We start from the raw sequence: 576716 nt of genomic DNA, 5'->3' as shown, positions 1-576716 counted from the left end.
AAATTCTTAATCTTCTTAATAGAAGATAGTAAATAGCTACCTCATTCAGCGGCTATGAGGATTAAATAAGAAAATGTGCAATGCCTGGTTCAGTGGGGGCTACTTTCATGACCAATTCATCATCATTATAGTCTTTCTTAAATGTGCAATATCTAAAGTAAGCTTTTAGAAGGTCGTGGATCACAGTCAAATTATGGTTGAAGCCTCGGACATCATACTGATCAAAAAAGGGGCTCCATTTGCTTTATGTCAATAGTTTTCAACCCTCTCAGGCTTCACAATGACCTGGGCAGTTAAATCTTGCCCTGTCCCCCCCAAATCCTGAGAGCCAGTCATCTGGCTTGGGGGAAGACACAGCCTTTGAGATCTGCACAAACTACCAGATTATTCCAATGAGCAGCAAGTTTGGGAGCCACTGTTTAAGGTGAGCCAGAAGCAGGAAGAGCAGAGGTTGACCTCTGATGGAAGTCTATTTGCATCTTCAAAAGTGTACCTTATACCTTTATTCAGAAGTGACCATGGCAGTACTTTAAGAGATATTGGGACGTGGGAGCAAGAACAGAACAAAATCTTTACATATACTCTTATACATACACACAACTGGGAGCTCCACCTCATACAATGGGAAGATTAACCTGCTCCAAAATCCCATTCTAACATAAAATTTTAGTCCCCAAAGTTTCCCAGTGGTCATCTCAGCCATCAAAGTGTGGCCAGTAGGAGTGCTTGGGTGGCTCAGTGGGTTAAGCATCTGCCTTCAGCTCAGGTCATAATCTCAGAGTCCTGGAATCTAGTTCTGCATCAGGCTCTCTGCTCAGCTCTCTCCCTCTACACTTCCCCTCTGCTCATGTTCTCGCTCTCAAATAAATAAATAAAATCTTAAAAAAAAAAAGACACAGGTTTTAGAGCAACATCAGAAGCCTGGGATGGTTATCACATTTATATAAAATAACCATAGTGTGTCCAGAGCTAATAGAAAGTGATGAATGCTTGTAAAAAGTCAAACATCATTCTCTACTTTAGTTCATGGACTAACAGAAGTTATCACTCTCAACAGACAGTGGAATAAAATTCTCATTCTTTTTTTTTTAAAAAAATATTTTATTTATTTATTCATGAGAGACACAGAGAGATAGAGATGCAGAGACACAGGCAGAGGGAGAAGCAAGTACCACACAGGGAGCCCGATGCGGGACTTGATCCTGGGATCCCAGGATCACGCCTCGAGCCAAAGGCAGACACTCAACTGCCGAGCCACCCAGGTGTCCCTAAAATTCTCATTCTAACATAAAATTTTAGTCTCCTAAACTCACTATTCAAGTTGTGAATAACACACAAACTAGGATTGTGTATGTGAAGACCAGCACTAGGAAAGGAATATAAGCAAAAATATAACTCTTAAGAAGACAAATATCAAATACTTCATAAAATATGTATTTTAATTGTGGCAAATAAGGAAGGCTTATTTTCACCTGCACAGTAATTCTTATCCCTTGATAACAATAAGTAGAATTTTACCTATTCTTCTCAAGGGTTGTCATATAGAATTATAGGTTGTCATAAAGTAGATTATGACAATAAGTGAATTTCAACCAGGCATTTGACTTTTTCTGTGCAGCTGCCTCTAGAGAATTGAAACACAGGGAAGCACCATTGCCCACCTGTTTCCTGTGATAGGATCATTATCAATCCAGCATCACCTCTGCATCCCCCCTCCCCCCTCCCACATACCCCGCCTTGCATTCCCTTTGTGTCATAGATTGGTAGGCTGAGTAATGCCCCCTGTAAAAAAAAAAAATAACAATGATAAAATAAAAATATCAGTGACCTAATCCCTGGAATCTGTAAATATGTTAGCTTCTATTGCAAAGACCTTGCAGATGTGATTAAATTACAATTTCTCAGATGGAAAGATTATCCTGGATTGTTTGGATGGGCCCTTAATGTTATCACAAATATCCTTATGAGGGAAAAGCAGAGATTTCATGCAGACAGAAGATAAGGCAATATGATCCTGGAGGCAGAGATTGGAGGGATACAGCCAGAAGCCAAGGAATGCCAGCAGCTAGCAGAAGCTGAAAGAATTGTGCCCCAGAGACTCCAGAGGGAGCACAACCCTGTTGACACTTGGATTTGGGCCCAGTGATACAGATTTTGGACTCTGGCCTCCAGAATGGCATTAAAACACATTTCTGTTGTTTTCTGCCATTGGATTTGAGGTGATTTTTTGTTACAGCAGCCAGGGGTAACTAATACAGACAGTAATTGTAACCTCCTATCACACTATAAAGATAGCTTCTTCATTATATTTATGGTTCATATTGTTGGTTTTCCATTACTAAAATGAAAGCTCCAGGATTTTTGTCTGTTTTTTCCCTCATGTATCTCAAGTGCCTAGAATAGTACCTGTACGTAATGTGCACTAAAGTATTTACTGAGTAAATAGTGAATGAGTTGTTTCCACTTGCCCATATCCTCCCGTCTTCCCAACCACTCCCCAACCTGTTTTCTCTTAGATTACTGACTTTGTGAATATTATCCTCTTCTCTTCATGTTCCTCAATTTTCTCTCTTCCTTTCCCCCTGCATCCAGCCAAGTGACCACAGCCTATCTGCTCTACCTCTTAACTGTCTCTCAATTCTTTTCTCCTCTAGTCAAAATCCCCAGCCATGTCCCTGGTTCAGTCATTTATCATTTCTCCCTGGATTGCAATAGACTCTTGAGCCTTCATGGTTAATTATACTCTCTTTTCCTGCTACTAGGTACCTCATTCTGACCTGCTTACCTCCCCAGCCTTTGCCCTTCCATAGCATGCAGCTATATTCTCGCTAAACTAGGCACCAGAGAATCCTTGAAACGTTGCCTTTATTCCCCTGTGAGCTTTGGGTGCACAAACTGATTCCCCCTTGTCCACCTGCAGGCTCTAGAGTCAGGTATCCCCTGGTACCAAAGCTGTGACCACAGTTTACTCAGCTATCAAATGAGTGCAATGATATTACCTATATCAGAAGTTTGCTATAAGGCTTAAATGAATCAATGTGTGCTGTGTTTAACTGATAACAAGAATGTTTCAAATTTTCCACCCTTCCTGTGTCCATATCCCTTTGCATTGTGCCTTGCAATTTCTCCCATCAAAAGGTGGAGTCTATATTCCCTTGAATCTTTTTCTCTTGGTTCCCCTGAATTTTGTGTCCTACTACTCAGTTGAAAAGAGCAGTAATGCTATGCTATTTTCCTGCATCTCAAGGGACCGTGGCATCTTTCTATGAACAAGCCTAGGACTAGCATACTGGAGGATACAGTCCATGTGAGGGAGACTGAGGCAGCCTAGTCTCTAGCCATCTGGCCTCCAATCTGCAAGAGAGCCCAGCCTGGATCATTGGAGCTGCCCACTTGAATCGCAGATGACCACAGATATATGAATGAGTCCAGCACATTCCAGGAAAACCATCTGGATGATTGATAGACTAGTGAGCATAAACATGTACTTATTATTTTAAGTCACTAAGTTTCAGAGTGTTATGCAGTAGTAGCTGACTGATACATAGACAAAGAGCAGCTAGCTATCATTATTAATTCATATTAACATAGAATGTTACTATTCCAGAAAACATTTTTTGTATCTCTCTAAAAAGACTATCACTTTGACAGTCCATAGCACTTGGTGTATAACATGTCTTCTCTTACTGTTTTACTTATCACATTGGCATTTATACTATTTGTGTATTATTTGTTTGTGAGGCAGTGTGTTGTAATACTCAGTGTCCCAGGCTTTGGAGCCAGGCCGTGTGGGAGTATATCCTGACTCCACCATTTATTAGCATATGACCTTGGCAGACTCTTCCTCTATCTGTGTTTCAGTTTTCTCATCAGCAAGATGGGGATAATGATAATATCGCTCCTTCTAGAATTGGTGAGAAATAAATCCAATTAATGCTATAAACTTCCAGGTGTGTGCACTTTGTTCAGGGAATGGTGAAAGAAGAGGAGAATGAGGATGGGGAATATTTTTCTTCCATATGGACAATTGACCTCTCAGGAGAAAGTTTTCTCTTCATTACTGTGTCACCATATGACACAATATCTAGTACTCTGTATGTTCTGAAACACAGCAGACATCTTTCTAGAATGAATGGCTATGGACAATGAAGACAGATCCAGCTTGACAAGAAGGACATGAGATGTTATATGTTTTACACCTGTGAAACCTGCTGAAGAATGGCTGATACTGCTAAAAATTCTATAGATCTTGTTATAGGTGAAGTAGTAGTTTTCTATTGCTGCTTAACGAGTTGCCATAGATTTAATGGCTTAAGCCAACTCAAATTCATCTTATAGTTCAAGAGGTCTGACTCTAATCCTGGGTCTCCTGGGCTAAATTAAGGCATGGACAGGGCTGCATTCCTTCAAGGAGGTTCTGGGAGAGAATCTCCTTCTTAGCTTTTTCCAGTCTCTAGAGGCTGCCCATGTTCTTTAGCTCACAGCCCCTTCCTCTGTCTTCAAAACCAACATGTTGCCTCTCTCTGGCCATTCTTCAGTTCCAGTTATCAGGAAAAGTTATGTACTCTTAATGACTTACACGATTGGTATGCACACACCTGGATAATCCAGGATTATTTCCCCATCTCTTGGTCCAACATAACCATATCTATAAAGTCCTTTTTGCTATGTTTAATGTAACATGTTCACACATATTCATAGGTTCTAAAGATTAGGATGTGGGGTGGGGGTGACTGGGTGACGGGCACTGAGGGGGGCACTTGACAGGATGAGCACTGGGTGTTATTCTATATGTTGGCAAATTGAACACCAATAAAAAATAAATTTATAAAAAAAATAAAGATTAGGATGTGGAAATCCTCGAGGGGTCATTATTCTCTCTAACACAAGGGATAATAACAGTGGCCAAATCTGTAAGGATGACCATGGAATCACCAGGGAAACAGTGAATCACCAATGAAGACCATTTCATTCACCACCCTGGGGTACTATGTGCAAGTATACAACATGAATGGAGCTCTTTGGAGGAATGTGAAGTTAACAGGACTACCAGAAATAGGATGAGAACTCAGAGAGGGCTTGCCAGTCATCCATGTCATGATCTTAAGCTTCAACTGTGAACTTGTAGTTTTTCTGTGTGTATCTCTAATTAGAATTTTTAAAAACTCCATTCAAGAAATCCTAAGTCCTACCTTGCCAACAGGAAGGCTCAGTTTAATTAGGTACGGTCCAGAGCACTGGTTCTCACACTGTGTTCCAAAAACTACTTCAGAGTTTTCATGTTTCATTTAATTTTCATGCTAAAAAATATTTCAAACATAAAACTGTATAATAAACCTGAGCACCCATATTAATCTACTGAATTTTGATGCACTTATTATTACTTTATTCTTTGACATTCACTGGTTTGGAGTTGACCTCAACTGAAGTGTCTCCAACCATCTTAGTTTAGTGGAAAAGGGTCCTGATGTCACCAAGCAGATGATTTTAAATAAATAAGTAATAAATAAATAAATAAATAAATAAGAGGGGGAAAATGATCTTTCATGGCTGTTTCTGAGCATGAGTTAAGAGGTTTTTTTTCCATATTGTGTCACTAAACATCAACCAGCAGGGCAAAGAAATAATAAACTCAAAAGAAATAAACTAAACTCGTGAGGCGTTTATTGCATACCTAGCACTGTTGTAAACATTTTACACACACACAAATATCAATTTGTGTAAACTTTGCGATAATCTTATGAGGAAGGAACCATTTTACAGATGAGGAAATCGAGATATGGGGAGATTAAGTGGTTTTCCTGAGGTCAAACGGCTGATAAATGGCAGATACCATGAGGCTCCATTCTGTGCTTTAAACCACAACATGGCCAATATTTAGTTATAATTCTGATTTATCAGGACAGCCTGTGTTCTTACAAATTGACCTGTGGTAAGTGAATATAATTGTTTAAGATTGGAGGAGAGTGAGAAAGTATTCTTGTTCTCCTTGCCTAATTAGGTGAGCGATAAGAACAGGCATCAGACCAATGGAGGTAAAAGCACAGCATCGGTCATTACCTACGAACAAAAGCTAGATTGAAGGAGGACGTTGAAGTTTGTTGCTGTAATAAACAACTTAGTACCGCAGAATGGGATTTGCCCACCCACCAGACCAGGCGTGGGGCAGGCAGTGTGGGGCAGGCTTTCCCTGCTGGAGTGCGTTGATGACAAGGCAGAGAGCAGGTGTATCCCAGAGAGTGGAGGGAGAACAAGGCCCAGTCATGCCTGCTTGGCTTCATTTCCAACTTCCAGCCTCACCCCCTAAATCCGTGAGAGGCTGGAAGAGATACTTAGCGCGGAGGCTTAGGGACCTGAGTCCACATCAAGATAAGTGAGAGGAGAAGATGAGTCCTCCAAGCAATTACAAACTAGAAAACTTATTAAATATGGTTTTAATTAAAAAAAAGAAAAACAACCCACTTAGGTATAGTATGTATCAGAGTTCTAGAGACATTTTTGTTTGAAAGAAAAATAAGTTTCCATTGCTAAATGATTTTGTAAGCCATATGCAAATTCGTTATGTCCTACTTCAAAAGGCTCAATCTTACCTTTTTCAAAGGATCATTTAGAAATATTTTTTTCAAGCTTTTATTTAAGTTCCAGTTAGGGATCAATCAGAAATTTTAAGAAAGTTTTGTTCTTTCCAGAAAACATAACTGCGCTAATTCAAGGCACCATCCCTGAAGTCTGACTTTCCACTCGATACTGACTTTCCAGCCCATGATACTGTCTCCGTTCTCAGGGCCAAGGAGTAATTGATACATATTTATGTTCTCCATAAATATTGGAATTACAAATGACTGATGAAGAGGGCTTGCCCAGTGCCAGAAAATTACATAAGTCTAAGACAAGATCTTCCCATTCCTTGAGATCAAGCTACTCAGTCAGTGGTTATGAAACACGGCTGCTTCTGAGAATCACTCAGGCTGCTTTTTAATTAGTAAGGAAGTCTGGGGCCTGGCCCAGACTCACCTAATCATCAGACTCTCTGGAGGTAGAGTCCGCGAATCTGTCCTTTTAAATGCTCCTAGAAACCAAACGAAGTAAAGTAAATTGGGGTAAAAGATATTAAGACAAAATGAAATGCTTTTTGAAAAACGTTTCTAGATTTAAAAAAGAAAATCACTGAGATTAAAATAGCCTAAAGTAGTTTATCAAAACCACTGTGCTCTGGAGGCAACAAACACTACAAAGGCAAACAGCCTTTAATCCCCAGGGGCTGTGCCAAAGAAAATCCCCTTTGGAGATCCAGATGCATGAATTTCTGCCGAGGTCCATCGGAGCTTGGGGTTCCTTGGCTGGGGGTAAGACCCTTTGTCACAGGCAAGTCAGAAAAGGGCTTCTGCAGCTGATTCTCCTGCCAGGCCACTCACTGTCAAAATCCTGGGCCAGGAAACTGTCTGTGTTCCTCTCTAGCCATCTGGTCACCTGCAGGCATCCATTATCTGCTTTTGGATGCCCAGCCTTGGGCTGGAAACAGTGTGGATGTGTAGAATTTCGGTTATTCCTTGTCATATCCTGAATAGAAGGTTCCAGGGTGCAGGGCATGAGCTAAGCATCAGGGACTCCAAGGCACAGTCCTAGTCTTTCTACAACTCAGGATATCGTGAATGCTTTTTATCTATCTGAAGATGAAAAAGATAGGTATTTGAAAGGAAAATACTTACAAAGCCACCTTTAAACAAATCTATGACAACGTACGGTGAATTACTTGATATCAAGAGAGAAGGGGACGTATCATTCACCAAGGCTTCTATAACTAGCACGTATGAGTTACCTATTAGCAGAGAATTAGAATATAATGCAATTATTTGATGACTGTAATTTAGTCTTTTGATGAATCAGGAGGTATGCCTGCTTCTAAGCCATCAGTAAGACAGTCATTAGTGTTACAGCAACGGAGCGCTCACAAGCTTATTATTCAGCAAATCAATCTAATTAATCTATTAATCTAATTAATAGACTGACAAAATATGCTTTATCAGCATGTGATGATCTATAGTTTGCATAGTCTCACCATGTGCTGTTGGGTATATGGTATAAAATATTTTAGACCAATGTATTTAATAATAAATTGAATCATACCTCCAATAAGGTATGATGGGGTAAGGAGTGAACTTCAAATGAACTCAGCAAATACTGAGAGGAGAAAGAGAAAGAAGGATATTTAGAGAATCACAGGGGAACAGTCCCTTGATACTGATTTTATTTTCTCTCTCAAACGCCAGTCTTCCAATGTGAATGACTCACTTGTACTCTGAGCAAACCAGGAATTTGGGTTGGATGATTGGTAGATTGTACACACCAGGTGAGTGCTCTGACAACATGCAGAAAGAAAGTGTCCTCAGATTTTTAGTAAGTTATTCATAGTGCACATAAATCTAGAGTTTTGGCACATCTTCCTCAATCCATCTCAAAGTAAGACAGCCAAAATCTTGTGTGTCAATAGAGTGGAAATACACCCTGAGTCAGCTAATTATCACATGTTGCTGTAGCAAGTAGCACACCCAGACTAAATTTAAGGTAGGAGCTACCCACATGCTTTTGCCCAAACTGGGAACTAGAATCTATTTTTCTCAAAAAGAAAATATCTTCACTGTTTTTTTAGATTGCAAAAATAATAGTATGACTTACAAAATCCCAAATGATACATAGACTGGCTATATGGGAAGAAAAATCTCCAGAAACATCACAAGAGACAAGAGCCATTAAAAATTTGATAAATATCTGTCTAGACACATCTCTGTGTATATATAATTTTATATAAAGGGAATCAGATAGTTAATTAACTTGGTTTGTTACTTAATAATCTGCGGTCATCTTTCTATGTTAATATGCACACACTTAGACCATGGCTTTCATAATTTCCCAGAATTTCATTTTATGGCTGTATTAAAATGTTATTAATTGTTCCCCAACTAATGAATTTTAAAGTTGATGAGATGTAGGATTTAAGAAACAAAACAAAACAAAACAAAAAAAAGAAACAAAACAGATGAACATAGGGGAAGGGAAGGAAAAATAAAATAAGATAAAAACAGAGAAGGAGGCAAACCATAAGAGACTCTTAACTATAGGAAATGAACTGAGGGTGTTGGAGGGGACATGGTCGGGGGATGGAGTAACTGAGTGATGGGCATTAAGGAGGGCACTTGATATAATAAGCACTGAGTGTTATATGCAATTAATGAATCACTAAATGCTATCTCTGAAACTAATAATATAGTATATGTTAACTAAATTGAATTTAAATACAAAATTTTAAAAAATAAATAAAAGTTGATAAGCACTGCGTGTTATACGTAAGTGACGAATCACTAAATTCTACTCCAGAAACTAATATTACACTATATGTTAACTACTAGATTTTAAATAAAAATGGAAACAAAGTTGTCTTCAATGTTATTAACAATGTTTTAATAACCATCCATATGTGTACACATTTTTGTGAATATATCTGCTTTTATTCTTAGGATCAATTCTTAAGAGTGGATTTGCCAGGTCAAAGTGTATATACATTTTTAAGGTTTTGGTTTCTGTTGTCCTATTGCCCACCTGCAGAAAAGTCATCTCAATTTACTCCTCCACTCACAGTGTTTGAAAAACCTGATAACATTATTTCTAATAATCAGACATAGTCCACTCAACTTGAGTGTTACCATAACAAGTGGAGAATTGTTGGGTGCCGACCTTCATGAAACCAGTTAAATGTTCTGTTACAGATGACTGGATTTGAACTCTGGAATGAGATCTATGTGCCCTCCATCACCTATAAGGAGCACAGAGGACTGGGGATGGGTACCCAATTTATTCTCACAAAGAAAGTGACCCTCTCCTTACCTAGTATGGCCATGGAAAGAGGAGGAAACTCCTTCCTCTGGTCCTACCTGGGTCGTGCCTGCTTCACCCTGACATTCCTATTTCTTGATCCAGGCTCCTACTCTAGTCCCATGCAATTCCCCATCTTTGCATGTCAGCTGCAGGAAGCCCTTTTTTGGCCAGGATCCCCCCACTAATCTGACCTTACTGCCTTTGTGGCCAGAACAATATGAGAATTTCTAAAACTACATAGCATGAAAATGATTTCTTCTTGTTTGAAGTTCCATACAAACAGAGATGTGCTGCGTGCATAGAACCATGGTTCACTTTCTGTAGTCCTTTATCATGTGTGTAAGATTGGGACTCTTTATCGGACACCTCTTACAACCAGATTTTACACCAGCTGTTTACTGCAGCAGACATCTGCATGTAGCTATGACCTGATAGGATCTTGCATTGGCTATCGTGATATCTCTCTTGTTTTCTGGGTTTAGCTCAATTACATGCCTTTGGTAGCAAATGTTTCCCTCTTAACCAACCCGTGATATAAGAGATGTCAAACATCTTCTTAAAGAAAAAAAAATGATATTGACTTGCCATAAAATTCTATTCTAGAATTAAGAGCCCAAATTGGGGAATTGAATGGGAAAACTTAGAGAGGGAGACAAACCATGAGAGACTCTTCACTCTGGGAAACAAAGGGTTGCGGAGGTGGGTGGGGGATGGGATAACTGGGTGACAGGCACTAAGGAGGGCACTTGATGGGATGAGCACTGGGTGTTACACTGTATGTTGGCAAATTGAATTTAAATAAAAAAATTAATTTAAAAAAAAGAAAGAAAAAAAAACCCAATGGTGACATTGGAGGAACAGTAATAATTCTATTTTGAGAAAACAGGGGTGGAATGATGTGTCCAAAAATTATTTCAGTGACTCAAACTAAACAAATTTCTGCCCTAGAATATATAATGGAGAGTTACATTATCTATACATATATAACTAATTTTCAATGAGCTGCCTTGGTTAAGTAAATCTGAATATTTTATGCTTTTTAAGAAAATAAAATTTTATTATAAGTTTTCTGTTTATATTCTTTATAAGACACTTTCCAAGAAACAGATTTTTTTTTTCTTTTTTACAAAGATATACAGTCTTGAATTAAAAGGCCCCAAAAAGGGTGGCACAGTTGGTTGAGCAACTGACTTTTGGTTTCAGCTCAGGTCCTGATCTCAGGGTCCTGGGATCCAGTTCTGCCTCGGGCTTCCTACTGGGTAGGAGTCTGCTTCTTTGTCTCCCTCTTCCTGCCCACCCCCCCACCTGTGCATGAGTTCACTCACTCTCTCTCAAATAAATAAAATCTTTAAAAACATAAGATAAATAAATGTCAGTCTTTTAATACTCACCAACTCTATTCATATTATTAGATACATAGAAATCTGTTAATCAAAAGCCTTTCTAGAACTGTCCAGAACAGGAAAATCCATAGGATCAGAAAGTAGATTAGTGGTTGACAGAGACTGAAGGCAGGGAGGAACTGGGAGTGACTGCTAATATGAAATGGGTTTCTTTCTGGGGTGATAAAAATGTTCTAGAATGGGCAGTGGCGATGGCTAAGTACCTGTGTGAATACGTTAAAATCACTCAATTGTATACTTTAAAAGGGTGAATTTCTTGTATGTGAATTATATCTCAATAAAAAAAAAAAAAAAAACACCCAGAACTTAAAAAAAAAAAAAAAAAAAAACCTTTCAAAAATAAAAAGCAAAAATGAAACCCTTCCTAGAAGTAGTTGATAGTTTTCCCTGGGAAATATTTTTGAGCACTTATGCTCACTCTTTTTCTTTTGCTCTTTTTGCTGAAAAAAAGAAAAGAAGAAAAGAAAAGAAAGAAAAGAAAAGAAAAGAAAAGAAAAAAGAAAAGAAAAGAAGAAAAGAAAAGAAAGAAAGAAAGAAAAGAAGAAAAGAAAAGAAAGAAAAAAAAGAAAGAAAAGAAAAAAGAAAGAAAAGAAAAGAAAGAAAAGAAAAGAAAGAAAAGAAAAGCAGGAAGCTCCCACCTGACTTCTACCACAGTCATGGTCAATTCTGGCCATTTGCTGTGTTATAGGAGAACAAAGCGTCCTTTGCCCCCACCCCTGGAGTTTAGCCCCCATAATCTCCCCCAGTTGGATGCCTCTGCCTCTATCAACGGGACACTGTGATTTTATGTCTATGAGGAAGCTTGCCTACATTCTTCCCTAGATCAGGTCTGTTGACTTGGTGCTGTCATACATGGCAGGGCTGCAAAGAGGACAGTAGTCACAATCCTTGGGACCTAATCCCCATCACCACCATGAGCTGCCCTGCGCCAGAGCAAGTTAATAGTCAGCAGAGGAGATGTGAAGGCTTGGCTTTTTATTCACAAGAAAAAAAAAAAAAAAACATTTCCTATTGGCAGCTGAGGAGACAGTCCCTCTAGGGACCAATTATTCTATTTTGTGCTGTACATACTACAGCGGGCTGCTGCCAGCCCCCCTGGGAGCCGCTCTGCTGGGCTTCTCTAACGGAGGCCAGGCTGGTGCTCCAGACACAAGTTGCTCTTCATGTCAAAACTGCTGCTAATGACACAATTAAGTAACAGGGGACCACAGAGAAGCTCTTAATTAGGTAAACACGGCTCTCTGAGAAATGATTGCCCAGTTTTAGGCTAGCCATTACTGTCAGATTGCTAGAAGATGTACATTCTTGGATACACGAAGAAGCGTTTTAAGGACCCAATTGCGCCCTGATTATTTCCTCTTATTTAATAGAAGATTCTTGCCATGTTATGAGAAATAGTGAGGCTTCCTCCATTTTAAGAATTTATATCCCACGGACTTGCAACACAAAAGGAATCGCGTGGAGAGGAAAGAATTGCTGAACATTTTCCCAGGTGTCAAACAATTTGTGCCCAATCATCTTTTGGGATCTCCAAGCAACCGGTGTGCTCTTAACATTGGCCAAACTAGATTCACACACATTTAGACTGATTTCCTGTTCAGAACTTCCCCACCCCCACTATGAATCATACACTTCCATAATTTTTTCCTGATCATCCTTATTTAGATTGTTTTTAATATCAGATTATATTTAAGGACTGTTGAAGATATGCGACATTTTTTCCATCATCCACCAACTCTATTTTCATGGGATCCTCTCAGCCCAGAAGCTGGAAGAGCTACATCCCACTGGCAGGTCCGAAGACGAAGACCACATACGATTTTGCAAAGCAGTACTCACATACACTCTCTTTCTCTCACATTGTTCAGATTTTGCTGTTGCTTTATGTACATTTTGTAAATTTATATATTAAAAAAAACAACTGAGCCAATGCTTCTAGTGGACTCCACTGGTTGTCAATGATATTTTGTTTCTTTGACCAACAAACCTAGAAGTTCAGTTAACTTATCTTTTCACATTACAAAATGGCAAACCAAGGCAGTGTTTTCTTCACATTATTTATTGACCCAATTATTTAGCACTCCCGAGTATTTATTGTCATGTAATAATGTTTATAGGAACAATATGCACGTATGTCAATTTTTATCATTTTTTTCCCGTCTTGGTTCATTCTTCTATTGGGTTAGCTTAACCTATCCTAAAATTGATGGTCAGACATATCAAACATGTGGAAGAGTCAGCATAATTAGGATAGCTTGTGGGTTGGAAGATTTGTGGTGAAGGACCATATTAAGTGGTGTAGAGTCCGAGTGGCCATTTCACCATGGTTCTCGTTGTATCTTTCTTAACTGCATGCAATTGCTTATCCTAACTAGTTCTTCGTGCTTTTATCAACCCAGTCTTGTGTCTATAAAATTCAGGTCATTGGTGGATGAGAGAAAGAGCACTCTCCCTTCTCTTTGCGTCCCACTGCCCCGTGACCCTCACTCCACTTTTCGTCTAGGGCTTCTGCCATCTTCCTCATCATCACTGTGCTCAATGGCAACCTTAGTGGCTGAAGCTCAAGGTTCTTTGCTACAACCCAGCTGACTCAACTGATAGCACTCTTCATTCACAGTCGCCCAGAAGTTCAGCCGCCACTCCTGCTGTATCCATTCTTTGTCCCCAGTGGATCCTCCAACCTCTCCCCCTCCCTGCTTCACTTCATTTTTCCCACCTGACCCTCTCAAGCTCTGTTCAGCTGACCTTCTGTCGTCAGATGCTTCAGTGTTGCTCTTGAGTTCAGCTGGGAGTCTCAGGGCCCCTTTGACTGGCTCATGGGCCTGCTGAGCCAAGTACAATTCCCGATCACTCCCACAATTAGCTCTTCAGTTCTTGATTTTACACTTCAGAGTCACTTAAGAGACTTGCAGACACTTGCACACCTGACCCTGGTGTGATGTGATCCTGGTTCAGTTCCATAACCTCTCATTCCTCTAGGCCGTAGGCTTAGGTACACTCGCCACAAGGAAGCTGAATAATGCCTTTCCTTGTTTAAAACCTGATCTTAATGTTACCTCCTGCCTTTTCCTTATTTAGCAAGCATGTTTTGACCATCTCCTACGTGCTGTGAATGAGTGTGTAGGTGCTGAAGATGCTAGGGTAAAGAAAGCAGGCACTACACGCCCCTTCAAAGAGTTTATGTTGTGGTGGTGGTGGGAGGGTTGTGGGGAGGACAGGTAAGCACTTAGGCCACTGTGAGACACTATGTGAGAGGGCTCAGAGACAGGGAAACAGTGTGAGCCTCTGGGCCAGAAAAGGATCAGGTGGGTCGTTTTGGCTTCTTTATTCGTTGAAATCAACACCATCCGGCATGAGCTACTTTAGCATATCCTCCAAACATCAAAGAATTTCACCCTCTCTGGTTCCATCTTTAATTCCATTCTGACTTCAGAGGAAATGCTGTCCATTCTTATTACTAGTCACCTCCTCCATCTGCTGTCTTAATGCTCTCTTCTCCTACTTATTCAGGGGTCCCACCATGTAAACCATCACTCTTCATGGAATATAAAATCGCTCTCTTCCTACAGGCTGGCTTCTTTCCCTTTAAAATGGCACAGGTCACCTCAGTAATGAGCAAATTCTGCTGCTCACCTTTGCAACAGTCTGCTTTCTCTACCAAGTATCTAGAGAGAATCGGTCTCCAGTACTTCCTCCCCAAGTACTTACCCCTTTTGTCTAGATGTTTAAATAGATAGTAAGTATTTTATAGGGACAAAAAGGAATAAAGGCTGGTATAATAAAATATACTTGATTAATCAATTAATAAAATTAATTAATTGATCAATCAATCAAAATGGTGTAATGATGACTCTTGTGTTTACTGTTCAATAAAATATTAGTATAAAATATTTCTCAGTCAATTATGTCCTCTGGTATTATTGACCTCCTAGTCTCATGGAAAATACCAGTCTCTGGAGTTGGTGTTTCTCATCCCCGAGCATTTCTTTATAACTTTACTACATGCTTATTATGAAACACACCAGAGGGTCACCCGAGTAGTTCAGTCAGTTAAGTATCTGACTCTTGATTTTAACTCAGGTTGTGCATGATCTCAGGGTTGTGAGATTGAGCCCAGCATCCAGCAGTGTGCTCAGCAGGGAGCCTGCTTGAGATTTGCTTTCTTCCTCTGCCCCTCTCCCCTCTCATGATCTCTCTCTCTCTCTTTCTTTTTCTCTCTAATAAATAAATCTTTTAAAAATAAAATAAAATGGGATGCCAGGGTGGCTCAACGGTTAAGCATTTGCCTTCATCCCAGGTCCTGTTCCCAGAGTCCCAGGACTGAGTTCCACATCGGGGTCCCTGCATGGAGCCTGCTTGTCTCTCTCTGCCTATGTCTCTGCCTCTCTCTCTCTGTTTCTCATGAATAAATGAATAAGATCTTAAAAAAATAAAAATAAATTAAAATTAAATAAAATACAGCAGAGTATGAATTTGCATATAAACTGCAAATAAGTGGTACTGTACCAATATGTCCTACTTAAAATTGTTGCTTTCATTCAGTACTTTACATCTTGAGATATGTACATGTCAATACAAACATTTCACTCCTGTATCCCATCCATTTTGTGTGCATGTCCTCACACACACAAATATATGGACACGCGTGCATCCCATTTAGAATCTATTCTCCTGGTGTTAGAAATTTACATTTAAAAAATATGTACCATTTTTGGGGGTTGAATATTCTTATCTGTGTGTTTCTATGCACATGTGCCAGAGTTACTCCAGAGTAGATACTTGGGAGTGGAATTTCTGGGCTGTTTGAATGAATGGACAGAACTAATGGTGTCCTTGCCGCCTTGATCACATATCTCCCTGGACGCAAGGAACCCCATTTTGTGGCTATAATAAAAATGAGGCAAAAGGAGATAATGTGGCATGATGGCATAATGATGGTGGGACACAAAACACTAAGTTAGATTCCAAACCTACATGCAATAGTCATTGAGCCTATAGGTAGGTTGAAGACATGGAAACCCAAGAATTAGACTTCAAATTTTGGGCGTCCAGTTAAGTTATTTTCCATTAGAAAGCATGACTCATGCATTAGATTTTAATGCCTTTTCTCATCTCTTTGTCTCTTTTTATTTTAAAATCCAGAGCAGTCTTTTCTTGTTGAGCTAACCAGGACTAGCTTGGCCAAATAATTCCAGAAGGCATGTGTGACTCTCCTGATTGGAGTCCAAGTTAGTCTAAATTAACCTGCTGTGGCAGTTTGCAAATTCCTTTCCCTACCCTGAGCAGTTTTTTCCTCTGCTCAAGTATGGTAACTAACAACTGTGCGATCGGTCTGAAACCAAAACCATAATTGCAGTGCTTAAATTTAGGCCTTTGCCTTATGTTGCCAATTTAGAGAAGATGTGGTTAAATCAACAGTCACTTCGGCTGCTGACATTTCTGATGTTTTGAATTAAAAATAAAAGTCATTTTTTCTTCTATAACAAAATTAATTTGCCATTGACATGGGAGTTAGACGACACATTCATCAAGATATTTCTCACCCATATAATAAATTGAACATCTCAACCCGAAAGCCTCATGGGATAGTAATTTGCCAATATTTAATACTTACTCTATTTCAGTGCTTCCAGTAAATTAAAAAAAAAAAAACTTTTCTTTTTTTTTTAATTTTCTGCTTGTGACATTATTTGTGTAACTGGCATTAAAATATTACAGTTTCTACCTGTACTGATGACATGCTTATCGAGGAGGAAAAATCAAAACACACTGAGATGATTGGGCAATGGGAAGATTCCCCATGGAATATGAACCCACTGATTTACATTCTCCTTCCTGACAACATACGTTAATGGACACAGGAAGACATCAGTGGGAAGGTAGCTCATCCGTAAGTGAAGATATCGTGCCTTTTCTATCTGAAGCACACTGGACAGCAATGTTGTAATTCCCACCAGGGGACATAGAAATGTTGGAAACAATACTTTTTCCTCAAAGTCATTTTTGATGAGATTTTCAGAAGATCCCAGTCTGTGTTTGGAGATACTCATCTCTTGCACAACCTCAGCCTAGTACAGCTACAATGTATTCTGGATTTGGGATTATAAAGGGACAATATACATATTAGATAGTTGGAGATGGAAAATAATGCAAATTGATTTGCGAAAAACAAGGGGGCTATTTTTAGAAGAAATCTTTGCTCTGCATTAAGGAATATAGCCGAAAAAATATTTTAATAAAGATCTGTAGAGTCACTTTACATGTAAGTGGACTCTTGATTCTGGTTTGGTTATTAGGGCTAGAGTCATAATCCTTCTATCAGTGGGAGCACTTGTGAAACCAAACCAAAGTTTGGTGCATCAACATCAGGTTCTGGTCCCAAGCTCCATTTCTTCTAATTGGCACCTGAAAGTCAGCTACGGATTTCAAGTCCTCACCATTCCGTCTTTATTCTTTCCATGGTGGTAGATGGTACAATTAGCTATCGCTCTTGAATAATTAGGAGAAGGTATAACAAAACCTATTGAAGATCTTCTCTCTCTCCCACATTATCAATAAAAAATAGTTAAATTGAACCTGTAAGTGCTAGCATAAATCCTCATATTACTTTGGCTTTCTGTTTGCTCATTTTTTAAAATAGTTGGGTGCCATAGAAGACAAATATTTATAAATACTCTCCACAGCAAATTTTCCTTAGAAGCTTTAGACGATAGGAGTGTATTTTTAAAAGGCCTGGAATTAAATGACTGAAAATAAAAGAGATGAATTGAACAAAAACAAATGTGGGTAAATAAGGTTTCAGTTTGAGTAGAATACAGAAGCAATAAAAGATTAAATTAAAAGAATATAAACTAATTCGGAAAGGTTTTGCTTTTAGATTAAATTATTGAAAGAGACCTAGTTTCCTTTAATGAAAATCATCATCATTTTTTAAGAGCTGACAGATTACAGAAAGATTAACAAACTTTAAAAGAAAAGTATAAGTGTACATAAATGAGTATCTCTCTAACCATCACTGAGCCACTTTGGGCACCAAGATTTTATAAACCCATATTGTAAATAATTGTCTCAGCAAGAAAAGAAGTTGAGTAGGATGGGGCGCCTGGGTGGCTCAGTGGATTAATCATGGCTCAGGTCATGATCTCAGGGGTCCTGGGATCCAGCCCTGTGCCCTGCTCCCTGCTCAGTAGGGAGTCTGCTTCTCTCTCTCCTTCTGCACCTTGCTCCCCTTGTGCTTGCTCTCTCTCTCTCCAATAAATAAATAATTTTTTTTTTAAAGAAGTTGAGTAGGAGAATAATCAATGACTGGGTGTTAATGATTCAGTAGATGCCAATCCCTATGTCATTGCTGGCCACGATTATTGGCTAAGTTTTAGGAAGGTTGGCCCTTTGAAGTGGTCTTTTTTTTCCCCTCCAGACTTAAAACTATTGCTTTGACCTGGCTGAGTCACTTGAGAAAATGCCCTGAAAACCTTAGATACAGGAGCCCTGACACCGATGTCTTGACCACTTCCTAGCTCAGAAAATTACATTCTGATTATCAGCGTTCTCTTCTTGTGGCTCTATTTTTAAAAGATTAATGACTCTGGTTGGAATCTAATTTCCTCTTAGAATTAATGCTGCAAAATGAATGGGCCAGCTGGTCACATTTCGAAGAGCAAACAAATGGCTCTCCTTGCTATGGTCAGGGTCACAGTTAGGGTTCCTCAGGTCAGGGGTGTACACGGATGATTGGACTCGGGGGCTGAGAAGTCACCAGCAATCAAGAGGGCACCCCACGAGAGGAGCTGGATAACATGTTCATCATCTTTCTCCTGACTTATTCAATACTCTGGTCTTTCCAGGAATTGTTGGTTGCTATGGGAAGGAAGCACAGCCAGGTCCACAGACTCCTTCACTTTCTGAGGACGTGTATGTGCACACGTGCATCCATAATCCACTGTAAGTCCAATCAGGGCAGGAGATGTATTTCCCAAATCTGGCACAATGCCTAGCCCTCGTATGTGTTCAATACACGTCTATGGAAGAAAGAAAGGGAGCAGGGAGGGAAGGAGAGAAGGAGGGAAGGACAGAAGGGTGACAGAGGGAAAGAAGGAAGGAAGGAAAGAAGGAAGAAAGGAATTGAAAATAAATGTAGCTGGGTGATGGGCATTAAGGAGGGCACTTGAAGTAATGAGCACGGAGTATTGTATGCAATTGATGAATCCCTGAATTCGACCACTGAAAATAATAATATAGTATATGTTAATTAAATTTAATTTAAGTTTAAGAAATTTTTAAAGTAAATACAACAGCATAAATTGGAAAGCCTTCCCTTCCTTCTTTCACCTCGCTTTCCACCAGTGTGATCCTGAACACTGTCTTGAGTCTCACGTGCATCCTTGCAGTTGAATAACCCATCACCACGTTCTGCACATATTTGTTTGGGAGAGCAGTGAGGCTGCTCTTTGCACATGCTCGTGCTTGCTGGTGCACAGCTGAACATACACTCACTCCCATCCTCAGAGGGATGCTGAAGGCTATTGGGAACATTTTCTCCAAACAGGACTAACATGGATTTTCTCCATTTGGAAGGATTGTCCCCATCTGAAAACTCCATGACATTCAATCATGACCCTCGGCCTTTCTTCATTTTTTAGTCTTATTTTTTTTTAAGATTTTATTTATTTATTGATGAGAGAGAGAGAGAGAGAGAGAGAGAGAGAGAGAGGCAGAGACACAGGCAGAGGGAGAAGCAGGCTCCACGCAAGGAGCCCAATGTGGGACTCGATCCAGGGATCCCAGGATCACGCCTTGGGCCAAAGGCAGGCGCTAAACTGTTGAGCTATCCAGGCATCCCCATCGTTTTTAGTTTTAAACCAAATAACATTTATAAGTAAATTAACTTCAATTTTAACGCTCGTATTTAAATTCTACAAAATAGCTCATGGAGGAACTAAAATTTGCACTTACCGAGCAAAACGACTGCATCTTGTTGTTCGCACTCTATTTCATTATTGTAAGTTTTAAACATGAACAGAAAAATCTAAGTGGGCATCTAAAACATAAGAATTGGAGCGACTCAAGCTCTTTTTCTACTACTCTATTTTTTTTTTTTATTTATGATAGTCTCACAGAGAGAGACAGAGGCAGAGACACAGGCAGAGGGAGAAGCAGGCTCCGTGCACTGGGAGCCTGACGTGGGATTCGATCCCGGGTCTCCAGGATTGTGCCCTGGGCCAAAGGCAGGAGCCAAACCGCTGCGCCACCCAGGGATCCCTTTTTCTACTACTCTGTAAGCAGAGTGTTCTCATCATGATTTTGAACCTACTCTTAAAAGGCAAGAACACTATAAGGGCTGGAAAGAAACAGAGCCCAACCTGTGACAAACTTGTTCTCAAAACAAATGTATGTAGCAGAGTCCTCAAACATTATATACCTAGGAGTTGTAGAATTCACTTCCCTTATAGAATACAATGTTTACAAAAGAAAAAGTGATAAAAATTTGCTGATTAAAGTTGATATATATATATATATATATATATTAAAATCAAAACTCATTATTAACAGAGGCAATTGTTTATAACTGAGACCAGCGGTTGGCAAACTTTTCCTGTAGAGGCCAGATAGTAAATATTTTATCCATTGCATAAAGAAAGACCATCTGGTCTCTGTCGCAACTACTTAACTCTGCCGTTGTAGCACGGAAGGAATGCAGCCTTGGGTAATACATATATTAATGAACATGGTTGTGCTCTAATAAAACTTTATTTACAAAAACAGACGGTTGGCCGGATTTAGTCTATTCATCACCAAGCCCTGATTTATTTATTTAATTTTTATTTATTTTTTTATTAATAATAAATTTATTTTTTATTGGTGTTCAATTTGCCAACATACAGAACAACACCCAGTGCTCATCCCGTCAAGTGCCCCCTCAGTGCCCGTCACCCATTCACCCCCACCCCCCGCCCTCCTCCCCTTCCACCACCCCTAGTTCGTTTCCCAGAGTTAGGGGTCTTAATGTTCTGTCTCCCTTTCTGATATTTCCTACCCATTTCTTCTCCCTTCCCTTCTATTCCCTTTCACTATTATTTATATTCCCCAAACGAATGACACCATATAATGTTTGTCCTTCTCCAGTTGGACTTATTTCACTCAGCATAATTTAAATCAACAAAAAGACTTTCTTGTATTTTATCACTGACTTTATTTAGAATGACTGACTTTTAATCAGTTGTATTATCATTTTTCAAATTCCCTAAGAAAATGCATCCCCTTATTGCCGAAGCTGGCTCGTACCCCACTGCCTTGTCCACTTCTAACTATGGTTTGGGCCCCTGAAGGCAGATTACATGTCCAGTTCTTCTTGGCAGCCCTGGGATCTACCCCAGGACCTTGTTCTTTGAGTGGGCTTAATAGTTATTTTTGAAATATACTGATCCAGATATTCCTTAGATTTAAATCAAGCCTCACCTACCAACTAATCTCATATAGTTAATTCACGGTACTCCTCACAGACTTTTAAAAAAATTAATAACTTATGTATATTTATAGTTTATTTATATTTATAAATGTATTTATTTATATTTATAATTTTCTTCCCACACTAAGCAAGCTTCTCTTGCTATTCCTGAAAATCAGGTCTCTTTCTCTCACAAATAATATTTATATATACTTATGAGGAGCTTTGCTTCAGCAGATGGATTTTACATTTCCACCCTCTTCCTTCTGTGGCATCCACTTCACCTCTTACCAGACCCACAGCCTCCTGATCCGTTGCCTTTTGGTTTCATTTACAAACCTCACAGCATCAGCTTTTCTGTTGCTGCCACATTGTTTCCTGCCCAGTCAGAATCCTTTGTTCTTTCTTATTTGTCTGCCCTTATTTATCGTCCTCTGAGGCCAGAACTGGCCCACCTTCCTGTCCTGTCCTTTGGACAAATGCCTTAGAGCCTGTGGCCGTGGCCGATTAAGAGGACAGATGCTGCTGTGTCACTGTCTCCTCTCCCGCCGCGGCCTCTGCACAAGCAGGTGCTGCTTCTCCTAAAACAGACACCTGTTGGCTTTTGCCATCAGCTTGTTTTGAAAAATGCCACAGGTGGCATCTCCCCGAACCTTCTATCTCTCATTTTCTGAAGATGCCTTTCTTTTCCTTGCAGATTTTCTTCTCTTCCACCAGTTTCTTTCGCAGTGTGTATGTGGATGGTCCTTTGCACTTGTTTTCCTGGGACTTAGAAGAGTGTCTGCTAGAAGCAGGCCCTCGAGGGCCAGCACAGGGGGACTGGATGCCAACCTCTCCTTGAAAGGATGGCCTTATGAAAACATCCTTTTTAAGCCTCAGTTTACCCAATCTTTAAAATGAGAAGAATGATACGGTATGGATATGAAAATTCAATGAGATAACGTACATAGCGTACCTAATCTGGTACCCCCGGCCCCAGCAGGAGCTCAGCGTGTGGTACTGTAATGTTATTTTTAGGGCTGCCATGTCTGGTTGTGCAGTTCGTGCACTGCACAGAGATGCCTAATCAGCTCCGAAGGGAGTGATTCTCCTTGTTTGAATCTGTCTTCCTACATGTCTGTCTTCTGTTTTGTGAGTCTGCCGGGAGGGGTGTCCTTAGCCTGCCACAGATTGGAGGTCTTTCTGCTCTGACATCATTCACAAGCTGCTCCTTTCCATTCTCCTTAGGATGGCTTCTGAGGGCTTTCTCCTCTGCAGCAGGACAGAAATCTTATTCTAACACCTGGCACGGGGGCTGACACTCATCCTTGGTTGGGCAGAGAGGAGCTCTCTGTGAAGCTGTGCACTGTGCCAGCCCTGAGGTGTGGAGACATTGAGGCCTCTCCACAGTTTAGGGTTTCATGGAGGAATGAGCTGTGAAAAGAACCCACATCCCTGACATGGGGAGTGCTGTGGGGGAGGGACGTTACCCACAGGGTTCTCAGAGCAGCTGACGGGCCGCCCCTGCCTAACCTACCCATGGCTAAACCTCCCTGGTTTAGGGGAGGCCATATCCCTGTTGAATCTTAAAAGACCAACAGCAATCACCCAGGTGTAGACAGGAGACAAAAGCTTTCAAGTGGAAAAAATTGTGGATAAAAATTAACCTTCATGTTGGACGGCTGTGCACCTTGCCAAGGGACGGCCCCAGAAGCGCTGTCACCAGGACTTTTGAATCCGGGCGTGCTCAGTCTCTCAAGCTCCCTTGGTTTTCTGGGAAGTAGCAGGATGGTGTTGTCAGAGCCCCCTGAGGAGGTGAGGAAAGGGCCTGCCGAGGCTTGTCCCACTTGGCTGAGGCCCTTGGGGTGAATTAGTTCCCGGGCAGTTCTCAGGCCTTGCTTGACCCCAGGCCTGGCCTTTGCTCCAGCTCCGCAAGCCTGTAACCGGACCTCCGTGGCCACTTGCAGAGGAGCCAAAACCCTGTTCCCAGAGGAAGAGATGCCAGCACCCATCGGACAGCCTCCTGCCACCAGCACCTTTGACCCAGTTCACCCAAGAAAACAGCGCTCTGACATCGAGCTGCTCCCGGGCTTTCTCCAGGAGCTGGGTGGGAGCCGTTGTGTTTTAGCTGGAGAGCTGTTTTGTCCACAGAGAGCAAGCCCAGAGAAGGCCAGGGCGCATTTCCCACTCCCACAGCTCTCCCACAGCTCTCCCACAGCTGATCGCAGGCCCCTGCAGGGGATCAGATCCAGGGAAGCAGCTGGAGACAAAAACACAGCAAGGGGGATACTGTGTCGCTCTGCAGAAGCTCCAGCCCTCTCTAGCTGGGACAAATCAGATCTGCTGGTGCCCCATTCAGGTCCTTTAATGCCTCCCTCTCTGCCTCCCTGCCCCTGTAGACCTGCAGACAGACCCCCTCCCCCCTCCCCCAAGAGTGGGAGTCCCAGAGAGGGGTAGGCTCATGGATCTCCTGGGCTGGAGCCCCACAGTCAGGCCCGCTGGGTTCTGCACTCACCAGCGATGTAACCTTGGGCAAGTAATTTCGTCTCCCTGCTTCTCACTTCTCTCATTTGTAAGATGATATGATGCCATTACTTACCCCATAGAGACCTTGTGAGTAGCCCGCGAGATTATGCACGGAAGACGTTCCGCATCCTGCCAGGTATAGAACAAGCTCCCCAGACATCCTGGCTATTCCTGCTTTGAGTCTCTATTGACATGTGCGCTTCTGAAAGTAGTACTTAGGCAATGCAAAAACCTTCAAGATACTGGACTCCGTACAGAAGAGAAGGAAAGAGAAAGAAAGGACCCAGAGGAAACAGGAAAGGAGAAAAAAAGAAAGCAATCTTCCCATTCCCTCTCCCAAAAGATGAAAACCATTGAAACTTGGGGTATCCCTTTCCAGTCTGCCATTCATGCACATACAATATTTCAAATGTATATTATGCGGAATGTATATTCAATATTTTCTTTTTCTTATTTACAAGAAATAGAAACCCAGTAGACAAACTACCCTGGAATTTGCTCTTTCTGCTTTATGTGGGTTGGAGATCACTTCACAGGAGCATCTGAAGACCTCTCTCTCTTTCTCTATTGACCGAGCAGGAACCCACTGCCTAACTAGACCACCAGTTATCCAACCCATAGCCCACGGACTGACATTTGTTGTTACTAGGTGTTTAATTTTATGAACAACGCCAAGCAAAGCATCACTGAGTGGATCTCCATGTGCTCCTCTGGCAGTAACTCTTTACGATGAAGTCCTAGGGGAGGAATTGGTGGATCAAGAAATAAGCATATGTAAGTTTTTAGAGAAATTGCTGAATTCTGCTCTCCAAAATATTGAGTTGTTTTCACAAGGAACAGCAGTGTGTAAGAGGACATGTTCACTACACTTGCATGATATAGGGTGTCAACATTTTATATTTCTTTAGAACCATCACATGGATGCACCACCTTTAAAGAGTCCTTACTGGCTCTAACCAAATAATTTTCAGTGTGCCGACGTCCACAGCCGTAGCCCATCCTGGTGTGCATACCTTGTTTGCTCTCCCAGAGGACAAAGAGCTACTCCAATCAGTCAAACTCTCATTTCTGTGGAGGGGAATAAACAAAGTGATTCCTTGGGCTTATAAATTAGGTGTGTGTGTGTGTGTGTGTAAGGTCACATCCCACCCCTAGTGCCAAACATGCTCTTATAAATTAAGCATCCAGCTCCCACAAAGGCCCAACCTGCGTCCCATTGGTGAGAAGGAGCGACAGGATCTAGGGTTCCTGGGTCTCAATTTTGCATGCACTTATTGGGTAGACTCTTTCCCTACCTAAATCTGGACAATGTACCTACCTCTCCAGAACTCGATTTGCCTAACTGGTAGAGTGAGTCCACGGAAAACAGGGACTTGAACTGACTCCCCAAGAGACTATGACAAAACCAATTCCTTTGTACAACAGATCCTCATAGTCCAAAAATATTCAGAAGACATGTTTTCTTTACATGACAATCCAGAATTTATCATATTTTCCAGTTTCAGGAATGTTGACCCATCCAACGAATGACCAGTTTTATTGAGAAAGGGAGGGAGCACTTGGGGGAATGATGTCAGTTGGATAAATACCTGTACCCTTGTAGCAGTACCATGGTCGAGTGGGTGGGACAGCAGGTGGGACAGAGGTGTGCCAGGACCAAATTGCTAGTGTGAAAAGAAGCTCTGAATTCGAGTCCCGATTCCTCCACATAATAGCTGTGTGACCTAGAACTAATAACTTAGCCTCTCTCAACTTCAGCTTCCCCATATACAAGGTGGGCATGACTCCTTGCATAATTCATACAGTGGTGGCGAGGAGAAACGCAATAATGAGTGTAAAAAACATGCTGTCCAGTGGGAAACACCGACACATGAAAGGTATGGTTAATATTTGGTTTTAAAATCTAGCCTTCATTTTATGGTGTCTGATTTTCTTGGCATTCACAACATTTAGAAACCAACAATAAAGCCATGCTGTCAGGAGTACAATTAAGGGCAAGTTGGAAAACTGCCCAGTCCCTGTGCATTTGATCTCAGTGAAGCATAGCACCATCGAAGGGCTTTTGATGTAGGAGCCAGATTTCTGGGGAAGTCCCTCCGTGTGGTCCTGTCCTTCCCACCCATGCCACCTCCTTCCACCTCCCCACTCCTCAGCAGTTTGCCCTGCTCGATCCCCTCCAACCCTATGAGTCTATGATCCCATAGTCAAGGTTTGTCCCAGAGACTCTTGGGCCCAGGCCACCCCACCTTTCATTCCCTCCTTTCTCACCCACCTAACTTACTTGTGCTAATAAATGCTCAGAAAAACCTGGAAGGAGGTTTGAAGAGGATACAAGGATCTCTGGTTTCAGCAGGTGTGGAGAAGGAGGAGGGCTATTTATGAGAATGTCCAATCTCTCTGGGCCATGAGGGGGGTCTCCCTTGCCCTACTTACCATCTTTCCAGAAGCTGGTAGAGAAAGATCTCCTGGACATACCGCTCATCAACTACCTTGCTGCTGGACTTCCTGTGCAGGTTGTGTGGTCTTTTATGCTCTGATCAAATCTCAAGCAGCTCAGGAAACAAACCGGGTAGAGATGTAGTGTCACAGGTAATTCAGTAGCTGAGTCCAATTCTACCTACAGGGCCAACCCAAGCTCCAAAAGCCATGTACCCATCTCCACATCCTGTGTCAAGGCAGGTAGATAACTCCCCCGGTGATGGGGACTTGAGAAGGGGACACCTGACAAGCTCTGTGAGTGAGAAGGCTGTCTCGTTTTGCTGAGGCCAGGTCACAGGCTTGGTATCCCCGAAAGTGGTGGCAGCACCACTTCCTGTAGGGCTCTGAGGGCAGGAGTCTCAGATCCCACTCCCCACTTCCTACGTTCACACCATACCAGCTGCAGCGGGTGGTTCTGGTTAGTTCTGAAGCAAAAGAACTTGGGTCCGAGTTCTTACCAGGAACGGTGAACGTAGCCAGGGGAGCACAGGGCTGGGCGGTGAGGCAGTTCTGGTGAACAGAAGGACCTTTTCAGAAATGCTCTCTGATGCTACCCAGCACTCTCTACCTTCCTTCCTAGAAGTTGGTGACAGCCATGCAGGGGGATCCCCAAACTGCCCAGCACAGCACCAGTGCCCTGCCATGCATTAATGTTGCTTCCCATTGGCGGCTATCTCTGCTCTCTGTGGCTATTTCAACTTCAGTGTCTTATTTTTTTATGAACTCATACTCTTATGACCTGGTAACATGTGCAGAATAATCTAAAATATTTCATGTGATACTGACTTTAGAATTCTCAGACGATGGCATGAAAACATTGTGAAACGTTTGCTTGTAAGTGATGTATGTGTGGTAAATGTGGTTTGTGTATATGGCTTGTGTATGTGTGTGTGGTATATGGGGTGTGTGTGTGGTGTACGGTCTTGCGTCTGTGTGCATGTCTATGTATGTAGTGTGTATGGTGTGTGTATACGTGGTGTGGCATGTATAGTGTGTGTGTGTGTGTGTGATGTGTACATGTGGTATGGTGAGTGTGTGGTATGATGGGTATGGTGTGGGGAGGGCATGTGGTGTGTGGTAAGTATGTGTGATATATATGTGTGGTGTGCTATGTATGGCTTATGTAGCATGGTGCATGTGTGTATGTGTGCATGTGGTGTGTGTGGTATGTGTGTAAGGTGTAGGTGCTGTGTATGGCGTGTGTGTGTATGTGTGTATATGGTCTGTGGTGCGGTGTGTATGGCATATGTAGCAAGGTATGTATGTGTCTATGTGGTGTGTGGTGTGGTATGTGTGGTATGGAGAAGGCATGTGGTGTGTGGTATGTGTGGTATGGTGTGTGATACGTGCGTGCACGTGCATAGGTGCACACAGGTTCATGGGCATGCACACTCACATGACCAGTGTCTTCTACACTGAGCAACAGCGCACAGAGCAAAGAAAATACACACAACAACAGATGCATTTATAGATTAATTAATTAATCAGAAAACCATTTACAAAAGGTTCAAATACTCAAAATACATCTTGGCCTGGTGCATACATAGGAGGAAACCTATAAGGACAGCCTGTATTGCTCGGTCCGTGATCCACCTTTTTACTTCATGGACATGTTTTCAACCTCCGTTTAGTGTTTTCCCTCAGCTCAGCCCAACCTGCTGCTAGTCCCTGCCTTGAACTTCACATTTTATTTATTATAGATTTATTTCTGAAGCCATGCTTATTACTTTTTCAAATCAGAGTCATCAGTTTTATGCTCTTTTTCTCTTTTCATGTTTTCAAGACACTCCTTCCTTTTTAAAACACATAAAATATATTTATTTTATATTTGTTTTCAATAGTTTCCAAATCTGATAGTCTCTGTCTTCATTCTGCGGTGTATTGCGTCTGCAGACTCTCACTCATGGTACCCTGTTTACTTATGTGTCCTATCATTTTGTTTTTTAACTCATGAATTTTGGAAGTCTCTTTGAAGTCTGGGTTGAAGGCATTTTACCCTTTAGAGGCTTTCATCTACTCCTGCCAAGTGCCTGAGGCCACCACCGGTCTGGCACCGGGATGTCCCATTCTTAGCCTCATGTTTTGCAGACCATGTGCGTATGCGGAGATGGACCTCAAACCTTCATGAAAGATGGTCAGATATTCTCAAAGAACACGTCTCCCTGCCTTCCCAGAATCAAGGCTGTTACCAGATAAGTTCCCTGGCCATTTACACTCCTGGAAGAATGAATTTGGTTCATCTTTTCACTGAAGGCACAGGTCTCCAAAAACCCTGGTTTTACATGGAGTCACCTAACCCAAGTTTACCATTAAGTTAAACCCACAGCCGAGTTACCCAAATAGCCAAGCAATCTAGGGCTCCGGACAGCGTTGGCACTCCCTTCTCTGGATTTGTACTCTTACTTAGCTTTTGGCCTCTGGTCATTTCCCCAAGCCATGCACTTAAAAAACATATCAATGTTAAAAGAACAAAAACAGAAACAAAAAACAGTTAAGAGGCATCAGTTAGGCATTAAATCTTGATTTCAGTTCAGGCCATGATCTCAGGGTTGTGGATTTGAGCCCCCCATAGGCTCTGATTTGAGCATGGAGCCTGCTTAAGATTCTCTCTCCCTCTCCTTCTGCCCCTCCCCCTTTCCCTCCCCCCAGCACATGTTCTCTCTCTCTTACTAAAAAAAAGAAAAAAAAGAAAAAAAAATGCACACCTAATATTTTATCCAGTATTGTTACATGTTTGAAGAGGGAGAGGGGGTTTTAGGGTGCTACAGGTGCCTCATTTCCTGAGCAGAGAAGTTTAACTGCTCTGTCACAGACCTTCACAGCTGGGAGCCAGATCTTCAGCATAAGAAAGCTCATTTTATCTAAACCTAGGGGAATGAAGTCTAGCAAAAGGGAAAAGATTTTAGGGGAAGAAGCTGACATTTACAGAATGTCTACCATGGGCAGTTAGAGAATGTAATCCTCACCCAACCCTTTGGGGTAGGTCCTTTTGTCCTGACATTTACAGAATGTCTACCATGGGCAGTTAGAGAATGTAATCCTCACCCAACCCTTTGGGGTAGGTCCTTTTGTCCTTAGAAATGGAGCCTCTGGGGGCACCTGGGTGGCTCAGTGAGTTAAGCATCTGCCTTCAGCTCAGGTCATGATGCCAGGGTCCTGAGATCGAGCCCTGAGTCAGGCTCCCTGCTCAGCAGGGAGTCTGCTTCTCCCTCTCTCCCTACTTGTGCTTTCTGTCATTAACTCTGTCTCTCTCTTTCAAATAAATAAAATCTTAAAAAAAAAAAAAAGAAACAGAGCTTCTGATAGTTTAGAACCCATTCACAGTTACACAGGGGTGGAGTTAGGAGTCAGCCTGATTTCGCAACTTTGTAGATTCAATTCTTCGTGGCCTTTCCTCATCTATGGAAGTTTTTCTCTGACACTTAGAGATATCTAGCATCTCCTTAAATAGCAAAGGACTAAGACTTAGCTTTTATCAGCTGATGCCAGACAACCTCAAACAAATTCTAGAATTCTCGCCAATTCTTTGAAAACTTAATTACCGACATCTTTATAACCTAGGAAAGAGAATATACAAAAATAGGCATATATGTGTGTGTGCATGTATGTATGTACATATATATACATACGTGAGTGTATATGTGTGTGTGTGTGTGTGTGTGTGTTTTTCTTTGAAAATAGTGAATAAGAGACTTCGGGACAGAGACAGACCTTGCACACCTTCATAGCCTTCACAAGTCCCAACGCATGCCCTCAAATGACAGACATTCAATAAATAACTCTTAAGTGAACAATTGCTATTACTCGTTGCAGAATCAGAATGTATACACAAGCATCAATGCTATGGGCAATTCGAAATGTGTCCAGGCGAAGCCTTGCAGCCCTACAAAGGCATATGTCTCCAAGATTAGGGTTTGGACATTCCAATCCACCCATGCCTTTCTCGACCACATTTCTTCTCCCTGAGTCAGTAAGCATCAGCTCCTCGTACTGTGTCATTGGCTTTGGCCCCTTGCACCCTTCTCTAGGGTGCAAGAGAGTTTGAATCACAGATTTCAGTGACTCTCAAATCAGTCCACTCAGTTCTCGTTCTCAGCTGCCATCCCTGGTCTAGGTGCGTGCACCTGCCCCTGAGGGCACTGATCACTTGGACCCCTCCCATGCTGTGCTAACCCAGGTGAATCACTGCCATCTTGCAGATCTGCTATGCTTCCTGCTGCATTATCATATTTCCTGTGAAGGGACACTTTGGGTTCTTTCCTAGCCCCCATTAATGTCTCACTTATGAAGGGCAACATCTCGCTTCTCTTGTTGGTGGAGTCGCCCAGTCTCATTCCGAGGATTACCTTCCATTAGTGGCTTTGAGAGAGCCAGTCTCTTTCCCTGGCTACTTCATCTTTGGAAAGAGGTCACTCTTGAAAAAAGTGGATCTGCAGAGGCTCCAGCCTTGCTTCTCCGCCCTGAAGGGACAAGAAAAGCAAATAACTCTTTCAATCTCACTTAAATATGAAGTGTACGACTTAGAACTGGAAAATGTTTATTCATGAATGTACAGCTCCTGGCAGGTTTGCATCAAAAGGCTCTATGTAGGGGGAAAGGAGGTGGAGGTAAGTTGATTGCCTTGAGAGAAACAACTTATAACATTAGCCTCTTTCCTCTATCAGCAAGTAGGAGGGGAAAGAAAGCTCAGCTCGTGTAACAGTGAGTCCTTGCCTGGATGCTTGAGAGCTCTCATTCAAATGCACACCCATGTTCCAGGGAGACAGATCTCTAAGTGTTTTGAACATCAAGAAACAGATTTTCATAGAGCCTGCCCTAGCTTATTGAAGGATTTTGTAAAATAAAAAAAAAGCACTTTTATTTGGCCTCCTTCTCTAGAAGTTTGATTTTAACCAGTGCCAAGAACCAACAAATATAGTTTTTCAGAACACTAAGCATTCTTCAAAAGGTAGTTTCAGAAAACTGATTTTTTTAAAAAGATATATTTATTTATTTGAGAAGGGGAGAGTAGAGGGAGAGATATTCTTAAGCAGACTCTGTGCTGAGTATGGAGTCCAGTGTGGGGTTTGGTCTTACAACCCTGAGATCAGACTGGAGCTGAAGCCAACACACCGATGCTCAACTGTGCCACCCAGGCACCCTTAAAGTGATTCTTAATTACAAGAAAAGTTAAGCTTGCATCAGCTGAACAACAGGCAATTTAAGTAAACTCACATTAGAAAAGGAAACTTTATTTTTCAAATTGGTAGCAGAGACCATTGAAAAATATCAGACTACATTAAAAATAGTGACTGCATACTATGTATCTTCAGTGAATGAGCCCTAAATAAATTTGGCTGTATTGTGATGAATAGAAATCTGCTTTTTATTTTGGGAGGAAGAAGACTTCAACTTTTTGAAATTGCTAAGCATGATTTTAGAAGGCTAGCTAAAAAATGCGATACATCAGGATAAAACAAGGCCTCATTTATTTTCGTAGGATTTTTTTCTTGACAAAAAGGCACCCTATTTGCTCCCCATTCAGTAACCTTACCCTTTTCACTGTCATCCTGCTTGAAATTCTATTCTTGAAGTTCTTATAGGTGAGCACAAGTTCCATTCCCAAACATCCCTTCCCATCTGTCCCAGTCCTGGCTGGCTGACTTCTTTATTTGTTTGTTTGTTTTTGTTTGTTTGACAGAGAGACAGAGAGAGACATCACAAGCAGGGGGACAGGCAAGGGGAGAGGGAGAAGCAGACTCCTCACTGTGCAGGGAGTCCAATGGGACTCGATCCCAGGACCTTGAGATCATGACTTGAGCCAAAGGCAGACGCTTAAGTGACTGAGACCCCAGGCACCCCTCCCAGCCCCTGGCTGACTTCTCTTTGGCCTCCGAAGGCATGTGCTGCTCTTGTCACTCATGAGGCTCTAATTCCTTCAACAAATCATTGTCTGACCCCCATGTTGTTCCCAGCTCTGTTCTGGGTCCTGGGGACACCATGGTGAGCATGACCCTGTCCTTGCTAGCCAAGAGGAAGAGGTCAGTAAAATTCAGGGTGAGTATCACCAGAGGGGCAAGTGCAGAGGGTACTGGCAGCCTGAGGGCTGAGCATTCCAGACACGGTGAAGAATGCACCCAGAGGTGCAACTGTAGGACCGCTCTGCTTAGCTGCTCTGGGCCCCTTTTCTTCATCTTAAAGAACAAGTGCGCCAAGAGTCTTATAGAGATTAAAGGGGGTAACCCGCCTCAGTGGCCAACGCTTCTGCACACTCAGCACATCCCATCTGTGGGGGGCTCCCTTCTAAAGAGCTTCTGCCTCCAGGAAACAGAAGGAAAGGCAACTCTCAGCTCAAACCAGCAAGTTTCTCAAACCAAAAGTTTTAGAATAATAACAACACAGTGTTGTTCATATTAAGGAACTTCTGTTCCAAATTATATTAAAAAGTCAGCATAACACCAAAGGAAAAAAAAAAAAACCACCCTAAATAGGTCTGCTCGTGAAATGAAGGTTGTCATTTCTATTTCCACCAATTCAAGAGCTAACATCTGCTGCATCTTCCCAGAGGTGCACATATTGCTTAAATTCTATCCATTCAGCTCATTTCTTAAAAATGTTTGAGGCTGAACTGGAACATAAATAGATTCCTCTGTATACATCCCACCATTCCAGTGGGGGAAGTTATTTTTATAGAGAAATTTTTGGTTAAGTGCTAATGTGGCACCTGGCAGTGAACTCAACAGATATTTCTGTTAAACTGGGTATAAAATAGTGATTATTTGAGGACACTTATTTGCTACTTGGAAGCCATCAGCTTATGATTTGGGAACACTTAGTAGTTTTTACTTGATCCAAGTTTGTTGAGGGTGCCTTTCAAATTCAGTGCTGACAAACATCTAAGGGGCCAAAGCTAATCCTCTCTAGCCCCTGTAGTGCTGAGCAGTGGAGTTGCATTTGGTGGATGAAGGGCTGGTAGACAAATATTCCTAATTGTCTGGGGCCTGATGGAATTGGAGTTTTGCCTCCTGGCACTGGTGCCATGGCTCACCCTCTTCTCCATACCTCTCCGTCCCTGGGGTCCTCCTGTGCTCTCTCTATCTCTCTGGCCCAATGAATAGAGGGGCCAGGAAACTCAAGGTGTGGATATAAAAGAAATATAACTTAAAAATTGGCTTGGAGCAATTTTGAAAGATTTTATATATTCAATTGCGTGTGGGAACATTCTGATTATAATTATTTTTTAACAAAAACTGATACTACACTTAATTTATCATTCATTTTTTTCACCAGCCCATTAGCCGTTTACAGAGTTCCAATCTACCTTCTAAGGACACTGGATGATAGATATATTTTTAAAATCGTGGCCATCTCCAGAGCTAATCTAAGTATAAGCTTATTCCCATGCAAAGCAAAAAAAAAAAAAAAAAAAAAAAAAGGACAAAAATGGGGGAAAAAAAATCCATTGAAACCTAAAGCAATTTAAATTTGACTCACATTTGGATGTTTCCCTTCTCATAAAGTCAGGAAACCTTTTGCTAGCTAATTCCCTTCTGGAGTGGCTGGAGGAACAGATCCATTGAATGAAGAGAACCAAACAAATACAGAAACATAAGCAATGCTTCAAAATGAGTGAAGCATTGAAATTCTAGCTCATTCTCTGTATGGAGAGTATCCCAAGGGAGTATCAGCCAGTGCTCCCTGACAAAATAATCAATTTCAAAACTCTTGTACTACTCTACACTCAACTCAAAGGGCCTCCCTGGACTTTGCACACACTGCTTCTTCTTCTTCTTCTTTTTTTTTTTTTTCACACTGCTTCTTTGCCTGAAAAATTCTTCCATCCCTTGTCTGTCTGGATGTCTTATTCAAACAAGAGTTCATTCTTCAAAACCTAGAACTGTCACTCACTCTTTTGTAGAAACTTTCTTAGTCCCCTAAGAAGAATTGATCACTTCCTCTTTGCACTGCTGTGGAATCTCATGACGGCCTGTCTTGTGGCATGTGTCCTCATGTGTTTTTTTAAATTAATTCTTTTCATATACATACATATATATATATATAGCAGACTGAGGCCCCTTTATTTTTACAACATTGCACACAGTAACCAGGGTGGGGTAGGTGCCTTGCAGATGTTTCTTAAACTGAATTGTACTGACCTTGAACTTACATTACTATATAGTTCATTTTCCTTCCATCAACTCTTCCTTACATTGATCCCAGTTCTACCTCCCTATCACTCCTTATCACTCCCATTCGTTGACCCTATTTCACTCCTTTGAAGCAACACGAAATAAATCTACTTCTTATTGCAAAATGGAAGGCACCATTCATGGCACCCATAATGAAACACCCTTCAATCTTTCCCCTCATGACACTTCTGAGACTGTATGATGCTACACTACTGACTCAATAAAGTTCAATTTACTCTAAGTCAAAGATTATCTGGCATTTATGTTACTATAATTTCTCATATGAAGATGTTAACAATTTGAATGGTTGTTGTTGTTGTTGTTGAAAATCTTAAAGGATTCTCCAGATATGGACAAAGACCATCTCGCACCTGGCAAATAGGGATGTCCCTCTGACCTTGAGAAATATCCAATTGTAGGTCATCATGTAAACAAGGTCGATAAATACCACAAGGATGGACAAACAAGATGATTATTAAGGTTGAGGCTGAGGATTCTCCAGTTCTTCCACATTCCACAAATATGGAAATACGTCTCATACCAATTGGCAAATTGTTTCTCTGAGCCCCTAGAGTCTTTGACAAAAAAGCCTCTAGGAGCCAGCTCAAGCTCTGTGGACAGCATCCATTCTGAATGGGTAATGCTGCAGCCTTAACAGTTGTTAAGTTTTACCAGTTGTTAAATATTTTGATCACTCATGCCCCCCTCCCCCTCACTGAGCTGAAAGGGGATTTCACTAATGGCCTCCAAGTACACAAATGATTATTTCAGTGAATCATAGCCAGTTAGTCTGAATCCACCAGGAAGAAAGCAAAAGGAAATGAGTAGAACTCTAGCAAAAACTTAGTGTGGACTCCAGGGTGTGGGGGAGTGACACTGTATGTTCCCATTCTCCCATTTGGTCAGACTTTGTAAAGCAGATGGAGCCCCAAGGGTCTTGAGGATAAAAGCCCAGGCCTGCCAGAGAATGGCTCTGCATGGTTTTCTCAGGGTCTAGGATCCTCTAGGCTAAACGCCAGAAGAAAAGGAGCATGTGTGGGAGGAACTATTATCTAATATTAGTCTCTTGATGCTTATAAGAACTGAAACAAATGATCGTTTACTGGTATCTTACACCAAACCCGCCTGGAGAAGAGAAACTATCAGATGTTTCAACTCAACAGCTGCACATCAAAAATAGTAGTCTTTTAGACACCAGGAGCTTTGTGACATGAATGCTAGAAACAGGTCCAGTATGTTGGAGGCTCTGATGTGTTTTCTTTCTGGAATGAAATGAGACAGTACTGCTGCCACAGGTCCAATTCAATGCGGGTTGGGATCACACTACCTTTGTACACGTGCATGCACATAAGCACTCACTCAAACATAGGCGAACAATGATTAAGGAGAGCGTATGCTAAAAGGCTGGTTAAGGATGTATCCTTAGATCCTTATCTAACCTTCCAAGGATCTATCCAAAAGTATCTATGGATATCTCTTTCTTCTGAACAAACCCATTAGGAAAGTCACAAAGAAAGAAGAGCAGCCTCCATGGACGTGGGCATTTTGCACATGTTATAAGCATTTCTCCTGTGTGTTATAGCCTGGATTAGTCAGAATGGGGTCATGGTTACTGCACAAAGGCTGCTATTGGTATCATCAGACTGATAGCACGCCAGCACTCACCAGGATGGGCATACTAGCTGTTCCATAGCCAGCATCTGTTCGGATTGGTCGGGATCCAAACTGTACAGATTGATAAATATTTTGGATATTGTTCCCAGTCATCATTGGCTTGTGATTGAGAAATAGCACCACAAACATAAGAAGAAAGGCTGTTGTGTTCTATGCTTTGGAAAACACAGCTGCTTTGTGGAGTGACTGGCTGCTCGGTTGACATTATATTCTTTTGTTCCCAGTGGCATTTGTGAAATGTTCTGCTATGTGTTTTGAATCTAGAAATCCACGGATTTGGGGCTGATATCTATAATTTGCTTGGTTATGTTTTTTTAAAAAATTAAAAATAAATAAATAAATAAATAAATAAACAATAAACCTCTTACATCAATACTTACAATAACTTAATCAAATTAACACCAATACCCCCCAAGTTAATGCCAATAAAAGCATTATGCTTTTAAGATTCCATTATGAAAATTCTTCAATAAAAATAGCTTGGAATCCTTTTAAATCCTTTTTTTTTCCCAACTGAAACAATTGCTTTTGTATGTGTTTCTTAATAGATGAGGTTTCCTTTAAGACAAGCAGTTTGTACCAGAGCATAAAAGTAATAATTGCTTTAAGTAAATAAAACAATCAGAAGGTAAGAGGTCCAGGTTTGTATAGGGGTTGCATTCTTGAAAATACTCAGAGACCCAGGCTCCTTCCAGCTGTGTACTTTACCAGCACTAAAGTAGAGCCTTGCTCCTCAGAGTCCAGAATGTCAGTCAGAGCTCCGGCCATCACATCTTATTTCCAGGCATCAGAGTGGAGAAAGAGGAAAAAAAGAACACAACAAAGAATGCTTCCCAACTGTCATTCAAGTAGGATTCCAGAATCTGCCACACAAAACGCAGTTAATGGGTGGCAGTGTCTGGTGGCCTTGACTACATACTTTTAGCTTGGATTTTCCAGAGAAAGAAGTGAAGATGAGCAACACTTTACCTACATCTAACTGTAAAGGATATTGGTGAATGTAGGGTTCTTAGTTTGTTTGATTTTTTTAATCAAGGGCCCCACTAAAAATCAATACTCCTGTTGCTCTGGGAGAAGACAGGAGTGCACATTAGGGGACAGTTAGTCTTTTTTTTTTTTTTTCCCCAGCAAAAACCATTCCTTTAGAGAAGAACAGATTGTATCCTATTCATTTCTTCACTGAATAATCACATCCTATTATTATCTCATTTAGAGATCTATTCACTTCTGAATTGAGCCACCCTGAATGAGCAGATTAAGAATTTTGAGTCCCTACGTGCACCTGAGTGATTCACTCAATTGAGCACCTGGCTCTTGGTTTTGGCTCATGTCATGATCTCATGGGTCATGGGACTGACCCCCACATTGGGCTCTGTGCTCAGCAGGGAGTCTCCCTCAAGACTGTCTCCTTCTATCCCTCTCTCTAAAATAAGTAAATAAATCTTTACAAACAAACACACAGACAAATAATAATAATAATTTTGAGTCCCCTAAGCAGCTTCGTAACTTTATTTATTCCTTCAATAAATATCGATAGCACTCCTATTTGGGGATAGGAACTCTGCTAGAGCTTAGGGATAGCAAGATGAGCAAAACATAGCTGCTGATTTCATAGACCTTCTGGTCATATGGAAAAGATCTGTGCAGAATGAGGAACTATTATGGAGTGTCTGCTCTAGGAAGCATAGGGCAGGGAGACCAAACTTAGAGCTGAAGTGAGGAAGGCATTTAAACTGATATGTGGGTGAGGAGGGGATGCTGATAAAGTGTTCCAAGGAAAGGAAACACATATTCCAAGTCCTGGGAGTTAGAGAGAATGCAGGATTTTTTGAGGAACTGAATGATTTTCAACATTTCTAGAATATTGGATTCAGAAGGGAGAGTATTGAAAGATAAGGCTGTTGAGACACTGGACCCCAAATATGGAGGGTGTCCCAGCCATGTGAGACTTCGTACATTTCCTATAAGCAATGAGAAGCTATTGAAAAGAAAGCCCATCGCGATTGCTATATAATAGCCATCACCAGCATCTCCTGAGTTTTGAATATGTGCTTGACATTGTGATAAGTGTATTCCATGCATCATCTTATTGCAAGTTCACAACAAACTCTAATGGGCAGATAACATGCCATTGTCCCTGTTCCATAAATGAGAAAAATGAAGCGTTTAAGAAACTCTCTCAAGGTCATTCAGTTGACAAGAGGTTGAGTCAAGATCAACCAAAACCGTCTGATGCCGTACTCATTCCATAGTCTGGACTCCACTGAGACTGGATTTGATGGGGTCAGGGCTAAAGGTAAACAATGAGAAGTGACTAGGTGTACCAACACATTTTCAGAACCATAACCTTCATTGCTACTGTGAATCAGTTAGGAAGTCCTGGCTCTGAACCTGCTCTTTAGTGCTGGTGCTGTGACAGTTTAACCTCTCCTCTAGACCCCTCTAGACTTCTTCACCTTAAAGTGGAGATTGCTTCCTAGATTCTAACAGTCAAACAGCCCTCCTATCATGCTCTGCCCACCTGAGCTGTCTGACTGGGGGTCACAGGCACCTCTGACTGATGCTAGGACCACGTGAACGCTCTCAGCACCGACTCCGCCTCTGTTACACTGAGCATGTATGATCCTCAGTAATTTACAAAAGAAGGGGAACGGGGTATGCAAAGAGGCAGAAGACCCAACGTTGGTACTTTTGCAAAATCTCTCTTGCTCTTGTTTTAGAACTTTTTTAGAGTCCATTTTCTTCCTATGGCACAATTAATGTTACTAACTGCCATGGGTCAAACATGAGTGGCCTCTGAGTCGGGTGGATCCTCGGACCTATGTGCACTAGTTTTCTTTGCTGCACTGAAACTGCACAGCCTTGGGTCTTGGTGAACAGTTTGAGTCAAACCTCCAGGGGCTCCCACCCCTCTCTGTGCACGCAGGCAGCCTCATCTCTGTTGGCTACTGTGCAGATAGCTTAGCCAGCACCAGGCAGCATTGAGTCCAGATGCCAGATACTGTTGTTACTATTTTTGACAGCAGCGGTAACTTACCACCAAACCTTGGAACTGGAGGGCCAGGAAGGCCCATGTTCTCATCCACATCTGGTGCTGCTGCTAAAACCAGTCTGTTTTGTCTGCATTGACAGCATACTGAAAATATCCAAGCCTCCGCAAAACAGAAAATCTGACAAGTAAAAATACCTCAGTAATGTACAGGGAGTTGAGGTAATGGGTTTATTCATTGTAAAAGCAGCTGGTCTTCCTTGTTAATGTTTGTTTGGTTTAAAACAAGGGAAGATCCCAGTTGCAGAGGGAATGGATGGGATGCACTCTGATTTCTTCTCTTCTGGCTCTTGCACTTCTAATGGAGGCAAATTGCCCATGACTCTGCCAAAAGCCCTAATCTCCTTTGTCTGGATAGTTTATTAGGTGAAATTTAAAATTCGAGGCTATAACCTTTTCTTTATCACATGCTTCTCTTTGTGGGTGAATCATCATTCCACCTTCACAACATAAATTCTATGATGGAAAGGAAAAAAGAAGTTGAATTTATTCTGATGAAATAGTGTATCATGCTCAATGCTGTCTTCTTTCCAGACGGAATCAGAATATATTTTAAATTTGTTTGACATTCACCAAACCATAAAATATTCTCAGTGAGAGTGTTGTGTTGACACTTACCTACACTGTAGCATGAAATGAGAATTAGTCATGTGGTGGAGGGGAGAAAAGAGAGTATTAATTTGGTCTGTACCACAAAACTAGTGGGAAATGAGACGTTCGGTGACTTTTGTCTTTTATTTTGCAAGTGTTTGTGCATGCCACAAAACACAAATCTGTTACTGTGAAAATGTAGGTTGCGATTTGAGCTCTAAAGAAGGAATCAGATTTACTGGGCCTTCCAGTTGAGGTTGGTTGGAACATCATTGTTGGTGTTTGTGATTGACAATGGGTATTCTGAGAAAGAAGGTAAAGGTAGAGAGAGTGAGCACAGGAAGAGAAAACCCCAAGGGCCCCCAAAAGCAGCAGAGGTGGGTCCCGTGGGACTAAACTTCACGATCTGGGACAGCCTGTCCAAATACAGCACAATTTCATTTTTGATCTACATTTTCCATATTTCCCAGAACTGTGGGCTGTTTACAGAGTCAGGAGAATTTTTGCTTTGACATGAAGTAATCCTGTCCTTTGGGAGCCCCCAAAAGTTAGCCAAGGTTTAAGAGAGTTCCAGAAACCACATTTTCAGTCCACTGTGGGTTTGTTTGCTTTACTGTTGTGGGTGCTTATGTTGGAGGAACTAAACAACACTGCTAGCACTTTTAAAGCTCTACAATATGGGAATCTTTTTTTTTTCTCCCTTTCTAAAACCAGTTGTGTTGTGAAAATTATGAAACTACTTCAAAACGTTCTTCACTGTCATCAAAATCAGCTTGACTCAAAATATTATGACACTTAAAATTAATTGTACATCAGCAATTTATTTCAAGATTATCTGGGGCTGAAGAAAACAAATAAAAAACAAAAAAAATTTAAACGATTCTGCAAAGCAGATTACTTTCATTAAATATATCCATTTGTATTCAATTCATTTGAGCCTACGGAGGTCAACAATTTCTAACGAGCACCCTTACAGTGAAGACTGCATGGATGGAGGACATTTATTACTAAGTTCTGTGCCAGGAGCTTGACACCCTGTACAAGGGACCAGAGTCTTCCAGAAGGTTCTAGCTCTCCAGGTGGAAACACTGCGTGTTCTGACACTTCATGTTGGTCGTGAATGTAGGTTGGCCCCATCAGGGTCTGATGGACTTCTCATCTTTTTTCTGGGATGGAAGCTAGTGATGGATCTTCTCACATGTTAATAATACCAGGTCAGTTAACCAAATGAAAGCATTTGGAAGAGGGAACCTCAGGTTACCTCACAGATACCCTTACAGTTCCTGGAGACACTTGCTGACTACACATGCCAGTCAGGAAACCTCAGTTTCTTTCAGGAACACTTTGAATGGTGAAGCAGGTGGGAGGCTGCATATGTCCCTTTGGGGATCCGCTCTGGGCTTCCAGGTGGTCTACGTGGTGAACGGAGGACAGGGGTGAGAAGGGCCTGGGCTGTGACAGCCCACAGCAGAGTGTCCTTGCAGACCTCGCTGGGGGCCTGCAAGGCCAGGTGCTAGCTGCAGTGCTCTGTGCTGGGCATAAGGCAACCAGCAGGCATGTCCCCCAACCCCAGAGGCTCAGTCGGGCAGGAAGACAGACACACAGACAATGAATCACAAAATAGAGCCCAGGGTGGGGACCCAGGGTCCTGTCCTCTCAGGCTTTTAAATCCCAGTTGAGCACTGGGTGTTATACTATATGTTGGCAAATTGAATTTATTTTTTTATTATTTTTTAAGATTCTATTTATTTATTCATGAGAGACATAGGCAGAGGGAGAAGCAGACTCCCTGCAGGAAGCCTGATACGGGACTTGATCCTGGGACCCCAGGATCACAACCTGAGCCGAAGGCAGACGGTCAACTACAGAGCCACCCAGGTGACCCGGCAAATTGAATTTAAATTAAAAAAGAAAAAAGTCCCAGTTTACACATTTGACTCTATATTGCAGATGTTCTTTTCCTCCGGGTGCTTTGTTCACTTTTCTTGTTTTCAGTCACAGAGCCACACCATGGCACGAATTATTTCACTCACAGAAGGAAGAGAAAGTATTTTTACAATTTGAAGTGCACCATGGTGTGAGTACCAACACCCATGACACAGGGACATCGGGGTCCCTCGGGAACACTTTGGTGTCCTGTAAGGTTTCCGAGGGCCAGGATGTGCTTACTTTTCTTTGCCTTTGCATCCCTGGGGTGGGAAGGACAAAATGAGGGAGGAAGGAAGAGAGAGAGAGAGAGAGAGAGAGAGAGGACAGAGAGAGACCTGACATGCACTGCGAACAATGAATAGAGTCACTCTTGTCTCTCCGGTGGCTGGTCCATCTGGACATTTACCCACCGCCTCCTGATTACCCATGCTCCCCTTTCCTTCCTGCACCAGGGTGCCTTAGCACAGGCAGATACTGTGGGAACATCATTCAGGTTTCCCCAACACCCTGGAATTAGATGTTAGATGTGGGAGATTTCCGCACCCTTCCCTCTTCTGACAAGTGCCAGGGTGGCTGGTCCTCAGCTGGCAGCAGAGGCCCCCCCTCCATCCTCGGGGCCCCACCTCTTCTCTGTCCCCAAGGCAAATGGAAAGCCAGGTGTGTGTACGAATTCCAGCAAGGCAAGGAAAACAGAAAGCGAGCAACTGAGATGTTGAGATTAAAAATAGGATAAACAGGAACTGAAAAGTCTGGGTTTCTATTTCTTTTCTGGTTGACTTTGTTTTCACGTTCCCCCCAGTGAACTGCTGTACTTAAGAGTTTCTCCCCATTAAGCAGTCATTTGTAGTCTGGGATGAGAAAGTGAGGCTTCTCGGACCCCTCGGTGTAGACTTCCCCACCCCTCAACCCCAGAACGTGTTAATTGCCAGCACATATGAGAACAATCGTCTAGAGGGGAGGGAAAAAAAAGAAAAATCCACTGCAGGCTTTGCCCAGAAATGCTAACACAGTTCCCTCCGTGGTCCTCAATGGCCTCAAATTGAAAATATCATAAATGTAAGAATATCTACGCCACATAAAGAGCCAGGCCAGGCACACGCTTCGAGTTTGCCTTACTGGGGTTCAGCCCTGAGGCTTGCTGGCACCACTGCCTGGGATCAGGTTTAAATATCCAGGCACCCACATCCTCCATACGACTCGCCTGGAATCTTCCTTAAGACCAACCCAAGGGAAAAGGTTTGTAGGCCTCGTGTGTGTAGAGATCCATTAGTTGGACAGCCTGAGCTTCATTTATCATGGCTTCGCTTCCTAAAACTTTAACTACAGGCATGTAAAGCTCTTTATAAATCAAAAGGCTCCAGAGCCTCCGCTAGCCTGGACCGGTAGAGACAGTGGGAGCCGCCTGTGTTGTCTGAGTGAGCCGCCCACTCGGCCAGCTGCGGGCTATCTAAAGCAAATATCCCCACGGTGGCCACTTGCCCAGAAACAGCAGCAGCGCCTGCCTCCCCAGGCAGGAAGGAAAGACAGCCCAGCCTAGAACAGGGGAGCTTGCTCTTGGCCCCACTGCCCTGAATCACAGTAGAGTCTGGAAAATGATACCAAATATGGACCATCTAACTGCTACCCATGTTCATTATATTCTTAGGGGCAGTGACTCTTCTCGACTTCCTGTGATCAAAAATGCTTGTTAATCATTCTTATTAAAAACCAGAATCTCACAATATACAACTTTGTTGCACAGGGACCAAGTTAAGAGCAGGGGATTGATTGCGTCTCCAGAACACAACTGATGCCAAAACAAAATGTATACTAAGATGCTGGGCCTTTTTTTTTTTTTCCTTCTTCTTCTTCTTCTTTTCTTTATTTCTTCCTATATTTTCCCCTACAGGAGGCAGTGAAACATCGGAAAGAAAAATGAGTAAACTAGAACCTGAACCTCAGGATTACTGGCAGGGAGTTTGGATGGTGTCTGCGTAGAAGTGTCGGGTCACAACAAGATTCATTAAGTTGTCCTGTTACTTTTACTTTTCCCCTGCTGCTTTGCCTGGAGTTTGCTCTACGGTATGTGTCAATGGCTGGGAAAAGCCCCTCCAGAGTAACTATTTTCTTGCTTTTATTAAATATTTTTATATGCTTCCTCTAGAGTCTTCAGTCCTTGCAAGAAAATATTCTGAATGTGTTTGTAATAAAATAGCAGCGAAGTAAAGGCCTCGCATCTCATAGTGTTGCCAGATGAAATCTAGGTTACTCGGTTAAGTTTAATTCTCAGATCCACAACGAATTTTTTTTTTTTTTTTTTTTTTTAAGGTTCAGGTGAACGACAAACAATGAAGTGTTGCTTGGGTCCAACGTCCACTGAAACGATACTCGTGTTTATCGGAAATTCAAGTTTGTGTGCCATGTATTTTTATTTGTTAAGTTTGCCATTCTAGAACAAGCTGGCTGGCAACGTCAGACTAAAAAGCACACTTGGACTTCCCGGTCACGTTTTCTCTTTAAGGTTTTCGCGTGTTTCGTTCAAGACCAAAAGCAGCCACTTGCTGATAGTAACTTGTTCTCTGGATCTAAGAATTCTGCTATGATTTAGTTAATTCCTTCTTGGTTCCAGGGTAGCAACTGTTTGCTGTAACAAGTCTTTCTTTTCTATGCTGCGGCTTATACCAGGTACCCAAAAGCAGTTGAGTCAACTAATCTAATATTGCCAATTTGTTATCAGGTCATATGAGACCATCACTGGTAAGCCACAGCGAGAATCTGGAAAATATTCCAACCACAGTTTCTAACAAGCTTAAGCCCTTTCTACATGATTGGGGAAAAAAAAAAAAGATTGAATTTTAGCATGAGTGGAACAGGTTCTCTAGTACTGAATAATTAGAAAGTCTTGGGTATGGAGAAGGGTGGCCACATTTCTATGCGTGAGGCTGAGTGCCAAGGCCAGGGGTGCCTGTTATTTGCAGAAGAGTTTCAATAGAAGATTTCCCCCCAATCAATTCCAAATACCCTGTTTTCTGGAGTGTAAGGGACTGAAGAGAATGTATGACTATGATTTAGGACCTTTCTTTCAAAACTCAAGTGCCAAAGTCAGCGGATTTGACTCTGCATTTGCTCTGCATTTGAAAACATTCCCAGGTCCAGCACACAAGATCTAAAATTAAACTTAATTATCATCACTTCATGATGCTCTATTAGAGGAAAGTCTGTGAGTCAACACAAGGCGTCCCACTAAACCTCTGATCATCACCTGCAAAGTGGCCCAGCCAAGAACTGCTCGTGACATCATCACCCACATGTGGTCTAGGACATGGTATACATGATCGGATATTCTCGCTTTAGACATACATTTTCTTAAACAGCAAAAGCAGTAGAATGATTTTCTTGACGTACTATTGGATGCACCTTTTTGCATTTAAAAGATGTCCTTACCACACTAGCAGAGATCCTGCTGCTTGTTCACTCAAAACACCTCCTGGGAAACTCTGAGAAATGCTTTATTTAGAAGCAAATCAGCCTGTGAGTCATGCAACTTTTTGCTTGTGTTTTTCTTCTTCAGTTCTCCTGCTACCATAAACATTTATACGAAGACAGGATATTTTACTGCGTTTCAAAAGTCCATCTGCCACAGCTGCTTGTTCCCCACCTGAAGTCATCAACTTTCATGAAAAGAAAATATCTGGTTTTCTTTCAACTGCTGATAAAGCCAAAAGGAAAAAAAAAAAAAAAGAAGAAGAACTTTGAGCAGAATTCCCTCTTTTCTTCACTGAGCATTTCTCACGCTTCCCCACAAAGCATTGGAACTTTTGGACGTTGGAATTAGTCTTGTGGTCAGAGGTATAGTTTCATAAAATGAACAGTATTCGAAGGCAAAGAACTCACCAAACACTTTGTCCCTTTTATGAGGCAGTGAAACGATTATTATTCCTTTTCTTTTGGTGGGGAGGAGGACCGGAAGGGGAGTGGGAGTGGTAGGCGGTGTAGAAGGCACACGTTGACTTCCTGATCACATTTTCTTCCTAAGTTTCTCACATGTTTCATTCAGGCTCAAAAGCAGCCACTTATCTGACAGTGATGCATTCCCCAGATCTCAGAATTCTGATATGATTGAGTTTATTCCTTCTTAGTTCTGGGGTATAGGTTTATGGATTTTTAGACATTTGATTTTTAAAAGGCAAATTTCATTTACAATCCAGAATATTTCTTCCTGGTGCCAATATCAATCCTCTTTCAGTTACAATTTCCCAATACTTCTTGGCTTTATAAAAACAACAAGAAAAGAATTCTTTGTTTTTGTTTTCCCGCCAACATACAGCTACCCACTTTCTTTTTGGATACTTATCCTTTCCTGTTCTGATTGTCCCTTGTCCCCAGTGCACTAATGCCGCTGTCAAATGTCCCCAAGATGTTGCTTAGTCAGTGACAGAACTAGGTTTAAGAGGTTGCTTTATCTACCGTGTCAATACAAAGTAGATGTTAAGGAAGCAGAAAAAGGACAATGCACGTCATTGCACATCATCCACTGGACCTACAACCTGAATCAAGAGCCCCAAGGGAAGCAATGTGATGCAACGATGGAGAACAGGGGCTTCAGAGGCAGCCCACCTAGATTCAAATCTCAATTCCATCATTTGCTAGCTCCATGAGCTTTGAAAATAACCTAACTGCTGGGAATCTCATTTTTCCCATCTGTAAAATGGGGATAAGAGTGGTATCTACTGCATTGGATTGTTTGTGAGTACTAAAGAAGTTGGTATTGATATTTAGCCTACTTGTCTAGGAAAGTAGGGGAGACACTCAGGGGGATGGTCATGGAAATTCTGCATATGATGAATGATACAAAAATAAATTGCTATTAATATGCATTTGTTCGATAACTATTTATTGAGCACTTATGCTGTGCCAACTACTGTGCTTGGTGCAAGGAGACAGAGATCCAAAGATGCAAGGTGTGTCCTAAGGTAGCTTAATTTTGGGAGGAAGCTGTGGGTTCGGTTGTTATGAAAAGTAACAGAATACAATGCATGCACATAATAGGACTCAATCAGGTTATACCTTATGTATGTGCTTGTTTATGTCTGTCTCTGTGTATTTAGAGGGGGAAAGAGAAAAATCATGATACAAGATAATGCTCACTTTAGTAGGTTTGTTCCAGGTGAGGTTGAAGGACAGAGGAAGAGTCCTAAGCCTGCCTCGAGGGTCCCAGGAAGGGATGGGGTGGCCACAGTCGAGACCACAAGGACAACCCAGTGAGCCCTGAAGGAGAGCAGATGTCCTGGGCAAAGTCAATAGTATATGAAAAGGCACAGAGGCTGGAAGGATGGTGGATTTGGGCATGACCAAGGATGGGCACAGAAAAGTGTAGCAAATGGCCCTGCACCAGAGAGCAAGTGGCTCACACCTTTGCCAGGATATCACCATCTCATGAGGCTTTCCTTTATCACCCTATTTCAACAGTCCCCTCCACCAGCATCCCCAGGACCCTGCCCTACTTTGTTTTTCTCCGAATCAACTTCTACAACTTTTCACCAAGTCACTTTTTAAAAAAAAATTTTTTAATTAGCCAACATATAGTACATCATTAGTTTCAGATTAGTTTTCAATAATTCATCAGTCACGTATACCAGCAAGTGCTCATTCCATCACGTGTCTTCTTTAATGCCCATTCCAGTTACCTCCTCGCCCACCCACCTTCCCTTCAGTTTATTTCCTATGATGAAGAGTCTCTTATGGTTTGTCTGCTTCTCTGATTTCCCATTCAGCTTCTAAATATAAATATACATGTGCATATGTGTGTGTGGCATATGAGAACATGAACTTTGATGGCTACCCCCAGCACCTAGATCAACACCCCTGGTACAAAGTACGTGCTCAATAAATACAGGTTGACTCAAAAGAATATCTAACCTCCTCTGACAGGCAAAAAAGGTGATCAAGGACATTGTAGCAACTCAGTGGTTGACGAGTGATTAAAAATAGAAAGGAAAAAATGGGCTGGTTGGATTCTATTAATTATTAAACCTATAGCTTTTTTGAATTCCGTGTGGTCTGAGAAAGGTGATAAGACTCGAGAAAATGTCTTATTTAATAGGAATGGGAAGAATCCAGCAAAAATATATCTGTGAAGACCAAATGACTTATTGACAGTATTTCACTTTACATTACCATTATTTGCTTTCAGAGTATTCTTTCTGCCCAGTTACGAGCACTGTATGTCATCTCTATTGATTGACATCCACAAGACAGGCTGAAGAACCAGTGAAATACAGAAATAAAATGCAAGATTCTTCTCAAATGCCTTCAGGGGCATATGTAGCATTCAGGACTCGCCAAACCTGCATGATGACCCACCTAACTTACATTTACAGAACATACATGTATCATATGAAGTTCCTGGCCAGGTTGTTGAGCTACTCCCACTTCCAAAGAGGGATAGAATCCCAGGAGGTCATGCATTTGGTGTGGCTGGGTGAAGTCCTTCAACAGCCTTCCAAACACTGGGACCCAGTGGTTCTAGGCAGAGGCAAGCCCAGCAGGGACCCTCTGTTGGCTGGCCTGGCAGACACCAATGGGATGGTCCAGGGTGTAGCATTGCCTACCACTGGCTAGGCCATTTTAGAGACCAACCTTTATTTACCTCATCCAGTAAATTAGGATAATCCTGCACTGTGTTGGGGGTATTAAATGGAAGAAGGCCATTGAGTGTCCAGCACAATGCTTCAATAGGAAGGTGCATGATCAAGGGCTGTTAGCTGTGCAGTCCTGTTAGTGCTCAGCCCTATCTCTACCTTGGTGGTAACCATGACCAAGTGCTAAAGGAAGATATGTAGATACAAGTTCTGAAATGAAGAAAATAGCAAAAATAAATCATTGCAATACTGAGCAAAAAGAAAATTTGAGTTTTGTGAAACAATTTGAAAATTTTTTCCAAATTGACATCTTTAGCTGAAATGGATAAATACGGTTAAGCTAATTCAGCATCTTTATGAATTAATATGGACTATTATTGTTAATATCTCAAAAAGGGTATTTTGTGAGGAGAGTGTCTTTTTTTCCCTTCTCTATCTCTAACATTATGCTTCTGTCTTTTACTGTGTTCTTCCTGTTTTTGACTGAAATGGAAAAAAATTGTTCCCTAAAAATATACATCTCTGATTTTACGTTGGGAATCAATGAAAAACCTGGTTATATTTTTTCAAAATTCACTTTGTGGCAAAATTTGAGAAGCTCTAAATTTAGTGGGAAGTTTCATAAAATAAAATATATCAATATCTAGTGTTACTTCAATTTTTAGCTCAAGTCAGCTCTGCCAAGATTCAATATTTTGAAACAACTCATACATATGCATTCCCATTTATCATCTTTAAAGTCTTATGTTTAGCTTGCTAATTTACCACTTCTAAGGCCTATCTTTCCTCCCATCATTTTCTCAAGGTTGTTTTCTTTTATATCACTTATCTTTTCCTTCATATTGTAATTTGCCTTTTATAATAATTTAGTTCAAAATCAGGTATCAAATACTGGCTATGTACTGTATATTGTCATATCAAGTAAATCTAGAATCTGCTGTGCCCAGAACAACATTTGATTACTCTCTTTTCCTCCTTTCTCCAATTCCCAAAAGAATTTAGAAGAATCATGCTTGCCAGAAGTTTTTGATTGGAGATCAAGCTTTTGGAAAATACTCTTCTCCTCTTATTTCATTCCATTTGAATCTATGACTGTTGAAGTTTGCCACGTTCTTTTACTGACTCAACAAATGTCCCTTGGGGTAATTCCATCCTCTAACCATTAGTTCACTTTCTTTGCTTATTCATTTCCAGTTGCTTCACGGACTGAGCCAGGGTATCAGTGATTAATGACGCAGGGCTATTTCAGGAATCCCTAGCATTTTCCATATGCTGACTCACCTAATAGTTTTCTGTGTTCACCTGTTGGGAGCATGGCTGTGGTATAGCACATGTGGCTTTGAGTGACCAGAAAGCTCCTGAAACTTATAAGGAATTGTAAAGCTGTGATCTGAACAAAGTCCATTTGCCTGTTTTTTCCTTTGGCATTTTTCTTTTCTTGAGAACAAGGGATTTGTTGTAGTCATCTTTGAATCACCAGTGACTACCATAACACCACTATAAAACATTCATGCTCAGTAAATATTTACTGAATGATGGAATAATGTAAGGTATGTTAAAGAACTTGAGAAATGTTAAAGATTGTTCATTTGTTTTGTGAATTGTTGTCATTGGAAAAAATGGAAAAACCATTTTAGGAAGAAAAAGGTCCGTATCTGGAGAGGTATTTAAGTGACTAAATGCCTGGAGTTACCTATAAGGAACGTGTATGACCAGAAAGTGACAAAAATAGTTAAAAGAGTTAAAGCAGTTGAATGAAAACCTGCCTGAGTTTTTATCACCACACAGCCTTTTGAGTAATCATTTTCTTAAGCCCATTTTTCCAGTACTCATCCCTTCTATCTTCCTGCTCTTAGCATTCAATCCAACTCTCTGGTTCATTCTAACCTCTTTCTTCAAATATGTGACATAAACTCATGAAATAAGTGTACATGTTATATCAGGGGTCCCCAAAACCATCTCCAGATGTGATGATTCACCAGAAAGATTCACTGGACTCAGCATGTAGTCATACTCAAGGCTACAATTTATTATAGTGAAAGCATATCAAGAAAAATCAGCAAAGGGAAGAGGCACATGAAGTGAAGTTCAGAAGAAATGAAGCATGAACTTCTAAGAGTCCTCTTCCAGTGGAGTCCCACAGGACATGCATAACTCCTCCAGCATCAAATTGTGACAAAACATGTAAACTGTTGTCTTCCAAGGAAGCTCATTAAAGATTCGGCACCCAAGGTTTTTATTCGGAGTTGGTCACGTAGGCCCTCTCTCCCCAGAACACACCAATATTTCAGACTCCCAAAAGGAAAGGAGATATTCAGCATAAATTCCATCATGTGTACAAAGAGTTTAGGTACAATAAGCTACCCTTATCAGTTGCAGAATGGTGACAATGCTACTGAAATTCAAGTTTCCAGATGTCAGCCAAGGACCAGCCTTGCAAGAGGGCCTTTATAAGGACAACAGTCTCAGGTCTGTTTGTATTTCTTCTTTTCTGGACACATTTGTGTACCAACCTCATCTTCTTTCCCTATTTTGGAACATTCCACCCTCCCAACACCAGTTCTCTGCATGGCTGATTTTATTAATCAAACCTTAACCAAAATTATATCTCCTGAGAGAATATTTCCCTGGCTGCTTTCATAGAAGTAGTTTCCCTCCAAGCTACCCTTTGCCATATTTTTTTAATCATATCTGAATTAAGGCTTGCAAATTCCATGTTTCCAGGGATCTTTTATGGTTTTTTTTTTTTTCACTACTCTATGTCCAGGACCTAGAAAGTGGCTTGCCTGGATCTTAAGCAGGAGCTGAACAAATGTTTATACAATTATGTGACTGATAGCACTCTATGAAATTTTCTTGTTCGTTAATGTATTGACTTTTATATTATCAGAATACTCTGCACCCTCTGGAATGTAAGTTCCCTTAGATCAGACTTCTCCTGTCTCTAGCAGCTAAGCACCAGGCATATGGCAAGTTCTCTGTAAATACTTCCTGAGTTAAAATGAGTGCGTGCGCACACACACACATACTAACACACATATACACATCAGACTATGCTTTTTCCAAAATATAATTACTATTCTATACATTCTGGTCTGCTTAACTCTGAAAGAGATGGGACTATGTTTTTTTCCTGAATGATTTCCTGAAGGACATATGGATGGAATACAGAATCTTCATTTAGTCCAGGTACCATGGTACTCACTGGAAGTTCATTACTGGATTTAAGTTGTTCACAGTGAATAGGGCTAGGCAAACTCACAAACAAATCATTGCAAGTGTAATAATACATAAAGTATATAGGTTTGTGTGTGAGAGTATGTATACATATATATCACACAAAAATATATACTATAAGGCAAATGAAATAATAAATGTGAGCTTAAGGTTTTGTTCACACAGAAAGGAGAGGAATTGACTTGGCCTAGAGTGTTATAAGAGGCATCCAGGAAGAGGTAATTTCTGAGCTTAAAGACCCTTCAAGGAGAATCTAGGTAAAGAGGGGTTGTTGAGAAGCACGGCATACTCAGAAACTTCTTATTGATGGAGCACAGGAGTCAGGAAAAGTGAGAGAATTTTCCAGGGAAGAAGGCAAAAGTCTTGCTAAGGAACTTTGGCTTGATTTCGTAGGTGGTGGCATCCACTAAAGGGTTCAGTCGAGGAACATGTCATGTTTGGGTTTGATTCAGGGCTAGGCAAATCTGGTAACTCCAGAGAATGGCTTTCAAAGGAATAATGTTAGTAGCAAGAAGAGTGGTTTAGAGGCTCTTGCACTAATTCAGATAGAGTAGTAATGCATGGCGGCAGAGGAAAAAATAGTTGAGAAATGACCAGAAATTAAATAAAAAGAACTTAGAGTCTTACTTATTGAGGGTGAAGAAGGTGGCAGGCAAAATGATGTCTGCAAGCTTTATTTCTTTAGGTTATATGAGTCAATTGATGAGAATGCATAAGAATAAAGAAGCTTAAAGGAAAGATCATGAGTTCAGTATCAGTCAAATAAAGTTGGAAGGACCTATGGATTACATGGTGTACAATAAATAGCTGGATATGTAAATCTGAAGTCCACTGTAATGGACACCAGTGCTAAAGGTGTGCACAGAGGAATCAACAACCTACCCCAGGCACTGGAACACATGCCAGCAGACGAGATCACGCAGAGACAACTTCTGGGCAACAGTATTTCATTAGTGAGCAGAAGAAAATGTGGCTAAGAAAGAGATAGAAAGGGTGAAAAGAGAACCAGAAGCATGACAACTCATAGAACTAAAAAGTTTTAAAAGAGTGAAATTGCAGGACTTCTTCATAACTTCTTCATAACTTCCATGCTCCTCAGTTGAGCACATAAAACCTTCCATTGGCTTTGGGTGTATCTTTCCAGTACCTTCTTCTACTGCTCCTTGAACAGCAATGTTGAGAGCTTCAGAAGTCCTGGAAATTAAAGACTGAAAATTTTATTAGAATTTTCAATAAATTTTCAGTAAAAAGATAATTAGTTACTCACTGAGAGAACTATCACAGTAGAGCATGATGATAGATGCCGGATTGCAAAGGACCAAGAAGGAAGGAGAAAGGAGGAAAGTACATCTAGGAAATATATGTGGCTGTTGTGAAGAGGTGTGGACAGGATGGGACAACATAGAATAATGTGGTGGCTAAAACAATCCAGGAGAAATGTTTAAATTGGAAAAATCTTGAACCTATTAATAGTTGAAGTTGTATTAGGAATAACTCGGAAAAAAAAAAAAGGAATAACTCGGTTCTCCTCCTGTATGTCTTCTTCATTCTCATACTATTACCACACTCACAATACTTCAGACACCAGAAGTGTGGGGTTTTTCCCACCCTGAGCAATTCTTTGCTTCCAGTTTGGAGCTGTACAATTTAATTCAACTCTGGCGCTATCTACCTGGGCATAGCATAAGATCCCAGAGAATAAGGGCTCAATCCCATGAGACTGTCCCCCACTTCAGATGCTAGTCACAAGTAATAGGTTCCCAAGTTACCCACAACTTTTGTCTGACTTGGCTACAAATCAGAGACTCCCATGAACTCCTCCACCTTGGATTTGATTATTTGCTAGAACAACTCACAGAGCTCAGGGAAACACTTATTTACATTTATCAATTTATTAAAGGATATGGTAAAGAATATAGATAAATAGGTAAATTCATAAAGAGAGATCTGGGAAGATCCCAAGTACAGCAGCTTCTGTCCCTGTGGAGTTGGGATACATCACCCTCTTAGTACATGGATGTGCTCACCAACTGGAAGCTTTCCAAACTCCAGATTTTGGGGATTTTTATATGGAGGCTTCATCACGTAGGCATGATCAAGCACTAACTATTTTCAGCCTTTCTCTGGAGAGGGAGATGGAGCTAAAAATTCCAAGCTTCTAATCTTAGCTTGTTCTTTCTGGTGACCAACCCCCACCCAGGAACCCATCAAGATTGCCTCGCTAGAGCAAAAGACACTGCTATCACCCAGGAAATTCCAAGAGATTTAGGAACTCTGTATCAGGAACTGGGGTCAAAGACCCAATATTAGAGCAAAAGATGCTCCTAGTGCTTTTATCACCCAGGAAATGACAAGAATTTTTGGAGTTCTGTGGCAGGAACTGGGGTCAGACATATTATCTTTTATTATCTTATTATCTCACAGAAGTATATAATTCAACTAGGAAGAGGTTGAAAATATGAGAGAGAACAAGGATGATGAATGAAAAGAACCTGAAAGCAGAAAAAGATGCCATCAAAGAAAATAGTTTGTGGATTCCAATAAGAGAGAGATACCTTGTGGTCTAAAATGGAAAGCATAGCATATGGGGTTGGCACACATAGATTTCCAACAAAACTATGGAATAAACTGTCTATTTGCCTTCATTTTTACATTAAAGTGGCAAGTTTGTCTACCATTGTTGAGAAGTTTGTACAAGGTAGAGTTCTTAAAAAGAGTGATGGAGGTTCTTAACAGACATTGAAGGGTATTTGAAAATTAGTCACCCAACAGTAAGTGAAAGAATTTGATAGGTGAGGGGCACCTGCGTGGTACAGTCTGTTAAGCATCTGACCCTTGGTTTTGGCTCAGATCATGATCTCAGTTGGGGCTCTGCACTCAGAATGGAGTCTGCTGAGGACTGTCTCTTCCTCGCCTTCTGCCCCTCCTCACCCCAAGCTATCTTTCTCTCTCTCTCTCTCTCAAATAAATAAATAAATAAATAAATAAATAAATAAATATTTTCTTAAATAAAAGAGTCTGATAGGCGATGTTAAGAATCTAGTTGAAACATGAAATTAATTTTCTCCAACAGTCCTCAACCACCTTGGTACAGGAGGCAAGAAGGGGGTTTGAAGCATTGATAGGATATTACAGTTTTGTGGAGTGAGTGTTTTGGAAGGATAGAGGGTAAGGGAGCCCAAGGGTCCTAGTGATATTTGTTATAGGGTCAGAGGAAAGAAAAACAAAACAAAACAAAAAAAGAAAAACACCAGAAAAAGGCTAATTCTGAGAGAACAGGAGGTATCAAAACATGTGGTAAGTTTAAAGACCACATAAAGATAGAATAGGTGTAGTTACAAAATCAAATGAATTGAAATTTTTGATCAAAGAGTAGAATATTTGCATTTCAGGACATAAGGATGAAGAAATCCCTGGATTTAACCTGGCGACAGCACCTGAAGGAGAAGAGAGATGAAGGTAGTTGGAGATGAGGAGGATAAGAAGCAGAGGGGAAGGAAGTCAGGAGGGTCATCTATCTAAACTGCAAGGTCACTGAAGATAATGGTGGGTCAGTGGAATTTGGGTAAAGAGGCAAACATTTTTTTTTTTAATGGATATATAGAATTGGCTTAGAAGATAGCAGGCAACTAAGATAAAAAGTGGAAAAGGATAAGGTGAGAAGAAATTAACCTCAGTGGAGCAATGATATTTAAAGGGCCATTGGGGTAATGATTTGGAAGCCTCAATGGGAAATAAGGAGAGTACTTAATCCCACCCCTGACACATTTTCTCTAGGGGCTGGAGGGAAGGAGTATAATGTTCAAAGAGAAAATAAACCAAACTGAAGTCATACTCAACCCTTAAAGTCTTTATCATTGTCTTCATTATAATATGAGTTAACCATCTAGGGATATCTTGCCTTCTCTTTAGTAGATTTAGTAATGACATCAGAAACTTTCAACAATGATGGGTGCCTATTTGTATTAAGCCAAATCAACATAGACAAGCCCACGTTCATGAAATCCATTCATTTCTAAAGAATGAAATATAAGAGTCCTTTTCCTAACTGACAATTAATTTCAAATAAATATTCAGGACTGGATTTTAGCGGAAATATGTATATCATAGGGTTTTTGCCAAGGTTGTGTCCAGTGGTCATGGTTTTAAGACAATCAGTTTGGTGTGTAGGTAACTTTATTCTGGAAAAAAATGCAGATACTATAAATAGCATAAAGTGTGTTGTCAACAATGGGACACTAATACATATTAAAATCTGGTTGTCACATAAGATTAATGAGTGATTACTTAAGATTGAACACATGTTAAAACAATTTGGCCACAGAGTAGCCCATTAAAATAGTGATGATATGAAACCAGATATAATCCAGAAGCAGTTAAAACATGGTAATATTTAATCTGTCCATCATTTTAAAAATTACTATTCGATATTCATAATTCAAAATTCTCATGTTTTATGCAGAAATCAGCAATTCGGCAGATCCTATGTGAGAGAGCTTAGCAGTTTCATATGCTGTCCAGGTGTCTTTCTCAAAATTATTCTCCGAAACACTTTTTAAATATATTATTCTAGAAAAGCAATGATTGGTGTAAGAAATGTAGTAACTGACAGGTATTTTCCTCCTGCTAGCAATATTATTTCTATTGAACATATGGAGCTATTTAGGAGCTATTTCAGTTCCTCCAGAAGCATAGTGTCATAGAGTTGTAAGAGACAATCAAAATAATCATAGTAGCTAGAATTCTTTGCTTTTATTATGTCCCTGGCATGTTAAATAGCCTTATTTGCATTATTTTATTTAGTCATCACCGCCTCCCCAGCCAAAAAAAGGACCCAGAAGACAAATACTATTATTCTTTACATTTTCAAAATGAGGAAACTAAAAAGCGCAGCCCATTTCACAAAGCTATTGCAGGTCAGGCTGGGATTTGAACCAAAGTCCGCCTCTCATGCTGTGCCTGTCCATTTACATGATCTCAGAAGTCTAACTTCCATGGACAGACCCTCAGCAAGGAATGCTGACAGATCTGCTGACCCTTCCTGTCTTTCAAATACATTAACTCAAGCTGTAGACCAACCTTCCTTAAAAGGCAGAGAGCATGAGGAAATTTCTAATTCACTAATGGATTACTTTTGGCATTTCCTTAATGATTTGCCCATGTTTCTAAACATGAGACAATGCAAAAAGTAGAGGGAAACTTATAGTTCTGGAGCCCAGCCTCCCACTCCGGGCAGAAATCCCTTTCCTCTTCTTGGCCCTTCTTAAACTTTGAAAGCTTGGCTTTGGATTAAATATTACCTTCTATTAAACTAGAGTATGCTGGTTCCTTTCTTCTCTATTCCACCTAGTGTTCTCATTACAATACTGACTCCTGACTTTGCCCCTCTTTGAATCTTTCATACCTCGTAGCCAGATCCTAATACTCTTAGTTGCTAAGAGCCAGTGTGTTCAGTGAGCATTAAGACCATTGTTGCTATGGATCTGCAGGCACAATGAGAATGTGAAAGGAATCAAATATTTCATTCAATCCTTTCTGTTTCAGTTAAGATAGCTTCAGGTACAAGCTAAATTCACATTATGAGACGTTCAGGGGTAGGCATGACCAGTCTCAGTTTGGTGGCACACTGATGTCATCGAAGACCCGAGACTCTTTCTGTGTGCCATCTTCGGGTCACAAAATGGATGCAGCTGTTCCAAAGATCACTTGCAGACACACCAACATCTGGGCAGAAAGAGAGTGTCATGCCCTCCTTGGCATTGTTTTCTAACCAGGGAGTACAACTTTTTAAATAAGTCTCCCATATGAGTTTTCCCCCAGTCCTAGTCTATAGTCAATGCCCATGACCTAGCTATAAGGGGGGTTGATGAATCCAATACCTGGTATTTCTGGATACTCTATTGGAAAAGAGCAAGGAGGAGGGTGGAGGGAAGAAAGAGCTGAGTGTAGACAACCAACTTACCCTCCTATTCTACTAGCTATGTCATGCTTACGTAGCCTGGCTAACTGCAACAAGAACTTCATATGTACTTATATTTCATGAGCCACAATTTCTTAGGCAAATAGAGCAACCATTGGGCTCTAGTTTAAATGCATTAGACAGAGATGAACATATATATTTATCTGTCACTAAATGAAAAGTCTCAAAGAATTTTAACCTAAGAGATCGATTAAACTAAAAAGTATCCATAGTCAGAGCAAAGCCAAATACTTCTCATATTTGGCTAAACCAACTGGCATTGAGACTACCAATAAGGTTTATTTTCATTACTGTCTCTCTGGTGGTACTGTGTTCAGACTCCAGGAGTTACGACCTACTTACCTTCCCAGAGGCCAGCAGTCCCGTGGTTGTCTGGGAAAAGTTTACGCTAATGTAGTTGAATATGTCAGGAATGTTATTAGGCTCCCCCAAATCAGATGAAATAAAAGAGCCCCTGGTGATGCTGAAAACCCCGCACAGAACATCTTCATGTGAACTAGAACTTCATTTGACCTTGACCAGGTTGAGATAAGCAGCAGCAGCCAGGAGACAATGACTCATTTCTGAATAAGCAAGGATAATTTTCACACCTGTCTTTGAAAAACGTTGCTCCAGGAGTCTAGAGTTCCAGCAAGAAATCTATCTAATTCTGAAAGTCCTTCAAAGGACAGGGTCATACTTGCAGGCTGAGGGGTGTTAGTTCCTTTTAAAAAAAAGGCAGGGGGAGTTACAGCATTGTGCCAGAACTCCACAGCTGGCAAAAACGTTCATCTGAACCCCAAAACCTCCTCCTGGTAGTCGATGAGGCTATCATGAAATGATCTTTAAAAATGAAATGTGACCTGAAATAAAAATTGAAACACTGACTCTCTCTCTCCCTCTCTCTCACCTATCTAACCATCCATCCATCTATATCTTCTATCTATCTGTAGATACTTATATACATACGTCACAAGGGCTACTTAGGAAGGATATTATGTTTATAAAATATTTAATATCCAGAAGTTTAGGGCATGCGTAAATGTACAGACAAGGTTTTTAAATTACATGTGTAATGCCAATTTGTCTTTTAGAGAGTGCAAATGATTCCTTTTAAAGTTGTTTTGGTGTTTGGAGATAAACGACTTAGCTATCTTTGGTTAGCTGTTAGGCATCTGTCAAACTCAAGGATGAAACAGAATTTTGTTATGTGTTTATGAGCAACTTTCCTGAAGCCACCTGTTCTCTTTCTTTCTTTCTTTCTTTCTTTCTTTCTTTCTTTCTTTCTTTCTTTCTTTCTTCCTTCCTTCCTTCCTTCCTTCCTTCCTTCCTTCCTTCCTTCCTTCCTTTCTTTCTTCTTTCTTTCTTTCTTTCTTCTCCTTCCTTCCTCCCTTCCTTTTCCTTCCTTCCTTCTTTCCTTCCTTCCTTCCTTTCTTTTTCTTTTCTTTTCTTTTCTTTTCTTTTCTTTTCTTTTCTTTCTTTTCTTTTATTTTTCTTTTCTCTATTAGTAAACATTTAAATGTATTCTAACCTATGGAGCTTTCAACTGTGAAATTCACCTATCCCCAGCCTCATTTGAGTAAGACCAGGTGCTTCATACTTTTCCCCTCCTACCCGCAGCAAGAATCCCTCAGGAAAAAAAGGGAGGAAGTGGGACATTTGACATTGGTGCAGTTAAAAAGTGTCAATTGACAATCTGAAAATGACCAGAGGCATTCTATCAAAACCTAGTGAAAAGGATCTAATAAGCCCCAACTTTTAAAATGTAATACAAGATTCATCTCCTTTTCTTGCTTAAAACAAAAAGCGCTCCTCCTTTCTCATATTTAAACAACAGCTATCAAAGATTTAACGATTGCACCATTGGACACAGTTCAAACAATACAGGCAGGAAAGAATGTACAGCTGTCAAGGAACCGGCCCAGTCAGAAGTGCCCCAGACAAATCGCCGTACATCATCGGCTGGTTTTAATTAACAGCAGACTCCAAGCTGCTTTTTCTTCCCCCTCTTTCTTTGGTAACTTTAAACAAAGTGATTTGTAGGGTTCTGTCTTATATAGTATCTACTCCAGTGGAAACGGAGGACGTCCATGGAAATCACTTGAACCAAAGTTCAAAGCAGATTACAGCATCTGAAGGATACCTTACGATTTTTATCTTGGCCCTCGAAGAAGATTGAACGAAGTTCATTCATTTTCCCTCCTGAAGGGCTGAGTCTCTTGTGAAGGGAGTTTATGCAGTTATTATTATACTAGATTTCTATGAATGCTGATCTGATTTCAAGGACATTTTTATCCTGTAGTTAATGAAAACATATCTTATACTGCAAGCAGCCACAGTCAAGAGAGATGTTTAGAGCTTTGTTTAATGGAGGACTTTCATAGTAAATAAAGATGTTCTTCAGCAAAGAAAGGCTCCCCTCCATGTGCAAATACTACTTGCTATCGTCATTAAGTAGTAACAATACGACAGATGGAAGATGTCCTAGAGGCCATACAGTCTGATCCTTTTATTGTACAGATGAGATGGCATGGTACTCTATATAAATATCTACAGAATAAGTGAATGATATTGATCCCCAGAGACAGAACTTTCCCTGAGGTCACAGGGTCTGGTGCAGGCAATGCCTCAGGCTGCATGCCTCTGACCCCCACCCCGACCCCCCCCCCATGAAGGACGAGGGCTTAAGAATGATTAGGAACCATTTAACATATTGACATAAAAGATGATGTTAAAACTAACAACAATCCTTTCTTATGATAACATTGTGAGCACAGAGGCTCAGTGCCATAGAGACTAATCAGATGATTAGGAAAAAATTGAATTAGAACCCAGCACCTCCCAATTGCCTTGAATAACTCAAACAATGTAATATAGTCCACTCCATCCCTGAATTGAACACTGTTCCTTACACAGCAGGTATTGCCCCCATAGGCCTAACCATTTTTCTGAGTCAACTCAAATGGATTATCTAGTTTTCTGTGCTGTGGTTTCCCCCATCTGAGAAGGGAGGAAGTGGAGGCTTTGCAGAGGATTAAATAAGTTATAAGTAAGAGTTAGAATTGTGCTAGGCACACTGTAAGTTCTATAGAAATGCTGGCTATTGGGGCACCTGAGTGGCTCAGTCAGTTAAGCATCTGACTCTTGGTTTCTGCTTAGGTCACGACTTCAGGGTCCTGGAATTGAGCCCCACATCAGGCTCCATGCTCAGCGAGAATCTTCTTCAGCCTCATCCCCTGCCATTTGTGCTCTCTCTCTCTCTCTCTCTCTCTCTCTCTTAAGTAAATAAAATCTTTTTTTTAATACCCTGGTATTATATGTTATATTGAACTTCATCCTTCCTGATTTGATTTCCAACAGTATGACACCGAAGATCCAAGGCATTCTCCTTGGCCGTGTTATTGCTCTGTAAATTATGTGGCTCCAATACTTTCTGTTGTGATTTCTGATGTCTTTTGGGAAAAAAGAAGGTTGTGAATTTGTTTTCCAATTTCAATAAAAGTCACTGGTATTTTTAAATAAAACTGTCAGGAACAAGGATATCCATATCTATGAAATATCACCTGGTGCCATTTTCAGGAGCAGAATGAGGGCTGAGTAAGGCATAACCCCATTCCAGGGCAGCATGTGGAACCTCCTATAAGCCTGACCCCTACACAGATGTTACTCAAGAAAACGAGTTCACGGAGTATAGATAGTATACACTCAAAAACCACCTTCCAGTTTCAGTAGATTCCTAATTCTCGAAAACAGATGTAAATGAATTATTCTTATTAATCTTGTAATTTGACAGAGATTACACAGATATCATACCCAGTATATCAAGCTCTGATGAATTACCAGGAGTTTGGAAACCACAGCCCATGGGCCAAAACAAACAAATCATGCCTTGTTTTGAGCTAATAATGTTTCTGCATTTTAAAGGATTGTAAATACAACAAACTATAACAAATATGCAATAGGGTCTGTTTGTATTCAAGAGTCAACATTTACTATTTGACCCTGTCTAGATAAAGTATTGGTTGTGGAATTAAGATGTAACAATATACATGTAACATAAAGGTCTCACAGAACATGATTTAATTTTTTTCATGATTCAGAAATCACTTCTGACTCTTGTAATATCCTAGGCTCAAGAGTATGAACATTAGTTATGAGTGAACTACATAATGATTAAACATGTAAATTCCAATATCAGATTTCCTTGGATCATATCTAGGCTCGACCACTTAAGTATGTGATCTTTTTCAAGTTACTTAATCTTTCTAAGCCTTGGTTTCCTCATCTGCAAAAAATGATCATTAGAGCAACCACCTCATCCGGCTGATGTGAGGATCAAAGGCGATAATGCATGCAAAGCACTTTCACATGGCAGACGTTCATTAAACGTTAGTTGTTGCTGTTAAAACTCCCAGCTGAAAGAGTCTGGTTCTCTGAGCTTCCTAGTTATTTACATGTCACATGCCATGTGACTAGAGGCCGACAACACTGTCATCCTGCCAGAATGGTCTACCAAGTTTCCTGACTCTACTTGCTGGCACATCCATTATCATACATTGGAATTAGATGTGCCATGTGTGGCTGTCACATGTAACTGGAGTACGAGGAGAACACTCCCTGCCAAAGTTCCATACTCACACTTACACCCTCCTGTCATATCTACTCTAGCACTGGGAGTGATGCATGCCCTTGATGGCTTCAAAACCACTGTCTCGTTCCTAAAAAAAACTAGCTTGATAATGGTGATTATTTCACAAGGCATAAATACATTAAAACATCAACTTCTACTCTTTAAACATAATTTTGTCAATTTACCTCAATAAAGCTGAAAAAAATAATACATGCCATGAAAAGGATACTTACACTTACAAAGAGGTTTTGAAATGATGCTTAAAAAAAGAAATGAAATGTTGCTTAAATAATAAATGTAATGTGGAACTAAACCAAGAAAATAAAATGATGGTCCCAAGAAAGAGAAAGAGAATGTGTGTGAAAATAATTAGTTTATAGTCACAAAGGTAGGATGAGTCCAAATTTGCATTCGCTGCAATTCTTGGCTAAGGCCATCCGTGAAAGCCTGCTTCTTTAATTCAGATGCTGGAAAGGAAGAAGTACCTGACATACAACATGAGTGAAAAATGAACTTTCATTTTTAGAAGCCTCTCAGATTTGGGAGGTCATGTATTATTACAACATAACCTCGCAAAATCAGATTCATGCAATGACCTAACAGGAAAAATGTATTTCTGTAAGGTTTTCTGTAAGTCTAGATTCTTCAAATGAAGATCATCATTTGCCCCATTTCTAAATACAAAAAAAAAAAAAAAAAAAAGAGGGGGAGAATAAAAGAAAAAAAGTAAGCAATGAAAAGAAAGAAAATCCTTCAGATTTGTGATTGGAAAGGCACAAGATCAAAATGTAAGAAAACATTTACATAGGAAAACATAAAATCACAAGTTCTAAATTCTACTGGAAAGTGTTTCTTTATCCACATTTGAATACCCTTACATGCTCACTTCTCTGTTTCTTTAGCATCCAAAAAGCCTGAATTTTCCTTTAGGCTTACATGACAAGTATTTCCTTTTAACACTTCAATAAAAAATATATAGAAATTTTCCATAGATCTAAAAGGCTGACAAGCAAGACAAAATTTCCACCGAATATTGGAAGTCGGCCTCCCAGATGGAACACAGAGTGGAGCTAGGAAAGCAGTTTTCTTTTACAAGGTTTGGAAGCCCCATAAAATTTCTCCAACTCTCAAAACAGTCTTTGACCAAGGGTAAAAACAGCCCTGCTCTATAGAAAAAAAAAAAATGCTGCCCGTGACTTAGAGGAATATTGAAATAAACAATTTGAGCCTCGTGCACCCTCAAATACAACATCAAAGGGCTTTTATATTTGGGGGAAGATAAAGCAACATTCCCTTCTACTTGGTTTATCAAAGATAGCATAAGTATGTTCTAGAATATTTCATACAACTTTAGTTAAGATGTAAAACCTTAGTGGGAAATTGTTTTTAAAGATTTTCTCATTAACCAAAAAACCTGTCATTTTAATAATTGATTTGAATCACTCAGATTATCACCTTTGATAGCTGAGAGCCTAGGATTGAATAATGAACGTAGGCTTTCTCAAGAGTTTGCTCTTCTGTTTCTTTCTTAGCAGGATTCCCCAGGAGCAGTGTTTTTCTTCATAAAGTCCTAAGAAGATGATAGAGGGGGATTTGGTTATACACTGCATGCTGTTTAGTACATGCCACAACTGCAATGAAATGCTTATTTTCCACTTCTTAAGGAAGTCACTTCAGCTTGCAACATTGCCTCATTACGGCCATTAAAAGACTTCATCTTTGTGTGTGGAATGAATTAGTAGAATGGGTCCAAATTTGTTCTGTTACTAGAAGCAACTCTCCATACTTAACGTAGAAAGCATCGTTCTTGGAGACTCTATGCAATTTCCACTGGAATTCCAGCCTACTTGATGATCTCCTTAGACTTCATCAAATGCATGTATTGGCTCTTTTGTTGTTTTTCTGGAAATGTTCTTCTTGGCCCCAGCAGATACATGCGATCGTAACCCTCATGTCTCTTATTTTATCCTGCAGTCAAAATTATAAGTATGAGAAGCAACTCATGACGGAGATGATAATACTTCTTTAATAATCAGGGCTGGTATCGTACAAATAATGGCTTCATTAGAAAGAGCATTTCTTCATGGAGGCTCCGAGGTCCCTGAGATTCCATCTGTCTCAAGGTGATTACTACTAACTCCCATTTTTGTTCCTTTCCATGCTTCCCAGGACCGAAGTATAGCTTCTTTGAATATCTCTCCCCAGCAAGGTTATTCCCAAAAAACTTCTAAACACAATGGCCAGTTCTCTCATCATCCCACTTCAAGGGCATCCTCCATGGCCTTCTGAAAGCTCAATAATGGTGACTTCCCATCCCAACAGGAATTGTGACATTCTTTTTCCTTTTCAGTTGTAAGTCCACCCAACAGGCTAGGCCAGCAGGTGAAGACTTTCTTATTTATTATCCTTTGTTTCCTTTCGGTCTCATAAAACCTCCTGCCAGAAGCTTCCATCTTTTTAAATATATGTAATCCTCACAATGATTTTAAGTGTTATTACTTTTATTGCTTTGAACAGATAAGGAAACTAAGACTCAGAGAGTTTGAGCATTTGTCTAAATGTTGCAACCAGCAGGCAGAGAAGAAGTTCCAAATCATTACCATGCATTGCTTCTCTTTCATACCCTTTCTGGATTAATTCTTTTACACATGTCAATGTAAAACATGGATCTTCTGTTTCACGGAATCACATCTCTTCCCTCCCTTCAAAGGATCTCTGATAAATCTGAATCTCATTCCTGCCTCCATGCTTTTTCCTAACTGATGTTTATTAAACATCTACTTTGCCCAAGCTACTCTCAACAGTATCATCCTTTATTACCAAAGCCAGATATTGACAACAGACTCATCCTGTTGACAGCCATTCCAAGAATAGTCGGGATACCAAACTGGCAGAGTCAAACTGCAGATTTTATACAGACAGTAGAGCTGAAGGGTTCAAATTTGTAACCAGGTTCTTACGGAGCTGAAAGCATGAATCTGTCTTTTTCTCCTCACTTATCCTGTGGGCTTCCCAGCAACTGCCCATAGCCTGGGAATAGGTGATGCCACCAGACCATCTGTGACCCCTGTGAAGCTAGTGGTCTGGAGATGGGGCGGGGGAGTTTGGGTCTCCCTTGGAACTAGTCTTTATGACAAGATTTAGTTGGGGGGAATTTTACTTTGGATTACCTGTATTGTATTCTGTGGAGCATACTGGAATTCCAAATTATTTTGATAATTTGACAACCTAATGTCACCTGGGTTGAAATATCCTCAACTTTATGAGGAACCTTGGGATTTCTCCTTTCAGTTTCTTTTAATTTTTTCCCCAACATTTTTAAAAGAGATTTTTAAAAATTTATTCATTCATGAGAGACACAGAGAGAGAGGCAGAGAGACACAAGCAGAGGGAGAAGCAGGCTCCATCCAGGGAGCCCGACATGGGACTCAATCCCAGGTCTTCAGGATCAGGCCCTGGGCAGAAGGCGGCGCTAAACTGCTGAGCCACCCGGGCTGCCCCAACATTTTTTAAATGAAATTTGCAATCATATAAAAAATTGGAAGGGTTGTAGAGAAAATGTCCACATCCACTACCTAGATTCTACAGCCAGTGGTTTGCCATGTTTGCTCTGTTACATATCTAACTATTCATCTCTCTATCAATCCATATTATTTCTGATGCATTTTGAAGCAAGTTTCAGACATCAGTGCTCTTTATCTATAAACATTACCACATGCATACCATTAACTAGAGTTCAGTGTTGATTAATATATTTTTTAAGGAAAAAAAATGCCCACAGTGAGATGCATAAATCTTATTGTAGCTTTCTAAAAGTTTGAGTAATGTATACAGGTATATAATGTAACCCTTATCAAGATATAGAAAAAGACCAGTGCCCACATAATTCTCTCACTCGCCTTTCTGACTTAATCCCAGTCAGTCTCAGGGGAAACCACTTGTTTCTTTTACTTTTCATTATATATGAAATAATATTTTTCCAAAAGGAAAGTAATTCAGAGTTTACATCCATACCACTGATGGAATTTGGAGACAAGTCACCTATTACTATCTCTAGTATAGAATTCTCATAAATAGGAATCTCACACTTGCCTCATATCGCAACTAAATCCATTTGTCTTTTCTCTAGCCAAGGGTTTTCTTCTACCATTGACCAATGGTTCATCCATCTTTCTGTGATTCCCGAAGCTGCTTGAACAATTTCAAGGAAGTGAAGACTGGCACTCTGTATTTTCCTTGTTTGGCTTTTACAGCTTCCGTTTTGCAATTGAAGCTTCCTGTTTGACTTTGGACATGATCTTTTTATTGGGCACTGATTGTGCGCCATGCACAGAGATCACTTGTAGCAGGCTGACACTGAAGATTTTTCTGGACTCATTCATGAGGTTCCTTGGCACAACTGGGCATTGCTCATTTGACACAGGGTACTGTAGAGTGATAGGGGCACCTGCTAGGCTATACTGCACAATGTTCAATTCAGATCGTCATTAGTCATGTGGCACATGTTTCTGACTAAGCTGATTTTGTGCATGTGTCACAGGATGCCATGCAGCAGAGTGACCTTTTACAGCATGAGCTGGTACATTCCATTGTAATCAGTGAGTTTTTGTTGGATTTTCTGCTCTAGGAATCTGCCAAAGAAAATTTGTAGGAGAAAGAAAAGTAAATCCATGCTATAGTGCTCCCAGTTCAGTGAAGGAGAGAGCTGGTAAGAAGCCACAAGCATGGGTACAAGTTGTACAGTTGCCACTGAGATGTCCTTGGGCAAAACTTTAAGAAAGGAGAGGGGCACTAATAACATCTCTGTGGCTTGTGTCAAAAGAAGGTGCAAATATTCCTTCAGCAGATATAGAAGAATTCTTTTAAAAATAAAAAGGCAAAAAAATAAAATAATAAAATAAAATAAAATAAATAAAATAAAAAAATAAAATTAAAATAAAATAAAATAAAATAGGCATAACACAAAGCAAAGTGCTCTCAGAATTCTCAGGCTCCTTTGGAGGTATGATTTCCATGTGGTGGTCCACAGACTAAACAGGTTAATCCTGTAGTTCTTTCCCAGGTAAAGACAGGCTCTAGATTCTCACTGGAGATACCAGAGCATAGGCCAAGGGTAGCATAATAGTAATAAAAGTAATTGCTAATATTTCTTGGTACTTACTATAACCGTTAGATTCCTAGCGGGAAGCAGCTGGCCCACCACCAAAATGTGGAAATTGGGGAGAATTTAATGAAACTATTTACAGATGTGTACACTGGGGAAACTAACAGGGAATGGTGAAGTGCCCAGGGACTAGCGATTTCTAGGTCTCCAAGAGCAAGAGGAACAGTGATGTCCTCCAGCTGGTTGAGAGCTGGAGCTACAGAAGAGGGACCATCCAATAGGAGCCGTGTCTGGAATTGGCATTGCCCCATAGAGGGTGACTCTGGGAGACACACCTTTCCATGCTTGTCCTGATAGGAACCCCACTGAGAACAGAGATTCTAGTGTCAGCCTCTTGGGGGTCCTGACAACTGGAGAAGCCTCAGGGCAGAAAGGCAGCTGAAGCTAGGGTGAGTGGGGTGAGGACCCTCTCTGCCTACATCTGCCCACACAGGCTCAGAATGAATTCCCATATGCCCAAGGCTACAGCATCCCATCATTTTGGTTGAGGGGGAGGCAAGTCCTCCCATGTGGGCTCAAGCTGCTGACTCTGGCCTAAGGCACTAGGGGCTTTCACACCTCTTTCTTCTAGTGCCCAGATACCTTCCACATGTTGTATACACGGGGGTGCTAAATCATTTCCTTCTTTTTTACTCTGCTGATTGGTTGCATATGCCCATTCTGTGGGGGTCTATCCTATCTGAGGCATCCGACACACCCGGAGACAATCTGAGCAAGCTTGGAAAGCTTGAGACCTGGAAGTCAGACATGGGCAGAAGCACATGCATTCAGGGAAACAGGAATGCCTCCCTGCTCCCTGGGCAGGAAACACCCTCAGTTGGTACCCCATTTTCATGGAGGGATGAGTAGTAAAATGAGTAGGAGTCTGAAAGATGTGCCTTTCAATCTTGATAGTACTTGATTCAGGGCAAGTTGCTTGTGGCCCCCCTCAAGCCTCACCTTCCTCCTCTGTAAAATGGAACCAGCTTTACCACAAAGGATGTTTGTGAAAGCCAAATGAGATGAAGAATATAACATGCTTTGTGTATTGTACTTCAATACTACTCAGTGATCAATTGTTCCATAACTAACGATATGCTTATCATTTTGCTCTACACACATGCCTAGTGATATGAGCACACCCAGCAAAACACTTTACTGAGCATCTAGGGAAGAAGAGAAGCAGGGAAAGAGGGGGACTCATAAGTCAGTTGTCCACCTTGCCCGAGGCCCATCTGTACAATCCCTATCTGATATACTACCTGTCAGAGTACTTCACATGCTGGAGTGGAGAGAAGGCAACGTCTGATCTTAAGGGCATGTCAAGTTCCTCCACCACCCAGGCAGCCCCATTCTGTGTTAACTTCAGGAATATCTTTACTGTGGCCTCCAGGATCTCTAAACACTTTATGGAGCAGATTTATCACTCCATTGCTTGCAAGCCTCTTTTAACTCCAAGCCCAAGTTTTATTTTCTCCCCTGGACTTGCCAGCTGAGCTATGTGATGGGGAAGGAAGCACCTACTGAAGTGAGCCACAAATGATGTAAAAAGGAGTATCTGCTGGTTTACTTATTGATACAGTTGGCCCCAAAGTCAGGGTTACGAGAACACAGAGCACCGTATTCATGTCATAGTTAATTATACTATTGGCATCATTGTTGCCTATAATTTGTTATTAGACATTTCTAATTCATAAGAAAGCTTACACACTGAAAAAAGTAGACACTCTTATTTGTTTTTGATGGGTCTGGAAACTGATGCTTATGCAGTTTTACAGACATTGAATCAAGAAAAGGAGACCTTGAACAGAGCATTCACCTACCTACTCACTATACGATTTTAACAAGTTCATTATTTCATCAGAACTTCTATCTGTTGACCTGGTAATGACAATATATATTTCTTAAGGTCATTGCAAAGAAAAAATTAGGTCACATACACAAACCATAGTGCTTGGTACACAGCGGATGATCTTACATAAAACAGTGAGAAATGACCTTCCGCAATAGGCATTCAGTAAAGCTTCCTGCCCTTCATAATCACAGGACCTGGACAAGAATAGACAAATTTGGGATCCCTGGGTGGTGCAGCGGTTTGGCGCCTGCCTTTGGCCCAGGGCGCGATCCTGGAGACCCGGGATCGAATCCCACGTCGGGCTCCCGGTGCATGGAGCCTGCTTCTCCCTCTGCCTGTGTCTCTGCCTCTCTCTCTCTCTCTCTCTCTCTCTCTCTCTCTGTGACTATCATAAATAAATTTAAAAAAATAAAAAAAAAGAATAGACAAATTTTTTTTTCTGAAAGCCAGATAGTAGGAATTTTCGATTTTAGCCATACAGACTCAATTGCAACTATTCAACTCTGCTGTTATATCTCATAAGCAGCTATAGTTATTGTTAAATGAATGATCGTGATTGTGTTTCAATAAAACTTTATTTTAAAAAAAGCAGAACTGATTTGGTCTATAGCCCAGAATCCAATGACCCCTGCCTTGGATAAAAAGTTGTGTATGATATTATAAATGAGAACATCTAGAAGATAAAACCTCTATTCACCCTTTAGCATTCTAGTTTTAACCCCCTCTCTTCTGTAGAAACCGTTCCTCCCCAGCAATGCTGGGCAGACTTAAGGATCCTATGACCTCTGTCTTTTGGACACATTACACAGCAGCCCACCTTTCCACTGTGAGGAAAATGCAAGCATGATTTCCCAGTGGTCCGTGAGGTCCTGGAAATTAGTGGCTATCTCTTCATCTTTCTCAAATAGTTAAAAAGTGAACAACAGTGCTTATTATCTTCCCAGAATTTAAAAAAAAAAAAAAAACACTGAAACGGTTTAAAGCCGATGTTGGGAAACTTTAATCAGTTCTCAACTGTGGGTGATTTTTCCCTTGGGGGACATTTGACCATGATTGGAGACATTTTGGGATGTTATGACTAGAGGAGGGTGCTATTGGCAACCACTGCGTAGAGATCAATGTTGCTGCTAAATATTCTCCAATGAACAAGAAGATGGACAAGAAAGAATGACCTGGCGCACATGTTAGCAGTGCTGATGTGGAGACACCTCAAACTAGTAAAAGTGAAGCATTTTGTAAGCTACTGGTGTAAATCATGCACACAGCACTTTACAGTTTATACAATGCTACCTACCCTGTTCCCCCAAACCTTAGAATCAAATGAGATTATGTATGTAAAGGAAGTCTGCATAAATCCTTAAGTTTCTGCAAAAGCAAAGTCTTTTCTGTCAGTGCGAAGTCAGGTAGGTTAATTCTAGAACATTCTTCAGCTTATCCCGCCCAAATCTCTCCCTTCAGTTTAAGTCCTTTTTCCCATCACTCTCTCCTCAGCAGGAATAGGAGTGCCTCTGGCCACCTTTCAAATGCGGGGGACTGGGAAGCCACACCTCAGTCTGCTTTTCTGTAGGCCAAATTATCAAATTCCTTTTAGCTTTTTCTCTGGGTCCTATTTTTGAAGCCTTTAATTATTTTAGCTTTTACAAAGATCCCACTGTGGATTTTCTCCTAGTTTGCCACATACCTCCCACAGTAGTCAGTCTTAACCTAAAAGGGCTTCCAATTAATCTTCCCCTTGGACAGAATTACCCCACAGTTTTTGCAAGCCACACTGGCTTTCATCTTACACTCACATATGCATATAACTTTAGTGATAGTTTGTCTTCCTGCTTGAAAGAGTTTGGCACACTTTTCTCTTTAATGTGAGCGACTGAAGTGGGAAGTTGCAGCAGCTATTGTTTAGGGGAGCTGATCTAAAACATCTAGGTAGACAAGGGGCACATTTCCTTGTTAGGTGTTGCCCACTTGGGGACGCCAAGTGGGACATGGGGGTGGTTTCTTTCATTTGCTCATGTTATGGGTTGAATTATGTTCCCTTAAAAAAGATATGTGGAAGGCCTGGCTCCCACTCCCTCAAAACGTAACCTTACTTGGAGATAAATAGTCTTTACAGAGGTAATCAAGTTAAAATGAGGCTGTTAGGGTGGGCCTGATACAAAGGGACCAGTGTCCTTATAAAAAGGGGAAAATTGGACACAGACAAACCTGGAGGAAAGATGATATGGAGATGCAGAGGGAGAAAACAAGCCAAGGAACAAATTGAGAGACCTAGAACAGGTCCTTCTCTAGAGCATTCTGAGGGAGTGTGGCTATACTGTTCCCTAGATTTTGTACTTTCAGCCTCCAGAACTCTGAAAAAAATATATTACTTCCATTCGGTACCTTGTTACAATAGCCCTAAGAAACTAGCTGCCATAGGTTCTGCCACTGATGCCCTAGCTGGAGCTCACGAGCATCTTGGAGCACTTCTGCCAAGGACTGCTCACCACGACTCCTCTTTGTATCAGATGTTATCAGTGCTCTACTCATTTCTCCTCAGCCTGTCCCTGGGAGGCTTGCAGCCACGATGAGGGCATTCCGCTTCTCCTGGCGAATAACATTCTCTGACGATAGACACATGTACCCACATACGGAACAGGCTAGAAGGACTAACAAGGTTCCGGAGTGAGTCTCAATGAAGGACAGGCAGCAGTTGTGAATAAATAGCTATGGTAGGGCTGACTGTCCTTCACCCCTGGTAGGATCACTTGGAGTCAGATTCAACACGTTTCAGAAGCTCCCCAGCAGACAGACCCCACTTTCTAAGTAACAGAACCTACATATTCAGGCACCTCTTTATAGTTTTCCATCTTTTACTTTATTTCCCCACTTGCCCCGGTCCAAATAAAATACCTGGCCTAAATCATTGTCTGGGAACTGAATTAGAAGAACTGCACCTAAGTCACCCCACAACAAGCATATGGATGAAGAGCTGGGACATGAGAGCCAAAACCATCTTTTTGGCTAAAATCCAAAGGAAAGGGAGCAGAATTCAGTACTTGTTGTCCCAGAAAAGACCATCACATATCAACCGGGGGCAAAGTCAGAAGTCAAAGCCAAAACCTGAACAGACACTTGATAAGACTCAGAGACCCCACGCGGAGTCACATCTGAGAATAAATGGTTCAAGATTGTTGCCATCCAGCCACGTGGCCATTCTTAATGTTCACTTATGTACCATCCGTATCCCAGACAGTGGGATATGAGTTAGAGGTACAGGAAGAAATAAAATCCATCCCCTGAACTCAAGGAGCTCACCTTCTTATGGGAAGAGACCAAGGTGCAAAAAAAAGTGTGATTAAAGAGCCATGTGACAAATGCTGATTGGAACCCTGGGAACCCCAGGGTGGAAGCTAGAGGGTCACATTCTGAAGGGCCTTGTACACTATGCTAAAAATTTGTAAGTAATAACCAGGGCTGGGTTCATGAACCTGTGACCTGGGCAAACAAGACCCTGTGCTTAGAAGACCCCACATTTGGGTTACTGTTCTTCCATCACTATCCTCAGAGTATTAATAATTTTTTAAAAAAAAGGGCATTGATTTTGCACTGGGCCCCCAAAATTTATGTCTCCAGGCCTGACAATAAGGAACCAGGAAACGAGTATCTTGAAGAGTGTTTTTAAGCCAGGCCTAAGGTATACTGAGTTAGAGATTACTATGGAAAGCAGAGTGCTAATGGGGCAGGGTAGGAAACCAATGGTGGTTGCTACATTTGGGGGATTTTGAGGAGCTCACTGGCCAATCAGAACCTCTGCTTCAAATTATATTGGATATAGAGGCACTCAGGCTTTTAATGCTTGCTCATTCATTCATTCATTCATGCAATATTCATGACTTGTTCCAAACGCTTCAACATAGTAAAACATACTACACAACAATATTTATTATAAAGTGGGGTCCACATGTGAGTCATGTCCATCTGGCCTGACAGTCGAGGAAATTTAGTCAATGTACTCCATATCTACCATAAATTAGAAAGCATTTTTTACCCTGGAGTATAATTCTTTCAAAGTCTTTCAACAGAAGATAAATCTGAAGCTCAAGGAGGCTTCAGTTTTCCCAGGATAAATCCAGATTTGCTGAGGGTCACTTCCACAGTAGTCTATCACTGCCCCCCTAAGTCACCAGCTACTGTAAGGGCTCCCGTAAAGTTGTCTCCAGATGTGAGAGCTTCTTAAGGTGGTCCTTGTTTCTTATAGATTTATAAGACAATATTTTATAAGCAGTTTTTTCCCTCTCTTTCTCGATTATCCTTCAGATTTGTAAAGTATTTCTGAATCTCTGTGGGAAAGCATTTCCCATGGCACGTGTGTAGGTGCAAGTATGAGCTCATCCATATTGGCTATGATGCCCGGTCTCAAAACAGGGACCACTGCTGAGGGCTGTCCAAGCTGTGACCTTGTGCCCCCGGTTCTCCTCCAACACTCACACAGGCATGGGCGCTAGGCCACGATTGTAGTGGAGCCTGACCCACACCCAGCTCCCAGGAGCCTGATTGGCCTAAGGATATCCCCTCCTGCCATGATTGGTTTAAGAATGGGTATGTGACCGAATCCTGGCCAATGAGACACGAGGGGGAAATTAAGGGCATGGAATCCCTTCAAAGAAAAACTCTTTCCTTTCTTAAGAAAAAGTCACTAGAAATTTCAGACTTCCCCTGATGTCTGTGCATAGACTTTACCTACACTGCTTCAACCACCCCAGTAACCCTGGGGGAATCACTGAAATGTGTGTGTATTTTCATAGATTTTCATAATTGTCCCATGTTTGTTTGCTTGAACTGAGGTGGAATTCACAAACACAAAACTTACCACTTTAGAAGTGAACATTTCAGTGGCATTTAGCCCATGCACCGTGTGTGCACCTACCACTTCTAACTTCAAAATGTTTTCATCACAACCCATCCCCTGCTCTCGAGCAAAATAAGCATTTCCCTCCATTTCTTCTCCTCGCAACCTCTGGCAACCACTAACCTGCTTTCTGTTTCCATGGAGTGAGCTATTCTGGATATTTATATAAATGGGATCATACGATATATGACCTTTTGTGTTTGGCTTCTTTCACTTAACATAATGTTTTTGCGGTACATCCATGTTGTTGCATGCATCAGTACTTTATCCTCCCCCCTTTTTTTGGCTAGATAATATTCCATTGTCTGCACCACAATCTGTTTATCCATCCAACAGTTGCTGAGTATTTGAGCTCTTTCCACCTTTTGGCTATTGTGAATGATGCAGCAATGAACATGCATTTACATGTATTTGTTTGAGTACCTGTTTTTAATTCTTTTGATATATACGTAGGAGTGGAACTGCTAAATCACATGGTAATTTTAACTTTTTGAGGAACTGCCAAATTAGTTTTCACCCTGGCTATACCGTTTTACATTCCCACAAGTATAGCACATACACTATCATATTTTGCTCATGACACTGACCTGATAAGGTTAGGTTATTTTATAAAGGAGAATCCTGAGATTCAGATCTAAAATCATTTGCCCATCTAGTTTGTCAAGTGTCAGAATTTGATTCCGCGTCTTTGACTGAAAGTCCCATTCCTTCTTATTGCATAAACATCTCAGCTGTTTAGCTTCCTCCTTTGGAGGGAAAAACCCACAGATCTAGGATAATTATGCTTGTCCAGATATTAATTAAGAACTATGGAAAAATCCCAGCTCAGAGGCCCAGGTGCTTAATACTATATTAACACAATTATGAATGTTTACTTTGCAAACCCAGCATCTAGAATAATATCCAGTCCACCATTGGATAATATTTGTTGAGTGAATGAGTCTTATGCATTCAGCTATGGGATGTCTGTCATCTAGGGAGGTAGCTAGAGATCTAGATCCTGCCTTTTCTTTCACACCCTTCTTTGCTAGTGAAGTACTGCTCGTCGAATAAAGAACTGGATCTACCTAATGTGATATACATCCAACAATGATAGAATGTCTCTCTAATCCACTAAATTGAAAATACGCCATTTTCAGGTATGTCAGTATTTTTTAAATTGGGCAGCACTGCCTTTCTCAATCTGACTTTGTATTATTTAATCTATAAACAGATATATCACTGACGTATTTTAACCAGCATGTTCACTGTTTATTTATAAATCAGTTTTCATCCCTCAGTACTTTGATGTTTTCTTGCCAAGAAGTAACTAGTACCAACTCCGAATAACAAATACATTTTATAGTTAATAAAAATCTTTTCAGATCAATAACGTTAATAAGTGATACTGTCACTTGGGTATGTTGATAAAGTTAAAAAAAAATAAAAAAAAAAAAAAACAAAGGCAAGCCAACTGAAAAGCTGGAACTGAAAATAGATTATAGCATTTTGCCCCAAGGCTTTGGCAATGATTGAAACAAAGTGTTTTGAAACAGAGCAAATTGGCATTTCTCTGACTTCTAATGTTCGGTCTGTCCAAGCTCAACACCTGGTTCAACTACACAAAACAGCCATTCAGAATTATAGTCTGGGCTTTTGTTATGCAAAGGTAAATGAGGGCAGCATGAACTCTTCCAGGAAAAGCTGTTTTTACTTTTTCCCTAGGGAGAGCTCTCATCAAAAAAAGAAAAAGAAAGAAGAAACAAAGAAAGAAAGAGAGAAAGAAAGAAGAAAAGAAGAAAGAAGAAAGGAAAGAAAGAAAGAAAGAAGAAAGAAAGAAAGAAAGAAAGAAAGAAAGAAAGAAAGAAAGAAAGAAAGAAAGAGAGAGAGAGAGAAGAAAAGAAACGAAAAAGTTTGGTGTTGACAGGAAATTAAGAATCTTGAAAATGAGTGGGTTCTGAACCTATTTAATAGAAGAAAAGTTCATACAATGTTCTAAAATGTGTCTACTATAAATGGATTATTTATTTTAAGATTGTATTTATTTATTCGTGAGAGACACACAGAGAGAGGCAAAGACATAGGCAGAGGGAGAAGCAGGTTCCCTGCAGGCAAACCTGATACAGGACTCGATCCCAGGACCCTGGGATCACGACCTGAGCCAAAGGTAGACACTCAACCACTGAACCACCCAGGTGCCCCCTCTACTATAAATGAATTAAAGTGAACCCTAACTCTTTCTCTGCTTGGGAACATTAAGCTACGGTAAAACATTTTGAACCGTTTCCCACTGGTCCTCCTTTGCCTAGCTCTCAATCTGCAGAGACTTTGGTTTCAGTTGCATTTATGTTCTAATCAAAATAATTTGACCAAAACAGTGATTGGCCCATTGTAAGAGGACCCACATCTCTATGTGATGATAAGCCTATGAACATCTGCACATACTCATAGGCATGGATGTGGTTTATGTAATACCTTGTGAACGATGTCAAAAACCACACTTGGATTGAGTGTTTGAGGTTGCCGGCCATGTGGCACAGCCTAATATTATAAAAGCTTAAAGTCCAGAATGAAAGTTGAGTGAAGAAAAAGCCATTTCACCAAAGCAGGTGCATCTAAAATGCCTGCCATTTGCCTCCATGACTTGTAATTCTATGGATCCAGTGTCCCCCATCCTTAGTGAGTCCCTCATTATGTTGAGTGAGTGTTAGATATACATGGAGCCAGACAACTTCAAAATCTAATTGAAGAGTTTTTACTAGATGAGTACTGAGAGAGTGAGGGGAATCACACATCACTGTTCCTCAGGAACCTTCTCTACCTCTCAGGGCAGGTTTCATTCCCTCCTAAGTTCATTTGGCAATTGACTGTTGAGGTTCAACTGTGTGTTGGGCCTTTGAAGATGGGATCTATAGCAGTGAACAGGACCAAGCCTGTGCTATCATGGAGGTCACCTCATAGCAAGGAAGACAGATGAAAAGAGGCCATTAAGCATTATAATTGCATATGATCAGAAATGCTATGAAGAAAGGGGAGGGAGTGGTGGGAGAGAGGAGCTAGTTGGTAGGATCAGAGAAAACCTTAGGAAGGAGCACGCTGTACAAACATTTAGGAGAAACACCAGAAGGAGCAGTGAATGCATATGTCCTTAGGAAACAGTGATGTGTCTGGGAAATCTAGACTAACCCAGGAGGAATACCAGAGACAGTGGGTAGGGTAGGCAGGGCCAGAGCTTGAGTACCCTATAGGGCAGGATCTTTGACCTGTAGCACTAGTGACATTTAGGGCTAGATAGTTCTTTGTCATTGCAGAGGGAGAGATGGTCAGAGTCCTATGCGGAGTAGGACATATAATAGCATTCCAGGCCTTTATCCACCAGATGCCATTAGCACTTGCATAAGTTGTGACAACCTCAAAAGTTTCCAGACATCACCAAATTTCCCTTGCTGGCAGAGGGAGGGGAGTAAAATTACTCCCATAGATCATGGCAAAAATATGTGGTGGCAATGACCCTGGGTTTTATTCTAAGTGTGATGGAGATCTGCTGGAAGGTTTTAGCAGAGGAGTGCCACGGTAGAATTTATATTTCAGAGAGAATACTCTGGCTGGTGGGCAACAAGGGTGACAGCAGGCACAGAAGCTTGGGCTTCTACAGAAGATCTAGCTTAGGCGGAGAGCCTCATCTTCATGTGTGTCCCTGTGTAACTGACCATGGCAATAAAATGACTCTTCTCTGCTCTCCAGCACCAACTCTAACATTGCTGAGGCCAAATGTAACTTCTGATGGGAAAGGCATCCAGAAACAAACTTTTCAGTGGCTGAAGTTTCAGTGGTCTTTCAGCTAAGGCTGTGCATTGACCAAGTAGACCCCCCCACACACACTGTACCTTGGGCACATGTTCCCCCTCTGGCCCTGACTATCCCATAGCCTCGAGGGGCACCACTGTCAGTACCCCTAGAAAACAGTAGCTAGAAAACCTTCATACTGGAAGGTCATTTTCTTCACATTGCCAATCCATTGTGGGGAAAATGCAGATATCATCTTACCCTGGTCTGCAAGCCTCTGAAAGTCAGTGATGGGTCTTCTTATCCATGTACTCCTCTCAAGGGGTGCATCGTTCCTTTTAGATATCTCCTTAGAGAAACAAACTCACTCCCTACCTCTGATGTACTGGGTCTTTGGAACTCCATTCCATGTCACTGTTTCCCATCACAGCTCCTGTCACTGATTGAACTGTGCTCCCCCCCCCCAACCATTCCTATGTCTAAGCTCTAATCCCCAGTGTGACTGTGCTAAATGGTAAGGCCTTCAAGGAGGTAATTAAGGTAAAGTGAGGTCATAAGAATGGGGGCCTATTTCAATAGGGCTGATGTTTTTATAAGAGCATAAGGCGACCCCAAGAGTGTGCATGCACAGAGAAAGGTCCTGTGCTTCTTAATGCAGTGAGAAGGTGGTCATCCATAACCCATGAAGAGGCCTCGGGAACAAAAAGATCTAATGGCACCTTGATCTCAGACTTCCAGCCTCCAGAACAGTGAGGAAAGAAATTTCTGTTTTTGAAGCTCCCCTCTAACCCCAAGTCTTTGGTATTCTGCTATGAGCCCAGCAGACTAGTGCAGTCCCCTAAGTGTCATCCTCATATGGACAATTTCATTTCACCTTCAGGATATCATCTCGGACCTCAGGTTCTGTAGCTACTTTTGAAATTCTCATTGAAATTCTCACCACCCACCCCCTGCCCCAAGTTTTCCTCCCATGGTGCTTCTGGATTCTCCAAAGGATAGTCTGACTTGTCTCCTTAAGTTTCCCTCACTGACTCATCTTTCCTGGCTCCACCCTTACACGTTAGTGTTCCCTGGGGTTGTGTCCTCAAAGCTCCTCACATCTCAAGTCTAGACACTCTCCTAGAAAAACGCGTTTATTCCCATAGCTTTAACTATCACTTCCATGTGGATGACTCATGCATTCATTTTCCCAGACTCAGTATCTCTCATCTCTTTACTTTCTGCCTCTAAATTGACCTTCCCCAATTAAGGATGTCACCACCAAACCTCTCACCTAAGCAAGAAAGTTGAAAGGCACCTTTGATTCTTTCTTTTCTCTTTTTCTCCAAATTCAGATAGGTCACAGGAGCTTTTTGATTCCCTGTCTCCCTTCAATGTGTCATCTCCTGAATCATCTTTGTAATGCTTGTGTCTGATCATGCTATTCCCCTGCTTAAAAGTTATTAATGGCTTTCCATTACCTATTGAGAAATACCAAGTCCAGGCTCCATGGAATGCCACCTTTTTGGCATCACCTTCTCCCATTTTCCCACTCAGATAGTTCTTGTTTCAGTTCCACAGATACCAGTTCTGGTCCCCAAAACATACGTTCCTTTGCCTGTTTTGCTTCCTCTGATTCTAATGGCTTCATTATCGACCCCATTCCTTTGGAACCAATCCTTCTCCTGTGTCCCTTTTCTACTTTGACAGCCATACTTATACTCATTCTTAAAGACCACGTTTAAAGGTACCTTCCCCCACAAAGCCATGTTCTCATTTGCCAGAGTCCCCTGCTCCATGTTCTGTGTCCTCAGAGCCTTTTGTGTGTCTATCTCTTCTGATTGATCAAGCTCTTTTAGTATTGTAATCATGTTGTATCCATCCTTGAAACCCTAAATAATCTGGTACATTCCTGACATTCAATACGGTCTCTGAAAAACATTAATTGAATGAAGGAACAATGAATAAATAATTTCTGTGATTATCTCTGATGGAAAGCTCTTCCTTAGTCTGCCATTCCTAAAACTTTGAGATTATTATAAGGCTTGTAATTGGAATACAACAACAAAGGGTATAATTCTTTCACTAGAACTAAATTCAGAAGAATATTTGGGAGAATAAAAATAAAAAGGCATACATTTTTCATAGATATCTTATGCCTCAGGTCCAAAATAATTTGTGAAATAGCTGAGTGAGAGGAACAATAAAAATAAAATAGTATTATCAGTGTCATGAAGGTTATTAGAGGTTGCCTAGCCAGGTAGAAAATACAGAAGATATTGCCCCATACCAAAATAAATAGCTTAGGCTGTGACAGTGATCAGAGATACAAAACATGCAGTATTGTACCAGTATTGTTTTACCCTGTTAAATGCAATTATATTGAAATATAGTTATCAAAATAGTTTTTTAAATAGTGGTAACTAGTAACAATTATACTTCTTTATTAGTTCATTAAATAGTAGGACTTGTTCAAAATAAATGGCAATAATTTTAGGATAATAATAAATATACATAACGTTTTGATACATGTGCAACAACTATAATGTGGTTTGGAAATACCTGTGATTTCTATTGATAAGAAAGCTGTAAGTACTTATAATACTACTTACATGGGTTATCTATATTTATGATTGAAGAAAATACTATATTTGAATTAGTGGTTAGTAAAAATAAAGATGTATTTTGTCTTTACCCAGTTTACAAAACTCCTAACTGTGGAAGAACTCCTGCGATGCAGAAAAACTAGTTTACCTCTACTTCCTCCTGAATGAACTACCGTCTGAAAAACTTGTCGTTAGAAGAACACCAAGAAGTATCCAGTAGGCTCTTTGATTTTTCAGGGTAACCAATGAAGGATTTCTGGAAGGACTGCAGAGATTAATGCCACCTTGAAGGACTTGAAAGGCACAGGGATGATGATTCCCATGACATCTCCATTCAACTCTACTATTTGTCCTGTGCGGAAGGCAGGTCGATCTTGGAGAATGACATTAAATCATGATAAGCTTAACCAGATCATGACTGCAATTGCAGTTGCTGTACCAGATGTGATTTCACAGCTTAAGAAAATTAATACATTATCATGGTACCTGGTATGCAGCCCTTGATCTAGCAAATGCTTTTTTCTCAAAATATAGTAGTAGAGATCACCAGCACTTTGCTTTCAGTTGACAAGACCAGCAATACATGTTCCTGGTCCTACTTCGGGAGTCTATCAACTCTCTCCACTATGTCATAATTCAGTTTGTGGGCATCTTGATTGTTTTTCACTTCCATGAAAGATGATACTGGTCCATTACAGTGGACAGATGATATTGTGCTGATCAGAAGTAGTGAGCAAGAAGTAGCAGCTCCTTTAGACTTACTGGTAATACGTTTGCATGTCAATGGGTGGGATAGAAATTCAATAAAAATTCCAGAGTCTTCTACCTCATTGAAATGATTACATGCCTACTATGCAAGAACTGTTGAGATACGCCTTCTAGGGTTAAGGATAAGTTGCTGCATCTGGCCCCTCCTACAAAAAAAGAGGTATAATGCTTAGTGGGCCTCTTAGGATTTTAGAGGCAACATATTCCTTATCTGGATGTGCTCTCCAGCCTATTTACCAAGTGACTCAAAACACTGCTAGTTTTGAGTGAGGCCCAGAATAACAGAAAGCTCTACAAGAGGTCCAAGCTGCTTTGCCACTTGGGCCATATAGTCCAGTAGATTCCAGTGGTGCTTTAAGTATCAGTAGCAGAGAAAAATGCTTGTTTGGAGGCTGGGGGTGAATTTCAGTGCAGTGCTTTAGGATTTTGAGCAAATCCCTGCTGATTAATGTAGATTATATTCTTCTTTTGAAAAACAATGTGGCCTACTACTGGGTCTTACTGGAGATTAAATGCTTAACCAAGGGCCACCAAGTTATCATGTGACCTGAACTCCCATCAAGAATCAGATATTTCCTGACCCATCAAGCCATAAAGTTGGGCATGCACAGCAACATTCTGTCATCAAATGGAAGTGATACGTATGTAATTGCACTTGCCTGAGTAGCCCTGAGGGTACAAGTTACACAAAGAAGTGGCATAAATGCCATGGTCCTCTCTCCTGCTACACTACCTTCTCTCTCCCAGCCTGTACCCATGTCTCATGAAGAATTCCCTATAATCAGTTGACAGAGAAAGAGAAGACCTATGCCTAGTTTTCAGATGTGTCTGCATGATACACAAGTACCACCTGAAAGTGGACAGCTACAGTACTTGGCCCCTCTAGGACATCTTTGAAGGACAACAGTGAAGGGAAATCCTTCCAGTGGACAGAACTTCAAGCAGTGCACCTGGTTGTGGACTTTGCTTGGAACAAGAAATGGCCAGATGTGTGATAATATATTGCCTTATGGACAGTGGCCAATTATTTGGTAGGATGGTCAAGAACTTAGAAAGAACATACTAGAAAAATTGGTGACAAGGAAATCTGGGGAAAAGGTATGTGGATAGACCCCTCTGGTGGGCAAGAAAAAGTGTGATGATATTTGGGCCCTGTATGAATGCTCATCAAAAGGGTATCTCAGCAGAGGGGTATTTTAATAATCAGGTGGAGAAGATGTTCTTTTCTGTGAATACCAGTCAGCCACCCCATCTCATCATTACCCAATATCCTCATGAATAAAGTGACCATGGTGCCAGGGATGGAGGTTATGCATGGCCTCAGTAACATGGACTTCCACTCCCCAAAGCCGAAATGGCTATAGTCCTTGCTGAGTGACCAGTCTGCCAGCAACAAAGACCAACACAGAGCCCTTAATATGGGATCATTACCAGGGATCATCAGCCAGTCACCTGAGGGCAGGTTGATTACATTAGATCACTTCCATCATGGAGGGGATAACATTTTGTTCTTACTTGAGCAGACACTCTAGATATGGATTTGCCTTTCCTTATGCAGTGCTTTCACCAAAACTACCATCTATGAACTTACAGATGCCTGAATCATCATAGTATTCCACACAGCATGTTTTCTGATTAAGGGTCTCAATTCACAGTCAGTGAAGTACATCAATGGGCTCATGCTCATGGAATTGACTGGGATTCTAACTATGTTCCCAACCATCCTGAAGCTGCTGGCCTGATAGAACAGTGGAGTGGCTTTTTGAAGACTCACAGTGTTAACTGGGTGGAAATACCCCTAGAGCTGGGACAAGGTTTTCCAAAAGGCTGTCTACACTCTGAATCAGCTTTCACTATACAGTGCTGTTTCTTCCTTAGTCAGGCTTCACAGGTCCAGGAATCAAGGGTTGGAAACGGGAGTGGCACCACTCACTATTACCCCTAATGACCCTGTAGCAAAACTTTTGCTTCCTGTTCCCATGACCTTATGCTCTGCTGGCCTAGCAGTCTACTTCCAAAGGGCAGAGTACTTCCACCAGGAGAAAAAACAAGGATTCCATTGAGCTGGAAGTTAAGACTGCTGCTCTGTCACTTTGGGCTCCTCAAAATCCAAATGAACAGGCAAAGAAGGGAGTTACTGTCCTGGCTGGTGTGCTAGATCATCACCAGCAAGGAGAAATCAAATTTCACCTGGGTGACTGCAGATCTCAGGACTTGTTGACCTCCATTGTTGCCTGTCAATTCCTTATGGTAAATCTCTTTATATAGAATAAGCCTTATATGTGAATCTTATTAGTTCTCTTTTTTCTCAAGAAACCTAATATCAAAATAGCTATCAAAATAGGGTTTTTATTTAAAAAAATTGTATGTAGAAACAGTTATACTTCTTCAAGTCATTAAATAACAGGAACTACTGCCAGGCAGAGTGATGAGCATACACAATATTTTGATACATTTGTAACAAATATAACATGATTTGATGTCATCATCAAATATCTGTGATTTCTACTAGTGAGAAAGTTGTATGTCCTTTTAATATTATTGCCATTCATTCTCTATGTTCATGATTAAAGAAAATACAACGTCTGAATTAGAGGTTGGTAAAAATTAGTATATATTTTGTTCTAACCAAGTTAGGTTAAGAATCGTAATCATGGATCCTCAGCATTCATAGACTCTAGAAAAAGACTCAAGGGTAAACTACCCTTTGAGAAACTAACTTTAAAGGAACATAGTAAATAGACAGCAGGCTCTTTGATTCTCAGGATAACCAAACATCTAAGCAATATCATATCAATAGCAGTAGAAAAGGAAATTGAAATTCACCTTGGTTTAAAAAAAAAAAGTTGATCATGAAGTCTCCTTGGCCACTATTGATTGGTCTTTTATTTTTTTATTTTTTTGTTTTTTTGGTTGGTCTTTCAGACAAAAACTGGATCTCTTCCCAAACTACTTTAGCCCCTTGGCCCCTAGCATAGTACTTCCATATGACAGACATGAAATACATATTTGCTAAGAAATGATCATGGATGGATGGATGCATGCATGCATCTATAAAAATATCACTTAAGGTTGCAAAGAGAGCAGTGGACTCATTCAGGTTGTTCCCTTCTGTGTTTTTCTCCAATGTCCTCTTTCCTCTCTTCTCTTGACATTCATAAGGTGTTCCCAGACAGGTCTTCCCTTAGAGCAGCTGGCTTTCGCCATTGCTGGACATATCTACCAGAAGCATTGGGGCCCTCCATGCTAAAGCAATGGGTGCAAGACAAGTGAGTCCAAACCACTTGGTATTCATTGTTGAGTTTTCCCTGGAAGAAAACAAGCCTATGTTCTATCAGGAACTTCGCCATCTTTGACTAACTGATCCTTTTCTAAATGCACTCAGGGAGAGCACAAATACCCTCTCCTCAGATAAGAGAAGATTTCACCATTTCAAACCACCATATTTGGTGTTAATGAATTTATGTATTAATTCTAATGCAGGCCCCAAGGAGAACTGGACAATAAAAGAGGAACAAATACATGTCTAATCCTATAGCCCAAATAAACATATTATTAATATCTTAGTGTATTCGCTTCAAAGCTATATCAGATTTTGCACAGTTCTCTTTTTCTTTGGGGATTTTTTGTCAAGGAGAATGGGAAAGGGGGATTGTATATATCTATGGTTATTCTAGCATATGCTATTTGGTTTCCTTCTCCGTCACTTAATATAATGGCTTTTTAATTATATACATATAAATGTTGTATGTATACATAATGCTTTTATTTATCAGTACCCTTTCAATGGCCAAATATTACCTCATCCACTGAACATCATCATTAATAACACATTTACAATGCTTCATTTTTTTCTCTGTCACAGACAAGGCTCTATGAACTCATCTCTGCTCATCCATTTCTTCCTGTACTTAATCTTTGGGACAATGTCCTAGATCTTTGGGACAATGTCCTAGAAGTGCCAGGGAATACTACACCCAAGAATGACACTTCCTGGGGCTCTTACTATTAATGGCCACCAGGCTGCTCTTGATGTGTTTTTTTTTTTTTTTTTTTTTTTTAGTTTAACTTTTAATATATTGGTAGCTTCAATTTTTAATTCTGGAGAGATTCTTAATGTCTCACACTATATTTTCTTTAACACCAGACAATAAGTCTGGAATTCTCTCAATGATGCCACATGAGGGGCAGAATCATATAGCCCAACATGGTGATCAAAAACGCAGGCTTGGTAAGAGACTCTTTACTATAGGGGACAAACTGAGGGTTACTGGAGGGGGGTGGTGATGGAGTAACTGGGTGATGGGTATTAAGGAAGGCACTCATTGTGATGAACTCTGGGGGTTATATACACGTGATGAATCACTAAATTCTACTCCTGAAACCAATATTGCACTGTTTGTTACCTAACTGGAATTTAAATTAAAAAAAAAAAAGAAGAGACGAGGGGATGAGTATGCACAGAAGAAAGATGGTGTAAACACACTCAAGCAAAAGGTATCTGCAAACCAAGATTTCACCAGAGCCCAACCATACTGATCTGGAATTTCCAGCTTCCAGTCTATGGCCATACTACCTGAAAGGTGCCCAATCTCATCTGAAATTTCCAGCTTCCAGAACTGTAAGAAAATAAATTTCTGTTGCTTAAGCCAAAATGCAAAACCAAAACCAAAACACAGGCTTGAATTTTTTTTTTTCCAGGCTTGGATTTAATTGCACAGTTTCAACCCCAACTCTGCCCCTACCTGCTGGGTGATCCTGGGCCAGTTATTCAACCACTCTATGCCTGAATTCCTTAATTTTTAAAGTGGGAATAAATAATGGTTCTTTAGACAGATGAATGCCAGGAGGAGTAAATGAGTCACTACTTGTTAGGTGGTTTAACATATGACTTCCATAAGTTAATATTTTTATTGTTAGTCACCAAAATCACAGTTTATAGTAAGTGGGTGTTAGGAATACTAATATATTTGATGCTGAATTTACCATCCTATTATTTGCTTTCTACTTGTCCTGTTTCTAGATTCCTTTTCTCTCCAGCCCAGCATTACTTTAGGTTTATGGAACATATGTCCTATTTTCACACCTCTGTGAGTGTGAGAGGTCTTGCACAGCTTCCTTAGAGATGCTGCTGGCCCTGATGCACCCAAACCTAATCCTTTCCACCCTAGTCACACTTACAGAGACTCCTTTTCCTCACTCCCAGTTTATTTCCTTTTGCATACATCTTTGCATATTCTATTCAAATATTATTGTGGATCCATGCAGTCAAAATTCACTTTAATATACAGACATAACCGTCTTTCCCTGCTCTTCAATCTTTCTTGCATCTTCAAAGCTCCACCTGGGACCACCTCCCTCCCTCCTGAAGAGTGCCTCCACAATTCCCCTCTGTTCAAGTTTTACCAGCCACAAATGTGCTGTTTCTGTTTGTCTGCAAATGCCTTTATTTTGTCTTCATTACTGAAGGATATTTTTTACCCAATGTAGAACTCTAGGTTGAATATTGACTTTCTTTCAGCATTTAGAAAACTTTCATTTATTAGCTTCTGGCTTTTATTTTATTTCATTATTTTTATTTTTTTATTTATTTTACAATTTTTATTATCTTATTTTACTGTATTTACTGTTGAGATAACAATTGTCTGTCTAATGTCCCTCCTTTGAAATTCATGTGTATTTCTTCCTCTGGTCACTTCTCATATTTTCCAATTGTCTTTGGTTTTCAGTGGTTTTCTTGGATGGAGTTTTTCTCTGGATTTCTCCTGCTTCTTGAATCTCTACCAGTTTGGAACATTGTGAACAATGTCTCTTTATAGACTATATCTGTACCATTCCCTTCCTTTTATTTTTCTGGCAGCAACCTCATTATATGTATACTAGAACTCATTACTTTATTTCCTCTTTTACTCATTCTTCTTTTTCCATCCTTTTTTGCCCTGTGTAATTCCCTCTGGATATTTTCTCTGAATCTGTCTTTCAAGTTGCTGGTTCTCTCTTATTCTTTAATATGCTTTAGTTCTTTCATTATTTCTAATTCCAGCTATTGGGATTTTTCTAAGATTTCTCTTTGATTATCCTGACAGTTCCCAAATACTCATCAAAATTTTGCATCTCTTTCTTGTCTCTTTGACCACTTAAGCACTGTGATTTTAAGTTCTGTTGTTTGGTAACTTTTGGATCTGGAGCCCTTTGGGATCTGTTTCGACTGCTTCTCCTGATCACCTCCTATGCTTTGATATTTTTGATTGACTACCTGATATATGTGGCAAATTATAAATTTTATTTAAGATCTTATCTTCCTGGAGAGATGATTTACTTCTGTTTGCACCAGCATTCTGGGACCAATTTCAAGGATTGATGTGACCCTTAGGAAGGCTTCAGTTTCTGAAGGGCTGTTCTTCTTTCCATCCATCCCAACTCCCAGGATGTAGGACTCATTTGTCTTAACCCAAAGCACGAGAGATATACCAGGACTCTTGGCAGGTCCTAAATTCCTGTTTTCCTCCCACTCACCTTATGAAATTGGCAAAAGCTCTGAATATCTTTCCAAGGTCTTAATATCCTCTTCCAGGTTAAAATTTTTACATTATGGTGAAAATGACCCAAATGTAGGAAACTTTTCTGTGTCTCCTGGATCTTGGCCTCCCACTTTTTCACTATATTGACAACTCTCTAGAGCCTTCAATCAGACTGTGTGTGTGTGTGTGTGTGTGTGTGTGTGTGTGATCCACTTTCTACTTGTCTTCAGCAGAGTTGAGCCAAATCATCTGGACCACCTAGTCCATTGTTTCAGGAAGTAGATGTCTGGAGTCTGTTTTTTCAAAGGTATGCTTTTTTTTAATTACTATTATGAAACAAGATCCAGGATAAAATATGTTTAATTTCAGTATTTCCAAACTTATTTTACTACAGATTGCTTTGTTTTTGTGAAGCAGTTCATGAACAAATGTTCCATGGCATCTCAATTTACAAAAGGCTTAGATTTCAAAAGGCTGTCCCTAAGAACTTTGCTTCGAAGTTCAAAGTGGTGTTAAACAAGGCACCATTGTATTCACGTTTATGCAAAGTTAAGTTACAAGAGAAGAACTCTGTTTGATGGTTTTGTTATGACTCATCCCACCCAAAGTAACAATTGACATTCTTTCACCACTGTCTTTTTTTAAAATTATTTGTACTTTTATTTTCATTGTAATTGTACACATAGGGAACACTGGATTGGTGAAGAAGGCACCTGGAGACAGATATGCAATGACATTTTTAAACATGTTTTATTTTGAAATAAGAATAGATTTACAGGAAGCTATAAAAGTAATACAGAGTCCAAGTGTATCCTTCATCAGGCTTTCCCTAGTGATGACATCTTACATAACCAAAGTACAATGTCAAGACTCAGATGTTGATATTGGTATAATACTGTTAAATTACCTGAAAATCTGTTCTCCAACTTTAAAATTGTGTTCTTTTAAGAATGTTCTATACATGGAATCAAACAGCATGTAACTTTTTGAGATTTACTTATTTCACTAAGCATAATGCCTTTGAAGGGCACCATTAGCTATAACCTTTTTACTCAACCTAATATCTTTTCAACCTTATTCTTGGAAGATGACATTTTCTTATTTCTTTTTTTTTTTTTTAACAAAATGAGAAACTAAGAGAGAAAACAAGAATTTGTCTAAAATCATGAATAGAATTAATGACACATTTCTTGACACTGTAGTTCAGGGTTCTTACAATAGACTTTGTTTCCTCTAAGACCCCTCCTTCTTTCTTCCTGTCTGGTTTGGAACAACAGGTCACCTGGAGGTCATGGTTGATAATCATAATCCACAGAGTATCTAATCAGAATTTTGTGATATGAAAATCAAACACTCAACTTTGCCTGCAGCAACTACTGCATTATTCTACTTAGTAAGAATTATAGAGTGGGAATCTTGGAAATCATTCACATAGTTAGTTTTGAAAGAATGCCTAAATCTGAATAGAACTTCTAAACCCTTAGCTCAAGAGTTGATTACTTCAAAAACAAGAAATGAATGCATTGACTGTGTCAGCAAGTGACATTTCCTAGTTTTCTTCTTTATCATCTCTCATCTTTGGGGGTTTGCCTAAAGTTCACCAAGTTTTGAATGAACCTAATAAGGATTCAACAGCTTTCTACAGTGGCAGAGAATGTTTCTGGAGAGGGCAAGACTACTTAATGAAGTCCAAAAGCAGAAATTAACAATCTGGGGTTTGTACAATCCCATAAGTACTCCTGAAACATCTTTGGGAAAAAGTACTGGGTACAAAGAGGCCTAACATAATCTGGAACTATGTTTTCTCAAGTGACCTCCAATGTAGATCAAGGAAGCTTTCCACCGTAGCCTTTGCCTGCTGTAGATTTTGTATGCATGAGGCTCAGGAGAATATCTGAGGAGAAAAAGGCCCTTATAGTCTCCATCTGAGTACTGATTACTTTGTACAAGTGTAGAAACACCTGGAAGAGGTAGAATTTAAGGATAAGGAAGGAAAAAGCCTCATTGCACAGGATCTTACGTTTCACAGGATCCAACCAAACATCCCACTGGAGTAATATTGTTTGGGAGGGAATAAAACTCTCTTCTTGACACAGAAAATATAGCAAAGCAATTATAACCTAAGGAACCACAGGAGGATTTTAAAAATATTAATATCTCTAGCACAATTCCCTCCCAAACCACCTTCATACCCATCTTCAAAGTTGTGTTGGATTCTTAGGCTGAGACTGTGGCTCAATGAGTGATCTCCCCTATAGATTCTTGAATACTAAAGATATTCTTGTACTTAGACAATCAACTTATACAATTTATTCACCTCTGTAATAACAGATGAACTCTTCTCTATTTAGGGCTTTTAAAATTCACTTAGACCTTTTTCTCTGATGTTTTTTCATTATAACTAGATTTTTAAATTTTTGGCTCACAGGAGATCTACCTTAAAGGCATTTCTCTCAGTTTTAAACAGAGTAAGCCTCATAGTGCCATAGAACAGATTTGGAAGTTGGAAGGTGCTTATCTAAACAGAGGCAGACTTTGAAGACCTCACCATTCTCTCATGTATGGTCCCATCAGTGATGGGTTTCTCCATCAAAGGGGAGAGACTGTGTTTAATTTCCTAAGCAAAGCAAGTCAGCTGCTAGGAATGGAAGGGCTTCTACCCCTACCAATTTGCTGTTTGGAGAACTGAGACAATTTAAGATGTGGAAAAATTTAAGTTGCAGAAAATAGACTGAAAATGCTGGATATTGAAGATAATGTGCCTTTGGCAAAGGCAACATCCTTTTTCTAGGAAAAGAGCTTAAACAAGCCTTATTTAAAAAAAAAAAACACTGAGTATATTGGACGTTAAATACCTCTTAAACAAATAACATTTGGGTGAGTTAACTGTAAAGGTACCAATTATGTATTAGGTTTTTTTTTTCTAAATAAAAAACTCATGGGTATAAAACAAATAAGGGGGAAAATTTGCAGCCTTTTCCTCACACTTATAAGGTAGAGGCCACCCACCCAGTTTGGGGGGGTCCTACACACTTCACATTGAAAGTAGATCAAAGGACCGGAAAGCCCAAAGCTGACAATCTAAGGATATTTTTATTACCCAAGGGAAGGGAGAGAAATCACTTTGCAGTTTCCATCACACATGGAAAAGTGATTAATTATATTGGGAGGGGAAAGCTTATAATATTCAAAGAAGCCATATTGAGTGCGTCTATGGCTCCTCATTTTATACATGATATAAAGGCCAAAGAGCTTCATGGCAGTACGTGGGAAGGGAGTTGCATGGAAATGAATGTTTTCAAGAATCCACTATTGAAGTTTACAATTTGTAGACATTTACCAAATTCTCAATGGTGGCAAAGTCTCTAAAGATGAATTAACATTGTTGTTGTTTACATCGAATGAACATCCATGCATTTCAAGAAGGCTACAAGATAAAATATGAAGTGTTACCTTAAAAGACCATCAACAATGAGTCTATTTTGCAAAAACCCCACCCCATCTAACAATGCTATCATTTTATCGACTTTTCCCTTGGACTATGCCTTCCAAAGATGGGGCTGTCCTGACTTGTAGAAACAATAAACAATCTTGAGAGATTAAAATAAATGACTGCAGGCTTTTTTTAATTTTGTGCAAACCTTTTGTGAGAATAAAAGAATCACTATCCTTAAATAACTGTAGAATTACATCATTGATCAACTATGTCCCTAGTGGATAAGAACTCAAGGTGAGACATGGTGTATGCGAGGAATTACTTCTCTGGTAAAAACCCCTCAGCAATTAAAAATTCCCGACAAAGGGCTTTCTCTCTGCACCCCCTGCACTATCCAACCGCCACTCCTCCCCAACCCCACTGGTGAAAAAGACCAGAAGTTTGGTTGTGGGAATGTGACATAGTTCTGGGTATATTTTTGCTCTCTCTAAGGTTAATCATAAAAATATTATGAGCTGTGGGTTGGAAGTGGTTTTGGAGAAAGTGTTTTTAGGCATCGCAAATGTTGAATAGTTTGAGAAAAACTGACTGTATTGAACTGAAAATTCATTCAAGTGGCATTTTTTTCTCCTGCTATTCTAGAGTGAGTTTAGGTTCTTCTTGGAGATACTTCTGGGGTTGGTTCTGTGTTGAGTTTCCTGTAAACCACTGCAGATACCCTCTTATAGGAAAGAAGGCGAGCTGCTAAGGGGTATATTCTGCTCAGTGGACAGTGATCTCCATGGGGACTCGAGTTGATGCTTGGGAGGTTAGACAGCTTTTCTCTGGATAGTGAACCATGTGCAACAACCAAAGAACAGGGTTCTTTAACATTCACTTTGAACAGAAAAGTATTTCAAATTGTGCTTCTGTACTAACGTGTTACATAGATCACTTCGGAGGATGAGATGACTATTTACAAGTCAAAATGCTTTCACCCTGCTGTTAAGTAGCCTGGGAATGATAATGACAGTGGTGATTATTACAGTGATGATGATGACCACGATGTTAATAATGGCTAACAGTGAGCAGTTACTGTGGACCAGGTCTTCCACCAAGCATTTTAGGTTAAACGTGTCAGTTATTATCTGAGATAAATACAATTATTCTCAAAGAAAAACAGGTTACAAAACCTTATCATGTGCTCATGGCCACACAACCAGAAAAAGATACAGCTGAGAAGGGATTCTATATGTTACTGAGCCTTTACTCATCCTGTCATGGTTTTTCATATCAGCAATGCTTTGCAATTGTTACTTGAACTTCTTTGTACAAAACCTTTCTGTCTGAAAAACAAGTGACATTCAGATTCTGCTGGTTCCCCCAAACTAAACAGATGATTCCCATTTACTTAATCAGTTGTTGCTATGGGCTGAATGCATCCCTCCAAAATCATATATTGAGGCGCTAACCTCCAACATGATTGTAATTTGGGGATGGGACCTTAAGGAGGTAATTAAGGTTGTGAGGTCATAAAGGTGGGGTCTTGATCCAGTAGGAGCAGTGTCCTTATAGCAGACTGAGGGACACCAGAGCACTCTCTCTTTTTCTCTCTCATTCTTTCTCTCTCTCTCCCTCTCTCTTTCTCTCTTTTCTTTCCTCCCTCCCTCCTGTTCTCCTCCTCCTCCCCCCTCTTCCTCCTCCTCCAATTTCTTCTTCTTCTTCTTTTCTTCTTCTTCTTCTTCTTCTTCTTCTTCTTCTTCTTCTTCTTCTTTCTTCTTTTCTTCTCTCTCTCTTCTTTCTCTCTCTCTCTCTCTCTCTCTCTCTCTTTTTCTCTCTCTCTCTCTCTGCCATGTGAGAACATATCAAGAAGATAGCCATCTACAAGCTAGGAAGAGAGCCTCACCAGGAACCAAATCAACTGGCTCCTTGATCTTCGACTTCCAGCCTCCAGAACTGTGAGAAATAAATTTCTATTGTTTACTGCCCCCTGCCCAGGTCTGTAGTATTTTGTTACAGCAGTCTGAATAGACTAATATAATTGTCTATAAAAAAAAGAAGGAAGAAATAAAAGGAAATAATTAAAAAGAAAGAGCAAGAAAAAGAAATCAAGTGACTCATAAACAGATAAATTGTTAGAAAAGTGACCCTGGAATCCATTATCCAGTGTTAGCCACTTAGTGGCAGACCTAAGATGGCGATTGAGGTCAGGGTTTAATCAATTTTGATATTTAAAAGAATTGATTGAGAAAAGAATTGGTTGGTTCATTTTCATAAATTTTTGTGACATAGCTAGATTTTGACAAACTACGTTAGTAATACAGTAAAATTAGTTCAAAGCTTTTACTATATACACAAACATTCTATTTGGTTCTCTTTTTCCCAAATCATTATAACCCCATAGCTGTGTTTAAGGGAGTGACATTTGGATTAGTATGTTATTTTCCGGAGTATCCAGAGAAAATACACAACAATGCTTTTAATTGTCCATATTCGGAAATGCAATTTGTATTTTCATCTTTCTGGGTTAAAAATGTATTTTAGACAGGAAGAGTCTGGAGCTGTGCATTAACCAGGGACAGTTGCATTTCCAGCAAGCCAGCCTGGGATCTGATGTGCCTGCAGTCTAGGCACCCTGACAGTAGGGAGGAGATTGTAAATATGCCGAGGAAAACTTTGCAAACCTTTTTTGATTAATTAAAATAAATTTGGGGAAATACACTTCAATAAGGAGAAATGTACTACAAGAGTACTATTAATTTATCATCGTTCCCACCAAATAATTTGTAAAACTGCAGTAGGAATGTTCATGTGAAAACCTGTCAGGAATCCTGGCATGTGAATCAAACCACTCACGATCATGAAGGAAGTCATCAGACTGCCTCATCAAAAGCAACGAAGAATGTTTTGGAATCCAGGTGTAATTTCCAGACACAGAAGGAAGTAAAGGGGTTCCCAAAGGCAGAACTGTCAGTGATTTTGAAACTACTTTTGTTTCTTCCCAATATAGAGAACAGAGCACAAAGAATAAAGAGTTAGGAAAAAATTTCAAAAGTTACGGCGTTAACAATTGTATCCAGTATTCAGGTGATGAGTTTAGGCACATGGCCTGGGGGTCTGCTGGGAAGATGGTAGCGGGTCTTTGCAGGGCACAGCCTCTAATTTCTCTTGCTTTTTCCAGACTTTTCCAATGTCTGCAGCTGTTACAAGACAGGTGAGAAATTGGTGGGGGCACTTCTTCTAGAGGAAGTCAGGACCTTAGATATGTGAGAGGTACCAGAATTAGCTTTCCATCTCATGCATGTCAGAATGGGCAATTTGGACATTTCAAGGAACAGTCTGCTTGATCTCTACCCACCTTCCAGGCCACGGCTCATGCCAGGAGACGTGTGCCAACTTTTCTCTCCCTATCACCATCTCTAATCAAACTAAGCGAATTTGTGCTTGACACAAATCTAAACCTTTCTTGAGATATTTCCTCCTGTTTTCCCAAACTCCGGACTGAAAAACTTAGGACGGACTGCTTCACTTGTCAGTTGGACCCTTCTGTTAATAAACTAATATCATTAATACAGGATTCTTCCAAAAGCATCACTATTGAGCCTTATCAATCAAATGAATATTGCAGGGCTCTGGGTAATTCAGTCGATAAAGCATTGGACTCTTCATTTTGGCTCAGGTCCTGATCTCAGGGTTGTGAGACTGAGCCCTGCATCAGGCTCTACACCCAGCTCAGAGCATATTTGGGCTTCTCTCTCTACCTCTCCTTCTGCTCCTTCCTACCCCCACCCCACTCTAAAAAAATAAAAAATAAAATAGAAACTTCCAAGGTGAATGTTTTTAAGCAACCCATACTCACTTGGAAAATTGTTTGTAAGCTGCATCCTTCTTATTTTGGGAACAAAGTAATTAAATCTTTTCAGAGCCAAATCGAAAGTACACTGAATCCATATAGGGAGGTTATTGCTATTTCCATAAAAGAAGGAGTAATTTGGGTTTATTCCTTTATCATTTCTGGTCTAAGATATTGTGGTCATAGAGGGGGAAATTATCCATTCTTCTCTGTTCTTAAATCTCTGGTTCCAACTTCTGTTTTGTAGTAAATGTCTGTGATTGACATTCTGTGGAAACACTTCTTTACTATCATTTTGCCATTCTTTTGGTACTGAAAATAGACCCTAACTGACGCTGGGGTTATTTTTAATATAAACCACTTTTTGGGGGATGCCTGGGTTGCTCAGTGGTTGAGAATTTGCCTTCAGCTCAGGTCGTGATCCCTGGGTCCTAGGATCGAGTCCCACATTGGGTTTCCTCCAGGGAGCCTGCTTCTTCCTCTGCCTGTCTCTGCCTCTCTCTGTGTGTCTCTCATGAATAAATAAATAAAAATATTTTTTTTAAAAAAGCACTGTTTTTTGTTTTTATATTATGAAGATGGTGGATATGAACTCTAAAGAAATATTGAAGAAGAAGTTTTAAAATGCCTATAATTTCACCCTCCAAATAGAAACATTGTTAATATGGGAGTGAGTACAAATTTTCCAACCACTGCTATTTCAAATAATTTGTTTTAAGAAAGGAATATTCTCCACAAGCATGAAGAAGACCATGTTCAAAGTCACACAGCTAGTGTCATCCTTGTTTGGTCATATTGTCCTTGGGTTAAAATGGAAAGTCTCACCTTCTGGAAAACCTCTCAGTCCCTGTGAATCCTGGACTTTGGCAATACCAAGACTGGGACCGCACGTTTTGTGGTCCATATGTAGTGCATATGTGGTGCATACATACTCACTCATACATGTTAAAAAGTGAGCTCCTGCGATATATAGTTTGGTAACTTTATTCACTTTATATACATGGAAGGTATTTCTATACCAATATATGTAATTCTGCAATATGATTTTTAATATTTCCACATTATTCCATTGTGGGGATGAACCAAAATATATCTTGTCAGTTGTATATTCCTGGCTGATTTGTATTTTTTCCGATGTTTGCTATAATAAACAACCCTGTGATAAAACAAGGATACTTACATATTCATCCTAATATCCTTACCTCTTAGGAAAATTTGTTTCAAGTAGAATTTCCAAGTTAAAGAGTACCCACATGTTAAGGCTTTTGGTACATATTGCCAAATTGCTCCGCAGAAAGATGATGCCAGTTTAATCTATCACCAGCAGCCATAGGCTACCCAATAGCAGAGATGATCAATCATGTAATCATTCATAACTTGATGAGCAGATATTAATAATTCACTGGTAACCTAATTTCTGTCTTTATTAAGGAAGTAAAATACATTTTTATATTTTTATTGGTCACTTGAATTTCTTTTTGTCAATTTTCTATTCATTTCGGTCACTCTTCCCTGGATTATTCATCTTTTTATTGGTTTCTAGAGATTTTTCACAGAAACTTTTGTCATTTATGTTACAAGTGTTTCCCCAAATTTATGCTTGTCTTTGAACCACTTTAGAGTTGATGGTGGTAGTGATGGGAATCATACAGAAAATTTTGACTTCTATGTAGTCGAATGTTTTACTAAATTCCAAATTTAAATTTTTTTAATGTTTTATTTATTCATGAAAGACACACACACACAGAGAGAGAGAGAGAGAGAGGCAGAGATATAGGCAGAGAGAGGAGAAGCAGGGTCCATTCAAGGAGCCAGATGTGGGACTTGATCCTGGGACTCCAGGATTATGCCCTGAGCCAAAGGCAGAGGCTCAACCACTGAGCCACCCAGACATCCTCCAAATTTTAAATTTTTGAATGATGGGTTTTTTTTTTCTTTTCTTAAGCTAATGTAATCAAAACCTTTTCCTTCACATTTAAAAGAAAACTTATATCAAGATATTATGGGCATCAATCTAATGTGGTGGACAGAGTGAGAAGCAGAGTCAGAGGCTGGGGGTCTAGCCCTACATTGCCACCAGCCATTGGACAGCTTTGGACACAATTTTTTACATCTTTGGAAGATTAGCTTCATCAAACCCATTCATACTAGTTCATTGGTACAATGACAGAGCTTGCTCTAGATCTTGGCTGTAATCACCAGGGAAGATATTTAAAACTATGGACATTCAGACACTTCCCAACACATGTAAATAAAATCTATAGGGTTGGATCTAGCCATTCTCATTCTTCTAAGGTCCCTGGTAACTTGAGACCACTGACCTAGATGGATGCTGTGCTTTCCAAACTTGCCTGATGATTTCTGTAATTCCTTGCCAGGCCTCTGCCGAGAGTTTGAATATACTAAGTCTGGGCTGGGTCCTCAGAATCTGTGTCATTAGCCAGCATTTCAGTCATTCTTATTCTTGGACATCTGGGGACACACTGAGATAGGATTATTCCTGATCATCTTTTTGGGTGGCCTTCTTGCAGAAATCTTATTCTGAGGCTGAAGTTATCCGTGAAGGCTTGAATTACATCTTGCGAGTTAGCATTCTGACATCTGACCAGTCTCCCTGATACCATTACAGATTATTTAAACTGCATGGGACACTGGGGACTGTCCATCCCAAACTCCTAAAAGAAAGTAAAGGAAAGCACCCAAAGTCACATAGCTAGCTACTGAGTTCAGAGCCAGAGAGAAAGGATTCAGACACCTGGCCTCTAATCCAAGACCATCCTCGCGTCCTCCTAGCTCAGTGGCTTCACCTGAGAAATGGAGCAAGATTCTTTCCTTCAACCTTCCTTTGAGAAGAGTTCCAAAAATGAGTCTGGTAATGTTTGCAAGGCTCATGAGCAACTTAAATGAAAGACACTGTAGTAAGTACAAAGAATTATTTTTCATATTATACTTCCAAGCTCTGCAAACATCGAAAGGCCCTTTTAATATAAATATGCAGAAACAGTGGTTGAAAGGAAGTAGCCCCTGTATCCCACTACATCCCACTTACCATTCATTTTGTCAGTGTTGCATCAATAGTGCATAGCCTGGCTGGGAGCAGGAGAAAAGAACGCAGATGACAAAGCACTGTTCCCACTCTGCTGTACTACCCTGCACTTTGCTGTTCACAGCACCAATCCCAGCTTACACTAAAATACGTATCTGCTAAGTGCCTGACTACGCCCCCAGGCATGACACGTGCTTTGTGTTCCCAGAGCCTAGTATAGGGCCCTCTCCAGGTGTTTTTTGAATAAATGAATACATGAGTCCATGAATGAATGATCCTGGTCAACTGCAAGGTTAATTGCTGAGTATGGCCAAGAGGGTCACTTTTACAAGCAAAAGGGACAGTTTGTACTTGAGATTTGCACCTTTCATTCAAGGAACTTCATGTGTTCCTGGGCACATTATCCCCTCCCCTCTCTACCTCTATAAAATGTGTGTATGATGCCGGCTTCAGTATTGAAATAATTGGGGTGTATGGGATTTACAGGGAATATGAGGAGTAAGGGTTGGGGTCTGGAGTACTCAGCATTTTTAGTTATTTTGACTGAGTTATAAATGTAGATGAGGGATCCCTCCCTTTTTAGTTGAGGGCTTGCTAGGGGAGAATATGCATTGTCTCATCATCATCACTAAATCTCTGGGAAGTAGGTATTGCCAGTCCCATTTGGAAGATCAATAAACCAAGGCTCAGAGTGGTTAAGCAACTACCACAAGGACACACAGCTAAGACTTTAATCAAGTCACCAGGTTCCCAAATTCCTCTTCTTTCTGCAATGTTGTACTGCCTCCCTGACACATGAACTCAAGTTTATTTTTTCTAGACTGTTTCTCGTGGTCATTCATAAGTAGGCCTTATTTTTAAAGTTTAATCATGACCAAAGAATTCCACAATCTACAGAGAGATCAGAAAGACAGAGAATGAGGGGCAATAAGGTTAAAAATGAATCTTCCTCATGAGGAGCAGTTAGTTACTTTCATGGAAAAATGTGCAGTTAAACTCAGAGTGAAAATACCAACGATGGCTCACTGTAGAGTGGAAATGATCAGTCAACCAACCCAGTGTTTTGTCTACATGACATAAATAACTGTTTGGGGTATTTTTTTTTTCCACTCCATTGGCCAATTTAAGTGTACTGTGAACAGAATACTTGATTCATTCAAACCGTTTCCAAAACTCTAATTTAGTGCAATGTATGGCTTAGAATTTACCGTTAATATTCTTGAACCCCCATCTGTAAGAGTACCCACAGGAGCACACACACCACCTTCATTACTGTGCCTTCTGAGTGCATTCTGCACTCGCAGAGCTGACTTAATAAGTAAAACATGGGTGTGTTTACTCTCTCATAGCAACGTCACATCACAAGGGTGTGTTGTCTCCCCCTTGAGAACATTTGTTTATAAAGAGGTAAGAGTTTTTAATATATATGCAAAGAATGATAATGAAATGTGTCTGGCCAGAACATAATCAAGCGAGATTCCATCTAGTTTCAACAATGCAGAGCGCCAGAGCTGAGGCCATTTTTACCGTAACTCACATTTTCAGCCCTGTGAAGTTGCCGCCCACACAGGAAATGACTTGGAACAGGTGGTCCACGGAGCTTGCTGGTCTTGTCTGGCTCCACGGGTAATGCTTGTGGGCTACTGAGTCACTGAATAATTATGAGCCTGAACAAAAGGCTCTCAGATAAGCCCTAAGTCAAGACAGAGAGAAAGGCAAGGTGTAGCAAGCGACTGTCTCAGCGTGCTAACTGCTCAAAAGGAGTTGATGAATGAGCATCCCTTGGGAAACAATGCCCCTTTGGTTGACACCCCTCTTTGCTCCCCAAGCACCTGGGAACAGCGATGAGAAAGAATAGGTGAAGGAAGAGCAGTTGCACACCTCGGATGTTGATGAATGGAAATGCAGTAGAAAACATGCTACTTGGGATCACTGCTCACACAGACAATGAGCTATCGTGTCTCATGTGTATGAGCTATCCTGCACATCTATGTATGTGTGTTCTGAGCACATACATATTTTTATCTCTTTGGGTCCCTCCTTAGACTGGGAGCGGTGATGTAATTCTTCTCACTGAACAGATGAAGGAACTGAGGTTTAGGAGCTCATATACGCCGCTTTAGCTTTCAAAAAGGTGGAAACGGGTTGAACTGTGCCCCTCTGAAAAGATATTTTCGTGTTCTAACCACCAGTACCTTAGAATATAACTTCTTTAGAAATATTTTTGCAGATGTAATTAACCAAGGTGAAGTCATACTGGAGTAGGATGGGTCCCTAATCCAAGGTGGCTGGTATCCTTATAAAAAGAACTTCAAGTGAACAAAGAGGGAAGGCCATGAAGACTGGGTAAAGGCATCTACAGGTCAAGGAACATCCAAGATTCCCAGCAACCCACCCGAAGCTAGGAAGCAGCAAGGAGGGATTCCCCTACAGTTTTCAGAGTGGGGATGGCCCCGCTGACTCTTTGATTTCAAGCTTCTGATCCCTAGAGCAAAAAGACCATGAATTACTATTGTTTTGAGCCAGCGAGTTTGTGAGGTTTTCTTATAGGAGCCCCAGCACACTGATATGGGTGGGAATGAACATTTATTGAGACCCTATCATGTGTTCTTTGGTTGACCTTTCGCCATTCCCAGAGAACCTGTACATTGTATCAAGCTCAGGAAATGGAGGCTTTCTATTTCGTCAAAGAGTAGAAAATTTTCCTTTCACCTGCATATGTAAGTCTTAATAGGATCATTTAAAAAATTTTAGCAGCTGATCATAGGAAGCAATTGCTAGTTTGAATGTAAGTATTCAGATGAAAGTAATATAAGTGGATCATGTGCAGCTGAGAGGTCAGAAGAGCAAGTGGCTCTGCCAGGAAGTGGAGAAATGAGACAGAAAAGATCATTAGCACAAATCCTGGAATATTCCTCAAGTCAGTGCATCAGGCCTCACTTCAGGAAAAATACCCTGGGTGAGACCCCCCTCTACCTCCTGCAAACTTTATAGTCAGTGTCTGTAAGACCTCCTTCACTTCTAACTCCAATGACAAGATAAGGGGTTCTGAAAGCACCCTCAGTATCCATAATTCCCTGGAACAGAACTCACTGAAAACTATTACATTCATAGTTGTGGTTTATTATAGGGAAAGAATACAGAGTAAATTTAGCCATGGGAAGAGGAGCATAAGGCATGGTTCCAGGAGAGGTGTACCAGACACAGAGCTTCCAGTTGTCCTATATCCATGCAATCAGTACAGCATTATCCCCCCAGCACTAGTTGCGGCAGTATGCAGAGATCATGTCAACCAAGAAATCTCATCAGAGCCCTGGGGTCCAGAGTCTTTCCTGGGGTTTAATCACATGGACATCGCTGAGTGGTTGATTGCAGTTTCCATCACCTCAAGAGGCAGAACTGATCATGGAACTCAAAGCCCCCATCCTGAAGCATGTTGGTGTGGCTCACAGTCCCCACCCTAAATCACACCGTTATTATCTGGCTGGTGCAAAGCCCCAAGACGAACAAAGACACTCTCATTAGGCAGGATATCCCAAGGGCTTAGTGATTACCTCCCAGAAACCAAGGGCAAAGACCAGACCCCTCTCTGGGCAAGCTCAAATTCTTTACTAGATCCTAAATTAGACACAGACTTCCATTTTTTTTCCCATAAAAACTCACCCCAGGGAAACATCTCTGCATCCCTAACTCTGGGAGGAAGCTTTCCTCCAAGTAGACCCTCAGGATGGGAAGAGATAGGGTCACTCCACCTTCCTGCAGGCTCCATAGTGTTTTTGGAACAAATCCTACCCCTAGCCTTCTCGCTGGTGGGTGTCTTTGTGCAGCTGGGCGCTTACAATGACTACTCTGCTGTGTTTGCTGCAGCTACTGAGTTTCAGAACAAGATGGACCTGGGCCTAGGAGGAGTAAGGAAACCCAGGTCAAAGGGAGTAGACAAAATATAGTGGGACTGGGGCATTGGAGAGGCAGAGGAGCCAGCACCCAGAAGCGGGGTGGGGTGGGGTGGGGTGGGGTGCAGTGAGCAGAACCAAGGTCAGGGTCTGCCGTTCTCTTCAGCAATACTCTAGCTGGAGGACAAACATCCCCTGATGGTTCAGGTGGGGATATTCAGCTCTTTTTATGTGACCTTCCTCAGAAGCTCCCTGCATAAGCCAGTTAATCAGAAGGAGTAGCAGAGGCTGCTCCTTCAGAAAAAAAAAAAAAAGAAAAAAGAAAAAAAAAAAGGACATTCTTCCTTCTGCTTCTAGCATCACCCTCCTTCCTTTCTGGAAGTCCAAGGTCTTTATAAAGCAGTCGCCTCTCTTCTTCCCATAAGGGCATTCATGCATCTGTCTAATTTCTTAGATTTTATGACCAAAATGTAGACATTAGACATTATTTCTATGTTTTCATTTAGCACGCAAACATTCATTGAGCTCTCAAAGTATTTTTACAATGTAGACAAGCATTACAGAGTGAAGGGGGGAAGTTTCCTGAGTGACACCCGTATCCCAGCTGCTGCCTTAATATGGATCTTTTGTCCCACGCACATTTTTTATGCAAAATGTGCCACAGGCAAAAGGAACAATTATAAAAGAGAAAAGAAATGGGGCGAGGGGTGGGGTGGGAAATGAGGATAATCATTTGCAGCCAATCTGAACTTTCTCCCCACGACTTTGCAGAATTCAAAAAGATTCATTGCATGGTAAATGACTGAAAAGAAAATGTTTCTTTGAATAGAACTCCAGGAACCCCATACCTGCCACTGGAAGCGGAGTTAAAATTACTGAAACCACGTCCACGGATGCGTGAGACCTACAGGATAGAAGAAATGTGTTTCAAATCTTGAGTTTTGACCCATCATTTGAAATTCATTTTCTCTGACTTTTCCATAAGCCATGCCAAAGAAAATAAAGGAGCCAGCCTTTGCCCCTTCACGAAGCTCCCCCCTCGCCCGCCAGGCCCACGAGCTCTCTCAGATCGCCATGTGGCAACTCAGAGTCCTGAGGATTCAGACGAATATTGAGCAAGTTGTCCTGACGTCTGTTTTTCATTGACAAGAGCAGAAATTAGCATCACCTTCGGCCAGATTCTGCGCTGTGTTCCATAATGCATTAGGGGCCCCTTTCTTATTTTATTTCATATTTTGGCTTGATAGCACAGTTTCTCTTCACTTCAAAGGTTGTTCTCTGCCTGAATAACTCCTGCAAACTCGGGGGATAAAAAATGGGGGGGGAGCTTTATCCTAAGTGGAAATTTACTACCCCCTCAAAACCTATATGGGATGCAAAAGGCAAAAAAAATCCTTGATAATCGAGTAAAAGAAAATAAAACCTTAATAAGAATGTGGATGAGAAATGTTTCCTTTAACTTAGAACAATCTAGACTCAGCCACATCCTCAGATGGTGACTAGTTATGTCATAAGCCTCCTGACCCAATCCACTGCAAGCCCTGATACTCAGAGCTAGCTGTGAATCTTTGCTGCTAATCCATTAGGAGCCTTAGCATGACTCTGGCTTTTCATGGTGTGTTTGTGCTTTTCCAGTTTTACACGGATCCTTTATAGTATATTAATATCATGCGTAATGTCAACATTTGGAAAAGGTTTGTGACTGACGGGGCTGAAAAGACATATTTCTCCAACAGCCTGTTTCTATAACTGAAGTCATTCTTCTTTAAGACACAGACCACCATATGCTTCCACTTTTTTTTTCTCTCTCGGTTTTTATCAGGGGACCTCAGCACATTGGATTTCAGGATAAATTTCAAATATATTAAGGCAGTTCCAAAAACTCACGCCAGCACACTCTCGGCTCCTTGTGGTCCCCTCTCCTGAGGATTTATTGTGCCTTAGAAGACTCTCATCTGTAGTCGGGGTCAAGCCTATAATGTAATAGCTGATGTTTATTGAGTATTTACTATATGCCAGGCACTGTGCTAAGTGTTTTATGTGTGTTGGGATATCTAGGGTTTCCGAGAACTCTATAAAGGACAGATGAGAGAAAATGGCAGCATGAGACAGTCAAGAACAGCTTGCCTCAGGGCTAGTGTGACATTGCAGGCACCCAAGACCCAAATCCATGCTCTTCATTTTTACCACATTGACCCTGTATAACCAAGATTGGCACCTGCTCACAGCAACACACTCACAGAAGCACAACCACACCTCCCTACACAAACATCCCTTCTGGAATGCCTCCCTCTACCAGAATTCACTTCTCTTGCTAAGGGAGCAGGGTCTTTTTTCCATTCCCTAGGTCACTGTGAGCCTCAAGGGGGGCAGGGGGTCCTTTCCTGGGCCAGGGGCCATTACTGTAAGAAAGCATCAGACCCACAACTAATTCCTTCCCAGAGCCACCCATCCATACGATTGAGAAATAATCCAGTACAATAAATATTTAGCAAGTATCTATTACTTATAATACTTGTTTTATGATGATGAAGGCAAATATGTTCACAGATCCCTACCCTTAAGCCACTCTGCATACTCTACCTCCCAAAATACAATACATATGCATAGAATTTAGAAGTTTGGCCTTCTGGACTCTGGAGCCTTTGTGAAGTATTCCAGAGTTGTGATGTAGAAGAGGATTAGAAAAAAAACAAAGCTTGGCTGGGAAAGGCTCTGAGTCATTCACAAGAGAAAAGAGCAAGTCTGGAAATGGACAGGAGAGACTGAGAAGGGAGAAGGTGGATAGAGGCTGGAGAGCTAAGTGGCTATTGACAGGGTTTCACTCTGTCTTCCTGTGGACGATGAAGCCTTCACCTTTTCAGGAGACGGGAGACTTCCTTCTCCAGACCATCTCACATGGAAACTGCACCCCTTCTAGACATGTAACTTTGAAGGTGGAAGTTGTCGGTGGGGAGGGAGGCAGCCTAAGTATATGAGGCACATATGGATGACCTCTGACCTCAGAGAGCTTATAATACACTATTTCAAGCAAATGCCGGGCAACTACAATTCAGAATAAACAAATTGTCCATGCAAGATTAAAACAGTAATGGAAAGAAATTAATTCACTGGTAGAAGAAAATGAAAACATGGAGATGGGCTTCAGTGTGTTCCCTGGAGAGACAGGGGTGGGGTGTGAATGGAGTTTGGTTGGGTGCTGCCCAGGTGTGAGTGGGGAAGGCCTGACTCCCCATCCTGTGGCAGTCCTACCTGGGAGGACCCTGTGTCCTGGGAAACCCACTAGTTTAGGACAAACTGGAAGAGGTGGTCAACTGACTCCTATTGGTACCTAGGAGCTACAGGTCCTATCTCTGCAAACCCCCTCCTATCTGTCCTCCTTTCCTCACTGCCACCACCACCACCACCCAGGAAGGCTTCCAAAGCTCCCCTTCCTAAATGATAGAGTGGAAGATATAACACAAATAATAGGAGTTCCAGAAGGAGCAAACCTTACCTGTTGAGGGAAAATTTAAAAGCAATGAAAAAAAAATAAGAGAATCTAGACATCTCTCTGCCGCTAAGATAATGGGTCAGCCTTATCTGTCTGGTACATATGGCTTGTCTGGGTTTGCAGGTGGTTGTACAGAATTATGATTTTCTCCTTGATGCTTAGAAAGGTAAGCTTGCTTCCCTGTGAGTAAGAGGCAGAGCTTCCCCCAGGCCATCTCTCTTTCTTGGGATGGCAACTCGTCTGGGTGAATCCCTCCCCTGGGTTGCAATGTAAAGATGTAGTAGGTGGACCATGAGCCTGGGGGAGAAATACCAGGCAATCTGCAGTCCTGCTGGATCCCATGCAAAGGGACTGGGCCTGCCACTTGCCCAGTCTTGGCATTCACATTTCCTTCATTTGTGATGTTCCCTGCCTCAGAGCCTTTAGTAAGACCATCTTGAATATTACAAACTTATCTCATCTATTTCCAGGTATTTCATGGGTGCCAGCAGCCCCTTGGATCCATGCAGACATGGTAGAAACAATCAAGAACATTCCCATAACCAACCACAAGCCAAACAGATGAGGAATCATAGGAGCTAACTTTTTCTAAAAGATTTTTTTTTTTTTTTTTTTTTGTCTAGAGTCAAACTGGGTGGTTCCTGGCTACCTTTTTACTAGGGTAACTGTTATCTCTGTATACCTTACTCACTTCTGTCCAGTTTGGGGATAATATGTCTTTGAATATGTATTTCCTCTGTGGCAAGTATGTGGGAAATTGCTTACCTTAAGCCACTGCATTTGGAAAAAGATCTGTGAAGATTACTGTCTAAAGCAGATGTGGGTGACCTATGCATGGCTCATCTACCTCCTCTAGGAGAAAGGCCAATATCTCTTTGTACCCTGATCTACTGCTGCCCCCAACTCTTCTTGGCATCAGGCTTCTAAAGTTGGCCAGAGCCACAAACAACTGTACCCCCTTGGATGAGAAGAGCTTGAAAAAGGATAATACAAATGTTCACCCAGGAAATTAGACTCCGGGAACTGTCTGGTTGGCATGGGCTCTTCCCACATTGAAGCCTGTCCCCCATGTCATTGCCAGTCAGGCACTCAGTCTCATGCTTAGTTTCCAGTGCAAGGGAATAAAAAATACAAAAATCAGATAATCATTTGGATTTTATCAAGCAGACTGCTCAGTGCTTGATATCATGAGGATGAAAACATTGGTACCCATAAAGCATAAATCGCTTCTGAGGTTTTTCACATGGAAGCATCTTCAAAGAAGAGGGTGAGATAGTTGTACAGTTCACATCTTGTATGTATGCAGCCACAAAATGTTCCAGAACAATCTGACTCAACTCCTGGTAGAACCACAAGCCACTGCCCTATGCAACAGGACCTAAAAAGCATCAGCTTCTTCCACGTCTCTCTTTTCATCCTTGTTAAGGATGTCTTGACCCACAGTTTTAAGAGGAGTTTGGGAATCCTCAGCCAATACACATATAGACGCGGCTTCACTTCAGTGTACTGGTCTGTTGTCTCTGGAAGTCTGAAGGTCTGAATTCCTCACTCTTGCCGGTGTGCATAGGCCAAGGAGACATTTTTTTTTGCCTGGACCAATATGGATCAGAGAGAGGGACTGAGCAGCTTCCAGCATTTGGAATTGTCTTGATCGCTCTGTCCTAAATTCAGGGCACCCATTTTGTCCTCTAGGGAATCTTGGAGAATGCCAAGTCATGTGTAAATAGCACTCCTGACTTGTACTGTCAGGATTCCCATAGAGATGTCATGGCTGAACATAAACCACACCAGGAGGATTTGGGTTGAACATTAAGCCAGGGGTCAAATTACCCCTTGAAGACCCCATCAACCCTAGGACTAAAAGTTTGATAAGTCTAAAAAAATCAAACAAGCAAACAAAAACCAAAACATAAGATAACCATCAATATAAATAAATCTTCCTGAAATTTTAGAAATCAGCCTTCCGCATCTGCAGCTGGTCGGTTTTCACAGTCCTCCGAAGATTTATGCCCACGGTTTTATTGTAATCATTAATCTCGATGATCTAAGATTATGTTATTGCATTCAAGCCTCATGTGTTGAAAAGATCAAGGTGCTTAATGAAGTGCAAAATTCATCCCACTTAAGAAAAGCAACATCTTGCTCCCGAGAGAAAACCACATAGAAAACAAGATTTTTTTTTTTTTGCATGAAAGTTATTTGTTTCTGTTTAAAATCCTGGATAGCAGGACAAATTTGTGTCATTTTCACACATAAATAGCAGCAAGCGGCAAGGAAGCAATTGAATTCCTTGGCACGGACTGCATCTTTTTTCAGCTGGATACCTCCTCAGTTCCATGAGATGCATCAGCAGAAGGCTCCTTCAACAACTGAGGGGCAGAGATAAGGAAAGACCTCCCAGGGTTGGTTTAGGAAGTAAAACATCCAGTGAGGGCTTAGAAATTTGCACCTGCCCCAGTTCTGTCTCCACTGCCTTTCATCGTATAGCTTATTGCTTAGCTGCGGCTAAAATTCTAGTTGTTGTTCTAAAAAATATCATTTATTTCTTTTGTATTGTGGAAAAATATACATCGCATAAAATTTACCATTTTGACTGCATTTAAGCATACAGTTAAATGGCAGTAAGTGCATTCACACCTTCCTCTCTTCATAGTAAAGATCTGGGTGAGTGTTAAGAAAGGAAATTAAGGACAAAAATACACATAGTGTGGACGCCACAGAGGATCTGGCCACAGCCATCCCACAGGGTCACTCTTTAGGCACCCCCTGGGGAGGAATTGTGACAAGAATCATTGATTCTTAGCTGTCTTTGGCCATTGGAAGAGTTCAAAGAAGAAGCAAAACCAAAAGAACAGCCGCGTGAAGAAACTATAGACACCACACTTATGAGTAATTCTAAATGGAGAAGTTGATGAATTTTGGGATGAGTTCAGAACCTTTCCACAGTAGAAATCTTGACATGTTTATTCACTTTTTTCCTACTCATATAAACTAAAGCACCACAGACCCAACTATGTTAATTTCTGGCTCACAGAGGTCGCTCTTGGATGACAAGCACTGATGTGGTGACAGGCAGCTAATGGGAAGACCGTCAACAGCGCAGAACGTGTTTAAGAAAGAGTCTCAGATCCATCTCCTGTGGAAGTCTAGGACCTTGTGACCTTATGACCTTGTGGATAATCTAACTTTTCCCCTAAACTTAATCTTATTTTTTCTACTTCTTATCTTATGGTAGGGAAGCTTTTTTTTTTTTTTAAAGAAAGAGCAAGACATAAAAATAAACAAATAATTATTTCCAAAAAAAAAAAAAAGAAACAGACGTTTAGATACAGAGAAGATTAGCATGGCGCCTTAGCAAGGATGACACGCAAATTCGTGAAGCGCTCCATAGTTTTCTGTAAAAAAAAAAAAAGAAAGAAAGAAAGAAAAAAGAAACAGTCATTCATTTACACAGAAGCCAGTCAGAATATTGGACCAACTCTTCCTCAGGACCTGAAATTCTCTATTTCCTGTGAATTAGCCCCTGAGAGTCCTGGAGCACACAGTACTTTTAAAACTCTCTGCCAGCATCAGAGAGCATCATCTTCTTCGTTCTTACTCCTTTTCAGCTATGCCAGTGTCTTTTTGTCTTTCTTGTCTGCTAGCCCGCTGAAGGCACTCCCTCAAGAAATAAGTGACTAATCCCTAAAACTTTGGGGACTTGTAAAAACCACCATGGCATGTTTCTTGCAACTAATTGTATCAACCGTTGACAGCAAAGCTGAGAGGAGGGAAGATGGTCACAAAAGTGTATTGTCCAGATTCTGCTTGCATCTCCAGCTATAAACATGGACCAGGAGAAGAGGAACCTGAGAATTCATTTTTGTCCTCTCCCCAAGAGCAACTGGGAAGTGAAATATCCCCCCTTTGGGGTTGGCAGTCTTGAAGGTCAGCATGGATTGAGACAGGCATTTGGAAATGTTACATGAGGTTTGAGTTAAAGCGAAGTAGGAAATGAAGACTTGCTGGAACGAAGTGAAGGATGACAGTGGGCTCCAGTTTGTAGTGTAATAGATGCTGAAAAATGTCATGTCACTCTTTAGGCACGAATGCTTCTGAGCAGATGTCTCTGCAGGAAGGGACCCACCCAGCGTGGGGGAAGGAGCCCAGAAGTAAGAACCAGCAGTTACATGATCAAGGCTTGCCTCTGACACTAATTGGTTGTGGAGGCTCGAACAAGGACATAAATTCAGTGGCTCTCAACTCCCCTGTAAAACGAGGCCATGTGGGCTTCGAAGGTTGACTTCAGCTCCTACAGAGAATTGCAATGTAAATCACAAAGAGAAAACCAGCCTGTGACTTTAATGGTCCCTATTAGTTGCAGCCTAAAAACCTTTCAATTCCAAACTTCCTTCCCAAGGCCACAGGGATGAGAGATGTACCTGGGGTCATCTGTTCCTTCACTGCCAGAGCTATCATTTGTCAACACAGCCCTTCATGTTTCGGAGTGGTCCTGAAAGCTAGTTGAATCTCAGCGGGAAATAAGAAGAAAAAAAGAAGAAGAAAGAAAGAAAGAAAGAAAGAAAGAAAGAAAGAAAGAAAGAAAGAAAGAAAGAAAGAAAGAAAGAAAGAAAGAAAGAAAGAAAGAAAGAAAGAGAGAGAGAAAGAAGAAAGAGAGAGAGAGAGAGAGAAAGAAAGAAAGAAAGAAAGAAAGAAAGAAAGAAAGAAAAGAAAGAAAAGAAAGAAATAAGAAGTTACCTGCAGCTCCCTTAAATTACCTCTTTATGCCATGCCTGTCCCCTAATGTCATATCCACTTTCTAGGTGACCAATTGAACCAAGCCAGGATCAGCTGGAAAGTCACCACACACCGCTGGCTGTCTAGCATAGTGTATACCTGGTCAACCAAATTTGCCTCATCTCTTTGTAAGGAGAAGTAGAAGAATCCCAGTAGAAAAGCTTGCGAGGAAAAACAAAGCAAAACAACGAGTTTTTCTTATTCTGGCGTGCATTAGTCAGGCAGTTGGTGAAGTGTGTAAATACCTCTCTGCATACTAAAGACCGTTTAATAGAAACCTTCCTGTATGCACATTCATTCTTTAGCAGACCTTTAAAAAATAAATCTCAGCTGTTTTATTTTCCCTTTATTTTTTTCCATATGCTCGATAGAGGCTTCAGTGGTATTCCCATATTTTGGGTATAGAGATGTACTCTGTGAACATTTTGATAAGACGCCCCGTACTGTATACCCTTATACTGTGTTGACACAGTTTATGCTGTTGTAAATGCCTATTCTGGCCCGCAATTTTTAGACTGTTTTGGGACTGAAATGTTTTATGACAAGTGTCCAAAGGTGGTATGGGAAGGCAGACTGGACATGGGAAACCCGACATACATAATTTCAGGGTGTTTTTATATCCCTCGGAGGGGGACAACTATGTCCCAAAAGGCAGTTTGCCCACAAAACACTCAGCCACAGCCCTCTTTTTGCAGTGCCCTCTGAGAAGAACACGTATAATTGACCCCTACACTCAGTCCCTGGAATCTGGAAGTGGTAAGAAAAGAACAGCAGAGGAGAGGCTCTTACTTCTCTCTCTTGCTCTTTTCCAGTTTCACTTGCATGAGAGGCTTAATTTTGGAAGATGGAAACAAAAGAGTCTCTATTTGGGGAAGCCGAGAAAGATAATTATCACAGAGAACCCTCAGCTTTATAAATAGCGGCTCATTTAATCCTTACTATCTCTATAGGGTAACTGCCCATTTTATAGATGAGGAAACAGAAGTGCAGAGACGTTAAATAGATTGCCTGAAGTCACACGGCCAGCAAGGGGCAGAGATGGGATGATAGCCCAGACAGGCTAGCTGGAGAGTGCATGCTCTTTCCCATCACCGTTCCTCTCCAAGATAGCCTGTATGAGGGGCAGAAAGGAAAGGACAAAGCCCCTAAAATGTGCCTTTTGGGGAATTCTCATACGTTACTCTCCAGGCTTTTAGAGATTACTGCCCTTGCCTCATTACCTTAGCCCTTACCTCCCCTAAATGAGTCCCCTGAGGATGACCCACCCTGAGTCATTCTTGCCTGATGCTGGAGATATAGCCTTAGGTTCTCTCTCCTTGGAGTCTACTGGGTGTTGATAAAACAAAACAAAACAAAACAAACAAAAAAAAAAAACAAAGCAATCCACCCCAGACCCATCTTCTGATTACCACCTTGTCATCACCATGGCCTTCTGCCAATCAATGCTCTTCCTTGCAAATCAGGCAAGCCTGTTGCCCTCAGTGCTGGGTGCTTCCAGGCTGCTGAGCCGCCCCAAGTCACAGCTCTTCCCCAATCTGCCCTCCCCCACTCCTTGCTATCCTAATCTGTAAGACTAAGTACACTTCATTTGTGTGTGCACGTGTGTGTGTGCATGTGTACACATGTATACATATGCACCGCTGATGTGGGGGGCTGGATCATTCTGTCTTGTGCATTGTAGGATGTAAGCATCCCTGGTCTCTACCCAGTAGATGCCAGTAGTGCCCTTCTTCCATTGTGACACCCTAAAATGTGTCAGACATTGTGGAATAGTCCACAGTGGAAAAAACCCCAAGCTGAATTTAGACTTTAATCCCTGTCATACTGTTCCCGAGCCCTTCCCCAGCCCATTGCCTTACCTACCACCCTGGACCTCACTGTCCATGAGCACATGTCCCTGGTGGCCACATCCTCACATACCAGTCCTGAACTCCATTTGTTTGTCCACATCAGTGACCTACCCTCAGATTGGAAAAGGCTGAGCAGTTCTAGAGTTGACAAGACTATCGGACATGGTCTGTCATGGCAATTGGCATCTCTGAAGTCTTACTCCAGGGCTGACTCACCTCTCCCAGCCCCTGTGTGCAGATGTGATCCCTGGTCTCAATTTTGCCTTGAAGAGATTTCACCATCCTTCAAACCTGAGTATTGAACTAGGATATAATCTTATCTTAAATTTAGGAACAACCAACCAACTATGTATCATGGCCTTCTTTTTTTTTTTTTCTTGGCGGCAAAATTGCCAGGATGGAGCACTCAGGGGAGAAACAGGTAAATAACTCTTCCCTTTGGCTTTGAGAACATGAATGGAATATCTATATGGGTGGCCAGTCTGATGGTGGCAACAGCTTATTTTTGTGTGTCAACTCCACAAAACCAGCCGGTGGCAAAAGAGTGAGAAAATACTTCATAAGGGTCAGGGAAAAATTTAAATAGCAAAGTTTGTAATTTAAATAATTTCTCTCTGATAGAGACCCTCTGCTACTCAGTTTAATTCAGAGCAAACATGTATGTTCCGATAACTAAGTCAAGGTCTTCTATATCATCAAGATCTCTTGTGGCCCCCCATTTTGGGGTGACCCCAGGAAAATAAGTCATCCCATAGGGTCTGCCAGACTCATCAAGATGGGAGGGGAAAGGGTCTCAGGAGGTTTTGGCTCAATAGTCTATACTCACTGAGAGACATTTGTGTGTTGGACAATATGATGGTTAGCTTCATGTCAACTTGATTGAGCCATAGGGTGCCCAGATGTTTGGCCATTATTCTGGGTGTATCTCTGAGAGCATATCTACATAGGATGAGTATTTGAAACGGTAGACTGAGGAAAGCAGATAGCCTCCCCTAATATGGGTGGTCCTCAACCAATTTGCCATAGATCAAATGTTTGCATCACTACCACTCCCTCAAATTCGTATGTTGAAATTCTAGCCCCAGTGTGATGGTATTAGGAGATAGAGATTTTGAGAGGTGATTAGGTCATGAGAGTGGGACCCCATGAATGCAATCAGTCCCCTTATGAAAGAGACCCCAGAGACTCCTTCACCCCTTCCACCATGTGAAGACATTGAGAGAAGACAACTGTCTGGGAACCAGAAAGTGGGTCTCAGCAGATCTACTGGTGCCTTGATTTTGGATTTCTGAGCCTCCAGAACTATGAGAAATAAATGTTTGTTGTTTAAGCAGCTCGTCCATGGAATTCTGCTGTAGAAGCTTGAACCAGTTAAGACACAATCAGTTGAAGACCTGAGAAGAACAAAAAGGCTGAGTAAGAGAAAACTCCTACTGCCTTACTTCCGAGTTAGGTCTCTTAACTAAAAATGAAATAAGTAATAATGACCATGATACAATTAGAGATCTCAGCCTATTCCATCTTTATTACAAATGCTTATTATTACTGAATTAATGAAGATGTATTGTAGAAATGTTAGAAATTACAAATAAGCAAAGCAAAGGAAGAAAAGAAAAACATCTTATCTTCCATGATCCATGACCCAGAGATAACCACAGTTAGAATCGGTAGACTGAGGTGTGCATCATTCAGGTCCTGCCACCTCATTTGCGTGCATGTACATGTTGTGGGTTGTATGCAAACACACATACGTGTGCATGTATATCCATATGGGGTCATGCTGTGTACACTATCTTTATAACGTTTTCTATTTTTAGTTGGTATACATCATGGATACCTTTGCATGGTATTAGACATACCATGAACATCCCAGATTTCTCCATGCTTGCACGGTAAGCAGTGCCAGGTCCGGGGCCCTCAGTGGTGGCTTCCAGGCTCCTGTGTTGCCCCCAAGCCCCAGCTCTCCTCCCTGTTCCACACTCCATTCCGATGGGCAGACACCTGAACTGCTGAGAACATTCTTGCACTCACATTCCTCCACCTTTGACTGAACTATTTCACGGGATGAACTCCCTGAAGTAGAATTATAGACTCAAAGACTGTAGAGTCTGTGAAGACATACTGCCAAATTGTGCTCCAGAAGGTTCTACCAACCTGCAACCCTTCCGACAGCCTGTGTGCCCCGCTCTCCCCCTGAGGGCAGTAAACGCTTGTCTTCATGCAGTAAAGGATGATCCCTGGAGCTGCACACTTAATAGTTTGGAACCAATTAGGGGTATTTTATTCAGTTTTTTCTTTTCTTTTCTTTTTTTTTTTTTTGTCCTGAGAGATCTGTGTCTTCCCTCATCTTTTGCGGCTTTGGCAGCAATGATCATCTTTTCAGCCAAATTGAGCTAAAGAAGCCAGCAAATGAGATATACTGATAAGAAAAGTGTGCCTATTGTATTTTCTCCGTGCACGTATGGTGTCCAAGACTCAGCCCTAACTTTTTTTGTTCACACAGTGCTGATATACATTCCCAGGACAACTACCTTAATTTTTGCTCTCTCTGTCTCTTTTTAAAAGCAGGTATATAAGCTCTGACAAACCCTCACAAGGCAACAGCAAGAAGTAGAAGATAGACCAAGAAGCTGGGAAGTGGGCCACATAATTGTGACCTGGATCTGCCCTACATCACTGGGGGACTGGTCAAGCCATGTGTGAGCCTGTCTCTCTTCACCTTTCAGTGGCAGTAGAGTATCTAACCCCTGTGAAAATAAGAAAATGATTCCTACTTCACACTGATAATGTTAGGATTCAACAAGATCTTATATATGTAGGGGCACTTGGGTGGCTCAGTTTGGTTAAACATCTGCCTTTGGCTTATGTCATGACCCTGGGGTCCCTCTCCCTCTGCCCTTTCCCTCCTACTTGAGTTCACTCTCTCTCTCTCAAATAAATAAATCATTTTTTTAAAAATCATGTATATGTAAACATTTACAAAAACATTTTCCATTAGTATTAAATTTGTAATGATATGATTAAACAATCGAATGGTAGAGCTCTGTATTAGTCTGCTAGGGATGCTATAACAAAGTACCACAGATTGGTGCCTAAAACATGAGAAATGTAATGTTTCAGTCTGGGGACTGAGAAGTCTGGAACCAAGGTGGCAGCAGGGTCAGTTCCCTCTGTAGCCTCTCTCCTTGGCTCATAGATGACCATTTTTTTCCCCAATGTCTTCACATGATCTTACCTTCATGCGTATCTCTGTGTCCAAATTTCCTTTTTATGAGGACATGAGTCATCCTGGATTAGGACCCACCCTAATGATCTCATTTTATCTTGATCAACTCTATAAAGACCTATCTCCAAAGAAGGTCACACTCTGAGCTGCTAGGGATTTAAGACTTTGACAGAGGAATTTTGAGAGAACACACTTCAGTCCACAACAATCTCTGTAGCTGAAAGGAAACTGAGAGCGCCTATTCCATAATAATCCTCAACCACCTGGAAGACGGGGGCAGAGAGGTGGTGTGCTCTCCCAGGAGCCCAGAGGAAAGCAGTAGCAAATGCAAGACTTGATCTTCCTAGGTAAGAACAAGACTTTTTCACTCGGCTTCTCACAGTGCAGTTCACTTTTATTTCCCCAGCCATTAGAGTATATGCAGACACAGATTCTCAATCTTCCCACTGAATCTAGACAAGAAGACTAAGCTTACATCTTCTCCATACACAAATTTTCAGCCCTCAGACAAGGCAAAGGAAGGTTTCATGGCAGCTCAGCTGGAAGGAGAAAATAATTTCTGGCTCACATCAGAAAACGTCAGTGTCGTGTTATTGTGTTTGAACTCAAGTTATATCAAAGTACCACATGTAAATGTTAATACAACAATCCCCAATTAATACACTTGGGTCAAGACTGGGAAGGAAGGAAGTTAAATTTCATAGATCATGTTCTACATGGCAGATATGGTGCTCAGTGTTTTCATGTAACGTATCTCAATCCAATCTCCATGCATTTTAGATAAATTCACATTTTGAATTATCTTCCTCCATGCTTGTGTCCACCTACAGGGAAATTGAAGTCTGCCTCTGCATATCAGGGGGTGGAAGGGTCAATACTTTTCCCCCAGACTGGGCACCAGCTAGTGGGCAACCCTTAAATCTTTGGATTTCTTTGTCCCTTAGCCATTTTATCAGAAAAGTAGGGATAATTGGCTCTGTGTCCCTTTATCTTCCATTAGATAAGGAGACTACTAACTAAGGGCATTGAGTCAATAAGAGAAGTCCAGACATAAACAGGGCCAGTTAAGTGGTTAGGGTTACTATACATTATTTCCTACAGGCTCAAACCCAATGAAAACATTGTAGAAAGTTTAGTGTGGATAAAAATGTAGAATACGACTCAGAAGTCAAAAAATGTGAAGAAAATGGAGATAAATTATTTCTCTATGCTACTAGAAAAGCTACAGTATATTTTAAACAAGGAGACTTGGAAGTTCTTTCTTAAACTTCACGTAAGCTGTCATGATGGGGATTTAAGAACAAAATAGATTAGGTACTAATTTACCAAACTTGACTTTCTGGAAATGAACAAGCTGGATTCCAAGGGTACAGAATCTCCAACCGGGTTACCAGAATCAAAGGGATGACCTCAGCTTCCAACACTGTCCTTTACACTTTCCAGCTGGAGGCCTACCAAGGCAGTGACTAACAGAAAAATCCAGTGTGTGCATCTCCACCCCAGAGACTCAGGTAGATGGAGATGGGACCATAGGAATGGTTAAAACACAATGTCCAAATATAGGCAAGAATAGAATGGAACAGTTCCCACTCTCTTTTCTCAAGCACTCTTGATGTTCATCCTCCAAACAAGAGCAACTGTGTCATCCGGAAGCCTTCCAGTCTCCATGGCATGCGCTGGGTATTTTCCCAGAGTGCTGCTTTTGCCAGAGATTTGCTGAGGCTGGGACTATGCTTTCCACTTTGAGTTTGATGAGTAGATGAGCCAGTGTGTGGGCCTAGCGATGGGGGGTTACAAAGGAAAAATAAATAAACCTAGACCTCCATCTGTGCCTGTGTCTCTCTGTAACTTGGTTTTTGCTCACCTTCTCCAAATACTCTCTATTCATTCAAGGTCAAGTTCAGAGTCTCTCATTTCCCAGATTCTAGGTTGCTCTCATCCTTGTTCATGGATCCACTTTAGTTCATAATTGTAGTTTCCAAGATATATTGGGTCTAACTCTGCAAATATTGCTCATATATTATATCTTGCTTTTTAGTTCAGTTCTTTATGTCATCCTTATGTGGCAGCTTCCCAATTTTTCCCCTTAATGTGGCAGACTCAGGGGCCCATTTAGCAAGCATGCCCACTCATCTTCTCCCTTGCTATCTTATTTTCTTTTTAAAAAAGATGTTATTTATTTATTCATGAGAGATGCACAGAGAGAGGCAGAGACATAGGCAGAGGGAGAAGTAGGATCCCTGCAGGGAGCCTGATGTGGGACTCAATACAGGACTCTGGAATCATGACCTGAGCCAAAGGCAGATGCTTAACCACTGAGCCACCCAGATGCTCCTCCTTTGCTATTTTAATTCTAATTTTTGTTAGATATGATCAGAGAACTCCTGATATCCATAGAGGATGTGTGTGCTCCAGGCCAGGGGATGAGTTTGTAGCTCAGAACCAGCCATGACATGTGCTGGGAGCCATGAGATGCCTGCTGGGAATTTCTGAGGGAATTTTTTGGTTCCTGATTGTAAAGGATTGAATTGTGACCCCCAAAAAGATATGTTCAAGCCCCGGTTCCCAGGACCTATGAATGTGACCTTATTTAGAGGTATCAAGTTGAGATAAAGGTCAAACTAGATCAGAGTATGTCCTCCAGTCCAAAGACTGGTATCTTTATAAGAGAAAGGAGAGGGGGATTTGCACCTACATACAGAAGCAACACACAGGGAGGGATGCCATGTAATGTCAGAGGCAGAAATAGGAGAGATGTAGTTACAAGCCAAGGAATGCCAGAGATTGCCATAAACCTCAGAAGCTAGGAAGAGGTAAGGAAGGATCCTTATGCAGAGCCTCCTGAGGGAGTATAGTCTTAACAAACTTTGTTTTCAGACTTCTAGCCTTCAGAACTGTGAGACAACACACTTCTATGATTTTTAAGCACCAGTTTATGGTATTTTGTTAAGGCAGTCTGACAAATGCATACATTGACTAAAGGTAAGAGCATCCCATATTTCTTCAGCTCTATATCTTACCTTACTATTCCTATATTCAGCTGCTCTATTAGGGAAGGAACCACATCTTTCTTCTTTACTCTCTGCTATGCCCAGACCCAGGAGACTCAAAACTATCTCCTGATCGAATGAATTAGTTTCACGTTAGACAGGATACTGAGGCTTAGCAATACCACAGATTTGCCCAATAGCATACGTCAAGAACATAAGAGGATAGATTCAGCCCTTGCCTGTCTGATTCTAAAGCCTGTGAATGAGGGGTGCTGGGGTGGTTCAGTCTGTTGAGCATCCAACTGTTGGTTTCAGCTCAGGTCAAAGTCTCAGGGTCGTGAGATTTAACCCCTCGTTGGGCTCTGCACTAAGTGTGGAGTCTGCTTCAGATGCTCTCTGTTTCTCCCTCTGTGCCTCCTCCATGCAGGCTCACTCTCTCTCTCTCTAAAATAAATAAATAAATAAATAAATAAATAAATAAATAAATAAATAAGCCTGTGAATGAATGAATGAATGAATGAATGAACAGAAGTAAGAAAACTTCGTCCAGAGACTGAAAACAAAAGTTAGGACACTTTTCCACAAAGAGTTTTTATCTTTCTCCATTCTCAAAGTTCATTTTTAGTCCCTCAAAAGAACTGTATGCATGTCTGCAGGATACCTATGGGAATCCTTGTCAGATTACCCTCCAGCATAAGTCAGTGGGTGACAATAAGTGGTGGCATTTAGCACCTTCCATTCACTTTAACACTTAAATTCACTTTTAAGTTAAAAAAAAATCTTAGTTTTGTTTTAATTTTTAACATTGACTACATAGGCATGTTGACCTAGAAGGTCACAGAGAAATTACAGTGGTACCTGTCTTTACAGGGCTTAAGCTACATATGGAATATTCAATGTGGATCAGATTAAGAAACTAACAGATTAGTGTTAGAATATGGCATAGAACTTTTAGGCCCTTTCTGGCTAGTGGAGGGGCCGTTCGTATATTGACACTTCAAATAGGGTAGGCAGAGAATGGAGAAGCAGCAAACCACACATCCTATATCTTAATTTCTCCCTGGTATTGTCCCATTAGATCTGATGCACCTCTGAATTGTTCACCATAGGTTTTTCCAAAAGCCTTGGCTGATGGCACTTAAGGCCTGACCTACTGGGCAGGGCTGGCCTGACTCCAGGCAGTGGCTATCTTGGCACAGGCTCCTTCCTGCTGTGCTGACAACAGCTGGAAACTGCTCTGGGAGCCACAACCCACACCAACAACTGCTGGTCGATCTTGGGAAGAGTTTCTTCCCTGGCAGATAATTCAGGTTAAAAGAACAAACATGTTGACAACCAAATCCAAGGAAAGTTGTTAATAAGTGTGAACAATGCTGATGATAACAGTGCTTTTCTCAGAAGACCACTTAGAAGAGCATTGTTGTTCACATTTATTTAAGGCTTCTGGGGTCTTATCTTGCACATACCATGTGCTCCCACTTATCTTCCAGCAGTTACTCTGCTGAAGTCTGCAGTGAGGTCCAGTTCGGCACAGCTGACCACCACATGAAGATCAGGTGGTACCAAAGAAAGCATTTCTCCCCTATGTTTATTCTCAGCAGACATGTGTATGTGACTTCATAGTAAGAAAAACACCTTTCTAAAGCTATCACAGTCATGCTTCTACTTTGTGTCTAAAATAGCATTAGGCCCCTATTTCCAAGAGAAGATGAAGATAGGAGGTGAGTTACCAAATAGCCCTTGAACAGTAGGATCATGTATAATCTGAATAATACTTCCTCCCCATGGCCAAGATCAGTTTCCCCAGAGTCATTTATGCTTTTGAGCAAATGGTGTCTATAGTCAATAAGTGTGGCTATCCATTGAGTTGACCCCACACAGTAAGGCAGGATTGGATTTGCAGTATTAAATCAAAGGATTGGTTATTTCTAAGTGAAATAATAGAATTCTGTGTACACACACATACACATACACACACAGGCTTCCAGGTTTGTGCTCACACACATAGGTCATACTTACACACACATGGACAATATAGGAAGATACATCTGCAGAAAGCCTAGTGCCATAGTTAAGAGCATTGACTATGAAGCTGCACTGTCTGGATTGGTATCCCAACTCTTAAAAGATGTGTGACCTTGAACTAAATATTCAACCCCTCTATCCTGGGTTCCTCTCCTGTAGAAAGAGAATAATAATAGTATGTACCTCAAAGTGTTCTTGAGGAGATAAAAGGAACTGGTATGCACAAGGGACTCAGGAGACTAGCTGGCACTCAGGAAGTGCCGTGTAAGTCTTATTAACTAGGAGAATCCCTCTCTAAGGGAGGAGAATGTGGTCTCTGTGTCTCTGGCTGGACAGTCATGCATCCAGCTGACTCACAAATTCTACCGCCAAGAGGTTGTAGATGGTGGTGAGTGACCATTGGTCTCTTCCATGCCTATTCACAGGGTTGATTTTTATTTTTATTTGTGTGAATATTTGATTAGCATCTGTGTCCCTCACTAGAAAGCAGACTCTCTGGGGCCAGGAAAGTTTAAGAATGTATCACAGTTTTCTCCCCAGCATATAACATCTTGCTTGGCATATAGTAGGTGGTTAATATTTGTTGAATGAATGGTAATATTCTTACTACTACTACTATTGTTACTAGCATACATACCACTGCTATTGACATTACTGTCAGGACTGAATTTGGTTTTCTCTGTCCTAGAATATTATACTGAAATATGTATCCTTGGCTAGAAATTATAGTTTACAAAGATTAACCAAAAACTTTCAAATAATAATAATAGTAAACTCTGTTTTCCAAAAAAAAAGACTAGAAAATAAAAAGTTAAAATTAAAAAAAAACTCAAGAAGAAAAATAATCAAGGCTTTATTCTGCAAAGAAGTGTAAAATCAAATAAATACTGGGAAAATTTTGTGTGGAAAACAGAGAAAATAATACTGCTAGGTGATGCCATGTAATTCACAGTCAGGAATAACTTCCCAGAAGCCTAAAATTAGAGGTATGTCCAGGTACCAAATGGGGAGGCATAAAATATAGTTAACAAACAAAACAATAAAATGTTAGATTTTAACATGGGAATGTGAGTGCCACTACTTGCCATCACGAAGATTTAAAGAAGCAGGTACATGACTGGTCTAGGACAGCAAGTTCTCAGAAATATATTGTTCAAGAGAACCAGATTCAAGTTAGGTCAGTGAGAGCCAGGCACACCTGAAGTAAAGTATGTGGCAGTGATGAGGGATTGTGCGGGACAGAGTTTGGTTGAAGATTAAAGAAAAAGCAGAGAGGGAATATGCTGGGACCACCCATCCAGATGGAGGAAGCGATGATGTTTTCCAGGCATGGATCAAACAGCAGGCACAGATGCAGCAAGAGGAGCTGGGAGATGGCAGGGGGTGGAGGTTTTGCGGGGAGAAGCCATAGGGACATCTGCTAGGAATTGACTTAGCCAAAAGAGGAAGTGATGCAGAACTGCTTCTCTGGATCTGTTCTAACCAACAAGGAAGTGTCAGGGCTCTGGGAAAGAAAAAAAAAAAAAGAGTAGGTTACTCTAGAGTCTGTGATAAACAACAATGGGTGAGCTGGGTATTGTCAGATGGATAGTCTGGTTCCGAGAAGACAGGATTCCAAAAATTTAGAGCAAAGACCAGTGGGACTCTAAGACATGAGAATAAAATAGCAAGTTGACTCAAAAGGAATAGAGAGTCCTTGTTAAGAGTATACTTCTGACTGGGAAGAAAATGAGGAAGTATCTAAAGAGGTGGCCAACAGGAAATTATCTGGTGAAGTCAGATGTAAAAACACTTGTACACACAAAAAAAAATTGAATGAAGATGAATCTAGATGTGAGTAAGAAATAGTGTCAGGAAGACATGCTTTGAAGGGTTTTGAAAAACATGCTAAAGCTTAAAGTGGGAGTCCAGAAAAAGAATAAGGACAGGAGAGACCTTCTGTAAGGGCAGCTGGCATATACTACACACAGACAACAGAAAGGTTAACAACTCAACCCAGTTAAATTAAACAAGCATTTATGGACTGTCTTCCCCATAAACCACTATTAGGCATGGGGCCATGACCCTGCTCACTAGAAACTCACAGGCCAGATGAAGTATACAAACAATTTAATTATCCAGCAAGATAGTAGGTTTCCACAGTGTTATATATTTTTAAGAGAAAGTTTAATGTGTTAGGGTCTTCAGTTAGGAAACACTTCACCATGGAAAATAATGCAGAGGTAGGTTTTGAAGGGTACTGATAGAGGCTGTTGATTGAGAGACACAAATGATTTAGGGGAAAACAGAAGAAGAGCAAACAGCTGAAGAATGTGAAAAGAAATGCTCAGGGAAGGAGAATGTGCAGACAATGATCATAGCAATCTGGGGAGGACAGAATTTCCAACAACAAAGTCCTCGCAGAGGTCGAATGATATGAAATGGTTGTGTATGCGTAGAGGAAGATCCTAGTGATCTTCAAATAATTTTAGTGGAACTGGAGGCAGAAACAAAATCCCTAGAAAGTATACAAGACAAGATGGATAACACCATTGTTTCCAAATTTTGCCTGTGATCGGAGCAAAAGAGAAGGTGGACACTTAAAGAAGATACAGGGTCAAGGATGAATTTTGTGCTTTTTTTTTCTTATTTGTAATTTCTATGTGTTTAAGCATAGGAGGGATAGTTAAACACAGCTAGATGGCTAGAGGAAAGGGAGAGTAGAACAAAAGTCACTGGAAATTAAAGATAATAAGGAGGTAATTGATAAGGAAAGACCCTGGAGGAAGCAGATAGCGGATAGGAGTTGAAAGCCATGTGAGGACATTAACTGTGAGAAGTGGATATTGGCTTCTCCATGAAAATTTCAGGACTCTGAAAATAGATCCACCTATCATCAGTGCTTGAGGCAGAATATGAATGTTTATTTCATGTGATCTCCATTTCTTGGGGAATTAAGAAGAGATGGACTCCCCTATGAGGGAGAAGAGACTACCTCCCAAGGGGATTTGAGAACTATAGAGAAATTCTCTCCAGGGGACTGGAAGAAGGAATAGTCATGGGTTTGCAGAGGGACAGTTGGGTAGAGTTGAGATCCCAGTTCAGGATGGAGACCATAACTGCACGCGACACCAGTCTACATGGCATCTGAGTTTCACCAGTGGGCCAGGTGCAGACAAGATGGATGGTTGTATTGGCCCAAGTATGCAGTCTGCCAGGCAAGTAGGTGAAAGCTTGATTGAGAATGGAAGATGGGTCATGAGATGGAAGTTACTTAATGCCAGAAGTTAGAATAGCACAGGGTTGCAAGCAAATAGATCTTCCCAGAGATAAAAGTATATGCATAGTCATAGTAGGCTTACAGAAGTAAGAGAGCAAGAATACAGTATTGTGGCAGAGAGGGATACCCGGATGTAAGTTCCCATCGGAAGAAGAACTCCAGGTTGTATCAATGTCTAGGGTGTAGCTATGGGAGTCTGTGTCAGGGGGTGGGCTAAATGGTGTTTGGTATATTAAGAAAAGAGCATTGAATGGAAAAATTTTTTAACATCATGGCTATATTTACCTGCTCTCACAAAGAGGAACAACTTAATCATGCTTCCGTGCTAAGGGACAAAACCTAGGAGAGAGAGAGACGTGAGGATGCAACAGAGTGTAGAGATGGTGGAGGAAAGTTCTTGAGATGTCAGAGAACATGCAATGCAGACCAGCTGGTGGGATCTGCCACAGAGAACAGAAATGAGGAGTAGGAAATAAGATGGAGCTGGACATGATAAGTCCTTTGGGCACTTGAGGCAAGAACTTGAGGGGCTGGAGGTATTCTAAGGCCAGGCCATGTGCTGCCTGTGCTGTGAGGCATAAGTGTGGAGGGGAGAGGTGGAAGCCTGGTCTGGAACAGCCACGTGCATCTCCTGTGACTGGCTAAAGGATCCTGGTGACTGTCCCCAACTGTGCTCAGTTGACATTTCACTGGCTCTGGATGCTAAGAAGACACAGGGGATTACCAGTAAAAACAAACACATCCTATAGACCAAGGAGCTTGGGGTAGAGAAGGAAGGAAGTAAAGCCAAGCTGATACTTATGGGTTTGAAACAAAATGGAGGAGCCAAAGAATGGAATGATATGAGCGTCAGACTTAACTAAGCATCTGAGTCAACTCCAAGATGAAATGGCCATGATAGGAGGTGACCTCGTTACACTCAAACTGAGACATCACAAGCATGTTCGCAATCTTGTTTAGCAAAGCTCAAGGGCTGGGCTACCTCTTGGGCCCCTGGCCACTTGGAGAGTCTGTGTAAACCTCTGCCCAGCTCACACTCAAGCACACACCAGTCAATAAACTCGTTTCCTGTAAAATCTTACATGAACAGTTAACCCCTCAGGGATCTGTGTTTAATTATTTATTATGCTCTGCATTCCATACATGTGTACGATGCTCTTTTAGAACAGGTTGCATTTTGAGCTAGTCTACATCATCACTGGGCTTACATTGTAAGGTCTATAGGGGAAGAAGGGCCTAAATAAATATTTTCCTTAGATGAGTCCTATGGGGATGAACGACTTGAATTCCTGGAATTAAGCTTTTTGACAGCCCTGGAAAAGAAGGCTGTACAAATTAGGTTTCATTTGTGACACTGGAGTATTTAATTTATAATAATACCACAAGAAAAATAGAAAAACTGTAATGAGCAGGCTTTTTCTTAATTTAACCCAAATGTATTGGCTACATGTTTTTCTTAATATCATGCTCTTAAATCCAATTTTTACACTCCTATATATAGGAGAAATTTATTTGTAACCAGAACAATGTGTCCGATGGAAAAAAAATACCCTGGTGGTACTCTGATTTCTCCCTGAACCTTTGTATATTATACTTTAACCTTCAACGAAGCCAAAAATGCAAATTATCTGGAAAAGAGCAACTTAAAAAGGACCTCAGTGAGCCCTGTGTCTAGCTGTGAGTAACAAGATGGAGAGTCATAAAGATGAAGTACATATAACCCCCCTCTCTCTTCCTTTCTCCATGGCCACGTGGTCACTGTTGGTGCCAGCATAAACCACAGGTCTCAAAGACCAAAAGTCACCCTGAAGCCTCCAGAGTTAAAACACACCAGAAGGTTTACTTTGCCTCAGTCACATCCATGTTAGAAGTTACCTTAAATGAGATAGATGATAGGTGGATAGGTGATTGGTAGATGGGTAGATAGATGACAGGCAGATAGATAGACAAGTAGATAAACAGATGGACACAGGCTATACCCAGACAAATGGGGGTGGTCTTAACAATTCCCCAAGGACCAGTCCTTACCCCAAAAATGCAAAATTGTGTAAGAGTTACAGAAATGTTTCCATTTGCTGCCTACCTCCAGGAATAGCCAATACCTGATCCATTTCTTCCTGTGCCTAAAAGCCCTCTGGCAATGACCGGTCACACCTGAGGCATTAAGTCTTTATAACTCTGGAGTTGGTAGTCTTAGGCCAGACCTAGGGTCAGGTTTGTAGGTGGCAGAAAAGGAAAATATTTCAGAGTTCTACTTATTATTTGACAATTTTCCTGCCTCCTCCACATCTAGGTATGTTACTATCCCAAGGTGTAGAACAACAGATTTTCTTAGGTATAGGGCTGAGTTTTAGGCCAGTGAGAAAATAGCTTTATGACCCATGATTGAAGCAATGAAGAAGGTGCTGTCATAGTTTACTCCACAGAAGAAAACCTGTTATGTTAGAAGGGGCTCTATACAGACATACATAAATGAACAATAAATCAATACAGACTATTCAATTTCCTACTTCTTAAGAAAACTAACTCAGAAATACTATTCAAATAAAATTAAATCACATCTGCTCCAGGAAAAAAAAATCTTCTGGAAGAGTCTCAGTAACAGGACAGATACCTACCCTCCTATATCCTTGTTAAGGTCTCAGGAATGGGACTCATGCTACTTACTGAATTGGACAAAATATTTCAAGAGATCATTTAAAGTGTTTTTATTTTAATGTACCTGGTGGATATAAATGTGGTTAAAATATATGATTTAAAATATCAAAGTTATAGAATAAAATGCCACATGTTTCTGTCCTTGATTGGAGACAGTTAGATAACCTCTTTAAGTGATGGATGCTATTATTCTTAGATCATGGCAAATGGAGCACAGATAAATATATATAGGCTATTTCTATTAACATAATAATTTGTAAAGTCATAAACTCAATAAAGTAGATATTAACACTAGGAAAAATATATCCCTGGAAATCTGAGACTGAATCCTTTCTTGCTTCTTTGGGTTTGAAATCACTTACAAATATGCTTCCTAAGAATATCAAACTCTCATCGCAGTGACCTGAGTTGATGAAATGATGCTACAGGTCAAAAGTCAAAATGTTTCATTGTATTATACAAATATTATAAAAATAGCCACCATAGAGTACCCAATTAAGAGAATAAATGGCTTATTTTACTCACCTCTCAGTTGTCCCAGTGGATTATACACGGTAGAATCTACAAATGATCTTGAAATTGCTCTACATGAACTCTAGGGTAGAGAGGCATAGTGAGCAGCCTAAGCTTGTCAACTTCTTCAGAAAATGAGAATAAGTGTCCTCTTGGCCCTTAGCTTGTCTACTGGCATCTCTTTAAGTATAAAATAGTACAATAGAGGTATGAGTCAGGCTCTGTAACCAGCCTGCCTGGGTTTGCATCCCAGCCCCTCCTCTTGATAACTGTGTGAACATGGGCATGTCACTCAACCTCCTATACCTGAGTTTCCCCATCAGTTGGAGGGGGATAGTAAGAGTGCCTTCTCCAAAGGGCTTCAGCAAAGATTAACTGAAGAAATGATAACTGTAGCTGTACATTAAGTACTTCAGAAGTGCTCGCAGTCATTATAAACCTTTATAAAGTTTTCTGGGAGTTCTATAATTGGAATCAATGCTATTTTATTGAATTCCTTAAAAATCGGGGGGGGGGCACCTACAATATGCCTGCACTCTGCTAAGTCCAAGGACTCAAAGATGAAGACCTTCCTATACTCTGGGGGCTGCCCGCCTTGCTGAAGATGCAAGTGTAATTCACTGAAATTCAGGGTGACAGCATTTCTCTCTTTCTTTCTCCGTTCTAAATCTTGGTGTGAATAAAATGCTATATTGCAGAGATGAAAATGACTCAGTCTGCCTGGGAAGTCACATCAGGGCGACATTTAATAGAAGGGGTTGCATTTGGTCTTGAACTTCACAAGGAAATATGAATTAGAAAATATAGAGGGTGGGCAGCCCGGGTGGCTCAGCGGTTTAATGCCGCCTTCAGCCCAGGGCATGATCCTAGAGTCCCAGGATTGAGTCTCACAACGGGCTCCCTGCATGGAGCCTGCTACTCCCTCTGCCTGTGTTTCTGCCTCTGTGTGTGTGTGTGTGTCTCTCATGAATAAATAAATAAAATCTTTAAAAAAAAAGAAAAGAAAATATAGAGGGTAAAAATAGATTCAGGAGCAGCATTTGTAAGTGGAGAAACCTTTGGGGTGACAAGGTTAGACAATTTGAAAGTACAATGTGTTTCCAGAAAACAGTGAGACGTCAGATGTGACAAATACTTAAAATGAAGGGGAGGGTGAATAAACCTGAAAGGCCCCCACTGACAGCTGTGGATGCTCTTGAATGCTATGCTAAGGAATCTGGCCTTTATGTTATGTGGGTGTGGGCAAAGGGTGAATCAACCAAATCTTCTCACCTACTACATAAAAGCTTAACCTTTGATTAGCATTCTTCTCTGGTAAGATTAAAATGCCAACTGTGTTCCTAGGCAACATTCATTATAATAAAAATGACCCTGATGGGTAGCTCACATCTGGATGAGGAGAAACTATCAAAGAACTCAATTAGGATACCCACCCTGTTTTGAGGGTCCCCTGAGTGATAGCTCTAATAATAAGACCTTATGGGGACCCTGGAAGCTAAACCTCTGGAGTTGTTATAAGATATATTGGTGCACTTTGTGGTAATTATGAGACTTTGAAGCCAGAGCAGAAGCCTGATAGGGATTCATCTTCTTGCTGTGCACACAACTGCCACAAGAGTCCTCACTGAGAGAAATGATGAGCACTGCTTGGCCAGCAAACCATGACTTGTGTCCCATAGCCTCTGAGTGGATGGGTGTTAGGTGTATCCTATAAGCTGTGAATCTGGAGGGTTAGCTCAACCCAAAAAACTATTGCAAAGGGGGACAGGGAACCAACAAAGCAGTTAAGTGAAACTGTTACTTAAGTAAGAAAGATGAGTCTGATAACAGTATTCAGAATTATTGTTATCATACCTAATGGGAAGAGTTTTCTAGAACATCAAATTCTAAATTAAAGCATTTTAGATGACTACATAAAGCTCTATAAAAATTTTTCTCAAAATAAAATTTGGAAGGCCATGACCATCACGCATACATATTTCAGGGTAGAGAAGTTCAGCTGACTAATGGAAACAATAGAAGAAACTGGAAATGGCTGGGGAATTATTTTCCTGGTCCAAAAGATGAGTTGAAATGGACTACTGTGACCTGGTTCACCTCACATTTTTACAGAAATTAGATAATAATTACCACAGAACTGAGCTTGGGTTCTCTGCATATTTTTCTTTTTTCTTTTTCATCAAAACATCTCTCTGTGAAAAGTATATCAGACTGAAAGGGATTGCATTCATTGACTCAATAAGTGTGTACTGATAGTCCTCCGTGCCAGAGATCAGCTCTGCAAAAAGAAAAGGCATGTGATGTGATCCCACCCCTAACAAAACTGATCCTCTGCCTGGTGAGGGAGACAGACTCACAAATAGCTAATTACAGTCAACCCGTTAAGTGTGCATAAGGAATGTGCTCACATTCTTAGAGGGACCCAGAAGAAGGAACCATTAATTCTGCTTGATGAGTCTACAGAAAGTTTCTCAGAAGGAAAAAAAAAAAATGAAGAGCTGAATTTTTAGAAGTAAATCAATATTTTCCAGGCATAAAAGAGACAGAAAGTGTGTATGCATGTGTGTGTGTGTGTTGTGTGTGTACAGTGTAGGAGTAAGTGGTGAAAATGAGGGATGATGGTAGATAAAGCAAGAATAACAAAGAAGTTTCACATTCCATTCACACTGCACACCAAACTGCTCTAAGCACTGCAGCTCTGGGTGATGTTCCTGCTAGCATCCGGATCCCCCCATGCTCTGGTGATGGAGGACCTTTCTAACCTCCTTGTCTTGGAAAAGCCATTGACTGACTAAAGCCTAGTCTAAAAATGACCTTTCTCGACTTGGAGATATCTTGACATTTCTCACATTGTCATCACCTACTATTCCCTCTGGTGAGCAATGGTCTTCTGCTGTGTCCAGAGATAAAAAACATGAGTAGCATATGGCCACTGTTCAAAGTCTAGAATAAAAGAGGAAGCATGTAGTCAAATAACATTGGGAAGTGCATTACACTAAAGGTAGGGTTATTTGTGGCAGTAGAAGGTGCAAAACAGTATGACATTGGTCTATCAATAGCCAAATTATTATGAGCCCTTGTTACCTACCAAAAGAATAGACAACATGAAAAAGGCAATACAAGAGTGGTTTTAATATGATGTTTAGAGCAGCAGTGTTATTTCAGTGAGAATACAAGAAAAACAGAGCCTACAGTCAGGTTATGGAGAATTAATTGCAAAACAGTTGGAAGTGGTGAACATCCAAGTTGATGACCAGGCTACCCAGCAATGAGCAAAAAGAAGCCACTCCTACCCCATGGGTTGGAGGGAAAAGGGAAGTAGTGGGATTTTCAGAGCCAGAGTCTGGAACCACAGCAGGAGATGCAGGCCCTGCTAGAATTGCCACAGAAATGGAAAGATGGAGAAATACCCTGCCTTCTCCAGCCACAACCCAATCAAAACTAAAGCTTTGGTGCTTAAAAAGTTTCCATGATAAAAACAGAAAGACATGACAGAGCAAATTGAAATATTCCCATATTCAAAACACTGATAAAAATTTTGTAGGCAAAATACATAAGAAATCCTTGCATTCATAATAAGAAGACAAACAACTAAATCTAAAAATGGACAGGAGTTGGGGTGCATGGGTGGCTCAGGGGGTTGAGCATCTGACCCTTGGTTTTGGCTCAGGTCATTATCTCACGACCATGAGATCAAGCCTTGCATTGGGCTCTACACTCAGCTTGGAGTCTCCTTCAGATTCAACCTCTCCCTTTCCCTCTGCCCCTCCCCCTGCTCACTCTCTCTCTTTCTCACATAAATAAATAAACAAAATCTTTAAAGAAAATAAAATAGATAGGAGGTTTAAACATACATGTTACCAAAGAGGATGTATAAACAGCTAACAAGTATATAAAAAAGATGCTGAACTTCATTAGAAAAATGCAAAATAAAACTACGGTGGAAAACCATGTTAAATCCAGTAGATAGTTATAATAAAAATGACAGACAAATACAAGTGTTGGCGAGGATGTGGAGAAACTCAAATCTTCATATTTATTGGGGGGAATATCAAATGGAATATCTAATTGGCAAACAGTACGCCATTTTCTTTAAAAAGGCAAACATAAACTTCTCGTATGAGCCAGCAATCCCACTTCTAGTTATGTATCCAAGAGAAATCAAAACATATGTCAACACAGACTTGTTTATGAATGTTTATAACAGTATTATTTGTAATAGCCCCAAACTGGAAACTGCAAATGTCTATCATCTGGCGGATGGATGAACAAATGGTGATACCTCCATAAAATGGAATACTACTCCAGCTATGAAAGCAAACAACTGCTAATAGACACAACAACGTGGATGGATCTCCAGCCATCAAGCTCGTTGAAAGAAGCTAGAATCAAGAGGCTACTTACTATATTATTTCATTCACAACATGTCAAGGAGAAGGCAAAACGATGGGAACAGAGATCAGATTAGTGGTTCCCAAGGCCTAAGGCCATCAAAAGAAGACTGACTACAAAGGAGCAAGAGGGGCAAAGGGAGACTTTTGAATCCAATAGAAACATTCTGTATCTAGTCTGTGGGGGTGATTTCACAGTTGTTCAGCAAAACTCACCAAGAGGTACACCTAAAAATGGTGTTGTGTAGAATAATTAAAATATACCATAGTGAACTTGGCTTTAAAAAATAAGAAACAGCAGGGACGCCTGGGTGGCTCAGCAGTTTAGCGTCTGCCTTGGGCCCAGGGCGTGATCCTGGAGTCCCGGGATCGAGTCCCACGTCAGGCTCCCAGCATGGAGTGGAGCCTGCTTCTCCCTCTGCCTGTGTCTCTGCCTCTCTCTCTCTCTCTCTCTCTCTCTGTGTGTGTGTGTGTGTGTGTCTCATGAATAAATAAAATAAAATCTTTAAAAATATATAAATTAATAAATAAAAAATAAGAAACATTACATTGGTGGGGAAGCAAGAACAGTGCTGAGCCTAGAAGAACAGTGAAGAAAGAGAAAGGATTTGATGAGGGGAAGCCTGCTTAAGAAAAAGGAACATAATAGAGACATGCTTCCTGGAAGCTGAAGAGTTTAGATTATAAATAGGGGAGGCAGAATGATAAAAAACATGACAACAACAGAACTCAAAGTCATCTCTTCCTAAAGGCAAATACCCAGATAAAGAGGAAGGTTCTGGTAAGTCTGTCATGAATAAGAGAGAAAAGCATGTGCACCCTCACTCACTGCATTCATTTATTCCTCAATGTGTGCATTCTTTCATGCATGATGCATGCATGCATTCCATGTTCATTGTGTACTGACCAGGGGCAGTGGTCAGGGCAAGTGAGAAAACTAAAAGCTCAGCCCCCTCTCTAGGTTCTAGAGTTCCTGGATACAAAGCCCAAGGTCAGACTGGTTCTTCACGGTTCCATGTTTGTCCAATAGTTGCGCCCTCCCAGTTTTGTTTCAAAATGTTCAATAGAGGTGTTCTTATCTCCAGGAAGTGTATCCCATCATGAATTTAGGATGACTCTTGATTGGCCTGAACCAGCCATGGAAACCCCAATTCCCTTCATCAATGATCATTTATAGTTAGGAATATACCTTAATTTCCCACCATGAGACACAAAGGAAGTACACTGGAGGATGTTCACATTCTGAATTTAAAAAAAAGAAAGAAAGAAAACACCCCAGCTTCTCAAGGAGGATGCCTTTGTATCAGACCCTTCCTTCCTGCTTGGGTAGCTGGAATGAGAATGTGTCATCTGGAGATACGTCACCCATCTTATGATCGTGAGGTGACAAGTCTGAAGACAAAAAGGTGACTTGCCAAAATCCTAGAGAAGGAATAAAAAGAATCTCTGTCCTTAAGGACACAAACCATCTGCTACACCAGGGATGAAACCATCTACCTTCAAACATGGTGCAAGATAATAATAAAATGACTGGATTGCTTGAGCCACCATTAATTTCTTCCTGTTCCTTGCCATCATAACTGATATAGAAAGTGACTCTGGCAAAGAGAATTCCAACGTGAGTTCTCAGAGTGGGAATCTAACAATGACCAACCTGGTTGTGCATGTAACCCTCACCCCCTTTGCTCATCAAAGAGGTAGAGAGGGTACAGGAACTTGCAAGAATATGGAGAAGTAAAGATCCTGCTGGGTTCCAGGAAAGGATTCCAGTCCCTGAGATGGGAACTGGTGGGGAAATGAGAAGTCTCAGAGACAGCATAAAAGGTCAGCTCCGGTTTCTGGAGCAAATGCATGACAATGAAAACAAGAGATTGGAGATAGGAAGGGCTCATTGTGTTAGGAGGGAAGGTAAGAGACGTCCAACTTGTCAAAGTAGTTTTTGCACTCATGGAAAATTAATACAGAGTTCCTAAAATATAAACCCAGAGTATCCTAATCAGTTCATCTGTGGTCACTAAGTCAGTGGATGCAGGAGAAATATGTGATTTCCAGTAGTGTCAATTCCTATCTCATCTAAGGATAGACAGAGATGGAGGGATGAGGAATTAGGAGTTCACATCTGTGCAAGGACAGTGAGTCAAGGCCCTTTGAGAATAGCCACACGGCTAGACAGTTGAAAGTCTAAAAGGTCTTTCCTGGCTCTCTTGGATTTCCATGCAGAGTTGAATTTTTCTTCACATGATCCCTCTCTTGCTCCTACTCCCCAGGAAACACGAAATTTCCACAATGCATCTCTGCCAGTAATTTCCCAGAAAAGCAGAACTAGAAGGGAGGTAGGGAAATGTTAGAAGATTACAAGTTTTGGTTTCATGAAACAGTAAAACCTCTTAAGAAACAGATGCATTGTTTGGGACTGCCTTCTCGGTATCTTGTTCTACATAGTTCTCATATTCTGTTTTTTGTTAATCAATAAAAACTCTGGTCCAGTGACTGTCTCTTTTCTATGTGTTGGCTTATGGTTTGGTCATGGAAGTTGGGGCCCAATTTTGCCTCAATCCAGCTCTTCAGCCACCTTAGTTCAACCTTGTTCAGTGATACAACTTCCCTTTTTGTCCATGGTCCGTCTCTGCCAGGCCTGACCTGAAACTGGTGACACTAAGCCTTCTTAACCCAAATCAAGGCAGAGAGGAAGAAAAGATGAATTTAGTGGAAAAACACCAGTATCTGTCAATATTACAACACTTGCATCCGGGCCTTCCTCTGTACTTTGCTAGATGTGTGTGTGATCCTGGACAAGTAGGTTAACTTCTCCTGCATCGTGGTTTTCTCATCTCTAAAAGGAAGTAGAGTCATTATTTCCAGCCTACTTTACAGATATGGTGGGGATGATTCAACATTGAGTTGCCTCAATTTTTAAAAATAAAGTCGGTCAGAATTAAAGTTGAGACTGTGTGTTTTGAGCACTAATATGTTATAGAATTGTAAAGAATTATTGATCATTACATAATTTTATAAATCTTTGCATAATTATTGATCATTACCAACAAAGCACAGAGATGCACCATGAGAAAACTTTTTAATAAATTGATTCCATTGTTCAAATGAAAATTTTCCTTTAAAGCCCTCAAATTTATCTTTTTTTTTTTAAGATTTTTTAAAAAGTATTTATTCATGAGAGACACACACAGAGAGGCAGAGACATAGGCAGAGAGAAGCAGGATCCCAGCAGGAAGCCTGATCCAGGACTCAATCTTTGGACCCCAGGACCATGCCTTGAGCAACCACTGAGCCACCCAGGCGTCCCCAAGTTTACCTTCTTTAGTTTCTGTTTTTACACCCAGCAAAGAGCCAAGTCAAAATAAAAATGTAAAAGGATCACAAGGGTTTTTTTTTTCTTATTTTACAGCTTACTTCATTACTTCTGACATGTTACTGGTTGCATCACAGAAGGCATTTAAATAAGCGTCCAGTACTTCTCTGCTTTGCAAAAGGTCTTGATGACAATAACATTAAAACTGAATCCACATTCAGTATCCACCATTGTGGATTCTTTGACAAAAATGATGCTTTTCCATAACTGGACATATTTGTCCTATAGAGTTTTTAGTGTTTTTAACTGAACATTTTACTAAAGTATAACATACATTCAAATTATAATGGTAAAGCTTGGGGATCTCTGGGTGGCTCAGCGGTTTAACCCCTGCCTTTGGCCCAGGGCATGATCTTGGAGACCCAGGATCAAGTCCCACATCAGGCTCCCAGCATGGAGCCTGCTTCTCCCTCTGCCTGTGTCTCTGCCTCTCTCATGAATGAATGAATAAATAAAATCTTAAAATATATATATATATATATTTAAAACGGTAAAGCTTGATACATTCTCACAAAATGAACAAACTCATGTAACTGCCATTCAAATCAGGAAATAGAATATTTTTCAGCATCCCGAAAGTCCCCTTGTATCTTTCCTAGCCAACTCCTTCTACACTCGAAATGTAGCAACTACTTAACTACCCTCAGTGTGAGTTCAATTTGTCTTTTTTTGAACTTGAAATAAATGGAATCATGAGGGATCCCTGGGTGGCCCAGGGCGTGATCCTGGAGTCCCGGGATCGAGTCCCACATCGGGCTCCTTGCATGGAGCCTGCTTCTCCCTCTGCCTGTGTCTCTGCCTCTCTCTCTCTCTCTGTGTCTCTCATAAATGGATAAATAAAATCTTTAAAAAATAATAATAAGTAAATAAGTAAGTAAATAAATAAATAAATGGAATCGTGGAATTTGTGCTTTTTTGTGGTATCTGCATCTTTCTTTCAATATTTGGTTTGTGAGACTCATTTGTGTGTGTGTGCATGTGTGTGTATGTGTGTAGCAGTAATTAATGTATTTATTCTCATTGTTATATAGCATCCTATTGTATGAATACGCAATTCATTCACTCTACTGTGGATTGGCATTTGAGTGTATGCTGCGTTGACTATTCTTCTACACGATGTTACTGCCCAATCCAGTTATGTACTGAAGAAGTGCAATTTCTAGTCGAAGTATGCATGTACCTTCAACTCCCAAACATTTTTCTAAAGTGCTAATATTCATTTACACTTCCACTAGCTGTGCGGGAAAGTTAGAGTTCTGATAACCCCTCATTCTCAGTAACACTTGCTATTGTCAGTTTTATTTGTTTGCTTAGTTTTAGTGGGTGAGCACTGCTGTTTCACTGTTATTTTAATTTGCATTAGTCCGACTCCACTGACATTCAGCATCTTGTCATGTCAGCCAAGTTGAGAACTTCTTTTTTTTTTTTTAACATCTATCTATTTATCTGACAGAGAACACATGCAGGAGTGGTGGGGTGGGGCAGGGAGAGTCTTAAACAGACTGTGCTGAGCACAAAGCCCAACATGGGGCTTGATCTCATGACCCTGAGATTGTGACTTGAACCAAAACCAAGAATCAGATGCTCACCATACTACACCACCCAGCCACCAGAGAGCTTCTTTTCTGAAGCATTTGTCCAATTCTTCCTGTTTTTCTATTTGGTTTTCTGGATTTTTAAAAAATTGGTTTCTCAAAGGACCCATGTCAAATGTATGTATTAAAGATACTTTCTCCCACTGTGTGACATGCACTTTCACCCACTTTGTAATGTCATGGAAGGAACAGAAACTCTTAATTTTAATACCATCCAATTTGTCAGTGGTTTTCATAATGGTTAATATTTTTTATGTCCTAATTAAAAAACATTTTTCTAAAGCTCTAAGGTGATTAGCTTGTGTTATCTTCCAGAAGCTTTTTACTTCAACCTCTCACATTTAGTACTACAACTCATCTACAGTTAATTTTTATATATGGAATGAGGTAGGGGATGAAATTTATTTTTTTCTTTTCCAATATGGATATCCTTACGGATATTTGAAAGACCATTCTTCTTCCCATGGATGTTTTTGTTTACAGTTTATCTTTTTTCTTCTCATTTTTTTCTCTCTCTTTTTCTCTATTTTTCTCTGCCATTCATCTATTGTTCCAGAAGAAGTTGTACTATCATAGACTATAAACCTTGGCAATGATAACCATGTTATTTCAAAAATTGTAGCTTTATCATAAATGTTGAAATCTGGCCTATGAGTCTTCCAAATTTGTTTTTCTTAAAAATAAGCTTAACTCTTTTTGGTCTTTTGGATTTTTACATACATCTTGTTAACAGTTTGTAAATTTCCACACAAAAGTAATACAAACTGTGATTTTTATTTGGTAGTATTGACTTGAAAGTTCAATTTAAAGAAATTGTCATTTTTAAATAATATTGTCTTCTAATCCCTCAAATTACTGATTGTTTTGTGTTTATTTTCATTTCTTTATCTCCTTTTCAATTTCTCGCAAAAAAATTGTAGTTTATAATCTTTTCTCCCTGCTTTCATTTGGTTATTTTCTACTGACAAATATTCCAGATAACTAATCTGCCCTTCAGCTGTAATCTGCTAGTAATCACATCTACTGTATAATTAATTTCAGATATTATGTATTTTTTTAATTTCCTGATTTTCTATTTAATTCCATTTCCATTGAAGTTATACATTCCAGTTCTGTGGTAAAATTCTTTGTCTTGTCATCTGTTTTAACACATTAATCACAATTTTCTCTTTAAATATGCATCTGGAAGTTCCAATATTGTGTGGGGATTCTGTTTGTTTTTTCTCTCTCTCAGTCCTGTTTTTGGTATTCCTGGTAATATTTAGTGAATCCAAAATATTGTTTATAAAGAAAAAGAAAATTTCTGGATGATCTTATCTAACTTCAAAAGAACTCTCTTAGGTCCTTTGGAGACGGGTAACATGGAAGCAGATCCCTTAATCCAATAAGAGATTGAGCTGGTTTAAAATTGGATTTTAGTCTTTGCAAGGCTTTCTTTAATTTCTGGCCTGCCCTTACTCCTTAAATATAGTACTTCAGGGGGTCCCAACTGGGTTGCTAAGTAGGCCTCTCTCCTGTGGAAGACCCTGTATTACAATTTCCTTTTACTCCAGTATCATGAGATACCCAATAGTTCCGTATGGAGTTTGTTTTCTCTTAACGACTAATTTCTATCTAAATAATTATCTCTCTTGGGGATCCCTGGGTGGCTCAGCGGTTTAGCGCCTGCCTTTGGCCCAGGGCGCGATCCTGGAGTCCCGGGATCGAGTCCTACGTCGGGCTCCCAGCATGGAGCCTGCTTCTCCCTCCTCCTGTGTCTCTGCCTCTCTCTCTCTCTATGTCTATCATAAATAAATAAATTTTTTAAAAAAGGAGCTGTTTTTAAATAAATAAATAAATAAATAAATAAATAAATAAATAAATAAATAATTATCTCTCGACCTGAACAGTTTAAGATACAACAAAATCCAATAGGAAAAAAGCAGCTCATGGTATATGTCTTACATGTCTCAGGTTCCTGGGACTGAGCCCTGAGTCAGGCTACATGCTCAGCAGAGAGCCTACTTCTCCCTCTCCCACTCCTCTTGCTTGTGTGCATATTCTGTGTGTGTGTGTGTGTGTGTGTGTGTCAAATAAATAAGTAAAGTCCTTAAAAAAAAAAAAGGACTTTTTAAAAAAATGTGTCTCACTTCTCTGAGCTTACATTTTCTCCAAAATTCTTGCCCCTCACATTCTGATTGCCTTAGTAGGACTGAGCATCAATTTTTATCTTCCCAGGCCTATGAGACAAGCAAAAGCTCTGCTCAGATTCTTTCTCTTTGCCCTTGAGTTATGCTTGCCTTGTTTCTCAGTATATTTGCCCAGGGTATAACTAGATGAGCACCTTAGGGAGAAATCAGCATAGAATATCAGGTTCCCCTCAATAAGTGACTTTTCTTTTAAAGATATTAGAGACTCAAATCTAGTCCATTTTGGTAATTCTTTGTATGCATATGTCTATCTGTGTGCATGCAAGTGCATGTGTATGGCCATACTCTATGCAGCTTTTCTTTTTCTTGACAACAGGATTGGTCTATCTCACACTAGTCCTTCAGAGGTATTAGCTGAAGCCCTATCCTAAAGATTGAAAACCAAAGAATACAAAACTTACAATAACTTTCTCATTAATTTTTCCCCCTTTAGGATAGTCTGGAGGAAGGGATTTGAAGAAAAGTCTTGAAATTACCAAATTTCTCAATAGAATTCCATGACACTGATAAAGCACTGACACATGTCAGGCATAAAATGTGTTCTGTTTTTAAGGTCCTTCAACATACAGAGCTATGAATTACCATAAATGTGGTAGTCATTAATGCTGGTTTCCAAATATTCTAATTCCTCCCCCTTCTGGCTACTTCCCCCTTCTACAGGATTGCCTCTCCTGGCTCCCCAGTGGTAGAGAATGACTAGCTCTGGCCTATGCATTGTGACTAAGAGTAACATATGCCACTTTATGACTGAAGCATTTCTTTGCCCTCTGAGACCCTCTGAAGATCTCTTTGCTTTCTGCCACTGTAACCATACAAATCTTCCAGTTAGTGCTGTCTCCCAGAGTGAAAATAAGTACAACATAGAACAGAGCCCTCAACCAATCCTCAGAGGCTGAATATCATGGAAGAAATTAATGTTGGTTTAAGTCACTGAGATTGTGAGATTGTTTGTTACAGCAACATAACCCAGCCTGTGCTGATCAATACATTAAGGAAGATGAGAAATACTTACAGTCCCACTTCCTGATGAAACTAAACAAGACTCATATCCTTGCCCAGAAAACTCCTGAGGCATATGAAGAATGTCCTATTTATTCCTACTGGCCTTTAACCAAGAATGGTTTAACTAAACTATTCAGCATAGATGATATCTGAAGGATTTTTGAAACCGCTACATGAATGACCAAATTAATCCCTTTGTGTGAATTGCATTAGAAAACAGGAAAGGGGGATCCCTGGGTGGCGCAGCGGTTTAGCGCCTGCCTTTGGCCCAGGGCTCCATCCTGGAGACTCGGGATCGAATCCCACGTCGGGCTCCCGGTGCATGGAGCCTGCTTCTCCCTCTGCCTATGTCTCTGCCTCTCTCTCTCTCTCTGCGTGACTATCGTAAATTAAATAAATAAATAAATAAATAAATAAATAAATAAATAAATAAATAAATAAAACAGGAAAGAAGGATAATATAATCTCATGGATTTGAAATAAGATAAATATGGTTTCAAGTCCTGGTTCTATCACTATCTGCGTGATCCTGAGAAAGTATCTGAGTTTCTTTCAATCTCTGCTTCTCAAAAAATAAAACCAACCTCTAGGGATTGTTATGACAATTAAATGAGATAATGTATATAATTAGCATAGTTGCTGGCACATACTAATACTAAAAAATGGCAACTATTATTATTATCCCTCAAAAACTAGTGAGAAGAAAGCAAAATGTAAGAAGCAATGTAAGTGGGGGATGTCAATACTTCAGAAGTCATTCATGCATTCCTTCCAGCTTCACATCAAAGTCTAAGAAAATGAATGTAGAGAACAAAGCAAATCTAACTTCCAGAAAAATAGATCATCAAAAGCTAAAATAATTGAGCCCGTTAATCCATTCCAGGAACTATGAAATTAAAATATTAAAATATAAAATAAATGCACCTCACTTAATATTAAATGTATATTAAGTATATAAATGTATATTAAGTATAAAATGTATATTAGATATATATGAGATATATTTGAAATTTGAGATTTGTAATGCATGGGTAGATGATAGATGATAGATGATAGATAGATGAAAGATAGATTGATAGATAGATAGATAGATAGATAGATAGATAGATAACAGTTAGTAGCTAGATATTGAATATAAAGACCACACGCAAAGATACTGGCAAAGTTCTTTTGAATAGGGTCACCTTGTAGAAAATGATTGCTACTGGGACATAGGGCCATTAAAAGGAAAAGATTCACAGCCCAGAAGAATGTATATCATTTATACTTGCCAACAATGGCATGAAATTTTTAAACACTCATCTTAAAGACACCATGGTATAAGCAACTTCTGGCCACTGATGTTAACAAGACTTTTTCAGAAAAACAACTTGTTTATTCTCAAAGAAAGGGGGTGATGAAATGCTAATGCAATCTTAATGTCTGAAGTTTTGAATGAGCTGGATGTCCAAAATGGCTACTCACAAGGCTGGCAGCTGATGCTGGCAGTCATCTGGGGCTACTCACTTGGTCCACACCTGGTCTCAGCATGGCAAGTAGGTTCTAGAGGCCAAGGCAGTGGATACTAGTCCTCTTAAAAGCTAAGTCCAGAGCTGGCATAGTGTCATTCCTACCAAACTGCGTTGGGCAAAGTAGCTCAATGCCACCTCCAAATCAAGTGAAGAAATGGGCCCTTCTAGTTGAGAAGGTACCAAAGAGTTTGCATCTATCTTTATTTCATAAGAGTCTGGTACATAGAAAGCACTATTCAAATATCTTTTTATCAAGTGGATGATTAAGTAGTTGGCTGCCTTAAGCTGTTCCTTAAGCCTGTTTTCCTTCACCTTCTGAATATATCAATTTCCCACGTGCTCCAGACTTTAATTTTTTTTACTTCTACCCTTCCCTTGTATATTCATTCCTTTTTTCCCTTCTTACTAATTTCTCTCTAAATTTTTCTCTTCATCCCCTTCCCCCAACTCACACACACTTTCCCATGATGAGAGACCATGGTAGTAATGAGAGAGACATGAAGACTCAGGCGCAAGCAGTTGGTATAGATGTTTCTGGAAGTCATGTGTTTGCAAGTTGGCAATGCCTCCTTTGAAGCTTGGAAGAGAAAAGAAAGAAAACAGCAGACGCACATTTTTCTTCATTGTACAAATTTGTGGTTTCAAGTCTACACTTTGCAAAATATGATTTTCCTTTTTCAAATTAAAAAAAAAAGACTGAAGAGATCTGTAAATCACAGAGGCATCGTTGAGTAACATCTTGATGATTTAAGTGTAAATGGATAAGAAACATATGGATTTCATTCCACACAAAGCACACATATTGGAAATGAGTGGGGGAAGCATCTGGTGAAACGTGTTTTTGGTTTGGTAGAATTTGGACCGCTTGGGAGGTGTAGTTCGGGACATTAGCAACCCAAATGCCAAGTGCGAGCTGAGTTCATTTCATCCTGCTGCCAAGGCAAAGCTGGGGTTTCATTCACGTTCAAATGCACCTCACTTAAATTTTTTTTTTCTTCACATTATAGACTTGGCAAATTTGAAGATTCCTTCCACTCTGGGTTCATATGAGCTCTATGTCCTGGCATGAGGAAAGTAATCTAATACAAAATGACATAAAGTTTGGAAAAACCGACAATTTGATCTCATGTTCACTTTAATATGGAAAGGTTGAATAACATTCAATTACAATTCACTCCAATTTTCATCTTCTCAATGAAAGGCAAGGAGCTGCGGAAGCGAGGTAAAGCTGGGAAGATTCCAGCATCCAGGAAGGAATGGGGAGGATGGGGAAGGGGCTCTTCCAGGGATGTGAGCAGCCCTGCAAAGATTGAAGGATACAGAACATTTCACATTGACGTGATTATCTACCTGGTTTCCTTTCTGGTAGTAAGTTAATTCATAAGACAAGTTTAAAAAAACCACAAAGAACCATTTTACTCTGAACTAGATGTGAAACATTTGAGAAAGGAAGATCACTAATTCTAATCACAAGAATAAAGAATGGAGAGGGGGAAAGGCTGATAAAAAGATAGTCAGAGATGCTAAACTGTAGTGAGGCTGTCAAATCCCATCCCCACAGGAGATCACAAATTTAAAAGTGTTTCTGCCTGGGTGACACAGTGGGTTTAATGTCTCTTGGTTTCAGCTTAGGTCATGATCTCAGGGTCCTGAGAGAGAGCCCTGTGTTGAGCCCTTCGTAAGGGCTCCATGCTCAGGGCAGAGCCTGCTTCAGATTCCCTCTCCCTCTTCCTCTGCCCTTCCCTCTTATGCTTCTCTCTCTCTCTCTCTCTCTCTCTCTCTCCCCCTCCCTCCCTCTCTCCCTCAAATAAATAAATACATATTTTTTTTTAAAAAAAAGTGTTTCCACATGATGACCTGCCCAAGCCCCAACAGCCATCAGCATATGGAACAAATACCATCTTGGCTGACTTGTACTTTTGTAAATACTTTGTGCATTCACCTGCTGTCACTACCTTAAATTCTGGCCATTCTCACATCTCACAGGGATCCTGCAAAAACTATGGGCCCAGGCCTGGACTCCCACCTCCAACCCACCTAGACAAAACAGCCAGAGCTCTTTCCTCAAAAGATAAGTCTGGCCATAATACTCCCCAGCTCAACAGCTGGGTAGCTCAATGAGCAGCCCCAGCTACTCGTCAGTGGCTCCCTGGTACTCTTAACATAAGGTGTGTCTTCAATAACATCTCAGTGCAAGCGTGGTCACTCCATCCTCAAGCTTACCCCTCTGGCCTCATCTCTCCATGGTCATGAGCCTCACATTCTATATTCCAGCCATAATGACTTTGCTTCAGTTTCTCCAATTCCCCATGGTTTTCTTTTAATCTAAGCTTCCTCTCTGACTGGGATGTTTGTCCTTCCCCTATCTTCCTCACTTCTGTTGGTTCACATCTATTTTCCTCCAACTCTGGAGGAAATATTCTGACCTCTGGGACATCAAGTGAGGCTCCTTGGGTGTTCTCTTAACTGCCTGTCCACATTTCTGGATGCTGTACCCGCCATCTTGTTCTGGTCTAGAGTGATGGGTGAATTATTAAACTCCGTGACAGTAGGTGCCACAGCTGTCCCATCCACTCTCATATCTCCAGCAAGTGTCATGATACCATGCCCTTGCCACGTTCTCAGGAATATCTGAAGAACAAGTCTAAATTCCAAGTCTATTAAGTCTACACTCCAGCATTTAAATGGGCTGGTTCATTTTATGTGTTGACTTGGCTAGGCTACAGTGCACAGTTGTTTGGCCCAATACCAGGCTAGATGTTGCTGTGAAGGCATTTTTGGGATGTGATTAGCATTTAAAACAGTAGACTTTGAGGGATCCCTGGGTGGCTCAGCGGTTTAGCGCCTGCCTTTGGCCCAGGGCGCGATCCTGGAGTCCCGGGATCGAGTCCCGCATTGGGCTCCTGGCATGGAGCCTGCTTCTCCCTCCTCCTGTGTCTCCGCCTCTCTCTCTCTCTTTCTCTCTCTCTGTATATCATAAATAAATAGATAAATATTAAAAACAGAACAAAAAAACAGCAGACTTTGAGTAAAACAGATTATTCTCCATAATGTGGGTGAGCCTCATCCAATCAGTTAAAGGCTTTAGGAGAGCAAAGATTGAAGTTTTCTAAAGAGAATGGGTTTTCTCAAGACTGTAGCATAGACACCCTGCCTGTGTTTCCAGCCTGCTGGCTTGTGGAATTAGGACTCAAGACTGTGGCTTCAGTTTTCATCTGACTCTCCAGCCTGCTGGCCTGCCTGCCCTACAGATTTCAGACATGCTGGGCCCACATTCACATGAGCAAATTCTTTGAAATTAATCTCTCTTTCTCTTTCTCTCCACACTAATGGTTCTATTTTTCTGTAGAACCCTGTCTAACACAGTAAAAAAAAAAAATACACTTTTAATTTTTCTTTAGACTCCCTGCTCATTCAGTAGGACAGGAAGCTTACCTTCTCCAGCAGCGCCCTCTTGCCAAGAGTCAAAGTTCAAGAGTGTGCCATCTATGCCAGGCCAGGACACAGGATGGAAAAGTGGGATCTGGGTCTTTGGTAAGCTTCCATTTCCAGGTCTCAGTCTGCAGAGGTGGCCGTTGCCCCACCTAGCCTTACCCTGTGCTTGCCACACAGGCCATTCCCTCCAGGTATGGCTTCCCTTTCATCCATCTCAATGCCTCTGTGGGGCCCCCAGGCATCATTTTGCTGAATCTAGAACTTGGGAATTCAGAGACTTCCAGAGACCTGTCTCCTTATGGAAACCCAACAGCTCTTTGTCTTTGAGCTCTTCTGTCCTTCCCAGCACTTTCTCCAGGAAAGAAGGCCCTACCCAAAGTCAAAACGAAGGGGGACTCTGTGGCTCTTTCTCAGGGACACATGGACACCTAAGCTTCCCTCAGTACAGAGGATTGTATGGTGGCTGCCAAACAGATATGTCTGTGAGCTAAACCCCAGAATCTGTGAATGTGGAACAAAGATCTTTGCAAGGGATCTCCAGATGAGATCACCCTGGATTATCCAGGTGGACCCTAAATCCAGTGACATTGTCTTTATAGGAGACAGAAGAGGAACAGACAAAGGGGTAGAGACTAGAGAGAAGCAGCCCCAAGCCAAGGGATACCGGGACCCCCCAGAAGCTGGCAGAGGCAAGAAAAGATTCTCCCCTACAAACTTCAGAGGGGATGTGGCCCTGCGGACATCTTGATTTTGGACTTCTGGGCTCCAGAATTATGAGAAGAATAAGTTAGTTATTCGAAGCCACCTACTTCATGGCAACTTGTTAGTGACACACTAGCTAATTGCCTTCCCTTTTGGGGGATCCTTTTGTGGTCAAGACACAGAATAGTAGGCTATTCTTACTCATCCTGAAATTCTTCTGTTCTAATAATGTATATTCCAGGAATCTTTTCCATTCCCCCTCTGGGACTCAGCTCCTGGAACTCAGAACATCAGTGAGAAACTAGCTGACTAAGCCAGAGAGGGTGAGTGAAAAGGGTAAGCAGTATTACGCCAGGGAAATTATTTTCAAGCAATCTCTCCTGAGAACTTTAAAGAACTTCAGTTTTTTTTTTTCTGAAATTGTCCTAAATCCTCACTTAGAGAGCAATCACACAGTCCAATAGATACATGGCTTAGGAATTCATCCCAATTGCTGCTGTCTTAAAGATGGAAATCAACTCATCCCCCACTCTTGCATTTGCTCTTTATAAGATTCAATCATATCTGCTAAGTTTAAATTTGACTCTCTGTGACCAGAGGAATTCCTGTGAGCCAGGAAATAATTTCTGAAGTGATATTTCTTTGACGCAGAGGTTGCTTCTGATCATTATTTGTCATCCCTACTTGTCTGTGTCATCAGATCTTTCTCTTGGTTCTATGGATTTTCCTATATGCTGTTTCCTAAAGAAACAACACACCTCAAAAACCTCTAAGGCTCTAAATGATGTGCTAACCCAAGGACCTTTCTTCAGAATACAACATTAAATTATGTACAGCTGTCACAATGATACACAACGATATAAGCTTTCCTGTATATGCCTTCCTAGAGACCTGGGTCCAACTCCAGCTTTGTTTTAATAGGTGTGGCCTGTAGCTAATGATTAAAATTCTTGGACTCTCAGTTTCTTTATCTATGAAAGTGGACAGAGTAACAGCTGGTTTAAAGGCAGTTCTAAAGAATAAAAGCATTATAGTAGGAAAAGCAATTATCACTGATTGAGCCATCTTTTCTCTGCTTACCATTTCTCACTTATTCCTGAATGAGTTCTTTACCAATCACAGTGGAATACTATATAGCCATGAAGAAAAACTCCTAGGAGTGTTTGATGATGTAGACAAAAGCCTGTATCATATTACTGAGTGCAAAAGATTATGAAATAGTATGTATGATAAGATCCCAGTGTAACTTAGAAAAAAATGCAAGAACCTATACAAATTCTTGCATATAGATTCATAGAAAACTAGACTTAGCTTTGCATACCAAAACTTTCATGGTGGTTATCTAATTGGTGGTGTTTTGGGAGTAATATTACAGTAATAATATTTTCTGTTCCTCCACATTTTTCAAATTGTTTGTACAGTATACTTATAATCAGAAAAAATATGTGGTGTGGCCTTAGATGACTTTTCCTGTTTGCTTATTGGCAGATTGGAGATAATAACTTTTTGAGATCAAAGGAGAAAATCCATACAAAAGTGCTTGGTAAAAAAAAGTAAAAATAAAAAAAATTAAAAATAAAAGTGCTTTGTAAGCTATAAAAAACTTACCTTCAGAAAGCAGTGTTTCCTTTGCTAACATATTATGACTGAGTTCCAGGGAATTGATGTTGAGCTGAAAGGGAAGTTGTAGCACAAAGTAGAAGTTGAGTTGCTCCATGCACATTCTTTGCTGTGTACTTGAGTTGTGCATTCTGTGTGTGGTTACTGATATCCAGGCTGACTTCATGGGCATGAGATTCATATTGTCCCAAAGGTTCTTGTTCTCAGAAGGGCCCCACACTTGTTTTAATGCTCTCTTGTCATCATCTTGAATTTTTATTTATTTATTTTTATTTTTGGAGAGAGGGAGAGAGAGAGATTGAGGCAGAGAGAGAGAGAGAGAGAGAGAGAGAGAGAGAATCACAGGGCTTTATCTCACAACACTGAGATCATGACCTAAGCCAAAATCAAGAGTTGGACACTTAGCTGACTGAGACCCCCGGGCACCCTCCATCTTGAAATTTTTAATAAGTTTTGAACAAGAAACTTGCATTTTCATTTTGTACTAGGCCTCACAAATTATATAGCCTGTCATGAATGTAAATGATTGTGTGCTTGTATGAGTGTGTGAGGCTTTGCATAAATTTAAAGAAACTAGATGTCCTACAGTAAGAATGATAGATAGTGGATGAGAGGAAGTATGTATCTTTGGCTGAGCCTGGAAAAAGCTACAGGCAGAAATAGAAGAATCGGAACTCACTCGGAACTAACCAAGTGGGAATGACAGCTGGTTGCCTTTGTGAAATATATAATCTGCTGGCAAGCAAAACCAGTTAATTGAACTCTGATTAAGGGGCTTTCTCTTCTCAGTTCATATTAGACATTTGAGAATTTGTTCACACTTTAGATAAGATTCGGAGTAAAATGGAAGAGACACCTATAAAAATAGAAAATGCTCATTCTAAAATAAATCATTTGGCTCTGTCTACGAAGGAAAAATATTAGCTAAAAGGACGCCAAAGTTATGCTGTCTATGGGATCCATTTCTGCCACAGAAATCCTTAACATGATCTATTTATCCGGAGATAAAGGCATCTCAGGGATTTGTATAAAACTTGGCTGGCTGCCCCTGGCTTTGCTCACCCCTACTCTGAAGGCTGAGGTTACAGGGCTGGACAATGAAGGATGGATAATAGTGATTGGCTGTGGCCACTCCATTCCAGCCAACGTGACTGGCTATTTTGAAATTGTATTTAGCATACAGCCTTGGACATTTGGGGTGATGTCATCTTATCTCATTGGGAGGAAGTTGGTTGCTACCAGTTTCTGAATTAATCAGTTCCTCTCTTAGTGAAGTAACAGATTTCACAGCAACTAATTGAAGAGCTCAACGTTTGAAACCAGGGTCACCACCTCAAACATCACTCAAGCCATCCTTTTTTGATCCAGAGAGTGCCCTTCTCACACCTTCTTTTATAAGTACTACCAACATATTTTTAATCATACTGGTTAATTTTTAATTATGGAAAGATAATATGAAACATGGAAAACCTCCCACACCTACAGTTGTCTTTTTCAAAATGCCCTAGCATCTCAGAAGTAATTGTAAATATCTTAAATAATGCACTCTGTTATTTGAGATTTTCAACTTACTTACCTTTAGAAATTGGGTACTTCCAAAGTTCACAGGTAAAAATGGAAATTTGAGAAATAACAGGAAAGAAAGTCTATTGGTTACCTATTTCAGACTGAGAAAGTATCAATGTTATGATTTTTAGTCAAAATTCTTACTTACGAGTGCTCATTTCATTCCTTGGCACAGTGCAAAGGTACAAATCTTTGCTTCCTTGTAGAGGAGTATATCAACCAATTATTCTCTCTAATATGAAGAGTTCGGACACCCTGGTGTCAGAGTTTTGAGAGCCCTAGGATACATCACTAATTTTCTATAGCTCACAACTGCAGAAAGAATGCAGTGTGTTTATAGACAGAAGGATGGTTTCTATACTAGAACTACAATTATAATTTTCTCAAAACCGCATATAGGTATGTTCTGAAAGGCCTTTCTCCAAGCCGTTCTGCACCTTATTAACTCAGAGCCAGGAAGTGAAGCTCATTCCTTTCTGAGCCTGCTTTGCAAACATCAGTTAGGACTCTGCTTGCTTTAATAAGGAAACAACTATAAAGAAATCCTCTTAATTCACTAAAAAAAAAATTCTTACTTCTATTCAAGAAGTGAAAGTGCTTTCCCTGCTCGTTTTCCAATTAATTCCTCGCAAAGTGATGACCGGAGGTCAGGGAAATCGTTATTTTAACCCCCATGCCTGGTGAGCAGGTCTGTATCACAAACCATAAAGCAAAGAGATAACCAGAAGTGAGCACAACCACCCTCTGGGGTAAGGCTGGATAAATTCACACCAGAACAGTGGTCTTTCCAAATTCACGTTGGATTTGTCAAACGAAGATCAGAGTTCTGTGGCCATCCAGAGAGCCCAGTCCAGGGAAGGGACCAGGCGTGTGCTCTCTGGATTTTCCCCACAGACAGGTCAAGCCTGCTTCCCTACCTAATCTCCGTTCCTTGTCTTTGTACAGTCATTAGGAGCTTAGAATAGAAATGGTTTTGTCTGTATGCAGTGGAAAACACCAGTTCAAACAGGATGTTGGAGATCACAATGACTGACCCAGAACACGGGCCAGGGCAGACATGAAAGCAGGAGGAGCGTTTCATTCACAAAGGTTCTCTGGGACCAGCTCTTTCTCAGCCTAAACAGAGTCACGCACAGGCTGGCCCCGACGCTCCCACACTGCTTCCAGAAAGCTTTGAAAGCGCTGCAGAGCTGCAGCCTCCGTGGACGGCAGCCATGAGCAGGACTGGGAGTAATTACCAGCTGAAGAGCATGTTCCTTGAGAAGCAAGCCCTTTTGCCAGCTACTACCCTTGAGAAGCATGAGGGACGGAACACAGGCTGTCCCACGCCCACTTGTTTTCTTTCCCTTCAGTGGGACAGTTTCAACTGATTTTGATTACCCTGGCGCCAAATAAATGAAAACATTTCATAGACATATAATCATCCATCACTGTGAAGAAAGGAAAAATGTTTCATGTTCAGTATGTTTATAAATACACTTAATGAAAAAAGGACAGTGCTGTCTTTCCTCTACTACTTCGCTGCTGCTGTTGGCCAGATAGGCTTGCTCTCCAGTCACCCCCAGGGTCCCTCTTCCTTGCCCCCTTACATCTCAGCCTGGCAGCATCATGGCCGTCAAAGTAAGTCAAGATGGAAGACCCGTCCCTCTAAGGCTGCTTTCGAATCTCTAGCCCTTGTTCCAAGACTGGGGAAGGACAAGAAGCCAGGAAAAGGGAAGTGACTTGTGCCTAACTCTGGGAAACGAATAAGGGGTGATGGAAAGGGAGGTGGGTGGGGGGGTGGGGGTGACTGGGTGACAGGCACTGAGGGGGGCACTTGATGGGATGAGCACTGGGTGTTATGCTATATGTTGGCAAATTGAACTCCAATAAAACAATATAAATAAATAAAAATAAATTTAAAAAAGGAAGGCAAAAAAGCCAGTTGATTTTTCCATCTAGCTTAAGGCAGCCCAAATGAATGAAGCAGCACCATTTCAAAGGAGCTAACAATTGTATGTGCAGAATTAGTGCAACCTTTGCCTTGGGTTTGCTTTTAAATAAAAGGCAGCTTGAGTTTCATACAGCATGTGAGTTCTCTCAATGCCAAGAAGAAGGGGAAAAACGTCTCTGCTGGTTTCACATCCCATCAGTGTGCGTATGACGGATAACACCATCCAAGGTAATTTGAGGTTTAGGATTTATACATGCAGTGATAAGTCCTTTGGAGAATGAATATCTAAAACAAGTTCTCTCTAAACTTTCCCTCTTCATAGCTAGGTTTTTTCATTCGGGATCCCATGTGTTCTCGGGCACCATAAATGCCCACAGATTGTCCAGGGGCTTCAGTGACTGACTACGAGTTCTCAGTGTGGAAAAATAACGTGGGCTCTTTCCCACACGTATTAAATCAGTTTGGGTCCTCTTTTCCCTAAATGTCATTTCTTGCAATGTGCTAAATATTTGCATTAGCATTTGACTCCTAAACAGAGCCAGACCACTGAGATATAGAAGAAACTCCTTCCAAGTCACTTATGCAAAGCATATTTCCATTTTAATCACAAGGAGCACCACAAGATGGGGGAAATCCATCCATTCAAATACTCCAAAGTAGTCTGTTACCAATATCACGGAAGACCATGTCTCACTTCAATAAGCACGATGAAATCATCCCAGGAAGCAGAAGAGGGAAGGCCTCAATCACAGTGACATCACAAGATCTGGAAGAGGGGAAGTTGTGACTTTATTTTAAGAGGTTGTTAATCCCTCAAGCAGAAACAAATGCAGGAGGAAGGTGTTCTGTGTTTCACCCTCCTTTGGTGTGGGAGCCACCCAGAGCAGGAACAAACATCTGCTCTTCCAGAAAGTAAGGGGTACAGCTGCATGTTTAAAATTTTTCTGCCTTTCTAGTGAGCACCTATGATGTTTTGATACTCTGTTCTCAAAATGCATCAGATCCAGTCTTGGAGCAAAGTGAGAAAAATGTTGTTAATGGGGATTTCTCTGAGGGTGCTTTCTCTCAGGGTGCTATTCAGAATCTGTCAATAACTGGAAGTTATTGCAGAAGTTTCTCACACTTCAAATGAAATGACAGCAGTGTTGGTTCACATATGCAATGAGATTTATAATTTACAAACTAATTCGGTGTGTTTATCTCATTGGATTCTCCCAAGAAACTTAGGAAGACCCAAAATGGTGATTAAGGATGTGACATGACATAACATGGCAAGTTTGTGGTCATGTAGCTGTAGAAAGGGTAAGGACCATGAGCCACTTGCTCCACCATTTCCCTTCTTCCCACTTCATGACATCACCTCAGATTAGCCTTTCTTTTATTCTAATTGTGTCAGATTGGTCCCAATTATTCACTGTGCCCCCCTTGTGCACTCATGCGTCATAACATGACTTTGCAATCCTTTCCATTAAAAGATCTAGCCCATTTTCCTCACCCTTTGAATCAGGGCTGGCTTCGTGACTTCCTCCAGTCAATAGAATACAGTAGAAATGATAATGCACCAATTTCAAGGTTAGACGTCCAACGCTGTAGACATTTCAGCTTCCTTTCTTCTCTGCCACCTCCACTCCCATAAGAAGCTGCCTGAGTGGGCACCCTGGAGGATGAGAGACCCGATGGAAGGGAACCTGGCTGCCCTAGCTGCACTTATCCTCAACTAGCCAGCCCCAACACATGGGAGCCCAGCCAAGATCCACAGAGCTGCCTAGCACACCTGCAGCTGACAGAAGACGTCTGAGTGAGCCCAACTGAGATCTGAAGAAGTGCCCATCTGACTTGTAGACCCGGGACCAACAATAAATGTTCATTGTTAAAAGCACACAAGGTTTTTGGATGTTTTCAATTCGGGGCGGTTATTCTAATAAATAACTGATGTACCAGTCAACAAAAAAAATGATGGGCCCCTATCACATTCTTAAGGTACCATAGCTATGAATGAGATATACCCTTGTGCTCAGAATTCTACAGTCTGTCAGGGAAGATAAGGCTTCTGATAGCTATCATCTAAGGTGGTCCATAATATTTATTGCATGAGTTGTTAAAAAGTGCCTGGAATACTTGGAGGAAGGAAAAATGCAATGGTCATTTTGAATCACTTTGCAGACGATCTAGTTATCTGCTAAATCATCCCCTTCTCTCATTGAATGAGATCTAAAGTGACCCAAATGCATCCTGTCTTTCATAAAGACATGGATGAGTACAGGCCTGGTCATGGTCAATTTATGTTATCCCTCAGAGATGCTATTTAAATCTCCAAAGGGAACATATGACCCCTTTGTAGTATAATTGAACACCTTATAAATAATGTATATTGTAGAGATAAGAAAGGCAATAAAATTTGGGTACCACCTCCTACAGACCTTCTGAGCTTTAGTGAAAATATTTCTCTTAACCTTTAGCAAATGATTCCAGTGCTGGGCTACAAAGCATGTGAAATTTGAATTGCTATTGCAACAAATCTCCTCTTTCCTATTTTAGCTGATTCTTGGATTAAGAATAAATACAAAGAGTAAAGGTAAAGATGTGGAATATTCTGGATACTACTGTTTAGTCATGACTTGCACAGAACTTGCAGCCAGCCTGCTTAGGCTTGATACCCTGGGTCTCCCATTTTCTATCTAGATAGCTTGAAAATTGCTTAGTCTCGTTACACCTCATTTTTCTCATCTGTAAAATGTAAAAAAAAAAATACAGGTTTGTGAAAGTTAAATAAGGATAAGACACTTAGTGGGAAGGAGTAAACTATGATATTTACTAGTATAATTAGTAAATTTTTAATGAATTCTATTATTGATGAAGTTAACATCCAGTGTTTTCCTACCATGTTTTATTTTTTTATTTTTTTATTTTTTTTAATTTTTATTTATTTATGATAGTCACAGAGAGAGAGAGAGGCAGAGACATAGGCAGAGGGAGAAGCAGGCTCCATGCACCGGGAGCCTGACGTGGGATTCGATTCCGGGTCTCCAGGATCGCGCCCTGGGCCAAAGGCAGGCACCAAACCACTGCGCCACCCAGGGATCCCGATGTTTTAGTTTTCTATTTTAAAAAAGTACTTTTAAGTTATCAAAGATCATTAATTTGAATATTGAAATCAATAGAATTATTATTTTCTCTTTCTGTGTGTATAAAGAAACCATTTTTCCAAGTGCAAATATGGTCACCAAAGCAGGAAGAAATATTTTTTTCTTATTATTATTTTGTCTTTTTAGGCTAGTTACTTAGTTTGGTCAAGATGCAAACTCCATCTGTCCATGTCTACCTGAAATATCAGGTTAATTTGTTTTAGAGTGTAGATCTATTATAAGATTTTAGAATGCATTAAAAATGGAGTCATTTGGCAATTAATAAGATAAGTGATGTACCCAGGATCCTGGAAAAAGTGACCATGTGCTCAAGTTTAAGAGGTTTTACTCCGCTACTCCTAGATCTCAGTGCATACAAAATTCCAAGTGTGAATGTATAACAAGGGGACAAAAAAGTAGAATACTGAGTCCACTGCTTAGAAATTTCTGGTCAAATACTATGTGAATCAGAAATATGTTTGCAGCATTTATCAGCTAGATAGTTCTTGGGAGGAAAATACCCAAAAACCCATCATCTTCCTCTCCAACAAGATAATAGGAGTTAAAATCTGGAGAGATTTTGATTACTCTAGATATCTGCCCCAAGGAGAAAAGCTGTGGAGGTGTAAGTAGCCATTTAAAGTAACTAATATTATTAAGGAAACAGAAGGGACATTTGATGAGAGGTGGATTTAATTAAAGGGACACAGCCTGGAAAGCTAAGGAGCAAGGGATACGTATGAGTTTTAACCCTTATAAAGATTATAAATTAGAAAAAAAAAGATTATGAATTAGAGCAACCCCTAAGTCAATACTAATTCATCAAATGCTATAACTACAGGCCAGCACTTGTAGTTGAAACCTGGTGATAGAAGTGGAGCACAATGTTACTTTGTACAGCATACTATGTGCCTTAAAACAAAATTTTCCACTCTTCTGATAAGTACCCCCAGGACAGGGACCCTGTCTTATACATGTGGGAACTTTGGCCTCCTTCCCCCAGCACCCCAGCCCAGAAAGTAACATAGATTGGGTATTTGTGAAATCTAAGTAATAAGTGAATAAGTAAAGAGTGAATAAGTAAAAGAATGGTGAATTTATATAAATGCATGTGGGGTGGGTCCATAATAATTTAGTAAGGGAACAAGAGTTGTTTTGGATGTAACCCTTACTTTTTAGTACATGAAAAATAAACACTTCCTAAAAAAATCAACCAACTAACAAAGAAGTAATATTTGACATCAGAAAAAGAGCAAACAATAAATTAGGTTGTTTTGGTTGGAGTCAATGTATCAGTCAGTATGGCCTCAATTATGGCTCCAACTACCCAAATCTCATTCACTTACAACCACAGAGATCAGAATCTTCCTCACATGTTTGCCAGCTACTCTTTGGCCTTGGCTCTGCTCCTTACCATTGAACAAGTAGCCTGAGCCAAGACATTGCCAGTCTCTCAGGAGAAGGAAAAGTGAAGGCATGGGATATGTGATGGGAGGCAGAAGGGAACCTAGAGAATGTTCTGGACAATAATTTAGTCCAATCACCCAATAAGATACCTCTTTTTTTAAAAATTATTTATTTTTGTATTCATGAGAGACACACAGAGAGAGGCGGAGACAGAGGCAGAGGGAGAAGCAGGCTCCCTGCAGGGAGCCCGATGTGGTACTCCATCCCCTGATCCAAAGGTAGATGCTCAACCTCTGAGCCACCCAGGCATCCCCCAATAAGATAATTCTGATTTCTAGTTTGGTTATGATAAACATGGTTTCCACATGTCTATAACCATCACTGCTGCTCTGATCATTTTTATAGAATTGTTTAAAGGAAGAAATGCTTTTGATATTTTGGGACCAAAGTAGAATATGGCAAATAAGAACAATTTCTTAAGTCATTGGCTCTTTGTGGGATGGAGCACGAACATAAAATCACATCTGCTCAGACTTCCCCTAAGAGATTTGAAAGGTAATCTTTTTTCCCATTCTTCATCATTTATGGAAAAGCTCCCAGAGACAACACAGATAGCATGTTAATTAGGAACTTTGTATTAAATAGCAACACAAAGTTCCCATCAATAAGAGCTAATGTATACTCATTGTGTGCCAAAACTTTTTCCAAGTGCTTCATAGGTGCTTAACCAGTTTACTCTCTTCACAACAATTCTATGAGGTTGTGTATTTGGCATTTCACAACAACCCTATGAAGGAAGTAATGGTATTATCCCCATTTTTCAGGTGAGATCACCAAGTCACAGATACATTAGGTTGTTTGCCCAAGGACACAGAGTAAGTAAGTGGCTGAGCTGGCATTCAAACCCAGGCATTCAAACATAGCATGGGTTTATGTTCATGTTCAGAGTTCAAAGTTCATGTTCATAACCTCTATTCTAGGTGGCTTTGCCCCTAAAAGTAAGTGGGATAGGTGTTTTGTCTATCTTGCTCACTAAAATGCCACCTGATACACAGGACCTTCTCACTAAACACATAGAATGAGTGAAAAACTCAACCTCTAAGATAGAAAATGGTGATAGTATTTCAAATGTCTCTCCCTACTCCTTGGGCTTCTCTTTCTAATATCCCTTTGGAATTTTTCTGCCAAAACCTTTCCTGGGGGAGGCGGAGGAGATACACTCTATCTTTTGACAATTTTGCCATTGAATACTTCATAGGTGATTATAAGAAAGTCAAAATTTTTCCCAAAGTTTGTATTATTTTATATTGCCCCAGCAATGTATCGGTAATGGTTGCTCTACATCCTCAAAAACGGTATTGTCAGTCTTTTTGATAATCACCCACCCTTTACCCTAAAAATTTCGCTCCTATATATTTATCCAAGAGAAATGAAAATAAATTCCACAAAACACTTTTGCAGATGTATTCATAGCAGCGTTATTTATAATAGCCAAAAACTGGAAATGACCCAAATGCCCATCAATAGGATGATTAAACAGATTGTGGTGTGTTCATAGAGAATACCACTCAGTAAATATAAAATGGAAAAAACAGACCTACTCAACTAAAGAAGCTAGTCACAAAAAAAGTGCATATGGTCTGATCCATTTACATAAAGTTCTAGAAGAGTCAAAATTATGGTGAAGGAAAAATGAGAACAGTGGTTTCTTCTTGGGAATGGGGTAGGGTGGAGATTTTCTAAGGACTTCTGTGAAGTGGTGGAAACATACTCTATCTTGAGAGGGGTGTTGGTTACATAGGTGCAGCTATTTGTCAAAAACTGTAGAGTTTAGGGGTGGCTGGCTGACTCTGTCAGTAAAGTGTATGATTCTTGATCTTGGGGTCATGAGCTTGAGTCCCACATTGAGTGTAGAGATAAATAAATAAATAAATAAATAAATAAATAAATAAATAAACAAACAAACAGACTTTTAAAAAAGTTTCATAGTGACAAACCTAGATAAGTCTGCCTCTTTCCCTTTATTAAATAGTGTTCCCAGCACCATGCGTGACCTGTGCCAGTTGTTTGTGCAAAATAAATTAGGAGAAAAACTTTCAAAGTTCTCCATCCTTGGCAGTAAGGAAATCAGCTGTCGCAAAACAGAAGTGAGAGGGAATCCTAGACTCAGACCCAGAGCCTGGCCACTGACAGGAGTCCCAACCCTCCTCCCCACACCCGCCCCCCTCCCCCAGGCACCCTGGGGAAAGTCAGGGGCAGCAGTAGCCCATCCTTGGGTGTTTTGTTGTTGGAGCGTTTGCCGCCTGCCCATGGTGGTTGGTAATTGCTGGGTTCATTGTGTGTCTTTGGTTTCTCAGGTGTATTTCCTTAACCAACATGAAAAGAAAATGATAAGGGGCAAGCGCACGGAGGTGTTTATGTTTTCAGCTCTAGCCAATTGCTTGAGACCCAAAACAAAAGCCAGTGCAGATGGGAGGATGCAAGATTATACAATGGAAACCCCAAGCTCTCCTTGCAGAACACGCTCAGCTCCCAGCTGTCGTCCACTTCCAGTCACATCGCTGACACCCATCAATTAGCACGCTCCAAGTTCTCCTTTGGAAAAGTAGCTCGGGAGAACAATACCACCAACAATACCACACCATGAGTCCTCCTGGACCAGAAAGCAGGTGAATCCAGCTTGGAAGAAAAGCAAGGTAAATGATCCTTTCGGCCATTGCCTCTTACTTTTGGACAAACTGCTGGCATGATGAGCCTGGTATTAAAGACTCTTCCAGGGTCTTGAAAGGACTGCAAGAAAAAGGAAAAAAAGGAAAACAGCAACAATGAAAACCTCCACTCCAGCGTACGGTGATTGAAGTCCACTGTTGTTCTGTTATCTTCTCTCATATACTTAAATTCACCCTGAAGCTTCCTGTTTCTTGGGTGATACGTGAAATTGCATATCTCACAACTTGACTGTCAATGAGGACTGCCAGATAAAATACAGGACACCCAGTTAAGTTTGAATTTCTGTTAAACAGTGAATAATTCCTTACTGTAAGTACCCTTCATGCATTCATTGGGACATACTGGGAACTTAATTCATTTTCTTTCTCTAAAACTCAACTCAAACTCTAATGGTGCTTTTTTTGTTTTGTTTTGCTAAATCTGGCATCCCTACTCTCATGGCATCATGCAGTCATATTTTTGGTAGAGATAAACTTGAGCTTGACAGGAAGTGATAGACTCAAAATATAGTACTCCATTCAGGTGATGGCTTGAAGTGCAATGAAATCGCCTAACCATTCGAAATGTTTCAAATTCACCTTAAAAGAGAGAAATGAGCTGAAGCCTAATTTACTCATTGGGTGAGTGATACGAATAAGGATGAAAATCTTGGAGTTGAAAGATGTAAGGTTTATTAGGTGAAGGGTTCTGAACCTAAAAGAATTCATGACCTATTTCTCAACACCTTAATAACCAGGTCCTAGGTAGTCCAGGGACAACACTATCCCCAAAACAGCACAAGGAGGTGTAATTACCAACACGGAGTCATTCCTCCACCTCTTATTTTGGATTTCCATCGGCATCTCTGTAAAGGGTGCCCTGGGAGGCATGCCATCCTAAAGGGATTAAACACTTTAATCAGCATGACTCCATGGTTTCATCTGACTACACAGGGGAGCAGGAAGCCTAGAAGGGTATCAGTGAATATTTGAGTAAATCCAAGGAAAAGACAGGTATTGGGTAGGAATCAACACAAAAGGTAGCATATTTCCAGTTTAGGCATCAAAGAAGTTAATCCCTGCATATAAGAGGCTGAGGGAAAAAGATTAATCATTTGACTTATTAAATCAGTTATCTCTTCTGGGTCTGCCCTTTGTGTGGCCCACTAACTAAGGAACAAGAAACACAGAAAGGTGATATGTTTGGACTTGCTTGCACACTGGTGCCAAGTGAAGGCAGAGCACAAGTGAAATCAATATCCTGGATTCAACTGTGTGTGTGTGTGTGTGTGTGTGTGTGTGTGTGTGTGAGTAACCGAGTGTGTGGGTCTATATAGTTTTTGAAGTGAAATGTAATACAAGCCAGTTTGTATGTTGGAAAAAAAAAATCTTGTTAAGTTTCATTTTGCTTAACTTATTAAGATACAACTGTAGATTCTTCTAGAGCAAAATTTAGGTTAGCATGTAAGATGTGACCAGAGTCAGAAACTTTCTGAAAGAGACTCCTTTTTCCTGAGCAATCTTCTGATTATTTCCAAGTATTGTACAAATAATAAAGATATGGTTAATGTCTATCAGGTAATCACTACTATACCAACTGTATCACCTACTGAATTAAATTAGCTTTTTTGAGTCTCAAGCCAAAAGGTAGACTACCTTGACCCGCTTACGTAAAGGTAAGCTCCAGATGTTGGCTGTTATCTATTTTAAACTGAACAACAGAGTATTGCTAAGGGGAATAAGCATCAACAAATAAATAAACCCCACTAGCGACTCACCCTGGAGATGTGGGGACCAATACACAAAAGAATCCCATCATGGATGCAATCAATAATTTTGGTCACAGAGAATTCATGGATCTAATTATAGAAGTCACTCGATTTGTTTTATTATAGTAAAATACACCTATTTTATTTATCATTTTAACCATTTGTAAGTGTATAATTTTAATTTTATTCATTGCATTCGTAATGCACCATCCATCTCCAGAACTTTTATCATCCCAAACTGAAACTCGGTATTGTTACACACTGACTTCCTCTTCATGTCTCCCTCTAATCCCTGGTAACCCCTATTTTACCTTCTTTTCTATGAATTCACCCATTCTAGGCACCTCATATAAGTAGAATCACACAATACTTATTCTTCTGTGTCTGGCATAATGTGTTCAAGATTCATCCATGCTGTAATACATATTGAAATTTCTCTCCTTCTTATGGCAGGAAAGTATTCCATTTTAAGGGTAGACCATATTTTGTTCATCCACTCATCCATTGATGGACACTTTGGGTTGTTTCCATCTTTTGGAAATCTATTTAGTACAAGTGATCCTTTCCCCATCCGTCACTTAGATAAGAAAAATTATATTCATTCTATATCATAAATAGAGTCTCAGATCATCTAAATTGCCAACTTGATTGGACGCTCATGACTGCAGTTGGAGCCTGTTGGGCTGCCTACCTGGTGGGTTCATGGGACTCCTTTCTGCCTACAGCACTACCCCATCCAGCCCTAATCCTCACTAACTCAGTCTGCACGCTGCTATGCTGGAGAAGATGAAGGAAGACCGTGGGAGGGATTAGGAGAGGGTCACTTTTCAGCCATTATTTTTATTTTTAGATTTTATTTATTTATTCATGAGAGGCAGAGAGAGAGAGAGAGAGAGGCAGAGACACAGGCAGAGGGAGAAGCAGGCTCCATGCAGGGAGCCTGATGTGGAACTCGATTCCAGGACTCCAAGATCACACCCTGAGCCAAAGGCAGGCACTAAACCGCTGAACCACCCAGGGATCCCTGTCAGCCATTATTTTAAGTGGCCTGGCTCTCTCTGGACTCATGGATATTTAACATGGATTGTTTCTCTCCCGTGCATTTTCATTGGCTCTCTTACCTGGCTCCTTCTGATGCAACTCCCCATTTAAGGCAGTGCCCTTCTCTAAGACCTTAGCCCCTGATCCCATCTCAGTGCCTGCTCCCAATGGTCTACACCACAACCTCTTCAGGCTGAGATCTCCATGCTTGGACATTCCATCCTTGTAGGCATAATCCCTTTTAAAACAGTGCCAAGCCAACATCTTACTCGGGGATTCCATATTTGAAGCACCTTGGAGGGGGTGCTGGAGATTCCCAATGCAGCACCTGTCCTGCCTTACAAGAGGCCACTCACTGTCACAGAGGTGAGTCAGGCCCCAGACTGAGGGACACATGTTCTCTACCCCTTTCTTCATATTTGACACAAGTGTCAGACTTGCTCCTACACCTTGGCCACTTGTGCAGGGAGAGAAGAGTAGAGAATTCACACTTTAAAAGGCTCTCCTAAGACCCTCTTCTTCATTGCCCACTCTTGAGCCTTCATGTCCTCACTGAGAATCGGTTGTCCAAGTGGCTCTTGAACACCTTTTTGGAAGTTTCCCCAAGGTCCTGTCTCACCCCTCATTCTAATATGGAATATCCATTATATATTGGTAGCACAAGGGGCCATTTCAGCAACTCACTAAGTCTCAACATGTGTGGCTGCTGTGGAGGGTGACCAACCCTCTCTTTGAAGGTCATTTCCTTTTGCCCCATCAGCCCATCCTCTAAACATACCGTCAAGATCCAGCTGTTTTGTGGAATGCAATAACAAAGAATACTCAAAGCTTTCTTTTTGGGGTATAAGTTCTCTCCATTCTACCGCAGTAGGTGCTCTATTAATGTTTTTTGAATTGAATTGAAACAGAAAAAGACACATAACCAACTTAGATTCGGACAAACATATACATGCACTAATTAATTTCATGTTAGGTTCCTTTTAAGCAGAGGAGGAGCTACTTGTCTGCATACCAGCGCAATTGGATGTTCACTCTTCTGTTTAGTCTGAGGAGGCGTCATGAGGGAAGAGATCTCAAGTGGCTCTTTCTTGTCAAATCTGTTGACCTTCCCAGAGTATTTTTCTCATGTCTATTTTCAGCATCTAACTCTGTGTGTCTCTTTGAAATATCTTCCCTTGATTTGTACCATGCTCACTTTTGTGATTTGTGATTTGTCCTTGCCCCCTTATCCCTCTTCCCCTGGCTCTTGTCTCCTTCCACCCTTTTACAGGTATTCTTATCTTGAGTTTCTGACTTCCTTTCACTTTGAAAATATCTGACTCCCTTATTACCTTAGTCTGTAGCTCAACACTGATGCTTTCTGCATCTTTACCTCTTCTTCAACAAAAACTATCGCCATGGTAATACAGTGCGATGAGGCACTGCAAAACTCTGTAGCTTAAAACAACCACCATTTCTTACTACTCACACCTCATGGGAAGGCAAGGCAGTTCTGCTGGTGATGGCTGCATTTGGCTGGTTGGTACTCCTGGGTTAATCTGGAGCTCACCTAAGTGTCTGATGGTGAGCTGGCTACTGGATGGTCTAGGATGGCCTTGACTGTGACAACTGGCTCTCACCCATGTGTCTTACCTTCCAGCACACCAGCCCAGGCACATTTCAATGAGCAAGTACCTTTCCAGGCCTCTGCTTCTAGCAGGTTGGCAACTGCCTCATTGGTCAAAGCAAGTCCTGAGACTGAGCTCAGGGTCAGAGTTGTGGGGGACCACAGTTGTAGGGTATGGTTGCAAGGGGAGTAAGAAGCTGAGACTGCTGATGTTGTCACTCTACCACAGTCCCATTGCCCTCCATTCTCACTGCCCATATCCTTGTCAGGGTGCTTGTTACCTCATAACTGAAGTAGAACAGCCATGCTGGACTCTTCCCTAGAGCCCAACCATACAGAGCTTATTTCTGATCTGCCTTTGGCCTCAGAGCTCTGCCCATCTTCACTGCTCTCCCTGTCCTTTTTATCTACCAAAAATACACATACCTGCTGCCAATAAAACAAAATGTGTATCTGCCAAGGCCTAGCCCAGGACTCCACTATATTATGTGCTACAGGTTTTTCAGCCACATACTTTCTTCCTGACTGAGAAACCACACTTTGCCCAACCCATGGTCTCTGTTCAGTTTTATGAGCCGTACACAGGGTCAGGACCAGGGTGAGGCAAGTAAGATACGTAAGGAACAAAATTTAAGTAAGCATTCACTGTTAGGGTCGCCCAAATTTAGGGTCAGCACTGACAGTCAGTGGTTCCCTGAATTGTGTATCCTGGGAACCTCACTCACCTCTCCCCAGGCCCAACCCTGGCCATACCGGTCATTTCGATATCAACTTTTCATTTTTCATGTGAAATGTTCATAAGATTGTGAACCTTCTTTTAAGCAGGACCAGGTCTGCCTAGCTTGAGATTAGGAAATAAATACTCAGTGAGGTAGGTAGTTTCAGAGAAAGTGAGGTATTCCTGATATATAGTAAAGCCTAGGGGGAAAACACTGGAAGAGACGAGAAATGTAGGGATAAAGGAGGGATTGAATAATTTTGCCAAAGATTAAAACATGTGAATTCATGCTGTGATAACAGGAGAATTCAAGGAAAGCATCATTGCTGTGATGTAGAGCATCCTTGAGAGGCATGTTGCACACCAGTTGTAGAGAAAATTCATGATCTCTACTGGGTCGGGTAGAAACCCAGATGTAGATTCATATACCTAGGGAGATGGAAGAAAAGGGCTCTTAGGCCTGAATTTTGGAGTGAAGTTAAAGCTAAATGCACGCATACATACATAAATGGCTCTGACCATCACCAAGGAAAAGGGTAGGTAGAGAAAGGAGGCTCCTGATCATGGAAATGTTGTAATTTTAAAGGAGGATGAATTGACAGGTGACACCAGTTAAAAGGGAAGTGATGGATTTCTGTTTAAAGACAAGGGCACTAAAAGAAGAGGTCACCTACAAAATTTGGTGAAGTATATGTTTCCTGAACATCTTTTCATTGACAGGGATACTCATGAAGACCTAAGGGACAATTTCAGGCTTGTCAACATTCATGAGATTGATTTCCTGAACCTTTCTAATGTCTGTTGAAAAACCACTCCGAGTTTGAAGAAATTCCCAAGTCCCGGTTCACACAGTATGGCCCACACGGGCAGAAGCATATCCTTGAGACACCATTTTCCATATAAATCTGAGAATTGTCAATGAGTGATGGTAAAATCTTGAAAAGCAGAGGAAGGGGATCCCTGCGTGACTCAGCAGTTTGGCACCTGCCTTTGGCCCAGGGCGTGATCCTGGAGTCCTGGGATCAAGTCCCACATCAGGATCCCTGCATGGAGCCTGCTTCTCCCTCTGCCTATGTCTCTGCACCCCTCTCCCCCACCCCGTGCTTCTCATGAATAAATAAATAAAATCTTTTAAAATAAAAGCAGAGGAAAACAAACTAAGACCAATATTTCCATCATAATCAAAGGCCACCAAACTCTCATGTGTCCTGTAAACCAAGACCATTGTCCTCTGATGACGGAAACTCAGATGAACTCTCCTTCATCTTACTCCCCTCCCTGGGAATCCTTTAGTTCCACTAATGCTTGCCATTCCTCCAAAAATTTTTTTATCCTGGAAGGAATATCATCTCAAATAGAAGTCCTGTGTGGGAAACAGTATCTTCAATTAAATATATGTGTATATTCATATCTCACTAATACATTCCAAATACCAGTGAGGATGTTACATGACTGGCCGCAGAGGCTGAGGGACTCTACTCTTATAGTTGTAGTGTAGTCACAATGGTGTGGCACATGGTGATATCTCGGTTTCTTCTCTCTGCTTTGAATAACCTGAAAACTCGAGAAGAAGATGAAATCAGAACCAGAACATGGGCAAGTTCTTTCTTCCCACTCTCCACCCAGAAATCCAGCCAGCTGTTGAACTGGCAAAGGAGGGGAAAGGAGTTTAAAGAAGAGGAAATTAAAATACACACCCACAGTTCTAAGTGCAATATTTTGTTTTCTCAGGACAGTGGATGTTTTCTTTTAATTTTGACATTTTGAGGTTCTGTTAAGAATCTGCAGCTTGCGTCGATAGGGCTGAATAATATTCTTCCAAAGGAACATTTAATTAGAAAATTAAGTGATGTACACTGAAGATTTCTCCAGCAGCACAGGCTATCTTCAACTTGTTCTTACCCAGACCTCTCACGTAGGGTCCTGATGTCATGTGTTGGTGACAACACCCGACAAGTCCAAGTATTAAAATTCACATATTGCACGTTTCCACATTGAAGTATCAACCACAGGTGTCTTTTTTAATTCCACTCAAAACCACTTTGCATAGTCCAAAAATTACTGATCCTCACAGCCCCCCCAGTGAAAAAGGTAGTATTATGCTTTAGTTGGTAAGGAGTCATGTGGAAGTTCGTTAATTTGCCTACGACCAGGAACATGAGTAGCAATTATAAGAAAAGTCCAAAGTCCCCAAAGCCAGATGCTTTGATCATGCTGGGGACACTCATTATTTGCCACCTAAACTGAATTATTGAGTCTTACACTATCTATCCAATGTAAATTCCGGCTTCTCCAACTCAGAGTAATTTTAGTTGCTTCGTTTCCTTTAGCTTTCCCTGCCTGAATCTCATGCTAAAATTAGCCTCAAGGTTGGAGGAACTGGCTGGAAAGTTCAGTACCAACCCGGAATGTTTTCCATCATTTGACCAAACCTCGAATGCTGAACATTTCTAACATTCAAAGAGGGTTTGTTTAAGTTTTCCAGTTTTACCCTCCTGGTTTCAAATGGCACCAGAAGTCGAAGAGCCAAAACTCTGTAAGGAGAAACTGTTCCAAACAAGATTCCTGGCCCAGGGCAGGCCTGAAAGGATCCAGATGCATTTGAAAGAGGTAGCCAAACTCCTGGATGCCTGTGTAAGTGGGTCCTCTGGACTCTGGCTTGGACGATCCAAGTGGGGACAATGTAAGGCTGGGTCCCTCCTTTTGGAACAAAGCACAGGATATGACATGTGCAAGGCCACGGCTGGAGAGCAGAGGCAGCTATCCCACAGGGAGGACAACCCATGGTGGGACAACAGAGGCCACCTGCAATGCTGCCACATGGAACACGTGGTACGCTTCTGGAAAGACTCACAGGATTGATGTGTTTCCAAAATGCAAACTAGGTGAAAACTCAGAGTCTGAGGCCCCTGGAGGGGGAAAGAAACCCTTTCTGTTTATATCCATGTGGCCACCAGCTTGGTAGATGGAGCACACAGGAGCCTCCCTACATTGCGTGTCAAACCTCAAACTGTAAACTTGACCCAAACCCAGCACTTGAGATGAGAGGTCTGAGTGACAATCTGAGAAAGCTCTATCTTAGAGGATATGAGCCACACCTCGTTTGGGTTTCTGCTGTCTAGAAACAGCCAGGGTTTACAAAATTATGCCAAAGCAACAAGGTAGAAAAGTTAGACTTTTTAGAAAGTTCTAAGGAAAACAGAGATCTCAAAGACTGGAAAATTATCATAGCATGTTCTTTATCAAACCCTTCCCTATGCAAGCCTTCCTCAGAGCCACCATCTCCAGCTTTGATGTATAAAGGGATCATTTGGGGAGCTGGTAAAACTGTAGACTCTAGTTCAGTAGGTCTGGGATGGAGCCGAAGATCCCGAACCCTCACAAGTTCCTGGGTGATGTCAATGTTGCTGACCCAGAGGTCACCCTTCAAGTAGTGAAGCAGTTTACACTCTTATATTGGAAACAGTGATCATTAAACAGCTTTTCATGTCATCAGACAGCTTTGAGTGGATGGGTTGACTGGTTTCATTGATGGGTTTCAATGCCTGCTTTTTTTTTTTTAAAGTTCTGGTTTTTTTTTTTTTAATTTTATTTATTTATTCGTGAGAGACACACGGAGAGAAGCAGAGATATAGGCAGAGGGAGAAGCAGGCTCCCTGTAGGGAGCCTGATGCAGGACTTAATCCCAGGGCCCCAAGATCATGACCAGAGCCAAAGGCAGATGTTCAACCACTGAGCTACCCAGGTGCCTCTAAAGTCCTATATCTCCACAGAGCAATACATCTTCATCTAGGGAAGGTTAAGAAATAAATCCTGAAATTCTTGTCTGGCCATAAAATAGAGTCTTGTGGGGACTTAAATTTGAACTCTATTTTTACCAGAGTGAGAGACTTGTGCATAAAAAAGCCATGCTCCGCTGTGGACACCATCATGAGAGGCCAGGAAAGAAGATCTGTAACACTTGGGCCTGCAGAACTCTCCAGTTATTTCAAACTACTGGATTTGCCAAGGGCCGACTGTATTCATTCCATGAAGCTCTGACGTCCATGTCTCAGTTTCAGATTCGTCACTGAGGTCATCGTCAGCATGGCATGGGAGTTTCTGGATAACACCTCTGTTGGAACAAAGATTGAGAAAAGAATGAAAATGTGTTCTACAGAGAGATAATTCAGCAGCATTGTGTCCTTGGAATTTTACACTACCTCGGTTCTCGAGGTCCTTCTTTGCTTCTCTTTCCTGGCCAGAGAATCTGCTTTATAATAAACACACTCAGAGACAGGGTGCTGTGTCACGTAATACAAAAGTCTAACAGAGAATGCTTTAATTGGGTTGGACTGCACACAGAAGTTTATACATTAATTACAGGGTGATGCAACCATGCATCTTTCCACCTTTGGTGGTATTTTTATAGAACCATTAAAAATGACACCTGAGCATATTCCCCACCCCCACCCCAATAGTGGTATATGGGAGCTGTATCTGATTTGAGTGAAGTTGAAAACTGCCATCCAATGACTTGGCAAAGCCACAGTCAGTTGTAGCCGCTTGGGTCCAACTCCCAGGCCAGCAGCCCAGGGTCTGAGTCACTTGCAGGAAGTAGGTCACAGGGTGTGGGTCAATGCACAAACTTAAAGAATCCTCAACAGTTCTAGCTAAGATAGGATTGAGTATTCCTCTAGGTGGTTCATTGACGACATATGTGTCTTTTCATCTTGGGCTCCGAGGGAAGTGGTAAGGCCAAGTCCACCAGCGGCCGGTTGAGGCTTTGCTTATTGCCACAACTTGGAGGATGCCCAGAAAACCTCCAACTATTGCCTCACCGAGCTGTAAGGTTCTACTGTGGCTGTGATGGCAGATGACCCAGAGGAAGGCAGAGCAGGCCAGAGGAAGGCAGAGCAGGCCTTCGACTCTGCCCTCTGGTGCCCCCTCGAAACTCCGGCCCCGACGATTTCAGACCATTACAGCAGGAGGCAAGACTTCTGCAAACCCCAGTCTTAGAATCATCTTTAAACTTGACCTGTCCTACGAAGACTCTGCTGGGAAAGATATATATTCAGCTCTAGCGAGGCCCAGAGAGAGAAGCCAAGAATGTGGGCAGTTAGCTGACACATCCAGAGCCTCCTCTCAAGCATCTGGACACCTAAGGCTGAAAGCATCTGGGGAGTTTCTAAAATGAAATATCAGAATTTATCTGTGTCGCCACTTGAATTGCTAAGTCATTAATAAGTCTGAGCCAGCTCTCAAGTGGCAGCTGCATGTTACGGCATTCAGCTCTCAAGACCCTACTAGAGAATATTACACACAGAAGGAAAAGAGTCTGACGTGGGATCGAACCCAGAGTTGAGTTTGTCAGGGAGCACAGGGACGTAGACGTCGTTATCTTCACCAGGAATTTGCACTGAAAAGCAACAGGAACCGTGCGTCATGTTCGGATATTAATAAGCATCATAGAGGAAATACATACATTATTTTTCTTTTAAACATTAATAAGGTATCAACACTTGGTAAGCTAACTTCACACAGGGCTGGGAGAAAGCCGTCTCTCGAGTTTCAATTCCTGCCTTAGTCAAAACAGGAGTAAGTAAAAATCATGTCCTTTCCTTTTAAAAGACCTGCGCCATTTGCCCTTGAGCACGTTGTCACCGTGGGTATGGGTGAAACTGAGTGGCTACGGGAAAAACCGAGGGGATCTTGTGATGGTTCGGACTCTCTGATGTGTCTTTGCTGGCTCTGCCTGTGTTGCTAGGAACCCAGGGTGAGCACTTTAAACTCATTGCCTCAATTGCTCTTGACCCTATGGGTTGAAGCCTTGTGTGTACATGGTGCCTTGGAGGATGTGTGGGGAGCACAGCAAAGTGAATATAGAAACAACTTAGGGAAGGAGAGTCTCTCTTTATCTTGGAACTGCAAAAAGCATGATATTTCATTTGTTAGCCCTTAAAAGCAACGAGCAGGAAAGAGCAATAAGTCTGTGCCACATCATCCTGTGTTTAGCACTTCCACACCACCTTGTCTTCCTCCTAAGGTGGAGGATGAGCTGTGTGATCTTCCTGGGCCAGGCCCATGAGAAGGGGCTTGCTCCGGAGAAGCATCCCCCTGGGTCTGGTCTCTGCGGTGAAGTCTTCTTTAACGCGCTCAAAGTGTAGTAAGGGTAGCGCTCGCCTGAGCTTTACCTGCAGGTCTGAATTAGCTTATCGATGCCTGTCGAAGTAGAGAAAGGCCACACGTGGGACTTTCACAGGTGAGAAGGTGAGAACAAAAAATAAACAGTCGCAGGTTAGCCCCTGCTTTGGCTCAAAATACATATCCTCTCTTTTCTTTGTTTTCCTTTAGACTCCTAATTTCAGTGTGTGCGTAAGCGAGAACTCTGATTTGGCCTCTTTACTGAAAAGATGTTCATTTAGGAGGAATAAAACCACATAATTTTGCTTTTATGACAACAGCCTTTTCATCACAAAATTGCAACGCTTCCCCTTTCTCTCGACTTCACAATATCAGCAAGTTGCTAGACCCCCGTAGGGGTCAGACGCTCCGCAAAACATTTCCTTTTATTTTGTTTTTCCTTTTATAGTTTCACTTATGCTGTTATAGTCTTTACCAAGGGCTGGATTCTCCTGAGCGGATGCCCGGCTCTGCTTAAGTGATGGGATCCACATCCTGTCTGAGCAGCAGCCTGATGCCAGGGTTGAATTACTATTGAATAAGCAGCAATGAAATTGTTATCAAAATAATCGGTCGTTCCAAAAACCACAAATAACAACAACAGGACCCAAGTTGTACTAAATCAGCAAAGACCATCGATATAATAAGAGACTGAGTCACTTTTCTCTACAACCCCTCTCTTGCAAACTCTACTCGGCTATTTTCTTGCACAGCCTGGAGGAGGGCAGGTGGGGGGAAGGAAGGGCATGGCTCAGAAAGTAAAAAAAAAAAAAATTGACATCACTTAAGTCACATGATTGGCAAGAACCAATTAAGATGGGCTGTGGAAAGGGGAACAGTTAAATTTGTAATTTGGGTTGTGTGAAAACTTCTTTGGGCCTCATAAACAACCACAGAACCACAAGTTGGGTAGGCTGGCAGTGTCAGAAGTCTGCGCCCGGCATAGTGGTCAGCAAGCAGGACGAACCACACTGACTGCAAACCACAGGGTTTCGCAGAGTGGTGAGCATCACCAACCCACAGCCAAGGCGCCGCTTTTTTTTTTTTTTTTTAAATCTTGAACGATTTGAATATTTGTTTTCGCAAAGGTACCTTTTTTCATAGGGCTCGGGGAGCCCCAGAGGGATGGGGGGAGAAAAAAAAAGGTGCAAGGAGCCACGGTTGGGCATGAGGTTGCAACAGTGACCTTTCTTGGTTTTCACTCCAAAGGTAAAAGAAATCATTGAATCCCCCGCCTTCAGAAGAGGGTGCATTTTCAGGAGGAAGCGATGGCTTCAGACAGCATATTTGAGTCATTTCCTTCATACCCACAGTGCTTCATGAGAGGTGAGTACGCTCTGGTCTCTTGATACCTACTTGGGCTCAGCTTTGCAGATAACGAAATGGCAGCCTGTTGGGACCCGGTGCTCGGAGCTGGGGCCGATTTCCCCGTCTGTTTTGTGGAAAGAATTCAAACGCGGGCGTATGATTACAAGGCTATTGGATTACTTATTCATCAGATGGCAGCTCTTCAGCAATGTTTTAATAAATACTTAGCTAAGCTGTTGAAGTGTTCGGTCGGTGTGTGAGAACTTTGTCAAGTGCAAGTAAGTTGGGCTGCTCCTGATTAAAGTCCTAGAGATTAGAGAGAGCTTGCAAAGGAGCTCTCCGGGTTTTGCTTCCTGCCCCTTTGCCTGCAAGGACTGTGGCTGAGTGTCCCCCACCTGGCCTGCCACCGGCCCCGCATCGCAGCCTGCCCCGGGCTCCAGGGGGCACATGTGCAGCTGGCCAGGGAGGGGGGGCCGGGGCCAGCGCAGGGCGGAGGCGGAGGGAGGCTGGCAGACACACGCTAGACCAGGCTGGGGACCTCAGGGGCCCAGTGGCAGCTCCGTTGTCCCCTAAAGGCAGAGAGTGCAGGAGACAGGCGCATCTGCCTGCGTTACAACCGCCCGGATGGGGCCACGCTCCTGTTCCCTGTGGCCTCCCGTTGCACAGAGGCAGCCAGCATCTTCTTTCAAGGGAAGAGGAAAAAAAAAATGCAAGCTGTCGTGTACAGAGGTCTCTCTCGCAGAGAGCAATGAAGACGTTTCCTAAGTCAAGCGTTGTCGCAGCTCGGGTCATTAGATTGTGCGCTTCCTAATAGGAACAGCCAGTGCGGAAAACCCGTCTGCAGTTTTGCAAGCGGCCTCTCGAAATGTGCAAAGCTGCAGGGAGGCTACAGCCAGGAGCGTGTGGGTCCGTGTGTGCGTGTGCCTTCTGCGGATCGCTGGTGGGAAAAGAGGGCCGAGCTTAAGCAAACAAAAATAATGACATAAAAATGTCATGAAGCCATCGCAGTGTGTCGGGGCACGCACTCTGACCAACGCCTGCGAAATGTGGCTTGATGGTTTGGCACAGCCGGCGTGGAGTGGGACGGGACGGGGGAATAATTAATTTTCTGGCTAGAAACTCACGCGCGCACCCAAATAGTATCTGTGACTCATTATTTATTCATACAGCCAAATGAGCAGGGGAATGCAGAGGCCTGCCAGCCACTTTGTCACAACAAATGCTGTTGTGAATGCCACAGAGCCTCTGTGTTTCCGGGTCCCTGAAATGTAAAAACTTGACAAAGCTTGTGTGTGTGTGTGTGTGTGTGCGTGTGTGTGTGTGTGTGTGTGTGTGTGTGTCTGTGTTGAGGGTCCTGGGGGAGGATTTCAGGAGAAGGGGAAGAAAGCAAGTCATTAACCGATTCAAAGCTTCAAATTAGAGGGTTTGCAAGTGCTTCTTTACTGGCAGCTGAGGACATTTTAGTGAAGTTGAATCATGCGACGTGCGTGAGTCACACGTCCTTGCAGCCGTGCAGGGCTCCCGTGGCAGAGACGGCGGCCGCTGGTGAGAAGCTGTGAACTGCTCCCTGGCTGCATTTCCTCTGGGCCACGAACAAGAAAAGGAAGCAATATTCGTAGAATAACAGACAGAAAGATCTTCCTGCCTTTGCTCTGCTTTCAATACCCTCCCGGCAATTATTGTTTCCTATTTTATCAACTCAGGAAGGCAGATGCAGGAAATTTGAAAACATTCCACCGGGCCATAGATCGGACTGTGTGCGTGGAGCGGGGCTGCCTGTGAAGTTAGTTGTCCTTACTGGCCAGACAGCAGAGACGGTGAAGGGACCCAGGGCCCTGCTCGAGCGCCAGGAAATAGAAAGCGCCCAGGCTCTGACGTGGCCCCTGTGCTGATGGAAGTCACCCAGCTGGCCCAGGTCAGGCAAAGGGGCAGTTTGCTTTCAAGGGAGCGGTGCAGAGAGAGCCCCGAGGGCCCAATCGGGTCTCAGAAGGCCTGATGGAAAAAGGCCTTTTTCATTGTGCACCCCTTCAGCTCAGGAAAAGGAACTTGGGGGCTTTTATGATCTCTTACTTAATAATATCATATCGAGATTTAACGTCAGAGAACCAAAGCGAAATCTTGGCAATTTCCCAGTTACTTTTATCAAGGTGATCCACCAGTGTGAGGGTTTACACTGCCCGGGATAGGCATGCACACTCAGGGGCGCCAGAGAGGAGACAACATGTCACTGCTTTTTTTTTTTTTTTTTAATTTTTATTTTTTAATAATAAATTTATTTTTTATTGGTGTTCAATTTGCCAACATACAGAATAACACCCAGTGCTCATCCCGTCAAGTGCCCCCCTAAGTGGCACTGCTTTGGGTGCCATTTGGGCCCCGCCTGAGAGCGTGCTGCTAGGAGAATCGCGGCTGGTCACCTCCAACAGATTGTTCTGAGTTTTTAAACTGCATTCCCATAGACTGGCCATCAGTGGTGCTCAGGCTCACAGTCACTCCTGGCTACGTATAATTTATAGTGAGTGCCCCCCCCCACACACACACACACCCACTGCAGCTAGGAGCTGGAGGGGGAAAACAACATCTTGTTTTCTTCCTGGGATGGTGTTTTATCAGTCCGTGCAATCCTCACAGAAGGAAACACATAACTCATTTTGGGCGAGGTACCCATGTGAACCACGGGGGGTGGAGGGAGAGGCGTGAGACCAAGCACCCCATTGTTCCCTTGTGTGTGAGAGGCAAGCCAGGGTCTGAAAGAGGGCATGCAAAGCGAATGTGGTCAACCACAGAGAGCACCGCTCCTTTCCCACCACACCGCACCAGGCTCTCGCTTCGTTTGCTTGGGTGAGGAGGGAAGACGCGATGAAAATCGCCTGGGATGAACACCTGTGGTTCGCGACGGGACGTTCTTGCAGAACCCCGGCTCGTGTCCTCTCACGGGGTGCAAGGTGTCGGCCCGAAGAGCGGCGGTATGTGTGGAAAGGGAAAGCGGTGGCACACGTATACTCTTGCAAAATCCCTCAGGTAGCCTTGCTCTTAGAAGTGGCTTAGTGGTCTATGCAAAGCCTGAATGCTAATATGCCTCTGAGTTCCTAGAACCACAGGTAGAAATCTCAGCAAGGCTGACTCACCACTGTCTTCTTGGAGGTGTCTTTCAAAGGGAATGGCAGCCCTGAATGTATGAAGCGCGCTCCTCTGTTAGCATCCCCTCTGGCTCGACTGAAGAGTCGGGATCACAGAAAGCCATAGATTAAACCGGGTACCCGTAGTTAAAATGCGTGAGGCCTGTGTGGTTTTTCTGGGGCTGCCATAACAACGTACCCCAGACCGAGTGGCTTAAGCCTCCGAAGCGCCTTGTCTCAGGATGCTGGGGGCCAGAAGTCTCATGCAGAATCACCGTGTAGCTCTATTATTGAAGGTTTCAAGGTGTCAGGAGGATTGGTTTCTTCCAAGGCCTCTCTCCTTGGCTCCTCTCTGTGTCCTCATGTGGTCTTCCCCCATGGGTGTCTGTGTCCCAATCTCCCCTTCTTATAAGGGCACAAGACCTCTGGCATCCGATCTCATTTACTAGCCATCACCTCTGTAAAAACCCAATCTCCAGGGATCCCTGGGTGGCGCAGTGGTTTGGCGCCTGCCTTTGGCCCAGGGCGCGATCCTGGAGACCCGGGATCAAATCCCACGTCGGGCTACCGGTGCATGGAGCCTGCTTCTCCCTCTGCCTGTGACTATGCCTCTCTGTCTCTCTCTGTGTGACTATCATGAATAATTAAATAAAATCTTAAAAAAAAAAAAAAAACCCAATCTCCAAACACAGTCGCGTTCTGAAGTGCTAGGAGTCAGGACTTCAACACAGGAATTTTGGAGGGGACGTGGGGCAGCCCACGATGTGCCTCTTAGCAGGTCTGACTCCCTCGGGCCCACAAGGACACGGTGCCCTTCCGAGCTGCTCTCCCAGATGTTGAAGAATCAGACCCGAGCCCCCTCTGTACAAAACGGAGCCTCACGTCTTCAAACTGCCCACGCATTTTGAAACTAAGAAAAAAAAAGGTGCTAAAAATCCATCCAAAGTCATAATCACACCCTTCGCCATTTCGTTTCTTTGCACGCTAACAAACCTTTGGAAATGATGAAGCGATTTTGAAATGTTTAAGCTTTAAAAGAGCAGAAAGCAGTGTCCCAAAGAAGCCATGCCTGGGTTCTGCTCTCTGCAGCGGGATTGTCCCCGTATTTCAGAACCCTAGGGAGACGCGCACCTGTAGGGGGCAGAGGGGTGGGGGTGCGGGGCTGAGGAGGCCCTGCACCTGCTTACACACCGAGTGCAGGCACAGTCAACAACCAGTAGCAGGAGCATCTGCAGAAACAGCCACTGATCCAGGAGCTAAACTAGGCAAGAAGCCTTTGGGAGCTTTTGGAAAGAAATTAGTAGCTGGGAGATTCCTTTGTTCCCTTGAAATAGGTCTGAAGTGTGTGCTGAGAGAAGACCTGGGCCTGCAGTGAGAAAGCAAGGTTGGGTCTGATGCAGAGGCCACCACACACAGGGACTTTATTAGAGCAACCAGGGCTCGGCTGGGCACGAGGTAGAGGACAGAGGCCCGGAGTTTATGGGAACAGGCGATGTTGGAAGAAGGGGGGTGGGGGGAGGCGGGTGGACGCAGAGCACACAGCCCAGTGATGATGGACTTCTCTTCTCCTGACTCCAACCAAGTAGCTTCCCTCCACAGCCTCGGTTTCTTTCTTTCTTTCTTTCTTTTTTAATATTATTTATTTTTTTAAAGATTTATTTATTTATTTATGATAGACAGAGAGAGAGAGAGAGAGAGAGAGAGAGAGAGAGAGAGGCAGAGACACAGGAGGAGGGAGAAGCAGGCTCCATGCCGGGAGCCCGATGTGGGACCCGATCCCCGGACTCCAGAATCGCGCCCTGGGCCAAAGGCAGGCGCTAAACCGCTGAGCCACCCAGGGATCCCCGAGCCTCGGTTTCCTAGTCCACAAAACGTAGTAGTAGTAGTTCCTCTTGGGAAAGTAGTTGTGTGGCCTGAATTAAGTAACCTGTGCAAAGAGCTCAGCACAATCCCACAAACGGGCAGTAAATGTTAGCCTTGGCTATCCATGTGGGGTGATCTCAGATGACACTGTGGGAATACAGAGGTCACAGGGTCCCAGAGGATGCCAGGGGAGGCTCCCTGGAGAAAGTGACACAGGGACTGGGGAAAGGAAAGGGTGGCCTTCGTGGAAGGGGGTACAGCTGTACAGCATGGGCAAAGGTCAAGCGGCAGGAACCCCAGTGGGCTGGGGGGCTGCTAAGTAAGTCAGCCTGATGGCTTTTCTTATGGGCAGGTCACCCTCGCTTTACCGCAAGGACCCACACAGAGGACAGAAGACGAGCCTGGGCCCTGGATAGAGCTCGGCTGAACAAGGGTAGCTTCTGAGTGTGGAGGTTATTGGGAACGTGTTGTGACCTCAATCTTGGCAGCTGTGTCTCCTCCTTGAGAGCCCCGGTGTCACTTTCTTTTCCTCAAAGTCCTTCTTAGAGTAAAAGCCATGTGCCCTTGGAGCACACGCGAGTCCTCCAGGCCACCAAGAGGCTGCCTGCTTCCGTGCTTCTCACGACATTTCTGATCCTGTACTTTTACCAAAGCCCAGAAGGGCAGCCCCCACCCCCCACCTCCCCCCACTACCCTCCACCACCCCCACCCCACCCCAACCCCGCTCCTCTGGTTGGGGGAGGCAGCAGAAGCCAGCACAGGAAGCTCGAGCTCATTTTCAGTTTCTCAGGTAGCTGCCTAGTGACCTAGATGAGTCATTAAATGTCTGTCTCTCCTTCGGGTTCTACAAAAGGGGCTAGTGATGTTCTGGACGCGCTTGCCTCCGAGTTAACAGAGTTCCTGTTTGAAATCTTTGAACGTGCCAGAGAGCGACTGCGGCACATCACAAATGTTCACAGCTTCACAACACGAAGTGACTTTTTTTTTTTTTTACTTTTAATTATTTTTCTACTTCCTGATAGGAAATGGTCATCTGATCATTTCACCCACACGAAGCATTTTTCCCACATTGGCTCAAAAAATGTTCCAACTCCTACTCTTTAGAGAATTCTCCAGAAGCTGCCCTGCTACCTGAACAGATATCACGATCTGCAAAACACTTTCCCTGCAGCTATGGTTCCTTGAGGTCCCCCCATCCCTTAGCCTTGGTGCCACCAATTCCCTGCGTTACCCTTTTTTGCTGAGTAAAATAAGCCTTAAGAAATGTGTCTTTCTTGGCCTGTCTCTTACCCTTCAAAAAAGAAGAAAAAAAATGTCATAACTATGATGGCCCAGAGCTGTCAAAAGGAAGCATTTCCTTTAAGAGCTTTACAGATCCTGAACATAACCAGGGAGAGCTTTAGGAGAACTAGGGGTGGTGGTTCCTGTACAGGAAACAGAACTCAAAAGCCTCAGGACACCTGCGTGGCTCAGTGGTTAAGCATCTGCCTTCGGCTCAGGTCATGATCCTGGGGTCCTGCGATCGAGTCCTGCATCAGGTTCCCCGCAGGGAGCCTGCTTCTCCCTCTGCCTATGTCTCTGCCTCTCTCTCTCTCTCTCTCTCTCTCTCTCCGTGTCTGTCATGAATAAATAAATAAAATCTTAAAAAAGAAAAAAAAAAGAATTCAGAACCCTCACTCAAAACCCTTTGGCATGCTGGAAAGGTCTGCTTGGTCACTCCTCTGGATTGCAGACTCCCCCCTTTGTCAGAGAGACACACTCTCATGCTCTCTCAGCTTTGTGAGTCGCTCGCTGTCCCTTCTTCCCCTCTCGTCTCCTGATAACACCGAACGAGGCCGAGAAGGGAGAGAGGAGTTGAGATAGAGGAATGAACCCTGAATCCAAAAGATGATGGCAGTGATGCATTTTACCACAGTGACATAAAAACTTGTAAAGCTCTTGCTAGGGTTTATCAGTGAGAATTATGTTTGGCTGCGCATTTAGGAAAATTTGACTCTCGCAGCTTGGGTGGCTGGGTATTGGCTTGTCTGCTGTGGCAGGCAGTTCAGGAGCACGGCCCCACGGCTAGTTCGGTGGGGCCTGGATGCTCCTGTGTTTTGGCCTGAACCTCAGATCTGTCCAGGCAGGAAGGAGATGCAAGGCCTCAACCCCTTCTCTTTGTGAGGCTCTTTTTCTTCAGGAAAGGAAGCCCTTCTCTGCAAACTTCCCCTTATATATCTTGTAGGCCAGACCCATGTCACAAGGCCTGTAGCTGGCAGGTGCCTGGGACAGAGGAGTTGTCTCTTTCCCGCTCTAAGAGCAGAGGAGAGCTGAGGGGAAGGTAGCTGGACCTCCGTGCAGCATCTGCTATGACAGCCAAAGCTGCTTCTAGACCGACTGCCTCCCGATGACATCTCATCTCATTTGTCCCAACCCTTTCCGTGTCAGCAGTGCCTTGAAAATACACACAGAGAAGCCCCGAATTCTCTAAGTTGTGGATGGAAGGTCAGGGTGGGGCAAGGCGATATTTATTCCTGGTTTACTGACAGCAAAACAAGCAAGAGATGGGATGGGGCAGGGCCGGGAGCTGCTGAATGGAGTCGAGGCCACACCTGTGTTCTTTGTCAAAGACAGAATCACATTTGCCTCCCCTGCGAGAGAAGAAAGGCACACAACCTCTTGTCCACAGCCGTGTGCTCGTATAAGAGCCACCACACCTGGCCTTGGAGCTGGCGTATCTGCCAGTAACTGGAAATAGCTCACTTTTCCCTGGCCCTCACTCTTCTGCATCCTCAAACCCCATGGCCCAACACCCCACAACTTATTTATTTATTTTTTTTTTTAAAGAGAAAATCCTTTTCTATGGAATTTCTTGAGGCAGCGTTTATTCCTTTTAAGTTGCCCTCCTTAAACTCTACTTCAAGATATTTTTATCTTTGATGGAACTATGAGAGCCAGATAATAACCCTCTATCTAGGAGATAGAGCACTTATTCCCACCTTGTATTTCTGCAAAGTGATAGATTATTTCTACTTCGTAATGACCGGCCCTGTCTGCTTCCTCAGTTCCGATGCAGAGCTATCTCCCTGCAAGTCAATGCTTCATTAAGACCATATATATATTTTTTTTTCAGTTTCTCCGTGACATGTGAAATAACATAAATCTTTCATTTTGTTGTGCTGTAAGATCGGTGTGCACTTAGAGAATCATTGATTTTGTGAATGTCAATGTCCTCGCGGTCCATGGTCTATATGTGTCTATTTTCACATGGACTCCTTTCTCAATAGCGTGCTCTCCCAGGCATTTTAGGAGCCCAAATGTAAAAGGTCACCCAAAATAGAAATCTTAGTTGGCTAGTTGGGTTTACCCAACGGATCTCCTGATTTCAAAACTGATGCTTCTTTGTATAAACTCACAGTCCATGCTAAATTGATTCTAAATCAAGGACTCGACTTGCCAAATCTTGAAACCCTTTCAATTGAAAAAAAGAACTACATGATGGCTCTGACATTTTGCAAAGCTTCTACTTTACCTTCCTTGCTAGCTATCCTGGTATTTGAGATGTCCTCTGCAAAGACTACGACCCCTAAAAAGAATCTTTTCTCATCTCTGATGGAGAACGAAATCATAAGACAAGCGATCAATCCAGTATAGCCTGGAAGCAGGACTTGCAAGACTTGCTTCCAAAGCAAGGCTCTGTCTCTCCCTTTCCTCGAGAGCTATATTAGTTCTGAACAATGCTTGGGTTCTTCTGGAGATGTATAGGATTTCAGACATTATTTTTTCCATTATTAGATCTTAAAGAAATATCTAGAAAATATTACAGTCAGTTTGCCAGATAAGGGCATGTTTAAAAGAGCAAATGAATCACTTAGAATCCCATACATACTGCATGGTACTCTGTGGTCACGGGCCACCCTGGAGCGAGCTTCCTAAGGGAGGCTAAACAGGTTGTCAGAGCTGCTCTCTCATTGCTCAAGGTAGAAGCAATTTCCTTTTGCAATGCAAAAAATTTTAGCATGCATATCCTTCAATGGTCATTTTTTATTTTAGCCTCAAAATGTGCAAAAGCGGGATGCCCGGGTGGCTCAGTGGTTGAGCGTTTGCCTTTGGCTTAGGGCGTGATCCCTGGGGTCCTGGGATCGAGTCCTGCATAGGTCTCTCTTTGGGAACCTGCTTCTCCCTCTACCTATGTTCCTACCTCTCTCTGTGTGTCTCATAAATAAAGAAAAATTTTAAAAAATCTTTTCTAAAGAGAAGGTTGATAAACTGAAATATATTGGCCTGGGGGGCCATTATTTTTTCTGGGATCAGTTTTAACACCAACCGCAATTTGCTGCCCTTTATCACATAGCTTCTGCTGACCTTTGAACTATGTGCACCAAGCCCCTCATTCCACACCGTGTGCCGGCAGCCTCTGTGCAGCCCCATCCACCTCCCCAGCAGTCATAGCTGGACTTGACACTCACCCACTTTGCAAGAGCATAATGTGTAAAAATCAGGAACTGTGTATATGTATAAAATCCATGCGAATGGGTTACAAGCAAACTGCTACGAGGAGGTCAAGGACCGCTGCACCCTGGCAAAGAAACTGGGTACAGTGCCGTCATCTCTGGAGGGCAAGCCTTTGTGAGCCCCCTCCAGCCCTCTGCTTGGAGAATCTGGCAGCCCCAGACCTGCCCATGGGGGTTGCAGGCTGCCCCCTTCCTGCCAGACCAGAGGGCTGGGGGGATCCCAGCAGGGCGAGGGCAATCCCTTCACCCTAGTTTCCAAACAGCCCCCTCTCCCCCTGGACCTTCCTCCTCCCTCTATCCCTGATGGTTTTGGCTTTCCCAAATCACTTTTGATCTTCTGATTCCTCTTGGATTGAAGCAGACCAAGTTCCCCCCAGGCACCCCAGTTTGGGGGGCGGCTGTATTTTTTTAACGACACCAGTTCCCCACCTGTTCCTCCCTTTTCCCATGCTGCCAACTTCTAACCGCAATAGTGACTCTGTGCTTGTCTGTTTAGTTCTGTGTATAAATGGAATGTTGTGGGGGAAAAAAAAGTCTGGAGGATCTGTGAGGAAGGAAAAATAGTTCTATGCTTCAGGAGTCTTCTCTCCTGTCCCAGCTTTTACATAATACGGTGGGAATGGGATGGGCGGTGGCCGGGGGGGGGGGGGGGGAGGAATGAAATTACATAAGCTCCTGACAGGTGTGAACAGAAACTCAAGCTCCAACGTTACTATTATTGAACCTACTGTTTGTTTATAAAGATCAGAATCGGGACGCCTAGGTGGCTCAGGGGTTGAGAGTCTGCCTTCAGCCCAGGGCGTGATTCTGGAGTCTCCGGATCGAGTCCCAAATCGGGCTCCTTGTGGGGAGCCTGCTTCTCCCTCTGCCTGTGTCTCTGCCTCTCTCTCTCTGTGTCTCTCATGAATAAATAAATGAAATCTTAAAAAAAAAAATAAAATAAAGACCAGAATGGCTATTACTCCCCAAGTTCTAGAGCAGAGGAACAATTATTAAACAAATATTAGGACTGTGCAGGGGGGGTGGGATCATGTGAGGATGTACAAATGCCAACAATGGAAATTGTGTCCAGCTGTCAATCACCCTACCTCATTGCTTCATATTTTTTTTAAAAAAAGAAGTTATGCCTCCCATACATTTCCTACTTCCCACTGAGTTGTGTTCCAAAGAGCTCATTGTATCAGAAAGATGGGTGAATCTGTTTAAATAACAAATGAATGATGAAACATGATCCTGTATAAGGCTTTCTAAGTTACTCCTGCATATAGTTCTCTATTGCCCTAGTAGTGCCAGTTGGCATTTGAAACTATGTAACCATAGACGTCTCTAAATGCAATTGTATGTATCATAGATGATACATAGTATCCTCTCTCTCTGCCTTAGGGCCCCACAGGCATTCACCTTTCCAAGGTGTCACAGCTGGTCAGGACCTGAGTTAGAACCAGCAGCTGGATCTGCTTGGCTCCTGCCCCCCCCCCCCGAGTTTTGGAGACACTGGACGTAAGAGGCAGATTCCACTTGAGGTTCTCTGATTAGCAGACACCTCTCTTAATCCTCCTTAATTACTCTTCTCATCGGTCACACACCACAGCCCTTTACAGGCTAAATCCCTTTCCTTGTGGGGAAACATGAAGTGGAGCAGTTTATAGGAGCCCGCGGCTTAGGGGCACATTAGGAATGAATCTCTCTGCAGAAGCGTCTCCTCTGCCCTGGTGTGATTTGGATGTTCTCACTCACTCTGTGGTTTGAATGTTCTTTTTTTTTTTTTTTTTTTTTTTTTTTTACCCAACACACCCAGCCATGCCTTAGGTAAGCTACCCACCACATACCCAGGGCCCCCTTAAGCAATTTTAGGGTTAACCAGGTTGGTTTTAATGAGAGTCTCTGGTGAAATCTGAATAACCAGAGGAACTACAAGTGTGCATGTTCACGCAGAGGGGTGAGAGATGGCTTTGGCCAACGCTGCCAGCCCCCAGCTCTCGAAGGACCCCCCCGGGAAGTGCGAGAATGCTGTCTTCCTGCAAGATTTGAATCCAGGCTACACCTCCCATCAAGGATATATATCCTCACGGCACTCCTGATTCAAAGCACCCATCCTCTCAAGCAGCTTCTCTCGAGGGAAATAAAGGCTTTTTCCTCTCTCGCTCTTTCTGTCTCTCTTGTGTGCACATCCACGTGCACACACACACATGAACACTCCCAGAGACTCACGTTAGAAATCCGTGTGCCTTAGAGAACCCACTGGGATTTCTCCCTCTGATGTACTGAATTGGATAAAGCTTTTCGTAGGTGGAACAGGAACTTCTGAAAGTCGAGTCATTTCCAAAGTCTTTTGATCATGTGACATACAAATAAAACTTAATTAACACGCCTCAGAATCTATGCATAGTTATTTACTTATAAATGACACGCCTGTAGGACTATACTGATGTAATTACGGTGCATGCCTTATTAAACACATCCTAAAAATAAGATGCACCTAAAAGTGCAAGTTGTGATGCTTCTTCTTCCCCCTCCAAGAATACCTCAATTTGACACAGAAAGTGTCCAGATACTTGCTACCGTGGACTCAGCTTATGCAAGCACACCTGTATTCTTTCATCTGGAGGCTTTGATTGATGTTTAAGCATAAACTTCACTCCAGAAGGAATCATGAGTGCTTGACCAACCACCAGGCCCTTTCCGGTGAGCTGTCTCTGATAGGGAGACCAGAAAGACAGGCCTGGCCAGAGGGTGTGGGTCATGGGGCAGGGAGCCCAGGGGATTGGGATTAGGGGGTTGGTTTCTATCCTGTCACCAGCACTTACTACCCATGTGAATCAAAGCCAACTACCCAGATCTGCAAATTCCAAGTTTCTCATCGGTAAAGTGGGTGAGTGGGTGCAGTGATCCCTACCTTGGATGGCTGTCAAGAGGATTTGAGATGAAATGTATGAAGCAGTGGACACGTAGAAGAAGGTGTACAGATCAGAGGCTAGGGCAGGAAAGTAACCTCTGCTAAGCCCAGAACATGGCCCTGTAGCTGTGCCAGGAGCCAGGTACGTGCTAGGATGCACAATTGGGTCAACTTCTCTCACCAAGTGGCAACACATTAATGATCTTAGTGCTTCTTGGCAGAGGGCTGAGCTTACCAGCATTAAGCTGATCAGAGTAAAGCTGTTATTTATTGAGCATAAACTATGCACCACCACGGCATGGTGCCAAGCATTTTCTTGTGTTAGCTCATTAAATCCTTCTCACAAACCTATGAGGAGGAATTCTCATTACTAATCTGGTTTTATTGAGGGAAGTGTGGCATGCAGAAGTTGGTTAACCTGCTTGAGGTGAGGCTGCTAGTCTGTGAGGGAGCCAGGTACAAATGGAGGTGTTCACGGCAGAGCCCACGGTCCCCCTGTAGGGAGGTCACCATTGTCCTGGTCTGACAGGTGGTATAGTTAGACTGGTCTGGGTCCCTGGACAGCAGGTGACACTGTGTGTGTTGGGGATGGGGGGGGGGGTGGCTGAACCTCAGGTGGCTTTAAGCATGGTCCAGAATGGCTTACATGACATTGGACACACTCAGTGGCTGGAGGTCCCTCCCATCGACGTCAGAGCTGCCCTTACCCACTCCTTTTATCCTCATGGCCCCACCCCCTCAGAGCCGCCCCCAAGGGAGATATTCATGTGACTCCATGGCAGTCCCCAAGAGACAGTGGTGGTGCTCAAACCAGAGTGTGAGCCAGAATGACCTGTTCTCAAGATGGTAGTGAGATGCTGGTTTGGGTGGGGAGAAACCATCACGAAGTCTTTCTTCCCAACCAGTTGTCTTAATCTATCAGTTTGGGAGTCCATCAGGGGTAACGTTCTAGTGAGACAGGGGGGCACTTTCCAAAAACTCTTAAGAGGCACTCACTCTTGAGATCAGGTAAGGCTGGTCCTGCATGTTGGCATGACCTTGAGAGACAGCACCCCCTTATATTTGTGTCCCAGGTGCCTCTCTTTCTCCACCCTGGTCCCTGTCCAGGGGCCCATATATAGAACCCAGAGAAGGATATGGACAGTCATCAGGGGCCTCACACTTGAGTTCATCCTTTAGGAAGCCCCCCAGAGCCTGTCCTGTCATGACCCCGACCTTGGCCAGGGTTTTCAGTGAAGGTCCCAGCAAAGACTCCTATCCAATTATTAGACATAAAAATTCTACCCGGAAGCAATCGACTCACCTCAGACAGCAAGCAATGGTTTCAATCCCTCCTGTAAATAGGACCCTCCACATCACCAGGGCCCAGTTGCACAGCAAGAGACCCACTCCCTGGTGAGCCTTTGAGAGCAGTCTCTCCATCCTTCGGCAGGAACATTTGTCATTTCAAAAGTCCGTGCCACCAGTCCTCTGACATCATTACAAATCCTGTTTTCAAGTAGGTGGGTTTGAGGTTTTCTTTTTCTCTTTAACCTTATTTGTATAAAAGGCATGTCTCATCTGATTATCCCACAACCAGTACCACAGAGTCACAGAAAGTTCCTTCCCTTTCTCCTTGGGCTCCACGTGGCAATGGCCGCAATAATTAATTACATTTCCCCCCAAAGCCAGCTCACAGCCGGCGAGAGGCCCCTGCTCACTTAGAATCGCGGGGAGCCCGCCAGGCTCTAATTGCTGCTGTGCAAACATCTTAATGGGAACAAATTAAAAGGCGCTCAAGCTAATTATTCTCCACAATAAAAAATAATAGTAAACTAATAAAGCTCCTTTGGAAAGGTGATTCTATATTACCTCAAAAGAGTTGCTTTGCTTGTGCGGAGTGTGCAATTGACAGGGAAATAAAAACTCCATGGAGTACACTGGAGATGATATTTTGGGAATTCTTGTGACTCAGAAAACGCCCCTGTGTGCTTATTTAGGGCCATCTGCACACACTCCCGGGCCTGCCCCCACTCCCCGGCCCCCCTTCCTTTCCTCCCTCCTCCCTCCTCTGTCTTTCCTCCATGATCTCCACTTGACCTTCAGCCAGGCTCTGGATCTTGCTGGGGAATCCTGGCCCCAGGCCCACAGTGACCCCCAGCTCTGAGGCACAAGCTGCCCCCATCAACAAGTCAGGTTAGGCTCAAGCCCATCATTCACACAGAAGCAGCCAGCATTGTTTCAAACAGCATCATCTATCCATTCCATGCTTCAGTAAAGATCATGCGGCCTGAAGAAGTAGAAGTAGAAGGGTCCTTGGCGTCCATCTCCAAAGATGAGCCTGGGCAGCTCCAGCTGTTGGGCTTGATGGGGTCTGGACCAAGAGGATGAGAGGCAGGAGCCCCCACCACCCCCACCAGGCTCAGTCAGGTCACACACCCTCTGCACTATTGCTGGGAAGGGTTCCAGTTTGTGTGTCAGGTGACAATTAAGTTTCATCACTGCTTAGTAATGAGGAGGACAAGCAACATTCACCAGGTGCTTACAAGGCATCAGGCATGTTGCCACCATCATCCCTTTTGACAGAAAGCCTTATAAGTACAGCTCTTAATCCCCATTTGATAACAATTAAAAAAAAGATGCATGAAGCAAAGCTAGGTTAAGAAAACAGCCCAGGCCACAGGGCTGGTGGGAGACAGAGCCCAGCTGGAGTGTCTCCGGTTTGCCCCCTCCTACCCCATGAGGAGGCTGGCAATGGATGCAGCCTATGGGATCCGAGTGCCTCTACCAAATACGAGCTCTGCCCTTTCCGCTGAGTCGTCTTATGCAGACTGCTTACCCTCTCTGGCCCCCCTCTCCTCATCTAAACAGTGTGATGATGCTCATGCTCACCTGACAGGTTACTGTGAGGACTAAGTTAGGAATACCAGAATGCTGCCTGACAGGTGCTAAACTCTAGTTGAATTTACCTGTGGTAATGGCTTTCCCTGCCCATGTGACTTGCCTTTTTTTTTTTTAAGATACAATTCTGCTTGATTTTCTTATTTTCCTCTCTATACACCATGGCAAGCCAAATATACAATGTGAACCCAAATTCTGGCATTCATGTGAACACAAATGAGCCTCTAATGCATCCTTGGGGATCGGATTTTACTCCCCACAGCAAGTGGCTGAAGTATGGGATGTAGTATGGAGCATGGGAGAGGAGCCTTTGGCTGACTTGGGGTCTGGGCTCCGGGCTGTGTGCACCTTGCACTGTGATCCTCTGCTCCCCGTCCCACATGTATAATGAGAGGGCAGGTGTTTGAGACCCTTTGGTTCTGATGTTCTAAGTGAAAGGCATCATGCAGCTGAGAATTTGCCTTCCATTAACTCTGTGCACTGTTTCTCAACCTCATCACTGTTGACTCTGGAGATCAGACCATTCTTTGTTAAGGAAAAATGTCTTGTGTATTGTAGGATGTACAGCAGCATCCCTGGCTTGTACCCACTCGAAGCCAGTAGCACAACCAAAAATGTCTCCAGACATTGCCAAATGTCTTCTGAGAGATTAAATCACCCCTGTTTGAGAACTACTGCTCCAGAGAAACCTTAGGAACCGATGCACTGTTGTTGTTTCCCATTTACTTATGAGTCGTCCAAGAAAACAAAAAGATGTGCTTATCCTGATCCTTTCCATCATGTTTGTATCCAGCATACCTGGTTTGACCCCTGATGCACCCATCTTCCAAGATTGAGTTAAGCCATCCAGAAAAACTGACAGCCCATGGGCAGGGGCCTTGAAATTAGGATAGTCAGCCATCATGTCCCCATAATTAAGAGCAGAAAATAAAATGCACCCTTGATTCCAGTCTGCTGAGAACAAACAAGAAAGAATTGGTAAACTGGGATTGCTTTCTAGAAGAAGCCAGGCCTGTTAACCTGACCTTCAATAGTTTTTCGAGGGCAAGGGAGAGAAAAAGAGGTCCTCCTGGAACAAGACCTCCAGGTTGCTCTGGATGGCATATACAATGATTAAAATTCAGAAGAAAGAAGTCATCCCATAGGAAGTGAAGAGAGAGCACTGAAGAGAGAGCATTGTTGGAACATCAAGTTCTATTGAGCAAGCACTATTATACAGCATTTTCTAAAGACCAGGCCCTGGCTTAAGTGCCTACTGATAGGAACTCACATCACTGTTGTCACCTATACGGTGAGGACAATTAGTCTCCTTCTTTTACATAGAGAGGACTAGGGCACAGAGTTACCATGAAACTCATCCAAGTTCTCACAGCTGGGAAGTGGCATGATTGGACTCCCCCCTCATTTGGTTTGGGGTCCTGAGTGCTTAACCACTAAACTATGCATACTTAAGAAATAGTCTTCTAGAGAGGGTGTGACCTGGACCACTCATGTCCTTTGGAATAAATTAAAATTGAGTAATCTTGGCCTCTAATTACAAATGTCAAGAGAAATAGAATGGTGAATTGATGACAAAAGATCTCCTCACTGTTTCAAAACTATTTGAAGTGCTTGGGTTGCACTTCTGAATCATGATTTTGAACAACTCATTTATTTCCTCTTTCATATTGGGTTTATCAGTATGTCTTTGATGAAGACTCTTGATATCTAGAAGAAAGGTAATCAAAAAGACCAGGTAAGGATAATTTCAAGGACCTGGAGATCATTGAAGATTTAGTCAAAAGTTTCAGGAATGCAAAAGCATCTTCAATTTCAATTTCACTTTTCTATTATGACTTTCAAATTCTCTTTGGGACAATACTTCTTCTGTACAAATACCATTTCTTCCATAATTCCTGGTAGCAGGGTTATTAAAGCCAGCCACTGGGCTTATTGTTTAGTGCAGAGAAGTCATTATGCATTTGTAAGTCCTGGGATGTGTCTGTGGAGAATGCTGAAGAACAGAGAGCAAGAAGTTCCCACATTCCCATCACAGACATAAATGGACACAGTCTATGTTTGCTTCCTGAAGCCATGGGGCTACCAGAATGATGTGGTGAGGGCCAAGACTTTTAGGGTGTCCGTCGGGATCTCATGCAACAGGGCACATCCCAAGTTCTAACTATTATGTATTCAGTTCATATACATAAGGAAGTACTTACCAAAATGTGATTCAAGGTTTTCTGTTTGTAAATATATTCTCCCAGAGACTCAAACTCTTTGAGAAATAATCTCATGTCTCTCTTTTCTCTTTTTTCACAGCACCTGGCAAAGGTGTGGGCATTAAACAAATGTTGGATAGATGGATGCATGCATGCATGCATGGATACCTAGATGTTCAGATGAATGGATGGATGCATGGGTGGATGGATGTTTGGATAGATGGATGTATAGATGTTTGGATGAATGGATGGATGTTTGGATAGATGGATGCATGGATGTTTGAGTGCATGGATGGATGGATATTTGGATGCATGCATGCATGCATATTGAAGGATGGATGAGTGTTTGGGGGGATGGATGCATAGGTGTTTGGATGGTTGCATGGATGTTTGGATGGATGAATGGTTGGATGAATGGATGGATGCATGGATAGATGGATGCATGGATGGATGGATTGATGGGTAGATGAATGCATGGATGGATGGATGTTTGGATAAGTGGGTGGATGCATGGATGATGGATGCATGGACAGGCAGGTAGATAGATAAATGGATAAATCCATCAGCTTCATGCTTACTGCTGAGTTGTAGAAGCCACAATGGTATGAACAGAAGAGGCCTCAGTAGTCTCTCCAGCCACACAACCACAGCAGGGAGCTCTATTCAGAGTTGGTTCACCTCTAAACTCCTATGATTAACTAAGGATAGGAAAGAGTATGTGGGGATATTAGGGTAAAGAGAAGCAGGCGGCATGGGGCTGGTTCCACTTCTGTCCAAAGGGTGTTGGGTTGGAAAGTCTGGTGGATGTCCATTGTGGGAAGCTGAGCAGGTATGCAAGGAGAAGCATGTAAGAAAGTGCTTTATTTTTTAAAAAAATATTTATTTATTTTAGAGAGAGAGTCAGGGGGGAGGGGCAGAAGGAGAGGAAGAGAGAATCTTAAGCAGACTCCATGCTGAGCATGGAGCCCACCTTGGGCAGGGCTTGATCCCATGCCCCTGAAAATCACAACCTGAGCCAAAACCCAGAGTCGGAAGCTTAACAGACCACACCACTCAGATGCCCCAACTAGTTTGTGCTTTAAATTGAATACCTAAGTGGAGAAATAAATGTTTATGACCAAGAGAGGTTTTTTCTTTAAAAGATTTTATTTATTTATTCATGAGAGACACACACAGAGAGAGAAAGAAAGAGAGAGAGAGAGAGAGAGAAACAGACACAGGCAGAGGGAGAAGCAGGCTCCATGCAGGGAACCTGACGTGGGACTCCATCCTGGGTCTCCAGGATCAGGCCCTAGGCTGAAGGCGGCGCTAAACCACTGAGCCACCTGGGCTGCCCCAAGAGAGTTTCTAATCACAGGATGCATAATGAGATCCACTCCATTTCCCATTGGGTTACCTCTAAGACATCAAAAAGCAACAGGAAGAATGCCCTCTATTCTTCTGTTGCCAACTCAAAAAGACCTTTTCTATGGGAAAGCTAAACCATATTTATCCTGTCCAAAAAAGAGAACTAGTGGAAAACCAGAAGAGGTTCAGTAAATAAAATGCAGCAGATTTGTCATTAGGGTCTCTGTTTTGCCTTTCTCAGCAAAGTCTCAAGAAGCCGAGAGGGCACACAGACTGTCCCATGGGTGTCTAGCCCAGGGCACCTGGTGTGCTTTCTGCATACCTCTCAATTTAGGAGAAAATGTTCTTCATTGAAGCGTTGGCCAGGTGATGTTGCATATATGTTCCATTTCATTGCATATATGTCCCTGTTCCATTCAGAGACCATCAGCATCTGCTGAACAACTGTCATATCCTGTGCTCCTGACCATACTGACCATTCCCCCAAAGCCCGTCTGCACCTAAATGCCCCTCAGCCAGATCTGGGCCCAGGTCACATGGATGCACTCAGCTTTGCCCAAGGAACATCTGCAGTTAGAAGGGATCCTATCAAGATTGAGCTTCATTTTTTGTTCCATTCTGGAACATTCCTTAATGGATCATCTGTCCAGATAAATGCCTTCTTATAAATGTAATTTCATTCTTTTCCTTAAGGTGTGTTCCCATGCTTCCTTCCCCATGGATCTGCTTGTTCAGTCTTCTTTTTCATTTATTTAATCCATACATTGGGAACTTCCCATACTAGCCTTTCTTGTTATTTTTCTCATTTTCTTCACCATGCTTTTCACTTTCAGATATCTTAAATCAGTGGTTCTTAACTAGAGGGAGAAGGTGAGAGACAAGGGGTAATGTTGTCCCTGGGGCACATTCAGCAATGTCTAGAGACATTTTTAGTTGCCACAATGGGGGTGGTGGTGGTAGGGAACAGGAGAAGTGCACCTGCATCTAGCTGGTTGAGGCAAAAGGCGCTACCACATACCTTACAATGCACAGGACAGTCACCCACAGCAGAGAATGATCAGGCCCTAGTAAATAATGACAAGCTTGAGAAATACAACTTTGTTTTATAACCAGGGTTATGGTTGCAGAGATATGTTTCTGCCCTTTATTCCCTCTCAGTGTTCTACTTTCTGGAAAGTGGGACCCCTCCCCTGAAATAGGGGAGGCAATTGTGCATGTCTTCAGAGGGCAAGAACCTGTCAAAAGGTAAATGGAAAGCCTGCAAGGTCTTAGAAATTATGGTCACAGAGGTCATTTGGGGATCCCAGGGACATTCACAGTCCAGTATCTACTGTAAGCGCCTTAATAGAAAAGAGGATCCTAATCTCTTTGCTATGTGGAGCAGGAAGCTATCACCTTAAACAGATGGTCTGAAGACTATCGTAAGGACTTTGAGTATCAGAGGAAAAAGAAGAAGACAGATAAAAGACAAGAAAACCCAGCATAAAGAGACAAGGCCAGAGACAGCAAGTAGAGACACCAGATCACAGGCTGGAGAGAGAAGATAAGGAGAAGGCAGGAGTCCTAGGAACAGAGTTAGGGGGGGACCACCACATTGGTCAGGAGAGTGACCAGATGGTCAAAGGGATGTGCCTAAATGCAAGAAGGAAGGGATTCCTAGTGAGGCCAAAAGATTCCCTTAAGAGAGAAATTAAGGATTGGAGGGCAATGGTGGACATGTGATTGAGAGGCAGTGAAGGTGCATGAAGCAAGGAATAGCCTGGAACACCAGAAAACATTCCTCCAGGAAGTATACTTGAACTAAGCAGAAGGGCATTATGGGTCACTAGTACCTACTGTGTGCCAGGCTGTCAGGTGGTCTCCATACATTATCCCATCTGCCACCCAATGCCCTATAAGCTGATATTATTATGCTGAGTTTGAAAGCAAAAACAGGGAAGTTCAGAGATAACAAAAATAAGAATATTAGAATCTAGAAAGGCTAGGAAAGGACAGCCCGGGTGGCTCAGCAGTTTAGCGCCGCCTTCAGCCTAGGGCCTGATCCTGGAGACCCGGGATCGAGTCCCACGTTGGGCTCCCTGCATAGAGCCTGTTTCTCCCTCTGCCTGTGTCTCTGCCTCTCTCTCTCTCTCTCTCTCTCTCTCTCTCTCTTTCTGTCTCTCATAAATAAATAAATAAAATCTAGAAAAAAAAAACATATAGAAAGGCTAGGAAAGAAAACCAAGGTTGCACGAGTGGTAATGCTAGCTATGTCAGGAGTAAAGCTGAGGTGTATTTATTGCTTTCTGCTAAATTATTAATGTACTACAATACTTTTATTCTGTTTGGTTAAATGTAACACATGACATTTCCTCTAACTCAAGCTTGCTGTTGAGTTGACCAACAGCTGCAAAAAAAGGAAGGAGAGAGGTCAACTGGAGCAGGGGAGACAGTGAGGAGAGGCCACGCAAGAGTGTGAAAAACAAAATCCATCCTTTGCTTTTTTTTTTTTTTAATTTTTTTATTTATGATAGTCACAGAGAGAGAGAGAGAGAGGCAGAGACATAGGCAGAGGGAGAAGCAGGCTCCATGCACCAGGAGCCCGACGTGGGATTCGATCCCGGGTCTCCAGGATCGCGCCCTGGGCCAAAGGCAGGCGCTAAATCGCTGAGCCACCCAGGGATCCCAAAATCCATCCTTTGGTTCATAGACTTGATAATCTGGGTTTCAAGTAGAATGGAAACTCTATTTAACAAAAAGAAATTCTTTCCCCACTTTATACTGCAAGCAGATGGGCTGGGGTCCACACTCCCTTTTCTTCACTCCCTCTGTGTCTTTCATGACTATATAACCAGGTTCTCAACCCTATCATCACCACTCCCATTTCCCTTCGCAGCCTCTTCTGATCCCAGAGCCACAGTGTGCCTGGTTAATCACACTCTGTACAACACGTTAGCAGTGACCTATTGGCAGATGTACTGAATGGTTGATATGCATTTAGAAGATGGCCTGAAATACAAAGATTATGTGGCATGGAATAGCCCTCTAGGAGCTTACTGTCCAATAAAGGAGGCAAAGCCCGAGCAGGAGAAATAGTCTGTGAACAGCGTGGTACTTGAATAGCACAGCACAGATGTAAGAAGCATCACAAACAGGGAGGATGACTGGTTGTCAAGTAAGAAACAGTGATCTGAGGAGGGCCCAGAGGAGCAGAGGTCATTTTATCCAGGGTTGGGGAAGATGAGAGAAATGACATGAATGAGGTGGCCGGTCGAGCTTGTTCAAGAGATGCTCATGGGCAATGAAGAGCCCACTCCGGGTCACTAGTGAGCAGCAAAACTGAAGCCAGATCTTTGAATGCTGCAGCAGCAGGTTGGACTTGAACTTGCAGCCTGAGGGGTCCTAAAACTTGGCAGTACAGACGAATCCCCTGCAGGGCCTGTTAAAATGCAGATTCCTGGGACCGCCTGACAGACCACGAGAGGCCCAAGAATCTGCATTTTAACAACCCCGTAACTTTGGCAGGACTTTGAGAAACACTTGGTAACAGGAAGCCTTTGACTGCTTTTGATGAAGTCAAAATAGAATCTTCATGCAATTACAAGGTTTGGCAAAATTTAGCAGAGTGTATTTCTACATCCCACAGCCAGCACCACCTCTGGAGGGACTTATTCATTCTAGATGGCGAGTCTTCTTGTGATTTTTCTCACATGCAATGGGTTTTTCTAGTCTGGCCTCTCAGATCAAAGATCATACTTTCTGCTTATTACATGTGAACTCAAAAACATATATTTTAAAATGTGTGCAATAGGATTCTAAAGTTAATGTGAGATTAAATTGGGTCTAGAATACTTAAATATGGTCTCCAAATTCCATACGACCGCCTCAAACTATACAGCTTCTGGAAATGCTGTGAACACGTGGGAATTCCAACTGTGAGACACACATGTTTGCATGAATAGGAAGACCCTGACTGCCTGGGGGTTTTTGTGTGTGAGTTTTTATTTATCTGTCGCATCCTACCCTTCCCCACCGGCTGTGGGCTCAGAATCAAACCTAGACTCTCCTGAATTCCTGAAGGCGTTTCCAATTGAGATGTTAAAATCCCCTTGACTCTTTCAAATTTTCCTTCCTTTTAGAGCAGCAATTAATTTCCTTTTCCACCAGCAAGGTGGTTGATGTTAAACCAGGAATGCATTCAGCTTGCAGGGCATCCATTAGGCTTCACTGTAAGGTGGTACCCCCTGCTAGGGGCTCCTACCCTATGCAGAGGAATTTATGGAGAATGACTGGACAGGAATCTTCCAAAGCCTTGCTATGATTCCAAATGTGGGTTTTGGACCAGCAGCATCACCATGACCTGGGAACTTGGTAGGAGTGCAGAATTTCAGGCCCCAGCTCAGACCTGCAGCATCCGTCTGCATTTTCACAAAAGCCTGCCCCCACCTCCGCCATCAGGGGCGGGGGTGGTATCTGTGTGCACAGTAAAGTTTGAGGAGCATTGAACTAAATCTCCAACCTGGCCCCCACGATTCGGCCTCACTGTCTCCGGATTCTTATAAAGACGTAGCCCTGTAATCAGTTACAGGGTGGAGGGTGGGGGACCAGGTTTCGCTCCCTCCTGCCTCGTCGCCCCATCTTGACTTTCCCAGCAGCTGCACCTGCAAGGTTGTCGCTTCTCTGGGAAGCCTCCTGAAACAGACACCCCCCCACCACCCCCCACCACCACCCCACCGCCGCTGCCGCCGAGCTTCTAGGGTGGGGCTGCACTACCTCTTTTCTCTCTATGAGCCTGGGATGCTGACAGCCTCAGATGGAGGCATCCTGTTTGTCGAAAAATAAACCGGCAGTTAAAGCAGGGTTGCGAGAGCGAGAAAACCACAGGCCTGCGCGCCGCTGATAACGCGGGCAGGCAGCTTTTGCAGAAGTTCCGTCTCTGCAGCACGCAGCGCACCAGGACCCGCGCCACCGCCTCCCTTCCTGTGTCGCCCGCTCGCGTCCCCGCCGTTTCTGGCTGTTGCTTTCTACGCTGCTCTTTCAGTTACTTCACCCATTGCTTTTTCTCAAAGATCTCCTCGCTGCTGCTCGGTGCGGAGGGATGGGCCGACGACGCCCCGGGGCGGAGACCCGCAGATCCCGGGGCGGGTGCTGGGCTGAAATTTATGAGCTGTCAAGAAAATAGCAGAGTGTAGGAGGAGATGAAGTTGCTTTCTCTTTTGTATAGTGACCTGGCTTTAAAAAAAGAAAAAAAAAAAGAAGAAAGAAAGAAAAGAAAAGAAAAGAAAAGAAAAGAAAAGAAAAGAAAAGAAAAGAAAAGAAAAGAAAAAAAAGAAAAGAAAGGAAAAGAAAAGAAAAGAAAAGAAAAGAAAAGAAAAGAAAAGAAAAGAAAAGAAAAAAGAAAAGAGATAGAAGAGCAAAAAGCAATCCAGATGAGACCAGCAATACCAAACGTGTAAAAGGAACCCCAAAGTCCAATATCCAGATTGTTTTCTTTCTTGGAGTAAATTGACCTGGCCTGATTCCATGCGGTGAATAACTAATTACCAATCTTCCCCTTTTGGGGGATATTAAAAGCTCTTTCCCCATTTGCCTGTTATCAGATAAGCAAAGCAGATGAGAAGTCAGTGGGTAACCACAGGTACAACCACAATATTCGCTGGAAACCAAACGACTTGACCCTCCAAGGCAAAGGGTGTAATTGAGAATTAACCTGAAAATAGTTTCACACAAGCTATAAAACTCTGTGTTCTCAAATCAGTAACACAAACTTCTCTGTGTATAAAAGAACACCCCCTACACACACACACATACACACACACACACACACACATCTTTCCAATCACGGAAAGTGGCTCCTATTGGGGTTGATTCAGAGCATAGCAGGACCAGGCCGTGGTGCATCAGATGGGTCCTGATCATTGCTGGGGCCTCTCTAGCTAGCCATACTAAGGTTCTCTTCCTGATGTGTCAAACTTGTTTCTGTTCTTCTTCTTTATCCAAAAACACAGGGGAAAAAAAAACAGACCATATGCATCTCTTAATTTCCCTGTGTTCATAATGAATAACTACCTGGGGGAATAAAAATTGAACTTATTTTTTAAGGATATCCAGAGAGTCTATCGTTTTCCCATTTCCTCCCTTAGAAGGGAGGAAATTTCTTCAAATTTGTCAGTTCTCCTGTCAAGTAGTTCTTCAGGGCAAATCACTCCTCACGCTCTGCTTGTGAGCCTATCTTCCCATTTCTGCAACCATTTATTCTTTATCTCATGCATGCCTTGTGCCATGTTCTCCTAATTAAAGCTGCTTTGCTGGAGCCAAGTAAATAAAAGGCCCCATACATTTGGGTTAATGCAGGTATAGACTCTAAACATAAATAACTCAATTTTATGATGAAATAAAGGAGTAAAAACTCAAGTCAAAGGATGATTCATTCTTAGGGGAGGAGAGAATGAGCCAAGACTAGCATGAGCCAGGTATGAGTGGTGAAGCTGACGGTCGATTGGGACCTTAGGCTTCCTTGTAAGACTGATGTAGAGCATGAGAAGAGCTGTGGAAGGATAAGCTGCTCAGCCCCTGGAGGGCCAGGCCCTGGAGAGCTTTGAATACATTCAAGAAAGAACTTTCTGTAGTGGACAGTTGCTGAAATTGATGCATGATTATTTTCATAACCTTGCAGAACTCATTGAACTGTCCTCTATGAACTTCTTTCTCATTTAAATACGATCATAAACAAATGAATAAAAAGACTGTGAATAGAAAATAACAAATCTGATTTGCACTGTATATTCCAGAATTTGCACACCTCTAATTGCAATGTCCTTCAAAGTAGTTCTCCTGGCAAATCTGCCAGCATTTCAACAGCTCCATAATTACTTTAAGCATTTTTGGAGTTGTTCTTTTGGAATGACTTTAGGGGTCAGTTTATGGACTAAACAAGTAAAACAGCCCCCTGACTTGGAGATAGCACTTTGTTTTTGACCAAGATTAGCCTTACCAGACTTCATTATCCTTATTTATCACTGGTCTTGGTCTTAAATGGCTCTAGTTGTTTCTAAAAATCAAATCTATTGCTAATGTTCCAGACATTGTGATTATTTCAGAGACTATGTTCCATCCCATAGTGTTCTTTTGGAAAAGGAATTGCAACTGGATGCTGAGAATTTCAACACTACTAGAAAATAATGCAAAGTTGCAAATACACCCAGGCTTAAAGATGCAACATTATCAACCTACAACATCTTACACAGGGTTTAAAAAGTCAACTTCAAGTTATAGCAACACCTGGTTGAAAAGAAAAAAACAAAAACAAAAACAAAAACAAAAACAAAAACAAAAACAAAAACCCAACCAGCCTGATGTCATGATGTAGCATCTTTACCTTTAGGTCAGGTGCACTGTGCTGGAACCTAACTAGATAACTGATTCTCGCCTTTGAAAAGTTAAAAGAAAAAAGATGCAGAAAGTGATTTAAAATTCTGCAAAGTCAAAAAAAAATCTGCAAAGTCTTTTGGGAAATGCTAAGAAATCTACTTTTACCTCAGACATGCTCTAATTGTTAATAGCAGGCAGATAAATACATTGTGTTATATCAGGATATTGGTTTGACCACTGTAATAGATTTCCAAATTACTGGGGCTTAAACAAGATAGAAGTGTGCTCCTTTCTCTTATAGAGTATGAGTAGGTTGGTGTGGCATTGTCGTAAATACAAAGAACCAAGCATCTTCCACCCTGATGGTCTACCCTCTGCAATGCCTGGTTCTTACCTCATGGCTCAAAATGGCTGCTCCAGACCCCAATACCATGTCCACCTTCCAGCCAGCCAGAAAGGACAATTCAAAATGGGAAGATCTACTCTTTCCCTTTAATGGCAGGCTCTGAAATTTTCTCATAGCACTCATGCTGGAAGGCTATTGACCAGAACCTAAAGAGAAGGAATGCCTACATGTAAAGGAAGCTGGGAAATGTAGTCTTTTGCTGTGCAGCCATGTACCAAACTAAAAAATATATATTGATATTTTTATATCTCTTTATATTTAATTTCTATTTAACATATTTAATTTATATGTAATACATTATATTTAATATATTTAATTTATATTTAATATATTAATTTATATTTAAACTAAAGTGTATATAATATATAATATATGCATGTAATATAAATATATTTGATATAATGTATTTAATACAGTCTATAATAAAGCATTTTATCTAGTATATAATTATATTAATATATCACATATATCAATTAATATTTTATATTAATATATCTCATAGAGGGATCCCTGGGTGGCTCAGTGATTTAGCACCTGCCTTTGGCCCAGGGCGCAATCCTGGAATCCCGTGTCAGGCTCCCAGCATGGAGCCTGCTTCTCCCTCTGCCTACATCTCTGCTTCTCTCTTTCTCTCTGTGTCTATCATGAATAAATAAATAAAATCTTTAAAAAATATAGGGGATCCCTGGATGGCTCAGTGGTTAAGCATCTGCCTTTGGCCCAGGGTGTAGTCCTGGAGTCCCAGGATCGAGTCCCACATCAGACTCCCTGAATGGAGCTTGCTTCTCTCTCTGCCTCTCTGTGTGTCTTTCATGAATAAATAAAATCTTTAAAAAATGTATCTCATATATTAATATATAAATATGTTAAAATATTAGTTCATGTATTAATTTTATTAATATTGATTATAATGTGATAGAAATATATTAATATATGAATTATAAATATATTAACATATTATATTGAAATTATAGTAATGCTCATTATTAATATAATATATAGTAATATAATGTATCACCTAATGTAGAAATATGTGATTGATTTATTAATCATATATAATATATATTTAATAAAATATTAATTTTATATATGTTATCTCTGTACAAAAGAAGCAGTGGACACCCGGGACCCTCTGGCTCCCACAGACACTCATCTGGTTCCCTCCCCATCCATCCATACTTAGGCATATGCATTCTTCAGCAGTCCCCTCTGGACCAAGCAGTGCTGACCTGGCTTCTGAGCACCATCTTTTCCTCATACTCAGGCTCCCGTCCCATCTGTATCCAGATGCATTTGCACATGGGGAATGGCCAGGAGGGAAGAAGGGCTACTCTCTGGGACACAGAGTGAAGGGAGGCCCTGCTCTGGCCCCAGACCCCTCAGGTCAACTGGAAACGTGGGAGCCCTGTGGTCTCTCTGTGGGAAGGGGAGCTGGTCACTTGCAGCCCAGTCTGCTTGCTGAGCAGCCACTGCTCACCAGCCTGATCTGCCCTGAGAGGGAGAGAGATTTACAGAAGAAAGGGGACCTTTTTGGGGTGAAGGCCTGCCTCCTCTTCCTGCAGCAAGGACACATGAGTTTCAAGCATTTCTTGTTTGTGTCATCTCAAAAGAGCTGATGGTTAACTTTCAGGACTTTTGTAAGCTGGTCATTCCACACAATCATCATTCAAAATGAGATGATATAAACTTTGAGCTCAACAGATGATTTTACAACGAAAGTAATAAATACCGGAAACCCATCACTGCCTAATTATTCTACTGTGGTTGACAATGATCCATGTGCTTGGGGTTATTTACGCCTATTGTCTCTAATGATGGAAACAGCGTATCACAGACAGCTGCTATGGTTGGAACTGTATGGGTCACCAGCGATCGCTGGAATCTGCAAATGTGATCTCGAGGCCTTTTGTGCAGGAGAGCTGGCTTCTAGACTTCCTCAAGCCCCCCCCCCCCTCCCCTGGGTTAAGGCTAGGACTAAGAGGCAACTGCTGTCCTCTGACATCAATTACATTTCAGGCCATGCTAGGTGGGCCCAGTTGGAAAACCAGCAGGTTCCATCCAAAGCAACACCAAGAAGGAGCCCCTCCTGCACCCCAACTCTATCCCTTGTCACCCCCTCTTGACTGTACAGACCCTTCAACTCTGTTTATCCTGTTCAAAGACAAGCCACATCTCTTTCCATAATGCCCCAAGTAAACCACAGAGCCACCAAGCACTCCCTCAAGGAAAGTTACTATCATCTACATTCCCTGTCAGCTACCCTTTAACCTGTGCCCAGTTTGGAGTAGACAACGATCCCCCTGGAAGCTGCTTATGATCCGTAGGTGGACAGTGTTACAGAATAATCACAAGTCTCTCTCTATGATATGTGCGTTGGGGGGCATTGTTGCCTGCCCCTGGAGCTCTTGCCAGCCTCCCACTTATGGGAAACTGAGAAAATGGCACTGAGCTGCTTCTTACCTCTGCCCTGTAGGAGGAGGAGGACCCGCAATGGGAGAGACTGGGAGGAACGTGTTTTCTTCTCCTCCTCTCTCCTTGGATGATGCTCCAAGCAGGGCCTGCCTTCCGGAGCTCCTGCTCCCAGCTAAGCCCCATCTCAGGGCTCAGCAGGGGTGAGGCAGTACAGGCCTCTGTGTTTGGCTACAGGGTGTCTAGGGTCCTTTCCATGGTCCACACACAGGTAGAAAGTGGAGGAAACTCCACTTGTAATTTTCTGGCCTCAGAGTGTTCTCCAACCTGTCTTTACAAGCACAATGCCTTCTGCTTCCATTTGATTCTAGGGCATATTTCTTAGTTGCTTTGGAGGAGGAGTGGAGAGGAGAGTACTATTCGGGTCGGTGTATTTCTATGTTGCTTATGCACACAAACACACCTAATACCCACAGTGCCCTGTTTTGAGTTGCTATATTTAGAGTTTCTGTGATTGTTGCTTATTCCACAAGTACCAAACAAAAATCTGCCCAATAGAGAAAAAAAAGGCATCCAGCCCTGGAAAGTTAAGACCACCTCATGTATTTAGTTACTTAGTTCACAAACACTTATATGGCACTTGCTACATGCCCGGCATTATTCTGAGTACTTTGCAAAGCATAACTCATGTAATCCCCAAAACAATCCTTCCATGCTAGATACTATTACTAGCCTCATTTTACAGATGAGGAAACTGAGGCACAGCTGGTGCCCCAAATCTCAAGTTCCAACTCAGACCATCTGGCTCCAGGTTCAAGTCCACTTTGCCTAAGCATAGCCCCAGCCCAAAGGACCAGGTGCCCAGTGGGCTCAGCCATGCATGAGGTTTTCTCTTGAGCAAAGACTATGGCTGCAGGCATCCCAAACTCCCCTGCAGGGGCTTCCTGGGTGCCACAACCACAAGCCTGGAGGGAAAGTGGATGGCCTCACCCTCCCTGGTAGACTGGTGGACTCATTCCCCACACCCATCCAGATCTCGGGAAGCTTTATGATGAGTCAGAGACCAAACAGATCCCCATTTTGTGGAGTGGAGTAGCAGGAGGAGGAATGAGTGGCCTCCATCAGCCTTTTCAAAGGCGGCCAACAGAGGCTTGAGTCAGAACCTTCTGTGAGCTTCGTGGAAACAAAGTGCTCTTTTAAAAGTGGTAGATAAATTGTATGTCTAAAAAGGAGTCACTATTTTAAGGGCATGATTTAAGGCATCCACAGGCTCAATTAATTGGGTTACTTATTTTTTTTTAAATCATGATTTCCACCCACACATCAGTCTAGTCCGCGGTCCCAGCTGCATTCTGAGACAGAGATGGATCGTGAGGTGAGAGGAAGAAGTTGGGTGATGGTAGGTGACATTTGCAGCTTCCTCTTCTCCATCCTCAAGAGGCAGTGAGACTAAGAAAGCCACCAAGGCCAAGGGCCTGCCTATTCTCTGCAAGCCTTTTGGTTTTTAACTTTCCCCCTTCCAGTTCTGGCCTCTGCAGAGAGCCCCACAGTCCATGCTTGCTTTGCCCTCTCGATAGAGCACTTCAGGAACATCCCTCAGAAATTAGGGCTCATTCAATCTTCAGGTGCCACTTTCCCAATGAGGGCAAACCAAACCCAAACACCAACCCACTGTGTTTTCTCCCCGGTGCCCTATCAACCCAAGATCCATCCCTGTGCTGTTAAACGCCAGACCTGGGATGACACATGCCCAAGAGATCCTTCTGTGTTTCCAAGCTCCTGGAGGGTAGGTCTGGGAGGAAATGACAAAAACTCTTTATAGAGAAAGACAAATTTATGCCAGTTCTTTTTAAAAACCATGGGCCACTCTTAAGGTTTTAGAGAATAATACTTTTTTCAGTTATTTGCTGTATGTATAGTATTGAATCTTTTGAGGGGAGGGCCTTGACTTGCTTTAAAGTTTTCCATGTTTGAAAACTCTGCAAGTAGGAAATCCTTGTGTCCTGGACAAGTCCTGGTATGCCTGAGACTGTGCAAACAGCCTGTCATCTGCTCACAGTTCCCTACTTTGTCATGAAAATGACATCTTCCTGGATAGCAGTCTTCTGCTAGAATTCTGGATGCACGTAGGAGGAAGCTGGTGCTGTTGGCCAGCAAATGAGCAAATGAGCTTCCCAGTGAGTCGTGTATGCAAAAAGCAGCATTGACTGTCCCTTTGTTCTGGTGATGCCCTTGGCTTCCACAGGTTTGGGTTTATGATTAACCAGGCAAGAGACTTGGCGGGCAGTGGTCAAGCCTCCTGCCTTGAATGATTGCTGAGAATAGGATCTTACTCATTTTTCTAGGGTGTGGGGGTGTGTCATATGATTGCATATGACTTGCAAAGGCCCAGGGACTCAAGAAACTATATTGTATTTACTAACTGCAATCCCAGGACATTTTTCCCAACTGTGAATAACCTCAATATTTTCCCCAAATCTTTAAGGCTTTTGAAAACACACACTGAGTCAATCTGACTTCCTTAATGTCAGTGTTCTACATCGGTTTGCTGCTAGCTTGCTCTGTACATGACAATCTTTTTTTTTTTAAATATGTCTTTTGAAGATTTATTTAAGAGAGATAAAGCAGGGGGGAAGGGCGAAGGGAGAGGGAAAGAGAATCTCAAGCAAGCTCTGCACTGAGCTCAATTTGGGGCTCTATCTCACAACCCTGAGACCATGACCTGAGCTGAAATCAAGAGTCAGATGCTTCACCGACCACACCATCCATGCACCCCTGTGCATTGACAATCTTATACTGGGCCTCTTGTAGACACAAAAGAGGACTATGTAGCTTTTGCCCCCATTAGTTACAGGACCACTAGGAACCAAAGACATGCACATGGAATAGCTGAGTAGCATCCTAAAACTACATGGTAATACTGTGGCAATTCAGAAGACTGGCAGGTCACAGTGTAGCTGGAGGCATTACAGAGGCCTCGGGTAAAGTCAAGATTTAAGCAGTAAGAAGAGAGCAAAGGAAAGTAATCCCGGAAAGGGGAACAGCGTCTGTGAAGCAGGAGGTGCTCATGCGTGGTTGAGTTGATCACTTTGACCAAAGAGGAATATGGTGTTGGAAGGTAATGATGGACTGGTTGAGCCAGTCTAGGTTAGTCCAGGCCAGTCTAAGCCAGGTAGTAGGATTTCATCCCCAAGGCAGTGGAGACCCATGGAGATTTTGAGCTAGAGGTGTCTTGGTGAAATTATTCCTTGCTTCCCTTCAAATGCTAAAGCAAATCAAGCTGCAAAAATTGGCTAAGGGTCCTTGGAAAGCTGGCCCTGGGCTGAATCCTAGGGCCCCCAAATATTGAGATAAGCCTTTGTCCCTTAGTTACCCTTGGTCTCATGCAGATTCACTTTAGACAGTTGAGCAGGTTGGGCACTGTGTGAAAACACTGATTGAGGCTGAAATCCAATCTGGGCTCCACTTGCCAAATCAAGAGTCACAGCGTGGGGTAAGACCACCCAGAGGATGAGGTGCCTTCTCCAAAGAAAGGGATCATCCATTTACCACGCTATACACCCATGGACTTACATATGTCTAGAGTGCCTTTATCTGGCCCCCACATTGAGTAATAATGAGGACAGTATCAGATCACCCTAAAAATCAAATTACTCAACAGTCCTGCCAGGGAGAACTTCTTTCATGACATGTGTTAGTTTGCTAGGGCTGTCACAGCAAAGTGCTACAGGCTGGGAGACTCAAACAATGGAAACGTGTTCTCTCCCAGTTCTAGAAGCCAGGAGTCCAAAGTATAGTGTCAGCAGGGCTGGTTCCTTCCCAGGGCTGTGAGGGAAGCATCTGTTCCAGATTTCTGTCCTTGGCTAACAGATGTCTGTCTTTTCCCTGCATCTGCACACCACCTTCCCTAGGAAATTATGTCATACCAGATTAGGACTCACCCTAATGACTTCATTTTAACTTGATTACCTCTGCAAAGACCCTATGGAGACCATATTCTGGGAACTGGGGATTGACACACCAACGTATGAATTTAGGAAGGGACACAATGAGCTATGCTATCCATATGATTCATTTGACTGAACATAGCTGTTTCATATCTGAGCCTTGTGGGTCACCCCCAAACCCTGGTCTGGTCCTACAGCTTCCTTTAGAAGGGAAGCAGCGGGATCCCTGGGTGGCGCAGTGGTTTGGCGCCTGCCTTTGGCCCAGGGCGCGATCCTGGAGACCCAGGATCGAATCCCACGTCGGGCTCCCGGTGCATGGAGCCTGCTTCTCCCTCTGCCTGTGTCTCTGCCTCTCTCTCTCTCTCTCTCTGTATGACTATCATAAATAAATAATAAAAAAAAAATTTAGAAGGGAAGCAGCATCCTAGGTGAGCAAAGATAGAGGGTCTGGGCCTCTCACCTATTTAAGCTCCTAAGGACTGGGTCTGTATCTTAATCTTTACGTGAGTGTAAACTGGTTGCCAGCATGTAAATTCCGAGTCTTGGTGTGTCCATGCTGCCCCCAAAGTTACCAGCCCTCCCAGATCCAGTGGACAGTTCCACTGTGTGTGTGTGTGTGTGTGTGTGTGTGTGCGCGCGCGCATGTGTGTGTCTTCCATTCTTTAGCCAAAAACTTTAATTCTCTGGAAGGATTGATGGTCATTGGTACCCAGTGTGAAGAGCTCAAAGATCCTTTCCTGAGAGCTGGTTGTGATCAAAGTAAATTGGAGAACACGGAATTCTGAGAAAGATTAAGAACACAGACGCCACAGTGCTTGTGTGGTCCCCCCAATATAGACCCAGAGTGAGTCACAGTCAGACAGCATTCGGGTACCCACTCATTCCCTGCCTCTTTCAAAGATGAGCACCTTCTGGGCCACAGGGGTGAAGTAACTTGCCCCAAACCACACTGGATGGCATGAATATTAGACATGGCCATCTTCATTCCCAATCCTGTCCTCTTGCACCTTTGTAGGCTGGCTTGTGCTTTCTTAGATTTTCTGGCCAGATCTTCTGCTTTGGACCCTGATGGAAGTACGCCAGATCCCTCAGCAAGGGGTGACCTTCTGCAAATGGATGACTTCTAGGTCTTACTCCTCCTCATGCAGGCCCCTTTGCTCACTCAGGGTTCAGGACTCCCCCACCGGCTAAGGGCTCCCCCACTGGCTCAATGATCTGTCCTTCATTCCTGTCCACTGCCTCAGTACACCCAAGCTCTTGCATATTGAAGGCTCAGATTTCACTGGGAAATGAAAATCTTCACCCCGACCAAAGGTATTTCTCATCCTAAGCAACTGAGGAAAGTCTGGGTCCAGGGAAAGGGTGGCTGGTACCCTGCCTCTTCAGGCCTCCTACATCACAGCAAATCTAGCTTAGTTAGGGGGAGACCACCTCTGTTACTGCTTCCCACTGCTCTCCTCTTTCCATTTATATCTCGGTCCCCTCCCATCACCTGTCCTCCTGACCATCACTCAGCACTCCCTGAGCTTCACTGTGTCCCTCTCCATCCCAAGGCCACAGGAATACACACATACAGGGAGAATGTGCACAGGCTTCAAGGCCCAGAGATTCGGATATGACTGCTAACTTAGATCCCTTCTGTGGGATGCCATGAAGGAGAATGTGTGGGTGCCTGGGGCAAACACTGGGAGGCCCCCCAGGGCTCCTGTCTTGGCCCCTTTATGCCTGGACCCTCTTGGCCCCAGAAAATGGGTTCTGGGGTGACCACACTGGAAAGATTAGGACTGCTTTATCGAGATGGTCCATGTCCCCTTCGTAGAAAAACTTGCCCATGTAACCTTAGTGAGGTCGATCTCCAAGCCCTGGGTGAGAAGAGTGCTTGCATCACAGCCCATTAACCTCAGGAGAACCCCATAGGGCAGGTGCTATTTCCATTTTAGAGATGGCAAAACCGAGGTTCAGAGAGGTGAATAGATCAGCCAAGGTTGAGACCTGTTTAATAACACAGCACAGAGTTAGGCCTTGGGCTTTCTGGCTCCAGTGCATGGGCTGTTTCATGCCACACTGCACAGCCCGATAGCAATTACAGAAATCATCACGTGCATATTAGGTTAATTTTGGTGTAGGTTTTATTTGATTATGATAGTATACTCGGTGCGTGGTGGTTTAGGTTCAGGTGGCCCCAGTCACCAGATCACAGCTCTGGAAACCTGCAAAGAGCTCCTCAGTGGGATGGAGACACAGCTGGGTTTTGGGGCTCACTGGCTTCTTTTTGGTGACTTTGCCTGGCACAGGCCTTGGATGTGGTTAACTATATTCCCATCACTCTCCATCTGCAGCGAGATATGGCCCAGTCTTCCATGGCCTCTCTACCTACTTCTACCACCTGAAGTGGTCAATCTGGAGCAAATGTTGCAGGATGGACACAGCTCCTTATAAACAGCTTCTCTCCTGAAGAGCACCGATGAGTCAGTTGTTTGGAGCTTAAATAAAGTTTTCTGTTAAAATAAGGTTATATGTGGGAATTAGGTTTATGAGACAGCCCCCATCCTATGCCAGCTGCAGAAGTAATTGAAGATCTGCGTCCTAAGGTAAAGGAGCCGTGCGCTAGAGGAGGAAGGAGTGGCAACCACTCCCTTTCTTGAACACAGGCAAATCGTAAAATGCATATAGTTTGGTTTTCTTCGCTTCTTTCTTCTGTGCTTCTCTTGCTGGCTGTGCTCCCTTCCCTAGGGCGTTCTGAGTTTCTGATCCCCACCCTAGCCACCCCAAGGAAGCCACATCCCAAAATGTCCTATTGCCTTCACCACATCCAGTCAAGAGGTTGCTTGTAGCTTAAATCAATGGGCACATTGGAACGAGCAGCCTGTACACACGGGTATTTCTTCTTCAAAGTGGTCCCTTTGAAAATGTGCACATTCCTTCCAGGGAGGAAATCTTGATGGCAAAAGGAAGCACACCTTACTGTCATTCTGGGTTTCATCTCGGTTCTGCAGCTAATTAGCTTTGGGGATCCAGCTAAGTCCCCTTACCTCCCTGGGATCATACCTCATCTCTTCACTCATTCGCTTCACTAAAGCGAATTTTTCCCAAGAATGGTCCCAGAACATTGGTTCTAGAGATGTTTATGGCAGACATATTTCTGCTGCTCATAAAGATCCCCTCTTCTGGAAGTGTCACAGGGCCCATTAGCACCCTAAAGGCTCTGAGAAGTTCTGCAGCAATGAAAACATCCTACTTGTGTTTAACTCCGTTCCTCAAACCATTTAACAACAGACCCTCCATTGTTCTTTCTCAGTAATCCCTGTGACTACCTCACGACCCATCCACACTGGGATTTGCTGAACAGATACTACGGAAGGGCATCTGTTTTGTGATCTTCTCATTTGGAAATAAACCTCTAGTGAACATCCTCAGAGAGGTGGGGAAGAAAAGCTTCTTTCAAAAGGTGATTGACTCTGGAAAGGCATCACAATTCATTTGAATCTGAAAATGGATAATAAAATGAGTTAAAATGAGAAACGTGGTTCACACTGTTGACATCATGTGTGACACCCAAGCAAGCTACCTCTTGAGGTTTGAATGGCAGTGATGAGGCTGGCGGCACCATGGAGGCTCCCCCAGGACTCCCACGAAGGGTTAGCCTCCCAGCGCCCATCTGTCCAAGTGCACACCAGCCCCATCAGTCAACCGGTTGCAGGATTCACCACAGAAGGTAGCAGGAGAGATAGGGAGGCCATGACTCTGGCCTAATGTGGGCAACAGCTCAGAATGAAATAGGGAACTGGACCAAAGGTCACTCAGGAGGGACAAGTCAGGCTAAACATCCTTGACTAAGGTTTGGTTTCTGAGGCCTGTGTTCTTACCACACGTGGAAGGCAGAGTAGAGACAGATGTCGGAAGATTCAGACACTTGTCTGTTGTGTTTCCCGTGGCACAGACCAGGACTTGGGATGCTGTGTCTGTCTATTACCTGCAGACCTTGGCCATCCTGCATTCCACTTACCCATCCTTTCCACCCCCATTGTTCCTGGTCACCTGCCTCTAGAAGGCTGCTCTTTGCCCCACTTTGGTTCTAGTCTAGGAGCTTGTCCCCTCTGCCCTGACCACCCTGTGGGTCACTTAGCCATGCTCTTGCCCCTCTAGCATCTCCCTCCATTCTATGAGTATCTACACTTCTGGCCAGGGACCTCACTACCACCGTCCTTCACCACTTTCAACTTAGAAGCCTGAAGTACGCTAGGAGAGTTGCCTAACTGGCCAGTCATGGGTTGCAGGTTCTTTTTACTTGGCCTGGAGGCAGCCTGTCCATTCTGCACCATAGCTCTTCCAGATGCTCCTTGTCCATCTTGGAACCTGCCCCCATTGCTGGGGAGCCAGATCTGTCCTCCTCACCTGCAGACCTGCTTCCTCCACACCCAGCTCACAGAGCCTCCTGCCTACCCCAAGCCTTCCGTCCCGCCTGCCTATGAGAACTGTCCACCTGTCTGTCAGGCATTCCCCCTCCCAGCTCATAAATATGCTCAAGGGCCTCTCATGCAAATAAATAAATAAATAAATAAATAAATAAATAAATACAAACAAACAAACAAAAAAAAACAGGGGCACCTGGGTGGCTCAGCAGTTGAACATCTGCCTTTGGCTCAGGTCATGATCCCAGGGTCCTGGCATCAAGTCCAGCATTGGGCTTCCCACAGGGAGCCTGCTTCTCCCTCTGCCTGTGTCTCTGCCTCTCTCTGTGTGTCTCTCTGCGTGTCTCTTGTAAAGTAAATGAAATCTTTAAGAACCAAAAAACAAACAAACAAACAAAAAAAACCATGCCAAACTATCCTTCCTGGACTTCCCTCTAACAAAAGCAAGGATAATAACACACACTTACATGGTGTTTGTCCCCAACACTTTGCATATATTAACTCATTTAGTGCCCACAACAACCTCACAATTGTGTAGAATCATGTGATTCCCCACCTGAAAGGTGAGAAACTGAAAAGCAAAGGGGCTCAGGATCCTGGGGTCTCCTCTCTGAGAGAAGGCAGCGCTGGTGACCATCTCAGTCAGGTTGGCTTCAGAGTCCTGCTCTTACGTTAACTCCATGAGCTGTTTTCTCTCCTTCTTCTCCAAACATGTCAAGAGTTGGGTACAGCCTCTTCTTTCCTCAGCTGCCACAGGATGACTGTGTCTCCCAGACCCTGGGGGAAGCACTCAGCAAACCCAGGGTAGGTAGACCTCACTCTGAGCAGAAGGCTTCCCTGTATAGTCGAGGGCAGAGAGAGACACACACAAGCCATGGCAATGCAGCATCTCAAGGGCTGTGAGGGGCCCCGCAGCATACAGAAGAACTCGAGTTAGCTAACATACAGTGTATCATTAGTTTCAAAAGTAGAAATTAATGATTGATTCATAAGTTGCATATAGCACCCAGTGCTCATTCCATCACGTGCCCTCCTTAATGCCCATCACCCAATTATAATTATCACTTCCCCAAATGCTCAGCATCACTCAGCATCAAGGTATTGATTTTTAAATGTTTACTTTTTTCTTTCTTATTTCAAAAGCTTATTGGAGACACTTTTTTTTTTAAATCAGGAAAGTATAAAGAAGTTTGCATCATTCATAATCTCTATCTCAGTCTCCTGTTAACATTTTGGTGTCTTTTTTTCATACTTCTAAAACATATTTGTAGTTGACATCATGTTTGGAGTATTGTCTTATAAACTGCCTTTGGTTTCTTAAAAAAATAGTATGGGTATTTCCATGCCATTAAAAATTCTTCTAAAATGCTATTTTAGTTGTTGCATAGATTTTCATAACACCGTCATTTATTTAGTAGTCTCAAATCTTTGGCAATTTAGATTGTTGCTGTTGTTTGCCTCTAATGATGAATGCTGCAGTGAACATCCCTAAACATAATCTTTGGGTGCATTTCTGATTGTTTCCTTAGAATACTTTTGTAGGAATGGAAATGTTGGTTCAGAGGCTTCAAATATTTTTAAGAGTTTTGATACTGACACATTGTACTCCAGAACAGCCATCCCAATCTACATTTCAACCCATCATGCATGAAGCTGGCTCTTTTTTCCCAATCTTTACCATCACTCGATACAAGCTTCACTTTGCTTATTCTTTTTGTGATTATAACCTATCTCCAATTTGAGGGCTGAAGGTCTTTAATAAATTCACGTCTGATAGCCTTCACCTCTCATTTTAGCTTTTCAGAGCTGTTCCTTTATTGTGGTCCCCGTTCTTTACTGTTTGTGGATTTATGAAAAAAGTATAGAATGAACAAAACAGTTGACTTCCAATTAGAAACTATATTCATACACATATTTAAAGGTGCCAATGTATTAGTCTTACCTAGATAAGACTTTATAACAAGCGAGTGCCAACTCTCAAATGTGCTGCCTTAGCCTGGCTCTCCGCTCTGCAACAAAAGTGTGAAAATTCATTTCTACCTGTAGAGCTCCAAAGCAATCTCATTTTCTTACAACCCTCAGTGGCGTGAAGAAAGGTAGATGTTTCTAATGCAGATAAATGATGTAGACGTGTATATTAGCACACACTGGGATAATATGTTTGCAGACAAGCTATAGTATGGACATATCTATTGTGCAGTTGTGATAAAAACTATCATTCACGTCAGGGGTCAGCAATTGATAGCCCATGGACCAATTCTGGCCTACTACCGACTTTGTAAATGAAATTTAAATGTAACAGACGCCCATTTATTTATATGTACTGTCAATAACCTCTTTCTGTCTATAATAGAGTTGGGTAGTTTTGATGGAGTCTATCCACAAAACCTAAAATATTTATAGTCTGCTCTGTACAGAAAAGGCTCACTGACCCCTGATTTATATTTTACAGTAGAGTTTGTCAAGGGTTTTCACAAGAACTACCCCCTTTACCTTTACTGTCCTGTGAGGGAGAGCAAGCATTATTACTCATCTCCCTGTATAGGTGTGCAAGTGGATCTGCCCAAGGTCATGCTTAGTTTGCATGAGGCGGGGGCCAAAGCTTGGATTTAGGTCTATAGATTTGAAATCTAGGGTTTTATAATTTTTAGATACCAAAAGGTACTTTATTTTCACCTTCTTTAATCTCTCGTTAATAGCAAGCGCCTGTCATTTCCTTCCCAAATTGTCTTTATGGGTTCTTTCCCTTTGATAACAAGTGATGGTGGTAATGACATACACAAGTAGATTCTAGCCTATATCTTGTATGCATGTAACACGTGGATTACCAGCTCCTAATAATTTGAGTACTCGGTGTATTAAGAGAGAGTTGACGCCCCTGAAAGTAGCTGCCATGTAAGTTCACTTTCTTCAAAGCATCTTCAGAAATACCTGAGAGTTATCATGTGAAAATTGATTAATCTATTATGTCCCAAAATCACAGGTGTTGAAATCTGTTCTGAATCTCCCTAGACCTTATAATATCCTTTAAAGCTGAATTTAAAAAAATTAATTTCCCCTTGTAAGTTCAGTAATGTTCCACTTGATTTTCTCTCAAAATTGCAAAAAGGAAAAATAAGGTAGATATTTGAGCTTTTGGAATGCTTGTATTATGATAAATAGGAGTGTACTGGAAATTTCATCATTAACACTAAAATATAACTCTTGGGGCAAAGCGCGGAGACCTATGGACACACATGCCGACCAGTTTTTTTAACCTCACTATTAAATTTGAACCTCCTGTTAGATATGGGGATTAAGCTAACGATCATATTTACTTTAGCAAACTATTTTAAAAAACCCTAATTCAAAGTTTGTTTCTGACCAGCTACCTCCTTAATCCCATAGCACCTGCCAGAAGACATCCAATAACCCGCTCTTTAGGTCAGATGAAAACATACAAAAGAGAAAGCTTGACTGGAATGACTCATGTTACAAGCCAGCTGCTTTCCAGAATCCGTTAAGCTTTAGGGTCCAGATCTCCTTTTGTGGCTTTCTACAGACTTTATTTGAACAGAGAAATTACAACAACCTTGCCCACATAAAAGCTGAGGAAAGAAACTAGTTAGGGTAGAGAGGGTGCCCAAAATTTCACCATATTTTAAAACAAAATGGCAAGGATGTCAGCAAAAATTATTTTCTGTTTCGTGGTAATGAATGTTTCTCTGCTTCCATTCACTATTGAAATGATGACACTTGTACATGATAGATTTCCATCTGATAAGCAGCAGAGAATTTTTCTCCAGACAATGACTATCAAGGTCACTGAAAGTTCATCTATATATGCAGCTATATCACCTATATTCCTCTGTTTTCTTTGACCAATCCCAACTTGTAATGGGTTCTTCTTTTCTACTTCAACCCATCGAGATATGTATTAATCTCAATATGTGAACATAGTCTTTGCCCATAAGAAGTAAAGTCTAGTCCAGACATTGATTCTTATCACAAGCGACAATTCATGAGTCAGTAGTGGCTGTCTCAGTGATTCAGAGCTGGGGAGGTAGAGAAGAATTCTCAGAAGAAAAGTTGTCAGGGATGGGGGAGGGTCTGAGAAGGTGAAGTCACCCATTCCTTCACCCATTGATTCATTTAACAATTTCATTGACCATCATTCTCTACGAAGAAGTATTCCAGAAGCTGGGAAGAGAAAGAAATTCAGATACCACCAAATAAAGACCTTCTCATAAACAAAGGCTGTGCCTTTACTGACATGTATAGCAGGAATGTTCTAAGTACATGAGTTGTTGGTGCTTTGGGACTCTGCTTATTGCAAACATTATGATGGAAATGATAATGAAAAGGAAATTAATTAATAGATTAAATTTCCAGGACGTGTTATCATTACCCCCAAATCCACAGTATTGAGTATTTTTTTAAAGGTTGCTGAGTAGTTTACAGAATAATAATGCCTTGCTAGTCTGGTCTAACTGGGGGAAGAAAACTTGAAGTCAAAACATGCATTTCAGAGATGAAACAGAATCCAACTTAATATCACCAAACAATATTCGATGCTTTCCCTGAATAATTCTAACGTAGAACCTCATTCTTCACATTATCCCTTGATGCATCATTTCCTTTTGTTTTTTCCTTGTTGCGTTTCCATGTGAACTCTCAGAATGGACTCTCAGTGAGAATATCGAGATAAGGGTGGTTTACCTAACATCGCTTCAACATAAACTACTAAAACTTTTAAGTTTGGAGGCAATATATACTCACCTGCTCATGATTTGCAGGTGAGGAATTGAACCACAGTCATGTTAAGCTATTTGCTCCATTCCACATTTTAGTTAATGTCAACATGTTAATCCAACCTGGAAAATAAGAACCTAAAAAAGAGTCATCCCTGAAGCATTTGGTGTTTTTTTTTTGTTTGTTTGTTTGTTTGGTTTTTTGTTTGTTTGTTTGTTTTTTTGTTTTACTCTGTAAGCTTTATTTCATCTAAGTTACAAGCGTACTGTATCCCTGCTATGGGATCCTGGCTGGGGACAGGGATAAGCAGAGCCAACTCCTATCAGCCCAAGATATGCTGCATTGAATACATGAATGTCTACTGTTTTCCAGCTGATCTGGCCCATTGGAGCATCTGAACTGTCTTGGTCTCCCTTATTTCTTATTGGTGAGTGTTTAGTATCTGGTATGCTCATATGGAAATACATCATACCTCAGGAATATAATGGGGTATAATTAACACTAAAGTTGCATTGACTAAAGTGTCATTTTCTCTTTGAAGAATCAGGCCAAACTTCATAGTCTTGTACCTCAAGATCATTTGGGTGAACAATATACATTTGATTTGTGCACAAATATTGCTTCCTCCCTTACGGATAGACTGCTAGATAGCAGAGAAGACAATGAGCGGGGTTTAATTCAGTCTTCAAAATCACTCAGCATTTTTCAAGCCCCAGTCTAGCCCCTTCAAAGCATGTGACCTGGGAGAGAAAGTTATCCTCACACTGACTTTCACCAACAACTATTTGTAAGATCTCAAGAATAAACTGCATCACAGAGAGGTTCCACCCAGCAGAGTTGACACAGGGTTAAAAGATGCAGCAGGATTTCCCTTCTGATAGATCATATTTCCTTTTGACACAGTTCTAAATTCTTCAGGGCCAACAGGGAGACCACCGATAATTGCCTGTAATTCAACACACACACGACCAGCTCTCCTGAAAGCCCAGTGTCAGCCTCTCCATTACAGTTAGGGGCCTCAAGGTCCTTTTCTTCCTTTATTGTCTTTCCCTTTGGATCAGTAGCTCTTTTCATGCAAGGTCCTGTTTGATGTCCTAATGAAAGTGTAATTTTATCTTTCTCCAGAAGCCTTCTTATTCATGGTTCTAATGATCATTCCATAATCAGTGTGGTCAGAGGAGCTGAGTCCACCTCTAGGCATCTGTCACATCTGTAACAAAGGGAAAGAGGGGAGAAGTGCCAGGATAAGCCAAGTTTGAAGCACAATCTGGGCTCACCATGACTGAAGTTTGATCTCGATATTAAATTTTCTTGAAATGCACATTCAACAAATATTTTGACATGGCATGATTAGAGAACCTCCTTACAAAGATGTGCACAACCTAATTGTTCCCTTTCTCTTTTCAAATGCTACCTTGGTCTGACCCCTCCTCATCAATCCCCAAAGAATTGTCCTAGTGTAAAGCCAAGACAAGCCCGGGCAGCCATCCTTCCAGGGTACGTGCTAAGCTCACATTCGTCATCGACTTAACTTGCCCTCATGTATTAGCACCTTCCAAATGATTGTTGGAAATCAGAGCTACTTGTTACGAGGAGGGGGGGTCAGAAGATGAATAAGTAGGCATCAAATACTAAAGAAGTCCACTTCTAGGTGGAAAAGAAAGTGCTCACCTGCATGATGCTAACACAGAACCAACTGGAATGTGCTATCATGGTGTCATGATCAAAATGCTCTTCGATATGGGAAGATGGATCAATTCCAGCTAAGAGAGGGCCAGGAAAACTTCCAGAGAATGTGGATTTTGACTTCACCCTTGAGTTACATAGAACTCCCAAAGCAGATAAAAACAGTGAAGGAAACACTGGTGGTAAAAGGCAATATCAATTGAAGACTCAGAGGGAAAAGCATGCTGGACATGTTCATGTTAAATAGTGTGATCTGATGGTGGTGAGGAAAGGGGAGGTGGGAGAGGCAGTGAGGTTAACACAGGATAAAGCTGGATTCATAAAGCAGGGCTGGATCATAAAGGGTTTTGAATGCCGGGATAAAGAGCTTGGATGCATAGAAGTTCAAGAATATTTTTTAAGCTAGGACATAAAATAATAGTTCTGGATTGTATTAAGACTTTGCCAATACTTCTGAGAATGTTTGAGGGTTGGCGTTTAGGCTCACTGAGTTCAGGTCCCTTTTGAACATCCATGCAATGGCATGCAACCATGGTGCAAAGGAGAGTCTGCAGTATGGAGGAAATCCAAGGTCAAAGGCTAGGACTTAGGAGTAGAGATCTAATGAGCCAATGGTATTACCAGGCAGGTATTACTTCTAAAGCCAGAGAGAAAATTCACTGGCAGGCCACAGCATCCGGCCAATGCAGTTATGTGTGCAGTATCCACAGCACTCAAAGTCTACAATAGTGCTGTCTAATGGAATATAGTGCAAGCTCATGTATTTAATTGTTAATTCTCTATAATCAAAGAAGTAAAAAAGAAATATGTAAGGTGATTTTTTCTTATATTTTTATTTAGCCATTGTAGTCAAATATTAACATCTCAACATGTATCCTATATAAACATTAGTAATGTGATCATTTATATTTTTTCATAAGTCTTTGAGATCTGGTGTATATTTAATACTTAGAACACATCTCAGTTCAGGCCAGCCACATTTCAAAAGCTTATTAGTCACATGTTGGTGGCTACAGTATTGGACAGTGCTGCTCTGGAAGCTACTTAAGGAAACTCTTAGAGAGAGTGAGCATATAATTTGTCTTCTTGACTGGGGCACTTCCAAAAGCAAAATGCAGCAAGAGCAGGACTGTCCTGGCAGACGAGGAAGGGTGATCTCCTGCACGAGGTTCCTTTGTAAGGCCTCGTGCTTCTCTCTTCTGTTATTTCAACACCTTTAGTCTGGTGGATAAAGGCCATGGGCCACTTACAAGCCCTGGCCACAGCCTTTCTAAAGCACCAGGCTGGGACCTGTAATCAAAGGATTTTCTGGCACTGCTCCATCTCCATGCTCCTGTGCTCACCCCAAAAAAGAAAAGGTTAATAATACAGTGTCACTAACACATACAGAATATGTATGTACCCAGTGCATACATATATGACACCCATGACATTGGTCTTACTGTTATCCTCATGAGGCTCAGAAAGTTCACCTCATTTGCCCAACATTGCTCAACAGAATAGAGAGTCAAATCTGTATCTGTAGTTGCCAGGGCCTTAGCATCTGACCATTCAAATAATCCTGCTCCATGTTTCCTAGAGGGAGGTGGTTGCACGGAATGCTTTGGAAGGCTTGAAAGAGAGAGTGACGTGGCTTACCAGATGGCATATCCTTCTAGTTGTGCTTCCTGTAAAGGATATTGAATTCAGTTTACCTACTTGAGGCTTTTATGGAAGCAAAGCAGATTTTCCATGAAAACATTAGGGGCATTTAATCTTTAAATCTCCAATCTTTTGAGATTGAGATTTTTAAATTTCCAATCTCACATATGTGTGTGTGTGTGTGTGTGTGTGTGTGTAAATCCATCTCTTCTGTGTCTCCTCTCTCTCAAACACAATACAGCCAACTATGAAGCGCAGCACCTGTCTGCTAAGTGACATGTTAACTTCTCAACATTTCAAGAACTTGGGGCCATAGCTGGTGAGACATCTTGTCAATCTCGTCTTAGAGGATGACTTCAGATTGGGGTCAGTCTGCCAAGGATGATGTGAAAAACTTAGTCAGTGTTGGAGACCCTGGGGAAAGTCTTCCCAGCTATGAAGATACTGAGCCAGTAAAACACAATCCCAGTCATTCCAGCAGGGGAGCGGGGATGCTGGCCGCCACGCATTCCGGTTGAACAGGGAGTAACTAAACATGTTAAGGCTATGGAGCAATCCTGCCGGTGCAGCAGGAAAATCACATAATAGTTACACACCCCTCCACTTGAGGTGTTGGCATGAAATTCAAAGGAAGCTTAAAAGATATGAGGTGGGTAGCAGGTCCCTGGTACAGCCAATGCCTGGCTCTTCCTCTGTGTACAGCACCCACAGCAGTGAGGAAAAGTGTCCAACTGGCAAGGGTTCATGGTATATTTTAGGGCCCCACTCTCTGGAGCCTGAGCTTCAAGAAAGAAGCTAAGGGGCAGCTAGAATAGTCTCTCTTAAGGGGAAAACAATTCAGGGTCAAGGACCAGGCTGGGATTGTGAAGACTGTCTCTTAAGCAGTATGTATATTTGGAAAACTGTCAGTTCCTAAGCTTAAAAATAGAGACTAAATAATGTGGAGTTTCTCAGTGCAGATTAATTAAGTAATTAGTAAGGGTGGGCATCAGTATAATCTGACTCCGATTTGACTCCGTTCTGGAATTTAAAAAGTGGTGCTTTGGAAAAGAGAAGAGACTGTTTTCTGGGATTTAAAATGAGTCACGCAGAATCCTAATGGTGTTTATAGAACTGTAGATAAGCTGGGGGAGGGGGAACTTTAGAAAGTAATATGCAGTCTGTCTGTCTCTGTCTCTGTCTCTGTCTGTCTCCCCCTTCCTCCTGTGTGTGCATTAGTGGAGGGTAGGGATTCTGTGTCTTTCTCTGTTTCTGTGTCTCTGTGTGTGTCTCTTTTTCCAGATCTCTCTCCATCTGTCTCTCTCTCCCTATCTCTCTCTCTCCTCCCCTCCTCTGTCTCTGTCTCTTTTATCTCTATCTTTCCTAATTTCCCATCACTCTATCACATGCAGAGAGCACATTGACATAAGGAAGAAATCCTACCTTAATAAGGAACATGATTTCTACTTCTGTATAGATCAATAAAACCTATCTGTGACTTCTCTTTGAGTAACTGGGCAGTGAAGGCACATTTAGAGGTCAATGCTACAGGTGGAGAAAGGCAGGGATGAGATTGTCTTAAGACATGGAGATACAGATGTTTAAACCAAAATATAAATTTCCCGATCCCATCTTAGAAAGGACCAAATCAAATTCCCTCAGTGATGGGAAACCGATACGAATATGAAATATGGGCATCATGTCCAAGATGTGCTTTTGGAGGCCTGGCTCTTGGTCTAAGTGATAGCCTGGCCTGGGATCACAAGACAGTCACCTCTCCAGAAAGCAGGCAATGAGCAGGGACCAGAAATGTGAGCTTCCTCCTTTGTGAGCTGAAAAATTTAATGTTTCTGTTTTCTCTGAATATGATCCCATCATGTGGTGATGTCCGCAGGTGCAGAAGAAATGGGATGAACTAGAAGTGAGGTGGAACCAGATAAGGCCCCATTTCAAATGATCCCATGTCTTGAAAAAAAAAAGATTAATTCTATCATGGATAGGATGATTAAGAAAACTGAGATCTATCTGAGCTTTGCTGACTTTTCTCATGACACCTCCTCATCTTGGCCCTGAAATCGCCATGCTGTTCTCCGTGGAGCATGAGTGAGGAACAGACTTCATTCAGGGTCCTTTGAGATTTGCCATGATGCTGAGGTCTGCAATTCAAAATGCTGACAGAAGATACTACTGCAGAGCAATGAAGCTCTTTGGGGTGTCCCAGTTTGAGCTTCTGGGCCTCCTGTTTTCTAGAACTACTTCATGCAACAGAATTCTGATGCAACCAAAGACGCTCTGCCATCCTGTGGGGTGTCACCATCATAAATGTGACTGGCATCAAATTAGTCCCTTGCCCCAAGTTTATACAAGTGGCCATGGTGGCTCAGCTAAAATGAGCAGCCTCTGTATTAGCTCTGTTGTGCCAAGTTCTTCCTGCTTTGACTGTACCACTTCCGGAGGGTAGCTACCAGAGTCTTCTCATTCTTTCATTTTCTCAACAGCAAGGTGGTAGTGAAAAAGGTCACCCACTTCAAGGAAATCTTATATGGGTGGGATTAATGAGTATATATGGTTATTTTGAAAATAGGTTGAATAAATGGGTAAAGAAAGTTGGAAGATACTTATCTATACTCCACCAAAATGATACATTTGAAAGAAAAACCCTGAAACATATGTGTTTTGATTTTCATTGATCTTACTCCATGGGTATTTTAAAGATATTGTTCCAATGAGTGGGATCACAGTGCTCACTGCAGAGCATTGGCCTTGTCAGTCTCTGGGTAGGAAGTGCTCATTTCTGATCTCAGGGAGCAGTGGACTCCTCCTCCGAGGGGCAGCAGCTGCCCCCTGAGAGTAGAAATGCAAGAAATGAGCCTGAATGAGGGGCCATGAGGATGTTCGACCCTCCACATGAAGCGTGGCTTTGTGTTGTTCTTCTGGAGATTTCATGGATTCAGGAGGTCAGTGATGTAATTTAGGGGAACGCTCCCAAGAACTATTTAAAATAAGACATAGATGAGTCATCTTTTAACAGACAGCTTTTCTCCTTCTTGTTCACTCATCATCATCAAAGTGAAAATCACAAGTTAAGTATGTGAAATTGTAAATTTGTTTGGCATGTAGTTGTGTCTACACGTACTAAAGTTTCCCACTTATGGGAGTCTCCCATTACTGTTCATCCCCTTCGCTCACTTGCATACATACCCATTATTTTCCTACCAGCTGTCTGCTTGCTCCCTTGATATCAAGATTTGCTCTCACCCAGCCAAAGTCAAGCTCTTAGCGTCCTGCTGATAGTCATAACTGCATCTGCATGCACTCAGGTCTTTTGCCATTGAAGATTAGGATGGATTAAGATATCCTGATGACTTTTTCAGGCCGGGAAATGATTTCAAATATACTGGAATTCAGGGAGTGGGATATTGGAAAGAGAGCTGATCATTTGAAAACAGCCCAAAGGGAACATGATTTTCAAATAGGAAGAAATATGTGAACTTACCACTTCTTTGAGTGTGCAATGAAGCTGTATTGTTCTTGCACCACCGTGTTTCACAGTAAGATTGAGTTCTGTTAAGGAAGGCAAGAGGCAAAAATCCCAATAGTAGACCCTTGCTGGTCTTGTTTCATTACAAAAACAATAGAGCAAATGTATTCACTTTTCTTACATTCCTTCTTGGACTCAATAAATATATGTCTTGAATGGCTGCTCTGTGCCTAATATATTTTAAATGTTGGGAATATAGCAGTGAACAGACAAAAATCCCCAAACTCATGAAACTTATGTTCAAAAAGAAGATGTGGTATATACGATGGAATATTACTCAGCCATCAAAAGGGATGAAATCGCACTACTTACATTGATATGGATGGAACTGGAGGGTATTATACTAAGTGAAATAAGTCAATCACAGAAAGTCAATTATCATATGGCTTCATTCATATGCAGAAAATAAGAAATAGTGCAGACGACCATAAGGGAAGGAGGGGAAACCGAATGAAAAAAAATCAGAGAAGGAAACAAACCATGAGAGACTCTTAACTCTGGGAAACAAAATGAGGGTTGCTGGAGGGGAGGTCGGTGGGGAGATGGGGTAACTGGGTGACAGGCATTAAGGAGGGCACTTGATGTGATGAACACTGGGCATTATATACAACTGATGAATTATTGAACACTACATCTGAAACTAATGATGTACTACATATTAGCTAATTGATTTTAAATTTTTTTAAAGAAGTCACAAAATAAATAAATAAAATATACACTGTGGGCAGATGATATTAAGAGCCACGGATAAAACTAAGGCATATAAGAGGGGACCAGACATGCCAGGGTGGTGAGGGAAGGCCACGATGAGAAGATGACAGGTGACTGAGGTGGTAACAACCTCACCTGGAGGAGGTGAGACAGGGAGTCCTGCAGATATGTGGGGCCAGAGCATGCCTTGCATGAGAAATAGCAAGTGCAAAAGCCAATCAGAAACTTAAGATGACTTTTTCGATTTCTGTGAAAAACACCCTTGGGACGCTGGTTGTGGTTGCTTTGAATCTATAGATTGCTTTGGGCAGGATCATAATCTTACTGGTAGTTAAGCCTCCCAATCCATGCACGTGGCCTGTCTTTCCACTAGTTCTAAGGCTCCTTTTGTTTCCTCAAGTAACGTTCTATAATTTTCAGTGTTCAAATCTTTTGCCCCCTTGGTTAAATTGACTCCTAAGTATATTGTTCTTTTTGATGTGATTGTAAATGGATTGATTTTTCATTTCCTTTTCAGATTGTTCATTGCAGGTGTACAGAGATACAATTGATTTTTGTGTGTTGGCTTTATACCCTACAACTTGGCTAAATCAGTATATTAGATTTCTCAGGTTTTATGTGGAAACTTTAAGTGTCTACAGATAAGATCGTGTCAGGGCACCTAGGTGGCTCTGTCGGTTAAGCGTCTGCCTTCGACTCAAATCATGATCTCAGGGTCCTGGGATGGAGCCCCAGAGCCTGCTTTTCCTTCTCCCTCTGCCTCTCTCCCCACTCATGCTCTCTCTCTCTCATACACACACACTCACCCTTTCTCTCAAATGAACAAATAAAATCTTTTAAAAAAAGATCATGTCATCTATGAGCAGAAATGTCCATCTTCCTTGCCAGTTGGGGTGCCCTGAATTCTTTTCCTTGCTTAACTGCTCTGGCTAGAGCTTCCTGCTCAGTGTTACATAGAAGTGGCAAAAGTGGGCTTGATCTTAGAAGCAAAGCTTTCAGTTTTTTGGCTTTGAGTATATTAGTTGAGGGTTTTTCATAGATATCCCTTATTATGTTTCCTTCTATTCCTAGTTTATTATTTATTTGGAGTAATAAACCAGTTTTAGTGATAGGAAATGGTAATGATTGCCCAATAACAGCTGTGAATGTAATTGATGCCACTGAATTATATGCTGCAAAATGGGAAAGATGAGAAATTGAATGTTGTGTATATGTTACTGCTACTCACAAAATTAATATTGTAATTTTTTTTAGAAACCATTGATTTTTACACTTTAAATAGGTGAAATATATGATACATGAATTTTATCTCAATCAGGCTGTTTAAAAAAGAAAAACCTGTCCCCTATATGTATGTGCAAGGCTATCATCAAGAGTGGCCTCCAATTCCAACTCCCTTCTAGTTAGGAAGCAAAGATGTGACAGTTGAGAGAGATAACAAAGAATTTCCAAATATTGAGAGTAGCTGTTGCCATGTGTACAAGTGCAAACACCAAGGACCAAGTTGGGTCATGCCACCAACGTGGCCAACTTTCAGAGCCACTTGTAAAATAGCCATCTTTGTACACTCACAGGACTTTACACATGGTAAGTATGTGATAGATGTTCACTACTTGTCTGTTAAACAGCAGTTTCAGTGAAATTTGTGATTTGAAAAATTTGAAAAAAAAAATCAGTATAGACTTGAGTTTCCTTTTAGGCAGTTGTTTCAGGTTCCATCCTAAAAATCTCTTAGATATCTTTCAGTCTCGCATGTGGCTTCTATTGGTCTTATATTGCTAATTCTAACTCTGGAAATCATTTGTCCTCATTTGGATTATAATTAAAGACTCATTTGTGGGGACACCTGTGTGATTCAGTAGGTTAAACATCCGCCTCTTGATCTCAGCTCAGATCTTGATCTCAGGGTCGTGAGTTCAAACCCAGAGTTGGGCCCCATGCTGGGGGTGGAGCCTACTTAAAATAAAATAAATAATTAATTAATTGACAAGCATCATTTGTGTTAGAGTCAGATGTTACAAGTATGGCTTGTAACTGACTTTTTTCTTGGTGAGAAGCTTTTTTTCGCTCTGCCCAATGAGGATGCAGCTCAACCTGGGTAGATCCAGCTGAAATAATTTGGAAAATGTCACTTAACATCAGTCCAAACAAGTTCATCTTTCTATTTAGTCTGGTGGGATGGTCACATTTTTAGAGGAAGAAAGAGCAGGATCTGCATGGTCTTGTGCTTGATGGGAGAGAAGATCCAACAGAGAAGAAGGAGCCGGGTTTTCCCTTCATTTTCATGCACTTCCTCAGGGGGAAGGCCTAACCACGTGTGGTCACAAAACCCAGCACTGAAACAGCCGTCCCCTTTCATCTATGTCCGCACATGTTGAACACTATGAACACTAGATCGTGTGTGTGTTTTTAATACTACTCTCTCTTCCAGGGAGTTCAGAACACACGTGTTCCTTTTAACTCTCACCAGGCCCTGAGATCTGCAAACCAGAAAGATCATTCTGGAAGTTGCTTAGAGAGGTCAGGGAAGGCTGTTGTGCACCAGCCTGAGACTCAGGAAGCGAGGTCTCCTAGGACAGCCCGTAACCACTCATACTCACATGGCACAGCTCAAAGGCCTTGCTGTATCTTGCTTTTGCTGCCCATAAAACACAGATAGTAACACTTGCAAAACAGACACTAAATGGAATGCATTTTGTGATCTCTGGGGAAAAGGCGGCCTGTTAACATATGCTGACAGTGTGTTATTCTGGGGCAGGCCTGGAACCACAGCCTCTCGTTGCCACCAGGATCATTTCTGGAACCTCTGCCAAGAGCAGCCCGAGCACTCCAGCCTCCGAGCCCCATCTCTGGGTCCAGCTGGCAGGAGATTAAGGGCCAACTCTGCCCAGCTGTTTATGCCCTGCTCACCCACAGGCCTGAATTCAAGGCCCCCGATGCTTCACAGCCACCGCAAGTCACCAATTCCACCTCGTAACAGACCTACTTAGTACCATATGCCTGCCTCAGGTCAGGTCTATTAAATCTCCTGTTTGTGGGGCCGAGCAGTAAAGACTGGCTCCTTCAAAGAGAAGGGTTTTGCTTTGGAACACAGATTTCTTGATTGTACTCCTCGGGTGGATATTCAGTGGGATGGGGGGGGGGGTGTTGTGGGTTGTTTCGTCTTGAGAAAAAAAGAAGCAGGCGAAATGAGGACCGGGCTCCTGGGGCTCTGCCTCCTTTCTCACCCTGCAAAGCTGAGGCTCCGGGCGCCCAGAGCTAGAGAGAGATCCTCTGAGGAGGAGGACAGATGATGCAGGGGGAGGGGAGCGGATGTCACAGGAACTGTCCCTGTTATCTCCGAAAGTCACGCAGTGGTCTCTGGACACTATGTGGTCCTCCTGAGGAAGCCACAGGGGACATTCTCCGGGAAATGGGGTTGATCTCGGTGGCCCCACTCAGGTCCCCTTTCCTAAACGCCTTGCTTCTCCTCCCCATCCCCTCTTTCTAGCCCGTCTCGCTTCCCTAAATATTTCTGGAGAGGAAATCGGGGTAGCAAAGATATTAATTTTAAGGGACTCAACCCCTTCCTGGAGGACTCAGAGTTTGAAAGAGAAGCATAGAAGGGGGGGCAATGCTCACCCCAAAGCATAAATCTTCAGTGACAGCTGTTCGGATGCTTGTGTCATGGCAAGGCAGGTGGAGAGGGAGGTAAAGGGGGAAGCATCGCAGGTGACCACACGCTCAGCCCCAGGGTGAGGCTGGCCCTGACCCTTCCACCCTGCCTCGCAGAGCACACCTCCCACAGGCATCCCACATACACAGAGAAGGACAAAAATGAAGCCCGTACGACAGCATCCCAAATGAACGAGGACAGGGAGAGCCAACGATGGTCTCAGATTATTAAAAACCATCTTAGAAAGCCCGGAGGGAAAGAGCCATGCCTGGCTGCTCCCCATCTGCGCTGAGCCCCCAAAGCAAGAGGAAATTGATTTAAATATCGGCAGCAGGACTCACGACAGAGAAGGATCTCCAAAAGAAAGGCATCCCGCCTGTTGCACGAGCCCTGCTCTTTGCAGGGTCGCTAAAGAAATAAGGGTTCCGTCATCGATTAATGCAGCGGATCAGCAAGATCCCCACCAGGGCTGAGACAACCTCACCCTCTAATTTTAGCAACTCGCCTTGGCAAGGGAAGGGTCCCCCCCTTCCTCGGGCTATCTGCTGCTCCACACACCATCTCCTACAGCTTCCTTTGAAGTTGGCGGGCGCCCTGTGGACTCAAGGCCAGAAACGCTGCAGGAAGAGACATGCTCCCAGCCATTAGGCAGCCCTATCTCGCTGCAGCAATAAAGGCTGTCTATTTTTAATTTCTTTTTTTTTTTTTAATTGTCAAACTGTGGCGCTTAGTTTGAAATTACATACGAGAGGTCAGGTTTGGGGTTGACACTCAGAAACGATCATTAGGTCATTGCCCCCTCCAATGCTCTCTTTCTGCGCAGGGGAGGATGTTTAAACCATGACTTTATTTTAACACATTTATAGATTTCATTCATATTATTAACTCATTATACACGAATGCAATTTTAGCCTGTCGCACGGTGACGAAAAGTGGCCGAAAGCCATGGGAATGTGTTTCTCATTGTGGAAAGTACGAGTTTAGGCATTTTCTTCTCTCAAGCAAATTTCTGCAGTTTGGTTAAGGAGATTTTTAATTTTGAAAAAAGAAAAAAAAATCCTAAATTCCGAAGTACTTTTTCATCTCCAAAGTTAACCCTATAGAAAATAGGGCAACGTTTCTAAATTTCGCAAAAATGTTTTGATAGTATCTATGTCCTATTGCTCAAGATCTAAAACCTTTTTTTTTTTTTTATGCTTTAGTTTGAGTTTTTTGTTGTTTTGTTTTTAGCCTCTTGGTCCCACAGTGTAAAGCAAAGCGATAAGGCCAGGGGAAAGTCGCACTGCAGGAATGCTCAAGTTTCTAGGGAACGTACCGCACACCTTCTGTGAGGAGGATCTTGGCAATTCTACCTTTTTTCCACTTCCCGTTTTACTAGAGAGGAGATAGGTTAGGAAGTGAAGCAGGGAGAACCCGCAGAGGGAAGAGTTTGGTGTTTCCTTTCAAGCTAACTATTATTTAAGAAGTGTCGACATTGGGGGGTGTCTGGGTGGTTCAGCAGTTGAGCGTCAGCCTTTGGCTCAGTGTGTGATCCTGGATCCTGGGTCCAGGGTTAGAGCCCCACGTTGAACTCTCTGCAGTGATCCTGATTCTCCCTCTGCCTACATCTCTGCCTCTGTCTCTCTCTGTCTCTCTATGTCTCATGAATAAATAAATAAAATCTGGGGATCCCTGGGTGGCGCAGCGGTTTGGCGCCTGCCTTTGGCCTAGGGCGCGATCCTGGAGACCCGGGATCGAATCCCACATCGGGCTCCCAGTGCTTGGAGCCTGCTTCTCCCTCTGCCTGTGTCTCTGCCTCTCTCTCTCTCTCTCTCTCTCTCTCTGTAACTATCATAAATAAACAAATAAATAAACAAATAAATAAATAAATAAATAAAATCTTTAAAAAAAAGGAAAAAAAAGAGGATCGACGTTGTTCCAGAAACTCTGCTTTTATGCCATAGTTTCCATCTTCCCAGTCCCAACAGCATGCACACCCCAAACAGTGTGTGATGGGCTGACCTCATAGACCGGCCCTGAGGCTGGAGGAAGAGTGGCCACAGGCCAGAGGCGGGAACTAGGGGAGAGCATCTCTACGGCCTTCCCTTTTCAGGCGCTCACACCAGCAGCCCCACCTACTGGGGCTAACCTCTCCTGGTCACCCTTTTATTTCCTCTCATGCACTTCTCTCATTTCCCCACAGCTGAATTCCCTCCTCCTCTCCTCCTCAGCACAGAGCCACATCTTAGCACAGCTGGGCTAAGTGGTGGGAGGGAATATGGGGCCTGGGCCTGGTCCCGGGGGGAGGGGGGTCCTCTGAGGTGATGATGCTCTAGAGGGAATTCCTGTCTCATAGGTGGGGATCCCCAGTCCACAGATGCACAGCCCGACCAAGTCTGGGGTTCCTTTACTCCACACACCTAGGAACAGGCTGCAGACATAGCAGGTTCAAGGTCTAGGTGTTGGGAAAACAGACCCACAACTTCAAAGAATTCTTCATGTTCAAAATCCTGTAAAGCAAGTCTATACTGAGGGCGGGGCAGGGGGATTCTAAAAGGTAGGAAAGGCAGAGAGAGGAAAACTGAGGTAGAAAGCCGTACCTATACGAGCGTTTTGAGAACCTAGGAGAACGTTGCTCCCTAAATGGCCTTGGCTATAAACCGCGTCCTGTGGCAACACAGGACAGCACGTAAATTATAGCATTGGTAACGTTTGCATCTCCAATTCCCTCCCAGAAAGTTACAAGCCTGATTCCAAAGGAGTTAAGTCGCAAACAGAATTGTGATACTTATTTTTCAATTAGGAAAAAAGATGATTTTAACATATTACTCATTTCTATCATTTTTGAGTTTACCAAAACCAACGAGAAATGAGTTCTCAGGCCATTAAATTCCACCCTTTGCGGTCAGAGCTGAAAAGGCTGGAAAGTCTCTGCTGGGAAGGGTGGAGCTTGGTGCGGAGGGCCCACGGGGACACGCTGGCGGGGTGCTCCGGAGCCAGGCCCCCACCTCTCCTCTCACCCAGGCCGCCTTCCGAGCATCGCCCGCCCTGCTCTGGGCCCCTGGTTGACTTCGGCTACTGGTCAAGTTTCCTTCCCAGCCCCAGTGAGTGGCCCGGTTGCCAGTGCTGAGCTGACTCATGCCTTCTCGGACTTCCTGACACCCCGTTCACGGGCCTGTCTGGAGCTCGAAGACTCTCTGTGGCAGAGGTGTCGCAATTCCAGTCAGGAAACCAAACTAACCGCCCCAGAGTTTGGCTGAGGCATCTGAGGGTGTGCGAGAGCAGAGGCTCCCGGGGCACTATGGACGTTGGAAGTTCATGCCAATGTTTTTTGTTGCTTTCTCTTCCATTCTTTTTATTTTTTCCTGTCTAGTTTTATTGAGATACAGCTGACGTGCAGCGCTGGTTTGGTCCGAGGCAGACAGCCAATGACACGACTTACATATATTGTGAAATGTTGGCCATAGTTGGTTTAGTTGACACCCATCCTCTTAAATAGATACAAAAAGAAAAAGAAAAAAACTCGTGCCACTGTTGATTTTTTCTCAGGTCAACCTACACCCATTGACCAGTTTGTCTACAAGCATAAAAATGTCAATACACGTGTGCAAAAGCTTCAGATGCAAAACCCTTCATTGTGTCCTTACCAAAGGAAAAAGACAACTGATCATTTGATTCAGATCATTTACATCTTGGGTAAATGTCTTATCCTTCCTCCAAGGTGGTGACATTTATATCACTACCTTTTTTTTTTTTTAATCTGAATGGCAATGCAAAGAAATTTTGTTCCTCCTGGTTGCTCTGGAACGAGTCAGTGATCTGATGATTGTCGAAATGACAATTTCCCATGTTTCCTACAATCACAGCCTTCATTTTATTCTTCCCCATTCACTGAGGGGAGAGGAGCTTTCTCTTGGTGCACAATGGGCTCTTGAGACCGTTGGGCGTATCACTCGCCATCTCAGAGGGATCATGATTTCCGCAAAAGCCACGTGCCTGACTTCAAAGGGTAGGAGACAAATCAGCATTTAGGGAGATTAGGAAGTAGGGAATCTCAGTGATTGGTGTGGAAGAAGTTAGTGCATTGCATTTATTCCAGTTCTTACCCTGAAGCCCTCCTCCCTCCCCAGTTCCTCAGTCACTGTGTATGTCTAGGGTCAAGCAAATAGACCAATCTCCTCCAACCCTGCCCTGGACCAGCGTAGGGGTGTTGAACCAGAGAAGGCATATCAAGTGGAAAGTCACTAATTCACAGTTTTGTTTGATCCCAGAATTGTTCCTCTCTCCAAAATGGTTCTATTTTAAAATAGTGATTTCTAGGGGCATCTGGGTGGCTCAGTCGGTTAAGCATCTGCCTTCAGTTCAGGCCATGATCCTGGAGTCCTGGGATTGAGTTTTGCATCAGGCTCCCTTGCTCAGTGGGGACTCTGCTCCTCCCTCTCCCTTTGCTCCCTCCCGCCTCCTCATGTGCTCTCTCTCTCTCTCTCTTTCTCTCTCACTCTGGTCTCTCTCAAATAAATAAAGAAAAATATTTTTTTAAGAAAATTATTTCTAAAAATAGTGATTTCTATGATCTTATGATTAATAGTCCCTATATTTTATATTATCTTGTTCTACAGCTAAGTCACTTTGCTTGCATTTAAAAGTATCCATGTTTATGGGGGAGTATGTCTAAGGCTTACATACTAGGTTTGAAAAGTTTGTCTTGGGGCACCTGGGTGGCTCAGTCGGTTGAGTGTCTGCCTCGGGCTCCCTGCTCATGTGGGGAACCTGCTTCTCCCTCTTCCTCCACCACCCCTCTTGCTTGTACTCCCTGTCTCTCTCTGTCTGTCAAAGAAAGAAAAGAAAGAAAAGAAAAGAAAGAAGGAAGGAAAGAAACCAGGAAAGAAAGAAAGAAAGAAAGAAAGAAAGAAAGAAAGAAAGAAAGAAAGAAAGATCTTAAAAAAAAAAAAGAAGGAAGGAAAGTTTGCCTTTTTTCTTCCTGGACGCTTTGAAAGCTCTTGAAATTGGCTCCATGCGTCTTTCTCAAAGCAGCTACCAGAGGAGCACCCTCAAGGGTGATGGCATCTGCCAAACCAGAGGCACATCCAGTGCCCGGCACCTCACACGGGTGCTCCCCATAGCGCCTCCCCCCACCCCAGGCTCTCTTCCTGGCAGGGCAGGAGAGTGGCCCTTTCGGGGAACTGCTGGCCTTGTTGCCAGCTCAGCCTGGGGAAGCGGCCCAGGGGAGCCTTGCTCTTCCTGAGGTCTGGGCAGACTGCCTGTCCAGTCATCTTTCTCATTGCTGGCCCCATGATGGAGAAAGTAGACTTGGACGGCCAGTCTGGCCACAAGGTAGGCTGTCCTATAAAGCCCAGCCGCCCGGCCAAGGACCGCCAGAGTCTGAGCTCTGCCTAGACCACCATGCAAACCTTGGTGTGAATGTGTGATCCTTGACACAGACAAAGGACATCACCCTTCAATTTGTTTTTTTGTTTTGTTTTGTTTTTATTTGTAATGTTTCATTTCGTGAAACCTCTTTATCTTTCGAGAAGGAGATTTTTCTTCATATCCGTGACTGCTCTTAGAAATCATCACTTGTTTGTTTAGTGACTGATTCATGACCTTGTCCCCCAGAAGGCTAATTTCCTGGAGACAGAGACTGTGGTCAACCTCTTTGCCTATTGTACCCTCAGGACCTAGAACAGTGCCTGGCTCATGTTCCCCTAGAGGCCCCATTTGTTAAAAAGGAAAATAGAGGCAGTGAGTGGTTGCTTCGGGTCTTCCCAAAGTCCAGCTGCCTGGAAGGTGCCCCTGTCTCCTGTCTGGTGCCCAGCACCATGTCCCTCCCAAAATGCCATCTCATGAAGGAACTGGCAGGCCTGTGCAGTGTGTGAGCAGCCTGGGAATCTCCCACCACGCCCATCACTGGGCAGAGCTTCCAGGGAAAGCAGGCCTCCTGGCCGTCTCCCCCATCCTGGGAAAGGGTGGGGATGCCACAGCCCCTAGAGAAACCACTCCCTTCACTCTCTGCGAAGTAGTTTATTACTTTCCTGTGGCTGCCGTAACAAATGACCACAAACCGGGTGGCTAAAAACAACAGAGATTTTTTTTTTTCTCTCACGGTACCAGATGCCAGAAGTCTGAAACCAAGCAGGGCCACCCCACCTCTGAAGGCTTGAGGGGAGAATCCTTCTGCGCCTCTTCGTAACCTCTGCTGGTATCGCTGGCTCCTAGCTACATCACTGCAATCTCTCTACCCATGATCAGGGCCATCCTTCTTCCCTCTGTGTGTCTCTGTTTTCTCTCCTCACAAGGACACCAGTCCCTGGATTTAGAGCTAACATGACCGCACTGTATGAAGTTATTTCTGAAAAGACCCTCTATCCAAAGAGGGTCATGCTCTGAGTTTCTGCATGGGTGTGAATTTGGAGAGACGCTACTCAACCTGGTTCAAGCCATAAGGACACAGGAGCTACTCTCCCGTTGACCACTTATTAGCTGTGAGACCTCAGGCAAGTCAGCCAAGTAAGTGCCCATAGATGTTTCACGAAAGTCAGTGGATAGCTCTGTCATCAAGGATCCCACTGGGGGTGACAGACAAGGGAATTGACCCACAAAGTCAGCCAGCAAGTATAGGAAGGGACACCCAACCTGTCTAAGGAGGTGATGGTAGATGGGGCTATACTTTATCTAGGAGAATTTAGCCAAAGGGAGAGAGGGGGGAAAGGAGTGTCAGGTGGGGGTAAGGGTATGTTCCAGGACCTGGGGGCAGGGAGGGACCTGGCATATCCAGAAAATGCCCAGTCAGTCGGAGACGACTAAAGCCCAAGGCAAGAACTGCAGCTGGGATATAAGCAGAGAGGCAGATGAAGTGCCGTCACAGAAGCCGAGCCCCTGGGTTGCACCAGCCCCGCAGCCAGGGAGGTCTCCAACTCCAAGGTCACCTCTAGCTCTCAACCGTCTTCATCCATTTGCCTGCTGTAGCAGAAATGCAATAGACGGGGTGGCATATAAACACCAGGCATTTATTTCTCTCCCTTCTGGAAGCTGGGAAGTCCAAGATCCAGGTGTTGACAGAGTCAGCGTCTAGTGAGAATTCTCTTCCTGGTTCAGAGTTAACTGTCTTCTCATTGCAACCTCACACGGTGGAATGGGTAAGGGAGATCTCTGGGGTTTCTTTTATAAGGGCACTAATCCCATTTATGAGGGGTCCACCTTCATGACCTGATCACCTCCCAAAAAGGCCCCACCTCCAAATACCATCCCACTGGACATCAGGAACTAACATGACTTTGGGGACAAAAGACAGATATTCAGTCTATGGCATCAAAGTCCCTAAACTCCTGGCTGGTCAGAATGTCTCAGTGCTCTCTTGAACTGTCCAGCCCTCAGAGCAGATATGGGTTACCCAAGACATTCTGATCCCAAATGAAGCATGGTGCTGGTACATCCTGTGACAAAATTGCTGAGCTTTTGTCCATTTCTATGGAAAAGAATGGATGGATCAAAAAAATCCCATTCCCTGTCTCTCAGTGTGGAATCTATTAACGGAGACATACCAGATGTGTGTGTGCATAGGTCACCCTGGTTCGTGATAGGATAGCCACAGGAAACTGAGGCTCACCATCTCGAAAGCTTTTGACTAAAACCCATCCTTCCGATCTACCCTGATGACTAGAACTATTGTATTTGCTGATTTTTCCCCAGTACAGCAAATACCCATTCCTTGTTCTCTTTGATAAGAGGCCTAGACACACAGGTGACCCACTATCACACATGCAGCTCTACCATTCCAAGGATTCCTGCTCTTACCTGGGGAAGCTTCCGGAAAGAATCACCTTGTCTGCAAGCCTTCCATGGTTAGTAGGGTCTAGGTCTTACCTGCATCACAAGCAAAGTCATTGTAGAGTCTCTGATTGAAAAAAAAGGATCCTCTTTTCCCCCCGATCTACCAATGCTTCACCCTGATGCATTTTCCCGTCTGGTCCTTCCAGATGGCCAGGGGTTCTCCAAATGAAAGTGACATAAAGAGCAACCTCTCAGGAGGGGAGCTGTTCAGTAAAACAGCAAAGGGATAGAATCTCAGAAACCCAAGTTCGTCCTTTAACAGATAAATAAATCCTAGGGTCATAGCTCAGGACAGGAAATGAGCCTAGCAATTGAAAAAAAGAGTTCATTCACTGTGCTTCCACCCCTGAGCTGGATGTTCTGTGCATGTCGTTTCATTTCCTCCTGCTGCCACCCTCTGAGCAGGAACCCCTGACAGATGAGGAGATCGAAGTGGAGAAAGGTTAAGGAATCTGGTGCCTGAAAGCATATCCCCTGCTCTCTCCCCATTCTGCAGATCTGACTGGTAGGGCCCACGGGTCTACAAGAAGGAATGCGGCCTTGTTACAATCTACACCCTGGGATTTCTTTTGCATCACTGCCTACAGCAAGCCAAGGAGCTCAGTAAGAACTCTCATTAGATACCTCAATTTTTACAGCACAAAGGCATTTATTTATGTTATGCCAGAACAGACATGCCTGCAGCCCACAGACTTCCATACTTTACCCTGAAGCTACTTTGGGTGGATTTGATGTCTTTCAAGTTAGGCTGGGTGGAGAGAGTCCAGAGAGAAAGGGATCACCCTCAGAGTGGCCTGAGCAGCCTAGACTGAGAAAAACTACATTAACCGAGGGGCACATTACGCCAGGCAGCTGCCCAAGGGGGTGATTTCAGAAGCCTGGGAAAGCCCTCATCCTAGAAAAACACTTTCCTCTCCTTCACTGACCTTCTAGCACAACCTTAGGCCTTCATCTTCAAGTTTAAGTTAGCTCTGAGAAGGCAGCTCTCCCAGGCAAGGGTGAATTATTAGTCATTTACACTTTAGTACAAAATAAATAATAGGCTGCCCTAAATAAGATAGAGTGACAAAGGTCAGTATGAAGAGAGTTTAGGGCACCAAAGACAGATGTTCTGGATCTCTCCATTTACTTGAACCTATACTTGTTGGTACCACTCCCTTTGAGGATGTGGGATCCTGGGGCTCCTTCCCAGGGGCTCAAAGCTGCCCTGCCCACTAGTAGCTACTGTATCAGAATCTACCAACTGTTAACCATCACATGCAGGGTGTCACATCTGGGACAAGACTAAGGCATGAGAGACGGCACCCAAATAATAATCATAATAAGTTGAGTCACCACCTAGCTTTAGAGTTAACGGATGCACCGGGGAGGACGGATGCAAGCGGTGAGCAGAACTAACAAGGTGTGGTGGCCCAGAGGACTTGCAGTGCGCTACGGCAGGCTCAGGCCAGGCTTCGTGGTAGAGGAAGCATCTAGGAAATTGTGCCGGATGGAAATGAAAAGACAGGCCCTTGCAGCCAAAGGAAGAAACGTGGGTGCTCACAACACAGTTTGGGAAGGTACTCAGTGATGCGGTAGCTCAGAGGAAAGCAGGGGCCAGGGCTGTGCACTGGGTGTCTGGGCTCCAGCCATTCCCTTCCCTGGGGTCTGCGTGGCGCTGGCCCATCTGGAGCCCCTGGGAAGGCCCTGCTGATGCTCTGGAAAGGACACGCAGTCTCTGTCTCTCTGCCTGCCTGTTTCCTCCTGGCTGTGTCACAAACGCATCACAAATGCTGATGCATGTCACAAATGCTGATGCAAGGAAACAGACAACAGTCCCAACCTGCCGGGGCTCCCGGAGCTGGGCTTCTGTGGGGACCCTTAGCCGCCCATTCAGCTGGTGCCTGACTCGGTGCGGATAAACGAGATCACGTAAGGCATCCTGGAACCAGCGTCAGTGGGTACCTGACCCTACTTGTGTATATTTATAAGATGCTTGGAAAGGTACAGAGAGATTCCCCACACTGTCTCCCTGGAAGCCCACACGACCCTGCAAGGGAAGAGAGGGCCAGCAGCCTCATTCTCAGAAAAAGAGACTGAGGTTTCTAGAGGCTCTATGACTTGCCCCTGGCCACCGGGGCATCAGAGGGGGAGCTGGCCCTCTTTCTGGGGCTCCAGGCCTCACACCAGACTCTTCCCCTCAACAGCAAGCCTGCCACAGAGGTAGCACTTCCCAGACCCTGGAAGAAATCTTGGTTTTTCTTTAGCTTTTCTCTTCCTGAGTGACTTCAGGTTCTGTCCATTCCTGTTTCTGCAGGGAGCTGTAACCATTTCTCATTTCCATATTCTTGGGTGCGCTCCTAGCCAGGATGAGATACTCTTTTTTTCCTTTTTGGTTTTATGAGAATTTTTTCAGTGATGTCAGACTTCAAAGGAAGCCTCCCACCATAAAGATCACGACCAGACTCACCCTGTGATTCTTTCCCATCCCTGCGGCAGAAGGACGGTGGTGCTAACACATGTCTCATCTCCCCTTGACATGCACACTCTGCGGAGTGATCTCCAAAGCCCCCCACTTTCTCTTTCAGGTCCTGAAATAGTGTGTCAGGAATCAGCCGCGCCTCTCCAAGCCAGGAAGCTGAGTTCCTGGTGCCTCCATTTGTCATTTGCCATCTTGAGCTCCCTAATCTGTGTTCCCTGCCCTGTGTCAGCACTGGGTTCCCCCACCACCACCACCCACCGCTCCCCCCAATGTCTGGCTTTCCTCAGGAACTCACTAAATGCCCCTGTTCTCGCTAAGTCACTGAAGCCAGGCCGCAAGGCAGCCCAGTAAGATTTAATGGACTCTTTGGGCAGTGATTCACAGAACAAAGCCTGACTGTCTGACCTGAAAACCACACAGTGGGGAGTTTAGAAAACGTAGGGGTAGTCAAAACAACGTCCCTGGGGCGGCCATTGATTGAAGTTCAAAGGAGCAAAGATGTAAGTCAGAACCTTGTAATGACAAGGGCGGGCCAAAGAAATACATTGACCTGGGCATGAAGCCTTCTGGGACGAGGCTTCCTGAGACTTTAAATCACACCGGTTACATCGGGACAGGCTCCAGGGGCAACGTGGCCTCCTGAGAGAAGCTAACAGCTGGGCAGTGAAAAGCTTAGTCATCAGAGTCCGAAGACTATATTGGTTTCCTAGGGTCGCTGTAACAAATTCTCACAAAACAGGATGGTGTAAGACAACAGAAATGTGTTGTCTCAATTTTCTAGGGGCTAGAAATCCAAAATCAAAGCGTTGGCAGGACCACACCCCCTCCTGAAACTCTAGGCAAGACTCCCTCCTTGCTTCTGGTGGCCCCTGGCAATCCTTGACACCCCTTGGACTGTAGCTGCAATACCCCAAGCTCTGTCCCTGTCTTCCCATGACACCCTTCCTGTGTTTTTTGTGTGTCTCCTCTTCTTACCAAGACACAGTCATTAGATTTAGAGCCCACCGTAATCCGGTACAACTCAGACTAATCACATCCACAGAGATCTTCTTTCTTAATAGGTCATATTCTGATTCCAGGTAGACATGAATATTTGGGGGACACTCTAGGGACCATGGCTCATGTTCCTCCCACATCACCTTTTGCCCCATTTGTAGAATTAATAATTCCTGGCCTTGACTTTGGAACCTCCTCCACATACCAAAATCCTCTTGTGTGATGTTGAATCTTGACCTTTCAACTTTCACGTTTGAGAAAACAAATGGTGCCCATCTGCGACACATGGCTTGGCATGGTCTGATGAAAAGAGCATTGAAAGTTAATATGCAGCAGGCTGGAAGGTGAAACAATGGGCAGCATCCAAGGGCGTAAATTATCAGTGTATAGAGTCTGGTCAAACGGTTGTATCTCAGATAGGCTGAGAAATGAAAGTTTTGAAGTAGGGAATCAGGATGGGGGTGAAGCACAGTTGGCCTTGAAGTGTTTTAATGCTGCCATAGGCTGCTAGCTTTTTAAGTAAAAATGGTACCATTGCCATGAGCTCACATTCTGGAATGTTCCTCCCTTCACAGCCCCTAGTCCTTTCAGTGTACCATCCTCACCCCGATTGACTATACCTGCCACCTTCATGGTGACCCTTGTCAGTATTACTGACAAGTACTCTAAGTATTATTGGAATCACAAACTATTTTGACACAAATTATTTTCTTCTAACCCCTGCATTCAATGCCCAATTTATCCATGCAAAACACCCGACCAAGCTGTATCTTTAGGAGCTGTTCCAGCCCGACCCTAGGTTGCAGAAAGCCTTTCCTCTGGGAAGATCTTCTCCCCCCTTATATTCTTGAGAAGAGTAGTGAGTACTGAGGAAAGCACCTGTTCACCCCCTCCTTCCTGAGATGCCATCTAGCTGCTCATTTACGTGCCTTCTTTCTGAGGAATATCATATTTGCTCCACCTCTTTCCACAGAGGTGGGAAGTAATGTGTTCCCCCACTCAAACCCCTCTGCTTCCTCTGGAACCTGCTATGTCAGCTCTTCATCCGCCCCTCTCCCTTCTCTACTCTCCTCCACTCTTGGTCCCACTCCACACGCTGTGTCTCTTGTCTTAAAATGCCTTTCTCATTTACTCAGACGTTCCTTCTCCTCTCCCTGCTCCCCCCACTTCCTTTGGAATGGTGGGTTACAAACCATTTCTCCTCCACGGCACACCGGAGAGTTGTAGCCACCGTGACGATCTCCTCCACAGAGAAGTGATGGGCAGACTGTGCCCAGCTCTGGGATTCTTTGCACTTCCCTCCTTTCTTTCTGCCCTCACGTGGGACCCTCTGGTGCACAATGATATACTGAGATTGAGCTAACTTATTTGCTCCTCTGAGGCCAACAATCTAGGCCATCTCATTCTTTGAAAGAATATTAACTTACCCCTTGGCCCTGTTATTTCACACTGTGGTGATTACTTGTCTCTTACTATTACTACTTTTTCCACAATTCCTTCTCTGCCACTCTTCCCTCTCTCTTACCCCAGATGTGTCCTAGACCTTGTTCTAGACTCTCTTCTCTATATGGTCCACCTTTTCCCCTTTGGGGATCTCCTCACTTCTGCCTTGAATGCTGTAATCTTGTGATGGGCAGTGCTGGCCCTCCAGGCAAGCCCACCTCGAAGCTGTGGCTGAGTCTTCAACTGATCCCTGAACACATCATCAGGACATCACCCCAAGAAACTTCAAGGCAAATGTGTCCCATATTTAATTCACCATCTTTTCTCAGACTTTCCGACTTTCCTCTTTCTGGCAATGGTAACACCAGTCCCTTAGTCACCGGGGCTAAACCTTGAGAACTGATTTTGATACCCTTACCTCCCACCCCCACATCCAACTACTGGCTAGGTTCTATGTATCACCTCTATCCAGTTTCTAAAACCTACTAGCTATCTAAGAATTATGTGTGTTGTAGACACAGAACACAAGAAAAATTATGTGAGTGAGATCAGACAGTTAAGATTGTATATCACTATAGTTATTCCGATTAGCTTTTATTTTATACCCTGAAGGTACGTGGCATGCTATTAGCTGTTTTGATAATCAAATAGTTCAACATGTTTATAACAACTTGCCAAAAAGTGGAAGCTATTTGTTATTAATAGTAGTAAATTTATCTTAGTATTTATAGTAGGAGCAGCATCTTTTAAGTAGCTTTTTATTCTATCCTATCTGTAAAAGTCTATCAAGAGTTTTAGAGAAATAAATGCCAATGTTTCTGGAAAGAATGACTCATTCAGTACTTTAGCTTAGCACTTCCTATGATTCACACCATCACTAAAGCTTCTAATACTTCACCTTTCTACGGGCCATATTGAGAGAAAAGACTTAAGGATAGGGTGTGATTTGGTTGTCCAATAAGGCCTTAATCCTCCAAAAATTCTACCTCATTCACTCTACATTTAGCACCTTTACAGCCTGACATCTGTGAGCTGGGAGAAAAAAAACACAGAGGACATAGAACAAGGTGCTTAGAATGTTCCTGAAGGGAATGTTCCTTGGGAAACAGCATGAAGTATACTCAAGTAGTAAGTAGACTTTAGCAACAGGTCAACCTGGCTTCAAATCTTGGTTCTATCATCTCTTGACTGTGAGATCTTGGGAGATGACTTAACTTCTCTGAATTCATGTAATATTTTTAAAAATGGAGATATTATCCATTTTTCCCCATAAGTTAGATTTTTTTTGTCAGAAAGAATAAAAACTTGACAATGAGGCTAAAAGTCTAGTGGATGGTAGCTTTTGCAACCCAGTCTCGTTCTCTTTCTCTCCCTCACACACACATGCATGCGCACACACGCAAATGTATCTTCTGATCTTATAACTGAGTCTTGGGATAACCCTGGACTCTCATTAAGAGTTGCACTTTCATCAATCATACACCTTCTTCATTCTAACATCTGATATCAATGGTAGTTTCTTATGAACTCTTGATTTCTTTTTTTTAAAGATTTTATTTCTTTATTCATAAGAGACACAGAGAGGCAGAGACATAGGCAGAGAGAGAAGCAGGCTCCCCACCAGGAACTCGATGCAGAACTCGATCCAGGACCCTGGGATCACAACCTGAGCCAAAGTCAGACGCTCAACCACTGAGCATCCAGGTGTCCCGGAACACTGCATTTAAAAGACTGTCCCAAGAAGACTCTATAGCTAACATATGGCAAAAGATAGTTTTGAATCCTTGATAGGAAAAGGGACAGTATTTTATAGTTCTAATGATTCAAGAAGATAAACACTAATATGCATATGGTAAAGGAAATGGAACAAGGCACTGAGTGGTTGCTGGATAAAATGAAGCACCTTCTGTCTGTATGGCTGTCTTCAGCATGGGCACTTACTAATGAATGCACCGAGCTAACTGTTGGCATTGAACACTTCAGCCTTGTGTTACAGCTATGTGTTCAGCAGCTGTTCTAAGACCCATCTTTTCAGGATTTTGTTCAAGCAACAGAAAAGTTTGAGGGGGGGGTGGCTCCCACTGTGCTGACGGCAATGACCTACAGATACCAAAAAAACAAGTCTCAGAACCATTTGGTTGCTAAGGAAATAGACACAGCCATTATGAAACTTAAGGCCACATTTGGTGTCTTGAAACACCTAAATGATCAAACCAAATGGATCAAATGAGTTACCAAGTAAAATCCACAACAAAAAATCAGTTATTAATATAGCAGGAAGTAATATTCTTCCAAATTCCATGGCTCATATGGATCCAAAGATTTGTCAAATCTATTTATTATTAAACCCATAAATAATGCAATGGTAGACACTGAATGAACAAATCTTTTCAGGCTCTCAAATACACTTCTAGGAAAAAATAATCCATTCCCAGGTGAGCTAAGATGGTCCACGCAGACCAATCCATTGGTGCCAGGTCCAAGGGCTCCAGATTTTTATTTATTTGTTTAATGAGAAGTTTGTATAGTACTGTTGGAGATTTTCATATCCAACTTTCAGTGGGAAATCAGAAGAGTATTACCACGGCTCCATTATCCTAAACAACCACAGATTTGTAATTCTGTCGCCACCAGATTAACTGTGTTCTGTGTTCGTGTAGCCAGAGCCAGGACTTCAAGGGGAGGCAACTTCCTATTTTGTTTCAACTCAGATTGAGGTAGAAGTCAAGGAACTCAAAATCTGCTCCCCCAGGAGTGTGCAACTTTCTCATATTGAGACCCTCAGCTGCTCCTGATCTTAACAGAGGACTTTCCCCAAACTCTTCATCTTCCTCTTTGATATTTTACCCTCTTAATCACTTTAAGTCAACAATCCATGACTGACGGTTTTGCTGATAAAGTACCTTTATAATGATAGACTTGGTACTTAAACTTCCGCCTACATCTTCTCTAAGTTGGTGACCTAATTGTAGCTGATTCTTCCAGTAGAAATACTCACTTGTTAACCTCAAGTGATTTCTGGGCATGGCTGAAATAAAACAAATTGCTCTTTGAGGTTATGATTCCAGATTCTGTGTCTTATTTTCCATTGCTTCTTGTCCATTTTTCCATGTAGGTTTTATCTGCTACTTATAAACCATGAAAAACAAATTATTCCATTCAAATCTTTGGAAAGGGCCGCTCACTGGCACAAAATTGCATTGTCTGATACTTTTTCTCGGTTTGAATTTCTGGAAGGGAAATCCTTCTTATGAGGAGACTTAACTTTCCATCAGTAATGGGGAAAACTGCTTCTCTCAGGGTAGTATAGGTAGCTTTATAGCAGAAAATTGGGCAGAAATAAAAGCCCACATAACTTACGTCTATCCAGGTCTGTTTCTTTAGTGATATTTATCCCTCTTCTGCCTGTGACACAGGAAAAAATGGAGACCTATGTTGCAAAAAGTGTGAGACTGTGAAGTACAGCACACTTCAGAAATTGTTGTTTCAGTTGTGTGCAATTTGAATGCCATCCTTATACTTTGAAGCAATATACCTGTCCCCTCAAATCTCCAAAGATAGAATCTCCCATCTCCAGTCTATGAATGGCCCACGGCATTACCTGCTGTATATGGATCAACTACCCTGGCCTGGCTGATGCCCGGTATCCCAGAGATCTTAATTACTAATAGTATCTCCATTCAAGCTGAAAAGTTTTCTGTTTTGATGATAAATAATATGATCCTTTACTCTGAGTGACTTTTCCTAGGTGTTTGCAAGGTGTCTTATTTAAAAAGAAAACAATAAAGCTCCATGGTTTCAGAGAGTTTAGTCTGTTGTTCATATGAAAATGGGACTCAGAGAGGTTCCCCCACCTGTACCTTGGTGACAAAGCCAGGATCAAAACCATATAACAGATCTTCATAAAGCACTTGCTGTCAACCCAGGAGCTCTTCTAAGTTCTTTGTGTAAATTGACTCATTGGACCTGTGGGGTAGGTGCTATCTTTATCCCATCTTACAGCAAGTAGCTTGCCCAGGCCATGCACTAGCAAAAGGCAGAGCCATGCTTGGTGCCAGCAATCCATTCTAGAGTCTGCGGAGTTCAACACGCCCCAGTGCTTTGCACAACCAGCACTTCTGACAATTGGTCCTGCTCATTGTTCTATGATGTTGCTTTTGGACCAAGGAGAGAAGAGCTTATTAGTGAAAAGTTTTCAAAGCTGATATTTTTTATAGTACTAGGAACATCATCCAAGTGCTACTTAATACACTTAAAAACTGGGTGTTACACACAACTGATGAATTATTGGACTCTACATCTGAAACTAAGAACTACTGTATGTGGCTAATTGAATTTAAATGTTAAAGACTTTTTAAAATTTAAAAATAAAAACAGATATGATGTAGACTTACCAGACATGTATATGTTCCAGGGAAGATAATCAAAATATCAAGCAACAGATACAGCACAGATAACAACCACTCAGGAATGAAAGCAGCAATAAAATGACCAATATGGCCACCCCTAGATCGACTGGCTAAATATCAGTCTGATTTTTTTTTAAGATTTTATTTATTTATTCATGAGAGACAGAGAGAGAGAGGCAGAGACATAGGCAGAGAGAGAGGCAGGCTCCATGCAGGGAACCTGATATGGGACTCGATCCAGGGACTCCAGGATCACGCCCTGGGCCAAAGGCAGGTGCTAAACCTCTGAGCCATCCAGGGATTCCCTAATTATTTTTATACTAACATTCATTTGTCAAGGCCTGTCTGAATGATTCCATAGACCCCCTCCAAATTATGTGTGTGCCTATGTAATTCTCTTCATAGACGACCTGGCAAAGCACCCATGGAAATATTTGTTTGATGGTGATTATAAAGAGTGCTTGCAATGACCTCTAAGTTGCAAACCTATGCAAACAAACAAGCAAACAAAACCAGAAAACAAATGCATTGTCCATAAAGACCATGACTTATAGGAAAAACTGAAGAGAATTTACAGCATTTAAAGTTTGGAGCCAATCTTTCTCTCATTCCATGGGCTGTGTGGGTCACAGGTGCTATCCTAGAACATGGTCATGGGAATATATACAGCATCCTTGAGACTTCACAGTTCCCAATCAGGCCATGCATGGCTGGAGTCTTTAGTGCTCAGAGCCTACTACAGAAAGTGGAAATCACCATGGAGCTTTATTTTCTCCTATTCAAGAGAGAACAGTCTGTCTCCTAAAAGACACAAGGAGCCTATCTAGCCCAGGATGAATAAAGGCACTATTTTTTGCATAAGAAATCTGGCAGGGGAGACCTGACGTCACCTAAAAAAATCCTTTTTATATTCAGGTGGCTTAGAAAGAACTTGCGTCAGTATCAGAAAAAAAAAAAAAAAGCCTTCAAGCATACAGAGGTTTAAATAATAAAGCGGCCCACAGGTTATCAGCAAAACTGGCAGAAACATCAGACAATCCGTTAATGACCCTCTACAGCTGTTCTTAAATATTGCAATTTCCTTACCCTGATCAGACTCACAAAATGAGCAGCAAATGTCGAAGTTGTGGTAGACAAGTCAAAAGAAGGAGGAGGAGGAGGAGGAGGAGGAGGAGGAGGAGGAGGAGGAGGAGGAGGAGGAGGAGAAAAACTTTCCAATACAGTAACGTTCTTCCAGAGACATCTTGTTATTCCAGTAAAAACATAGAATCCTCAAGTTAAATATTACTTTTTTGTTCCTGGGAAACTACAAATAACAATACAATAAAACTAGGCACTTTTTCCCCCATATATCCAAGGGTGGTTAAATGGGAAGAAAGGTGTCCATTTCTTTTTTTCTTTGTAAAACAGCGTCCCCATTCATTTCCCCCACAAGAACATTTTGAGCTCTGTAAGAAACCAGCTTAGAAATGACACTCTCATACTTATTTTTTTTTATTTTTATAAATTTATTTTTTATTGGTGTTCAATTTGCCAACATATAGAATAACACCCAGGGCTCACTCTCACACTTATCAATGGAAAGTAAGGCATTTTGGTAGAATTTCTGGAAGAATGTTCATTGGCCATAAAGAACTCTTTATTCAGTGAAGTCACAGGACATTCTTCAAGCAATAGACATAGCCAACAAAATTTTTTTTAAAAACCTATGTGCTCAACCACTCTAATCTTTTAAAGTGTCAATGATTATATTTTTAAATCCTTGTAATTGAGTTTTCTCCAAACAATATCTATCTAGTTGGTTAAAATGAATATTTTCACAACTATCACATAAAGGAACATCACAGTTAGGAGTGAGAGAGGTTGGAGAAACTAATCCCAAGACTTCAGAAGCATGTTATATTGATGATCCCCTACATGTTTTGTTTTGTGTGCTCTACATAGAACATTCTCTTGACTTTCCTACTGCTACCACCTAGCAGAATGCATAGTAAAAAAAATAATAATAAAAATTATTTTATAGGAAGACCTGGTAGCTAGAGGGAAATATGATCAACCAACATGTTACTCACCATGATGCTCTGACAAGATTGTCCTTCCTGAAAGTTCCTAAGTTTTCAGTATATCTCTGCATCTAACCTCCCAGGTGGCATCTCTGTCAACCATCAGCCTATTGGGTTTGGAGGTTGTATCTGTCCTCCCTTTCTGTGGCACAGACTTCACCTGACATTAGAGCTTCCATTGTGTCTATTAAAACAGTGTGCCAAAGCAAGCTTGGGTCCATATCATGCATTCCCAATAGGGGCATTATTTGCCCAAAAGAACAAAAAGTGGTTCTCGGGAGTGAGAAAAATCTTTGATATCACAATGGCTTGTGGCCCTCCAAAACTCAATCCTACTTGACAAAACCTTATCCCTTAGTATATCATTTTTGTTATGAAGAAGATTTAAATTTAATTTGTTTTTTTCTCCTGGGTAGGGGGGAGTGGAGAGCAGGGAATAATAATGAAAAAAGAGCCCATATATTTGGGGAAAATTTTCAATTTGGGAAAGTAGGCAGTTGAGAGTATATTCGTGTAAGATGTGTGCTAATAAATTTTAACTTCAAAGTTCAAGCAAGAGCTTGATATTATTCTGTAATTTCAAGTATATATCATTGTTGAGCTCAAACAGAATAGGGATGATTAGTTTTTATTCACTGAGTTTTTTAAAGGCCAATTACTGCATTTTTTAAATCCTCATTTGAATTTCCAATGAGACACAACTTTCAGAGTTAAATCTCAGGCTTTTGCCTGCATTTTGCCCTGATTTTGCCAGTTCTCAACTCAAGAATACTCAGTGGCTTCCCTCTGCAGGTGGAACACAACTCATTGGTCATAAAATGAAGACTCCAAGATTTAGCCCCAACCTCTCCTTCTGAAGTTATTTTCCTCAACTCTCCTTTATAACCTTCACTCCAACAAACGAAATTCTCATTTTTGTGCTTTTACCTGCCCCGTTTCACCACCATGGCTTTTTTCCCTTTCCCCTACCAACTCCACATTCAACAACTCTTAAGTATCCCTATTGCTAGTTTTCACAAAGATTTTTTCTGAACTTTATTGATACATAACTGACATATAACATTGTGTAAGTTTAAAGTGTGCAATCCCCTGGTTACAAGGGAACTGGAGGGTATTATGCTCAGTAAAATAAGTCAATCAGAGAAGGACAAACATTATATGGTCTCATTCATTTGGGGAATATAAAAATTAGTGAAAGGGAATAAAGGGGAAAGGAGAGAAAATGAGTGAAAATATCAGTGAGGGAGACAAAATGTGAGAGACACCTAACTCTGGGAAACGAATAAAGGGTAGTGGAAAGGGAGGTGGGCAGGGATGGGCACTGAGGGGGGTACTTGGCAGGATGAGTACTGGGTGTTATGCTATATGTTGGCAAATTGAACTCCAATAAAATAAAAAATAAATAAATAAATAATAAAAATAAACAAATAAATAAATAAAAATAAAGTAGTGATCTCCCTTCTCCTCTGAACTCCTACAACTTGCCATCTGGACAAGTCTTATGGCACTTCATGCTTTCCACTACATACTATGATTTTCCTTAAATGCTATGTTTTGGTTCCTTTTTCCAAATTAAAAGCTCTTGAAGGGAAGGACTTTGGTCTGATTTCTAGGCAACATGGTATACTAGAAAAAGCTAGAGAAAGACCTAGAACAACCTTTTCATCTACCACTCACCGGTTGGGTCTCCCTCATATTGCTCTTGCTTGCCCTACCTTTTATTATATAGACAGGTTATACAATCACTCCGAGCCTAGTTTCTTCATCTGTAAAATATTATTATAATGAACTCAAGTTGAAAGAGGCAAGCCTGGGTCTCAAAACAGAGTGCCATTATCCAAAGGAACCAGAGCAGTTGAGAAAACTGTTTATTGGTGGTTGAACTTTGAACCTACAGATGATAGTTTAAGAGAATATTTTGAAAAATGAGGCATATTTACAGATTGTATGATGATGAGAGAATTCAAACAAAATGTCCCAAGAGTTTGGGTTTTGTGACTTACCCTTGTGTTGAAGAGGTAAATGCAGCAATGTGTGCTCAAACACACAAGGTTGATAGCAGTGTAATGGAACCAAAGAGAGATGTTTCCAGAGAGGATTCTGTAAAAGCTGGTGTCCATCTAACAGTAAAGAAAATTTTCATCAATGGTATTAAAGAAAATACAGGAGGATATAATTTGAAAGACTACTTTAAAAAGTATGGCAAGGATGTCTGGGTGACTCAGACAGTTAAGCATCTACCTTCAGCTCAGGTGATGATCCCAGGGTCCTGGAATTGAGTTCTGCATCAGCTGCATGCTAAGAGGGAGCCTGATTCTACCTCTGCCTGCCTCTCTTATGTACTTTCTCTCTCTCTCTCTCTCTGACAAATAAATAAAATCTTTTTAAAAAATAAAAAAAAATTAGAAGTATGGCAAGAATGAAACCATAGAAGTAATGGAAGACAGCCAGAATGGGAAAAAGAGAGGATTTATTTTTGTAACTTGATCATGGTATGGTTGATAAAATTGTTGTTTCAGAGCACCCGGGTGCGTCAGTTGGTTTAGCGTCCAATTCTTGATTTTGGCTCAGGTCATGATCTCATGGTTGTGAGATCAAGCCCAACATCGGGAGTGGAGCCTACTTAAGATTTTGATTTTCTCTTTCCCTCTGTCCTTCTACCCCTGCTCCTTATCCTCTTTAAAACAAAACAAAGCTGTGGTTCAGAAATACCACATTATTACTGGATATAACTGTAAGTGAAAAAGGCCTTTTCTAAACAAGAAATGCAGTCTTCTGGATCACAAAGAGGTCATGGAGGTGGATCTGGCAACTTTATGGGTTGTAGAGCAACTTTGATGGAAGAGGACGCTCTGGTAGAGGTGGTGGCAGCAGAGATAGTTATGAGAGAGATGATAGTGGGTATAATGGATTTGGAGGTGATGATGGCAACCATGATAGTGGTCCTGGTTATAGTAGTAGAGGAGGCTATGGTAGTGGTGGACCAGGATATGGAAACCAAGGAGGTAGATATAGTGGTGGTGGAGGGTATAATGGTTAGAACAAAGAAGGACATTTTGGAGGTAACTATGGTGGTGGTGGGAACTATAATGATTTTGGAAACCATAGTGGAAAACAGCAATCAAACTATGGACCCATGAAGGGGAGCAGCTTCGGTGGAAGAGATTCGGGCAATTCCTACGGTGGCGGTTATGGATCTGGTGGTAGAAATGGTGGATATGGTAGCAGAAGGTTCAAAGAAAAAGATCAGAAAAAAAAGGCTACAGTTCTTAGCAGGAGAGAAAGTGAGGAGTTGTCAGGAAAGCTGCAGGTTACTTTGAGGACAGTTGTCCCAAATGCATTAGAGGAACTGTAAAAATCTGCCACAGTAGGAACGACAATCCATAGTCAGAAAAGTCACTGCAGCTTAAACAGGAAACCCTTCTAGCTTAGGATGTCATAGCCGTAGTTTGCAAAATTTGGTACTGATTAATGCAATGTAGTGTCAATTAGACATACATTCCTGAAATCTTTTATCTGTTGTAGCTTTGTCTTTGTCTTTTTATTTTCATTACAGGTATGTTGCCCTGTAAACTATGGCAGTGGTACCAGGAATAAAAAACTAAAGAATTTTTAACTTCCAAAACAATATTATGATATATTGATAGAATTTAATAAGTTAAAGTATCCAACACAGAGTAGATACTTAAATCGTGCTAAAGAAATCCAAACCTTTAAAAAAAAAAGAAATCCATACTACATAATGTCACAGTTTATTGCTTAAAATGTTTTCTCCAAAAGTTTCGATGACTGACCTGAAGACATGGATTAGATAATGGATCTATTAGAAAAAAAAATAAACAAGATCAAAATTGGCTTTGCTATTTTTGTTCAGTGTTAATAATTCTGCCTCTTTAAAGAAATCCCAAGGAACTATTTAGTGTGCAGGCGATCCTTTCCAGAAGAAATATTGAAAGAAAACAGGAACAGATAGCAACCCGAGAATGATATGGCCCTTATAAAGTGAATGCTATCTTCATCTGCACCAGATTTCATGCCACCTTCACTTTGTTCATTTTGCACCCTTCATCTGAACCCCAGATTTCAAGTTTGGGAAAGAGAACCAAATGGGACATGAAACATAAAACAAGATCCAGTCAAGCACAGTGAGCTCTCTCTGGCTCCAAGTCAAACCTTGGCTGAACCACAAAGCTTCACCTGGTTTTATGTAAAAACCACACTGAACCACCATTTTTTTTCATGGTTTCGGTTTGAAAATGGGGTTTCATGCAAAGCTTGCCCTAGTTTCAGATGATCTTCTTGGCAAAACATGGGCAAGTCTTTAGCTCATGTGGACTCTACCTTAACAGTGCCTCTGGCATTGATGCAATGACTTCTTGTTCTACCCTCAGAAGGTCCAGGTTTTGAATAATCTTTTAAATAATAATCTTGTTCATGTGATCATTAAGAGGACTGAAAACCATCAGGCATACCAATAAAAAATATAGTTAATTAGTTCATCTCTTTGCACTTGGCTTTTACAAAAACAGAACATTTTTGAAAAGCAATGAATCAAAAAAAAGGGCGGGATGGTAAGCGTAGTCTAAAGCTCTATCTACATGTAGAGAGAGGCAAAAGGAGGTTTGAAGCAATTCTTAGAATAATCCAGGGGCACCTGGATGGATCAATCAGTTAATCATCTGATTCTTGATTTCAGCTCAGGTCATGATCTCAGGGTTGTGAGATCGAGTCTTGCTGAGCGTGGACTTTGCTTAAGATTCTCTCTCTCTCTCTCTCTCTCACTGAGCCCCTCCCCTTGCATGTACAAATGCTCTCTTTCTCTCTCTAAAAACAAAACAAAAACAAAACAACAAAAAAAGGTTAAAAAAATAATCCTAGCCAAAATTCTACATTTATTGGAAATACTGAGATAATAAAAGCCAACTGGGTTACATGTAGTATGCAGAAGGATGAAACCAATCTTCTCTTCCTTAAAAAGGGATTAAAAGCCTCCTTAGAAGCCAACAGTGTCAAATGAGCCATTTGCCCTGGGTGGGAACAAGATTTGAACTAGGTTCTAATATGAAGGAACTCCATCAAGCTGAGCTTTCCGTGACATTAAAGGAAGCCACCATGGTTACCTTAATAAATTATACAAGTGTTTGACATTTCTAAGAGGATTATAATAATGGATCTATGGCGAATATGTTAGATCTGTAGTAAAACACTTATTACATCAATTAATGCAAAATTTTAAAGATTGGCAATAAGAGAAAATAAATGGTTTGTTAAAAAGAGCTTCTATCTATGCTATACTGTAAGATTCACATGCAAAAATATCCCACATATGACCACACTGAATCCCACAAAGTCCCACCATGAGGTCATCCTTGTAGGTCCTGTAGAAATGATGTGACTTGTCCAATCGAGGCCCAGAAGCCGATATACTGCAGGAATTTGACCTCCCTCATTCATCTCCTTTCACAGAAAAAAGAAAAAAATGCAGGCATGGTTACTGCACATCCAGGGAGATGATCAAAGACACCAACCTGTGCAATCTAATGTCGGGAGCCAGGCTGGAATATCTTCTGAGAAGTTAGAAGGCAGGAATGAAAATCCCCTCTGCCTCCTCCCTCTATGACTAATAGAATGCAGGACTAAATACTAAGAGATACTCTAGGATATGGATCCTAGAAGAGGAAAGATATTTAAAATGCGGTGCCTTGTAAAGCGCTAGGGAATCCATCCAAGTGAGCGGCTCAGATTGAAGTATATTGGTTTTGAGGGTCCCCTAAAATATACATGTAGAGCTCTCAAGATCCTCCAGAAATCTGGTCTAGAAGTTCAAGGAAAGAGTTCTGGGCTGGAGGCATGGATTAGGGGGTGACTAATTTAAAAGTAGTAGGTCAATGATATCACCCAGAGCAAGATGTTGAAGAAGAAGAAGAGCGTCAAAGTGAGCATCAGGGTTTTTGACCCCCATGTCCTATACATGCAACTGGATAATATGGGACAGCATAAGAGAACAGGCCTACCAGATGATGACTAGCAAAGGCCACACACCACTCAACTGAAAGAGATCATCATCACCTCGCAGAGCTGATCAATGGAAAAATCCCAAATCATCTTTTAAGTAGAAAGTCACATCTCACCTTTCCACCCAGGGATGGTCTATAATAAACAAACCTTACATGTAAGCAGCACCTCATTTACGCAAAAGAGCAATTGAAGGTGATCATTTATGTTATGATGGGTTTTACAATGGAATTCTATCAAATAATAAATGTCTTTGGTGATAGTAACCATGACTCACTACACCAATCACAAAACAAAAATTGCACTTGCTCACACTTTTTTGGAACATGGGGTTGCTTTTAATTATTTTTGTTTGTTTATTAGGGCAATGCATCTCTTTAAACAGATCATAAGCAAGTGGTTAAATGGGATCAGCAATTATAATCAATTTTTGCTTCCGAAGGTTCTTTGGCACAGAGCCTAGTGAAAACTTCTATTTATTTAATTACCATGAAATTAGAAGATGTTTTGCTATAGAATATTGATGTGGAGGCAGAAACCAAATGGACATTTCCCTGTATGAAAAGTATTAATTCCAGGCCTTGGAGGTCACTGTTGGGCTCTCCAGTTCAATATTTTATGAATCGCTTGGTAGTTGGAGCAGTGGGCAATGAAATTTCCAGTTTTTCTAGAGAAAATCCAGCTGCCATATGAATGGAATAAACTACACAGAGGTCTCGGTACTGGATGTAAAAATGCCACATAAACTTAAATGTTGGCCTGCTCTTATGTTTGGGAGAAATTCTTCCAAACTGTATTTAGAAAAATTATGGCCTCTAAGTGATCAGTTACAACCCTACAAGGGTTATTAAAATTGTCCCAGAGATTGTTCTTCCAGTGGAGACATCAGGGCAATGCACTGCTCCATCCAGGCAAGCCGCGGAAATCTTTTATAAGGAGCTGGCAAGCCACACATGTCCTTATCCTTGTTCTGTGAAATATGTGGTGCTTGAGGTTTGATTGTTACAATTCATGCGTCTGTTAAAAGAATCATTTCTCCCTCCTCTGACTGCTGGAGCTTGCCTCTCTATCATTCTTTCACCGGCCTGACTTCTTCCTACCTTCTAGTGTGGTTATACATGAATCTCTTTCTTCAACTCAGTGGAGAAAATATATGTACCTTCCCTTTTTGACAAAAGCTTTGTTAATATACATACACCATACATAATGGAGGATGGATGGATGGATGGATGGTTGAGTAGATAGATGGGTTGTGGATAGAAGGAAGAAAGTGTAACAAAAATTTTAAATGTGTCTGGAAGGTTGGGAAGGCTGGGTGTCTTAGCTGGTTAAGCAGCCAACTCTTGATTTTGGCTCATAATCTCAGGGTCCTAGGATCCAGCCCCTCATCAGATTCTGGGTTCTGTGCTCAGCAGAGAGTCTGCTTGAGGATGCTCTCTCTCCCTCTCTCTATGTCCCTCCCCCACTCACACGTGCATGCATCCATGCGTGCATGCACACATGCTCCCTCTCTCTTTCTGTCTAAATAAGTAAATAAATCTTTTAAAAAATATATACCTGGAAGGTGATTAAAGTGATCAAAATAATAAGACATTTTCTCTTAAGATAAAAAGAATAATCATTCTTTAATCTGTAATGATTATAAGGAAAGGATAAAATTAATGAAGTTCCAAAATTTTAGCCTTTCCTGGGTTCCCCTTATTGATCTATTATCCAGAAATTAATTAAGAGAAGCTAAGGAATTTCAAGTTACATGCCACATCTTTTAAGGTCAGAGTCTTGATTGGAACCTGCTATATATTCCATAAAAATTCCTTCAGTGAAAAGAATTGACCCAACATTGTATTCCTTCAGAGTTCTAGTGAGTTTAACACTATTGATAGGTCAATTCAAGCTATGTGGATGAGCACAGGTTTGTTTTTTGTTTTGTTTGTTTGTTTGTTTTTGACATACTCTTGGACCTCTCTGAGCCCTGGTTTGAGTACAGCTGAGATGAATATTTAATAGCCATCTCACCGTATAGGATTATGAAGATCAAATGGTCTAAAATATGAAAGCCCTTAGTTCACAAACAACTAGTAAGTGACCAAGCCAGTATTGAAATCCAGAATTACCTAATTCCTGAGATTTTTTTTAATTTTTTTATTTTGAAATGAGTTGAATGTATAGGAAAGTTGCAAGACTATACAAAGAACTGCTGTATACTCTTCACCCAGATTTCCAGTTGTTCCCTTCTTGCTACATGAGCCTGTGGTTTTCATCAGTATGCTACGGGGTTTATAATAGTCTGTAAAATGGGAACAATATCTGATGCCTACCTCACAAGGCCATGGTGAAGACTGAATGAGCTCACAGATGTGAAAAATAAGACACAAATGAATAGCTGTAGCAAAGCCTAACAGGCCCCCTGATCAACTTTGGAGCCCAGCATTTTGGTACAGAGTAGGAAGTTATCCTGTCCTCCAGGATGAAGGGAAGTGGCAGATGAAAAGGCCTGCAGGGGAAATGACTTAGGAGGCCAGTATTTAAGCATCCAGCCATCCAGGATTGGAGCAAAACCACGATTTCCATGTTCCACTACCTTGTCTTCTCCCAGAGAAATGGCTGGATTTGAAAAATCTCTGAAGGATATTAGCTAATTTAATTTGGCAAAGTGAGTGCCACTGAGCCCAACCTAATTCCACTGTCATCAGTGGAGTGGAGGTCATCCACGGGCTTCCAAAACCTGTTATTGCAAAGAGTGGAACATCCTTCTCCTCCATGTCCTTGCAAATCCCAGCCCTGGAGTGGAAGTCATGGTTTCCCAGTGCTTATCTCGATTCTCGGAAGTGAGAAGTAAACCTTCCAAAGCATCTATCTCATGTGGCTACACAAAGCCAAAGCCCTGTCCAAGGGCATGAAAACCGCTTAAATGTCGTGCATATAGCCCACATAAACTATCTCCATACATAATAAAGTGTGTGCTCACGGGGCACAAGCCCTAACGGCTCGAAGAACTTCACGTCTGCCACCCAGGCCTTCCCGTTCATGGGGAACGCTCACGGCCACAGCAAGCAACATCAAAATACCCAGAACAGATCTGATCCGTACCTTGTAAAAAGTTCTGTATCACATAAAAACAACCCTGAAGATGATCAGTTTTGCAAAGTAAGCGTGACACGAGCCTTTTGTCCTTTCAGTTCTCATTCTACTTTTGACTTATTTGTGGAAAGTTATAATTAGGTTGTGCTCTGCCTTTCCCCCTGTAACTGATAAAGTGCTGTAAATCCTGCACATCATCCATGAGCGCAGACACTTATGAATTTTGCTATTTTTTGCACATTGCGCCATATGCAGGCCCGGCAGAGAGGCATGGTTCCATATTCCTGGCATGCAGGAGAGCCACTGAGAGATATCATATGGTCTCCTGGCAGAAGTACAAAGTGCCTCTTGCTGTTTGATCTACTGTCTTAAACTTAAATGCAAAATCTGATAATTGGGTCAGGCAGGAGAAGAAACTGAGCAGTAAAGTTCTTTTCATTTCCTTTTGCTATTTCTCCACGTTTCATCTTTTCTTCCTTTTTTTCCCCCTCTCTTTCTCCCATCTCCCTCCCTCTCTTTCCCTAGTTCCTGGAAGGAGACAGACTGCCTTGTGAGTACGGGAGATTCCAAGGGGAGGTGGGTTTGTGGCTGGAAAACCTGTCAGAAGGTCTCCTGTCACCTCCATTTGATTTTTTGTTCCATTAGCAACGGTCCTGGATAACCATGTTGAGCTTTGCAAAAGCCCAAATCATAGCTGGGTTTACTTGTTTAGAAATATTACTGTCTTTCCAGACTTGGATTTGTTTAATGTGAAAGGAATTCATCGTAGTCTCTCTGGTTTAGGGCAGTAAGCAGACAGAGGCTTGTACTTCAAAGGGCATGAGAGATAAATGAAAACTGAACCTTCTTCTCAGACAGGAGACTGTGGTATGAAATGTCTGACTGAGACCTCTCTGCCCAGCAGTTCCTAAAGAGGGAGACAGAAAGTTCTGTGCATGGTTTCACCACCCCACGGCCAGTTGCACAATTGCCTGCACGGTGACCGAATTGTTTGGGTCAGATGTAAAGCCCAGTATGGCTTCCTGATGTCTGTGAATTTAGCACTCGCCAGGGAGGGTATAGACTTTCAGAAATGACAAAGATTTCTGTCAGTGTCACATTTTCAAATCTCAAAGGGCAAATACTCACCCTCAGGTGAGTCACTGAAGTTTTCCAGAGGTCAGGTTACCTGCTCACAGTCCTAGTCTTGAGTTGAAAAAGGAGTCACAGGGAGGCCACCTGAAGGGAGGGTGAGACCAAGAAAGATATGGCTGCTATGAGGATGTAGAGAGTGAAGTCTCGCCAATGGTAGCAGAGCCACCTCCCTCCACTGGGGGCCTGCCACTAATGGCTTCCCATATCACTGCTCTCTGAGGGTCTCATCCCAAATTTGGAATCTTTGGAGGGTCATACCAAAGCATCCTTTTACCTAGCACCTCCCTGTTCAAAGTTTCCCAGCATCCCTTCCAAATATCCCACACTTGCTGGCAAGTCTGAGGGCCTCTGTTGGGGGGGTGCCTTGCTTTGGAAGAATCACCAGGCCGAAACAGCAAGCCAGCACCAGAGCCCCACAGACAGCTTAGAACCAACTCGCTTATTCAGACACAGACGGCCAAACCAGGACAGTCCTAGATCTAAGTGGCTCCGCAACCTGCCTCCTGTGGACCTTCTGGCCCCAGGGAAGGCTGCAGAGGGCTAAATTCAGGGTCTGAGGCTGGAGAGAAATCCAGCAGCCCAGAAATTCCAATCAGTAGTTTTTCAGACCTCAAGGCACAGGCAAAAGGAGGTATGAGGGGAAAAGAGATGTCCACTAAATCTCTAGCTTGCTCAGCCTAAGCATCTACATTTAGGAGGCCTCAAACCTGGATTTGACCTGAAATGGAAAAGAGGCTGTTTCTCTGAAAGGCAATTATGTGACACAGAAGATCGCAACTCTCTATGATGGAAGCTCCTTGGAAATCAGTGGCTACAGCCCTGGGATAATGCAACACGAAGTTCTGTATTCACATGGCAACTCTTCAAGTATTTAGGGCTCTGCTGAGGGTCTCAGAGGATCCGGGTGTTGACATCAGGTAGCCACCCTAGCTGGCATGGTCACCTCAGGCCTTGTCATTCTACTTAATGCAACTGTGCATCACTCCTCCCCACCACTGGAGAATCCTTTGGTCTAAAACACTAGATTCAATCTTTTCAGTGTAATGCCGGAAATGACTCTTACACATCTTGTGCACACCTACAAAAGGTCTGATTTGCAACAGCACCTGGCCCGGGTGTTCAGGGCTTCTCGAATAAAAGGTCAGCCCCCGCTCCCGCCCCCACCACTGGTGCTGACGCTGACACCTTTAGGAGAGCAGCTGATGGGTTGCAAAGTGTGTACAGTCTAAAGGTCCCAGTGAGAGGGTCGTCCAATTATGCCTTCAATCCAATCTAAAGCTCAGTGGAAGGACACAACTCTATTTTTAAAAACATGTTTGTGAAGTTGTTTTAACCATACCCCTAAGATTTTTCCCCATTCCTGAAGAAATGAGATAAGTGTCTGAATAATTCTTTCGTAAATGCCCCCTTTACCCTTCAGCCCCTGTCCCATTGTTGCTCCGCCTCATCCGGCACGTTTGTGTGAAGAGAACGATTGACCCCAATTACCTTGTTTGTAGGCTCCATCACCATGAAAAGGGAAAATCGAAAACTCTTAGGTGGAAATTAATTTAGAAACAACATCACCACAATTCTTGTATGGCATATGTAACCATAATAGCAATTTCAGTGGGAAGAGCAAAAATAAATAGAAGGGTAAATGACATTAATTTCCATTTGCAGCAAACTCATAATTGGATCAATAATCTGATCCTTGGGGAGAAAGTGGGTGGCCATCAATTGGTAGGGTGAAGCCCTCTATGGATGTCAGGAAGCAAGGGGGTGCATGTGATGTTCCTCATTGAAAGCCTGTGGGGAGGGGTGGTGACCTCAGGCCTTGCTCTGGATTAGTCCAAGGCATTCACTTTTCCATCCATTGGCATGTGGCTTCAGGCAAGTTGCTTGACCCTTTGGCACTCAACTTCTGCATCTGCTCACTGAGGATGATGAAAGTGCCCACTTCATAGGGATGTAAGGATAAAAGAGGCTGACCCATATAATGCATTTAAAATGGCATCAGATACTCGGTTAACCCTTCAAAAATATCAGAATATGATGATGATGATGAATTTTTATTATCACTGATTACCCATGATACAGTAGAAAAAGGACTAACTCGGGCAGCTTGGGTGGCTCAGCGGTTTAGCACCGCCTTCAGCCCAGGGCCTGATCCTGGAGACACGAGGTTGAGTCCCACGTCGGGCTCCCTGCGTGGAGCCTGCTTCTCCATCTGCCTGTGTCTCTGCCTCTCTTTCTCTCTGTGTCTCTCATGAATAAATAAACAAAATCTTAAAAAAAAGGAAAAGAAAAAGAAAAAAAGGACCAACTCTGGGCTTAGAAGATGCAAATCCAACTGTAAGCTCTCCTACTTTCTTGCTGTATCATCTTTGACAAATTAGCCACCAGTAAGCCTTAGTTTCTTTATTGTTAGAAAATAGCTCTGTCTAATTTGCATAAGTATGCCAGTGAAATTGAGTAAGCAATGGGAAAGCATTTTGTAACTCAACATAAGACCTCAAACTTGCCCTTCTCCAGAAGATGTTGGAAGTGCAGTAGAGGGGATAGTTCCAATATGGCACCCTGTGTTTTGATTGGCCGATCCCTTTCCTGGTATGCACAGGTAGGGATGCTCACCTTCTACATGACTTTCCTGAACTGTAACCCTCAGGACGCCCGGGTGTCCCCAGAAATGCCATCCTCAGCATTTCTCTGTAGCTATGGGGCCATGTCAGAGAGTGGTGAGGGGCAAGGTAAATACTTGATCCGGAAATGCCCTAGATCTCAGAGAGGAGACCCAGAGCCTCAGGATCCTCCAGCTCTAGTGCGTGTGTATGCTTTCTGTGTCTCAGATTTTCATCTGAAGAGCCCCATAGCTGGTGAGTATGACCACCAGGAATTTGAGGGAGGAAATGGGGCTCCACAGAAAGTAAACAAAGACATGTAGTTCTTTATACAAATATTCTGAAAGAACACTCCAAACATCCTTCCACTCCCCTGCCCTCCCCATGTGAGGGTGGAAGGGCTTTTCTCCTTTTTCTTCTTTTGCACATTTCTTTGTTCTAGCTCTTTTCTCTTAATGCCTTGTTTCCCTGAAAGAGGTATCTACATAAAAACCAAAGTATCTGGCCCTATGCAGTGGAAAAAGGAACTCAACCAGAGGCAACAAGATCATCAGAAGCCCATAAAAAAACCCTCCAGATGATTTTTATTTTCGTTTCCTGACCAGTGTGTTACTGTTTTCTGAAAATTTGGGGATGAAGTGTGGAATATGGATGAAAAGTGGAATATATACTCAAGATCTTTATGCATGACAGAGTGTGTGAGCATGTGTGGGAGTACATGTGTGTGGGTGTGTGTGCTGCATGTGCCATGGAAGTGTGTGAGTAGGATATGTATCTGAGCGTGTGTGTAAGCATGTGACAGTGTGCATGTGCTAAAAGCACTCTGGGTGTTGGTGCTGTTCTATCTATCCATCATGCTCTTGGAGGAAGCCAGAAGACATTTTGCATTCAGTTCATAGATGAGGAACCTGAAGCCCAGAGGGGGACATAACTCACTGGTCACAAAGCTTTTAATGGCAGATGCTGGATCAGAAAGCTGAATATCCGCATCTACTTCCCTTCCTTTCATGCTTCTTTTCCTTACTCTCGGATGGTCTCTGAGACACTACCACCTGTATGGCTGGCTCTCCTTCCTCAACTGCTTGTTTCTTCACCCCTTGCTGTGAAGGACATGCATATAGGTGTAGAAGGGTATCGGTAATTCTGGGTTAAAATGCCCTTGTATGCCTTAAAGCACACAACCTTCCTACATAGGTCTTCACTTCTTGAGGAAGACAGCTTCCATGGTACTCATGTTGGAATCACAGGTCCTGATCACCTGATTGAGTTAGTTGGTTGTTTCCTATCTTACCTCAGTGGTCACCATCAATCCAAGAATTCCAGAGTCTCTCTAGTCTGCTCTGTGAGAACAAGGTTAGGGCTGGGAATGAATGTATGAGTGAATGATAGAATGATAGAATGAGTGAATGATCCCAGTCTTCCATCTACGTATGTAAGTTTTATTTACTGGAAGTTGAAAAAAGCAGGCTCCAAGATCATTCTGATCCCAAGAGCCCTGCTCATATGTGCCAGGTTCAGTGCTCCTCATGCTGCAAGTAAGCCCCGCCAAGCCCCTCAAAAGCCCCCCTTACTGAGGAATCTGCTCTCTGTGTCTGCTGTGTGCCAAGCCTCCCTGTTCCTGTTGTAGCATCATGACAGAAACAGCTGTGCTGAATAACGTCCCATTGATCCACTGTCAAAATCCACGTCTTGTCTAGCCTTCAGATCTGTCTCGCTGTAATATGTCTTAGGGGTGGTCTGGACCTTGAATGGCATATCATATGGGAAGAAAATCAAGAACTATATCAAAATTCCCCTATTCAGGTCTTTCCTTCCACCCCTCCCTCTGGTTGATGGGCCTGGCATTGTAACAAATGTAATGATGGGTTTTTAATAGTGCAAAGGGCCTCAGAGACCATCTCACTGCAACCAGATTAGGTATTTGAGGATGTAGAGGCCCAGGGAAGTACTGATACTGAGCCAGTTGGGGGCCGGATACAGCAAGAGAACAACTCCATTCTAGGCTTTTCTGTCCTCACCTACCAGCTCCCTAAGCCTTACACCAATGCCTCCTCTCAACTAGAGTTTGAAAACCACTGCTGTTGTGGAAAGCTATGGAGTGGAGCAGGGGGATTGTGTGTCTTCCTTGCGGGTACTTAGAGAGTGCTCCTTCCATGCTGCCTACAAGCCAATGCAGAGATATGAACACCCTTGCGGCAGGACCCTGGCCTCAAAGGGATCACAGCCTAACCTACAGACACTAAATGCTCTGTAACCAAGGCTCTTGACCTTGACTGCACATTGGCATTGCCATGGGAGCTTTTCAAAAATATGGAGAGCAAAGTGCTGGTGTTGACATGACTTTTATTCCTTTCCTCTGTTTGCTGTGGGCTCCCTTAGAGATACAATAGGACAGACCCATGGTTTTTGACTGGCAAAGTACAAGAATCTATATTCAAATTCTTTCCTCAGAGCCAGGCTCTCCAAGGTTGTCGGGAAAGTGGCAACTGTGGATCAATTACACATTTGCTTCACAAAAGAATGACCATGTTCCCTCTATTCATCACACTTTGCAAAATGGTGGCAATGAGACTAGGCATGTTTGTGGCTGAGGAAGTGAAAAATTACATGGTTCTTAAATCTAGATTTGGGTCATTTGGTCAAGATCCTTTGCTTAACTGTTTGTACCCAAACATAGCCTCGAAATACCGTGGAGGGGGAAAGAAACAAGCATACAAACAAACAAACAACACCAACACTAGCATCAATGGTTGAGAAATCTCAAGTATTATTAAAGGAATGGGGGGACTACCTCATTATGGCAAATTTCTGTAAGTCATTTCTTCACTGGCTGTCTGCTGATATTTCTCTCAAATCCCATCAAAAGGGAAGAGTTAACAGGAGCATTAAAATCAGAGAAAGAAATTTCTTTCAGTCAAACAGAACATCCTGTTTTGAGTCCTAAGCAAACTCTCAAGTCACAGAGGGTGTTCAGCCCTTTGCCTTTGGCAAAACACAGCCTCTTCTTTCTAAATGTTTTTAAATGTTTGGTGGGAGTGAAAAGTGCAATGAACTTCTCAGACATCAAAAATCTATAAATTAATAAAACACATAAATAGAGCTTCCATTAAACTGGAAAAGAGCTTGGAGACTCAGAAGAATGCATTCTTGGAGAAGTACACTCACTCAGAAATATAATTCACTAAGGAAAGAGCTAATCCTGCATCACCCAATGTGCCTATTCTCCTTTTCTTACGGAAGTTTTACTTGGGAAAGAATATTGTCTGTGCAACATGACCAAATCATTGCTCACTCTAGGAACTATATGATAGCAGGCTGATTAGGGTCACATATCATTATTAGTAAAGCATAGGAGACACCACTGCTTGCCTTGAAGTCATTCTCCTCTGTCCTGTCATCAAGGAAAGTTCAGGGTCAGGGTATCAGGGTTATCAGGAGCACTAAATTTCAAAGTCTATCACTGAAACATTCCCTGATTTTTCTCTATATATCACAATTTTAGGAAACAAATGAATATCCTGTTTCTTCAAACATATTAGGCTTGGTAAAAATCCTGTCACTAACAAATGACTTCTCCTGCGTGCAGTGGCTTCTCATGCCATAAGAGTGTTTTTTCTCCATCGTTGTCTATCAGTCCAGAAAGGAATTAGCTGATGATATGATTCCTGAATCATATAGGGCCTTCACAGGACAGCCCTCCACCTTTCCCTCATCTCCCCATCATCCCTCCTCTGGAGACATTTATGATGCCCCTTTGTCCATACTTCACTCAGTATTGCTTCTCCCCCCTTCTACATTGGGCCCATAGACATGTCTGTTCGTCTGACAATGGTCAACAACATGCGGGACACTTGTGGTAAAAAAATTATATAGTCAAGGGAAAATAAACTCTCATAGAATTAAGCCACCTTCCAGGGTAATGACTGAGGACAGAAGGGCCTTCCATTGCTCCCCAAGGCAGGGCAGGTCTTAGGATGTCCTGGACCTTGACCTTAGATTTACTCTTCGTGGGAATCTCAATTTAATGGATAACACCAGCTGATAGAACAACTCACAAATCCATTATCATAATAAAATCCAAAATAGGGGTTCCTGACCTGATTCTGTGACCCAGTTTTCTCCCACCCTGTGGCTCTACCATCTTGTAAGGGTGCAGTGCTGATCTGCACCTAGCTGGCAGGAAGGAAAGGGTATGGAGGATTGTGCATGAGAGGCTTTGGGGCCAGGCCTGGCATGAGACCTGGCACTTCTGCTCACATTCCACTTCCTGGACTGACTCATAAGTAAGTTTCCAACCACCAGGGAGGCTGGGACACTCCTCTGGTCATACCCAGGAAGAGCAGAAAGTGGATTTGTTGAGCACTTAGTTTAATGTCTCACACATAGAACAGTTCTTCCCCTGGAGACCACAGATTTTGGCCCAAGTTTCTCCCTTTAGCCTGCTGCCCCTAGTCTATCACTGACCCCTGCCTTCTGTGTCTTTGCTTGAGGCATGGGGCCTGTGTCCTGGTGTGCTTTGCTCTGTATTCCCATGCTTGCTGACCTCCTTGCATGTGCTGATCCCCTCACCAGGTTTTTCAACTGGCCCAGTTCTATGCCCATTAGATTGAACCTCCTAGTTCAGGGTCAATCCCTTGCACTGCTTAGTAAATTGCCCACCTACATGAGTGTGTCCTCTGCAGTCACTGATCTTCTGCTCACAACCAATGGGCACCTGGCTGGAAGCAGCCATGCTCCTGGGAGCATTGGCATATCAGCACTAGCTGAAACCTTGAGTCACTCACTCTGCCCTTGACATTTCTCCTCTGCTTCTGCCTCCAGCTCTAAGCTGAGTTTACTCTCTCACTGGCCCTCATGTTTATGAAGAAATTAACTCTCCCATTCCACCACTCATCCAAAATTGGACACTTCACTTCCTCAAATTTTCTAAACACTTGTCTTCCCAGGAAGTTTTTATCTTCTCTCTTCTGTTTTTATTTTAATGTATTTGTGGCTAGTTAACGAGCCTTCAGCTCACTCTGTCTCTCTTGAATTACCTAAGGAATTCATAGTTTAGTTTCTTTATATTTATTGATAAACAACCACATAGCATTTATTATGTACTGTTCGTGGTTCTAAGTGCTTTACACATATGAATTTATGTAATCCTCTGAATTCCAGGAGGTAATTACGGTGTTGTCCCCATTTTGAGGCTGAGGAAATTGAAGTGCAGGATGGTTAAGTAATTTGTTCAGGGTCACAGCTAGAAGTTTCTCCCAAGCGAGTCATAATAGTCCTTTCTTCCTTCCTCTGGTGATGCCATTCCGGAGTTTAAAGGACATTGAGCCTTTAAAGCTAGAAAAGAACTTAATGTCACTGGTCCAGCTACACTTCATCTTACAGGTGTTGATGCTGAGTGTCAGAAAGATGAAAGGGTTTGCCCACAACCATGCAGTTGGTTGCAGGCAATTTTCAGACATGGAGCCCAATGTCAACCTTTCCCTCAATAAGAAGGGGCCTTCTATTACAGCCATATACCAGCTTGTTAGAAAACCCTTTACCTAAAATGAGGTAACTACATTGTCATTCTTAGGAGTGCCCCAAATTATTCTCTGTCTTTCAAAAAATATGTATTGGGAGGATTTTTATTTCACCATTATCCTTCCCAAGGATGCGTTTGATGAGAAACTTGAGCAGATAAACCAACGGAGAGACTGGAATTTCCATTGGCGCCATGACAGAGGGTTGAACATGGCACAGACATCTTGCTCCGGCATCCTTTGTATGAAGCCATATAGTCACCAGTTCATACGATATGTGCCCTCCGTTAGACATACCATCAGTCTAATGGCTCCAGATGACCCATAAAAGGTTAAAGTTTTCTGAGATGAGAAAGCTCAAATTTGTAAACATGATCAAATGGCCAAAGGAAGCATTCCTCATTCTGAGAGCTATGAATAGGGTGGCTGTTCTAGAATGTATGAATATCTGAATAACTCAAGGGTCTATTACCCTATTACTTCCAGATAATAGAGAAAGGATGAAGAGAAAGCCCAGCCCAAACCCCAAATGAGGTGTTCCTTCCATAGGACCCATGTGGTGGTGCCATGCTCCAAATGCACTTCCTCTCAGGAAGGAAGAGGAGCACAGGTACACTCAGCCCAGGATCCCATGGATGCTTGAGAAGACAGATGTCTAAGGAAGCTTTCTTCTCACCTGCCCCCAACATTACTGCTTTGATTCAAGGAAGCACTGACTCTCCAAAGACAAGTGAGTTCTTTGCTTGCCCGAGGTGAGGACACTCTTCATATTTCACAAGCCACCCTGGCTCCTGGATTCCTGTCAGAAACATTAATATTTCCCTCCCATTTGTCACTAATTTTCTAGGCAGTTTTGTGAGGTTTTATAATTGATAATTATTGCTCTTAGTTCCCCATAATACTTTTCATCTTCAAAGCAGTCGGCAAATAGTAGCAACACCCACGTTGGCCAAGTCAGCATTTTCCTCCTTATTTGGCACCTGGATGCTATGAGACAATGAGGAGGTGACCTGAGCCAGAGGTCAGAGCGAGCAGAATGTCACAAAGCTCAGATTCATGATGCATGTATATGCTTCTTTCTGGTGCTACCCTCCCTAGCATCCTTTTATAGACACCATTATTTCAAACAAAAACAATCTGGTTGCTTTTCCTGGGGGCACCTCCTGTGCTCTGGAATCTGCTGCCCTGCCTCATGGAAGGGATTACTTTATTTCTGAGCCCATCTTCACAGCAAGGCTAATGGGAAAATTCAAAGCTGAGGGAAAAGAGCAAGTTTACCTCACAAATAGAATTTTGTAAACTTGGAGGATTGATACAAAAGGTAGTAATATATAACCTGCATATGACTGTGTAGATGAGAGTCGATAAGGAGGAGGAATATGGGGAAAATGGGGCTAAAGTTCTAACAACTCAGACTCTCCTTGCTCAGTGTCCAGGCCTTGGGACCACAGCCCATCAGAGAGGCAGTGACCCATTGTGGCATAAGAACACACAAACTCATCAAGTCATTTCTAGTGTGTAGTGTAAAAACAACACTCCTTGTTAACACTTTGGTGACAAACAGGACTGACCAAGAATTTGACTTCATATAGAGAAAATGGCTGAGTAACTGTTTCCCCTTAGTGGCTGTATCTTTACGAATGTGTAGACATAAGAGGGGCCTTTAGAAAACCCAACGGCTTGAGATGACATAATGACAACTTCAACAAAAACTGACAATTTTTCTATTTATATTATTGTTTCTAATCTTCATAATTTTTCCCCATCGCATCTTTCAAATGAGAAACTCTTCAGACTTCATGTTCTCAGGAAAATGCTGCCAATGGGAAGCACTTTAACCAGGACACATCTCTCTCTGGTTGGGTTGTAGCAGAGTGTACAATGACCCTCCTAGTCAAGTCTGGGTGCAGAGCTGCCTGTTGTTGTAAGTCACTGGAGATCCTTCTCATCCCAGCTGTGCTGCTACTCATTTCAGACCTTCGTACTATGTCCAAACCCACACACTTCCCCCTCTAAAAATGAAAAACAAAAATACCTCTTTTGCTAAATTCTATTTCAGAAACACAGGGCTCATTGCAAAGGTACTATTTTATCTTGACTAGTAGTTGACTTTATTTTTAAATGTGTGCTTGCAGATGTACAAGGGGGGAAAATATATGTTATTTGAACTAAAAGAAATTTGAGCCAAACTCCTCTTGACAGTTAACCTGGTTGGAGTACAGTCGACTTCTTGCCCGTTCTAGAAAAGCAACCAAAGCTTCCCAGTAGCTCCTTAATGCAATTACTTGATTAGACGAAGGCATTTCATTTCCTGACCACTACAGGAATAAGCAATATAGCTGTCAATAATTTTTCAACAGAGCTTCAGGCATGATAGTCACCATCCAACCACTTTTTTGTATACTCATTAATGCATTTCCATCAATGCTTCAAAATTCACCTTCGTAAAGCCTGGGAATCTTCAGGGATTTTGCTGATGAGAAAATGACCTACTCCTTCATCTGGTTTCAGGTTGTTATTTTGTTGCTGAATATGCACATCACAGCCATTTGCCTTGATCTCCCATTTAAGTCAAATCTGGTTACGTTCGCTATGCCTACCCTCCTGGCTTCCTCGGAGGCCAGACTGATGAGTCTAACAAAGAGCAAGCCTTCTCCCCTTTGACCCTTCATGTACTTGACCAGCTTCCCTGGGAAAATTAGAATCTGACACCATAGTATTCTCCATTAAGAAACATAACTGCTCCCATTTACTGAGTACTTACAGCGTACCACATATGACGCTGTACATTTGTTCCTACTGTCTCATCTAATCCCCGCAACCTCCAAGAACGATCATTGTCAAACTTCAGTAAGTATAGGAACTACCTGGGGAGCTTGTTTAAAATACAGGTTTCTTAGGGCACCTCGGTGGCTCAGTGGTTGAGCAGCTGCCTTCAGCTCACAACATGTTCCTGGGGTTCTGGGATCGAGTCCCCCATCAGGTTCCCCATGGGGAGCCTGCTTCTCCTTCTGCCCATGTCTCTGCCTCTCTCTGTGTGTCTCTCATGAATAAATAAATAAAATCTTAAAAGAAAAAAAAACAAACAGGTTTATTGGGGCACTTCAGTCAGTTAAATGTCCAACTCTTGGTTTTGGCCCAGGTCATGACCTCAGGGACCTGGGATCAAGCCCTGCATCAGGATCTGACTCAGCAGGGAGTCTGCTTGTCTCCTTCCCTCTCTGCCCCTCTCCCTGCTCACTCATACACGCGCTCTCTCTAAAATAAATAAATTTTTAAGTAAAAAATTTACCTTGTAAATATTTGGGTTTACTAGAGTCTGGGTGGGCACCCGATGATTGGCAATTTAACAGTCCTGAAGTTTCCCAGGTTTAATTAACCACTGAGACTGAAACCTCATCTCTTCACCCTTCTGTGTCCTGCAACTTTTGTCTCCTGCCCTCCAACATGACTCCTGGAATGCGATTGTCAGGGAATCCTCCTTGCCATAAGTAATAAGGTATAAAAGGCATCTGTCTTGGTCAGCTTAGGCTGCTACAAAAAATATATATGTGCCATAGATTGGGGAGGCCGGGAGGGGACTAAAAAGTTTCTCACAGTTCTAGAGGCTAGAAGTCTGAGACCGGGCTGCCTGTATGGTCAGATTCTGGTGAGAACTCTCTTCTGATTTGCAGACAGCCTTCTTATTATACCTTCACATGGGAGACAGAGAGAGTCAGCTTTCTGGTCTTTTATTATAAGGGCACTAATCCTATCATGAGAACCCCACCCTCTTGAGCTCATCTAAACCTAATTACTTTGCAAATGACTCATCTCCTTATACTTTCACATTGGGCATTAGAGTTTCAGCATATGAATTTGGGGGAACACAAACCTCTAGTCCATAACAGCATCCCAGGAGGGATGCCATATAAATGATATCTCTCCTCTTGTTTTCTCCTCCTACCTCAGACACCTTTTTAAACCTTGACCAAAAATGTGAACTGAATCTTCTAAAAACCATCTCTGCTCAAATATAGCCAAATATACAAAGGCAAAATACTCCTTCTATAGCTTAAAATATTGCCACTCAAAGTGGTATGTCTGAAGAAAAGAACTTGAATGAGCCAGTAGACAATATCCCAAATGACACATGAGAACTTGCTATTTGGTTTGGATTTGTCCCTAAGAGCAAGATATGTAGCTGGTGGCCGTGCTTTGCTGAAAATTGCAGTCAAATCATTTCTGAAATACCAAAGCCATTTGTGGCAATGAATTCGCCATTACCTAAATTTGTCTTCTCAGTCTCCAGGTTTTTGCTTACTGAATTTTCTCTTCTGCCTCCTATCTCCCTTCATCCAAGAGGTAAGAAGCTTTTCTGGACACCCTCCTCTTAGCAGAATTAGTTTTTGTTTTGTTTTGTTTTTTGTTTTTTGTTTTTGGCTGAGATGCTTCCCCGCTAGGCTTCTGTTTCTATTAGATTAAATCATATTCAAACCATACTCTACTGAGCTTTGCATTTTTCTTTCCTAGAGGCCAATAAATGCAGTTTATTCAGCTCCCCTGTACCCTACCAGCTATAAATTGTATTTAGAGATGGGAAGAAAATAGTCGTTTTAACAAGATAAAAGTTTATTTCTTTCCCATTGTAATTTCAGGTGTAAGTAGCTGTGGCTGACCTGGCAGCCCTATCCCTCTTCCCCATGATCCTTAAACCTGGCTTTCATTCTCAAAGATGCCTCATGATTCAGGTTGGCTTCCTGAGCTCCAGAAAGCATGCCCACTTTCCAGTCAGGCGTAAGAACAGAAGAATCCTTCAAAGATCTTTCCTAGAGCCCCATCCAGAATGTGAGAATGTATTTACATGACTGCCTAGCTGAAAATAAAAAAAAGACAGGAAATGTCATCTTTTACCTAAACACACTGCTGTCCTGAAAAAAATTGGGATTCAGCTTCCAAGGAGGATGGACAGCGGATCCTACACAGAACTTGCACAAAATAGGCACTCATCAAAGCTTGTTGAACTTAGTTCAATTCGACTACATAGTAATTATCCAAAGTATACATTTTTTTGACTGCCAAAAACAGACTCCTCACCTGAGCTATGATAGCTTTAACCCTGCCTTGAGTCAATGCTTTGTGCCTTTCAGAGTTTTAAAAATGAAAATAACAATAACCCCGTACTCTAGTTGGAAGGGTGGCTGGGTTACAGCAAGAAGGTTGCATGCTCTTGAGCAGAGAGACCTGGGATCAAAGGCCAGTGTGACTAGTGCCAGCCTGTGTGACTTGACCAAATTACATAACTTTATTGAGATTGTCATCTGAACAATGGAGATACAAAGACTATATCTGGCTGTGAGGATATAATTAACGAGGAACAAATGAAGTGATAGAAAGTATGTAAAATACCTGCTGATACTAGTAGGTAGGATGTTCAGTTAACAGAATCTCTGATTAGAAATGACAATGTGGCCCTTTGGGCAAATTAAACTTCCCAAACTTCAGTTTATTTTTCTATAAAATGAGGTCCTTATATTTTAACCTTCCAGAGTGGTGAGGACTATGAACAAGAGAGCTTAGAAGCCATAAAGCAGTTAGAAACTTATAGACATTCATTTCTTTGGATACTATATATTGACTCTGGTCCCTGCCAGACATTATGACATATGAACCAGAGGGGCTGAAGTGACCCGAAGCTGTAATCTCAGGCAGCCAACATGATGACAGGCCGATTCCACACCCTTTTTAAAAAAAAAAAAAAATAAGAATTCTTTTGTTCAAAAGAATTACAATCCACTAGAAAGACACAAAAGAAATTCCATGCAACTTCTAGAGTTTAAGTGACAGGGACACTGTCCTTGGTGGGATTGCTGTCACTCTCCTCACCCACTTGTAGAATTGACTATGGCTTGTTTCCAAAACATCTGAGCCGCCTGTGTGAACTGTCCCTTTGGTAAATGAGTTAATGAAGAATCCCCACCTGTGAGGAGGTATCTAACATTTGGCAACACTGTGAAATGTAAATAACTTGTCACTTGATTTCCAGAGGCCATTGACAAATTGCTAATGTCCTTCCTAATGAACATCATAATGAGCTATTAGAGAGTGAAGCAGCACGTAGTACTGTAATCATTTACTAAATGTCAATAAAGGATTTATAAACAGAACTTTTAATTACATTCTCTGGGATTCTACAGGATGTTAGTGCTTCCCCTGAACCATGCTGGAAGTTAAAACAAAGTTAGACACCTGCAGTGATTAGGGTGGGAAATCCTGGGGGGAGGGAAGTATCTTAGGATCCTGCCTACCACAGATACTCTATAAAATACAAATAAACCATCACATAATTAATTATTACCTAAGCATACTTACAAGTGCTTGAATTTATTTATTTATTTATTTATTTATTTATTTATTTATTTACTTACTTACTTGCTTATTTACTTACTTACTTTTAGGCTATTCTCATTATTTATACTTCAGGTGTGCAGAACAAAATTGCATTTCTATATTTCCTGGTCCAGTTTTTTCCCATCACTTCTACGTATGTTATTTATAATATAGTTTTAAAAATAAGATGCGAGTTTTGAATACTAAGCAAAACATAAAGTGTGAGTTATAACTATTACCCAACATGTGTAGTGACGGGGCTATTAGACCGTGGACAGCCACTCAGCTTTGTGTCAGATTTCTCCTTCATAAACTGAGACCCTTACACCATGTAATAATGTTTGTTCAGCTCTAGGCAGTTTATAAGGGACTATAACAATGGTTTAGCTTTATCCCAATGCTAAAAGATGTCTAAGGTCTCTTAGAGTTATAAAATTCTAGGATCCTATGATGTCAATTAAGCAGATTTTATCACTTTGAGCATGAAATGCCCACATGCCAGTGTCATTCATTGGTGTCCAGTTAGTTCAGAGGGAAAGCTAACTTGGCTCACCTGAAGGAACTTTAAGTTCCCTGAAGTAGTTCCTCATACATTAATTATCTTTGTGCCCCCAGGATCTAGCTCAATACTTGCCAGGAGGGATATGACCAATAAACATTAGCTATTGGTTGGATAAACAAAGCTGGATAATGGCATTGAGATGCTCCCCCACTCCACACCGTTTTGTGTGGCAGGTTAAAAATCTGAAGACAAGTCCTATTGGCCATTTCTCATTGGTGTGGTCATCTCTGGGCTTGGGGCTGCCTTCGTGGTTTTTTGCTGAATTAATGAGCACACCAGCCTTGTGGGCAAAATTTTCTTTTCCTCGTCCCATGGAGAGGTTACATTTTCAAAAGTTCCCCTTAACCATTCCCTGGCCAAATATTCAATCCAGTCTCATTTGCACAAAGGTCACATCTCTATTTTTATTACAGAAAATTATGCTTAAAAAAAACACAATAGGCTTTATGGAAATTCACTTAACAGTTCAGCTGGAAGGCATGTATTCAAGGAGACAGAGGTTACTGTTCTTAAATCCCGCCATTAGTAAAAGCTTCCAGTGAACCTCAAAAGTGGGCTAATGCACATATTCAAATGAATCACTGGACTGACATTGGTTATTTCACTATATGTGTGTGTGTGTGTGTGTGCATGTCATTTAGTTCTTTTTATGTCTTTGTTCTTTTTATGTCAGTTAACTAAAACATCACAAATATCTCTTCATTCTTATCTTCCAAATCTCCAGACAAGCCCAGGGTGGTTGTTTTGGAGGGATGGGACAGGGATGTGGTGTATAAATAGATGAGCATCACCAGTCAGGAAATTCTGCACCATTGAGTCAGACTGGAAGTGGCCTGCTCTGTACATTCCGGCTCCCCAGGTAGCCCCAATCTTGTCGCTGATTATTCCCCAGTTAGGGAAGTGCTAACCAGTGAATCCATGATGCTACCTGGGTCCTCTTCACGTTCCTACACCCAAAATGAAAGTCTGTGCACTGTGGCTCCATCAGTTTGAATCTGTGCCTTGGGTAGTTAAGCAGAATCCTTGGGACCTCCTCAGAGAAATGTTCCTATGAGAGCCTACTGTTATCTAGAACAGAGACTTTTCTTACTATTTGTGGCAGGACACACTGAGAGTTCTCATGAATGAAATGAAAGTCTGGGTTAAGATGGAGATCAGGTGTACTTGGCCTCTGGCTGCCCTCACAAAGTCAAGCAAGGGCTTCATCAGCATTGTCTGAGGACATGATTGAAGAAGTCTGATTTTCTTGTGGTGCCTTTTTCCATTTATATGAAGAAGTGCATTTTTACAATAGGTAACCATTCTCAACTTCAAGACAAAACACCAGCCTTCATTTCAAAAGTGAAACAAAAGAGGATTTCTTTTTAGTTCATGTTTGGGTAGGAGTAGAGATGATGGGGCTACTGATAAACTTTTAAATGAAAACTCTTATGAGAAGATCCTACTGGATGTTGGAGCCAAGGCCTTTGGTGTTAGCAGGGAGGTGAAATGTTCGCAGAGCCCCCAGCTCTGAGGTCTGCAGTGCTCCCTGTCACAGGCACCCCAGTGTGACAATTACCTCCCAAACATGAGCAAAGAGCCACAGTCTCTACAAGAACTTTTTTTTTAAGATTTTATTTATTTATTCATAAGAGACACACAGAGAGAGACAGAGACATAGACAGAGGGAGAAGCAGGCTCTTCTCAGTTGCAGGACTCTATCCCAGGACCCTGGGATTATGCCCTGAGCCGAAGGCAGATGCTCAATCGCTGAGCCACCCAGGCATCCCTCCACTAGAACTTTTATGAAGAGCTCAGAGGAAACACCTCTGAGAAAGGTTTAGGTGTGAGTGTGTTTATGAGCAGCACAACTTAAAGTCCCTTCAGACCATGGCCAGGCCACTGATAGGAATGCAGGGAGAAATATAAAGATCTCTGTGGAGAAACTGAAGGAGTTGTATTTAATTTACCACAATATAGGGCTTCTGTGGAAAGTGTTCATACTGCCAGAGAAATAGCTGTGGGTTCCTGTATTTATGAAACCGTTAGGGGGGAAAATGACAAAAAATAAGACACAGAGTGCCCCATAATGGCTAGGCTTTCCACTTTCCAGAAATAACTGATGTTTCGGCATATTTCCTTGGATTTATATAAATAGTAAAGCTTGAGATTATTTAGTCATTTATGTGAGAACACACATGTGCATGTGTGTCTTTATTTGAAAAGCTGCCCTACCTAGAAGTCCTTTGAAAGCTCATCAATATGAGCAGTAGGTTGAGAAATAGACACATGCTTGTATAGGACATATATCAGCACATCTGAGAATGATGGTGGTCCAAAAAATCTGAGACTTTATCCTTCAACATTTTTTCAACTAACATTGATTAAATCCTAGCTATGGGCAAAAGACTATGTTAGGTACTATCATAATGAATAAAATTCAGTCTCCCACGCAAAAATCTCCCAATCCATTTGGTGAGATGACACACCTAAAATACAGGAGTGTTAATCAGGTCAACTGAGAAACAGATATATCACCATGTGTGGTCAGAAGAGGGAGAGAGCATGAATTCAGGGAGGATCATGGAGGAGACGCCCTCGAGCTGGTCTCTAAAGGATGCATTGGCTTGGCCAACGTGAAGAAAAGTGTTCAATTACAGAGGGGAATATTGAGTGTAGTGCATATGGGTGAATCTGAAGGTAAAAACTGGCCTCTTCTCGTCTATGCATGTAATGCCCACATTGTAGTTCCCTGGAGGGCTCACTGGTCCCTTTAAGATGACTGGGATAGTCTAGAGACAGCTGCATGTCATAACCCAAACTCATTTATTACCGCCACCCTGGGTCTGCATATCACCAGAAGACCCTAGCCAGCGAGGCTCTTGTACACTCAGCTTGCAGAGCTGGACCATTTTATAAATACACTTCTGCTCTCAGCAGCCACTTTCTATGATGATTTGTCAACCACGTGTTGCTGTATGATATAAGGCCCCCTACAACCTTTGTTATCTGTAGTGTATTGATCAAGCCAAGCTATGGGAAAGGGCAAAACTGTTCTAATATTCAGAGCATCACCAGAAGGGGAAGACTTTGTGGAGAAGGGGACAACACAGCTGGGCCTGGAGACATGACAAGGGCAGAGATGTGTAAAGGAGGGTATTCTAAGTGGCTAGATGAAGAGACAGTAGGAAGAGAGGGGAATGTCATATATTATTTGGACCTATCGCTAAGTTCATTGGGCTTGAAGGACATGGTTACACGTTTGAGGAAGAGCAGAGAAAAGACTAAGAACATGAGAATACAGTAGAGCATTTCTGAAGAAAGCAATGTCACAATGATGTCATTTCTCTGGAAATATTAGCCTAGGGAGCTTGCAAGACATGACGACATTGGAAAGTGAGAAGATACTGGAGTTAGCAAGTTCATAGAAGTTCATAGAAGGAATTCATGAGAAGCTTAATGGAGGTGGTGGCAGGATGAGCCAAGAGGTGGGATATGTCACTAAATATGGCAAGGGTAGGACTGAAAGAATTAGCAACCAACTAAGGAAGAGAATCCACATCTATGATCACCTGGGCAGCTGGGAGAACAGGGTGCCAAGTCCCAAGCCAGAAAACCTGGAAGAGAAGGTTATTGGGGAGAGGGAGTCAATGAGTTTATTTGAGAATATGTCGAGTTCCAAAGCTCACCAAGAAATGAGGCATCCTGCTAACAAATGGGGAATTGAAAGTGAAGTCAAGTCCAAAGGAAGAGTTTTGAGAGTCACGTTTATAGATATATAATCATTGAAGTCTGGGGAAATAACTAAGTTCTGCAAGAAAGGGTACACACAGAGAAAAGAAAGTCCTTAGGAATGCTTCTATCTGCAGGTGAAAGCACAGAAGTTGGAAGGAATTGTCAGAGAGGTGAAGTCATGGGCTGCTGCAAAGTCAACGTGACACTAAGGGTACAGAATGTTTCAATGAGGGTGCTATCGAGGGCATTGCAGAGAAGTCTAGAAGGGAAGAATTGAATCAGCAACTGTTGACACCAGTGACATTTGAGAAAGCAATTTCAGGAGAGCAGTGGGAGTAAAAAGTAGGTTTCTGGCCTGGGAAGTGAGGAGATGGTAAGAATGTGGAGGTGGAAGGTGGGGGTGCTCTTGTGGGGGACCTGGCAGAGACGTGGAGCAAGGAAAATCCGCTGTCAAGGAGGTAGGCAGTGAAGTCTAGGGAAGGCGGCTTACATAGCCGTTAGGCAAGCCTGAGTGTGTATTTAATCACAGAGAAATGGACTTGCATATATCTGTGAGGTTGTGAAATTGGTTTTTTGTTTTCGTTTTTTGTTTTTGTTTTTTTAAAAGGGGATAATTTTTAAAGGTCTTTAAAGAAGAGGAAACAGAGAGAGATAGCACAAGTAGGGATGAGGAGCAGAGGGAGAGGGAGAAGCAGACTCCCTGCTGAGCAAGAAGCCAGATATGGGACTCCATCCCAGGGCCCTGAAACCATGACCTGAGACAAAGGCAGACGCTTAATTGACTGAGCCACCCAGGTGCCCCTGGAAGTAGTTTTGAAAAAGAAAAATTGAAGAATGCTTTTCTGTGTGTATTTTATGTAATTATGTTTTAGTCCACCTGAAAATATAGATTATGCATATATTATAACTAGTGTCCATGAAAGATTAACAGATGTTGGACAATGTATAGCTGGCACAGAGTGGATGCCCCACAAACCTGTTTCTGGCAAATTACATGTCTTGATAATATCTATACCAGCACGCCTGTTCTCAATGAAATGATTTATTTAACTATAAATAACTACTCATTATTAATATTAGGTATCAAAAAAGTAATTTAGAAAGTAACATTGGAAAAAAAAGTAACATTGGAAACAATAGATTACACTCAAATATAATGCATCATTTGCGAAGCTTCATAAGCCATGCTCTGATGTTGTAACAGTTCCCAAATACGTCGGAAGACATCGATTAATTCATTTGAGAGTGGAAGTGTTAACACTGAAATTATCTATTACATTGTTAATATAGTCAGTTATTAGCTGATTAATGAACATTAGCCAAAAAGGTTTCGAGTTTTAGATTTATTCTCAAACTGCTCCCTTAGCTACAGGCATCACTGAAAATAAAATAACTCCTTATGGCCATAACATGGTTGTGATAGCATATTCTCTAGTCACACAAATACAGACCCATCTCTTTCCAATTCTAACATTCCCAGTGCAGCATTTACCTTCTGATCTTAGAAGAGAGGCCATGTCATTCACCTGAACTGTGAGGATCAACTTTGCCAGATGACGTTCATGCTAGTGGAAGAACTTGTACTAGGCCCAACACACAAAGCAGTGTGATATTTATCCACATATTTCACGTGCTGGCATGCTTGTGCATCTACATAGTAACCAACTCAGAACAATTGTTCAAGGGAAAAGTGTTACACAATGTGAGTCTGCCCAATTTTACCCCAATTACTATGTAATTTGGAAAAACTTTCTTTGTTCACCAAGGTTGAGAATCTCGAAGAGTAAGAAAATTGTTGGGGGCTGTAGGAAGCACATGATATGATTCCCTAAATCTCCTTTCTTCCTATTTTATTTTAAAAAGGAAAGAAAAGAGATTTGGGGAAAAGAGAAAGGATATTACATAAGCGAAAGTTTTATTTAGGCAAATATCCCATAGCATCTATGACCATTATCCCCATCAAGTGACTATAAGTGAAAATGTGTGGCTCAATCACATGTGTATACACTGGACTTGAAAGGGTTGGACATCTACCCCCCCCCCCAGTTTTACCAGACCCAATTGTCAATGTACAGGTAAATTAATGTGTAATTTTTACTTGAGTGCATTAGAAGAAGCCCAAAGGCACAATCTTATAAATCTCTGAGCCTGTTATGAGAGGTGAGAACATGCCAACATAAATAACGTGTGGAGGACCATGTGGTCTGATAATTGAACCAACACTGAGACTCAGTTCTATGTTCTCTCCTCATAACCACATTGACTTTCTGTAATCATCTCTCTCTTTTGCAGAAAGTAAAATATATTTTGATTAGTTGGTCCTTTTGTCTCTCTTTGGTGTACAACTGGAAAATTGGTGATTCATGTGCAGTACTTTGCCAGGAAGATATTAAAGATGCTTTTTATGCTTTAAGAATGCACATTTGAGGTGTTGTGTGCTGGAATGGGCCTAAAGTCCATTGTGTGGTTCTTGTTGGAGCCTGCATGGGGTACATCTGGTAAATACAGCAGAGAAGTCAAGGGGGAAAATGTTCCTCAAAACAGATTCTTTTCTGTTTTTAGTTCCAGGGCAGTTCTTTTGTATTTTTCCACCCAATGTGAAAAACATGGTCATAAAACCAAGAACAGTAGAACAGTCAGACTGAAATTAGTCTATTTTCACTCTAACATTTGTGGTTGTTTTCTTCAGAAACTGATCTTGATGACATGATTGATTGTTCCCTGTAGACGTTTTCCTTGTATGCTTCCCATATATCCCAATTACTTGGAGATATACAATGTGCCAATACAAGCGAAAGGAAAGTGGATTAAAAGCTGACAGAGTTACTTGGGTCTCTGAATCCGGTTTGGGGGGAGGCAGTTGATAGAACTTTATGAAATTTCAGAGTTCACACTTGACATGGCTGTCTGGCCAGGAGAAGAGGCAGGAAACGTTCCTCCAATCTGACCCGAGTCTTCCAGCCTACTTGTTGTCTCACTCAGCAGTACAAAGTTGTACCACTGCTGAACTGAGCCTTTGGGGTTCAAAATCAGTTGATTTGCCAATCTTCCTTGAGAATAAGCACAGACTTAAGCATGCACTGAGTGCAAGCAACAGAGGGGCATCTGGTGTCATCTCACCACTGGAAAAGGTCCATTAACCCTGCTAATTGTCCTCACCACTCTGCCTTAAAAACCCTGCTCACTCTCCCATGTGGATGCGAAGGATGCCTCATATTCAATTTGTGGCCAGTCCTGGCATTTAATACCATTTATATTCATCAGACTAATGGAGATACCAATTAAACACAATCAAGAGTAGTTCTCAGAGCAATAATGGACACTTACCTGAGCTTGGAGCAGAGTGAAGAAAACCATGCACTCCTTGAGGCATCTGGTTAGTGATTGTCAAGTGACTATGGAACCTGCACAGCACTCCAATACAGTGAAATTATCTGCACATTTGTGCACATTCTTGCCAGACACAGTTATCAATGTATAAGCAAATGAATTTAACATTTTTCTTTGAGTGCATTAGAGCAAATTCAAAGATACGGTCTTGTAAATCTTGGAAAACTGCAATGTAAATAATCTATGGAAGGTGACTTAGCCTATTAATTTAACTGGCACTGGGACCTGGTTCCATATTCTACCCCCAAGAATACAGTGGCCTACCCCAACAAAGGTGGGCCCCTCAAGGGAATGTTCTAAACAGTCCACCACCATAACATCTTTGGTGTTTGAATCTCATTCATTTAGTCCTGGATTAGGTTGCTGAGATTGGGGGTAGGGGGAGGAATGAAGAGCTCATAAAATATAAAGGTACTTTTTCTTCCTTGTCTTCTAATTTTCTTTGAGGAGCCAGACCATATTTTGCATGGTTCAGAATGCCCTCTGAAAGAAAATCCACATTTTAAGGAGTTTTCTGTGTTACCAAGATGAAGTAAGCTAGCAAGCTTTAACTTGCTGCGTATGTCTCTCATTAAACAATCCTCTAAACTTCAAAAAAAAAAAAAGAAAGAAAGAAAAAGAAATCATCATCTATAGCTAAACATCAAACAATAAAACTGTTATTAGCCTTTCATACCATTAAGAAATTAAATCCCATACATTCATCTTTCAGATATCTGGCTTTAGTACAATGACCCTTAAGAAGAATGTGGATAAATAGAGCTGAAACATTTTCTGCAGACTATCTGGGCTGACATTTAAGAGAGTTCTTTAGTAAAAGTCTTAACATGTCATACATGAAAAGACGAGAGTTTTGAAAGACTGATTGGTAGATTATGTTAAGAATCACAAAGTAAAGCATGTTTCTTTGGACTTAAGTGTGGGTAGGTCTTTGTAAGTCTCATATTCAGACTCTTATGTATAGTAATGTCAGATACCTTGCTCAGGATATATTGAACTGGACACGAGTCTGACTCCATATGGAAAAGTAGACAGCTATTCCTGTAGAATATTTAGGAAAAGCCTCAGGAATAGCTATAGGAAGAGAGAAGCTGAAATTCTGGGATGAAAGGAGAAGGGAGACTTGGTCCTGGTATTTTGGAGTATGGTCAGCATCAGCAGAAACACAGCAGCTCTCTCTTCTTCTACCAAATACTCCCTGTAAACTCAACCTCAGCTTTCTCCCTCAGAGAGTGCCAATTGTGCTCAGTTTACTTATTTCCCTTATTCTGAAATGGGTGGGGGTACAAGATAACCTATGCATAGGACTATCCCAAGAGAGAAAAGGGTAGAGGGTGATGGTGCATTATCCCAGTTCATAAATATCATTGAATAGCCTTCATTTTAAAGGTGTGGAAATGGAGTCCCGAGGAGGAAAACACTCTATGTCTCACTCCTAGTTAGTGGCAAAGCCAGGAGGAGAGAGTAGGTCTCTCTCTCTTTTTTTTTTTTATTCATGAGAGACACAGAGACAGAGAGAGAGAGGCAGAGACACAGGTAGAGGGAGAAGCAGGCTCCATGCAGGGAGCCCGACGTAGGACTCGATCCCAGGTCTCCAGGATCACACCCTGGGCTGAAGGCAGCGCTAAACCGCTGAGCCACCCGGGCTGCCCGAGAGTAGGTCTCAACTCCCAACTCAGTGATCTTTCTCTCCCACCTGATTTATTTAAACCAGTGTTCCATGAGCAGACCTGCTCCCCCAGAGGCAGAGAAGTATATCCTTGAGCAACCTGTCACTCTTGCCTTGGACCCCTGGAGGCAGAAAGAGAGCCAGACTGACATCTAGACACTAGAGTGAACATAGAAATTGTCACATTTCTGTATTAAGGCTTGTCAAAAGGAAACTTTGGTTGTTCATACATTTACCAGATGATTAAAGAAAAGGACAGAAGAACTCTCCGCCAAGACTTTTAGAATATAGGGGAGGAAGAACCATTTCATACTCATGACATCTGGGAGCCATAGTCATCCTTCCATGGCTGTGACAGGATCAGACATTTCCAGCTCTCTGTATTGCTGTTTGAACAGCGTTGGGTCATTGCTCTCATCAAGAAGGCAAACTAGGTTTGCATTTCTTTTTATTTCAAGTTGAAAAGCTCAAATATATTTTAGAGGTGCCAGGAGCACAAATCAAAGGTTTCCAAGCTCAGTGAAAGAGATGCCTACTAATTATCACTCTTTAAAGCACCAGAAAATTCCTACACTTCCTCATGAAAGTTGCAGGAAAAGCATCATCTCACCGCACTTGAAAAGGAGAGCAGCTCAAGGCTAAGTGAGTTTGACTAAAGATGAGGCTTCTGAAGATCTCACAGGCTCTCTTGCTCCCTAGAACAAAATTAAATGCAGTTGATCTCATTTCTTCCCTCAACTTTGATTCAGGACTTAGAAACAGATTGGAGGCAATCTGTTCTTTTTAATCAATCTCTGAGTTAGAGTGTGTGTGTGTGTGTGTGTGTGTGTGTGTGTACACATATATGAACATGGTCATTGTGCTATCAAAGAACTATTTTTAAAATCATGAGGATAATTATTCCTTCTAGTGCCATTTATTATTGTCTATGTGTTTAGAACTTGCATTGAGAAATTCTCGATTTTGATGACTAATATAAAACCCACAACAAATACTTACCTCTTGATAGACCATAAGCATAAGTCCTAAGCAATCCCTTTCCTTACAATCCGTGAATTCTGGACTGTGGCTTGTGTGGAAGCTTCCATTATTAAGTGCCTTGTAAGTCACTAATTTCTTCCATCCCATTCCTTCCATTCTACAAGGTTCTCAGCCACTTTCTGACATTATTTCTCAACTCATGCTACCACCAAACATATGAAACAAGTAGCAAAAGTTGATTGTGACCTGGAGGAAGCTAACACCTTTTTCTGACACTGAAAAGAATCCAGAAAAGTTGAAATATTCCTGTCTCTTCATTGAAGATTATAAATGGGTTATGGCTATGGATTTCTCTTTAAGTTAAAAACAAAAGAAAATACAAAGGGAAGAGGCATATTTAGTTATATATTGCACAATTTGGGGCAAACCTGAAAGGTCTTGTCTGAGAGGAAGAAAAGAAACGTGGAAACAAAGTGATGTGAAGATCACAGAATTTGAAATGTTCCAGGGTTTTCCTAACCATTCATGCTGAAGTTGGTTGGGGTTTAGCATCTCCATTAATATGTGCTTTCAATGGCTATTATTTTTATGGTTAAGTATAGACTCCCTGGGTAGACAGTTTTAGGCAGTCTCTAGTTAGCCCCTATCTTGAAGAAAGTGCTCTTAATGTTTATGTTCCATACCTTCCTGGGAGGCTGGACCCTAAGGCCCAAGTGCTGATGTTTGTTTAAAATGCTCCAGACTGAGACTACAGAACCCCTGTTTCTTCTTTCATTCTGACAAGGCAGATGAACTTTGGCTTGCCAGGGCCAATTCTCTCTTATGTGTTTTCTGCCAGAATGGGTACCCCTGCTATATATCACACGTGACAATTATGTCCTTCCCCAAGGGAAGAATTCGGTCTATTTTAGCAGTTGAAAGAGTCATCAATAAGCAAGATGGAAGACAAGACAAGATAGAAGCAAGCTGATTCCATCAACAATCAGTGATACACAGAAGTGGCCATTTCTATTTTTAAATGATAGTTGTTTATTTTTTGTTGACTATAGAAGCAGCTTTGGAATAAGAAAGTATATCTGTTGAGCCTATAAAATATTAAATGTTCTTTCTTGAACTTTTTTGTTCCCTTGATACATTTGTTTTATAAGTATTTTTTACAGAAAACCCATCATACAATCCATTAGGATTCTCTGCTATAGACAGTTATATTAACCATTTACTTGTTTTTAAAAAGTAGCAGATACACAGTATGCTCAATGATTAATCATCCAATTTGTTTATAAACTTCACCTATAAAAATTTTGTGAAGACTTTTAAAATGTGAAATACACCATTTATAAACTGAGTCTAGAAAAATAGTGATAAATATGAGTTCCCCTTAGAATGGTAGTTGCCAGTAGAAGATTGAAGTTCCTTTGGTATCAACACTTACCGGATAGTCAATAAAACCAAGATTATACTTTACTGTTAGAATATTCTCACGGGACCATATCTGACTAAAAGTTGTCATCCTGAAGTTATTCCTTTTTGCTACCCTATGTGTAGGCAAAGACATAATGGAGGATTATTACAAATGTTAATATCAAGCAGAAAAAGATGTTGCGAAGAAAGAGAAGGGCATTTGTTGTAAATATTTTAATAAAGAGCCAACTTTCCAAACTTTTTTATTATTGTTAGTTTTATAATTACTTTTTAAGTTAAGACTTCACTTTCTGAGGGAAGTTTTAGGTTCACAGAAAAACTGAGGGTAAGGTAGAGAGATTTCCCACATATTTCTTGTCAGCACACATGGATGACCTCCTACATTTTCAATATCCTCCACCAGAGTGGCATATTTGTTACAATTGATGAGCCTACACTGATACATAATAATCACCCAAAGGCTACAGTTTACATTAGGGCTCACTCTTGGTGTTGTGCATTCTGTGGGTGTGTACAAAGGTATATGACATGACATCATAAAGAGTATTTTCACTACCCTAACGATGTTCCATACTCCACCCATCCATCCCTCTTTTCTGCCCTCAAACTCTGGCAACTACTAATCTTCATACTGTCACCATTGCCTTTTCCAGAATGTCATATAATTGAAATAATGAAGTATGTAGCCTTTTCAGATTCATATCACTTAGTAAAATATATTTGTTTTCTCACATCTTTTCATTGCTTGATAGCTCACTTCTTTTTAGCACTAAATAATATTCCATTGTCTGGACATACCACAGTTTATTTATCCATTCACCTACTGAAGGGTATCTTGATTGCTTTTAAGTTTTGGCAATTATGAATAAAGCTGTTAAAAATATCCATGTGCAGGTTTTTGTATAGATGTAAATTTTTAACATTTTTTGGTAAATACTGAGGAGTGTAATGGTTGGATCATATGTTAAGAGTATGTTTAGCTCTATAAGAAACTGCCAAATTGTCTTCTAAAGTGGCTGTACCATCTTCAACTTCCACCAGTAATGAATGAAAGTTCCTGTTACTTCACATCCTTGTCAGCATTTGGCATTGTCAGTGTTAAGGAATTTAGCTATTCTAATAGTCACATAGTGATATCTTGTTGTTTTTTAATTTACATTTCCCTGATGATATATAATATGGAACATCTTTTCATATGTTTATCTGCCATCTGTATATTTTCTTTGATGAGGTGTCAGTTAAGGTCTTTGGCCCACAGTGTAATCAGATTATCTGTTGGCTTGTCATTGAGTTTTAAAAGTTCTTTGCATGTTTTGGATCATAGTACTTTATCAAATGTATCTTTTGCAAATATTTTCTCCTGGTCTGTAGCTTGTCTTTTCACTTGCTTGACATTGTCTTTACGTTTTCATTGTAATTAAGCTTAACGTATCAGTTATTTCTTTCATGAATCATGCCTTTGCTGTTGTAATCTAAAAAAAGTCATGTCATGCCCAAGATGATCTAGGCTTTTTCCTATGTTGTATTCTAGAAGTTTTACAGTTTCTCATTTTACGTTTAGCTCTGTGATCCATTTTGAGGTAATTGTTGTAAAGAGTAGAAGGTCTGTGTCTAGATGCATTTTTTTTTTTTTTTTGGCATGTGGATGTCCGGTTCTTCCAGTACCATTTGTTGAATCCACACTTATTTTTAAACAATGTGTGTTCAGCATTTTGGCAGATGTGGCATTTGGCAGGTCAGAAAGAACCCCACGTATAGGAAAAAAAGAAGAAGAGCAAATGCAGAGCAGGAAGAAAATGGAGAGGAACTAGAAAAATAAACAAAATTTGTCTGCATTGGACCTTAAACGAGGTCCAACTAAGAATTCATCCAAACTTAAGGGAGAAGAAAACCACTCTAATTTTTCATATTAATGAGAAATAACTTAGTTCTAAATCATAAACTGGAATAGTGTAGTCAAATATTAAGTTCTGAGAGAGGATCCACTTACTTTTGATCTTGAACACTCTTCAGTGGAAGAAGAAAGATATACCTTTCATTCTCCCAGGGACATAATTGGTGTGAAACTACTTAGAAAAAAAATCACATATATTATGTACAGGCATTTCATGCCTCAGTCTCTTCTTGGTAACATTGGGTCTTTTTCTGGTGAATATTATGCGATACATGGTTTATTAATTACTCTTATTAATCGAAATGTAAATCCTAGAAACCATTAAGTAGCACTCGGCACATATGAAATGCCAAGTTGCCTGCCTAACGAAAGCCCTCAAAAGCTTGTGTCTGAAGGTTTGGCACCTTTGGGGAGAACTTCATAGAAAATAGAGATGGTAAAGTTAATTTCATTTCTTTGGAGCCTGCAGACCTACTATGAAATCCATACATCAAAGAGAAAGTAATTTTAGAGAAAGGTACTGAACCTCACCCGGTGTTTTCTGTTGAAAAACCTGGAAAATGTGGGTGCATAGCAGGCCTCCTGACACATTAGGGGGTTTTCCTTTCCGTTCTCATATCCAGGAAACACGAATTTTCCTTTTTGATTTTTCACTATGAAACTGTCTCGCTTTGTGGAAGTGTGACATAGAAGATGAACCCCAGAACCCCACATTGTGCTTCAAAATGTTTTTTGATCCAATGCTTTAAGATTTTTTTTCAACTGAAGGAAACCATTCTTAGAATATTTAGAGTGACTTCGAATAAAACGTGGCCATTAATGAGGTCATCTTACAAGGTGCTGGTTGGTTATTTCACTTATTCTGAATTTACCTATTGTGTCATTAATTTATATGATTAATTTATTCCTAGTTTTATTTGTTAATTTCAAAGGAGATGAGATGTGGAGACAGAGAAATTAAAGCAGAACTAGTCGATTAAGTTATTGGGATGATTTGAGGCATGTTACCCCAGAGCCTCTGTGAATCACCCAAGGCGCTCTAGCTCTCAACAATGGATTATTGTAGTTTTTTGGCTGGCAGCCACAATGCTACAATGGTGTCCTACCAGGTCCATCTGTGTTTTAAAATATTACAGCAACAACAACAATAATAATAACAATAACTGTTTGAGTAGTAAGAAAAGACTGCATTAAAGAGAGAATGTTGCATTAGTCAGTCCAGCAGAATAAATGATAATCTGGCCTTTGATTCAATGAGTCTTTATTAGGTGACAAAGATTGGACCCATCTGTGCACAATCTTGCATGCTTTGGGCCAGGCCCTCTGTCTGCACACGGAGGAAAGAGACATGGCATGCCTAGGTCAGGGGTACAATAGAATCCTTTGTCTCTCTCTGTTCTAGGCAGGTTTTTTTAATGCTTTTTTTTTTTTTGAAACCAAACAGAGAATCATTTTTAGTTTTTAAATCAAATTAACCCCTTTACCCACGAAAGAGCCATAAATAGTAGTCTGAATGGGGAGAAAAAAAAATCGTTCTTCTCAACTCCCAAGTATTTATATAGAAATGACAAAAGAGAATGTATGTCCTGCTGAAACCAGAAACGAATGCTTCAAGAGCCTGAAAACAGAGTGCTTGCTTTTCCACCCGGGCTGGCAGTTATTAGCAAGCAGACTAGACTAACGTGGCAGCCTGTGGGCCTGGGCCCTGCCGATCATCTATCTGTCAAGATTTCTTGCCACGCTGAGAGTTTTATTCCCCTGTCCACTTGGCGTTCTTGCAGTCCCATCTCTGGGCAGTGGGAGAGAGGCGATGCCGCACCTGTGCCGGACCCATGCGTGCACACAGTGACCAGCTTTTTATCACCAATGTCTTCTCCACGGATGGCCATCCTGTTTCCATTTAAATTCGCGAACATCTGTTACACAGGAGATGGGGTAGCTACCAAACACTACTGTTAGATTTCTCGCCAGCAAGTCTCATTCCTTCATGTGGTTTCTGTTTTCTTCTTTAAACAGTTAATTATGTTTTATTCTTTCTTCTATAAAAGCTAAATTTAGCCAAGTTTTATACTAATTTAAAACATTTTCTGGAAATGACAGAGTGCTATATTGTTAAAAAAAAAAAAACCCAAGCTGAATTCTAAACGGTTATCACAAAAGAATTTAGGGGGAAAATGAACACGGCAGCTTGTGTCTTCAAGTCTCAGGTTTTATGTGATGTGTGTGGACAAATAGGGTTTGGGTTGTAAATCAGTTCACAGGCAGTACTCACATATGCATTCTGACCCAGAAGGGAGCTTCTGGGAGGGGAATCTCTTAGCTTCTCGTCCCCTCATATACATCACTTCTTAGTGTGGGCAGAAAGTAAACCCTGAATTATGGGCCGCAGTGGCTGTGGCGAAGTACTGCTATGTATTCAGTATAAATTAAACATTGGCAAACGTGCTGTTGTATACATGAGCTGCATCAGCACACATGTTGCTGTTTCTGGGGGTACGTATCATGTTTGCTTTCTAACTTTTAATCAAAATGTTAATATAAGGGAGGCTAAACTGTTGCTGTCCTGAGCATGCTTGTATTTTCGTGGTTCTCAACTGGGAGTGATTTTGCCTGGCAAAGGAACATTTGAGAACGTCTGGTGACATTTTTGTTTGTTATACCATGGGTGGAGGGTGCTACTGGAATCTAATAGAGAGAAGCCAGGGATGCTGCTATTTGTCCTACAATTCAGGTACAGCTCTCTGCAAAGAACCATCCAGCCCAAAATGTCCATAGTTTTGAGGTTGAGAAACCTTACTTTATCCGGTTTACAAAAAAACTCAAGCTTATTTACTGAGGGTCTAAGTCATTGATCACAGGAGTATCAATCACATTATTACCACCAATACTAAAGTCCCTGAACCCAGTATTGATAAGCTTCCCTACCCTTTCATGGCATGTACGTTCCTGAATGTATTATCTATGTAACAAGGGAGAAACTAAGAAACCAAGTGCTTAACTGGAGGTCATATTATGTTTGAACATTAGAATCAGGATTTTAAACCCAGGTTTAAATCCAACCCATTCTAGTTAAAAATCACCAATGACATGGGTCCATGAAGGAGAATCATGGCAGCAGAAGGAGGGCCTACAGTCCCAAGGATCCCTTGTTTGGTTCTCTTTATGTTCCTCAAGACATATCAACTAGAAGCAGCTAACACATGAGTAACACATTATTTTAATTATGGGAGCGCACTTTGGTTTCCTCTCTAATTCTTTTTATTAATTTTACTCTTTAAAAAAATATTGGTTGAAAAATTCATTAAGTGTTAAGAGATCACACTTTGAGTCATCACTTGTCAAATGAAAACACAGTCAAAAGTGTAAAAAAAGAAAGGCAATAATGGAGAGAGAAAAAGTAAATGAAGGAAAGTCCAAAGAAAAAAGGAAGAGTAGAAAAATGAAAGGAATGCCTGCTATTTCCATTTGGGTGGCTTAAAGTCTGACTTATGAGACCTCCATGGAATCCCTGGGTCAGCTGCCCAGTCTTCATGCCAGCTCCCACCCTGCCTTCATCCTCCTTCCCTGATTCCCACACAGCCTCTTTGCAGGAGAGTCAAGGTCCACACAGCTTTGACCTCATGAGTCCATCATGCCCCCCTGTGTCACTGCTAGACCTGCAGGGTCAGTGGTCACATAGATGGCCCTACACCTTCCACTTCTGCTGGTATGGCTTTCATGGTCTCTAAATCATCAACACACGGGCCATCCTGTGAGTTCATATCTTGGAGTCCTCTTAGTTCTTTAGTACCTCCAAGGCCAAGCTTTCCAACAACTGGTAAGATGCAACAAGCAAGACCAATAATAACGGTGGAGAGTTGAGCATGACATGAAGGTCAAAGCCAAGCTGAACTGAGAATTTCTGGTGTCCTTGGTTAAGCTCCTTTCAGCTAGCCTGCCAGACATTTTCATTCAGCAAACATGGGTGAAATACCTAGACACTGTCAATAGAAAGATGAACTTGACTTATGCCTTTCAGGAACTCAAGTCTAATAGAAAGGACAAACAGTGTCTTAGCCTAACATTCCTAGAAAATAGAAAGTGAGTCAGAAGCTTACATGATAAAACTTCACTGGGATGGTGCAACAGGCTGTACATTCCCAAGGAAATGAAAATGAAAGAAAGAGTCATGGGAGAAAGAAGCAAAGTCAAGAGGGTGCATTACTGACCTGGCCCAGAGCTTACAAGAAACCTAGCTAGGTGGTTGATCTGTCACAACCAACATCCAGAAAGGCTGAATGAAACTGCTGTGTCTGGGAACAAAGATGGACAACTTACTGCTGGATTCTTCCCATTTACTATCCCCCACTGATCAAAAATTCACCCAGTAGGGCATTAATCCTCCTGCACTTGCAGGCTATTACCTGGCACCTCCTACAGATGCCGGGGAAACAGAACATCTATAAGTCTGGTCCCAGGAGTGCACAGATGTGGCCAACTTCCCTTGTCAGTTGGCATCACATGTGGAAATTCTTTGGTCTGTGGTGGCAATAGCAGCAGCCATGGCTTTATGATAGTGGCCATTGCCAAAGCCATCTAGACCCAGAGGCAAGACAAGCTCTCTGGCCAAGAGCTAAGAAGGTCTGGTGTGGCTCATGAGCTGGGTCCATCACACACACACACACACACACACACACACACACACACACCAGTAAGCATAGTGCAGTGTATCACAAGTCCAGCCAAACCAAAGACAAAGGCAATTCATAGATACTTTTTTATTTAAACAGAACATAGATCTTGGCCGTTTTCTACTTTCACCTCTAGTACACAGAACATAATGAAATAATGGTATTTGTCCCATTGTCTGGTACTAAATTTTAATGATTCTAACGTGCCAAAAGTCATAAGAAAAAAAATGCATTAAAACTTGGTGAAGGGAGATCCCTGGGTGGCACAGCGGTTTGGCGCCTGCCTTTGGCCCAGGGCGCGATCCTGGAGACCCGGGATCGAATCCCACGTCGGGCTCCCGGTGCATGGAGTCTGCTTCTCCCTCTGCCTATGTCTCTGCCTCTCTCTCTCTCTCTCTCTCTCTCTGTGACTATCATAAATAAATTAAAGAAAAAAAACTTGGTGAAGGACTGACAATCACCACTCATAAAATGTCAGATGTCAGGGTCATTTTTAGTAAAATGTCAGATTCAATGAAAAGCAGATACGAAGACCATCAGAGCATCACAGCCTAGCTCTGGATATAATTTGACCTAGCTACATAGATATTTGAAAACACTAATTCCTACCTACAGGGTTATTTGTAGCAAGTAACAAACACACACCTCCCAAGACCCATGCACTGAGCTCTGTAGATGGCTGATGAGTATTCAGGCTGAACAAGAGGTGCTTAGTTCCAAACAATTTCACCGTTATGGTGGTCCCCATCACTAATTTCCCAAGACAAATAGTTATGCCCTGTGCATTTGTCCTTACAATCTCTAGTTAAATCCAGCAGCTTTGCTTGAACATATACCACAATATAGCCATACTTGTCCCACATTTTCTTGCACAAGTTTTCCTAAACCACCCCAAATGCACGTGATCTTTATGCACATGTACAAACATGTACCCATGAGAGAAATAGGCATATAAAGTGAGAACAGATGCTTTGGTAACACAGGTGGGTATAGTGAATGGGAAAGAGGGGCTAATTGGTCAGAGAAGCAGGGATGAGGGAAATTGATGAATAAGCGAGAAAAAATAGAAAATGTAATGGGGATGTGGGGTCCACTAAGCATGATTATTTAACATGAAATCGACAGGCTGGGATGGGCATTTTCTAGAATGTATCACCTAATAGTGAGAGATAGTGTGCAGAAATGGAACAGTCATAGAATTTGGAGGGAGTGAGACTGGGTCTACATCCCAGCTATACTTAGTTGAGTTAGTAACCATCTGTGTGGACTTTGGCAAGTTTTTTTAACCTCTCCATGGCTCATTTTCTGCTTCTGTAGAATGGGGAGATGATACTGTCTTCAACATTAAAAAAGTTGTAAAGGTCAACTGACTCATTGTATCGCCAGTAATATCATACAATGGAGTCCTCAGTAAATGGTTATTGTTTTACACAGAAATCCCTGGTATGATTTCCTGAAGGAGCATCTTGGAATAGCCATAGGGAAAGTGCTGTGTAGGAAGTAGTTGTTGAGGAGGAAAGAATCTACAGTCTATCAATAGTATAATGGTTGGTTTAGAGAGGCCTGGGGACTTCTCCTCTAAAAAGACTCTACCAACACCCCAAACTCAATGTCTAAAATAAAAATTGTCCTCTTTTCCTCAAAACTACCTCCTTCCCCCTAACTTTTATTCACTCACTCATTCCTTCTTTCACATATATATTACTCATTGACCAATTTAATATTGTCCATGGTATACTAAACATTCTATAGATTTAAAAAATGAAGAATAGATTTTAAAAATTACTTTCTTTATTTAAAAAAATAAAGAAAGCTCTCTATAAACCAATCAGCCTCATGGTTATCATTGGCTCCTTGGCGGTTCCAATGTTTCTCTCATCCACCCTGTCCTTGTCCCTTATTTAGATTGGACTCCTAGTTCATTGGTTACCCTGCCCCACTTCACTTCATTCTACACGTATGGCCAGGCTGGTTTCCGAAAAGTTCAGATCTGACCATAACTTCTATCATGCTAAAGAATTCCGTGACTCTCCACTGCCTAAGGAATGAAGTACAAATTTCAACATGAACCCAATCTTCCTTTGCTGCCTTATCTCCCACTGCCCCCTCCACATGCTTAATCCTCTAGTCCACAGATTAGAAATGTCTGGTATGTATATAGCCACAGCTTTCCCCTTTGCCTGTTACAAACATCCATAACTGATCACAGGATTCCTTCCTGCTCTGTCCTGTCATGGCCTCAGAACCCTCCTTTCACCCACTACCAACCAATCAGAGGTGGGACTCCAGATGAACCTTATTTGGCTATCCTTCCTCTTGTCCCCTTGCCAGAAAAACAAAACAAAACAAAACAACACGAGAATCTAACTCAAGCTCAAACTATTCAATTGCTGTTGTTAGTTGTAAAAAAAAAAAAAAAAAGTTGATTAACTTGTTTTCAAATGTAAACAATCCCTAGCAAACAAAGATGCTACTTTCCAGACACTTAGAAAAATAATAATATTATTGGAGGAATTTTAAAACAGTGAGTCACCTGTCACCTGTAGGCACAGGTGTGTAAGGACAACTACCACAAACTACTTCAAATTCCTTTTATACATTCATCGGGATGCTCGTCTCCAAGAATCACATTAAAAACCCAGAGATAAATTAGATAATCCTTTTACTAGACAACAAAATCCATCTGATTCCAACCTAAACAACAACTGGATGACAAAGATGGGACTTCTCTCACCAATTCCCTGCCAGCTTTGTTCACTGCCACTGAGAATGCATGGCAAACTCTTAGGATAGTAAACATGAATTGCCTGGGACATTCAGTTACGATAGTTCCCAAAAGAAAAACTATCATCTTCTTTCTAAAAATCAGGAAAGAAATGGATATGACTTTTGAACCAAATTAACTAAGTCAATATACAAGGCATCACTTATTCTTAAAGACCAAAGAATTGTATCTGATGCCTTTTTGTATCTATTACAGTGATTAATACTTAAAGGGGGACCTATGAATATTTAAATATTAGAAGAGTTTCAGACTTTTCCAGGATGACAACAGTTTAAAGAATTCCTGGGAAGCACCATCAAGAGCTCTAAAGAACCCACTGTAAGGAGTCTTCCACATACATTTGTGTGTGTGTGTGTATGTGTGTGTGTGTGTTTATTTAGTGAAAGGCATAGAAAAACACAAAAGGAGGATGACTTGGGTAAAGATTATTAAGATCAATCCTTGAGTTAGTTCTTAGCTTCATCTCTTAAAGAACCAGTTTGTATTCATGTCACTTGTTTTTCTCTGATGAATAATATAAACAGTTTCCTTATTGGTTTTTTGTCAAACCCAGCAGCAGTCCCTCCATTGGTGGTCATACAATTCAGCCAAATGTCTTTCCATGAAAAGACTGATTTGGGTGCTCTGGGAAACGTGAAGCTTGGTGTAGCTCCATAAATATATATATATATATATAGAGAGAGAGAGAGAGAGAGAGTTCAGCATCCCATGCAAATGGTCTTTTTCTCTGTTGGCTCCCAACCCCCCTCCACCAAAAAACAATTTTTTCCTGAATTAAATCTATTTCTATAAGTTCAAATTGAGTCAAATTATCAAAGCTGTGCTATTTCCAAGTAAACCACTGAACTCCACTTTGTGTTTTCTCCTGAGATGGTCATCATATACTTGCTATAGGAGCGTTTTATGATCAAACCCCTAAATAAATAATTATGATGAAATCAGGCAGCTTATTGAGACCCCTAAATTATATATCTGACTTTTCTAAATAAAGGCTACACTTAATAATTTCCATTCCTAAGTTTGAGAGGAAATCTGCTTCTCAACTATTTTTTTTCGGTGGCAAGTTGCTTCAAGCTGATGCACAGAGTGGGGATTAAGAAATATACCTGGATGCTTCCTCACAAATTCAAGGACTCAAAGCAGAGAACCCTCTTTACTTTCTAAAGAGGATTTTTTCACAAAATGAAATCCTAAAATGATCTAGAGAAGTAAACTTGCAAGGCTGTTGGAGCCCTAGAACCCATTGGTGCATTCTGAGGGGACTGTCTGTTCTAATGAGCTTAGAGCTCCCATGGGTGCCTATCATAGCCATGGGCTCCAGAAAGCACAGTACTGTTTGGGCCAGTACATCAATTTTTTTTTCTCCCTAGAAAGATATAGCTTTGGCCAGAAAAGTTTAAATGATTTTAATTAGCCTTCTAGTTATAACATGACCCCTTCAGAGATGGGTGGCAAGATAGAAAAACAATGGCAATACCCAAGAACAATTTCCTTAAAATCTTACTGGCAGTGTGGCCATTCAATATTCATTCAGATGAAAGAACTAGATATAAATCTAAGGCTTCAGATTGTACAGTAATACTGACCAATGGGAACTTCTGCAATGACAGGAATGTTCTATAATTCTATACTGTTCAATATGGTAGCTATTAGCTACATGTGCCTGTTGAATGCTTGAAATTTGACTATTGCAAGTGAAGGACTTTATTTAAATTACATTAAATTTCATTTAAATTACCACATCAGACTAGTGGCTACTTATGGAGATTATAGCTCCAAGGTAGTAAATGGTTCTTAAACTTGGCTACTTATTGTAATCACCTGGGGAGTTTTTACGAAATACCAGGAACTGGGTCCTACTTCCAAAGGTTCTGACTTAATTCGGTAGGAGAAGTAGTCTGGGTATTATGATTCTTAAAAACTCTCCAAGTAATCATAATTTACAGTAAAATTTGAGAATCACTGTTCTAGAAGAGACATTACTAGAGCTAGCTGGCAAGTCTATCCACTAACTATGGATAGAGTCAATCCCTGAATATCTTCAATGCCATATACAGTTTGATTGTGTCTCCAAAGCAAGCTCTTTTCAGAAAACATGTTTCAGGTACCTACTACATGTCAGGTACTATGTTTTTTTTTTTAGGTACTATGTTTAATCTATTCTAATAACACCCTTAAAAACCATGGTACAGTACTGCACTCTTACAAATTACCATTGGTGTCAAAAAATAAAAGCTCAAGTCAAGATAAGAGAACCTTACTGAATTCAGAGTCCAAATAGACAAGCGAGTCATCTATAGTCAAAGGAAAAACCTCAGTAGAAATGAAATGCCCCATCTTCCCAAGGCACAAAAAAACAAGGAATGTCATCTTTGGCACAGGGCATATCCATGCCACCTGCCATCTTTTATCCCAAACAAAGAATCATCTCTGGAAAATTAACTGTCTCATGGGAAAGAGTCACCAAATGAGAGACTAATTAATGAATGAGTGTCCAGTTACCCTACACTTGCATGCCCAGAACAAGAAACCACACATATGGCTTGGTGTTTATGCCTTCTATGTAACATGGACTGTGGCAAGAGAAAACAAAGCTGAAGCCCTGCCTCTTGTCATGAATTCTTGAGTGGTGTATCCCAAGACAGTTCTTTTCCTATGCTGGCATTTTGTAAATTCTGGGTTTTAATGGGCTCACTTTCTTCATGGACTTTCTCCCTGCTCTGATAAAGCAGGAGTCAAGCTTTCTGAAATGCTCGGATGACACTTTTTCACCCATTCCCAGCTGAGCAACTCAATGTTCATTCCAGCAGCTGACTGGGTGACAGTACTTTTGCCAAAGGGAAAGCCCGGGACCTCTGGGGGGAAAGAGATGCAATGGGAGAAACATTTCCAGAGCTGCTGAATCACCCTTCCCGGACAGTGTTTGCATCTCTCACTATCCTTGTGTTTTTCTTTTGAGTAGCTTTGATTTTTATGTAAGGTGCTGATGTCTTCAGGGAAAATCTGTTTTATCTGTCTGGCTGATAGTAAAAGCTAAATGCTCTAATACAAAGTATGATAAACAACCACCTGATTCTTCCCTCGCTTAGGAAAGAAATCCTCTATTAAACCTTCACTTCTTATAGCATTACATTAAATCCCACTTGGAGAGACTGTTTCACATACTTTAACCTGATATGTTCAAAACATTGGCTAAAAAAGCCTGCTTTATAAGAAACCCCAAAGAGCTTTAGAAAAACCTGAGTTTGTTTTTGCTGTAGATCAAAATGCTGACAGATTTAATCAATCAAGGATAAATATGGGCTGTCTCTTAATATTAGGCACACAAAACATGCACCTTTTCAAAAAAATATATCTTTTTTTAAAAACTAAAAATATATGTATCTTTTATTATTAAAATAATACATGTGCAATTTATTAAAATTAGAAAATGCAACCAAGCAAAATGTTGATCAAAATTAGTCAGTGTCACCCTATAGAGATAACTTCTGTTAACAATTATGTACATGTTCTGCTCTAATTTTTGCTTTTAATAACCATAAAAGAGGATAGCTAAGTGGGAGAGAAGTGCAGCTTTTCCACAGCCTATGAGATACACGAGTAAAGCCCATTATAGCACTGGCATTTGGGGAAGACAGATGACTCTGTGCCCTTCTGACTATTCAAAACTCCCATCGCCACTCCACATACCTATTTTGCAACCAATAAATATCTCTTGAACACTTTTCTGAGCTATACTGTAATAATACTAAAATATTTCATCTATTTTTGGTCTCTAAAGAACTTACAATTGAGTAGGATTTATTAGTTTCCTAGGTGTCATAACAAATACCACAAGCTGTGTGGTTTTAAGCAACAGAAATTTTCTGTCTCACATTCTCTAGAGGCTGGAAGTCCAAAATCAAGTTGTCAGCAGGGTTGTGCTCCCTGTCTTCCTTGCCTCTATCCTTCCTTGCCTCTTCCAACTTTCTGATGATTGCTGGAAATCCTTAGCATCCCTTGGCTTGCGGCTGAATTACTCTGATCCCTGCCTTTGACATCATGTAGTTTCTTACCATGCCTGTGTCTTCCTATAGCATCCCCTGCTTCTCATAAGGACTCCATTCATATTGGATTAAGACCCACACTAATGACCTCATCTTAACTTCATTGGAACTGAATTTATGCTATATCCAAATAAGGTCACATTCACAGAGATGAGGGGTTAAGACTTCAACATATCTTTTTAGAAGGCAGAATTAAACCCATAAAATTGGGGAAGCAAAACTCATATTATCCAGTTAGATAACAATAAAAGATCTGTATAATTAAGTTTCCAGATATATAACCCAAGTATCAGTGCTATAAAAATTTAAAGAATCATTCTAGTAGCATGAGGTAGTTTGGGAAGAGTTTCTCGATTTCGTTGTACTTGGGATTAATCTTGGTAGGAAAGGTAGATGGGGGAAGAAGTGGACATTCTAGGAAAAGGAACAAAATGTAAACTCTTGAGCATAATAAACAAGGTACTTCTCCATCTGGCTCCTACCTACCTCTTTGAATTCACGTCACAGGAGACTCTGATGCTAAACCACAAAAAAGTCCCCAGACACCTTCTTCTTTCACACCACACCTGTGGACATATTGCTTGTTCTAATTGAACTGTCTCCTCTTCAGTTCGTACACTACCACCATCACCAATCAATTTCCTATTTATCCTTCCTGAAGCCCAATCTTGACATCATAACTTGCAAGATAGCAGGATTCTGGATTCCCCTAGGGAATTAGCCCCACCCACCCTGTGCCCCGACTATATCTGGTAGATATTGACTATTAGCCTGGTTTGTCTTGAGGACAAGAACTGCACCGCACTCCTTTCCATATTCCCAATGCATAGAGAGACCCTAGCACTGAAAATGGTCACCAAACATACACTGAAAAGTAATTTAGCTGATTTGAAAGGAAATGAAGAGATAAGCCTAATTGGAGTGATGCAAAGGGCCAGGATATGAAGATGAGCTGATGACTAAAGATGATGTTGTGAAGAAAAGTGAGAAATCACAGGGGAAGGGACAAGACACATCATGGGGAGTCACCTTGAGTGAAGGCCCTTCTTGTGAAAGGGCCTGACATGTTGAGGAAACACAAAAGAGTCGATACAACAAGAGCTTCAGATTCAAGAAAAGGAAGGCAAGAGGCATGGATGGAGGCCCCAGTGAGCAGGGCCTCCAGGCAGTGAAGACTACAAAGATTTAAAGCAGGGAAATAAGTTAAGATTTGAATTTTAGAGACATGGTATAGTGGCAGCATGGAAAATGGAAAGATGGTGTCAAGTCCAGATGCAGGGAATATCCTAAGTCAAGTCTAGAGATGATATGATCAGGCAAAAGAAATATTAGTGATAGGAAGAGAGTAATGGACATAAACCAGCCATGAAGTAAAGATTTTTTTTTCCTCTTTGACAAGGTTGCAATGTTGGGAAAGGACGAGTTGAGATTTCTCCCTTGAGTGATGGGTGGCAGATTGGCTATTCATAGAAATAAGGAAATGCTGTAGGGATGAGGCTGGCCACAAGTTCAGCCTTGCACATGAGTACTTTGAATTCTCATGGGACATCTAGGTTTACAAACTTAACAACTAGGTTGTAGGGGTTGGGTTTGGTTTTGTTTTGTTTTTAGTAGCAACTATAATTAGAATTTCATTTTGTGATCAAATTCTTTAAAATTTGTCACAGGTTTTCATGACATCACAATTTAAAAATGTATGTAACTGACACGCAGGGCGAGCAGAACTCAGCTCCTCGCCAGTCAGCTTCTTCAGAAGTCCAGTTGTGAACTGGAAAGAAATGGAAACCGCAAAGCTAACGGACAGTGACAACCCACCTCTTAAAGAACACAATTTAAATATAGATATTTCATCTTTACTGTTGCACAAGATGAAAGGAAATTAGCAGCTCCTGGGTGCTTGATAGTCTTTACTTTTCTTCCTGAGGACACTGAATTATACAGCTACCTGTCGTAACAGCTAAGGGTAAGAGGTGTCACAGAGGGTGAAACAAGAACCTCACCACATCACACTGCGACAAAGGTGACATTTAGGGTCTGACTCATAGTAAAACACTGATAGTAACTATCTACAATTTTTCAGACCTCCATATTCTTCAACTCATGGCCCTGACAATTCCCAGCTATGATACCATAAACAAATTCTTATCTTCCCTGGGATTCATTTTCCTCCTGTATAAAATAGAATGATCCTGGAGCACCTGGCTGGCTCAGCTGGGAGAGCATGTGATTCTTGATCTCAGGGTCGTGAGTTCAAGCCCCATGTTGGGTATAGAGCTTACTTAAAAATTAATTAATTATTTGATTAATTAACTAGAATGATCGTGAAACCCACATCTAAGAGTTGTTGTGAAAAGATAGAATGTTAATCCATGTGAAGTACTTAGACTAGTGCCTAGCTTACAGTAAGCATTAAATCAATGGTAAATAACATATGTATTCAGTAAAACAGACTGTGATGTTTTCCATCTGTTTATGCCAAAATCTTCTGAGCAACAAGGGAGCCAAACTGGGCAGAAAATATCCTGTGGTTTCCGAGTGCCCAGTGTCTCTGGATGTCCCCCTGGTGCCATCTTACTCAGAAGGACAATGAGGAACAGATGGGAGACAGGGGATTCATCTCCAGGCCTAATCATTGGGGATGTCTTACAGACAACTGCAGTAACCCTCTTTTTAAGCCACATGCAGAGGATGACTTGCATGAAATTCCTTCATGCTTCTTCATCAGTCTTTGTATCCAGCTCACTGCTTCCTCTTCCTGGAATGCCCCACATCCTTCCTTTATCCTACCTTGTCAGTTCCTTATTCCAAACACCAGTTTAATGGAGGAGTTAAGAGCTACAAAGTGGTGTGTTGCTTACTAGGTGTGTGACCTTAAACAAATTACTTAATGTCCCCAAGCCTTGATTCCCTATCTATATTTTAGGGACAGTAAAGTACCTACCTCATAAAACTATGGAGAGGATTGCACAAAACAGCATATATTAAGTACCTAGCCCAGGGATGGCACATCTCATGGGTTCCACCCTTAGCTCCAATATCACCATTATTCAAAACCTCCCCTGACCACTGAGGGATGATAAAAAAAACAGCTGCACTCACTCCCTTTCTAACCAGTACACACATTGCAGAAGGCACACACAGCACAAGCCTAGAACCCCTCACTTACAGATCTGTCTTCTTGAAAAGCAAGAACCAATGCTGGTGCATACTGGAATCCCCAAGACCTAGTATAGTGTTTAGCACACAAGCAGGCACTCACTAAATCTCCATTGAGCAAATGAATGCATCTACTGAAAGGGTAAAAAGTATTCAAGGAAAATTAATTGAGAACATCTTATCCTGCTACAGATTTTGAAAAGAGCTTGGTCATAGCTGAGTCTGTCACACTTTTAAAAATCAGCTTATATCAAGATAGTGAATAAAAATGTTTTCATTCATGCACTCAGGTTCATTGCAGCATTATTCACAATAGCCAGAAGGTAGAAGCAACCCAAGTGTCCATGGGCAGATGACTGGTAAACAAAGTGTGATACATAAATACAACTGGATATTATTCAGCCTTAAAAAAGAATGGAATCCTAACACACGCCACAACATGTGTGAACCTTGATGCCATGCTCAGAGAAATAAGCGCACTACAAAAGGACAAATATCATATGATTTCACATTTACAAGTTTCCTCGAGTAGTCAGATCCATACACAGAACATAAAATAGTGGCTGGGAAAGGGAATGAGGAGTTTCTGTTTAACGGGACAGAGTTTTGATTTGAGAAGGTGAAAATTTTCTGGAAATGCATGGTGGTTATGGTTGCACAACGATATAAAGGTACTAAGTTCCACAGAGATCTGTATACTTAAAAATGGTTAAAGTGGTAAATTTTAGGTTATGCATATTTTGTCACGTTAAGAAATAGGTGCAAAAGGAACGTTTAACAGCTCCTGGCATTTATACAAAAGGGCTTTTTTAACAAATGTGTGACTTGCCCATGTGAACATTACAAAGTGACCCCCCACCAGCAGCAGCATCAGGGGAATTAGGGAGAGCACCGGATCCCAGGTTTTTTATTCTAGGTTTTAGGTGACAAACTGAATAGTGCCTTCACTCTGCAAAGAGTTAAGACTTCTCCAGAAAGTCATACCAAAAGATGTTTTCAAGTGTGCCCAGGAGTGTAATTATGTACAGCTTAAATAATAGGAAAGTAAGAAATGCTCAGGTAGGCTTTTTACTGACTGTTCAATTTGGTCTAAAATTAGCAAATTTCTTCATGTGTTTCTGGTTGAAAGTTTTCCCTTAGCAGGTGGTACAGGAGCCTCAAGTGCTTTCATTCTTTTTTTTTTTTTTAAGATCTTTCGACTTTGTTTATCTTGTGGTTGAAAGTTTGTACCATTTCGCAAACTCTCCCTATTTCCTCCCACCCCTCAACCCCCCGGGAAACCATGTTTCCATTCTCTGTTACTATGACTTTGGCCTTTAAAAAAATTTTTTTTTAAAGATTTTATTTACTTTTTCATGAGTGACACAGAGAGAGGCAGAGACATAGACAGAGGGAGAAGCAGGCTCCCTGTGGGGATCCTGGTGAAGGACGTGATCCCCTGACTGGGATCACGTCTGAGCCGAAGGCAGACGCTCAACCACTGAGCCACCCAGGCATCCCTTAAAGTTTACATATGAATTATACATAGAGGATTTGCCTTTTTGTTTGTCTTCTTTCATTTAGTATAATGCCCTCAAGATCCATCCATGTTGTTGCAAATGGCAAAATTTCCTTCTTCATGGCTGAATGATATTCCATTATATAGATCATATACCTGATATATATACCACATCTACTTTATCATTCATCCATTGATAGTCACTTAGATTGTTTCCTTATCTTAGCTATTATAAATGATGCTGCAATGAACATAGAAGTGCAAATATCTATTTAATATCTTGTTTTTATTTCCTTTGGGTCACGGTCCATTTTTTAAGATTTATTTATTTATTTTAGAGAGAGAGTGAGAGGAGGGGCAGAGGGAAAGAATCTTCGAGCAGATCCCCGACCTGAGCACAGAGCCCAATGTGGGGCTCAGTCTCACAACCCTGAGATCATGACCTCAGCTAAAATCAAGAGTCAGACACTTAACCCACCGAGCCACACAGGTGCCCCAAGACCATGGCCCTTTCTTGATGATATGATTAAAACAGACAAATTTTGGACTAGTAATGTAATTTAGGTACAAGTGCTTTCATTCTTGCTTCATCTCTTTAGCCAGAACCTGGGGAAACTGACCATCCATGATGACTTGGTCATAATTTACATTAGAAGAAGGAAAGCCTGGGGCCTTGGGGAAAGCTTTCACTGAGGGCTAAGAAAACACTAAAAGTAGACATTTATTTAAGGAAAAAAAAAAAAGGCTGAGGATGAGGTCATAGAATGTGCGAAGATACTAAAATATATCCATGGAAGAAAAGAGTTGAGAGTCCTCAAAATTGGTACAATGGTGTGAAGACAAGTTTCCAAAGGCAAAGAACGTGTTTGTCTTTGACAGTGGTCATTTCACTTTGTCCACACGTGAAACACAGAACTTGAATTCACTTAGATTTTTCCATCTGAACCCAAACCCGAGTCAGCTTCCCCCAAGAAGAGGTTTTTGCTGTTTTGGTCACTATTCTCCGTCACTGTTCCTAAAGCAGTGCCTGGCCAGATGCACCAGTTTGAAATGATGTGTTGAATGAAGGAATGCTTAAATCTATTTATCAAGTATGCTCCAAAAATATAACACTAATACAGATTGCACACATTCTCTTTACAATTCCATTCACATCTAAAAAGGTTCATCTGAAATAGTCTTTCCTAAAGGTCACAGAGCTTGTTTAGGGCCAAAGCACTGAGTCTAATAATACTCAACTATCAAGCATCAGTTTCCAAAATACCTGCCACTTCCTGGATCTAATTTCCTTTCAGCTCTATAGGGAGACCACCCAATGGAAGAAGGAAGTATTTTTATCTCCATGCTAATTTGGTAAATCATCCCCCTCCCCAAGAGTCAGGCTGCGCTGGCTGCATGCCAGGTATGTGGTAAGGAACAAGCCCCTAAGGAGTGAAGGCAGCCCACCAGACCCACTGAAGCAAAGGTCAGGCCAGTGGTGCAATGGGGGCTTTCATGCAAAACTGGTAAAATAGTAGAGTAGCTCAGAGGCTCAAGGAGTCAAAAACACTGGGTAGATCCCTTATCTGGTTTCCAGCAAAAGGGCATAGATGACAAATGCAATCTTTAATGAGTTTATTTCTCTGGGTCCTCATTGATCACTAGAGCAGAGGTCCCTTTGCTCCATGGTCATCACTTTTCAAAGACTGAACTTGCAAATTTGCACAAAGAGTGGGCACTTCAGGAGACTGATTAAGAGTATGTGCTCTGCTGCCTCAGTCGGTTAAGTGTCTGACTTCAGCTCAGATCATGATCTCAGGGTCCTGGGATCAAGCCCCGCATTGGACTCCATGCTCAGCAGGGAGTCTGTTTGTCCCTCTCCCTCCGCCTACCCCCACCTCTCTCATGCTGTCTCCGTCTTTCTGTCTTTCTCCCAAATAAATAAATATTTTAAAAATCCTTTTTAGAAAAAGAAAAGAGTATGTGCTCTAGAGTCAAACTGTCTAGGTTCAAATCCCAGCTCTACTAACTGTGTGACTATAAGCAAGTTAATCAATAGCTCTGTGCCTCAGTTTCCTTGTCTATAAAACTTGGATGGTAATAATGACACCAAACTCATCGTCTGGAAGGGAAAGGAACTGATATATTAATTTATAATGAATTGACATATTGCAACAGTCTCTGGCATATCCTAAGCATTATAGCATGACTCTAAGTACTCAAAAATCAATATTGTAATTCTATGTATATATCTAATGTATCTTATCTCATGTAATTTATTAAACGAGTGAAAGATTTACAGTCTAGCCCTCGTGATTATAAAGCCATGACATTTATTCAACAAAGAATAAAAGGACATCCGTAAGAGAGCACATACTTAAAATAAGCACATTTTAAAAAATAATCCAATAAACGTAGATGCTTCCACGGCCGCCCTCCAGCTGGATAAGCGCTTCACTGAGCGCACATGCTAATCTGGCAATGCTGGTGACAGCCAGATTGTTTTCAACTCCTAGGCCAGGGAGGATGGTTGTCATAAACCTGTGTTGAGAAATCTCCCCAAGAGTTTTCCAAGGTGAAAGTTGTCGTCATCCCCTATATTTCCCATCTCATGAGCACCCTCAAGGGAAAAACTCAGATTATTTGCACATCAACCTGACCTTGACATAGCATCATAACTTGGGTAAAAGCCAAGGCCTTTATAATCAGCCCTTATTCTTCTGGTTATACGTCAGGAGTCCAGTTGAGCCATCTTACAAGTTGATCCCAAGTTCCAGTGATGATCATTGGCTTCCCTTCCGTGCCCACTGGGCTCCACATTCACTCCAGCACTTACATGAGGGCTTAACACTCCAGGCTTTCACTCTCATTGCCCCTCTGTGTCTGCCCACCGTTAAATTGCTCTGTCTTCTTCGAGATATTTCTGCCAAGAAAGAGAGCTATATCAAGGGATGCCACCATTTCACTACACGTCTCAACGGTAGAGGTGTCCTTGGTGTGATTTAGTGCTACAACTCTGTCCAATGTGTTTTACTGCCGAAGAACCAGAGGCTCATGCCCTCAGGATTAGAATGCAGGATGCTAACATGGAATTCTAATTATTTTAATTAAACTGAAGGCCACTTAAGGATTCATAACATGGGTTTTGTCCATCTACCTGTCATCCAGACTAAAATCCCAGGCATTCATCCTGGTGCCTCACACCAAGGGTCCAGTTCCAAAGTTCTGAGTCTTCTCTCCCACCTCGTCTTCTCCATCTGCCTCCTCTTTCCTGGAGGCCACAGCCTCCTCACCAAGGTAACTGCTGGATCTCCTAATGGGTTTATAGGCTTCCATCCTCAACCCACTCAAGCTCGTCCTTCTCCTTGATCCCTGACACAGTCCCTGAAGAATGGCTTTGCTTAGGACTGTGATGCCTCCAATGATGTCCACCTACCTTTAAGAAAGAGGCCTCCAAACCCCTTAGTGATAGGACAGTATTGTACAGGAAGCAGCCTGCTTTCAGAGAGCGGCTTCGCTGTCCACAGCCTTGAATCTGGGTCCCAGCTCTGCCACTGACTATCTGGGCAGCATTGGGGATGTTACTGACCTTATATAAGCCTGTTATTTCATCTCTAAAATTAGAAAAATCATGATGTGTTTTTCAAAGAACTGTTGTTGCTGTTTTAAGACTTTATTTATTTATTCATGAGAGACACACAGAGAGAGGCAGAGACACAGGCAGAGGGAGAAGCAGGCTCCTCTCGGGGAGCCCGACGTGGGGCTCTATCTCAGGACCCCAGGATCACAACCTGAGCCAAAGGCAGATGTTAAACCATTGATCCATCCAAGCATCCCTAAGAACTCTTGTATTAATTTAGATAACACATGTCCAGGTCTGATTCAGGGCCTGGCACCCTGCAATAAGGGCTCTGTAAATACTGCCCCTTACTGAGGCTGGCCTCCCTGCAGCCCTGTGTCCCTCCCAGCCTTCCCCTCCCCCTGCCAGTGTGTGCTGTTCTACATCCTGCATGCATCATTCCATGACATCCTCTGTCCTCCGTGCTTCCCTTCTTCCCTTGCTCAGGTCAGAGAACTACCCCAAATTCTCTTCCCAAACCCTCCACTCCCTCCAGTTTCATCTCCTCCTCGGAGCTCCCCAACCTTTCCAGATAAAATTCATCCCTCCCCTTTCTTGTGCTACCCTAGATGTGCTTTGTATCTCCAGGATTACATTCACTGCATTCTACGTCAGATTGTCAATATAAGGGAAGGGAGAAGAAATGTGTGGGAGATATCAGAAAGGGACACAGAACATAAAGACTTCTAACTCTGGGAAATGAACTAGGGGTGGTGGAAGGGGAGGAGGGCGGGGGGTGGGGGTGAATGGGTGACGGGCACGGAGGGGGACACTTGACGGGATGAGCACTGGGTGTTATTCTGTATGTTGGTAAATTGAACACCAATAAAAATTAATTTATAAAAAAAAAAAAAAAAGATTGTCAATATTGGTGATCAACCTCCCACCCCTATGAAACCATGCATTCGTTAAGCATTTGGGGCCACGCCTTCATCCGTTCTTACTCTCCAGGAATGTCTGAGATGGGTCTTTGCACAAGGGAAGTGCTTGCATTTCATTAATTGAATCTGGAATTCATATGTTGTTGATTACTTCGAGAACTTTATAGGATGTATTAACTACAAAGAAGCAAAAATCACCACTCCCCCCCCATCCCACCCCACCCCCCGCAACCCCAGAGACACAAACTTCTAGGCCCTGTGATGCATCTCTGCATTTCACAGGGGGCCAGGTGTCTGATGTGCAATGCCAACGGGCCGCTTGAGTTTCCTTTCACTTGTGTCAGAAAATCAATCAGTGACTTCTGCAAAATCCTGAGATTTTCCTCCATCTCTAGAGCCAAGGTAAATAATTCATGTTGCTTTCCCCACTCCCTTTGCAAAAACTCGTCTGTGTTCTACCTAAACAACTTTCAGAATATGCATTATTGAATCTGCCTTGGATCTCTTGTTACCATACTTTTAAAAAGTAAAGAAGACAACCTGCATCTCTGGGTAAAAGCTTTCTACTTCTCAAGATTAAGAATGTGAAGAGGCTTTTGGTATTCAACACCTCAGGCCCCTGAGGACACTTTTCTTCATATTTTTATAATGTTAACGTGTGTTCTCCATGTCAGCAAAGTAACACTGACCTAGAAAAACGGAATTTGCAAGTGTTAAAATTTGAAGACGATTCTAAAGTGAGTTCCCCAAACAATACTGATCACTTATATTTATTTCTCTAGTCTGACAACACCTTCCACTTTGCCAAGAAACAACAAACAGGTAATAGGCACAATAAAAAGTCATGTGCATATCAATTAGAACATGTTTTATTTGCATATAATGCTCCTAGATGATTTTTTATTTCTTTATTTGTTCATGAGAGACACAGAGAGAGAGGCAGAGACATGGGCAGAGGGAGAAGCAGGCTCCCTGCAGGGAGCCCAGTGGGAGACTCAATCCCAGGACCCCGGGATCATGCCCTGAGCCAAAGGCAGACATTCAACCACTGAGCCACCCAGGTGCCCCTCCTAGATGATCTTAAAATGCTGATCCCCTTTACTGCCCACGCTGACAACCATTCTGTGCCTTCAAATCAGGTGCTATAAACAGGAGCCTTTATGCCCACTTGGGTTGGGCTAGGCAAGGAAGAAGGAATGGTAACTGAAATAATTACCAAAAGAATGTCAAGTAGGGCTCCCAGTAGGACTAGATCAGCGATGAGCTGGGACTTTACCTGTTTCTTTGTCTCCTTCCTCTTGAAGGGTCCACTCCCTCCTCTCCAGGGGGTCTTTCACTTCTTCACTACATTTTCCTCCTCAGAAGTGTTAGAACGGAAGATGTTCTCAAATTAGTAAAAAGTATCATAGCAAAAATATAGAAATGTGTTAAGGTATTTAAATACTTTTCGATGTCTTTCTCCTGGTGCTTTGCAATAGAAAGTGGTTCGAGTCCTATTAATTGGCAACAAATAGGCTAAACATAGTCTAAGAATTGCCTCAGAGGATATCTCATCTAATCCTCATACCATAGCTGGAAAGGAGGAATTATCCCCACCCCTTCTATTACTCAGGAAATAGCCTAACTGAGCAGCCGAAGGGACCTAACACAGCCAGAAGCCAGGCTGAGCTCCCTGTGTATCAAGTTCAAGTGGTCTTGCTCTCCTGTCGCCGCCTGTCCCAGATCTCTTTGTGGATGCTGAAGACTGAAGCAGGTTCAATAAATGGCAGCCTTTCTGGATTCCGAATCAATTAAGGGATAGACAAAAGGAGCGGGACATCTGCAGGTCAAGAGGCCAGCTCTACGGCCGTTAAAGCCAGACTGTGGATGGGGCTCAGACACACAGCAACAGCAAGCTTCCCAAAAGTAGCCAGGCACCACGGAACCAGTGCTGGACCTCAAACCCGTCACACGAAGACACAGGCCAGAATGTGTGCCTCCCGTAGCCACTCACCCTTGGGAGGGGGGAGAGGGCGCCAGGTTCCCAGACTCACCGATGCGCCAAGCGAGGGGGAGAGTGGCGGGGAGCCACACCTCCCCGGGGTCCCCTCCGTGTGGCAGGTGGCATCGGGATCAGGGAAGAAACCCTGCTCCCCTGAACATTTACTCTAAGGCGGTCCACACAGTGGGCACTCTAGGTGTTCAGGTGAACATGACGATTCCCTGGCAGATAAATGCATTTAATATCAGACCATACTCGCTGCAGAAGCTTGTCAACATGAATCCGTCCAGAGGCCAAGATGTCAGGAAGTCCTTGTTTCCAGCACTTCACTGACTCACTGCATGACCCAGGGCAAGCCACTTAACTAGTCTGTGTCTTAATGTCCCCATTAATAAAGTCTGCCTCGTTGATGGGAACCCTCCCTGTGGAGAAGTCTCCCATCATAGGCAGCAGTGAATGGATCTTGCAAACTCAGCTACAGAAAGAGCCAGCCTGCCAGCAGAGGACCACTCTACGCACAGTCGGCTGCTTCATCCAAGAGCCCTGAGCAAACCGTATTTCGATGGAGTTCCTCCTGGAGTTCCAGCAACTGAGAGAAGTCTCTCCACAAAGCCACGGTGACTTTTCATCCAGAGTGTCGAGCCGATTGAGTAACAGTTAGGTTATTTCATGCCTCTCGAATCTTCAATGTCTGAGCAGCTCCGCACACCCGAGCCTATATTTTACCCCATTGACAGGCCCGGAAAGGACATATGGTTTAGATTTTTAGACAACACTCCATGTAAAAAGCTCTTCCTTTTCAGAGGCATATTTTTAGAGTCTCTGAAGCTAAACTCTGGGGTGAATTTAATCCATCCAGTCCTTGGGTCCAATCTAAAGCCTAAACACAACTTTGTGTCAGGATAATACATTGTTAACTGATATGTCAGAAAATCAATTAATTACTTTTAAGAAGCAGTTAAGAGGATCCCTACAATGCCGCCATGTGAATTATTAAAGAATACAACATAAGGGCTCCCACCCCCAGCCCAAACCAAAGCCCTGTGTCATAGGATGGTGCAAAATAAGCATTCTGACCCGAAGCCTCGGTGAAAATAGTGCAAAGTTTTGAGAGAGAGAGAGAGAGAGAGAGAGAGAGAGAGAGAACATGATGAGGCTTAAGAGATGTGGTGCTTCTGAATGCTGCCCCAGCAGGGGTGCTCTCTGTCCCGGGTCTCCACCATGCACACCTGTCTCTTCGGATTTTGGCTGCAGGCCATCTGCCCGCATCTGCACAGCACTGTTCGTTTGCAGACGGGCAGCCCCGAGTCAGAGCCCTTTAGCTTTCTTCCTTTCCTGGAGCCCTGCTCGTCCCAGAAAAAGCGCATGCAAAGCCCACTGCTCCCTCCTGCACCTGCCAATTCTATGCCTGTCTGCAGCCTAGACTGGGACGGCCAGGTGTGGCCTCATGGGTGGGAGGCCAGGGGCTTCTCACATATCCTACTGCCGCGGAGTAGGAAGATTTAGCTCAGACCCAGCCACACTCATCCATTTATGTCCTACATTTCTGGCAACGATTTAAGACTGACTTGAAGTTTCAGATACGCAGCCAACGTGGATTCCCTAAATGCAGAGAGAATCCCTTCCGGTTCTGCTTAGCCTGCACCCCCAAAGACTAGGCAAGACGCTGGAAACAGTAGTCTGTAGTTGCCAAATGAGGGAGCAGGCCGGGGGCCCTGGGACCGGGGACTCTACACATGAGTCTTCCTTGCTGTGTTTCTTTGGTTTTGATTTGTCCCGGAATGTTTACCATCTGAGCAAGAAAAACCATACGTTTGCATAACCGAAGCATCGGGAACTCCGCGTTAGGAAGCAGACTCCTGCTACCGCTGCCCAGCTGTGGTCATCACTGTGCCCCAAACTCGGAGGTGCCTTCAGAGGCTGCTGACCCTGGTCAACTTCCAAAGCCCTCAAGGCACCAAGAGTCGCAAAACAGATGGGAGGTTCCCCAGGCTTCTAGACTTATTGGAACCCAGTGATTTTAAAAAGCAAGTTGCAAAAGGGAAGTTTATTTTCGGTGGATTTTTTTTTTTCATTATTCAACACCTGGAAGCAGTTATCTCCTCACTCTGAGATATCTGGGCTGACTCGGGGTACAACAGACTGGAGAGGAGGTGGTGGCTACGGTTCATGCATGCATTCATTCATTCATTCATTCGTAGAAAGTGTTTATTGAGAATCTACACAGTTGCAAGCACTTTTCTTGATACTGGGCGCTCTCCAGCAATGAACGGGAAGATGTTCTCCCTTCCTGGACCCACTCCCTTAAAGGATGGAAGCAGACAATAAACAAGTAAACACAGAAACCAAATAGGACAAATGTAATGACGAGAATAAACCTGATTTATTCTCCTTCCTGATTTAACCTTCCTGATTTAACTCATGAAGTTTCTCCCGTGATGGTACAGGACCCAGGGAGATAAACAGTAGGTGCTCCATAGATGCTTGCTAAACAAAAGTTGGTAGAAATCAGGATCAAGGGGATCCCTGGGTGGCTCAGTGGTTTGGTGCCTGCCTTTGGCCCAGGGTGTAATCCTGAAGACCCGGGATCAAGTCCCACATTAGGTTCCCGGCATGGAGCCTGCTTCTCTATCTGCCTCTCTCTCTGTGTGTGTGTGTGTCTTTCATGAATAAATAAAAAAAATATTAAAAAAAAAAAAGAAATCAGGATCAAAAAACAAAAAGATTTATGGGGAAACAGAGTGTGTACGGGTTGATATGAGGGACGGTGCGGGGGCAGGGAGTGGGGTCGCCTTAGCTGTTGCTCTAACAGATGACATTTGGGCAGCCGTGGGGAAAACCGGGGGCCCCGTGTGATCCAGGCAGAGGGAAGGCATGTGAAAAGGTCCTGAGGCAGGAAGAGCGTGTCTGAAGGACAGGAGGGGGCCTGTGGCAGAGCAGGCTGAGGAAGCCTGGAGTTCTGAGGACCCTGAAAAGCCCTCAGGGTTTGGTTAGAGGAGAGACAGGATCTGATTCACACTCGTCTCTGCCTACAGGACTGCAGTGGGGCTGGCCAGGGGGGCTCCTCCCCTTTCTCCCCGCTGAAAAGTCCCGACACCAACCAGACTGCAGCCCCTCCTCTATCGGGGCATGGGTCCCAACGTGACTGTCAGGTGCATGACCTTGGCGGACCTCCCTGCCTCCCTGTATCTGACTGACAGGACCAAGAATAAGGTCGCCCTCCAAGGTTGCTGTATGTGAACTGTCTTCATAGACACTGGTTGCTGTCATTATCAACGTCATCTTCATTCCCTATATTATCACCATAAATCTTTTTTTTGGTTTGTTTGTTTGTTTGATCCTGATTTCTACCAACTTTTGTTTAGCAAGCATCTATGAAGCACCTACCGTTTATCTCCCTGGGTCCCGTACTATCACAGGAGAAGCTTCATGAGTTAAATCAGGAAGTTTCTCCTTCCCCCCTCCCTGCCCCAGTCTGAGGGCTCCCCCAGCCCCCAGAAAGTCCAAGAAGGTTTCCTGTGCCCTCCTCATAGGCCCTGTATTGAAGTTTTATGCAATATGAAATAAGGTGCTAACGTGAGCAGTAAAGAGTCCTGACCCTTGTGTGATTCGTGAGCAACCTGACCCCACCCCCACCCCCGTAGTGCCCAGGGCTGGCCAGAGTGCAGATGGCACCCAGTCTGGCCAGTGTGCGGAGGGCTCTGTCCGGTGCAATCAGAACAACTGCCAGGGTCCAGTGCGGAAGAGAGGGACTTCACTCTCACGTCCAGGGTTAGAGAGAGAGAGAGAGAGGACAAAGGGTAAGAGAGACTTTTGCCTTTGCATTTTGCTTTCATTATGCAGTTGTTGACTTCAGAAAGACAGTTCATTTGTCCTCAGTTCCCAGAAGCCTAAATGAATTCCCCACAAAAAAAAAAAAAAAAAGTTTTGAAAGTGATCTCCATCATTGATGATTCGATCAGGAAATTACAAAAAGAAGAAGAAAAATAAGACCTGGGAGAGCCTTGAGCACTCTGGCCAGTGGGGAGGGTGGGGGTGGCAGAGAAGCAAGAGAAGCGCAGCCCTTTGCTTGCTTGCCAGACACCGGGGAGCCACAAGCCATGACTCAAGCTCTGGTTCCCAGGATGGTAGGAGGAGAGCGAGTGGGAAGTCCAAGCGCCCATGGGGAAGAGAGAGCTAGGCCATGAGTAAGGCAGGCACTGGTGCCGGTTAGTGGGAGCTGAGCGCAGAGCCAATTTATGTAAATCTTGATTTGTTTAAAATTCGTTGTCCTGTTTCAATGTCCATGCTGGCCTGTGGGTGTCCCTCACACCACAAAACACCACGCGGTGGCCCATTCATTGTGGCCCATACTCTGGCGCGGAATATGGTTTCAGAAAAGGGGAAGAGTAGGATGAGGACAAGGAGAACCATGTGGTGTGAGCCAACGGAGTTTGGTGAGAGGACCCACCATCCTGAAGATCGAGTTTTAATCTTGCAAAGATTCATCTGCTCCTTTACTTTCCAACTATGAAATAAGCTCATCTCCTCTCATGGAGAATGGCCGGGCTGGAGCCAGAGAGTCCTGGGACCCCACCCAGGGCGAGCCCTCCCGACCTTCATCTGGAGATGTGCAAACAGAACATCACCTGGTTTTCTTCTTTTCATTTTTTTAAAGACATGTGACGTGGTCCTTGTATGAGCTTGCATGCTACAGCACATGAGCCGCATTAGGAGGCTGCCTCTCTGCCCGGAGGGAGGAGTGCCACCCTTTTCATCTGTCCCGCTCTGTCCTCCTCCCTAGTTGGATTTTCACAGTTGCAGGCAGGGGTTTGACATGAGACGTGCAAAAAATGAAAGGGGAGAGGCAAAGTTATAAACCTATCTGATGTGATCCAAAATGATTCCATCTGTTTTCCACATAAAGGAGGTATAAATAACACGAGCGAGCATTAATTCGTCCTGCGAGGGTTGCTGCTCGGTTCCAGAGAGGCACCCTACCAAATGAAGGCGAAGCAGGAGTCTTGTGGAAACCCTGGCTGCCCTGGGTCTACCCACAAGCTACGCAAGGAAGGGAACACAGAGTTGGCTGGGGGTGATGTCAGTCTTGCCCTCAGGGGGCCTTTCTACAATCCGAGACAAGCTGGCCCTTAGCATTTGGGGGTTTTATTAGTGCAAAAACAAAAGGCATAAAGTTTTGGCCTGGGACAATCTGTTGCATAATCTCTTAAAAATACATAAGATGATACCTTGGGTCCCCCATTGCACATGCACACACAGTGCACACACAGACACACACACACACAAGCCCTAAGAAGATCTATTACAGCAGAAAGATCAATGACCCTATTCCTCTTTCTTAGGAATTATAGATAAGCTTTTTACAAACCCTGAATCATTGGTCACATTCAATGTATATGCAAAAGAAGTTCAAAGGCCGACCTTGACAAAGGACGTTTGGAGAAAGATGATAAAGTGTCTCTGATAAAACACACACAAAAGACTTTAGCAATAAAGACCTACCAATTAGGAAAGCAGGGCTTGGGCAGAGGGTGTGAAACCGTGTTATCTACAGCTTCAGCACTCAAAGATAGTGGCCCTGGGCAGAAGGCTTTATCTGGCCTCCACAAGAAGAGAGATTGCACCTCCCCCGAACCATCCTGTCTGCAAAGCCCAGGAAACACCTTGCAGAGGAGTTGGTGCAACATTTGCCATCCCAGCCCTCAGTGACAGTTAAAATAGTGTCACAACATAGCATTGAGCAACGGCCTTGCCAGATCAGCGAAGCCTGTGTTCCAACCTGCTTTTCCCCCTGGAGAGACAAATAGGACATTTTGGTGACATTTTTTGGTTCCTCCCTTTACTTTCAGTTTAGACTATTAAAGAGAGGAAAGTGACATTCTTCCTTCCACCTTTCTTTTCCAATAGAGTTTGAAAATCCTTTCCCAATTGACAGTTCAGGCAGGAGATTAGTAATATTTACCGTTTGCATTTTACTGCATTATTCTCGAGATGTTCAAAGGATTCCCCGTATCTCTTCTTGGAGATTTATTACTCGGTCCCCACAACTTCTTCGGGGCTCCGGTTTAATTTATGTGATTGCAATCAGGAAACCGCTTTGAAAGGGAAGAAATCAATTTCGCTCTTCTTGAGTTGTAAATTTTCTGTAAATAAAATTTCACAAGATCCTGCCTTTTTTTTTTTCCAACAAGTAATAATATGGCTGTTGGCACAGCAGCAAGTTTTGGGGAAGGGTTCTAATGACCAGGTCGGGGGGGTGAGGGGAGTCCCAGGTCCATCACTGTTGTGGAACCTTGGAGAAACCACTCATTTTCCAGAGCTTCCTTTCTCTCTTTTATCACGAATGGAGTGTACGTAGTGTTTGTGAAGGCTGCCTTCACCTCTCAAAGTGATTTGATGCTATTCCATGAAAGGGTGGCTGTCAAAACCTCTTCCCCCTGGTTTGTTTTGTAATGACACTTTGCCTTTGATGACTGTGTTTGGCTCTTCAGAGCACTTCAGCAGTTATGATTTCATTTGGGCTTCTTGAGACTTGGACAATGGCTAGACTCTAGAGCCAATGAGGATACTGAGGCACGAGGAGGTTAGGGGGTCCTCCCTGCAGACAGTCACCCACTGAGTCACAAAGCAAAATGAGGATGGCGGGGGGGGGGAGATCTTTTAGGGCAGAAACTTTCAAACTTTTTTGAATAGCAGGCGACACTGAGAAGACAACTCTGTGCATGACTCAGGATTTGGAACAACCAGTCAAAAGATGGCCTTCAGGTTGCAATACTTTCTCTCACTACTTGCAAAATTCCCTGTTTCCCAGTTATTCACTTCTATTTCTTTCCCTTCCCTTTCTTTAATTTGTGTCATGACAGTAATAATTAGTATTATGTGTAGCTTACAACGAATCCGTGGGTCACAATCTATGGTTTGGAAGTCACTGTTCAGAAGCTTTTTACATGGCAGCGTCCTGCTTTTTTCTAAATCAGAAATCAAGATGTATATCTCTGAATACCCAACCCACAGGCGAGGGCCGAGCGGGGTTCTCCTGCCGTGGGTTTCTTGCTCTGTAGCGAGCCCCCGAATCTGTACACTAAGGAAGCATGGTCTTGAGAGTCAAGCCGTCCACTTGTGGGAAGCTCATGACCCTCCTGGCTTTGAATATACCATCAAGTCCTAATAAATAATGAATACTAATGACAATATCGAGACACCTATTTGCACTGTAGTCCCAATAAAGTCAGAAGGAGAAGTGGGGCTGCTCCCTAAAAATGGCATATGGCTCTCTAAATAAAGGGCTTTAATGCATTTTATATTTAAACTATAAGGTCATGGGCTCAAACCCAAATTGAGATGGACTCTGCTCCTTAAGTACATTCTGGAAAAGTCGTTGAAATATTTATCCATCTATCTGGGTTTCAGTGTCTCTAAAGCAGCTCATTTCCTTGTACCACACATCTAGAGTGGACCTGTTTGCAAACCCTCTGGAACTGGGCAGGGGCTGCCTGTCAGAAGCAAAGGCAGCCCTTTTGGAAAGTCATTGTCTAGGAAATTTCTAGAATGAGAACTAAGAACAACATTGTTTCTAATACACACACACACACACACACACACACACACACACACACAATCCAGAGACTGATTTCTGTATGCACCTGGTCAAATTCTTCCTTTCTGTGCTTCATCTCAATGAGGCCACATTGTTTAACCCGTTAAGCCTAAGAGGATAAGAGTTCCAAACTTAATAGGATTATTTAAGAGGATTATATGTGATAATGCATGAGAAGCCCTTGCCACAAGGCCTCTAACTCAGGAGTAGCTCACTCATTGTCAGAGCCCATTATTATTTGCCAACTAACATTTGCTAAGTCATCAGAACCCTATTAGCATTAATAAGGCTTTCCCCTTGGATGAGTCAATTCCACAGCTTTCTCTGTTCCCAGAGACTAGGATCACTCAGTGGGTCCCCCAGAGGTCAAACCACCTAGTGTCTTGACGGCAGGTAGAAGAAACCCCACACCCCTTAAAACCTAGCACACCCAGAATCTAGCGCATCCTCCTGTGACGCTGTCCAGGCTGTTCCTGATGTGACAGGTTATTTCCTCGGCCTATTAAGTCAACCGTATCTATACTTTATATTCGTGATCTTTTAAAAACTAGAAAAGGCTCACATTTTCTTTTAAAGATCCAAAACTGTGTGCCCAATGGGGAACTTAGCTTTTCTCGGGAACGCTGACTTACACCACAAGTCAAAAGTGCCTTTCCTCCTTCTGTTTCAAGAAAAATAAACAGACTTCCAGCAGAGAGATGGTTCTTGTTCACAGGTTGCTGCTGAAGCATTATTATTTGGGGCATCGTACTTTGGAATTCAGCATGCCAAAATCTTAAAGACCATTAAGAAGATATATCTTATAGAAGGTTTTTTTTTTTTTTTTAAACCCAGTATTAGGGGGGAGGGCAGAGCTACTTGATAAACTTCAGGTGATCTAGCAGTTTCTAGATACGTAGCCACTTTTCTTTTTTAGCTCCAGTTATTTGAGGCTTAGTAAAAACCAAGAAAATATTCCGCCACGTGCGCCATAGCCTCTCTCTCCTGCACAGTTGCTGCTTCAGTACAACTTCCTAGGTTGTATCTGAATTTGTATCTAACTTGACTCAGAAGAATTCTAGAACACTCTTAAATATAAAGATGACTAGTAACAGAATAACATTCTCATGAAGGAAATTTTTCTTCTGCTGCTTTGCCTTTAAGGTACTATCGTGTTTTCCCTGAAGAACCGTCCTTTGGGGGAGAGTATGATTAATCAAATCTTCATTTTTTTTCACGATCGGGAAACAGAAAGAAAGAAAGAGAGATAAAAGTGAAATTAAGTTTTTGTGTAACTTAAAAAAGAAAAAGGTTTCGTGTAACTTTATTTCCTTCTCATTCCTAGTATCCAAGGGGTTAATCAGAGATCTTCATCCATTTCCACTCTAATTGGGAAGTGGGGGGTGGTAGTGGAAATCATTTCAGGAATGAAATGAAAATTGCTAGCCTCTACATGCCTAAGGCAAAAAGAGAAGAAATGAAATCTCCTGTGGGCCTGCTTAGTGAGGGGGAAGAAATCTACATCTTGCACTTCGCTTCATGTCATTGTTCCATTTGCCACTGTTAAATCATGATCTCCAGGACAGTGTGGGACTCAGGAGAACGGGTGTGCCCAGGTCGCTTAGACGGGGCCCACCAGGCAGCTTCTGGCCAGTGCTTGTCCTTCATTCAGCTCACTCTGGAGTTTGACAACTCAACCTGGTGTGTGCAGACAAAACTGGAGCCCCTACTGGCATGTTTGGTCAAGTTGTCATCTTTCCTCCTTAGAAGCCCATTTCATCATGTAGTGTCTCCAGCTAAAAAATTCTTGGCTAAACAAATAGTGTCTACTTTAGAAGTGGTAAGGGATGTTAGATCTGGAATATTTTTCTCTAACAGGTAAGATGCACCCTAAATCAAGAACTTGACAATCACAGAGTGTCTTCTAATTCAATGCTCTTCAAAGATTCTTTAAAGTCAGCATTTATTTAAATACGTTCTGCATGCCCTTTTCCAAAACTTACCCTAGAATGCTGTGTTAACCCCTAATGCTTTGAAGTTCTCCTCAAGAGGTGTATCTTCATAGGTGTTTGACTTGTTGAAGATAGCTAGAGAAGCAAGAAAAATGGAAGCACTTTATGGTCACTAAACACCAGCACACTCATTGGTCAGTAGTTCAACTAGAACTTCATCTGGGGGCTCACTTGTCATCATGATAGAACAGCCATCTGTTCCTTTGCTCTTAGTATTTAGGAAAAAAGAGCTACCTTCTCTGCAAAAATGTGCAATAAAAAGTCTTCAAGTGTTGGGGCACCTGGGTGGCTCAGTTGGTTAAGCATCTGACTTGATTTCAGCTCAGGTCATAATTTCAAGGTTATGAATCGAGCCCCTTGTTGGGGCTTGGTGCTGGGTGAAGAGCCTGCATAGGATTCTCTCTCCCTTTACCTCTGCCTCTGCTCCCCCACCCCTTAAAAAATAAGTTGTTTATACGCTTAATCATTTTTAATGATTTTTGGATGGTGATTTAATGATTTCTGCATATTGCTTTCATTGTACATACAAGTGTAAGTTGGAAACTAGCTAATAGATGTTCAGTTTTTAGGTTTTTTTAAATTTAATTTTGTTAAAAATTTTTGCCCTTCCCCTCTATCTTTCAAGAATAGGTGACCCCTATAGCATTAGTATCATTTATTCATTCCAAAAAAAAAAAAAGGTAGCAAATTTGAAAAATACATTTTTTAAAAGATTTTATCTATTTACTCATGAGAATCACAGAAAGAGAGGCAGAGACATAGGCAGAGGAGGAAGCAGGCTCTGTGCGGGTAGCCCGACACAGGACTCGATCCCAAGACTCCAGAATCACAACCTGAGCCAAAAGGCAGATGCTCATCCACTGAGCCACTCAAGGGCCCTTTGAAAAATAGATTTAAATCATAGCACTTTTCCAAGCAAGCACAAAACAAGCATGTCAAAAAGCTTAAATCTTACTTAACCACGTTTTGATCGAGAAATAAGCAACGATGTATCATAAGAAGCCTCCATAAAAGTTTTTAATATCCCCTTTCATCATGTGTATGGTACACTATTCATAAAAATATGGTTATTACCAGAACATAGTATTATTATATTAATGTAATCTGAGAATATGTAACCATTACAATGCAGATCTTAGGATTTTTAAAAGGCAGAAAATATAATTATGTAATTAGAGAATGGAATAATCACTTCTATTGTTGCTTTTTTAAAAACTATTTTTTTATTTCATACTACAAGATGAAATTTTAGGGCTTTTGTGGAGTGTGATAATTCCATGGCCCCACAACAAAGCAGAGCAGTTAGCCCACTGTTGCACATGAAATTCCGTTTTCCACATCTACAGATAGTGGGATTAACATGAGAGGATCTGCCTTCTTACTGGAGTGCCTAGAGAACACTCTAAGACCAACATTTGGCAATTTATTATTTAATTGATCATTATAGATTTCTCATCAATTCCTCACAGATACCTCCATTGCTTAATCCCTCTTGATTCTTGAACAGAATCCCAGGTCTAGGGCAGATGGTTGATTCAGCACCCAAGATTTATCTCAAACTTCTATGGTCCCTCTCTAATCATTTCTGCTACAATTGTGGGAAATTTCTCTACAGTCTCTGGGGGACCAGTGGTAGGACAATTGTGACTCTGTGTTTCTCTTTTTCCTTCTTTCTCTCCCCACTCGAAATCCAAGTTCACACCAGCCGTATGCTGACCTAGGTCAACACCAGACCAGGTCAATTTCTCACAGTTCCAAGTGGCATTTATGTGTAAATGTTCATGGTGCTGAAAAGTCTCTCATTTTTGTAGGCAAGGAAACTGAGGCTAGGTCGAGGCATGTATCTACGTGGCCCTGAGCCATCTGGCTAGTAGCACACTGAGGCTTCCTTCTAGATATGCCTCTACCACTGAGAGATAAGTTGGGTGCCCCTAGATCAGATATACCAGGGATTCTGTTGGTTGCATGAACCATGCTGTCTTTCATCCAATCATGTCGCCAACAAATTCAAAATTTAACTTCAAAAGTTCACTCCTGCTGTTGGGCAGGGGCCAACATCACAGGGGCCCACTCACTGCTCTATCAGCTCACAAGGGATCATTGGGCATATTTTATCAAACCGGCCTACACTTCATCCCCAGCCCTCCTTCCTACGTCTAGCAGTTCAAGGACTGAGTAAGAGGACTCACCTAGTTATTTTTAAACACAAATATTGCCTAGCAGAGAAAAATCATATCTTCCTATTTCATAATTCCCCCAGCGAGAGAGAACAGGTAAATCATACATACAAAGAATACAATAAACTGCTTCCCTGGGGGGAGGAGAGTTCACTGCAGAATGATGTGCGGAATGACTTGGGGAATGAGGCACGAGACTCCTGTGAATTCATTCTGACATTTGTTCATTGATTTTTTTTATTCAACTTAGTAATATGGTGTGTTGTTTCTCATTCATTGCAGTGGGAATGGTTTTAAATATATTAACAGAATTTTAGCCTAAAGGAAAAGAGACTTAGAAGTTACAGCTGCTTTACAGACTCTACTTCTATCACCCACCGGAAAAGTTTGCTGCTGTAATATTCTCCAGCTAGGAGCCTCAGAATCATGGGAAAGCACATAAACTCACCTCCCTGTTCAGCAGATTTAGAGACACTTCTTGATACTTGGATGCTTACCCCTAGCACTGGAATAGGGATATCACTCAAAGAAGAGACCAGTTTCATGCACAGAGTGGTTTCTCAGCCTTTCATTGAAAACCACCTTCTGTTCATGGCTAATGGAGCCAAAGAAAATGTGGAGAAGATCTACAACCCTTCTAAATCTCCACACATCAGCCTCTTGATTCTGTACTCAACCCACAAGGCCAAGGGGTAGAAAGCAGGTACATTTGCCCTAAAGAGATGTTTGAACGTTCAGAGGTTCCCAGCAACCTCTGAGGATCAACGCAGTGAGATAGAGCCAGTGGCTTCTGTCACAGATCTGGCCTCATGTATTCTCCTTTGTTATTTTTTTCTGAGCACTGGAAGAAAGAGAGGTGGATCCACTCCATAACTTAGACCAGGAGGCCAAACTGCCTCACCAGTTTGAACTGCTCATGTATTTTAACTGGATGATTGTCAGCAAATTGACGCATTGAGTGATTTTTTAGGGGAAAAAAATGCTGTATTTCAAAATAAACCTGTTTATGGGAAATGTTATTAGAGAATGAGTATCATTTAGCCACTCTGCCATCCTATTTTAGAATCACAGTCTATTAAAAATAGAACTTCTTGTTCTAATCCGTGTTGCTTACATGAAATTCATAGGAAACTAATCTAGTTGTAGAAGAAAGAGATAAGAGGTGCTTCAGTCATATCCTTTCAGAGCTCATAGAAACCCAAGCTCTGTTGTATAGGCTGAGCCCTCCATGGCTGGTGGACGTTACTTAGGAGTGAACAATTCATGGGGTTAACTTGTGGCTCTTCTGTGGCTGTGAAGCTGCAGTAGTGGTGTTGACAGTGGTCAGTAGGCTTTTGCAGTTCAGTTGCTGTCACCGTGTGTGTGTGTGTCCTTCTGCCTCTTAATCAATCAAGTGTATACCGTGATACAAATGCTGAACTTTGCTTCAGGACAGCCCAGAGGGAAAATATGAGTCAAGAGAAATGCATTACCTCATGGCCTTCATCTTCGCTGGTTCAAAACAGGGCTCACCTGAGCACTGGCAGGATAGTAGCAAAATTGCTTTGGGAAGGGAACTGCATCTTGAGTGGTCACTCTAGAACTGCCCTGTCCAAAACAGGAGCCACTTGCCGCAGGTGACTCTGGAGGGCTTGAAACACGGCCAGACTGAATGGAGATGTGCTATAAATGTAGAATGCACACAGGACTTTGAAGACTTAGGGCAAAACAAACAAAGGAAAGAAAGAATGTAAAATACATCAATGATTTTCATATTGATTATATGTTGAAAAGAAAATGCTCGAGATACACTGAGTGAAAGAAAATGTCATTAAAATTAATTTCACTCATTTATCTTTACTTTTTTAATGTGGCTCCTAGAAAATTTTAAGTTTGCTTTTGGCAATGTTAACAAAATCTTTTAGACACTGCAGGCTCGATTGTTGCCAGACACTGAGCAGGCGCTCTTGCCATCTCTGAGTGTGGTTGCAGTTCCAACACTTGTTGGAAATATGGGATCTCAGGTGCCACCCAAACCTGTTGCATCAGAATCTGCACTTAACCAGATCCCCAGGGGCTTCCAAAAACACGTTAGGCTTGTGTAGTGCCGTCTAGAGATTCACAAAGGAGTAAGCAGCCTCACCAGCAAGGTCTTCAAAATCTAGTAGTTATGTGTTTGCATGAAGGTGAGGGTGAATCAGAAGACAGTAAGACAATGATAGAGTTGACATTAAGGGAGCCCAATAAAAGATATCCCTGCTCCCCAGTGATCCAGAACCAACTGTGAGGCAGACAAAGTAGTCAAGCAGACAGGAATTAAAATATCAGCTTTATCATCAAGGATTTGGGAAGAACTCAGAATGAGGCTCTTTGCCACTGAACCCCAGAAATAGAGACTTACTCATTAACACACAGGCAGTGCTTCCCCAAAACAAAAAGGGGCGGGGAAAGGTATGCTCAGAGTACTAATTTTCTATTGCTGCCACACTACCAAAGTGCCACAAATTTAGCAACTTACACCACACCCGCATATTAGCTCATAGTTCTGTAGGTCAGAAGTCCAGTTGGACTCAAACGAGTTCCCAGCTCAGACACTCACAAGGCCAAAAACCAAGGTGTTGGCCAAACTGAGCTCTTATCTGGAGGCTCTGGGGGGGAAAATGCACTTCTGGGCTTCAGTAGGTTTTTGGCAAAAAGCAGGTCCTTAGGACTGCAGGATGGGGTCCTATTTCCATACTGGTTGTCCGCCAGGGGTCACCTATAGTGACTGCTCTCCATTCTTGCACATGGCTCCCTCCATCATCCAGCCAACAGGGCACGCACATCAGATCTTCTCTACCTCATTTCTGCCCTAGCCTAGGAAAATTCTGCTTTTAAAGGTCTCCTGCGATTAGATCAGGTCAACAGGATAATTGTCCTTTTGGTTGACTCGAAGCCACCTGATTAGTAACATTAATGACTTTAGAAAAATTCCTTTTGCCGTGTAACATGGCCAGGTACGACAACCCAACCTATTCAAGGCCCTACAGGTGAGGGTGAGAAGTCTTGGGGGTCCACTTTAGGATTCTGACTACTATGCCTGGTTTCTATCCCCAAAGCAACTCACCAAGCAATTTAGTCTTTTATGGTGGAGGATGAATGAGCCCTTTTGGCAAGAGGCCAAGAGTTTTACACCAAAGAATGTCACTCCACATAGAAGCCAGGAATGTCACATATAGAAAACCTGAAGCCAGAGAAGAGTTGGTTCCATTGCTTCCCTCCTACCCACTCCACTCCTCAATATATTCGAATAGTTCTAACACAACGTAAGATATAGTTCAAAGGTTACTCAGAGGACATGGAGAGCACAAGGAAGCATATATTTGGTCCTTGAGAGAAAATTTCACTCTAAGAACAGGGATCTGAGCCCCCTCCAACATGGGGATGGAAGGTAGCCCTTAATCCTGCAGGACCATAAGAAGAGCTTGCTCTGAAGTTGGGGTGCATAGGGGATGCATTCTGCTACAGAATCAGCAGACCAGTGGTATGGGAGAGTAATCTGGAAGTACTATAAGAAATTAATAGAAACTCCTTTATAGGAGACCTTTCCAGGAGATCTGGCAAAAGTCCATAAGAACTCGAAACAGAATGATGGCAATAGGGCTGGAAAGTGTGTGTGTGTGGTGGTGGGGGGGGTGGCGGATTAACACAAAGAAACCAAAAAGAGGACCTGGCAGCAGGTTTGATGAGATCAAAGTAAATCCATGGATCCAACCCTGGAAACCAGGAGATGAATGTGCAATGGGCAAAGCAAGAAGAACTAGGTTGGGGTGGGAGCTGATGAGTGTGACCTTCAGAAAAATGCACACGGCAAGTGTTAATTTTCTCACAGGTCTTCTTCCATCTTCAGCACACACACATGCACACACACAGCTCAACGTTGGGTTTTCCGTCTCCTTGCCACCCCATCTTTTCCCCCCCTCCTCCACTAAGCACCTACCCCCCACACACACACACTACAACCATTTGCTGCCCCTCCCATCATCTGCTCCACTGAAATGTCTTCTAGCAAAGGATACCACGGCTCCCCCTCCCCCAGACAAATCCAAAGTAACTGTTTCAGTCCTCACTCCCATGGCCCTTCCTTGGCCTTGGCCTTTGAGACACCCTTTCCTCTTGAAACTCCCATCTTCTTTTGTTCTGAAGACTCTACTCTCTCCTCTTTCTCTTTGTAGCTCAATCTCTTTGGTGGTTCCACCTTTTTCTAACCAACCCCTTAGATGCCAATGATCTTCGACTCTGTCAATTCTCCCTTCTTCCTGGACACAGTCTCTGTACAATGTGAAACCAGTGCAGATCTATGAGGACGTCTGCCCTCAATTCCTGGCTATTTTCCCCATCAGCACCCACAGCTCTGTTCTGTTCATCGAAAGCCAGATCCTCATGTCTACCTCCAAACCCCTCCTCTTCTGGTCTTCTCTACTGCTGGTAATGGTGTCTGGGCCAGAAGCAGGGGAGACTCTTCTCTCCTCCCCCATAGCTGCCTCTTCCATCTCCATTGTTCCCACTTTAATGCAGATGTTCATAATTCCCCATGTGACAATTGCAGTAGCTCTCCACTCATTTCTACCCCCTCCTACTCATCTATCCACCTCTGACAAATTTACTTCCCTCCAACATGTATTAATCAGGTTGTTCCCCAGATCTCAAGGCTTTGATAGAACCCATTGCCCTCATGTTGAAGTGCAAATTGCTTCAGGTCTATAAGCTGCCTACGACCTATGTTCATGTCTGCCAGCACTGCATTATTTGTGAGCACCCCGATCCCAAACTTACACTCCAATTATACTAGAACTGACATGTTTCTGTGACCCATTTCACAAATTCACGTTTTTTCACACTGATCCTTCTGCCAGGAGTGCCTTCTCCCCTGTCCCAGTCCACCTCCCTAAGCCTTTCCTCCAGCCCTGCCAACCACCTGGTAAAAAACCTACCTAGTCTCTAAGAGCCACATCAAGTATCACCTCTACTACAAAGGAAGGTCTTCCCAAACCCACCAGGTGGTATGCTCTTTTCTTTTTCCAGGTGGGATGATGTCTCCTCCCACCATCTTCCTGGAACCATGACACTCTGTGGTCACTCAGTAGCAGCCATGACACTCCATTGCTCTTCTGTATTTGTCCTTTGTCACCAACTAGCCTAGCACTCTGCCTGGCACACAGAAAGCTTTAGAGAAATGCTAAAGGAAGAAGATCAAATACTTCATATCTGGAGAAGTCCCAAAGATGTCACTTTGGTTTATTTTTAAGATTGTATTTATTTATTTGAGAGAGATTGGGAGCCTAAGTAGCAGATGGGACAAAAGAAGAGGGAGAAGCAGACCACCCCCCCCCCGGGCAGGGAGCCCAATTGGGGGCTCCATCTCAGGACCCTGGTATCTGAGCCGAAGGCAGACAGTTAACCAACTGAGCCATCTAGGCACCCCGCAAAGATGTCATTTTGAACATGGAGGCAGAAAAGGACTAGAAAGCCATTTAATATTTAGTAAGAATTTAAAAGCTAAACAGGCCTTGACCTACTCCTCAAACTCTGTGGATGGCCAGAAATAACTTCATACTGTGACTCCTAAATATTTGAGATTTGCAATGTGCAGAATTTCAAGGATAGTGTCTAATGGAGATGATGAGACAGGGAAGCATCAAATTGACAGATGAGATCAGAGCTTAGTTTTTCGGAACTCTACCGAGGATACCTATAAAAATACACAGCTGTAGCCAAAAAGAAACATAGCTCATCATTCATTCAGACCCATACATGGACATGTGTGTGTGTGTGTGTGTGCACTCGCACAGAGTGGAGTGATTTTGTCAAGTTTCCTAAACCCTCTGAGGGTGAGGTTCCCCATCTGTAAAATGGGGGTGGTAATGGCATTGTGGCAAGGATCCACGGTACTGTTGCCGCATGGTAGAGAAAAGCATTTTGCCCATTACCTGGCACTTAGCAGCATTCAATGAGAGGAAAGGAGCGAGAAAGATCGGGATGGAGGGGAGATAGCTGGGGGATGAGTTAGCCAAATTGAGCTCTTGCTGTCATGAACACCCTAGACATGTCGTCTCTTACACTTTAGGTTCAGGCACCTTTAACAACTCTTTGGGCACTTGATGGGATGTTATACTATATGTTGGCAAATTGAATTTAAATTTTAAAAAGACTGAAATTAAAGGAAAAAAAAAAGAACAACTCTTTGGGCAGACAACTGCAAACCTCCACAGGTGCTACCTCACCTGGAGACTACCCCTTCTCCCAGCTTAATGTGTGGGCTATGTCCTTAAGGCTACTGACACAGGGGGCACCTGGGTGGCTCAGTGGTTGGGCAGCTGTGGTGATCCCGGAGAATACCCGGATTGAGTCCCAAATAGGGCTCCCTGCAGGGAGCCTGCTTCTCCCTCTGCCTAGGTCTCTGCCTCTCTCTCTCTCTCTCTGTGTGTGTGTGTGTGTGTCTCTCATGAGCGAATAGATAAAATCTTGAAAGAAAAAAAGGGCTACTGACACAGGACAAACCTGTTGGAAAGACACTTCCAACAGGCACACCTTTCAAAATTCACTCACTTTTGCCCTTACTTTTAGGTTAAAAAAAAAAAAAACAACTTGGGTTTTCTCTGAGAACCACTGAAATGTTAGGTGTATAAACAAACCATTTGCTTTTCTACTTTGCTCCTTCTGTTTCTCAGCCTCTGACATGGAAAGGCTTCTCAGGGTCTCAGGAGAGAATTTCCAGGGAGGTCGGTTCTGCTGGGTCTCTTTAGCATGAATTTGGCTGTCAATATTACCATTGTGGATTCCTCCCATGCCTATTATAAGTGAACTTCCTAACTTCAGGGTACATTTGATATTTCTTACCTTATCGTTCATAAGTAGTGCAAATGATCTTTTTCCCTGCTCTATTTTTTAAAAATCTTCATGGAGTCATTTTTTTTTTTTGTATGTACATGCACACCACAATCTTGGCGGGGTTTTTCTGTTTGTTTTTTCTGTGTGTGTGTGTGTGTGTGTGTGTGAGTGTGTTTAAGGATGCTCCTTGGACACTGTACCTATTTAATTGCTTTACTCTTTCATTATAGAGCAGTCCTTCAGAACCCCTTATTATTTTAGTTGCTCTTTTTGCTTTGGCAAAAAAACATAAGACTAAGGAGCTGTAAATCTTGTTCTCCTGCCTATTTAAACAGCGTCTGGAAATCTGAAATAATTACCTCCTTTTTTTTGTTTAAAATTTGTTTAAGATATATTAATATTGTGGAGTAAAGTTGAAAGCTTTAGGTCTGCAGTATTTGAAACGCTCAGATCCTAAGGCTTTGAAAAATGGTTTATTCTTCATGTTAATCATTCAGTGTCGAACGTTATCAATATACAAGGCTGATGCAGTAGTTTCAAAATCAGAACATTACATGTACGTATTCAAAGGAAAGAAAAGTAGCTTCAGATGACTTTGCTTAATGGGTTAACTGCTAACTGTACCTGCAGCAGTATATAGGAAGTGATTCATATATGGATATGTGGATATATTATCATACGATGGTCATTTTCAATAAAAATTGATATCATCTGTTATTTCAAGAATAAGAAGTTTCAGTAAAAATAATCTGCAGCCCTAGCAGAGGGACGGAGAGTAAAGCGTGCAAGGAGGAAATATTTCTAAACTGTCCTCTTGGAAGTAAATCATGGTAATGTTTACCTATCAGTCTGCTTCTTTCAAAAGATGTCTTCAAAATTGCTTATCTTCATTGCTTTAAAAAACTTCTGTTTTTACATCTTGCATTTCACCTCTGCTGTAATACCAATTTTCAAGTGTTTTGGCAGTAAGTTAGGGTTTGGTTTTAATTTCACCTTGAATTCTGATTCACATTCTCCAAATGAATTTCTAATGTTCATAAATAAATCACACTGGCATCACATACAGAGCTTTAAAAAGGCGATCCTATGAAAGATACTCAGTGCTAGCTAGCAATGGAAAACATTGGTCAAAGTCCCATAAAACCATGTGCAAATGTAACAGTTCATTTGTTATTTGCTGGTTTACTGTTTTAAGCTATTTTTGTGCCAAAGCAGGACAACATGCTGTAAAAATCCCCAGTGCTAAAAAGTCTGAGGGGCAATCAGCCAACAAAAAATTAAATCAAATTAAATAAAGGGGGGGAATTTAATTTTCATACTTGCATGGATTACAATTAGAATGGAATTCATCAACTATCAGTAAATTTGGTGCTTGCCATCAGTATATTTATACAATTTTTATTTTCCTACTTTCTGTTCTTTCAGAATGCATACATGGAATGAATCCATCTAGAGATGTTCACAGTATGTTGGATTCCAAATCATATTTTTTATAAAATATGTACATTCATATGTGCATATACATGATTTTTTTAATCTATGCAAATCTATAAGTAACTTATGACATAAAATAGCCAAATAATTAAGGCTTTTTTTTTTTGCTGATTCAAAAACACTTAAAAGCTGTTCTTCATATTGCAAATATCAAACCATATAAAACATTCCAATGAAACTTTAAATGATACCTTCGGTTCTACAGAGTAGTTTACCACAGATGTATTCTGCTGTTATTAAATGACTCTATACAACTCTCTGGAAAAATGGAGCTTGGCTTCTATCTGTTATAACCTAGTTTATTACCTTTGTTACAACAGTGGCAATGCAAAATTTTTATGACGGTAAAATGTTTAGTAAGCATCCTAAATTTGAATTGTGCACTTGGGAGCTGCACAATTATGATGTCAGAGTGAACAACTCACACATCGACGGCCACATCCTATGGAAACACTCACGTGGAGGAAGGATGTAGCGACGGAACGAAAGAATCCTGTCCCCAAAGTAATTCGATTTCAAAATTAAAATAATCTCAAAGAGGGGAGAGGGAAATGTTTAATTAAATTCCAGTGTCGAAAACCGGATGGGGTGTATGGCAGGTTATTTGTACGGACACTCACATGTTACTCTTCACAAAAATGTTCTCCATCCTTGTGACATTACATCAACTGCGCCAATTTGGTCCAGAACCACCAGCAAAACACATCCTCTGGTTTTTATTTCATTGAAATGGTCCACCGAAATAGAAATAATTTTTTTCTAGAAATATTACATTTTTAGAAATGTAATTTTAGAAAGATGTTACTTAGAGGAGAATTTTAAGAGAATGGTTGAGATTTTAATCCTATCTTTAGGCACATTTTATTTTTTGAGAGGGCTTTAAAACAGCAAAAAAAAAAAATAAAAATATTTAGATATTTCCCGAGACCACTTGCGGATTTACCTGAAGTTGAAGAAAAGCATCAACGAGCTGTTATTTTCCCCCATGAAATTATCTTGCTTCCAAATTTTGCTAACCAAATACTACTTTAAAAAATGCCCTGTGAAAACTTCCATTTCATTCCTGTTATGAGCATTATTGGAGTTTCCCCCCACGCAGCAAATTTGGAAAGATCCATCATATAGCATCCGCCCAACACCTCGCTTCGTTGTATTTTTTTTTTTTTTGTATTATGACAAGAGTGAGTTTTAGTATTATTCCAGGAGTGAACGTGCTCATGTTTCCCTTCCCTTCTTAGAGAGGCAGAGGAAGGGAAATGCTATATTGCCGCTACAAGGAGCGCCTTTGGTGGAAAAGAGTTCTTCGTTTCGTATGCGAAGTTCAGGAACTCTGTGAGCTCTGTAAAAATTAGTCCTCCAGACTGAGGGCTTCCAGGTACATCTCAGCTGAGCCTCCTGCAGCCCGATTTGCAATGCATTTTAGCTCCTCTGCAAGGAGGGCTGCGGTGTTTCTGTTAGTTTGTTTCTGGTTTTCCAGGGTGCACCGCACTGTGTAAGCAGTTACAGCCAGCGCAGGTCCCGGGAACCTCAAATGCGCGGCGGCCGGATTTAGAATAAATCAGCAAAAGCTTTTCTTGCTCTTATCATCCTTGTCAACGTTCAAACTCGAGATTTATTGGTTGAAACTCTTAGCTGAGCAGCGCCCGGGGGGCTGCCGCTGAAGGGCTTGCTACACTCGGTGCATCTAACCCTGTACCTCTCCCCTAGGTTAGGGAACTTGACCCCGCCCGGGAGACGGCCGCAGAGTCCGGCCCGCAGCCCCTCGCAGGGTTTAGGGTTTCAAACCGCCCCAGCCCCCGGAGGAGCCTTCTTCGCGGACCTTTCCGCCGGGCGAATCACGCCGGTCCGCTCTATCCCGGAGTCAGAGCCCATTTTCGCCGCCGCCGCCGCCGCAGCCACGAGCCCTGCCCTGCGTCCGCGGGGGGCCCTGGGGATGCACTTGCGGGCTGTCCCCGGGAGCGCTCGGCCGGCTCGGAGCCGCGGCCCAGGGGGTTCGGAGCCCGGGCAGGGGGCGGCGCACAGGGAGGTCTGGCAACTGCGCACTCTTTGGAATCGCTGGGCCAAGGTGGAGGGAGGCCTTTTTTTTGGGGGGGGGGGGGTCTTGACTGCTGAAATGCGGCTTCCTGAAAATCGCTTTTAAGGAAAAATACGAAGGAGTCTTCTGAGACCCCAGACCCATGAAAACAAAACTCAGCTGGTTGCTGGTTGTTCTCGGGAGTGTCTCGGGTGCCCCGGAGACGAGCGAGGGGGCGGCCCCCCTGGGGACAAGCTCCCAAAGGCCGCGGGCCCGGCGGCGGTACCCGGGACGCCTGGCGCCCCGAGGGTGGCGAGCGGGCTGGTCGCGGGGTGCGTGCAGAGGGGTTTCGGGGAGAGACCCTGATGCGGGCGGGTCAGGATGCCGGAGACCCCCGCCGGAGGGTTCCCGCGCCACCAGCTCCGCTGCCGGGGTGGCAGGGGCAGGACGCGCCCGTTTCCAGCCTTTTCTACCCAAACTGGAGTTGTTACAGGCGCGACCCAAAGGCCGGGAGGGGGGCCGGCGGAGTCCCGCGCCTTCGGGGGCGTTCCCGGGCGCCCGGGGCGGCAGCGAGGACGGCTGCTGCCCCCTGGCGTCCGCCCGGAGCCCGCGGCCCGCAGCGCCTCCCGCGGGGCCGGCGCCAGCCTCCCGGCGGCTCGGAGCGGCCCGTGCGGCCTCTCCGGTCCTGGGGCCAAGGCAGCAGCCCGCGCGCCCGGGAAGGGGCCCCCCCACCCCCGGCTGGCCCGCCCTGGCCGACGCCTCCGTTAGGCCCCAGAGGCAGAGCCGAGGGAGGATCCGGCGCTTCGGCGGCCCCCAGCACCCTAGCCGCGCGTCCGCAGCCGGGAAGGAGCTCCGGGGAGCTGCAGCGGAGGGTCCCCTGTTGGGGGTGGAGATGAGCGGCCCCGCCACTGGGGGTGGGGCACCGGGTGGGTTCCCCGGGGAGCCAGGGAGCCGCGGGGCCTGGGGGTGGGGGTGGGGAACGGGCCCTGCGCGCCGGGGCGGGGCCCTCTAAGCTCCGCGAAAATGCCCGCGGCGCCGCGGGGACGGACGCAGGGCAAGTTCCCGCCCGCGCGCAAAGCCAGGGTGGGTGCAGCACCCCGGGCCGCTCCGGCGCGCGGGGGCGGGGGCGGGGGCGGGGAGAGGAGCCAGCGCCGTTTCCGGGGAGCCGGAGGTGGGTGCGGGGCTCGGGCGACCTGGGCCCGGCGGTGGGCGCTCGCGCGGCCTGCGCGGGGGCCGCCCCAGCGGATGCTTTCAACTTTCCTCCCCGTCGCTGGCTGTTTCGGGGTCGCCTTTCGGATCAGGACCCTCCTCTGCTCTCCGCGAAGCACGCCCAGGCGGAGCGCGGCCGCGCTGCGTAAGGAAGCCGCAGCCCAGACGCGGTGAAAAACACCAATGAAAGAAAACCAACCCAAGAGAGAAAACTAAAAACACAAAACCATGTTGTGGAGACCGAGAACCTTCTGGCCTCGTTAAATGAATCAGCGCCACTTCTCTGCAGCTGCCCCCCCACCCACCCCCCACCCCTCGCACACCCCCCATGGCTACGGTGGCGCGCGGAGCGGCTCTCCGGCCCCCTCGCGGCCGAATCCCACCCAGGCTGGGGAAGCAGAAGCTCGGCCGTGGGTGGCCGCGCAGGACCCGGGGCCGCCCCGGGTGGGGGGGGGGGGTGAGCTCCGGCGCCGGGCCCGGGAGCCTCGCGGCGGCCGCTGCATCTCCAGGGCGCTAGGGGCGCCTCCCCTCGGGCTGGGCTCCGGGCACCGCGCGCGGCCCGAGCCCTCTCCGGGCCGGCGGGCGTCCTCTCTCTCCACGTCCTCGCAGGGCCGCGGGGCCTCGGGCGGGGGTGCGTGCGTGGATGCGGGCGCGCGGGGCGCGCGGGGAGGCCGGGCAGCCTGGGGCGCTCCGCGCGGGCGGCGTACAGTAGCGCGCGGCGGCGGCGGCGGCGGCGGCGGCGGCGGCGGCGGCGGGGGCGCGCGGGCCAATTCCAGGAGCCCGCGGCCGCGAGCCGCGCCCTGGCTGATACCGGAAAGGCCTGTGATTGGCCGGCGGCCGCCCCTATGCAAACGAGCTGAGGGAATGGAATTCCTCGGGCCGGGCTTACAGTAAAAGCACGTTCGTTTCCAGGCACTCTCATTCATAGAGCCAGCGGGCGCAGGCGGGACGGGCGCCCCGCGGCCGGACCCAGCCAGGGCACCACGCCGCCCGGCCTCGCGCCCACAGGCACCGCGCCCCGGGGCTCCCGGGGACGCCAGAAGCAAGTCCACCCTTGCTGCTTCTCCTGGACCGCCGTTGGAGCTACGATTCTTATTTTTCATTTTTTATTATTTTTTTTTCTCCTTTTTAACCTTTCTCTCTTACTTTTGAATGAACTGGTCTCTTGGCTGGATGTTTCAACTTCTTTCCTGCCGGTGAACTTTTTCCCCCGGTCGTTTCCTTTGACAACTGCAGGAGAACGTGTGCCGCGCTTCGAGGCGAGCCCGTGAAGTTGCGTGCGCGTGGCCGGTGTGCGTGGGAGTGTGACTGCGTGTGTGACTCGAGCCACCCCGCCTGTTTCGACCTGCGCCGCGGAGCCCACTCTCCAGGCCCGCTCCACCTGCTGCGGTGACGCGGTGATCGTAGGTAGAGACGCGTCCGGGCGTCCACGCCGCGGGCGCTGGGGCGACGTTGGAGGAAGATCATCTCGCCACTGCCCGAGTCGGGCTGACTCACCGAGTCGGTGTAGACAGCGGCTGGCTTCGGAAGAGTGCGTGTCTGCGTGCGTGTGACCCGGCTGCGGCTCAGCTCCCACCAACCACAGGATCAGCCACAAACTTAACCAACATCCCCAAACCCGAGTTCTCAGATGTGGAGAGCTGTACTCTGAGTGTCATCGACTTGGACTTTTTTTATTATTATCATTTTCTTTTAAAGATTAGCTTTTCTTTGGAAAGCTGAATTTTCTGAACTGAGCGTTTTGCCAGAATTTATTAAGAGAACATGACAAGTATTTCTAGCCCAGCCCTTCTTCAACTACTGAAGCTTATTTTCAAGGCTACTTAAAAAAAAAAAAAATCAGCAGCGAACATTAATGGATTTCTGTTGTGTTTAAATTCTCTACAGATTGAATTGTAAATATTTTATGAAGTAGAGCATATGTATGTATTTATATATACGTGCACATACATTAGTAGCATGACCTTTGGAAGTCGCAGCTCTTGCTTTTGAGGACCGAAGCCGGTTTTGCATGATCAAAGTGGCTCTGTATATGGAAGACACTCGTATATTTTGTGTTGTCTTGGGACTTTAGACAAAACTCACCTGAAAACAAAAACAAAACAAAACAAACAAGCAAACAAACAAAAACCCCTGACAGGCGATTAACTACTGGAACTTCCAAATTATGTACTGGCTGGTCCGTTTGCTCTGCGTATAAATAGTTTAGAAACTGTATATGGGAATTTTGCCTCCGGGAACTTTTTTTTTTTTTTTAAACAGCCAAAGACTGAAAGTTAAACTCTAAAAAGCAAGACTCAGAAGATAGCCTCCCTTGGCATTTGACTTTGGATTCCAGTCGCCCGATTTTTTTTTTTTTTTTTTTAAAGCATTAGGCGATCGGTTGCTAGGAGCCCTGCCTGGGTCGGACGGAGGCTGCCCTGCAAAATAGAACTTTCCCCCTCCGGGACTGTTAGTGACTTCGTCTCCCGCCCGCCTCCCCCCAGCCCCCCGCCCACCCCCGCCCCCCCTGCAGCAATAAAGGGCCCCTGAACTTATATGTTGGTCTCCCTGGAGCTGCTCGCCGAGGATCCGCGCCCTTGTCGCCGGCCGGTAGGAGCTGTTTGCAGGGTCCTAACTCAATCGGCTTGTTGTGATGCGTATCCCCGTAGATGCCAGCACGAGCCGCCGCTTCACGCCGCCTTCCACCGCGCTGAGCCCGGGCAAGATGAGCGAGGCGCTGCCGCTGGGCGCCCCGGACGCCGGCGCCGCCCTGGCCGGCAAGCTGAGGACCGGCGACCGCAGCATGGTGGAGGTGCTGGCCGACCACCCCGGCGAGCTGGTGCGCACCGACAGCCCCAACTTCCTCTGCTCCGTGCTGCCCACGCACTGGCGCTGCAACAAGACCCTGCCCATCGCTTTCAAGGTACTCGGCCCGGAGCGGGTGGCGGGAGGACCGCGGGGGCCGGGGGCGATCCGGGAGGCCCGCGGCCAGGCGGGCGGGGCCGGGTCCTCGAAAGGGGCCGGCGCTGCCCCCCGCGGCCCCTGGTCCATCCTCCTGCCCTCGGGACGCGGGGGATGCTCGGTTGCCGTGGCGATCCTGGGGGGGGGGTGTGTGCACGGGGAGGGGGATGAAAAACATCTGATTGCCCCCCAAAGGCGTGCACTGAGGGCCGGTCGCGACCTCCCGGACCTCCGGGACCGAGGTCCTTAGTTTGCACAAAGTAGGCAAAGTTACACCCCAGCTCCCCCCCACCCCCCACCCCACCCCACCCCGGCCAGCCTGCCTGCTGCCATGCTTCTCCCCTCCCCACCTACTGGCTTGACACCCAAGCCATTCCGCTTCCCTCCCATGGAGGCATCAGGAAATAAAGATACTTTTAGACTTTGGGGTCAGTGAAGATAAAGTGACGAGGAAAACCTGCCCGGGCTTCCTACCCACCCGCACCTCCTCGGTAACAGCCCGGTCGGAATTAGCATGTCCGAAGTCCACGGAGGGCGTAGTTAACTTTGCAAAAGTTTTCTTCGGGAGACTTTTTGCAGCCTCTAGTCTGCTGCTGCCAGAAGCCGCGAGCAGCGAGCCCCGGCTCTTTTCCCGGAACCCTCCCGAGCCTTATCTCCGGCTCAGCTAGATTGAGCCCCGGGGCCTCGAAAGGGGGCCGGGCTGTCTCCTGCGGGTCAGGGTGGGACCCCGCTCGCAGCGTGCGTGTCTGGGGAGGCGGGTGGCGGGGACTTCAGATGCACGCGGCTCCGGAGGTTCACTTCCACCCCTGATCTTGCCCCAGCTTCCAGATGCCTTTAGAAACCTCGGCCTTCATCGCGGGTCTATAAACAACACCCTGCGTTTTTAAACAACCACTGCCTCCCCTACCCCCCCCCCCCCACACACACACCCCGGCTGCAAACAGTAGAATTTTAATTCTGGCGGTGGGGATTCTATTCTTCTGTCTTGAGTGGGTCTAAGAAGGGGCAACTTTTTAGTACAATCTGTAGTCATTTCCTGTTCATTTAAAGGGCTAAGAAAAGCAGGTGGAGGGGGAGGCTGTAAAGATCAACCACTCTTTTTTTTTTTTTAAGATAACTGTGCCCTTTAAGGGGAGATGAATTTAATATAAGATTTTTTTTTAATGGCTCCAGGCCTCTAGTGGATCTTGATCTAGTTACGATGGACAGTGTTCACCTTTCTACGAAGTACCGTCGGAGTTCTTATATTTTAAGCCTTAGGCACCTTCCGAAGTTACATTAGGATCCCTACAGCAAAACAAAATGTGTAGTTGGCTTTGTCTGTAGAAGTGCCCCAGTTTTCTGAAAGCAGAAGTTTTTGAGGAGGAGGTTGAGCAGCCCCTGGACTCTTTCGCTGTAGATTTGGATTGAGAGCCCGATTCAATTTTAAATCATTCTAAGCTCTTTGCATAAACAGACTCCTCTAGCTAGAGGACAGGACCGAGTCCCCTCAGTGACAGAGGACTCGACAGGGCTCTGCCCCCGGGGCCACTTTCAGATAGAGAGCAGAGGGAGACAGACGGGCTGATGATCAGCCCCAGGGTCATTTAAACCTGGTACCCCTGACACGCCAAGGGAGTGGGTTCCAAGAGATCTGTGGCTTCCTTTGGGGGTAAATCAGGATCTCTTGTGGATGTCCCCTCCTCTGCCGGGGAACCAACGCCCAACCATATCAAAACACTCAGCGATTCATAATCTTCAGGAGGAGGTGAAATGATGTCGTTTCTCAAGCCACCCCAAGAAAAGTATTATTTTTTTTTCTTCTGAAAGACTGGAAAAAAAATCATATAACTTGCTTTTATGAGCAAGCCATCAGGGAATTCTTTTTCAGTAGAAATCTTAGTAACCAAAGAGATTTCTTTTTTCAAAATGACTTTTTGACAATTCACTTAAAAAAAAAATCTGATTTGTTGGGCTGAGTGATAGTTTGTAGTCTCCTAAATGGCCGAGGCATAGTTCTCTTGAAAAAAAAAAAAAAAGTTCAAGTAGGTCTTGAGAACATATGGGAGAAAGGGAAGGACAGCGGGGAAATGAGGCCACTTGGGTAATATCTGTCACCACTGCGTCCCCATCAAGAGAGGCCTCTTCCTGAAGGAAGCCTGCTCACTTGCTGCACAACTGAAGTAGCTGATAGAATTTTCAGGGAGGGAATAAACCCAAAGGTTAGGGAGACAAGCAAGCTAACCCTCAAAACGGGACTGTGTCTGGGTTGATTCCTCCTGTATCCTTGGCCCCACTCTGCCCTTAGCCACCTACCCGCCTCCCAAACAGTTTCCAGAGAAATTAGGACTTTAAAATGTGGATTTCACATAAGCCCCAGACAATCTTTTTAAGAAGTTAATCAGTAAAGAATGGTTGTGTTCCCTGTAATAAGGAGGAGAGAATGTGAAACAGTGATAGAGTCTGATATTGATGAAAAGAGCATTTAAGTGATTCTTTACCAGTCTTTTGAAATCCTACGTGTCAATCCCCTGCTTTCATCTTTGAAACTAAAGGGAGACTTAAAATTCTGAATTTTCTTTAAAATAGATTAAACTCTTCCTATTTGCTTATCCTGGGCCCCAAAATATGCCCCCCCTTCATTTTTCCCATGGGGCACCTTCATTTTTTAGCGTAGAAAAGAGATATATTTTACCACTGGGAAAATCTTAAATTTGCTTACATGTTACCTACGATTTACAGAAGCAGCCTAAAAAGCTATATATATATTTATATTTTTTTTAATGCTGCAATATTACAGTTTGTTTCAGCCCTGGTACACACCAGAGTCCAAAGGCATAAACATGCCGTCAGCAAGTTCAGGGGTTTTGGATGCTAATAGTCATATTCTTTCCATAAGAAAGAAGTAAGCAGGGTTTCTATCGGCAAGATTGCAGTCCCTAGGTATGCATTAAATGTCATCTTGGCTGAATTCTGGGTTCCACTCCACAGCTTTCTTTGAAACCCTGGAAAATTAAGGGATTTGAAATAAATGAATTGTAACTGTAATTTCAACCTAATTAGAGTTGTTTGAAATGCCAGTTTGAACCGTGAACAGACTAGCCAAGAGCAGTATGGGGAGATCCATGCAGTACATAGCAGGGCTGATATTTTGCCCAACTTCCTGATACTTTAAAAACAGAGAAGTAAAACAAAATATGAGATATCCTTTGGCCAACAAGTCCCTTCTTGTCTGTTTGGTCTGTGTTAAAATGTAAATGTTTGTGTTTCCTTACCTATTGTTTATAGCTTTTCATTCCAGTTCCTTCTTTTTTGTGTTTGAAGTTAGATTTTTTTTATTCTCTTCTTATTGCCTATCAGTGGCACAATCTGTATCAAATTAGCAGACATGTTAGTTTAAATTTTTTTAATTTTTTAATCCTGTCTAAGTGTGCTTGTTAACAATTAGATGATATATACGTTATTAGCGTAAATTAATATTCTCCCCTTTCCTCCTGCCAAAAAAAAAAAAAATCCCCCTGAGATCAATAAAAAAACAAACAGAAAAACAGTCATCGAGCACCTGAATATCTTGGACTTTTGCTTCATTTTTTAGAAAGACAGGGGAAGGAAGGGTTAAACACCTAATTTTGTTAGTCTTAAATTCCAACATCAACAACCTTTTCATATTTAGCCACCACGATCATTTTACTCTATATTTGTTTCTAGTTGGTGAAGGTCTCGTGAGTTTGCCAAATTACTGACAAGGATAGTTTTGGAAAGATGAGAGAGGTGCAGGCATGGAGCCCCGTGAGAGGAGCCAGTGGGAGGAAGGTGATTTAGTGTTCATTTTGGAAGATATACAACTAGATTTACTTACTTTAACCTCTTACAGATCCTGCCCCAACAACGAGTTATTCAGTTTGAAAACCACATAGTTAAGTATACAGCCCCTGTATACTTACTAAATGTTGGATTAAAATAGAGAAGCCAGGTCATCACAGGGAGATGGGGATGAGGAAGTAAAAATATGTGCTCAAGGAGGGCATTTCAACACTGTGAGCTAATTTTACAGAGGGAAGTGAAAATAGTGAGAAAAAAAATGGAAAAATTTTTAAGAGGCAGAAAAAAGCAGAATAGAGCAAGCACATTTTGTGGGAATAGAAACGAAATGGTAAAATAAGTAAATAACCGATCAAGGAGATTTATTTCAATGATGTTTTCGAAACAAAAGGGAATTGTCATATTACTGCTCTTAATTAAAAGGCAACAAACACATTTATAATGGGAACTAAATATCTAATTAGAGAGCGCTTGGGGAGTAAATAGCTGTGTTTTTAAATCTCCTTCATAGAAAACATGCCCAGCATTGGGATGGAAAGGATTAGAAAGAAAGATAAAAGGCCCAGGCCGTGCTCGACAGAGCAGGTGGGATAAGGCAGATGAAGAACATGCCTCCCTCTTGCGGGCTGGTTCTCCTGGTCCTCTAGTCACTTGTGGTGAGATGGCTCATCCTTCCTGTCATACTCTTCAGAATCTGAGCTGATGCATCACAAGGATTAAAAGCAATAGATGGTCACCTGGATGACACCGGGAAGGGGTAGTGGCCAAACAGGCAATGAAGATGGGCATTCCAAGAAACAATGGCCTTGCTCTTGTACCAGGGAGCCTAGGGCAGCCTCATTTACAGACAGAAAAAGAGGATTGAAAATATAAGTATTACCCCAAAATTATGTAGTGATGATTAGGTAAAAAGGAAGAGGACTCATTGGAGAATTCATTGCTATTACAACTCAAATACAGAATGGAGAAAGGGATTATAGAATTCAAAGGATTAAAACAAATTCCCTACTGACTGAGAAAGTACCATGAAGAATATCAGAAGTGATAGGAATAGATACAAGTTGGGGCATTTTGATTTGAAACCCTATGACTGCTTTAAAAAATAAAAATAATGAAAATAGAGCTAATAATAATGGTCTAGCTCCCCTCAACACACACACACACACACACACACACACACACACACACACACACACATCATTTCCAGAAGAATCAAATGATGGCCAAGAAATAGAATTAACTGCACAAAGCAGCTTTAGGCCATGCTCTTCAGAGCATTTTACCTTGAAATTACTGCTTTTTAATCACGTGAGTATAAAAAATATTTATCTACCAGTTTCTTCAGTACCCCTGTTAGGAAATCTACTCCTATTCAATTATATTAAAGGCATTTTTCTTGAAGATAAGCTGGGTTTGGAGAAAACCTCAGTCATCTATCAGGACATAGTTGATGCATCCAGGGGACCCACAGATAGAAAAATGCTACGTAGTTCCACTCCTGAATTCAGAGCAGCACCTAAAAGCCAGTGCCCTCTTCTCTGAGGTCTGTTGATTTTGTAATTAGTAATAAGCAAAGGGCAGGTTTCTGATTTTGTTTCCTTGTATGCCAGATTTCCCTGCTACTGATAATCAAAATAAGAGAAGCCAGTAGGGGGCTTCAAAGATGAACCGCAAACAGAGTCATTCAAGGATCATCTGCAATTCAGTTTAAAGATCAATTTTTTTAATTTTAGCAAAAATAAGTTTAAACACCTAACAGCAAAGTGGGCCCTGTCAGTAGACATCTAGACAAGAGAGAGATGGGTCAGATTCTAATCTTATCAAAACGAGACATTGCATTTCTCAAGTATGAAGGATTAAGATGTTTGCATTCATGAGAAGGCATAGCTTCCGAAGCCCTTGCCATAGTCAGTCTTGTCCCAACTATGTCATGGGATCTTAGTGACTTTATTAAGTGAATGTTTTAGGACTCAAAAATTTATATTTAGTTCTACATAATGGAATTCAAAGAGATCCTTCCCATTAATAACTTTCCCATTGTTTTGCTATTCCTCTGCACACTTAAAAAGGATCGCTGGGGCACCTGAGTGGCACAGTTGGTTGAGCGTCTGACTCTTGATTTGGGTTCAGGTCAAGATCTCAGGGTCATGAGACGGAGCCCCATCCTGGGCTCTGCAGTCAGATCAGAGTCTGTTTGAGAATCTCTCTCTCTCCCGCTGCCCCTCCCCTTGCTCGCTTGTACACATTATCTCTCTCTCTCTCTCTCTCTCTCTCTCTCTCTCTCTCTCAAATAAGTCTTTTAAAAAAGGATCAGTTAATATACATTTAATTTTAAAGCAATTAATACACCAATGGCATAAATGTTTACAGCATTTCTGATGTCTGCGTCTGTCCCTTGGTTGGCTTAGGTGGTGGCTCTGGGGGATGTCCCCGACGGCACTCTGGTCACTGTAATGGCGGGCAATGATGAAAACTACTCAGCTGAATTGAGAAATGCCACCGCAGCCATGAAAAACCAAGTTGCAAGATTCAATGACCTCAGGTTTGTCGGTCGGAGTGGAAGAGGTATGTGTCTATCAAAACTGATATGGGAGCGCGAGTCGTTACATGGCAACAAATCTAAATTTCAAAACTTCTAGAAGTTTCTCTGATGTTCTGGAAGTTTTCTGTGATGGGATCCCTGAAAGCACAATCTTTCTTGATATTGCTGCTTCAAGCTTTTAAAAAATACTGATTTAAAGTGTAGTATATTTTCAAGAATATACCTTTACATTGTTGCTTTGTAATATTGGATTAAAGACTGATCTGCAACATGCAAAGTGTGAATTATGAATTTCAAGGAAATCCCTCTGATTTTTGCTAAAAGGTAAAAATATAAAACTCACCATCATGGAAACTAAGATTATACAACTGGTGGTCTCTACTCAATAATTATCAAAAATCTGTATCATGGAAGCCTTTAACTTAGAATCCATGTGCTGCCTATGACAAGGGACAGAGTTTCAAATGATCACTTCTGATCATTTTAAGGGATGTACAGTATATGGTTATTGAAATGTGGTTTCAAGTAAGTTTACCATTTTATGATAAAATATGAAGACACAGCGATAGTACCACCTCTGGTTTGGCAAATTTGATAGCATAAAATCACGTTCCTGTCACGTATAATTTGGATGCCTTCTTATTATCTGAGGGAGGGGCCAGACCCAGTTAACATTTTAGCACTGATCTTTTAAAGACTGGGTTACCCAAAGGAACTGTTGTCTCAGGGCAGTTCGGTGTGGTTTTATTTTTCTGTGCCTGTTACTGAAGTATTAGAGCGGAAAGAGGAATTTTGGACAGTAATCTCCTCTGGTTTCCAATTATTTTCAAATATTGTGCTTTCTCTGTTTTGTAAGAACTGAAGTCGTATTTTATAAATAGCAATACATACGAAAAGTTTAATTGAAGGAGGAAGGAGAGCTTGTTTTGAACATTTCATTTTCATAATATAGTATTGAATAAGCTAACGAATAAAAGTTATTTTGAGGATAAAAAAATGATGTGATAAATGCATAAACAGCAGTAGATGACTCTTGTATTAAAAAATTAAACTATGACCAGTGGACATTTAAACATAAGAGTATCATTACTCTTTATAAAGGCATTCAAAGATACAAGAAAATCTGTGTTTGGTTAGCCAAAGAGGGGAAGGGGTAAAAGTGTGTTGTTTTGGGGGGCCTTCATCTTTGCTATCTTAGCTGCCCACGGCGTTTTAAAATAGAATCCTACGTGGAGAAAATTAAAAAAAAAAAAAAAGAAAAGAAAGAAAAAACAAACTTACAACATGATTGAAAATATATGTCGATAATACAATGTTAATAATAGAGTAATACAAAGAAAATTATGTCCACTTATTGAAAGCATGAGAGATGCTATAACATATGAAAGCATAAAGTCATTATATGGGTTCACTTGTTATACTACAAGTCCCCGCCTTCCAGTAAATGGAATTCACATTATGATTCAGAGATGTGTGTTTGGAAAACATCTTGGAGGCTTCAGATCAGTAGCTGGCAGAGTAGGTGAGAAGCCAATAAAACACACAGGCCCTCTTGCCTGGTCCTTGCCTACCAGCCTAGCTAATAATCTTAATTCAATTCTTGGGTATTTATACTACTTGGGACGCTGGCTGAGTCTCGTTGGGTTGCCTTTCCAGAGAAAGTCCTATTATCGTAGTGTGCATCTATGTGGGTCCATGTGTCAGGTGTTGGTTATAAAAGTTTGGAAAACTTGAGTGGATCGTGCCTGTGATATTTTCCCGTGAGAAGTGCTGTAGTGGCTTTGTGGCAGTGTGCAGTTCAGTCGGTGATAATAAAGAATGAGATTTTGAAAGCAGCATGGTTCCTTTTCTGGCATCGAGGGCTGGTCTCTTGTCTCTCATTGGCCATTTCTGTTTTGAGTGGGTGACTAATAGGTGCTTGTGTTTACTTGGGTAACAGTGAACTGTTTCCCCAAGGTGTGGATTGTTTGCAGTTGGCTGCCCGATTCGTGCTAGTATGCCCGAGAGTTTGCATAAAACCCAAAGAGTAAAATAGCTACAACCAAGGCCGGGCTGTCTTCTGATAACCTGGAACAAGAAAACCGATTAACATGCCATAAACGGTCAGTATCTGTTTTGAACGGGCTCGGCTTCCCATGTGTGATAATAAGGCGTCCGAAATACAGGAACCCTAATTGCACGTTTGACCCAATTACGGTTACCCTGTGTATTGTTGGTCTTGAGTGGGTTTGTTTGTTTGTTTGTTTGTGTTTTTCCGGGGTCAGTACTACACAGCAGAATGAGCTGTCAGAAGGCCCTGTTTGACTTTGTCTCATGATCTCTCCCCAGTCATAAAATACAACTCGATTTTACTCTCTCGAGTCCAAGTGTCAGCCTCAAAGCCTGCCAGATTTTTTTTTTTTTTGCAATTTGCTTCCCATTACGAAGAGAACAGATGATTCTCACTAATTTTGACAATTAGTCTTAATCTTCCTCACTGAATCTTGTCCTTTAAAAGTTTCATTACGTCTTATTAAGCGATCTCAAGACTATTTGCTGTTTCATTTTCTGTTTTTGAAAATGTGCCTGAAAATACGTCATTGACATCAACACATCACAGTGGCGGAGAAGGTCCTGGCTATTGGCTCATCCAAACATTTCAATGCCAGTTTTGCATTCTGTCAAACAGCACTGATCCGATGGTTTCTCCAAAGGCCTTGGTTCTCAGTTCTAAACCAAGGGCAGAGAAAGAAACTCCTTTCTCTTTGACCAGCTGCCGGCCCGTGGGATTGGAAAACCTCACAGAAATTGCCAGAGGTTGGACATGGAAGGGTTTTTCTCTGTTCGACAAAACTGATTTGTCTGGGCGCTGGCTCATATCCAGGATCACAACTTATAACCTCAAGTTCAGCCTGCAACTGGGAAAACCTGCCCGTCCGGCTTTTACGGGCTTGCTGACAACATCGGGCCCCTAAAAAATACTCGTGAAGGCTTCAGTAGCCTGAGCCCTCTTCTTTTTTCCCCATTTTCTCCTTTTCCTCCTTGCCGATTTAAATCTCATTCAGGGGACGCTTCACTCTTGGGCTTTGCTCCCTTAGATTCAGTGTCTGCATAGACACGGACCCTTCCTTCACAGTGGAAGTAGAGGTAGCAGTCCCCAGGGCATGAGAGGTGATGCAGAGCACACAGGCTGTGGTTCAGAACCTTTCACACTTAACCACAAGTTCTGAAACCGTCCCTCACCTCCGGAAAATCGAAAAGTCAGGATCAAGAGTTAGTTCTTGGCACAGTTCATTAGCAGGGGCCAACCAACCTGTTGTTGACATCAACAGTCAAGGCAGGTCATCCCTGGGTATTTTCAGTTACAAGAAAGCGCATCGTGGCTGCAGCGGAGAGACCTTGAAGCAATTTTAGCAATGAGATCTGTGAGTGCTTCTGTCACTGTCCTACTACATAATCGGTTGGAAAGGAATCGATCAATCAGGGAATACGGCTTTCGTTAATTCATTTTAGAACCAAAGAGGAAATCTACTAGACCGTATCATCAACCACATCATAAATGGGGGGAAGAGAACCCAGGGCGGATTTCCTTCTAATTTCTAAGAATCTGACTTTTTAATCTTTTGGGAATGTCGTAGATAAGTTTGAAAAATCCTTTGGGAAGCCTTCTCCCAAGGGGGGTAAAAAAAATATATATATGTACATGTGCTCTTGCATCCAGAGTTTCATGTACGGTTTCAGTTTCCAGGACTGCTGAAGCTCTTTTGTGAAACTTTCTGGGGATCTATGGACCCCTAACCCCCACCCCAGCCAAGTATCTGTGAATTTGAACTTTGCCTTGACTGTGGAGGGCCAGCCTCGCACGGGGCTGCACATGGCAGATAATTGGAATATGAATTAAATGAACAGACAAGGTGGACACTCTTCTTGGACGTCGTGTGTTTTGGTAACACCTGTTCTCATTATAGCCAGGACCTGCTTTGTGTGATTAGGGAAGTAGATCCTGTTCAAACTACTGATCTACGCCTCCCAAAGGCCATCAGGTCTGCACATTTGTGGTCCCCTAAAAGGGGAAGAGGCCTTTTTTTTGACACAGCCTCTTCTCTAGTGAATGCCTATGCCCCCCTTTTCCCCCTCACCCACCCGCCCACCCTCTCCGCCCCTGCAGAGCTGCAATGTGAATTCCACACTCAGCCCCATGAGGTCTGGGAGTTCTCTGGGCCATTAGAATGGGGGGTTTAATTCCTTGGAGGCATTTCTGTTTATGGTGACCTCCCTGGCAATTTAAACCCCCCCTCTTTCAAAATAGTACCCCTTCCCAATGCTTTTATGAAATGAAATTCCTTCATTACGTTCTTGCTATGGATGTCTTCCCAGACATAATATTTACCCCGTCACAATGTGGGTTATTGCAGATTTGTGTAATGTTTGTCACTTAAAGGCACTTTCATTCTTAAGTTATTTTATGTTATTTGGGGAACGGCGTGGGGAGGTTGGTTTCAGATGAGGGAAAGACCACGGCTGAGACGGAGGGAAGGTCCATTTAAACTGTCCCGGTAGTCTACACGAAAAGAGACGTGTCTTTGTGGAGTGGTGGTTACTAAGAAATGCTCAGAATGACTCACAATATTATCATGGGATCCAAGTCATTCTCCCTTCCATACCGGAGTCCTATAAAGCGAGGTAGGAAAAATTTAACTGAAAACCCCAGAGTTGTGCCATGGGCAACAATCAAGATACTAAACTGGCAATCCGATCTCCTGGAGAAAATACGAGAAAAAAAAAACAAACATGAATAAAATAAAATAAGATAAAATATAAAATAAAAGACCTGGCTTCTGCTACACCAAGCCCCAGGCAGCCCTAGCAAATAATTCCTTCAGATGGCAGGTTGAAAGCCTGTGTCCCCGATGTGATGGAGAATTCATCTTTAGAGATCAGGTTTCTCATCCTGTTTCCCATTTGCCAATAAAAGGGTAGACACTCGCTCAAAGCAACTTGCTCCCTACCCCCAGCCACTACCACTGGCAATCCTCCTCGTCCGGCTACCACCATGGCAAGGACCAAGGAGAAAAGTTCTCTTGGAAACTGCTTATGCCTGGAACATCGAGTTTTCCAATTTATCTCTTCATGGTTTTCTTGCTGATTTTATGAAGTGCCAGACATTGCCGATAGCATCCAACAGCTTTTTTTAAATTGAAGTTAATGGTATGGACCGTGTTGCAGAATTGGTGGGCAGATGCTAGACTTCACCCACCCTCCACCCCTCCCCTGCCCGCCTGGCTTGCGTTTTGGTCAAGGCAGTTCCTTTTGGTGGGGACAGAGGACTATCAATCAGAAAGAGCCTCCGCGAGAAATAATGGTTGAATGATTTTTAGAGCTTCCTGTTTCAGCAGCAAAGCATTATAGACATAAACAGTGATCCGGCCAACGGCCGCAATGCTGCTCTGGTTCTAATAAATCAGTTTTGTGTTTTCTTCTTGTGCTGGTTGGCGAGGGGCAAGAGAGGGTGGAGAAGATTGGTTATGGAAGAGCATATTCTGTATTTTTTTTTAAGAAAAATTACTTGTTGGACGAGAGAGAGGGTGTACTGTCTTGGTGACTGTTCTCGTTCTGTTGATGACTATAAAATGAGTTCACATCAGTAAGGGGTTGTTTATAAATAGTCATGTCCTGTCAGGATGTAGAGGTTATGTGGTTTTGAAGGATCTGTTGGACTTTCAATTAGTGGGGCGTGTGCGTGCGTGCGTGCGTGTGTGTGCACGTGCACGCCTCTGTACTCCCATTGAGAAGTCTTCTTGCACCAAATTATCTTTGGGACTAAATGCATGCTAATCGCATCTTCTCATCGAAGCCTAAATGATGCAATTAACAAAAATTAATAAGTGAGCAGCGTGGATTGAATGAGTATTCGTAGGAACACTTCCAAATGCGCCAGTTTTATCTGTTCACTCTCGGGGCATCGGGGACGAATTGCTGCTCCTTAAGATTTATACTCATGCACACACATTAGTGGACACCAGGCAACGTCCGCCCCCTTCATCGGTTGTGTTGTGAGTCCCGCACTCCACAGAGGCATGTTTTGGTCCGTGTTCAGAACGGATCTCTCTGGGGCATACCCTGCACTGATTTGGGACTCAAGCACGTTGCCCGGCCTCTGGTGGCCTATATGGGGCTTGGATCCACGTAGGAACCCCATTTGTTGTCACTGAACTTTCTCCAGTGAAGGTTTCAGGTAGTTGAGGACACCCACACCGCAAAGTGATCCTTCGAGAAGCTCGTGGCCTTTCAGCTGCTGGATTCAAAGTGTGTTTCTTGTGATTTCTTGGTGATGCAGTATACACTTAGAAGCTTTTCAAAAAAGCTGGAAGTAAATTTCCTGTTTATTTTCCAATTTTCCAACTTAGATTCATCTCTGCTTTTACTTGGAGATTTCGGACTGTCGTTACTAATGTGTGGGTGGCGCAAAGTGCGGGTCTGTACCACCCTCCCCAGCCTCCCGACCCAAGGAGGCTCCTGCGTCTGGTGAATGGGAGGGCTGGCAGGTATTCTCATGGGTGCTGTGTGGCCCTAACTGAGTCACCTTATGCAAACAAAGGAGACTTTCCTTGGCTCAGACGAAGGCAACGCATAGGAATATGGGTGGTTTGAGCACAGTTGGTGATCTGTGTGCTTATCAGATCTGGGCAGACAAGGCGAGGAGGGATGGGCCCATTCTGAGGTGGAAACATTCCAGTTTGCTCAAGGCAGTGGTTTTGGGTCTCTACAGGTGTTTTTCCTTCATTCTTATTTGAAACCATCGTATGGAGTACAGTCAGTATCTATTTATCTATTTATAAATAGTGAGGAGCTGACCTAAACTCATGTCATAAGAAGGCTTTGTCTGCCCCGTTAAATGGTGTGTCTCCAGCACGTGCACGGCTGCGTCCTTCCAGATGCTCTGCCTTCATCATCCCATTTGAAACATCCCGGCAGTCACAGTTGGTATTTTATCTGTCTATCTGCTTATCAATTCTGATGACGGTCTCACTCAGTGGTTCCCACTTTGGGTGATTTTGACCCCCGCGGTGGGGGGGGGACACTTGCCAATATCTAGAGATGTGTTTGGCTGTCACAATGGGGATGCAGGAGTGCTGTGAGCATCTAGTGGGTGGAGGCCAGGGGTGCTGCTCTCCACCCCATGGTGCATAGGACAGCCCCCTGACAACAGGGTTACCCGTCTGAAATATCCGTCATGCCGAGATTGAAAACGCTCATCTAACCTCGCACTCCTTCGTGAGACATTGTGAAATGTCTCCCTTCCCCCTCTACCCTAACACTTTCTGCCTGTCTACAAAATACACGAAAAACTTACATTAAACAGTTCACAGAGAATAAAATAAAATTAGAGAGCATCACTGAATATTGAAGCCTTCCTCTCAATATGAAAACATACCAGTGTTCTGTATGCATAGAATTGCCCCGTCTCCGAAGAACATGAACATCCCCCGTTGGGGGGGTGGGAGGAGTCAGGAGAGGCTGCAGGTGGGGTGGGCCACATAGCAGGAGAGCTCTTCCTGGAGGACCCCCCCACACACACACACTCTTAGGAATGTCCCACAGCTGCAGGTCTATGGGCAGGACTGTCAGAAATAATGATAGTAGCCTACTGGCTTCTCAGCGCTCAGCATCACCCCCCACAGTGCTCCAGTCCTCCAGTCCGGGACCCCAGATCCACCAACCCAAGAACACGAGTTGGTGAGTGCTCAAAGCGAAGTCCTGGAATGCATCACTGACAGATACCTTGCAGACACCAGAAAGGGCTTGGTCTGCACACCTGAAAGAAAAAAAATGGGGAGAAACGCATAGAAGGGAGCTGAGTTGTTGGCCATCTCTAAGATGGCCTGGGCTTGCAGGTACCACAGACGGACAGGTGGGTTCTTCCAGAGATTTCTTCCATCTGCCCTAACACATTAGTTCTGCTATCACCTGTTTCCCATACTGAGATTCAGGGAAAGGTGGTTTGAAAAAAAAATCTCAAGAGTCCGCTAGGGGTTCTTCTTGCATCAAAGTAACATCTGCTGCAGGTTGAGTTTCTTGAATAAGTGCTGCTGTGAGGGCTTTCTCTGGTTTTTGTTTGTCTGCTTGCTTTTCCCCTGCATGGAAAGCCCCACCCCTAACTTTCTTGCCCCATGGATACATCTGCTTCCCTTAAGCTTCCCTCCGTAAAGCAACCGTCTCCCAGATTCGGCATGGAGATCCATTGCGTGTCAAATAATTTGAGATAGCTAGCTATCCGAATGGGAGTTTATGGGCATCATCTGTGCTGGGGACTGCACAGAGCCCACGTGCTGTCCCTAGATGTGCTTGGGAGTGAAGGTCGCCAGGGAAAGAGCTCCAGAACAGCTGTGGCATGCATGGGGACACTGCAGTGGTAACTGACACCCAAGCACCATGAGAGACGTGCCTGGAACTCCCAAGAGGTGGACACCCAAGAATTGTCAAAACCTAAAAGATCCAGTCCTTAACTAGAAAAGCACCTTGTGGCACAGAGCAGAGACTCATTAAATACCTTCAAACGAGTGACTCCTCCGGGACTCTTTCACTCTGGGCAGCGTAGCATGGTTAGAACGTGGGCTTGAAAAAAAAAAAAGAAAAAAAAAAGAATGTGGACTTGACTGCATTCTCTGCTGAGCACGGGGTCTGATTTAGCATTTAGGGCTGATTTTTCTTTGTTGTGGGGCTGTCCTGTGTGTTGCTGGATGGCTAGCAGGATCCCTGGCCTTAGCCCAGTAACCAGTAGCATCTCCCTTCCCAGGTGCGACAACCACAAATGTCTGCAGGGATTGCCAAATGTCCCTGGGGGCGGGGGGTGGAGGGATGGCCCCCGGTTAAGAACTCTGGCACAGAACTGAGCATCTGTGGCAAGTTACTCAACCTCTCTGAGCCTGATTCTGCTTTGTCCCTTTTGTCCTTGGGGAAGAGGTTGGGGTGTGCAGGAAGGACTGCCTGACATTAAGACTTACTTTCCGGGGTAGATCTGCTTCGGTGACACTCACTCTGTAGAGTAGGCGAAGGAAAGTCTGTGAGCTCGTAACCAGCAATGGCAACGGGGACCTGCTTTTCTGTTTATCTGAAGGGCTGGGTTTTCCAGGAGGGGACATCAGCTCTTGTCCTTACTCCTCAGCCGCGTGGAGTTCCCAGGTCGTGAAAGAGTTATACGCAGCGGGCCCTGGGATAGCAGATTAGCAATGGCAGAGGCGAAATTAAATATGTCCTGTAATATGAAGCAGTGTTTTTCATGGGAAAAGAAGTTCTCCCAACTTAGCCATTCCAAGTCTTTTGTCCAAACATTAATGGCATGCAAATATTTATGATTCATACATGCCCCTTTAATTCCCAACCGTATTTTAACAATAAACACTGCATTTTCACAATGAAGCAGAATAATCCCTTTGTCCTGTCGCTGGGCTCCACAGGCTGGCACCCAGCAGCATCACATTCTTCCTGCACGGTGATTGCTGACTCCACCCAAGTTTAGGGAGTTTTATGGTAGTGCCACGGCAGCTTGCCTTGGACCGCGCGTAAGGACACTCTGGCTGTTCCACTAGAAGCCATTTTAAGGTTGGATCTCAGCATTTTCGGAAACTGCAAGTGAACATTCATGCACTTTTATTTTCTCCTTTCTTTTCTTTTTTTGGCGCCATGTACAAATGGAAAATTCACTCTTCTGGCGACAGCTTGGAAAGGTGTCTTACTATACTACCGTCTTGCCTTCTGTCCAAATGCATGGGTTCTAGATGATACTAATGCCATCGTTTCCCATTCGATGTCCCTCGGATTCATAACAACGACATAGAACACACATGTCTAGTAGCGATGATTCTACGGGTCTTGGGCGGGGGGGTGGGGGTGGCGGCCTGACATGGTACGAGAAGTGGGTGCACTCGCAGGGCTCGCTAAGACGTGCTGCACTCTGTCTCCCCGTCTATGCAGTAGGTGTGATGGTGCCTTTCATACACACTTCAGAGGTTGTCGGGATGATTGAAATGAGTGATGTCTGTGTGGCAGGGCTCAGGAAAGAGAGCTCCCCCTCATCTCAACGTAGTGAGAAGGGCTCTGTCGTGAGAAGGGCTGAGGGAGGTGGGGAAAGAGGAGCCAGAGTCAGCACAGGAGTCCCTGAATCGGAAAGTCAGGAAAGAGGCTGTCTTCCAGTGTCCACTCCTGGGTGTAAGAAATTCCTTTGTCCTGCAAAGAACCTCGTAAAATGAGAGTGCCTGAGACCCAACAGGAGTTTCATAAATATTCATAAATAAAAACGATAATAATAATATGATCCTTGCAGACATCTGCTGAACCTTTTGACCCAGGCTGGACCTTGGGTTTATTTGGTGAGTCTCGCACAGGCTTTGGACCCTTCCAGTTCAGGGAAGTATAGTGTCCATTGCTTTTTTTCTGAGAACTCACCCCCACCCCCAGAGGTCATTGGATGAGGGTATTTCATTCATTCTTTACTCAATAATCGTTCATCAGATATGCATTGCGCACCTCCTGTGTTCCGGGCACTGGACTCCCTTTGGAAATACAAAGGTCAGCCAAAGAGAAGCCACAGCTGATAGTCAAGCAGGCCATCACTGTTTTGAGTGGTCGGCACCGTGGGCAGGCACGACAGAGCAAATGAGCAGCCGTGCAGGACCTAGTGAAGAGGGGAGGGGTCTTCCTGGACAAATTGTCATCTCAGTTGAGACATTTCAGGGTGTGGAAGAGGGAATCCAAATGAAGGCATGGAGAAGAGTGTCCAAGCGGGGGAAACAGGGTGAGGAGGAACGCCTGGCCTGTCGAAGAGCTTGGGTGGCCAGCTCAGGAAGTTCTTGAAGCAAGGTGAGGCCCAGAGGGCTGCTCAGGACCTTGACATCCATCCACACTGGGAATTTGATCTGGCCCCAGGGAAGTAAAGAATCACTGACTTGCTTAAGCAGAGACTTGACATACGCAGATACAAACTGTAGAAAGATGGTCAGATTGCAGATTGAAGAAGGGAAAGGATGCTTGGGGGTGCAGAGACCAAGAACTCCCCTTTCTCCCTGCAGGCAGCCTAGGACGTGTGCATACCCATAGTGTGCAGGTAGCCCATTTGGTTAACTCGTTGTGCCTAGAGTCCACTCCTGCCAGGCCCTGCTGCCACACTCCCAGCCTTGCCTGGAGCGTCCCTCTTCTTCCCTTGCAGCCTCCACACCCCCCTGCACTCACGCTTCCTGGAAGCGGCCACAGTGTAGTCTAAAAGGCTGGCAGCAGGAACGGGGGTGGGGGCCCAACACTGCCTTCCCTTCTGGGTGTCCACCCGTATACCTCTGGGCTGCTCCACGTGGTGGTGGGCTGCATATTTGAAGCTGTGGGCCATGACACAAGCAGAGTCAAGGCTAGGATGAGGTCCCTTTGGTCACCTGTCCTATGTCAGCTTCTAGCTCAACTTCCACCAAGGAACTTAGGCCACCCACGAGAGGTGGAGAGGGCTCTCCTGGCAGCAGGCATGGCCTCGTGCTCCAGAGACCTGTGAATTCAGAGTCTTAGAAGTGTTTGGGCTAAGAAGAGCAAAACTTGATTCTTCCACCAAGACACTCAGGAACTGTGATATCAAAAGAAAAGGGAAGATCAGCGAGGGATCATGAAATCTCAGGAAAAGAGTGCGAAGTCACGTGAGCATCGTGGAGCCTTGGGGTTTAGTAAATACGCTCCATGAAGAGGAAGGCTCGCCCTCCATCCCTTTGGTAAAGCCAAACTCACACCCGAGCTGCAGAAAAGGAAAATGATGCTTTCAAAGTGAAATCAGACAGCATAAAAAACTAGCTGTCAAAACTGAAAGTTTATAGAATATTTCATTGATCTAGTTATCAAACATTATTTATTGCCTCGGAACAGAAGACTCCAAGATTAAGAAAATGCTGTCCCTCTCCTCAACTTATTTTTATGGAACATCTCCAGAGAAAATGCTTTGCATGTTTTTGGTTTTCTGTAAGCAAAACCACTGCTTTTCAAACAATCCACCATTCCAAAAAAAAATGCTGTTTTTTTTTATGGAAAACTGAGTTCTGTGTTTTGAGCACCTGTCAGTAGACTTGGGGGTGGGGGGAGAATGCCAAACAGCACGGGTCTCTCATCTGCATTTTACCTGTGTGGATGCAGGTACAATTAGATAAACACGCCTGCAAACATATGAGGCCCTCTTCCTGCAAGTGGATACACAGCTACATCTTAATTTTGGTTCAGTTTAGAGAAAGCAGGAAATTCTGTGCAACTCAAAGGATTTCTATCCTATTCAGAGATCCCCAAATAAACAATGATACAGTTCGACTGTCAAAAGTCGTGGTGTCTGGATGACGAAATGGACCAGGAGCAAAAGCGTGAATTTTGGCTGTTGGTTCCAGTGGAAAAATGAGAAATGTAAAGCAAACGTATCTTGTGAAAAATATCCCCAATTCAGGTTTCCCCCTGAATCGGAATCAGAATCTGAGGGTGTGCATTAATTTTCACACTGAGTTAAGTCCTCGGGGAAAAGTCGGCCCAGCACAATCTACACAGTAAAAGGAGAAATCTTCCTGCCACGTTTCAGAATCTGTTAAAATTTCCAGAATTTGCAAAGAGCAAAACTTGAGCCTTCATGGGCTTGCTTGCCTTTCAAAAGCTGCATTTTTTTTTCTTTGATTTTCCCTCACTTGCACCCTTAAGGGTTCAAAGTGTGTGAGCACAACGGGCTTTCCTGCAGAGATGCACGCCTGAGTGACAGATGTGATGGTGTGTCGTGCACCGTGTGACCGCCCCCCACCCTCCACCACGGCAGACAGGCCTCTGTGTACAGCCTTCCCTTGCGTGACAAAGGGCAAGTTTCACATCCCCCTGAAAGTGCCCAAAAAGGAGAAGATGACTCACAGGTCTAAACCGACCCTGAGAGCCACAGGCCCGGGGCTGAGGAACCCAGGCAAGGGGGTTGGCGACCGTGGAACCAGACCCAAGGAGGGACAGTCACCACAGGACAGGAGTTCTTTAGAAAGTCACCCCTGGTGCCATTGGGCGGAGCGGGGACATTGCTGCGATGCGACAGGGCCCCCACTTCTTTTTTTTTTAAAGATTTTATTTATTTATTCATGAGAGACACACAGAGAGAGCCAGGGACACAGGCAGAGGGAGAAGCAGGCTCCCTGCGGGGAGCCCGACGTGGGACTCGATCCTGGGTCTCCAGGATCATGCCCTGAGCCGAAGGCAGATGCTCAACTGCTGAGCCACCCAGGTGCCCCCCACCCAAGCCCCCACTTCTGAATCCGTTTCTCCACTCCTGAGCATGCAGTGATTTTGAGTGACCATCCTGCCTCGTCTTCCCCTGCCAGCCTCGGCCCTTTGGGGAGCCGTCCTGAGGTTTAGCCACTTCCCAGATGCGGTGAGGAAGTGGAGTGTGCGCCGGGGCCATGCGGAACCGCCGTGTCCAGCCGCGGCTTTATGAGACCACAGTTGGCTGTCAGAGTTCCCCAGTCCCCGAGCCTGTGAACCCCGAGACCGAAGGCGCAGACCTGGGGCCTCCTTGGGGCCTGGTGCATGGGACCAGCACCCGGAAGGACTGGCCGGTGACCTTCTTCCCGACTAAATAAAGCAGTTAGTATTTCGCCCTGGCACTGGGATGAACAGGCTGGCGTCGAGGGGGACGACACATGCTCCGCTGGGGAGCATTTGGCCCGGCTTGTTTATAAGGCCGATCAGCCCAGCCGCATTTGTGCCTGACGCAGGTGGCCAGCTGGCGGGGCAGGGGTGAACTGGACGTTCGGGTTCGGCAGGAGGCTCCCGATGTGTCTGTGGGCTCATTCTGCTGCCCTGCCTGCCGCCCTGTGCCTCGGCCTCGCTTTGCTGGAATTCCTGGGGAGGAGAGGGTGGGCCCCGTGGAGCGCCGTGGGCACAGCCACCTCCGCCGTCGGGCCACCAGCTCCTCCCCATGGGATCGCCCACAGCTCAATCTTTCTGGAATCGTGTTTCTCACGTCCCTGGTGGTAATTCAACTGATGGTTGCTGGCTCATGACTTCATTTAACTGGCACCATGACACTCTAAGATAGAAGGACAGGTGTCCTCCCCCCCCCCCCCGTTTTGCAGATGACAAAGCGGAGGCCGCAGACGTGTTCAGTGACGCGCCCAAGGTCCCACAGGCTAGCAGGTGGCAGAGATTTAGACACAGGCATTCTGGTTTGGGGGGCCGTACGGCAACTAGCACTCTGTAGGTTCCTGGGTCCACCAGATTGCATAATCAGTGCCTTATCTTTTGCTGCTTTGGGGCGTCAGGCCCTTCTGTCCCTTGCCGTGTCCTCCCGCCTTCGTATCCGGCCCTACTGTTTGTGCTTCTAAGAGGGTTTCCTCCTGGAAGGCAACCCCTGGGTAGAGCTGAGGCTGCTGTTTGGGTGAGGGGTCAGGTCTCCGTGAGGGGGAGGAGGAGGACCTCAGGTGCCCCCCTTCATTAGCCCCCTCCACTGCGACTCCCCACGCAGGGCACCTGTTACCCTGCAGCCTGCCCCCTGGAACCCAGAGCCATGGCCTTGCCTTTCAGCAGCACGCCCAGGGCCACCTGCACGGCGGCCAAGGCCTCTGCTTGTCTCATGGGGCCCAAGCCCGGGCTGCGGTGAGCCTCGAAGGCTCTCCTGGCAAGGACTCCCCCAGGCAGCAAGAGTGACCATCAGCTGTCTCCATGACAGCGCCATCGTCCCACCCTTGCCTGTGGTCCCCCAGAGCCACTTTTGGGGTGGCTGCTGTTTAGCCAGCCCTACTCCTTTGCTCTTCTCTGACTTACTGTTCTGGCTACAGCTTGCTGAGAAAAACACTTGACAGTCTCTCACCCTCCACACCCATGCACTTAAAATACCAGGCCCGTAGGTCATTTTAATGAGGGAATTTGGCTAATAACGCGTGCGTGCTGGGGGGCAGCCACCACTTCCGCAGGTGCTGGCCAAGAAGGGCTGTGTCTCAGCAGGGATGGGCCGGCACGGGGTGGAGGGCAGAGCGTGGTGGGTCCCAAAGCTCAGAAGGTCAGTCGCCTGTGCCCCGTTATCAAGGACAGGGCCAGCTCCGGTCGCCCGAACACAAGGTAGTGGAAGGCAGAGTCTTCCCGGAGTGGAAAAATATCACACACACCTGTGAACAAAATGTCATCACTTCTTACCTCCGTCTATGAGGTAATAAGCAGATGTCCTGGTGCTCAAAGCTATAAACGAGAGCCCATTGTGAGGGAAGTGACCGGACTATCTCCGCCTTCGTGAGCCACCATCCCGGGGCCAAGACGCTCCAGCTAGTAGCTTTTGCTGGACAGACTTATGTCTGCAACATAAAATGATGGGCATAAACTGGTAGAATTTTAATTATGAGCAACAATTTCACAAATATTCACTTTGGTTGAATTTCATTCCTGATTAAGTAGGCCACTCTGTGGTTAACCAGGGGGCGGCATTAAATACTCAACTGCCAGGAGTCCAAACTCAGCTCAGTGAGAAGCTGCTTTGGAGTTATTACCCAGGCTTCCCGTTGACTGTCAAGCACATTCTGGCTGCAGTCAAGTCACCGGGGCTAGATTCATTTTTGGGGGGCAGTGATAGAGCAGGGGAGAGTACCAAGAGCCTGAGTTCCTGGTGCTGGTGTCCGTGAGATTGCAAGTAGAGATTTGGGATCTCTTGACAATAATGTGAAGGTCAGGGGGTGTAAAGCTGAGAGATCTGGATTCCGCGGTGTATAAAAGCTGTGTGACTTTGGGCAAATTGCTTAACCTCTCTGAGCCTTAGTTTGCTACCTATTAACCAAGAACCATAAAGGCTCTCTTGTCTTTTTTTTTTTTAAGATTTTATTTATTTATTCATGAGAGACACAGAGAGAAAGGCAGAGACATAGAGGGAGAAGCAGGCTCCTTGCAGGGAGCCCTATGAGGAACTCAATCCCAGGACCCTGGGATCACCTCCTGAGTCAAAGCCTCAACCCCTGAGCCCCCCAGGCTCCCCGCTATCTTATTTATTGCATGAGAACGTTATGAGGAGCAAATGCATTCGTATATGGGCAAGTGTTTGAAAGGTTAAGTTCTACACAGATCTGGAGACGCCAGTATTATAAAGACGATAATTCTGTGCTGTCATTTAGGAAAGCAAGAATAGGGTGGTCATAGCAGGGCTGCCACCGGACTGGGACCATTTCAGGGGGTAAAATGCACAGGGTGCCTATGGAGCAGTTGTCACTCCCCGTGCCAAGGCTGGGACTCTTAAGACATTTGGTGTCTGAATTCTAACTAGATTGAATAGCGTTCCCCCAAAATTCACGTTTGCCAGGAATCTCAAAACGGGTGACCTTATTTAGGTACAGGAGCTTTGGGATGCCTGGGTGGCTCAGTGGTTGAGCATCTGCCTTTGGCTCAGGTCATGCTCCCAGAGTCCCAGGATCGAGTCCCACATTGGGCTCCCTGCAGGGAGCCTGCTTCTCCCTCTGCCTGTGTCCCTGCCTCTCTGTCTACATCTCTCAGGAATAAATAAATAAAATCTTTTAAAAAATAAATAAAATAAAATAAAATAAAATAGATATAGGAGCTTTGCAGATGTAATCAAGTAAGGCGAGGACATGCATCCTGGGTTAGGGTGGACCCTAACTCCAATGACTGGTGTCTTTATTTATTTATTTATTTATTTATTTATTTTAATATTTTTTTAATCTTTTTTTTTATTTATTTATGATAGTCATACAGAGAGAGAGAGAGGCAGAGACATAGGCAGAGGGAGAAGCAGGCTCCATGCACCGGGAGCCTGACGTGGGATTCGATCCTGGGTCTCCAGGATCGCGCCCTGGGCCAAAGGCAGGCGCCAAACTGCTGCGCCACCCAGGGACCCCTGACTGGTGTCTTTATAAGGAAAAGTGGGTTAGGAGACTGAAGACATCCAGGGGGAGGAAAGGCATGTGACCAGGGAGGCAGACAGTGCATGATGCGGCTGCAAGCCACGGACAGCCAAGGATTGCCAGCAGCAGCAGCAGCAGCCTGGGCAAGGCCAGGAAGGATTCTCCCCTGGAGCCCTCAGAGGAAGCGTGGCTCTGGTGACACCTTGATTTTGGACTTCTGCCCTCCAAGCATGAGAGAGAGCGTTTCTGTTGTTTTAAGCCTCGGGTCTGTGGTGGTGTGCTGCAGTAGCCCGAGGACGCTGGTGCAGCGTTTCCCGGGAGTCCGCAACGTGGAAGCCGCAGGCAACCGAGGAAGCACCCGCGTGCACGGGAACGTGGCTGCCTGGAGGGCTGCGAGCCCAGAAGATACAGCCAGAGTTGGAAGCCACCTTGCGGGTATCCTACAAACACTGAACCCCCAGTTAGTGGACCAGGAGACTGAGATCTGGGGAGGTCAAATCAGTTGTTACAGGAACTCAAATCTAGGGTGGCTCAGTTCATGATCCCGGGGTCCTGGGATCGAGTCCCGCATCGGGCTCCCCACAGGGAGCCTGCTTCTCCCTCTGCCTGTGTCTCTGCCTCTCTCTGTGTGCCTCTCACAAATAAATAAATATATAAAGTCTTAAATTAAAAAAAAAAAAACCCTCAAATCTAACCCTCTTGCGGGAAGAGCCACCTGCCCCCTCACACAGCCAGACCTGCTGGGTCCCTAGGACAACGTCATTGCATGATTGCATGTGTCCTCCAGGCACTTGATTTTCTTTTCAGTCCCCCCTCTACCCTGAAGCCCCCCTCCCACTGTCATCCTTTCCCACCTTCCTCTGAGAGATGCACAGAGGTATGGACTGCTGCCCCTGCCCCCGGGATTTCACAGCCACAAACCCATTCAGTCCCCATGGGTCAGTGGTGAGGACGGCTGTAGGAGGCAGATGTTGGGGAGGGAAAGGTGGAGGCCACCTGAGACATGAGCCCCACTCAAAGCTAGGAACACCAAGGCAGGGGCCAGAGCAAGGAGGCCTTGATGGGCTGGCCCGGGGGCTGGAGGAAGACAGTCCCAATGTGGAAATTTGTACCCCTGAGTGGGGTTCCAAGGAGAGGAATCCAGCTGGGGGAGAGGGAGTGAGCGAGAAATAACTCATGGGGGGCACCTGGGTGGCTCAGTGGTTGAGCATCTGCCTTTGGCTCAGGTCGTGATCCCGGATACCTGGGATCGAGTCCCGCATTGGGCTCCCCACATGGAGCCTGCTTCTCCCTCTGACTCTCTACTTCTCTCTGTGTCTCTCATGAATAAAACAATAAAATCTTTAAAAAAAAATTAGAAAGAAAGAACTCATGGGGGAGTATGCGTGAGAAGGTCCTGACAGCTGGCTGGTGGACTCCGTCTTGATACAGGTCAGACCCTTGTAGGTTCTTGACCGAGAAGGCAGACGGGCCACAGTGCTTGGAGGACTGTGCGGATGGGCCACCACCAGGGCTGCAGCTACCTCTGCTCCCTTGGCCAGCTCCTAGATGGGCAGTTGACCTGGGTGTGCCCACCTGGCTGGGGCCTGACTTGAGGCCCCTCCTGCCCATTCCCCTACTTCAGCAAGATGCCACGAGGGAAGTGATCTGGTCAGGTGGTGGTGGTGGGGGGGGAGTCATGTGGCCACGTAAGAATGATGTCCTAAAGATGGCAAAAGGAATCTTCCTAAAGTCCAGAAGGAATCTTCTCTGGGTTCCAGGAAAGAAGAGCAGTTGATGGGAAGATAAATTTGGGGACCAGGTCTCCTGGGCTTCTCGGACGGAGCACCCCTCCCCAGAAAAGCAGCCTCACCTCGCCTGTCAGACAGGTCAGCCGTGACTTTGGTTGTAAAGCCAGGTGGGGGCGAAGCCAGTTTCGGCATCCAATCCTGGCTTGTCATTGTTCTTCTTATCATAGGCTTCCCTGTAGACACAATGCAGATCCTTGGAGATTGTTCGCTGGGGCTTTTTCATGATTAGGAATCACCAGCTTGTTGTGGCCAAGGATGACACAGTTGACCCTTGAGCAAGGATGCAGGTCCCCTTACGTGCAGATTTTTTTCAATAAATACAGTACAGGACTGTAAACGCACTTTCTCCTCCTTACAGTTTCCGTAGTAATATTTTCTTTTCTCTAACTCACTTTATTGTAAGAACACAGTATGTGATACGTATGAAACCAAAAATATGTGTTCATTGACTGCTCGTGTTACGAGTAAGTCTTCCGGTCAGCAGGAGGTGGATGGTAGTTTTGGGGGAGTCAAAGGTTGTAGCAGATTCTCAACAGTATGGGGGCTGACGCCCCCAACCCCCGTGCCGTTCGAGGGTCAACTGTATTTTTACTGAGCTTCTTGGTGGCTTTTTTTTTTTGTATTACAACATGCATGATAGTTGAAGGTGTTCAGCTCTTTCAAACTTGGGGAAGGAAGACAATTTGATCTTTAAATGGTTCGGGAACAGATAGGATGAATGGACATGGTTTTCCTTTCATTTCTTCTTGGTTTTTACATGATTTTACATTGATGATTTTGCATTTTACATGAAAGAGGAGAAACCGTTAAATAGAAACTCGGTGCCCTGACGTGGGTGGTCCAAACACCGTGTTTAGTCAAACCTTCGAATTCCATTGCGGAGCGCTGAGAAACAGAGAAAAAAGTAATAAAAGTGAGCACAACACACACACACACACACACACATACGCACACACTCTCGCATGCACCCCTTTGAATATCATACCCCAGATACGGGTTTAATGGTTTTACTCCTATTAACTCATTTAACCATCCCCCTCAAATTCTATAAGGTACGAACTGCTATGTGTACCCATCTTCCACGTAAGGGCCCTGAGGCCCGGAGGGGCCTAGGACCCTGCCCAAGTTCAGCTAGCCAGAGTTCAAACCCAGACTTCATCGTCCGAGCCACTTGGCCAAGAAGAAATGTTTAAATTGTTAATAGATGTGCATTATTTTTTTTAGATGTGCATTATTAATACTTACTGTTACTATTATTTGTTGGTATAATATTAATTATTTGCTTTTATGTCAGTAATTGCATTCTAAGTTACAAATATATTTTTAAATAGTCTTTAAAAGTTACTAGAAGCAGCACGATAATGAAAACACGCTCACGTCCCACACGTGTATGGAAAGGGTTTAGGTGGGGATCCACGTGCCTATATATGTTTATAGTCTTTATTGAATCTCAGTCTGTCAATTACATATCGTTAAGTCACTTTATTGACTATAAATTTTGTCTGGCCAATCCCATGGATGCCTCTAATACCGTCTAGCATTTAAAAATAATATTTAAGGTCAATTAACCAGCAATTAGTCTTTTTGAAATACGGAGGGAATAATGTTAACTTCGCCCATCCGCAAACTCAAGGCTTCTGTCCCTGCTAACCCTTGGGGGGGGGGGGCAAGCGGTATTAGAAGGGAGAGACGGATACGGTTTCCCTTACTCCTTGGGGACTGTAGGGGGGCAGTGGATAGCTGCCAATCCGATCCCACGTTCCCGGGAGTCTTGACTTGAAAGAAAACAAAGCCCAATCTCTCTTGATCCTGTGTTGTTTATTGATGATTTAGCGAAAGCCGTATAACCGTGAGAAGTGTTAACATCTAGACAAACACCAGAGAGGTGTGCATTCCAGATTTTAAGCAAAGCCAAGCCTAAGGGAGTGCTGGGAAAACCACTAACTTGTGCTGCAGCTTGAGGGCCGGGAAGCGTAAATTAATGGTCAACTAACCCAGCAGATCCATTCGGACCGTCGCCTCATTTTTTGGTGCTCTCCTTTGTGTTCCAACAGGGAAAAGCTTCACTCTGACCATCACCGTCTTCACGAATCCACCCCAAGTTGCCACTTACCACAGAGCCATCAAAATCACCGTGGACGGACCCCGAGAACCTCGAAGTAAGTGGGCTCCACATCGGGGCTGCCTCGCCTCCCGGGCTGGTACCCGGAGGCACCAGGGGCGATCCCACAGGAGCCTTGGGTTTGACTGGTATTGCTCGAATGTGGCCCAGACCTCTGTCAGAGAGGAAAATGAGGCTCCTTCCTGCAGGGAGAAAGAATTGTATTGTTGACACTCATTCAAAGTTTGTGTCTGAGCACTGGGCTCCTTTTGAAGCTTCCTCTTAGGGGGGCAGAGGAGCAAATTGGGCTGAGTCATGTGCGTGTGTGAAGCTTTTGGGGGCTGCAGGAGACCAAGGGCGAGTCCCTCAGATACACGGTGAAGTTCACCAGGATCAGAAACAAACAGTAAATGGAAGATTGGCCAGCCACAGGGGCGGCCAGAAAAATGCCGGAGGGTCAGAGTGGACCACAAGTGGTTGATTACTGTCCATGCTGGCCTTGTCTTCATCTGTGAGGGCCAGAGATGAAAGCTATGAAAATGACCTTTTTTTTTTTCCTCTCTGTGGCACAGATCAGAATCTTATTGCAAGGACCGGTTAAAATAGAGAATGGGAGGGCAGAAGAATTCCTGGGGGAAAACCAGTAAATATAGAAAGACGGTCCCAAAAAAAGAGCTCCTGTGAGGAAAGCTTTTTTAAAAAGCAGTAGGGTTGTTTAGTCTGCAGAAAGATGTCTTCACGGTGACTTAATGACTATCTTTGAGTAAACACAAGAGTAACACTCTTCTCCAGGGCCACACCCTGCCCCGGGTGGAGGCTGGGCTCTGGCCAGCATCTGCGTGCCTCCAAACCGTATCAGGTCCCCGGTGGAAAAGGAGTCCTCTCTCTTCTCCTGGGAGACGGAGTCAAAAACGGGGCTGCCCACTGTGCCTGGAGGTTGAGACACAGCGAGGTCAGGGCGTAAAACGGAGTGGTTAAGAATCTGGGCTCCCGGGACACCTGGGTGGCTCAGTGGTTGAGCATCTGGTTTCAGCTCAGGTCATGATCCCGGGGTCCTGAGATCGAGTCCCGCGTCGGGCTCCCTGCATGGAGCCTGCTTCTCCCTCTGCCTGTGTTTCTGCCTCACTCTCTTTCTCTGTCTCTCATGAATAAATAAAATCTTAAAAAAAAAAAAAAAAGAAAGAAAGAATCTGGGCTCCAGGGGCAGAACAAGTGGAGTTCTGGTTGAGGCACATCAGGCTCCGGAAAGTTACGGGGCCTCCCTGGACCTCGGTCTCCTCCTCCGCGAGATGGAGACACAAGGGAGAGCTCCCTTCTCAGGCAGGATGAGACGGTGCTTTGTGCCCAGCACAGAGGACGAGGCCTGCAAATGTTCTCCATCCGCAGTAGGGGTCCCCCGCCTGCACCTGACGCTGCTGCTCCGCGGGGTGGCCCCCGGGAGGGCTCCGTGGGTCACCCTGTGCTCAGCCCGGCTCCCGCAGTGCTTCCTGCAGTGTTGGCCGCGGCCTCAGGGTCCCGAGCACCTGCTCACACCGTCCCCTGTGGTGCCTCCGCTTTCCCGACGCCCCAGAGTGGGGTCCCCCACAAGGAAGCACCTTAGCCAGCAGGGACAGCCCTCGGGGACACGGCATTCCGGTCTCGATCCCCCTACTGCCGTTGGCCTGGGCCGTGTCGCCCCTTGTTTCTGAGCTCGTTTTCCCCCTCTCGGCCTTTTCTCTCGGGGTCCTGGAGATGATCCGGTCACGCCCGGACTCAGGAAACCCCGGGAGTCAGTAGCATCCCCGGATTCCAACTGACATTTGCAAAGCAGACCACGGGCACGGGGACCACACAGTGACAACCAAACCCGCCTTCGTTGGGTTCCCCAAAGTAGGAGCGGCAGACTGATGACCCGTGGTGACCCCGTTATGTTAACGACGCACCAGAAACCACGCAGGTGCCTTGGCTGTCCGCAGAGGACCAGAGGGGAAGCAGGCTTGCGTTCTAGCAAGGCTCGGGGCTGGGGCAGGCAGTGGCGAGGGGCACGGAAATTGTCTTTGAGGGTAATTAAAGTTTGAGGAAGGCCCACTCCGGTGGCTATGGAATCTCTCTCTAGAGAACTCGAAGCGGTTCAAATGCCAACCTGCCTGGAGGAAGAAGCTTAAACCGGTGACCCTTTGGTACGCCTCCGCCTCTGTTACTCTCTCGTGCATAAAAAGAGGGGGCGATGGCTTTTGCCCCACTGCCAGTATTTCCTGAAACATTTAAAAACCCACCCAGGCAGCTGAGCTTCAGAAGACAAATGATGGGTGCTCTGACTTTTAAGAATTGGCAGTCAGAGAAGAAAAATACGGATTGTAATGGCCTGCCCGTATATACAGTTTACTGCTGTTTTATAACTTCAGAAAACAGTCATTATTGAGAGGGGCTCTTTGAACAGACAGGCGGGATTTGCTCCAAGGAGGCACCCGTTTTTATGGAGTCTTTCCTGCCAAATGGAATTTAGGGTCTTAGGAAAAATTAAATGGAAGGTAGTAAGCATGGTGCAGAGAGGTGTTAGAGCCCCAGGTAGATAGTCTCACCTGGCACAAAGGACTTCTAGGAAAACAACCGAAAGCACACAGAGCCTCCCAGGGTGGCTTGAGTAATGCTGACTTTTCTGTTCATCCCAGGAAAAGAAGGGTGGGCCCTCGGTGCTGATTTTTGTAGGTTGTCTTCCTCGTTATGTGAACATCTAGGTTCAAGGTGGGAACTATTTTTTGATGAAGCTCGGCTCACAGTCACTTTCTTCCTTTTTTTTTCTTTCCCCCAAAGAGAAAGTGAACAGGGTTCTTTTCAGCTTTATTGAGATATAATTGACGCATAACATTGTGTAAGTTTTGGGTTTACAACATGATGATTTGATATATGTGTGTATTGCAAAATGATTACCACAATAAGGTGAGTTAACACATCCATCACCTCAGAGTTCCAGTTTGTGTGTGTGTGTGTGTGTGTGCATGTGTGTGTGATGAGAACTTTTAAGATCTGTTCGCCGAGCAACTTTCGAATATACAATATGGTATTGTTAACTTTAGTCATCACGCTATACGTTACATCCCTGGGACTCGTTGATCTTGTAACTGGAAGTTTGTCGTCTCTGACCACCTTCACCCACTTCCCTGCACTCCCCCTCGGCCCCCATCCCCTGGCCTTGGCATTCACCAATCTACCGCTCTCTGGTTTTTTGAAATTTTTTTTGTCTTTTTGGTTTTTTTCAGATTTTACATGTGAGATTATACACTATTTGTTTTTCTCTGACTTATTTCGTGTGGCACACCGCCCTCCATGTTCATTCACGTTGCTGCAAATGGCAGCATTTCCTTCCTTATAAGGCTGAATAATATTCCATTGTGTGTGTGTGTACGTGTGTGTATATTTTTTATCCATTCATTCATTGATGGACACTTAGGTTGTCTCGGTCTTGGCTACTGTGAAGAATTCACAGCCACTTTCTTTTTTAAGGTTTTATTTATTTATCCATGAGAGACACACAGAGAGAGGCAGAGACACGGGCAGAGGGAGAAGCAGGCTCCCTGCAGGGAGCCCTATGTGGGACTCGATCCCAGGATCCTGGGATCACACCCTGGGCCAGGGGCAGATGCTCAACCACTGAGCCACTGAGGTGTCCCTCAAAGCCACTTCCTAATGTGATGTTAAGAGAGGTCATTGCATATAATCAGAATGCCCAGACAGTGTTACAACTGTGGATAAATAACAGCTCCCAAGTAAGTCCCTTCTGTTATTAAGATGCTATGAGTTTTGGCCAATTCTGGCAAAGTGGCCCTGGCATTGGCAAGTCAAATAGTTTTGAAAAGTTCTATTGTTTTATGAAATCAAAGACTGGGGGAGCTGAGGAGAGAGCCTCCAGGCCTAATGGCCTCAGAGGAAAAGGAGAAGCTCAGAGAAATGAAATAATTTCCCTTAGTTGAAAGGAAATAGTTGGTGACGAGGGCAGAAAGAGAATGAGAAGCTCGTGGCATGTAATCCTGTACTCCCATCCATCCGTCTATCCATCTGTCCATTCACCTCCTCATCCACCTGTGCCGTCTGTACATCACCTATTCCAAACTACCTGACCTGGCTTTGTAGCCTTACCCTCGTGTTTGAAATGAAGTGTTGGCTTATAGGACTTCTCACAGTCATGCCAATTGTAAGATGGTCTAGAAAGGGCAAATGCTGATGCCTCATTGCAGGCAGGGGTGAGGCCTTCAACTTGAAGCCCTCGTACAAAACGGCAGAAGGAAAGCTTATCCCACACATCCTGACACTCAGGGGAAAAGGAGTAAGAACTAGAGAACACGCCACACCTGACCATTGGCCAGCCCAGTGGGATAGCTTGGTGCTTCCCACTCCACTTTCCTGGGTTTGGGTTGGTGAAAGTCCAGGAAAAAGTGCCTTCTGAAGAGGATTGAAAATGCTTTTTGCTTCAGATGGTTACTTGCTCTTTTACAGTAACTGACCTGCTACCTAATGAGTCAAAACTCGTTCCCCCCACCCCGCCCATTCCATGGGATTTTATTTACATCTCAGACTAATAGAAAAATCGCTGATTGATGAAAAATTGAATTTATTATGGAGACAGAGCACCATCAGAAGCTATTCTGTGCTGGGATCAGTTCCTGCAGGCAGCAAGGGGGAGTCTGTTTTCATTTCGTAGATGGGGCACTTTGTGGCGTGTTAACATATTGAAAGATAGTCTTCTCAGTAAGCGTGAGAGAGGGACGGACAGGATTTTTTCAGGCAAAGGGTATTTGAGAGCTGTTTTTAATGTATTTTTTTTATATTTGGGGAGATCTAGTGAAAACTCTAGCTCTAGCCCATGCATCTCCTACAGAATATCATTAAGATACTGAAGCATATTCTCTGCAGAGAAGCTGTAGTAGCTCGATGCCATGGGGGAAGATAGTTTGCCAAGGGGAGAGATTTTTTTATATAGATTTATTTTTTATTGGTGTTCAATTTGCCAACATATAGAATAACACCCAGTGCTCATCCCGTCAAATGCCCCCGTCAGTGCCGTCACCCAGTCACCCCCACCCACGCCCACCTCCCCTTCCACCACCCCTAGTTCGTTTCCCAGAGTTAGGAGTCTTTATGTTCTGTCTCCCTTTCTGATATTTCCCACTCATTTTTTCTCCTTTCCAAGGGGAGAGATTGAGGAGAGTGAGCAGTTGGGACCCTGAGTCACCCCATAGCAGGGGGTGGGGATCCCAGTGATACGGATTGGGTAGTCATTCTGATGTCACAAGCCATCACCTGTCTGGCCAGGTATCTGTTACATTGGGAACACTGAGTAAACTAATTAAGAATTGCAGAGATGAATACAACGAACATTGGCCATTTCTGGGACAACTCCTGGCCTCAGGTTTAAGGAGTCCTTCACAGAAACTGTGTTGTGCTTGCTTGGTATTCACAGTAACAGGTAGGCAGGTGGAGCTGCTACTTTAAAACTTCAGAAAATGCTGTATTCCTGGGGCACTAGCCCTCTTGCCGACTTTTTTAAAAAAAGGGAATCATAGTTAACATAGGTCCGCTGAAGGGCCTCACTCTTTATTACTCAATTGCTTTGCTAAGGACTTTGTTGAGATTACAACCCATAAATATAGTTCCGTCTATGATTTTGAATGTGAGTAGCAAAATCTCTAGCAGAGAGACAGAAGAAACAAGGTCTTTAAACATGGAGAGCATGCTTGGAGGGAAAAAGAGCAATGCGTGAAAAATACCTATAGAGTGGGGCACCTGGGTGGCTCAGTCGGTTAAGTGTCTGCCTTCGGCTCGGGTCATGATCCCAGGGTCCTGGGATCGAGTCCCACATTGGGCTCCCAGCTCTGTGGGGATCCTGCTTCTCCTTCCTTTGCTCCCCCTGTTCATGCTCTCTTCTCTCTATCTCTCTCAAATAAAATCTTTAAGAATAATAATATTAAAAACACCTAATAATAATAATAACTGGCACTTAGTGCTGTCGTTAGCCCAACACGGTTCAAAGAGCTTCCGTATATTAGTTGACACCATCTCTGCAAGAACAGGTAAGCAGGGGATCCCTGGGTGGCGCAGCGGTTTGGCGCCTGCCTTTGGCCCAGGGCGCGATCCTGGAGACCCGGGATCGAATCCCACGTCAGGCTCCCGGTGCATGGAGCCTGCTTCTCCCTCTGCCTGTGTCTCTGCCTCTCTCTCTCTCTCTCTCTCTCTCTCTCTCTCTCTCTGTGTGTGACTATCATAAATAAATTAAAAAAAAAAAAAAGAACAGGTAAGCAGGCTGAAGCAAAGAGAAGTGAGATCCCTTGCTCAAGGTTACAGGGTCAGAAGCCAGAACTGGAAAGAAGCAAGTCCAGACACCGCAACCCGCAGACGCCAGTGTCTGGTTTTAAGAACTGCACCAACTGCTCCTTGGGCTTCCTTGTATTGAAATTTCTGTTTCAGAACTTTTTTATTAGGAGGGTTTATCAATACAATGCTGGTTCGAATACAGTCTTCCAGAAAGCAGAGCCTCAGAGCCTTGGCAGACACTGGACAGGCAGGGCACCAGCATTGTCCCGTGGTTGGGGTTGCAGTGCACCCCGGGGCAGGGGGCAGGACCCAACATGCAGCCACATGGTCCCACGTACAGATGGCTCACTCCACGTGTGTCACCAGGGTCTGCTTGGGGGCCTGGCATCAACAGGGACCTGAAGCAGGGACTTCCAGTGTTGGCATGCAGGAAAGATGAATAATGTGACAAAATGGTCACCAGGCAAACATTCCAAGTCCTGGTCCCCTCACCCCTCTTTGGCAAGGAGCTTCCCTGAGAATCCAGGTGGGGACCAGAGGGTCCAGCCCTCTGGAAGGATGAAAACCTGTGCCCTTTGCTCCTCACTGGTTAGTGGAATGCCAGGCAGTTTTGTAGATCTGTGATCTCAGGATTATAATTATCCATCTACAGTCACTTTGTTTGCTCAGAACTGCTTAAGCATTTCTTGCAGGTAATGAACAGTGATCTGCTTAATCCCTTGGATTCTTCAAATATCAGATTTAGACCTTAGTTCTTTCTAGATGAAATCCTGATTTGCAAAAAAAAAAGGGGGGGGGGAATAATGCCTTCTTCCCTCCCACTTGGATATAAAGTAGGAGACAGACAGAGGCTCAAAGAGGAGGGAATGTACTACATATATTCCTCCTCCCCACTCTGAAAGGCATTTTGGTGCTAAGATGGACATTCTGGGTGACTTCCACCTGTACCATAATTTGCACTGGACTAAGCTCCCGACTACCCCAAGATTTGGCAAAAGGAATTTTTATAGGATTAATAATAACCTGCCTAAATGTGTCTAATGCATTTTAGAATCTCATTCTGTTCATCATTTTTAGTAGTATCAAACTAGACTAAGAAGAATTGTATATATATAAAGATGTCTCTGACCCTTGAGCTTTTGATGGGCTTAATACAGGCCAAGTAAGAACCCCATGAAAGGATTTAGGTACATGCTCAGTCTAATAGGGGGAGAGGAGAGAAGAAGCACTTAATGAAACTTAGACCATTCCCTTGGATTTCTCCTTCCATTGGGACCATTGCAAACCGAAGCACTATTTTAAATGTCACTCCTGTGAGGTCGGGATCTAAGCCAATGTATCACAGACCTTGTTAGAATTTAGTATATGAAGGGCTCAAAGGGGAAAAAAAAATCTGTCTCTATTTAGGCTTCCATTTCTTAATCTTAAAACATGTAGAAAGGTCTCTGGATCCTGAACGGAGGACCTGGGTTTCACACTGGCGCCACCAGGCCAGTGGGTGTGATCTTGGGCAATTATCTTAAGTACTTTAGTCCTGGTCCTCACTTTCCTCTTCTCTCCAACCAGGTGACAGGATGAGATAATCTCCAAATTAGCTCGCACTCAGAAGGGATAACAAAATATTGTCAGAAAAACAGAGCCATAGGTTCACCACAAACAAAGCTTCTTAGAGGCTGAGTCCCCCTGGTCCCCTGCCCTGGGAGAAGGGGACTCTGTCCTATGTGACATTGGACATATCCATGTGCACCCATGTGCGTAATATCTCCTCCTCCTCCTCCTCCTTCTTCTTCTTTTGCTGTAAATTTTTGAAAGGGCTTTTCTCATTTATTTTTGAAATTATCTGGCCATGAGTAACTTGTCTCATTAACTTCGGCCCCGATTTCACTGCCATGAACAAGGTGATTACAATCAGGGTTGAGATCCCCATCCTGTTACTTGCTAACCATGTGGATGACCATACCTGGTGGCAGGTGGCTGAGCCTCCGTAAAACAAGGACAGTGGCTGTGTTGACCTCACAGGGCTGGGAGGCTTGCGGAGACAGCCTCTGTAGAACATTTAGAACACACGATAAGTCTTCAGAAGGTAGAGCTATTATTTACATTGAGTCTTGGAATCCTTTGGTGATGAGAAAACTCTAAACAAACAAACAAAAAAAATTGTAAATCCTACGTTTAAAAATTCATGAGGTTGCCATCATGCTGCATTTTTTAAGACATTTAATTAAACATTTATAAATTTTGATTTTGTTTTCAGTTTTCTTTTTGTATTTAGATCCAGTGAAATTTCTTTTCTGGCATTTTTATGGACCCTTGAAATGCTCTGGGCACTGTTCCTAAGTCCCTCTTTGGTAAAATGGACTTACTCTCAAATGGTGAACTTTGTGAGAAATTCCGGGGGAAAGAAAAATGCTGTCTGAGTAACGGTGATATTCGGTAGTGAGATCTAATGTGTGGGCTCTTTTCAATATATGCATGACAAGCTGTAGGAGAGGCCCTTCCACATTGTTCTAGAAGACTGACATGAAGTATGCCAAAGTCTCTTGGGGTCTGAATTCTTGCCCCGGAGGAAAGCAGCTCACCTCCCGGGGTGCCTGGACCAGCTAGCCACAGGTGTAGGAAACAGGTGTAGGAAACACCCTGTCACCCTCTAAGTTCCCTAAACCAACATGTCTTTCTAGACTTGTTCTGGAGGTTTTTTGGTTTTGTTTTTTTTTGTTGTTGTTGTTTTTTTTTTTTTTTTTTTGGATATTTTGGATTCTATTTGGTAGGGCTTTCCTTCATTTCCTCCAAAAGACAGTGGCACATTTCAATGACAGGATGCCCTCACCATTGAGTTGGAGACCTTTCTGCACATGTGCGGCTCCTTGATTTGTAACCTGCATGCCCCAACATCACCTGGGTGGTTAGGGAGCAACTCAGCCGATGCCCATGCGTGTCATCCAGTTGCACTGTGGGGGGACCTGAGCCAGGGCACTGGTCACCTCTGGTGCTGCAGAAACAGGTGGGTCCCAGTGCTGGGAATGCCACTATGACAGCCAGCATGGGGACCCACGCCTGCAGATAGATTGTTGTTGGCAGTGGCACACAGTATTATCCTGTTTAGCTTCTTGGCTTTAGGGTGGACTGAGAACTTTTCCGTACACTAGCCATCCTCCACTTCTCATTTTGAAGACAAACAGACAAAACTCTGCTTGAGTTTTCCCCCCAAGGCTTGGGTTTTTTTCTGTAAGCCATGTAGCCAAGAAAGTCATCAAGTAAGAATTAGATCCAATGGGTCTCATAGAACTCCACCACCACCAAAGAGCAACAAAACAACCCCAGAAGTTCAGCTTGAATAAGTTAAGGAAAAGCTACCGCCTTGCACTAGACCTGCGTTTAAGGTCATTTGAGTGAACTTGTCATTTTGGAGTTCTGTTCTTTCCATGTTCTCGTCTTTGATAAATAATTTGCTTTAAAGGTTTTTTTTTTTTGCTAGGGAAAGTTGGCAACAAAGAAGGGATAAATTAGGTATAATCTATTACTGGGCCTCTCAGCCGTATTATCACACAGCACATGAGACACTGACATTTGGTTGAATGTGAAATGCCGCTTTCGTAACAAGACCAGGGGAGCGCACCTGGCGTATTTGTATCAAGTCTTATGTGCAAGTAAGTTACGCAGCGTTGCTGGTAAAGTTTGCTACAGCCAATAGCTGACTATTGTGGGTATACATTAATAGATGAAAACTAAGGTCAAAAAAAATTTAAGTACCCAAAGCAAATTTCTTTTCTGTTTGCACTTTTTTTTTGTTTGTTTAAGAAACACCATTGAATTAACCTGCCAACTCCCTAGACCCCTATAAAGTAAGTTAATGGCAATACATTAGTTTAGTACTTCCATGATTTACATGTACTCAGGTTCCATTAAAGCCAGTATTGACTAAAACTCAGACCGTTATGGAAGTCTTTCAGGATTCTTTCATATACTGAAATGTCGAACATTTGATACGCTATGTGTTTGGTTGGTTTTGTTTTTATTTGCTGCGGCCTCAAAGTCAGTCTTCTGGTCACCTGAGATGAAAAGGAAATATTTTGAACTAGGTCAGTTCGTAAGGACTGTATGCATTCGTGCCCCCTTTTGGATTTGCTCCTGGTGTCACCTTATTTTTACTTAGCTTCAAAGTGCTTTTGTGATGCTTCCAATTCATTCGTTTTAAAGAGCTCAAGAGAAATGCACACGATCACGTCTTTCTTGTTCGTCTTCAGCATTGCCAACAGGGCATGGGCCCCTGGGTTTCAGAAATGCAGCAGAGAGCTCTGAGCCCGAGGGAGTGAGAGAGGCATTTGGAGCTGGACCGGCCTGGCTTCAAGTCTGATCCCTGCGATTTACTAGCTGTACCTCAGTTTCCCCACCTGTAGAATGGGGGCTGTAAAGAGAAAATGAACTAGGCTGAGAGGCAGACTAGAGTGGTGGTTGGCCACTGGAGAGCTGGCTGCCTCATTCAACGTCTCCCCTGAGACCAGATAAGGTGTAAAACCAGGAAGGTGATATACACCCCTGGTGCAGTGGGGAGGGGCGGGCCACGGTCTTGTGCAGATTGATGGCAGCACAGCCTGGCACAGGGGAGCTTCTTAAATATTAGCACATGCCCTGAACACAGATCCCTTTCCCTCATCCCTTAGCCCTTACCCAGGGAACTACTGGAACTCTGCCCAAGTAGGGGCCAAGCATTTGCCATTGCCAAGTTATTAAAAAAAAAAAAATCCTGGCAAATCAGGCCCCCAGAATACAATACAATAAGGGCTTTTTTCTCTTTTTCCCTTTACCCTATCTATTATTAATTCCAAGTACTGAACCAACTTCAACAACTTATTCCTCACTGAAGCAAAATCCCGTTAACTGAACTGCCTTGTAGAGAGAGGTGGTCCTTTTCCAAACAGAGACTTTATCAAAGTGTTCTTGTTTCTTAACTGGATGCTAGTTAGCACTTAGGGTGCTGTGTGCCTGCAGAGTCTCTCAACATCGAGAAGCTCCTGCTGGGTCATCTATAAGATGGGAAGAATCATAGGAGTGGTCTACTGCATAGGGTTGTTTTGGATGAATTGAGATAATAGATATCAAGATGCTTCGCAAACAGTCTTATCAATTCCATAATAGAATCTGATGGCTAGGTAGCAAAATAATAGAAAAATGTAATAGAAAAATTGATTGTTGTTTGTGCATATTACACAAAAAAATTGTAGGAGTCTGAAATAAAATCATTATTGGTTTTTTGGAGGTAGATTTCATCTCATCAGGTCTTTTGCAACTGAGGAGAAGACAATTGTAGAGAAAAAACAGAGACATTCAAATCAGACCTGCTGTAAATCCATACTGCTAGGAATTTTACCTTTTGCCATCAGAATATCTTGATATTTTCTTTACCTACTGCTATGTACACTTGATGAAGATTGAAAACAAAAAGAAGCAACCCTGGTGGTTATGAGAGCTGAGTTTTCTTTTAAGATGTATTTCTTTTCCAAAGCCAAGTGCAGTTTTTTTCCTCCAAGACCCTAGAATTCCCTTTTCTTTCAGTGAAAGGCTTGGGAAGAGCGCTGGAACACCCAAGGTCCTAGAGCAGCTGGCGGAGTCCTTATTCTTTTTTTTTTTTTTTTTTTTTTTTTTTTTTTTTTAGCTCTTTACATATGCTACTTGCCTGAGATTTCTGGATTAGATTTCAGGGAGGTGAAATGTTACACCCTTGAGCCTCCATGCCAGTTTCCCAGGACAAGTCAAATCTGCAGCAGCTCAGAGGTGAGAATCTTTCAAGGCTCCAGAGAGAGGCTGGCTTTCTGTCCTGTTCATTTGCTGACTGGTTGCCAGGAACAGGTTGGGAGAAACTCGTTCTATTCCTTGGGTGATTCAGCCAGTCTCAAAATAAATAGGCAGCCGAGTGCAGGCAGAAAGGACTGGAAACTGCTGAAATTTGAGTCTCCAGGGCTGGGCTCTTCTCGGGAGCTGCTCTGTTGAACTGTAAAAAGAATCCTGAGCCCTGGGCAAGGGAGCGGCGGCCTGGTGGAAAGACCGCTGGCCTGGGAGACGCAGCTTCTGGCCCCGGCTGGCTCTGCGAAGCTCAGCGGCCCACGTCCACTCTCAGAGCCTCTGCTTCCCCATCTGCAGAATGAGAGGGCATCCGATGATTTTAAGATCCTTATGGGCTTCTCAAAGGATGACTCGATTGATGTCTGTAGGAGCAGTTGCACTTCCAATGCATCATCTTCCAACCTGGAGGAGGAGAGCCCCGGGCCCTGCAGTCAGCCCACCAACCTAGGGAGGCAGAGATCCTGGGAAGATGGGGGAGGGCCCGGGGTTGGGAGGGGGGAGAGGAGGGGTGCATCTATCATTCCCCCCGGCTGGAGAAAGAAATGAATAAAAAGGTCCACTCCAGAGTGACATGCCACAAGCAGGGGAAATCATCCTAACTAGATTTCCCATGGCTTTGGCATCATTTAAGAAAAAAGGGAAAAGAAAAAAAAAAAAAAAGACATCCTTATATCCACAAAGTGCTCAATTGTGCAAGCCACAGAGTCCCAACATGGCCAACTTCCTGAAGCTGGCCGGTCAGAGACCTCGGTGTTAATTCCTCAGCCAACTAAAAAAGATGGTTTGAGTCCTGTTGACTTCATTGTTAGATGTTTCTGAGCGAGGCCTGCCTCCCTTCTTCGCCTCCTTGCAACATTATGGGCTGTTCTTCATTACCTGCCCTACCTATCTGCACAATCTAGCCGCAAACAGCTTTGGTTGACCACACCACTTCCCTATTGAAAGTTAATACTGTTTGACTCATTCTGTGTTACTAACCTGAAGCCAAAGAAAACAAGCCAGAGAATAACCGGCTTGTATGGAGTTTGGAAAGCTCTCAGAGGCCCTGCTTTCAAAATCCTATACAGTAGCTTTACTATATCTCTCTGCTGCAGCTGCAAAGAGATGAAGGAAGCAGAAGTGGTTAAAAAAAAAAAAAGAAAGAAAAAGGAAAAAAAAGCTGAGGGTGGAGAAGAGCCAGGGCAGGAGTGGGGCGGGCGCCCCAGAGGCTGCGGGAAGACTCAGCATCATCCGCAGCACTTTCTGAGCCTGCTCAGGGAGCCGAGATCCTGCTTTCACACACCACAGTATTCAGACAGAGGAGGGACTGTTTACGGAGTCAAAGGGAAGAAAGTTCAAAACATTCGTGGAAAAGGAGGGTCTCCTCTTGCATGTGGAGCGGAGGGGAGCTGGGAAGCTGTTCCCACCAAGCCGGGCTTCCAGAGGCAGAGTCCCAAGGTCACGACAGAGAAAGGGGCAAGTCTGTTCCTTTGAGATCTAGGAAGATCCCAGGGATCTAGGGGAGAAGGCTGCTTGCCTTCTCTAGGCAAGTATCCCCAGCCTCCTCGTCCTTCATTCCATAACTGGCTCAGATGCTGGTCACCAGGGTTGAATAGGGGGCATTTGTGTCTTGCAATAAATAGACTATTCCCTCCCAGTGTCACCTGGCAGGCAGTGGGGCTAGTGTTTTCATCACCATGTCACAGCTCTTTGGGAAGCCCAGACAAATAGCCACTTGCCTATTGGGGGAGGAGGACTTCCTCCCCTATAGATGGATGTTGCTTCTCAGCTGTGCATGGACAACAGGTCGGCTCAGTGAGGTCAGCATCCCCCACACAACCTGAAAGCTTTTCCTCTGGATGGTGTGAGGTATGGCTAATAGCCCATTCAAAACGACTTGTTGCTTTTCTGACCAGCAGGTGCTCAGGAACCAGGGTGCCATGGTCCTCTGTGCACCTGCAGGGCCCGCTCAGCCCCTTTCTAAAGGACTTTGACAGCCCCTCGGTCTCCTGCTTCCACGAGGACAGCCCCAAAGTCAGTTGCCATTTATGACGAGAGAGAGAGAGAGAGAGAGAGAAATCAGATGCTGCTCCCCCATCCCCCAGGACTGGGAAAACCCAGCAGACAGGCCTTTTAGGAATAGGAGGGCGTTTATTTACCCTTTTCAGAAATACAGGGGAGTAGAGAGCAGCTTGCACACTGCTGGGTGCACATCCCAGAATAAGTCCAGCCTACGAAAGGGGAGTTTATTCACCCCTTCCTTCATTTATTCATTCACCTGGCGTTTACTGGGGCCCCATCCAACCTGGCATGGGCTCTCATTTGGGGTGTGGCTGATGAGGAGAGGAGAGCTGCAGGGAGGGTGGGTGGCCAGTGTGGAGAACAGGAATGCCCGGGGCCACACAGTGAAGCAGGTGGAATCTGTGGACCTCTGGGATCATGTTCTCCTTGTCCTCGGGGCCTTGCCCTGGAGCTGGCTCTGCTGAAAACCAGGACTCCACAGCTGGTTCAGAAGCTCCAGGCAACATTTAGGTCCATACTGACCTCTCAGTATTGCCCCCCCACCCCGCCACCAAAACATACCCCCTGAAGTCACCTTCTGTTCCCTTCCGTGGGGGCAGGAGCTCCTCCGTGAAATGAATCCATGTTACCAGGCGTAACTAATCTCTGGTTACTTGGAACTCGCTCGCTAACGGGGTTTTCTGGAGACCTGCCCTTAATCGAGGAGAGTGGCCAACGCTTGCAATTACAGGCTGATGGAGAAGAAAGGGTCTTGAACTTGTGAGCTGTCTGCACCCCGCCCTCTATGGGGTTGCCTCCACCGCCCTCACCACCGAGGGCTGCCTCTGGTCAAGAGCAAAAGAAACCAGGCGGGTTCTCCGCCCTAAGCTACAATTACCTCCTGAGTCACCAGACAGAAACAGGAGGTAACCAGTGGCGACCAGCGACTGCAGATTTGGACTCCTCTGCTTTCAGGGAGGTCCAGGTCTCAAAAAGCTCATGCAAGTGAGCTAAAAACGCCACTGCCTGTTACTCGGAGGCTCCAATGGCAGCAGCTCAGTCTGGTTTCTGTTTTTGTCCCGTGAATCTTGGGGGCCTGGCTTGGGAGGGAGGGGGGCAGGCCCCACGTGGGCCGTCCTTCCGCCTGAAGGCTGTGCTGCTTGTTCCCCTGGCTCTGGCCCAGCGGCCGTGGCCTCTCCGTCCGACTGTTGCTTTGTATACCTTTCCTTTTACACTTGTCTCTAGCAGTTGGTTAGGTCTTGGCCCACAGGACAGTGTGCGTGTGTGTCTGCGTGCGTGAGAGAATACTCACTACCAAAAACCCCAGGGGGAATTGCAGCAGCTCGTTGCTTCCATGAGGGTGTGAGGCTTAACTTTAGCACGAGGGCCTTTTATCCATCCTGTTGTATTTTTTAGTCCAATGAAGAAAACACTAGAGAGCACAAGCTTTGCAGACTGTCTGACTGCTAATGAGACAGTTCTGCTTGAAACTTGATGAGCTCAACTATGGCATGTTTCCGCAACAAGTAGCTTTTCGGAGCCCTCCGCGGTTCCACTTCAGCTGAAAAACTTGAGTTCGAGCTTCCTTCGCCTCAGCCACATTCTGCTTTCCAACAGGCTGATGGAGGACAGGTGGACGGCAGCCGTCACGCAGGGTCTGAACACCCGTTCAGTGTTTGGTGAGCCTGTCCTGTGCCAGATGCACCCATAGGTGAAGAAAAGAGGCAAAACCCCACACCTTCGTGGGGCTTACAGCCCAGTGGGTGGACAGACCACAAGTAATATTAATAAGTACCGTGGAGACAACCGAAGCAAAAGGGCTGAGGAGTGGCTGGATTGGCAGTTTGTCATTTAAACTAGAGTGTTGGGGAATTCCTAAGGGAGAAGATGAAATTGAAGCAAATACTTAAAGGTGAGGGTGGATATATGGTCCACAGATATCTGGGAGGAGGGTGTTCCGGGCAGAAGAAATAGCAGGTACTAAGGCCCTGAGGCAGACCTATAGGACTTATAGCAAGGTGGCCGGTGTGGCTGGAGCAAAGTGGGGGATTCAGACTGTCTGCCTTCTAGCTTCAAAATAGGGAGTATTCACCTTAGAGAGCAGGCTTAACAAAATGCCAGCCTGGCCTCTACAACATGTGCTTTGTGCCACGTGAGGGGCCAGGCAGGACCATGGTTTGGGAAGCCCCAGGATAGGGAAGCCCCACGTACAACCAGACTTGTGGTCACTCGCTTACCTACTGCCACCTGCAAGAGAACCAAAACTCTTTCCAACCAAAGGCATGTCCCCGTTGGCGATTCTCCTGGGGTAGAGTATCGTGTCTGTAGATCCCTAAGTATGTTGAAACACATTACCTCGGAAGAAGCAGCATCCTGATGGACTCTTCTCCACTGGCTCAGTGTGATTATCCATGTGTAGAAGGGAGGAGGGCACCTGCCCAAGGTGCGTGGGTGAGGGGGAGTGGACCACTGTACAGGCAGGGTGATGAGCATTAACCTCAGACTTACGCTGCTCTTGCTGCTGATGAGAGGCGATGGGCAGGGGATCAAAAAGTATCATTCCTTTTTTTTTTTAAGATTTCTATTTCCTTATTTATTTAAGAGAGAGAGAGAGAGAGCGTTCACATGCACACAAGCCAGGGCAGGCAGTGGGGCAGAGGGAGAAAGAGAATCTCAAGCAGACTCTGCACTGAGCACAGAGCCTGATGCAGGGCTTGATCCCACAACCCTGAGATCATGACCTGAGCCTAAACCAAGAGTCAGATGCTCAACTGACTGAGCCCCCCCCCAGGCTCCCCTACTGTCATTATTTTCTATCCAATCAGAAAAGCAGGAAAGTGAGACCCTAGAGTAAAGTTCAGCAGACTGGCTTTCTTCCTATAGCTGCCACCCCTGACACTTGCTAGGAGGTCTTGAGGTGAATCTAATGGCCCATTGCCTCTGGATGTAGCCTTTCGACGATAATGAGGAAGGGGCCGAAACCCAGAATGTGATGCCCCAGTAAGTAGGATGGCTCAGTAAGAAAGGCTCAGTGAAGGCTTAAGGGGAGGGAGGAGAGGACCCAGGAAGACTTATGTCCTAGGTTGCCAGTAACTCTCTGAAAGGCCACTGACAAAACAGCAGGAGAATGAGGGAGACGCAAGTGTCAGGAGGTGTTGTGCAAAGCTGCTGACCACCAGCACACCGGAGGGTAGAACCCTAGATCCAAGCTCGAGCTCTAAAGGCCAGTTTGACAGTTGAGCCTGGGACTGGCTCCCACGGGCCAGGTGTCTGGCAGAAAAAAAAAAAAAAAAGACAGAAAGAAACCTTTGAAAGTCCTAACGTCATATGAAGTTGTTCAAGAAAGCCTGTGCTTGGAGGCGTCCAACGAGAACCAGTTGAGTAGCTAATTGCTGCAGATATAATTGCTGTGAATGCTTTTAGAGCCCCTCGGAGTAATCCGTCTTAGTCCTTTAATTCCAGGCTTTCAGATAAGGAGGCTGGGTGATGAAGAGACTTGCTCTTGTCCGCAGGAAAGTTGGGTGGAAAAGGCAGATTTATAATGGAGATTCTTAACATGCAGACTGGTAGCCACGTTTCCCTGGTGCCATGTTGTTTCTCTAGGGGAGGGAAGGATGAGAGCGCCTGCATTAGCACCCCCGTCCCTGTGGGCACCCAGAAGTCTCAACTGGGATGGAACAGTCTCCTCATCAACCTTCCCTGCTCTTCCTCAAAGCCCTTCCTTACGGGATCCCTGGGCGGCGCAGCGGTTTGGCGCCTGCCTTTGGCCCAGGGCGCGATCCTGGAGACCCGGGATCGAATCCCACGTCGGGCTCCCGGTGCATGGAGCCTGCTTCTCCCTCTGCCTGTGTCTCTGCCTCTCTCTCTCTCTCTCTCTCTGTGGCTATCATAAATTAAAAAAAAAATTAAAAAAAAAAAGCCCTTCCTTACATGGCTGGGCAAGAGTTACTTTCCCACTTGAAAATTCTGGGCTCCCCTTACAGACCAGCCCAAGTACAGCCACAGTGACTCACTGACTCATCCCAGTGATGGTGGGAGAGAGACGGTCAACGCCTGCCATCTGTCAGGCAGACCCTTGGCATTTTCAGCTGCTCTGCATACATTGAAGAGTTAAAAGATTAAGAAAAAGACCACCTCATAGTTGTCACCAAAACAAGGCCAGCACTCGGTGCTCGTGGACACATAGTCTAAACACGGTTCTGGTGTATTTGGGGTGTTCGTGTCTAGCTCAGGGCAAATGAGAAGCTCACTGAAGACACATGTACCATCGGGAAGACTCACTCAAATCCCCGGGGTATAGTCCCCGACCAGCAGCATCGGCATCACTTGGGCCTTATTAGAATCTAAATTCTCAGACCTCACCCCAGACCTACCGAGGCAGACCCGTAATTCGGATGCTCGTTCAGGTGTGTGAGATGTCACCCTCTACTATAGGTCACAATACGTCTCTAGCTCTAAGTGCAAGCTGGGAATAGAGGTGGGATCGTCAAATGCAAATCCTTATGGCGCTCTGGGGGCCCCGTGACCTCGAACTACCTAACAGTGCACACCTCTCCTCTCTACTCACTGGGGGCGCACAGAGATTGGTATCTATAGTTGCATTGAGCGAGATTGCAGGGGGCAGAGGGTGGGGTGAGGGAGTGGATGTATTTTAGGGCCTGCCTTCTTTTTCCTGATTGGCTGTGTGAGATTAGACAAATGACATAACCTCTCTGAACTTCACTTCTCACGCGTGGGTTAAAACACAAGGCTGATTTCTCCAGCTCTTCTCCAGCTCTGAAGTACTCTAACTTTGTACGGATCTCCTAGTTTAGTAATAAGGGAAGAGGCTGGAGGGAAAAGTTAGGCTACCAAAGTTTATATACCATTAGGCAATATATAAACATATATATGTGTGTGTATATATCTGATATATATTCTAATATATAAGAGAGTGGCATAGATATCATATGCCGTATTTTATATTGTGATATACACGATGGGATAGCGCTGCCCAACGTTAAATTAGCCAGCAGACAGATAGGTTTGCAGTTAAGAAGATTTATTTCATTACCTAGGAGTTGCTTTAAGGAAGGATCACATTCACATTCAGTAGGATTACTTTCCTGTCCTCGGGACTTTAATGACCTGGAGTTGAGACTGTTGTACCAGGAAGAAATGAGCTGTTCTCTGCACACATCAGTTTCCCAAGGCGGTAGCAAATTAAGGGTTGCGGGGGGGGGGGGTGGACAATCCATGTTTTTTTAATCCAGATCTTTGTTGTTAGTATCAGATTGATTGGCAGGCATCTTTTGGAATACACGTATGCTTTTACGAAGAATCACAATGTTAAGGATGTTAAGCTACAAATGGAGATGGACACACACACGCACACACGCAGGTATCTTCTTGGTATTGTCGTTTTGCATACGTTTTCCTCAACTGCGCATCATGACCATGCTTTTAGTCTACACCTCCCTACGTTTTCTGCTGAGAATCTATCAAGACAAGTCGTAAGCCCGTACCAGAAACATGGACTAACAAACCGCCGTAAAATTATTCTCTCTGGCCAGAATTTTCCAGGGAAAGGTGACAATTTAGCCATACCTCCTTTCTCTGATAGAGGAGCATACGGCATATTTCACAGTTCAGCAGTGAGTGGTTTTTTGAAAAAGACAGTTCAGCTATGGATGAGATATGCATACCTCCTCAGTCTAGTTTTTATAGCAGAAAATTGAAAGCTGGCCTCATTATCCATCACAGATATCATAACATTTAGGGATGCCTTGTGGGCAGCCAGCCCAGCAAACTACGGGACATATGTCTTTGGAATTGAAGAAGTAAAATTTAACAGATGGGATTAATTTCTTTTTCTTCTTTTTTTTTTCCTTTCGGTTTTTTTATGACTCTGCATTTATAATAAAATCCTAAGCGAAGACTTTTCTCAAAATGTGGGAGTGGTAGTAGAGAAACACAATTTAGCATCGTTTTCAACTCTGGTCAAGATTCATTAAGATGTCCTAGTATGAAGTCTCTTGGTAGCCACTATTTTAAGGACCACTGTGTCAACATTCTCAGTTGGCTTCCAGCGTGTTCAGAAAGCCAGGCTGCCGACACGCAAACGTTTAGGGCTGCATTGTAAGTCTACTAGATTTGATCCAGCGTTGAATTCCCTGCTGCCCTCTGAAGCCCAGTGCTCAGCAAGAAGGAAGAAAAGTGAGTTTGATAGTGGACATTTCCCATACTCCTGTATTTAAAATCTAGGGGGCAAATTGACATTTTAATTGCACACAGATACAGGAAACCGGAGACATAAAGCATTCATTTTCCCCCAGCTTGAAAGTTTATATCGGAAGCTTCTGTATTTCGTACAAAATATTGCTCTTTGGCCCATGAAATCTGATGGCCTCAGAAAAGAAGAATGAGGTGTTCTTTTGATCTAGCTTATAAATGCATCCGAACCACACCTTTAATATGATAATGCTTTTTATTCCCCACCTCACCCCCCCCCCCCCCCGTGCCTGGGTGTTACAGCCGGGTTCCAGCACCTCGGTGAGGAAGGGGTTCAAGATTCCCTGCAGAGACAATAACACTCTTACTTACTGCCAGGATCACATGTGGGGAGGGTGTGGAGTGCATGCTTCCCCCGCTCCTCCAAGCATTCAACTCAGCCTCCCGACTCCCAGGGCTTAGGAAATAGCTCAGAGTGAAGAATTGTTTTCTCTGAAAGTTATGCCTGAACATTCCTGCTAAAGCAGGCAGTCATCAGCTAATCTCTGTAAATGACTACGATTTTGGCAGGTGTCAGCTGGTACAGAAATTGCTCACATGTTAAAACATTTTTTTTTAAAACATGTGAGCAACGAGAGGAGACTAATACAAATAAATTAATAATAATAATCGCACGTTGTGCCCGGCCACGGTAGTGGCTTACCTAAAATGACTTAACTCTCGCTCCATTTTTTTGGTGGCACGGGGTCCCCGATCTTGGTGGCCGAGACAGACACAATTGGCAGCCTTTCCTCAAAGCCCGACCGTAGACCTGAAAATGCCGAGTGTTTGCATTTAGAATGACCTCACACACATCATTCTCCTGGATCACCCACTGTCCTTGACACGGTGTTCTTTAAAAATGCCACTGGGTGCCCAAGGAATGTGAAGTTTTGAAATGGGTACAAAACCTGCTGGAAGCCTCTGCACCATTACTTCGCCAGCCGGCATTCTTTCTGGGGCAAGTAGAAGCCTCCAGAATCATTTTTCCTGCCTTCTTCTCCGCTCAACTCCTAATACCAGCCATTAGGTCGTGCGAGGCATTTAAAAGGCTGAATTGCCATGCCTTGCGTGGCTTTTGCGTTGGAATTGTTTGTGCTGCAAGAATACCAGATTTTTCAGCCTAAGTCATCAGAAAGCTAAGAATCTGCCACCAAGATAAGAGGAAGGAGGATTCCAGAGGCACCACGGTTACACCATGATCGACTGAAATAGAATGTTCTAGAAAAAGACAGTTTCCCACTTCTGAGGGAAAGGGGTGACAGGGGTTGTTCCAGGACCTGGCCCTATGGCCTTTCGCCCACGAGGCCGGTGCTTAAAATACTCAGTCGGTAAGAGGCCTCTCACTTGTGTGCTGGCCCTGTGTGACTCAGGCTGTTTGTGTTTAGGTCGAGTGTTGTGGGCTGCAGGGCTGAATCAGAGTCTAGATTTGCCTTGGTGACACATGAAAAGAGGGAGCATTGCATTTGAACTACACAAATACTATGCTTAAGTCGTTCTCTTCATTTCGGAGCCGACCAGGTCTTGTTCATGATAAAAATCACTGCAATATAGTGGGTCCTTTTTTTTGGTGTGGAATTTGAGACAGTGTCAACTGTGCCAAGGGGCCTGGCAGCGGGAAGAAACGGCAAGCCACGGAGATTTGGAACCATAATATAAGTTATAAAATTTAATTTTGTAATTGTAGCGACTGGGAGCTGGGCTGCAATCTACTTCTCCCACCCCGGGCTGGCGGGGAGTGGAGTCCAGGGATCCTCTTTCTAACTGAGGTCTGGGGCAGGGCATGTGAAAGGGCCCTTGATGGTGGCAACAGGCAGGCTGCTCCTCCAATGTTGTTTGGAGGCCACCTGACTGACGATGGGGGGTGGGAGGGGGCGCGGGACGGGTGTGTGAAATTGGTCAATGAGCCTTTATTCGAACCACAGAGGTGAGGAAGGAGCAGGGGCCTATCCTCTGAGGATGGTGGCTCTATCCGTACATCCTGAGCCTGGGTTCTGCTTGGCAGGCCTTGAGTCTCCAGTTTAAAGCCATCTTGTTGGGGGGATAAAGGGAGCAAACAGGAGGCCCAGCCCTCCCGGCCTGTCCCATGGGACTGGCCTCTGCTCACTGCAGGGGGAACACGGCAAGGATACTTACTGTCTATACGGACAGCTGAGTGGCCCAACTGTCCACCCTGGATTGCTGAGCCCCTGGGGGAAGCTCATCCAGTCTGCTGGCACAACCTCTAGGTTCCAGATGAGGCCCTGGCTACACCTTCCTGTCAACCCCCTCCTAGAGGGTACACGGGGGGCGGGAAGCGGGCTTCGGGGAAGAATGCTGAAGGATGCTCGTGAAAAGCTTTCGAGGAGAGGGAGCGAAGAGGGGCCGAGGGGCTGCCCATGCCCTGCATCTAGTCCCCCAGGACTGTGGGTTTGCAGCCACACCTCATTTCCTGTTGGACGGGGCGTGCGCTAAGCCGGGCGGCCCACTTTGCTGCCCGTGGCCGGGTCTGCAGTGAGGAGCGGCTGTTCTGATGCCACAGGGAGGGCACCTTTCCTGGCTGCCCTAGCTCAGCCCGCAGTGCGTGGCCAAGTGCCAACAATTAATGCACCTTCCCTCACTCCCGACCTTACACCACCACGATCCCCGTATACCCGCTGCATTCTTGCCCCGCGGGGACGGGCGCAGAGGCTTGGGGAGATGGGGCGCAGGCTGGGGCAGCACCCCGTGGCCTGTGATGAAAGGGAGCCCCGGCTGCTGTGGGGTCAGTGGCCCTGGATCTCCCCTGGGAGCCAGCCACGTGCACCAATCTCCAGCAAATCCACGTTGGGGGTGAGGGGGCAGGGAGGGGCAAGACAAGAGAACCCCGACTTTTAGCAAATCCACAATACATTTTCTGATCTTTTCCCTCCCTCCTTCCTTGCCTCCCTCTCCCCTTCCCACCCCCCACCCCCCTCCCCACAATAGGACATCGTCAGAAACTAGATGATCAGACCAAGCCCGGGAGCTTGTCCTTTTCTGAGCGGCTCAGTGAACTGGAGCAGCTGCGGCGAACAGCCATGAGGGTCAGCCCACACCACCCAGCCCCCACACCCAACCCTCGGGCCTCCTTGAACCACTCCACTGCCTTTAACCCTCAGCCTCAGAGTCAGATGCAGGGTAAGTACCTGGAGGGAGCCCGCTTCCCGCCTCGCCCTCGGGCCACACCCCCCAGACCCATCCTGGCTTCTGCTCCTTGCTCAACGGGTGGTCCTCGGCCCAGCAGCCTGGGGGAGCTGGTTAGACAGCAGAGTCTCTGGCCCGCCCCAGACCTACTGAGTCAGATCTGCACCGTAATGAGATCCCCAGATCGAGAGGCACTGGCACCTAGGATATGGAGAGATAGATATCTATGTGTAGATAATATCTTGAATTTTTTGAGTTATCTTTGGCTATGCTGTTTTCCTACCTACCCATGAGGCTTGAACACACACACACACCAAGCAAGGTGAAAGTCAGGACATTTCAAGTTCTTATTGCCTTCAATTATTTGTGGGGTTTGTATCTATATGTTTTTTTTTTAAATATAAAGAAATACTACGATAGCCTGGATGCCATCACATCAAAGGTATTAGTTACAATAAATAAATTTGCAATCAATAAAGAATGCAGGTGGGCCCCCCCTCCCGATACCCACATACCTGGGTTTAGCCAGCAATTGCAAAAACAGGGTAAAATGCAATAATTGCATAAAACATGCTGTGCCAAATGAGAGAAGACGCACAGTTCATTTGCACCATAGAAGCCACTCTTGTCTATGATGATTTGCTCTGCGATACCATTTCGAATTTCTGAAATCCAGTTGTTTTCTCTGTGCTGGGCAGGACGCAGCTGCGTACGATATGGTCACAGTGAGATTCTCCAAGCAGCGGGCTTGTCTAACTCAAAGGGAGAGATAAGCAACACATCTGGGGGAGAGGGCAGGTGGCCAGCCAGGGACATGCTACTTGCCCTCTGGGACCGCAGAAATTAGCTTCCCCAGGCGATTTCTCTGTGCGGGTCCTATCGTGGGACATGTCCCGGTCCTGAGTTCTCTAAGGTTTTGGGACCAGTCGCTCGCTTTGGGGGTTAGCATATGCTTTTGGGGGGCTCTGGAAAGGCAAGCAAGCACCCTTGCACAGAGTTTGATGGCTCATGCCTTGAGCTCTCCTAGTTCTGCGTCTGGGGGAGGTTCAGTTATTTGAATGGAAAGTTTCCAGACAAGACTTCCTGTCAGATAGCAGGCACACAGCTGCTAAGTGGTCCATCTGAAGGGTGGCCCCTTTGTCCCCAGAAACGTAAAGCTTGATTTGGGCGGGTTAGCTCTCATCTGCAGATGCATCTTCGGCGTATTTAGGGAAAGGCCTCCTTGAGATCATCAGTTTTGTGGTGCTTATCATGAATACTTGTTCGAGACATGCATATTGATTTTTTTTTTAATGCCAGAATGCAAGCGTGTACGGTAAATCCGATCGAATGGCACGTTAAGTGAGAGGGATGAGTGAGGAGTGAAATGGTCCTTTCCTTCCGAACAGAACAAATTCTAGAAGGCGATCCCCTGATCCTGTGTGCGGGGCCACTGAAATTAATTTATGCCATCCTCAGACCTCCATTCGTAACATCAGAGGGAAGACTCCTGTTTTCTTATGGTCTCAGCCCATAACTGACAATTTATCCTACTGGGCTGAGAAAGGGTTTTTCCTCTCGCTCTGCTGGTATTGGAACCCAAACTATTAAGCATCTTTAAAAGCAAGGGAAGATGCAGGGTGGCAAGTTGCAATGGTCACCCTTTAAGTTGGCTTCGTGGTGGACAGTTTTGGTGAGGAATGAATCAGATCTGATTTGCCTCCTGGTCAGATAGGCTCTTTTTCCCCAAAAGAAGAGGGGGAGGGTGGTAAGTGAATTCTTGTCCTGGGCCGCCAGCAGCTCTCGGGTGGAGACATTACCAAGGCCGGACGGGCATTCTTCGGCTCTTTGGAATACTGTATGCTTAGCAGAGTATCAGGTTTAACACAGAGCCTCTCCCCTTTCTTGTTCCTTTTAAAAACTTTTTACTTCTGCAACATGTAAGTAATAATAACTTGCTTTTAGAGTGCCCTAGAGGTTTGGTTGCTACTCTAAAGAATGTGTTAACTATATTGCTGAAGCTCTTTCTTTCCAAAATATGATTTGCTCTTCAGTCCTTCACTTGTAAAATTGGAGGAACTTTTTAAAAATAACTACCCAGGATACATTCATGTTGTAAAACTACTTTTCCTTTTTCTTTCTTTTTTTTTATTTTCTATAAGAAAAATGTTTTTTTTTAATACCCTAGTCATGTTTTGAGTAGACCCTAGGGATTTTTTCCCCCTGAAATTAGAAAGTTAACAGGGATAAGAGTAAAGTCTCTTTCAGCCAGAACCTTCATTTTGTTCTTGACAAGTAGGAAAATGCCTATTTTCCTGGCTTAGCTCTAGAGACTCCATATTATACTTAAGAAGATGCTTTATATAAAAATCCAGCATGTGTTTATGGCTCTCTTTGAAATGGCAGTCATCGTTGTAAGAAAAATATCCCAGAGGTGGTCACGGCAATTCTTCAGCGGTGCCGTACAGGTGTGTGAGTGTTTTCAGCACCGGGAAACGTCAGCAGCTGGGGCTTTGGAGGGATCGTGGGGTGACAGAGAGGCTGGGACCTCATCTGAAGAGCTATGTCTGCTCCTTGAACTCTGGCACTAGGAAATCACAGATCCAGAAAAACGCCTTTATTTATCTAGAATCAGATGTGCTCGAGAATCCCTCAGAATAGGCATCTCAAATTATCTGAAGCAAGGGAAGAGGGAAGGGGGGCAGGTTGCCATGCCACCAAACCACTGTTTATTTGTTGAGGTTTTAACTATTAAAAGGGCTGAGGTTAATATCAACTTCCTCCTTTACCAGCTCCTAAAATTGAATAGAAAGTCATTTTGTCATGGCTACGTGACTCGTTTGGGACGTCATCGCGAACTTCTCCAGGCCAGTCTTAGGGTTCTTGTTCAGTCGTGGGAGGGAAAATGGACACGTGTCCTTTTAAAAGATGGGACCAGCACAGATCCCAGCGAGATGAAGTCGCTGATGCTGGATCGGTCACACATGCTCCCTTAGAGATGGCTCCAGGCAACCCCAGCAAGTCATTTGAAGAATTTGCCTCTTGATTTACCAAAAATGATGAACCACATTTAAGGCTGCATAACCCCTTCCTTTCTGGGGAGGACACCAAATATTTGCTGATGCAGAAAACTGTCAAAACTGTACAAAGAGGCCAGTTTTGTTGTTCTTGCGTACGTTGCCATAAACTCCCAGGCGTGAGGCTTAACTCTTTCACTGGACCGGTTATGGTGTATCTTGACACAGGTCAGGCCTTTTGTATACATTATTCCGCTCTCACCACAATCCTGCGCTGTGGTTTATAGACAGAGCAACTGAACCTCAGAAGCTAACAACTGCCCAGAATCTCCAAGAGCATGAGTGACAGACTTGGACCCAAACCCAGACCTTTCTGGCTACAGAGCCAGGGCTGACGGGGTGGCAGGTTCTCTTGGATCGAGGATCGATTAGACACAGGGCTGACCAGTGTCAAGAAGAATCCCGATCGTCAAAGGGGAGATGGGAGCAGTCCTGGGCCGGACGTTCACTTGGCAGGACTGTGTTGGATGTGTTCTGTAGATGTCGCTAATAATGAGAACCTTAGGGCCAGAGTCTGTGGCGGGCACCTCGATAAGCTGTCTTTTTTTGACCGGTGTGTGTGTGTGGCGGGGGGGGGGGGGAGAGGTACATTTGTTTTGCAACTTGAGGACAAAAGAAAACTCAGAATAATGCATCTCTAGCATGAGGGAATGAGGGACGAGGGGGAGGAGGAGGGCTTCCCAGCCACCCTCTCTCTGCTTTACCAGGGCAACAGCCTGGCCTTCCTGCATGGAGGAGTCTCTCTTGGGGTCCAGTGGGACCAGAGCCTTCTTAATGTCCAAATCCAGGCAACCTCTGATGAGCCTTGAGGAGTGTGGGTGCCTCGCTTTGAGAGTACGGTCAGGCAGTAGAGAGCATGACATTTCCAATTCACCTCCTGAGTTTTAGTAATTCCAGTGATTTTTGTGTTGATAGTGTTTCCCGGAAGGTTGAAGTTACTTTGGAAAGACTATGTTCTCTGGTACTATTGTCTGTGAAGCTTTTTGGAGATATGAATTGACTTTGTTCTCAGCTATTAAACAGGGTTACTTATGTCAGTGTTTACCAGCTGCATTGACAAAAAGGGGAAAAAAAGCCTCTCCACTTCCCTGTAGGAGGAGAGACAAATCCCCTTTCCAGCCTTGGGGGTGAAATATCCAACTGCATAGCACTTTTCTCTACTTCTTCTTCTCTGTCTCTTTCTCTCTTCTTCGTTCTTCTTCTAGAAGTTGAAAATCAAAGTGGGGATGGGGCCTTACCGTCAAACACCAGAAATTTGGGGCACGTGGGTGGCTCAGTGGTTGAGCGACTGCCTTCGGCTCAGGGCATGATCCCAGGGTCCTGGGACCAAGTCCCACGTAGGGTCCCCACAGGAAGCCTGCTACTCTCTCTGCCCATGTCTCTGCCTCTCTCTGTGTGTCTCTCATGAATAAATAAAATCTTAAAAGGCAAAACCACCAGAACTTTGCACGTATAAACCTGTAAGTGGTCATTTAATGGTTACACAACAAAGTGAAATAGGGTGCTAGGAGTCAACTTAGAAGGCACGCTGTAAACGTGAAAAGTGAATGATTTAAAAATAACTCTTATCTAGGTATAGGAGAATTTGAGAGCCTTTCAAGGTTTACAACAAAATCTTCACACGATTGAAATCCAGCCTGAATCAGGTATCCCCATGAATAAAAAATAAATAAATAAGTGCAAGAAGGGCAGGAAGGGAGGGAAAAAGGAAAGAGTGGAATGGGCCCACGATGAAGAGCTAACGCGCGGGGCGGGAGCAAGCCGATGGGCGCCACCGCTGTGTCCTGTCCCTGCTTCTCCCAAGCAGGTGGGCGGTCGAAGTTCATGGAGCTAGAAGCCCTCCGAAGGCAGGAATCGAGAACCCGGTTCAGGTTTTCTGTATTCTTGTTACTGGTGCAATGTAAACTCTAGGTTTCAGGAAAGGTTGAAGAGCTCATACTAACGAATTGCGTCATAGACATTTGGAAAAGGAGAAAGTAGGATGGGAAGAAAGCTAACTCTTGGTTTTCTCCTTGAAAAAAAGGTCCTAGAGCCTCTGCACCCTTTGTGCCCTTGTGGCTTGAGTCTGCTACGACTGCACTGTGCCTATCACCCCTGCCCTCCACCCACTCCTTGGAGGGGCAGCCAGCCTTACGTGAGCGGTCTGCACTCTGTTGGTGGAGCGGCATCGCTACCGACGCAGAACCCCCTTGAACGGCACTGCTCAACTGCCTGCCCTGTATTTATTTACAAGCACCGCACAGCTAAGTACTTAATAAACCAGCCCTTCAAAGGAGCCGCCAGCCTGGCCGGCTGTCAGCACCCTAGTCATCATAAACCACATTTTAGCGGGCCTGCATTTTCACACCAAACGTTTTCGTGGATGTCGTTCAAGGTGACCAGACCGTGTTTTCCAGAGCATGTTGGTAATGCCTTGTGGACATCTTTTCCCATTACAAGAAAGAACAGTTCACTTTAGGGCTTTGATCTCAATGATAAAATATTCCTTCTGAGGATTCGATACGTTCTGAACTTTCCCCTCATTCTTGTCATCTGTGGGCCGGCGCGCACGTGTGGGAGCGCACACACGCCAACAAAGGTTTTGTTCAGAAGAGTCAGTTTTTAATAAAACTGCAGTTGGAGGCTTCACTTGATAGCGATGGGTTAATCGGCAGGAGAGCTAAGCTTGAAAACCGAATGTCCCGGAAAGCGCAGGGTGGCTAAGAGTGAAGGCTCCATAGGCAGGCCACCTTGGCCCCTACCTGGCCCCCACCACGTACTGCCATAGGACTTCTGGCAGGGGACGTAACCTCCTAAAGCCTAGGTGTCTCCACCTGCAAAATAGGAGTAACAGTTAATTCTTGGATCCTCGCACCACTGCGAAGCATGAAATGGTGAGCCGTAGAGCCAGCCCGAGGTTACCACTAACAACTCTTAGCTGGTAAGCTCCGCATCCCCAAACCAAACGTCTCCGTTTCCTGTGGCTGCTGCAACTTGGTGGCTTAAAACCACAGAAATTCCTGATCTCGTGTTCTGAAGGCCAGAGTCCAAAATCAAGGGGTGGGCAGGGCCGTGCTCCCTCTGAATACCCTAGGGAAGTGTCCTTCCAGCCTTCGGTGCCTCCAGGCATCCCTTGGCTTGTGGCTGCATCGTTCCTATCTCTACTTCCATCTTGTCATGGCCTTTTCGTCTATGTCATCCCCTCTTCTGTGTCTTATAAGGACACGTGCCATTGGATTTAGGCCCCACCCAGATAAACCAGAAGACTCTCATCTCTTCTCACTGAATGGCACCCGCAGGTTGTTTCTCCAGAGAAGGTCACATTTACACCTCCATGGGTCAGAACCTGGACACCCCTTTTGGAGGGGCCAACCTTCTACCCATTCTCCCAAGGTAGAAAGGATAGAAGGCAGCTGGGGAGTCTAGAAATAACTTCCCTCTGTCCCCCCTAACCCAGAACAGGTATTATTATGGGCAGGTAGGTATGGACTCGGTGTCTTGCGCTGAATGCCTCAGTCACCTCTTCGGGCTACCAACACTTCAGCCCATCCTTGCTGGAACTCGGTATCATGGTATTTTTATTTCCCAGGCAGGGAAATGTATGATTTTTTTTTTCCTAGAGGACATCAGATATCTCTTAACATTTTCTAGAGCGTCTGTGCAGCAGGGCTGGATAGGGAAAGGGGGCCCTCTGCCCTATGTCATGGGAGCAAAGCAGCCCCGCAGCAGCTCATGACATGGTGGATGGTGGTAAGCATAGGCCCAGAAGGTGACAGGAAGTCAGCCAGTTGGGATGGACTCAAGAATTTGACCTCCCCGGGGCTCGGCATGTCACTGCCGTTGTGGACAAGATGCCTTTTTAAAAATGGCTTTATGGCAAGGCATGGTTGACCGGACACCCATTTTGAAAGGCTGGTGATTCGCTTTGCATACCTACCTCATAATCCCAAATTTACAAATCACCCCAAGATAGCCTTTCAAATTTGGATATTTAAAAAAGAAACTTTGACTATGGCCATAAAGTCGTGTCAAAGTTTACCAAAAGATCCTACCACGGGAGGAACAAACGATACATGCCCGGAGGAAGGCAAGGCCCCCTCTAGAAAGCTACTGTGCTTTCTCGTAAGTGGTGGTTCCCCAAAATGAGTTGGTTTTACTCATTTGCATTATTTTTCCTCGCATCATGGAGCTGAAACGCAGGCCCACTGCAATTCAGTTATATGTCTTAGGGCTCTGCAAAAAGTCAACATGTAGGAGTTAAATAATGCTGAGGAACCCTAGTGACATCAGTCTTTCCTCATGCTCCCTGGGCCCTCAGGGCACCGCTGCCAGGCCTTTGGGGGAAAGTGTACAGAGGCAGGGGGCTTCTCCGAGAGCCACCTTTGTGCTTCCTTGTTTTTTATATCTTTGCATTTTATGTTCAAAGCCTTAGCCCCAGGGGCAGCCGGGGTGGCTCAGTGGTTTAGCACCTGCCTTTGGCCCAGGGTGTGATCCTGGAGACCCGGGATCGAGTCCCACGTCAGGCTCCCTGCATGGGGCCTGCTTCTCCCTCTGCCTGTGTCTCTGCCTCTGTGTGTGTGTGTGTGTGTCTTATGAATAAATAAATAAAATCTTTAAAAAAAAAAAAAAAGCCTTAGCCCCACAGGAGCTTTCTTATTATTGAACAATCACCTCCAAAGCAGTAGAACAGCCCAATTGTTACGGAGATTAAAGGTACGGATTGCAAAACGCCTGTAAATGAAATCTTCACTGACAAACCCAGTTTCTATCCATAGGCCTTTCTTCCATAATCTCCTTTTGGCAGAACATTTTATGTTTTGATACCAGAGATTCAGTTACCAACCGCAGTAAATAAAATAATTTTTTTAAGGAATAGTATAGAACTCACCCTAAAAACAAACATTGGCCAATCGTGTTTATTTTGTTTCTTTGTGCACACAGAAAACAGAGGGTTGACAAGGGGAGAAAAGGGGGAAGGTACTACTTCTTCTCCAGTCAAATTTTAATTATCAAGCTATGGGAAGTCTTCAGATTGAGTATTAGCCAGTTCCGGCTGCCCTACGAGGCACGGGATCATATATTTATGTTTGAAAGAAGTCAGCATTTTCAGGACAAAACTGTATCGGACACCCCAGTCCCCAAACGAGATATTGGGCGGAGAAGAGGGTCATTTCCTCCAGACACAGGCTCAAGTGCCACAGTGCTGGGCACCATCATTATTCACAACGTCTTAGGGTCATATGTAGAGTCTAGAACATTCCAAAGATAGTTTCAAATTTTTGAAAGACATCTTCCAATTGTGATCAACAGCCAGAGTTTACTCCCTTTTTTGTAAAGGTGATTCTCTGTAAGACGGAGAGAATTTTTCCCAATCTTCTCCGTTTTTCCAACTGGAGGAAGTGTGAACGAGAGGGGGGAGGGGTGCTAGAGGACCGTCCGGTGCAGCTCACGTCACCTGATGGCTACTGGGTGGCCCCAAAACCTGAGCTTTAAAACGCACACCACAGACTGACCTGGTGCTCCTTGCGGCTCATCATCTTGGTCCTTCCACCCAAGGTTGCTGAGTCTCCGCATGCATAGGTCAGGGTGATCCGTGCGGTTAACAGGGTTTGGGTCACTGTGGTGGTGAGCTCAGTCCTTTTGGGAGGATTGGGGGAGGAGGCCCTGTGATCCTTCAGCTCTGGGGTTTGGTTGTGACCACCAGTGGTATCGTAAAGGCAGAGCATCCCTAGGGAAGGCCTGTGCATCGGCACCACCCTGCGTGTGAGCAGCTCACCCATCTGACAGTTAAAGCTCCCAGGTCTATGACTTGCTGGTGGCCGCAGAGGACATCTCTTTACTTACAGCTTGATCTGTTCAATCTGACTCATCAGCCCGAGGCCAGATCCAAGGCCCAGATAGCTGAGGTTGTGCCAATCCCCCCTTCCATCTTTGGGACGGCTGCTTATATACACTTACTTGCAAGAGTATGGCGAGGGGGTGAAAGAACATCTCAAGGTAAAAAGGGAGGTGGGAATCATCTGGCTAGTGATTGCACTTTTTGGAGTCGCAGGTCATACATACAAGGGAAGCAAACCGGGTTGTTTTTATTAAGTCTCATGGGGTTATGGCGCTGTGTGGCCACTTGCACTCCATTAGCGCATCTCTCTGCAAGATTGGATGGCAAATTACATGATAAAGTTATTAAAATATCTGTAAAAGTCAGCACAAGCGCAAGGGCTCGACTTGGCATTTCTGCCAGTTAAGTGGTTTATTTAGATCGCTTCTCTGGGGGTCTGTTCATCGTCATCCGTATGACGTGGTAAATTGCTGGCTGTGTAGAACTGTCATTGCCTGCATTTTCAGCCATGCTTCTGTCGCTGGAACGAGAGGGCTGGTATCTTCGGGGTGAAAGCACCAAGTGTTTGAAACGTGCAGTTATTCACCACCACCCACCCCGGTTTTGAACCTGCAGTGTATGTTTGTGATGGTGTCTACACTGGGGTGTTCTTGGAGCAGTTCACTGCAGCAAATCATGACAAGGACATCGCCCGGTTCACGCGTTTACCAAAGGCAGGAACAAAATAGTTAGAGCTCACAGTTACAGAAAGGACCGATGTGTGTTCATTTAATCCCCACCGCCTGCCACCCCTCGAGGTGCACGACACGGTCCTGAAGGCCCTGCCTGCTGCACCTGCGCGGGCCTAGAGCCACCGCGTGGCCAGGGCCACTGTTCCCTTGACTGCCAGTCCGGGTCCCCCCATCTAAGCGGTTAGAGACATCGTCTTAAATGCTAACATTCCATAATTCTGGATACTGCAGCTCTTAGAGATTAACGGTCATGCCTAACATTCTCAGGGAAGCCAGTAGGGATGTCCGAGAACACCTCTACTCTATTGCCTGTGATTAAAAGGCCACCTTTTTTTTTTTTTTTTTGTAATATTTTTGCTGTGGGATCGGGCGTTCTGAGGCACCATATGTTGCTAAATGAGAGAAGTCATTGCCCAGACGTGGATCTGTTTAATTTAATATGATTTTCCACAAATTACAAAGCATGACTTTAAAATTGAATTTGTGCAAAATTACAGATGGCCAATTCAGGTGGAAGGGAGAGGAAATCTTGTTACTCTTATTCCAGAATCTCTTCCCGAATTCCTCATTTGATTCTTTCACGCCTTGGGGGAGGGGGTTCGTAGGGGGAGATACATTAGAAGGTCTGTAAGGAGTTTCTCGTATTTTTCAAACTTTCTCCCTGGTCATTCATGGCTCCCTCAGAGGGAGATACAGTGGCCTGGAGATGATGTCAAGACAATGCCCGTTCTTCTGTCCATCCATCCCATGAGTCAGGATATGGCTGCTTCTCCCACCTTATCATCAGAAGGGATTCAGAAAAACAGGAGAGCCCCCAGAATGCACTTTCTGAGGAAAGCAGAAGCTGGAGCTATCAATTGACAGTAATAGCTATGGGTATGGACTTTGGAATTCAAATCCCAGGCCGGGCTGCTTGGATAATTATAGGACCTTGGCAAAATGACTGAAGTCCTTTGCACCACTGCTCCCCATCTGTACGATGGGCACGGTGATGACGGTACCTGACTCACTGGAGAGCTGGGAACGTAAGTGAGTTAATAGGAATATGCCCTGGATGCCTGGCACGCAGTGAGCAGTTGCATGGATTTTCTCCCATTACCGCAGGGGCCTGCTGCGAGGCTTGAGATATATTTCCGTCAAGTATTTAGCATAGAGCCTGGTACACTGCACACAATAAATGGTTGCTGTTATTCGTTTTACTCTCATTGCTAGCATTGTTGGTTTTTTTTTTTTTTAGATTTTATTTATTTATTCATGAGAGATACAGAGAGAGAGAGAGAGAGAGAGAGAGAGAGAGGAGACAGAGACACGGGCAGAGGGAGAAGCAGGCTCCATGCAGGGAGCCTGACGTGGGACTCAATCCTGGGACCCCAGGATCACGCCTTGGGCTGAAGGCGGGCACCAAGCCGCTGAACCACCTGGGCTGCCCTCACTGCTAGCATTGTACCTGCGTTGGTGGCGGTGGTGTCTCACCAGGGTGTTACAATCCGTCCGTCCTGCCAGATGAGCCACACAGCATCACCTCCAGGGTCTCCTTGTCCCGCAGGAGGACAGTAGCCCCACAGTGGTTTTATAGAAGCGCCGTCAGTCAAGTGCCGTTTCCTTGGGTGAACTCCCAGTGGGAGAGCCCACAACCACTGCTCCCCAAAGATCACATGGGAATGGTGAACTGTTAGAGTTGAAAGGGACCTTATGCATCTTTGCTCAAAGGCCCTCCTTTCCCTCATGAGCCACCGGAGGCCCGGGGCAGGACAGGGATTGGCCCAGTTGGAGGCAGACCTGAACTCCCCATCCTGGGACTCCTGGTGCAGGGCTCATGCCACTGGTGCATCCTGTCCCTGCCTTGGAGGGGGCCTCAGGATACAGTCTCTGCCATCCCTATGGAATGCTCATGAGGACGTGTAATCGTGCGCTGTCTTCCAAGGCCACTTCCTAGAAGTGGGCTGTCTCCTCGAGGGATCATGGGCCCCCATGGTTGGATTCTGTGTCACACACTTCTTTACGCCTCCATTTTCAAAATGCTGAAAGTCCACGTGTAAGGAGTCGGGGCTTCCCTAAAAGGCAAGGACAGAGTACCCACATCAAGGCCATCACCTCTGTCCTTCTCAGCCCAGCTCCCCGGGGGACAGCACACAGCTGCAGAGGGGCTGACAGGACACTCCCCGACCACAGGGCCGACGTGGGCAGCAGCCACAGATGAACCCTGACCCGGCCCTTACTTGCATGAATCGGACACATTCAGAGAATGTGAAGGGTCAGCCTCTTTGGCGTTTTTAATGAACCATCTACAAAAGGATTTCTTTGAACCGAGTTTCACCTTCCTGTGTGATTTTAAGTAAATACCTCCCTGGGCCGATTCCACCCACAGGCCCGGGCCTTGAAAGCCTGCTGGCGGCTTGGGCTGGCGGGCCACGGGGAGGCCCGCAGACAGGTGTGCGAGCGCAGCGGGGTGGCCGGCAGCCACAGCTGGGGGAGCCCGGCTGGGGGCCTGGTGCTCAGTGACAGTCCCGCTGCCAGCTTCTGCCAAAGAGAGACCCCGGGGGACGCCTGGGTGGCTCAGTGGTAGAGCGTCTGCTTTCAGCTCAGGGCGTGATCCTGGGGTCCCAGGATGGAGTCCCACATCGGGCTCCCCGCAGGGAGCCTGCTTCTCCCTCTGCCTGTGTCTCTCTCATAAATAAATAAAATCTTTAAAATTTAAAAAAAAAAAAAAAGCTACCCTGGCACCTTGAGGCCCTGCGCTAACTAGCACATCTTCAGCTCCTGCACCCCACGGCTCTTGTCCTGTCTTGACCGCAGCCCCCTGGGGCTTCAGCCTTGCATGGTCTGAGGACCACAGGTTTCTAAAGAACAGGCCAGAGAAGGAGGCAGGGAAGGTAATGCTGTGACGTGGCCTTTTCTTACTCAGAGGATCAGACCCGCTCGGAAACATGGCATTCAGCGGTGTCGCAAACTATCCCCCAGGGTCCGGATTTCCCCTGATTTGGACAGTTTTTACAGTGACCGTGAACTTCTGACCATGGAGACGAGGGAATCCTAGAAAGCTGGACCCGAACGAGATGGCCAGCGCCCTCATTAGCTCGAGGAGGCCCTGGGAGCCCAGAGAGGTTAAGCGACTCGCCGATTATCACACAGCCAGCTCCTGTGCCCACGGGCTTAGCTTTCCTGCCCGTCCTCTCCGGCTTGAACACATTCCTGGTATTTGGCTACAGCAAAGGGAACCTTCCCAAGGAGTCCCTGCAAAACAGCACTTATGTGAAAGAGGGGCTGTTGGAACAAGATAGGGCAAACACCAGTGTGCCTGCGCACTGCTCCACCCAGTTTCTCATCTTTATATTACCCCCCCCCCCAAAAAAAAGGTCTCAAATAACCCAAACAGGCAGGGTCTGATCTGCAGACTGTCTGCAGGCATCCACCCAAGAAGCTGCCGGTCGGCTGGTCCATCCTCCGCTGATTTATGTTGTGTGTGTTAAGCCTTAAATTGTTGAGACTCTGGCTGGCTGCAGTGGTATTACTGGAGGGCTGGTGCATGTTTTCGGCTCACGGAGCTGGCTCCGGGACTGGAGGTGTTGGCCTCAGATCAAGTCCAATCTCACACCTGTCTGAGACAATGAGGGCCTTGTTAGACACATCTCCAGTCAAGGCGGCTCAGGCTGCTTATTTTTCACGTTCAGAACAGGGAGGGGCGGGGGGGGGCAGTGGGATCTGGGGGCCAGGGAGAAGCCAAGGCGAGACTGGGAAATGCTGGGGTCAGCTGCCTCTCTTGCCCTCTCCTTCCCCGTCTCCCCTGCCCACCCCCCCCCCAATTTTATAAACTTTTCCTTATTTTTGGAAATTCAAAACAAACAAACAATACCAACAGTAGCCCTCTTATGAAGGCGAATTTCCCACTGCAAAACAAGAAGCTCAGGGCCTGTTGGAGAAAAAAACCCACAGTCATCAAGGGGGGTCGAGCCACACAGTGGAACAGAAGGGAGGTGTGTGGGTGGGGGTGGCTATAGCCCCCACCCCAGGGCCGGAATCTGAGCTTTTTCCACACGAACAGGGTCTGTGCAGGAAAGGTTTTTCTCTTCTTGTTTTTTTCCCTTCCACTGCTGACATCTTAGTGACTGGGGTAGGCAGGAGAGGGCTTTCCCCAGCTCTGAGTGATTATTCACTGATGACCTAGCAAACTGTTCTGTCCCCGCTCTGGCCCTCCTGTCCCTTCTTATCGGCACAGAGAACACAGCAGGCCGCCAGCACGTACATCTTTGGACCCTCTGCAAATCCAGCTCTCCAGAGACCCTGACCCGAGGCAGCCAGCGGGCAGGGCCTTCTCTGGGTCCAGGTCAGGAGCCCTCAAGGCTGATGGCTGTGAGTGATCATCATTCAGTCAAAGCCACCCTGAAATGACTTGCTTTGCGTGGGACTGCACGGTGTGGTGGCCCTTGGGATAAAAATCAAGGAAAGAGTTTCCAGGCGTTGTGAAAGCTACCCTTTGCTGCCAGGCGCCCACAGGAGGCGCCACGCTAGCACCTAGTGACTCCCCCCGCGTGGAACTGGCATGTCTTGGGGGCTTGAGTAGCTCGGCGAACCCCTCCGCATCCCCCTCCGTAAGCAAGGCTCTTACCTGAGCAGGGACGCACTTAGGTGCCAGTGGTCACTCGGCCCTGCTTGTCCTCCTCCAGGAGAAACAGGCAGTCCCCACCCTTTCACCTCCGAAAAACGGCTCAAGGGCCAAGTCCCACTGCTGACTCACAGCCTCGGCCCCAGACACAGCCCGGAAAATGTGCACGCTGCTTATTTTATCTGAGACCCGGGACTTCAGAGCAAATCACTTTGAACTCAGCGGCCCTGGTCTCCCTCTGCGCCCATCAGCCGGCCTCCCCCAGGACCACCTTCCAGGAGGCAGCGGACGGAGGTGTGGGGAGCAGCAAGAGGGGACAGAAAATCTGGGGGCCTCCGGCTCCCTCCTGCTTGGGGTCGAACCCCTTCTGTGTGACCCTGAGCGACAGCACGTGCCAAGACCCCGGGCCGTTGGGAGGTGGCATCACTGTTAAGACCGTGGCCTTCCGGGAGGCCAGGGTGGGCGCCACAGAGCCTCCTCTTTGAGGCCACTCTGGAGGGTGGTGGCTGAGGAAGCCGACGTGGCCCCCTCAGGCCATCCGATGGCCAAGGAGGACCCGATACAGAAACCAAAACTGCTCCCACTGAGACCACTTTAACCAGTGCTTTCCTGGCTCCTTCGCCAGCCAGGCCTCTGCCTTTCTCTGGGCCTCGAGGTTTCCATCTCTCCTGAGCCATCCGTGCTCTGAAACGGGGAGCAGACCCGGGGCGGGGTTGGGGAGGGTGGCTGGAGCACGGATGTCTCTGTGACACCTGCCTTATGGGACTCCTCCTCTGGCCTCTTAAACACCCACCCCGTTCTTCAGGACACTTCTCTGCTCCCTCTCCTCCGGGACAGCTTCTCCCCTCCGATGATCATCAGCTGGCCCATCTCTGCTCCCGGGCCCATCGGTCGGGGGCTGGCCCTCCACCATCTCCCCACGTCTCGCCCCGTTCGTTACCCAACAGGGTGCACATTGCTGCCACCCTCTCGTGGGCTCCTGGCCATGAGGACCCAAGCTTTCCCTCTGTGCCTTGAGATCATCCAGACCTCGAAACCGACCGACGAGACGCTCTCCAAGCATCCCCGAGCCCCCGGGCACCTGCCCTCTCCTCCCCATCTCCACTCATGGTTCCGAGAGCCACAGGCTCGCCTCAAAGTTTCGGGCCAGCGGGAGCTGTGTCTCCACTTCTCCGGACCCCCACGACCCTAGCCCAGAGCTCCAGGGTAAGGGATGAGGGGGGAGTCACTGAGGAAGATTTCTCTTGCTCTCAGGACAGCAGGTCACAACTGGTGACGGACACGTTTTAATCTCAATTCCAAACAGTTCTGCCCCCAGTGACTTCCTCCCTCCCAAAGCACCAGTGCTGGGGCAGAGCCTTGCTTCCTCTTGGTTCTGTGGCTTACCCTTCCTCCTCCTCCCAGAGCCCAGCCGGGAGCCTGGGGGAGGGAGCCCGGGGGAGGGAGCCCAGGTGGTCCCACCAGGCGACAACATAGTCGCCCCTTTCCCTTCACTTCTGTGACAAGGAAGAAGGTGGGAAGTTGCTGTGCTTCTTGACCTCCTGACCCCATTACCTTCTAGAGCCTTCTGTTAGCTAAAGCTGGTGAGCTACGCTTCCTTTGGCTGCCCCAGGCCGGACTCTCTTGTGTCACCGTCTTTCCTTCCCATCTGCCTTGCTCCTCAGCTCACCTGACGCTGTCTCCCAAACACCTGAACCTGGTTTTACACTTTTAATGAGAGACGTGGACCCCAAAGGAAGAATAGGCCGTTTATCCGCTGCTTCCTTGGCGCTCCCTCCCCCGACCTCACTGCTGCCTCCCCCCACACACCTGTGCTCCGCCCCTCCCCCCAGGCTCAGGTGTGTCCCTGTGTCGCCTCCTTCCCTAAAACCATTCCTGATTCCTCCTGGTCCTGGCAGTTTTCAGATCCATATTTCGGAGTTCACTCTTGACCTTGGTGGCCCTCCTCCCCGCCCACCTGTAACCGAGCTTCTTTCCCCAACGGGCCGTTGCCGGCCTCGGGGGCCTCCTGTCCCCCAGCACTGAGACATTTCACTGCTGCCACCTTGATGGCTTCGCTCTGAGCCTACGACAGACGACAAGTGTTGAGTCACCCCCATCCCGTCCCCCTGGGTGGTGTCGCCTTATGGTCTTCAGCTGGTGGACGAAGGACATTCCAACCCTCCTGTGCCGGCCCACCCGTCTGTCTGAAAAATTAACAGACCCTGGGCCATCGGTGTGTTGGGGTGGAGGGGAGGCCACTTGTCACCCTCTTGGTCAACCCTCCCTTTCGCTTTCTTCGCCTCCTATCCCCTCAGCTCCTCAGACGCCTCTTTTGTTCCAGTCAAGGGGAAAGTACTTCGGACGTGTTGTTGAGACTGGTTTGCTGGTTTTTCAATTTTTTTTTTTTCCAAAGACGGGAAGTTCCTGTTTATTAGAGAGGTTGTTCGTTTCCAAAGATGTTGTTGCAGCGCCAGGCCGGCTATAGGATGATTTCTCGCTGCCTTTTTTGGGGTGGTACACAATACAAAAAAATAAATAAATAAGTAAATAAACCAATGAGAGACAGAGAGTCCGTGAGCACAAAAGGAGATGTTATAATAGGTTTTTGTTGGTACTTGCATTTTCTTGTTGAAAAAAAACAGCAGAGACCCTGAGGTACAGAGGTGTGGACAGAAGCCTGATGTTATCTGGCCCCGAGAAATCCTGCCCGGAGTCCAGTGGCAGGCAGGATCCAGAACTCAAAAAGACGGAGGCAACTGGTCCTGCTCAGTACAAACGGTGCTGTTCGTCTTTCGTAAACAGCCTGTGCCCCAGGGCTCAAATCCTTCAAAAGTTTGCCTAGGTAATTGCGTTTCATTGCCGTCTGGCATGTGCTCATCAGTCTAATCTGGAGATTCAGACAGCCAGGCCAAAGCCTGCGAGACTGCAGGAGAACGAGACCGTGAATTTAATCCACTTGAAAGACAGACTAATACAAGTGCGGCTAACTCATTATTTTAAGTGATGGGAGCAGAAAAGGGTATGGCACTTTCCATAAAAGGGTTTCAAATGCGCGCGTCACAGCCACTTGGCGGTTTGAGGCCATTAGAAGAAAAGGCGGAACCAGGGCGATGATAGGATCCTTGCTGCCACCTCCTTGTTTCTGGAAGCCTGCCTCCTCCCCACACCCACCCCAAAACACAGGGGGCACGGCGGGAAATGCTATACCCTCCCTCCTACCCTCCCTCCCTCCCTGGTTTTGACTTGGGTCTGTCGTGAATTCACATGGACACCAGGCTTTGTTGGAGATTTGGGGGTGTTGGGGCTCAGTTTCAGGGTAGAAAAGGGATGTACATGGAGGAAGGACTCCCCAGTGAGCCCCACAGAGCTCAGAATTCCAGGCCTGTAAAGCAGGAAAAAGGTTCCCTTTCCCTGTGTCCACTGGGCACTATGCTTGGCAATGTCTGTCCTTCCTTCTTTCCTTCCTTCCTTCGTCTCTCTTTTTTTGAGGTTCAGACCAGTTTTTTGGTTTTATCAGTCTGTGATAACTAGGCTGGGAGTGGGGGTGGGGGGTAAAGTCTTCAAACATCACACGCTAAGAAACAGCCCTCTACAAAGAACCAGAAGGTCTGTCCCTGCCCCGTCACCAGCCTGCAGTGGGGAGCAGAGAGAGTCACCTCACCTGTCCGTGCCTCGGCTTTCTCTGAGGTGGGGCTGGCTCAGAAAGTCTCAGAGGTTGCTTTCTGCACTCTCATTTCATGAGACGTTGGAATGAAGCCTTAGAAATGTTGACAGTGATTTGCATCATTATCTAGTTACATGTGACTCATGCCCGGGAAGCTGGGGAAAGGCAAGCATTGGCCTGTCCCTTCCCAGGTGGCAAAGCTGACGGTCAGCTCAGGAGTGATCTTGTTGGTCGTTTACACCTGCATCTCACTCAGGACTCGGCGTGCCAGCCCCAAGTCTGGGTGCCAGGCCATGGGGCTGTGAGAAAGAGTCATCCGAAATCCTGGCTTGGGGACGGAGTGCTCTCTGGGCACAGTGTGACAGCTGGTGCCACGTGGGCAGACAATGGCCTCCAGCGACCCTGGTGCCCACCAGGGCTCCAGAAGGTTCCCAGCACACCCCTTATCTCCTCGCACCCCTGAGTTGCATCTGTTCTGTGCCTGGGCGGGACGGGGCGGGGCGTGCCTAGCCTGGGCTGGATCTTTCTAAGGCACCACTGACATTCGGGGCCAGATCATTCTCCACCATGGGGGGCCATTCTGTGCGTTGTAAGATATTTAGCAGCACCCCTGGCCTCCACCCTCTAGATGCCAGTAGCACTCCTCACCCTAATGGTGACAACCAAAAATACCTCCAGACATTGTCCAATGTCCCCTGGTGAAGAAACAGCCCCTGTTGAGAGCAGTCTGGGAAAGGCACAAGGATCTCCTCGTCCACACAGGAGCTCAATGCCTGCAACAAAGCAGAGTTGCTCGGGCATCTCTACTTGGTAGTCACTTCACTTCTGTTGTCCAGAGGTCATCCCTTTTGTTGAGCAAGAGTTTCCTAGTCTGCTATCTCAAACACTACTTTTATTTTTATTATTATCATCATCATCATCATCATCATCATTATATTATTTTAATTCTTCCATGTTAGTCCAAGTCACTGAAAACCTATTGCTTCTCGGAGAAAGCCTTCCTTGACCTTGTAAATCAAAGCAGTTCTCTGGAGGGAGGTTTCCCACCGCTGGGCTCGGTATCATCTTTCTCAGGGTGACCTCATCTATTAAAGTATGAAGGTTGTATTTGAAATGCCATTTACTTTCTCTAAGTCAATAAATGAAGCTGTGGATCTTTAGATCATCAGAGGTCTGCTTATTACCAAGAGTTTTTGTGTGTGTGTGTCATTTTTTAAATCGAGATCTGTGTTGGAGTTTAAAAGAATTCCGGCAGATTTCCATTTGCCTTTCTGAATCAGTTTGGGGTGATATTCCTCTGCGAGTGTAGATTGCCCCTAGATGAATCTGACTTTATTAGTTTATGTCCTTTGTTCAGAGCACCAGGGATGAGCTTGTGAAAGCACACACGGCTCTTATCTTCAAAGCTCTCCTTTATGCAGCAAAAGTGCACCTCAGCAACCTGTGTTATTAATCTATGGCAGTCCCAATTAGTTCACACCAAGGTCAGTCCTTTGGGGTGTGCAAACCGGCTGCAGACTTAAGTGAACTAGCTCCTCTTGAGCAGAGCTCGCGTGAAGGTGGGGGAGAAGGAGGCCGGGGAGGAATCAGACAAAAGGGGGTTGCCCGCTCCTGCAGGAGAAGATGAGAGTGACTCCCCCTCGCTCACAAGCCAAAGAAACCCAGTTATTCTAAAGAACTCAGAACTCACATGGGAACCTGCCACCAAATGAGGAGACTGTTGGCCTTTCTTCACCGTCTTGCTCTGATGGCAGATATCCTAGTGCTTTTGCAGTTGTTGGAGCATAAAGAGAAGCGCTAAGAGAGCCATTTCTTGGAGACTTTTGATGAATGGAGAAGCCTTGAGCTTAAGAAGTAGAGTGAACGCTACTCCTCCAAAAAGGTGTCTGTGAAAAAGAAGCCAGAGCTGGTGGGTCGGTGGCATGTTGAGTTTCAGGAACGAAGGATGCTGCTGAGCCCACCGTGGCCCGTCCTGCTGTGTCTCGGAGGAAGACAGTACATCCGTGAATCCTAGGTGTCTCCGGGGGGGTGGGGGGGTGAGGCCCCTCTTATATGAAAAGAAATAGGTATCCTTGGCCTGCCATCATTTCCAGGCCAACTGAACTGGCAGTGCCCTTTAAGAGGAAGAAGTTCATTGTCTTGCCGCATACTATTATGGAAGATCTGAGCAGTGGAGGTGAAGGGAAGGCTGGGAACCACACCAGGCCTGCTGCTCCCTCCAGGCGCACACCGAGTTTTTGGGCCCAGCCAAAGGCAGGATGCTTAGAGGAGGTGCTGAAGGGGCAGTTCTCCTGGGGTGCTGGCTTCCTGGCTCCTGCTGCTGGGAATTCCCGGAGCCGGGCCCCCACCAAGGGGGAAAGGAAAACAAGAAGAGGGTGCAGGTAGAGGAAGAAAAGGCACGGCGGGACAGCACAGCCGGCAGTGAGCGTGGGGGGAACAGGGGAATGCTGAAGCGCGCACCGGGCCAGGGGTTTATGGAAGGAGGCCAGGCGCTCCAGCTTGGCACACTCACCCCACTCCCCTTGGAGCTGGGAGCACGGGATGCAAGCTCTTAGAGGAGGCGCTGCTGCCACTAGGTGGGCGTCCTGCCTGGGAAGGTGAAGGACAGTGCATTCTCAATTTGCAAAGCTCAGCTTCTGGAGTTCTGTGGTGTGGCCCGCCGGGTGAGATGTGGCATGTGGCCGCCACGCAGCCACCTCAGCAGAGTGGCTGTGGTGCTCCCCCTGAGGGAGGCTGGTGCTCGAGGGGAGGGAGGGCTGCTGTTTCCCCTAGCTAACCTGCTGGAACCTCACACATGCTCACTTTGAGACCACATTACCCCTGGGGAAGGGCTCGGGGGCATTGTGCACCTCACAGATGGGGAAACTGAGTCTCCAAGGGATTAAGTCATTGCCCCAGCACATAATCAGTGAAGGGTGGGTCAGGGCCTGTCTCTTAATCTCTCAAACTCCCAAACTATGCTCTTGCTCAGGCCCTTGTGACTCGCTGAGGGACAGGCCCAGGCCGTGGTTTCCAAATCCTGGAAATGTTTGGGGGTAACACAAACCCAAGGCTAGTTAAGCGCCCTTCCGGGTTCCCTGCAGTGCTCTCTAGATAGCGTATTGTGCTGTGTTCTTGCTTCCCCATTCGGATGGCTCCCGATTTTATTAGAATGCCGTGCTTCGGAGTTTGCTGCTTCAAACCAGAGGGTCTGGCTGAAAAATCCAGAAAGGATGCGTTAGAGCCCGGGCCACATGGGAGCCGGGGACACAGAGGCTGCTTGAAGGGCTTCAGCCACTGTTCAAACAGTTGTGACTTGATAAAACCACAAAATCTCGGGTGGCAGCTGGGAGAAAGCACAGCAGGAGAGCCACGGTCGGGCTGGTGGGGAGGGTGGCCTCCTGGTACCTCTGCCCCGCGCGACCTCTCTGTCTCCCACCAGGGACCTGTCTGAGGCCAGGTGTTGGCCAGAGGGTGGCACGCTGACGCAGAGGGCTGGGCGCTCCAGAGCTGGATGGAGTGGCCTCAGAGGAAGCCAGGCTGCGCAAAATAACATGACGTTGTGTGCCGGGCCCCGTTCTGAGCTGGGCCCAAGAGCGTATCCCCCAATACTGACAGCTCACAGGGTAGGGGTCAGTCGTCCCGCCGCCCTTGAGGCCCCAAAGCTAGGCCACCCTGGGGGCATTACAAGGAGCCTAGGAAAGCTCGGCCACGTTACTTAATAGGAGCTGCCCGAGGGACGGTGCTTACTGAATCCACTTAGATCACTGATGCCCCTCTGGGAAGTCCTATGGGCACCCCCACCCCCATCACCACTGTGCCTCCCAGCCACAGTCTGGACCGTGGCTTGGCTCTGACAGTCCCCTGCCCTGTGCCATGGGCCAGTGATGCTCAAACCTGCAAACCTGCATGGTCCTCTTTATGACACGTGCTACCCCCCTGGAATGTTCCATGGGAAGATTCCACTTCTTTAGCCATGGGCAGTCCCAGGTGATGCCGTGCCTCCCCTGCTTGGCTTGTAGCTTCCCTCTTTGAGGGGCCTGTCATTTGTTTCCTGCCAGTGAGGGTCCTCGTTCTGCGTCAGGAGCCTGATCCCAAGCCAGAGGCTGCCCGACACCTCCCAGCTGTTGACGCCGTGTTTCCTGCTCTTCCCTCTCCAGGAGCTGCAAAGAGGGCAAAGGGGCTAGGGAATGAGGGGATGGGAACAGAGAGCCATCCTCGCCCTCCGCGTTTTGAGGTTTTCGTTGGGGGAGAATGGAAGGACGGAAGGAAACGAAGAGGGCAGCCATGGAACCGTTTGAACACGGCCAGTGGGCTGGCCTGACGGCAGCTGCGCCGGCCCACCTGCAGCATCAGCGCAGGAGAGCGTGCTCAGGGCAGAGGCCAGAGTGCGAGCGCAGAAAGATCCTTCCGGAAAAGGAGTCTGCAGTGGATGTTTGTTCAACGCAGCACAGGGCAACAAGGGAGGGCAGAGGAAGGCCAGGAGGTGCCTTCTGTTCCCTCAAAACCATGATTCCCTCCAGCCCATGGGAATCGAAGGCTCCTCTCCCTCTGCCTGGGCGACCCAGGCCCGCAGAGAACAGGAGGTGTGCATCCACACGCCCGGCTTTTCTAGAAGCCAGTGACTTACCCCCAAGCCCTTCGTCAGAGACAACTGTCCAGAGTCCAGAACCTTTTTCCAGACGCGCCTCAGACGGATGGGGCTGAGGGGAGAGGCCTCATGGCAAGAGTTGAACTGTTTCCCCTGGGAAGTGTCTGGCAGCTCTAATGAGGCCCGGCACTTTGCGTTTATAGAGCGCCTTTCATCTGTGGCTCTCAAAGCTGCTCCACAAACATTAATTAACTCTCACACCTGTGAGGCAGGTGAGGCTGGGTGCCCCCATTTCTAGAGATGAGGAAACAGGTTTGGAGGGGAAGAGGGCTGTGGTGAGCCACCGGCCTTCTGCATTCCCAGCGCCCTGAGCACAAAGCTACGGGGCCTCCCCGGGCCAGGCTCCAGATGGGGGACCCGGACTGCGTGGTGGAGACATGGCCACGCGGCCCCCTTCTTCCCTCCCGCAGGCAGCCCCCACTTCCCTGGCCCTGCCATCCCGACAAGACCCCTCAAAACCCTGAAGGCCTTGAAAACGCAGCATCCCCAGGCGGGTCTCTGCCCGGGCTTGGTGCTGGATGCTTCCCTCCGGAGTAATTGCTGGAACAATGAATTCGTCTTAGCCGTACATGACTAACCAAGAGGTCTGTAGCCGGCAGAGACAACGGTTGGCAAATACCAGAGCTATTTCACAACCTCGCTTTTTCCAGGATCCAAAGCTGGTAGGAGCTGACTCACATCATCATGGGGTTTCACTGATAGCTCGTCCTGCGTCTGCTACCTGGGCACGCTCCTAGGTGGCTGCTTGCCCTCCCTCTTGGGCCCTGTTGCCTTCGGACTCCCTGCCCTGGAGGTCGGAGGAAATGGCACCGAAGGACACTGCGACTTCCCGGGGAACGCCTCCGTCCCAGCTGGGAAGGACCCAGCGCCTGGGGCCGCAAAGGCCAACAGCACGGGGCTCTGACGGTAGCAGCAGAGCCTGGGGTGGGGAGGGGAGCAGCCTCTGGTGTGCAGGGGATCCCAGATCCCCCCTCCCAAGGGTCCCAGACAGGGAGATGCAAGCCACCACCGGGCCCGCCCTGACACATCACCCTGGAAACTGACTCACATCTCTGAGCCCTGAGTCATATCCTGTTGTGCGTTTGGAGGCATCCAAGAGGGCATTATACCAGCTACCCAGGACTGAGGTGAATCTGAAGGGCACCCTGGGAACTACCCTGCCGTCTTCCAAACAGAAAGAGGGGGAAAAAAAATCCTCTGGGGAAAAAACCCAGGATGGCCCCGAGGGTTTATATGTTCACCAAGCAGGTTTGGCTCTTTTAAAAATAGACGCTGGGGCCCCGTGACATACATAACTGTCTGGTCTCTGTTTTTAAATGGCTCCAAAAGGTTACCAAAAGGTCGCATCTTTTAAAGATATCAGCTGAATAGCCAAAGAAAGGGCCTTCTAACTATAACAGCCACGCCACGGAGCCGCCAGCCTCCTCCTGGTCCCGGCCCGGGAGCGGATGCCTCAGCTCAGGTGGTGCTGCTGGGAATCCAGGTTTGGGGGTGGGCGTTAAAGACCCCAGAGAGGCAGATGGCCAGAGGTAGAGGGGTCTCTGGCCAGGCTCTCCTGGGTGGCCTGGCTGGGGCCTGACGCCAAAGGAGGATGTTTTAAACTTTTCAAAGAACAGCTTTTGGTTTTGTTGATTTACTTTGTCACTTTCTCGTGCGACACCTTCTCTGTTACTTTCTATTTCGTTGATTTCTACTTTACTATTTATTATTTCCTTTCTTCTGCTTGCTTTTGGTTCATTTTGCTCTTTTTCTTCCACTTTCCTAAGCTAGAAGCTTTGACTCTTGATTCTGGATCGTTCTTCTTTTCTAATATATGCATTCAATGCTATACATTTTCCTCTAAGCACTGCTTTTGCTACGTTCCAGAACTTGTGGTAAGTTGGATTTTCACTTAGCTCAAAATGCCTTTTAATTTCCCTTGAGACTTCTTATCTGACCCATGGGTTACTTAGAGGTGTGTTGTTGATGCTCCAAATATTTGTTCTAGGTAACTTTCTGTTTGTTTGGTTTTTGTTTTGTTTTTAATTTCTATTGATCCATATGGTCTGAGAATATACTTTATATGATTTCTGGTCTTTCCAATTTGTTAAGAGGTATTTAATGACCCAGAATGTGTACTGTCTGGATGGATGTTCCTTGTGAGCCTGAGAAGAAAGTGTATTCTGCTGTTGTTAAATAGAATCTTCTATAAATGTTAATTACATCAAGTTTGTTGGTAGTACTGTGTAGGTCAAAACACCCTAATTTTCAGCCTGCTTGATGTGTCAATTACTGAAAGAAGGGCTTGACGCCTTCAACTAAGTGTATTTTTCTATTTCTTCTTGTAGTTCTAAGTTAGTTTTTGCCACATGTTTTTTGGCATGTTGTTAAGTGCATACATGTTAAGGATTGTTACATCTTCTTAAGAGAACTCTCATCATCATGTACTTCCCCTCTTGATCTCTGAAATTTTTCCTTCTGAATTGTTTTGTATTAGTTTTTTTTAAGATTTTATTTATTTATTCATGAGAGACACAGAGAGACAGGCATAGGCAGAGGGAGAAGCAGGCTCCTTTAGGGGAGCCTAACGAGGGACTCGATCCCAGGACCCCGGGATCACACCCTGAGCCAAAGGCAGATGCTCAACCACTGAGCCCCCCAGGCATCCCAGTTTCGTATTAAATTGATATAGCTACTCTGCCTTTCTTTTGGTTAGTGTTAGCATGGTCATTCTGCATCTCTTTACTTTCACCTGAAGTCTTTATATTTCAAGTAGGTTCCCTGTAGACAACATACAGATGGACCTGGAGATTAATTCCCTCTGACAATCCCTGTCTTTTAATGGGTGCTTTTAGAACATTCATACTTAAAGTGATTATTGGTATGGTTGCATTCATAGCTACCATGTTTGTAACTGTTTTATATTTGCTTACTTGTTCTTTTTTCTCCTCTTTTCTCCAGTTTAATGGAGCATTTTATATGATTCTGTTTTATCTCTTCTCTTAGACTATAAATTATACCTTTTTAAAAAGTGTTTTTAGTGTTTTCCCTAGAGTTTGCAAAATATATGTATAATGAATCTAAGTCACCATTAAGACTACACCACTTCTTCCTTCCCATTCTGTCATTACTCCCATTCATCTCATTTACCCATACGCTGTGTTCACCCAATACATTATTCCCTCTATTATCTTTTTAAACATAGTTATATTTTGGATCAACTAAGAGTAGGAAAAAATAAGACTTTATTTTGCCTCTTCTTATTCTTTCTCTAAAGCTCCTCCTTTCTTTGTGTCAATTTAATTTCCTGTCTTATATTTTCCTTTCCCTTGAAGAACTCCTTTTAACATTTCTTGCATGTCAGCTCTACTGGATAAATTACTTCAGTTTTTGTTTGTCAGATTATGTCTTTATTTCTCCATTGTTGAGGTATAATTTTGTAGAATATAGATTTATAAGCTGGTGGCTTTTTTTCTTTAAACTTTCAAGATATTTATGAAACTCTTTTTGCTTGTATGGTTTGTGAAGAGAAGTTGGAAGTAATTCTTATCCTTCTTGCTCCCTAGATAAGGTGTTTCTGTAGATTATTTGTATTTACCTTCCTTGGTGTTCTCTGAGCTTCTTGGATCTGCGGTTTGGTGTTTGTCATTAATTTTGGAAAATTATTGGCCATTGATACTTCAAATATTTCTTCTACTCTGTTTTCTTTTTTTTTCATTCTGATATTTCTACTATGTATATGTTAATACCTTTTGAAATTGTCCCAGAGTTCATCGATGTTATGTTTTGGGTTTTGCTTTTTGTTTGCTTTGTTTTCTCTTTCTTCTCTTTACCTTTTAGTTTGGGAAGTTCTATTAAAGCTCATTGATTCTTTCCTCAGCCATATCCAGTCTGTTGTTGAGCCCATCGAAGGCATTTCTCATTTCTGTTATAGTGTTTTTCATCTCTAGAATTTCCTTTTGTTTCTGAGAGTTTCCATCTCCCTACTTACATCACCCATCTGTTCATGCATGCTGTCTCCTTTTTCCATTAAGCCCTTAACATATTAATCATAATTAAATTCCCTGTCTGGTAACTCCAAAATATATGTCATATCTGAGTCTGGTTCTGCTGTTGGTTGTATCTCTTCAGACTGCTTTCCTTACTGTTTGGAATGCCTTTTCATTTCCAATTTGAAAGCTGGACCTGAGGGGTACCTGGGTAGTTCAGTTAGTTAAGCATCCAGTTCGTGGTTTTGACTCAGTTCAAGATCTCAGGGATTGGGCCCCAAGTTGGGCTCCATGCTGAGCACTGAGTCTGCTTAAGGATTCTCGCTCTCCCTCCCTCTCAGTCCCTCCCCCTGCTCTCATGCTCCCAATATCTCTATCTCGCAAATAGATAAATAAATCTTAAAAAAAATAAAGCTGGATAGTATGTATCAGATGATGGGAATGAAAAGAAATAGGCCTTCAGTGTGATATTTTATGTTCATCTAGCTAGGAGTTGGGCTGTGTTTCATGTTTACTATAGCTGTAGACACCAGAGGCTTCAAATTCCTCTAATGCCCTTGTTTTTGTCTCTCTTGTTGTCTTTGGACTTCCCTAAGAACTCTTCCCTAAATAGTCTCTTTCAGCCATAACCCACTATTATTATACTGGATCCCATGAAAACTTGGAGGAGTTCCTGATGCCAATCTCATGAAAATGTCCCCACCCCAATCCCTGTACACACCCACAAGACTGCGGCCCCCTAGACGTTTCTTATTCTCACAGTAGTCTAAACTCAGTCTCCAACAGTTTATCAAAATTACTGGTTAAGTGTTCTGACCAGTTTATGGCTCCAGCAGCTTCTGCTCCTGGTACATAGACCTCCATGTGATTTTCTGTATTTACCTGCCTCTCAAGACTTCAGGATGGCAGTTTGCCTACAGTCTCAATTCTCTAATAGATCTAAGAAGAGTCATGGATTATCAGTTTGCTCAGCTTTTTTCTTGTAAAGATGAGAGTGGTGACCCCCAAGCTTTTTGCATTTCAGAGCTGCAAATGGCAGGGCCATTTTTCACTCTGGAGACTTTTTGATAATGCTGCATCAAAAAGTGAAGGCATTCTACTTTCTCTTTTAGTGATGTATGCCATGGATCCCTCTAAGTTCACCACTAGCCTCCGCTCCACCTTATCCCCAACTTCCCCCTTCTCGGACCTTGTTTCAAATGGAAGGGAGAGGGATCTCTGTTTTACCTATTTTTTGGATGATCAGAATGCTGAAAATAATCCATCACAAAATGACTTCAGTAAAGTGGCTGCATCAAAACATTATGGGGATCCCTGGGTGGCTCAACGGTTTAGCGCCTGCCTTCAGCTCAGGGCGTGATCCTGGAGACCCAGGATCGAGTCCCACATCAGGCTCCCTACATGGAGCCTGCTTCTCCCTCTGCCTGTGTCTGCCTCTCTCTGTCTCTCTCATGAATAAATAAAATCTTTAAAAAAACCCACACAAAAAAAAAAAAACCCACACGCAAAAAAACAAAAACAAAACAAACAAACAAAAAAAAAACATTATGTACCCTGAAAAAAAAACAGGACACAGAAAGGCTCAAATTTAAATTTTCTGATCCAGTCCTTTTCTTAATAGAAATGTGAACTGGTTGAGACTGGATCCTTGCCTCCTCTATCCTTACCTGGAATCTCCAGTTTTCTTGCCCTTTACCACTTAATCTCCTGAGCCCAGTTCCCCTCCAATGCTGAAGAACAGCCGTCAAACCCTTTATCAGTGAACAGCGTGGTATTACCTGAGCCTCACCCTGGAGCAGGTGTGTGTGGCCTTACCAATAAATATCAGATAAATCCCTTGGCATGGATTTATTTTTCTTCTTAATAATATAATCATAAAAATTAGTCAGACTTATTGAGCATTTATTATGGGCAAAAACTGTATTACTTGCTTTACGTATAGCTTATCTCACTTACTCTTCACTACTACCATTTGAAGTAGGAAAACTATGAATCAGAGAAAATAAGTGACTTACTCAGGGTAAAGGAAGAGTTCAGAATGAAGTGCTTTCCCTAAGTTTGCTCCTTGCAGAGGCAGAACAGAAGTATAATAAATGCCATTAGGATTATCTCTAATGTGGGAACAACTGTCTGCAAGTCCAGGTTAGGCAGATAATCCATCAGTTCACCTGAATACGGGTCCCCCACTCGCTGTACCCTAAAGGCAAAGACTATAATCCATTCACTACTGAGTCCCCAAAACAGTGACCCTAGTAAAGCAAAAATGCTATTTGGCAACAGGAATGAAGGAGGATGTGAATAACTTCGTGAGCCTATGAATGAATGGATGAAGTTATTAATGTGAATAAATGAATAAATGTAGGAACCCTCAGCATGATGATCAGTGCAATAGGAAGAAACTTTTCCAAGCATCATCTACTCCCAGGATCTTCACTGATATCAGACTAGAAGCTCCAATGGGGCAGGGACTACATTGGTCTTATTCATAAGGCTATTCCTAGCTAAGTTGGCACATACTAAAATTTCAATAAACTTTTGTTCTGTTTGATGGACTGACTTACCAGAGGCACTTCCATCAAGAACAAGTAGCCCTCCTCTCTGGAGAATGACAGACAGTGGTTCTCTTCTCATTCTCAGCCTATGGCTTCTTTTCTGGATAACTCCCGTCTTATCCTTACCTACTTCTTCTTCCCAGAAATCGGTATACTTATTGTTACAAGGACCATTCTTCACCCCATACTTCCAACTGAGGCTTTCTTAAATCTGATTAGCATACAAGTTAAGCCAAGAAACACTGTATAGAACCGATTCGAATTAGAATCCTGCACTGTTACTGTTGGAAGGGGCTTGGAGATCATGTCTTTTCAGAGATGAGAATGAGGATGTATAAACAAGTGGTCCAGGCTCACCGCAAAGACAAGCATAGAGGCCACTTCTGCCTCTCAGTCCAGCGCTTGGGGTGGCCCACAGCACTGCCATTTCCATAGCTGCCTTCATGTGTTCGCGTTGGCCCCATCAGAGCAAGAATGGTAACTGAACAGTAAACTCAGCATACACCATATCATTGGCCCCAGTTTTTTGTTTTATTTTGTGCTTTGGTTTTTTTTATCAATAATACATGCAGAATTAGAAAACACCCAAAAACCAGACATGAGAAGCTCGCCATCACCACCTTCTGGCCCACCACTGGCAATGAATCCAAAGGCAGCTCAACTACGGTCACATGAATGAAAACTGATCACACAGGGGTCTTTGGGGTTTTTAGTGCTATCCCTCCCCTAACACTGGAAAGCTAAGTTGTGATGTGAAGCAAGAATGTTGAATATAAAACCCTGTGTTAAAAAAAAAAAACAATCACAGAACTTGGACTTTAATCATAAAGATCATTTTACCAAAGCATATTTTTAAAAGGCTGTGAAACATTATGCAACGTTTGCATGGTTTAATTATGAGTTTAGAAAAGCCTAGCACAACTTTTTCACTACAGTAAAACATGACAGAGCATGAATCATGGCATAATACTTTATGCTTACTGTGGTTTTAGACACAGGGTTAGGGGTGCTGGGCTGTCTACACAGTGAGCCATGAATTACTGAACCGCAATTCACACCCCAGAGAGCTTTATGACAATTATAAAACCTCTTTTGTTTGCTTCTTAAATGATTAAAATATTTGACTACTATATATTCACCTAGCAAATGTGTTATCTAGGATATATGCATGTCTTACAAAAATATCTGAGCTGTAGTTTATTTTTCACTTGGAGCAAAATACTTGTAGTAATATGGGAATATTGAACAATCAGCTATTGCTCCTAGCTTTCGATTATTGGAAACATTATCACTGGTGAGGCTGCGCAGGATCTTTGACTGCAGTTGATCATTCATTTCCACTGAGTTTAGAATAGACCAGCTCTCTTATGCTTTGCCTTCTGTTCAAATTCTCCAAAATATAGAATGGAACAAGGACCTTTCTTTAATATTAGATTTCAGAGATTCTAAGTTAAAATATTTGTCCAGATTTTTCCAACTTAAAAACTGAGTTATTTTAAAGAAGAGAAAAGAAAGAAATCGATCCATATGAGGGAAAGTGGGGAGGGGCAGGCAGAAAAAGAGGGAAGGAAGACCTGGATCATCAAACCCAATTCGGTTATCCATTCACTCTGACGGCTTCAAACAGATAGAAACAGCAAACCTGAACTGCTGGAAATGAAAAGCCCCTGGAGGAACTAGAACTGAATATTTTATAACAAGAATAATTCACTTCTTTATGTCCTGGCACATACACAGCCTGCATCCTGTATTTTCCTGAGGAACATTGCTCTTTCTAGATTCACCCCCAGCTCCATGCAGCCCTGGCTGTGAAGAACTCTGGGAGCCAGCGTAGTTCGCTGTCACCTTAGTAGTCCACAGAGAAGGTGGGACCCAAAGAGAAAAATCAGTGTTTAGCCCTAAAGAAATGGAAGGCTATCTTGTGGTGAGACTGTGTTCCATTTAACTTTTCTTACACATATTGCCTAGGATCAGAGGGTTTGTTTGGTTTCTTCTTCTCCTTTTCATCTGCAGTGTGATGCTTTTGAAAACAAAGACTCCTATGAATGCTGGAGTCAAATTCACAAAATCCTTTTTACCTAAATCTTCTGAAGTCAGAGTTTTGTCTCTTCTCTCTCCCAGTCCTCATTTAATGGCCATCTATAAAATACTTGCTCAACATTCTGCCCTTTAAACGTTGCAGACGTGAGGTCTTGAAAAGGTGCGGGACACCTGTCGGTCTGGGTTGGTAGAGCCAGCTCTCTACTGCTGTGCTTGTGAACTAGTCCTCAGACCTCATCACCAGCCTCTTAGTCGGATCTTCTTTTCTAAATTCCTTGGGAGGGGATTCACCTAAATAGATGATATTTAAAAGCCCTTGGGGTATTTTTGCCAAAGGTACCAAAACAAACAAACAAACAAAACCAAAACTCTGTGTTCTTTCTTGCTTACTGAGTACAGATGGATAGATGATCCACCTGAGTTTATAAAATGTTTCTGAGGATGAGAATTGTCTCTTGGTAAAGCTGAAACTGTCTGGGTAGTTGATACGTGCTATAGTTCAATAGGTAACGTTAACACTTCTACCTGGAGAGCATATTCAACTTCACCCCATCACTATTAGCATGATTAAATCAGATCTTTGGAAGGAACAGTTATGAGAGGAAAATATTCAAGAATCCCACATAGACTATATTTCAGTATCTCTGTGGAGAAGGGGATGGAAATCATCAAACAAAAGCAAATACTTGGACTTACTAAACACTGGTCAACAGGCCACAGGCACGTATAATATATTTAAACAAAGAGGATCAGCTTTTAATTAAAAGACTTTTTTTTTTTTTTTCTTAAATCCCACCCCACTCTACATATGACTGACCTGTCTGATTCTCTGCAGACACAAGGCAGATCCAGCCATCCCCACCATGGTCCTATGATCAATCCTACCAGTACCTGGGATCAATCGCCTCCCCTTCCGTACACCCAGCAACACCCATCTCACCTGGACGGGCCAGCGGCATGACAACCCTCTCTGCAGAGCTTTCCAGTCGACTCACAAGTAAGCTGCTTGAACCCACCCTTTGAAGTCAAGCTAGAGTGGAAGGTTCGAGAGACTGGAGATGCGTAAAAGGGTTGGTCATTTTGGGGGGTAAAAACCGGTTTAAAGACAAGGCTGTCTAAGGCCCGTGCCCATTCACTGATTTTTCCTGACACCTAGAGACAGGGATTATGAATGTGAAGACAGACGTGGATTCTTTGGGCATCTGGGGGCTGCTCACATGTGGCAGACAAAGGCAACAGCTGGAGTGTTTATAACGCAGTAGGCCAAAGTAATCAGCTTCTAACTCAGATGGGGCTGTCCCATCTGATGGTGGCGAGTGTTCACAGGTCATGTGAACAAAACCCTGGCGTACCTATGGAATGGGAAGCGGCTACACCCCAAAAAGAGACATTTTTCGAACTAAGAGCTGTTCATACCAGATTAGAGGAACAGAATGGAAAGCTCGGGTGTCGTGGTTAGCATAATTGTTGTTAATACGAGCTCATTAAATATTAGTCATTTAACCTATGAGACCTTTGGGCTTGGCACTCACCTATGTTCGTGGGCAGGGAATTGGAGTTAGAGAAAATTTTCTTTGTTGAAAGCAAAAGGAGAAACTCCCTGTTTGGAGCTTTGAAATTGGAGCTGGACCAAATTGTGAAAATACTTCAGAGAACTGCAGCATTATGAAGCCTGCAGACACACACTCGTTATGTGTGGGGAGGAGGGTGGTTGTTTTTGCTTTTCAGCTCTTGAGATCAGATTATAGTAGATTAGGGGGCAGGCAAAAGGGCAGAGGTGTCAAGTCTGCCATTCTAAATGTTGTATAATGTGGTGTTTTCCAAATAGTTGTGATTACTTGAGATTTCACTCAATGCTTTGGCCTCTTCCCGGAGCTTCTCACCAGCAGCACCACTGGCATCTGGGGCCAGAGAATTCTTTGTTTTGGGGGGCTGTCCTGTGCACTGTGGGGTATTCAGCAGCATCTCTGGCCTCTAGATGTGGCAAGAGGCCCCCTCCTCCACATCAAGACAACCAAAAAATGTCTCCAGACATTGCCAAATATCCAGAGGGCCAAACCTGCCCCCAGTCGAGAACCACCACCTTTGAGTATTCTTAGGTACCGTACAGTAAAATGGGAAAGACAACTGAGTTGCCCACTTTTTGTATTAATGCCAACATTTCCAGGGCACCTGCTGGGCTGCAGAGTTGAGGAAGTTGCATAAGGATTATGACGTCTGTCCAGTGTGTTGTTTCAGAAATTCTGTTTCCTCAGACCAAATTGATTCCAAAGGCACTTGTCAACTTTTATTGATTCTTCTCCGTGGCACTGCTTTGCTCACTGCCTCTAAAACAATTACTGCTTTCCTTGGTTATGTGCCTACTGTGGGTCCTTTGGAATTTATTACGTAAGACTTTTAATTTGGTCAGCACCCAAGATACGCACCTTATACTTTCCAGAGCTCTAGGGGGGCAGCTGCTCCAACTGACCAGTGTTCAGATGTGAGGGCAACTCTTTTTTTTTTTTTTTAAGGAATCAGTCACGTGCACTCCCAAGTCTCCCATGTTCTGTTACACTTCTGAACAACCAGGACCTTAATTACCCAAGGAGTAAGGAAGGACATTTTGTGGCATTGAGGGTGTAAAGTACACAAAAGTCACGTCCCATTTCAGCACCCAAAAATGATCCTCCCTGGTCTTGGAGGGAGGGCCAGAGAGAATTCCAGATGAGCTTTCCCCAGTGGCAGAGAAAGGCATGGGAGACTGCTCTTCCACTTGGCAGATCTCCCTCTGAGAAATCAAGCCCGGAGTGCGGGCCTGAGAAGCGTTGTCATATGCCTGGGGGCAGTAGGGGGTTGCGACACATAAAAGAGAAGTGGCTGCCGGGCTGCCAGCTTTGAGAACCTGACACTGCTCTGCGTCTGCTTTTCCTTTTAATCCCGCCCCAGAGCTCTGTGTTCTGGCCCACACCCCAGCCCCCAGCCCCACCTGGACTTCCTTCTGCACGGGGGACTTGCACTCTGTCTCTTTCTCTCTTTCCTTTGCAGACAGTCTCCACACCTTGTCTGAAAAGACATGTCATCTGGAGGCTTTCCTTTATTTTTTTTCTTTTAAAAAAAATTAATGTTTAGCTGCCAACCTGGGCGACAGACAGCATGCATTAATCTGAGTCATGCAAAAGATCCTTTTAAGGCAGCCATTATCTGCTCAGGCTGTTTAATCCTTTGGGGGCCAGTGGGAGGGGCTGAGGTAGGACAGCTTTCATCCATGTCAAGCTGCAGAACGAACACTTGAGCTGTCATGGCAAATATTTAGCCCCATCAGTGGGGAAACATTTCCAACTAAAATACCTGAACCTCCTAATCCCTAGATTTCCTACCCTTTAAAAGCTCCCTGTGAACATCGGGGGTCTCCATCCCCACACGCTATTGAGTAAGGGGGCCCCGGGCCCAGCCAAAGGGACAAATAGGCTATAGACAGCAGGTGGGGTGAATGGTGCATGACAGTGGGGCTTGGTAGGAAATGTCAGACTGGACATAAAAATGGAAACAAATATATGTGAATAGATCATTTGAATCGGAACATATCTAGAGGGCTGAAGCCCTTTTATTATCAAAATGTGTAGGAAAACTATTTTGACCAAACGGACGGTCTTGCGTCGACTGACACTGGTACCACGAAGATAGGAGCATCACGAGCAGTATTGGAGATCTTTCAGATATCCTGCCCACAAGTGAAAGAACTATTCTCCCCTGACAGCTGAGACCATAACATCATTCCATTACTTATGTCCGTGACCAGCCGCGGACTCGCTCGGGATTACGGTAACTTGGTGCCATCACCACATTACCACGTAGTAGCTGGAACAGACTGGAGAGCATGTCCAGACATCACCATGAAACAGGGTGACCTTTCATTCATTTTCCAGTGGATTCACCTTTTTGTCTCAGGGCAAGTGAAGCAAGAGGAATCATGGGCGGAGTCATTAATTTGTGTGCAGAGTATTGCATCAGATGCCAACAAATTGATTGTATTTGCCTAATGCTCGTCCTCCTACCTCGGCTTTTCCCTTGACTATAGAAATCTAGCTGGAAAAATGGAGTCAAGCTTCCTGTCACAGCTCTCTGTGTTAGCAAAAACAAGTGACAAAGAGCTTGCTCACAGACCGCCCCAGTAAGGGGGCAGGGACACACCGTGTGGAATGAGGTGCGGCCTGGCTTGAGGACGAGCTAGAGCGTGGCCGTGGAAGGGCAGCCCTAGAACCACTGTCAGTTTACAACGTTTTCCCTGCCCACATGTCTGCCTGGCTTTGAAACGATTAACAGGAATGTTTGTTTGAAAGTCAGACTCCTGGTTTCCTCATTAGCAGAGAGATTGGCTGCAGACTTTGGTTGTTTCTATAAACTTTAATTACCTCTCTGATGAGGAGTATATACCTCCTCATCACATTCACCCCAAATTTATAGAAGAGTTTGGAGACAGGAAAGGGAAGAAGAGCGAGGGGGGAGGAAGAGAGAGGAAGAGAGAGAGAGAGAGAGAGAGAGAGAGAGAGAGAGAGAGAGAGAGAGAGAGAGAGAGAGACAGGCAGCAAGAGAATGAGAACACTAGCTCTCCCTGCTGGAATAATAGGCTTGAAATATGAGGAAGTTGATCAACCCCGGATGCCTTCCAAAAACAGATTAATCCACCCTGGTAGCTTTCCTTTCAGAGCAAACTCTTGGCTCTGTCAAGCTTCTCTATGGGCCTGAACACAAAAGGACACAGACCACATGCCATCCTGAGCTTGGGAGTTATTTTGTATGTTGATTTGAGAGCTTACAAATTTTAAGACATTTAATTCTTGCCTCTGCTGTCTTTGGGGTTTGCTGTTGTAAAGACTATGGTCCTGGCCCAGTCATTTAATGAATAATTCTGAGGAACAGTTACTCCCCCCCTCCCCTGGGACAACATTCTACATCTACAGTGGTGGTTCTTAGTGGGGCACAGGGGGATTGGGCCCCCCCCTCCCTACCCCCAGAACATTTGGCAGTGTCTGGAGATATTGTTAGCTGTCACAATGTGGGGTGTGGGGGCACTACTGACATTTGGTGGGCAGGGGCCAAAGATGTTGCCAAACAACCTACAACGCACAGGACAGCCTCCCACTGTTCCAACAAATTACTATCTGGCCCAAAATGTCAATAGTGTCACTGCTGAGAAACCAATCTACAAGACACAGGGAGCACTTCCTAGGTACCCAAACCCGCTAGTGGTTCCCAAGGGCAGCCTATGGTTAAGAAAAATGCAGAAGGATGCAATGAAGGCCAAAGCCAGTTTTGGAAACCATAAATGCACAATCCTAACAAAATAAGTTTTCTAGATAAAGCTCTGCCATTCCTGATGCAACTTCAACATGTGCAAAAATGGAGTAGATAAATCAAAGCCCTGAGGCCATTTGTGTTAACAAATGAGTGAACCACGTGTGAGAGAATACCAGGTGAAACTGGGGCTATATTTTTCTAAAAATGTGGAAGCAGTCTAAAGGTACACGTGGGGGAGGAAGAGTGGTGTTGATAGTCATTGACATTCACATGGTCACTACTACAGCATGCATTAGGTGGAATCATAAGAAATTGCCAGGTTTTTTTTGTTTTTTTTATAAATTTTTTATTGGTTTTCAATTTGCCAACATATAGAATTACACCCAGTGCTCATCCCGTCAAGTGCCCCCCTCAGTGCCCGTCACCCAGTCACCCCCACCCCCGGCCCTCCTCCCCTTCCACCACCCCTAGTTTGTTTCCCAGAGTTAGAAGTCTTTCATGTTCTGTCTTCCTTTCTGATATTTCCCACTCATTTTTTTTTCGTTTTTTTAAGATTTTATTTATTTATTCACATCAGACACAGAGAGGCAGAGACACAGGCAGAGGGAGAAGCAGGCTCCCTGTGGGGAATGCAATGTGGGACTCGATCCCAGGACCCCCGGGGTCATGCCCTGAGCTAAAGGCAGACACTCAACCACCGAGCCACCCAGGCGTCCCCAGAAATTGCCAATTCTTAATTATCTGAGACCTACAGAAACAGCAGTTTCCTATGATTCAACCTAAATACTATGTATAATGTACTATGGTGTTTTATACATTAACACTATAACACAGGGGATCCCTGGGCGGCTCAGCGGTTTAACACCTGCCTTCAGCCCAGGGCATGATCCCAGAGTCCCGGGATCGAGTCCTGCATCGGGCTCCCTGCATAAAGCCTGCTTCTCCCTCTGCCTGTCTCTCTCTCTCTCTCTCTTGCTTTCTCTGTCCCTCGTGAGTAAATAAAATCTTTAAAAAAAAAACACTATAACACAGTATCATGTTACATGTGATATATTCTATTAGTATTAATCTACTGATGCATCCATTACATTAATATATAATTTTATGATTTACACGGTATGACTATATTAATATCACAGTTTACATTTCTATCCATATTGGCACATTAATAGGCGGCTGGCAAACACTTTCCCGTGCAGGGCCAGGCACTAAATCCCTCAGCCTTTCCGGGTCCTATAGGGTCGGCCTGTGGTCGCCCTGTGTCAGGACTACTCCCCCCCACCCCCCACTGCGGTGGTGGCTCCAGACCAGCGACCCTGGCACCTCACACGAGTGAGGCTCATTCCAACGAAACTTCACCAACAGCCACTGATAAGTAGAATCTCACCTTTTCCACGTCAGGAAAATTACTTTTGACATTTTATGTAAATTCACTTTACCTTGGGCAGCCCGGGTGGTTCAGCGGTTTAGCGCCTGCCTTCGGCCCAGGGCGTGATCCTGGAGACCCGGGGTCGAGTCCCACGTCGGGCTCCCTGCATGGGGCCTGCTTCTCCCTCTGCCTGTGTCGCTCATGAATAAATAAAATCTTTAAAAAAAAAAAAAAAATTCACCTTGCCAACATGGAGGAGGACACCCGGGGCTCACCCCATCACGTGCCCTCCTTCAGCGCCCGTCACCCAGTTACCTCACCCCCTCACCCACCAACCTTTCCACAGCCCTTTGTTCCCCAGACTCAGAGCGGCCTCTCGCGGTCTGTCTAGGTCAGGAAATACTCTTCTTTTCACTTTTTTCAACCACGTATTAAAGGAACTCATTCTCAGCTCGGCGGCGACCGAAGCGGGGTGTGCCAACCCCGTCATCGCCCCGACCTTACCGTGTCGTATCCACGGATCTATTGTGTGTCACGGCGCAGTGCTTCACATTCTAGAACCCTGTAATGCCCTGCGGCCTACACCGCCTCACACGACCGCGCGCCCCGCAGCCGCAGCGCCCTCACTGCAGCCCCTCACAGCCCCTCGGTGCCCCCTAGCATGCTGGGTAGGCGGCCTCCCTTCCGGGCCGGGCCGGGCCAGCGGCATTCTGGGTAACCCGCCCGTGGGCGGGGCCGTGGGCGGGGCCACGTGCGGGGCCACGTGCGGGAGGGGCGTGGCCTCCCTCGCTCCCGCCTCACGCTCTTTTCTCACCTGTTCCCCCCTCCACCCCCCACCCCTGCAGCAGCGCCCGACCTGACGGCCTTCGGCGACCCGCGCCAGTTCCCCGCGCTGCCCTCCATCTCAGACCCTCGCATGCACTACCCCGGCGCCTTCACCTACTCCCCGACGCCCGTCACGTCGGGCATCGGCATCGGCATGTCGGCCATGAGCTCGGCCACGCGCTACCACACGTACCTGCCGCCGCCCTACCCCGGCTCGTCGCAGGCGCAGGGCGGCCCGTTCCAGGCCAGCTCGCCGTCCTACCACCTGTACTACGGCGCCTCGGCGGGCTCCTACCAGTTCTCCATGGTGGGCGGCGAGCGCTCGCCGCCGCGCATCCTGCCGCCCTGCACCAACGCGTCCACGGGCTCGGCGCTGCTCAACCCCAGCCTCCCGAACCAGAGCGACGTGGTGGAGGCCGAGGGCAGCCACAGCAACTCGCCCACCAACATGGCGCCCGCCGCGCGCCTCGAGGAGGCGGTGTGGCGGCCCTACTGAGGGCCCAGCCCCGGAGCCCCGGAGCCCCGGAGCCCCGGAGCCCCGGAGCCCCGGAGCCCCGGAGCCCCGGAGCCCCGGAGCCCCGGAGCCCCGGAGCCCCGGAGCCCCGGAGCCCCGGCGGGCGCCACGGGCTCGGCCGGCGGGGACTGCGCTCCGGGGTCTCGCCCCGCCCCCGGCCCACCTGCGCCCCCCGCGCCCCCGGGGGGGCCCACCTGCGCCCCCCGCGCCCCCGGGGGGCCCACCTGCGCCCCCCGCGCCCCCGGGGGGGCCCCCCCCCGACTCACCTTCTCCGAACCTGACCCAACCTGAGGCTGGCTGCCCGCTTCGCCAGCGCGCGGACGCGTCCTAAGGCAAAACAGGAAGATTCCCAGAGGGAAACTGTGAATGCTTCTGATTTAGCGATGCTGTGAATAAAAGAAAGATTTTATACCCTTGACTTCACTTTTTAACCAAGTTGTTTATTCCAAAGAGTGGAATTTGGGGTGGGGTGGGGTGGGGGCGGGGAAATGCAACTCCTCCTGTTTGGTTTCTAATTTCATATTTTTTAATTTTCTTTTCCAGCACCTTATAAATTGCAAAATGCGTATTTGCATTTGGGGTGATATATACATATATACATATATATGTGTGTGTATATATATATATATATTTGAGCTTGCTTCCTTCTTGCTTTGACAATTGAAAGAAATATGATTCCTTTTTCTGTAAGCTTTATTTAACTTTTTCTTTTGGACTTTCGTGTGGTTGTTTTGTTGTTTTTCTTTTTTTTTTTTTGTCTTTTTTCTTTTTTTTTTTGAGAAACAGCTACAGCTTTGGGTCATTTTCAACTACTGTATTCCCACAAGGAATCCCTAGATATTTATGTATCTTGATGTTTAGACACTTACTTATGTGTGTTGATACTTTTTTATTATTTAAATGTACTTATATTAAGAAGAAAAATATCAAGTACTACATTTTTTGTTTTTTTTTTTTTTCGTAGTAGCCAAAGTTCAATGTATCACATTGAAGAAGGCTGGGGAAAAAAAGGGGGTGGGCAATGTGATGACTTGGTTATCTAAATATTGTTTACATTAAACTCCCTTTCATGTTGATCAAACGAGTTGGTAGCTAATGCAGCAATGTTTTTAATACGCTTTTTAGATACTGAGGGTCACTTGAAGGATCTGAAGTATGGAATTTTTTGCCAAGCTCAACCAAGGGTCTCCTATCTGACTCCCTCCCTTTAAACAGAGAAGGTCAAGTCTGGTTCCAAGGAGGTTCAGGAAGATGCCAATGATTGCACCTCTGGAGAGGATTTATTTTCTGCCTAGGGGTTTGCTCCCTCCACGGGCTCTTGATAATTTCAGACATGCTTTGTTATGAATGAATCCAAAGTAAGCTATGTGGAAGAGCAGAATCCACATGGAAACCAAATGAATGGATTTATGGGTTCCTTAACTGCCCCCTCCTGGAGTAGTAAGGAGATCGTCTGAATCCAGAGTTCAGATTTTTTAGCTCCAAGAAAATACTCCTATTTGATACAGTACCTGTTCATGGATGCAGAACAAAACTTGTGGCTGTCCCCCAAGGCTGGGAGTGGAAGAAACTAGACTGGATGCCTTTGATGCCTGAAGGTCTCCAGCTGAATTTTCGTAGGGTGGGCCCAGAAGCAGACCCGAACAGGATAGTTTTCCTCTGTGTGCCTCATGGAGTCACCTGGGAAAGCACTGTCCCACCTGTGCCGGACCCCATCCCATGCTGCTCGTTCACCACCCATCTTTGCGTTGCTCTCACCGGGCTGAGACCCTACCTAATGGGGTATGTGCACTTTTATCCGTGCATCAGCATGACAGGAAAGATTCATGTCACTGCTGCCCATGGCTACAATTCAGAAGTATCCAATGTCACTGTAAATTTTATGGCACTATTTTTATTGGAGAATTTGGTCAGAATGCAGTTGTACAACTCGTAAATACTAACTGCTGATTTTGACATATGCGTGCTCAAAATGATCTGGTTGTTATTTAATGTACCTCTTAAATTAGTTGAAATTATTTCAGGTCAACTCTGAAGAGTATTTGAAAGCAGGACTTCAGAACAGTGTTTGATTTTTATTTTATAAATTTAAGGATTCAAATTAGAAAGATCTTTGGCTGCAGGCAGCAAAACAGCTGGTCTTATTTAAAAACAACTTGTTTTTGAGTTTTCTTATATATATATATATATTGATTAATTGTTTTACACAGATGCAGTAGCACTTTGGTAAGAAAGAGTAAAGCAGTTTGTGTTGTCAGGTCATTCTTATCTAGAAAAGAGCTAAAACAAATCCTGGAGAAACTCCGTATATTCATTTCCATTTTAGACATGATTCTTTCTCCACGATTCAACTTGACGCTTTATTCTGTGTTACATTTTTGCAGCAAAATTACCCTTAAATGTCAGCAAATTTAAATTTTTTTTTATTTCTGAAAAGGACCTTTAGCCCCTTGACCCCAAATCGAACTTAAGTGTTCTTTTCAGCACATGTTGCCATATCTGACCTGACAAAATGTTGGGGAAAAATGAAGGAAAAAAATTTTCTATTTTTCAGTTCATTTCTGGTACCTGAAGATACTCCAACTCAAAACCAGCCTAATGCCCTAGAAGGGGATCAGATAATACTTCACAGTGAATCTCCACTCTGAATGGCATGTCTATGAGGAGGGCGTGTCACTTTGTTGTAGACCTACTGGTTTGGCCATTCAGTTTCACAAACCCTCACCAGCATAGGTAGTACTTAATAGTTCCAGAAAAAACTAAAGCAAACGTTAGCTGTTTTGGAGATAGGCCTCACGTCACACTTAATGCTTACCACCACCACCAGCACCCCCCCCCCCCGAAAAATTGCATTCATTGCCTTCAGGTAAATTAAGGTGGTCCTTTAATCAAGGAGACCCTTAAGCCAATAATGTAACTGGATGTATCTGGGAGCATTGGTCCAAGAGAAGAACGATTAAATAAGCCATTTCTACTGCTTGTTCATGCCTTTATTTATAATTTTAACATGGATATGTATTTTAATTCTTTTTGGTTTACTCACTATATTTCTTATATGACTTATATTTCTTATATGACATATTTCTTTCCTTCTCTGGACCCCTAATATCTCCCTCTGTTTCTCTTCCCCTCCCTCTGCCAAATCTCTTCTCACTCCTCCATCCTCTCACTTTATATAAGGAGACAGCACACACACCCCTAAGTTCACACCAAATGTCCAGAAGCGAGGAGCTACAACTGTTGTCCAGAACAACAGTTCCCCTCCCTTTACATAAAGGAACAGGGTGAGTCAGCCTTTCTCCTGCTCGTCGTGGGTTTCTTCCAGCAGAACAGAGACATTGCCAACCATTTTGGATCTGCTTGCTGTCCAAGTGCAGCAACAGAAGCCTTCCTGGACAAATTACAATCAGTGAGTTAATAGACAGCCTTTCTGCTGCCTCGCATTTCTGTGCAGATAAACAGAAATGCTCTGATTGGAAAGGAAATGAATGGTTTCACTCAAAAGTCCTGCAATTTAGGATTGCAGGCTTCTGTCCTGAAAGACCTGCTTCCTTTAGGACATTCCGTCCTGGTGATTTTTTGGTTTTGGTGGGTTTTGTTTTCTGGGAGTGCAACATGTTTGGGGTCTTTTATACTCGAAAAATCAGTTATAAATAATGACAGAAAACATTTTTTACATCTGAACAAACCTTTTTGTTTACCTGCAGTATACAATCGTTTGGGGTTTTTGTCTTGTTTGTTTGGAGTTTTTTCCTTCCCTTTAGCCAGATCAGTATTTATGAGGCTGATCATTTGGCATTTTTTTTTCCTTCCAGAAGAGTTGCATCAACAAGTTAATTGTATTTATGTATGTAAATAGATTTTAAGCTTCATTATAAAATATTGTTAATACCTGTAATAACTTTTTTCAATTTTTTGTGTGTGTTTCTAAGGACTTTTTCTTATGTTTGCTAAATACTGTAGACAAAAAAAAATGCTTCTTTCTACTTTGTTTATTTTAGACTTAAAAATGAGCTACTTTTTATTCACTTTTGTAAAGAGCTAATAGCATGGTTCCAATTTTTTTTAAGTTCACTTTTTGTTCTAGGGGAAATGAATGTGCAAAAAAAAAACTGTTGGTTATTTGTGCTATTCTGGATGTATAAAAATCAATGGAAAAAATAAACTTCCAAATTGAAATGACAGTAAAACACATCTATTGAAAAAGTAACAATGAGAACTGCTGTCCTCCTTGGACAGGCCCCACCTAGTGTCTATTTGTGCAGCAGTTACTGGATCTGTTCACAAAGCATCCTGGAAATTTGTGTGTGCTTTCTTTCTCCCTGGTACTGACATATTGAATACTTCCCGAAAGGGAACTGTCAATCTAGAGGTTTAAACCAGATACGGTATAAGAGAACAGCCCCAGAAGCCCCTCTGCAAGGTGTTTCTAGACAGCACAGGAGAGCAGGCTCTCGGCCGTGTGTGGTCTCCTGCTCGGAGTCAGAGCGGCTCCCCCGCCCCTGCCGGGAGCCTTCCCCTTGCCCAGCCTGTGCAGGGCAGCTGGACTGCTGCTGCCCAGGAACCACTGGAGCCTTACTTTCTTTGTACCACAATTTCTTCTGTAAATCCAATATTATCACTAGTGAATGGCAAATAAACAGTTTGGCAAGTACATACACCATATCACACTGGTGGTGTCTTTTTCTGAGATGGAAGGGCTAGGAAGCCCAAGAAGCCACTGTGACACACAGGAGGACACCGTGAGAGCTCTTCATGGGCTTGCCAGGCTTCAGGCCAACCTTTGTGCCTTCTCCCCTGGTGCGCCTGGCATCCCCTGGCTTCTGAGGCCAGCCTGGCCTCGGTAAAATCCAGCCCACCCCCTAGCCCCTGGTGCTGCCTCTTTGGATATGGAGATCAGTGAAGCATGCTTTAATGTCTGTGTAAGAAAATAATAATGTTAGTTCAAAAGAACGACGCGGGATTTGCAAACACAGAGCAGAAAGGGTGTCTGTTCAACAGGAGGTTGGTCACCATCCCCAGTCTCCATTTCTTTAAATCGTAGGAGTCAGCCTTGAGTTGTAGTGGGGAGTTCTTTTCAAGTTCCTCCCTCACCACCCCCACTGTGCAAAGCATTATTTGTATTTCAGTCTCAAGACTGTGTGAACCAAGTTGCCTCCTGGCCAAGAGCCACCAGATAACCCTCCCTTCCCAGTTCTTGTCACTGCCTTCTCATGGTCTTCCATGGTGGGCAGGGTGGCCCCAAAGAAGGTCAGGAACCAGCGCATGTGGGATCAAAAGAAATGACTGACTGGAGAAGTAATGGTTAATGAGCAGAGGCAAGAAATGGGCGGGAGGATCAGGTTATAGGTGTTCAGAAAGGGAGTTTAGTGGGGCTGCTGAGTGTCCCCTCAGGAGCCAGACTGCCTGGCTTTGAGTTCCAGTCCTGTCTCACGCTGGGAAACAAATTAAACTAGTGGCCTAGCTCTTCTCACCTAATAGAGAGAGACACTCATGCTATCAGTTTGGGGATCTAAACAACTTCATACATGTGAAACATGGAAAAAAATGTTGGCACGTAATACATGCTCAATAAATGGAAATACATAGAACAATACTGCTCATTATTAAGAACGTAAACAGCATCCAATAAAAAGTTAAAATGCTCTCCACTTCTCCCAATCCATGCCTTGCTGTAACTGTTAACTGGCTCGCGTTTGCCATTCCAGACATTCTTCTATACCCATAATATACAGCACAAATTTTATCTCACCCATGCAAAATATATATATCATTGCACAGCTTTTGCACTTGATATACAACGTGTGTCCTTCAGCCCACTTAGATCTACTTCATTCTTTTTAGTGACTACACTGCATAAATCTGTATGGTTGGACTCATTAGTTTACCCTTTCCTTTCCTGACAGCTGAGGTGACCCCATGTGTCTTGCTACCACAACAGTTCTCTGTATATATCTTATGACCTCATGCTTGAATTTTTGTCCATTTAAAAGGAACCGCTAGTTCAAAAACGATTTTGCATTTTGACGGATACCTCCAGAATGCTCTTTCAAAAGGTTTTAATGAATTAGATTTCCAGGGTCAGGGCCATGTGCTAGAAAGCAGAAAAAAGAAAGTTGCCAGATAAATGCTTGATTACCACTGTCTGTAGCAGGGTTTCAAACCAGACTTTAGTGCCAGAGAGATTTTGTACCTTCTGAAGTGCATTCCAGAGGAGGAGTGAATTAAAAATAACAACACACATGTAAGTGCTTACTACAAGCCGGGCTCTGGTTTAAGCGCTTCACATACACTAGCTTACTCAGTTCTTATAGTGACCCTAAGAAGGTGGGGGGGGATCGCATTTTTATCCCCATTTTGCAGAGAAGGACTCTAAAGTATAATGAGGTCAAGCAATCCACCCAAGTCCTGTAGCTGTTGGTGGAGAAGCCAGGATACGAGCCCCAGCAGCTTTGGTGCAGAACCCCTCACCCTTCATCACCTTCTAGACTGAAGCTCTGAGCAACATTGACATTCATCAATAACCAAGGACGTGAGTAAACCGTCATGGGTGGCCTTTGCCTTCAAAGAATGCCTACTTCTCACTAGTCTGAAGAGTGGAAGGGAGAAATGAGTGCATGAGAGTTTCCAGAAAAGGGGGAGCCCAAAGGGCTTCCAAAGAAATTGTTCACCCTTAGCTCAATGCTCAAGATCCTGGAGAGTTCCAAGTGAAAAGCCTTGTCCCTCCAAGACAGAGCGTGTCAGACAGACCCTGGGAGGCCTGGGTGGAAGCCTCAGCCCTAGTCCTCCACTCCTTCTCAGTTCTGCCCTTCATCTATTTCTTTATTTTTAAGTAAGAAACTGTTTTTTATTTTTTTTTTATTTATGATAGTCACAGAGAGAGAGAGAAAGAGGCGCAGAGACACAGGCAGAGGGAGAAGCAGGCTCCATGCACCGGGAGCCCGATGTGGGATTCGATCCTGGGTCTCCAGGATCGCGCCCTGGGCCAAAGGCAGGCGCCAAACCGCTGCACCACCCAGGGATCCCAGAAACTGTTTTTTAAAATCCATCTTAGATTTACAGAGTTGAGCAGATACCACTGAGAGTTTCCATCTCCCCCCCCCCCGCCCAAACACACCCTCTGACAGCCCCTCCACCAGCACACAATTTCCCCTACGACTAACATCTTAAACAGACTATGGTGCATTTGCAACAATTAATGAGCCAATATTGGTACCTTATTATTAACCAAAGTCTACAGTTTATTCTGATTTCCTTAGTTTTCACCTAATGTCCCTGTTTTCCTGTTTCAAGATACTGCATTACGTTTAGTTGTCATGTCTCCCCAGGCTCCTCTTGGCCGTGACATTTTCTTAGACTTCTCCTGTTTATGAGGATTTTTTAAAATATTTTATTTATTTATTCATGAGAGACAGAGAGAGAGAGCACAAGCAGAGGGAGAAGCAGGCTTCCTGCGGGGAGCCCCATGCGGGACTCAATCCCAGGACCCCGGGATCATGACCTGAGCAGAGATGCTCAACCACGAAGCTATCCAGGTCCCCCTATGAGGATTTTTAAAGAGTGCTACTCAGGTATATTGTAGGTCTCCCCTCTATGGGAATTTGCTGTTTTTTCTCCTAATTAGACTGGGGTTATGGGTTTTGAGGAGGAAGATGATGGAGGTAACATGCTATTTTTATCATATTTTATCAAGGGTATGTACATTCAGCATGATTTATGACTATTGGCATTGGCCTTGATCAGTCCGTGAAGTTTTTGGGGTTCTCCTCTGTAAAGTTACCTCCAATCCCTGCCCCCCTTTCCATGCTGTGCTCTTTGGAGGGCCATGTTAAGAAATGAAGAATTATTCTCTCTCCCTTCAGGAGGCAGGAGTCCGTGCTGAAAGCACCAGGACAGCTCCAGCAGCAGCCAGGTGGCTCCTGGCATAAAGTACTCTCTCTGTTCCAGAGAGGACAAGCACCTCTCCTCCTGCTCAGTGCATGAGCGTCTGGTCTCTGCTCCCTTCAGCCTAGACAATCCAATGGCTCAGATTTCTAGAAGCAGGTCCACGTTGCCTAGTCATTTTCGGTCCATTGTCTTTGTTCAAAGCCAAGTTTTCCTTCACCCTTTACCTTCCGATGATGCTGATAAAGTCCTGACCAAAGTATCCAAATGTGGCTCAGGTTGCCAAAAAGATGCCACTATCTTTTTTAAAGTAATTTATTTTTTTTAAGATTTTATTTATTTATTCATGAGAGACACAGAGAGAGGCAGAGACACAGGCAGAGGGAGAAGCAGGCTCCCTGCGAGGAACCCAATGCAGGACTGGATCCCAGGACCCTGGGATCACCCCCTGAGCAGAAGGCAGATGCTCAACCATTGAGACACCCAGGTGCTCCTCATTTTATTTTTTTATATTTGTGGATCATTGGCTGAGGTCTATCTTATGACCTTACAGAATAAGGTCATGTACACTGTGGTTCCCCAATCTTTGTTCAAAACCAACCCACTCTATATCCTCCCTTTAAGTGGCATCTCAGAATCCTAGATCCCAGAATCCTAAGGGAGATTTGAAGTAAGCAAATGCTCCCCTCTCTCTGGGGCATAAATACCCTTCCCTACCCCTTACAGTATCTCAGGGATAGCCTTACCTCCTTCCTGACATGTTCTAGAATTAAGTGCCCTGCTCATGTTTTCAAAGGGAGAGGAGATGGCATGGAATGTGTTTACTGCCCCAGAAGGAGGAGTATTCTTTGTGTGCCAAATTTTAATATTGGTAATTAAGTTTTGCATACCTCAAATTCTCCCTCGTTTCCATTTCATTGATGCTGTTGTAAAGATTAATTAATGTTTTGAAAGTGTTTTGAAGATGAAAAGTCTTACATGCATACAAAGTATGATTATTTGTTATTACAAATAGATGTACCAGGCCACTTTCTTCCCTCACTTCAGTGATTATGGGAGTGTTTCTGCAGACAATTCAAAGCTGCAGTATCTTTACAAAATGGTTGCCTTTAATCAAAAATTTATTCTGTGGCAATGAACCCTCTTTCCCTTCTACTGGGGGAGGCAGACCCCAAACAAATCAACAATAACATATTGTGCATCAGATGGTATATTAATTTCCAAGGATTTCTGTAACAAAATATCACAACTGGATGGCTTGCAACAACCGAAATTTATTGTCTTACTATCCTGGAAGCCGTAAGTCCAAGATCAAGATGTTGGTGAGGTTTATTCTATCAAACAGATGCAGCCTTGGAACAAAGCACACAGTTCAATGAGTAAACCAGGGCTAGACTTCAGCTCCCATGCACTTATTCAGCTGGGTGCTCCAGGTAGGAGATTATTGCAGAATAGGTAAGGAGTAGTTGGATTCCGAATCTATCTTCAAAGTACAGCCACCGCTATGCTGATGGATTAAAGGTGGTGTGTGGGTGAGAAAGGAATTGAGGATACCTTCAAGGTTTTATGTCTGAGAAACTAGAAGAATGAAGTGGGCAGTCCTGGAAGCAGAAATCTGGGGAGGAGTGAGTTTGTCTAGAGACCTCTCTCTCATAGTGGGTCAGGGGAAGAGAAGGATGTGCTACATACTCTTCAAGATTTCTTCCAACAATGGAGAATACATCCAGGTGGAAATAGAAGCTATGGTAGCTAAAAACGACGGACCTCCCTTGCTTGTTAGGAATTCTAGTTGAGAACCCCATACATGGCTTAGTAAGAACACAGTATTCCATTTTTCAATAAGTATCCTGTGATCTAGATCTGACTCTTTGCAAAACCAGGGAGAGGCCCTTGAACTCTCCTCCCACCATGTTCCCATTCTTTACTTTGGTAGGGGAGGAATCTCCCCTTCATGTGGCCTTATTGCCCATGGGCAGGCAAACCCACAGCAAGACATAACTGTTGGCTTCATCTTCTCCCTGCACCAATCAGCTGGCACCCAAGGATGGAGGGAGGATCCCACTAAGTCTGTGTGTACCTTCATTTTGGTTGCCAAACAGAATGGCCGGCATGTTAATACTTGCAAAAACAATAGGGTTCATATAGCTGAAATACTTGTATCTTCCTTTCATTAATGAATTTTAGAGAAACAAAACTTGCGAGTTGCCTACCGCAATATCTGTTTTCCTCAGTAAAGTTTCCCTTGGGCACATGACTGCCTAGAAGAAAGATCATAGCTCCCAGCCTCCCCTATAGCTTGGCATCACATGTGACAAATTTCTGGCCAATGATACCTAAGTAGAGGCAGCTTCCAGATACCTAAGTAGAGGCAGCTTCCAAATTTACTTAGGGAAGAGTGAGTATGCATATGTTGCCCCTTCTTCTTCATCCCTTCCCCAGCCCTGCTGCCTTAGAATGAAGAGGTGATAGCCATTGGAAGAAAGCTATACCCCAAGAGGTGGATGTCATTAAGAGCCTGATCCAGTGTCTTCGTGGAGTCTCCACCCCACCTGAACTGCCTATGTCTGGATGCATCTACATGAAAAAAAAAAAAAAAAACAACCCAAAACTAAATATTCTTCTCTCATTTATGCCACCTGTATGTCGAGTTTTCTGCACCACAGACAAGCTTAATCTTAAGTGGCACTCACACATAAATGGTCACCTTGAGCAGGAGCACTGGCTGGAGGAAGAAGTGCTTTTTCTTCTCCCAAACTCTGATTCTTTCCAATTTATTAGGGGCCTTTCTGAGTGTTCAGGCATTGCAAAGTAATGAGGAAGTGAGAGGAGGTAGTGGGGTCACTCCAGAATCTATCAGGATGAATGGTCTCATGTGTCCACTGCTAGCACATCCCTAACTCTGCCCCAACATTTATAACAACCCAAAAATGCCTAGGTTAGTTTGTCAGAAACTACTTTGCCTGTGATCCATTTGCCCTATAGTCAAATTGCCTTAAATGTAATCCAGCTACAGAGTTTTCGCCTTCCTTCCATGTTCCATCCTCATCTGCCATCTTGTTTCTCTAACTGTTGAATATGGCTGAGGGCATTTCTGACTTTTTTTAAAAAAGCCTTTTATAAGCAGTCATCAAATTTGCAGTGTTTTACAGATAATGTTGGGTTTTATTTAAATTTGAGGATCCTTTTTTTCCCTTTGTAAGTAAAGGGGGGACTTTTTAGTCAGTTTTCTTAAAGATCGTTTTCTCAAATTTTAACCAATGCTGGTTTTTATTTTTTTTACTTAATTTTATTTAGTTATATTGCTTTGTATTTAGTTTAACATTAAGAGCTCCCAAACAGATGCAAAATCTTCAAAAAGGTGAATTTGAAGAGAACTGGCCACTAGATGACCAGCCATTAAGCTGGTTTTCTTTTCTTTTTTTTTTAAAGAAGCTTTTTTTTTTTTAAGGTTTTATTTATTTAATCGAGAGAGAGAGACAGAGGCAGAGGCAGAGACACAGGCAGAGGGAGAAGCAGGCTCCATGCAGGGAGCCTGACGTGGGACTCGATCCCGGGTCTCCAGGATCACACCCTGGGCTGTAGGCGGCGCTAAACCGCTGAGCCACCCGGGCTGCCCAACCTGGTTTTCTATTGGTTTTGAGTGATATGATCTCCTCCTTACACATATGACATTTCCAGAATCTAAGCTCTTTAAACCTAATTGAATGACTTGAAATTCCCAAGCCTCAACTTCCACATGTGAGGTACAAATAAAAATGTCCATTTCCTCTAACAATAAGTGTTTGGCAAAAAATAAAAAGGAAGACAATAGAAAATGTTGAAGAGAATGAATAGCAGCTCTCCTACTTCACAGATGGGAGTATAAATTGGCATAACCACTCTGAAAAACAGTTTGACATTACCCTCAAAAAATGAATATATGCTTGCCCTTAATCCCAGTGTGTCCACCACTAGAAACATACTTGATAGGCTCTTCATACATACCAAGAGATGATTTCAAATGCTTACAGCAGCATAATTGTCATTTAACAAAAACTAGAAACAACCCAAACGTCCATAATAGAAGATGGATAAATAAGTTGTGTTATATTCTTACAATGGAATAATATTTTGAGATGAAAGTGAATGGACTACCATTGCATGTAGCAAAATAAATTATGGCGAGAAAAATCAGAAGAAAGTACAGGGTGTAATTCTATTTATGTGAAGTTCAAAAGCAAGGAAAAAATGCCAACATGCTAATAAGACTAAAAGTATCCACGGGGGCAAGTGGCATACTTATTTGACTTCCTTTGGATGTCTCTTAACAACAAACCAGCCTCAAAGCTCTGATGATGTTCCTAAATTTATTTATGAACCCTTTCATAGTTTCTCCATGAAACAGAGGAAATAACCATGTTGTCCATAGATTAACTCTCCACATGTGGTTAATGGTTTTAATACTAAGGAGGAGATATGTACAAGTGGATGACACAGAGGTCAGCGATAGTAAAAGTAAAAGAAGATGGCAATAACCACAAAGTTTAATTCAGAAACAAAACAGCCTTTCTTTTGGTTTCAATTGTCTTTTTCTTTCCTCACAAATACCTCATGTCTGTGTAATGATTGGATCAAGCTCTACTTAAAAAAGAAGCCCTTAGCAAGATCCCAGCTCATTGGTTAGCCAGAAGGGAAGAAAGCTTGCTTTATGCTGTAAAAGGTTTGATGTAATTGCCTTTCTCCCTGGCCTCTTTGTCTAAACCACAAACTCCTGCAGTCCTGAGATTCCACTTGGATTTTCTCCCAATATTTGAATACATAAATATAGGTCTGCAGTACACTGCCCTTGTTTATGAGCCTTTTAAAGATCAAAGAGTGATTTTCAGCTCTTGGGCTTGTCACTTTGAAACATACTGTACTTTACCATTTAACGGGTAGTTCTTTCAGAATAGCCCATTAGGCTCTTCCCATCTTGTCTTAACAATAAGTCCTACAGTTTGTGTAAAGAAATGCCTTTCGTGGAGGACTCGCCTCTATTCCCAACATGTTAAAAATCTCAGTGCCTCCCTTTAATGGAGCTGAATTTTAAAGGGTGAAAGTCTGAGCTTCCATATGTGTCAATCTGAAGATGCCATAACTGTGATTCCAAATCAAATGGTCACATTGACAAAAGAGAATATCACAAAACAGGAAAAAAATGAGAGCTCACAGGATACCACTTCACTAGGTGTTGCCTGAACTTGAAGTGTAAAGAATGTCTCCAAAACATAATAATAATAATGACTCCAAAGTCATAGACAGCCCAGAGATCAGGTCACATTGCTTAATAGTCATTGTTCCTACATGTTTATCTTATATTTTCTTGGCAACATTGGGTTCAAATCTAAAATTTGGAACAGCTTACACGTTTCTTACATAGGCTTAGAACAAATAAGAGGGTGAAGAAATAAAAACTCAGAAACTGAGTTAAAATTGATACATTTCCTAAAATCATAGACTGCCTATCTTGAAGTTAAGAAGAATTATGCATTTGGTATGTGAAAAGTTGATTTTGAGAGATTTCTGCCTCCAGTAATGTTTGGAGTTCTGTGTTGCAGATCAACACCCCATAGGGAACAATTAATAAAACTTCAATGTGTGTGTGTGTGTGTGTGTGTGTGTGTGCACATGTGTGTTTGAAGACATCAAACCAAGGTAAGCAGGAACACTAAGAGGTCAATATCCTTGAAGCAAGGGAAGTAGAAAAGAAGTGGGGAGTGATATTATTTTGACATTTGGTATTGCTTTTCCCTTCCAGTCATTTTCTGTTTCTCAAGGATGCTAAAAAGCTAAACAATTTTTAAAAAAATTTAAAAAATCTTTTTTGGTTAGTTTCAAGGTACAGGGACAAAAACCATGTTCAGGGTCCTTTAAGAAAGAGACATGAGAGAGGTGCTGATAAATTACCCAGGCTTCCCACTGAAATACTCAAAGAACCATATCTGGGAGCATAGCCTCACAAACACTGAAACACAGATTCTAATCATTGTAATATCTGCATTAAGTTACTCTAAACTGAACTGCTTTCCAAAGCATAACATCCTCAAGTTATCTCAACAATTATTTATACACAATGTTTACTGTTCCATTGGCAATTTGTTGCCAGACCAAAAGGCATGAACAAATAACTGAAAACTAAGAGAAATGACAGACAAAAGAAACAGTCCCACAGGAGTTGTCAGATATAGACTTCATAATATATGTGACCAATAAATGCAAGAAAATTAGATGGTCATATGTAGACCCTCAGACAAGAACTTGAAACTCTAAAAAAAGTGGACATTCTACAACTGAAAATACATGAATTGAAATTAAGAACATAAGGGGCATCTGGGTGGCTCAGTTAGTTAAGCATCAGCCTTAGGCTCAGGCCATGATCCTAGGGTCCTGGGATTAAGACCCAAATGGGGTTCCCCGCTCAGCAGGAAGTCTGTTTGTCCTCCCTCTGCTTCTCCCTCACTTTGTGCATTCTCTCTCTCTCTCTCTCTCTCTCTCTCTCTCTCGTCTCGAATAAATAAATAAAATCATTTAAAAAAGAAATTAAGAACTTAATCAATGAATTTAATAGTAAATAAGAGAGGGCTGAAGAGAAGATTAGTAAACTAGAAGATAGGTCAAAAGAAATAGACAGACTGAAATACAGAGTGAATTTTTTGTAAAGCAGTATATACAGACCAGAGCATAGGAGACATATCATACATATATACATGTTTTAATATACATGTAATCAAAATTCCAGAACAGGAATAAGAGAGTAGTTAGGAAAAATATTCAGAGATGACAGCCAATAATGTCCACAACCTATGATATCAAGTCACAGATTTAAAAGTGTTCTTCTTTAAAAGTAAACAGTTTAATTAAATACTAAGAAAACTACACCTAAGTACTTCATACTAAAATTCTTGAAAACCAAAAACAAAGGGAAAAAAAAAACCTCCTAAAATCAGCCCAAGAGAGAGAAAAAAATATTACTTTCAAAAAAACAGCCATAAGATTGACAAATAACTTTTAAACAAAAATAGTAGAAGCCCGGGAATAATACGGTAGCATCTTCCAGCTGGTGAAAGAAAATAATTGCAAGCCTAGAACTTCTCACTCAGTGAAAATATGTTTTTAAATGAAGACAGTTTCAAACAAATGAAAACAGATTTTTTTGTCAATAGGACTGCAATACAAAACAATTATAAACAGAGCCCTTTGGGTAGAAAGGAAAGAATTCCTTGTTAAAGCATAAAATGGAATTCAGAGGAATGGAAATGGTAAAACATGTATATGAGATATTAATAATGTCTTGTGAGGTTTAAATAATATAGAGAAATTTAAAATACATGATTTTTAAAAAAGATTTGTTTATTTGAGAAAGAAAGAGCAAGGGGAAGAGATAGAGAGAGAAGGAGAGAGGAATCAGACTCCTTGTTGAGTGGGGAACCCTACACCACTGGATCTCATAACCTTGAGATCATGACCTGAGCAGAACCAAGAGCTGGATGTTTACCCAACTAAGCTACTCAGCCACACCATTAAAATACATGTTAATAACAACACCAAAGGCAGGAAGAAATAATGTTAAAATGTCCTATGTTCCTTGCATTATCCATGAGTGATAAAAAAATAATAATACAGTAGATTTCAATTCAAACATACATGCTATAATGTAGATTAATCATGTATTGTAAGCACTTGACAACTGGGTTTTTATTCTGGGTTTTTTTTTTTATAGCAAATAACTTTATTTTTTTCCCCAGTCTTCTGCATTTTTTTTGTAAATTTATTTTTTATTGGTGTTCAATTTGCCAACATATAGACTAACACCCAGTGCTCATCCCATCAAGTGCCCCACTCAGTGCCCGTCACCCAGTCGCTCCCACCCCTAGTTCATTTCCCAGAGTTAGGAGTCTCTCATGTTCTGTCTCCCTTTCTGATATTTCCCACTCATTTTTTCTCCTTTCCCCTTTATTCCCTGTCACTATTTTTTATATTCCCCAAATTTATTGGGGTTTTTTATTGTAACACAAGTGCACAACTTAATTTTTTGATTACCAAGACATCCACTTCAAAGATGGCTACCCTGAATAAACAAAATGCCAATCACAGGACAAGATAGAGATCCAGTCCTTTCCTCCCAGAAATTTCCCTCTGTTTTGGAGCTCTCTAATAGATTCAGACAACCAACCATTTGGTCATTTGTTTTCTCCTTCCTACACTTTAATTCCCACTTTTATGTTTTAATCACCAATAAAGAGTGAACCTGCAAAACCCTAGGCCCCTATCCTTGACCCCAAAAAAAAGAACCCCAGAGATACTTCCCTCACCACCACCCCCCCTTTGCATGTCCTCAATGTGAGACCCCAGGAGTGCCATATGCCCTCCAGGACCTGTGAGTAATAAATCTTGTCTATTTTCTCAAAGTTTCTAAAGGTTATTCCTGAGGTCATCTTGCAATCATAATAAGTACAAGGGCCAGTCTATTCACAACATTGATTCAAAAAAAAAAGATGCCTTGGAGGAACTTGCCACAGGCCCAGGTGAGTGCCCTCAGGCATTTCTAGCCAATAGCATCACTATTGACCCACTGAAGCCCACACAAAACAAACTAGAGTAAAAGAATATATAACCAACAAATGTCTAACAGAGTAAAGGAGTAATAAGAAATAATTACTCCAAATAAAGTAATAAATGTGGCAGCTTAAAGAAAACTTAGCAGCTAAAGAAACTTAGCAGGTAAACAACAAAATAGTATTCCACAGTTTCTGTGGGTTTGGAATTTGGAGGCAGCTTGGCTGGTTGGCTTTAATTCAGAGCCTCTCATGAGGATTCCCTCAAAATATCAGCCAGATCTACAGTCATAGGAAGGCTTGACTGGGAGTGAAGGACCTACTTTTAAGATAACTCAATCTATAAGGCTATTGGCAAGAAGCCTCAGTTCTTCACTACATGTGAGTGGATGTTTAAGAGTCCCAATCACATTCCTTTTGTGATCTAGTTTTTAAATAATTCACTGTAATTTCTGCCTATTCTAGTTGATTGAAATGAGGCCATAAGTCTTGGGCACATTCACAGAAAGATAAAGCTGTACCCCTTAAAAGATGAAATACCAAAGAATCTGTGAACACATTTAATGCCATGAAAAAAAAAAAAACATGATTAGGGGAATTGTAGAGGGATGCTTGTGGCTCAGTGGTTGAGCATATGCTTTTTGGCTCAGGTTGTGATCCTGGAGTCCTGGGATTGAGTCCCACATTGGGCTCCCCACAGGGAGCCTGCTTCTCCCTTTGCCTGTGTTCTCCTTGTGTGTCTCTCATGAATAAATAAATAAAATCTTAAAAAAAAATAAAGGAATGGTAGAAGGTGAGACAAAGAAAGAACAAAAAACAAAAAGTAGATCTAAACTACATATATCAGAAACCATTCAATATAAAAACAAAATATTCCAATTAAATGACAAAGACTATCAGACTGGATGAAAAAATATGCTGCTTATATGAGGCACACCTTAAATGAGTATACAGAAAAAATTAAAATAAGAGAGGGGCACTTGACAGAATGAGCACGGGGTGTTATACTATATGTTGACAAGTCAAACTCCAATTAAAAATATACAAAAAATAAAAATAAAAAATAAAACAATAGAAATAGATATACCCTCATGAGAACACTAAGCAGAAGAAAGTATACGTAGCTATATTAATATCAAACAAAGTAGCATTGAAGGCAGGGAGTATTACTAGATAAAGAGGAACATTTAATAATGATAATAACATTTTGTAATAAAAAGGTTAATCCACCAAGAAAATATAATACAGATATTAAATAGACAAAAGATATTAAGAACAAAATGCCAATTATGTGAAAATTTAAATGAATTAAAAAATGCCTAGGAAATACTTCCAAAACTGACACAAGAAGAAATATAAACTCTAAATAGGTCTCATGTCTATTTAAGTAATTGGATCTATGATTTGAAACCTTCCCATGAACAAACCTCCAAGTCTATATCTTCCATTGGTAAAAGTTTGTTTACAATTGGTGTTAGTAATTCCGTAAATTTGAATCTATTAAATTTACTTAAATTTAAATTAATTTCTTAAAATTTATGTCAATTATAAACAAATTTCTTCAGATAATAAAAGAAAAGACATTTCCTACCTCATTTTCTGAAGCCAGGATAGTCTTAACCTTGATACCAAAGCCTAACAAGAACACTGCAAAAAAAAAAAAAAAAAGGAAAAGTATACCCCAATCTCATTCATAATACCATAGAAGTAAAATGATTGAACAAAATAGTGTCAAACTGAATTCAGCAATATAAAAAAGGATGACATCATATCAAGTTGGGTTTGTTCCAAGAATTCAAACTGGCTTACTATTCAATAATCAATTAATCTACAATGATGGTATACATTATGGGTCTATTTATGCAATAGGATACTATGCAATAAAATGAAAATTAGTAAACTACTGATTCAGCAGCAAGAGCTTTCTTCCAGAGGCACCTGGGTGTCTCAGTGGTTGAGTGTATACCTTTGGCTCAGGGCATGATCCCGGGATCCTGGGATTGAGTCCCACATCAGGATCCCTGCAGGGAGCCTGCTTCTCCCTCTGCCTATGTCTCTGCCTCTCTCTGTGTGTCTCTGATGAACAAATAAATAAATAAAATCTTAAAAGAAAAAAAAAGAACTTTCTCCTTAACATAAGATTTAGTAAAGAAGCTAAACAAGGAATGCATACTATATGATTCCATCTATATAAACTTCAAAATAGGCCACAGTAATGAAAGATCATAAAGGTCAGGATAGCAATTACTCCCTCTAGGAAGAATGAAGGATACAGTGATTGGGAGTAAGCATAAGGGAGGCCTCTATGGTATTGATAATGTTCTATCTCTGATATGGGTTCCATAGAAGTATGTTCATTTTATAGTAATTAATCAAGCTAATCACTAGTCACTATTTGTGCATTTTTATGTATCTAAATGGATTTGAATATCAGAACTAAAAACTAACATTTAAACACCCAAGACCTGATAAACTAAATTACACCAAATAAAAATTGCCTAAAGTGAATTTATACACTCTCTTACTTGCTGTCAGAGGCAGTGTGTAGGCAACTGAAATATTGACAAGTTCAGTGACTCACTCAAAATGCTATAGCTATTATCACAATGCCAAGTCATCTAATAATGACAGAACAATCCAAGATTATTGAACCACTGACCATATTTTCCCCTTGGAGTCCAATTTAACAAAACTCATTTAAACCACTGCAGTGAAATCCATGAATATGACTACTCTGACTCCATTTTTCCCATTGCTTTACAAAGCCAGATCATCCTGTGCAGAATGGTGGGTACAGCACAGACTTTGAAGTAAGATCAAACCTGGGAGGAAAAAAATCCAGACCTTGTCACAAATCAACTACGTAACTTTGGACATGGTACTTCATTGCTCTCAGCAATGCTTTCCTAGTCTACAAAGTGGAACGAATAGCATGACTTTCAATAAGGTTGTGTGAAGAGTTAATTAAATGACATGGGAAAATTGCCTGGCATGGTGCCTGAACGCAGTTGATGCTCAGTTATGTTGGTTTTACCCCACCCTCCTCGCAACAAGCTTCATAAAGGAAGTGAGTTGTCTGTCCTATGGAGGTCCAACCCCAAAACTCTTCAAAAAATTGTGATAACAGCATGGAGAGACACCTGAATTTATCCAATCCAGCAGAGGTGCTTGCAGATGAACTGACTCATTTAGGGTCATTACTTAGACAAAAACTCAACTTAAAACCTAGACTTAAATTTAAATTAATTTCTTAAAATTGATAATGTCAATTACAAACAAACTTCTTCAGATGATAATGTCAATTATCCATCTAGATGCACCAAAATCCACCTAGATGCCACACATTTGGGTCAATCTGATGCCGCTACCACTACCAACCTTTCTTTCCTCTGGGGAGAGAGACTGTTTCTGCTTTTAACCTCACCAAAGGCAAGAGTGAAACATCCAGCCTTTATCGATATCCCTCAAGATCAGGCTGTGCGAGTAGAAGGCTAACCCCAGACACAAGTAATCCCTCCTCCCCTTTTCTCCCATTACATTTTACATTTAATCTTTCTATGTACAAGTTCACATTTCATTGTGGTACTTTACTAGTTTACCCTGGTCTTCTCTTGGGAACTCAGAGAGGACAGAATCTGTGTATCATTCATTTTTATATGCCCAGTACAAAAAATAAATGTATTAAGCTTCAAAAAATCTGTATAGAGGGAAGGAAGGGAGAAAGGGAAGAAGGGAAGGAGAAAAAAGGAAACCAAACTAATTTGTGAGCAAAGGAAGCAAGGTTTATCTTTAAATAGCCTGCCCAGCCTCTTTCTCTGTGCTCTTGTCCTCTCTCACTGCCTCTCTCACACCATTGAGCCTTCCAAATTGATCAGTATTTTTTCCACCTTTTCAATGTCCTCCCCACCTTATCTCAGCCTCTATTCTCAGAAACAAGCCCCTTGACCAATTATTTACATTGCTAATGTGATTGGGATCACTATGTTGCTTTTTTTTTTTCTAGACAGAAGATGCATTTCATGAATGCCCTGGAATTACAGGGGGCTTGGTATCTTGTTAAGAGAAAGCAGGTGAAGAATATGAGGCATAGAACAGGGAGCCTTCTCAGTAGCCATGAAGTTGACCCTTGCTTCACTCATGAAAACAAGTGGATTTGAGGCTGTTATTTAACCTCAATTTCCTTGGGCTTCATTCCCTCTTTGTCTTCACAGACCTTATACCTAATTTCCCACAGAGTCACCTATTCCTTGGAGACTGATCAGATGCCTCAGTCTTTTCCCACAGGTGTCAACATGTGTTGGGTTAGCAGCCACTTCACCTGGGTTCTACTGCTAAACACATCCATGTGGCCCAGCTATGTCAAATATCACAGTTGAGTATAGTTGAGTAAGTTGGGTAAATAAGTTGAGTAAGTTTGGATAATATGATGTAATAATGCTGCTTTGTATCTTCTCCAGGTGGTTCATGTGGCATTGTCCTCTGCCATAGAGCCTGGGCTTGAATAATTTCCCATTTCCTGGATACACTGAATATGATTACCTCTTTGGTCCCTTTGTGCATGCCTACATCCTTTCCCATCAGCACGAAGGGAATGTTTTTAGAGTGTGTCTAGGACCATCTTTTGGCATCCTACTGTTGGGAATGAGGCTTGAAGCACCCCAGCTTAGACACAAAAGCAGCTGAATTCAACCTAGTCAAGGATGAGGGCAGCCCACAGACACAGAAGTAGTTAAGATAGGAGTCAAGGGTTCATTCGCTGGATTGAGAAGGATTCAGACAGATGCCCTCCAGACATAGGTCTGGGAGGGATAAGAGGGGATCACATTTTCTGTTTAAGACTCAACTTTATTTTGCCTGGTCCAAACATCCCTGCCACTAACAGCATGTGTGACCGCTAGAACATTATTCACAATTCTCCTCATTCACAATGAGGAGATTATAGCTCCTCACTTCCCAGGTTTATTGTGAAGCTCAACAAGTCAATAGACATGAAGCATGTGCCACAATGTATACTCTTCACAATGTTATTATAATTATTCTTAATAGCTTTTGGTTTCTGTGCAGTTACTCAAATGTTCATATTTTTAGAATATTTAGAACATAGTTTGGTCAACCTACCTCAAAAACATATTGGTAAAATATATCTTGCCTTGACATATTTAATGTTAAAACACATGAGAAATCATTCTTTTTTGTTGTTGTAGATATTTTTCCTTTATCATCACCTGAAATGACATAAAATACAATCAGTTTTTCTTAATTACTAATTACCATGGAAAAAATTCCAATTTCCAAAAATAAAAGGTGGTTTACAGCTACCGTGTATGTTCCTATGCTATTTCCTCTGAATCCCAATTACTAATGCTAAATGCTAATATCTAATGCTGGTGCTAATACATAATCCTATGCCAATTCTTCATCAACCTAAAATTAAATTTCTTTCCTAAAAATAATTCCGAAAAAAAAGACTCAATTCTACCTGACAGACACTACCTCCAATAGATGATTTAATTAAAGGGAATGCACACACACACAGAGACTCTTTTGGTAAGGGAGATGTGTACTCTCCAAAAAAGAGGCAATGAAATTTTTCTGCTAAGACTGCAAAGATAGGTTCATATTCATTCATCCTCCTACTAAATTGAGACCAAACACAATGATGGAGCTAGTAAGAATCATAGTGATAGATAGTAAATGCATTGAGTATTAACTCTGTGCTTAGCCCTTATGAAGTACTCTACCTGGATTATCTCATTTAATCTTTATAATAACCATATGATAGGTACATTATTATTTTCATATTGCAAGTAAAGCACCTGAGTCTTAGAGAAGTTAAGCAGCTTGCTCATGGTCACACAGCTAGTAAGTGGCAGAGGCAAGGTTCCAACCCAAGTAATCTCTCTCAAGAGCCCATGCTCTTGGTCTACACACTGTACTATTTCCCTACAGATCATGGTCTTGTTTACTGAATGAATTAATGAATGAATAAGTGAATAAGTGGGTGAAAAAATATATGGACTGAATGCTTACTACACTACACACAGCAAACTACGAGTACTGCTGAATTTTCTAATTTTCACACCAGGTAGATGTTGCCACTGGACCTGGAGATAAGAAACACACACACAAAAAATGGAAATCTGTGAAAAGAAAGGGTAGTGGGTTGAGATTGAGCTCTGTGGAGTTAGGATATATACTTGGGCCATCCTAGGAGGCTCTAAATAATGATCTCCCTTCATACCTCCCATCCCTAAGTTTCCAATCCATGCTGAGATGAACAACAAGAGAAATTGCATTTCCTGGCATTGCTCATCTATCTATCAGTTGAGTATGTCAAGAGCTTCCTAATCATGCTGGTAGCTCTCAGAGGATAGAGAGCTTCCTCATATATTTGCAGGTCCTGTTTCACTACTCAGTTATTGATTCAATATGACTGTTCTCAAATTTGGGCCACGGATTGCTTGGGGGAGCTAAAGTTTCAAGAGTGCATTGAACAAACCTGCTTCCTAGTGACATGGTACATATGTCTTTTGGCCAAGCAGAAAGAATTCTGCTGGCTTTCTGTGACGCACCACTGACAGGCTGTCAAAGTTTAATTATGTATTTTCAATTAGTTGGTAATGGGTTTATTTCAGAAACAGTATCGTTCAAGACTCAGTACAAATCCCATCCTTTCCATGAAGTACTCTCTGAGCATCTTGGCCCATGGCAATATCTCCATCCTCCATACAATCACCAAAACCTATTGTCTGGACCATAATTTGCCAATGCCATCTATCACTTTGTTCATTCCATGTGTTACACCAACTGTAAGTCCCATGAGGACAAAGACTATGTCTTCTACTCCTTTGAGTAGCAAGATAAGATTTTTAGATATGTATTAATTCCACAAATCCTTATTGCACATCAACAATATGTCAACCAGGAATTCAACAGAGACAAAATAGATCAAAACCCTTTCTGTAGGGTTCCTTTCTGTAGTGGAGGAACTCTCCTCCATGCTGCCTTGTTCTTGCCACAACTCTCTTCTCCTATTCCTATTCCTGTAGAAACACACATACACTAATGTGTAGAGAGTAGAGATCAGAGCCACATTCTCTATGGTAATCTCCAAAGAATGGCAAGCCCAGGTCAACCATAATGAGTCACAAAAAAAGCACAAATGAAAAATAGATGACCCTTTCTCTAGAGTTTGGAGAAGGGCTGCCCAAACAAGAGGATGGGAACTGAAAGGAGAAAAAGTTGTGGGTATCTAAAGAGGCCCCCTATGCCTTATCCCAGTGGTAAGCTTGAAACTCACTCATGTTAGCAGCCATTTGTTAAATTTGTTAGATTTTCAGAAATTTTATGAACTAGTTGAGGTTAGCAGCTTGAAATTGGCCATGGAGTTAGCTTTCACATTTTTGAAAAAAGCAAAGCTACAAATTTTGGCCTTTCTGCACCTGTTCCCCTCCTCAGCACCAGAGCCAGTTGTTAGACATTTACCAGCACTACTGAGCCTACAGTGCTCTCCTAGCCTCTACCTCAAAAGGAGTTGGGTAGAAAAGGCAGCAGGACTAGAAGGGAGGACCTGAGATAGCATCAGAGAGACTCAGAAAGCATTACAAGTTTCCTTGCTCCCTGAGAGGAGTGCACACAAGGCCTAACAGTCAGAACAAGAAATAAACAGAATCATGAGCTGACTGGAGACTTTAGTGGGACACAGGCATCTCACAATTATTTTAATAATTATTAGAAATAACTAACACAATAAAAGTGGGTGATGGTGAGAGTATGGCATGAAGCAAGGATTATGATTAATCCAATTCAGGACTCCCAACATCCACAGAAGAGGAAAAAAAGGAGGAGGAGAAAGACAGAACCATACACTTGTTGCCTGGAGACGACCATGATGGGACAACAGGCCTCTCAGCAGAAGCCAAAGATGAAATGCCATGATTGTAGGCAGATGCTGCCCTGTAAAGAAGGGGAAGTTAGAAACTCTTAAACTCACCAAACATGTTCCCAAAGCAACCCTACTGCCAAAAAGAAAAAAAAAACCACCAAAATGATTAAGTTATCCTGAAGTAAATATAAATTTTTTTCTGCCCATATAATCTGTTCAGGCTGCCATAACTGAGTGTCTTAAACAACAGACATTTGTTTCTTATACCTCTAGAGGCTGGAAGTCCAAGAACAAGGTCCATCAGGTTTCAGTTTCTGGTGAGGTCTCTCTTCCTGACTTGTGGATGGCCACTTTGTCCTCACATGACTTCTTCCTGGTGCACATGTGGGAAGAGAGAGCATGATCTCTCTCTTCCTCTTCTCATAAGACTACCAGTCCTAACGGATCAGAGCCCCAATCTTAGGCCTTCACTTAACCTTAATTACTTTCTAAAAGTCTTATCTCCAAATGCAGTCACAGCGGGTCTTGAAACTTCAACATTTGAATTTGGGGTGATACAACTCAGTATGTGGCACTCTCACTAGGTAGAAAGGGAACTCCCAACAGGGACTGAGTTGATGCTCTGTTGTTGGGGTTGTGGCCAGCAGGCACTCTCTTCAGAGCTGGTGCAAGTCTAAATTGGCACAACCAATTTCAATATTCATAAAACTTACAAAACCATTTACCCTGTATTCCAGTGATTCGACTTTGGGAATTTTTCCTATTCACCTACCTTCCTCTGTACAAATTGACATATGCACACAGTCATTCACAGTAGTCGAATCACTATATTGTACACCTGAAACTAACATTACACTGTGTGTTAACTAGCTGGAATTTAAGTAAAAAAATTTTTTGAAACGATTGGAAGCAGCCAAATGTTCATCAATAGAAGACAGGTTAAGTCAACAATGGAATATTTTAAATTACTAAAAAATAATGATAAAACTTTCTACATAATGCAAAGGATTACATATTCCTTTTAATGTGCAAGGGAAAGAATAAGAATTTATGCTCACATTTTGTTCTATTTTAAAAGGATTCACAAGAAACTAATAAAAGGTGAACAAGACATCTTAAGGTATGGCTTTTTTTAAGAGAGTTTTTGTTTATTTATTTATGAGAGACACAGAAAGACAGAGACATAGGCAGAGGGAGAAGCAGGCTCCCTGCAGGGAGTCCGATGCGGGACTCCATTCCAGGACCCAGGGATCACGACCTGAGCCAAAGACAGATGCTCAGCCATGAGCCACCCAGGCATCCCAAGGTATAGCTTTTTAATACTATTACGCTTTTATGTAATGATTGCATGATCTAATGAAAACAAAAGTAACATTGCATTTCTGCACACCTGAATTTGTGACATGTAAAGAATTACTACCTGCTCCGCTTGTATCTACCACAATAAGGTGTTCAAGAAGAGTTTTCTGGAGATCTCTGGGTGGCTCAGCAGTTTAACACTTGCCTTTGGCCCAGGGTGTGATCCTGGAGTCCCGGGATCGAGTCCTGCATCAGGCTCCCTGCATGGAGCCTGCTTCTCCCTCTGCCTATCTGTGTGTGTGTGTGTGTGTATGTGTGTGTGTGTGTGTGTGTGTGATGAATAAATAAATGAACTCTTTTAAAAAAAGAATATTATAAAAGAAGAGTTTTCTGATTGACCATTTCTGATCCCATTGAGTCATGAATATGACATTCTTCAATACAGTAAAACTTGTGATGAGAATCGATATTATGTCTGACCCTGCCAGAAGTGTGGGTTGAGTCTGTTGATTAACATGTGACTTTAGGCAGGTCACCATCCCTCTTGTAGCTTCAATTCTTGCCTTATAAGGAGAGAAATCAGCTCAGTTCAGTAAATATTTATTGGGAGGTTCTCCCCTCCTGGAGACTCAAAGCTCATAAGATCCAGCGCCTGCCCTCAAGCTCTTCGTGGACTGGTTGAAGGAGGAAGTCAAGACGAGGTCAAGGGCAACAGACTGTGGCAGGGACCATGACAGAAGTGCTCCAGGGAGTGCTGGTGCCTGGAAGAGGGCTACCCCTAACCTGTGTGCTCAGGGAAGACTTTCTGCAGGAGAAGGGCTAGGGGGGAAGGTGTCCAAGGCAAGAGAAGAACAAGAGCAAAGGCATAACCAGGGCACAAGAGGGAAGCCCAAGCAACACAGATTATTGCAGCATCAGCATGGGCCAGGAAGGTGTAGTAGATGCAGCTGTAATGGGCCCTTCCTGAGGTCCAGCCCAGCCCAATTCTCCAGGAGGTATGTTCTCTCTGTGGCACTCCATGGGAACATGTGGAAGGATCCTTGATCTCCATGACCAGAGTGTGGACCACCCCAAAGGCAGTGAAAGCACAAGGGAATCCCATAGAGACTAAGCCAAGAGAAGGTTCCCTTACACCCACTGGAGGCCCATGCTAGGTAGACAGGAACGCCCCCTCCAGGCCCCAGTTCTGCCAAGCTCCATGGGAGCTGCCTACATCACTGCTGAGGGGGTAGGGTGGTGGTCCCCAGCACCGGCAGCCCTCCACCCCCCACACACCTTGGTGCCCCTGGGACCTACAGCTTGTTCTGCAATTAGAGAAATATGCCCATCTTAGATGTCTTCCCCTCTTCCCTCCCCAGGGTCAGTGCTACTTCTAGTTGCTGGCATGCCCAGCTGATCCGTGGCCTTGCAGGCCTGGCCCCAGGGCTTCTGTTACATGCCATCCTCCTCCTCTTATTTGATTCTCACAACAATCCTGCAGGGTTGTAATCCTATACTCATTGCACATATGATACACTGAAGTTCGAAGGCATTAATTGGCCCAAGTTCTCAGGAACACTTAGTGTCAGAGCTAGGATTCGATTTCAGGTCCCACCTTTCCAAGCCAGGAACCTAAGCCTAGAAGGGAAGGCCTGTTTGTTTCCTTGACCAGCAGGCTGGCTGTTCCAAGCTTTGTCGCAACCATCTGGGTTGAGCTCCTCCCACGCCCCAGCCAGCCCCACTCATCCCCCAAATCCAAGGCCAGTGCTGCCCCCTCCCCTGAGCACGGCTGGATCAGATTAGCAAAAGCAGCCGCATTCACAAGATTGCCCTACTTGGCTCCAGCAATTAATTAAGAGCCGTCTGAGAGCCTCCAAAGGGCCTGCAAGCTCCAGCAAGATACAGCACACATAGTTTAATCCAAACTATTTGCTGTGTTTTTCCCTTCCCTGGAGAACCAGTCCTTACCTGTTACCTGAACCTGATTAAATTTTTAAGCTGCTCATTCTTGGTGCCAACCATGAGCCAACCTGCTGGTCATTGGAAGGTGGGGAGGTGGCTGGAAACTTGACAATGATAATAATTGATCAATACACACGTCGTTGTTTACTGGCTGTAGTATGGAGCATCCAGGATCTACACCAGGCACTGCTTGTCCTGGTCAACAGTGCTGTTTGCACATATGAGACCTGCACTTTTAGCCAGGATATGGCAGGACAGGAGCCCGAAAGATCCAGGCTAGAGTGATCTATGTACAGGGCTGATTTGTGGCCATGATGGAGGCCTCTTCCCAGAGGCTGTTGCCCGTCACAGTCTTAGGAGGGGTCTTAGGGATCAGATGTCTCACCACCCACCAGCCTCATGGTCTCTATCCTGCCAGCATTAAACATCAAAATCCGATTGACTCTCCAACCAAAATATATCAGAATCTACCCACTTTACCCACCTCGGTGCCAATAGCTAGCCCTGGGGTCACCAAACATTTTCCGTAAAGAGCCAGATAGTAAATATTTTAGGTATGGTGGGCAAAGGGGCAAAATTGAGGGTATTACGCCGGTACTTATATAACGAAAGAGAAAACACACTTCTACACATTGTTATTGATGAAATTTAAAATATAACAGTGTTAACAATTGACTACAATTTTTAGATACAGGTCAACTAAGGAGAATGGAATTCTTTTGTGGGGGAAGAATATTTCCCTTAATTGAGGTTCAGAGCTAGTGCCCTCTGTCATTGAATCAATTAAAAATGTTCACCAGTCTTATTTCTACAGGCCACACAAAAATAGGTGTCCAGCCAGACTTGGCCCATGAGCTGTAGTTAGCAGGACCCTGCCCTCTGCCAAAATATGTCGCCAAGGTTCTGAAACAGCTTCCCAACAGATCTCCTGCCTGGACTCTTGTTCCCAGAAAGTCTGTCTTCCACTTGGCACCAGGAAGACCTTGGTAAAGATTATATTTGGTCTTTATTCCTCTGCTCAGAACCTTCGGTTGCCTTCCCATTCCAATGGCCTGGAATGCTCCAGTTTGATTCAGACATAGAGTCTCCTCGGAAAGCTCACACACCCGGGAGAAAGACAGCCTCCCCCAGCATGACGCCCCTGCCTTCAGGAGGCTAGAGCAGGACTCAAGGCAGGCCAGGCAGGGAGCAGCTGAGGGGTTGCACGCCAGGGGTCTCAGAGCCCCTGTGCCCGGGTCCTCTGCAGGCAGTACTTGCTCTACTGGATATTCAAGTCCAGGTAGAGCAAGGTGGACTACCTGAGTGCAGAAATGGCCGAGGAAACTAGTCTGCTGAGCCAAATATACCCAAGACATGGCATCGTTAGAGCTCAGTTATGAGTCCAGTGGCAGCGTGGTTTATTGTCATCTGCACGGTGCCAGATCAGGAGATCAGCGTTCTATTTTCAGCTTTGCCTCTAACCAGCTGTGTGACCTCAGCCAAGTCACCAGCTCTGGGGGCTTCTGTTTCTTCATGAGAAAAACGAGAGGGGTCATCCCCCAAACCGCTGGTAATCGGAATTAGTGTGCAATTTAAAAATAAAACAGATTCCTGGGCTCTACTCCAGAATTTACTGATTCAGAAGATGGGAAACTGTGTGTGTGTGTGTGTGTGTGTGTACACACACATGCATATACATAGAAACATAATATGTACAAATATCATCCATGTGTATAGATAGACACATGCATGTGGACAGTATGCTATACATTTCCATATATTACATATGTACATTTTATATAGATGTGTGTATGTGGGACGCCAGGGGGGCTCAGCGGTTGAACGTCTCTGCCTTTGGCTCATGGTGTGATCCCAGAGCTCCTGGATCGAGTCCTGCATCAGGCTCCCCTCAAGAAGCCTGCTTCTCCCTCTGCCTATGTCTCTGCCTCTCTCTCTGTGTCTCTCATGAATAAATAAGTAAATAAAAATCTTAAAAAAAAATAGAAAGAAGGTGGAAAGGGAGTAGTAGAAGGAAGGATAAGGAGCACCAACATGTTCTAAAAAAAAATGTATGTATGTGCATGCATACACGTATATGTATATACAAACAGATATAGATGCATATACATATAAACCACATACTATATATTTCTATATATTGCACAGATTCATAAATATTTGTATATTATTATATTATATTGTAAATATTTGTATATATATCAATATATAATATATACAAATATGTACACATACATTGGATATACATACACACATTTTTACATACATTTTTACATATGTGTATGTGTGTGTGTGTTCTCTTGGCGATTGCAATGATTAAATACCTTTTTTTTTTAAAATAAATGCGTGGGAGATCCCTGGGTGATGCAGCGGTTTAGCGCCTGCCTTTGGCCCAGGGCGCAATCCTGGAGACCCGGGATCAAATCCCACGTCGGGCTCCCGGTGCATGGAGCCTGCTTCTCCCTCTGCCTGTGTCTCTGCCTCTCTCTTTCTCTCTCTCTCTGTGACTATCATAAATAAATAAAAACAAAAAAATAAATAAATGCATGTATTGATCAATTATTATCATTGTCCAGTTTCCAGCCATCTCCCCACCTTCCAACAGGTTGGCTCATGGTTGGCACCAAGAATGAGCAGCTTAAAAATTTAGACACACCATCCCAAGATTTTAAATGTCTATATGATAAAGAAAGGGGGTGCCTATAAATTCTATATTTCATACAATTTAATGATAAACATATTTATGAACAAATGCTAAAAGTCGGAGCCTCATGAAAGAATCTCACATCTCTTGAGTTTAAGAGAGCACTACTGAACAACTGGATTTTTTTAAAGATTTTATTTATTTATTCATGATAGACATAGAGAGAGAGAGAGAGAGAGAGAGAGAGAGAAGCAGGGACACAGGCAGAGGGAGAAGCAGGCTCCATGCAGGGAGCCCGACGTGGGACTCGATCACGGGACTGCAGGATCGCGCCCTGGGCCAAAGGCAGGCGCCAAACCGCTGAGCCACCCAGGGATCCCTGAACAACTAGATTTGGACTTTAAGAAAGATTCTCAACAATTACAAAGCACTCTACAGTTTGCTGTATTATGTCATTTCCTCTATGACCACAACAAACTGAAGATAATTATTCCGGTTCTATAGAGGCCGACCTTTCCCAACATCATATAGCTAATAAATTGCCAATCGGGATTTGACCCTAAGCTTCCAAACTTTAGACTCAGTGGTTTTTTTTTTCCATCAGGGAAAGAATTATTTTGAACATTTTTTTCAAGAAGAATGAGTTGGACAAGTATTAATTACTGCAAATTCCAAATTAGTAGAATCCAAATTAATGACATTATGGTTATGTCAGTGACTGGCCCATGAGAGATTATAGTTCTTTAAAAGTTTCCTGTCCCTACAAATTTTTACCAAGAAGACTTTCCAACTCTTCACTTGCTCAGGGTTACAGAGTTCCTGTTTTTTAATACAAGGAAAGAAGAATTTTACAGTTAGATTTCTTTTCACATTTACATTCAAAAGAAGAACTGCCCCTGGACTGAACTGCTTTCCCTTTATCGCCTGAGGGCAATAACAACACAATTCCACATCCACATCCGTTTGTTTATTCAATAGACTTCTGAGGGTTCGAAATATCACTCTCTGACAGGGGACTTTCATCATCTTGTCTCCCACAACCCTATGAAGCAGAGAAGCGGGGAGACTGGGGGAGTCCTGTAACCAAGAAGGATACGGTGACAACCATGACAAGATGAAGTTGACCCACCTGGCAGTTGTCAATCCCCACCGTGAACTTCTCGGGGACTTCTACCTCTGTGAGTTTTGCCTGTCAACAGGCATTCGTCAACACCCAATCCCTGTGAAGGGTGTTGAGAACTGAAGACCGTCATGGTCTGATGCTCACGTGGATGAGACAATTGTTAGAAACGTTCCCAAGGCGTCTAGGTTTTATCACAAACAATATTACAGCCTTAATTAGCATTTGGTACACCACATGGGGCCTGAATTTGCATTCTTTTGTCACATAGGCTTCCAGTCACCCCCATATCATTCACTTCCCCCATGTCTGCTCCAATCCAGGCAACCAGTCCACAGAAGCCAAGCCTGCCTCAGTGTCCCCATAGGATCCTGGAGCCTGCTCCTTATAGCCTACTAAAGCATCAGTTCTCAACTCGAGGTGCATACCAGAATAACTCGAGGAGCTTCACAAAACACTGATACCTAGTGACATTATCAAAGATTCCAATTTACATGGTCTGGTCTGGCCACCAGGATTTCTAGAAGTTTCTGGGTAGTGCTTACAGGCAGCCAGGGTCAGAGACTTTGGTTCTAAATTTCTCTGAGCCAAGGATGTGTAAGTCTGGAGGTTCCAGCTCTACGTAAAGGGAAAGAGTAAGGCTTTCACTGATGTGGGAAGGCGGAAAGTAAGGTACATGACGGAGTCTCTGTACTTCCAGTTCTCCTGACGGTGTCTAACTTCCCAATGCCTTCCATCGTTTAGACCACCTCTCAAGCTTCCTGTGTAATGTGGTTTTGAGATGACACATGCACACAAACGCACACCCAGCTAATTGAAAAGTAATTAAAACTTATCAACTGAATTTAACGAGCAGCTATTTTAAAAGCATAATGGTTAGCTTGTTGGTCTATAGACAATCATCAGTGTTTTATTTTTCTGAAACGCACGTGTAACTCAGAGCCTGCCTGAAAGTGAGCTACTCACTGCGTATGTACTGAAGAGTTTTAAGCCTTTCAAGTAGACTTACGTCTGTATTTGTTTCCTGCGGCTGCTGTAAGAAATTATCACAGACTAAGTGGCTTAAAACAACGCTAATTTATTCTGGTTGAAGCCTGAAATGGACCTAACTAAGCTAAAATTCAGGTACTGGCAGGGCGCACACTCCTTTCCAGAGGCTCTAGGAGATCATGCATCTTCTTGCCTTTTGCATCTTCTAGAGACCACACTCATGCCTTGGCTTGTGGCCTCTTCTCTCTCTCTTCAAGTCTTGCACAGGCAGACTGAGTCTTGCACAGGAAGACTGAGTCTTCCTCACGATGACATCTCCCTGGTTCTGTTTTCTCACTGGAGGACCCCTGTGATTGCACCAGGATCACTGTGTAATCCAGGATAATCCCTTTATCTTCAGGTCAGCTGATTGGCAACTGTGGTTCCATTTACAACCTTAATTCCCCCTTGATGTGTAATACAACACAGTCACAGGAAGACTAGGGCCTGACATCTTTAAGGGCCCATTGTGCCCACCCAGTGCCCTTATGAACTAATATTGAATTAGTTTAAGGGCATAAATGGTGCTTTAAAACCTGTCTTAGCTGGAGAGGGAAATGAGGAACTTATCACCAAATGGGGACCCATGTGTCATCCAGGTAAATAAAGAGTAGGGACGGCCCTCCTGACATCTGACCCACTCATTCCTCACCCGCTCAGCTTGGGTCAGTAAATAGATGCTTACTCTCTTATTCAGTGTAGCTCCTCGTCCCACAGAAGCACCCACCTGAGCCTTCCCCTTGGTCTACTTTTGTTTCGAGGGAAATATTTATTTACAGGCTTTACTTTTGCTGTAAAATTTACCTGCAAGGAGGTGTACAGTCCCTTACGTGTGTGTTTACAAATCTTCAGGGTGTGTGCATGCACCCATATAACCTAAACCCTTGTTAAGATACAGTCAATCCTTGGGGAGCCCAGGTGGCTCAGTCAATCAAGCGTCTGACTCTTGGTTTTGGCTCAGGTCATGATCTCAGGGTCGTGGTCTCTGGGTCCTGGAATCGAGTCCTGCGTGGGGCTCACACTCAGCACAGAGTCTGCTCATGATTCTTCTCCCTCCTCCCTCTCCCTCTGCCTCTCTCTACTCCTCCCTGCTCTCTCTCTCTCTTTCTCTCAGATAAAGAAATAAAATCTTAAAAAAAAGATATAGTCAATCCTTGCCTCTGGCACATTTCTCTTATTTATTTCATATCAATATATCTGTTGGATATCTAGTATGAAGCTTGAAATTTATTTTATACTTTACAATGTATGGAATAAAATTTACTACATATACCACATGCAAAGTTCTAGGGCTCCTTGTTCATTGGTTGGGGGGTTGGTCAAATGGAGTCTTTGCTGTTCTGTTGCTGTTATTGAGATAAAACACACACACCATAAAATTTGCCATCTCAACCATTTCCACGCGTGCAGATCAGAGGTGTTAAATGCACACCCAGTGCTATGCAAGCATCTCCCCAATCCTTTCATGTTGCAAAACTGAAATTCTATCCTCCTCAGTCCCTTTCGGTCTAGGATGGACATCCCTACTCTGCGTTTCCTCTCCATGATCTCCACCAAGTAGACTTCTCCACTCTTCTTCTCCAGGAAACAGTTTCTGATCCAATTAGTGGAATTTTTTTCTCTTTTCCTTCTCTTTTATTTTTGTTTAACCTTCCCTTTTCTCTCCTTATTTTCCTGCCTTGGCTTTCTGTCTCCTCTTTCACTTTCCTCCTGTTTACTCCTCTGCCTCCCCACCCCTTATCTGTCTTCCTTTCTTAATTTCTGTCCCTTGGGTCTCCTCCACAGGCCTCCCTCTCCCTGTCCATCACTGTTCTTTGTCTCGTCTTCACTCCCTTCATCAGCTCTTTCTTTGTTCTCTTTTGCCTGTCAAGTATCCCTAAAAGCTTCCAAACAACGGGCAGGGATCTACTCCTCCTGGGACAAACGAGATGAGGACAGAGCTGAGGTCCCTGGGTGCCGGGAGCAGGCAAGAGTGGGGTGCAGGCAGGATATCCTCAACAAGTGATCATGAGGAGAGCTCACCTGGCACAAGGTACCATGCTCAGCTCTGCAGTAAATGGAGGAGGCTGGGGACACAGTACTTTGTGCCCCAAGGCTTGGCATCGAGTTGGGAAGATAAGACATGCCCAGACGGAAAGGCAGTGAGACTGGGAAGTACAGGAGGTACCTGACCACAGGACAGGCAGGGTTCCAAAGTTGCTGATACGTTGGTGGCTTAGAACTTGTACACAGTGTAATGTGTTTTCTGTAAAACTGATATTCTGGGAAGAGGGTAGGTTGTTTGGCTAGTTCATAAACACCAGCGTAACCAGAGAGTCTGTAAGCATGGCACTCTAAGCACCTTTTCAGGTGTACCTGCCCAGCTAGCATTGAAACCTCAGCAGGAAAGTGGCTTCTGGTTCGAAAACACTCCCATTACCTCACCACCACCACCAATAGGCAGCAGGCAACCCAAGGGCAGGGATTGGCGGGAAGAGGTGTTGGGTATTCGAGGAACCAGTAGCTTACTGAAGTGCTAAGTATCCTTCTCCTGACCAAGCATCTCCCTGATGGTTTGAACTGGGAAAACCAACCTGGACGTGGTGGATTGTTCATAAATTAAGCTATGAAAGCAGAGCTCACCGTCTTGATCTAGATGCCTCATGCGTGGGCAGGGAGCCCTTGGTCAGAGATGCTTCAGAAAGGGGACAGGGACTCTGGAAAACTGTGTGGAGGTTCCTCAAAGAGTTAAAAATAGATCTGCCCTACGACCCAACAATTGCACTGCTGGGGATTTACCCAAAGATACAGATGCAATGTAACGCCGGGACACCTGCACCCCGATGTTTCTAGCAGCCATGTCCACAATAGCCAAACTGTGGAAGGAGCCTCGGTGTCCATCGAAAGATGAACGGATAAAGGAGATGTGGTCTATGTATACAATGGAATATTCCTCAGCCATTAGAAACGACAAATACCCACCATTTGCTTCAACGTGGAGGGACCTGGAGGGTATTATGCTGAGTGAAATGAGTCAATCAGAGAAGGACAAACATTATATGGTCTCATTCATTTGGGGAATATAAAAAATAGTGAAAAGGAATAAAGGGGAAAGGAGAAAAAATGAGTGGGAAATATCAGAAAGGGAGACGGAACATGAAAGACTCCTAACTCTGGGAAACAAACAAGGGGGGGTGGACGGGGAGGTGGGTGGGGAGCGGGGGTGACTGGGTGATGGGCACTGAGGTGGGCACTTGACGGGATGAGCACTGGGTGTTATTCTATATGTTGGCAAATTGAACACCAATAAAAAAATAAATTTATAAAAAAAAAAAGGAAGGGGGCAGGGACTGAACTGGGCCCACAGGACATGCAGGATGAGGGAGAGAAAGGCACAGAGTGGGACAGGCAGACATGAGCATCGGACCTCAGGAACCATGCTGGCAGTGGGGCACTTTGGGGACATAAAAGCAAGAGTCCCTACACGGAGTCCTGAGTAAAAGGCTGAAGGGACGGTAGGGGCAAGTGGCAGGGGTAGGAAGCTTGGAGGTGACAAGTTGGCAAGAACCTTGAGAACAAGTCTGAGGATTTCAAATGTCCCTTCTGAGCCAGTGATAGTACAAGCCATCATGGGGCCCGTGCAGCATAGATCTTAATGAAGTGGGATTAAATCAAATGGAATGGGATAAAATAGGATGGAATGAAAAGAGCTAGTAAATGTCAGACAGGGCTCCATACAGGAAAAGTAAACATTATTTCATGAGTCTTGTCTTGCGGTTGTTTGGGGATGGGGGACATATACATATATATGCATACAAGCATGTCCATATGCAAATACTTACACATACAGTGAGTCACACTTTAGAACACTTTTCTTGACTGTGGGCTTTTGAGTAATGACTGTTGACATGGTGGTTTTCAGGTGAATCTAGAAGGGATTTGAGGGATTGGGTTCAGAGGAGAGGACCTGGCAGGGAGTGGCTGTTAGTGTGGAAGCCTCAGATCTGGGTGGAACCAGAGGGACAGGAGAAGCCAAGGCACAGAGTCTGGAGAATGGGAGATAAGGGTCTCCCCATGGATTCAGTGACATGGATTCAGTGACTGCGCCCAGGCAGGGCAGGTCCCCAACTCCTAGTCTCAGGCATCACCTCCACGCTGCTGTAGTTACCAGGATGGGCACGTGTGTGTATGTGCGTGTTGCCAAAAACTTTATTTTTCCCAAGCTCCTACTGTTCTGTGTTCCATGTTCATTTTCTGTTTTGAATGTTTGAACCTCTAGTTCAAAAATGCTCAAATTTTAACTATCATACTTTAATAATTAATGTTGTGACTTCATATCACTGTGTACAGATAAGTATGACATCTGCAGTAGGTATATTACATATTGAAGATAACTGAGCCCCTAGAAGTCATTTTTAATCTGAGTTTTGAAGAACGGCAAAGAATAAACACAAACCCAAATTAAGACTGGATAAGCGATGCCACATCTGTCACCTGTTCTAGCTCCTTTACTCATTCATGGGAGGCAGAAAGGAAGCACAGGCAGAAAGGAAGCACAGATTACTTTTTACAAACATGTGGTAACTTATTAACAAGCACCTAGAGATCTGGTTCTTATGTTTAATAGCTTAAAACTCACATCCATAAATGTATTCCTTGCTGTCATCATGTCATTTTGCTAAATGCGGTCCCCAAAGTAAAGACACCCATGTGCTCAAATATGCTCTTAAGCATTTTATGCTTATCATAAGATGCCCCTGGCAGGGGTAGCTGATCACATTTTATTAAGTTTACCAACAGCGTATTAAGTGTTCCAACAGCACATGCAAGAATCCGTGCCAGCTACGGACTGAGACATGTCACGGGGACAAGAAGATGGAGCGCTTCCCGCTTCCCACTTCCTGATGTCTAAGAGTATAAAACACAAAGATACCCTTTGTACTTTGAGGGAAGGTCAAATAGGCTGCTTACCTTCAGCAGGTAAGCTGTTCCCGGGAAGCAAATCCGGTGAAGCTGAGTATACTGGGATGAGTCTTGGCCCCCCAAAATTTATTTCCAAGTCCTAACCCCCCCCATACCTGTGAGTGTGACCTTCTCTGGGCACAGACAGCCTTCTGGAGTGGTGGAAGTGTTCTAGATCTTGACCAAGGTGGTGGTCACATGGGCATCTCTATACATACAAATTCACGGAGTTGTACACTAAAGATCTGTGTGTTTTATATGTTATACCTCAATTAAAAAGGTATAACAGGGACTGAACGGGGCAATACCTCAATTAAAAAGTATTTTAAAAACCTAAAAAAAAAGTTGAGATAGCAATGAGATGTCACTGTAAAACAGGAAAACATTTTGTAAATGAATAATATTCAGGGGGACACCTGAGTGGCTCAGTGGTTGAGCGTCTGCCTCTGGCTCAGGTTGTGATCCCAGGGTCCTGGGATCAAGTCCCACATCAGGCTCCCTGCACAGAGCCTGCTTCTCCCTCTGCCTATGTCTCTGCATCTCTCTGTGTGTCTCACGTGAATAAATAAATAAAATCTTTAAAAAAATAATAATACTCAGTGTTGGTGTTGTACTTAGTGTGGCAGTGGGGGGGCCAGTTGGGGGTCACTTGGGACAGCATTTCAGAAGGGTATTTGATCCTGCTTATCCTAAAACCTTAAAAGTACCCACATTTAACCTCATATTTTCACTTGTAGAAATTTATCCCAAGGCCACACAGATGCACAGAAATACTTATTCAAGGTTGTTCATCACTTCATTGCCTAGGACAGTGAAAAACAATTTGAAGCATTTAACCACCCACTTGGTGGAGGACTGAGTATATTTTGCCATATGTGCCAGACAGAAGACATTAAGGACCCATAAAAATGAGGGAATATTTGATGGAATACGAAATAGCAAATGAAGATAAAGATCACAAAATAATGTGCTCATTATAATAATATTTTATTAAAAATAGGTGTATCCTTAATGTATAGTATCTATCATCTATCTATCTATCTATCTATCTATCTATCTATCTATCTATCATCATCTATCTCTATCTGATAGATATGACCCAAATGTAATGATTGTTCTCTCTGAATCGTGGGATTATGGACAATGTTAATTTTGTTCTTGGTACTTTTCTGTATTTTTAAACTTTCTATTAACAGAAAACCTGGTAAACCTTGAAGAAAAAAAAATGCTGTTCTGGTAGGAAATATGTAGTTAGCTAAAGACATCCACAAAAGCAGTGTTCTTTCCTGCTGCATTTAGCATTCATGTGAAGCAAGAGGTGGCCCCCTGGCAGGGTGATGGTCGGGTGCTATGGTCGTGTGGGTCAGATGATGTATAAAAATATATGACATGAAAGGGCCAGGATGCCTGGGTGGCTCAGTGATTGAGTGTCTGCTTTTGGTCCAGGGCATGATCCTGGAGACCCGGGATCGAGTCCCACATCGGGTTCCCTGCATGGAGCCTGCTTCTCCCTCTGCCTGTGTCTCTGCTTCTCTCTGTGTGTGTCTCTCATGAATAAATAAATGAAATCTTAAAAAAAAAAAAAAAGGCCTACTAGACAACTTGGAGAAGCCTGGTTCTCTAACATCTCTCTCTCTCTCTCTCTCTCTCACACACACACACACACACACACACACACACACAGGCAAGCACACACTTGCACTTGCGCTCTGACCCCCTGGCTACCCCTCACTGACCTAATCAGATCTGGGCTCCTGGGGCTCTAAGGTTGGACCGCAAGGCTCAGACACCAGGAGTTGAGGACAGGCTACCTGAAGGGCAGCTTTCCTGTGCCAGTGACAGCTCGGCCTGGAGGGGCCACCTTAGCCAGTAAAACTCCAGTCTCTTTCCAGTACATTCCAAGCTTCAATTACATTTTGACTTGACCAGTAAATCAGAATCTATTTCTGTGGTTTGTAACCAAAAGGACCTCACCGCCTACACAGCTGTTTTGATGGACGGAGCCTCCTTCCTCCTTCCTCCCATCCCTTCACCTGCACATCCACGCTCTGGGCAAGCGCATACGGGAGGCAGGCCACAGGCAGACCACGGTGCTCAGAGCTTTTTGAACTTCCAGGTGACCTGAGTCGAGGCCGTGCACTCGAGGTCATAATGATCCAGCTAAGAGAGTTGTGCAGGCTCTCCAAACATTCGGTGAAAGGCCTTCCCCAGGCGTGTCAGACCCTGGGCTCCCAGTGAGAGGAAGGAAGGAAACAGGTGCCTGGCCCAGCAAAGGAAATGTCACCCTGGATTTGGGAGCTTCTGGTTCTTCCTTCCAGCCTTTTATGGGGAGTCCAGACTTTTTAGTTTCCTAACTGACTTCTCTTACCCTTCGGCTCAGATGCAAAGGAAAATGACTTATTCGTCTACAAGAAATCACCTCAACTAAGAGCAGCAGAGTGTGTCCAAGACCCACCCAACCCCACACTTTCTAGGAATTCATTTTAAATTTTATTAACACAAAGGTTAATCTCTTAGGTTAGGTCATGGGGTGGGATCGTTGCTTTTAGGATTTCGCCTTCTACCCACTGCAGCAATCCCAACTAAGGGGAAGGAGAGAGGACAGGATGGGAGGGAGGGAGGGTCACAGCAGCTCTCAGAGAAGCTCTGCCCTCCTGGCCCCCTGGCAGCACTGCATCTCCTCGTCCTCCTCCTCCTGCTCTGGGCTCCTCCCACACACTCCTCCCAGGTTCTCAGCTTCTTCAAGGGAGCCTTCTAGAGGCCTCTGCAAGATAATGTCCATGTGGAAACCCTTTGTCGACGATAGCATTAAAGTCACATCCGAAGGCTTCCATTATCACCTATGACTTTATCCCATTGGTACAGGAGACCTCCCCGTCTTCCCTCCTATTCTTCTGTTCCCATGGATGAAGATAGCCACAGCCACTGCTCACCCCGGAGCTGGCCCGGTATGTGCAGGTGCGGCTCACTTATGTGATCAATACCCTCTGGCCCGGGGCAGGGCCACAAAGCCACCCATGGGGCACCCATGTTAGGCTGTCTCAACCAAGCAGAGTCCTTAATGGACCTGGGCCCCCTGCAGATTCTCAGCCGCTGTAGGGGGCCTGTGACTAGATCAGGGTAAGAGGGACACACGCTGAGTGTGACCAGACTCCTTGCAAGGACCCTGTGGGCAGCCTGGTGTGGCTTCAGGTGGAGGAAGTATGTGCAAGTGGGTTCCCCTCGGACACACTTCCTTGACCCCCAGGGGTGGCCTGGGTGGTCCTCGTCACCAGGGAAGGTCACCAGAGCAGACCTGATAGCTTGGAGAGATGCTCAGAAGAGCCCCAGGAAAGAGCCTTCCCAGTCTGGAAACAACAGAACTCACCACACACACACACACACACACACACACACACACACACACACACACACACGTTTCATCTTCAAAGCCCAGAACCTCAATTAAGTAATTAATAGGTCTGGTCATGTTTTGCAGTTCTCTAAAAATGAGACTGGGGAGGCTCTGGCTTTCGCTCCAGGAGAAGTGCTTTCGTGTCAAGCCCAGAAAAACTCCTGAGAAGAAGGCAAGCAGTAATCCAATAATCATCCCCCCCTCTCCCCAACTCTGGGGGCAAGTTCCCAAGCACTTTGCCACCCTGGGGCGGCCCCAGGAGCGGCCCCAGGAGCGCTCCAGTCATTGTGGTTTGCTGCCCCCTAGAGGAGTGCTGGTGCTAGCATGCACCCGGGTGCGCAAACAATGCAGCCGGTTTTGTCTGAAAAGGAGTGTCTGGCGGGCCCAAGACTTCTTAAAGAGAGGAAAATATTAACCCGGGGCATAATAAATCTTCCCTCCTCTTAGTCAAAACCTAGACGGACTGTGTTGATATTCCATGGGCTAATACCTTCCGAATGAAATGAGAGGTTTCTTGAATTAATGGATGAAAACTCCCCTTCGCACATCAGAGGACTCAAGGAAGGTAATTGCCCTCAATATTTATTTTCGATTTGGAAAGTCCAAAGCAAGAAAGCTTTGAAGAAGTCAAGATCTGATTATAATTCTAGGCTCGGTGCCAACGGGATAAATTGTCTGGCAACTTTTTGCAGAGTTATCGACGCTGTTTGCATCTGACGCCAGCGGCCCCGCATGGTACAAAGCCTCATAAAGCGCTCCGAAGAGGGTGTCATTCCTCCATCCCTGACAAGGTGCAGAGGGCCGGGGCTTCGGGACTGCCCCCCACTGACCATAACCCAGTCGCCCTAGGAGGCTGTGGCATCTCAGTGCACCAGAACACCCGTAAACTGGACTCTCCCATGAGGACTCTCTCAGCTCTTACCTTAACGCCTGTCTGACCTCCACATTATGATTTAGTGCCCTGGGTTGGCATATCTAGTGACTTCTTGCCCTAGACAACATTTTTTAAGTGAATAAACAAATAGGGGCACCTGGGTGGCCTAGTGGTTGAGCATCTACCTTCGGCTCAGGCCGTGATCCTGGGGTCCTGGGATCGAGTCCCGCATCAGGCTCTCTGCATGGAGCCTGCTTCTCCCTCTGCCTGTGTCTCTGCCTCTCTCTGTGTGTCTCTCATGAATAAATAAATAAAATCTTTAAAAATAAATACATAAACAAAAAGCCCCCCCACACACACACACACAAACACACACATACACACATAAGCATATAGCATGTGGCCCAAGCTAAGCTGTCTCCGCTCAAGCTTCCATCTGAGCAGGGCTGGTGTCACGGGACCTGGCCTGCAGGGGTTCCCCAGGGGGCATGGAGAGATGGGTCGCAGTCAGCAGGCTCGAGGAGAGCAGGGGAGCAGCCGAGGATGGGCACAGCAGCCCAGCTAACTGAAGCCCAGCCAGGGAAGGAGATGTCATGGTTGGGGTCAGCGGGATGCGTAGCCGGGCAAGGCCGTGCCTGACGGGGCGCCCCACCTGCGCTTCCCCTGGAACTCAGGTGGGTGAGGTGTGACAGGGGCGGAGAAGGGGCGATGGCCAGGGAAAGCCCAGAGATAATCACAAAGGAGCAGCCCAGCCCTGACATGGTGACAGCAATCCCAATTACCTAGCAAGGGAGTGACAGCCATTGGAGCTGGGTGTCACCCAGACTTTGATGGGCTCGGGAGCTTACAGGTCAGAAGGAGGCAGCTCCCAGGCCGGTGACCTCGTCCAAGAGCACCCCTTTCCAACTGACGCCTGGAGTGACCCAAATGCTCTCCCGGAAAGTCCAGTCTTAAGACGACGCAGCTGCCTGTTACGGAGAGGCTGCCCAAAACCGCAGGGGGGGAAAAATCCAATAACCAAATCCCGGTGACCCCACCCTGTCTGCAGTTACTCAGAACTCGCTGGCCGAGGCCCAGGGAGCAGACCTAGTCAGGCTGAAGTCTATCCAAATTTAATTTTCAATTGAAAATGGAAACAAGTCCAGCCAAGACAAACCCAGCGCCTGACTTAGCAGCAGCAATGGCCGCGGCAGACATTGTCATCTGGGGGCCAAAGGTCAGCTTCCACCGCCCCAGGGCCGTCGCTTCCAACTGCGTCCAGACACCGCTGAAGCATCCTTCCCCCAGAAGCTCATTTACCACGTAACCATCCGGTGACATAATCAGGGCCTCACGTTGTAGGTGGGGAAATGGAAGAGGTTGGCCGACTGGCCTCAGCCCTCTCGGTGGATGAGAGGAGGCCTGAACCAACGGGTCTGGCTCCAGATCGGCCTCCTGGGATGGGGCTCCCTGCTCCAGGCCCTCACTCTCCCCAACTGCAGCCCTCACGGTGGTCAGGCGGGGATGCCCCTCCAGAAGGGGCTCCAGGTCCCACATCTGCCTCAGATACCATTTGGTTGCAGCCAACATGCTCCTGGGAAGGAGGCCTCATGTCCAAAGTCCAGTGTCCTGAAGACATGAGGTGACATCCTGAGGATCCTGAGGGCTGCTCTTGTCTCCCTGCCTCAGGTGTACTTCTAAAGGAGAGGCTTGGACCCCCACTGCCTATGCCAGCCTCCCGATATGGGCCTCACACTTAGGGGCTCCCGGAGGCAGGTTGGCACACAACATGGGCACGTGGACACCCCTCGGCCAGGGGTGCACGAAGCATCAGAGTGCTTATCTAATTGGATGGTTACAAGGACTCGATTAGGAAATCTGTGTAAAAGGTTAATCTGACAGTCGGGAGCTTGTGAGCACTTGATAAATGGAAGAGAAGCCACTAGGGGCTGGGGCCTGAGCCTGACTTCACCATGGCCCCAAAAGAGAGAGCCAAGTGATCCTGCAAGCTTTCAGAGCAGTGCTTTTGGGAAGAGCCCTGGCCTGTGCCGGCTGACCTGAGCTAATTTTTATAGTTTTCCTGGAGATAAGGCGTGGAGAAAAATCAGATTTGGCTACCAGACAACCAGCACTGAGCTCTGCTCTAGGCACATAAATGGGGCTCCAGGAAGCTGCCAAGGGCCTCCAGACAACCAGGGTCAGGGAGCTGTAAGTCATCCTCACAGCTGGTCAGCTGTGTGTGTGTGTGTGTGTGTGTGTGTGTGTGTGTGTAAGACTTGACACATACCCTGAGGAGGAGTATTGCTAGGCCCCAGGATCACTATGAGGAGCCCCTCCATGTGACTCACAATCACTCCCCGTGAGCATTTCTGAAAGAAAAAAAAAAACATACAGAAGTCCTAGAACTCTTTGAGGACAAGGGCAGGTTGGAACCATCTGGCTGCCCCGTCCCCGGAGCCCTGGACATGCCACCTTGCACTAAGTGCAGTAAGTGTCCGCTGATGGACAGACAGGGTGCTGGGTCCGTGACCCTGAGCTTGGGCTGCTCTTCAGGCTGGCTCCGGGTTTGCAAGGAGAGACTGAAGTTTGGGGAATGTGTCACTTGAAGGGCATTAGAAGGGCACACAGGCAGAGCTCAGCAGCCCTAAAGGGTCGGGAGGGTCCCCCTGAAGTCTGCACCAGGGTGAGAAGCAGGCGAAGGTGAGGGCGGCCTCTGCCTCCCGGGGACCCCTTCGGAAGCCAGTGCTCACGGTGTTCGCTGAACCACTTCCCGGAGGTTGTCTGGGTCAGACCCAGCGAGAACTGGGGAACGGTCACCAGGCCCCAGTAGGAGACCCCGCCTGGTCGCCTACCAGGCATGAACCTTCTGACAAGTGCCCTCACTTCCCATCTGCAGAGTGGGGACAAGGTTACAAATCTTGGCCTCAGAAGAGACAGGTGAGGAACAGATGAGAGAGTGTATAAAAGGCCTGGCACACAGTTCATGCTTCCCACTCCCTGCCACCCGTTTCTCCTCAGCTCTTCATCTTCCGGAGAGTGCCGGGATCAGGAACCCGGGAGGAAGGGGTCTCCCCGTGTCCCACGCCGCCCACGCCAGAAAGGAGCAAGGGACTGGTGGTTCCTTCTGAGACTGTGTAGGAAGGATTCTAGAATCCTAGAATCCTTCCTGGCCTCTTGCTAGCTTCTGGGAGGGACTGCCCTTGGCCTTCCTTGGCTTGCAGTTGCACCTCTGCAATCTCTGCCTGTTGCCACATGGCCTCCCCAGGTGTCTCTGTGTCATCACACAACCATCTTTCCTGGGGGAGTCTCCTCTCTTCTTATAGGGACACCAGTCTTATTGCACTGGGGGCCCACTCTGCTCCAGCATGACCTCAGTTTCACTAACTATGTCTGCAGATAGGCTCACATCCTGAAGTCCCGGGGGTTAGGACTTCAAAGTACCTTTTCAAGGGGCACAATTCAGCCCATAACACCTGCCAAGAAAAACAGATCCCTGGTTCTTTCTCCCAGAACCTGTGTTTTTAGCAAGGCTCTATCCCACTCCAAAAGTGGCTCTGATAAGTTCTGATGAGCCCAGGGACAACCATGAGAAAGCCTCACTTGGCAGGTGGAGCTTCCCAGGTGACACGGGGCACATGTCTCCATTCCCCAACCCGGCGCAGCCCCAGAGGAGACACCTTCTGAATATTTGAGGCAAGAGGAAGCTTGTAACAATTCTATATATACACTGACCCAGTCCAAGGAAATTAAGATAAGCTGGAAGCTACTACCATTAGGCCAGTTTTAAGCAAAGCTGATGTTATTGGTTGAATTGTGGTTCCTCCCCCCTCCCCCAAAAAAAGATAAGTGGACATCCTAACCCCCAGTACCTCAATTGTGGCCCTATTTGGAAGTAGGGTTGTTGCTGATGTAACTAGTTAAGATGAGGTAATGCCGGAGTAGGGAGGGCCCCTAATCCAATCTGACAGATGTCCTTATAAAAAGAATGTCATGTGAGACATTCACATGACAAGACAGAGACACGGGGAGGCCACGAGAAGACAGAGGCAGAGACTGGAGCATCGCTGCCACAAGCCAAGAAACACCAAGGATTCCTAGGCATCAGCAGAAGTTAGGACAGGGGCCTGGAACAGATTCCCGGGACAGATCCTTCCCCAGGAGGAATCAACCCCGCTGACACCTTGATTTAGGACCTCTGGCTGGCCTCCGGAACTGGGAGACAACATGTCTCTGTTGTTCTGTTGTTTTAAGACATCCAGTTTGTAGTACTTTGTTACCGCAATCCTAGCAAGCTAAGATAGCTGGTGACTGATTTATCACAGACACCCAGAGCTGGAGGGACTCCCGAGGCCTCCCAGGTCATACACTTGGACATGGGGCCTTCTGGGAAATCCCATGGGTGGGGTGTGCATGCTACCATGCTGGGCGGGCAGGGAGCAGGGAGCCAGAGCCCTCGTGTGTCCCTTATGAAAGCCTCAGGGATGCAGTGGGTGGCAGCGTGACCGTGGAGATGAAGCCAGCACAGGCTGTTCTCTGGGGAATAAGCCAGCAGAGCAAGCTCCATGGGCTATTCCCAGAGCTCCCCCCTGTATCCAAGAGATCCGACAGAGGCATGGTTCAGAGCTGGGCAAGAACCACACAGCCTGGGTTCAAATTCTGACCATGCCACCTCCTCTCTGTGCCACTGGGAGAAGTTCCTTTCTGGTTTCTTCCTTGGTAAGCCAAGGGTACCGCAGGGTACCACTTCCGTGGGGGGAAAGGGAACCAGATGAGAGTAAGCACAAGACTGGCTTAAAATGATGCTGGGCTTGCAGAAGCGTCCAACACAGCGGCCGCTGTGTGTCGGTGCCAAGGGCTCTTTCAGGACTAGGACTGTCTCCTATGTATGTAGATTTGCAGGGAGGTGCTGGGTGCCTCCCTTCCAAGAGTGAGGCCCTGAAATCCGCTCTTACTCTTTGTCCCTACCCCTCTCAATCTGCCCTAAAAATAGCTCGTCTTCATAAAAAATAATGTGTGAGGAGCTGTTCATGAATCACCTTCACAAAAATGGCCTCGTGTCCTCATCATACCTACCCTCTGAAGTCCACATGATTATGATTCCACTTCTCAAATTTGAAAACTGAGACTCCTGGAGATAAGTGGCTTGCCATGATTGCAAGATGAATGTCAACCAGAACCGCCATGTTTTTGGAAGGTGCGGGAAAGGATTGAGAGGGAAAATGGGTGGTGGGAGCAGGGAGCCTCGTAGATGTCTCTGGCTCCTGTGGGCAGGGCTCAGGGCTCCAGGCCTGCAGCCTGCTGCTCTACCTGACTCCCGACCCAAACTCCAAGTGAGTGCAAACTCCAGCATCTCCCCGAGGTCCGTGGCACGCCGAGGCACACCGACAGCTGGAAAGAGACCGCTGGCACAAGGACACTGGTGAGAACCAGGACCTTGCGTAGCACACATCCACTGCAGACGCACCAGAGGGCACAGCATGTCTTCATTTAGAGGGGTTGTAGGTTCAGGGGCAGGGAGTACATCAAGGCCTATCTTGGTCACCACGCTTTACAGCCCTAGAGGAAACCCCAGATGCTCAGGCACTGTAGGAGTGGTCTTCAAAGCATGTGATGAATATTATCTGATGATCAGTGGGTTTGCTCCCACCTGAAAGAGGAAGTGGTTTCCTGAGGTCACGAAGCAGGTCTAGGGCGAGGCTGCAGGGTAGGCCCAACCCACCCAAGGGACCCTTGCCTTCTTAATCAGCCTCAGCAGCACAAATATCGCCATGCTCATTCACGGACTCTAAGGAAAGAACTTGATGTGTCACAGCTGAGGATTGGGAAAGCCGTACGCATGCATGAGTAAAATAGAAAGAGATGGAGGGTGGGGGGAGATGATGAACTTAAGCCACATCACCATGCGTCCTCTGTGTATCCTCCACACACGGCCAGCGCTGGGCCAAAATCAGCCAATGTGCAGACACTCACCTGATCTCTCTTCCCTGTTTCAAACAAAAGCAAGCAAAACATGGGGCTCCCACCAACTCATGGTCCCAGGCCTTTTTTTTCACCTTTCAACTACAGACTAGGACCTCTGCAGACTTGAAATCAGAAGTGGCCCCCAAATCTTCAAAAGTCTGGGCCCCACAGCTTGGGACAGCCAGGACCCGGAGGCACACCAGCTTGACTTAGGGACCGAATCCTGTATGAGCTATCCTGGGAATTGTCTGAGGCTGTGCCTTTTCTGCTAAGACAGAGCTTCTTACCTATGTCCTTGGCAAAACTTTCGGGGTTCCTTGTGTGTTCAAGTATGTGTGTGTGTTTTAGGAGAGCTTCTCAAGGGGGTTGAAACCTGAAGAGGGGTTCAGAGCTACTTTTCTGAAAGCAGCTCATCCCAAAGACCACTACAACCTGGGAATATTGACTCTATTCTGGTACCTTGAGGTGTTTATGGCAGCATCAAACACGCCAAGTGGGGCTACATGCAACCTTCACTGGTGATGTGCACAACATGCTTCCAATCTTCCTGCACATTAGAGTACCCAATGCCAGGGTGGTGAATTTATTTTTATTAATCCATATTTTGCTGGTAAAGGTCCTGACATTTAGGAGCTTTCGTGTCCTGTCTAGGATTGTTCCGCTGGTGGCCTGGGGACCAGTTACTCACAATCTGCCTCTGCCTTCAGATGACACTGGGACCCATGATATGGTGAGGGGACTGCTCTGTGACTCACTCAGCTGATGGGAGTGGCAGAGGGGAGTCCCTGACAAGATGCTCCAGCCTCTCTCCATCACCATGGCTGGGGGAGCTTCTGGTTTCTTCCAGATGCTTCACTATTTATTCTCTTGCCTTTCTCTTAGGCCAGATACTGGTATCCGTGATCTATTTGAAAGTTCCTTCCTTTGAATGGACGTTCTGGGCACCCGGCCTTCTAAAAGGCAAACAGTACAAGTTTGGTAATGGCTCAAGAACCTGCCATAGACCCCCCCCCATTCCTGAGCCCCCACCCCACACATCAGAGCCTCTTCTATACAAGCAGTGATAACGGAAGGTATTGAATTTGCTCAAAGAGAGAAGGAGTCTCTGATGTGAAGGGCAATGGAACAAGCAGAACCATAAAAGGGACCCATCTCTGGAGGGCCCCAAAGCTAATGTGCATCCAGATGAAGAAAGGCGAGTTACCAGAGCAATGGGGTGAGGGTAAGAGAAAGGAGGGTAGAGAGAAGCAAAGCTTTAAAAGTGGGTTCTTTCTGCTGGGAGAGCCAGTCAAGCCTAGAGGCACCTGCTCCCCACTGCTTAGACCCAACATAAGAGTGCCTTCCTCTGGGAAGCAATGAACAGGCATGTGTTGCTGATCTTACTCTTCATGACCTGCATACCCACAACCAAAGTGTTGCTGATGGAATTTGAAAGGCTTCCACTGCAAGAGGCTGAGTGATGGATGACACAATTGGGCTATTTCAGGGACAAGATTGAATTGAGCCTTTTTAAGGAATGGAATCTAGGCAGTGCTGGACTAGGAGAGCCTCAGTGGAGGCACATCAACATTTTATTTTCTTTGTATTCTCAGAGCCTAGCTCCGGTATGTGGATAGACAGATGGATGGATAGATGGCTGGCTGGCTGGCTGGATGGATGGATGAATGGATGGACAGATGAATGGAATGGATGGATGGGATGGATGGACAGATGGATTGGTGGAAGGATGGATGGTTGGAAGTCAAGGGAAATACAAAGGAATTACAATTCTTGCTATACCCTAGGCCTCCTTGCTCACCTAGCAAATGAGGTGGGTCAATTTAATGATCTCTAAAACACCTCCGTCCTCTATCACCCCATGTTCTTATGGTGCCATTACTCTGAGCTGCCCAGGACCCCTAGGCTGGTTTGTGGAGGTGGAAGGAGTAAGAGTTTGAGGGTGTATAACCATTATCAGCACCAAGGGGCTGGGATTCCTAGTATAGTCATAGAAACATGGCATGTGGTGGGAAGGAATGCAGGCTCTCACCTGCACTGTTTGCAAACCAGAGAACCTGCTCCCCAGCTCCACCCCCCCAACACACACACATACACTCACTTTCTGCTTGGCCTTTGTCCTGCCTGAGGGCTGAATTTATTTCTCTGCATTTGAAATGATGGATGGAAGTTAACTGCCCATTCAGCTGTCCCTCCAGGGTGATCAGATGCTGAACATGGCAGCTGACCAACATGCATGCTCCCAGCTCTGGCTGCCAGTACCCGGGAAGGCAGAGAAAGAGTCCCGTGCACTGAGGATGACATGGGACACATAGTAGGGAGCAAAACCTGCTGCTGAGTCCCCACCAAGCTAAGAGACAGCGAGCCACACAGAGGCCATGACAGCAAACTGTAAGTATGAGTTTTCAATGGATTCTGTGACTCCTAATTAAGGAGAGAGAGAAGATTCTTCAAATACTAAAAAGCTACTTTTTCCAGATACCTTTAAAAAAATGTTTGTAGGAACAGTCAAAGGGCATAAGTGCCATTATTCCTGCCATTTGCCCCAAGGATTAAACCCGGAGGTGGCCGGTCACTCATTCTCCCACATATACACACTCTACTGAGATGGGAAAGAGCCAAGAAGAGGCCCCTTTAACCTGAGCCCTGCTCTGTTCCCCACACGGCTTTCATCTCCATAATTAGAGTTTTCTTCATGCTTTCCAACACACTACTGGAGACCTGGCTTGGCTCTCTGAGGGCAGCTGACTGGCAGGGAGCAGAGCCAATAGCGAGGGAATGTTGATGGGTTGGACTTCACAGCCTCTGCCTGGGAATGTGGGAAGCATGCTCAGGTTGGAACTGGAAGAAATCTATTCTGAAAATAACAAATCGCTTTGTAACAAAGAGGGTCTCCGATGACCTATGGCCCAGGGAAGCAGAGAACTCCCAGTGTGCAGACTTCTGTGGATTCACTGGAGATGACAAATGGGCAACATTCCTTTCCTTTAAGGAGACAAAAAGAGAATAATTTTCTTTAAATCCTATTTCTTGGGGCACCTGGGTGGCTCAGTCAGTTAAGCATCTGCCTTCGGCTCAGGTCATGATCCCTGCCTAACACGGGAGTCTGCTCCCCAATCTCCCTCTGCCCCTGCTCATGTTCTCTCTCTCGCTCATTGTCTCTCAAATAAATAAATAAAATCCTAAAGAAAAAAAAAAGAAATCGTATTTCTTAAGCATATGGATAGATATTCAAATAAAAACTACACTGGGGCTGGAAAAATTATGGTGGAGCCCGCATGACTCTCCTGCCTTACCAGGGAAAGTATGAATCTGCACAACCCCTACGGAGGCCCATTAGGCAAGAGTTAACACAATTGCAATCCACATGCCCTCTGATCCAGCTACCGGGCTTCTGAGAATTTGTGCTGCAGGGACACTTTGGAGATGACATGTGTACAAGATGATTCATGGCAGCTTTGTTGATGATGGCAAACAACTGGAAACAAACCCAGATGTCCATCAGCTTCGCTAAATAAAGCATGGAACCTCCAAACTACTGTGCAGCTGCACACAGTATAAGAAGCTATCTGTATACCAATACACACAAAGTTCTAGGACATTCTATCAAGTGACTAAATAAGAAGGTAAAGATTATTGTGTATGAAACACTACCTTCTGTGAGATGAAGGGGGCAGGTGATAATGTATGTCATACTGGCTTGTATTGGAATATACAGATTTTTCCAGAATACATAGGATCAACAAAGGCGTAGAAGAGAGGAGAGGGGACGTGGACTGTTGGGGGCTGGGGATGGAAGAAAAGAAGCCATTTTAGACTCTTCTATATATTTTTCTAAACATCCCACTCATTCTAGAAAACTGACGTGCAAATGTTTATTTCTGTTTCAGGCATAAAGCTTTTTTGTGAGGGACACAAGCTCATGGGAAGCCCTATTTCACGAATTTATCCAGAGCTACAGTGGGGCACCTGGGGGGCTCAGTTGGCTAAGTGTCTGACTCTTGATCTCAGCTCAGGTCTAGGCATCAGGATTGTGAGTTCAAGCCCTGTGCTGGCCTCCATTTTGGGTGTGGAGCCTACTTAAAAAAGAGAAAGCTAAAATTCAGCAAGTGAGGGTAGCAGTGAGTGGGATGAGAAGTCAGAGGGTTTACTCAGAGGATACCTGAAATACTGGGCATACAAGGCTTCACATCCATACCAGGGGGGGCCTAAACCACCAGCTACAGGGGCTGCTGGGGAAAGCAGAGGAAGATATGACTTCCTCTGGGTGGAAGAGTACCCAGGCAACCAAACACATAGACCCAAAGACAAGACATCTTTATTTTTAGGGAATGCTGGCATCCATCTGTCAGAGTGCTGAGTGGGTCCAAGTCTATGTCAGAATTCCTGGCTCTCCATAAAGGTCCATGTGAGACCTGCAGTTAATTGACTGCTTACAAAGCTCACCTTGGACAGACAGCTGATTATGACAGGTTAGAAAGGGACTCAGCCCATTGAGTTGGGAAGAGAGAGTTGGATCAGGGGATCCTGAGGCTGGATCTATATCCATGACCTTCTAGAGGAATCTGACTTTTGGATATGGTGGTAGAAAAAAGGGATGTGGGGAGGGGGGAGGATAGTCAATAGACTAGAACTTTTCAACATATTATCTCATTTTTTTCCCTCACAACAAACCTGTGAGGAAGGGATTCCATGTCCATGAACAGGTAACCAGTACTCTAAGTGTTAAAAGTGGCTTCTCCAAGTTGCTCAGCCTGTCAAACTCAGTCACCACATATTAGCTTGCATCTCTCTCTCTTTAAGATGTGATACCATCTCCCACCAGGATTATGAGTATGGGGTGTGTGGTCTGTATGTGTGCATGATGCCACTTACTAGAGAAATTTGAAGATATATCATCCTCTCTGTGACTCAGTCTGCTCCCTTGTAAGCTGGAGGCAGTAATCAGCCTTACTTCCTAGCATAAGTGTGAGTATGACACAAAATAATGAATTTAAAACAACAGTAGGATGGCTGAGCCTATACTAAATCAACATTAGCTAGTGTTATCTTCAAAAATAAGAGTAGTTGTAACTGCAATAAATTATCTGTTATCTAGCATGGTTGACAATGAAGCTTTCCGGTTAATAAAAAAGCCTGATAACTAGATTTATATATGCATATGCCACCAATGGATTCCTATGTTTCCAAATTTAAAACACGATAAAATACCCTGAAGCTGGCTACTCAACTGGACATTTTTCTTGGACAATCCAGGAAGCCTTTGAGGACCTCACAGCCCCTAATTATGAATACCAATTTAATTTTCATGCAGATGTGAAGCCATACAGGTATATAGATTGATTCAGGCCTTGGAAGTGGGTCACAGAGAATTTACTGCTGCAATTTGAAAACGCAGATGAATGAAGAACCCAGTCCAACTCTGTAGTCTGCTTAATGCTTGGAAGGGAAGACTGGCCTTGATGAGGCATGCACTCGTGACTCGACCTTCTGTGTCCACTTGCTGTTTGCTGGACTCTCTTCCAAGTTCAGCATCAGCCCAAAGCTCTTTCTTAAAAAGAACAGCTCAGGCAAAGGAGGCTGCTCAAGTGACATGTCAGGCTGCCCTGGGAGCACAGCTGTTTCCCAACCACCTGAGTCATGCCAAGTTGCTTGAGGCTTGTACTATAGAGAAGCCCGAAAATATCTCCCTACCAGATAGAAGGTTTCAGAGTCAATCATTGAGCAATGCACCTAAGGCCAACCACCCATCCCCCTCAGTTGTTGCAGACTTTGGGGGTCCTCGACTGAATGGAGAAATTCAATCATATAACTTTCAGCACAAGCTCTTTCCTCTAACCTGACCAGTCTCAAGTTACTGTTACTATTTCCAGAACTCATTAGGCCCATGTCCACCATATGACTGCTAATTCTCTCTCCCCATTGACATTTCCAACCTCATCTCTTCAGCTCAAGGAGTTCCCAAACTCATAGTACTGCCTTGATACCTGTATCGTTCAAGAATTCAATCCTACTCCCCCTTACCTTTCAATAGACAAGTTCCCACTGTCTATGCCATGACTCCCCATCAGCTACCTGAGGGAAGGATGTATGCCCAATATGTCCTTCTGATCTATGTGGTGCCTGATATGGGAATGAGCACTCAAAAACAAATGTATGGATAAATAAAACAAAAAGTATGATAAAAATCACTGCTCAGCACTCAACCCTTCTACCTGTGATGAAAAACACTGAGTCCCCCTGCCCACCCCCAGATTTGCTTTGGCATACCACAGAAAGTAATTCTCAAACTACAGCAAGCATCAGAATTCCCTAGAAGACTCATCAACATTCAGATCGCAGAGCTTCTGATTCAGTAAGCCCAGAGTGGGGCCCAAGAATGTGCATTTCTAACAAGTTCCCAAATAATGCAGATGCTACTGATCTGAGATCACACTTTGAGTAACATTGGCTTGGATGCATGGTGCCCAGCTATGACTCAGAGGTTTGGACACTAGTCCCAGCTCTACCATAGGTGGAAAAAAGACCTGAGGCAAGTAATTCAAACTCTCCAGGCTTCCTGAAATGACACTCTCCTTGTATGATTGTTAATGTTACTTTTAGCTCTAAAATTACCTGAGTACAAAAGGTCTAAAATACCCTTCCTTGTGTCATTTACAATGCTATGACCTTCATGAAATTTAGGCAGCAATGACACTAGTCAAAACAATGACCACTTTTCAATTCTTAGACTCACAAGAGTTCAGTCCTAAGTGACACTAGGTTTCACTGAAAGGCTGAAAGAGGAGGATATTGAGTCCAGCCAGCACAAGGACTTGGAGCCCAATGTAGCAAGGGTCAGTCATGAAGAAAACAAGACCAGATTCTCCTGTGGAATTAAAGCCTTATATGAGTTTGGTTGCTCCCATAGGCTCTGGGCCTCAAAGGATGATGGATTTCCTTAGGAAGGAGGAATGGCCTGTTCTACAGAGCCCAGTATTGGCTTATTGGCCAAGGTCTTAAGAGAGAATGACCAGATATCATAGCCAAGTGATTCTTCCCTGCCTTTAAGATGGTGGTGCTTTTATTTCGTTCTTTGGCATCACCAAGTAGGGGGTCTCCTTCAATAATGAGACATTCCCCTATGAAAGTATGTGAAGAGATATCAGTCCTTGGGGGACCTTTAAGAGTAAAGAATGACCAAGACTGGTTTCATATCCTCAAAAAGAAGAGCAAATACAGAATACTGACCTACAGAGATATTGATGAAAAGTCATGTTCCCCATGGCTATCTTCAGGAGATGATAGTGTGAAAATTAGGACATTTACATGATTGTCATGGACACTCAATGCATTTCATGCAAGATCCATCTTTCACTTTTGTGTTGAGTCAGAATATCCAGGGTTTCAGCTACCACCTGTTCTCTAGCCATGCCAGCCTCTGGGACCAAGCCTCAGCCATTCCCTGGACATTGGCCATTGAAAAGCCTGCCACTCTTGCTGCATAAGTAAAGTCAGCATCCTGCAGGACTAGAGCTCCTAACACACTTGTAGAAGAGCTCATATTTTCAATGACCACCCTTGGGAGGTGCTATGGCTTAGCTCTTAACTATAAGTGAGCAAGTTAGAGGTGTCTGTATAGCTCAGTCAGTTGGGTGTCTGAATCTTGGTTTTGGCTCAGTTTGTGATCTCAAGGTCGTAAAGTCAAGCCCCACATCAGGTGCAATGTCAGACTCCACACTAAGCAAGAAACCTTCTTGGGATTTTCTCCCTCCCTCTCTTTCTGCCCCTCCCCCTCTCAACCCCACACATCCTCACTTTCTCCCTTCTCTAAATAAATAAATAATAAATAAATAAGGAAGCTGAAGTAGGGTTGTTGTTCATTTGTTGTCAACATTTTCTCTTAGATATTGCTCCTCTCTGCTCTGTACTTTAAAAAGTTTAAAGTAAATTAGAAAGTAGCTGACCAAATAACTATCAATATAAAGAGCATTTGTGTCACACCTTGCAGTTTCAAAGTGCTTTCCTATGAGTTACCTCGTGTAATCCCGGCTGCTTTGTGATGACTGGGTTTCTCTAAAGATTTGTGGTCATGCCTAATGGTGGCTCACAGTCTAGATGACAAAATGGGAACAGCTAAAAGCAGGAAGCCTGAAACATGTTTTATGCTTTTCAAGGCCCTTTGCGTGCTTTCTTTACCAGAGGAAGTGAATCAGACTGGATGTGGGTGCCCTGTGCTTGGTTATGGCTTCAGAAGTACCCTGGACCCAGAGATAACCTCCTCCCAGGATCGGTGCATGTCACAGAATCTTCTTGGAGGTTTCAGTGACAAAGCATACCTGGGACTGAGCTAGGTAGTCAACAAGAAATGTATTTTGGAGTAATACATCTCCCCTTACCACCATTTTTTTTTTAAGACAAAGACTGATTTCACTGCCATTTCCTCTTATAGCCTCAAAAAGGCAAGTGTGACTTTTATTGGCCTTGAGGGAAAGGCACTTGTTCAAGGCCTCCCAACCAACAAGTGGCTTGACTCCTGGCCCAGCTACCTGGCCAACAGGCTGCTCTACCTTTGAAAGGCCAACCCAATAACCATGAAGAAAGAATAAGAATCTTTGATTTTACCCAGCTTTTCATATTTTCAGGAACTTTCCTACACTTTCTCATAACTGTCCAAAAGCTGGGAAAAGAAAATAGCCTTTCACAGATGAGCAACGTGGGACTCAGCAAAGTTAGAGGACTTCTCCAATGCCATACAACAGTTTACTTGGTTGTCCGAAGTCCTAGTCAAACAGGGTAGACGGGTTGGAATAGGAAGAAACTGCAGACCGAGGATAGCACAACAGGGAATGGTGTGAGATTGGTCTCACCAAAACATCTACAACTGTTTGGTCATCTCAGTAAACCCCCTGGTCATATTTATGCTCCTCACCCAAGTACATGGAATCATTTCTGAAAGCATTTTAAAAAGGAGGAACGCTTTGTCCCTGAAAAACATTTTGTATCTTCTTAAAAGTTTATTGAAAACATGAATACTGGGGCCTATTGCCTGCAATAATTAATTGTCCAAATTAACCCAAAGTTTCCAGCATTGGCTCCTAGGCCAACCTAAGACAGTGCCAAGGGAGACTAACACAAACCCGGCACCGAAGCACATCTCTGCAGAGTTAAAACAGTCATTGTGACAAAGTCCTCTTGAAAGCACCCTATTGATTGCTCTGTTTATTAAATCTCCACTGGCTTCTGTTTTGCATTTTTATTTTCTGCCCAACAAAGGATATACTGTTCTTTACTAAGATCCCTTGATTAAAAACCCAAGTGTTGAGTAATCTTGCTGCTCCCACCCATTCTAAACCCTCTCCCTGTTCCTTCATTCCATCCACTTCAACTTCCTTCATATGCCTTTTATGAAGATGTGGAGCTGAAATCTGCATTTGCGTGATCTGGCCGTACACACATGAATCTATACAAACAGTCGCCCAGAAGACCTCAGAATGGGGTGAGGGGAGGAGTGCTGGGGAGCTGGGAATTGCCTTTTTCCTGATATTGTTTAGAATATCCCACAGAAATGACCCTCGGGCATTAACCATTAATCAGGCTGTGGGTTCTAGATGCAAAATTCCTTTATTAGTTGTTGCACAGTGTGCCAGAGGGCCAGAACTGGCCAGCCTCCATGGAGCAAACTGGGAAGGCCTCTCTTGACTCCAGCGGATAAGGTCAGAATTTCCTGGGATGGCGAATCACTGCTGTGCTACCCAGCTCCTAACCACCAGGCAAACATCACAGGGCTTCTGTGGCCATCTTCCAGGTGCTAAATCTCCCCACAGTGGTATTTCAAATACCACTTCAAATTTCACCTGTGAATGTCATTGTCTTTCAGAAATTCCTCCTCCTTAAAAATGGAAATGGATCTTCAGACTTCTTAGAAATACCAAATAGAACCTCTTTCATGGAAAAATAGCATTGCTGAAATCTGGGGGTACTTTGATAGGTGATCTAGCCTGTTTTCCAGCTGCCAGACAGGTGTCCTACATGTCCTAAGACATCTAAGGGAAGTGGACTTTCCTTTGTCAGGATCACCTGGTGAGGAGATATCCTGCCTCCTCCAGGACAGCCCCTTGCATTTCTAGTGATCATCACTCTCCAGAAAGTTCTACAGAGCAAAGTCAGATCCCTCCTATGCTCATGGAGAGTATTTATGGGGTCTGGTCCTAAGGACAAGGTGGGCACACGCTCCTCCCTGAAGATCACATCCTCAGGGAAGCTCAGAACCCTCAGAAAATGTGCTTCTTAATAAAGATAGCGATCATTTCATCTGTGAAGAGGCATTGTGGTTGAAACTGCATATTCATTTCTTACCAGGGAAACTGCTTTTATCTCATTTAACATGAGTGGATAAGGTAGTTGCTGAGAACAAAATCATGCCCTGATCGTATTTGTTGTACTAAGAGGAAAAAAAAGAAAGAAAGAAAAAGAAAAACCTCTATTCTTAGAACAGAAAAACATGAGACACAAAAAGTAAAAAATACTTCTTAAATTTTAATTTAATTGAAAAAATACAGCAACCTTACGCTGTTTAGCATCTCTCACAAGGAGAACTAGGAAAACAAACAAGCCAATCCCAGCTTAAAAGCCAGTCGCATTGCAGCTCTTCCAGGTGTGAGAGATCCATGATTTATTTGGAGGTGGTCTCTTGTAAAAGCTGGGAAATCCTGTCATAGCTGCCAGGCTACGTGAAGAGCTGCATGCTGAACAGAATCGGAGCGTTTTACTGCTGAAAACAATGTTGGAGATTACATAGACCGAATTCCACTCTTGGCAGTAAGAACCCCGGGGCCTGAGGACCAACGTTCCAGCCACTTGACATTTGCTCTGGTGACCTACCATTGAGCCAGGAGGACTCCCTTGATCCTCATTTGTACACAAGCTCAGAGTTCCATTTTGCCTCCTCTCCCCCACTCAGCATTTCTCTTTAGGCAGAGAGCTCACCTTCCCGTAGGGCTCCCAAGGACCCCACAATACAAGCTAGAGAAAGAAAATCCATTCCCCTGGAAGCTCTTGTCCCTTGAAAGACTGCCTGGTTTGGACAGATAAACCAGGAGTACCCCTGGGCAAGATAGACAATACGCCTGCATTGCAATGTGCAACCATCAAACAGACATCGACAAACAGCAACGGGATGAAATTCAAAAAAGAAAATAGAAGAGAATTTGGTATTTTTTGTTTTGTTTTTCCAAACTCCATGCAACTTCTTTCAGATTATTTGTTTCATTTTTTTTTCTTTTTTACGAGGCTCCACCCTCAGTATGGTGCCCAATGCGGGGCTCGAACTCACGACCCTGAGATCAAACCCAAGCTGAGATCAAGAGTCAGACACTTAACCAACTGGGCCACCCAGGAACACATATTTTTTTCTTTCTAAGAATAGCTTTTTCTACCACTGTAGGAACTGTAGTCTATGTCCTTCCTTCCTTCCTTCCTTCCTTCCTTCCTTCCTTCCTTCCTTCCTTCCTTCCTTCCTTCTCTTCTTCTTCTTCTTCTTTTTCTTTCTTTCTTTCTTTCTTTCTTTCTTTCTTTCTTTCTTTCTTTCTTCCTTCCTTCCTTCCTTCTTTCTTTCTTTCTTTCTTTCTTTTCTTTCTTTTTTCTTTCTTTTCTTTCTTCTTTCTTTCTTTCTTTCTTTCTTTCTTTCTTTCTTTCTTTCTTTCTTTCTTATTAATCTTTACAGTTGGCTCTGGAGCTGAATGCAGGGAAGGCCAAGGAGGAGAAATCTGTCTGCCTTGTATGTGGGACACTTGGCCACCTGTGCAACACAGAGCGAAGCTATAACAAAGTACAGTATTGACCAACTGCAAAGAATCCTTCCCTCACCCACTCTCCCCACCCTTTGGCAAAAGCTTGAGTAAATAGGTACATTTGGTGCCAGGACTTGAAGGTCAACAAACTCCTGCTTTGTCAGAGGAACCTGGAAATCAAGTCAGTGGACTTCACAGAAATATCATACCTTCTCTCTCCATGGGTGTTTGAGCTTAAGGATTAGGAACAGAAGTATCTGAGGGAAGCCTGCCAAAAATATGTGCATCAGACATTTAATGCTATGGTGTGACTTGAGGCCATCTAAGACTTTTGGAAATATCATCTCAGCTGATCTCAATCCTTGGGTTTTGTACGGTGAGTCAGACTTCCTTTGGAATGGCCATTACAGATTCTCCAACTCATCAGTGACAGGAGAATCCTAAGATGGTCCTCAAGATCCCCGGACCCTAGTGTGCCTACCCTGCATCATTCCCCTATCCTCAAGGGGGCCAGGACCTGTGAATACGGTGGAATATCCCTCCTCTGATTGGGTTATGGTATATGGCAAAGATGATGGCGGTTTGCATGTGTCATTAGAGGCCTTGATCAGTTGACTTTACTTAAGGACATTATCCTGTGTGGGCCTGACTTCATCAGTTAACTTGAATCCAAAAAGAGAGCATCCTGGGATGGACCCCTTTAGAGAAGGACTAGTAGTCAGAAAGATCTCAAGCAGCAGAGACGTTCTTCTCTTGGCCTGGCAGACACAAACAGCCACATGAAGGAGAGGGTCATGTAGTGAGCCATGATGGGGAGTCTCTCAAAGCAGATGGCCTCAGGCTTATGATTGCAAAGAACTGAATTCAGCCAACAACCAGCGAGTTTAGAAGTGGACCCCGGGCCTCGGATAAGAATCACAGCCCTGCCTGACACCTTGATTTCAGGCTGTGAGACCCTGAACAAAGAACCTTTCCATGCCGTGCCTGGTCTCCTGACATCCAGAAACTGTGACATGGTAACCACGTGCTGCATTAAGCTGCCAAGTTTGGGGTAATTTGCTGGCAGCAGAGAAAATGAGCATGTTGCCCTAGAATGGCAGAGAGGAAATGTGACCACATTTTATCCATTGTTTCCCCCATCACCATGTTTTCTGTGCCCACTTTTCCCTGGCAAGTTGAATATCCAAATTCGGGGCTTGCTTTACACATAGGCAAAGCCGGCTGTGGCATGAATCAGGGAGGGGTACTGAGAAAGGCTCCTGAGATCTCTTCTCCTGGAAGTTGGGGTTATAGAAAGTCTGGTTGATGATATAGAATGTGTTCTGAGAAAACATAGTTCATTAGACCCATTGTGGGTGATTAATCCTTCCTTCATATTACATGATCAGATGTTTAGATATTGCTAGTTTAGTCTCAGACTGCAGAAAGATTCCAACATAGGGCAAATGTGTCTACCAGCATGTAAAACATCTAACAAAAATCCCCAAAGCAGGCAGCTGGTAGGGTCTGAACTTAGAACCAGACCTGGGTCAAGGGCTGCAGGAAATGTGATGCTCATCTATGCCCAGGGGCCTCTTCCCCAACACCACTGGTGTTTAACTGCCTCACTGGCTCAGGGTTTCCAACTCGGTAGTGGGAGTCTACATGGAATCACCTATCATCCAATCCCTGCATTGGACAGCCAAGGAAACGGAGGCCCAGGAAGGTTAGCTGTCTTTCCCAAGACCCCAGCCAGAAGCAGCAGGGGCCAAGACCAACATGCATGGCTCTCAACTATTTCCTGTCTGGTCACCCATCCTCTAGCACAAAATGACGCAAGTGTTGCCTTTTGGTTAAATCACCAAGTCCCTCAAATAGATCCTGGCTCAGTCTGCACCAAGCTGTCCTTGCTCTGCTGGAAGCAGAGGCTGACTTGCGGCACCCTAGGTGCGCTATCAGCTCTGGAATCTCTGAGCGCTAAGTAAGGATGAAATGGCTCAGTCACTCCAAGACCCAAGCATCACTGGGTGAAGTTTCCAGGGTCTGCAGTAACACAGCACCCACAGAGTAGGGGGCTTAAAACAACAGACATTAATTCTTTTACTGTCCTGGAGGCAGAAGTCTGAAATCAAGGTGTCGGCAGAACCACGTTCCCTCTGAAGGCTCTAAGGGAGGACGCTTCCTTGCCTTTTCCAGCCTCTGCTGGCTGCAGACAAGCCTTGTCATCTCTTGGCTTGTAGCTGCACCACTCCTGTCTCTGCCTTCATCCTCCCACGGCCTCTCCTCTCTGTGTCTGTATGTCTCAGGGTGTGCTACTCTTATAAAGGCACTAGTCATGTTGGATTTGGGGGTCCACCTTAATCCAATAAGTCCTCATCTTAATTTAACTAATTACATCTATAAAGATTGTGTTTACAAATAAGGTCACGCTCTGAGACTCTGAGTGAGCATGAACTTGGGGGGACACTCTTGAACCCAGTATGTTGATATTATATGTATGCCCATGGCTGGCTCAGCCAACGGCCTGAAGAGTAGAGATAGATTGTATGTGCAACCTTCTCCATCACTCCTCTCCCTCACCCAGCCCCACCAGGACTCATAACCCAGACTCAGAAATGAGAGAGTTTATGCTGGAAATAGTTCAAGGAACATCTAGCCACTGGCTGTTAGTCCTGGCTGCGCAAGAGAATTGCCTGGGAAGTTGTTTTGTTTGTTTGTTTGTTTGTTTGTTTTTAGAGAGAGAGAGTGGGAAGGAGGGGAGGGAGAGAGAGATTGAATCCCAAAGCAGGCTCCATGTTCAACGTGGAACCCAATGCAGGACTCTATCTCACGATCCTGAGATCATGACTTGAGCCAAAATCAAGAGTTAGACACTCAACCAACTGAGCCACCCAGACACCTCATTTCGTAGGAATATTTTTAACACACCAATGTCAAAGCCCAACCGCAAATATTCTGATTCACTGGGTCTGAGGTGTGGCTTGTGCATCAATAATTTTTAAAGCTACCCTGGTGATGCTAAGATGCAGTCAAGATATCTAGCCCAACTACTTAGTTTTTGGGTGAAGAGTTGGAGCGAACAAACCCTTCCCTATCCCACTCCCCACTATTTGTTGCTATCTCCAAATCTATAAGCTGCCAATTCCCTGACTGGAATGTCCCATTCCCTCTAAATGGCACAAAGCCTTGAAGTTGACAGAACAAGGTCTCTATGATGGCCCACACCTTCACTCGTGAGAGAGACACAAGTAAGGCTCTCTAGGACCACAAAGCAAGATGGCGGCCACCTCACTGCTGTCACAGTTCACATCCATGGCCCATGGGACCACATACACTGGTGTAGGTTTTGTAAACTGTAAAGTGCTATACAAATGTGCTTTAACAATTCTATTACTTCATTTGTGATAGCATCCCCATGGCAACATTGTAAAAACCCTTAAGTATATGCCTTGCCCACTCCCCATTAGGTTTCCATTACGTGTATTCTTGGGCATCTTTCTGGCCACCATTCCATTTTCTCACTGTAACTATACATTTTTAAAAGCAAGAATCTTTTCAACCTTTTTAATCTTTCTTTTGAATCTTTGTGTATTCCAGTACCATACTCAATACAACAAATTCTTCTTTCCCTTGAATGAGCTAGCAAAAAATACCAAAGTATGCACCAGAGGCCTCCCAACACCTGAACCACTGCCAAATGACCCTAAGATTTTCTTTCAAACGATATTGTCTTTCAGAATGAATGGATAAAGAAGATGTGGTCTACATATACAATGGAATATTCCTCAGCCATTAGAAACCACAAATACCCACCATTTGCTTCGATGTGGATGGACCTGGAGGGTATTATGCTGAGTGAAATAAGTCAATCGGAGAAGGACAAACATTATATGGTCTCATTCATTTGGGGAATATAAAAAATAGTGAAAGGGAATAAAGGGGAAAGGAGAGAAAATGAGTGGGAATTGTCAGAAAAGGAGACAGAACATGAGAGACCCTAACTCTGGGAAATGAACAAGGGGTGGTAGAAAGGGAAGTGGGTGGGGGGTGGGGGTGACTGGGTGATGGGCACTGAGGGGGGCGCTTGGTGGGATGAGCACAGGGTGTTATGCTATATGTTGGCAAATTGAACTCCAATTAAAAAAAAATTTAATTTAAATTAAAAAAAAAAAAGCTCTGGTACGTGATGCGACTGGAGAGGCCCGGCGGCCGGCACTGCTCAGGGCTCCCAGGCCGAGCAGCACCTCTGGCATCCACCACCCGCCATCTGCCAACCTCAACTGCAGACAATTTGTAGCTGTGACTAAACTCGATTTTTGTGTCTTCTTCGTGGGCTTCCGGAAAGGCCCCTCAGGCACCAGCAAGTACTTGCACCTGTGGTGTAAGCCACAGTCACCTCCACCCCAGGGGGACTCCCCTACCCCTCCTGCCCCTCCATCTCTCCCCATCCCCCTTTTTTCCTCTCCTCCTCCCTCTCCTTTCTTTGAGACCTCTTCCACGAAAATCTGAAGTCTATCTCTATTTGGGCTTTTTTTTTTTTTTTTTATCTTTTTCTGAGAAGAAAGATACAGAATCTTCCTGGCCCACTTTCTGTGGGGTTGTAAGGAAGCTGCCTTCTGGTTTGATGAAAGGCTGTCCTTCCTTTACTAAAGAAGTTGCACATTCGAAAAGTCAGTGCTCCAGGGTGCAAAAAAGAGCCAGCCATGAGGTGGGCTTTGGTCAGGTCGAAGGTGAGGATAGAAGGTGAGCACCGCATGGTAATAATACTGGCACCAGCTTTCTCAGGCAGCCCAGCAGCTGAGCTCCGGGTCGCATGGCAATCTGGGGACTGGGACCAGTCAGCAGGACCCCGTGTCCAGACATCTGGCTGCTTTTTTATCTCATTCTACACTGAAATCCATGGATGGAATTATTGATTGCTTGACCACTGAATTAAGAAGGGGAAGAATTAAGTAGGTTGTCAGACTCCGCCCCTGGCCTGGAGACATCCAGCATCGACCTCACAAGAGCAGGACCCTCTTCCCCCATCCTCTGACCCCACAGCGAGCAGCTCCTCCACCCGCAGGGGCAGGCGAGTGGACAAAAGGAGGTTTGTGGGGACACAGGCACAGGATGGAGGAGAGGCAGTGCCTGCCCACCAGCCACAACCACCTTCCTCCAGGCTCCGGGCTGTGAGCAGAGCACAGCGTGGCTCAGGGAGGTGGCTGGGCCCAAGAGCCAAGGCTGGTGAGAAAGGGAAGGAGAAATCTCAGTTACTCCCAGTTTCTTAGGATCCAGGAACTTGCCCCTTGCAGGAAACCCTCATGCATCTCCAAGGCATCAGTGGGTTGAACTCTAGGGGGGAACGCCTGGCTCATGGGCTTGGAGAGGAAGGGGCCAAGAAGTGGCCCAAGGGCTCTTAGCTGCAGAAGGCCTCAAGGCAGTGCCCACCCCACCCCCATGTGGTTTCACAAACAGGAAGTGGCTGAGCTGTGTTCGAGGTAGGCTTGGCCAGGAGCTTCTTGTCCTTGCCAGGACTTCCGGTGGTGGGACAGAAAGCCACAGGAGAGGGCCAAAGCCCCACCATGGACATCCTGCAGCACATCAGAAAATACAGCCTGACTTGGGTGTGGACCTTCTGGAAGCTGGGCTGCTACCAGCAGGAACATTTTATGCTCTGCTTCTCTGACCCCGTAAAGCCACCCTTTGACAAGTAGGCTGATCTTGAATGACACCAAGAAGGCTGGACTGGGTATGAAGTCCTGAAGCTGAATTGGCATCAGGCCTAGAGGAGGAGGTGGGAGGGGTATCAACCCAACTGGTACCTGCCTGGAGCCCAATTCTTGTGGAAGGTGGGATTCAGGGGATGGAAGGAAGCCCTGCGTAGTGGGGAGGAGGGCTGCTGGGCCTGGCTTGAATACCACTCACATCGATTTATTTGCTTTTCCACGTCTCAGAGCCTCAAGTACATGTCACACAACTGAAAACTGTGTCTCCAAGCCAGATGGGAGGGGTCCCCATGGAGCCATCAGTCCGCCGTGGAGCCTGTCAGTTCACAGGATGCATGACAACCAGACCCGCCCACAGTGACTGACCAGGAGGGGACAGCTGAGCAGTTAGGGGCCACCATCCCACAGGTGGTGTTTCATTGCAGGGACACAGGAGGTCAGGGCATTATTGCCTTCCACTTCCAGAGAAAAGTTCAAGGTCCTGTAAACCTGTCCATTCTGATATGACCCATATAAAAAGAGCAAAATCCAGGAAAAAATAATGTGTAAGCAGCCAGCTGCATTACAGCTTTCACAGAGAACTTCTAAAGACACCGATTTCTATTTGACCCTGGGATAGTGTTCCCATACTCCAGAGAACAGCAAGACCCAGAGAGATTAAATGATTATTCAGATGTGTCAGAGGCAGATATAGAACCCAGTATCTTGCTGTTATATGATTTTGGGTTTGTTTTTTTTTTTTTTTAAACAACACACTGCTTCGAAGGTCCTCAGAGGGGAGAAGCTAGTTACAGGTTTAACTTGTTGGCACTTAATGCCAGATAAGGGAAAATAGCAAGCAAACAAACAAAAACCTTGATGTTATTTGAACACCCTTTTACAAAACCAAGGAATGTTCTGAGCAATGGCCATACCCTCTTCCTGGTATGATTATCTTGGACCCTAAGGGGATCTGCAAGATGTAACGGCTTCCCAAGACTCTATGAGGTACAGGTGACGTATGTAGGAGAAGGTTGGAGCTTTAGAGAGGGGCCTGACAGGTTCACAAGCACTAGCCACCTGGAAAGGCAGCTTTGCAGGGGACAGAGCCCAGCAGGTCAGCTGACTCGTGGGTCGCCCCTGGCTAGTCACTGATGGGCCACTGTCCTTGCCCATTCACCCAGGAGTACAGCAGAGAATCCATTACAGAAGTGGGGGAGCTGAAAGAAATGGGGATGGAGTGTCATCAAGAAACTGGCCTCTCTGGACACGTGGGTGGCTCAGCGGTTGAGCACCTGCCTTTGGCTCAGGGCATGATCCTGGAGACCCAGGATCGAGTCCCGCATTGGGCTTCCCGCAGGGAGCCTGCCTCTCCCTCTGCCTATGTCTCTGCTTCTCTCTCTGTGTGTCCCTCATGAATAAATAAATAAAATCTTTATAAAAAAAAAACAACAACTGGCCTTTTTTCCAGAGGGTTGTTAAGACCACTGAAATGCTTAGGAGCTGCAGGAGAGGCATGGGGTAGGACACTATTAACAGTAGTCCCTGAAAGGGAAAGAATGAACAGGAGGTTCGGGGGGGGGTGCCCAATCCCAGGCCTTACTTCCTTACTTCCTAAACAGATTCCTTTTGCCCCTAAATCTGCACCTCCCTGCTTTTCAACACAATTTCCCCTGGATTGTGACCTGACCCAAAAACAGCAGGTCTGGGCTTGCCCCTTGACTCATTGGCCTTCTTTAGGGCAAGGGGCATCAGAGACTTCGGGCAAAACCTTCCGTAATGGGGACAGAGACATTGTCAGAGCACAGGCTGCAATGGCAAGCAGGTACTGCATTGGGTCCCTGAGGACACTAGGCAGGTGACAGCAGGGTCTCCCTGAGTAGGTCAGGTCCCTCTGTGAGCAGGGGCCACACACATGCCCCTTGTCTTATGAAGTGGTCATGCCCTGAAATGTGGTAACACATGAAACCAAAATGTTTGTTTGTTTGTTTGTTTTAAGATTTTATTTATTTATTCATGAGAGACACAGAGAAAGAAAGAGGCAGAGACACAGGCAGAGGGAGAAGCAGGCTCCATGCAGGGAGCCCTATGCAGGACTCGATCCCGGAACTCTAGGATCGCGCCCTGGGCCAAAGGCAGGTGCTCAACCGCTGAGCCGCCCAGGTGTCCCTGAACCCTAGATGTTAATGTCTGAAAGGAAACTGGCCATACAGAAAAACTCAGAATTAGAGCAATGTATGGAAAGAAATTATTTTGTAATGCAAACAAAGGTATCCCAATTTCTGCATCTTAGGTATCCAGGGTCCTGTGAATTACATATTCTTAGGATGATACACCTCTTGGCTCTCTTAACTATAAAATAATGTTAGATTTTTCTTATTTAAAAAAAAAGACATTCTTTTAAACATTATTCCAAAGCCTCATCATGAACCACTGGAGGCGGGGATGAGGCATACGTGGGACATTGCTAAGAGATGTTATGGTCACTGCCTGGAGGACACATGAAAAGGAACACTGACCTCACTCACTGTGTGTGTTGGGGGGGGTACACACGTGTATGTATGTGTGTGCTTATGTGTGAGTATATTGTGTTATGTGTGTGTGAGAGCACACTTTGTGACGGTGTTGTATGTGAACACGGTTGTGTGTGACTGTGTGTCTGTGTGTACAGCCATGAGCATGCATGTCTATCTGATGGTCTGTCCGGGTGGCTTGGGTATACATTCAGATGGGGATGGACCTGTAGATCAGAAATTATCTGTTGACACGTCCGGTCTCCAGAATTCCTTTCCTGGACTGAATTCCCTCCTTCCATCCCCAATCACGGGGCAGTAACCAGAAAGTATAATTTTGTGACACTCCCATATCCTTTCTAGCTTATACATGGAAACTCTGTGTCCAGAAGAAAAGCTGATTTTTTTTTCTAATTATAGGGCCTCTTGGGCAAGCAGAAGTGAGACTGGATCCTCTCCACCTGGAGAAAGCTTCTCTTTCAAAGCCTCGAAGCGAAGATTCATTCACTGAGTGTCCGTATTTGCATTCTATACATATGTTTTGAAGAACAAACACATTTTGTTTCAAATCCACACAGAAATAAAGACTTTAAGCCAGCGAACAGCTCTGGAATATTTCTCCCCTTCCCCAAAGGAATAGCCTTTTAGGGACCCATGAATAGGATGTAGGGGTGGGATGCCAAGGTGGGGCTGGCCAGGGACTACCCATGTTCCTACAACCACACTGAAAACTGGGACAGTCTGAGGACCTCTACTGTAGCCACCTGGACAAGGACAGGTCACAAGAACAGGTCTTTTCAGACCTCTTTAAGTCTCTGTTAAAATGTCTTTGTGGCTCACAATTCAAATACAGATTATTTCCAATTCAATTACCAATAATCTCTGGTCGGACATTGCTCTCATTGTTTTAAAGAAAGCCATTTCTGTTCTTTTTCTTTCTTTAAATCTAAGTAGAGAATGCAAAGTGGGAAAAAAATGAAAGACCTGGGTTTCATGTAAACATTTTTATGTGTTTAATTTTTAAGGCACACAGACTTTATTTTTTTTTCTTTTTTTTTTTATGATAGTCACACAGAGAGAGAGAGAGGCAGAGACATCGGCAGAGGGAGAAGCAGGCTCCATGCACCGGGAGCCCGACGTGGGATTCGATCCCAGGTCTCCAAGATCGCGCCCTGGGCCAAAGGCAGGCGCCAAACCGCTGCGCCACACAGGGATCCCCACACAGACTTTATATACATCATCTTAATATCTAAAAACACAGAGTTTGCATTAGTAACAAGTGGTAGCCTATTCATTTGCCACATTTAGACGTACCATTATAAAGCTAGACTTGAAAATCTGACTTCAAAACAGAAGTGAAACATGCATGATGGTGAATGCTAGATACAACCTCCAAAAATGTAGGGTTAACAAAGAAAGCCCACTGCCCAGTGGCAGCCCCTGCATGACACTGTAGCATCCAGTAAGAGGGAATACAAAGTAGCCACCAGATTATGGATTTTGTTAATCTCACTGGACATTTCTCACTAAATCCCACAAGAGTTGCTGTTAACGCATTTTATTCCTTTAAAAAAAAAAGTACTTATTTTAAAGAGAGAGAGCACAAGCATGAGGGGGAGAGGGAGAAGGAGAGAGAATCTCAAGCAGACTCCATGCTGGGTGCAGAGCCCAATGTGGGGCTCCATCTCAAGACACTGAAATCATGTGACCTGAACCAAAAACAAGAGTCAGACACTCAACTGATTGAGCCACCCAGGTGCCCCACATCTTACTCTTTTCCAATAAATCACCCATACAGGAAATGCATATCTTTTTAAAAATGAGCTTTTAGCATCAACCGCATGCTACAACCAACTGGACAAGAGGGTTTCTATAAGATGTACGTAAATGTCAAAGGAACGCAGCCTGCTCAAGAATGCTCAGACCCAGAGAGGTCTTGATGAGTATCTACACAGCCTTCCGCACTGTCTCCCATGCCTTCGGTTGGAGCCCAGCAATCCAGCCCACACACCCTACAGATGAGAGGTTGGCTGTAGGGCAAGGTGGTGGGGAAGCCACAGATAAACCAGAAAACTCTTTGAGCCAATGGTTTTCTACTTCCTCCCCAACTTGACTGGTTACCAGAACTACCCAAGAGTAGTCATCACGAATTCAGTCTCCCTGGACTTTCCCTGCCTGATCTCAGGGTGACAGGGTAAAAGGCAAAGAAGCAGCAAGAACCAGGCCAGCCCCACACCACATCACCGCTGTAGAAGTGCAGTGCTGGGTCTGAGCACTTGGCTCACATTTCACCACAGGGCAGGATTCTCCAATTTGCAGCTCATGTTGAGCATCTTCAGGTCTCAAGAGAGGGGAAGGAGTGAGAGAAGGCTTCCAAAAGGAAGCTGCAACAAAATACCAGGCGCACTTTCCTCTGCTGCCTGCCCTTGAGCCAGAGGCAGCTGGCATCACCAATGTGGTAAAGGCAGAGCGGGGACCTCCCATAGCTCCTGGTCTCTATGGGCCCTGTGCGTCCTTACAGGTGTGTGGACTCCAGTTCTTCACCTGTGAAACCTGATGGCAAGCATTCTCTAACTCAGCAGTGCTGAATCTTTTCTTTTTTTTTTTTCTGTTTTAGGTCCTCTACAGATGATCATCAAGGCATCACCAACAGGTCCCCTGACCTATTTCATAGGAATGGAGGAGTTGTGCGCAGTGTGAACGTCTGTCGAGAGACTCAGGAAGATGTCCACCAATAAGTTATCAGCAATTATCTAGGTGAAGTGAAATTTTAGGTGGTTTCCTTAAACTCTGACATCATTGTAAAATATTGAAATACGCATGTATCATCTTGTGACTACAGAAACAGTATTTTCATTCCGAAAAAAACTTAAGCTACTCTTTTAGAGGAGAAAAATAAGCTGTATATGATGATTACGAAAACTCCCAGAGACAGACGAATTTTTTAAAAATTGAAGGAGGACGTGAACCCAAGTCTAATTCGCTTTGGAACTTAAAACTGCAAAACACATGCCCTAATATCACAGATTATAGGGTCTGTGAATGCCAAAGAAGTAAATTAAGAAGTCAACTGGACCACTGGCGTGTGTCACAATAGATACTGGTGTTATTCAGATACACAAGTGAGTTGACAAATCACAAGGCCAGGTACCATTTGGTGTTGAGTGGATCTATGATACGGTATTTTTAAAATATGGGCATTATGGTTCTTGGGCGGAATATAAAGGACACACTCACAAAGGACACACCTTTGTCATAGCCTAGCTCATACAGCCGAGACATAAGACAGAAACCACTCTGGCTTCACATCATTCTTTTTGCAACATCTGAATATGCATGTTCAATCTCCTGGTCAGCTGGACATGTATTCGTGAATTCATCCCTAGCATAAGCATTGTTCAAGTATCTCCAGATGCCAGTCATTTCAGAAGGAAATTCAAAATCTCTGTATCTCTTGGCCACGATCTGAAAATCAAGAGGAAATAATCAGCAAAGGAAAAACCTACTAATGTAGACTATTAGGTCAGACAATCCACTCTTTTGAGGCGTGTGATATATTCTCTTTCTCAAGTTCTGATGTATTCTTCCTACAGTCAGTCAGGCTACCCCAAACTGCACTTCAACTTCACAACAGGAAAGTTCATGAAAATATTGGGCTCAAAACAGTGGTTCCACACAGTCCTGCCCGCCAATGTATCCCAGATAGTCCTTGGGATCCACTGTTATGAATTTGGTCTCTACTTCGATGGACTTTTCCTTGTATTGCTCACAGTTTGGGCTTTGTGTGTTCTGCTGCTGTGTTGTTTGGTGCCTAAAGATTCATGAAGATATTCAGTTCTGGGATCCCTGGGTGGCGCAGTGGTTTAGCGCCTGCCTTTGGCCCAGGGCACGATCCTGGAGACCAGGGATCGAATCCCACGTTGGGCTCCTGATGCATGGAGCCTGCTTCTCCCTCTGCCTATGTCTCTGCCTCTCTCTCTCTGTGTCTATCATAAATAAATAAAAATTTAAAAAAAAGATATTCAGTTCTGATGGTGTCAGATTAACCGTGAAGTGTTCTCTTTTTCCTACTTGCTGAGCCTCACCTCCTGAAATCCCAGATATCTATCTGTGTCTATTATTCCTACAGATTTCCATCATTCTGTCACTGAAGAGATCATCTCATTGTCAACAAATGGACACAAATCCCTATCCTTGTGGATGTGGTGGATGTGAGGACAGGGCACCTGAGGGTGAACATCATGGGAAACACATCAGTGTTTTCCAGAAAACAGTGTTTTCATTGGCTAGAGGGGAATCATTGGGGAATTCATCAGAAAGGAGGGTATATTCTGTTGGGGATTCTATCAGATTCCTGGGACTGCTGTCACAAAATACTATAACCCAAGTGACTTAGGACAACAGAAATTTATTCTCTCACTGTCCAGGAGGCCAGAATTCCAAGATCAAGGTGTCAGCAGGGCACATTCCCTCTGGGAACTCTAGGGAAAGATCTGTTCTCTCCCCAGCTTCTGGTAGTTCCTTGGTTTGCAGCAGCATAACTGCAGTCCTCACATGACATTCTCCCTTTGTGGGTCTCTGTGCCCAAATTTCCTTTTTTTATAAGGACACCAGTCCCATTGGATTGGGGGCCTACCCTATTCCAATACAACTTCATCTTAAATAATTACATCTACAAAGATCCTATTTCCAAATAAGATCATATTTGGAGGTGTTGGGGATTTGGACTTCAACACATGAATTTGGGGGGATACAATTCATCCCCTAACAGTGACCCAGGGCTAAAAAAGTCTGTTCTGGGGCAGCCCTGATGGCCCAGCAGTTTCGCACCGCCTTCAGCCCGGGGTGTGATCCTGGAGACACAGGATCGAGTCCCACATCGGGCTCCCTGCATGGAGCCTGCTTCTCCCTCTGCCTGTGTCTCTGCCCCCCCCCTCTTGAATAAATAAATAAATAAAATCTTTAAAAATAAAAAAAAAGGTCTGTTCTGCTTTGTTGACTCCTGTTGCACTGGTTTCTGGGATGTATGGATGAAGTGAACATGGGACTTAACACAAATTAGAAGATCTTTGGGACCTATTACTTAGATTTTGCAGGCCAGAAGCCATTGATGCAGCAAAAAAAAAAAAAAAATGATGACCATCAGAAACAACCATCAGAAACCCTCCTAAACTGTTTAACATGTCTTACCTGAATTCAACCGTACTGCTATTAGTGTTAAGAATTCTTTCCTTTCATTTGCAAAATAAATTTTAAATTTTAACATTTTTTAAACTTTAAATATGCTTTCATTTAACATTTCTGAGCACATTTATTAGGTGTATGCCTCCTACAGATATAATCTTGTTATTATGGTACATATTCTGAATTTAATACTTTGTTTTCTATCTTTCTCTGCATATTAATGTGTTTGTGTGTGTGTGTGTGTGTGTGTGTATGTGTGTGTGTGTGTTTCTGGTAATACAGAAGCTATGGTCTATTTTAATTTTTTCCCATGGTTTCCAATATCACCTTAAATAATAGAGATTCTCTATTAATTTGTGAAGTTTAGATAATACCTATTTACTCCCGATTATGGCAAATGAGGAAATTAGTACAACTACACTTTTTTTCCATTTCTTCTCCTTTATCCTCCTTCCATTAATTGTAAAAACATCCAAGGTTACCATGTTCCGATTCTGTTCTGCAACTATAATTCCCAACATTGTTTAGTCTTTAGTTCTGTCTTTGGATTTAAATAGGTTCTATTTTTATCATCAGCCTTTTATACTATATGCCTTCTCTGTTCCTGGATTCTTATTTTGATGATCATTTTATTACTTCATCACAGAAAAGTCTTATTTTAAAAAATTACTCAGGAATACTTATTTTCTTAAGACCAGAAGTCCAGGTAAAAACAACAATTTACCTAGATATGAAATTCTTACATCACACATTGTTTCATTCGATGCTCTGTAACTATTAAACCACTGTTTCCTATTTTGTTTTTTTTTAAGATTTATTTATTTATTTTAGAGAGAAAGCATATGATGGGGGAAGAGGAACAGGGAGAGAGATTTAGAGAGAAAGCATGTTGTGGAGGAAGAGAGACAAGGAAAGAGAGAATCTTCAGCATACTCCCTACCGAGCGTGGAGCCTGATGACGGGCTCAATCCCTTGACCCATGAGATCATGCCTTGAGCCCAAATCAAGAGTTGGACACTTAACTGACTGAGCCACCCAGGCGTCCTGTTTTCTGGGTTTTAATGTGATGTGGAAACATATGAGGCCAGTCTGAATTTCTTGCCTCCACAGGTGGCTTTATTATTTATTATTATTATTCTATTATTATTATTATTGCTATTATTATTCATATTGTCTGGATGCCCAAAGTGTTCTGTTGATCCTCAAAGTTCAGTAATTTATCAGGTATGTCATAGTGTGTTAATTATTCTGGACTATATTTTTCCAATCATGGCATGTTGTTCAAATTGAAGATTCAGATCTGCCTTTAGTACAAAATAATTTTCCCTCCTTCCTCTCTTTTCTTTTTCCTCTCCTGTTCCCTGGTTCCTGATTATGCACATCTAGGAAATCTCTAATCCCTTTTTATCCCTTGGTTCTTCTCCATTCGATTTTGGATGGTGTCCTCAGGCTTGTCCCTCCAGGTCCCTGATGGGACCTGTCTCTGAGCTTTTTCTCAAAAGATCCATGTTATCTTTCATGTCTTAGAGGCCATAGAGAAGAATCGGACTAGAATGTATTTTCATTTACTGGAGCAATTCATCAGATATGTGCTTCTCATCTGCCTTTTCCTTTTCTGTTCCTTCTTTTTCTCCTTTTCCCTCCTCTTCTTCTTGATCATCTCTATCCACATACAGGTCCCACTTAGATTCTTTCTGGTTATTAATCTTGTAATGAGGCAGATCTATTGGACTTAACACTTCTTAACAATAGTATGGAGGGCAAAGGGAATGAGACATGGCAGCTGGTAGACCAATTTGGATGTGTTTTGTTTTTAAGATTTTATTTATTTATGAGAGACACAGAGAGAGAGAGGCAGAGACACGGGCAGAGGGAGAAGCAGGTTCCCTACAGGGAGCCCAATGTGGGACTTGATCCCTGGACTGGGATCACGCCCTGAGCCAAAGGCAGATGCTCAACTGCTGAGCCACCCAGGCATCCTGACCAATGTGGAAGTTTACCCTCTAACATTCTCTTGCCAAACACTGCTCTATATTCTGTCTCACAGACATATTAGGGTTTAGGTCAGGATCAGAGTCAAGGTTAGGGGTAGGGCATCCTCCATTCTGAGACTCACAGATTAGGCAGGAGGTCACCATGGCTAAAAATGAAGCTCAGGGAATTCACGGTCTTCCTTTTGCCTGCTTCAGGGACTGTTTCTTTTCTCCACTCAGCAGCCACAAAGCAGAATGCCACATCCCTTCTCTCCACCTCCCCTCCCTCCCTGTTCCTACAGATTAGGGGATGGGTGGCAGAAAACAAAGATGGTGCCTCTGTATGATTCCTCCTTCAGCTCTCCCTCCCCCAGAGAATCTCAACTCAAAAGTGATCTGTATGGGGCTATTCCCTGCTTCTCTTCTACGGCCCTAGTCCTCAAAAAAGTTTGGGTTGGGCATTTCAGGGCTGAACTATTTACTTTTAGAGAAATCTGAGCTTTGCTGAAGATACAGGGAACCAGGCATTGGCTGTGACACCTCACACTGGAGCAAGTTTCTTAGTTTCTGAATTGGTATTCTGTCCCTTTCTGGCTTTATGAAAGAGGAAGCTTTGCTCTATTTTTTCATATTGTTTTTGCTGGGTTTCAGGAAGAAGAGATTATAAGTTCCTGTAGTCTCTCATCTTTTATCATAAATTCCTTTAGACAGAGTTTCATTTCCCTTCTGAAGGTGCTCCATCCTGAAAGATTATTAAGCTGTTTGGTATTTTGAATGCTCAATGGCTTTGAAGATGTTGCTCTCAGGTCTTATATGAGGGTCTGTTTTATTTTACTCTGAAGTTGACCCCATCTACTAAAATTTTAAATACTCTTTTCTTATAGGAGCTAATCAAGTGGCAATCGATGCTATAAGGCTGGGGCACTTCTCTTGCTCTTCCCCGACCTCCGTGTACTTCTGTGATGCTACATTAGTCATGACAATGACTACAACACACCCACTGAAGGGACCAAACCAATTGCAACTACATAAATATCTTGTTGGAAAATGGCTACCAAATATAGAAGGTTCCTATATATAATGAGTTGAGACACTTTCATTACATTTTAGATATTGGGGAACTGGCAAAGTTATTGAAAAGAACATTCACTCGGGGGCTCAGACACATCTTTAAGGCTTGGATTTCCAGCTGGTATCCCTTGAACACACCAGGAAGAGAGAAGAGAAATGGGACAAGGGTTAGGAAAGGAATCAGAAAGGAAAAAGAAGTGCAGGAACGAAAGGCAAGGCAATGACAGGGAGTACCAGGGATAGCTGGTAGCCTGTAGGAGCATCAGCACCACAGATTAGGTGAGCCTAATTTGTCAATTCCTTTTTTTAAGGATTTTATTTATTTATTCATGAGAGATACAGAGAGAGAGGCAGAGACATAGGCAGAGGGAGAAGCAGGTGCCCTGCGGGGAGCCCAATGCAGGACTTGATCCTCAGATCCCAGGATCACCACCTGAGCCAAAGGCAGACGCTCAACCACTGAGCCACCCAGGTGACCCTAATTTGTCAATTCTAAATACCAATGCTTTATTAGATCACAGGGGCCTTGACTTGTACTTACCTGGGTCTTCTCACCCATCTCCCCTAGCCTGTACCCAGAACCTAGGTTTGGACTTGGTGGGGTTTTAATCATCAAGGTGCCCTAGAACAAGGCTTGGGCTTCTTCCTGGGGCCTCCGAGGCTACAAGGGCCAAGAATATTGCTGTTGTAATAATGATAACAACTAACACCTGTAAGTGATGTGAAGTCTGGGGGCACTACTGAGAGACAGCTGTACTGCAGTCCAAGTCTAGGGCCATCTACTTTGGAATCCCCCAGAAATCACCCCCAGAAGTTCTGATTTAGCTGACCAGAGGCTGGATCAGGGGATTTATAATTCTAAAAATGCTTCCCCCAAAATTCTTATGCCTACTAATGTTGAAGAACCACTGGTCTAGGGAGTCTTTAAATCCTAAAATATGTGACCCATGATGCTGACTTCCTGGTCAACTATCTGGGAAGACACGATGCCAAATCTGGCAGAGGCCCAGCCAAGGAGCTGCTCCCTAGCTATAGGGGTCAATATTAAGTGCTAAGAAGACACACCTCTGTCATCCCTACACAGAGGTATTTCCCCTGCCAATCACCAACAACTGACAGAGTTCACATTGCGGTACTTCCAGATTCCATGCATTGTCTCCAAGCCTCGAGTATTAAATGCCAGGTGTAGTCAATGCTGCCTTCATACTGTCTTCACATAACTTTTCTTTCAGTTGTGGGGGTAAGACCTGGAACAAGCAGTGAGGATGGAAGGGTGGGAGGCCAGGTTCCCAAATGCTTCTTGGGACCACCTGAAGAATACCTGAGAATATCCATGTATCTGAGACTTGGGATTTGACCGCCTCAAACAGAAACAAACTGACTTTTTAATTCAAGAATCTGCATTTTAGATTGTTTTGATGTCTGGCCAAAATAAAACAAAGCCCCATTCATGTTTGCAGCACCCGTGGTAGGAAGAACGTCAAACCTTTATAATGTGGAGCTTGGGTAAGAGGTTACAGTCGGCTAACGTGAGCTCATCCCCATCCAGGAACTTCCTTCCAGAAACAGTGATGTCCTCGGTGCTGTAGGCATCAATTTCGTCAGGCAGAGGGCTATTTAAGTAAGTATCCAGCTTTTTCAGGGCCTTTAGCAGGTTCTTTTCGTAAACTAGAACATGAAGGCAAAAAATGACTAAGTCACACGAGTTAGTGTCACCTTTCTCTAGACATGAAGGGAAGGGGTCGATCACCTTTCTATTCACTCCTGACACATGGCTGGGTCAGCATGAGGGAATTGGAGGGAAGGATGTGGATAATAATTCTGCTGGCTACACAACACTCCTTCTTGAACTCATCCACTCATTCAAAAATATTTATGGGAAGCCCATAATGAAGTAAAGACAGGCAGAAGTGTCATTGAAACTGATTCTCATGGTGCAGCAGGGAATTCCTGGTGGGGATTCTTTTGCCCCTAAAAATGTTCTTTTCTGGGATCCCAACTTCTAGAAGCAATCGATCTCCTGAAACCCATGTGCAGATTCAGCATTAGAGGTACTTGTTCTTTATTTCTAGATATAGGTCCCTACCCCTGGGGAAATTAGTCAGAATTCCCAGGATCTTAGAAGAAGCCATGCCACAGGCTGAGCAAGGGGTAGTCTGCGTGGAACACTGGACAGAAAGACAACAGGTACTCACCCTCATTTGCATCCTTCTTGGTGTTTTTTATAAATGCGGAGAATTTGGCAAACACATCATTTCCTGCAGAGTTAGATTCTGGATGTTGGGTCCCCAGCTTAGGGTACCTTGAAAGATTCAGAATTGGAGTATCACGGATGAGCAATGTTTGAGTTGGGCTAATAGAAGTGGTGGGAGGGCGGACACGTCTGTCTCTGAGTGGATATAAAAGTGAAAATTTCCCCCTTGAATGTTTTCCTAATCTTTGTACTCTTCAAGCTTCGGAAGCAACAGTCCAGGGAGAAAGCCCTTGCTGTTCTTGTCCTGGCACAGCTCAGACCTCCCTGGTCTTAGTTCCCTTCCAAGAAAACTGAAGGTGGTGGACTAGAAGGCACTCTGCGACATCGCAGGCTCACATGCACTCCTTAGCTTCCAGCAGTGGACCTAAGAGATGGCCAACCCATGCGCCATCGACCCACCTCCTCCCCACTTCCTGCCGTCAAACCGTAATTGCCAAACTGCAGGTGCAAAGCAAAGAGACCCAGGCCTACCATCACTCAAGGCTTCTAATCTTGCTCTGTGTTTTCTGCGGCACACCGCAGTACGGCTAAGGAAGTAAGTATCGTGGCCACGGAAGACCAAATACACGAAGCCAGGAGCTTTCAAATGGTCTGTGAAGGGGGAAAACTAACAGGTTGTGAATGCTGGTTTTAGGAGGCCTACCTTGGGGGAGCTAACTTCTCCTCTAAGAACTCCTCGATCTTATTCACATCCGTCTTGACTTCGCCATCAAAAGTCATAAAGGGAGGGTTTGTCCCAGGAGCCAGATTCTGCAGGTCTGCGGGTTTCCTGGATGGGAGGGAACAGCAGCTTCTGTAAACGGCTGCCAAGGTTTGCATTCATTTCCCAAGCTTAGCCGTGTCCTCCCCAGTTTACGAGGAGCAACCCCTGACAACTTCAAAGGCGACCGTGGGTTTACAAAATATCCTACTGACAACGAAAGTGTGGTTCTTCTCCGGATACGGAAGTGAGAAGGCTAACTCTCCCCGGTGTCATCGCAGGAGAGCTGCTCACCCAGGCTTTGGAGCGGTTCTCAGCTGACCAGTAACTGGGGGAGCAGGTTCCTTATGATGCCCCCGACGCCTCCCTGGTCGTGTCTGATCCAATCCTGTAATTACTGATGAGCCCAGACTTGAGCTTCAGTTCAGAGTCCTGACCGAGGGTGGTTGTGCCATGAGATCGGCCGTGGGTCCTAGGAGTGTGTGAGTGTGTGCACACGTGACTGTGCCTGAGTTTTGAATGTGTGAGTGCACGGTGTGTTATGTGAGTGTTGGGGGTGTATGGGTAGGAGTGTGGGGTGTGGGTATAAGTGTGGGGTGTGGGTATAAGTGTGGGGTATGGGTATGAGTGTGGGGTGTGGGTGTGAGTATGAGCTGGGCGTGGCTGTGGGTGTGAGTATGGGTGTGGGTGTCGGGGTGGGAGTGGGCCAGGAATCAAGGACAGTTATTTCAATAATGCAGAAACCCCATCTTACCTCTTCAGGTCCACCGTTGTCACATTAAATATGACGCCCTTTAGCCAGAGAATCATGAAAAGGCGCTGGGAGAAGGGGCAGTTCCCAATACTCTCACCATCATACCCGGCCTAGGTGGAAAAAGGAACCTTCATCAGAGCCAGTCTCACGATGATCGGTGTCAGTGCCCACCACGCACAGGCACAAAACCACGACAAGTCTGTGTTCATGATCATGACCCTGTAAATACCCACCCGGGGCCATTTCACTGAGCCACTCAACCCCGCTGGGGTGACGGTGGGGGAAGCACATGGAGAGGCTGCACCGAGCATCTCCTTCCTCCTTGCCACCACTCACCACTTCCTGCCACACTGGGCCTCTGGGCCAGTGGGAACTCCCTTTGTTACCAAAGGCACAGAAGAAACACATGCTCTTTCCCTCCCTCTGTCTCTCAATCCTCTCCAGAAGCAACACGCCTCTCTCCGTGATGAGCAGGCTTACAAACGCTCTGGCCGACTCTCCCACCGAGACACCATCCCTCACGGTCTCTGCAGTGCTTGTCTGCAGAGTGACAGGGGTGCCTTATGCGTGTTCTAGATCCCTGGACACTATAAAACTTTGATTCCCCTCATCCGATTCATGGGGTGGCAGATAGATGGGGAGCATTCGTCCTGAGAAGGTGGATTATTGCACAGTTGGTGTTGAGGGTGGGGAGGCTCCTCTCTGGTGACCCAAAGTGGGTCACATCCACCCACACCTCCCCCAGACCTAGACAGACACGTACTAAATATATGTCCTTCTCATGGGCTCGTGGCAGAGGGGAAAGGCAGGTGATGGGGAAGTGGGGAGCGGTGGGGCTACCCAACCCCTAGGAAATGGAGCAGTAGACTCAAGGCCAACAAAGGAAGTTCCAAAACACTTCTTTCTCCTGCCATCTTTCCCCCAAACCACATGTCTCTGACAAGCTCCTGGTGCTACTAGAATGCTGCTGGAAAGACAAAGGTGGCTTGGACGTGCCCCTCACATCTCCATACTGCAAGCCCCACACGCAGCCAGACCTGAGTGAAGGACACACAGCCACAATTAATCTGCAAAGTCCAATCCTACCACACACAGTCAAGAGAAGCTGGAGAGGAAAGCACCATGTCGGTAACCTGGCAGGAAGTGAGCTGCTGGCTTGGGAATTGAAGAAAGGGAGAAAGAGATGCCACGAAGACGGGACCTTCAGCGAGGTAGTGTTCTCTAAGTCATCTGGAGGGGTTGTTAATGATAAGGTATCCCTGGAAATTAAGAGGGTAAGAGACCCCTAGTTTTTAAAAGCCTCGAACAGCCTCTTAACAAAAGACAAAATCCACACGGCCATTAAGCACATGAAAATGTTCCCAACGTCTTTAGGTGGCGGAGCAGCGCAAATTAAAACCACAAAGAGATACCGCTGCACACCTCCCAGAACGGCTAAAACGAAAAGGTCTGACGATACTAAGTGTGGACAAGAACGCAGAGCAACCGAACGGCCATCCACTGTTAGTCGAGTGCAAATGGCACACCTGCTCTGGAGAAGAGTTCGGCAGTGAGCTACCGAAGTGCAGCATAAACCCTACAACACGGCAATTCCACTCCCAACAGGAGGGAGCGCTGATGGGCACGAGAGAGACACACAGGAATGTTCTTAGTAGCTCTGGTATAATATTCAAGACCTGGAAACAACCCAGATACCATCAAGAGTAGAAAGAGTAGATAAGTTGTAGTATATCCATACAATCGGATGCTACGCTGCCACAGGGAAAAAAATAGTTATCACCATAAGCAACAAATGTGGATGAGTCTCACCCACGAGAGAAAGAAACCGGGCTCATAGGAGTTCAGACACAGGCAAACCCCTCTAGGTGATGGAAGTCAGAAGAACAGCTGTCCCCGGAAGCTGGGTATTATCTGGGAAGGATGGGAGGGAGGCTTCTTGGCAGTAGAAATGCTCTACATCTTGATCTCCATGGTGGTGACACGGATATATTGAAGTGGCAGGGTCTTATGTTTGTGTTACTCGACTGCATGACTGACTCTAAAGAAAAAAGTGGGCAGCCCGGGTGGCTCAGCGGTTTAGGGCCATCTTCAGCCCAGGGCGTGATCCTGGAGACCCAGGATCGAGTCCCACATCAGGTTCCCTGCATGAAGCCTGCTTCTCCCTCTGCCTGTGTCTAGGCCTCTCTCTCTCTCTCTCTCTCTCTCTCTCTCTGTCTCTCATAAATAAATAAATAAATAAATAAGATTTTAAAAAAATAAAGTAAAAGTATGATTTGAAAAATCACAGAGTTGGATTCAGGAAGTCTTGCCTAGGACCCAGGGATATGAATTTTTAAGAAGCTCTTCCAAGACGAGGTCATGCTGATGGCCAGAGATCCATGAAGGTGGACCTATTGCACATCGAGAGGCTCCAGCCGACTTAGGAAACTGGATTCAGGGTCCCGGAAGCTCCGGGCCCTTGCTGGACACCCGTCCGCCCCCTCCAAATCTCCCTCCCCCTCAGGCAGATGCATGAGGGGGGAAGGGGCTGAGGATTTCCCCCAGCTGGAGTCTGAAGCTCCCGGGAGCTGGAGGGGTGGGGAGGTGCACAGGCAGGACGGCCCCCCACCGAGTGGTCCTTACAACTTCCCTGCACAGGGGCCCAGGACAGCACCCTGCTTGACTGCCTGAGGCGATTCCCTGCCTCAGGGTCCAGCCTCCTCAGGGCCATTCTGAAGGCTGCCCAGGTTCTCCTCAGTCTGCTCTGGAGCAAGAAGAGCAGAGTGAGGGGCACCTGGGTGGCTCCGTGGTTGGCCTGCCTTCAGCTCAGGGTGTGATCCCGGGGTCCTGGGATAGTGTCCTGCATCCGGCTCCCTGCAGGGAGCATGCTTCTTTCTCTATTTGTGTCTCTGCCTCTCTCTCTCTGTGTCTCTCATGAATAAATAAATAAAATCTTCAAGAAGAAGGAGGAGGAGGAGAAGAGCAGAGTGAGTTATATAAAACTCCCAGCGGCTGGCTGCAAGGACCCCTCTTAAATCATGTTTCTCTCTTAACCACTGCAGGTGTGGGCAGCAGCAGGCCAAGAAGAGGGCGGCGGGGACATGAAAGCACAGGGACGGAAAGCCACATATTTGGGCCAGTCCTGACTTGTTCGAAGCTTCGAGACTTCTTATTTTCAGAGTGGTTACACTAAGCACCATAAAGTCTAAGATAAGTTCTGCACAGCAGGGCCAGTGTCTCCTTTCTCCGTCTCCCTGGTCTCCCCGCGGCCTTGGGGATCTTGTTATAACTCATTCTGCATGCGGCCCCATCGGCCCCTCAGCCTGTGCATCTCTGCCATCATTTGGGGGGCATCAACGAAGCCCATTTTTAAAAAAATTATTATTCATTTATTCATGAGAGACACAGAGAGAGAGGCAGAGACACAGGCAGAGGGAGAAGCAGGCTCCATGCAGGGAGCCCGACATGGGACTTGATCCCGGGACTCCAGGATCATGCCCTGGGCCAAAGGTAGACTCTCAACCGCTGAGCCCCCCTGGCACCCCGACGCAGCCCATCTTGACAAAGAGCTCCGTGTCTGGGAAGGGGCCTGTGGGCACCAGGCCGCCCTCTGCCCCGGCATCTGCAGAGGAATCACCGGGCCGGGGCTGGCCTGGCTCCCTCTCTCTTGGCAGCCTCCGGCACAGGCCTGCGTTTTCCCCCTGTGACTGCTGTCCCGGCCACGTCCTAAATCCCAGCAGCTCCTTCTCCAGGAAGAAGAAAGCAGTTAGGAGCAAGACAGTCTTTAAAAGTAAAACCTGGGCAGCCCTGGGTGGCTCAGCGGTTTAGTGCCGTCTTCAGCTCAGGGCCTGATCCTGGAGTCCTGGGATCGAGTCCGCGTCAGGCTCCCTGCATGGAGCCTGCTTCTCCCTCTGCCTGTGTCTCTGCCTCTCTCTATGTCTCTCATGAATAAATAAATAAAATATTTAAAAAAATAAAGCAAAACCTGCCTTTGTCACCCAGCTCTGCAGACACAGACACTGGGTAACCAGTCTCCTTTCTGGAACAGCCGGGGACAGAGACAGGTGGCCCCAGGGTGGAGCAGTGATGGACAGCCAGGACTGCGCTGGCCCCCCGCGGCCCCCACCCCGGGCTGCTGCAGGCCAGCAGGGCTCGCGGGCCGGGGGCTGGCAGGCGTTCTAGAGAACCGCTCTCTTCTAGACAATCAGCCAGCTGCTGTGGCTGCCGATAAGCAGCATTTCCAGCCGCGGTGTCGCCTTTTTTTTTTTTTTTTGATTTTTTTTTTTATTGGTGTTCAATTTGCCAACATACAGAATAACACCCAGTGCTCATCCTGCCAAGTGCCCCCTCAGTGCCCGTCACCCAGTGACCCCCACCCCCCGCCCCCTTCCACCACCCCTAGTTCGTTTCCCAGAGTTAGGAGTCTTTCATGTTCCGTCTCCCTTTCTGATATTTCCCACTCATTTTTTCTCCCTTCCCCTTTATTCCCTTTCACTATTTTTTATATTCCCCAAATGAATGAGACCATATAATGTTTGTCCTTCTCCGACTGACTTACTTCACTCAGCATAAGACCCTCCAGTTCAACCCTCCACGTTGAAGCAAATGGTGGGTATTTGTCGTTTCTAATGGCTGAGGAATATTCCATTGTATATATAGACCACATCTTCTTTATCCATTCAAGTTTCGATGGGCACCGAGGCTCCTTCCACAGTTTGGCTATTGTGGACATGGCTGCTAGAAACATCGGGGTGCAGGTGTCCCGGCGTTTCATTGCATTTGAATCTTTGGGGTAAATCCCCAGCAGTGCAATTGCTGGGTCGTAGGGCAGGTCTATTTTTAACTCTTTGAGGAACCTCCACACAGTTTTCCAGAGTGGCTGCACCAGTTCACATTCCCACCAACAGTGCAAGAGGGTTCCCCTTTCTCCGCATCCTCTCCAACATTTGTGGTTTCCTGTTAATTGTTAATTTTCCCCATTCTCACTGGTGTGAGGTGGTGTCTCATTGTGGTTTTGATTTGTATTTCCCTGATGGCAAGTGATGCGGAGCATTTTCTCATGTGCATGTTGGCCATGTCTGTGTCTTCCTCTGTGAGATTTCTCTTCATGTCTTTTGCCCGTTTCATGATTGGATTGTTGGTTTCTTTGCTGTTGAGTTTGATAAGTTCTTTATAGATCTTGGATACCAGCCCTTTATCTGATGGGTCATTTGCAAATCTTTCTCCCACTCTGTAGGGTGTCTTGTAGTTTTGTTGACTGTTTCTTTTGCTGTGCAGAAGCTTTTTATCTTGATGATGTCGCCTCGTCTTAAGTGGCTCTGAAAACACCTTCCAGCCTCGGTCTGCGGTCAACGAGGGGGTCACCGGAGCGCGGTGGGAGTGCCCTGGACGCCTTGCTGCCTTGGTTGCTTTAATGTGCTTCGGAGCCGGGACACACCAGCAAAAATAGAGGCGGAGATAGGCCGTCTCCACAGCCCGGGGTTGAGCAATACTGGGAGGGTATGGTCTTGGTCATGTTCACTAACCAGACAGGATGATGGATAAATATGCACACGGGAGGAGTGAATAACCGACCCCATCACCATAATCGAGATGTTTTATGGTACCAAGTTTTATCTTCTGCTGCTGAGAATTCTCTCAGGCTAATTACACTCTGGGCTAAAATTTCTCAGCAGCGTTTCTAACCCCCGGTGGGGGGGGGGGTGGATTTTTGTATTCATGTATACATTTTGTATTTATATATAGATTTCTGATAAAATCAGATTAAGCGGTGTGAGAGATCAGGGTGTCTTGTTTCTAGTGAAGACGCAGATGCTCGGATAACCCAGAACTGGGTGTCTGCCTTTCAAATGTGACTTTTCCGGGTGCCCGTGATGGTAATTCTCCAAAGGAAACCGTGGATGCCTCTGACATGCTCCGAGACATTCCCTTTGCCCCTCGGAGCAGCTGCGGCCTTGCGGGGCTATGGTTCTGCGGGTCCTGGCCTATGCCCACCTCCTCCGCACGGAGCCCCCCAGGGGCTGAAGGGACCCCCTGTGGCTGCAGAGGCTGGCATCCCTCCTCCCCGCAGGCCTCTTCGAACCAGCCCCTCTCCCACCTACCCTGGGCACACCTAACATCATTCAGAATTTGTGGGGGAGATAGTTTTGGTTCTGTTTTCCACTGCTTTCACTGCTTTTTGCTTCAAGCAAATAACCTCTCCAGGGCTGTGCTAAGATTACAGGGAAGGGGCCCTACCCACACCTCCACCCCACCTGCCACTAAAATGCCTCTTCCCTGCCAGTGCCTTTGGGGGGCCACACGGACTCCTGGCATCCAGGTCCAGACCTGACACTGGGGTGACGACCCCCTCGAGGTATTCTTGGCAGCTCCTCAGCAGCGCCCCCCCCCCTCCGCCAGAGCAGGCCACACACCCGCCACCTTCATTCTCCAACTATCTGGCTCTACCTTCTGTCTAGAAAATTCTATGTGGGCCTCAACATTAAAACACATTCTGGGGGATCCCTGAGTAGCTCAGCGATTTGGCGCCTGCCTTCAGCCCAGGGTCTGATCCTGGAGTCCCGGGATCGAGTCCCACATCAAGCTCCCTGAGTGAAGCCTGCTTCTCCCTCTGCCTGTGTCTCTGCCTCTCTCTCTCTCTGTGTGTCTCTCATGAATAAATAAATAAAATATTTTTAAAAAACACACATTCTGTAAAGTAAGCACTTTTCCCTTCCTCTGCCCAAATGTAATGAAAGACACCTGGGGCAGGCAGAGGGCGGAGAAAGGAAGAGGCAATAAAGCAGTAATTTTCTACTTGTTCCTTTTCTGATAGCTGGCTTTCACCTCAGGAGGTAGGACAGTGTCCTGAGTGCGGGCAAGTATTCGAGTCCCTGCAGGAAACCAGGAGGGACTGGGGGACGAACAGCTCATCTGGCTCCGTCACAGGGACTTGGAGAGAAAACCAGTGAGTAATGATGGGCCGTCCTGCTTCCAGCGTCCTGGAGGAACTCAGGCTGAACCAAACAGTAGCTGACCAGAGGAAGCGGGAGTCAGAAGGCAGGGTGTGATGTCGGGGGGGGGGGTGGGCAGCCCCCCGGGGGCCGGTTCTCCTCCCAGAAGAACAGTGTGCTCGAAGGGATGGGCCAGGACTCTCCTCTGTTGGCAGCTGACCCAACAGAAGGCTGGACACGACGTCGCCAGAGAGAACGAGTCAGAGCCAACCAGACGGGCGATGACTCCCTCCCTAGGTCCCACCTACGACCTTCCCCGAATCCCTCCCGTGTCCTTTGCTGGAAGCACGATGGCCTCACACACTTGGGACGTGGCCATCAGACACATGCTGCAAGGCTGAGTAGAGATCTTTCAAGCTGCACACTCAGCCCTCCCCTGGTTCTACCCTGGATGTTTCCACCGAGGCCAGGGCTCCTTCCCTAGGCGCACACAGGCCCATTGCACCAACGGCTGACCCTGGGACCTGAAGGACCCTCATGGTCCCTGAGGACCTGACAGTTCTCTGCCACCAGCACATGGCACCTGCAATCCTTGGTGCTTGTAACAGAGAAATGTGGGAGCGGTGACTGCTCCCCGGGGCGCCCGGCCCTCACCCACCCTCTCTCTGCACCCAGGCCTGCCATTTGGGGCAGGGTGGGACTGGGGAACCTGTCACCTCCCAGAGAGGAGGCTTTGTGGGAAGTAGTAGAAGGTGGGGGCAATCCTACTGGGTCTTTTCCTGCTCCCATTTAGAAGCAGGTGGGAAAACTAGGATCCCTCTAACCCTCAAAATGGGGGTATCTGGAGTCAGGGACCCATCTTCATTCATCAGGGCAACTTCCCCCGGTCTTGGCAGAGTTCCCAGCACACAGTAAACACTCAAAAAGTGAGTGGGGACCCTAGTCCAGTCACTGCCATACACCTGGAGCCTGGTGGCTTTGGAAAGTGTCTCCCAGGGACAGCTGGAAGCTCAGGTCATGATCCCAGGGTCCTGGGATTGGAGACTTCCTGATTTTGAATAATTCTGTAAATTTTTTTTAAAAATGTATAATTCTTTCCATTTGCCTGATAAGTCGAAGTTTCTCTTTTGAGGCTGCACGGTCAAGGGGACCGAGTGCAGGCCTAGGAGCCAGGGAGAGCCTGTGCAAACTCTGGCCCCACTACTGACTGGCGTGTGACCTTGGGCAATTCACATGTTGTCCCTGACCTCAGTTTCTCCATTTTAAAAACAGAGATAAAGGGCTGCCTGGGTGGCTCAGTGGTTGAGCATGTGCCTTCAGCTCAGGTCGGGATCCTGAGGTCCTGGGATCGGGTCCCACATCAGGCTTCCTGCATGTGGCCTGCTTCTCCCTCTGCCTGTGTCTCTGCCTCTGTCTCTCTGTGTCTCTCATGAATAAATAAATAAAATCTTAAAAAAAAAAAAAAAGCCAAAACAAGAATAAGGAGACCGACGCCATACAGGATTTGATGTGATATACCTGGGTCTCCGGGGCACCCAATAAAGGCAGGCTATTATTGTCATTATCATCAACAGCATCAACATCATTACTCCACCAAATGGGAGAGCACCTGAACGGACAATTATGGAATTGAGGGAACTTTTTAACAAGGCTCAATTAGTGTGATTTTCATGCCAAACTGTATAGTCCTTTAAAAGCCACAGGTTCCCCACCCCCAAAAGTAACACCTCCTCTATCTATTCCAAGTGAAAATTAACAAGCAAAGTCATTTTCTTAATTGCAAAAGCAAACACATCTTCAGCCAGGAGGCAAAAGGGCAGGGCCTGGGGCTGGCATTCACGTCTGGGAGTTACACCATCCTTTTGGGGAAAGGTCCAGAGGCAAGAGTGTCCGGACAGCTGTGCGTACCTTGACCAATGGCAGGGCTGGCAAGCCCAAGGGAACAGCTTCCTTCTCAAGAAATGGCACCAAAAGCCTCTATTTGTAAAAGGTAAAGCGGATTTCCTCTCTGCCTTTTGTAGGTGGTGCTGAGGGAACCCGACCAGTGGGCTGTCTTTTGTCCAGTCAATGTGGGAGAGTGGATTCCATGCTATATAGAGAAGAATCCACATCAGGATTTTTTTTTTCACATCAGGATTTAAAGTTCCACCTGCTAGAACTGTAGATCCACATGAAGAAAGGTTATTATACCCAAGTAGGAGGAAACAAATTAGCCTATCCCTTTCTTGTCAAATGAGAAGGTTTTTGAAGGACATGCCCTCCGAAATGGGCAATTTCTCTTTTTTCTTTTTAAGATTTTATTTATTTATTCATGAGAGACACACAGAGAGAGGCAGAGACACAGGCAGAGGGAGGAGCAGGCTCCCTGCGGGGAGCCAGATATGGGACTCAATCCCAGGACCCTGGGATCATGACCTGAGCCGAAGGCAGCCGCTCAACCACTAAGCCACCCAGGTGCCCCCAAATCAGCGATTTCTAAGGTGATTTTTCAAAACCGATAAGAGCAAATAGTCATTGAATACCTGCTCTGATTTTAAATACGGTTCTAAACCCTTGATAGTCATTATCAGATTTAATCCTCTCAAACTCTCATAAGATGCAGATGCCTTAGAACTATTCCCATTTCACAGATACAGAAAACAGGCTCAGAGAGGCTAAGTAACTTGCCCAAAGCCACAGATAGGATTGGGTAAAGATTTCTCCTTATTCTCCCAAACAGGATCCAGTTAATGGTGCCAGCTTCTTCCCAGGTCCTCACGGTGGAAACCAGAGTCTTTCCTCCCCTTCATGGCAGCACAGCAAAGGTCTCAGAGCTTCCCTCCCAAATTCCTGCAGCAGCCTCCTGCTGCGTCTCTCAGCCTAGGGCTGCTAGCCCCTCCGAGCTTTTCTATATCCTGGACCACCCAGATAAGATGCCATTTTCCTTAAATCTTAGATCATTCAGCTGGAATGTTGTTCAAATGCAAATTAAAATGACACTGCTCCCCCCACCGGGTGTGACCAAGGCAAAGTACCTCACCTTCATGGCAGCAACGTCCTCATACACAAAGTAAGCCTGACAATACCTACCCCTCCACGTTGGGTGAAAATTAATCAGATGTTACAGAGAATACCTGACACCCGGAAACATTTCAGTCATCTGTTGCACCTTCCCCCTTCCTTCTTTCTTCTCCTTTTGTGAAACTGAATGAAGGAAACCTCATCTAAAGTCCTCCTGCTCAACCAACTCCATGGCAAACCCAACAGAAAGAAGCATCCCCTGCATCTTCCACCAGGAAGAAGCCAGCTTTACTAACCCAGCAGGAGGAAGGAAGATTTTCTCGTCACCCGGCAACAACCTAGCCAATGAGAAACAGCCACAACTCAGCCAATGAGAAACCCTCATCTCCCCCAAATTCTCACTTTTCTCCAACAGATTTTATTCAAAGCAGCCTCTCCCGCGTCCTTTTTCTCTCTAAAGTAATGTTCCTCTCCTTTGTGCTCTGGAGTTAGCTATGGTCGTGCCATAGCTTGCATCTCCCAAAGTTTGATCCCTCCACCGTTCCTGAACATATCCATTTTACTGGTGAAATAACTGGCTGCTTTGTTTTCAAAGCACTAGACACTTTTCACTGTCTAACAAATGCCAGTCAAGCCAGTTACTTTCAAATGCTTCTCTCTCTCTGGCCACCTGCTGTGTCCTTAATTTTCCCATGTCACCTCCTAGGATACCCTTTGTCCACCTTCCTACAGTCTAACTCCTGCCTCCAGACTGCTAAGTAATGCTCCCACTCTAGATCCCTTTCTGTGACTGTCCGCTGGGCATTTCTTTTGCCCTTTGCTGAATTCTGCTCACAATACACGGCTCTGCCTGACTTAGCACCAAATTGTTTACTAATTGTTTCCTGTTGGTTGCATTCCTTCAGGGCGGACCATGTCAGCCTTGTGAGCAGAACAGGTGGTTGACCACTCCCTTGCAGCCTCTGTAACACGTTCATTTCCTGCCTACTCCCCTGACAGCGGCCGCAGCACAGAGCCAGGCCTGCAGTAGTCACCTTACAAAAACTCGCATCATGCAGCAAATAAATGGTCACTGTCCTGCAAAGTTCTAGGAAATTCCTCACCATCTACAGTTCCTTTAAAGACAGAGAAACCACACCTTCTCTCTGAGGAGAACATCCACCATCAGCCTCATCTGTCCTCAAGCATCTCCCCAGTCTGCCTGTCATGAGGCTCCTTTCCCCACCCACCCAAAATAACATTCTCTGGGTTACACATTCATCCTGATTTGCCTAGGACTGTCCTGATTTTAAAACTGTAAATTCTGCATCCCCCTCCCCCAGGCCCTAGACAAACTGGAACAGCTGGTCACCATACTGTCTGCCCAGATGAGAGTCTTATTTTTTTTAGGGGAGGAAAAACATTATAAATGTCCTCCTAGATTACCCAGAAGCAGGATTTTGCTCCTCCCTAACCAGAACATCAGGCTAGATTAATGTTATCAACTGATCAGATTAGGTAGCTGATACCTTGTATGCTTAGAACAATCAGCTCCCTCAGAGAGTGAACAGATAAACAGGGGGTGAGGTCTGCAGGGGTCCGGGAAGGAGGTGGGAACTAGCCTGGGAAACTCCCCAATTATGCAGAGCCAGCTAATAAAGAATAGCCTTTCCTCTCCCAGCTGTTGGGCTGCCTTTGGGAAAGAGAAGCAGTTAAGGTGGGGTTGGGGTGGCACACCTCCCCCAGAATTGCCCATCTCTGAGCGCGATGGACATCCTAGACCGAAGGGCACCACAGAAATGGACCAGACACCAAGATCTCCTCGTTTGTAAATCTTTGCATCACTCCCAGCAAAGGCCACAATTTCTGATCCTCCCTATTACCGTTGGGATTAAAAGGAACAGCAAGAACCTCCGTCCCAGTCAAATAGGAAAACCTTCCCAGTATCCCCTAAGTCAGAAGCAGGAGGGGAGCAAGTCTGGCACACCTGAGCGTCTGCCTCATGGGAATTTTGAGTTGCTAGGTCAGCAGTGATTAGAAAGTGTTACCTAAGAATTTCTCTCCTGCCTGTTGATCTAAAAAGAAGACATATAATTAGATGCATCGTCTCAAAATAATTCACCTGAGTCCTTAAGTCACAGATCCCAGTTCTTTTTTTTTAAATTTTTTTTAAGATTTATTTATTTATTTATGATAGAGAAAGAGAGAGAGAGAGAGAGAGAGAGAGGCAGAGACACAGGAGGAGGGAGAAGCAGGCTCCATGCCGGGAGCCCGATGTGGGACTCGATCCCGGGACTTCAGGATCGTGCTCTGGGCCAAAGGCAGGCGTTAAACCGCTGAGCCACCCAGGGATCCCCAGATCCCAGTTCTTTTACAAGTATCATTGCAAACAGAATGGCTGTGTTGTGAAACAGTAAAGATGAGGGTAACTATGAAGCAGCATTAACACTCACTGTTCTAAACACTTCACTTATATTAACTCAATCCTGATGGCAACCCTATTAGGTTTTTTTTCTTATGATTTTATTTATTTATTCATGAGATACAGAGACAGAGAGGGGCAGAGACACAGGCAGAGGGAGAAGCAGGCCCCACGCAGGGAGCCCGATGTGGGACTCCATCCCCGGGACCCCAGGATCACACCCTGGGCCAAAGGCAGGCATTGAACCGCTGAGCCACCCAGGGATCCCCAGTTTTAAGTACTATTACTATCTCCATTTGCAGGGAGAAAACTAAAACACGCAGAAAGGTAGGCTGACTTGCCCAAGGTCACGCAGCAGGAGTTGGCCAGAGTCCATCCTCTTCACCCCACTCTGGACACTGACCTATGTTTCAATGGAAGTCCAGCAAGGTCGTCCCTCAAAGTAAAGGTCTGCCTGTTGGCTTTAACCCATCTCTTTTCAGTAAGGATTGGAGGTGGCTTGCAGAATCCATAGTAATAAGGAAATGCATATTAGAAGCAGGTACGAAGGACAAACAGTGGTTGGCACAGAAATTGGAGCTGAGTTAAGGCTATCAAAAATACATGCCCCATGTGCTGAGGCAGGGATGGGGGCAGTGGGGAGAAGACAGGGATGCCCACACATCCCAGTACTCAGAAACTGAATATGATACCTCACGTGGCAAAAAGAGCTCTGCAAGTGTGATCAAGGCTGTGGGTTCGAGATGGGCACGCTATCCTGGATTGCCAGGTGGGCCCACTCTGATCACATGGGCCCTTGCAAGAGGCAGGTTGTGACTGGTCAGCAAAGATTTAAGTAGGGAACAGTGGTCAGAGAGATGAGCGTTGCTGGCTTTGAAGATGGATGAAAGGGGTCACGAGCCAAGGAGGCAGGTGGTCTCCAGCAGCTGGGAAAGGCAAAGATATGGATTCTCCCCACAGTCTCCCAAAAGAGACAGGGGCCTGCTAGTGCCTAAGTTTGGGCCCAGTGAGACTCAGGTCAAAGACTTCTGACCAACAGAACTATAAGATAATAAATTTAAGTTGTTTTAAACTACTAAGTTTGGGGTAATTGCTTACAACACCAATGGGATGAATACAGCTAACGGTTCCCTATGAGAATGCCGAACCTTTTCTTTCTCAAGAGAGCTGAGTGGATCAACCACTAAATGTAGAGGGACAAACCCTCCCACAAGCGGCACTTGGCCTATTCCTAGAGACTTCCTGCATAGAGACACTCCTCTCATTTGCCAGAGATTTGCTTGATGGCCACAGACACCAAGGAGGATGAGTAAGGCTACCATCTGAAGAAAGCCCATGTTGAACCCACTAACAGCCAAACCAAGACCACAATTCTTCTACATGGACTTGTGAGACAGCAATGCTTTGACCCAAATGGTGGGGAGTCTTGCTTAGTCCTCCATGTCACCTTTGGGGTCGCAGCCTGTGACAGACAAGCCCCAAATGTAGCTTTCTACTGGGACTCACCTGGCTGTATTTTTTTTCCCAATTTTTTATTTGGTAAGATCCAATTTGAGGATTCATCCGGCCAAAAGTCTAACTGGTCACAGCCACAGATCATCACGTCTAGAGGATGACGGGTCCACCCAGGACATTTTGCCCCTGAGAATCTTGGCTCCTTACTCTAGTTTTTAGAACCTTTTCAAAAGGCCAAGTTGTGGCATCAAGGTGTGAACAACGTCAAGAGGCTGATGGCGCCCCCTAGTGGTCATGAGATGCACATCCAGACTTCCCACCTTCACTTTTACCCCATCCATCCAAATAGGTTCTGGTGGAAAATGTCTCAAGTTCTTTTTTAGCCTCTGTAGGGGGCTTTCCCTTTCCGACTTGCTAGATAAGAGACTCCGAGATTTCTTGCTACCTGAATTTTCAGTTTTAAAACCAGTAAAGTCCTAGGTGAACTACAGTTCACTCGTCTTCTTACCCCTGAGCTCCCTCTTAGGCCCCACGTTAAAACCACCAAAGACGGCATTATCCTTCTGTCCTAGGCACTGAATAACCAACCAGGTCCCAAACACAATTGGGATCTGAACAGTATGGCTTTAAAAAGGCATCTTGATTTGAGATCAGCAGCTGAACTGTGCATACTTTGCTCATGTTAAGAAAATAGCAACTTATGATTCATCAATTATTATCAATTCTCACTGAAGAGCAACAGAAAGAGGAGGGAAGAGGGGCAGTGGGTGAGAGAGGAGGGTCAACCCATTTGCTGGGCAGAACAGAACATGAAAAAAAAATTCTAATGATCTCTACAAGTTTCCTGATTCAGCTTTCTTAATTTGCTCTTTAGCAAAAATCGTTAGAAACCTGTAGCTTCCTGAAAAACAAGATAGGTATTTGCTTTCTCTTGAGTTTTCTTTGTAATGTTTATAAGTTTTAAGGAAGCCAAAGGCCTAGAACTATCTATTTACAAAGAAGAAAGCCTAGTGCCTCAAAGACACTCAGGTTGGGGGATCCCTGGGTGGCTCAGTGGTTTAGTGCCTGTCTTTGGCCCAGGGTGTGATCCTGAAGACCCACTGGAGACCCGGGATTGAGTCCCACATCGGGCTCCCTGCATGGAGCCTGCTTCTCCCTCTGCCTGTGTCTCTCCCTCTCTGTGTGTCTGTCATGAATAAATAAATAAAATCTTTAAAAAAAAAAAAAAGATACTCAGGTTGGTTTCAATGACCAACATGAAAGTTCTATTGATGGGCACAGGGAAGGGGATTCGGGAATTCTATAGTATTTTTCGTTCAGATGGACCTAGCTTATTAATCAGAAATAGCTTAAGGGTTACTGAGCGAATTCTTGAAAGACAGACTTTAGGATGAATATGGACTTTAGTATGCTTTCTAATATTTAAAAAGATGGCAGAAATCAGAAACTTTGTGGTTACCCTTTCAGGTGAAAGGCAAAGATCACCTGGGCAGTATAATTTGTGAGATCTAGAAGAGTCCACCTGGCGAAAGATGCCCACACCAGCCTTCCCCAAAAGCCTACATCTCAGAGAATCATCTAGAAAATAAAAAAATCATCTGTTAAGATTAAGTGGTAGTGGTTACTCTTCTCTTTCCAGGGAGGACACCAGCCAGGACAACAGCCAACTCTCCCACAAATTGACACTGTCCATTTCCTCGTACCCATGAAAATGTCCCCTTTCTACACCTTCCTACAGGTGTTCGCTCAAGTGGCAAAACCAGATCAACACTCTTGTCTTATTAAATGTCATTTTGCAAACTGATGCTTGACAGATCTCCTTCCAAAGGGTTCGAGCACTTTTTGAGAAGCCATATTAATTACCACAGCCAGGGATCCCTGGGTGGCGCAGCGGTTTGGCGCCTGCCTTTGGCCCAGGGCGTGATCCTGGAGATCCGGGATCGAATCCCACATCGGGCTCCCGGTGCTTGGAGCCTGCTTCTCCCTCTGCCTGTGTCTCTGCCTCTCTCTCTCTGTGACTATCATAAATAAATTTTAAAAAAAAATTTAAAAAAATAATAATTACCACAGCCATAGCTCCGAAGAATATTCAAAATTTCTAATTAAATCATTTGGTGTACTATCCTGGACTATCACTCAGCCATAAAAGAATGAGATCTTGCCATTCGCCACAACGTGGATGGGTCTAGAGGGTATGACGCTAAGGGAAAAAAGACAGAGAAAGACAAATACCACATGCTTTCGCTTATGGGTGGAATCTAAAAAACAAAACAAATGAACAAACAAGCATACAAAACCAAACTTTGAAACACAGAGAAGTAGTGGGCGAAGGGGATTAAGAGATACAAACTTCCTGTAATAAAATAAATAAGTCACAGGGATGAAAAGGACAGCGGAGGGAATATAGCCAATAATAGTGTAATAAGGTATGGGGACAGATGGTGACTACTCTGAGCCTGGCGAGCATTGCATAATGCACAGACTTGTCAAATCACTCCGTTGTGCACCTGAAACTAATATAACATTGGATGTCAACTATATTTCAATAATTTTTAAAAGACATCTGGTATACTAAAAAACAGCAGCGGAGGGTACTAAGCAGGACAAATAGAACAGAGCCATTTCTAGGCATTAGGTAATCAGTTTCTCCTGCAGTTGTCCTGCCTAATGGAATAATGGATTATCCCCGAATGGCTTTTGCACTTCAACAAGAATAGCAAACAAATGAACAGCTCCCGGCACAAAGCACAACTTCTTTATAAAGGCGAGAGGTGATTGCAGTGCACACTATGAGACCCCAGGCCAGATCAGTGGTATAATGGGACGGTATTTTTTTTGTTTAAATGCAAATGTAGTCAACTTTGTCCTGTATCCTGGTTAATAAGAAACCTGAGCTAATTTTCCCTGACTCGCCCTGTTTTCCCACTGAGGTCTGAAGGTAAGCCTGCATCACTAAAGAGAGGTCTCTGGCTCCCACAAGCTTCAAAAACCAGCCTATCATTTGGCACTGGTGAGAGGAGACAGAAAAATCAACCGGGAGGACACAAAAATCCTATCAGGTATACCTTAGGAAGGGTTGGCTTTCAGCTTCAAAAACAAGAAAATCAGAGTCAGAATTTAACCAAAAAAAAAAAAAAAAATGCTACCGGAACTATGCGTGGGAAGGTTAACTACTCCAACTGTAACAATTAGATTTTTATTTTGCATGTCCTTGCAGTCTCTGATGAGTTCCATACAAGTTCAGGGGCTCCTAGGTCGTGGATAATAAATGTGCTGAACTTTGAAGTTCTTTGTCAGAGAGCAGACACGCAGAGCCGACCTGCAGATGTTCACAATTTAATCTGGGAGATTTGGGGGCTTCAGACATTACAGAATTATCTGGAAGCTTTCCTGCCCGCACTGCTCCATCGCTACTCCCGAGGACTATATTCCATGCCCTGGCCTGACCCACACAACAGGGAAGGCTGGTGGCCTAAGGCCAAGGGGATCAGCTGCTCTCCAGACAAGGAGAGACACCAAATGGGCTGGCCAAGGCTAAGACTAACGCCCTGGCTTTATTATAAGGAAGTCTTTTCTGTGCCACATGCTTTTTTTGGCAAATATTGTAACTCCCTCCCAACCTTACCCCTGGGAAAAGAGAAGGAGGGGCCTATACTATTTCAGGATTCCCTAACCCTGACCTTTTAGCTCAAAAAAGACAGTGAGCCAGAGATCAGTTCCACATAGTTGTCCACAAACCAGTCAAGGCACAAACCATTCCAAGGCTCCTGTTTTTAAAAGGGGCAGTTATGGTAAGTGGCCAGGAAACCGATGTCCCTAATTTGTTGCAAATCATACTGTGGCCGCAGAAATCCAACATCAAGGTGATGAGTCACTTCATCTGCCCCCTGGAGACAGCCATGCCAACGCAGGAGGAAAGGCTGGGGTTTTCTAAAGATGTTCCCTTACTGTCCTAAGTCCAATTGAGGCAAGTCCAGTTCCTTAAGAATTGCTCTGTCTCAGTTTTAGGTTAAGGGGCACAGTAAGGCTTGGGAACTAGAGTTCAGAAAGGAGGCAACAAAATGCTACTTTTTGCATAAAACTTGAAAATATTTCACACTAAGGTGCCTGTAAGTAAGTAACCCCACGGGAAAAGCCAAGTGCTCTCCATTTCAGGAAGAACACGGAATCTGAGGATAATCTGGCTGTGATTTGGGGGATGCCACTGATCACTGGAGCCCACACCAAGTGCTCTCCATTTCAGGAAGAACACGGAATCTGAGGATAATCTGGCTGTGATTTGGGGGATGCCACTGATCACTGGAGGTCAATCCTGGGCACCTGGATATCCAGGCATGTTCCTCCCTCACCCACCATAAGCTTGAGCAGGATCAGAGAAGCCCCTCGCCCAGTTCCAACACCCAGGTCTGCCCTTTGGGAGCATATAAGGGTCCAGATGCCTCTGTTGGAACCCCAGACAAGCTTCTGTGATCAATTTACAGGAAATAGAATCTGGAGAGAAGGCGACAGTCTTCTGTAGGAAGAAGGAAGCAGAAACCTGTCTTACCCCATGACTGCACAGCCAGAATCAGGATGGCTGGCCAAAGGAATATGGGCATCTGTTGGAAGGATTGAGGGAAAGCAAGGAGCATCATTTTATGCTGCATCGAAAGAGAATCAACATTCAAAAAGCACCAGGGAAATGTCACAGCCAACAAATGGGACCATCTGAAAGCTTTTGCCAAACCCAGGGAAGTGAACTCAAAAGAAAAACCTCCAGTCGCCACAACCCCCAGAGAAGGCCATGGACTGTCACATAGAGCCACAGCCATGGACACATTCATAGCCCAGTCTACGCTGAAGGGGTTAGTGCCCCTGGAGTGGTGCCAAGCAACTCGGAAGGACACCAACATCAATCTCCCCAAATGGTTTTCAGAAAAAGGAAGAACTTCAAACCCCTTAATGCACCAAAAGCTTGAAAGAGTACCTTCCATAGAAGAAAATGAACCAGAAAGGAGAATTGGCAGAAAGGGATCATAAAAAATAATACTCAGAATGGATGGCGCAATGCACAGCATGTGCTTTGAAACATAAAGACCTTGGAAGCGCTCTCTGGCTCTATTTTGCACCCACCTCCCAATCCCCAAAGGAAAAACATCCCTCTTCAGCGAAATCCCTGATAACACCAATTAACTTGGCCTTCTCTGAGGAGAGGCTGCCTTCTTTGCAATACACCCATGTTGGGTTGTGTGTTGACAACTTCTTCCCAAGAGTGGGTCTGACCTCCATCCCTAGAGGGATGGGAAACCATAGTGGAAGGGGAGAATCCAGAAATGAAGACCCTTCCCTGGGCTGTCCTCTCTTTCCACGTGGAAGAAACAAGGAGGACAGAGGGATGTAGAGACGGGCATGCAGGCAAATTATCCCTCAGGCAAGGGAGAGACAACAAAATGAGCGCTTTGCTCTCCCTCTGAACCATCATGGAGCTGTCCCACCCCACCCACCCCTGCCCCGCACTGAAGACAATTTTATAAAAGTGCCCCAAGTTATCAGAAAGAAAGGTCCTATGGGAATAAAAGCCAGTGCCCTATTTCAGGCCCCTGGGTGGACTCTCACTTGATTCTGAAATAAAGGCATCTACACAGATACAAACAGAGGAGCGTTCGGGGAATTAAAAATGGGGCAGGATTTGCTGGGTCTTAGATATGGGACCTGAAGTGGGTTCATGCCTCAGCGTGTCCAGCTCACCCTTGAGCACCATTTAACCCAGCCCTGCTCTGGTTCCCTGGACTCCATTTCCATCCCAGTCCACACTAACTAACTGCCAAGACCCCCGGGGTATAGCGATCCTTCAACTAATTCCCAGAGAAGAAGGAGCTTTGAGGGGATCGGCATCCCACTGACTCGTCTGGGAGTCTGTTCAATAAAGGAAAGATCCCCTCGACAAATAAGGCACAAAAGTAAAAAATGGCACAAAAAACTGGGTGCCCTCAACTGGAAAACACAAGACCCCATTCCACAAGGTAAAGTTGTAGGGAAAAAAACAGAGGAAGATTTTCTTTTAAGCAATTTGGGATGCTTAATGCTTGCTGAGCCAGTGAATGAACACAGGAGTGGATCCAGAGATCAGTGATCCCCAAAACACACCGGTGGTTAATGGCCCACCACAGCGTGCACAGAAGCATTCAGTGTTCTTGACTTGTCAACACATCCTCAAGGCTTAGGAGACAGTGACAATAGGGTGGAAAGAGAGCCCCAACCCAGGGCAGGGTCAGCTTCTAGAGTTGTGCTTGCTTGACTACTCCGGAGTCAAGTTTTGGATACCCACTGTGTAGGCTGGGAGGAGGCAAGATGGTGGAAAAGTGGGGTCCTCGTTTTATCTGGTCCCCCAAATTTAGCTAGATAACTTACAAACCATCTTGAACACCTATGAATTCAACCTGAAATGGATACTCACTGTGTGGAGAACATTCCAGAACACCACTCGTGATGGATGATGGCGTTGGAGAAACACAGAGAAACCATGGTGGTTTGCGAGATCCTAAGAAATATATTCTTGAGGATTATGCTGAGTAATTTTAGGGGGATTTTTAACTCTTTCCATCGTTATTCAGATGCTATTGGTGCAGGCAGCCAGGGTTTCATAACCCTCTACAAACACTGACCAGCTCATCAACCCAATTCATCAGAACAAGGCAGGCCACAGGCCTGTAGTTCTGAAAATCTGGACTACACGTTTAAAAAAAAAAAATCATTACTGAAAAACGACTCACTGATACCTTTTAGGGGGAAGGACATTCTTAATAAGGAAACTTCATTCCTGGGAAAGATGACGTGAGTTGAGTTGATCTACTGACTGGTTGTTCCCACAGACACAATGATACCACAGATTATTTACTTTGCCAGAAACTAATGGAACGACTTTTATGGAAATGCCCAATCAACCACAAAATTGGGGAAGGAGTAGCCTATGAAAAATAAACTGTTCTAAAAAGATATATAAACCCCTTCAGCGGGCGGCAGGGACAACAGGAGGGAAAAATCAATAGAAATGTGGCAGACAGAGCGCCAGTCCCTAATGCACCAAGTTCTTGCCTAATTTCCCAATTTCTGTAAGGGGCAAGGAAAGCAGGAAAGCGGCTTTGCTTGGGGGAGATTCCGACACTGCAGCCATCAGAACCTGACACCCCAGCTCCAGTGCTGGAATTCCTGGTTTCCAGCCTCCCTAAGCTGGAGGGAAGCCGATCGTGGGCATGTCAGTCACAAGACAAGCCATTTACTGAGGTGTGATGATTTTTTTGTGTGCAGGCACCATCTGTGCAAGCTTCTCTTGGCTCAGCATCACCATCTCGCATCTTCCTGTGGGAAGCACAATCCTCGCTGGTCCTCCCTCCACCTCTTGGTGCAGGATGGGGCCGTGCAGGGGGGCGTGAGGTGAGCAGGCCACCTGCGGTTGGGAGGGATGAGGGCCCACCGGGGAGCTGAGCGGAGAGCCCGACCCTGGCCTGCTGGACTCCTGTTAGCACCTCCGATTAGAGAGCCAAGGTGACTGCCAAGGTCAACAGAAAGGCCTGCATCGACGGCTTGCAGGCAACCGACCAATGATCCCAATGATAACAGCTGTACCACTGCCATGACCTGTGTAGCACCGACCCTCTGCAGGCTTCTGGTCTTTAACTCTTCCCAAGGCTGAGGGAAGGCTCACAGGACAGGCCACCACCCCTCCCGCACATTGTCCTGTCTCTTGCCTTCCCTCTCCTGCCATCTAGTGGAGCAGCAAGGTGGCCGGTGATGCCAGCGTCCACACACCCTGGGGCAGCAGCAAGGCTCCTTGCAGAATGGGGGTCAGAGGGGTAGAGCCCCTCTTTGACCACACTTCCAGGGAATGAAGGGAACGGCCCCTCCTTTTCAGATCTTTGTTGATACGGTTTATGGTTACACTAGCATATCCCGCGACACAAACACGACACGTCCCACTCCTTGTAAAGCCTATAAAAGAAACAGGTACCATAAGTGCAGCAAGGCCGATTCTAGAAAAGAAAAATTGAGTGGTTTTTTTTTTTTCTTAAATAAATACCAGCCTGCGCTATCGATAACGCTTTCAAGATTGGCTTTTTGCACATCCAGCTCAGGCTGTCTGTCCCCAGCAGCGTGGAGAGATAGGCCTCCTGTCTGCACTTTATTAATATATTATGTTTATTAAGTCCCTCGCTCCAGGCCTCTTTTGAAACGTGCCCCTCCCTCTGCCATAACCCGAGAACGTAAGAACAACTTAGTTCATCGTTCTACCGAGATCCTAAGAAATATATTTGAGATCTTAAAAGTCTGAAACATAGATCTGAACCTTTCCAGAAGCCTATCAATCCTAAATACGTTGCCAAGTATGTAGAGTATTTACTCTTCTCCACCATCATACCAATCAATGTATTATTAGATGGATTAGGTGGTTGACCACCCCCAACCCACGTGGCTTAATCGCTGAATCAAACTGCCCTTAGCTTTAAATTCTGGCCAAAGGCTTAGTGGTGGGAGTATTCATTGTCACAGTGGGTGGAATCCAGTCATAAGAAGTACACAGGCGAACAAAATGGAACTTACTATTTATCCTCATATACGAAGTGTGCTTTAAAAACTCCAGGACTATTTTTAATCCTTTTTTAATAATATGGCCTGATACCAACTGAAGCTTTTACACAGACATGAAAAGCTTATTTCCTTGTAAAATTCTCACAAGGAATTATTGCAACAAAGGAACATCTTGTTCTGGAAAGCCTGCTGAAGAATGCAGCCTGTTTTTATATACCCTGGTGGTTTGCGTTCTTGAATGGCTGAGGATATTCCAGTCCCTATAGTGACCGCAGAAGGAAAAAAAAAAACTGCACACAGCAAACGGAAGAACCGGCCACACGGAGCCTTCCTTTTTTCTGCACTGCCCACTCCTGGACTTGCCTTAAATTCCTCTGTACCTCTCACCGTGACCTGCTCAGATTTCACCAGCTTAAAAGAGACATAAGCCATACGTCCCGGTTACCTATTGCCAAGTAGCAAAGTACCCAGATGCACCAGGGAGGGCTGCTTTTTTTATGCTTCATCATCAGTCAGGAATCAGGACCAGGCCTTGGACTAGGTGATCCTTCTGTCCCACGTGGCAATGACAAAGGTCGTTCAGTGCTGTTCAGCTGACGGGTGGGCCCATCTGAGGGAGTCCAAGACAGCTTCACACACTTGTTGAGGGTCTTGGCAGCATGGCTGAAAGGCTGGGCTCAGCTGGGATTGTCAGATGGAGCACCCAGAGGTGGCCTGTCCAGCTGGTGGCCTCAAGCAGGTCAGTGAACAGAGCAGAGGCTGCACAGCCCTTTAGAGTGAAAACCACACAGCATCACTCCCCCCATATTCTACTGGTGACCAGGCAGTCATGAGGGTCTGGCCAGATTCAGAGAGAAGAGAGAGAATCAGCCTCCATTTCCCAATGGGAAGAGGATCAAAGAACTTGCAGCCACCTTTACCCCACCACGCGGTGATGTGATTTCAGGGTGTGCAGAAATGCTCAAATCTCAAATTTATAGATCTCAAATCTCAAATTTATAGACCTAGTTCTTTACCAACTTGAACTGGTTTAAGAAAATTTTAGCAGTGCCTAAAAGCAGTGAAGTTATTTTTTTTTTTTATTTCCAGTGATGGGCAGAGCGTCATCTCTGCAACATTGACTACAGCAAACGTCAATATCTGGAGAATGACAGAGCAGTGTCATTTTACTGCTGCTGTTTATGACAGGGTCACAATATATTGGTTAAAGTGGCAGTTAACAAAAAAAAAAAAGTGCCCCTCATATCTGATGTGTTAATAACTCTTGAGTTTTCTTAGGCACCGAATTCTCTGTAGTGTTAAGTGACACAAAGAAACCATTGAGTTGCAACCCAGAACTTCATCCCGTCTGCCCGTTTATGGGAATAGAGTCAAAGGCATCCAGCCTGGAGCTCAAACAAAGGGAACAAAGTTGGGGTAGAAATTGAGTCGGCCCAAGAGGCCCAAGATTCTTCGAACCCACTGCCTCCCCCGACACCAAAGACACCAAAAAAGTGTTAATTTCCCCCACTTAGGAAGAAAGCCCCATGTCCCTAGATCTCCAGACCAATAACACTTTGATTCTGTGTGGCCTTCAAAGCACGTGATGCCTGTGATGGGCGGAGTGTGTCAGACGTGCTTGGGGCTGCCATGCACATCAAAATCCAGGATGTACCCCCCACTCTGGGAAGAGAAGCAGGATGTACCCCCCACTCTGGGAAGATGACCTCCGGGCCTGATTCTTCTTCCCTCCACCCACTGTGGCCAGGGGCAGGCCTGGAGCACCCAGGGAGTGCTGCTGGGGGTGCATAATTGAGGCTCTTCCTACTGGACCACAACATCCTAACCCCCAGGAAGGTTGGAAAACCACAATGATAAAGCCTTGGGCAGAACGGGTCCAGATTTTCTCCTCCCTCCGTGGCTGGCCACCCCTCCTGGGGAAGAGTCCTGCTGGTCAGAAGACAGAATCACACAGCTCTGTGAAAGGGGACCCTAGTCTCTCGTGACTCCAAGGCCACTCCGGGCCCCCACACTCAGAAACAAAAAGGGGCACTGGGGCGGGTCTCTACTTCATTGGCACAGTGTCCCTTCTCCTTCATAAGGATAAATGACTGCTTCATAGAGATGACAGAGAAGTGACTCTAGAGGGGGCACACGGAGTGGCCCAGATCTCAGCACGAGGCTCTTGTTGCCCATGTGTTGTAATTACGGTAATTATATGGTATTGACATTTGCTGTAGTAAATGCTGCAGAGACGTCACTCTGCCCATCACTGGATATAAAAGAAACAACTCCGCTGCTTTTAGGCACTGCTAAAATTGTCTTAAACCAGTTCAAGTTGGCAAAGAACTGGGTCGATAAATAAATGATTTGAGACACTCAACAAGTGTGTGAATCTGCCTTGGAACCCCTCAGATGGGCCCATCCACCAGCTGAACGCCACTGAGCGGCCCTGGTCTCTCTCCCCTGTTCTCTGTTCTTCACCTGTCTCCACAATAGAAAGAGGAAGCCAAAGACGATTTGCAACATGCTCAGAATTTTAATAGCTGTTCAGTTATTGGGCTCAGACATAAGCCAATGTCTGTGAATACAGTGTGATGCGTGATGCTAACTTAGATGGAAAGAATTCATGAGATTATAAAATTTACATTCTGCAAAATACATCATTAAATCTGACCACCCCATTCTTTTTACCGGACACAGTGGCCATGCCTTGTACGTTGCTCATTCACTTACCCATCCATCGTGCACAGCACAACCTTCCAAAGGGAAGAGACTGCAGCAAAAGGGCAGAGCCCGGGCTGTCAGAGATCTAGAGGCCAAATTCCCCCCCCTTAAGACTCATTGCGCAGCCTGCCATCCTGCTCCTCCCACCTGCTCCAGCAACCCTCCCCACCCCATGCTCCCCTTCCTCACACAGCACTCTAGCCATTTCCCTCTAGGTCACTCTGTAGGCAGAAAGCTCTAGAAAAGCAGGGGCTGTGTTCATCACTGTTGCTTTTGTACCTCAGCCCCAAACACAATGTCTGATACTTGGTGAAAACTCAATAAATATTTGCTTTAAATAGCCACTGTGGTCCAAAACACCGTTCAGGAGTTTGGAAGACTGAAAAGTAGCTTTTACTTCTCCCCATAGCAGAAGAATCAAAGTTCATGTGGCCAATCAAGCCCAGAAGGAAGGAGAAGCCCTGAATTGGGGGTAGAGTTCATGAACCTAGTAAAAATCTGGAATTAGAGAATATTTCTAATCTGATGATTTCTTACACGTATAAGATTAGACTTACCCTTGCACACTGAGTATTTCTCAACTGTTGTAAATAGACCTGCCCCCCGAGAAGCTTCAAAAAGTATCTCTCTGAATGATCTTTCATATTTGAGCATTTTAGTACCCCTGCCCCACTAATTAAACATAAGTTCTGGTAGTCAGCCACAATTCACTGGATCTCTATGAACAGAGAGAATGTCATCATTCTCCATAAATTTTGGTCAATTCTTTTGACAAATGGGGGCATAAATAGAAACATTCCTGCTAAGAGACATCCACAGAAACAATATTTTGATACCACGGCACCACAGATGATTGCTTTTCACTTATGATTTTTATTTGTGGGACTCAAATTCATCCCAGTAGATGGCATGCCAAGATCAAAGTGATATATCTTACATATTCAGATGGAGTAGTATGGCATGAAATGATCCTGCTATCAAGATATTTTAAATCTTGTTTTGAATAGCAATTCTTACCATGTAAGAAAGAATGCAATTCTCAAAGGGCATGTGCCTGGTAAAATGTAAGCTGCTAATTATAAAGAAAAGAAGAAAGGCAAGACTTGAAATATCTAATTCCTCAGGACTTAAGAGGTTATAGAATATAAAGTAAAACAGAGTATTTAAAGATTCTAGTAAATGAAGTTGGAGATTCTAAGAGCGCTGTCACAGCCTATGCTTTGTTTCCCCACACATCAATTCCATCCAACAAGTTACTAAGACTGAAAGGATAAATTACTCCAGTACAAATAGTCAAAACAGTCCCATAAAAATATATGCAACCCACATGACAGACAATGGTCTAATTTCCTTATTATAAAAATCAGGAAGGATAAGACCAAATGTAGATTTGAAAAATAGGCAAAGGACATAAGCAAGCTGCTTCGGCAAAAAAATATCAAGAGTTGTTAGATCAATAAAAGTACACTTAGCCTCACACACACTAAAGGAGATGTGAATTAAATGACAATGGGCATCATTTTTCACCTCTCAGATTCAAAAGTTTGATAAAAAGTCTGAGTGGGGAAGGTTGGGGAAATAAACATGGAACCCATATAGTGTCAGGGAGACATTATGTGGTGGAACGTCCTTGAAGAGGAAATTTGGTGAAGATTATCAAAATTTTAAACAGACATATCCGTTCCCAAAGCAATGTCATTTCTAAGAAGTGAGCTTCCATATACGATTACACATCCATGGCGGGATAGTCACTACATCATGGTTTAACATCCAAAAGAAGAAACCACCTAAACATCCACCCATAGAAGACTGACTATAGAGTGTATCCATCACTAAAAAACTATGAAATTTTTAACAAGACAGAGCTACAGGTACCAATGGAGAATGATTTCTAATATATGTTGTTAAGCAAAGAAAGCAAGATATAACCCAATGTATTTCCAGCGTCCTACTTTTTATGAAAAAAAAAGTGAGTGAGGTATTTTTTTAAAAATATGTCCACAGATCCTCTGACTTTCCCTTTAAGGTAGAATTTAATTTTGATATCCTTGAGTATTGGACTTTGTGAATAAAATAAGACAGGAGTGACAGTGACTTCTGAGACTCAATCATAAAAGTCATCGTGGCTCCTACTCTCTTGGATCACTGCTCTGGGGGAAAGCCAGATGCCATGTTGTGAGGACACCAAAGCAGCCCATGGAGAGAGCCCCAAGTGGTGAGGAACTGAACGTCTTGCCAACAGACATGCGCATCAGCCATGTTGAAAGTGGATGCCCACCACCACCACTCCAACCAGTCCTTCAGATGAGACCACAGCCCTGCCAATATCTCAACCACAAACTCATGAGCCAGAACTACACAACCAAGCTGACCCAAATTCCTGATACAGAGAAACTGGGAATAATGAAAGTTTGTTGTTTTAGGGTGCTAAGTCTTAGAGTAATTTATTACTCTGTTATGTGTTAGATAACTAATACAGTGAGAATATTTACATGTAACCTTGAAATATGCTCAGAGTATCTCTGGAAAGATATCCAGTGGCTGTCTCCAGGAAGAAAAACTGAGAGGCAAGATCTCGAGGGTAGAAAAATACTTACTCTACGTTGCATTGCATTGTATCTTTTTATATTTATAATCTCTGTTTCATTTCAATCTCACCTAAATCAAGATTAAGGACTTCAAAGAAAAATTACATTTCTAACAATATGTATAAGATGTTCAGTGTCTAAAATATTTTTCACTGTGATAGACACTGCTGATTCTTTATTCAGCAGTCATTCCCCTTCTTCCTTGCTGAATAAAACTCCAATTTTGTGCCAGAGGCAATGTATCTAGCCCCAGGTCAGGTATCAAAGAAAGTTTAAACTATGGATCAACAAACCTTTTCTTAAAGGGCCTGACAATAAATATTTTAAGCTTTGCAGTCTCCAGCTGAAATGGAATTGGATACTATCTCCCTATGGGGAGGAGAATGTGTTGCCAGAAAACATGTTGATGTCTTTAGAAGTTGAGAGAGAGACAAGTTTAGAGGCTAGAAAGCACAAGTGTTTAGAAGTTGAGAGAGGGAGAAGTAGGTTCCCTGCTGAGCAGGGAGCGTGACACAGGGCTCAATCCCAGGACTCTGAGATCATGACCCGAGCCAAAGGCAGATACTTAATCTATTGAGCCACTTAGGTACCCCTATTTTCAAAAACCTGAAGAATATGTACTAGGGACTATCAGAGGGTCCTAGTCTCTGCGTCTCCCCAAATACAATCAAATTGATAACTACTCAGTGATCCCCACTGTATCTATAGGTCCTTCTACTACATACTCCTACAGGCTCCTACTCATCTTTGTTCCCTCCTCCCCTTCCTGCCAGCATTAACTTGGAGCCTACTATGTGCTAGACCTGTGCTAGGGTTTGGAAGGACAACAGTGGGCACACCAATGTAGTTCCTGCTACCAAATGCTTTCAGTGCTCAGTCTCTCTCCTTTGTGCTAGATGGTAAACTCTGTGAGGGCAGGGACCTTGTCAATCTTGCTTGACTTTGGGTCCCCAACTCTAGCACAATGACTAACATATAGGAGGTGATAAATCCACATGTTGACTAACATATAGGAGGTGATAAATCCACATGTGCTAAGAGATTAATCTGTATCACTCTCACCCACTTGAACTTTATACATTCCTCCAAAGTCTAGGTTTTGTTTTTCTATGTATATGGAACTAAAGAGTAAATTTGCATGTTCAAAGGATCCAGGGCAGTGTTTCTGAAGGTATCTTACAGATCTTCAGATACACAGGGAGTTAGGATATCTGAGTGACCTAATGGAGAAGAGCTGACCATGAGAAACCCAGGCTATTAAGGAGACCCACTGTGAGGAGGAGGAGGAGTTCATGCTGAGGGTGAAGCATGATTGCTCACTTACTTCCATGAGTCCAGAGCACATGATGCATCAGCCCAGTGAGTGGCAGGAACTGTGGCCTATGTGCACCCAGCAAAGCAGAGCCACAAATTCCCATAGCCCTGAGGAAATTCCATCATCTTGCAGCCCTGCTGCCAAAATGTCTTCATGGAGAAGAGTGGCTCTGGCCCTTTCAGAAGGGACACTGGACTGGGACAATGGGAAACAGGTCTGTGTCCAGCTGCTCACTAGCTGAGTCACCTTAGACTGAGTATGCATCCATCTGCTATTTCCCTATCATTACCAAAAAGCACTGACTCAGAGCTTACAACAAGCCCACCACTACATGAGGTGAGGAGGACATGATGTGGAGAAGTAATTAGAAGGTGGATCTCACTCAGCGCGGGGAGAGGAACCACTACCCACAGTGTGCATGTGTGCACACACATGTGTCAGAGGTTTCCACCCCAGCTAACTCTACTAATTTCATAAATGTGTTTGCAAGCAAGCTGTATAAGACACTCAAAAAACAAATAACAAAAATGCTATTTTGGGGGGGTAAAGTCAAAGAAGTGCATCTGTGTTCATTTCCCTTTAGAGCACATGGTCATAGTCCACACATAGTTATGAGAATCCCACCTCCCCCTTAAGCTCCTTGGACACCAAGCCCCCACAGAATGGTCTCACTGTGCTCTCTCCTGGAGAAAGGTGCGTGGATCACTACAGTGAACTGGTCTACCAGGAGTCACACAGCTGTGGCTCCTAGACACATACCTAGCCTTCCCATCCTGCCATGGCCATGTGGTGTGGCACTGCTTGGCTGGCTTCATTCATTCATTCTTATATGTATGTATGTTGGGGGACAGTTCTCAATGACAATGCCTAGTCAGAGGTCATATCTTCCTTGCGTTGGACTTGTTCCATCACCAATTCCACCTGTCTAGAGACATCACCCAAATGTGATGGCAAATGCAAGTTTTTGAGCTCCACAGCAGCTGCATGTTAATGGTTAAATATATGGTGTCCAAAGTCTAGTTTAAGAAATTCATAGACTCTGGCCCAAGACTATTCATTGGTCACGTTGAAGTGTTTTAAGTCTTGTGAAATTCGCCCGGAAATCCATATCTCAGATTATCCGACCCCTAGACCTTGCCTCAAAGTATACATGCTGGATTAGAAGCACCAAATCTGTAAGTAAGACTTCCTTAGTGACTAAATCCCCACAGCTGGTGAGGTGCCTACCTTATCCTTTGTTGTCAGTATTTTATTTGTCGTTTGTTATTGTTATGTTGGTATGTTATTATGTTGTTACTCTTTGTTATGAGTAAAGAAGAAAAGAATCTTTCTTACTAAATATACTGCAGGGTTACCCTATAATTTGATGACAAATAATTAATACTTCTTTGTAAAAAACAAAAGTAAGAATTAGCATGATCAGCAATTAATTTACCATACAATAATTCAGGGAAGCTTTCTGCAGCCTGTTCTATATATGTTCTCGGCTCTTTTACAAGAGTACATTCTTGCATACTTATGGAATTAAACAAAATGGCAAATTAGTAAGATGGCAATTCCAAAGATGGAGACGATAAACCGCCAGGTGGCTAAAAGTATTTGCACCTGTTACTGAGTCATATGTCATTACTTTGCGGTATTTTTGCAACCAATATATTTTTTAAAATAGGGGGAAAGTGTAAAAGTTAAAAATTGACAAATAAAATACGGGCTAATTAATTACAATGGTATTTACTGGGCTGTCAGATGAAGGTGAGGGGAATGTTTGGAATGTTTACAGTACTTCCCCTTAAAGAACAAATCTGAATTCTGCACTCCAGCGATGGCACAGAAAAATTTGACATGTTTATAAAACCCAGGAGGTCAGATGTCTACTGTACATGGATTACAGTCCAAATAAGTGGAGTCCAAAGAAGGAACTCAAGAAGGCTAAATCTGGCAAAGAAATCCTCTTTTAAACTAATTTAAGGATTTTAAATCAAGTATCACAAAACACAAAAGATATAAACATCTAAAGAATTTTTGATGGATTTCACTATGGGGTCTTTTTTGCTTTTAAGGAGAATCATTTTTAGGATAAAAAGAAAATGAGATGCCTTAACAATCCTACGAGACACCTCTTCAGTGACTCTCAGAATTTATATCAAGTAGTAGTTGCTTAAAAACCAATCTCCTGAAAAAAAAAAAAAAACCCATCTCCTTATTTGGAGATCTGTTTTCTTAAAGAAAAAAAAAAAGGTAGCAGGAGCAACTGATCACAAGCTAATCACGTCAGAATAAAACATTCTGGATAAGCTATGACTAGCCCCTTGCCTCTGCCCACACAAATTACTCCTGAGCAGAAGCAAAAAAAAAAAAAAAAAAAAAGCAAACAAAACAAAAATCCCCACACAACTTATTTTTATTTTTCATAAAATTATTATCCCCAGAGAATGGAGATAATTAGGTATCTAGTAGGTATCTAGAGAGATTTTCCCTTAGAAGAGGAGGGGGGCAGGGATATAATGGGCAGGGGATTGTTTCTGTGCAAAATCAATGGATGCACACTGCAAGAAAGAAGCAGAGCCAGGATTTGTTCCCACTGGCTCTAAAGTCCATGCTACTGATCACCAAAGTACACTATCTTGTGCAGGAAACCACCCATTCAAACCTTCATCATGCTCCAGACCTGTGCTCCACGTGGAGGATAGAAGATAAAATTTATGCAGTCAAGGAAAGAGATAAAACCTACAGTGTGTGAGTGGACTTTCAACAGAGGGATATCCAACCCACACTGCGGTGATGCCCGTGCTGAATCTAGACACACAGCAGATAACTAGGGAGAGGGATGAGGGGGGAGAAACTTGATTCTGGCAGAGGGTACAACACCTGCAAAATTTCCAGGCGGGAAAAAATGTGGTTCTCTCAAGGAATGGAACCAGTTCAATATGGCTGGCATGGTGGTACCATGGGTGACAAAGTTGGGGGACACCCAGGCAATACCGAAGAGGCAGGAATGACATCAGGAGTGGCCTGTGGCCTGGCTAAGGAGTGTGGACTCATCTGAAAGCCTACAACAAATAACTGGAGAATTTTAGCTGCAGAAACAAAGTGACCAGATCTCATGTCCTAGCTCACTGGCTATCACCAAAGGCCTAGACTGGAGAGCTCGGAGCATGGAAGACAGTCTTAGGAAGATGTTACTGTATTTCAAAATTGTAACAAGAAACTGGAAAGATGTGCTGGAAGCAGATTGGCAATAAGATGGAGCAACGGGGAAATGTCTTAAATGAAGAGCAGATTTGAGGCACACACAGCAGCATTGTGTTCAGCTCTCCCCCTTCCCTTCCCTTTCCCCTTCCCTGCAGCCTCCCAGCTCCCAGTGGCCTTCCTAAGGGCTGTGCCCTTAGGTTATATCCCAACACTTAATCTTAAAATGCTCCAGGGTCTTCAAAAATGCTCAGAACAGCACCTTCCCACTAGTGAAGAAACACATGCCCTCACTTCCCCAACCCCCTTGCCACCTAGGCAATTCTTGAAATTCTGATGTTAATCACTTTGGAAACATTTCTCTTTTTGCTTATTAGAGTTTGCTTACATTCCCGTCAAGGAGCTTTAGGTCCTCACTGGCTTCTATAAGCCTGAAAGTATTTTGGAAGGATTATGATTCAACATGCAATGCACATTCTTGACCTTATTATCTGCTGCTTTCCTGGTCTGGCCAAAGGTCTCCAGAAAGGGCTTTCTTTTTTCTTTTTTTTTCTTTCCTTTTCCTTTTCTTTCTTTCTCTTTCTTTCTTTCTTTCTTTCTTTCTTTCTTTCTTTCTTTCTTTCTTTCTTTCTTTCTTAACAAAGATCAGGATGTGTGTGAGCTACTGCTGGACCTTGCCCCATATTTCCGATGCCTTGTAGAAATGCCTATTTAAACTCAAAACTTTCTCAGTCATGTCCTATAGATTCTTTAACAAAAATCATCGCTCCCTTCACATTTGAAGCAAGACTGAAATATGAAATATAAAGGCAGATGAGGTTCAAGTCACCGGCACCTTGTATTCCTCCAAAACAAATGCTAAAACGCTCAACAATTTAATATTTAAATAAATCTCCACTTCCCTTCCAAATGCACCTCATGGATTCTACATACCAAAGAGGGAGATACCTTTTTTGGAACTGAAAACGTTGGCCAGCTCGGGGCCTCTGAAATTTGAGTCCTGGGGATACTTCTCACCTTACAACCTGTTAGCCTTTTTTTTTTTTTTTTCCATTTCAACTATTAGAGCTTTCCTTCGGGATGAATTGCTTTGAACATCAATAGGGCTCACTTTTTTTTTTTTTAATTTATTCTCCAATAATCTCCAGACTAGAAGGGCCAGTTAGGATTTTCAGAACAAAGGACAGTGGGATGCTGGGCCCACACCCGACTCCCCCCCCTCCACTACCCCCACCCAACCTCTTTGTTTCCAAACCCCCGCGTCTCCCCAAGCGCTCCGCAAGCTCCCGGTGACCCGGGCCGGGCCGCCTGCCTCCCTCCCTCCCTCCCTCCCTCCCTCCGTCCCGCGAACAGAGCCACGACCAGCGCCCCTGGAAGCCCCGACTCAGGGGGCGCGAGGGGCCGCGGAGCTCCGGGTACCTTCACGAAGAGGGTGATGTCGTGCTCCTGCCGCGGGGCGCCCTCCTCCGACGCCTCGCCGTCCTCCCCGCCGCCGTTCACCCGCGCCGCGTCGTCCGCGCCCTGCACGCTGCCCTCCTCCGCCAGGTGGTTGCCGAGCTCGGCCTCCGGCTCCTCCAGCTCCCCCGTCTCCTCCGGCTCCTCCAGCTCCCCCGTCTCCTCCGGCTCCTCCGGCTCCTCCTGCTCCCCCGGCTCCCCCGGCTCCCCCGGTTCCCCCGGCTCCTCCGGCTCCTCAGGCTCCTCCGCCTGCGCGCTGCCGTCGGGGGGCTCCTCCTCGCCCCCGCCCGGCGCCCCCGGGCCGCGCTCTCGCCTCTCCTGCTCCTCCGTCCCCTCCTGGGGTCCCCCCAGGTCCTCCACGGCTGCCGCCCTCGCGTCCCCCGCTTCCTCCGTCCCCGGGGTCCCCGCTGCACTCCGAGGCTCCCCTGCAAGCCCCCCGGGGGCCCCCTCAGTGGGCTGGGGGCCGAGGTCCCCTCCGTCGCCGGGCTCCCCCTGGGGCCCGTGCGCCCCTCCCGCCTGCTCCGCGGCTGCCATGCTCGCCCCCTGCGCCCCCTGCGCCCCCTGCGCCCCCGGACTGCCGCCGCCCGCTCCCTCCGGCCCTTGCTCCGCTGTCTCCTTCGCGTCGGGCTCCTCGGGCTCCTCGGGGCCCCCCCGCAGCTCCCCCGAGGCCTCGCCCTCCTCTCCCCGGGGGACCTCGGCGCACCCCGGGGCGCCCTCCTCGGCGTCCGCCTCGCCCGGCGCTGCGCCCGCGCCCCGCGCCTCGGCCCCCGGGTCACCGTGGGCGTCCGGCCCCCGCTCGCCCTTGCGCCCCGCGTCCGGATGGGCGCCTCCCGCGGGGCTCAGGGCGGCCGTGGCGGCTGCGCCCGCCCCCTCGCCCCGCGGCGCCCCCGGGGCTCCCTCGCCGGCCTCCGCCCGCTCCGCCTCCGCGCCCGCCTTCTCCGCGGTTGGCGCGGGGACCTCAGGCGGCCCCGGGGGCCCTGGGGGGGCGCCCTCCAGCTCCGCGGCCTCGGCCATGGCCGCAGCGCCCTGTCCGCCCCTGGGGAGCCCTCGGTGGAGCAGGTGCCCGCGGCCGCTGCGCCCCCTCCTAGGGCGCTCTGCGCCGAGCGCGGGACCTGCGGGGCAGTGACACGACCCCAAGACACCGCGCCCCCCTCCCGGATTTACGCTCTCTGGTGTCTCCTCCACCGCGACTTCGGCTCCCCGGTTGCTCGTACGCTTCCCACCCAGACTCTAATTCTGACCTGGGGCCCCCTGGAGGCGCGCGGGCCACGGAGGAGCTGGGGAAGGCCTCTTAGCTCCTGCACCCTTTGAAATGCCTGGCCTGCCGTCGGGGCTGCCCAGAAGTCAACGGTGCCAACTCCATCCCCCTGGGGCTTGGGCGGGGTTTGCATCCCATCCTCTCCCCTTGTTCGGTGGCCTGGGAGCCTGGCCAATGACAACCTTTCTCACGGCCCTTGTGGATTTCGGTGAAAAGATCCCGGTTCTACTGGCAGCTTGGGGTGTTTTCTGTAACGGCATCAAGTTCCAGAGCCATTTAAATCACCCCCCCAACACCCCACACTGGACACCCAAATACCTAATCTCCGCTTTCCCCCAGGGAGCCCGGCATTAAGCTTCTCAGTTGGTACCCAATGCAAATGCTCCTGTCCTGCCTCACTGTCCAAGAGCAAGGGTGGTAAATTTTGGAAGAAAAGAAACAGGGAGACCACCTTCCAATTTCTGCAGGCCATTCCTGAGAAGTTCCTGAGGCCCCCAAATAGGAGTAAGAGGAGCCAACTGAGCTGCTCTGACCAGAGATGGGCTCTGTTGTGTATGAGGGGTCCCCTCCTCAAGGTATGACAAGTGTGGGGGCCTTGCACTGGGGAAAGGTTAGATCCTTCATTTCCCTGTTTCCTGAACACTCTAAGAGTCTATCTTGCAGTCTCCTAAATTATCTAAACCCACGGCCACTGCTTTAGCCTGAGTTATGTGTTCAGGGCTTGGGGAGGTGGGGAGGTAACAATACAGGATTTGAAGAAGGGGTGCTGTGGAATTCACCGGGTTAGGAATCTCCGGGAATCACAGAGTGGACACCTTTTCCCCAAGAAGAGGAAGTTATGGTGAAAATTATGTAGTAAGTTATGAGCTAAGCCGAATTGTGTGGGTTACAGAGAGGACCCTGGCCCAGTCTAAATGTGGTGCAGCGGGGAGCCCAACTCAAGACTGATTTGAGTTGTCAAGCTCTTAGTGGCTTTGACACTGCCCTAAGACACGTCAGTCCATCGCATCCGCAGAGGGTTGTGTCATCACTAAAAGATCAGATGGTATCCTTGTTGTGGCTTGGAATCGCCGTTTGGCCAATCACCAGGATGACATCTCCTAATCCTTATTACCCATCACCACACACAGTGACAAGACAGGAGACAATGTCACCTAGCTTCACGCTTTCTCCAAGGTTGCGCCCTACCTGGAAAGGAAGGGGCCAGAAGCTTCGTCACCACAAAGCGTGGCACGTCTGCTCAAAGCACAGCACTGGGGGATCCCTGGGTGGCTCAGTGGTTTGGCGCCTGCCTTTGGCCCAGGGTGCGATCCTGGAGTCCTGGGATCAAGTCCCGTGTCAGGCTTCCAGCATGGAGCCTACTTCTCCCTCTGCCTGTGTCTCTGCCTCTCTCTCTCTCTCTGGCTCTCACTCTCTCTCTCTCTCTCTGTCTCAAATAAATAAATAAATAAATAAATAAATAAATAAATAAATAAATCTTTAAAAAAAAAAAAAAAGCACGGCACTGAACCCTGTGAGCTAGACACATGGGACAGAGACTCTGCTCTGCAAAAGCTTCAGTCGCCTGGAAAGGGAGTCCCGCAACATCCACTGGGCAAGACAGCCATCAGCCTTATTTCTTAGGGAAGGACAAAACCAGCACAGTCAGCCCCCAACAGCAAACACAGGACAGGACCTACGCAAACCCTGTTAAGCCACATGTATTTCAGAAAACAGAATTCTTAGAAAGATGATTGAGTGTTTACAGTGTTTATTTCATAACATGGTACCCCGCCCTGTGATCAGACACATTAATATTTCTGAATGACACCAGCGAGCATCCACATTAGATGGAATATATAGAGACCACACATAGCTTTAGGGACCCTAGTTCAAGTTCAGCCCCAAATGAGTTCTGGCCAGTCTGGCCTGTGCTTCCAGATGACGTCCCCCCAAAGCTTGCAGTTTTCAGAGTTTTTTGGATTTCAGAATGTATACATGTATTGTGGTCCTGTGACCCACTGAAGGGCTCTAGGTTTATTTGCTCTACTTGGAAACATCCGAGAGTAGTTCCATCTCTAAGTTTCTTCTTAATAACAAACCAACTGTCTCCAATGCTCTGTTTCCACAAAGAACCAAATTCAAGGCACATATGTATGTGAGTAACAATGTTCCATGAACCTTAATTCAAACGAAGATTACAGAAATGTTTTGGTTATAGGAAGGCTGGCATCTCTGAAAAAAAAAACCCTCCTTTTGAACAAGACAAGACATGATTAACTCATGAATGCAAACACTGCAGTTGACTGACTGGCTGAAAGCTAGCCCCAGGTAGTGTCCTTGTAGAAAAACAACATTAATAAAGTCTATCCCGTCCTAGCAACTGATCCTGCATATCCACAAAGCGGTTTTATTCTATAAGATTAGGATTTATTTTTGCATACTGCCTGGATTCATTTCCCCACGTTGACATTGGCTTTCAAAATAACATCATGCCATCTGTAGACTGTCGACTCTTTCACATTTTAATAATAGTTTTAATAAACAATCATTAAATGTTTACATCACATAATTCGGCAAATTTATTTTCTAGAATTAAACAAATACATTATTTTTAAATGAATACCGGCTCAAAGCTAAAAATAGAGACGACAGAGAATAACAGAGCTCTTGACAATTTTTCTGTAATCTCATTACTCATAATAAACACTTTTTTCATTTTTGAGAGAGAGAGAGACTGTTCTAGACACTGGGCATAGAGCAATATATAAAACTGAGAAGTTCCCCTCCCTTGCAGGGTTTTAGGATGGAGCAAAAAAGAAATAAGTAGGCAATTAAGCCAGACACCCTTGCATAATGTTAAGCTTTATCTAGACTTACACTCTTATACTCATGTGCGTGCACACACACATACACATACTGAAAACCTTAACTCCTTTCACTCACACCCCTCATCCAAGCTACCAATAAATCCTATTATCTCTGCTTTCTAAAACATATCCAGAATCCAACCTCTTCTCTCTACCTCCACTTGCTACCCCACTGGACCAAGCCACCATTACCTCCAGTCAGGTCCCCTGGTTTTCCCTTGCATTTCCAGTCTGTTCTCCACCCCATAGCCAGATGGCCCCCTCTTTGAAATCACAAGTCCTCCAGGCCACTTTCATGCTTGAATCCTTTCCTTTTTTGAAAACAATTTTTTAATTTATTTTTTAAGATTTTGTTTCTAAGAAATCTCTACACCCATCATGGGGCTCAAACTCACAACCCTGAGATCAAGAGTCACATGCTCTACCCACTGAGCCAGCCAGGCGTCCCTATGCTTGAAACCTTTCAAAGGCTTCCTGTCTCACACCAAGAAAAAGTCAACTCCTTGTGTATCAAGTATGCATCCTATAAAATCAGGCACCCTAATCTCTTTCTGGCCTCAGTTGGCTTCTTACACGTCAGCCTTTCCCTGTTGCCAGAATTTGCTGGTCATTCGTCTGCCTGGATGCTTGCCCTACATCCTTGTAGCTCACCCCTTAACTTGTTGAGATTTTTCATAAGCTATTTTCTCTAAGCACCCTATTTTATTTTATTATGTTATTTTTGTGGTGATAACACTTAGGGTCCATCCTCTTAGCAATATACAATCTGATATTGTTAACTACGGTGACATTGGGGTACATTAGGTCTCCGGAACTTACTCATCTTGCATCACTGGAACTTCGTGCCCTTGACCAACATCTTCCTATTTTCCCCTTCCCCTGCAGCCTTTGGTAACCACCATTCTACTCTCTGTTTATATGAGTTTGACTGTTAAGATTCCACATATAAGCGGGATCATGTGGTGTTTGCCTTTCTGCCTCTGGCTTATTTCACTTAGAAGGCCCTGTGGGTTTGTCCATGTTGTCACAAATGGCAGGTTTCCTTTCTTTTTAAAGACTGAATGATATTCCATTGTGTGTACACACCACGTTTTCTTTATCCATTCATCCATCCAAGGATATTGACGTTGTTTCCATCACTTGACTATTGTGAGTAGTGCCGCAGTGATCATGGATAATCTATTTTAAAGCTCAATTCCTACTCCCTGTCAGCCTTTTCGGTCTTACTTTTCCCATAGCAGTTATCTCCATATGACATATCATGTATTTTGCTTATTTAATATCTGTGTCCTCCATCCCACCCACCCACCCCCCCAAGGCCATGGTGGTGCCATGCAGCCAGGGGATTCTGTTTGTCACTGCCTAGAACAGGACTGGGCACATCGTAGAAGCGTAATAAATACTGAATAAGTGAATTACACGTAGGCTTACAAATATATATGTATCAACTTGAACGGGTTTTCAAAAATACTTGCCTCAGTTGGTTTTATACTTCAGGGGACAAGCGAATGTCACAAGACACACTGTTCACAGGAATTCTTATCTAGTGACTTTGGTGAATACTTCAGCAGATACTTTTAATTATTAGCAGAGGCCAAGTCAGTTCATACACAGAAACGCAAAAGGAAATACCAAATAAACAGAAACGTGAAGGTCGAGGTGAAGTTGCTTAGAGGTTTGCACATCGTTACCTCGGCAGCCAGCACCAGATTAGCTATTTAAATACCAAGGGGGGGGGCTTAGACAGAGGTGACAGATTCAAGGCTGGGGGGCAAGAGGCAAAAGTACTGGTAATTAAGTAGCTTTTAGTAATTACAGCGCTTTCCTACCATAGATTATGAGCATTCGTGCAGCAGGATAACACAGGGATTACCAAGGAAAAACTCAAGGGCTTGTAACAGAACAACTTAAAGATTTGTTGTTTTGCTGTTTTTCCAGAACAAATGGACTCATTTCCATAGAGATCTCCTCTTTCTCTAGCAGGTGTCTGTTCCTTTGGGAAAGACCCTTGGGATTTCAATGTATGTATAACATTGAGATCACAGGATGCATTATGACTGAATGGAAGTCCCCTTGCACTGATTTCCCTTCAAACAGCAGCTCTGCCTCCCCTAAGATAGGCCCAAAACTGCCTTGATGTCTCTGGCTTTACCCAGTTAATTGTAAAGGTATATTTCAGTTAAAAGAAGACTATGGGGATGCCTGGGTGGCTCAGTGGTTGAGTGTCTGCCTTTAGCTCAGGGAGTGATCCTGGAGTTCCAGGATTGAGTCCCACATCAGTCTCCTACGAGGAGTCTGCTTCTCCTTCTGCCTGTGTCTCTGCCTTCTCTCTGTGTCTCTCATGAATAAATATATAAATCTTTAAAAAGAAAAAAGAAAAAAGAAGACTATGGCTGGAGTGCCACGGAGGAGCATGGACTCTTGATGTCAGGATTGTGAGTTAAAGCCCCACATTGGGTGTAGAGATTACTTTAAAAAGTAAAATCTTAAAAGAAGGAGGAGGAGGAGGAGGAGAAGAAGAAGAAGGAGAGGGCTATTGCTGAAGAAACTGCCTAAACCAGAAGGCAGGGTTTGAGGCACAGATACACCATCTTACAAGTCAATAAGGGCATTACACAAATCAACATGAATAATGCCATTGTGGGTTCTCAGATCAAACTGTTGCCTGATTTAAATCCCACTTTATCTTGTGTTAACTGTGGGATCCTGACTAAGTTTTTTATCTAGAACAGAAGACATTGTAATAGGACCATGGCCATTGTAAGTCAGAGAATGTACAGATCATACGCAGCACAGCACTTGCTGACATTGTGACCTCATTGTTAGTATTGTCCCGGAGGACACATCTTGACAGAACAGTGTATTAAAGTGTTGGAAAAGCCATGACACTTCATCCTACTTAGCCCATGACAGTCCTGGGTTATCCTGTTGACTCAGGAGCATAACCATAAAAGCACCCCCTGCATCCCACTCACAAATATGCCTTAGTTTGGACAATGAATCATATGGTCACCCTACCATGAACTCACCTAGCTAGTGAAAATTTTTTCTGTTTTCCTTCCACATGATCTTGCACTGTTCTCAAAACAAACTGGTTATGGAACAAATACCTGTTGGATGAGAGAAGAGATTTTTGACAAAGATGGGGAGAGAGGGGGAAAGGAAGAGGGGGAAGAGAAGAGGAGAAGTCGCCAAAATTATATTACAAACCACTTGCTGAAAGCCCCTCTGGAAAGGCAGCCTACAGTCTGGAAGGCAAAGACAAAGTCATGTTGCAGGGCTCATGGTCAGTAGAGAGAGAAGGATAGGGGTGGAAGGTGTGGACACCCATGCCAAGCAGGCTCCTGGGCCCCCCAGTTCCAGCCTCTTATTCTCACATCACCTTCACTCTGACCCCAGGAAGAGCAGTAACAATCCTGCTGCGGATAAAAACAATACCAAAACTCAAGACTGAAAGCCAGTTTTATTTATTTATTTTTTTGAAAGCCAGTTTTAAACCTTCAACTTCTATCTATAAATTTTTTTCGAAGCATTTTGGTATTTTTCTCAAACTGTCCAGTCTTTTGTATTTCCTCTGTATATGTTGTAGAAACTCACTTTTCTTTTAACTCTAAATTCCCAAGTTTTTCTCTCCTCCCTCTAGTCCTCCAGAGTCCTGAAATCCTTAGCAATAGATTGATAGAGGTGTATGTGAACACTGAGCTTCAAATAGGGGCAGTTATGTCTCTCGTGGGACATCTGGTAATGTCTGAACACACTTTTTGGTTGTATGACTGGACACTGCCACTGGCATCTAGTGAGTAGAGGCCAGGTGTGCTACTACACCTCCTCCCGTGCACAGGATAGTCCCTCTCACCCCGGAGAATTAACCAGCCCTTAATGTCAATTGTTGGGTGAGAGGCAGTCTAGCCTCCCTCCAGCCCCCTGATTACAGGGATTTCCATAGAAAATGCCTTAATCTCATATATTGACAGTTCTAGGGGCATGGGGTAGTAGAGGAGGGCATGTTGTGTTGTGTCTGGGGGTTGTCACTCCTCAAAACTTCTCCTCGCAGATTACTAATGAATCTTGATGAGAAGCTCTTTAAAATGATAGATTATGAGATTTGAATCTAGAAGTCTAGGCTCAGCTCCTAATTCTGCTGCTAACTGGCTGTATTATATTGGGCAAGCCACTTCTTGGTGACAAACCTACTGCCCTAGGTTTCTCTGAGCATTGAAAGAGAAAATGTCTACAGCATTTTGTAAACCTGGATGTTTCTGTACAATCACCAAGTGATATTGATTTGCTTTCAGGTGGTGATCCAATTGACTGGTCCTATTGTTTTTCACTGTCTAGATATTGGAATGGACCTCTTCTATAACACAGGACATTTATCTAAAATATTAATCTCTTGATACTTGTCAAAATGCCAGCTTTCATGGCCCTGGGCATTCATTGACACGTAAGGGCTTAGAAAATTCAATTTTCTAAACTTCTATTCCTTACAGGAAACACTGGGGGAAAAAGTTATCTTTTTCCAGATAGGAAAAAAGGATGGGGCTAAAGAGAAAAGATGATACTAGAGCATGCCTTGTTCCTACACATCCGGAAAATACCCCTCATCTGCGGGAAGCCAGATAAGCTCTGAGTGGCTAAGAGAAGCCTCAGCTGGCCAGATTTGAGACTTTCAAAACTTTTGTTTTTATCATTTTACCTAACTATAGGTTCATGAAAAAGTGAGCACCACATCACAAAATTCAGTTATCATCTCTATATAATATAGTCATGAGTCTGTCCTTTAGAAAAACCATTTCTATTCTACGCACAGCATTGAGAAGACCTACCTATACATCCATCATCCAATGCATCCATCCATCACCCTTCTATTCATCCATCATCCTTCCACCCATCCATCCATCCATCCATCCATCTCCTTCCATTCATCCAACTATCATCCTTCCATCCATCCATCCATCCATCATCCACCACACTACAAACTTTTTCTGAGGACCTTTTTTTGTGACACAGACTCAGCTAGTGTTGGAGAAATAAACACAACTGGAACAAGGGTCCCACCCTACTATGGAAAAACCTTACTGAACTTGTTCATTGCTGATGTTTCAAGCCATGCTTCATCAGTAACTTTGATTATGCATTTGTTTATTTTGAAGATGTTTAACCACAGTCTATAAACTCAAATATGCCAAGACCCTGTTTTGTAAAAATATTTTTGCTGCTCGTATTTTGAAACAGACTTCTTTAAAACTTGGAGCCAATTGTTTGAAATGTATTTTTGTTCACGTATTTAGCACACTTAGAATGAAATCATTTAGCTCATGACTTTTACCCCCCCCCCCCAAATCTTACTAACATTTGAGCTTTCCTTTTTAATTTGGTTGAGTTTGATTGGACCAGAAGGAGATAAAGGCTTTGAAGGATGGTCTACCAGGGTCTCAGCTCTGTCGGCACATTCCCCTGGAGGTGCATATGTGTGATCAGGAAAGTGGTGAACTCAGTGACCTAGGGGAGTTCCTTTCACTTGATGGGACATCACTGTGAATGAGGCTCTCAAATCAGATGATTGTGGGGTTCCTTCAGCACTCCAATTCTATAACCTATGATCTCACATCTCATATATTTGGAAATCACTAATCAGAACGGAACAAAGCTCAGAATCAGGAAGTGAGCAGAAAAGGTGTCCCTGAGCCAAAAACAATATAACTGAGTTTGCCTCCTACAGTGTGAGTGTTTTTCCCCAAGGATGAGCAACTGAGCTCTCATACCAAGCCCATGACTCTATCCTAAATTCAATCTAACCTATTTTCTGGTGTCTTGATCCAGAACACATCAGAAACAGCACAAAAGGAAGGCTGAAACAGTCATCTTCATGAAAACAAAATCCTTAAATGAAAAGCAAAAGAATGCTTACAGTTTTAAGTTTCAGCTAGCCATGAGGTTGGCTTCCTTATTTCAAATGAACCAAGAAAATGACTTTTTCATTGAAAAAAAGAAAAGAGGAACCCAAGGAACACGGGAAGGAAGAGGGAAAGAGGGAGAGGAGGAGGGAGAGAGAGAAGAAGGGAGGAAAGAAAGGAAGGAAGACCCTTATATGCGTGGCACATAGTACAGAATAATGAACCAAAATCTCAAAAGCAGGCTGGTGGTTGTGTGTACTGGGTGGAAAAAAACAATGTGGATGTTTGCTTATATTTTATTATATTTATTTATTAAACGGAATATATTTTATTATATTTATTTATTAATGGCATAATCGGGACAAAATCCCATATGTAAATATTTAGGGTACAGTGATTTTATATGAATAAATTATATACATATATTATAATTATCCTTCTAGAATGTAAAGCATTACAGTACCAATTAGAAATTTAACTAGAAATTTACATGACACAGTGATTTCTGCCCTTTATACTTCCTTTATGACAACCTAAATTAGGTTTAAAATTCTTCCATAATTCTATTGCAGGTATGGTTACTGGGAGCAAAATCAAAGACCTTAAAAATTGTTCTGTCCATTTCCCTCTTATAGAGAATATTATGCATTCTTCCACTATTTGGAGCATTTTTATACACTTTTATACATTTTTTAAACCATTTAATTATCTCAAAACCCCCGGGAGGTAGTCACTGTCCTGGAGTAGAAATAGAGGATGCCACCCACTGAAACAACATGGAATTGAACTGGGTTAAATTATGAGTTGTAGATTTGACCCTTTCACATGATTTTTTTCTGAAATATTTCCCCTGAGGATGACTTGATCACTTTCAGGCCTTGTATAAAAGTAACAATCATAATAACCATCCCTGATGGTCATAAAATAAGATTGTTGTGCCCCACTTTTTTCCCAGCTTTATTGAGATATAATTGAAGCACCACATTGTGTGAGATTTAAGACATACAACATGATGATTTGACACACATATATATTGCGACACGATCACCACAATAAGGTTACTTAACACCTCAAGTAATTACCGTTTTTTGGTGTGATGATCAGCGTTTCAGATCTGCCCTCTTAGCAACTTTTAAGTACACTTCAAGGATATTTTCAAGTATATTTCAGGACTGTTAACTGTAATCACCTGGCTGTACATTAGCTGCACAGAACTTACTGATCCAACCAGTGGAAATTTGTACCCTTGAATCAGTATCTCCCCATTTCCTCACCCCCAGCCCCCAGAGAGCACCAGTGTATTCTCTGTTCCTGTGAGTTCAGGTTTTGCAGATTCTACATAGAAGTGAGGTTGTGCTCTGCTTTTATGTAGAACTCTATTTGGGGACCTTGCCTCCCTAGTGTGCAGGTGGCTGGCTTTGGGCCACAGCCTCCATCCTGCAGGCTCACCAGGAAGACTGCTGCCCAAATCCCACTCCTATCCCTGCCAGCCTTGTGAACACTGCTGCCAAGTTTTGTTCTCTTTTCTCTTGTTTATTTATTTTCCCTTAAAAATGGGGCCTATTAGCGCCCCAGAATCTGAGGTCCTCCCTGTTCCTTAGCTTATAAACAATTGCTCCACCAGAAGCAGTGATGGGAGGCACAAGTACCTTCCTCAGACCCTATACTGTAGCCCTAAAACAATAAAATATTCTGGAAAGATCCCAGTACTAAAGGTGTTCTTGGCAGAGGAATTTGAAAAACACCAAGTGACATGGAGATCTCCATGGCACCTGGAACTCTTAACATGTCCAAAAGCAGCAGGTGGGGTTCTGGAGAGCACTGTCAACAGGTGTATAGTCCTGACTTCCTTCTTACTAGGACTTGGGGCAAGTTACTTGGGGCAAGTTAGCCTGTGTGCTTTCCTCTTCCATGGTATGGGTCCTCCTACTAGGGATGTTATGAGTCAATGTGTACAAAGTATCACCGATCCTCATTATTTGAGGATTTAAACACGTGGTAAAACTTTTTTTCTTTATTTGTATACATTTGCAGCCACATTTGTACTTGTGAATATTTATAACCCAAAAATCAAGTTAGTCCGACAATTCACCAGCCCTTTTTCTACTGAAACAGGGATAGCAATTTTCTCACCAAGAAAAGAAAAAGAAATACATCCTTATCATCCATCTGGAAGATTCCCTCTGGAAGGCTCCTGACTACCTTTGTAAATGGAAACCAGCTTTTTTTCAAAACCCCATTTCATATTTCACAGATGACATTCATGGCATTTATTAACATACAGGATTGTCTTTAAACAAAATTTCAAACTAAGTCCAGGGCAGACCAGCCCTACTTTCTCCCTCTTTCACTTGCACTTGGCTTCTGGGTGTCTTTGGACAAGTTGCCCAGCCTTACAACTGGGAAGTGACCCCTGCCCTGCTCTCACAAATTACAAGGTTATTTGGGGCCAAACAAGAAGTCTGTGTGAACAAAATTCGGGTAAGTCATCTGCATCAGACTAGTAGTGCTCACAGGCAATGGTATCCAACCCCAGCTGTGCCTCACAATGACAGAGGTGCCGAGGGAGTGTGCCAGAATGAAAGATCCCCTGGCTCTGTCTCCAGAAATGATTTATCCAATGGGTCAGACTGGAGGCCCTGATGTCTGTTCTGTTCGTTGTCTCACGTTCTTTTGGGTTTGGGAAGAACGCCCTGGAATCACACATCTACACCTTTGTGTGAACTTGGGTCAATGAGCTATGTTCCAAGGAACATTTACACTTCAGGTCCCTACCTCTATTTGGGAAATAAAAGCTTTGCGCCCATGAAGATGTTAAGGCACCCAAGAGCAAGTGACATTTTCAGGTAGACAATCTGACAGTTCCCTGAAGTTAGCCCACCTGGGACCTTCAATGAAAGAATAAAAGAGGGATCCCTGGGTGGTGCAGCAGTTTGGAGCCTGCCTTTGGCCCAGGGCGCGATCCTGGAGACCCGGGATCGAATCCCACGTCGGGCTCCCGGTGCATGGAGCCTGCTTCTCCCTCTGCCTATGTCTCTGCCTCTCTCTCTCTCTCTCTGTGTGTGACTATCATAAATTAAAAAAAAAAGTTTAAAAAATTTAAAAAAAGAAAGAATTAAACGAAGGCATATTTTGGCCATCTGGGTGTTTATAGTGAAGAAATAAATAAGGAACCTGGTAAGTGTGAAAGCATTGTTGGACACGTGGCAGTCAGAGAGGGAGGAAATTCTAGATTATTTGGAAAAGTGAGAAAAGGGGTGAACTGCTAGATTTCAAAGCAACCCTATTTGGAGAAGACTTTGCATTTTTTGGATGTAATTATTCTTCCTTATAAATCTAAGTGGTTTACAAGGCATTACTGGTCTGCATGTCCCTGGTGCACTTATGTGCATTACACCTGAAAAAATCCAGTTGGGTGAGTGCAGGAGCATTCGATACACACAAAACTTGAAAGCTGTTTTATAAGCTTGTCTTTAAACCAGGAAGTTGAATTTTCCCAGAATCACACTGGCTCATGTTTCAACAGAAACTCCAGGCTCACAAAATACGGGTTCCGGGTGTATTTCTCTACCCCTCACTAACCGATTCTTCCCTTTTTTTTTTCTTTTGCTTTAAGTGTGTGTGCACTGCTATAAATTCAGGTGGGAGTTCTCCTAGGTTGAAATGAAGAGATGTTTCACCTCTCCAAGGACTTTGGGGGCTTTGTTCAAGTTTTCTTTCATGGGATTTGAAGGCATAATTGTTGCACTGCTGTAAGCTGAGCACTTTCTGAAGTCACAGAAGCAGCTCACGACCAGGCACCTGCCTGAAATAGGCAGCGTATGCACTCAACAACAGCTGGGAGCCAGCGGAGAGACAGACCTGGGCCCTGTCTCTGTGAATATGGAAGTCAGAAAAAAAATAAAATTGATCAGCTATCCTCTTTTTAGGGTTGTAGCAGGCACATGAGCTGGATGTTCTAATTACAACAAGGCACCATAATCGAAGTACCCAAAGGGCACAAGGACAGAATTTGGGAGGTTGCTGGGGGGAAAAAATAATATTTTTACATGCACAAAACTCAAATTTGCCAATTCCTTCCATGGTGAATATAAGGAAGAAACTATTGCAATAATTATAGCTGTGGCTTTATCCCCAACACAAATCAGAGACATTTTTGTAACTCATTCCAGACGTGAGCTATTTTAAAGTGTCATTTCCATTCCTCACTACTTCGAAATTTCAGTAGTTACCAGACCTGCCTCTGGAGTTCATGTAATGGGTTCATAAAGAAATGCCTGTATTGCTCCTTCATTTCTTCTTATATTTCTTCTTAATCACACATTTCTTCTTGCTGTCTGCTCATTCCATTTCAGTATAATTGGCTTCCTTTGAGATCCTATGTGTTTTTATCTTAGGCATTGAAAGCATTCAAAGAGAGCTCACCAGGCTAGCAAAGGGATCCATCACTCACAGAAGAGGTCAAGAACCCTTGAACTAGAATTTCTCGGTGGTATTTTAAGTAAGCCACATATGTGTGTTTTAAGAGGGGTACCAGTTACACAGGTATATTTATTTGTCAAAATTATACCTTTAATGAAAACCATCTAAATGTGCTTGCACATGGATAGACAAACTGCTCTATCTGTACAAAGGAAATACCCCTCAGTAATCAAAAGGTCCGGCTATTGATACGTACAACAACATAGATGAATCTCAAATGCATTATGAAAAATGGAGGAAAAAAAGAAAAAGAAAAATGGAGGAAGCTAGACTACGTAACATATCATTCCATTTATATGGCATTATTTCTAAGCCAAAACCATACAGACAGAAAACAAATCAGTGGTTGACCAAGGGCAGGGAGTGGGGGCATTGCTGGCACAGGTGCAAGGGGATTTCTGGAGATGGATGAAATTTTTGTATTGCAATGTATGTAAATTTACCTTAAACTGCTATGATTATACCCATATATTAGTTGCCTCAATATCCCCTGTCTTCCAGCTTTCCTTGAAGATGCAAGTGAGTGGCAGCCCCATCCTGAGCATGAAGGGCAGACCAGACCTCTCCCGTTCCTTCCTCTGTGGCTGGCTTCTCTGGTCCCCTAGGGCACCCAAGTTCCCATGTCCACCTGCTGCATCTCCTCCCTTCCTCATTTCCGCCTCTTTTCCATTGTTTTCCAAACACACCACCCCACAGAAGGTAGTTGACATAGTTAGGACATAATTTATAGCCCAAACTTGTACACTGGTAAAAATGAAGGCAATTATGCTTGGGCTACAGGTGTAAACCACAAGATTGACCCAGCAAATGAGGACCTGCAGCTTCATGACACGAGAGACATGGTTTACTTAAGAATCGGGGCTAATGGTGAGCACTGGGAGTTGGTTACATCAGACCCACATGGGATCAAAAAAAAAAAAAAAAAGCAAAAAAATTGACATACCGATTCTTAAGGGCTTTAGATCATTCCTGGCTCCAGAAGGAGTCACTGGGTACACCTGCTCCGTCTAGCATGGCTCCTCTACTCTCTCTCCGCCTTGTCCTGAATTCTCCCCCTAAACTTACTCACACTCATCCCAAAAAGGCCCAGCAACAGGCTTCTGCTGGTCAGTTCTCCCTCCTGATATCTGCTCATGAGCTCCAAAACAGAGGCAATCACACTAGTGAAACCATCTCGTTTCAACCTTTGAGACCTCTATGAGGTACCCGGAATTACTATCCCCATTTTAAAAATGAGCAGGTTGAGATTCAGAGGTGTCAACTATCTCTGGCAAGTGGCAGAGCCAAGAGTCCAAGCCAGGCCCCTCAGACAGTGCCGGGGACGTGCAAACCCCTACACCTGGCTGCAGTCAGGCTTGCCTCGCCCAAGGACACCTCGTGCCAATGTCAGGCACATGCTTGCTATGTGCCTGGCTACCCACCTGCTAGATTTAATTGTTTAAACAACCAAATTAACTCAGCAGCTGACAAATAACCTGGTTATTTCCATGGCATTCAAACTTCAGGAGCTTAAATAAGCAGTAAAGGTCGGTGCAAGCTTATGAACACAGATTCAGGAATCAAGACAACATTCCTGTTCTTGGCTTCTCGAGTCATGATAACCTTGTTTTGAAGTTCAAAGTCATTTCCCTTCTAGACTTTGAAACTCAGGCTTGACCCCACACCAGGTTGTTTCTCTATGCCTCCAAATCTGTGAACACAAATTGAAAACATGGATGGAAAATTTGGGTGGTTTTCATTTTCTACCCAATGGGCAATGGGCGTAGATTGGAGAGTTAGAAAGGCCTCCAAAGCAGGCTTAAATTTTTCCATTTTATCCAAATGCTTGAGAATAAGAAGAAACCATCATGGGTGTATGTAACTGGCAGCCCCCTCTTTTCTAGTGGAGGTGTTGACCAGCCAGAAGGTAGGAACATGAAGTGAACTTTTCCCATGGAAATGATGTGATAAGTGGAGAACGAGTGTCCAGAGAAGTTTCCTCATGTGAGTCCTGAGAGAGAGAGCCAAAGAAGGGAGGAGGAGGGAAGCAAGGTCCTTTCCTAGACCAGAATTAAACTACCACAAATTATCATAAAAATGAGTGAGTTTCTAGAATCTTTCCGCGCTTTTCTGCACTCTCTTCCAAGGTCCTAACATTATTCTTGGGAGGTCCAGGCTCTCCGTTTTCTCTTACACCACCATGAGGACTCCCTGCCCATTCTCTCTTTCTCTCTTCATCCTAATCACCTTCCATACCCCTCAAACCTGAACTCTTATCCTTTCGTTGTTGTTAAGTTCTGGTAAGTGTTGGGAAGCACTAACAGCAAACTCATATGATGCTGGCTGAGTGCCAAGCACTGTTTTAAGTACATAACATACATTAAATCGTGTGATTCTTACGATGATCTTCCAGGTAAATACTATTACTACCACTTCACACTAAAGATGAAGAGACTGGCACAGAGAGGGTAAGTAATTTGCCCAAGGTCATCCAGTTGCAAAGCAGCAGAGCCCAGCAACATACCACCACCCAGACAGCTTGGCTCCAGAGTCTGTGAACTTAACTCTACGAACTTAACCCTTCCTAGTATTTGGGAAGCATGGACTTAGTGCCAGTGTACAGCATGTATCTATATTTAGGCCCGAGATATGCCCTGAGACCTGCTGGTGTGTCAGTCACTGTGCTAGGGCTGGGGACACAGGGGTGGCAAGGCCACATAGCCCATGCCCAAATGGAGCCACACTCCTGGAAGGCCTCAGACAAATTAGCCAAGCAATTACAACACAGAGGAAATAAATGTTTCTATTAGGACCATGCAGGAGGGGCGCCCAACCCTGACGTGGTACTGGCCAAGTGTGGAGTGAAGCTCCATCAGGTCTTGGGTCCACCTGAAAAATGAATAGAAATTTAGCTGGTGGTCAAAAAAAGGTAGGAGATAGCATTCTGGGCAGAAGAGTGAGCATGGGGAAACTCAGAGCAAGAAAAAAAAACCCTCAGTGAGGATGGAGCTGAGCCTGGACGAGCTAAGGCCAGTCAGGCGAAGGGCAGAGAGCCCTGCAGAGGCAGGCAAGGATCACGCCTTGAAGGGCCCTGTAAGCCCCATCAGAAAGTCTGGGCTTTATCCAGAGAGCATTGCAGCATCCCAAAGGGTGGTCCACTGGGGACAAAATGAACAGATGTGCCTCTAGGGATCGCACTTGCAGGAAGGGGCTGGAAGGATGTGGCCACAGTCCAGGATAGGGCCCGCTCTCTGCAGATCTTCCTGATAAGTGGAAAGCTCCAACCTGGGAGTCTGGCCCTGTAACAATCGTTCTGGACTCAACATCAAGGGGTGAAGGAATGGGGGGTATCTGAAAAGGGCTCATCCAACTGTAGGGCTGTGATTTTCCATCACCAGTTCTCCACAGGGGTAATTTTGTCCCCCAGGAGACATTTGGCAAAATATGGAGGCATTTTTGGTTGTCAGAGTTTGGGGGAGTATACTAGATAGAGACTGGGGCTGTGTGCTATGAGGCACAGCACAGCCCCTGCACAAGGAATGATCCAGCCCAAAATGCCATCTGCGGGATGGCCCCAGACGGAGACAATAGCAATACACAGTTACAAGGGGAGTGGGTGAGGGTGGGAGTGAGGCACCTCTGCGAATACCTCTTTAGCATGGCTTTGACTTTGGGATCCTGTACATTCAATGTACTATATTAAAATTTTAAGATTATTTTGCCAGTACAAAACTAATACTAATTTTTTTAAAAAAAGAGGTCAGCAATTCAGATTTCCAAATTTCTGTCCCTTCTGAACTTTATTTGTAAACCCTGGATCTTTCTAATGAACTATCTTCTTAGTAAATGAGTGGCATCTTTACCACAACACCATACTGGCTGGGATCCCCTTCCTGTGAAATTTTCACAGCGGATGTGCACCCTATTTCTTTAGAAAGGCTCAACTTCCCCTTTAATCTCATCTGAAACCAGCAGTGATCTGGTTTCAGTGAACCTTGTTTTGCTCCAGGACTCACCTGGGCAATGCATTTATTCTACAGGGAAGCTTTTGAATGAACTCACCACCTGATCCCTCCCTGGTATCCATAGGCTCTGAGAGGTCAGAATCCTGTTTTCTTCCACTGTGGCCACTATCCCTTCAGAAGTCTTTTTGAAGGCCAGCTGGCTCATTAGGAGGGAGGATCATATATCCAAGGCGTGTGAGCCCTCCTTTCAGGACATGTTCACCTGTAAAGGGGTTTTTGGCAGGTGACCAGCTTCCAGGAATTTTCTACCTAGATCATGGGGCCCAAACTCCCCAGTGCTGGGGTCAGCCCATGGAATTTATGACGCACCTTGCTGTATCAGGCAGCCTGGCATGACTCCACTGTGCCCAGATAAATGGAATCAAAACCTTCCCCGTGTTTCCACGGGCTGGCCCTCAGCCAGCCCTCTTGGGAGGTGAGGTGAGGCAAAGAGGATCCAGAATCCTGGCTGGATTTGTGGGAGTAAGCAAAGAGGGGAATCAGTGCAGAAGGAAATTCCATCCTGTGCAGGAGGGAGCTTCCCTCTCTATAGGACTTGATTGACATGTAATGTCATCAAGGGACACTCTAGCACCAGAAGTCTTCCTCCTGGTGACAGCATGAATTTTTTTCATTGAAATAATTTCAAAGCACAATCATTTTACTGATGTTGAAGCTGCCAGTCATTAACAATGGAAATACGGCACGAAGTCACCTTTGCAAGTGCCTAATACTTAAGTAGCCAAATTGGCTTGTTTTCATGCATAGAAGAAAGATTGTTTTACGGACACATTGAACAAACCTTATGATGGGAACCAAAATTTTAGTCTGTCATCATGTTTTTCTCATGAGTGGGTGTGAGTTTATAGAAAAATGTATGTTGGCCTCTGCCCATGGGTCCCAGCATGGAGCTACTGAAACCCTTGGAAACCACTAAGTGATAAGGGCCCTAGCATTTATTGTTCTAAGACTTGGTCTTTTTTTTATTATTACTTTCATTGTACTTTATTATTTTTTTAATAATAAATTTATTTTTTATTGGTGTTTAATTTGCCAACATACAGAATAACACCCAGTGTTCATCCTGTCAAGTGCCTCCCTCAGTGCCCATCACCCATTCACCCCCACCCCCCGCCCTCCTCCCCTTCCACCACCCCTAGTTCATTTCCCAGAGTTAGGAGTCTTTATGTTCTGTAAGACTTGGTCTTTGACCTATTCTTGACACAGGACTCCTGAAATACTTGTAATTTCCTGGGTGATCGCAGTGTCTTTTGTTCTAGTGAGGTGACTCTGGGGGGGGCTCCTGGATGGGGGCTGGTCATCAGAAGAAACAAGTCGTCATTCCAAGTCAGCTTGGAATTTTTAGCCCACCCTTCATTCTCCTGAGAAAGGAAAAGGGCTGAAAATGGAGTTAATGATTCACCATACCTACATGAGGAAGCCTCCATAAAAACCCCAGTGGAATGGGGTTCAGAGAGCAGCTGAGTTGGTGAACATGTAATGTACCTGAAGAGGCCATGGAAGCTTGGCCTCTGCATCACTTTTGTCTGGATGTTCATCTGTACCCTTTATCAGAACCCTTTGTGATAAACTGGTGTATATAAGTAAAGCGTTTTCTTTTTTGTGAGCCACTCTAACAAATTAATCAAACCTGAAAAGGAGACTATGGGAACCTCTGATTTATAGTTCATGGGTCAGAAGCACAGGGGACCACCTAGACTTGCAACTGGCATCTAGAGTGAGGAGTAACCTCGTGGGGTTGAGCCCATAACCTGTGGGATCCGAAACCACCTCCAACTAGACAGCGTCAGAAATGGGTTACATCGTAGGACACCCAGCTGGTGTTGCAGAATTGATTGGTGCCTCAGAGATTTGGGTGCCTAGAAGTGTCAGAATTGAAGTGTTCTGTGTGAAAGTAAGGCAAACACACAGTGGAGAAAAAAAAATTTTTTTTCTAACTCAATGGGATATTGCTAATAAGTGAAATATAAGCTTTTGGTTTAACAGCATAAGAGAGGTAGACATAAAAACTTGTGACTTGGGCAGCCTCAGCAGTTTAGCGCCACCTTCAGCCCAGGGCCTGATCCTGGAGACCCGGAATCGAGTCCCATGTGAGGCTCCCTGCATGGAGCCTGCTTCTCCCTGTGCCTGGTTTCTGCCTCTCTCTCTCCTCTCTGTGTTTCTTGTGAACAAATAAATAAAATCTTAAAAAAAAAAAACAACTTGTGACTTGAATGGTATAATACTATAGAGGAGGATTTGACATTATCTAGAAAATTTATCTATGCCTTTGTCCTTTGACCCAGTAATCTACTTCTAGAAATCTCTTCCAAAGATATACTGGACATATGCACAGGGCTGGTCACAGAAGCACTGTTTTTAATAGCAAAGGGCAGGAAACAACCCAAATGTCCATCAATAGGGAATGACTGAACAAATTAGAAAGTCGTTGTGTAAACTCAGGCATAGGTCCACAGTGGAATATAGACATGAATGAGGAATAGTTCCCTCTACAACTCTGGAGTGATTTCCAGGAAACAGCATTAACAACAACAACAAAAAAAAGCACGATACAGAAAACAGTTAAACACACATATTAATAATGCTAAACTTAAAAGTAAAACTTCCAGTTATTTTACCAGCAAAAAAATGGAGGGAGGCGTTATTTGGAAATACCACAGAATCAGAATTCAGAACAGAAAGGGTATGGCAAAACTATTGGCAAGTCCACAGAACAAGGGAGAGGACCCCTCTTTTATAAAGGAAAAGGGGTGATGGGGTGGGGTTGTTATAGAAAAAAGTCCATTGGAACAAACTGGGAGTTTGAAGTATAGTGGCTTCTCATTGGCTGAGCTGTGACTGTCTCTTATTGGCTGTGCTGTTGCCAAGGGAAGAGAAACCCTTCCCTCTTCCTGCTGGGATAGTAAGGTGGTATCCCCAGACAAGGCACCTGTCTTCTTGTCGGACTCAGTTAAATGCAAGCGGTAGGGCGTGACAGCTCCCCCTGCTGGCCTCACAACTCCATTGTAGTGAAAATTCCCTCTTAATTTCCACAACAGATATCTGTGCACTGGGGTGGGACTTGCAGGTGAGGAGTTGTAGGATTCCTGAAGCTTCCTCTTTTCCTAGGCTGTTCCTCAACCCCTGAGTCCCTCAGAGGTAGTCCACTCTGATCATCATCTCCAGGTTCAGTCCCCTAGGACAACCATCTAGCTCTTTTTATTGTGGTGACATGATGCTTTCTTTTGAGTATTATTGAACTATTCAAAAGAGCTCTTCAGCGGAAAAGTTATAAAGATATTGATGGTGTCTTATTACCCAGGATTGTTCACTGAGGGCATTTTATAAGACCCTAAGTAGTGATGGGCTGGGAGGATGAAATAAAATGAATATATGTACAATTCTTTTGTTATGACTTTTGCAGCCTAGGGCACCTGGGTGGCTCAGTAGTTGAGTTTCTGCCTTTGAATCAGGGGGGTGACCTGAGACAGAGTCCCACACTGGGTTCCCCGTAGGAAGCCTGCTTCTCCCTCTGCCTATGTCTCTCCTCTCTCTGTCTCTCATGAATAAATAAATAAAACATTTTTGAAAAAAAAATAAGAAATAAAACATTTGCAACCTAAAATCGATCTGAACCCTTTATCTTGCATCTGGAGAGAAATGCAGTGTGCTCACTGATATTTTGGTCAATTTCCAGGGCTAACAGTGTTCCCTACAGTTATTGTGGTCCCCCACTCCTGGTTTGAGTCTCACTAATCTAAACTGGTCACAGTAGTCCTGTCTCCCCACCCCCAGTCAGGCTGGATTCCAGAACTCAAACTTGAGTCAATCAACAGGTGGCATCTTCCCACTAGACACTAGTTCAGCAATGGACCTATTGAGTGATGGGTGTGAAAGGAGGTTTGAGGAGGTGGTTTTAAGGGAAAAACTTTGCTTTTTAGAGAAAACTATAAAAGGAAATGCTCTTCTCTTCCTGAGGATATTGTCCTGCCTGGAGATGAGGTCTCGAACCCTGTACCCATCCATTAAAGGGTTGAACCAAGAGAATCATGGGACATGGAGCTGAAGTCTGATCTACCCCAAGACTTACAGTTAGGTGAGTCAGTAAATAAACCACTTGTTTGAGCCAGTCTGAATTGGCTTTTCTGTTATTTATGGCCAACTATGTCCTGATACAGGGACCTCTGCTTTGTATTCCTATACCCCTGAAGTCTTGAACTCATTCATATCTCACCATTCACTGACCCATGTGGAGCAGCCATGGGACATACCTCTAACACCCTTCACCCCAAATGAGTGAGTGTGTCCATGGACTGCAGGTTTGGCCCATGAAGCTATATTGCAGTGCCTTCAGAAAAAAAAAAAAGAAAAAAGCCCAAAAGGAGAACTCTAGTCCCCCCACCCCCAAGAAGTTCTTCATCTATATTTCCTCCCACCCTCCACCATGTTGTCTGGCTCCCTACTCTTTCTCTATGCCATCCAAACAGTGATTAACCCTGGGATGAGGAAGTGGATGTGGTCAGGGAGGTCACACTGGATCTTCAAAGTTACTGGAAAGATCTATTTCTTAATTTGGGTAGTGAATGCATAGATATTTATTTTATTACTCATGAACTCATATATATATATATTTTATACTCTTTTAGATCTAATGTGTATTTCACAACAAAAAGAATTTAAGAAGCAACTGGTGGATAAGCTGGGGAGAAAGTGGTAGTTCGCCCTTCTTAAAACAACCACAGCAAAATGCTGTGGTTCACAGATGGATGAATCACACTCAGGGATGCGCCTCAGGGATGTTGTACAGCTCCTAGCTGCCTGCAGAACAAATCCCAGTCCTTAGCTTTGTTGTCCAACCCCACAACACTTCTAGGACTTCTTCTGTGACTGGTGCTTTTCCTGAAACTCCTTTGCCCCGAACACTGCAGGTCTCAGCTCAAAATGGGTGTGAGAGGCCAGTGCTCTCTGTCTGCCTTCCTGTTCTCTGAACTTTGGGATATCATTGCATGATTTGTGTTTCCATAGGTTACAACCATGCTCATTTCCCACTGGGTGGCAGCACCAAGCACCAGGCAACTCTCACCCCAGAGGCTCTCCTCCTGCAGCTGAGGATCAACCAGGGAGGCAGTAGGTTTGAGAACCCCTTCTGGTTTGCCAAGGACCCTGCACTCACATGCACAGCAAGTGGGTAGCCATGGCTGCGGAGTAAGGGAGTGAGAACATGGAAAGATCCAAGGCCAGTGTCCTCCTGCATGCTGTGGCTCTAGTGATCACCCTGGCCTCCTAGGGCTTACAGCTGAGACACATTTTTGATTCTGTGCCTTTAACAAGAAGCTCAGTTTTGTGAGTCTTTGGATTCAGTCCAGATTCAGGCCAAAGTTTTGAGACCCTTGGACATTGTGAGGAATCGAGGATGACCAAATGCAGGGCAAGTGGGACTCAAATCTGTGTATCGGAGAAGGAAACCTTCCCTGAATGGCATCACCTTTGCAGGTGACACTGGCTAAGCAGACAGGTAGCTGATGACTTGGAGCTGATGACAGGTAGCTCTTGATGACATCAAGAGCTCTGCTCATTGTGGGAGGACTGTGCTCTATTGTGAGCCCTACATCTTTCCTCTGGCCCCTCAGAGTGCCTTTCCTCTCTAACAAAGATCCAGCAATGGACTTTTATCACAATGTCCTGGGGCACTCAGGGCTACCATCCAAGGTGCTGCTTTTCAGGCGTGCAAGTATTTGGGATGCCAATTAGTAGCCAGTAGGTTGCTCGTTGAACATGGATTCAGGACAGAGAAGCATTTATCATGGGTTGTGAGAAATGTCTGATGATAAAGCATTGGCTACACAACTGTGTGGCCAGGACTCTTCTACCTGCTACTTTCTGACTTTTCCCCACCTTGTTTTCCCTCTAGACTCCTTACTGGTCACATTGCTTAAATATTACTGACTAACCATACCTTTCTCCTATATTCAGTGGGTCTCCCGAGAATGCCTTCTAACCTCAAGGTTACATTGGTCACAAGAGAGAAGTGATTCTGTTCCTTTAGAGGACCTACACACAGCCCATCTCTTCCATTCTGTGGTGATATTACCAAGTAGACCTCCAAGAGTGCATTGTCACCTCCGCACCTGTGCTGCCTGTGGCAACCACTCTATACAAATTGAAATGAGTGCTCTCAGTGGGAGGGAATAAGATAGAAGAAAAACTATCCTCTAGGGGAGAGTTGGGTAGGCAGAGCAATGAACTGGATGTGAAAGTCAAGGAAAAAGGAAGACTCAAAGGTGATGGAGAGGGATCCCTGGGTGGCGCAGTGGTTTGGCGCCTGCCTTTGGCCCAGGGCGCGATCCTGGAGACCCGGGGTCGAATCCCACGTCAGGCTCCCTGCATGGAGCCTGCTTCTCCCTCTGCCTCTCTGTCTCTCTCTGTGTGACTATCATGAATAAATAAATAAAATCTTTTTAAAAAAAAAAAAGGTGATGGAGAACTTGAGTGACTGCGACAGTTAATTTTATGTCAGGTTGATTCATCATGGGTTGAGTGCCCAAGTTCTTTCTGGGTGTTTCTGGGAGTGGATTTCTAGAGGAGATTAGTGTATGAATCAGGGGACTCAGTGAAGTAGAATCCCCTCCCCAATGAGGCCACCATCCAATCCACTGAGAACCTGAATAGGACAAAAGCCAGGGGAAGAGATGATCTGGCCAATTGCTTCAGTGGGGACATGAGTCTTCTTCTACCCTTGGCTCCCCCTAGACTGAATTTCATCACCAGCTCTCCTGAGTCTCCAGCCTGCAGACAGCAAGAGGACTCCTCAGCCTCCGTAATCCAATGAGCTAATACACCATAACAAATCCACTTTCGTTCTGTTTTTCTGAAGAGCCCTGAATGACACAGTCTCTGCACACCAGGGGAACGGTGATCCCTATCCACAAACCTAGTGCTGGTGGAGGAGAGGCTGATTTTGCCTCAAGTGGGGGGAAATTTACCAAATGGAAAAGGTGTGGTCACAACTTCTATCTTTGTCTTCCAGAAGCCAATCACCCTCTGGTACATCAGATTCCTAACGTTTCTCTGATGAACTCAGAGTCAATGAGACAAACTCAAACATGGCTGGATGCAGGAGCTCTGCAGACACCTTGCCATCATGTAGAGCCTGAGGAAGACATGCAGGTAGAGGTTGACAGGCAGGATAGATGGAGCAAGACCAAGTACAGAGGATCAAGTGAGATCCTGAAGCAAGCCATGTGGGCTACACCTCCAACTTTTCTGTTACACAAGCCAAACAAATCCCTTTTATTGACTAAAAAAAGAAAAAATGTAAAATGGTGCAGCCACTGTGGAAAACAGTTTGGTGGTTCCTCAAGAAATTAAACATAGAATTATCACACGACCCAGCAATTCCACTTCTCCGTGTAAACCCTGAAGAATCAAAAGCAGGGATTCGAACAAATATTTGTATACCAGCGTTCACTGCAACATTGTTCACAATAGTCAAAAGGTAAAACAAACCCAGTGTCCAACAACAGATGGGGAAAAAAAACAAATGTGGTCTATACCTACAATGGATCCTTGTTCAGCCATGATGAAGGATGACATGCTGACACATGATACGACATGGACGAGTCTTGAAAAAGTTGTGCCCAGTGAAACAAGCCAGACAAGGAAGGACAACACTATATGATTTCACTTTTATGAGGTACCTAGAAGGGTCCAATTCATAGAGACAATATAAAATAGAGGTTACCAGGGGCTGAGGATAGGGAAAGAGAAAGATCTGTTGGGTAATGAATACAGGATTTATTTGGAGGCTGATAAAAACGTTTTAGGTGAAGTCAGTGGTGTTGGTTATACAAGGCTGAGAAAGTATTTAATGCCACTGGATTGTACACTTACGAACAGTTAAAATGATAAATATTCGGTTACATATATCATGCTGCAATTAGAATAATAGAAATTTATTCTCTCACCTTTTTGAAGGCCTGAAGTCCAAAATCAAGGTATAGGGGGGAAAAGAAGAGGACCAGACTTTAGATTTTTTAGTGAAATTTATACAATCTACTCTGGTAAATCAAACATCTTAAGTCCCATTGGAACATGGTGGATAATAAATACATGGATATATACTTACTCTGAGATCCATGATGGCATAAAATGGACTAGTGCTCTCCCAAGCTCGTGGACAGGTGTGGGGCTGTGAGACCTGAGGTGGCCCCCAGCTCAGGCAGCTGAGCCATCAGACACCCGGGAGGAAAGAGCCAGTTGAGCCTATCTCCCTTCTCCTACATTGAGCCAAGCACGCAGGACAAGAACTCTTAAGCTTGTCTACTCAGAGGCTGCCAGGCCCATTCTTTCCATCCTCAGATTCCTTGGAAAACATCTTGGGACAAGTATTAAGAGACCTTGTAGTCAGATTATTCCTTCGACAGGAATGCCTAAGATGAAGAACTTCCAGATTTTAACCATCTGAGACTTTTATAAATGCACCATTCCCAGGAATTCCAAATCAGCAAGTATAAATTGGGTGCAGGAATCAGAATGTTTAGCACATGAACCCAGTAAATCAGAAGTATGTGATCACTAGATCCATCCCAATGAATCCTGCATGGGACACCAAGTCACCAAAGAAATTTTACTTTGTCAAAAGCTATTAGTTTATTTATTTTTTCAAACTTGTATTATGACATCAGTTTTATCAACATCAACACTATGATTACTACGGTCTTGGAAATCTCGTGGTGGCCTCAACAACAGCAGCAAATGGCCACATAACAAAATACAGTGTTGTTGGAGGTTATTTTCTCCAATTATCAATACACCATAGCTGGAATCCTCTTCCTTCTTACCCTCAGGGCCATTTGAGCCCTGTTGCAGATGCAAATGAGGTATCTGGCTTGGGACCATTGGAGGGTGACAAGACTTTTGAGCTTCACCATCAAATCCAACTGTTCTCAGGTATTATGACCTATTATATCAGCTCCTGGTTGACGCTGGTGGGTTTGAATGTTCTGCTTCAGAATCCATTCTCTGTGTCCTTGAACCTGTGGGTTGGGTGCTGTGAACACTTCCAATATCTGGGGAGGGGTTGATGCTCTCCAGAGCAGCTATAGGACTCTGGGAATTTCTAAGCTGTGTGTCTCTGAAAGAGGGCTGCCAGCCACCAGATTCCCCCAGAGTCACAGCATCCTTATCCACCAGCTTCTGGGGAACTTCAGAAACAGAAAAACAACTCTGCATCAACATTCCATCTGAATCCCAGAGCCAGTGTCACCAGGGTCACCGGGCATCTCACTGAAACCCGAGGCCTCTGCCTGGCCCACAGGGATGCACGTGTACCCCAAGCTTCATTCTGACCCCTCCGCCTGTGACACTGCCATGCCTCACATTCCATTCGTACTAAGCCAGCTTGCTAGGGTGTACTTGTGGTTATTTATTCCCTGAAGTTTTCTCATCTCCTACTGTTGCTATCCTTTCATTGAGTGGTCTTTCTGCTCTTGCCCTCGGTCTTCTATGTCTGCAGGAACCACACCACTTTGCAAACCCACTCCCTACACCATCCTGCCTCTTCTTCACTAGGCCATCCACCTACAGAGGCACTTAAGACCTCTACAGCTTTGGGTAGCTCTTCATCTTCTCAGGTTTCAGCTGTGCCATGGGTTTGAGAGTTGCTCTCTGTTTCAAGCAGGGTCCACCTGCAGTTATAGGAACCAGTCTAGCTATTTTAAGCGAAATGCATTTAATAACAGATTTATGTGCTTATAAAATCTTCAGAAGGGCTGAAAAAGCAGGCTGCAGAGAAGGCTTCCAGGAATGACTCACAAGCCAATACCCAGAACTAACCCACCAGGGGAGCTGCCACTTCTAACTCACTCCACGGGAAGCTCTGGAATCAGGAAGCTGCCCAGCTCTGGAGTCCCTGACTCCAGTGACAGAAGCTTTGCCTTTGCTTCCAGTGATAAAACACCTTCAGTGGCTCCTCAAACCTACTAAATCTTCATGAGAGAGAGAGAAAAAAGATGCCTCTAACCTCTGCCTCTCTGCACACTTAATCCTGTTCTGAATTCTGCGTTTTCCTGGCCTCATCTAATCTGCAGCTCCTGAATCATGTGTGGAGCCCTGTTTGCATGGCAGGCTGGGAAATGCAGTTTCTGCTGCTCCAGCCTCTACAGAAAAGGAAAATCCACTTGAAGGAGGTTGGAATGAATGAATGAATGAATGAATGAATGAATGAATGAAATCGATCATAACTGGCATTCCCCCCTCACAGAGGTGCTGGGAGGAATACAGCCAGCACTTTCTGATATCCTTATTGTTTCATTCATGCATCTGTTTACTCAGTGAATATTTATCGCCACTTATTGTACCAGGAGTTCAGTGGGGAATGAGGCACAGTCCTTGCCCTCAAGGAGTTTACAGTTTATGCTGTGGGCTGAATTGTGCCCTTGTGATTCATATGTTGAATTCTCCTTAAAGTGGCTGTGTTTGCAGACAGAGCTTCTAGGAGATTATTTATTTATTTTTCCTTTTTTTTTTCCTAGGAGATATTTAAAGCAAAAAGAGATTGAAAGAGTAGAGTCCTAATCTGATAGGGTTGGTGATCTTATATAAAAAGGAAGAGTTAGATCTCTCTCTCTCTCTCTCTCTCTCTGTCTCTCTCTCTCCTCCTAACCCCCATGCAAACCCATGCGAGGACACAGCAAGAAGGTGGTCATCTGCAAGCCCGGGAAAGAGTCCTCCCTGGGAACTGAACCATGCTGACACCTTCAGCTCAGACTTTCAGCCTCTACAGCTGTGAGAAGATAAGTTTCTGCTGTTTAAGCAGCTCAGTCTACAGTATTTCATTACAGACACCCAAGCAGGCTAAAATAGTCCAGTAGAGGTTTGGGCAAGATAACAGGTGATTATAATACAGTGTGGTGGGTGCCAGGGGGTAAGCACCAAAGACTTTGAGAGCACAGAGGAAATGCACCTTATAAGCCTTGGCGAGGGGTCACAAAGGCACTTAAGAATCTGAGGGAACAATCCATGGAAAATTCTAGAGGGAAGAAAGACCCCCCATGAGTTCACTAGGGCTAGAAATACCCTTCTTCTAAGACATTTGAGGAGTTTGAGGGGACAAGTGAGTGGTCAGCCTAGAGCACTGCATCCTTTACATAGGGTCCAGTCATGGGAAGTACTCAGTTACTCACTCATGGCTTTGATAAAGGTAAAGATATGGCACGATTAAAAGAAATGGCAGTAACCACACAGAGGTCCCAAGACTTCCGGGCACAGATACCCCACTGCCCTTTCTCATCCAACACGGTGACCTGATCTTCAAATTATAAACCACCACGATGTGTGTGTTGTATCTCTATTTCAAGGGAGGCAGACCAGGCTGTGGAACTGGGTGAAGCAGATGTACAGCATCAATCTCTACATCCACACACAGTGTAGACAAGCTAACTCCTGGCGCCTCCAGGAGAGTTGCATACATAACAGCACTTTATGAATCACTAACTAGCTCATCTCAGCATGACCTAGTCAAAGAATCAGTACAAGAGAGGGTGACCCAGCCATCCAGGTTTTGCCCAGACTGAGCACAGGAATGAGGAGAGGGAGGGGGAGATTCAGTGCAAAAAGCAGGAAAATTGGGGTACCTGGGTGGCTCAGTGGTTGAGCTTCTGCCTTTGGCTCAGGTCATGATCCCAGGGTCCTGGGATCGAGTCCCACATCGGGCTCCCCGTAGGGAGCCTGCTTCTCCCTCTGTCTATATCTCTGGCTCTCTCTGTGTCTCCCATGAATAAATAAATAAAATCTTTTTAAAAAAAAACAGGAAAATTCTGGGCAAACTGGGACAAATTGGTCATCCAAGTACCTTCAAGAAACAGGATTTGCACAGAGTTCTTACCATCTTGCTGTAAAACAGCCCCATCTCACGCAAGAAGTAGGCATCTTCAGACCTACCGGGAACCCTAAGATGCATAGGGCTGTAGCAGGCACTCCACCCAATCCCCTCCATGCTCACAAGCCATCAGTGTCCTTCTGGAAGCACCTGAGACACCCCCCGCCCAGGACTTCTCAGTCAAAAGTGCTGGGGAGTCAACACCTCCAGCTATTATCCTTGCCGGCAGTTGGAAGACTCATACCCCAGCTTCCACACCCTTTGGTTGGGCAGCTGAGAGGTGTGCCCCACACTTGCGCACGAGGAACCGCCAAGTCGGCTGAGGTCACCTGCCCACTGATGCATCCAGTGTAGGCTCCTTCCTCGCCTCCCTTCCCCACTTCCCCCAGAGTTTCCCACATCACTTCCCTTGTGCCCAAATCTTTATCTTCAGGGCCCATGATGGGGGGAACACAGGCAGATCCCTGCTGCCAAGGATGCCAGATCCTGTAGGGAGGCCATGGGAGGTAGTGAAGGACAAGTAATAAAATGACATCATCACATTCTTTCTACGTGAATATAGACAAAAATGCCTGGTTTGGGGGCATCTGGGCGGCTCAGGGATTGAGCGTCTGCCTTTGGCTCAGGTCATGATCCCGGGGTCCCAGGATCGGGTCCCACATCGGGCTCCCTGCATGGATCTGGCTTCTCTCTGCCTGTGTCTCTGCCTCTCTCTGTGTCTCTCATGAATAAATAAATAAAATCTTTAAAAAAAATTCCTGCTTTTATGAAACCTACCTTGGGGCAAGAGGCCATGGTGAGCAGAATAATGGCCCCCCAAAGATGTTCACACCCTAATTCCTGGCATGTGTGAATACGTTTCAGATGAAGTCTGAAAGTCGTGAAATTAGCTGACTTTAAAAATAGAGAGATGACATTGGACTCTGGGTAGGCCAGTGGCATCCCATGTATTCCTAAAAGATGGAAAAGGGAATGCAGTAGAGTCAACTGGGGAAGAAAAAGATGGAATAAGAGAAGCAAAGGTTAGCGGTGTGACTGGGGCTTTGAAGATGGAAAGGGACCACAAGCCAAAATTTCAGGCAGCTTCTAGAAGCCAGGAAAGCAAGAAGATGGGTGCTACCGCCAGGAAGGAACGCAGCCCTGCCCTGCTGACACCCTGATTTTAGTGAGGCCAGTAACACCCGCTGCGGCATTGACCCCTACAACTACAGGACAGTAAGTCTGTGTGGGTTTAAGCCACTACGTTTGCGGTGGTTTATTTTGTTTTGTTTTTTACAGCAGCCATAAGCAACTAATGCAGGAGCACCGGGAAAACAAAGTGACCCCAAATCCTCATAATATCATAAATAAAAAATGCAGATGATGAGCTTCACGGAGAAAACAAAGCAGCAAAGTGGGATAGGCTGATGGACGTGGCCTGGCTTTAGCTAGAAATCTTTGTCTGCTTGTTGCAAGATCATGTATGCTGAACACTTGCCACGGTGGGGCGGGGCGGGGGCAGAAGCCATATGACCCCCATCAAGTACCTGCTCACCTTCCAGTGGGGACAACCTGTTCAAATTTGCTACCAGCCACTAAGGAGCTGCTTCGAGGTGGAATCACAGTCCCTTTCCTCCCGAAGTAATGCACTGGGCATTTGGGAGCCGAAGGACACCACGGGAGGTGATCTTTTTGTAAGAATCATCCTGGTTATCAACAATGTCCTGGGGTAGCCACGGGCCAGGCTGCGGGAACACGGCCCTTTGCTGGGGCAGGAACAGCTAAGCAGGAGGTTATCCTATGTTCCATTAGGTGATCTTTATCAAGAGGGGTGGCTGATGGCATGCCTCGAACATTTTCATCTCAACACCATCTACAACACTGGGGCCCTTGCTGTTTTCCAGGGAAAATCCTGATCCTTCCTGAAGTAGCCATGGAGTTCACGGGAGTCCAGGGAAGGGAGCTCCCACGGCGTGAAAGTTATGATTTTTAACTCAGAGGAGCTCGAAGCTGCAGACCCACCAAAGGACCAGAAACACCAACCCTGAACCACTGTGTTTTCCTGATGTGACACCAAAGCAAAAGCAGCTCCAGCACCCACGGGGGAAGAACGCAGCTCTTGGTGGATTAGTCTACAAAGTGACTCAGGCAGGATGCTTGGGTTGAAGGCGACCCTGGAAAGGCGTGTTGGCGTCTTAACTGTCAGCACCTGTGAATGTTTGGAAACAGGGTCTTTGCAGAGGTGATTGAGTTAATACGAGGTCACCTTGGGTTAGGGGGACCCTGGAATCCAGTGGCCAGTGTCTTTATAGAAGGGGATGTAGCGGGCAGCCCAGGTGGCCCAGCAGTTTAGCACCGCCTTCAGCCCAGGGTGTGATCCTGGAGTCCCAGGATCAAGTCCCACGTCAGGCTTCCTGCATGGAGCCTGCTTCTCCCTCTGCCTGTGTCTCTGCCTCTCTCTCTCTCTCTCTCTCTGTCTCTGTCTCGCATGAATAAATAAATAAAATCTTAAAAAAAAAAAAAAAAAGAAAGGGATGTAGCATCAGAGATGCCGGAGAGGAGGTGATAGGAGGATGGAGGCAGAGGCCAGAGCAATGCAGCCACAAGCCAAGAGCAGCAGGAGCCCCTGAAAGCTGGAAGAGGCAAAGAAGGATCATCCCCTGGAGCTTCGGAGCCAGCATGACGCTGCTGACACCTTGATTTCTGGCCTCTAGAACCGTGAACCCTGACAAAGCAGGGTTCATTTCAACAAACATTTCTGTTGTTTGTTTTTTAAAGATTTTATTTATCTACTTGAGAGAGAGCATAAGTGGGGGAAAATGAGGATAGAGACAGGGAGAAGCACACTCTCCACTGAGCAGTGACTCCCGACGTGGGTCCTGATTTTAGGACCGCAGGATCATGGCCTGAGCCAAAGGCAGATGCTTAACCGACTGAGCCACCCAGGCGTCCCTCATTCCTGTTGCTGTAGTCCCCCCAGCGAGCAGTCCATCGCTTTGGCAACCCTCAGAAACTGTAGCATAGGGCAATCTGAAAAGAACTGTGGGGCCGAAAGTCTGCCTGGAGCCCCTTCATGATACGGATGCTCCTCTGTCGAGGCAAAGCTGCCCACAATCGGCCACCTGTTAACCGGCTAAGTATTTCGCCGAAGGCTGCTGAATCTGTTTGTCCCCCCAGACCTGAAGCAGAGCCAGAGGGGAGCTCACTCTCCTGCTCACTGCCTCCTTGCCTCTTGCCTTGTGGGTCTCCCCCAAGCACCTGGCAGTTGATGATGCTTGGCCAGGAGCCCTGTTTCTCCCTCCTCCGGCTCCAGAGTCACCCTCCAAGGTATGTGTTCTTGCTCCCTTTTCCTAGTCAAGGGGTCCATCTCTTTGCATCCAGGAAAGAGGGCTAGAAGGCTGCTCATGTTTCCAGAAGGCATGGACAGTCTTGTAGACATAGCATTCCCCCCAGGCAGCTGTGAGAGTGCCTGGTCCAGAAGAAGCCCTGGCTAGAGACTCATTGAATGAGGGGGTCCCTGTGCTTTGGCCAGTGGTGTACAGTGGGAATCGATATCAAGCAGTGTGTACAGGCACTGTTACGTTGCAGAGACACATTTAAGCAAACAGATCCTTCGGATCCTTCAGTACCTTACCCATATAGCAGCCTTCTGGGCTCTCCTCATCTGACCCTTCTGCCTTGGTCGGTCTGTCTGATGGAAAATATTAGGTACGTGGCCACTTGGACAGCTGCGCTCTCCTTACCCCTCCCCTTTACTTCCCTCCTTCCCCCATTCCTTCTTTCTCCTGGATTTATAAAGGGATGTGGGCATAGAGGTTAACTTCGCAGAAAATGCATCGCCCCAAGCCACGCTTTTGCAAGTCTGCCTTCGACCACTAGGTGGTAGTGTTGGCATGGCTTGCTCTCCCCTACCCAGCAATTTGCTAGGAGTGGCCCCAACAGAGGAGGGCTTCACCCTCCTTATTTCACCAGGGAGTACCTGGAAGGGGAGTGGGGTGGGGGAGGACCCCTTTACAATGAGGTACTCTAAAACATTATTTTGACACGTTTTCACCAAAGTTACCCTGGGGAGGTACAATTTGTAATGAGTCTGTTCTGGCAAGTTGACTTAACTTTCTTGCTTTCTCCATCAAGTGTTTTGTGGCCATATTATTAGACAATTTTTAAAAATTGATAGATTCTGTTCTAAAACAGTACAGGGGGGCAGCCCAGGTGGCTTAGCGGTTTAGCGCCGCCTTCAGCCCAGGGCGTGATCCTGGAGATCCCGGATCGAGTCCCATGTCAGGCTCTCTGCATGGAGCCTGCTTCTCCCTCTGCCTGTGTCTCTGCCTCTCTCTCTCTCTCTCTCTCTCTCTCTCTCTGTGTGTGTGTGTGTGTGTGTGTGTGTATGTGTCTCTCATGAATAAATAAATAAAATCCTTTAAAAAAAACAGTACAGGATTACTGGAAAAATTGAGTGCAAAGTCAAGGGCACTCTCGTCTATCACTTCACTCCACACACAGCACACAGTCTCCGCTGTGCTGACATCTTGCATTGGTGAGGTACATCTCTGTTACTGAGGAGCCAATATTGATACATTATTATCATCTAAAGTCTATAGTTGACCTTAGGTTTCATTCTTGGTGTTGTAGATTCTATAGGTTTGGACAAATGTATAATGGCACATATCTATCATTATGATGTCATGCAGAGTATTTTCAATGTCCTTAAAAAGTCCTCTGTGTGACACCTATTCATCCCTCCCTGATGCCCCCATCCAAGCCCTGGCAACCACTGATCCATTTTCTGTCTCCATAGTTTTGCCTTTTCCAGAATGTCATGTAGTTGGAATCAAACAGTATGCAGCCTTCTCAGATTGGCTTCTTTCTCTTAGCAATATGCATTTTAGATTCCTCCTTATATTTTTGTGACTGGAAAGTTCATTTCTTTTTAGATCTGAATAATATTCCATTATCTGAATGCACCACATATTATTTAACCATTCACCTGCTCAAGGACATCTTGTTGCTTCCAATTTTTGGTAATTATGAGTAAAACTACTATAAACACTCATATGTAGGTTTTCACGTGGACATAAGTTTTCAACTCGTGTAATAATAAGGAGCACAGCTGACAGATTGTATGGTAAGACTACGCTTCATTAGATGATCTTTATCAAGAGGGTTGGCTGGAGTGTTTGACTCTGCTCCTGGGCACAGTCCCTGCACGTCCTGGAAGGAGTGCCTCTACAAGCTCAGTTGGCATCTTCAAAGGACACTGGCGTCCCTGGAGCTTCTTGTCCACCAACAGAGTGACATGCTACCAGTGGAGCGCAGTCCCAGAGAGCCATTCTGCACTGGACAAGATGACTAGAAGGAAGAATTCACCACAAAAGAAAGAACCAGAAGTAACACTCTGCCACAGATCTAATGGATACGGATTTAAATAAGATGTCAGGGATACAATTCAGGATTACAGTTATAAAATTACTGGTGGCTCTTGAACAAAGCATAAAAGACTCTATAGAGTCTCTTACTACAGAATTGAGATCTAATCAGGCCAAATTAAGAATATTTTATTCTTAATAAAGTCTAAACTGGATGCTCTGCTAAGGTTAATGAGCCAGAAGAGAAAGTGAATGATGTAGAAGACAAGTCAATGGAAAGGAGGAAGCTGAAGAAAAAAGAGAAAAACAAGAGCCCATGAGGAGAGTCTCTAGGAATTATGTGATAGTTTGAGAAAGAATAATACAGGGATTCCAGAGGGTGTAGAGAGAGAGAGGACCAGAAAGTATATTTGAACAAATCATGGCTGAGAACTTCCCTAATCTGGTGAAGGAAACAGGTATTCATATCCAAGAGATAGACAGGATCCATCCCCAAAACCAGCAAAAAACTTATCAACATTCCAATATATAATAGTGAAACTAGTAAATTTCAGAGATAAAGAGATAACCGTAAAAGCAACTTGAGACAAGAGATTCCTAACTTATATGGGGAGAAATATCAGATTAATAGCAGATCTATCCACAGAGACCTGGCAGGCTGGAAAGGGCTGGCAGGATATATTCAGGGTACTAAATAAGAAAAACATGCAGCCAAGAATACTTTATCCAGCAAGGCTGTCATTCAGAATAGAAGGAGAGATAAAGAGCTTCCAGAATAGACAGAAACTGAAAGAATATGTGACCATCAAACTGGCTCTGCAATAAATATTAAGGAGAACCCTGTAAGCGAAGGAGGGAGCCCAAAGAAACAATCTGCAAAAACAGGGACTGTATAGGTAATATCATGACACTAAATTCATATCTTTCAATAGTGACTCTGAATGTGAATGGGCTAAATGATCCAGTCAAAAGACATAGGGTATCAGACTGGATAAAAAAGCAAGACCATCTATATGCTGTCTGTAAGAGACTCATTTTAACCTAAAGGCACCTTCAGATTGAAAATGAGGGGGTGGAGAATCATTTACTATGCAAATGGACCTCAAAAGAAAGCTGGGGTAGCAATCCTCATATCAGATGAATTAGATTTTAATCCAAAGACTGTAATAAGAGATGAAGAGGAACACTATATCATACTTAGAAGGTTGGGAGGCCTGGGTGGTTCTGTGGTTTAGTGCCTGCCTTTGGCCCAGGACATGATCCTGGAGTCCTGGGATCGAGTCCCATGTCAGGCTTCCTGCATGGAGCCTGCTTTTCTTTCTGCCTATGTCTCTGCTTCTCTCCTCTGTATCTCTCATGAATAAATAAATAAAAATCTTAAAAAAAACATACTTAAAGGGTCTATCCAACAAGAAGACCTAAGAATTATAGATATTTATGTCCCTAATGTGGGAGCAGCCAAGTTTATCAATTAATAACCAAAGTAAAGAGATACATAGATAATAATACATTAATAGTACGAGACTTCAACATGGCACTCTCAGCAAAGGACACATTTCCTACGCAGAAGATCACCAAAGAAATAAGGGCCTTGAATGATACACTGGATCAAATGGATTTCACAGATATATACAGAACATTCCGTCCTACTACAACTGAAGACATATTATTCTCAAGTGCACATGGAACTTTCTCCAGAATAGACCACATAATACTGGGTCACAAATCAGGTCTCAACTGATACCAAAATACTAGGATTATTTCCCGCATATTTTCAGACCACAGTGCTTTGAAACTAGAACTCAATCACAAGAAGAAATTTGGAAAGAGCTCAAACACTTGGAGGTTAAAGAGCATCCTACTAAAAGATGAATGGATCAACCAGGAAATTAGAGAAGAATTACAAAGATTCGTGGAAACTAACAAAAATGAAAGCACAACTGTTCAAAATCTTTGAGATGCAGCAAATGCAGTCCTCAGAGGGAAATACATCTCAATACAAGCTTCTCTCAAAAAAAATTGGAAAAATCTCAAATACACAAGCTAACATTACGCTTAAAGGAACTGGAGAAAGAACAGCAAATAAAGCCTAAGCCAAGCAGAAGAAGAGAAATAATAAAGATCAAAGCAGAACTCAATGAAATAGAGACCAGAAGAACTGTAGAACAGATCAACAAAACCAGGAGCTGGTTCTTTGAAAGAATTAATAAGATAGATAAACCCCTAGCCAGAATTATTAAAAAGAAAAAAGACTCAAATAATAAAATCATGAATGAAAGAGGAGAGATCACAACCAATATCATAGAAATTCAAACAATTTTTAAAACGTATCCTGAGCAACTATACACCAAACAAATTAGGCAATCTGGAAGGAATGAATGCATTCCTGGAAACCTACAAATTACCAAAACTGAAACAGGAAGAAATAGAAAATCTGAACAGACCAATAACCCATGAGGAAATTGAAGCAGTCATCAAAAACCTCCCAAGAAACAAAAGTCCAGGGCCAGATGGCTTCCCAGGGGAATTCTAATGAACATTTAAAGAAGAAATATCTATTCTACTAAAGCTGTTCCGAAGGATAGAAATGGAAGGAATACTTCCAAACTCGTTCTATGAGGCCAGCATTACCTTGATCCCAAAACCAGACAAAGACCCCACCAAAAAGGAGAATTACAGACCAATATCCCTGATGAACATAGTGGCAAAAATTCTCACCAAGGTACTAGCCAATAGGATCCAAAAGTACATTAAGAGGATTATTCAACACAACCAAGTGGGATTTATTCCTGGGATGCAAGGGTTGTTGAACATTTGTAAAACAATCAACATTATAGATCATATCAATAAAAGAAAAGACAAGAATCATGATCCTCTCAATAGATGCAGAGAAAGGATTTGACAAAATACAGCATCCTTTCCTAATTAAAACTCTTCAAAGTGTGGGGTAGAGGGAATATTTCTCAGTATCATAAAAGGCATCTATGAAAAGCCCACAGCGAATATAATTTTCAATGGGGAAAAATTGAGAGCCTTTCCCCTAAGATCAGAAGCATGACAGGGATGTCCACTCTCACCACTGCTATTCAACATAGTACTAGAAGTCCTAGCCTCCGCAATAAGACAACAAAAAGAAATAAAAGGCATTCAAATTAGCAAAGAAGAAGTCAAACTCTCCCTCTTCTCAGATGACATGATACTATATAGAAAACTCAAAAGACCCGCCCCAAGATTGCTAGAACTCATACAGCAACTCAGCAATGTGGCAGAATACAAAACCAATGCACAGAAATCAGTGGCATTTCTATACACTAACAACGAGACTGAAGAAAGAGAACCTAAGGAATCAATCCCATTTACAATCCCGTCCAAAATCATAAGATACCTAGGAATAAACCTAACTAAAGAGGTAAATGATCTATGCTTTAAAACCTAGAACACTTATGAAAGAAATTGAGGAAGACACAAAGAGATGGAAAAACATTTCACGCTCATGGATTGGAAGAATAAACACCGTGAAAATGTCTACGCTACCCAGAGCAGTTCACACAGTCAATGAATTCCTTTCAAAATACCATGGACTTTCTTCACAGAGTTGAAACAAATAATCTTAAGATTTGTATGGAACCAGAAAAGACCCTGAATAGCCAGAGGAATGTTGAGAAAGAAAACCAAAGCTGGCGCATCACAATGCCTGACTTTAAGCTGTACTACAAAGCTGGGATCATTAAGACAGTGTGGTACTGGTGAAAAACAGACACATAGATCAATGGAGAGCCCAGAAATGGACCCTCAACTCTATGGTCAACTCATGTTTGACAAAGCAGGAAAGAATATCTACTGGAAAAAAGATAGTCTCTTCAATAAATGGTGCTGGGAAAATTGGACAGCCACGTGCAGAGGAATGAAACTGGACCATTCTCTCACACCATGCACAAAGATAAACTCAAAATGGTTGAAAGATCTAAATGTGTGACAAGAATCCATCAAAATCCTAGAGGAGAACACAGGCAACAACCTTTTTAAACTTGGCCACAGCAACTTCTTGCAAAACACATCTAAGAAGGCAGGGGAAACAGCAAAAATGAACCATTGGAACTTCATCAAGATAAAAAGCTTCTGCACAGCAAAAAACAAAACAAAACAAAAAAAAAAACAGTCAATAAAGCTAAAAGACAACCTACAGCATGGGAGAAGATATTTGCAAATGACACATCAGATCCAGGGCTAGTATCCAAGATCTATAAAGAATGTATCAAACTCAACACTCAAGAAATAAACAATCCAGTCATAAAATGGACAGAAGACATGAAGAGACATTTCTCCAAAGAAGACATACACATGACCAACAAGCACATGAAAAAATGCTCCACATCACTTGCCATCAGGGAAATACAAACAAAGCCACAAAGAGATACCACCTCACAACAGTGAGAATGGCTAAAATTAACAAGACAGGAAATAATACATGTTGGCGAGAACGTGGAGAAAGGGGAAACCCTCTTGTACTGTTGGTGGGAATGCAAGCTGGTGTATCCACTCTGGAAAACAGTGTGGATGTTCCTCAAGAAGTTAGAAATAGAACTACCCTATGAGACAGCAATTGCATTACTGGGTATTTACCTGAAAGATACAGATGTAGTGAAACGATGAGACACCTGCACCCCAATGTTCATAGCAGCAATCTCCACAACAGCCAAACTGTGGAAGGAGCTGAGATGTCCTCTGACAAATGAATGGATAAAGAAGATGTGAGATAGATAGATGATAGATAGATAGATAGATAGATAGATAGATAGATATAATGGAATATTACTCAACCATCAGAAAGGACAAATACCTGCCATTTACTTTGACATGGATGGAACTGGAGGGTGTTATGCTAAGTGAAATATGTCAATTGGAGAAAGACAATTATCATATGGTTTCACTCATGTGGAATATAAGGAATAGTAAAAGGGAAGGAGGGAAACTGGGCGGGGGGCTAGAGAGGAAGACAAACCATGAGAGACTCCTAACTCTGGGAAACAAAGGGTTGTGGAAGGGGAGGATAGTGGAGGGATGAAGTAACTGGGTGATGGGCATTAAGGAGGGCAGATGATGAGATGAGCACTGGGTGTTATACTATGTTGGCAAATTGAATTTAAACAAAATAGGAAAGAAAGAAAGAAAGAAAGAAAGAAAGAAAGAAAGAAAGAAAGGAAGGAAGGAAGGAAGGAAAGAAAGAAAGAAAGAAAGAAAGAAAGAAAGAAAGAAAGAAAGAAAGAAAGAAAAAGAGAAAAAGAAAGGGAAAGGAAGTGTTGGCTGATGGTAAGGAATTGTTGGAACATTTTCATCTCAATACCATCTACAACACTGGGGCTCCAGGGAACGGATTTCCCCTGCATGAAAGGAACCCCCCAACACACATGCCCTTCCACCCCCACTCACTTGATTGATGAGGAAATGATCACCCTGAGCAAAGGTCTACATTGGGGGGGGGGTGGACAGCCTCTGATTCTCTTCCGACTCAAAATGAATTCAAATACTCAGGTGAAGTGGTTTTAGTAGGAGAAAAAACCTTATCAAGTAAAATAAGCTGGCGATGGTGCTTCCACACTGTAGAGAGATGGTCTTGGTCTCACAAATGACTGAGAAACACCTAGACGGGCCGTGAAGGGTAGTTGGGAGGGAGAGACAGGATGCTCCCCTCAGCTTGCTTGCACGGGGGCTCAGCCTGCCCCATCTCGACCCAACTTAGTAAACGTAAGAAATCCAAACAAATGTAGCCTTGGAGGAAGCTGAGAATCTCCAAGGAGCCATGTGGCTGAGAGAAGAGACAGCAGCCCCGGGGCCAGATTTAGCACAGGATTAGTGTGCAAACAGGGATTATGTGAAGTCTCTGTATAGGGAACAGTCATACCAGTCAGCGTACACAGACATGCCCACCCTCACATGTTCACGTGTATATGCATGCACACGGACACACATACACACATGCACATATACACATGACCTCTACTCATGCATGTGTGCATATCACCTGCACATATATGCATACACACACGTGTATACCCACATATGCACGTATACATGCTGTGCGCATGTGTCCATACAGATGTGTACACATGCACAGACATGCATAAACATGCATATTATACATATGCACATACACATAACTGCACGTGCACACAAATATTCATGATATATATGCACACACACATACAAATACGCACATACACACAAATGCACACACATGTGCATACACACAGCAAAGAGAATACAGCAAAAATCCAGATACCTCTTCCAATATATTGACCAAACTATCCGAGGGATACTAAATCTTTGCTCATTGATTTTGGTACCCCAAGTGAAGCCTTTCGCTCTGGCATTTTGGAGGTCTGCAGGCTGCTAGCTGGCTCGATGCTATGTGACAGGCCAACAGTTACCGCACCAGAACCCCTGTCCCTCCTTGCACTGAGCTGCCACTCGGCATCCCCACTGCACAAGAGGCCATAGGGAAATGTCTCATTTAACAGCAAAGGAAATGCGTGCTGGCCATCCAGTCCTTCTTTCTTCAGGAAGTCAGGCTCACCAGGCATAAGACAACAAGCAAGATAAACCAGCAAAGTAAAATTGCTTTAGAGGCCACAGAAGCAACTCAGCAGACTAACGAAGGGTTTTAATTGAACTAAAACTCTAGAGAGATACCAAGTCATAAAGCAATGATTTAAGAACAAAGGAGGTAGATAAAGAGAAGACAGAACAAGGAAGCTCTTAAAGCTTAAATACAGATTAGCTCCACTCCTCTCCGGTGGCAGGAGGCAGATCAGAGGTGACTTGGGGGTGCCGTGGAAAAGGAGCTTGAGGAAACTCACCAGCGATGCATACGTACACTGTCATTCACTCTCTGGATCGTGGTGACGGTTTCACGTATGTCAAACTTACCAATTGCACAGTTTGAATGTGTTTAGAGTATGCCAGTTATATCTCCATAAAATGGTTTTATTTCATTTTTAAAATATTTCAGTTATTTATTTGAAAGAGAGAGAGAGAGAGAGAGAGTGAGAGAAGGAGCAGAGGGAGAGAGAGAAGAAGTGGGAGAGAATGTCTAGCAGACTCCCCACTGAGCTCGGAGTCCATCATGAGGCTCAATCTCAGGACCTGAGATCATGACCTGAGCCAAAACCAAGAGATGCTTAAAGGACTGAGCCGCCCAGGAGCCCCAATAAGGTGGTTTTAAAAATATACTTGCTGGGTGATGAGCACTGAGAAATGAATAAAACTGTTGAATCCTTACATTGTATACCCGAAACTGATACAACACTGTATGTTCATTATATCTCAATTTAAAAAAAATTATTCATTTACTCATGAGAGACACACACACAGAGAGTCGGAGACACAGGCAGGAGAAGCAGGCTCCCTGCGGGTAGCCCGATGCGGGACTCAATCCCAGGACCCCAGGATCATGACCTGAGCCAAAGGCAGATGCTCAACCAACTGAGCCACCCAGGGGCCCCACTATACCTCAATTAAAACAAAAAATGCTTGTTCCACAAAAAGCCATGTGAGCCCTGGAAAATGAATGCAAGTGTGAAGAAACTGATTAGGATGAAGAACCCACAGATCCCCTTTAAGATCTGCTTAGTCAGCCCCAAGGTGGGAAGAGAGGTGAATAGATGGTCTGAAATGCATACAGTCATAACATTGCTGTAGAATAGCTTTTTCTTATTTATTTATTTATTTATTTATTTATTTATTTTTAAATTAATTTATTTTTTTAGAATAGCTTTTTTGACAGGCTAAATAAAACATGTGCTCCTGAATTGAGCCAGACTGTCTGAGGGCTGCACTGTCTGCGTCCTCACAGAGTGGCTTCAGGGTACTAAAGGATGCTTCAGTTCATGTCGCCCAGCTTGCACTGATGGAAACTCTGAGAAGCAGTCTGATAAAATGCGCTGTTCTGTTTGTTGGGAGGGAAGTTGCCCATCATCCATCCATTCCCACAGTAGCCAGTTATCCCAGGCTTGGGGTTGGGATTCACAGATTCTTACAGGCAGGTGCTGTAATTACCAGATGTTGAACACCTGTGTGCCTGGCATCACGCAGCACGCAAGGAGAACCCCCAGCCTCCCCGTTCTCAGGAGGCTCACGGTACAATGTGGAAGAAAGACAAGGAAGTGTAAGGACGCAGTATGATCATTATATTTGATAAAGGTGATAAAGAGAGCGACATACAGGGGACTGCACAGGGACACCAGATCTCATCTGAGGGGCTGGTGAAAGGAGGGAAAAATTTTGATGATCCTTATTTGGACCCCTAATCCTTGGAAGTTTCTGATTATTAACTCAACCATGAGTGAAGAAGTCTCCCAAGTTCCTGGTGATTAACTCAACCATGGGTGGAGAAGTCTCCCAAGTCCTTGGCTGTGCCACCCAGCTAAGGTGACCCACATAAGAAATGCCGCGGCTCTGAACTAAGAGACTGGGGATGGGGATAAA

General features: G+C 44.0%; 2 protein-coding genes and 1 non-coding gene across 4 annotated transcripts; 2 read left to right on the top strand and 1 right to left on the bottom strand.

Moving 5' to 3' along the window:
• The first annotated feature begins 109074 nt into the window (after positions 1–109074).
• LOC129502264 (U6 spliceosomal RNA) lies at positions 109075–109180 on the top strand. Its single transcript, XR_008662917.1, has one exon. It is a non-coding gene; the product is annotated as a U6 spliceosomal RNA (small nuclear RNA).
• A 60746-nt stretch (positions 109181–169926) lies between these two features.
• On the top strand, positions 169927–419580 carry RUNX1 (RUNX family transcription factor 1). Of its 2 annotated transcripts, XM_055313393.1 has the most exons (8): positions 169929–170020; positions 170142–170258; positions 329636–329889; positions 336137–336293; positions 356971–357075; positions 380322–380513; positions 412399–412560; positions 419058–419580. In XM_055313393.1, exons 2-8 carry the CDS (start codon positions 170201–170203, stop codon positions 419531–419533), a joined length of 1404 nt encoding a protein of 467 aa, XP_055169368.1. In that variant the 5' UTR covers positions 169929–170020; positions 170142–170200; the 3' UTR covers positions 419534–419580. The 2 variants fall into 2 exon arrangements, with proteins under 2 accessions (XP_055169369.1, XP_055169368.1); XM_055313394.1 differs by lacking the exon at positions 380322–380513 and having other exon boundaries at positions 169927–170020.
• A 68501-nt stretch (positions 419581–488081) lies between these two features.
• Positions 488082–533554, bottom strand: CLIC6 (chloride intracellular channel 6). The gene is made up of 6 exons (XM_055313366.1): positions 532505–533554; positions 498956–499065; positions 498145–498270; positions 497443–497549; positions 496734–496915; positions 488082–490484 (listed from the first exon to the last, which is right to left on the bottom strand). Exons 1-6 carry the CDS (start codon positions 533552–533554, stop codon positions 490323–490325), a joined length of 1737 nt encoding a protein of 578 aa, XP_055169341.1. The 3' UTR covers positions 488082–490322.
• Between the last annotated feature and the right edge of the window lie 43162 nt (positions 533555–576716).

The sequence above is a fragment of the Nyctereutes procyonoides genome, unplaced genomic scaffold, assembly GCF_905146905.1.
Source record: "Nyctereutes procyonoides isolate TBG_1078 unplaced genomic scaffold, NYPRO_anot_genome, whole genome shotgun sequence".
In the NCBI taxonomy this organism is placed as follows: domain Eukaryota; kingdom Metazoa; phylum Chordata; class Mammalia; order Carnivora; family Canidae; genus Nyctereutes; species Nyctereutes procyonoides.
Note: the sequence above shows the minus strand (reverse complement) of the source record. Positions and strands in the feature narration are given on the sequence as shown.

What these genes read in the sequence shown, in the direction of transcription:
- CLIC6 (XM_055313366.1), bottom strand. Translation starts at nt 533,554, where the DNA reads ATGGCCGAGGCCGCGGAGCTGGAGGGCGCCCCCCCAGGGCCCCCGGGG. An exon ending in ACATCACCCTCTTCGTGAAG is followed by an intron (nt 499,066 to 532,504) that starts GTACCCGGAGCT and finishes TTTTCCACCTAG; the next exon opens with GCCGGGTATGATGGTGAGAG. An exon ending in GAGAAGTTAGCTCCCCCAAG is followed by an intron (nt 497,550 to 498,144) that starts GTAGGCCTCCTA and finishes GAATCTTTCAAG; the next exon opens with GTACCCTAAGCTGGGGACCC.
- RUNX1 (XM_055313393.1), top strand. Translation starts at nt 170,201, where the DNA reads ATGGCTTCAGACAGCATATTTGAGTCATTTCCTTCATACCCACAGTGC. An exon ending in CCCTGCCCATCGCTTTCAAG is followed by an intron (nt 329,890 to 336,136) that starts GTACTCGGCCCG and finishes TGGTTGGCTTAG; the next exon opens with GTGGTGGCTCTGGGGGATGT. An exon ending in GCTTTCCAGTCGACTCACAA is followed by an intron (nt 412,561 to 419,057) that starts GTAAGCTGCTTG and finishes CCACCCCTGCAG; the next exon opens with CAGCGCCCGACCTGACGGCC.